Source organism: Ovis canadensis, chromosome 2 (assembly GCF_042477335.2).
Source record: "Ovis canadensis isolate MfBH-ARS-UI-01 breed Bighorn chromosome 2, ARS-UI_OviCan_v2, whole genome shotgun sequence".
Taxonomy (NCBI): domain Eukaryota; kingdom Metazoa; phylum Chordata; class Mammalia; order Artiodactyla; family Bovidae; genus Ovis; species Ovis canadensis.
The window spans coordinates 17,460,950-17,983,139 of NC_091246.1; the positions used below are offsets into that span (position 1 = coordinate 17,460,950).

The window sequence follows — 522,190 nt, forward strand, 5'->3', positions numbered from 1 at the left end:
CTGCCCTTAGTTACTAATGATAGTCAATGTCAACATTGTCTAGTTCTGTGTCCCCAATTCAATACTGCCAGGAAAGAAAGCCTGTTCTCTCCTGGGACAGATGCCCTCTCCTGGTTAATCACCTCAGAGGGATGCTGGGTCACTTCCCTAGGTATCGGAGGCAGTGTCCTGAAAATGGATGGAGTCACACAGCCTTCACAAGAGGTATCTATTACAATCATTTTTAGGCCATTTATTTCAGAGAAGGCAACTCAGAGGTAGAGAGAGAGATCACAAAGGCAGGCAGTGACAGACCAGGATTTGTTATTATCCTATTATAATCAATCTCCCTACTGGGCTTTCCCTGGTTCCATGCAACCCAAATGGTTCTCCTAAAGTTGCCTTTTACTGACAGATATAGCATCCCCACAGCAATGAAAAGGCTACCAGATGAGAGCGAGAAAGACCTACTAGGAGTCAGGGCTGTGGGTCAACAGCCAGGATTAAAGCAGTTTGTAGTTTCCAGCATAACCAGTGTGTTGAAGATGGTGAACTCAGTGAGGCCACCAGGAAGTGGATTTATTATCCTCCAGACAAAGCCCCCAACCTTTATCTTCATGTCAGCAGATTCCATTACTTCCTCATCATTTAAGATACTAAAAAGTTAAAAGTCCAATCCAGTTAAAATGTCAATGTTGCATCTAATTCAGAGCTTTTCCCCAGTCCCTCAGCTCAGGTCTACCTGGCCCAGAGCCCTGCAGTGGAGGAAAGGGGCATGGGGTGGTCTTTCAGCCTTTCCTGATCTCTCCCTTACGCCTTCTGTGTCCTCCAGGGGTAAGGTGTCAGATAAGGAAATTATAGAAAGGGAACAAAAGGCTTTCTAATGCACAAGTGTTTGTTATAGTTTTGTTTTTCTTTTTGCTACTGATACTCTCTACAGCAGGCTCCAGTGCTGACTCATGCATGGGGTACATTTGTGAGTTTCACAAAGATGCCATGGACCTCTGGATAGCAACACCTGAAATTATGGCAAATACCATCAGATGGCTAACCCAACAGGCATATCCAACTTTGTATGTTGAGTTAAAACATTAATGTGTTTTTTCCAGTCTCTCAGCAAGGGGTGGCAATGTGTTAGAATACTGGCAAATGAAAATGAAGCAAATCTGTTTGACATGCTTCCAAAGACAAAGTGAAGAAGAATGAAGTTGAAGGACTGACACTACACAGTCTTAAGGCTTACTATACATCTATAATAATCAAGACAGTGTGGCATTGGGAAGAGACAAACAAGTGGATGAAAGCAATGTGGCTTCTGTAATTAAAGTGACTATGCCCTTGAGACAGGCCCTTCTCTTCTTTTTCTGCCTTGAGCTGGGGCAAGCCCTGTGACCATGGAAGAAAGATCAAGAAAAGAGTACATAGCTGACAGTATCAGTTATCTCTCTCAGACTTGCTGCTATGCAAGAAAAAACTTATCCTTCATCTGTTTAAATAGAGTCTCAATTGGCTTGGGGAAGGGAAGCACCTCCTTCCTCATAGAGAGAGGAGTAGAACAGCACAGCACTCTTAACCTTTTGAATTCCCTTCTGTGAATTTTCTCTCAGATTTTTGATCTCTTGGGCTGTTGGGAGTGGAGTTCTCTGAGCCAGTTTTTATCTTTAATTAAGTCGCACTTGCACAGCCCAGCTCCTCTCTTTAGAATGTGAAGGTAACATCCTTTGTCTTTAGAGCTCTACCTGAAATTCCAATATAACAAATCCCAATTAAGGGCTACCCTGGTGGTCTAGTGGTTAAAAGTCTGCCTTGCAATGCAGATGACACTGGTTCAATCCCTGGTCGAGGAAGATCACGCTTCATTAACAACTAAGCCAGTGAGGCACAACTACTGAGTCTGCGTTCTGGAGCCTGCAAGCCCCACTACTGAGTCCACGTACAGGAACTACTGAAACCCACACGCCCTAGCTCCTGTGCTCCACAACAAGAGAAGCCACGGCAATGAGAAGCCCACCTACTGCAACTAGAGAGTAGCCCCAACTCTCCACAGCTAGAGATAGCCCAGGTGCAGCAATGACGACCCAGCACAACCAAAAATAAGTGAGTAAATAAATATTTTTAAAATCCCAACTAACATCTTGTTATACCAAAGACAGGCAAATAGAAGAAATTTTTAAAGAGACGTGAGTGAAGTTCAAAAGAAAATGCACGTAGCTAAAGCTAGGAGCTCACAAAATGTCAGTAATCTGTGTAGATGAGTTGATTAAACCAAAACATTAGTAAAGAGAACACAATGTGTACCTGATGTTTGGGCAAACAAAAGGAATCTCACCTACCTAAAGAGTCATAAATATGTCCAAATAACAGGGAGTTCCATAAGTACAAACAGCCAATGCAGTCACAGGTGGACCCATATGGTGGTCAGAACCAATTATGGTTCTGACCCATAATTATGGAAAGAAGTCATTTTAATGTAAAGCTGTCCATATATGACAATTGACAAATAAACACATTGCTTGAGCCCCAAGCTGTCCAGATTTTATATAAAAATAATAATAATAATAATACATTGGGGCTTCCCCAGTGGTTCAGCAGTAAAGAATTCAACTACAGCGCAAGAGAACTGCAAGAGATGCAGATTTGATCCCTGGATTGGGAAGATCACCTGGAATAGGAAATAGCAACCCAGTCCAGTATTCTTGCCCGGGAAATCCCATGGACAGAGGAGCCTGGCAGGTTGCAGTCTATTGGTTGCAAAGAGTTAGATACGACTGAACAATGAAACAACAACATCTACATTACGTATCTCCTGAGTTTATTTTTTAATTCAATGTTCAATTAGTGAAACTGTATGTATATCTATAGATATAACATATATTCCAGAGACTGCGTCAATCACTAAATGTTCCTTCAATGTCTGTAAACCTGTGTAAGTCATGGAAGATGTAAACTCTCTAAAATGTAAAAATCTCTTAGCATTTATTGTCTATGAAGCCAAGTATTCTTGCTTTTGCATACAAAAATATAAATATTTCCTTAGTTTAAAAAGCTAACGAGAATATTTCTAATATTAGCACAACTTCTTATAGGCATTAAACTTATCTTGCTGCTGCTGCTGCTAAGTACCACTTCAGTCATGTCCGATTCTCTGCGACCTCATAGACGGCAGCTCACCAGGCTCCTCCGTCCCTGGGATTCTCCAGGCAAGAACACTGGAGTGGGTTGCCATGTCCTTCCTCCAATGCATGAAAGTGAAAAGTGAAAGTGAAGTCGCTTGGTCGTGTCCAACTCGTAGCAACCCCATGGACTTCAGCCCACCAGGCTCCTCCGTCCATGGGATTTGCCAGGCAAGAGTACTGGAGTGGGGTGCCATTGATAATTTCTCAAAATGTTTAGCCATGGAAATCTATTTTTTCCCCTCCAAACAGTTCACAAAACTGGAAATCCAGCTTGAGAACCCTGTATAAACTTTTTCCTGTCTCCATTATAGTCAGTTGTAGAAGGCAATGGCACCCTACTCCAGTACTCTTGCCAGGAAAATCCCATGGATGGAGGAGCCTGGTAGGCTGCAGTCCATGGGGTCTCGAACAGTCGGACACGACTGAGCAACTTCACTTTCACTCTTCACTTTCATGCATGGGAGGAAGGAAATGGCAACCCACTCCAGTGTTCTTGCCTGGAGAATCCCAGGGACGGAGGAGCCTGGTGGGCTGCCGTCTATGAGATCGCACAGAGTCGGGCACGACTGAAGCGACTTAGCAACAACAACTATCGGGTTATACAATGTTCATTTACTCAATACCTATGTATCTTATCTTTCAGATTAGCCCCATCAGATCACAATGTCAAAGTCTTTCCCTCCATCTCTTCAGCTGCCTTTCTGTTAGGTTTAATCAGCCATAAGTAAGATACAAAATTATATTCTTGACTTTATACCAAGGAGTTCATTTGGGAAACTTTCTCATCTTGGGAGATGGTGTACAAGGGTAGTAACACAGAATCCACAGGCTCCAGAGTTAGACATTCTACTTACCGTGTAACCTTATAGAAAGCAGTTGCTAGATCTCTGTAAGCTTCTGTCTTCATCTTTAACCTAGGAATAACAATAGTTAGTTAACAGTGTTTTTTTCAAAACTGACAGCATATCACAGATACAGAAAATAAACTAGTGGTTACCAGTCGGGGGAGGAGCAACATTCGGGTGAGGAAGTGGAAGGTACAAACAATTGGGTGTAAGATAGACTGCAAAGATATATTGTACAACACAGGAAATATAGCCAATATTTTGAAGTCACTAAAGGGAGTGTAACCTTTAAAAATTATGTAAGAAATTTAAAGGGAAACAAATAGGAAAAACCAAACCGACCTGACAGATAAGCAGGACCTGTGTTGGAGAAGACTCTTGAGAGTCCCTTGGACTGCAAGGAGATCCAACCAGTCCATTCTAAAGATCAGTCCTGGGTGTTCATTGGAAGGAAAGATGCTAAAGCTGAAACTCCAATACTTTGGCCACCTCATGCGAAGAGTTGACTCATTGGAAAAGACTCTGATGCTGGGAGGGATTGGGGGCAGGAGGAGAAGGGGACGACCGAGGATGAGATGGCTGTATGGCATCACCAACTTGATGGACATGAGTTTGAGTGAACTCCAGGAGTTGGTGATGGACAGGGAGGCCTGGCGTGCTGCGATTCATGGGGTTGCAAAGAGTCAGACACGACTGAGCAACTGAACTGAACTGAACTGAACTGAACTAAAGGAAAAATTAAAAGCTCATGTGCATGAATTCCTTAGCCAAGTACCTGATACATAGTACCTGCTCAATTAATTTTAGTTATGACTCTTCTATGATATTTAGATCTCTTAAGAGGAACTTGGAAGTCCCTTTTCTACTGCTTTTGTAACTTCTAAAGTTTATACATTACACCAACTTTAGAGACATAGTGCTTAAGGGTGCAGTTGCTAAACCAGATGTCCTGAGTCAAATCCTGATTCTGGCTCTTGCTCACCAAATTACCTCACGCAAGTTTCTCTACACCTCAGTTTTCTCATTTCTAAAATGGTGAAAATAACTCATGCAGTTTTCTGAGGATTAAATATATTAAGACATGTAAAGAATAGTGCCTAGAAAATAGAAATTCCATAAATGTTAGTTATTATTATTCAAAATTTACTTACCCAACATCATAAATAGTTTAGTTTTCTCTTATCATGAATACTATTCAGTTTGGACCTAATTTCATAGAAAATGCCTACATATGAAAGCATTCAAATTTGTGTTCTGGCAATGGCACCCCACTCCAGTACTCTTGCCTGGAAAATCCCATAGGCGGAGGAGCCTGGTGGGCTGCAGTCCATGGGGTCGCTACGAGTTGGACACGACCGAGCAACTTCACTTTCACTTTTCACTTTCATGCACTGGAGGAAGGAAACGGCAACCCACTCCTGTGTTCTTGCCTGGAGAATCCCAGGGATGGGGAAGCCTGGTGGGCTGCCGTCTATGGGGTTGCACAGAGTCAGACACGACTGAAGCGACTTAGCAGCAGCATATTGACCTGAGCATGCACACACACTGCAACAAGATTACAATAGAACTGTCTCCTACTTTCATATTATCACTTTAATAGTAAAACACACCAGAAGAATCATGTTAATAAATGTAAAATGCATAGAAATACGGCTCCCCTGTATTAGTTCTTTGTTATACTTAAATGTTAAATGTATGATATTAGATTATGTTTCAGCAGTTGTTGTTTTTTTTTAACTTTCCTTTGAGATTAACACACTAATATTAAACATATGAGGGCTTCCCTGGTGGCTCAGATGGTAAAGAATTTGCCTGTAATGCAGGAGATGTGGGTTTGATCCCTGGGTCAGGAAGATCCCTTGTATGAGGGCATGGCAACCCACTCCAGGATTCTTGCCTGGAGAATCCCCATGGACAGAGAAGCATGGTGGGCTACAGTCCATGGGGTTGCGTTGAACATGACTGAGTGACTAAGCACACAGCACATATTGACCTAAAGAATGATCAGAATGATCAGTGTGCAATAAAAAAAGGATGCAGACTTCCTAAAGTTCAGTAAAGCGTCCTTAGCGTTCCAAGATGCCTGCCAATGCAGGCGATGCAGGTTCGATCCCTGGGTCAGGAGGATTCCCTGGAGAAGGAAATGGTAACCCACTCCAGTATTCTTGCCTGGAAAATTCCATGAGCAGACAAGCCTAGTGGGATACAGTCCGTGGGGTCGCAGAGACTCAGACACAACTGAGCAAACATACACACATTGCAAGGACAAGTACAGGCATTTCTCCTTTCCTTGTCTCCTTTTGGATTTTGTGTTGTGTTTTCTTATTTCCTTCTCTTTAGCACTATACCTCATAATAATAATGTGCACCCGAATAAAAATAACAATAATGCTTCCCTGAATACATGAAGAAGGCACTATTGCTTTAGCCAAAGGCATGTTTTTGAGGTTTTCTAGTTCTCTTATCACATTCTCTCATGCTTCCCTGGTGGCCCAGATGGTAAAAGCATCTGCCTACAATGTGGGAGACATGGGTTCAATCCTTGGGTCAGGAAGATCTCCTGGAGAAGGAAATGGCAACCCACTCCAGTATTCTTGCCTGGAAAATCCCATGGATGGAGGAGCCTGGTAGGCTACAGTCTATGGGGTTACAAAGAGTCAGACACGACTGAGAGATTTCACTTTATTCTCTCAGTCATAAGTCATATACATTGAAATCTACTAGTTCAGTTCAGAAAAAGCCATTAGCAGGACCTCCAATCCTCTAAATTCACCTAACTTTTATATGCCAATGTAAAAAAAAAAAGAAGAGTTATCCAGGGCATATTCTAAAGAAAAGCTGGGAACATTCACTCCCAGACAGAGGTTAATACTGGGCCAACAGTTGTTGCAAATTCATAACTGAGAGAGACTGAGGATAAAATTAGACTAGGGATATTGAGACTGGCTCATTAGAGTGAGCAATTGGCAAGTTTTCTCAGTGAGATTGTAAATGAGACTAAGAAATCCAACCTGAGGACCAGATGAGGTTTAGTCAGCAGGCATAGCAGGAACAAAGTCAAACATTACCAGAGCAAAAATGTCAGGTGAAAAAAGTTAAGCCAATAAAGCAAGAAACACATGGGTGACAAGGTATGAATGACTAGCCATAGCAAAACTCCTGATGTTCACACTTGGCAGGAGCCAAGCAAAAATTTCTCCCTGATGAGTGAAAAGTTATACCAAAAAAACCCTGCTATTCAAAATACGTCTTCACAGAAAAAGCTCTAACTCTAAAAGAAAAAATTGATAAATAGGATTACACTAAGATTAAGAACTTCCAATTACCAAAGGCACTATAAAGAGAATAAAAAGACAAGCACAAAGTAGAAGATTCTTGCTACATGTGTTTATCTCCAACACAGGAGTCTTACCCAGAAAACACAAAGAACCCATATAAATTAATAAGTAGATGAAAACAAGCATTCTTAAAGTTCAGTACAAAACTGAGCAAGAAACTGAGCAAGTAATTTACAAAAAGAAAGAAGAAAGTGTCAGTCACTCAGTCATGACTGACTCTTTGTGACTGCATGGACTGTAGCCTGCCAGGTTCCTCTGTTCATGGAATTCTCCAGGCAAGAATACTGGAGTGGGTCACCATTTCCTTCTTGAGGAGATCTTCCCAATGCAGGGACTGAACCTGGGTCTCCTGCGTTGCAGGTGGATTCTTTACCTTCTGAGCCAGGAGGGGGCTAATTTACAAAAGAGGATATACAAATAACAAATAAACATATGCAGACATGCTCAACTTTAATAATCATAGAAAGGCAAATTAAGCCGGTTATACAGAGTGAAGTAGGCCAGAAAGAAAAACACCAATACAGTATACTAACACATATATATGGAATTTAGAAAGACGGTAATGTAACCCTGTATGCGAGACAGCAAAAGAGACACAGGTGTATAGAATGGACTTTTGGACTCTGAGGGAGAGGGAGAGGGTGGGATGATTTGAGAGAATGGCACTGAAACATGTATACTATCATGTAAGAAACAAATCGCCAGTCTATGTTGGATACAGGATACAAGATGCTTGGGGCTGGTGCATGGGGATGATCCAGAGAGATGATAAGGGGTGGGCGGTGGGAGGGGGGTTCATGTTTGGGAACTCATGTACACCCGTGGTGGATTCATGTCAATGCATGGCAAAACCAATACAGTATTGTAAAGTAAAATAAGTAAAAATAAAAATTAAAAAAAATAAAAATCTAAAAAAATAAAAAAGACTATAAGATACTACTATATGCACATCAAAATGGCTAAAATGAAAGAGATAAAATAACAAGTGATGCTCTAGATGTTAAGCAAACTTGAACTCTCTTATACTGCTGATAAGAGTATAATTTGATACAACCACTTTGGAAAACTGGTGGTATATGCTAAAAGTGAACACGGATATCCTTAGACCCAGCAATTCCATTCCTATGAGATCATATATTTACCAAAAGATATGCATACATTTGTTCATAGAGCCCAAATGAAAATAACCCAGTTCAGTTCAGTTCACTTGCTCAGTCGTGTCCGACTCTTTGTGACCCCATGAACCACAGCACGCCAGGTCTCCCGGTCCATCACCAACTCCCAGAGTCCACCCAAACCCATGTCCATCAAGTCGGTGATGCCATCCAACCATCTCATCCTCTGTCGTTCCCTTCTCCTCCTGCCCTCAATCTTTCCCAGCATCAGGGTCTTTTCAAATGAATCAGCTCTTCGCATCAGGTGGCCAAAGTATTAGAGTTTCAGCTTCAACACTGGTCCTTCCAATAAACACTCAGGACTGATCTCCTTTAGGATGGACTTAGTTGGATCTCCTTGCAGTCCAAGGGACTCTCAAGAGTCTTCTCCAACACCACAGTTCAAAAGCATCAATTCTTCAGCGCTCAGGTTTCTTTATAGTCCAACTCTCACATCCATACATGACCACTGGAAAAACCATAGCCTTGACTAGACAGACCAATGTTCATCAAAAGTAATACAAATGAATAAAATGAATAAACTCTGTTATATGCTTGTAATATATGTGTGTGGGCTAAGACACTTCAGTTGTGTATGGCTGTTTGTGATCCCATGGACTGCAGCCCACCAGGCTCCTCTGTCTGTGGGATTTTCCAGGCAAGACTACTGGAGTAGGTTGCCATGCCCTCCGCCGGGGATCTTCCCAACCCAGGGATTGAACCCACATCTCTTATGGCTCCTGCATTGGCAGGTGTGTTCTTTACCATTAGCAGCACCTGGTAATGAAAATCATGAAATACTGCTACTGTACCAATATCAATGCATCTCAAACATAATGCTGAAAGAAAGAACCAGAGATTTAAAAAATAATACATTCTGCATGATTCCATTTATATGGAGTTTAAAAACAGGCAAAACTAATGTATGGAGATAGAAGACAGAGTAATGTAGTGGATATTCTTCAAGGCAGGAGTTTTGGTTTTGTTTTATGATATTGGTGCATTCACTGTGAAAATATATAGAGTTGCACTTTTATGATTTGTGCATGTTTTATACATATATTATACTTCAAAGTTTTTCATTTAAAAAAGAAGAAAGACATCTTCTAACAAACTTACCAGGGCTTGGTAGGTAGTCTGGACGTGACTAGGTTTTCTGTCTCCCCAGAAGAAACCCAGTGTCTGTGGGAGTAGTGTGGTGAGCCAAGGTACAAAAGCCTATCCCGATTCACGTTAAGTTTTTGCAGTCCATTTAAAGGCATTGTTATGTCATCAGCTTCATCAGAGGTTGCTGCTGCTGCTGCTAAGTGGCTTCAGTCTTGTCCGACTCTGTGCGACCCCATAGACGGCAGCCCACCAGGCTCCCCCGTCCCTGGGATTCTCCAGGCAAGAACACTGGAGTGGGTTGCCATTTCCTTCTCCATCATCAGAGGTTACACAATACCTAAGCTGTCTGCAGTTCCCTTAGTTCCATACTCTCTTGTTTCTAAAAACTTCCTTCCATGGGACTTCTCTGGTAGTCCAGAGTTTCAGAATCCCCCTTGCAATGCTGGGGACACAGGTTCAATCCCTGGTCAGGGAACTAAGATCCCACATGCCACAAATCAACAAAGCTCATGTGCCACAACTACTGAGACACAACTAGAAAGTCCGTGGTCCTCAATGAAATATCCTGCATGATGCAACAAAGATCTCATGTACTTTTATAACTAAGGCCCAATGCAGTGAAACAAATAAATATTGAACTAAAAGAATTCCTTCCAGAGCAGATGAAGTCAATAACAATCATCCTGGAGTTAGTCATTGCTGCTGCTGCTGCTAAGTCGCTTCAGTCGTGTCCGACTCTGTGCGACCCTACAGACTACAGCCCACCAGGCTCCTCCATCCATGGGATTTTCCAGGCAAGAGTACTGGAGTGGGATGCCATCGCTTTCTCCAGGAGTTAGTCATTAGGTGCCAGTAATTTCAGGTCTTAATGCTTGGCTCCTTGAATCATTTTCCTTTAAAAAAATTTTTACACTAAGGACAGAGCTGCTTAAAAAGTGGGAGTGGAGGTGAGAGGTGGGGATGGTCACCAGATACCAAGTCCACTCTCAGTTTAGGTCACTTTCAGTTTAGTCACTCAGTCGTGTCCAGCTCTTTGCGACCCCATGAACTGCAGCACACCAGGCCTCCTTGGCCATCACCAACTCCCAGAGTTCACTCAAACTCATGTCCGTCGAGTCGGTGATGCCATCCAGCCATCTCATCCTCTGTTGTCCCCTTCTCCTACTGCCCCCAATCCCTCCCAGCATCAGGGTCTTTTCCAATGAGTCAACTCTTCACATGAGGTGGCCAAAGTACTGGAGTTTCAGCTTTAGCATCATTCCTTCCAAAGAAATCCCAGGGCTGATCTCCTTTAGAATGGACTGGTTGGATCTCCTTGCAGTCCAAGGGACCCTCAACAGTCTTCTCCAACACCACAGTTCAAAAGCATCAATTCTTCAGCACTCAGCTTTCTTCACAGTCCAACTCTCACATCCATACATGACCACTGGAAAAACCATAGCCTTGACTAGACGGACCTTTGTTGGCAAAGTAATGTCTCTGCTTTTTTAATATGCTATCTAGGTTGGTCATAACTTTCCTTTCAAGGAGTAAGCGTCTTTTAATTTCATGGCTGCAATCACCATCTGCAGTGATTTTGGAGCCCCAAAAAATAAAGTCTGACACTGTATCCACTGTTTCCCATGAAGTGATGGGACCGGATGCCATGATCTTAGTTTTCTGAATGTTGAGCTTTCCATTCTGGGGGCCCTCAATTATGTGCCTCTGCATATTATAAGGGATCTCTTCTCCTTCCTGAAAGGGAAGTAAAATTAGCTAACTAGGGTTAAGAGTCTTGTGCTGTTGTGTGAGAAAACGTCATCTCGGCTCCAACTATGCAAATTTTGTTGTATACTTTGAATTCAGAGCTCCATGGCAAGGAAACCTAGAGTCAGGCTCAGAATTCACTAAACAGTTATTCTCCACCAGGCTGCTAGATCATGAGAGGTAGTGGAGGGGCGGTGGCGGGGGGGTGCGGCGGGCAGTGAGAACATAACAACTCACCCAAAGATTGCCATTCAGATGGGGATGGTGAATGGTTCAACCATTATATGAAAAATGACCACCATCACCACCATCTACATTGGGCTCTTGTGAAGAAACTCGAACAGGTTGATTCATGCATCTTTATGTATAGGTGAACTACTTTCTGTGTAGACAAAAAACACCTCCAGGCTCTCAGGAGCTTTTCTCTAATGGCATACAGACCAATGAACAAAGGTTATATGGCTTGGTAAGTACTATATCCTTACCATATACTTACTATATACTTACCAACAGCAGGAAGCACAAGGCACTATGAGAGCTCTTAGAGGATAAGCCCTTAGCCTAGACCCAGAAGGTTGAGAAAGTCTGGAAAATAGCTGTTTACTTAGCAAATACACTAGAGTCATAACCCCATATTGTACACCACAGTGTTTTGCCTGCCATCCCTGGCTATGAAATAGAGGATTTCTTTCAGGAGGCTCCTAACCAATCACATGGCAGCAAATCAGGTCTCTGAATAGTAGATATTTATCTCCAGATATTAATTCATAGAGTGTCTAGCTTCCAACTAAATAAACAAGACTTGGGACTTGATCAGGACTCTGGTCTACAAGTCTAAAATTTGTCACAGCTGTCTCCTAGAAGTCCAAGTCCATGAACTGATGCAACAATTTCTGTTTAAATTAGGTGGAGGAACAGTTGCCTTGTTCCTTGCTCCACTTTGCAGAGCACTCTGCTTCTCAGATCATGAACATAATTGTAGATCAGATCATGAGCTCCTTATTGAATATTCAGACTTAAATTGGAGAAAGTAGGGGAAACTATTAGGCCATTCAGATATGACCTAAATCAAATCCCTTATTATTATACAGTGGAAGTGACAAATAGATTTAAAGAATTAAATATGATAGACAAAGTGCCTGAAGAACTATGGATGGAGGTTTGTAACATACAGGAAGTGTTAGGGGAAGCACATTGATTGAAATTGCCCACCCTGGCCAGGCACCATAGTAACCATTTGGATGAGCTGTTTTATGAAAGGGGGTCCTGGTGACGAACACGGAACTAATAAGCCACCACCAACCAGAAGAGTTCAGGAAAGGTCAAAAGGAGACAGCACATGTTTGACCACTTCCCAGAATCCTTCTCACTGGCATCCATCTTGGCTGAACAAGGTGTGCACCACCAGAAAGGACTCTGAGTCAAGGTGATTGGCTAAAGACAACCAGGAAAATAATCCCATCACCATAAAACCCAAGACTGTGAGTCACATGGTAGAACAGTTCTCCTGGGTTCCCTTACCCAACTGCTGTCTGCCCAGGTGCCCTTTCCCAGTAAAATCTCTTGCTTTGTCAGCACATGTGTCTCCTTGGACAGTTCATTTCCGAGTGTTAGACAATATATGAACTAAGAACTTCCAGATGTATAAGCTGGATTTAGAAATGGCAGAGGAACCAGAGATCAAATTGCCAGCATCTGCTGGATCATAGAAAAAGGAAGGGAATTCCAGAAAAACATCTGACTATGCTAAAGTTTTTTGATTGTAAAGATCACAAAATCTGTGGAAAACTCTTAAAAAGATGGGAATATCAGACCACCTTACCTGCCTCCTGAGAAACCTGTATGCAGGTCAAGAAGCAACAGTTATAGCTGGACGTGGAACAATGGACTGGTTCAAAACTGGGAAAGGAGTACATCAAGGCTGTATGTTGTCACCTTGCTTATTTAACTTGCATGCAGGGTACACCATGCAAAATGCTTGGCTGGATGAAGCACAAGCTGAAATCATGATTGCTGGATGAAATATCAGTAACCTCAGATATGCAGATGACACTACCTTAATGGCAGAAAGTGAAGAAGAACTAAAGAGCCTCTTGATGAAGGTGAAAGAGGAGAGTGAAAAAGCTGGCTTAAAACTCAACATTCAAAAAACGAAGCTCATGGCATCTGGTCCCATCATTTTATGGCAAATAGATGGGGAAACAATAGAAACAGTGACAGACTTTATTTTCTTGGGCTCCAAAATCACTGCGGATGGTGACTGCAGCCATGAAATTAAAAGACACTTGCTCCTTGGAAGAAAAGGTATGACTAACCTAGACAGCATATTAAAAAGCAGAAATATCACTTTGCCAACAAAGATCTATACAGTGAAAGATCTGGCTTTTCCAGTAATCATTGACAAATGTGAGAGTTGGACCATGAAGAAACGTGAGCTCAGAAGAATTGATGTTTTTGAACTGTGGTGTTGGAGAAGACTCTTGAGAGTCCCTTGGACTGCAAGGAGATCAAACCAGTCAGTCCTAAAGGAAATCAATCCTGAATATTCATTTGAATGACTGATGCTGAAGCTGAAGCTCCAAAGACTCTGATGCTGGGCAAGATTGAGGGCAGGAGGAGAGAAGGGGGTGACAGGATAAGATGGTTGGATGGTATCACTGACTCAGCGGACATGAGTTTGAGCAAACTCTGGGAGGTAGCAAAGGACAGGGAAGCCTGGCCTGCTGCAGTCCATGGGGGTGGCAAAGAGTCGGACACAACTGAGTGACTGAACAACAAGTACTTCTCATGCTCCTTTTACACACCCATGAGCCAAGCACTCCATACATGCTCCCCCTGCTGGCCCCCAGCATCATACTAAGGGCTCTGTAAGGCCCACTACTGTCTGTAGGTACCACATGTGGCCCCTGTTCCATCACATATTCATCTACCAAAGACCAGGCTTAGAAAGCAGATAATCTTTAATAATCCTTCAGAATAGTGAAAAGTTCAAAGACTCCCACTAACATCAGAGCAATTGCAGCATTTAGTGGATGAGAATTGGGAACTGGGAAAATGGCCAAAGAGTGAAACGGAAAATTTGCTGCCAATTTCTATAATACCTCAAACATATGGGATTCTTCCATTATCACCTTCCTACAGTTCCAAAGCCTAGCCACTACTTAGGCAAAGAACTGGCATAGAGCTGCAGGAAAGAACACCATGTTGGGAAGCCAGTGTCACATACCAGTTCAGAGAGCTAGGTCTTATGAACAATGAAAGACAACCACAGGGCTGGGACGTCATATCTTTATAAGAAGCCCAAATACACCCAACTGCCACATAGATCTGATAACTATTCGGTCTTTCCTATTTCAGAAAAAAATATGAGGCGTGATTGACACACAAATTGCTATGCATATTTAATAAACAATTTGATGAGCTTGAAAGTAAGCATACACCCATGAAACCATCACTACAATCCATGTATAAATACTTCCATTATCTTCAAAAGTCTCCTCTCATCCTATTCATTATTTGTGTAAGATAAGAACCCTTAACATAATTACACTGTTAGCAATATAATAAGTATTATTAACTATAAGCTCTAAATTTTGCAGTAGATCTCTAGGAGTTATTCATTTTATATAAATGAAAATTTGAGAAGTCATGCTCAGTTGCAACACCAAAGGCGTGTAGCCTGCCAGGTTCCTCTGTTCATGGGATCTTTCTCACAAGAATACTAGAGTGGGGTTGCCATTTCCTCCTTCAGGGGATGTTCTTGACCCAGGGATTGAGCCTACATCTCCTGTGTCTCCTGAATTGATAGGTAGATTCTTTACCACTGAGTCACCTGGGAAGCTGAAATTTTGTACCCTAGGACTAGTAACATCCCTGTTCAGCCCCCTGCCCCATCAACCACCATTCTATTCTCTGCTTCTATGAGTGATTATTTTAGACTCCTTGTGTGTCTGTGTTAGTCACTCAGTCATCTCTGACTCTCTGTAACACCATGGATGTAGCCCTTCAGGCTTCTCTGTCCATGGAATTCTCCAGGCAAGAATATTAGAGTGGGTAGCTAGTCCCTTCTCCAGGAGATCTTCCTGACCCAGGGATCGAACATGGGTCTCCTGCATTGCAGGCAGATTCTTTATTGTTGGAACCTCCAGGGAAGCCCTTAGCCTCCTTCAGTTCAGTTCAGTCACTCAGTCATGTCCGACTCTTTGTGACCCCATGAATCGTAGCACGCCAGGCCTCCCTGTCCATCACCAACTCCCGGAGTTCACTCAGACTCACGTCCATTGAGTCAGTGATGCCATCCAGCCATCTCACCCTCTGTCATCCCCTTCTCCTCCTGCCCCCAATCCCTCCCAGGATCAGAGTCTTTTCCAATGAGTCAGCTCTTCATATGAGGTGGCCAAAGTACTGGAGTTTCAGCTTCAGCATCATTCCCTCCAAAGAAATCCCATATGTTACCAATATTGTTTAGTGCTTGTCCTCTATGTCTGGCTTATTTTACATAACATGATGCCCTCAAAGTTCATCCATGATGTTGCAGGAAACAGTAGGGTTTCTTTCTTTTAAAGCTGAATAATATTCCATCATACCCCCTTTTTTTATCCATTCATCAGTGGATTCTCTGACATTATTCTTTAAATGAGTTTTCTTTTCTTTCTCTCTTTTTTTTTCCCTTCTGAGACTTGTACCACAAATACATTTGTTTTCTTTGAAGATATGCCATAAGCCCTATAGGCTTTCTTCACTGTTTTCTATTCTCTTTTCTTTTTGTTCCTCAGACTGGATAATTTCAAATGATATGTCTTTGAGCTTTTTTATTCTTCCTGCTGCTTGATTTGGTCTACTGTTGAATATTTCTATTGAAAATTTCAGTTCAACCATTGTATTCTCTTTTTTTTTTTTTTCATTTTATTGCAGTATAATTGCTTTACAGTCACTGCATTCTTTAGCTCTAGAATTCTGTTTGGCTCTTTTTTATGATTTCCCTTACTATAACTTTTTGTTGTGTTCATGTATTGATTTTCATATTTTGTTTAGTTGTCTATCTGTGTTCTCTTGTGCTGACTGAGCTTCTTTAAGATGATTGTTTTGAATTCTTTGTCAGGCAGTTCATAGGTCTCCATTTCTTTAGGGTCAGTTATTGGAGCTTGATTTTGTTCCTTTGGTGGTATTTGTTCATGATCGTTGTAGCCTTCCACTACTGTTTGCACATTTGAAGAACCTGTCATCTTTTTCCAGTTTCTATAGACTTGTTAGGGAGGGCTTATCAGGTAAGCCCTGACAAGGTGGAGGGAAAGCCCTCCACCAGTTAGCCCAGCCAGAGATTCTTCATGGGCTGGCTGGGGGGGTCCACAGGCAGATGGACCTGGTCCCAGGGATCAAGAGTGGTCTGCTTGCTACTGGGTGTTGCAAGGCAGCAGCTGAGATCTGTGCATCCCTTTTCTTTGTTCTTAGCGACTTCCCAGAGATCTAGCCTTGTCAATTCTCTCAGGGTTTTGGGTGAAGCGTGACAGAAAAGGGCCTCCCAAATTGCAGTTTGAAAGGCAGAGGAAGTCAGGCTCTCACTTTGCCCTCTCCTTCCCCCATGGTGGACGATCAACTCAAAGGGATCTCTTTCAGTATTGTGCTGTGCCAGCCTAGGGAAGGGTGACATGCACAGAATGACTCTGTTCTTCTTACCCTTTCATTGTGTCTTTTCCATTGTCTCTGAATAGAAAATAGAATGGGATGCTGTGACCTCGCATTTGATTCCAGAGCTCTAATGAAGGTATTCATGGATGGTTGTTAAATTGTCGTTTCCATGTGGAGGGACAAGGACTAGAGCCTCCTGTCTACTTTCTTGGTGATGTCATTCCTCTGATCTTTCCTATCGGTTAACTTTCTCTGGCTTTAATCCCAGATGTGACAGTGGACTTTGATTCTTATGTTGCATTTACATTCTTATGTTGGGAATTTCCATTGTGACCTTACAAACTGATCCTAGGCAAAAACACTCAGAGATATCTGGATTTTGCTTTGGTATCCTATGTATTCTAACCTGATACATAACTCCTTTCCCGTTTTTGCACTAGCACCTCTTAGAGAGTACATCTCCTGCTGTTTAACTGAAACTCCAGTACTTTGGCCACCTCATGTGAAGAGTTGACTCATTGGAAAAGACTTTGATGCTGGGAGGGATTGAGGGCAGGAAGAGAAGGGGACGACAGAGGATGAGATGGCTGGATGGCATCACTGACTCGATGGATGCGAGTCTGAGTGAACTCTGGGAGTTGGTGATGGACAGGGAGGCCTGGCGTGCTGCGATTCATGGGGTCGCAAAGAGTTGGACACGACTGAGCGACTGAACTGAACTGAACTGATTCTAACCTGATACATAACTCCTTTCCCGTTTTTGCACTAGCACCTCTTAGAGAGTACATCCCCTGCTGTTTAACTGGAGAGGAGAGGCTCATTCACAGTTTTCCACATTCAGAGATTTGCTGGAGTCTGGCTTTAAGAAATCCTGAGATCTACACAAAACATAGGGGAAAAACTGCCAGCATGAATTCAGTAATGATTTTCTCTTAGTATATCTTATGAATATCTAACTTTAAGCATTTTCTATTCAACAAGTTTTCTTAATCTTAGCCAAATTTTTTAATCTTCTAGGTTAAAAAAATCTATTATTGCTACAATTTTCATAAAGAAGTTAACAAAGCTATGTCTATAGTACTTGATTTGAATGAAGTCAAGGCAGTCACCATGGCAAAGTCCTAAGACTTCAACCCACATCAAACCTAACCTCTAGTCCTTAGTACGTTATAAGAATTTGATGAAAGAATGGAGCAGTAAAAATCCAATAGGGCTTCATGTTGAGGTTTGACAGAAAACAACAAAATTCTATAAAGCAGTCATCCTTCAATTAAAAAATAAATAAAATTTTAAAAAGGAAAATATAAGAAAAGGTAAAAAGAAAAATAAGAGAAAAGCTGTAAAATAAAAAAATCAATATAGGGAGTCCAACATACATCTAGTAAGAGTTCAAAGTGAACAAAAAATAAAAAACGGTGAATGAGTGGATGTAGCGTGGTGGGAGGGGACCCAGATTTGAAAATTCCAACCAGAATTATACAATAAATGAAAACCTATGCTGACATACATAATTTACGAAATTAACAGAATACCAAAGATTAAAAGCTCAACTGGAATTCCATCACCCCACTAGCTTTGTTCATAGTGATGCTTCCTAAGGCTCACTTGACTTCCCATTCCAGGATGTCTGGCTCTTCTAGGTGAGTGATCACACCATCATGGTTATTTGAGTCATGAAGATCTTTTTTTGTATAGTACTTCTGTGCATTCTTGCCACCTGTTCTTAACATCTTCTGCTTCTGTTAGGTCCATACCATTTCTGTCCTTTATCAAGCCCATCTTTGCATGAAATGTTTCCTTGGTATCTCTAATTTTCTTGAAGAGATCTCTAGTCTTTCCCATTCTACTGTTTTCCTCTATTTCTTTGCATTGATCACTGAGGAAGGCTTTCTTATCTCTCCTTGCTATTCTTTGGAACTCTGCATTCAAATGGGAATATCTTTCCTTTTCTCTTTTGCCTTTAGCCTCTTCTTTTCTCAGCTATTTGTAAGGCCTCCTCAGAAAACCATTCTGCCTTTTTGCATTTCTTTTTCTGAGGTATGGTCTTGATCACTGCCTCCTGTACAATTTCACGAACCTCCGTCCATAGTTCTTCAGGTACTCTGCCTACCTAATCCCTTTAATCAATTTGTCACTTCCACTGTATAATCATAAGGGATTTGATTTAGGTCATACCTGAAAGGTCTAGTGGTTTTCCCTAAGTAAGTGAAGTCGCTCAGTCATGTCCGACTCTTTGCAACCCCATGTAGCCTACCAGGCTCCTCTGTCCATGGGATTTTCCAGGCAATAGTACTGGAGTGGATTGCCATTTCCTTCTCCAGCAGATCTTCCCGACCCAGGGATTGAACCCGGGTCTCCCTCATTGTAGACAGACGTTTTACCATCTGAACCACCAGGGAAGTCAGTGGTTTTCCCTACTTTCTTCAATTTAAGTCTGAATTTTGCAGTAAGGAGTTCTGAGCCACAGTTAGCTCTTGGTCTTGTATGTCCAACAGTATGTGAATGTATGTTCAACAGTATGTGAACCATGAACTTCCAGATGTTTAAGCTGGATTTAGAAAAGGCAGAGGAACCAGAGATCAAATTGCCAACATCTGTTGGATCACTAAAAAAGCAAGAGAGTTCCAGAAAAACCTCTACTTCTGCTTTATTGACTACACCGAAGCCTTTGACTGTGGGACCACAACATACTCGAAAATTCTTAAAGAGATGGGAATACCAGATCACCTGACCTGCTTTTTGAGAAATCTGTATGCAGGTCAGGAAGCAACAGTTAGAAATGGACATGGAACAACAGATTGGTTCCAAAGAGAGAAAGAAGTATGTCAAGGCTGTGTATTGTCACCCTCTTATTTAACTTATATGCAGAGTACATCATGAGACATGCTGGGCTGGATGAAGCACAGGCTGGAATGAAGATTGCCAGGAGAATATCAATAACCTCAGATATGCAGATGACACCACCCTTATGGCAGAAGGCAAGAAGAACTAAAGAGCCTCTTGATGAAAGTGAAAGAGGAGAGTGAAAAAGTTGGCTTGAAACTAAATATTCAGAAAATGAAGATCATGGCATCTGTTCCCATCACTTCATGGCAAATAGATGGGGAAACAATGGAAACAGTGACAGAGTTTATATTTTGAGGCCCCAAAATCACTGCAGATGGTGACTGCAGCCATGAAATTAAAAGATGCTTGCTCCTTGGAAGAAAAGTTATGACCAACCTAGACAGCATATTAAAAAGCAGAGACATTACTTTGCCGACAAACGTCTGTCTAGTCAAAGCTATGGTTTTTCCAGTGGTCATGTATGGATGTTAGAGTTGGACCATAAAGAAAGCTGAGTGCTGAAGAATTGATGCCTTTGAACTGTGGTGTTGGATAAGACTCTTGAGAGTCTCTTGGACTGCAAGGAGATCCAAGCAGTCAATCCTAAAGGAGATCGGCCCTGGGTATTCTTTGGAAGGACTGATGCTGAAGCTGAAACGCCAATACTTTGGCCACCTGAGACGAAGAACTGACTCATTAGAAAAGACCCTGATGCTGGGAAGGATTAAAGGCAGCAGGAGAAAGGGATGATAGAGGATGAGATGGTTGGATAGCATCACTGACTCAGCGGACATGAGGGAGCTCTGGGAGTTGGTGATGGACAGGGAAGCATGGTGTGCTGCAGTCCATAGGGTCACAAAGAGACACGAATGAGTGACTGAACTGACTGACTGAGGAAGATAAGGAATATAGGAATACCTGGTTTTGTCATGCTTTGCTTTATTGTGCTTTGTAAATGTTGTTTTTTAAAAATTGAACATTAGTGGTAACCTGTATCCAGCAAGTCTATCAGCAGCATTTTTCCAACAGCATCTGCTCACTTCATATCTTTGTGTCACCTTTTGGTAATTGCAATATTTCACATTTTTGCATTATTGTATATTTGTTATGCTGATCTGTGATCACTGATCTTTGATGTCACAACTCACTGAGCTCAGATGACAGTTAATTTTTTTCTTTAGCAATAAAGCATTTTAAAACTTAAAAAAAATCCAATAGTGGTGAAAAAAAGGCCATTTGCAGCTAAATTAACACCAAGGTTAATATGTTTACATATTCATTATTGTTTAGATTGCTGGCTATTAAACTACTAGCAAAAGGAATAATATTCAACTGTATAAGGAAATTTATTCAAAAATACTGGTGAAAAATTTGCAGGCAAAAAAAATCTATCTTAAATAAATTTTAAATTGAGTAAGAATAATATTTTTGTGGCAAGAAATTATTTATTTAAACACACCTGAAATATTCAACTCTGCCTCCCACATTCCATCCTAATGAGGATCTGAGGCTATAAGAGCATAAGAATAAATTTTTAGGTATTAAAAACAGCAAAGAGAGGGGACAGAAGGTGGGAGAAAAAGGACAGCAGAGATGAAACATGCTTTGCTTTTCTTCTCTTGATGGAAACATTACTGCTGCATATTTAGGCTACTTTAGGGGTGATGGAGAGAGAGGTGTGGTGAAATGAGCATGTGAACTGAGAAGGCCTCAATCATTCATTAATTTCAGGACACTCGATGTTTTCAACTCTGTAAATGGACGTGAATTATAAGCATCTCTCAGATCAGATACCGGAATTCAGTGTGAGATCCTTGAGGGAATGAGGGCTTTGAAATAAGAGAAAGTTGTGATAGAGACAGGTATGTGGCAATCTCCAGAGAATATAGCTACAACAGCTGGGACTTCATCACCCAAAAGTGTGTAACCAGTTTAGAAACTAACAAGCTCAAGGGCTGAGTACTAACCACCTAGGCAGCAAGAACTTGATGTGTGAAAGGGTCAGACTCCTGAATCTGTAGAAGAGACCAACTCAGGCAGCATTTGACTATGTCTTGACCAAGAAAGGAGGAAAGTGAATGGTATAAACATAGAAGAACAGTGGCAGGAAAGTTAAGGGCTAAAAATGAGTCAAAGTTACTTGAAAACACTTGTTTAGATTATTCTAGAACAATTTCACTTACCTATTTAAAAATTCAAATTGGCTTTTCCAATTTCACAATACGTGAAGCTTTTTTGAAGCCATTAGTATAAAAGTTAATGTTTTGTGTATAGTCTTACAGAATGTAAGTCAACTTGAGGTAGCATGTGAGGCAGTGTGAAGTCAATGTGAAGCAGCCTGCAGGGGTTGGGGGCAGGGAGCACACTGGATTTGGACTCAGAAGCTCAAGTTATTAACTGGAGGATTCTCCTTAGATTGACTCCTTTCAGTTCAGTTCAGTTCAGTTCAGTCACTCAGTCGTGTCCGACTCTTTGCGACCCCCTGAATCGCAGCACGCCAGGCCTCCCTGTCCATCACCATCTCCCGGAGTTCACTCAGACTCATGTTCATTGAGTCCGTGATGCCATCCAGCCATCCCATCCTCAGTCGTCCCCTTCTCCTACTGCCCTCAATCCCTCCCAGCATCAGAGTCTTTTCCAATGAGTCAACTCTTCACATGAGGTGGCCAAAGTACTGGAGTTTCAGCTTCAGCATCATTCCTTCCAAAGAAATCCCAGGGTTGATCTCCTTCAGAATGGACTGGTTGGATCTCCTTGCAGTCCAAGGGACTCTCAAGAGTCTTCTCCAACACCACACTTCAAAAGCATCAATTCTTTGGCGCTCAGCCTTCTTCACAGTCCAACTCTCACATCTATACATGACTACTGGAAAAACCATAGCCTTGACTAGACGGACCTTAGTCAGCAAAGTAATGTCTCTGCTTTTGAATATGCTGTCTAGGTTGGTCATAACGTTTCTTCCAAGGAGTAAGCGTCTTTTAATTTCATGGCTGCAGTCACCATCTGCGGTGATTTTGGAGCCCCTAAAAATAAAGTCTGACACTGTTTCCACTGTTTCCCCATCTATTTCCCATGAAGTAATGGGACCGGATGCCATGATCTTCGTTTTCTGAATGTTGAGCTTTAAGCCAACTTTTTCACTCTCCTCTTTTACTTTCATCAAGAGGCTTTTTAGCTCCTCTTCACTTTCTGCATAAGGGTGGTGTCATCTGCATATCTGAGGTTATTGATATTTCTCCCGGCAATCTTGATTCCAGCTTGTGTTTCTTCCAGTCCAGCATTTCTCATGATGTACTCTGCATAGAAGTTAAATAAGCAGGGTGACAATATACAGCCTTGACGTACACCTTTTCCTGTTTGGAACCCGTCTGTTGTTCCATGTCCAGTTCTAACTGTTGCTTCCTGACCTGCATACAGATTTCTCAAGAGACAGGTCAGGTGGTCTGGTATTCCCATCTCTTTCAGAATTTTCCACAGTTTATTGTGATCCACACAGTCAAAGGCTTTGGCATAGTCAATAAAGTAGAAATAGATGTTTTTCTGGAACTCTCTTGCTTTTTCCATGATCCAGCGGATGTTGGCAATTTGATCTCTGGTTCCTCTGCCTTTTGTAAAACCAGCTTGAACATCAGGAAGTTCACGGTTCACGTATTGCTGAAGCCTGGCTTGGAGAATTTTTGACACTTGAAAATGGGCTTGAAAATACCAGTTTAGTTGATCTTACTGTCCATTATGAAGATTAAATTATATACTTCTATATTTTGAATAAACATAATGCTTTAAATGAACATTAATTATTTTTAAAATCAGGTGTGGAAGATTCCGGAAGATGCCCCTAGCAGAGTCAGCAAACACAAGGCAGAGAACAAATACAGGAATAGCAATTGCCTCATTGAGGTGTTTTCTAATTTCCATACCTCGAGTATCTTTCTCTACCAGAGTGCACATTTTGAAGGCAGGAGTTAAGTGTTAGACACTTTTGCACCTCCCAATCCAAGGAAGACAGGACCACAACTGTCATCCTTAAGAGGTTGTAGGTGCCAATAAATGTTTGTTGAATTGTACCACCTGGCTTCAGCTTCTAACCTGATATATTGAGTTGCCAAGAGGGTAAATGTGAGTAAGTTGGGAAGGAAGAAGAGGAAACTTTCTTTACAACAGGGGCAAACAGCCTTGACATTGTAGTCCTCATTGTGCCTTCACTGTGCTGCCTTGCCTTTTCTGTTTCGAACACAGCCGGCTACTGGGCACTCTCAGTTGTCAAGAGTTCGGTGGGCTCTCCAGACTAGCAGATTTGTGTGACTGAATACATGATGTACTTTCTTTTGGCACTTTTGCGGGGTAGGTTTACCGACAAAGTCGCTGTCCCTCTCTTCCTGGCCCTAGCTCTCTACAGATCTAGTTATGCTGTTTAGGTTCATGAAGTACAAATTAGCATAATCCGATTAGATGAGCTGCTGAGGGGCATTTTTTTCCTGTCTGAAAAGCAGAGAAAAGAAAAGTGCCTCACAAAGAGGGGGGCCTGGAGCTGGAAGGGCAGAGGGGACAATTGCTCCTGGGCTGCTGGCCTGAAAGCTTGCACCTGCACAAGCCCTCTTGTAAATAAGGACTCTTAGATGGTATTAAACGGGGGACTGAGAAGTCCGAGGGAGCTGGGGGAGGTAAGTATGGGGAAGAGAAAGGCAGGACAGCGGCTCTGCATCCCATTAATTGATTTATCTGGATCGCAAAGCGGGGCTTGCTGACAGAAGAGAATGCCCGTTTGATTCCTACTCAGCATTGAGAGTGGGTCAGCCCCATAATCGGGTCTATCGAGATAAGCATTTTAGAATCTCTGCAAGAGACTGATAAGGGGTTTACTTGTTGGGAACAAAGTTCAGTGGATATTTGATTTCAGTACTTGCTGAATTGGACTTCTGTATTTTTCCTTTATTTCCGGAAAAGAAAACAAACAAAAAAGCTGGGTGATGGTAGTTGTTTTAGGACTGTGGTTGATGTGTGCTTAGAAACCACAAGAGGAAAACTCAGCTATCAAAACTGTTAAAATAGGGAAAGCCAGGGAATTTTTTTAACTGAGTGCACCTTTCTTGGCTATAGACAGTTAATAGGTATAAATGAAATTTTCATTATTTTGAAAACTAAGAAGGACCCTAATTTATGTGTGTGATAAATTTTGAATTTCCAGGAGGTGATTTCTTCTACCCTTCCTACTCGGAAGAAATATTTTTTTAACCTTAAAGATGAAAGAGTCCTGAGATGACATCCCTGTACTTGCTAGGGACTGACCCTCTGCACCAGTTTACATGATGCTCAGAGAACATCTGAATGTGTCCAACTCTATGAGATTAAAAGGAAACCTCATTTAAACCTGACTTACAATGTGAACATCAAAGGCCAGATAGAGGAGGCTCATTTCTGTTGATACATCATCTGCAGTGGTGTTCAAAATAATTTAAAGTGGTGTTCAACATAATAGGAACAGAAGCCCCATCATTTCCTTTAATTTATTCTCTATCAAAGAATTCTTGTGGATAGAAAATCCAAATTACCAATCAAATTACTCTGTATTTAAAAAAAAATTCATTTCAATCATTGCCTACCTGCAGTGAGCACTTACTTCCTGTGTGTGTGTTAGTTGCTCAGTCATATCTGACTCTGCAACCCCATGGACCACCAGATTCCTCTATCCATGGAATTCTCCAGGCAAGAATACTGAACTGGATAGCCATTCCCTTCTCTAGGGGATCTTCCTGACCCAAGGATCAAACCAGGGTCTCCAGCATTGCTGACAGATTCTATATTTCTGAGCCACCAGGGAAGTCCACTTATAAAACTAAGTCCACTTAGAAACCCTAAGAGGTTTCCACTCTTCAAGGTAGAACACAGAGAGATTTCACCTGTGCTGAAAGGCAGATACGGATTTAGAACCTTGTCTTGCTGCTTGCTCATTGCACGAATCTTGAGTTGGTCTCCTAGACTCTTCAAAGCCACAATCGCCCCGACTGTAAATTAAAGCAAATACCTCCACTAAATGGTAGTTAGAAGTATTGAAGATGACATTTATAAAATGTCTGGCACATAGCAAACACTCAATTAACATGAATAACCCTTCCTCAAGGCATTTATATTTCCCATCCCACCTGCAAGCTGCCATCTTCAGTTCTCTTCTGTCGTGTGTCCAGGTAGATGGATCCTGATAGCCAAACACAGTGAAGTTTTCTAGTCCAGGTAACTGTCTCTCCTCTGCTTTATCTCCTCCCTTTTCACCAGTATACCTATCCTCCATTTCTATGATGAAGCATCCTTTCTCCTGGAGCCTAGAGTCATACAGCCTCTCAGAGAGGAACAAGGAAGACAGTGTGAGGCTGTTTTCAGAGGCTCTGGAGCCTAGGGAAGAAATTTAGTATAGGGAGGCAGGTAAGGAAAGAATTTCTACTTGCTAGAACCCAAAGTGAACATTGAATGGTTTGCCTTGGAAACGAACAGAGATCATTCTGTCCACTTTGAAACTGCATCCAAGTACTGCATTTCGGACTCTTGTTGACCATGATGGCTACTCCATTTCTTTTAAGGAATTCCTGCCCACAGTAGTAGATATAATGGTCATTTGAGTTAAATTCACCCATTCCAGTCCATTTTAGTTCGCTGATTCCTAGAATGTTGATGTTCACTCTTGCCATCTCCTGTTTGACCACTTCCAATTTGCCTTGATTCATGGACCTAACATTCCAGGTTCCAATGCAATATTGCTCTTTAGAGCATCAGACCTTGCTTCTATCACCAGTCACATCCACAGCTGGGTATTGTTTTTGCTTTGGCCCCATCTTTTCATTCCTTCTGGAGTTACTTCTCCACTGATCTCCAGTAGCATATTGGGCACTTACTGACCTGGGGAGTTCCTCTTTCAGTATCCTATCATTTTGCCTTTACATACTGTTCCTGGGGTTCTCAAGGCAAGAATACTGAAGTGGTTTGCCATTCCCTTCTCCAGTGGACCACATTCTGTCAGACCTCTCCACCATGACCTGGCCATCCTGGGTGGCCCCACATGGCATGGCTTAGTTTCATTGAGTTAGAAAAGGCTGTGGTCCATGTGATCAGATCGGCTAGTTTTCTGTGATTATGGTTTCAGTGTGTCTGCTCTCTGATGCCCTCTCAGAACACCTACCGAAAAAGCAAGAGAGTTCCAGAAAAACACCTATTTCTGCTTTATTGACTATGCCAAAGCCTTTGATTGTGTGGATCACAAGAAACTGTGGAAAATTCTGAAAGAGATGGGCATACCAGACCACCTGAACTGCCTCTTGAGAAACCTGTATGCACGTCAGGAAGCAACAGTTAGAACTGGACATGGAACAACAGACTGGTCCCAAATAGGAAAACGAGTACGTCAAGGCTGTATATGGTCACCCTGCTTATTTAATTTATATGCAGAGCACATCATGAGAAATGCTGGGCTGGAAGAAGCACAAGCTGGAATCAAGATTGCCAGGAGAAATATCAAAAACCTCAGATATGTAGATGACACCACCCTTATGGCAGAAAGTGAAGAAGAACTAAAAAGCCTCTTGATGAAAGTGAAAGAGGAGAGTGAAAATGTTGGCTTAAAGCTCAACATTCAGAAAACAAAGATCATGGCATCTGGTCCCATCACTTCATGACAAATAGATGGAGAAACAGTTTCAGACTTTATTTTTCTGAGCTCCAAAATCACAGCAGATGGTGATTGCAGCCATGAAATTAAAAGACGCTTACTCCTTGGAAGGAAAGTTATGACCAACCTAGATAGCATATTCAAAAGCAGAGACTTTACTTTGCCAACAAAGGTCTGTCTAGTCAAGGCTATGGTTTTTCCAGTAGTCATGTATAGATGTGAGAGTTGGACTGTGAAGAAAGCTGAGTGCTGAAGAATTGATGCTTTTGAACTGTGGTGTTGGAGAAGACTCTTAAGAGTCCCTTGGACTGCAAAGAGATCCAACCAGTCCATTCTAAAGGATGTCCTGGGTGTTCTTTGGAAGGACTGATGCTAAAGCTGAAACTCCAATACTTTGGCCACCTCATGAAAAGAGCTGACTCATTGGAAAAGACCCTGATGCTGGGAGGGATTGGGGGCAGGAGGAGAAGATGACAGAGGATGAGATGGCTGGATGGCATCACTGACTTGATGGATGTGAGTTTGGGTAAACTCCGGGAGTTGGTGATGGACAGGGAGGCCTGGCGTGCTGTGATTCATGGGGTCGCAGAGAGTTCGACACGACTGAACGACTGAACTGGAACTGGAAATTGAACATGTGAAATACCTTAAGTGTGATCTGGGGATCTGGAGGCCTGATATTCAGAGAAGAGAGGCGAAAAGTAGATGGAGTAAGGCCTGAGAAGCTCATGAGCTCTGACAGGCACTGTCTCCCTTGGACGGTGGGCTGAAACAGTTGCATTTCACACATCCTTTTACATAGAATAATGGAGTGGCAGAAAAGGCAGCAGTGCGAGTTATCCTTAGAAAAGATGCTCTCTCTAGACACATAGGTTTGGCAATAGTCAAACCTACGGTCAATTTATCTACAACAAAGAGGGCAAATACAATGAAGAAAAGACAGTGTCTTCAATAAACGGTCCTGGGACCACTGGACAGCCACATGTAAAAAAAAAAAAAAAAGAAATTAGAACATCCTTTAACACCATACACAAAAATAACCTTAAAATGGATTAAAGACTTAAAGGTAAGACTGAATAATATAAAATTCCTAGAGGAAAACATAGACAGAACACCCTTTGACATAAATTGCAGCAATATCTTTTCTGAGCCATCTCCTAGAGTAATGGAAATTAAAAACAAAAATAAACAAATGGGACCCAACCAATTAAGCTCAAAAGCTTCTGCACAGCAAAGGAAACCATAAACAAACGAAAAGACAACCCACAGGATGGGAGAAAATATTTGCAAACAGTGTGACTGATAAGAGATTAATCTCCAAAATTTACAAAGAGCTCATGCAGCTCAATATTCAAAAAACAAACAACACAATCAAAAAATGGTCAGAGGATCTAAAAAGACATTTCTCCAAAGAAGACATACAGATGGCCAAGAGACACGTGAAAATAGTTCAGTTTAGTCGCTCAGTCGTGTCCAACTCTTTGCGACCCCATGAATCGCAGCACGCCAGGCCTCCCTGTCCATCACCAACTCCCGGAGTTCACTCAAACTCATCTCCATTGAGTCAGTAATGGCACCCAGCCATCTCATCCTCTGTCATCTTCTCCTCCTGCCCCCAATCCCTCCCAGCATCAAGGTCTTTTCCAGTGAGTCAGTTCTTCGCATGAGGTAGCCAAAGTATTGGAGTTTCAGCTTTAGCATCAGTCCTTCCAAAGAATACCCAGGACTAATCTCCTTTAGGATGGACAGGTTGGATCTCCTTGCAGTCCAACACCACAGTTCAAAAGCATCAATTCTTCAGCACTCAGCTTTCTTCACAGTCCAACTCTCACATCCATACATGACTACTGGAAAAACCATAGCCTTGACTAGACAGACCTTTGTTGGCACAGTAATGTCTCTGCTTTTGAATATGCTATCTAGGTTGGTCATAACTTTCCTTCCAAGGAATAAGTGTTTTTTAATTTCATGGCTGCAATCACCATCTGCAGTGATTTTGGAGCTCAGAAAAATAAAGTCTGACACTGTTTCCACTGTTTCCCATCTATTTGCCATGAAGTGATGGGACCAGACACCATGATCTTCGTTTTCTGAATGTTGAGCTTTAAGCCAACTTTTTCATTCTCCTCTTTCACTTTCATCAAGAGGCTTTTTAGCTCCTCTTCACTTTCTGCCATAAGTGTGGTGTCATCTACATATCTGAGGTTATTGATATTTCTCCTGGCAATCTTGATTCCAGCTTGTGTTTCTTCCAGCCCAGCATGTCTCATGATGTACTCTGCATATAATTTAAATAAGCAGGGTGGCCATATACAGACTTGACATACTCCTTTTCCTATTTGGAACCAGTCTGTTGTTCCATGTCCAGTTCTAACTGTTGCTTCCTGACGTGCATACAGGTTTCTCAAGAGGCAGGTTAGGTGGTCTGGTATTCCCATCTCTTTCAGAATTTTCCAGTTTCTTGTGATCCACACAATCAAAGGCTTTGGCATAGTCAATAAAGCAGAAATAGATGTTTTTCTGGAACTCTCTTGCTTTTTCAATGATCCAGCGGATGTTGGCAATTTGATCTCTGGCTCCTCTTCCTTTTCTAAAACCAGCTTGAACATCTGGAAGTTCACGGAAAATATGCTTAACATGGCTAATTATTAGAGAAATGCAAATCAAAACTATAATGAGATGTCACTCACACCAGTCAGAATGGCCATCATCAAAAAGTCTACAAAAACTAGAGATAGTGTGGAGAAAAGAAAATCCTCCTACATTATTGGTGGGAATGTAAATTTGTATAGCTACTATAGAGAACATCATGGATGTTATTTAAGAAACTAAAAATAGAACTAAGATATGATCTAGCAATCCCACTCCTCGGCACACACCCAGATATAAACATGGTTTAATAGAATACATGCACCCCAGTGTTCACTCCAGCACCATATACAATAGCCAAGACATGGAAGCAATCTGTATGTCCATTCACAGATGAATGAATAAAGATGTGGTAATATATATGATGGAATATTACTCAGCCATTAAAAAGAATGAAATAATGCCATTTGCAGCAACATAGATGGATCTGGAGGTTATCATACCTAGTGAAGTCAGATGAGAAAGACCAATATCATGTGAAACTGCTTATATGGGGAATCTAAAAAAAGAAAATCATACAAATGAACTTACTTACAAAATAGAATCAGGCTCACAGATTTATATAACTAATTTATGGTTACCAGGGGAGAAGGGTGGGGGAGAGGGATAGATTGGGAACTTGGGATTGACATGTGCAAACTGCTATGTTTTAAATAGATAACCAAGACTTCCCCGGTGGGCCAGTGGTTAAGACTTCACACTTTCAATGTAAAGAGCACAAGATTCTTGGTCAGGGAAGGTCCACATGTCATGTGCTGCAGCCAAAAAAAAAAAAAAAACCAACAAGGATCTACTGTATAAGCACAGGAACTCTGCTCAGTAGTGTGCAATAACCTAAGTGGGGAAAGAATTTGTAAAAGAATAGATACATGTATAACAATCACTTTGTTATACACCTGAAACTAACACATGATTTAATTTAACTTTTATTTTTGATCAGAGGATAATTACAATATTGTGATGGTTTCTGCCACATATCAACATGAATCAGCCACAGGCATACACATGCGTCCTCCTTCTGAAATCTCCCTCCCCATCCTACCCCTCTAGGCTGTCATAGCACTGGCTTTGGGTTTCCTGCATCATACAGCAAATTCCTACTGGCTATCTATTTTACATATGGTAATGTATATGTTTCAGTACTATTCTCTCAAGTCATCTCCTCTCCGTCCCCCACTATGACCAAAGGTCTGTTCTTTATGTCTGCATCTCCTTTGCTGCCCTGCAAATAGGCTCATCAATACCATCTTTATAGATTCATACATATGCACTAATATATGGTATTTGTCTTTCTCTTTCTGATTTACTCCACTCTGTATAGTAGGCTCTAGGTTCACCAACCTCATTAGAGTTGACTCAAATGCAATCCTTTTTATATGCAAGTAATATTCCATTGCTAATACAACATTATTAATCAACTATACTCCAATATAAAATAAAAACTTAAAAAAATTCATCCTTTAAAAAAATCATCTCCTAAATTTCAGTTTTGTCATCTGTGAAATAAGAACAAAACATATAATAGATATTACAGTAACAATATAAATTGTTATGGGATTAGGTGAGCTGACATGCTAGGAACTCTTGTCACAGTGCTTAGCATATTGTAGGCAAATGTGTTCAGCAAATCTTGGCTCTGACTCTTACTGTTATAAATTTATTCTATTTTTACTTACATTGTAAATAACTCTGAAATAGATATCCACACAGATAATCCTTTGACCATAATTCTGATTACTTCTTTATGACAGCTTCCGAGAAGGAGAGTTACTTAGATTCAAGCGTATGAACATATTGGATAATCCTGATATTTAAAATTATCCAGAAAAGGCAATTCTACAGCTTGCCTTGTTTAACTACCCCTTTGAGCTCTGAAAATTAAATTGTTAAATATTATTTGATAGATTACAAACCTAACTAAGGTTTATGTAAAAATCTAGTGCTTTTTAAAATCTAGAAAAATTTTTTAAACCGAGTGATTTTAATGCTAGTGATAGGTCATTAGCAACAAAAAGAATATAGAACAGAAACTTTCCCAGTTTATGGTAAGCTCTAACAGTCACAGAAGGGAAACTGTGTTTAGGAGGCCACACCCTGGCTTCCTGTAATCCTTTAGCCACACTCTCCCCTTGGCATTCCTTCCTAGCACCTGCCACTTTAAATCCCCCACTTTGCATTGCCATTGAGCTCTGAGATTCCTTCCTTATCTTTGACCTTTTTATTTAAGGATGTGACTTTCAGCTAACCTTTGGCCTATGGGTCAGGAGTTAAGCTGTCCATTCTCCTGGCTCCTTTCATCCTTTAGCTTCTTAAGGACAAAGCCAGTTGTGTATAACTTACATATGTTTGTGTCATCTCAAGCCATTCTTAGGTGGTGAAACCTCATCAGGCAGGTGCTGCAAAGGCCTTGTTGAATGGAAATTCTGAGAAACAAACTTTTAAAAAGAGCTTTAGACTTTGGATTTCTCAGGGAAATTCAGCTTGTTCAAGATGCAAAGTTGCTTTTATTTCCTTTTTTTTTCAGTTGCACAGTGAGGCTTGTGGGATCTTAGTTCTTCGACCAGGAATGGAACCCAGGCCATTACACAGCGAAAAGCTAAGTACTAACCACTGGACTGCTGGTGAATTCCTTCAAGTTCCATTTCAATGTTATCTTTTAAGAGAGGCTAGAGAAATATTCTTAATGGAGCCAGTCTTGATCTAGTTTTCTCATTCTGAAAGTAAAGTCACTGGCATGGTTGTTGTGAGGATTCAGTGTTATAAATTGTTACTGCCCTCAAGGAGATCTTGTTGCTGGGGACAGAACATACACAAGATGTCTGTAATACAGGGAAGAGGAAGCAAGGGTCTTGAAGCAATAAGAGTATTCTACAAAAGAAGAGATTATATTGAGTGGTGGAAATCTAGGAGGACTTCACGTAAGATGGTGTTTAAGATGAGTCAAGCTTCCTGAAAGAGTGGTATCTAAGATCAGTCATGAAAGATTTTAGAAAATGGAATTTAGTGCAAGAAGAGAGACTCACAAGAGTAAAGCTGGAGGTATCAAAGAGTGGAGAGTGTTTGGGGACCATCAAGTGAAGCAGTTTCCTTAGCATGTCTGATACATTCAGGCAGTTGTGAAAAGAAGGGTACACTGAGCCAGACTACAGAAGGCCTGGTTTGCTGGGATACAGTATCTGACTCAGTCTGGTGGACGAGACACTGAAGGTTTGATAGCTGGGGATGACTGTGATTTGAGAAGGACAATTAGGAAGCTGTGTGAAAGTGAAGAAAAAGGAGACACTAATAAGGAATGCTATATTTTTTTTAGACTAGAGACAACAGAAGGAGTGAGGTTCAAAGCCAGGACAGTTGCTGTGAGGGTGGAGAGATGGAGGGCATGCTTAGTAAATGTGTGAAATATTTTCTAAAAAGGAAAATAATAACAATTTCTTTTCTTAAATAATTTATTTTCAAAAAATTAATAGTTAAATAGCAAATTAGAATCGATGATTAAAAACTCACAAAACATCAACAAATAAAATCTTTGGTTGGTACCGCTAATCACATTCTACAAAGCACATTGATCCAATTTCAATTAAAAAGCATATGAAGAAGGTCACCAAACAGTATCACAAAGAGATGAGCCTAATAATAAGATACATGTCCATTTCCAATCCTAAAATCCTTCATGGCTGAATAGACTGGATGCTGGGTCAGGAGATCTTGCACTATGTCCTGGGTTTCCACTAATTGTCCATGTGACCACTAGAAAGTTACTTCAAAACCCTCTGGACTGTTTTCTCCTCTGTAAAGTGAGGAGTAGAACAAGCCAATCTAATGATTTATATAAATAAAAGGACTTGTTATACCTGGTTTCTGGAAGCTTTCAGTGGTGTCCATAGCAGAACAAGTAATAGAGAAGCATAGATGATATAATTGGTCTAAATTTTTCTGTTGGGTTCAAATGATCCATAAAGAGATGTACCATCAGTGAACTATAATTCATTTGAACCATAAATTCTTACTACTCCAGTCACCAAGCTGTAAATACAGGCCACCAAGGAAAGCTGTGGAGTGATTTTAGAATTAGCTTCCAGTCTCATGTGTACCTTGCCAAGCTTCTGATACACAGGTACCTACAATTCCTTTTGACAGTCACTTTAACCTAATACAACTTGACAGACCAAGACTCAACTTGCAAAAGAAATAATTTGAGATAAATTACATTAAGTAATATATTAAATGTTTATTCACTTATCATAGGAATTTCCTGCAGAGTTTCTTTTAAAAACTGTTCCCCTCATTTAATTTAATGATACTCAGTCTCCTCATGACTTTTCAATGGCACTCAGTTACATTTCAGTGGAAAGGCCCCCTGTGCACAGCAGACAAGGCCCCAAAAGCAGAGAAGTGCACTCACTCTGAGAAGAGCAGTAAAATCCTATGTTCACACAAAAAGGTCTACTGTGCCTTCCTCGGCTACAGTTCAAAAGAAGCTACTAATGGCTCAGTGCTAAAGAATCCACTGGCAATGCAGGAGACAGACCCAGTTTCAATCCCTGGGCTGGGAAGATCCCCTGGAGGAGGACATAGCCATCCACTCTAGTATTTTTGCTGGTAAAACCCCATGGACAGAGAAACCTGATGGGCTATGGTCCATGGGATCATAAAGAGTCGGATATGACTGACGCACAGCACAGTACAAAAATACTGTCAAAAGTGTTACTGTGATTTAATGCCAGATGAGAGAATAAGCAATATTACTCAAATGACAACTGTCACCAGAGTTTTGAGATGTGATATCATGTGGTAGTTTGGGGACAAATTTAAGTCCACATAAGCTCATGAGAACAATGAAAGCTCATGAGAAAGAAATGCAAATTTGGGGGAATCCCATGGTTTCTGTGTTTATGTGTTTGCCTGGACTACTTTGAGTCTGTGGGGATGTTTATTGAATGCTGTTTAAAGAAAGGACCTACACACAAGAATGCATTGTTTTTTTTAAAAAAATTATTTTATTATTCTCATTACTTATTTTTATTTTTTGTCCATGCTACACAGCATGCTCTTTTTTTTTTTTTTTCATTTTTTTGGGCTCCAAAATCACTGCAGATGGTGACTGCAGCCATGAAATTAAAAGATGCTTGCTCCTTGGAAGAAAAGTTATGACCAACCTAGACAGCATATTAAAAAGCAGAGACATTACTTTGCCAACAAAGGTCTGTCTAGTCAAAGTTATGGTTTTTCCAGTGGTCATGTATGGATTTGCAAGTTGGGCTATAAAGAAAGCTGAGTGCCAAAGAACTGATGCTTTTGAACTGTGGTGTTGGAGAAGACTCTTGAGAGTCCCTTGGACTTCAAGGAGATCCAAGCAGTCAATCCTAAAGGAAATCAGTCCTGAATATTCATTGGAAGGACTGATGCTTCAGTTGAGGCTCCAATATTTTGATGCTCCAATCCACCTGATGCGAAGAACTGACTCATTGGAAAAGACTCTGATGGTGGGAAAGATTGAGAGCAGGAGGAAAAGGGGATTACACAGGATGAGATGGTTGGACGGCATCACCTACTTGATGGACATGAGTTTGAGTAAGCTCTGGGAGTTACAGATGGATAGGGAAGCCTAGAGTGCTGCAATCCATGGGGTCACAAAGAGCCAGACATTACTGAGTGACTGAATTAACTAACACGGCATGTGGGATCTTAGTACCCTGACCAGGAATCCCACAACCCCAGCATTGGAAGTGCAGAGTCTTAACTTCTGGACCACCAGGGAAGTCCTAAATGCATTGTTTTAATAAATGCATTGTGCCGTTAAGTGTGAATGCTGTGTAGAGTTTAATGACATTATGAACTTGCTGTTTTGATAATGAGATTCTGAGGATGACTCATCCAGATTTCTTCTGATCACCAAACCAAAGAGGTTCATTTCAGCCTTCCATAAACTGAATATTCTTTCTAGAGTGGGCAGAAAATTTAAATTCCTCTATTGTGTATACATATAATCTCAAACCCATCAATTTCCTACCTAGAGTTCAGAAGGTTTTAAAACCAATGTTCTGTCAAGAATTTTGGGAAAATAATACATTCCAGAGATGAGACAATCAAATGACATTATTTATATTCTGGGCTTAACTATGGGATTCATTTTTGAATCCAAGTGTTATCATGGTGGCATACGGTTGTGAGTTCTGCCAGATCCACACCTTTCATTCTTTTGTGGGCACCACCCCTCCCAGTGCAAAACTGAGCTAATGCTCCTCAGCAGGGAAAACAAATCATATATCCATCAATTCATTAGAGTCTGGTATTACACTCCTATTGTCTACTCTAAATCTTTTGTTAAGCTCTCTGTTAAATGAGCTATTAAATGGTAATATTTAGATTTTCATCATTCTATTTGAATTTCACAGGTCTTAAATCATCAAGAACTCATGCTGAATTGAAAGTTTTCAATACCTGACATGTGAAACTAAAGGATTAGGAAAACTATTTTAGTACTTCTTTTCATAAGAAAACCATGAACTCTCACAAATTATCATGTCCTTTCCTCTCATAGGTATAATCTGCCATTTGGCTTTAGCGATAACACATATACTCGTGGTCCAATGCAAGTGACACCTCACATTTCCATAGAGATAGAGGATGCAGAGCTCTCCTGCACATATCTGCTGCCTTCTTGTGGTCCTCATGTGTCAGAAGGGTCTTTTATCCACAGATTCCCCACAAGTCTCCAGGCTGGTTTCTGCAAGAGCTATCTTTTCATTTGTCTTATGCTGTTCACCCTTGATCACATATGCCTAATTTTTCAGAACAAACTTTAAAATATGTTCGGAGGGTAGCATTTTCTACTCATCGATCTGCGATCCATTTTGAGGAAACTCTTCTTACAACTGAAAACATATTACATAAAGCAGTGATTTTCAAACCAGTTTTTTCAGTCTAAGGGTCATTTTTTCCCCCCAAATAACATCTTATGCAGGAACCTGGATTTATAAAATCAACAGATACAGGCTGCTCTGCCTGAAGCCCCCAGGGAAGATGTGTGGCCACCTCCCTTTGGCCTTCTTTTAGCATTCTGCAGCTGACCATGAGACACCTCCTATGAAGCTTGAGTTCACGCCTCACAAATTATTCACCATGCTGACTCTAGTACTTGCAAAAAGGCTGTTGACAGCTAGTGACTTCTGAACCAGTGCTGCCTGGGGTCACAAACAGCCAGAGCCCCACTATCACGGAATGTGGTGGCTTGAGCCAGGTGATGGAACCTGGTAGTCACCAAGCAGAGTCCTGTCTGGCAGGTGGGGTCCTTGAGGGAAAAGGCCCAGAATGTTTCCTGGAGCGGCCACTCCTGTTTGCTGTAGGCTCTGCTCTCCCAAGACCTTCACCAGGAAGTTGATGTACCTCATGGCCAGGCGAAGTGTTTCATTTTTGCTCAGCTTCTTGTCCGGAGGGTGAGTGGGGATGAGCTTCCTCAGCTTGGCAAAGGCACTGTTGACGTTCTGCTGCCTCCACCGCTCCCTGCTGTTCATGAAGATCTTTCTGGTCATGTTGGAGTTCCTGAGACAAGAAAGAGAAAGGGCCCTGAGGGCCAACACCTTGTCAGAGGCCTGCTGGGTAGCCCATGTCCTGCCAGGAGCTTGAGCCGTTCATCTTTTCCACCCAGATCTTAGGGGACGTGCTGCCTCATTTCCAGGTGTTGTGGATCTTCCTGTGACAAGAGAAGAAAATGCGGCAGAAGAAAGGGCAGTGAGAACACCTCCTGTCAGCTTTTCTCTCCCTGGTTGTCTCGAAGCCTCCAGGTAAAATGGTGTTTTTATCCTAATACTCCCGTTACTTCTGTTATAACCAACTCTTCCTAAGTGTTCAGAATCAGGCACGGCGTAGGACTGAGTACACATGAGAATAAAATACATATTTGTTAATAGGGAGTTGAATTTAGATTCTTTAAAAGGGGGGAGGGGGCTGTGATCCTAGGTTTCATTTACAACATAAATTAGGAATGAAGAAGGTGACAGCAAAACTCTTCTGGGTGGTGGACTTTATCTGTAGGATTGGGCGCACTGTGTAAGAGCTAAAATGTCTAGACCAGACCACAGTCAGAGGAGGATGAACAGGGTGAGGAAGAATCTTGAAGTCCAGTTGTATGAAGAATAGCAATGGGGTTATTTAGCACGCCAAACAAAGAAAAGGAGTAGGTGAAGGGCGACAATTTGATATGGATGCTGCGGAAGATAGCCAGGCTCCCCAAGGTTGAATTTGGATGATCTTTCCAACCGTAGGCGAGGTGATTGTTATCACGTATTGCCAATCCTAATCGTGCCATTTTTTCCTCTGAGAGGCACAGGCCCCTTTGTTCAGGTGGCTTGGATTAACATACATCAATGGCAATGTTTATGGCACATCAGGAAATAAGCCAAAACCCAGCACCAGACATTTGGTACCCTTGGCTCATGGCTATCAGTTTGCTACCTGCTCCGGTCTCAGCAGCCCGGTCAGAGGGTCCCTTCCTGTTCCCCACACCACCACCTCCCCCCACCAAAAGAGTAGTAAATATTCCCAATTCCATACCTTTGCATTTTCTGTCCCATGAGTTCCCTCCTCACTGTTTACTTGCCTATTTCTACACAATCTTTAAAGAGCAGATTAAATCCTTCTTTCCATTCCTACAAACCCTTCCAGGCCATCCCAGAGCCTCCCATATCCTTCCCTTGCTGAACCCCTGCAGCCACTGGTGGTAGACAAAGGCTATTAGGAGAATTAAATAAGCTTAATATTTGTAAATCACTTTCAACAGTGCCTGACACACAGTAATGGCTATAAAAGTGTTGAGGAATAAATACAACAAAAATATGTTTATAAATAAAAATGACTTGTGAAATACTGAATTGTGAATACTGGGGGGAAGGTAATATCTTGTTTTTCTATAACCAAGTGTGATTATACAACCTCTTGGCTCTTGCTACCTTTGTTCCTTTATTTTAACCCTTCCCGTAGACCTGCTCTGTGCTAGGCCCCCTGCTATGAGCTGGGCTTGTGGACTTGGCTGGGATGGGATACTTGTGCTCAAGGAGCTTATTGGATGGCCTTATGGAGAAGGCAGCACATACAGAAACATTGAAGAATCACAGGACAAGGTCCCACACACTAAGGGCCAAATCCAGAGAGACACTTGCTGACTAGAGAAAAGTGTCAAGGGATCATGTCAAGACCAAAATGATCAGGTCAACGCTGCTGAGCTTTTCCCTAAATTCTACCTTTCTTCTACTTTTATTTGGGCTTTTCTGAGGATATGAGGGGCTTCCCCAGTGGCTCGTCGGTAAAGAATCTGCCTGCAGTGCAAGAGATGTAGGAACTTAGATTTGATCTCTGGGTCGGAAAGATCCCCTGCAGGAGGGGATGGCAATCCACTCCAGTATTCTTGTCTGGAGAATCCCATGGACAGAAGAGCCTGGTGGGCTGTAGTCCATAGGGTCGCAAAGAATCGGAAATGACTGAGTGAGCACATACGCACACACAAGGATATGAGTCTGTAGGTAAACACTGAGCATCTGACATAGGTTACATAAAAGCAACATATAGAATACCAGGAAGTTGGTAGGTGCCTCTCAAAATGCCAGCTTCCTTCCACAACTGTTTGTGTTAACGGCCCACCATTGCAGGAAGGAGTTGGAGGGTTACAAATTGGCACCTGTGGCATGAAAGGGTGGGCCCATTTTATTTGAAAAGGACCTAAAGAAGTGATTTGTTGAAGCCCTAGTGACTTATGAGAAAGCAGATCCTTTTCTAACTTAATAAACACTTGGAACTTCTGCTCCAGAACTTTTCTTCTATTCCAGTGGCCCTTCACTTGGACTGCTTCTTGGATTCACCCAGACTGTACCCCAGGCCAATTAAATAAAAATTTCTGGGGGCATTCGTGTTTTTTAAAACTCCCCAGGTGGATCAGCTTGGTCCTCCAGGAAGCAGATGTCAAGCTGGAGCTGGATGTACAACTAGCAGTTTATTGGGAGTTAAGGCCTGTGAAAGATGAAAAAAGAAAAGAAAGACTTGGGCCAAGAATGACTTCAGACTGCAATGCACATCTGACACTTGCAAAATCAAAGCAGGGAGGCTGCAGGACTGGACAGAAGAGCCTCAGGCTGCAGTACAGAGCTGGAAAAGTGGCAGCCAACCCAACAGGGAGATCTGGGGCAAAAAGTGCCTGTAAAGGAGATGCTATGGGGCAAGAATCGCCAGGTCCTGGCAGCGCTGCCACGCTCACTCATAGGCTGGGAGCTACCTGAAGAATGGAGGCCCAGTCCTGAGTCCAGTCAGCACTGCTACGGATGGCTGTCAGCTAACTGCGCTCCCTGTAGCTGAACTGCAAGTGTCTTCCTGAAGCGAGGTCCCATCAGTGCACCCCTCACATGATCTCCCTGTGCAGCCTATGCTAAGAACATTGCCTTGCTCTCCAAACAGAAGCTCTGAAACCCAGCAAAACTATGTTTAAGAAGGAAGCAGTATTTAGGGGATTAAGAGTGACAAACTGTTAATATTACATAGAATATCAGCTAGAAGGATATATGCCACTAGGACATTTCCCCATGCAGGTTCTTGTTGACCTTCCTGCTTCTGCCTGGGTAGGAGAGGCCAGTGCTGTGCTGAGAAACCAGTGGTGAGCAGAATCATGGCAGCTCAAGTTCAGTGGCTGATCTCAGGCCCCCTCCGGCTTCCCCCATCAGCCACTTAGGTTTACTTCCTCTATCTCTGTAGAGACACCCTGGTTGGATCCATGATCCAATACAGTCACATGTACTCCAAACTTTACTATCAACAATTACTGACCCTATGCGCCAGACACTGTGCTGGCTGCTGGACACTGAGGAACCCTCTGCCCTATGACACAGATGGGAAGCCCAGGGTCTGTAGGATCAGAGAAATACCACCTAACTCAGGCAATCCAGGGGACTTCCAATCTGAAGGGGGTGATACCCAAGGCCTCTTTCTGTGCTGAAATGCCATAATGCCCTGCCTTTGCCTTTTATCTACCTAAAGTGAAAGTGAACATTGCTCAGTCATATCTGACTCTTTGTGACCCCATGGACTATACAGTCCATGGAATTCTCCGGGCCAGAATACTAGAGTGGGTAGCCTATCCTTTCTCCAGAGGGTCTTCTCAACCCAGGGATCAAACTCAGGTCTCTCACACTGCAGGTGGATCCTTTACCAGCTAAGTCACCAGGAAAGCCCAAGCATACTGGAGTGGGTAGCCTATCCCTTCTCCAGTGGATCTTTCCAACCCAGGAATCGAACCAGGGTCTAACCTGGCCTTTATATCTACAATGAGCATTGTCGGACCTGTATCTAACTATACCTACAATATGAAAGTATGAACCTAAATCAAGGGAATTTTTAAGACTATCCAGTTGTGCTCACGTTGAAACTGGCTGCTTTGCAGCCAGGACTATAGGAGTAAAGTTACTTTTAAGCTTCTCTTGTCAAAAGAGGCTTTAGCTTATTCACTAGTCCCATGGGAGGGTCATTTTCAAGCTGGGAAGAAAAGATTAGCCAGGATAAACTAACTGATGTTCTCTTCTGAGAAAGCTCCATCCTATTGTGAGAAGCAGAAACAGGGAGGAGAGAAGTCAGGCTTCTGAAATGCAGTCTTGCCATTCTAGGAGATGCTTAATAATTACTTGTTGATTTATCCTCAAGTGTGTTACTCTCCTTCTCCACACTGGGAAATAAAAATCAGTGATTCAACAAGCTGGAAAAACTCAAAGTAGAGGTCACTGGAAAATTATTAAAGTATTTATTAAATCAAAGGAAAATGGCATTTAGTGTTTTTCCTGTTGCAAGTACTGATTGCTGCAAATCTTGATTCAGAGTACTTTAAGAGCTTAAAAAATACTCCAGATGCCACAGAATCAGAGAGCATCAGACAGATGTTGAAACAGAGGTTCAGTTCTTTGTCCCAGGTCACACAGCCCAATGTGGCAGAGCCTGTGTCCCAAGCCTGAGTCACCACTGGCGCCAGCTGAGTCAGGGCTGGGGAAGCCCAGGGACAGATTTCATCTCAGAACAATTATTTCAAATATATAAAGGGAAAAGTCTTCTCAGAATATTAAGTTAAAAGGCATGAATTAAAATACATGGACACATAAAATAACCAGTTATACTTCATAGGTATGAGAATAATTCTAAAATGCAAAATAATAAAACCTATGCTTCACTTTTAACATTAAATAATTAGATTTGTCACCATCATTTCTAACTGGTGATTGGTAAGTGGTTTTTTCAGAAGATCAGCAACATCTGTAACAAGAGTTGAAGGTGTCTATGATTTTTATTGATGACAAAGGCGTCAGCACTGCTACCACCACTGTATTTATTCATAATAAACTACATAAACATTCATAAATAAAGGAAATGCTCAATTTAGTTGAAAGGTTAGTAGATAAAAGGATGTAATTTAGAATCTCCTGAGTTTTATCCACACACCCCTGGGTGGGTAGGTGTCATGGGCCAAAGGTTAAGAATGCCTGAATAGGAGGAATGTCACAGTAAATTGAATAGGAATATGGATGAACACAAACTTCGTTACCACAGAAGGTAACAGGTTACTGGAGAAAAGAACAACATGATGCCCCCTGAGAAGGTGACCACTACCTGTAACAGGTGCTGCTGCTTTTTCATGTGGATGTTTTCTGGACATGGAGCCCAGGTCAACCAGAAAGGCAGCACAGACGTACAGACAGCTAATGTTCCTACAGTGGACTGGGCCAGGCATTCAGGCTCTCACTGCTCTCTTCTCATAAGATGTTAATTTCTCTTTCTGGCATTTGGTCCTGTATATTTCTCTCTTCTTTCATCTCTCTTTGAAAAGTAAGTGAAAACATGATACAGAAGGAGGGTAATGAAGGGTGGTTTATACAATTGGGTTTGGGGAAGGTGCCTAACCTCAAACACCAGGCACAGGTTTGCCTTTAGAAGTTGCTTTAGAAGTAACACAGGCTAACTTAAGGGGGGTGGGGGTGGGTGGGGAATCAAGCAGTACCGCAAGTGATAAAGCAAAAAAAAGTCCCCCTCCCTTATCCATCTACCTATTCAAACTCGTTCTCCTGCAGCAGCCAGTTTGGTGTGTCTTTATATAATATATCCTCTATACATATTTTTAAAAATCACCATACGTGCTATTATGCAATTACTTTTCTCACCAGACAGCTCTGCATGTTGATGTTCTAAACAAGTACATTTACTGTGAATGTGGATGTTTGGGTGGGCTCCCGGTGCACTGGGAGGGCCACCTGTTTCAAAACAGCGCTCTACACCTGCCTTCCCAGCTCACGCCCACCCAACCCAACCTGCTGCCCTTGACCGCTTCACTTCCCAGCTTTTCCCTTTTTCTTTTTCTAATTCTTGCTCCCCCTTGCCTGCAGCGCCTGCCCTGCGACTAAGTTCAGGCATTCTGGAGAAACATCTAAAGTTTCGCACCTGCCAGGTTTCCAGGAGTCTCTCACCCCAGCTCAGAAGCTGCCAAGACGGCCCTCGGAGATGCTCCTGGGTGTCCGGGACATCACATATCAAGGCTCAGCGCCCCGCCGACACGCGCTAGGTACCCGCTAGGCTTACCCGGAGCTGCACCACGGCCCCTGCTCCGCGGAAAGTCCCCAAGTCTTCTCACCGAGTCGCCTTGGTGGCTGCCACCAAGTCACCTCCACACCCCTGCCCTCCGCGGCGAGTGCGGCTCGGACTGGGGAATTGCGCCAGAGACTCCCTGGCGCCCAAACCCAGCAGCGCCCCCAACCCTCTTTAGCTCACGCACCTCCTCTCCGAGCAGGGAGCCCGCGCCGCAGTTGTCGCCCTCGCCTGGGCGCTGCCCCTTCGCCACCGCCTTTATAGGCATCGCCTTTTGTCTAGGGACCCACGGGGCCCCTTCCCCGCCCTAGACTCCCGCAGGTCCCTCCCATACCCACCCTCCACCCCTACATCCCCGCTTCCCGGGACCAGTCTCCCTGTGCCCTAGAACAGAGCAGAGGCGGAAGAAGCCCCAGCTTTGTGTAACGTTTGGGGCGCGAGGGGGTCCTGACACTCACCCGGACTACAGCATACCCCGGAGGGCGGAATGCAACTTACCAACCCTTTTCTACAGTGTCTACAAACCTCCGGAAGTGCGTGCCCCGAGGTCAACTCATCAACTCATCGGATGTCAATCATTTAAGCCCCAGTGAGTCTCCCAACTGTAGTTCAAGAACCACTTACTTCAAAACCATGGGTGAGGGAATGTATAGACTTCAACACCCACAGCCAAGACCACCAGATCAGGTTTCCTGGGAATAGGGTTAGAAATCTTGCCTTTTTACTAAGTGTCCCAGGAGATTAACACACACAGAGAAGTTTAACAGTCACTGCACTGGACAGATTCCCAGATTTATTCATCCCATGTTCCAGAGTGCCTCCTCCTTGGTCTTACTGCTTCTGTACTTTCCTCTTTCCATCTATTCTCCAGCATCACCCAGAATGATCCTTTGAAAACCCAAGTCAGGTTCCTGTTGCTTCTCACTCAAAACCCTCCTCTGGCTCCCCATTTCACTCAGAATTAAGCTGAAGTCTTAACATTGGCTCCCAGATACCTTTTACCTGACTTGTCTGTTCCTTCTCTGCCTGAGATGAAGCTGAAGAAGTGTACTCAGCTCTAGCCACTCTGACATCTGTAGTTTCATGAACATTCCAGGCACCCTTCCTGCCTCAGGGCCTCTGCATGGTGTTTCCACTGTTTGCAACACTCTTCTCTCAAAACCCAAATAGTTCCCTCCCTCACCTCCTTTGATTCATTCAGAAATTATTAATACTGAGTGTCTACTATGAGCCAGTGCCTGTTACAGGCACTGGGATTCAAACAAAACAGACACAAATTTCTGCCCTCAAGGAGCTGACATTCTTCAGGTCTTTGCTCAAATGTCACCTTCCCAATGAAGATTCTCTGACCACAAGGTCTAAAACCGCACCTTCACACACACAAGGCTCTGCATCTTCCTACCCTGCTTTATTTTTCTCCTTAGTATTCACTGCTATGTAGTAATATTTTACTTATTTGTTTTGTCTGTCTCTCCAGTCCCACTGAATAGGCATTCTTCAAATGCTGGTTAATAAATCAAACTTCTAGGTATCATACTCTCTGAAGGTACCAGCATAGGATTTGGCACAATAAATTCACAGAGGCATTAATGCTTAGTGGGTAAGAGCAAAGGACTCTGGATTTGCATTACCCAGGTTGAAATCCCCTATCTATCCACTTATATGACCATAGGCAAATCATGTAACTTCTCCCTACCTCAATTTCCTCATCTGTAAAATGGGGACAATAATAGGGTCATGAGGACTAGATGAAGAAGACTCTTGGGAGTCCCTTGGACTGCAAAGAGATCCAGCCAGTCCATTCTGAAGGAGATCAACCCTGGGATTTCTTTGGAAGGAATGATGCTAAAGCTGAAACTCCAGTACTTTGGCCACCTCATGAGAAGAGTTGACTCATTGGAAAAGACTCTGATGCTGGAAGGGATTGGGGGCAGGAGCAGAAGGGGACGACCGAGGATGAGACGGCTGGATGGCATCACAGACTCGATGGACGTGAGTCTGAGTGAACTCTGGGAGATGGTGATGGACAGGGAGGCCTGGCGTGCTGCGATTCATGGGGTCACAAGAGTCGGACACAACTGAGCGACTGAACTGAACTGAACTGAGGACTAAATGAGAAAAACAAAACAGGTAAAGAATTTAGCACTGGGCCTAGCACACAGTCAGACTAATGCAAATTTTACTCTGATAAATCACATTATTGTTACAACTACTGGCTCCCTCCCTTCCTTGTGAGAGGATTGTCATGTGACTGGCAGTGCTTCCCTGTAGGTAATTTAGGTAAAGAGACAGCTTGCTCCCTTCCAGGCTTGACCATGTGACTTACATCAGACAATGGAATGTGAATGGACTTGACTTGGTTGTAATGGATTAGAAGCTTTAAGAGTTATTGCTGATTGAGCTCAGTCATAAGAAAGTCATGTTGGGGGTTGCTCTCTGAAGAAACAAACCCATAGCCAACTCCAGCCTTCATAATGTGAGACAGGAATAAATCTTTGCTGTTGTAAGCCATTGAGATTTGGGGGTTGTTTGCCCCCCTCTTCAAAAAAAAATGAATACAGTTCTTATTATAAATAAGAAAGCTATTGCCCAAATTGCTAGGTTCTCAGAGGGCAGGGAAGTTAAGAAAATTATATATCTGCCTTCAAGGAGTTAGTTCACAGTCTTTGGGAGGAAGAGGACATGACAAAAATGACCAAATACAAGGCACAGAGTCCTGAGTGCCAGAGAGTATGAAATTGGAGGTAGGGAGGCAAAGATTCTAGCTGGAGGATCAGCAATTGATCGTGGGAAGGATGACATTTAAACTAGGCCTTGAGGCAGGGCTGCCTCTGACATTGGTGGACCCAGGACAAGGGTACAAATGGAGACTACTGACCTATCCCCATCCCTTTTCTCTTCCCACCTCAAGCTGTCCTGCTCTGTGAGGGGCCTGGTATATAACATGGACTCCCAGTCCACATGGACCTAAGAAAAAGGCCCGTGTTCAGTTCAGTTCAGTTCAGTCGCTCAGTCGTGTCCAACTCTTTGCGACCCCATGAATCGCAGCACGCCAGGCCTCCCTGTTCATTACCATCTCCCGGAGTTCACTCAGACTCACGTCCATGTAGGTTCTGACAATGGACTCAAGGCCATTTGAGCAGAAATGCTGTGGTTCTGGATACAGAGTGTGATCTAAATTCAGGGGTTCCTGATACCCTAAGCATGGTCTAGAATGTGGGAAATGGGCAGGTACGTGGTGGGCACAGGAGTAGGGCCAGAGCAGGGCAGGGCCATCTAAAGCACAAAACCCAAGGCAGGGGCCTGGGCCGCCCGGGTACAAGAGTGGGAGATGCTGGGTAGGAATCACACATGTAGGAGTGGAGGAGAGGGCAGTCCATGTGAAGACAACTGTGTGCCTCCAACATAAGAGTGATATGTTTAGATTTACAGGTTCCGAGGCTCATTCTGGCGTCAGAGGATGGACTGGAGGGTGGGTTGGAAAAAATGAATTGGTCAGTGATGCACAGGCTCAAAGGGGCCTTTGGGAACATACTCTAGTGTTTGCAGTGAGCAGCCCTGATTTGTCCTTTCTGCTGCCTGTCTCTGTGTGCCATTAAGGAGAACTGCTTTCTCACCGGGCCTCTTGGTGCCCATGCTTTTCCATCCTACCTCAGTCCTGATAGAGCACACATTAGAATTTAAACCAAGAACCTACATTATCCTTCCTCTCAGCCAAAGCCTGCGAGGTAATATATTCTTAATGGCACATTCTACAGTTATAAAGAAGAAGTGTACAGAGAAGGCAATGGCACCCCACTCCGGTACTCTTGCCTGGAGAATCCCATAGACGGAGGAGCCTGGTGGGCTGCAGTCCATGGGGTATTAAGAGCCGAACACGACTAAGCGACTTCACTTTCACTTTTCACTTTTATGCATTGGAGAAGGAAATGGCAACCCACTCCAATGTTCTTGCCTGGAGAATCCCAGGGACAGGGGAGCCTGGTGGGCTGCTGTCTATGGGGTTGCATAGAGTCGGACACGACTGAAGCGATTTAGCAGCAGCAGCAGCAGGGCTTCCCTGGTAGCTCAGGTGGTAAAGAATCTGTCTGCAATGCAGAAGACCCCAGTTTGATCCTTGGGTTGGGAAGATCTCCTGGAGAAGGGATAGGCTACCCACTCCAGTATTCTTGGGCTTCCCTGGTGGCTCAGACAGTGAAGAATCTGCCTGCAATGTGGAAAACCTGCGTTTGATCCCTGGATTGGGAAGATCCCCTGGAGGAGGGCGTGGCAACCCAATCTAGTAGTCTTACCTGGAGAAACCCCATAGACAGAGGAGTCTGGCAGGCTACAGTCCAAGGGGTCACAAAGAGTTGGACACGACTGAGCGACTAAGCAAAGCACAGCACGGTAACTAGGAAGCAAGACTGGAAATATGTGAAGCTAAGGGAAACAACAATAATTGTAAAACAGGATCTGTGTACAAGTGGACCAGGATCGAGAGAAAGGACAAAGGGAAAGATAAGGACTGCAGAGAATGGAGCACAGAGGTGCTAGCACAGTGCAACCGAGGTCAACATTTGGTTTCTTCTCCGAAGTCTCTTCTATGTTATTGCTGGTTTTATAATTTTTAAAATGGGGAAAGCATTTTGGTGCAGCATTCCACTAGCAGTGATTCTTCAGCGTGCTGTGCTGTCTTTCCTGCTGGTCCCACAGTGTGGAGAGTTTAGGGGCGAGGTCTTGCAGGGGAAGGGGTTGAAGTAGGAATTTACATAATCCGATTATCGGGGGATTAGGTTTGGGCAGCTAAACGCCTCTGTGTGCTTGAGCTAAGACCCTTACTATTCATGGCTCTCACCGCCCCCTGGAGAGACTGCACCTGCGGGAGGGAGGTGGGGACAGGGTCCTGGGGAGGGACGAGGGGGCTGGGGAGGGAACTAGGTCGTTAGGAGGGCTCCAGCTTTGTTAGCCTTTCTGATTCTGCTGACTTAATTGATCTGTCTGGATTAGCCTGTGATGCTGGATCTCTAGTCCTGTGTGCTGGGGTTGTCAGCTTCAGGAAAGACCAAACTGAGGTTTTCAGAAGGGATTCCGGTTAGCCCAGGTGATTGTGGGCTAAGGTCATTTTGGCTCAAGGTCAAGCACCAGCTGTATCCAGTCTTAAAACTCTCTTCTTCCCTGCTCATCTTAACCTCCTTCCCAGTTCCTAATTCTGCATTATCCAGGCCCCAACACATCCATCTTTTTCTCCATTTATGCAGTTATACATCCAGCCCTCCTTCCATGCATTTATTGTTAAGCTTCCATCAGTTTATTCATCACATGAATTAGCTGGTTCTTGACAGTTAATAGAATTTACTAGTCAATCCTAGATAGGTTTTGTTCCTTCAAGTGTACTACCTTTCAAGTTAATTTTGGTACTTTGACATAGAAAACTTCGACATTTTCACATTCATTAATAAAGTGTTACATACAGTTATTCAAAGTTTTTAAAACTATCTCGATATTTACTTTATCATCTTTCTCATTCCTTGTATATTTATGACTTCTCTGTTATTAGCTTTGCAGAGCTTGTCCATTTTTCTTTTAAAAAACTACCTCTATGGTTCATCATTTTTCTCATTTTCTAATGTATTAATTTATACTATCTTTTAAATTTTTTTGGACCTTCTAGGTTCCATCTTCTTTCAAAAATTGGTGTAACTGGTTTATAACACTATATAAGCTTCATGTGTACAATAATATATGTCAACTTCTGTTCAGCTCAGTCCAGTTCAGTCGCTCAGTCGTGTCTGACTCTTTGTGACCTCATGGACTGCAGCACGCCAGGTTTCCCTGGATACTACCAAAAGTAGAGAGTGCTCACCATCAAAAGCTGTTTCCCTCTGTCACAATACAGTGGCCCCTCTTTAGCTATTGTGCCCCATCCCCACCCCTTTCCCTCCTAGTAAGAACTACTCCATTTTCTACATCTAAGTTTTACTTTTTTTAAGTATTCCACGAGTAAAATCATACTGTATTTGCCTTTCTCCCTTTGACTTCTTTCACTTTCTACTATATCTTTGTTACATCAGCTCTTTTTCATTTGCCTGTGTTTATTTTGTCCCTTCTCTACCTTCCATTCTTAGATTGTCCATTAATTTACATTCTTTTTAAAAAGAACAGCACTTCAGGCTATGAATTTTCTTCTGATACGTCTTTGATGTCATCCTGCATTTCCACTCGAGTATCTTTGCCGTTAACCTCTAACACGGGTTGTTTAAGTTTTCTTTTGGAGAGGTTTTTTGTTGTTGTTGTTTAATTTCCTTATTGTGGTATTTTTTTGGTAAACACCTGCTATTAATTTCTAATTTTCTTGCAGTGTAGTCAAAGATATATCTTGTATTATTTTTGCTTTAGGATATTTACTGAGAGTTTCTCTTTGGTAAAACATGATCAGCTTCCATAAATGACCCATAGGTAACAGAAAAGGAGGTATACCCTCTGTTTGAAAAATAAAATTTTTTATATATATCCACTAAATTGATCTTCTATATTCATGGGAGTTTGGGTCTATTTGATCTGTTAGAATTATGTGAATATCTTCCTCTACTGTTTTGTGTCTGTTTCCTTCCTTTTGGTTTTTCCAGGAGTGTTTGCTTTAGATTTTTATACCCTGAAATACAAGGCATTTCATACATAAAGACTCATGGAAGTTTTGACTTAAGAGAACTGTGCCCTGTGTCAACATAAAATGATCTTCTTTGCCTTGCTTCTTGTCATGAATTCCATTTTGTTTTATGATACTACAACTCCTGTTTTTAAATTTGCATTTTCCAAATAAACTGTTCTTTTACAATTAAATTTGTCAATATGAGGGTGTTACTTTTGGTCATAGGTTTTATCTTTCTGTGACATTTTATTTGGGAAATTTAGGTTCCCTTGAGTCCTTTGGTTTCTTAAAGGAGCCCCCCCATCTCCATTTTGGATTCTTTAAAACAAGTCTCATTCCAGTTTATTTGCTTTCAATGAATGAACATAAGACAGTGACAACTCATTCTCCAACGGTTGCCTCCAGCCTGCCCCACTCTCCATCAGAAGTCACATAACTTGTTTCTGTAAAGTGAATGCTTCTAAGGCCAAGGAAGGAGTTTCTTTAATGACTGTTTAAGGAAATGAGAAGAACATTCTGGTTGCTGTATGGAGGGGGCCAAGAAATGATGTGGGGAGACTAGGAGGCTGTGATAGGGATACAGCCAAGAGGATGATGGATTGACAAAGGGGGTGGCATCAAGCACCAACTCCAGGCCACACACTGAATTCTTTATCCCTTATGTAGCACTAAGTACTAGGTGTCATGCTAGGCATTTTACCCAATTTTCTCATTCTTTATGAAATAGATGGGGAAACAGTGGAAACAGTGGCTGACTTTATTTTTCTGGGCTCCAAAATCACTGCAGATGGTGACTGCAGCCATGAAATTAAAAGATGCTTACTCCTTGGAAGGAAAGTTATGACCAACCTAGACAGCACATTGAAACGCAGAGACATTACTTGGTCAACAAAGGTCCGTCTAGTTAAGGCTGTGGCTTTTCCAGTGGTCATGTATAGATGTGAGCGTTGGACTATAAAGAAAGCTGAGCGCCAAAGAATTGATGCTTTTGAACTGTGGTGTTGGAGAAGACTCTTGAGAGTCCCTTGGCCTGCAAGGAGATCCAACTAAGTCCATCCTAAAGGAGATTATTGGTAGGACTGGGTGTTCATTGGAAGGACTGATGTTGAAGCTGAAACTCCAATACTTTGGCCACCTGATGCGAAGAGCTGACTCATTGGAAAAGATTGTGATGCTGTGGAAGATTGAGGGCAGGAAGAAAAGGGGATGACAGAGGATGAGATGGTTGGATGGCATCACTGACTCAATGGACATGGGTTTGGGTGGACTCTGGGAGTTGGTGATGGACAGGGAGGCCTGGCGTGCTGCAGTTCATGGGGTCACAAAGAGTAAGACATGACTGAGCGATTGAACTGAACTGAATGAAAAATTAAATATTTTCATTATAAACTTACATTAACAACAAGTTGTTATCCTAGACAAAACAAAATATTGTGAAAATGAAAGTCACTTAGTCATGTCTCTTTGCGACCCCATGGACTGTAGCCCATCAGTCTCCTTTGTCCATGGATTTCTCCAGGCAAGAATACTGGAGTGGGTTGCCATTTCCTTTTTCAGGGGATCTTCCCAACCCAGGGATTGAACCTGGGTCTCTTGCATTTCAGGCAGACTCTTTACTGTCTGAGCCACCAACAAAATATTGCTCCCACAGAATTTAGCTCCCAAATAAATTTAGTATTTCCCTAAATACTAAAATGTATGCCCAAACAAGTCTTCACATGTAGCTGACTGTATTACTAGCAGTACTTATACAAACATCTTTCCAGAGCCAGCAGAGGCTATAAATTCTCATGGATTTAATGTCACTCCATTCACAGGACCCACAGGGCAACTGATTGATGAGTACCCCTCCTCTGAGACTCTTCCTGCCACCCCTCCTCTAACATCCCCCAAATAGAAAAATAACAGAGCAAGTAGCTAGCTCCTCTATGATGAAAGTGGGTGACGTGGGAAACCAGGGTATGTGGAAGGGAGAAATACACTGACATGGCCCATTGGGAAGGGTGGGAGCTTTGGTCTTCTCTCCCAAGAAAAGAGAGATTTGGCTTTTCATCATCATTTTGGGACTTCCCTGAGATTATTCCCTAGTCGTGACAGAAAAGTGAAGATGCTAGAATCTTTAGACCAGAGTCCCTAAGGTACACAGGTTTTGTAGCCCTGGACATACTTATAGATAGGAACAACAGAGGAAAAAAAATGATACTGATTAGGAGAAAACAAACCTGCTGAACTAGGTTTTCCCCTGTAGCACACAGTGACTTTCCTTGACAAAGGAGGAGAAATAACATTACACTGTAAACACAATTATCCTTACTTGGAAGCTTGCCACAGCCTGTTACCAAGCATCCTGCATCTAGGAGTCAGCAAATGACGGTCCTCAACTGGATCCACACGTGAGGAGCCCTGTTTGAATAAAGCGGGTAGGGGTGGGGAGAGTGATCTATCCACAATCCGGAATCAGATTTGCAAAGGCTCCCTGCACTGTTGTTTAACACTGTTCAACTGCCTCGTTGATGCCCTTTCTTCTTGTCTCCCCTCTTTTCTATCTGCTAACCCAGTGCCTTGCCTGGGATGAGCACAATGATGAGGTTACTGGTTTGGATTTAAGTAGAGGAATTTTTTAATTTGTTTAAAGGCTCACTGATGCACGGTAACATTCTCAATTAAATTGGCCAGTTGCTTAAGAAATCAAAAGTTGGTCAAATTGGAAAAAAATACTCTTCTGAGCCTGTTTTCTATAAAATGGGGGTGATAAATATTCACTGATACGCAGTAGACTAAGTGGGAAAAATTACTGAGGAATACCAAGTGGAAAGCAGTCTGGCAAAGAAGCTGAGAGGCCCTTCATTAGGCTTTGGAGGCAGACTGGAATTTGAATTTCTGCTCCAAAACCAGCTGCCATACTGGGCAGTTACTTAACTCCTCCCAGTCTCAATTTTCTCAGCTGTAAAGTGGAAATAATATCAACTTCATGGGTTGTTGCAAGATTCAGTGTTCTAATGTATGTAAAGTTAATGCTTGGGAATAAATGCTAAAGTATAGCTGATCAATAAACAATCATTTTATTACCAGAAAACTTTACCGAAAAACTAGACAGGGAATATGAACACGTGCCTCTAATTCCCCCTAATCAAAAGGCACTTTTTTTCTTTCATTTGCTCAACCCATTATCTTGGCTGTCACCTCTCTCCTTCCAGTTGCTTTGGATCTTGTGCTACTTACTAAAGAAGCATTTATTTCCTTCCACTAACTGAAGCCAACATTGCAGGGCTGGATGAATGAAGGAGATGTCAGAGGAAGAGAAGGAAAAACTTCTCTTGACCAGCAGGCTCTCTCTTACAGTTAATTTTCACTCTCCAGCTCCCTAGACCCAAGGCCCCTTGGTAACCTCCCCCTGGCCTGCCCTAACATTTCGCCACCAAGACACCTGGTGTTGAGGCTGGGTGGGTATTTCATTTTTGTCCAGAGCAAATGTTGACAGTTGCAGCAGAAACCAGGGCACACAACGGCTTCAAGTGAGTGGGCTTTTCTTCCCTTAGTTACCAGTTAGGGGGATGCACACACAGCCCTGAGTGTGCCCAGCTGCGGACACTCTCAAGACCAGGCTGGCTTGGCCTCAACTCTGTAGGCCTGGAGCTGTGAGTGCTTCTATTTCCAGCCAATAAACCCGAGGGCAGTGGGAAAGTAAGGGCAGTGAGGGTGGGCAAAGCCAGGTACTGGAGAAAAGAAAAGGGTGGGAATGCGACTCCCTTTTTTCTCTTTATACTCTCTGGTCTTTGTAAGAGACATGATTCATGAATGGGTCCCCTAGATGAGGATTTAGATGCTCTGTGGGTAGCAGATAAGAGTGCAGCCTTCTTGCAGAGAGTAAATTCATTGCATACTCCTCATAAAGTCAATAATGTCAGGCTTATCAGCTGTCCTCATTCCCCACTCAGCCCCTGGGGAACCAGGACTTGAAATAAAGGCTGCAGCTCCAAAGACTGGAGAGTGGAGGTGCAGCACTGGGCTGGGGAGGGGCCTTTGCTGAATTTTAGGCAGGTGGGGGAAATCTGCCAGGCCTGAATTGCCCAGAGCCCTGAGCTTCCCAGACTGGCAAATCCCACACCAAACCCATACACTGAGGGGATGAAGGAGGTACCCCTGGTCCCCTCAGATCCAGCAGATGTTTCTGGGAGGCTCTCAGGGACTTCTTAGGAAGAGCAATGTCAGTTGTTAGCATAAGCTGTACTCCCAGGACAAGGAGAACACCTCCTCTTTACCCATTGGAAACCAGAGTCTCCAGAAGTCAAGAGAAACTAGGGAGATGAGGGTCAGGCTAAGGTCCAGAACTGAACATCTTGACTGCGCCCTTTTCCTTTCCTGGCTTCAGTTCCCAGCTCCCACAGCCAGGCCTTACAGTGTTCCCACAGGAGGGCCCATCCTGTTCTGGTTCTACCTGAAGTAGCAGGTATAGAAATGGCTCCAGCCTCTTCCCTACGTCTGTCACATTACCTACACTGTGGTACCCAGGCCTAACTGGGTACCCTGACTTCCCCTGAGCCAAGGATCTCACTATCAAGTCTCCTGCCTCAATTCATCTAACTGAGCCTTGGCTTTCAAATGCCTGTTCTAACTCTTGGAACCCTCTGGATAAGACCCCACCCTGGTCCCAGCATGCTTCTCTGAGACCTGTACCACTGATCTTGAGCTCCACTTCCTAGAGCAACAGCAACTGCCCCTCAGCTTCGAGATCTCCCCGCTCCTGGACTCCCTGTGTCTTTGCCTGGCACTAGATGGAAATTCCTAGGAGTGACTTCACCTGAGCCCCCGGAGTAGCTTATCCCTACCTGGCAAGGTATCTGTGCTCTGACCCTACAACTGAGAGATCCCAGGGTTCTGGGAATGAGTTTCTGTGAACCTCAATTTTCCCACATCTCTACTCTGGCCTTAAAAGAACTTCATGAATGTTTAGTGAGTCAGTGAATGAACCACAGTCCTAGCACAGAGGCTATGAGTAGTAATCTAGCCAGAAAGTTTACTGAAGACATCATGCTCTGATTCAAATAAACTTTTCCCATTTTCTCTCATCTAAACTTTACAGCTTACTCGTTGGAAGGAAAGATAAGACTGCATATTAAAAAGCAGAGACATTACTTTGTCAACAAAGGTCCGTCTAGTCAAGGCTATGGTTTTTCCAGTGGTCATGTATGGATGTGAGAGTTGGACTGTGAAGAAAGCTGAGTGCCGAAGAATTGATGCTTCTGAACCATGGTGTTGGAGAAGACTCTTGAGAGTCCCTTGGACTGCAAGGAGATCCAACAAGTCCATCCTAAAGGAGATCAGTCCTGGGTGTTCATTGGAAGGACTGATGCTGAAGCTGAAATGCCAATACTTTGGCCACCTGATGCAAAGAGTTGATTCATTGGAAAAGACCCTGATGCTGGGAGGGATTGGGGACAGAAGAAGAAGGGGACAACAGAGGATGAGATGGTGGATGGCATCACCAACTCAATGGACATGAGTTTGGGTAAACTCCGGGAGTTGGTGATGGACAGGGTGGCCTGGCATGCACGATTCATGGGGTTGCAAAGAGTTGGATACGACTGAGCAACTGAACTGACTGACTGACTGACCAGGAACATGGAATATTTCTCCATCTGTTTATGTCTTTCTTTCATTAGTGTCTTATAATTTTCTGTGTATAGTTCTTTTGTCTCCTTAGGTAAGTTTATTCCTAGATATTTAATTCTTTTTGTTGCAGTGGTGAATGGGATTGATTACTTAATTTCGCTTTCTGATTTTTCATTGTTAGTATATAGAAATGCAAGTGATTTCTGTGTATTGATTTTGTATCCTGCAACTTTGCTAAATTCACTGATTAGCTCTAGTAATTTTCTGATACTATCTTTAGGACTTTCTATGTACAGTATCATGTCATCTGCAAACAGTGAGAGTTTTTTACTTCTCTTCCAGTGTGGATTCTTTTTCTTTTTTTTCTCTGATTGCTGTAGCGAGGACTTCCAGAACTGTGTTGAATAATAGTGGTGAAAGTGTACACACTTGTCTTGTTCCTGATCTTAAGGGAAACACTTTCAGTTTTTCACCAATGAGAATAATGTTTGCTGTAGGCTTATCATATATGGCCTTTACTACGTTGAGGTAGGTTCCTTCTATGCCCATTTTTTGAAGAGTTTTAATTATAAATGGGTGCTGAATTTTGTCAAAGGCTTTTTCTGCATCTATTGAGATGATCATATAGTTTTAATCTTTCAATCTGTTAATATGGTGTATTACATTTATTGATTTGCATATATTTAAGAACCCTTGCATTCCTGGAATAAACCCAACTTGATCATGGTGTATGAGCTTTTTGATGTGTTGCTGAATTCTGTTTGCTAAAATTTTGTTGACGATTTTGTCATCTATGCTTATCAGTGACAGTGGTCTGTGTTTTTTTTTTGTGTTGTCCTTTTCTGGTTTTGGTATCAGGGTGATGGTGGCCTTGTAGAATGAGTTTGGAAGTGTTCCTTCCTCTGAAATTTTTTGGAAGGAGTTTTAGAAGGATAGGCATTAGCTCTTCATTAAATGCTTGATAGAATTCTCCTGTGAAGCCATCTGGTTCTGAGCTTTTGTTTTTTGGGAGATTTTTTTATCACAGCTTCAATTTCAGTGCTTGTAATTGCATTGTTCATAATTTCTATTTCTCCCTGGTTCAGTCTTCCAAGACTGAATCTGTCCATTTCGTCCAGGTTATCCATTTTATTGCCATATAGTTGTTCATAATAGTCTCTTATAATCCTTTATATTTCTGCATTGTCTGTTGTAATCTCTCCTTTTTCATGTCTAGTTTTGTGGATTTGATTCCTCTTCTCTTGATGAGTCTGGCTAAACGTTTGTCAATTTTATCTTCTCAAAGAATCAGCTTTTAGTTTTATTAATCTTCGCTATTCTTTCATTTCTTTTTCATTTATTTCTGCTCAGATCTTTATGATTTCTTTCCTTCTACTAATTTTTTTTGTTGTTGTTCTTCTTTTTACAGTCATCTTAGCTGTAAAGTTAGGTTGTCTATTCAATGTTTTTCTCGTTTCTTGCGGTAGGATTGTATTGCTATCAACTTCCCTCTTGGGACTTCTTCCGCTGCATCCCATAGGTTTTGAGTTGTCTTGTTTCATTGTCATTTGTTTCTAGAAATTTTTTTATTTCCCTCTTGGTTTCTTCAGTAACCTGTTGGTTATTTAGAAATGTGTTGTTTAATCTCCATGTGTTTGTGATTCTTACAGCTTTTTTTCTTGTAGTTGATATCTAGTATCATAGCACTGTGGTCAGAGAAGATGCTTGATACGATTTCAATTTTCTTATATTTACTGAGGTTTGATTTGTTACCCAAAAAGTGGTCTATCCTGGAGAATGTTCCATGTGCACTTGAGAAGATGTATTATTCTGCATTTGGATGGAATGTCCTGACAATATCAATGAGATCCATCTCATCTAATGTATCATTTAAGACTTGTGTTTCTTATTAATTTTCTGTTTTGATGACTGTCCTTTGGTGTGAGTGGGGTGTTAAAGTCTCCTACTATTATTGTGTTACTGTCAATTTCCCCTTTTATGTCTGTTAGTGTTTGTCTTATGTATTGAGGTGCTCCTATGTTGGGTGCATAGATATTTACAATTGTTATGTCTTCCTCTTGGATTGATCCCTTGATTATTATGTAGTGTCCTTCCTTATCTCGTGTAATCTTTATTTTAAGGTCTATTTTGTCTGATATGAGGATTTCTATAGCATTCTTTTGCTTCCCATTTGCATGGAATATATTTTTCCATCCTCTCACTTTCAGTCTATATGTATCTTGAGTCTGAAGTGGGTTTCTTGTAGACAGCATATATATGGGTCTTGTTTTTGTATCCATTCGGCCACTCTGTGTCTTTTGGTTGGAGCATTTAGTCCATTTACATTTAAAGTAATCATTGATATATATGTTCCTATTGTCACTTTCTTAATTGTTTGGGGTTGATTTTGTAGATCCTTTTTCTTCTCTTGTATTTCTTGACTATTTAAGTCCCTTTAACATTTGTTGTAAAGCTGCTTTGTGGTACTGAATTCTCTTAACTTTTGCTTGTCTGAAAAGCTTTTTATTTCTCCATCAGTTTTGAATGAGATCCTTGCCGGGTACAGTAATCTTGGTTGAAGATTTTTCCCTTTCAGTCCTTTAAATATATCCTGCCATTCCCTTCTGGCCTGCAGAGTTTCTGCTGAAAGATCAGCTATTAAGCATATGGGGTTTCCTTTGTATGTTACTCCCTTGCTGCTTTTAATATTTTTTCTTTGTATTTAGTCTTTGTTAGTTTGACTAGTTTGTGTCTTGTCGCATTTCTCCTTGGGTTTATCCTGTATTGGACTCTTTGTGCCCTCTTGGACTTGATTGACTATTTCCTTTTCCATATTGCAGAAATTTTCAACTATAATCTCTTCAAAAATTTTCTCATACACTTTCTTTTTCACTTCTTCTTCTGGGACCCCTATAATTCTAATGTTGGTGTGTTTGATATTGTCCTAGAGGTCTCTAAGAGTATCCTCAGTTCTTTTCATTCTTTTTACTTTATACTGCTTTTCAGAAGTTATTTCTACCAATTTATCTTCCAGCTCACTGATTCATTCTTCTGCTTCAGATATTCTGCTATTAATTCCTTCTAGAGTATTTTTAATTTCAGTAATTGTGTTGTCTCTGTATGTTTATTCTTTAATTCTTCTAGGTCTTTGTTGATTAATTCTTGCATTTTCTCCATTTTGTTTTCAAGGTTTTTGATATTCCTTACTATCATTATTCTTAATTCTTTTTCAGGGAATTTGCCTATTTCCTCATTTATTTGGACTTTCGTATTTTTAGTTTGTTCCTTCATTTGTGTAGTATTTCTCTGACTTTTCATTATTTTTTTTAACTTATTGTGTTTGAGGTCTCCTTTCCTCAGCCTTCAAGATTGAATTCTTTCTTCCTTTTGGTTTCTGCCCTAAGGTTGGTCCAGTGGTTTGTGTAAGCTTCATACAGGGTGAGAGTTGTGCTGAGTTTCTGTTTGTTTTTCCTCTGATGGGCAAGGCTGAATGAGGTGGTAATTCTGTCTGCTGATTATTTGGTTTGTATTTTTGTTTTTGTTGTTTATATGAGGCATCCTGCACAGGTGCTACTGGTGGTTGGGTGATGCCAGGTCTTGTATTCAAGTGTTTCCTGTGTGTGAGTTCTCACTATTTGATACTCCCTAGGGCTAATTCTCTGGTAGTCTAGGGTCTTGGAGTCAGTGCTCTCACTCCAAAGGCTCAGGGCTTGATCTCTGGTCAGGAATGAAGATTCCAGAGGTGGTTTTTTTAATGGCATTAAGTGAGATTAAAACAAATATCCAAAAATGAGAAACCAAAGGTGAACCCCAGACAAATGACAGTTACAAAATCAGGCAAATAATAATAATGAAATATACACATATACATATCCACCCATGAGCAAAGTCAAAACAATCCAACAAAAATAAAGTACAATAGATTGACCCGGCAAACAAAGGAAATAAATAATCACATTTACCAGTTAAGAACAAAACTAAGTACAAAGTGGAAAACAAAACCAAAGAAGGGTACCAAGCAGGGAATAAAGCAATGAAAACAAAAATAACAAATATGTTGAGAGGAAAGAAAAGAAAGAAAGAATAGATAAGGAAAGTTAAGTCGAGGTAGATGAAGAAGATTTATATACAGTACAGTAACTGCAAGGGGAAAAGAACAGGAGGAAAGGCAAGCTAAGGAGTAAATGTAGAAAAAATATAATAGGTTTAAAATAATTAAAGGTTAAAAATATAAAAAAGAGAAAAGAAAAGAAGAAAAAACAGAAGAAAAAAGAAAAAAAGGAAAACACCACAGAACTGCAAAAGCCCAACATAGATGCAGAGGTTTAGAACAACAATAAAAAAATGTGACTGAATATACACATATACATATACACCCATAAGCAAAATCAAAACAGTCCAACAAAAATAAAGTACAATAGACTGATCTGACAAACAAAGGAAACCAAAAATTATATCTACCAGAACAAAAGTAACTAAAGCACAAACTGGAAAACAAAACTAAAGCAAGGTGCCAATTGGGGAAGAAAGCAAAGAAAATAAAACTAACAAATATGTTGAGAGGAATGGAAAGAAAGAAAAGAAAGAAAGAATATATATGCAAAGTTAAATAGAGGTAGATAAAGAAGATTTATATATATTAAGGATTAACTGCAAGGGGGAAAGAACAGTAGGAAATGCAAACAAAGGAATAAATGTAGCAAAGTAATAATAGGTTTAAAAAATTAAAATTTAAAAAAAAGAGAAAAGAAAAATAAAAAAGGAAAACTCCCCAGAATTGCAAAAGTCCAATGTAGAGGCAGATGTTTATAACAAAAGTAAAAACTGTGACCAAGGAAAAAAAGTAAAAAAAGAAAAGCTCAAAAGCTTAATTAGATTTCACAGTGCCAATAAAATCAACAACTACAACGGGGGGGTAGGGGGGTGGGGGGGTGGGGGGGTGGGGGGGTGGGAGGGAGAAAAGGAAAAAACTCCAAAAGAATCAATAGAACAAGCCAAAACATAAGAATAAATGTTTTTCTTGAGTCACTGCTGTCAGAGTTCTTTCACTCGCTGGGAGTCACAGTCCACCTCACCTCCCTAGGATGCCCTCCAACACTGTGCTGATCTCTGGACCTGCTATGGGGGCTCTCAGATTCTAATCTGGTCCTACTCCTCTGTGTTTTGTCTCCAATGTCCACAGCTATCAGAACTAGTGTGTTTTCTTTTTGTGGGAGCTCTAAATGACCTTTTATATATTCCATAGACACAGAGTCTGCCTAGTTATCATATGGATTTAATCTGCAGCTTGTACAGCTGGTGGGAAGGTTTTGGGTCTTCTTCTTTAGTCACAATGTCCCTGGGTTTCAATTGTGGTTTTATTTCCACCTCTGCGTGTGGGTTGTCCACTGGAGTTTGCTCCTGAGGCTGCCCTGAAGGACTTGGGTTTGCCCCTGTGAGGGCCAGGTGTGGAGGTGGTGCAGCTGCTTGGATTGCAGGGGTTCTGGTAGCACCAGGTACTTAGGGTAGTTGGCAGGTAGGGCAGCAGGAAATATAGTGCTTTAGAAAGGTATGGCAACCAGTATTGGCGAATACACTCCAGTATTCTTGCCCAGAGAATCCCTCTCCCTGACAGAGAAGCCTGGAAGGCCACACTCTATAGGGGTCTCAGTCAGACACTCCCAAAGCGACCCTAGGAACATAGATGCAAGACTTTTTTTGCCTGTGGCAGCTCTGCCCCAGTGAGAGTTGAGCATGAAGTTGGCACAACTGCTTGGCTTGCAGGGACCCTGGCTGTGCCAAGTGTGCAGGGACACAGACTGCCTCTACTGCAGGAGTTATGACCCTATCAGAGTCTTTTTTCGAGCCTCTTGTAGCTAGCGATCAGAAGGCCTCTTTGGCCAGTCTTTCTCTGTAGCTCTGCCCATTCAGGCACTTAGAGAGCTCTCTTGCCCAGGGTCCTCTATTATTTAGCGTGTCAGGCACATAGAGGGGGACCCCTGGCTGGGGTCCTACTCTGTAGTTTGGCATGTCAGGCACTTAAAGGGGCACCCTGGGTGAGGTCCTACTCTGTAGTTCAGTGCATCCGGAGTTTGATGGGCCAGCCTTTCTATTGTTCAGCTGCCAATGCTGGCGTGTTGGGGGAGAAAGGCTATGGTGATGGCTCCAGCCCCTATGCGTGACTGAGCACGGCCTTTAGCCTTGCTTCCACGGCCACCCGGCTTTCCTCCATAGGCATTTCCCACCACAATCTCTTCCCTCACATCCCCTCAATCCATCTCTCCAGTCAACAGCAGCCCTCACCCTGGGATTGCTCCACAATCCCTATACTCCAGCTCCCAGCCGCTGTGCCTTCCAGGGGATCTATGTCCCTTTCCAGGGTATATATGGCTGTGGCGAGGACTGTCTGATTCTCACTCCATTTAGGCTGCCACAGATCAGCTGTTTCACTCTCAGCCTTAAATGTTTCTCCTCTGACTCAGACAATTGCCCTGATGGGATTGGACCCCTGCTTCAGTTCCCCCATTCGCCAAGGTCAGGTCCAATCCTACTAACACTTCTGTTTTCCCCCCTACTTCCTTCGTCCTACCGAGTTTTGCACGGGTCTATATGTTCTTTACCGCTGGTCAGGTACTCCTGTCCACTCTCAGCTGGTGTTCTGCATGCACTTCTGTGTCTGAAGGTGTATTCCTGATGTTTCCATGGAGAGAGATGTACTCCATGTCCACCTACTCCTCTGCCATCTTGTTCTCCAGTTGAGCATATTTTTATGTCAGTCTCTAATTTCCTTTTTTCTGCTCCATTGATCTATGTGTCTATCCCTTTACCAATACCACTCTGCCTTAGTTTGCTAGGGCTGCCTAACAAAGTGTGACAGACCAGGTGGCTTAAAATAGAAATTGATTTTCTCACAGTTCTGGAGGCTTAGATCAAGGTGTTGGCAGGATTGGTTTCTTCTGAGGGCCTCTCTCCTTGGCTTGTAGATGGCCATCCTCTCCCTAAATCTTCACCTGATCTTCCCTCTGTGCTTGTCTGAATCCCAATCTTTTCTTATAAGGATACCATTCATATTGAATTAGGGTCCAACCATAAAACCTATCTCACCTTAATTTGAGAAGTACTGTACTGGTGGCAAGATTACTATTCTACTAGATTGCTTATGAATGTTAATGGCTATTATTTCTACTACAAGCTTTAAAAATAAACACAAAATATCTCAAGTGATTAGAAAAATTTTATTCATCATCCCAAACAGGATTATATATTACAAATTCTGATCAAAATAATATTAAAGGTGTTTTCAGTAGTACCACAAACTATCTGTACCTGAAGATAAAGTCAAATAGTAAACTAAATGGCAACCCATGCCAGTATTCTTGCCTGGAGAATCCCATGGACAGAAGAGCCTGGCAGGCTACAGTCCATGGGGTCACAAAGTGTTGGGCACGACTTAGCAACTAAACAAAGTATACACTGAAATTTACTCACATTTAAAATATCACTGTTTAGAAAAATTAACATTTTTCTGGTTATGATGTAAGACACACAAATAGCTACTTTGATTTTTATTTAACAAACACATGAACCATTCCCCATGCTCCGAATGAGTCATCATGAGTCTATAAAATCTTGTAATTTTTTTAATGGTACTTGAGACAGTTTACATTGTTTTATAGAACAAAATACAATACTTCTAATTCTCCTCATACTGCCTTTCAACTCTACGGTGAGAGCTGTGCATAAAAACATAGCAGCTTGGGTAGCTCATGGGTTGCAACATAATCTCCGCATTGGGTTGGGCTGGGGGATGGCAAGGAAGGCATTCTAAGATATAAGTTCTGAGAATAAAGAAACAGAGATTTCCCTCAAGAAAATTTATACTTGTCTCCTTTATAAGCACAGGTCCCATACAAAAAGTATTATCACTGAATTGCTCTGTCTGACTTATAAGCTATAATTAAGATTCCAGTCTGATGTGGAGCAGCTTAAAATAGCATCACACACCCTGTTGATTCTTGCCTAGTTGAAACAGAAACATAAATTTGAGGGAAGAAGGTGGAAATGATTATTATCAATTCCCCTTTAATAATACTAATATAGGTATCCATGGGCACAGAAAATTAAGTAAAGTAAGTATTCCAAATTCTCTCCCTCTCCAAATCGCTTATGCCTGATTTTGGCTGGGCAGAGATTTACTAATAAGGAGGTGAGGGTTTACTTCCAGGAAAAGCTATAATAGTGAGACAGAAGTTCAGGGCAGAGCAAGCACCAAATATAGGGCAGTACAGATAGTGACCTGCTTGGGACCTAGGAACTAGGTAGCATGTGGAGTAGCAGAAGGAGAGCCTAGAAGACAAGCGCTTGACCAGTAAAGTGAAAAGACCTGCTCAATTTAGAGAAGGGAGCACCACGGTACTATCTCTGAATTCATAAACCATACAATTCAATGCCTTGTTATAATGAAACATCCTTTTTTTCCTAAGCAAATTTAGTCATGCAATCTTCTGAGTAGGGACTGTGTCCTACCCCAGTGTCTCCCATCCCATTTGAAGAATAATTAGAAAAGGATTTGGAAGTAAGAAACAGAACATTTCTTGAGTATTTACCTAATTCTAGGTTGATACTAGGTACACTTCATTTAAACCTAACTTTAAAAAGTCAGAAATATCCATCATTTCACCAATTCACTCATATGGAAACTGAAGCTATGAGGTTCCCTACCATAAATCCCACATAATGAAGCTGGGACTCAAACGCCCGCATAATTTAAAACTTTGTGCCCTTTTATGCTAACATGCCACTTTCCGTTAAGTGACATGTCAGAGGTGACTACCCTCGGTTGCAGGTCAGGAAGCAACAGTTAGAAGTGAACATGGACCAACAGACTGGTCCCAAATAGGAAAAGGAGTACATCAAGGCTGTATATTGTCACCCTGCTTATTTAACTTATATGCAGAGTACATCATGAGAAACGCTAGGCTGGAGGAAGCACAAGCTGGAATCAAGATTGCCGGGAGAAATATCAATAACCTCAGATATGCAGATGACACCACCTTTATGGCAGAAAGTGAAGAAGAACTAAAGAGCCTCTTGATGAAAGTGAAAGAGGAGAGTGAAAAAGTTGGCTTAAAGCTCAACATTCAGAAAACGAAGATCATGGCATCTGGGTCCCATCACTTCATGGGAAATAGATGGGGAAACAGTGGAAACAGTGTCAGAATTTATTTTGGGGGGCTCCAGAATCACTGCAGATGGTGACTGCAGCCATGAAATTAAAAGACGCTTACTCCTTGGAAGGAAAGTTATAATCAACCTAGACAGCATATTAAAAAGCAGAGACATTACTTTGTCAACAAAGGTCCGTCTAGTCAAGGCTATGGTTTTCCCAGTGGTCATGTATGGATGTGAGAGTTGGACTGTGAAGAAAGCTGAGCACCGAAGAATTGATGCTTTTGAACTGTGGAGTTAGAGAAGACTCTCAAGAGTCCCTTGGACTGCAAGGAGATCCAACCAGTCCATTCTAAAGGAGATCAGTCCTGGGTGTTCATTGGAAGGACTGATGTTGAAGCTGAAACTCCAATACTTTGGCCACCTGATGCTGTCTCATTAGAAAAGACCCTGATGCTGGTAAAGACTGAGGGCAGGAGAAGGACATGACAGAGAATGAGGTAGTTGGATGGCATCACCGACTCAATGGACATGGGTTTGGGTGGACTCCGGGAGTTGGTGATGGACTCCGGGAGTTGGTGATGGACAGGGAGGCCTGGCATGCTACAGTTTATGGGGTCACAAAGAGTTGGACACGACTGAGCAACTGAATTGAACTGAGCCTGGGTCTTAGTGACAGAGGAAGAGGAGGAAGAAAGAGAAATAGCTGCTGGGACATTTCTTCAGAGAAATCCTCTTGACTGATCAAAAACTAGAATTTTTCCGAGGCTTTAAAGCTGTTACAAATTATGACTATGTGTTAGAAGATGGGAATGTGGCACTTTCTCTGACCAGGTTTTGAGGGAGAAATGTCCCCTGAGGATTTATAACATGGAGAACAAAAGAACTGTTCAGTTTCCAGAAGATGGAACTAGGGACTTACAGACATTGGCAGCCTTAGCCTTGTGACAGTGGGTGAGAGTTTACTGGAGTGTGCGAACTCACTTCAAGTGTGTTTCCTAGATACAGCTCTGGTCCCAATCTATAAACCCCTGCTTTCCTATGTAATTTCTTGCTGTCCTATGTGCCATTTGAAGTTTTATAGCCTAAAAGGCTAGAATCCATGGTTTAGGGTCACAAAGAAAAAAGAAATGAGCACAGTCTATTCTCAATTACTTGCATCCATAAGAGAGTATCAATAAAGAGTAAGAGAAAGGAGTCTGCAGAAATTGGCACTTCGTGGACTGTTGCTAATGGTTTCCTAGAGAAATGGAAGGTACAAGTAGAAATGGGATACATCTTGAGCCTAAGGGAATCAGATGCTCCTGGATATTAAGAATATCATGACCAAAGGCTAATGCCTCTAAACATGAACTATTTCACCGTTTGGAGATAAGGTATGTTTTAGATAAAGTTATGAAGACAGTGTAAGCATTCTGGACAAGAAAGAAACACTTCCCTTTATCACCTCAGGCTCTCAATCTGAGCAGAAAGATATTAAGTGGGGAATGGCAAAAACATCCTGTAAACTTCTCGGTCAAGCATGTTAAGCAGGCATAAAGATTCTGTGCTGTGGGACTTCCCTGGTGGTCCAGTGGTTAAGACTTGGTGCTTCCTGTGCAAGGGGTACAGATTTGATCCCTGGTTGGGGAACAAAGGTCCCACATGCTGAATGTAAGTGCTAGTCATTCATGTCTGACTCCTTGCGATCCCATGGACTGTAGCTTGCCAGGCTCCTCTGTCCATGGATTTCTCCAAGCAAAAATAGTGGAGTAGGGTAGCCATTCCCTTCTCCAGCGGATCTTCCTGACACAACCAAAAAAAATTTTTTAATTAAAAAAAAAAAAAAAGACGCTGTCCTGGGATCAGTGAAACAGGCATGTACTGGGAGTCACGGCACTCTTTGAGTTAAGAGACCCACCTGTTTCTTGCTCAGCTCATTCCTTTCTGTGCTTGTTTATTCAGCTATAAAATAAAAGGGTTAAAATGAATGTTGCAGTGAGGCTCCCTCTGGCTCTTAAAATTCAAGGGCAAGCTGATTTTCACATGAGTGCTAATGTGTTTGGGGGAATGGTGGCACACATTTTGCCATCTAGTGGTCATATTTCGGGGTTTGTCCCACTGCTCAGCTTCTCAGGATGGCTCCGTTTGGAGAATTGAGATTTTATTCCAGGATCCAGATGTCAGCAGTTGCAGCAGAGGCAAGAAGGACAAGAGCTCCCTGCTTAGAGAAGGAATGAATGGCCACCTGGTTGTCAAGTGAGAGACTGTCAATCTTGACTCTAAGCACCTCTCTGGGGACATCCATGGATGTATAACTTCTACCAAGTTAACATAAGAGGTTTTCTCCTGGGAAGGCAGGCAAACTGTACATGGAAATGGTCAGATTAGGAAAATTACTGCTGGAATATGCAGGTGAGGAAAGAAAAGTGATCTGATGAGGCGCTGATTAGCGGATCCAAGGTCTCTGGTCACTTAGCAGAGTGCAAGGTTAAGAAGCCAGAATGAAGTATAACTGAGTCTATCAGAGCAAGCCTGGCCTTCAGAGTGTAGGGAAGGGCTTTCATTCTGCAAACTTAGGGTAGGATCCAAGATCTGATGCCTGTGAAACCAGAAGACAGTCAAAAAAAAGGTATTTGAGCAGCCAGTTGTGTACAGGGGGATAGATATGGAACCTCTATCATAATGTGGACACAAGATAGTTTAGACTCTGAACCCTTCAGGGACAGATAAAAAGAAATAAGCTAAAAAGAGTGGGTAAGACCCTCCCACCCTGGTGAACAATGGGAAACCCAGTCTGAAATGGGTAGAAATGTTTAGTGTATGCACTTCTGGATGTTAAGTTTGTGCAAACGTTTCTCACTAAACAAGCTGGATTTTGCCCAGGAACACTAAAATTACCTGTTAAAATTTTTCGATCATGAAAAAGAAAAAGTTAAGGTTCAGCTATTTAGAATTTGGGTATAATTTCTATGGGCTGATTTTCTAGCAAAGAGAAAGTTGATTACAATGACCTGTCATTTGGGGACAAGTTTACTGGTAACCCTAAAAACTTAATTATGTTATTTATGAGTAGACCCAATGACAATGCACTGAAAGTTCATCCTAAGAGAGGAAGGTCATTGGTTATCATGTATCAAAAAAGTTGTTATTTTTTAATTTGGAGTGGTGTGGTCATAGGTTGTACATTTTCCCAACTTTGCTTTAGGAAAACTTTCAGCCCATTCTCTCTTCTGGTTTCCATCTATGATATTACTATTATTCTCTAGCTTTAGAGGAAAATCTGCCAGTTTGGTCCAGAAAGTAGTCCTAAGCAGCCTAGATAAAATGTAAGATGGCTTCCTATCCTGGACAAAGAAAAAATAGCATGCTTCCTGGGCCTGATATCCCTTTACCTGTCACTTAGAATACACAGTCAAAGTGACTCATGAAGAGATGCGGAGACACAGCCATCCCAGCCCACTCAGAGATGTATCTTCAAGGGAGAAAAGAAAGCAGGGGTTTCAGAGTGGGCAGTACTTGATAAAGTTGGGATGTTTCAGTTCTTGCTTCCCCCCAATATTCAATAGAGAGGACAACTGGGAATGGATGCAAACTTTATAAATACGATGGTCTCAGGTGGGGAACAGCTGCCAGGTTTGCCACTCATGTGCATTTCAGAGTCCTGATGAAGTATTGGAGAGGAGAGGGAACAGGCAGGTTTACATACCATGGAAACTGGTTCATAGGCCATAAGTGAAAGATATGGAACTGTAATTGATGAATAAATACAATGAGGAGTACATTTAGAAAAAGTAGAGGTATTTCTATTAATATTTTAGGGTTAACATTAAAATTGGGATAAGGATTATAAATTCATAAAATATTAAGTGACCATGAATCGCTCATATTTTACCTATTGATTGAGAATGAAATAAGGAAAATAAGTTTTATGAAATCACAGCCCTTTTGAAATCATGTCTGGTAGCATAGTCTCACTTGAATGATTTGTCAAATGAGTACTATCAGGTCAATGAAAATATTCTCACAATGGCTGGAAATTGAAGCATCACACACACATAAGTTTTCTTTTCACTTCAAATATGAAAATAGAAGGTGTATGGAAATTTACATATCTTTGACAAGACTAGAAATGAACTGTCATTTTCTTATATGATGCCCTGTGCTCTAAATCAATTCCACACCAGGTTGCTTGTAAAAGGAATCGCCTCACATCTTTTCTTGACATCACCTGAAATCTGACCACTTGATTATTAACTCAGCCTCCACAACCTTAAAAGTAGCCCTAACATACAGGCTTAAAGGAGTTAAAATTTTACTGGTATATACCCTTCCTTAATTGCACCTGGTAAGCCCACCTTCCGGTGCAAACATTATTTAACATTCTGAAAGCACTTATAGAACATATCATGTTCTATATAAGGAATATTCTTCAAAGGGTGAGGGGGTTTCCCTCAAAGGAACTGGGTTGCTTAACAAAGGGAGGGGGAAAAGAGGCAGGCATCTGTCTCACTCATGTCTGCCTCGCCACTGTAACCTAGTTCACCTGGCACATGGAGACTCTTATAAATGTCAGATGAGAGAATTGTATCAGATGGCTCAGGAGTTAGGACTCTCTGTATCTTCAAACGTCTCATATTTCTTTGGTTCCTACTTATGTTTGACATGTATCTTTTTAAACAGTCATCTCCCTTTTGCGCAGGAGGGGAACTCTACTAATACCATTTCGACCTACTGTCTCAGTACAATTGGATAACTTCATCCCACTCAGAAACAGGCCAGACTCCATTGGGCGACACATTTGGGGGAGAACGCTTCCAGTCCCATGTCTTTATAGGAATCTTCCAGGTCTTACCATAGTTGGCTTCGATGTATTCAATGGTTTCACAGGGCACACGAAACTTTGTGTCTACAAACTCAGTCCAGCACAGTGTAAACTTGGGAAACAGGTACCTGTGGCAAAACAGGCAATGTGGAAAGGAGTTAGGCTCCAACAGTGGAAGTTTAGCTAAGGAACCCACAGCTAGTGTACTCTGGGCCAAAGGACAGTCCTCTTCCACTAAACAGCTTTGGGGAACAGATACAGGGGACATTTTGTTGTTAATTGTCTAGCATCTCCTTCCTTTCTAATGTTAACTGTATCCCAATTTCACTCCCCTAGTCCCAGTCCCTACGGTCCAAAAGTGGCTGACTCCACTCCTAGGCTCCAGAGATGGGCAAAAAAGACTCAGACCTAACCAGTAAATTATAGTCATTAGGTCAGGGAAGAGAATTTACACAAATTAGGCAAATGGAAGTCATTCTTGGAATTTCTGTTGGAACTACCAGGGGAAGAAGTGTTCTTGTGCAGAGGTTTCTAAGCTGTGGGATGGAAGCTGAGAACTGCCGGTGGCCAGCTTTGTTGTTAGCAGGGAGAGCCTGTCTGAGACTGCAGTTAAAGCAAAAAGTTGCCAAAAGAAGGAGGCAAATGATAAGAGTCTGGAAAACCCTGGGGAAGTGTTTGGGTTTGGCCGTGACAATTCCTTGAGGTGAAGTTGCTCAGTCGTGTCCGACTCTTTGCGACCCCATAGATTGTAGCCTACCAGGCTCCTCCTTCCATGGGGTTTTTCCAGGCAAGAGTACTGGAGTGGGTTGCCATTTCCTTCTCCAGAGGATATTCTCAACCCAGGGATCGAACCTGGGTCTCCCACATTGTAGGCAGACGCTTTACCATCTGAGCCACCAGGGAAGCCCTAAATATATAAATATTCTTTTTAAATACATTTCTAGTATTTGAAATTCATATACATCGAGGGAGGTACATATAGCAAGTGAGAGAGGAAACAAAACCTTCCTAGTTAGCCAAAGAACCTAAATCAATCCTGGCAATATATGACATTTTCCAACAACAGCATCACAAATACTTGTGTCTTTGTGACAGGTCAAGTTAATTTCTCTGTCCTGGGTTTCACTGTGGTCCTAAATGGCTTTTGATAACACTAGAGAGCTAAAGAAGAAATTCCCAGGCTAAGTCAGAGTATTTCTTAAACTCTTTTTCTAACTTGCACAGTACTGAGAATTTCATACCACAATATGTGAACAAGGTAAGACCCAATATATATTGGCTTTTTAAGCAAAGCTTCACCCCACCCCCTCCTCAGATGCAGGAATAGAGATCCTATGCTTGGATGTTCTGTACTTCAACAATAATTCTCTGAAAAAAAAATAGTTATACAAACCACTTTCTTCCTGCTCTGCCTTTTATCACCTGCCCTTTTTAATTTCTATTCTCAGTCTCAAACTTTTTTCTTATTTTTAATAGGTTGCACATCATTAAATCTCTATCAAATTCAAACTGCTACTAAAAGAACCCAACTAAAGAACACTAAAATAAGCAGCATCCGTGTAAGGTGATGCTTCCTTCACAGCATGGACTTTTCAGGGAAAAAGACAGGCATGACTCTAAGATGCTCTCCCAGGCTTCTTCCTTGCTTCCATTCCTCACAAGAACCCACCCCCCACTCCCCTTTTTCCCCTTTCTTTCTTTCATCTCAAATGCAAAAGAATCTCTCTAAGCTAGCCCAAGGAATATGTTATAATGAATTTAACTCAACTCATAGCAGAATTATTTCAATTAGTAAGTTTTGTTACTAAAACACATTTCTTAAAGGTATTTTGGATCAGTAAAAAGCTCTATATTACAAAGGGAACTAGCAGGTTTGTTAGATTTAAGTTTATATAGTTTATATTATAGCCTGTGTTGTTGCTTTCTGAGAAATATTTCTGTGTTGTTGCTTTCTGGGAAATATTTCTTTCCTTCACAACATGGTAAGAACCTGTAGTAATAAGATTTGAAGTAGCAATACCAGAGATGAAAGAAATGTAAAATATCAGAGGATTAAATAAAAAAGAACAGAGAAAAAACAGATTCAAAGTGTAATCATATTATAGAAAAAGGGATCTAACGGGGATGTTCTTCAAGGAAAGGTCAATTCTCATATATTTTGCTTCTCAATATCATGTTTTACTACCAGATGAACTTAAAGCCACAGATGAAAATGACAGGCTGAGCAATTCTAAAGAAAGCAACAAGTCCTTTCTACCCAAACCAATAGGTGCTGGCAGTTAATAGACAATCCCAGCTGGCTTCTATGAAAAGAAGGCCACAGCAAATTTCAATGCTGAGGAAGAAATAGGATACAGCATAGTTCCACCATCTGCTGGTCCCAATTTTACTCTGCACACTCATATTCATGGAATTGCTTATTTTGCCATGAGATATAACCATCCATCATCAGCCTCTACCGTCCTCAATCAGATGCTGGTCAGCAAAATGTCCACCTGTCGCATCTTATCAAGTTGACACACTGAAGTTGAAATGAGACAGAAATCATGGTCTATCTAGTAAAATAGGCCAGGAAACTTCTCTCTCAAATTTTATCCTCTACAGTTTTAGAAAAGAGGTACAAGAATGAAAAGAATGAAAAAACATCCCATTTAGATCCCTGGCGTGCTCCAGTCCACGGGGTCACAAAGAGTCGGACATGACTGAGTGATTGAACCGAACTGAACTGAAAAGAATGAAAACCCAGGATGACAGGGTGGGTGAGAATACTAAAAATTTTATCAAAGCTTTCATAAAATAAAATGTTCAAACTTTCACTGAACAAAAACAAAACATTTAAAATATATAAAGAATCTTAAATTTACTCAAAGACAATTTAACTCAAATGTTTATTTTTGTTCCTAAATAGAAATATCCCTAAAACTGTGGTTTTCTTTTCACCAGATAATTTTTAAGCCTTTCAGCAAAAAGAAAACTCCAGCTTCCTAGGAAAAGAAGGAAGGTAAACAAACCATAAAATGTAAAAACTGACTGTAAAATGGGATTGTGGAGAGGAAGTTGTGGGGGTAAGGTGTTAAGTGACTCAGAACAGCACACTCTGTCCAGGTTACCAGTGAATAATAACTAAGACTATAATATAGTCAATGTTATTTTAGCTTTTAAAGCCCAGATTAAGTTCTCCTAAGCAGTTTTTACTTTAAAGCTCTGAGATAGGATCCAAAATGTGAACAGATTTAATTCAGACTAAGCAAGCCCCAATCAGAATCTAAGTGCAAGGGATCTTATCACACACACAAAAAATCCATTTTCTATTTCATACCACTGTTACTTCATTTTAGTTTTGCAAAAAACAGTAGTTAGTATTTAGTTGGAATAGATAATTTTTTCCCTCACAGACATCCTTAAAATCTGTAAAACTACTTATTGGTGGCTGGATAAACTAATTTCATCAATTGTACAAACTATAAACATAATGGCTAAGTGACAAACACTGTTTTTACTGTTGTTAGTTAGCTAGGCTAAGTGAGAATCTATTACAACCGAATCTGACCTTTGTAAACTTAAGTTTGCATTAAACTCGAGTTGGAATAGCAAAGCCATTTTTTAAAGAATTTCTTGCAAAACAACACTAGTGTATTCTCATTACCAATTCTGTCTCCACTTTTAACTCTTAATGTCTTTTTCTTGTGTAATTGCAGTGCCTAAGCCCTCTAGCATACTGCTTAATAAAAGCAGAGACAGCACACGTTCTTAGGTTTTATTTTTTTAAGAGAAGGGCTTCTATGTTCAGAAGCCCTTCTCTTAAAATCAGGAAAAAAAAAACCCTACAGCCTGTTATACAAAGTGAAGTAAGTCAGAAAGAAACAAATATTGTGTATTAACGCATATATGTAGAATCTAGAAAAATTGTACTGATGAACCTATTTGGAGGGAAGGAATGGAGACACAGATGTAGGGAACAGACCTGCAGACACAACGGGGGAAGGAGAGGGTGGGAGGAATGGAGGAAGTAGCCAAAGGCATATATACACTATCATGTAAAATAGATAGCTGGTGAGAAGTTGCTATGTAACTCAAGGAGCCCAGCCTGGCACTCACCGAGGGGGTGGGGTGATGGGAGCTGGAAGGCTCAAGAGGGAGGGGATATATGTATAATTACGGCTAATTCACATTGTTGTATGACAGAAACCAACACAGTACTGTAAAGCAATTTCCCTCCAATTAAAAACTAAATTTAATTAAAATTAATTAATGATTAAGAAAAGGACAAGCGCTTCTGAAGTTTTACCATTAAATATGATTGCTTACTTTAGGTCTTTGGTATATTCCCTTTACCAGGTTTAAAGAAATTTCAGATCCCTTTTACTCTAAGTTTACTAAAAGGTCTTTTGTTATTGTTAATTATGAAATATATCAAATGTCTTTAATGTCACCTATAGAAATAATCATGTACTTTTTAATTCCTTTAATCTTCAAGTGTTGAGAATGACACTAATATACACACACTACATAATTCTATTCTTTTGCATTTCATTTAGAATATTTTCCTCTGTGTTCACTAAGACAGTAATTTCCCTTGGAATTTTTTTCTGGTACTATTCAAGTTCAGTTTTGCTATTAGTCAAAATGAATGCATTAAAGTAAGTTTTTTTTTTCCCCCAAAATGAATTACTTAATATAGGGAATAATCTATACTATGAAGGCATTGTAAAAGTTTCCTATAGATTTTGTAAGTTTTTGGTAGGGAAAAAAGAAAAGGAGGATTTTTAATTAGCAATTCAATTTCATTAATGAGTATAAGTTATTTAGGTGTTGAGTTGATATTGCTATTATTTCCAGAAAGTTTTATCATTTTCCACATTATACCTAATTATCACACTTGAGACTTATCTTCAGTTCAGTTCAGTCCCTCAGTCGTGTCCAACTCCACAACCCCATGAAATGCAGCATGCCAGGCCTCCCTGTCCATCACTATCTCCCGGAGTTCACTCAAGCTCACATCCATCGAGTCCGTGATGCCATCCAGCCATCTCATCCTCTGTCGTCCCCTTCTCCTCCTGCCCCCAATCCCTCCCAGCATCAGGGTCTTTTCCAATGAGTCAACTCTTCACATGAGGTGGCCAAAGTACTGGAGTTTCAGCTTTAGCATCATTCCTTCCAAAGAACACCCAGGGCTGATCTTCTTTAGAATGGACTGGTTGGATCTCCTTGCAGTCCAAGGGACTCTCAAGAGTCTTCTGCAACACCACACTTCAAAAGCATCAATTCTTCAGCGCTCAGCTTTCTTCACAGTCCAACTCTCACATCCATACATGACCACTGGAAAAACCATAGCCTTGACTAGATGGACCTTTATTGGCAAAGTAATGCCTCTGCTTTTGAATATGCTATCTAGGTTGATCATAACTTTTCTTCCAAGGAGTAAGCGTCTTTTAATTTCATGGCTGCAGTCACCATCTGCAGTGATTTTGGAGCCCCCAAAAATAGTCTGACACTGTTTCTACTGTTTCTCCATCTATTTCCCATGAAGTGATGGGACCAGATGCCATGATCTTCGTTTTCTGAACGTTGAGCTTTAAGCCAACTTTTTCACTCTCCTCTTTCACTTTCATCAAGAGGCTTTTAGTTCCTCTTCACTTTCTGCCATAAGGGTGGTGTCATCTGCATATCTGAGGTTATTGATATTTCTCCCGGCAATCTTGATTCCAGCTTATGCTTCCTCCAGCCTAGCGTTTCTCATGATGTACTCTGCATAGAAGTTAAATAAGCAGGGTGACAATATACAGCCTTAATGTACTACTTTTTCTTATTTGGAACCAGTCTGTTGTTCCATGTCCAGTTCTAACTGTTGCTTCCTGACCTGCATATAGGTTTCTCAAGAGGCAGGTCAGCTGGTCTCGTAGTCCCATCTCTTTCAGAATTTTCCAGTTTATTGTGATCCACACAAAGGCTTTGGCATAGTCAATAAAGCAGAAATAGATGTTTTCCTGAAACTCTCTTGCTTTTTCCATGATCCAGAGTATGTTGGTAATTTGATCTCTGGTTCCTCTGCCTTTTCTAAAACCAGCTTGAACATCTGGAAGTGCATGGTCCACGTACTGCTGAAGCCTGGCTTGGAGAATTTTGAGCATTACTTTACTAGCATGTGAGATGAGTGCAATTGTGTGGTAGTTTGAGCATTCTTTGGCATTGCCTTTCTTTGGGATTGAAATGAAAAGTGACCTTTTCCAGTCCTGTGGTCACTGCTGAGTTTTCTGGCATATTGCTGGCATATTGAGTGCAGCACTTTCACAGCATCATCTTTCAGCATTTGAAATAGCTCAACTGGAATTCCATCACCTCCACTAGCTTTGTTCGTAGTGATGCTTTCTAAGGCCCACTTGACTTCCCATACCAGGATGTCTGGCTCTAGGTGAGTGATCATACCACCGTGATTATCTTGGTCATGAAGATCTTTTTTGTACAGTTCTTCTGTGTATTCTTGCCACCTCTTCTTAATATCTTCTGCTTCTGTTAGGTCCATACTACTTCTGTCCTTTATCAAGCCTATCTTTGCATGAAATGTTCCCTTGGTGTCTCTAATTTTCTTGAAGAGATCTCTAGTCTTTCCCATTCTGTTGTTTTCCTCTATTTCTTTGCATTGATCGCTGAAGAAGGCTTTCTTATCTCTCCTTGCTATTCTCTGGAACTCTGCATTCAGATGCTTATATCTTTCCTTTTCTCCTTTGCTTTTCACTTCTCTTCTTTTCACAGCTATTTGTAAGGCCTCCCCAGACAGGCATTTTGCATTTTTGCATATCTTTTCCATGGGGATGGTCTTGATCCCTGTCTTCTGTACAATGTCACCAACCTCCATCCATAGTTCATCAGGCTCTCCATCTATCAGATATAGTCCCTTAAAACTATTTCTCACTTCCACTGTATAATCATAAGGGAGTTGATTTAGGTCATACCTGAATGGTCTAGTGTTTTTCCCTAGTTTCTTCAATTTAAGTCTGAATTTGGCAACAAGGAGCTCATGATCTGAGCCACAGTCAGCTCCCGGTCTTGTTTTTGCCGACTGTATAGAGCTTCTCCATCTTTGGCTGCAAAGAATATAATCAATCTGATTTTGGTGTTGACCATCTGGTGATATCCATGTGTAGAGTCTTCTCTTGTGTTGTTGGAAGAGGGTGTTTGCTATGTCCAGTGTGTTTTCTTGGCAAAACTCTCTTAGCCTTTGCCCTGCTTCATTCCGTATTCCAAGGGCAAATTTACTCCAGGTGTTTCTTGACTTCCTACTTTTGCATTCCAGTCCCCTATAATGAAAAGGACATCTTTTTTGGGTGTTAGTTCTAAAAGGTCTTGTAGGTGTTCACAGAACCTACAGCTTCTTCCGTGTTACTGGTTGGGGCATAGACTTGTATTACTACCGCTCCTTGGTGAGACTTGTCTTAGTAGTCCACAGATTTTCTTTTCAGTCAGTGTAACAAAGCCGAGAGCATAAACTCTAAAGCCAGACATCCAGGGTTTGAGTATTGAATATTGTCATTAATTTTAACATTTATAATTTAAGAATTAGCATTTTGATTTGTTGGTCTTTGATACTGTTTTTTTATTTCATTAATTTCTTCTCTAGGTTTCCTTTCTTCACTTTCCTTGGGCTGACACTCCTGTTCTTTTAATTTCTTCAGTTGGTAACTTTATTTTTTAAAATCTATTCTTTCATACTTACTGTTTTCAATGCTACAAGGTTACCTCTATCCTTTTAACTGAATTCTACAAGTTTTGATATGTAGTACATTTATCAACTTGTGTAAATGCTCCATTTATAGTGGATAAGAAAGTGTATTCACCATTTGCTGGATGAAGACTTTTATATATCAATACATCAAATAGGTCAAGCTTGTTGATTCTGTCCATATCTTCAATATTTTGGGGATTCCCTGGTGGCTCAGATGGTAAAGAATCTGCCTGCAATATAGGAGACCTGGGTTCAATCCCTGGGTTGGAAAGATCCCCTGGAGAAAGGAACAGCTACCCACTCCATTATTCTGGCCTGGAGAATTCTATGGACAGAGCAGCTTGGCATGCTATACTCCATGTGTCACAAAGAGTCAGACACAACTTTCACTTCACTTCAATATCTTTACTGACATTTTCTTTGCTTGAATGAGCAGTTTTTAAAATAAAATTATTGCCAAAATCTCCCACCAGAATTGTGGACATGTCAAATATTCATCATAATTTCATCAGTTTTCAATTTATATATTTCAAAGGTATATTGCTACAGTCATTACAGTTACAGTCATAAATATTATTTCTTCTTGGTGGACTATTCCTTTGTAAAATTATATAGTGGGCCTTTTAATCCTTTAACATCCTTTAACATTCCCTTCAATAAAATTCTACTTTGTCTGATACTAAAATTACAGTACAATTTTCCTTAGTTAATAATACCTGGGTATATCTTTTCCATCCCCATAATTTTCAAGCTTCCTGTGTGGTTTTGCTTTAATTTTGCTTTTTCCAAGCATGTTATAGCTAAATGGTGTTTTATTTGATGATCTTTATCTTTTTATAGGTTAGCTTAATCTGTGAATATTTACTGTAATAAATTACGTAGTTGGACATATTTTGAACTCTATAGACTGTCTGATTTCCTGTCCTGGATTCACCAATTATTAGTTGTGTGACCTTGGCCAATCTCTTTGTGCTTTACTCTCATTTATAAAATGAGGGTACTAGCAGTACCTCAGAGAGATATTAGCATAGAATGAATATATAAATGTAAAGTGCACAGAATAGTATGCAACACACATGTAACAATGCTGACTATTTTATGCTTATTTTTACATGTTTTCAGTTTACTATACTTTTTCTTTGTCCCACCTTTCCTACTTTCATTTGGATTGGTAAAGGTTTATAAATTATCTTTTGTTCTGCTTGTCTGGAAGTTTCAAATAATACTTCTATCCAGTAGGAATTAATGTCTGTAATATTTACTGTTTATTTTTCAGCAAATGTAACACTATAAAATTTTCTAATAAAGACTAAATGTATGCAGAATCTTTATACTCTTCCTTTACATGGGACTTAGTATACTTATTCCTTGAAAACATAACAAATCTCCTTCTCAACTTATTTTTAACATACTGTCTTCTTTTTGTAAACTAGACAAGAGCTAACAGATTTACTGAGATGTTTGATCTATTTCTGTGGCCACCATTATTCCATATATATCAACTCTTCCTTCTGGGTTCTTAAATAGAGTTTTAATGTACATCGGTAAAAAATAAACTTTCTTAGTCTTTGTACATATCCAAATGCGTTTATCTTGACCTCCCTCTTGAGTACTAGTTTTAAGTGTACATAACATTCTTACTTGAGAGTTATTTCTCCTCAACTTTTGGAAGATGTTACTCCATTATCTTCTGTGCTCTATTGTTGCTGAGGTATATCTGCTTTTCTTCTATGAGCAATCTATTGTCTCTGGTAACCTGTAAATTTTTTTGATTTGGGTATTATTGTTTCTTTAAGAAGCATCCAGATGTAGATTATTTATCCTGCTTCAGTTCAGTTCAGTTCAGTCACTCAGTCGTGTCTGACTCTTTGCCACCCCATGAACTGCAGCACGCCAGGCCTCCCTGTCCATCACCAACTCCCAGAGTCCACCCAAACCCACGTCCATCAAATCGGTGATGCCATCCAACCATCTCATCCTCTGTCGTCCCCTTCTCCTCCTGCCCTCAATCTTTCCAGCATCATGGTCTTTTCCAATGAGTCAGCTCTTCGCATCAGGTGGTCAAAGTATTGGAGTTTCAGCTTTATCATCAGTCCTTCCAAAGAACACCCAGGACTGATCTCCTTTAGGATGGATTGGTTGGATCTCCATGCAGTCCAAGGTGGTCATGTATGGATGTGAGAGCTGGACTATAAAGAAAGCTGAGCACAGAATTGATGCTTTTCAACTGTCGTAATGGAGAAGACTCTTGAGAGTCCCTTGGACGGCAAGGAAATCCAACCAGGAGATCAGCCCTGGGTGTTCATTGGAAGGACTGATGTTGAAGCTGAAATTCCAATACTTTGGCCACCTGATGCGAAGAGCTGACTCATTTGAAAAGACCCTGATGCTGAGAAAGATTGAGGGCAGGAGGAGAAGGGCACGACAGAGGATGAGATGGTTGGATGGCGTCACCGACTCGATTGACATGGCTTTGGGTATACTCTGGGAGTTGGTGAGGGACAGGGAGGCCTGGCGTGCTGCGGTTCATGGAAACGCAAAGAGTCGGATACGACTGACCGACTGAACTGAACTGACTAGATGGACCTCTGTTGGCAAAGTAATGTCTCCGTTTTTTAATGTGCTGTCTAGGTTGGTCGTAACTTTCCTTCCAAGGACTAAGTGTCTTTTAATTTCACGGCTGCAGTCACCATCTGCAGTGATTTTAGAGCCCAGAAAAATAAAGTCAGCCACTGTTTCCACTGTTTCCCCATCTGTTTCCCATGCAGTGATGGGACCGGATGCCATGATCTTTGTTTTCTGAATGTTGAGCTTTAAGCCAACTTTCCCCACTCTCCTCTTTCACTTTCATTAAGTGGTTTTTAGTTCCTCTTCACTTTCTTCCATAAGGGTGGTGTCATCTGCATACCTGAGGTTATTGATATTTCTCTCGGCAATCTTGATTCCAGCTTGTGCTTCCTCCAGCCCAGCGTTTCTCATGACGTACTCTGCATATACGTTAAATAAGCAGGATGACAACAGACAGCCTTAACGTACTCCTTTTTCTATTTTGAACCAGTTTGTTGTTCCATGTCCAGTTATAACTATTTGATCCTGACCTGCATACAGATTTCTCAAGAGGCAGGCCAGGTGGTCTGGTAGTCCCTTCTCTTTCAGAATTTTCCAGTTTATTGTGATCCACACAGTCAAAGGATTTGGCATAGTCAATAAAACAGAAATAGGTATTTTTCTGAAACTCTATTGCTTTTCCATGATCCAGCAGATATGGCAATTTGATCTCTGGTTCCTCTGCCTTTTCTAAAACCAGCTTGAACATCTGGAAGTGCATGGTTCACGTACTGCTGAAGCCTGGCTTGGAGAATTTTGAGCATTACTTTACTAGCATGTGAGATGAGTGCAATTGTGTGGTAGTTTGAGCATTCTTTGGCATTGCCTTTCTTTGGGATTGAAATGAAAAGTGACCTTTTCCAGTTCCGTGGCCACTGCTGAGTTTTCCAAATTTGCTGGCATATTGAGTGCAGCACTTTCACAGCATCATCTTTCAGCATGTGAAATAGCTCCACTGGAATTCCATCACCTCCACTAGTTTTGTTCGCAGTGATGCTTCCTAAGGCCCTCTTAACTTCACATTCCAGGATGTCTGGTTCTAGGTGAGTGATCACACCATTGTGATTATCTGGGTTGTGAGGATCTTTTTTGCACAGTTCCTCCGTGTATTCTTGCCACCTTTTCTTAATATCTTCTGCTTCTGTTAGGTCCATTTCTGTCCTTTATTGAGCCCGTCTTATCTCTAATTTTCTGGAAGAGATCTCTAGTCTTTCCCGTTCTATTATTTTCCTCTATTTCTTTGCACTCAAAAATGAGGAAGGCTTTCTTTTCTCTCCTTCCTTTTCTATGGAACTCTGAATTCAAATGGGTATATCTTTCCTTTTCTCCTTTGCTTTTCTCTTCCCTTCTTTTCACAGCTATTTGTAAACCCTCCTCAGACAGCCATTTTGCTTCTTTGCATTTCTTTTTCTTGGGGATGGTCTTGCTCCCTGTCTCCTGCACAATGTCACAGACCTCCGTCCATAGTTCATCAGGTACTCTGTCGTTCAGATCTACTCCCTCAAATCTATTTGTCACTTCCACTCTATAATCATAAGGGATATGATTTAGGTCATACCTGAATGGTGTAGTGGTTTTCCCCACTTCCTTCAATTTATCCTCCTCATCTGTCTTTAATATAGAGATTCTTTTTAAATACTGCTTTTTCATTATTTACTCCATTCTATTTTAGCTCAGTATGTGTTTTAGATATATCCATCAGTAATATTTAGAGCAAAGGGAATATGACAAAGTGAGAATTACTCTGCCACATTAATCATGTCATTAGCATCGATTCTGCCCATAGTTTTCTAAACATTTCTAAGAATCAACTGTTGAAAACCAAAGTTACAGCATGCTGACTAGTATTTTTTGAACCATCTCTCTTCCACTAAACTCCTCACAATCCCGCCACAGTTAATACCGAAGCAAAAGATGTAATAGAGATATGGTTAACAAACTTTTCATAGACTGTTCTAGAATTTAGTCTTTCTGAGGTTTTTATTGATTCCATACACCAATCCTGTCCCAAACTTCTAACATATAATGAATATATATATAGCATATATATATTTATAAGATAAAATTCTACCCATTGAACCTTGTGTATTCCACTGACTTCCACTGTGAATTGAGTGATCCCATCTATTCTATTGGCAAACTCTCCTATGCAATCTCCACAGGACAGAACTAAACTAGAGAACTAGAAGAAATTTATATCACCAATGAGTAGACAAATTAAAGCTTGTATCATTTAACAGCTGAATGCACATGCCTAACAACCATATCAAAAACTATTCATTTAAAGCATGCACAAAACTTTTCTTTAAGGTCACAGGACAAAGCCTCTGGACATTTTTATTTCTACTGCATAACTTTCAAAAACTATATCTTTAGCTCATTAACAAGTAATTAGACTCCAGCTGTGCTTGCTTTGTCTCAGACAATTTGTATACTATTCCTTTTCGATATAACAGATAATGAAAAAAGGAGATTAAGTTATGATTTCAAATTTCATACTAAACATATAAACGGCTTCTTTTATTTTGATCTCAGCTTATCCAATTTGTCCAAGCTGATGCAAAAGGCTCCAAGTTTATCATTGCAATTAGGTCTGCCTTGATCAAATTCATGATTTCTGGTCCCAGATATCCTCTTGTTTCAACCTGTGATCTTGGGCGCTTTTCTCTTAGCATAAATTTTCTAAGTCATAGATTTTTTTGTTTTTCAATGTTTTAAATCAGTTTTTCAAGGTGCAATTTACACATAATGAAAAGCACCCATTTCAGATTTTGACAGATATATACACCTGGGTTACCACTAAAATAATCAAGATATAAAACATTTCTACCACCCTGGTTCCCTAAAGCGCTCTGCTTCTGTGGCAGGCATATGGTCAATCCACCCTGGCCCCTGGTGATCAATGACCTTTTTATATTCTTGACTGCTTTTGCCTGCTTTTTGCCTGCTTTACAATCTCAAATAAATGCCGGTACATAGTACATATTCTGCCTATCTGACTTCTTCCACTTAACACAAGGTTTTGGAGATTCATCCATGTTACTGCATGTATCAGTAGCTGGTTCCTCTCTGTTGCTAAGCAGAATTCCATTGTTTGAACATACCATAACTTGTCTATTTGGTCACCAAAAGATGGGCATTTGGGTTGTTTTCATTTTTTGGCTACCATGAATAAAACTGCTATGAACTCTTTAAAATTTTAATGAAAATTTGTTTTCATTTCTATCAGAATACTACCTTATAGAGTCTCTGATATATTCAAACAACAAAATATGTCTTAAAAACAAAATTTATTTCACACAAGTAAAAAGCTGACTATTCATTATGAGGTAGTCGTCTCTTAAAAAAAAAACAAATGAAGAACTGCCCCTTCTATATAGCGTATAAGAAATACGATTACCGTATAATATGCATTCAGTGTCCCCGCCCTTGATGGTTTGGAGATTAATTAAGGAGGCCTAAATATAGCTAAATGTTGTAAAATATGAAGGTATAAACAGAGTTGGAAATATGACATCATTTTTAGTAAAGCTAATGTTTTAAATGCATTCATTTAAAGAATTATTCAAATCTGTCTTTTTAGCTTCACAGCTGTAAGTACTCAAAACAGAATGTGTTTTTTGAGAGCTAAAACTATGGAAGCATAGTTATCAATCTATGGAGCTGAGAGAGCCTATGAGTGGGGAGTCAACAATCAATACCACTTTTACTTCTTTTGAAGCTGTGACTGAAAATAACAGGGAACAACTTCATGGCTTTGATTCTCCAAAGGTGCTAGGTTGGATTAAGTCATCAATCCAGGGTCACCCTTACATCTTAAGGCAACACTACAGACTGTGTTTAAGAGGACTTGATATTAGTTTCCAGTAATGCTCAGGTCTCACTCAGCTTGATAGATTTATCAGGATTGATTTTACCTATAACTCAGAAAGGACAGATAAATCAGCAAAAGTACCCAAATACACCATAAGAGAGGTAAACAGAAAATGGAAATTCAAAGGAAGAGGAGATTTATTTCCATTTAGAGGAACTGAGGAGCAACTTCTAAATGGAGGCAACTCAATACCCTTGCATAGCAGAATTGGGACATGGAATGATGTCAAATAACCTGGTACTACTAGTGATATACTTAAAATCTTGGACCAAAATCAAGTTTCAAAAGGTTGAGGTCTAAATGCAATGTGGGATCTTGGATTAGATCCCAGAGCAGAAAAAGGACATTAGCAGAAAAACTGGTGAAGAACAGATAACATTTAGTTAACTGTAATGCACCAAGACTGGTTTCATAGTTTTGACAAAAGTACCATGGTAACAATATGTTAGCGTTAAGGTAAACTGGGTAACTGTATCCAGAAACTCATTATATTATCTTTTCTGTGAATCTAAAATTATCACAAAATTAGCTGTCTATTTTTTAAAAAATAAGGGAAAAAAGGCAGGGAGAATAAAGAATGCTGACAAGGACTGAGGAGGCCTGTAGATCTGCAAAGTGCCTTAAAAGAGTCAAAGGATAAAACAAAATACTGAGGGTAAAATCTTGTATGTTTACTGTTACCAGAAGATTGCCCAATTACCCCTCTAGTTCTCAAACAGCACAATCAAACGATAATAATAATTCCACTTCTGGGAATCTACTCACAGAAACAATCCCTAGTAAAATTTTCACTTAATGTACAAAGATGCTCACGGAATTTTTTAGTAATAAAAAATGGAAACAATCTGAATATAAAAATAGTTCAATAAACCTATTATTAGACCCTTCTCCATATTCCTCCCAAGTCTATCTAACAAACTTCTCTATACTTTATGCCACATTTCCTTGTCATTAATTCTAGATAGAGTTGATCTGTATCTCAACTATACATGACACCTATTTAAATCATGTTCTGCCAATAGAGTACTTTAATATCTGTTTCACGGTCTAGACTATGAGATTCTTGAGAGCAGAAACTAAGTTATATTTACATCAGAATCCTTGGCACACAGCAGTTAGCAAATAAATTCTTCAGAAATAAAATGTTAAATTATATAGGAGTCACACTTGGATAAGCCTTGTCCCACAGAGGACAAATCCAATTTTTTTGAAGATCTATACAGTAAGCAGAAGCTGCATATAACAGAAGGTCTAAGGAACCCACAACTAGCCTGGGGCAGTAAATTTTCTATCAGTGGATACAGAGGTAGCTGTAATATTCTGACAATGTCAATAAACAGAAGGGCTCTTTTCACGGAGGGAGTATTAACAATATGACTGAGATTGTGGTGACAGTGTATTGTATGCGGGTTGGAATACAGGCTCTAAAGTGATATGGCCCAAGTCTGAGTCTTAGCTCTGCCTTAATTTCCTCATCCATAAAGTGAGGCTGACAGTAAACCTCCCTTATAAATTTGTGGTGAGGGTTAAATGAGATGATGCATATAAAAGCTTGGCATAGTGCCTAGAACACAGTAAATATTCAACAGAAGTTAAATTTTGTTATTACCATTATTATTACCTCTTAAACTTCTGGCCTTCACTTACATTAGTTGATTCAGATGTGAAGGAAAGAAATAATCCAGAGGAATCTGGGCATCTATAAGAACTGTAAAGCTGTGGAATGAAACTTTCACAGCTGGAGGCAAGGTTAATATATTTATTCATCACCTTTTATCACTGGTGATTGGAACTTGGAGAAGAAAAATAAATATTAAAAATCTAGACAATATTTAAGAAGAGAATTTAGATTTTAGGTGAAAGTACAGGCTTAGACTAAGAACTAAAGATGGAAGAATTATGAGACCTGGGAAAAAAATGCTTACCCAGAGTAACTAACACAAGTTAACACTGGTTAAAAGTCCTATGCTTTTACCAGTGCAACATGAGTAGTAATAGTAAAAGAGTAATAATATGGTAATTACAGTTGCAGCTGTGGCTAATACTTTTACAGTACTTATATGCCACGTACTGTTCTAAATGCATTACTACACGTATTAACTCATTTCACCTATTAACTCTTAGACTGAAGCATGTGGGCTTAAGAATCCAACAGGTCTTAAGTTAAATCTTGGCCCTATCACTAATGGCCAGAGAACCTTCAGCAAGTTACTTCACTTCTGAGCTTTAGATTTCCTCATATCTAACTGGGAGTGAGAATATCTAACCCACAGGGAGCATGTGAGGATGATCTGAGAGTAAATCATAAAACACCTATCATTGTGCCTGATATATAGGTAGATACCCTGGTAGCTATAACTTTATCATTTGCTATCAATATTCTAATCATAATTCAATCTTATGACCAAAACATCATTCTGAAGGCATGCAGAGCAAAGTTTTAAAAGAGGGAACCTTTTGCTTCCTTCCTGAGTTCCTCTTCAACTTCATACAAAACTGTGAAAGTGAAAGTGTTAATTGCTCAGTCACATCTGACTCTTTGCAACCCCATGGATTGTAGCCCGCCAGGCTCCCCTGTCCATGGTATTCTCTAGGCAAGAATATTGGAGTGGGTAGCCATTCTCTTCTTCAGGGGATCTTCCCAACCCAGGTCTCCTGTATTGCAGGCAGATTCTTAACCCTCTGAACCATTAAAAAACGGTAAGTATTCTATTATCATTAAGTTTTTTCTCAGAATAAACTACACATGAATAAAAAGTAGATTATAAAAAGACCCTTAGACTAGCTTTAAAGATTTTTCCCTCTAGGAATAGTAGTGGTGATAATTCTACAGTTTCTTACAGTAAATAGTGCTGAAAAGAATGAAAATGGCATATGGCTGGGGGAATCTTCCAAAGAAACTACTCTTCACAACCATCCCCTGTTCTTTTCTCTGCCTTTTAAGGTCACAGTAACATGATAGAAAATCTGGGACTCAAACCATCTGTCCAGGCAGTTCTATCACTGTTCATTTCTCTCATTAAATAATCAGAACACTTCACACTTCCCAAACACTGCTACCATAAAGAGCAGTTAAAGCAGAATGAAAGAAGCTTTTTCTAGCCAGAGATGTAGTGGTTAGAAATGCACAGTTCTTTTGAGGTTTGACATGGGATCATGCCAGTGGGAACAAAGAAATCCAAGCTTTAGAAGAAAAATTAAGAATAACAGGATTATAATACAAGCTCCAGAAACAAAAGGTGACATTCTCATGAGGTCTCTAAGAACAGATGTGGCAGTTTAATATTGAGATAATTATACAGGTTTCTGATTTATAAATTTCTTATAAGACTAAGAAGAGGAATAGTTTTCTTTACTACTACTGAGAGTATTAATAATAGCAACTAATAACTTCTTAGCACTCAAGATATGTTTAATTCTCTTCAAAACCCTTTTTGTGGATTAACTCAGCTCTTAAAACCATTCTATGTAGCAATTTCTATTATTATTCTCATTTGACATTTGAGGAAATTTAGGACCAGGGAGGTTAAATAACTAGCTGGTAAAATGGAGAGCTGGGATTTAAAAGCAGACTGGCTCCATGCCTTTAATTTCTATGCTATACTATCTCACAGTTGTTTGTTTTTTTTTTTAAGTCTGGAAATTATACATTAAGTTTGGCATCTGTATTATATTTTAATAAACAAACTAGCTAAATGTCAAAAAAACACCTCCAATATTTTAATAAACTAGCTAAATGTCAAAAAAACACCTCCATATTCACCTAGCCACAGTGAGAGTGTCAACTACATATTTATTAACTTACTAAGTATTTCTGTCTTATAATCAGAACTTACTTAGCATGAAGGCATTTGTTGTCATAAAGCAAAATAATATTTTATAATATATGAGCTCTAGGAACACACTCCAGGATCATGTCAATTTGGGGATACTTTATGACTTCGAGAAAAAAGGTTTGGATTATTCTCAAATCTCCAGAACAAGGTTAATATTACATGGAGACTCCTTGCCTTTAAATAAAGATTCAAATAAAGTATGTAATGTCTATGTATCCAGGAGAAACCAGTCTGAGTTTGGAATTATTCTTCTGTGCTACAGAACATTCTCCAATGTGCCCAATGGCTCAAGTTTATTCTGTGATAGAAGCCCTAATCTCAGCTAGTTGGTGAGGTAAATCTATGCTCCTGGTCATAAGAACCAGTAAGAATGACATAAGAACCATAAAAATGACAACAATGACAGCAGTCACACTAGCAATCATAATATTAATAACATTAAATAATTATAACAAAGGTAACCACCACTTACTGATAATAAGGGCTAAGTATCACACTAAGTGCTTCATACTGCCAGGTGTATTAGGGAGGCAGTAGGGGGTAGTGATCAAAAGTATGAACTCCAGAGACAGGCTGCTGCCTGACTTATTTGCTGTGATGTTGAACAAACGACTTAAATTCTCAGTGCCTCACAGACTATCTATGGTTGTTATGAGGATTAGATGTGTTAATACATGAAAAATGTTCCCATCAGTGCCTGACCCACAGTAGTATGAGGAGATTAATGTTCAAAAAAGCTAAAGGCTACAATTAGTTAGGGTGAAGCTGACATTTTCCAGGTCTGCCTGACTCCAGAGCCCACATTCTTTGGGTTCAGGTTCACATTCATTCTCTCTCTCTCAGAACTGTCAACAGGCCAACTGCATCATAAAGGGTATATACACAGTTACTCTACATTTTTGTCTTTTAATAATCAAGGAGTTTGACTATGGCAGCATTAAAAAAATGCTCAAAATGCTAGTCTAATATATTGTAGTCCATCAATTAATTCAGAATTGAGATACTTTCCCCCTACAATTTTCTATCTGAATTAGGTGTCTTAAAAAAGATTATAATTAGCAGCGTCTTTCCTTTCTTGTTAGCACATACAATAATGGTACATCTTACAATGCATATCACCTTACATTTGAGAAAACGTGGTAGCTGTTAACTACCATATTATTCTTTAAATGTATTCTTTAAAGTATCCTTTAAAGAATGGGCCTCAGTCTATGCTAAAGGCACATTCCAGAGCTTGCCCAGCATTCATGACCTCAGTTCCAGCCAATCCCAATCTCCTCACTTAAACTTCACTTCACCTTAACTATCTCCTTCTTACTGATCCTTACCCATTCTCATTAAATTATCAAGTTTCAACAGCTCTAACAGCCAATTGGTTTTTTGGCTCAGAATCTGGGCCTAATTTTCTGTTCCTTATTTTGGCTTTCCCTTTCTGATGACTCAAGGACTTCCAATCATAATGACTTTTTGGAGTGACAAACCCAGGGGCACTTCCTCAGTCCTGATAGGTATCCTCACTTCTCAAGTGTAACCGGGAAACTCTTTGGGAAGCTGAGAAGTATCAGCTAAACAGTGGAGCCTTGATGGTCATTCCCCATCCCACCTCATTTTCAGTTACTTCCTTACTTCTACCTTCTGCAGTTATTTCTAAAGCCCCCTTTGTAAGAACTTATCTGATTCATACTTAAACTTTTTTCCTGTTTTGGCCTGAGTGCCTCCATTCCACATATGGTCAGTCTCTTCATAGAAGAAAAAAATGTCAAGTTTTACATCATCTTTTCCTTGGAAAGACAATTCCAAGCTGTCTTCTACCTAGGGAGAAGATGAAAACCTTTACAGACTGAAACAAAGGAATGAACATTTTTTAAAATCAAAAGAAAAAAAGATTCTTATGTTTTATATAGAGAGAATACAGGTCTTAACTGTTTTTCAAGCTGGAGCATCTCTGAAAGTAGCACACAATCATTAGATTTCTTTCTTAAATGTACATAAAATAATGTTGCTTTTTACAACTGAAGACAACTCAGAATAAATGACTTATAGTAGTTAAAGGATCACTCTGCAAAACATCCTGTTCCAGAGCTCCTTTCTGACTAAAAAAAAAAAAGTAATCAAATAAAAATTATTCCCTTTTATAACCAAGTAAAACTATCAAGTCATTATAATCAATAAGTACTTATGTAAATGTAGTATAGAAACCCATATATCATTGCATTATATATATGAAAAAAGAAGAAATAAAAGTACAAAGGATTCTGAGAGCATTTCCCTAAGAAACTTATCCTACAAACTTATCCTCCAAGTTCCCATTGGACTTGGTATACTTGTCTGTTGTAGCACTAACCACTTAATTGTTTATGCATTTGTTTTCTCTCAGTTAGACAGTGGGCTCCTCAAGGATAAGGACTGTACTTTATTCATCTTTGCCATCCATGCAGAGCACAGTGCCAGGCAAAGACTGGGTGTTAAGGAAATGTTAAGTCATTTACTGAATGATTAGAGTTCTATTGCTTTGACTTTTACCTCAAGAAGATACTTTATTAAATTTTTAAATAAACTAGAATGATTATGATGAGGGAAGTAATTTTCCACAAACAGAACACACTCCTTGCTTTCCAGGAGAACACTTCCCTGGGAATAAGCACATTAAGAGTAAGGTGATTGCCAGGGATCATAGGCTTAGGCTATATGAATTAAATTATCTAAAAGGAGATTTCATCTAAGCCACAATGACCTGTGAGAAAATTGCTATGACCTAGGACATGTGAAATAAATAAGAAACCCAAGTAACGTTTGAAATGATTCTGTATTTTGAGTCCTTAGCAATCAATGGAACGTTTTGAGGTGATAGTTAATATGATGTCTATGTGAACAAAAAAATAAATGACACTTCAGGTAGGGTAGGTGGGATTCTCACTTATTATATTAATTAATTATTAAGTTATGTTGTTCCCTAATGTAATGGCAATAAATTCTTCTTCAAGAGTCCAAGATCCTTTTCACTTTCTCGTGGTCAATAAAAAGCCAGATTTTCTAGTTTTCCTTAAATAGTGCAGAAGTCACAAGTGGTAATAATTTTCTGCTGAACTCATTCTGGCCAATACTGAATGATAAAATGCTATATGAAACATCTCTGAGTTGCTTAATATAAACTTTACTTTTGAAACATGTTACTAATGAAGTGAAGCATTTTTATTACTGACCTTCCCAAACTTGTGTTTGAGTGGGAGTCCTGCATCTTGAAATGCTGAAATAATATCAGATTTGTAATCCTGTATAAAAATTCCTAGGTCAACATCTTTACTATATGGAATAATGCTGCATTGCCGATACCATCCTAAAAAAAAAGAAAAAAAAAACAGAAGAAGAAAACTTTTTTAAAAACTTAAGTTTGGAAATAATTAGTAATTATTAGAATGGACAGTCTTTGTACAATGTATTTTATTTTACAGGATTATATTTAGTGTGCTTTATCAGAATTTTAAAATTAGATCCCAACTTAATATTTATGATCATAGGAGCCAACTGTTGAAGAGTATTTCTTTTATTCCTTCCTTCCTTCACTTGCTCTGAACACTCAGCCACCTCAAGACTTTTCATGATGTACTTTAATTTCTGAATAAATTATTAGCTTTAATAATGTTAACTGAGCCATTCATTTAAAACACTGTTACTTCTTAAAATGTTTACTCATAAATCTATGATGAAGGTTGCGTTTAAGATATGCTAAAAACATAATTTAATCCTTTTGCTTAATTAATATTCCTTTCCTAAGCAGTAATTTGTAGAACTTAGTAACTCTGAATGTGTGATGGGCCATATAAAAAAGGAGAGCAGTATCAACCTCAATTTTCACATATCATATCTAAAGATTACCAAAGATATGTCTACATATTTACTATGTATCTACCTCTAAGTTAGGTGTTATTATACTTTCTAAAAGGAAAACACTTTATACCTTAATATTACTAAGGGCTCTGGGTTTTCCCTTAATATCCTGCTACTCCTTCCATTCAAAGTATTCAAAAAGTAAACAAATGTCTACAATTACCTATGGGAAATACTGTTTGGAATTCTAAACTTTAATTTCAGTTTTAACACAGATTTTTAGAAGCCAAGCACAGGAGGATCTCACATCCAGTTTAAGAAAAATCTATAATCCACATCTATCAAAAAGTCACAAATTATTAAAAATGAAAATTATTAAAATAGAAAAAAATGGAAGGCACTTTAAATATCACCTAATCCAACTTCTCTCATTTTATAAATGCTCTTATGGGGCTAAGAACTCAAAAGATATCATGAGAAATGATTAAGAAGAATTTTGGTAACAGTCCTCAAAACAATCTTGCTTCAAAAAGTTAAACCTTAGAGCATATACCACATAAACGAGATGTACTCTTTTTTGTGCAAGGCAAGGGGCGGAGGTAGCTTACTCTAACTGTAAACTCCTTGACAGGAAGAATCATGTAAATTTTCCACAAAGCTTAAATGACAAGATAACCATATATCCCTGTTTATACCTGTTGTACCATAATTACTAACAGCACTCCTTTCATTCTAAAAATGTCTCAAATTAAATAAATTATACAGTAACCCTCTAAAAGCAGAAGCAGAATTAACTTTTGTACAAATAGTTATAACTAACAGGGAACAAAAACAGCTATAATCAGCTATCATTATAAACAAGAAAGAATTCAAAAAATTTTACGATTCTAAATAATTTTACATTCCAAAGAAGTTTGATCTAATGAATAGTGGAAAGAGATTTAGAAATCTTTCTTGGATTCTATACTTTCCCATCTCAGAATAAGCAGAATGTGGTAAGACAATGATATCCAATCAGTGATACCATCATGATGTGGAAAAGATTTGTGAAAGACCTTATAACATTCCCTTCATTGTTTCTCTTAAAAAAACTTGCTCTTAAGAAACTTTTGGTGCAATGAAAGTTGTCTGTATTGTTTGTATGTAAAGAAACAGAATACAGTTTCTTTTTAAAGAGAATAACCACCTATGGGTAGAAATAATAAAATGCTAATCTAAAGATTACCTGAGGATCACATGTAGTCTACATGTTCTGATATAAATTTTACACACATTATTTTGGGAAACACAACATGGTCTTCCTAATTTTGTCTTATGATTTTGAAGTTATTTCTTAAATAAATCCTTGCTCCATGCACTATTGTTTATTCTGTCTATAAATATGACACTTCAAATACCACCGATGTTTTGTCATCTCAGGCAGTCATCCCTAAAGCCAAAAAGGATGAAATGTCAAAAAGACAAATTATAAGCAAGAAGAATTTTACCTAGACAAGTCCCACTGCTCAGCCAGAACCGTACTCCCAACTTCTTTAATGTTTTGGCTGCTAGTTGCAACAATTCCTTTGCCCGTTTCTGAAAGGTCATAGCTTCCACAGTGTTATCATCAAGGTAGTGCTACAGATATAACAAATAGTAAGCTACTATAGCCATTTCTAAGTTCCCAGAAATATTTCTGTGACATCCAAATTAAACTTGAAAACTAACTCCATATTATAATTTTTCTAGTATAAAAATCAGGTTTCAGAATTCCTTGTTAGTCACACATTAAAATAAGACTATAAAGAGCAGATTCTAGGAGAGCCAAGTTAAAGGAGGAAGGAATATAATCAGGATTCCCAAGGGGTGAGTTTTTTTTTTTTTCACTTTATTTTACTTTACAATACTGTATTAGTTTTGCCATACATCAACATGAATCCGCCACAGGTATACACGTGTTCCCAATCCTGAACCCCCCTCCCACTTCCCTCCCCACAGCATCTCTCTGGTGAGTTTTGTATGTTCTAGTTTTACGGGAAAAGAAGGCTAATTAAGAGGATTACAGGCATATCTGAAGTACAATGCGTTCAATGATATTTTCATCATTCTCTAGTATAAATGCTCTTCAGGACTGAATAGTATAGTAGAAAGAACATGGGATTTTTGAAGCAGACTGTGTTCAAGTCTAATCTCACTTCATTTTAGCTGTGACCCTGGGCATATCACTTCAGGAGAAAATAAGCTCTATGAGGAAAGGGACTTCATTTTGTTTATCACTGTATCTCCAATGTCTAAAACAGTGCCTGAATGAATGAGAGAATGAAAGAACAAACCTCTCTCAGATATAATTTTCTCATCAGTAATTAAAGGATAATAATTATAGTCTGCACGAGAGCTGTGAAAATTTAACGAGCTAATGGATGACAGACAAATGTCTCACAAATTTTTAAATTCTATACAAATACTAGTCATTTATCTATAGTCTCTTCACTTTTCTTCATTTTTAGGGAGTTCTGGAACTGAAGAAAAGAACTATAAGTTCTTCACTAATGCTTCACTACCTACAGGACAAAATCTAAATTTCTTAGCATGACAAACAAGGTCACTTGTCTGTCACTTATCTCCACCCTCCTCATATTTCACTCGCCAAATATGCCACAATTTTTCAAGCCTCTGTGTCTTCATAACATGTTTCCTTTGTCTGAAATGCCCTTGACTAATAAAATCTTGAATGTTTCAGTTCCACCCTCTGAAAAACAATCTCTGATTTTCCTAGGAATACATATATTTATTCTTCCAGGACTCCTCTTCAGTTCAACATTAGAGAGCAAAAAATTATGTTTGCTACTAGATATGCAGACACAGACCAATGAAATAATCTGTTCAATGAGCTCATAAATTACCATTTTTATATACTTTTACTATAATTATTATACTTAATTCATTTTTATTTTTTGATGTAAAAAGATCAAGGGCTTCTTTATTAAATGAATTATAATTTACATATAATATTATATTAGCTTCAGGTTCTGAACACAGTGATTTGAAATTTTCATAGAGGTGTAGAAGACAGTGATTCAATATTTTCATATATTACAAAATGATCATCATGATAACTCTAGTTTCCATCTGTCACCATACAGAGCTATTACAATATTACTGACTATATTCCCTATTTTTTATATTACATACCCCATGACTGGAAGTTTATATCTCTTAATCCCCTTCACCTATTCTGCCCATTCTCACTTATCATATTTCATTCTAACTGCTGATTCTATTTATATTTCCTCCAATAGGCTGTAAAGATGATTCCTTGAGGGTAGGTACTGAATCTCTCCTTCAGTGTATATGCAAGAGTCGGACAGGACTGAGCGACTTCACTTTAACCTTTCACTTTCATGCATTGGAGAAGGAAATGGCAACCCACTCCAGTGTTCTTGCCTGGAGAATCTCAGGGACTGGGGAGCCTGGTGGGCTGCCATCTATGGGGTCACACAGAGTCGGACAAGACTGAAGCGACTTAGCAGCAGCAGCAGCAGCAGCAGCATATAATATGTGACTAACACATACTGATAAATGGGTAAATAAATAAATGATTGATTAAGCCCCTCCCATGCCAACAATATCCTAAAATATCATGGCATTCTTTTACAACAGGAGGAAATATAGTTCCAAGGACCATATATTTCAACCAAAAAATATTCCTATGAAAAAAAAGGGATTGCGGAAGGTAAGTTACATTCTCCAGAATACGATATGGGATCTCTTCAATATGAAAGTATATGGGATCTCTTTAATATGAAAACATCCTCAGAGCCATAATGCTGTTAGGACATACGACTGGAATGAGAGATGTATGCTCTTACCCCTGCTGCAGAGAGAAAAGCCTAGAGCTAGGAGTTTAAAGACTCAGAATTTAGTCCATGCTCAGCCAATAATGACCGTGACTTACATCTCAAGACCTCATATCTTACATTTTGAGACCTTAGTTTTCTTAAAGGTTAATAGTGAATCTTGGCTTATTTCACAGAGTAACTGAAAGGATCAAATTAAATAATATGAATGAAAACTTTATGTTCTACAAAAATATTACTCTGATAGTTATGTCCCTTTAAGGCTGCCCCTGCATGGACATACTCCCATCTCTGTGACATACCTTTATTTTATTTTTTTTTTTGTGACATACCTTTAATACCATGACACTCCCAGAAATTCAATTCGTTAGAACTGACCCTCATATGTGTTAAAATATAAACATGAATATACCTATACACCCTTTACATGTGTTATGGACTTTAAAAATTATAGTTATACATAGGGCTTTCCTGGTGGCTCAGACGGTATGAAGTCTGCCTACAATGCAGGAGACCTGGGTTTGATCCCTGGGCTGGGAAGAGCTCCTGGAGAAGGGAGTGGCAACCCACTCCAGTATTCTTGCGTGGAGAATCTCATGGACAGAGGAGTCTGGCAGGCTATGGACCATGGGGTCACAAAGAGTTGGACACAACTGAGCAAACATATTCTTCCATTTAAAATGTCTCATGTAAATCTTGGGATTATCATATGTTTAGAAAAAGACTGAATCTTAATTTAAATACCATGTCATATTTGATCTTTCCTGTTCAGGCAACCTTTCCCCAAATCCTTCCCCAAAATATAGATTAAAAATAACAAGATAACAGAAGGTGCCCCCTCATTTCATAGATGAGGAAACTAAGGCTCAGAAATTTGCCCCAGGTCTCAGAGCAATGTAGTAGAAGAGGATATGAATATAGCTTTCTAGATATTCCTGAACTAGGGGTCTAGATATTTCCATATCCTCTATGGTTTTTTTTACTGGAACTCAACACACTGGAGCGCACCAATTATTTTTTGACGGCTGCTGCTGAGACAAAATCAAGTGCAGAAAAATATGTATTATCCTATGCTTCTTGGTAGATTGAGAAAATAGTTGAAGTAAATAAAGGAAGTCAGGAGACACTTTCCTCTGTTCTCTTTCCCTTCCTGGACTCTTCTAAACTAGAACCATCACATGAGGCAGAGCAAGAAAGTGAACAGTGGTGGCCTGGCATGGGTATCGGGGCCTGAGCAGGTGATGTGGGCATCCACATGGAGCAAATCAAAATCAAGAAGCATCTGACAGGATGAAGTGAAAGCACGGAATCACTGGTGTGTTATTCTTACTAAAGGTGTATAACATCAATGTAACATGAGGAAAAACCATACAAACCCCAAACAAGGGACAGTTTATAAAATATCTGGCCTGTAATCTTCAAAAGTATCAAAGTCATAAATGTTAAAAAGTGATTGTGAAACTGTTCCCGATTTAAGGAAACTTTATAAAGAGACAGAAATTAAAAGCAACATGTGATTCTGAACTAGATCCTTTTATTATAATGGTAATTATTAAGATAATTAGCAAAACTTGAATGAGGATTAAATGGTAATAATCTTTATGTTATTTTCTGATTTTTGTATTAAGATATTAGGAGACTGTTCTTGTTTTTAAGAAATATTAAATTATTTGAGGTTGTGAGGTAGATATCAACAAATAACTCCCAATGGTTAAGGAAAAGGAATTATTTGTATTGCATCTGTAACTTTTCTGAAAGTTTGAAAACGTTTCCAAAATTACTATTTTAAAAAAGGAAAGTTAGAAGGCTGCTCTATGAGATCTAGTAGATTAGCTCATTACTTTTTTTTTAAACACCAGGCATTGTATTTAAGACTGTTTGGCGCCATCAAGTGTTCAAAGTTATGTATGTTCACTTTAATTTGAAAACTGACCTTCCTGGTTCTAACATTAGAAATTAAGTCAATTCTAAAGGAAATCAACCCTGAATATTCATTGGAAGAACTGATGCTGAAGCTGAAACTCCAATACTTTGGCCACCTGATGCAAAGAACCAACTCATCTGAAAAGACCCTAATGCTGGGAAAGACTCAAGGCGGTAGGAGAAGGGACGACAGAGGAGGAGATGGTTGGGTGGCATCACCGATGTGACAGATGTGAGTGTGAGCAGGCTCCGGGAGCTGACAGGGAAGCCTGGCGTGCTGCAGTCCATGGGGCGGCAGAGAGTCGGACACGACTGAGTGACTGAATTGAACTGATACTCATGATTTCTCAATATTTTGAAACATTTTACATTTTACACTGCCTTCTCACAAAGATCAATAAAATGAGTATGGGCAAATGCTTGCCAAGTAAATGGAGCAGCCCCAATGTTCTAGAAAAAAAAAGAAAAAAACAACCATTTGATTCTGAGCACCTTATTCTTTATGCATTTTCCTACCACTATAGGATCTTTTCTTTATGTCAGGTATTGTGCTAGATGCTGGGGCTACAAAGGTGAGTAAAATAAGATGCCTGCTATCAAAAAGTTCACACCATCTTATAGGTGGACAGGACAGACATTCACAATTAATTGTGATAATTGCTAAGACAGAGGTGGCAATCAGAACAAACTCTTTGAGACAGAAGCAGTGAATGGATGGAAATTCAAGCATCAGTCTGCTTCTCTTCTGCTTCCTCATACTCTGTGGTAGGGATGTGAAGGGCAGCACTTGCCCACTGACACTGGCCCAGCTATACATGCAGTTTTCCAGCTTCTCATTCATGAGGCTTCAGCCACAAATCTACAGATTTAAAGGAACAGGGCTAGGAAGGCCCACTCTGGCTGTCAAGTCTAGGCCTTGGGTGCCAGCACAACCTATCAGAAAAAAAAACCCTTGCATTTTTGGGTTCTGGGAATTTGGTTGGTGATGATACAGCTGGTACTTCTTTTTCTCATTCCCTTCCAGTCCTTGGATACACAGCTTTCTTGGAAGGGAACCCAGAAAATAAAATAAAAGTTTGCCCAGAAAAATAAAGGGCATGAGGAAAAACTAGAGTACCAAAACCCCACCATAGATCTGATTGCTTTCACTGTACCTCTGTTTCATGTCATTTCCTAGAGCTGAACTTTCATGTCCTTTAAAATCATCTTTATATCCCCAGGGTCAGGAGAGTTCCTGGGAAGCCGGCTTTTAATAAATGTTTATTGAACTGAAAGTTAAAACAACAGAATAAAGTAAAGTTCAAAAGCACTTGGTCTTTGTGTAGCATTTATCTTAAAAAACCTTCATAAACACAAAAAATTCATATTCAGTGCCAACCCTCTGAGAAAAACTGTATTTTCTATGAAGTATGTATTCTACATGGTTTGATCCTACTTGGATTGCTTTAAGAACAGAATGTACCATCTTTATAAAATTTGTGGGCAATCCTAACTAAAAGCAGAGGCCAGTGCTAAACCTGTCAATGTCTATCCAAATAAAATAAGGTCTCCGTAAATATCAAACCATTCAACTGGGGAAGAAATTGTTCCTTAAGGTTAATGTTTAATCTACTTAAAAAATTTAAACAATCTAGAAGGAAACAGACAAATCAGAAAAGATGTTTTCTTATCTAAGTCTCTTTTTACCATAAGTCCCTTTACCCTCCCCCCACCTCAACTGATAAATACTAAAAATAAACATATTTCCTTTAAATTGTAAAGTACAATATTTGGTTATCTCTAACCTGAAAGAATGCTCGAGCTTCTTTATACCTACACTCAATAAATCTAGAGTGTGGTATTTCTTCTAGAAAGTGCATTGGATCTTTTGGAATGAGAACATCTAATCCATCAACAGTGATTTGTTGTAACTCTGGCCTGAAAACAAAAATTAAGACTTATTACAAGGACTTAAATTCAGAACACTGGCAGCCTCTTCAAAGCACATTCAATACAACATAAGCAAAATAGCTAAAGATCAAGCATATAAGGTATCATTTTTAAATATCTACTCTTAGCAACTGTCAAATATATAATACAGCAATGTTAATTAACTATAGTGATCATACTGTATATTATATCCCAAGAACTTATCTCATAACTGGAAGTTTTTACATTCTGAACACTTTTACTTGTAAGTATATATCCACAAACATACTTTATCCTGTGTCTGATCTCTTTATAAATATAATAAGATTTGTATTCTTTTATGCCTCACTTCTGTCACTCAGCATTGTAGGATTCATCTCTGTTGCTACATAGAGCATGAGTTAAGAGCTTCTTCATTTCCCTGCCCCACGGTTCTTCATTGTGTAAACACATCACATTTTGTTTGGGGCACTGAGAACAATGTTGTTATGAACATTCTGATATATATTTCCTGGAGTATATGTACATGAGTTGCTTCTTGTTGAATATTTACGTTTCAAAACTGATTTGCATGAAATACATTTTAGGTTTTTTACTAAATGTGAAAAAGAGAAAAAGAATTCATGACTGAACAAGGTAGGTTTCACGTATTCCCTTTAGACCCTGAATTTACCTGTCAAAAGCTCCAGGATAACGACCAAACTGTAACTTTCGAAAAGGAACAAACTTCCTGTCGATGTGTCCTTTCAGCCGTAGATGGCCATGCCAGAGGTAGTTGCCACTCCTCTCATGAAAGACCACCAAGTGGATGGCATGACTGGTCAATTTGCAGATGTAGTGCAGGGGGATTTCAGTCCCAGAAAGTGAGTCTATCCAATCCAGCCGGGGGTCCTTGCTCTCGACCTTTAGGCACTGAAATCCCATATTTTCAGCTAACCGAAACCAGCCTTCCTAAAACAAAAGAAAGATTTAAATATTTTCAATATTTGAATATTTAAAATAAATACTAGTAGCAAAATTAAAGTTACTCTTACACTGAATTAAGTCTTCTGTATTATTGTCCTAACCTGCTCTTTGCCTGAAGATTAAAAAAAGGTGGGGAAGGAAAGGTGGGAGAATTAAGGAAAGCATCAAAAAGAGAAACCAAAGAGCATGGAAGACATGTTCAAAGACTCTCTTTATGAAAATCAGTACAAATTTCTCCCTTGGAATGAGAATGTCCATTCACTATAGTGTTCTCTGGTTAGCATCTCCAAAGTAAATGTTAATGTAAGGACTTAAAATTAAACCTGTGATTCTCAACTTAACTTCTAATAATCTTCAAAAGTGCTTCATAAGAGCAGGGTTTCTCATCTCATAGTTATATCCCAATGCCTTAAACTGCTACTAAAATAGAAGTCTATCATAATATACATCATTAGAAAACAGACTAAGATACACTATAAAGCAAAGTACATTTCAGTTATTAGTTATAGTATAACTCTCACGTAAAAAGATTAACCCATACAGTAGATTTTTAATCCTAACAACCAGTGCTACAGATGGTTAAACAGTAGTAATTATTAAGAACACCTCACATTTGAACAGAAATGTACAGTTTTTAAAGAACTTTTATAAACATTACTGTATTTACATATAACATCTATGGCTTCCCTGATAGCTCAGTTGGTAAAGAATCTGCCTGCAATGCAGGAGACCCTGGTTCGATTCCTGGGTCAGGAAGTTCCCCTGACGGGATAGGCTACCCACTCCAGTATTCCTAGGCTTTCCTTATGGCTCAGGTGGTACAGAATCCACCTGCAATGCAGGTTCGATCTGGGTTTGATCGCTGGGTTGGGAAGATCCCCCGGAGAAGAGAAAGGCTACCCACTCCAGTATTCTGGCCTGGAGAATTCCATGGACTGTACAGTCCATGGGGTCTCAAAGAGTCAGACATGACTGAGTGACTTTCACTCACTGGTTGAATTCATGACATTGATCTTAAAGAGTAAGTAGCACAGATATTGTAGATAAAGAAAGAGACTCACAGAAGTCCAAAGAGACAAAATTAGCAAGAGGCAAAGCTACTGCCAGCATTTAGGTCTTACGTAACCAAATACAAAGTTCTTTCTACTCTACACCACCACCTCTTTAAGTCTATATTTATATAACGTGTATGAAGCGTATTCACATCAATTATTTCATCTCATGTCCATAGAAACTATGTGAGGTCAACAGGGAAGATATTACACCTAATCTACAGTTAAGGAAAATAAAGTTCTAAGTAGTAATATCAGGCATTAAAGTTATTAAAGGTTGGAACTAAGTCTAAAAAGTGATCATTCTGGCACAGAATGCTAACCAGTATCAATTACAATTGCCTTCCCCTTTCTGGATATAGACTGAAATTGTGTTTTGGTCAAAGGAATGCAGATGGAAACATCAGATACCACTTCTAAGCCTGGCCTTACAATGTCCCACAAGATCTTCTCTGCTTTTTCTCTTTTATCTGCATGTAGAGAAACAAAGAACTATGGGATAGGGAAGCCACACAAATGAAACATCCTGCATCCTATAAGCACTGCTTATAGGAAAAGTCATCCAGGAATACTCTTGACCAAGAATATTCACACTGGATTTTGTCCAGAGACAATTACTCCTTTTTTTGCACTAAGTCAATGAGATTTTAGGGTTGTTTTTATCAGCAATTAATGTAACTTATCCTGTCTAAACTGTGGAAAATTCTGAAAGAGATGGGAATACCAGACCACCTCACCTGTCTCTTGAGAAACCTGTATACAGGTCAGGAAGCAACAGTTAGAACTGGACATGGAACAACAGACTGGTTCCAAATAGGAAAAGGAGTACATCATGGCTGTATATTGTCACCCTGCTTATTTAAGTTATATGCAGAGTACCTCATGAGAAACGCTGGGCTGGAGGAAGCACAAGTGGAATCAAGATTGCCAGAAGAAATATCAATAACCTCGGATATGCAGATGACACCACCTTTATGGCAGAAAGTGAAGAAGAACTAAAGAGCCTCTTGATGAAAGTGAAAGAGAGTGAAAAAGTTGGCTTAAAGCTCAACATTCAGAAAACTAAGATCATGGCATCTGGTCCCATCATTTCATGGTAAATAGATGGGGAAACAGTGGAAACAGTGGCTGACTTTATGTTTGGGGGCTCCAAAATCACTGTAGATGGTGATTGCAGCCATGAAATAAAATGACGCTTACTCCTTGGAAGGAAAGTTATGATCAACCTAGACAGCATATTCAAAAGCAGAGACATTACTTTGCCAACAAAGGTCTGTCTAGTCAAGGCTATGGTTTTTCTAGTAGTCATGTATGGATGTGAGAGTTGGACTATAAAGAAAGCTGAGCACCGAAGAATTGATGCTTTTGAACTGTGGTGTTGGAGAAGACTCCTAAGAGTCCCTTGGACTGCAAGAAGATCCAACCGGTCCATCCTAAAGGAGATCAGTCCTGGGTGTTCATTGGAAGGATTGATGTTGAAGCTGAAACTCCAATACTTTGGCCACTTGATGCGAAGAGCTGACTTATTTGAAAAGACCCTGATGCTGGGAAAAATTGAGGGTAGGAGGAAATGGTGACAACAGAGGATGAGATGGTGGATGGCATCACTGACACAATGGACATGGGTTTGAGTGGACTCCGGGAGTTGGTGATGGACAGGGAGGCCTGGTGTGCTGTGGTTCATGGGGTCGCAAAGAGTCGGACATGACTGAGTGACTGAACTGAACTGACCCTGTCTAATACAATTTCCCCTTAGTTCTCCTTATATTAGAATTAACTACTGTAGGATTTCCTTTCTTCATAAGCCTAAGAGGTAGAAAGTACTGATTTAGTGTAAGAGTGGCTGATTCAGAGCAGGAATCTACTGTACAGGATGAAATAAAAACATTATAAATTGGTAAATTTACGAAAAATTTAAAAGCCCAGACAGAACTTGAAGAGGAATCAGACCTCGAGTGTGAGGAGATAGACAAAACAGGAAGAACTATGAAATGGCTTGCCTTTTCATAATCATGACAGAGGAGCGTCAAGAACAAAGAAGTTGCTCTGATCAAACACAGCAAAGGCCTAACCCAAGGCTATACTGCACAAATCTACTTCCAGTTATGGGCTTTCCAGGTGGCTGAGTGGTAAAGAATCCACCTGCCAATGCAGATGTGGGTTCAATAACTGGGATCAGTAAGATTCCCTGGAGAAGGAAATGGCAACCCACTCTAGTATTCTTGCTTGGGAAATCTCACAGACAGAGGAGCCTTGTGTTTTGTTATTTATAGCTGAAAATATTCTTGATATAATTTATGTCTTTATAAAAAATTTTAAATATTTTACAGTTTAAATTGGTTTAATCTTACATTGTTTTACAAAAAACACATTCCATTACCTGAAAGCAAATCATCTTACCTCATTCTTCCATAGTTGATACTGTAGTGCAAATGTAGTAAAGTCTCTTGGAACACAGAAAAACTTGCATTCTGAAGTGGAGGAGGCATGAGAAGTATTCTTGACTTGTTCAAAGTTTTTATTAATCAATTCCAGAATCAAAGGATCAATAAGGAACACGGGTACATTCTGACTGGATGTTAGCATAATAAATTTTTTAACTGCACGCTGTTTGAGAGGAAAAGAATTCCCTTAATTCTTCTAAACCAATACAATAATCTATCTCATTAGATTTTATTCATTAATTTTATAAGAACACATATAGAGTACTTATTCAATACATACCAGGATTACTACTTTGCTAACATTAAAAAACCCACAAATAAATAATACACTGTACCTGCTCTTAAGAAGTTCATGGTCTACTGAGGACAATGTACAAATATTTACAATATAAGGTAAGTACAGAACAGTAATCAACTAATTAACTGCACATCAAAAGGATATCGAAATCTTCACAGAGGAAGCAGTATCTGAGATGACAACTCTGGACTTACAAATTATTCCGTTGGTAGTAGCTAAATCTTTTCAAGCAAAAGTTGGAGAGGAAATACCAGGTCTTTCAATTTTAAAAAATTAGTTATGTCAACATTTTCAAAACCAAAAATCAATTGTATGTGGAACTTTTCTTCATATTTGAAATACTGCTTAATAATCTTGCCAAGCAAAATACAAACTAAAATACACTGTCTGCTTGACCATTCCTGTATACAGTCTGACTTTCTAATAATACTGTAATACTGATATTTTAAAATACAATTCTGCTGAGCAGTAAGCAGAACATTCTACTGCAAAAAAAAAATTTTGAAATCAGAATGGAAACCGAATAATCACACTTAGGAGTAAACAATATCTAAGAGTAGCCAAGATAAACAGAATAAATAGCATATATTGTTGCTTAAAAACCTACATTAATGAAAGCAATAATGACTTCAAAGGGATGTATGCCCATCAAAAAAGATGTTTCATGGAATTAAGGATAAATGATTACTCACAAAAATCTGAAGAAACTTATAAAAACATATACAAGATAATAAACAGATTAGAATATCAGGAATTATAAAGATAAAAAAGTGAGACAAATGTATGAATCAGTCTCTTATCCTTTGTTTTTACTGTAGGGTATTATGCAAATACCAAAAATATAATAATCTCTGCTCCAGAGGAGCTTATTATCTCTTAGTGGGAGAGACAACGAAGTAAAAAGTTAGAATAAACAATGCTATGCCCCAAAATTCAATAACTTAGAGGAAATGGATAAATTCCTTTAAAAACACAATTAACAAAATTACCAGAAGATGAAACAGGAAATCTGACTTGCCTTATAACTATTAACAAAATTGAATTTGTTGTATAAAAAAAAGTCTCGCCATCAAAACAAGAAAAAACTCTAGACTAAGATGGTTCACTGGCGAATTCTATCGAAGATTTAAGGAAGAAATAATGCCAATTACACAAAAACTGTTTCAGAACTGAGCAGGAGGAAACACTTCAAACTCATTTTGAGGTCAGTATAATCCTAATAGCAAAACCTGACAAAGACATTACAGAAAAAGAAAGAAAAGTATATACCACTGTCCCTCATGAACACAGATGCAGTGACATTTAATAGAATACTAGAAAATTAATTCTTATAGTTAGAAAAAGAGAAAATGTTATGACCAAGTATAGTTTATCCCAGGAATGAAAGGCAGCACTTGAAAATTAATCAATCATATTAATAGAATAAAGGGAGGAAACTGCTATGACAATTTCAACACAAAAAAAATTTGACAAAATTCAATTCCTATTTCATAATAAAAAACTATCAGCAAACCAGGAATAGGACACTTGTTCAATTTGATAGAATATGAACCAAAAAATCTATTACTGAGTTGCAGGAGTTCTTTATTTATCCTTGATATCAATCTTTTGTCAGACACATGTTTTGCAAATATTTTTTATATTTTCTTGGTTCAATTATGCTTTTCACATATTTATTCATTTGGGGAAGCACCACAACTCAATGAATGAGGATTTTGGAAGCAAGCAGTTAGAATCTAGAATCAGTCACTTATTAGCCAACCAACCTTAATCTTTTTAAGTGAACTGAGGACAAACGTGTATTAACATCATCAAGTCTGCAGAAGGACTAAACGTGATACTCCATATAGAGCACCTGGCACAGTGTCTTCCCCTTGCCCTCTATCACCTACTCCCACTTCCCACCAAGCCAGCTATTAAAACTGCCATAATTTAACAAATACTTATTAAGTATATAAGTGAATGAACTAAATGAACTTGGCAATTGAAGAATTTCTCAACTGTCATACATACCCACTGTGTGCCATCAAATCCAATTCGGCTTTCTTTGGATTTTGATAAACCAGATCCATTCTAGGAAGATAACAAAAAAAAAGTAAATGCAAAGCCCAGCACTTAACATTACATTTAGGGCAGGTATAAGGTTTAACCTATGTAACTGGCTAATAATCATTAAAAAGCATAATCTAAATACACATAGTCATGAGCTAAGAATTCTACAATTATACAACTACCCAAGAGGAAAACACTGAGACTGCTATAATTTATCAAACAGGCATATATGGTCAACATCTCAGAATCTATTAACTTCCATCAAATAATAGTAAACTCTTTGCTATCTCTTTAGAATTACTGTATTTATAAGATCTTTAGAAGCTACTGGATTCTAAATCATTGTCTCTTTATCTTTATGCCTAAAGGTTTATAATAAAGGTAAGTTATAACACTACACTTTCTGTTAGGCACTATATTAAAATCGACTTTGTACTAAACTAAGTCTAACATTTTATCAAAATTATTTATCACTGAACTCTTTCCAATGAGTGATGAAATGTTTGGAAAAATAACAATTTTCACATAATTCTATCAGAAAATTTCAACATCACTGAAACTGTGCACCTCTGACTTTTAGTGTGTTATTATAATAATTTAACTGCTATTCTGAATTGCTTCTTATCATACCCATGAAGAGGAGAATTTCAAAGAAATATTTCTGCAAGGATTTAAAAAACTGATTAATTTTAGGTACTGCAAAAGGAAAGTATGTTAGGAAGATATAAGCTAAAACGAAGTTTAATAATGAGAAAGAAGAAAAAAAAGTTACCTTTGCTGATAAATAGTGCTTGTAGTAGTACAGCTGAAATAGCAGAAATGCAGAACTTGTCAAAGTTAAAAGCACCAAAATCACGTTCTTACTGATTCTACTCATCAGTCTGCAGTGCTCACTTGGTTGTCTTTGGAAAGTAACCCAGTTGGTTTCATCTTTTGGGATAAAAAGATAATCTTGTTTTCTGTGAACAATATTTCTGAAGAGACAAAAAAAAGTCTATATTTAATTTTTTACCTTTATTAACCATGAAAAGTTACCTAAAGTTCAACAGAACATTCTTTGATTTGGTAATGTCCTATTTTACTTTATTTTATATTTTGATTCTTTTATATTTATGACCAATCAAAATTGTGTCTTTAAACAGCAACTTGATATTTTTCAAATTGTACTCAGAAACACTACTGTATACCATTTATTTTAATACTAATACTTTTAGGATTAGCTTTATTAACAGTATGACATTTTCATGCATTCTTAAACTTTATACTAGTTTCAATATTCACAATGTTTGATTAAGTTCAAATCAACAACTAGTAGAACCTACATGAGAAAAGAATGAAATGAGATTACCCTTTTTATATAATCAGCTAAATTATTTTTAAGAGTAAAAAGTTAATACTAGGATTTAAAAACCTAAATTTCCAATGTTACTGTTAATTCAACCACATGAATATTACTTTAGGCCACAGGACTGCCCATTAGCCTTTCTTGTCGGAGAGCGATTAATCTCTTGAACCATTTTTCCTCAGCATCAGCTTTCTCAATAAATAAATTTGGATGAGCCAGAGAATTGTCATCTTGGTACTTGATAGCAGTAGGGATGCTGCTTGGGTCTATTTCCTTCTCAGTACTGGGTGGATCAGACACCACTGATGCTGGTCCTGATGTGGCTGCTGCATGCTTCACTTCACTAGCTTCCACTGACTTTTTGATTTCTTTACTTGATCTGAATGTTTGCTGAACAAAAGAATCACTTTCAATGGCTTCAATTTCTTTGACTCTTTACTTGTTCTACCAGGGTGGTTTGGTCTTCCTCCTTTCTTCTCTTTGCTTCTTCTTCATTTCTTTCTTTGGCTTTCAATGCTTCATCAGCTTTTGCAGCAGCTTCTAAAACCAATTGCAGTCTTGCTTTGGCCTGTTCAGCTGGTGGCAGATGTTCTAATCCAGCTTTGATGTTTCCAGATTCCCCACGTTTGATGTTGTGTAATTCCTTGTCCTTACCTTTATCCTTTTCCTTTTCTCTTTTCTCCTTATCTCTGCCTTTACGTCGTTCTCTATCCCGAGACCGACTACGTGTTCTTCTGTGACTTGACCTTTCACTGCTTTGACTATGGGAACGTGGCCGAGGTCTTGATCGGGACCTTCTTGTTCTGCTTTTTGACCTAGACCTCTGAACTCTGTATGATTTTCCTCGACCCCGTGAACGACTTCGACTTCGTTTTCTTCTAGAGCCGTAAGAAGAGCTACTGCTTGATCGATGTCTGCGTCTTCTATCATAAGAATGTGAGCGAGGCTGAAGATCTCTGGACCAAGATCTTGACTTTGATCTTGATCTCCTTCCGCCTTTCTTTCGGCTGTACGTTCTACTATCTGAAGAACTGCTGGAAGAAGATCGTCTACGGTGTTTCTTTTTTCTCTTGCTTCTGCTTTCTTCTTCAGTATCTGATGACCGGCGGCCCATTTCTGGATTCTGGCCTTCGGGCTTACACCTCCAGTAGAAAAGGACTTGCAAGCGCCGCAGACCTAGAAATGTTTCTTCAAATCTGGGCGCCGCCGGTGTTCACCGACCTTGCTTCAGTTTAAGCTCACCTCCTTCCTGGTTCTGGTAATGTCCTATTTTAAAGAAATCATCAGATATAAGACCAAAGCTGGAAGAACAAAAATGTTTATCATGGCATTCTTTGCAACTGCAAACTCAAGTGGGATACCCATAAAAACTGACCAACAGAGATGAGAGGGATTCTCCCCCAGGGTTTCTGATTTAGTAGAACTGGGGTGAGGCCTCTGAGTTTGCAATTCTGATGCATTCTCAGGTGATGCTGATGCACATACTAAGAACCACTGCCAAAGAAAAAATAAATTTTTGGTCAAGGAACATCACCTGTGTAACAGCTCTGTTGTCTAATGTGATGTAGGTTGTGGTCAGTTTTTATAAATATCCCATATACATTTTCAGTTTTTGGCAAGTGTAAAAAAAGTCATGATAAAAAATTTTGTTCTTTCACATGTACACACTGCTTTGTTTACTTCTTTTTGGCTGCACTGGGTCTTCATTGCTGCACACGGGCTTTCTCTAGTTGTGGAGAGCAGGCGTTGCTCTCTGGCTGCGATGTGTGGGCTTCTCAGGTGCAGTGGCTCCTCTCGTGCAGTACAGGCTCTAGGTGCACGGGCTCGGTAGTTGCAACCTGCTGACTCTAGGGTGTGCAGGCTTCAGTAGTTGTGGCACAGGGGCTCATTAGTTATGGCTTGCAGGTTCCAGAACGTGACCTCAGTAGTCGTGGTGCACAGGCTTAGCTGCTCTGTGACATGTGGAATCTTCTTGGATCAGGGACTGAACCCATGTCCCCTACGTCACCAGGGAATTCCTCAAAGTTTCTGTTCATCTTTGGTCCCATCTGACTATTCCTTTAGAACAAGTAATTTAATACAGTTCTATTTCTTCTTACTTCCTCTTCACTGTTCGATTTTGTTCACACACACTGCATTTGGTTCTTCAAATGTTTATCTTTATTCCTTTAACTATATACTGCTGCTGCTGCTGCTAAGTCGCTTCAGTCATGTCTGACTCTGTGCGACCCCACAGACAGCAGCCCATCAGGCTTCCCCATCCCTGGGATTCTCCAGGCAAGAACACTGGAGTGGGTTGCCATTTCCTTCTCCAATGCAGGAAACTAAAAAGTGAACATGAAGTCGCTCAGTCGTGTCCGACTCTTAGCGACCCCATGGACTGCAGCCTACCAGGCTCCTCCGTCCGTGGATTTTCCAGGCAAGAGTACTGGAGTGGGGTGCCATTGCCTTCTCCGTTAACTATATACTAATACTTCTATTATTTCATGCGTAAACTGTGTCTTTAGTTCTCCAGCTAAAAAATAAGAGGGAATCTATTAACACTTTCTACATCTCTCCTTTTAATCCTGATTTTTATTAGTTCACTTTGCTATAGTTCTCTTTTATTTTGTAATACAAATCTGTTTTTAAAATCTTATTCCTATTATGTTTCCCTCCCTGCCCTTTCACTGTGTCATCTCTGTTCATCTATTAGATGGCTGATATTCATCTTCTCCTTAGAATATGGGCATTATTTACCTTGAGTTGTTGTTCAAAACAGGTTCTTGCATTGTTCAAAAACAGGTGTCAACTAATAGTTTAGCTCTGCGGTTACACCCTCTTTCCTCTGATGACTTACAGGACTTGGACCACTGTCCTGCAATACTAAATACTCCTTTCACAGTATGTGATCCTTTCCCTGGCACTACAGGCAAGATGATCTTTTTAATGGATGAGCAAAGAACACATTCCTTAGTTTTGAAATACAATTTTTTAAAAACTAGGTTATGTAATGATGTTAATGATTGTTAGTAGTTTTTCTTCATTATGTGCTCTTCCAATCTGTAGAATCAAGATTTCTTTCTCTGCAACAGGTTTTCTTATGTGTTTTAAATACTTTTCTGTTCTAATGTTGAATTTCTACTTCCAGAACTACAATTAAGCATTTGTTTCATCTCCTTTCATTCCCGTTTCACTTTGCTCAACTTTCAAAAGCCTGTCGTCATATCCCTTACTGAGTTTTCAACAATATTAATTCTCCTTTGTTTCCTGTGCGGCTTTTTATTCCTGATTTTATTTTTCTTTCTTGAGTTCTGCCAAATTATGACTCATTATTTACCACTGTCTTACTATTTCTTCCTAGCCAGTTAGCTTTCTCTATTGTTTTAAAGAAGTGGCTGTGTTGTGCTTTGTGACTCAGTCGTGTCCAACTCTTTGCAACCCCCTGGACTGTAGCCTGCCAGTCTCCTCTGCCCATGGGATTCTCCAGGTAAGAATACTGGAGTGGGTTGCCATGCCCTCCTCCAGGGGATCTTCCCAACCCAGGGATCAAACCCAGGTCTCCCACATTGCAAGCAGATTCTTTACCAGCTGAGCTACCACGGACCCTGTTAAAGAAGTAGTTGTCTCCTTAAATTTGTTATGCCACTACAGTTTTCTCATGGGTCTTCATCACACGTTTTTCCATTTCTTTTTGCTTTTCTTTCTGTAACACTTGTGTACATATTGTACTCATTTTCTTTTTATCACTGTTTATCTTGAATGAGACATGAGCTTCACCCAGGCCAATTATTTGCAAGAGGATTGTAGGAGGAACAATTAAGGCTGTGTTCTGGACTAGAAGGTAGTCACTCTAGCCTACAAGAGAGCTCTTTATGACACAGGGTGTCCTGTGCATGCGTGTGTAAGAGAGAGACAATGTATGTGAGAACAAGGAAGAGAAAGATGTTTAGCCATTATTTCTTGCCTCATCAAAAGAGCGCTTCCTGCAAAGATCGTGTATCTGTGTGCTTTCTCATTTGTTCTTCCTTTCCTGCTAGAATATGTTGCCAGACATTCCAAGGAAGCTTCTCCTATTGCTTTTCTATGCACCCTGACACCACTGTAAACAGATCTTTCATTGCTCTGTCAGTTCTACCTGAGATCTCTTTCTGTCAGAATGCTCTTTTAATCTCTTCCTGCTTACATTTCACAAACAGTTCTCAAATATTTCAATTTGGGACACAGGACTCTAGTCCTACTGAAGATGTAACTATAACTGACCCTTGAACAATGCAGGGGTTAGGGATGCCAACATTTTATGCAGCTAAAAATCTGCATATAACTTATAGTTGGTCCTCCATATACAAACGTTCCTTTGTATCTGCGTTTCCTTCATATATGTGGTTTGCATCGTGGATTCAACTATCCAGGGGTCATATAATACTGTAGTATTTACTACTGAAAAAAATCCACATGTAGTAATTCAAACTTGTGTTGTTCAACGGTCAACTGTACATCTCTGTCTCTCATTTTCCTTGCTGTGAAAGTGAAATCGCTCAGTCGTGTCTGACTCTGCAATCCCATGGACTATAGTCTACCAGGCTTCTCTGTCCATGGGATTTTCCAGGCAAGAGTACTGGAGTGGGTTGCCATTTCCTTCTCCAGGGGATCTTCCTGACCCAGGGATCAAACCCAGGTCTCCTGCATTGCAGGCAGACGCTTTACCCTCTGAGCCACCAGGGAAGAAGAGGGCACAAATGTTTTCACTCTGCCATCTTTAAAGCAGAATTCGTAGGATTTTGAAACAATCTAAATGGGCTTCCAGAGTGAAAGTCTATATATAGCAAACATCCAATGAGGTTACATAAAGCCAACAAACTACTTAAAAGAAATATCACCAGTGATGTGAGTAATCTACTTGATTTATAGATAATGCATCAAGCAAAGATAACTGAAGAAATCATGATCATATTCTATCTCCTAAAACTGTAAAAATTAGCAACATCAAACAACATTAATAATGGTATTAGTTCTGCTGTCAGCTAAAACCTCCTAAAGTAAAGATAGTCAAATATGTACTGTGATAAGGATATCTCAGAAGGTAATAAAAAGAACAGCCTTTATTTTCAGTATTTCAGCTCAGCTTTTTGTAATTATGTTAAAAAGTACATCAATGTATTGTACTCTGATTCCTAAAATCTAAAGTAACACTTGGAGTGTGCTATAGTCCAGTCTTTCCTGTGCTTGAATTAACAAATGGGAAGAAAACATAAAAGACCTATATAAACCACTATAGAAAAATATAGTCAAAATTAATATCTTGTTCTCTTTTTGGACATAACTCTAACCTACTATTAATTCTTACATGAACTAAATCTCCAAAATATATCATCAATCACAACTACATTTATATTATCAAGATGATATCCAATTAACTTTATTTCATTATTTATTTTCTGTAAATGCCAAACCAATTCAACTAACTGCAAAGATAAGAATATTAGCCCATCAAAACATTCCTTTTCGCTAGCACTATCTCTTCATTAGGAATGGAATTACCATTTTAAAATGACTAATGTTATACTTAAGAGGCCAAAGCTTATTGAGTTTACCTCTAAAATATCTCTTGTACCAACTTCCTCTTCTTTCTTCACTGTCATTCTAATTTAAACTCTAATTGTACAAATGTCTTAATTCTAATTGATGTCCCAGGCTCCACTTTCTGCCTACTCATAATCTTACACTGACAGACATACCAAGCTGCTGATAAATGAATCAAATTACATCATCAAAATTTTTCAATGGTTCCTTACCACCTACAAGTAAAGCTCAAGTTTCACATAAATTTGACCCATGAACAACATGGATTTGAACTACACAGGCCCACTTACACACAGATTTCTTTTTCAATAATAAACACTACAGTATTACACGATCTGCTGTTGACTTAATTTGTAGATATGGAACTGCAGACATGGAGGGCTGACTCTATTACATGTAGATTTCTGACAGTGTAAAGGATGGTGCCTACCATCCAATTCTACAAGAATCAAGTCTTTAGCCAATGCAGTTGCTAACCTATAATATATGTGAAAGGAATTCAGGGTGAAGGGCAGGATGAAGCACTCTGTCCTCTGGGAAAACAGGCCTTTAGATAGTTGGAAATATTTCAGGAGAACAGTTTATGAAGCTGGACTCTTACATATTCCCATATTTAGAAAAACACTAAAATCATTAACTGAGATACATGTTCCTTGTGACTAGAAGTAAACTTCTACAGAGATGTGTGCACGAGTGCACATACCTCTTTGCAAAATTATGTATCTACTGACCTCCCCTATCTACTTCCTCTTCTAAGAAATTACTCAGAACTATCTGAGACTGTCTCCCAAATAAAACTGAAACTCACAGCTCTCGCGATGTGTGTTTTTATTTCAGTTGACAGAGGTTTGGCACCGGTGACTGCACTGTTCAAGGGTCAAATACAGAAGCATTCAAGGGCATTCACAATCTAACTGAACACAAGGCAAATTTTCTAGACTTTCTCCCACTTCACATACTGCCCAAGTGTCTGTCTCTGCCCAAGTATTCCTGGAATACACACGACACTTTGCTATCTCTTTGCTTTTGTTCATTCCCTCTTGTCTGAAGTATTCTCACCTATTTCCAGAGAACCAGTTCTATACCTCTTTACACAGCTCTTCTCAATGACCTTCCTTTATGAAGTCTTTCATGCTCTTCCAAGTCAGAAGCAATCTCTTCCAGCTATAAATTACTAGTCTTACCTTCTTGCAAGGAATAAATATTTACTGTCTACCTTAAAAGGGAGAGATGCCAACAAAATGCTAAGCCCTGAAGAGAAAATAAGTAAAATACTGTTCCCTATCTTCAAAGATTTTAGAGATGAGTATATAAGGGTTTTTAAAAGAATGGTGATTGATGGTGGTTAAGGGTAAGAAGTCCTAAAGAACAGCATGGGAAGTATTTTCCAAAACGCACAACCACCATCCTTACCACCTTCACATCTATTAAGAAACACTATTCTGGTTTGTGTTAGACTGTATTAGAGATAAATATAGAGACACTATCAAGAGTGTAATGGCTATGAAGAAATAAGTACAGGCTACTATGGAGCACCAAGAGAGGAAACTAACCCTAAGGCTTTTACTATTTTCTGTTTTGAATTACTGTTATTAAAATACATGAATTACCTCCCCTATCACACTGGATATTGAATTAATATCCAGAAATAATAAGTATGCTGCTGCTGCTGCTGCTGCTAAGTCGCTTAAGTCGTGTCCAACTCTGTGCGACCCCACAGATGGCAGCCCATCAGGCTCCTCCGTCCTTTGGGATTCTCCAGGCAAGAACACTGGAGTGGGTTGTCATTTCCTTCTCCAATGCATGAAAGTGAAAAGTGAAAGTGAAATCGCTCAGTTGTGTCTGACCTTCAGCGACCCCATGGACTGCAGCCCTCCAGGCTCCTCGTCTGTGGGATTTTCCATATATTCAAATAACTGCACAATGTTCAAGAGAACACAAAACTATTTTTTTTAAGTTTTATTTTTAAAAGTTTTCTGTCCTACAGGAACTTTTATAATAAAACAATATAAAATATGAAAAAGTGAATTTTTAGAGTTTAATGCCCATACTTAGTTCTAACTCCTGAACAGTAAACATTTAAAAATAACATATGGAGAAATATAGCATCTAACCAAAAGAAAAATATTATTTGTGTATACATTTCTCTTTACATGTGACATTTTAGATATTAAAAATGCTGGGGAGGACAAGTAATGTATTTTCACTTATACTTAGGTAAAGCTTCATAAAGAAAGCAGTATATCATGTCTAATGGAAAAGAAGAACACTACACAGATAGTAAATTTAAATGATGGGATGGTGGAGGGAGATAGAAAATGTTTTAAAAAAATGTAATGGGGACTTTAAGGGGAGTTATGAATTTTAAGTACCTAAGTATCTTCAAGTTCTAATGGAAATATGCAAAGGCTAATATATAAGTAACCGCCTGTAATGCAGGATACCCCAGTTTGACTCCTGGGTCGGGAAGATCCACTGGAGAAGGGATAGGCTACACACTCCAGTATTCTTGGGCCTCCCCTGTGGCTCAGCTGGTAAAGAATCCACCTGCAATGAGGGAGACCTGGGTTTGATCCCTGGATTGGGAAGATTCCCTCAGAGAAGGGAAAAGGTGACCCACTCCAGTATTCTGGCCTGGAGACTATATAGTCCATGAGGTCACAAAGAGTCAAAGACGACTGAGCAACTTTCACACTACAGCGCAGAATTAGCCTTACATGACTTGGAAACAGGCTCTAACTAGTGCATGAACTAGGATTTGGCAATTAAGAAGAAAGGAATGGGCAGATCTGCTTCCCAATTGAACCTTTAATGGGTTATGGGTGTCAGTTATCAGTCCTATCAGTCTCTGAGCCTGGGGTAACTAGAGACCAAGACTGTCACCTCCAGCCAAGAACAAACACATTCTTTTACCCTTTCTTTTGTCTTTTATTATCAATTTGTATCAAGGCATGAGAAAGCCTGGAAAAAACTAGTGGTAAGATGACAGCCGCACACAAATTTGAAGGAAAGATGTATAGGATAGGAAGCTCAAGACAGTTCTCAGGCTCCTACTACAACCAAGAGCAGCATTTCATATTCTTTCAGCTTCCCATTGCCATTTCACGTTATCACTTGTTCTTTGATGGTAATAGCACAAAAAATTTTGGCATCTGCCTTAACGTAACACCCGTCCTCCACTACTCTTTTGAGGATTATTTTGATAGGGATCTGTTTGAAAGAATGTCAAGCTGTCCGACTTTTTTATTACACTTCTACCCACTAGTGGCTTCTGGATCACCTCTCTTGATTTCAGAGGCCCTTGAACAAGAAATGACCAGCCCTAGCAGTGCAGTTACATTCGCAGATGACGTGTGTTAGCCTGGTGCCCTCAATGCTGCTAGACCCAATTTACTCAGGAACACTGAGGAATGCGAGGAAGGCATAGTGGGTGACAGAACTGAGATTCAAATATGTCCTGCACTGCAAAATAAAACAGGAGGCTAAATTAGAGAAGAAAGAGGGTAGTGTAAACAATCAAAGCCATTGTTTTGAAATAAGGTAGCAAACTGGAAGACATAAAGAGAAAATGCTTCTGAAGATGTATTCAGAGAGAAGATGGGAAAAAAGTCAACATTTTCAGCTATTCTAAGCCAAAAACACCCCAGTAGCAACAGATGCTATCCATCTTACTCAAATACTGCTGGTCCTTTTTATATATACTGTTCTTTTTCTTTCATTGCTAACTTTGCAAGACGGTCAGTAACCTGGAAGCAAAGGTTAGACTGTAAGGGTTTAAGAAGTCTCTTCATCTGCTTACCACTCACTCCTTAACGCTTTGCAATATAATCGCTCTCAAAATGCTGACATTTGAAGATTAAAAAATTAGTCTCTCCATTTGATGCTCCAGAAAAATCCAAAATACACAGCAACTCCTTCTGAAATGACTATGGAGTAGTGAGCTTTTAGAGAACATCTGAAAGGAAAGACCTAGGTAAGAAAGAAAATGAAGACAGGAGGGGACCGATTTACGAGGACAAAGTAAAAGGGTGAAGGAAGTGGCACTGCCTACAAAGTGTAGTGTTCTGTGTTTGATATGAAATCTGGATGGATGTTCTCTTTACATTCGCTGTTCCTAATCATTTAATTAGATATACTTCCCGTGTCTACTGACTGATTACTACTTACAAATATTTCACCAGACTGCTGGTGATGTCCTCTTAAACTCCATTGTTCACCTTCAAGCCAGATTTTTTCATGACTTGCCCCTCTATTCTGTTAATGGTATCCCTATTTTCTCAATTATTTATCTTTAAAACAGTTTTTACAGTTCTAACTCCTTAGCTAATGAGTCAACAAACTATACATTCTTCTCTAAAAGCTGTCATTTCTTTCCCATTTCCAGTATAGTTAGCCAACTTTTAAGGCCTTATTAACTCTGCCTAAACAGAAAGCCTCCTACATGAATACAGATAGTCTCTGACTTATGGTTTGACTTATAGTTTTTGACTTTACAGTGGGGGAAAAGTGACAAGCATTCAGTAGAAACTGTGTTTGAATTTTAATTTTTTTTCCCGCAGCTAGCAATAAGTGCCACATAATCTCTCACGACGCTGGGCAGTGGCAGTGTGAGACACAATTCCCAACTAACCATGTGATCACAAGGTAAATAACTGACACTTAAGACCATTCTGCTTTTCATCTGTAGTACTCAATAAATTGTATGAAATATTTAATACTTTAAAAAACCACTCTGCTTTTCATTTCTGGTATTCAATAAATTATATGAAATATTTAATACTTTATTATAAAATAGGCTTCATATTAGATGATTATGCCCATCTGTGTAAGCTAACATATGTATCCTCAAGACATTTAAAGTAAGCTAGGCTAGAGAAGGCGATGGCACTCCACTCCAGTACTCTTGCCTGGAAAATCCCATGGACGGAGGAGCCTGGTGGGCCGCAGTCCATGGGGTCGCTAAGAGTAGGACACGACTGAGCAACTTCACTTTCACTTTTCATTTTCATGCATTGGAGAAGGAAATGGCAACCCACTCCAGTGTTCTTGCCTGGAGAATCCCAGGGACAGGGGAGCCTGGTGGGCTGCCATCTAGGGGTTGCACAGAGTTGACACAACTGAAGTGACTTAGCAGCAGGCTAGGCTGTGATGTTCAGCAGGCTAGGTACATTAAACGCATTTTCAATTTATGATGAGTTTATCAAATTGAGGAAGAACTGTACTCTACTACTAGGCTTTCCTTGAAATGCCATCTTAGGGACCAAAGTGGTCATTTCTACAGTGACACTTTGTGTCACTTTCCCCTGCTTTCAGGACTTCCTCGGCTGAGTACTAATCCCCTAAGTGAGCCCACTGATACAGCGCCTTCTTACCTTGGTGCATTTGTCTATGCTATTCCTTCTGTGTGTAATAGTTTCTCCCCAACACCCTGGCTCTCTCACTGTCTTTTGAGTAGTTAAGACCATAGGCTCTGAAGACAGACTACTATATCCAAATCCTGCTCTGCCACTTGCAGCTTATTATACATATGTTCTTAGGCAGGTTACTTAATCTCTCTGTGCCTCCATCTTAAAAAATATGGATCTATAAATTTACTTAATTCACAGGGCTGTTCTGTCAGATTAAGACATGTAAAGCACTGAAGAGTACCTAGAACATGATAAATTCTAACATGATAAATGCTAGCAATAAAACTAGTAGACAAAAAACTAGTAGACCTTTAGTCTACTAGTCATTCCCTTTGCTGTCCAATAACTAAAGGTCCCCTCATTTACATCCATACAGCACTTGTAGTTGTATTATTTCTGTAGTCAGTCTTAATCAGTTACAGTTCCTTGAGACAGGAGGCTGTCATGTTTCCATATTCCTCAGTATTTCATATTCTATATTCTTCCACTGTAGAATTCAAACACATAGACTGTAAAAGATTTATGATGGATTTCCATCACCCCAGAAAAGCTGTGTCCCCAGAACAGTACAAAAGTATTTGAGATAAGTGGTGAATGCAAGTACCAGCAGGTGAAGAGTGACAGCCAGAGTTTATGTCACACAGACCAGTCTGGTTTGTCCCCTCATTCATTTTTTCCATTAAGTTCACAAATATTACTGGGTTCTATGTACACCCTACAGACACCAGGCAACCTGTGAGTTGTTCCCTGCTATAAGACTCTGCTAAGTCGCTTCAGTCGTGTCCGACTCCGTGCAACCCCACAGACGTCAGCCCACCAGGCTCCCCCGTCCCTCCGTCCCTGGGATTCTCCAGGCAAGAACACTGGGAGTGGGTTGCCATTTCCTTCTCCAACTCGTGAAAGTGAAAAGTGAAAGTGAAGTCGCTCAGTCGTGTCCGACTCTTAGCGACTCCATGGACTGCAGCCTACCAGGCTCCTCCGTCCATGGGATTTTCCAGGCAAGGGTACTGGAGTGGGGTGCCATTGCCTTCTCCAACTCTATAGTATAAACAAAAGATTATGGTTATTGCAAAGGCAGCAGAAAGTTGAGGAACCAAGGATTTCTTTTGACCCAAACATAGTTTACATACGTCATTTTCACGGGTCATTTAAGAGCTATCTTAGTAGCATACATACCAGAGTAAGAACAGTGGTTGTCTTTGGGTTGGGAGGACTGTAGGTGTTTTTCTTTTTCCTTTTTATTTATCTTATGTGAATATCAATTGATTTTGTAATGAGAAGAAAAAAATGACCAAGTTTTCCAAAAAACTTAAAAAAATTCTCTCATTCTATGGCTCAATTAACAGATACTACAGCCCCTACAACATCACAAGCTTTCATTATTTTAATATCTCCCAATTTTTGGAGTAACAGAATAGCATTAAACCAAGTTATATGTAACTGGGTAAAGTCTTTCCCCCAAGAATGCAAGTACTTAACTGCTTGGTTGAGGATGTTTGGGTACTGATCTCAGTAAAACTATAAAGCTAACAGGATCAAACACATGACTCAGCATGCATCAAGTACTTAGTACAATATGTAAGTGTGAATATATGTACGTACATAAAATCTAGATGTATGTTCACCAATATATCAATAATGGTCATTTCTAAGTATGGAGATTGGTGTGATTTTTACATTGTTCTTTATGCTTTTCTACACTGTCCTGATATTTTTATAATGAACACATATTATTTTCATAAAGACAATAAAATTATTAATAAAGTAGATAATAAGTAGTAGTAATGGCTTAATCTTTGCTACTTAAAAGCATGGTCCTCAGACCAACAAATCAACATCATGTTGGAGCGTGTCAAAAATTCTTAGGCCCTACTGCAGGCCCCGTGATTCAGAATCTATATTTAATCTACACTTTAAGATCCTTGGGTGATTCATATGTGCATTAAAATTTGAAAAGCACTGATTTAGACACTACGGCCTTTACATGCAGGGACAACAGGAACAACATCTGCCTTCTTCATTATACATTCCAGGCATGAAACATAAGTATTTGTTGAATAAATAAGCATGTAAATGATATTACTTCTGAATAGACATCAGAATGACAGTGGAGACTGTATCTATCTGAATTATTTATTTTCTGCCAGAGTTCCCATAAATGGTTGCTTAATATTTACTGTAAATACTGTTAAATTATTTTAGTAAAATGTTGACCCCCAAAATGTAGTCCTATTTCTCTAGTCTCCTATCTACGCACACATCCTATAGTGACTCTTTAGTCTCTCCCTCAAAGCAAACTCATTTTCAAGATTTTAACTAACATCTCTAGAGAGAAACCTTACTACTTAACTTTCTTAAACTCCAGCTGTCTAAATATTTAACTCTATGTCCTACACCTCAAATTTAACCCTTTTATTCTCCATCAACTATCTCCCTGCCCTCTTCAGAAGAGAACAGTTCTCCACTGTCACAGGCTCACATTTTACAAGTTTTAGAGAAGAGAGACCACTAAGTCTAACAACATTATTTTACAGAAGAGAATAGGATCTAGAATTCAATGACAGCCCAAGAGGCTAGTTATTGGCAACACAAAACTACAATCTGCACCACCATACTCCCAATACATTATCACACCCTAGAATTTTGATAGAATTCTCATTTTTATCAACAGCACTTAAATTCACTTTTTAGAAACACAGGTTCAAAATATCAATCACTTAGATCCAAAAAATCAAGTTCTGTGTATTGTTGACATTTCTCTCATTCCTTTTTTCTTTTTAGAACACATCGCACTTTCTTTTCAGTTGAAGTTCCTTCAACATGTAGTGCCATCCTCCCCAAGTCCTCTATCCTCCCAGAGGCTTATTCCTGCTGCCTCTACCTTTATCTATGGTGCTTAATAGAGATGGTTCTGGATGACTCAAACTCTATCCATCCTCAAAGTACAGCCCAATCCCAGACTTCTTTTTCCCCAATTTCTAATGCACTGCTCCATCACTCACTTTTGTATTTGTTCACAGTTCAGTTCAGTCCAGTCGCTCAGTCATGTCTGACTCTTTGCGACTCCATGAATTGCAGCACACCAGGCCTCCCTGTCCAACTCCAGGAGTTCACCCAAACTCATGTGCATCGAACCGGTGATGCCATCCAGCCATCTCATCCTTTGTCGTCCCCTTTTCCTCCTGCCCCCAATCCCTCCCAGCATCAGAGTCTTTTCCAATGAGTCAACTCTTCGCATGAGGTGGCCAAAGTACTGGAGCTTCAGCTTTAGCATCAGTCCTTCCAAGGAACACCCAGGAGTGATCTCCTTTAGGATGGACTGGTTGAATCTCCTTGCAGTCCAAGGGACTCTCAAGAGTCTTCTCCAACACCACAGTTCAAAAGCATCAATTCTTCAGCGCTCAGTTTTCTTCATAGTCCAACTCTCACATCCATACATGACCACTGGAAAAACCATAGCCTTGACTAGACGGACCTTTGTTGGCAAAGCAATGTCTCTGCTTCTGAATATGCTATCCAAGTTGGTCATTACTTTCCTTCCAAGGAGTAAGCGTCTTTTAATTTCATGGCTGCAATCACCATCTGCAGTGATTTTGGCTGATGCTTATTCTTTGGAAACCTACTATCTTAAAAAGTAAAAAGAACTTGATATCATCGAGTTTCTCTGTTTAATCTGAGAAATCTGAGGCCCAGAGAAAAGTGACTTCTCTTGTGTTACTTAAGAACTGGTGATGGTGACAAAATCTGAACACAGTTCCCCGGATTCCTATCCAAAGCTTGCGTCAGCTCTCTATTTGTCAGTCTTTCCCGACACCCCGCGTTGATAATACAAACAAAAGGCATATGTCAGTGCCATATGAAACTTTATTTACACGGTGTCCATCCCATTATTAAGCAGTGTCCATCCCATTATTAAGCATACAAAATGGATGCGTCAGTAAACACTCCTCCAACTGAACTGAAAGCTGAATCCAGGGGAAAAGCAAGAGAGAAAGGGATGACTAATTCAAATACCCATCTTTAGAAAGGTATAGTAGCTCCCCCACTGCCCGCGAAAGCACGTCACACTCCCTCACGGGGCATCAAGGCCCTTCCCAGTCGAGCCCCCTCTTTAGCTCCCGCCACGTTCCTGGCTTCCCGTCTCCGCACCCATCCCTCCAGCCATTCCCCTAATACGCAGAGCTGCCCAAACCTGAGAGCTCCTTTCGTGCTTGTACACTTTTATACACACTGGCCCCACAACCTGCAACGTTCTCCTCCTCCCCCTAGATCCTTTTCCAAACCCCGAGACGGCTCTCACGACCCTACTCAAACGTCACGACCCCAACCGGGTCCTACAAGGGTCTAGATGGAGTCCAAATCTGGTCCTATCCCGGGAGGAGGATTTTAGCGGCTGACACGATCAGAAGCGCGGCAGCGAGGGGAGGAGCCCGAGCACACCCTCCCTGAGGTGCTCGTGGACCGCCACGTTGAGTATTCCCCGTCCGGAAGGCGCTCAACCTGTGCCCTGTCTGGGCCAGGGCAGGTGCCCAGAGAGCTGGGGGAATGCCCAGTGACGGCAGCCGAGCCACCGGCGACACCCTCCTGAGATGCCCGCCCGTCCCCGGAGACTAAGCAGCGCCTCTCACACCTTACCTCAGCCAACAGCGGCGGCAACTCCGCTTTACGGCACTCACAGCAACTGCTGCAAAAGGGGCCTTCAAGCGCGGAGTCGTGCGCACTGGTCTGGTTGGTGTCTGCGGCGTAAAGCACGTTCGGGAGACGGCCACCGGCAGGTCTACGATCCCTGGCGCTTCCTCACCACCCGAAGTTTACTGAACCCGGAAATTTTCTGGTTTGGGGGATTAAGCTACGTAGCCACGCCTTTTTTTTTTTTTTTTAAATAATATCTCTTGCTTCGGTAACTACTACAGCAGCGCACAGAGGCGATCTGAGATTTTAGGAAGTGGTCCAAGAATTGGAGAGGCACCCGCTGAGGTGTGTTCCCCAAAGTGTGTGGGTTTGCCAGATAAAATATAGGACGCCAGTTAAATATGAACTTCATATAAGCAACGAATAATTTTTTAGTGTGTATGCTCTGCAGAGGGATTCAGAGTAATTCCAGATTCTGGTTTCGGTGCCATCGGGTGAGACGGGGGATGGAGTGGGAAACGATCGTCGTGCTGAGTCGCTAAGCTGTGTAGTCGCTAATTCTGGTACGACTGTTTGCGACCCCATGCATTGTAGCCCTCCAGGCGCCTCTGTCCGTGGGATTGCCCACGAGAATATTAGAGTAGGTTGCCATTTCCTCCTCCAGGGTATCTTCCCCACCCAGGGGTCAAACCCGTCTCTTGAGTCTTCAGGCGGATTCTTTACCACTGATCCACATGGAAAACAACTGAGTTAATATTGCTCTTGAGGTTGAGGTGCCTGGGGAACATCCAAGCTCCAGCGAACTGTTACACTCCTGTTAAATTCTGTAAATACACATTCAGTTCCAGACTGGACTAACTTTTAACTGTAATCCAAAGAATTACTGTAAAGGAACACATATGAATCAGTTTCGACATAATTTTGAAAACTATAAAGCACTAAACAAATCACTGTAATTTTCTTTCTACAAAAATTTATATTATCAGCCCAGGGTGAAAACTGAAAATACTCTCCTCATATATCTGAGTAGTTTGCTAAACTTTTTTTTCATTTTGAAATCAGCATTTTATAATAGTAGTAGTGCTGGTATGTATAACAATTTTTGTACTAATACCTAATACTGTATATACATTTTCTTACACCCTGAGTTATTTTTAGTGGGTTAACTTGGTTTCCAACTTGATGCATGATATATACATTTTTGTGCCTTCTAGAAGAATGCTACTATTATGAAATGCTCAATAATGCACATGAATCTAAACTGGTTTTTTTTGAAATGCATAAAATTAAGTGTTTTTCTTACTTCCCAGGGTTATGTTCCTTATCAGTTTCTTACTTTTCCTTGCAGTTTTCTGTGTACATACTGATTTATTTTGTATGTAACCAGACACCACCAGTACTGAATCCAGTTCCATTGCTTGCTGCTCAGAAGGCCAGTACTCGAGCCGAATGTTAGTAGAAAAGGGAAATTTGCTTTATTCAAGAGGCCCGCAACCTGGGAAGACGGTGGTCTGCTGTCCTAAGGCTATCTCCAAGTTGCTAGTTAGGAGACAAATGTTGTAAAGGCAGTGTGAGGAAGGGAGCAGGGTGCGTGACCAGCTTGTGTGTTCTTGGATTGGTTGGCATCAAGGTGAAGTTTCCAGCATCACCAATCTTCTGTTTTCAACCAGTGTGTGGTCTATGTGCTTATGGTCAGCAGTTTTCATTAGGTGGGGGGCTGGCTTCCTGTTAAAATAACTTAAGGCTGTGTAAATCAGACTTTTGTATCTTTCAGGCAAACTGTGAGTTTGATAATTCTGTGTCTGGTTTATAGTCTAAATTGTTGCCAGTTTCCTGGCCCAATTGCTTTTCTTTCTCAGTTCAGTTGCTCACTCCTGTCCAACTCTTTGCCACCCTATGGACTGCAGCACACCAGGCTTCCCTGTCCACCAGCTCCTGTCCATCGAGTCAGTGATGCCATCCAACCGTCTCACCCTCTGTTGTCCCCTTCTCCTCCCACCTTCAATCTTCCCCAGCATCAAGGTCTTTTCCAATGAGTCAGTTCTTTGCATCTTTGTTTCTACATCTTCCTGTTTCCTAATCATTAACTCTTGAGCCAGCCTTTTGAGAATCACTGGGAGACTAAAGCTTTTCTGCAAACAAGAGGCAGGTGGAGGACATGGTGGGTGGGTTGGGGGTGGGGGAGTTGTCTGTCACAGGGAAGGTCCCCTAGGGTCCTGCTTCGTTAGTACCCCCTTTTGACACTCAGTTCTGAAATGGGGAATAAGAAATAAGGTTTGGGATAAAGAGGTTAATTATAAAGTCACCAGAGGAACTGTTTTAGAGGACTCAGTTTTACACAGAGCCCTCTTATTACTTGGACTAGTAGTAGGTTAGTTTAAAAAGTAGGTAACACTCAGAGGAAGGAAGTTACCGAAGATTCATGGGCTTACTGGATACAGGTGTTCACCTAAAGGACTGAAGATGGTAAATTTTGAGCATCAAAATGAGTAACTGCCATTAATTGAAATACAAAACATACATAGAAATTCTTGACTTCATGTTTCCTTACAAGTGAAACTCATTAGTCAAGACTGAAGACTGCCAGGGCATGAACTCACTACCCTGAAACTTGGTAAAATCATTGAGCATTTATCCTGCCTTTCTTATTAGAACAGGATTTCAGTGTTAATCAGAATGCTAATGAGAATTCCAACTAATAAGAAGGAATGATAGAACACTCATTGCTACTCCTAGTGAAATAAGAACCACCACCCTCATCAGCAGAGGCTAAAATTAAGTTGAAATGTTGATGGGGAATTTCTTAATAGATGCATTAGGCTGGAACCCCCTGAACCCACTGATCAACCTTATCATTAACTCTGGGACATCATCACACCATGCACTTTCAGATGTGATGTAACAGAAAGTACACAGCACTACCTGTGAAAGATTCTTGCCTAAAAATTGAACCCACATTTAACCATAACTCTCGATTTAACAGATGCTATAGAGAATCGCTCATAATGTGGGACATTCTACAAGACAAATGTCCCAGTTTCTTTATCAGTGGCATTTAAAAGGTGGTGGAGGGAACTAATGCAAAATCAGACATGCCCATATGCAATGTATGGACCTTGTCTGGACCCTGATTTTTAAAAAGTAACCATAAAAACACATTTTTGAGACAACTGAAATTTTAATACAGACTGAGCCTAAATGATACTAACGGATTGCTGTTAATTTTGCTAAGAATGTTAATAGAATGTGGCTGTGTCGTCATCATTGATGAATACTGCAGTACTTATGGGTGAAATTTTTTAGAACTTAAAAATGATGAACATGGCAAAATGTTAACAATTGATAAATCTAGATGATAAGCATAAACGTGTTCATTATAAATAGCCTCTCTACTCTTCTGCCAGGTGGCTCAGTGGTAAATAATCTGCCTGTCAATGCAGTAGATGCGGATTCAATCTTTGGGTCTGGAGGTTCCCTTGAAGAAGGAAATGGCAACCGGTTCCAGTATTTTTGCCTGGAAAATTCCATGGACAGAGGAGCCTGGCGGGTTAATCCACTGGGTTGTAAAGAGTCAGACACATGCATGTATGCATGCATGTTTGAAAACTGTCATAATAAACAAGAAAAGGGAAAAGTTATCAGGTTCATAAATGTAAAGTGCATAAAAAGTCTTGTTCTATGTAAAGTTTAAAAAAGACAGTTATAATAAAGGATTACATTAGTCAGTCTTTTTTTTTTCTTTAGCCATGCCTCAGGCATTCAGGAGACCTGATTCTCTGACCAGGGATCTAAACTCTGTCCACTGCAGTGGAAGCACAAAGTCCTAACCACTGGACTTGCAGGGAATTCCCAACACTGCTGATTTAAACTACGGTCTTTATAAATGTGGACCAACTGACTAGCTTTTCTTACATAAACCAGAGACATAATGGATCATCTATACCTTCTGGTATGTTTCTTTAAAGTGGACCAGGAACTTAAAGATAGAAGTGAAGGAATCTCAATTCAGAGTCCTAGATTTTTTTTTCTTTTTTGTAATCCTCTATAATTTACAATTATCTTGGATACAACTAACTCATCAGTAACTTCATCTTCATCACTGAAGTTCCCCCCCACCTTCCTTATAAGTAACTTTTCATACTTGAATTCCATTGGTTTATGTAATATTTAAATTATACAATAATGCCATTGGCACAAGTAAGTTGGGGAACAAACAGCTAACTAGAGGTATACATACTAATCAACTGGCAGGAGCAGTGCTTCTCCAGTATACCAGAGGGGAGCCCAGCCGTGAGCCTTCAACTCACTGTGAATCACAGTTACTGTAACTTGGTTAGCCAGTCCAGTAGGGGAGGGGTACAAGGATTGGTAAAAACAGTCCCTATTATTAGCAGATATCCATCTTTTAAAAATCATTCAGACACAGTAGCACATACACATCCTGGCCCACTCTTAACACGGTGGGGTCTGGGGCAAAGAGTAGATAGAAATGGAGGCCAATCTTGATTTAAGTGTCTAAATACCTAAGAGTCAATCATATAACATAAAGACTTCTATCTTGATAAATATTTCTTCTCAAGGAACAGAAATTTAGGTTCAAGATTGAATTGTCAGACATGTGCTAGAAAGCGACAACAGGAGAACCAGGTCAGCCTGTTCTCCCTGAAGTCCCCTGGGACTGTTTCCTTTCAGCCTCTAGCTGCAGCTTGCCCAAGGGTCCTGGTAGCATGAAAGTGGGACACCCCAGTCTGCACATCCAAACTCCTGAACTGCCTCCCCTGAGTCCAGCGGTATATGTCTGTAGCGCAGAATGTCTTCAGGATGGATTGGGGAAGAGGCCTGCATGTGTTATGGAAGCCAGCTTTGGGCTGGTGGGACAGGGGATTATGGGATCCTGGCTGTCACGTTCATAGTGGGTAGTGGAACATAGACCAGGAGTGGACACAATTCTTCACCAGCTTCACTTGTTCATTCCTTGGAAAGATACAGCCTGAGATTGAGGATCAGGGCAGGGACCCCTTTCTTGCCCAAGTCTCAGTGTACATGCCCATCCCTATGGTATCATGCTATATATACTGTTGGGCTTCTTTCCATTTCATGGTATCATGAAAACCCTCCCATTTACAACAGTATCAGCTGTGTAGGGTTACCTGGAGGTACTATCTAATCCCATGACCTTGTGCAAAATGGGCATAAACATATTACTAGTACCATGCAGTGTAAAACTAAAATGAGGTGTAATAAGGGACAGTTGGACAAAAAAGTGGAATGTACACAATTCCCGAGTTCTTGTCCCAGAGATCCAGTCAGGCACATTAGGACTGGAATATCAAGGAAAAGTTTCTCTAATTGAGGAAGCCAATTCCAAAAATGGTTTATATAACATTTTGGGAGGGGGTAAGCTTCCCTGGTGGCTCAGAGGTTAAAGTGTCTGCCCCCAATGTGGGGGACTGAGCAACTTCACATGCAGAATATATTTACACAAGTATACAACTTGTGCAGCAACACAGAAAAGGGAATCCATCAGAACCATAGTGAAAGTGAAGTTGCTCAGTCGTGTCCAACTCTTTGCGACCCTATGGACTGTAGCCTACCAGGCTTCTCCATTCATGGGATTTTCCAGGCAAGAGTACTGGAGTGGGGTGCCTTTTCCTTCTCCAACCATGGTAGTGCACTGTTAACAGGTTGTGTTTTGCTATAATAATGCTGCAACGTGCGTGTGTGCGTGCATGCCGACTTCCCTCATGTCCAACTCTTCGTCACTGCATGAACCTTCACCTGCCAGGCTCCTCTGTTCATGGGATTCTCCAAGCAAGAACACTGGAGTGGTTTGCCATGCCCTCCTCCAGGGGATCTTCCTGACCCAGGGGTTGAACCCGCATCTCTTAAGTCTCCTGCATTGGCAGGCAGGTTCTTTACCACTAGCAACATTATTTGTGACTGTATATATAACAGAAATACCTAGAAATGGAATTAAACGTTTCAAGTGAAAGCGAAGTAGCTCGCTCGTGTCCGACTCATTGCAACCCCATGGACTGTAGCCTGCCAGGCTCTTCAATCCATGGGATTTTTCCAGGCAAGTATCCTGGAGTGGGTTGCCATTTCTTTCTCCAAGGGATCTTCCCAACCCAGGGATCAAACCCAGGTCTCCTGCACTGAAGGCAGACTCCTTACCATTGCAGGAATACTCCTTATATATGTTTTTAATACCTTGATTTTGGGGGGGGGGGCAGGGGGTGCCGGGAGCCAGCGTGAGGAATTCCACCCGTGACAAGGTCATGTGGCAGAGCTCTGATGGCAAGGCTAATCAGACCTCAGGTTTTCCCCCCGGGAATTTCCTGAGCATCTACCCCCCCCAAAAATAAGAATCTGCCTGCTTTTCCACTCTTCTGATATTCTCTAGAAAAAGTCAATTCAGGGCTTTAGTCTTCTGCATTTGAAAGAGTGTTTCAATCCAAAAACCCCTGATGGCTTTCTAGCCTGTCTGCACGACTCCTACAGCTGCGCATGTGATTGTTTGAGGCCTCCTGACCGCAGGAGGCACAGGAAGCTTAAAACATCCTAGGAATGTAGGGGCTTCCGAGGAGTCAAAATCATTAGAATAGGACTGATTAAAAGTTTCATTTGTTGAGCCAATACTTGCTGCCAAATTTTCATATCCTTTATTTTTAGATATAGTTGGTATATAGAAAAACAAGTAGTAGACCTGGTATTAGCAACATTAGATCTTTGAGTTAAGTACCTTCTTTGTTATAACCCACTGCACCTTTGTTCTATAGAGATGTAACTTTACTGCTTTAAGGAGATGCAGATTAAAGAAAAACACTTCAGGGGAAACGAAATTAACATTCATTAAGGAAGAGAGCCAAAAAGTGTTAACAAGCCTCTTGGCCTGAAGATAATGTAAATCACCTGAGACCTTTTGTATACAAAAAGATATACAGAAAGAGTCTGGGCCGCTAACGCTACATAATTTTGTATTACCCATTGATCTCTATGTATAACCAAAAGTATAAAAGGCCTTGAAGGACAATAGAAGGGGAGCCAGTCGCTGGACTGGCCTCCGCCGTGTCGATTCTTTCTCTTGCTCCCTCCCTCTCCTTTTCAGGCTGATCTCTTGGAACGCGGAGGCTCACTGTGTCTACTTACTTGCCCCAGCTTCTAAGATCCGTAAGAGAGCAAGCCCAAGGCGGGGCACTCTCCGATATACAAACAGGCACCAGCGGCCTAACGTAGACGGTGCAAGCTCCTTGTCTGGAACTTTATTGGTTTTCCACGTAACCCAAGTTAATCAGCCTCTTCTCCCCACTTAATTTTCCTACTACACTATTTCTTCCTAACCTAATCTTACATTAATAAATAAGTAAGTCTTTCCTCGCCAATGCCGTCCCACTTCGAATTCCCTGGATCCACCGGGGCTGGACCCCGGCAGGGGGTAGTGTTCTAAAAGGTCTTGCTAGGTCTTCACAGAGCTGTCCAACTTCAGCTTCTTCAGTGTTATTGGTTGGGGTATAGGCTTGGATCACTGTGATATTGAATCGTTTGCCTTGGAAATGAACAGAGATCATTCTGTTGTTTTTGAGATTGCATCCAAGTACTGCATTTCGAACTCTTTTGTTGACCATGATGGCTACTCCATTTCTTCTAAGGGATTCCTGCCCACAGTAGTAGACAGAATGGTCATTTGAGTTAAATTCACCCACTCCAGTCCATTTTACTTCGCTGACTTCCTAGAATGTCGACGTTCACTCTTGTCATCTCCTGTTTGACCACTTCCAATTTGCCTTGATTCATGGACCTAACATTCCAGGTTCCTATGCTTCAGCAATACGTGAACCGTGAAATTTCAGATGTTCAAGCTTGTTTTAGAAAAGGCAGCAGAACCAGAGATCAAATTGCCAACATCTGCTGGATCATGGAAAAAGCAAGAGAGTTCCAGAAAAACATCTATTTCTGCTTTATTGACTATGCCAAAGCCTCTGACTGTGTGGCTCACAATAAACTGTGGAAAATTCTGAAAGAGATGGGAATACCAGATCACCTAACCTGCCTCTTGAGAAACCTGCCTGTATGCAGGTCAGGAAGCAAGTTAGAACTGGACATGGAACAACAGACTGGTTCCAGATAGGAAAAGGAGTACGTCAAGGCTGTATATTGTCTCCCTGCTTATTTAACTTATATGCAGAGTACATCATGAGAAATGCTGGGCTGGAAGAAGCACAAGCTGGAATCAAGATTGTCGGGAGAAATATCAATAACTGCAGATATGCAGATGACACCACCCTTATGGCAGAAAGTGAAGAGGAACTAAAAGAGCCTCTTGATTAAAGTTAAAGAGGAGAGTGAAAAAGTTGGCTTAAAGCTCAGCATTCAGAAAACGAAGATCATGGCATCTGGTCCTGTCACTTCATGGCAAATAGATGGGAACAGTGGAAACAGTGTCAGACTTTATTTTTTGGGGCTCCGAAATCACTGCAGATGGTAATTGCAGCCATGAAATTAAAAAGATACTTACTCCTTGGAAGGAAAGTTATGACCAAACTAGATAGCATATTCAAAAGCAGAGATATTACTTTGCCAACAAAGGTCTGTCTAGTCAAGGCTATGGTTTTCCCAGTGATCACGTATGGATGTGAGTTGGACTGTAAAGAAAGCTGAGTGGCGAAGAATTGATGCTTTTGAACTGTGGTGTTGGAGAAGACTCTTGTGGGTCCCGTGGACTGCAAGGAGATCAGTCCTGGGTGTTCACTGGAAAAGATCCTGATGCTGGGAGGGATTAGGGGCAGGAGGAAAAGGGGATGACAGAGGATGAGTTGGCTGGATGGCATTACCGGTTCAATGCACATGAGTTTGGGTGAACTCCGGGAGTTGGTGATGGACAGGGAGGCCTGGCATGCTGCGATTCATGGGGTCACAAAGAGTCGGACACGACTGAGCGACTGAACTGAACACCTTGATATTACTTGTTCTCCAGAAACGTTGCACCCACTCACGCTCCATCTTTAGTTATTTAAAAACTTTATGAAACCCATAAATTGTATATTTGTCCAAAGAAATCATCCTTGGAAAACATTTTCTGTATGAAGGTATTGGTTTCTCAGTATCTTTGTCATACTCTTCTCCCTGTGACTCAAAACTATCTAGTATCTCTTCATTCTTCTCTTGGTAAAAATGATCTTAGTTACAAGAGCTCCAGCCTTGTCTGGTCGTTGACTGGTTTTCTTTTATCTCCCAAACTGGTTTCAAGTTACAATATAAATTAAAAAAATCTGAGCTTCTGATTCTGTCTTAGCTACCAAAATGTAATCCAAGATGTGACAACTTCCAAAGACAGAAACTAAGTTCCTGGTTTATATAATAGTTACAGCATCAATAGCTGCACTGTACAAGCAGCAGGTATTAATACTAGCAAGATGTGGCTTTTACATTTAAGTTACAATGAAAATTTTAGTTCCCTAGTTGAACTAGCTATACACATTTAAAGTGCTCAACAGGTGGCTGTGGCTAGTGGCTTACTGTGTTGGACAGCCCAGGTTACAGAACGTTCTGTCATTGCAAACAATTGCATTGAATAGCACTGCTCTAAAATAAAAAAAACCTTTGGAGGCAAAATTCCTAATGGCTTTTTTATCTCTCATGCTCAACAGCACACTGTAGATATTTAATAAGAGTGGATAAAATGCAAGAACTGAAGCAAAAGAAAGCAAGAAAAAAAAAGTTTAATTTTTAGATGAGATATTCCAGGTGCTTTTTTAAGAATTTGGTTATTCTATACAGAACATAAAATCATTTCAACATACAAGTTACTCTATCTTGAATACTCTATTTTGAAATTTCAAAAACCACTTTAAAAGCTTTGTCTTGCTTCCAAAATATGAGGCAAAATGCTTATTATAAAACACTAGTTTTCAGCACTGCGTACATTGTAAGTAGTTCATTAATGTTCATCTTTAACTTAAACATTAAACCTGAGGAATTAGAATTTTTATTATCAGAACTGCATAGCAAAATCATGTCCAGATGGTAGAAAAACCAAATAATCTATGGATCAAGATAATTTGTAAGCCACTTAATTCAGTTTGAAGCAAAACAAGTTATGTTAGGAGAGATAAATGATATCCAGGATAACAGAGTTTTGAAATGTGTCATTGTGTTTTTAAAAATGATAATGCAACAAAAGTTATCAAATGTTTTAAATGGTCACATACACCTTATATCATCCATCCAATGACAACAAACTGTTGAACCATTCCAAAGCTGGTATTTTGCAAAGAATTATTTAGGCCAAATTCAGTCTTTGCAAGTGGCATTGGGCAGTCATGAAAGTGCAAATGCCTGGATGGAAACACAGCTTAAATCATTTATTTATGCTACTATTCTACTCTGACACACATTAATGCTATGGGAGAAATTTTACAGTTCTAGAAGTCTTGATATAGAATACACCTTGATGAGAAAATACAAAAAGGCCACAAGTCATGCATAAACTAAAAATGTTAAAGGATATTTTAATCAGGCTTTAAAAAAACAATCAGGTTTCATGTCCTGGTGATACCACTTTAAGCACATGCTTTATCAAAGTAAATGGCATCTAGAGGTATCCAAACACTTAAGTCCATTATTAACTAAAAGTAACACTTCACATTTACATAGCATTTTACTGTGGTTGAATCTATTTCATATACTCCATTTCATTTTATTCCTCACAACAGCCCTGTGAGGTAGGCTGAACAAGTTATATTGTTGTAAAGGCAAGTTACATTGCCTTTATGTAAGGCAATGGAAGCCCAAAGATGATAAGTGATTATGTAGAGATCATAGATATAGTATATGGTAGAGCTAAGGTGATTAATTTTAAATACTTTAAAAGAAATTAAGCCAAAATGTTTTTGTTATATCTAGAAAATTTAAAGACTAGTGGTTTTTAATACAAATCATTTCAAAACTTTAGCTATTATATATCTTATTGTATGAATTAGTTATAAATTTGATTTTAAAGAGTCTCCCCTAAAAGGTAAATTAGATGCAATGCTTTGGTATCTTAGAGATTCTGGAAATGTTAAAAAAAAAAAAAAAAGCATTCTCATAACCCTTAAGCTCTCCAAAATGTTCTAACACTAACAAAAATATCTTTTACCAATCACTTACAATAAACTTAATTAGCTCCAAGGCAAAGCAAACACATTAACTTACGGGCTGTCCTACATAATGTGAAATCCTCTGCATGTTCATCCCCAAGAACCAACATATATTGATTGGGTACCGTTAAGAAAATATACCAATTTAAACTAACACAGCTCAAATGATTACAAATCAAAAGTCAGTACCTTATACTGACTCAGAAATAACAAATACTGTTTTAACTTGAATGTGAGTAGTCTGAGGAGAAAAGTACTATAGTAATCTCTGATATTTATTTTATAAGTGAATACTAACCTTTATATGGCATACCCAACAATGTATCTTCAACAAAAACATATACCATGTGTGATCCAGTTAACCTCCAAATTACTCAAAAAGCTTATTTACATTAATCAAATATTCCAGGTAACAAAGCTATCATATGTGACATCGGGATCACAAGTATTTGCATAATATGAATACTGTAAGATATACATAAAACTAAAACTATACTAACTACGAGGTAATCTTTCTGCAATGATTAAGGAAAATTCATGATCACTTATAAATGCTCCAGCACTGGCATTATGAAATATAAATTTAAAATAACAAATAACTTTATGGTTATTTATGCTGACCATTCACTTCCCTAAAATAATATATTCAGTGTAAAAATAAAATCAAGGAAGAAACTTTTTAGAAACATCTTACATGACTACATATAGGTGAACCATTTTACATGCAGTTAATTATAATTTTTTATAAACTCTTAACATTTACTTTTTAAAATTTCTGACTGATTAGCAAAAACATTGTTTTTAAGATGCAAACTTTGTCATACCTCTCAAAAGCAGCAAAAGCACTGTACGCACAGAAAATCAAACTTCACAAAGTTAGGAAATCTGAACAGAAAGTATGACTGCCATCCCAGACTTAAATATTTGTTACACAAATTAACAAATGAATGAATACTGATCTTACAAATATGGAGTTTTCTCCAAAAGAATTATCATGATGATTTTTAAATACAGTCCTTAGTCTGTTTAGCTCAGATTCACATATTTTATGGAAGTCTACACTATCCCTTCTAATGAATACTTTGAAATGATCATTTTTCATATATATCCTTTTCCAATTTTCCCCATATGTTTCCAAAAGACACTAAGTAACTTAATAATTTTATGTGATTTAAAGTATATGTAGGAAAACTAATCATTCTGGGTAAGTCATGAAATAAGAGTATCTTAGCCCAACTAAATCATTTTTCTTCTTTATATCACTGAAGATCAGCACAAAAATTCAAATTATACATAATACTGCGCATACTTTAATTTCATAAGTGAGCAAATAAAACCAAGCCAGTATGTCTCTTCAGATGACAATATGGGGGAAAATGACTGCAGAACAAATTCGGTGAAGTCTAGCTGTACAGCAGCAGTTCATGGTTTGTCAAAATAGTACAGATTCCATCAGTTAAACCCCTGTACAGACAGGCACACCTTTAATACTTTCAAATTGTCTACCTACACCTGGAACATTCAAAGAATTACTGTATATTAAATTTCTATGTGCACTTAGTAAATATTTGGTATGTACATATTTACGAAAAGTTAAAGATGTATGTGACAGTCAGTCCAAAGAGTCAAAACGAAATGTAAAAAAATTCTTTTTTCTAAAGTGCTTAAGGCAACTCCTTCATTTTTTATCCAGTTTACTACAACTGGTTTGAGATTCAACTGCTAAAAGAGAAAGGCAATACTAAGTGTATATTTTTATAAAACATAATTTTTTACACCTGTGGTATATCCACTACCATCAACCTCTCATGCATTTCTTTTGTAGAAAGCAATCATGTTTGACCTGTCAAAACAGAGTAAAAAAAAAAAATTTTAAAGAGTATACCAATTTTTCATGTCTTCAATTGAGCAAAAAATCTCAATATTTTTTAATTCCAATGTTAATGAGAATGTATATATTGTGTCAAGTTAACAGTTACCTTAATTTGAGACTATGTAAACAGGCACTATAGTTATTATTTTCTAGTTTGAAAATGAGAACGACACACTTCCTCCAATTTAACTTAACACAAATAATCGTAAATGAATTAACCTAAAAGTCCACACATTTTGTTTTTGTTTTTTTGGGGAGGGGGGGACCTTTAAGAAGAAGCATAGTAAGAGGGAAACCCCAGATTCTTATTCTGAAGTATGAAAGTATTACTTCAAATGCATTTTTCCAAATGATACTAGAATATTTTATATGAAGGGTTTCAAATGATGGGATGAGCACACACAAGAATCATATGTACTCCTCCAGCCCCTGACTAGTATTTTCCTTTCCTCATGCCCCTGCAATAGAACTCCTCACCAGTATTACATAATGGTCTCTGGTTTAAGTATCAGTTGACAATGCATGGGGCATGGACTGAGAGCATGCTTAAGAGGAAGAAGGCACTTAAAATTAAAAACAGGATATAATTATACAGACATAATAGTAAAAGTTTTTATACAAGAACCTCTGGCTTTTTCAGTGTCATTTTTGTTAAAATATACATGACTGTTCACATAAAGCAGCTCCACCACTAACTTACTGCTTTCAGGTTTAACTTTATGAGAGAGAATTATAACTTCCTGTTTCCTTAGGTCCTGCAATAACCCTGCTGCAGAGAACAGGACATCCAGAAATTCTTTCAAAATCTCTAGGAAAAACAAAAATCAAAATTATATTTATTTGGAGAATCAAAACAATATCTACTGAGCCTTATGCTTTTTAAAATATGTTATCAGACAATGGTATAGATATGACTCTCCTCTGGAAAAATGAATACCCAGTTTGAATAAAATTCCTCATTAGATTTGTTTTACAAAGAACAAAATATCCCATCAGTAAACAATAAACTTTAAGAGAGACTGAGCTGTTCCTATCCCACAAGTCTTTCACATAGTAACTAAAGTAACTAAAATGTACACAGCAATGGTCACTTCTAGGGAGAAAGGTATCATAAGACAATATACTTAAAATATGAATGGAAGAACGTCAATATGAGAAAGTAATGAAAAAGTCAGCTTCAAAAATTAAGGAATATACAAACCCAGACCTCTTGAAAATGCTCAAGGAATTCTTAAATACTGTAATGACAACTTTCAATTTGGCTTAAAGAACTTGTTACAAATTTTAATCAACTTAAAAAATATAAATGCTTTGCTCAATAATCATGGGTGTTACTCATGGTTTAACACATCTTCCTTACATATGGTAAAGATCACTCTATGTTAATTTTTTTTTGAAGAATTATGATCCTTTAGAAAGCAAATTAAGTAGCAAAAAGACTGAGAAAAAAATAACCTCTGAATAGGTATGTCTGAAAAATTCATGTGCCAAATAAGTCAGAGATACATAGTTTTTTCAAAACTCTTTGTTTTTAACCATTCCATCTTATTAAAAAGCAGATATAGATGACTTCAGTAAAGGATAGTTTTAGGCACCTCCCTTTATAACCTATTCCTTATAGATAAAACTTGAATAGGTAGCTTTTTCTACTTTCTATATAGCTTTAATGATCTTTTACCTTACTAAAAATGTTAAAAATAAGCATAATTATTACCAGTTATTACACCAAATTCAAGTGGGAATTTTATCAAAACTATTAAAGTTTCTATTAAACTAGACAAAAAAAAATCAGAAAATATAAAGCTTTAAAAAATCTTACCCATCATTCAAAATAATGGAAAGAAGTCTAATTAAACAAGGTAATGTATAAAGAATATCCCTTTGCAGCAGGTAAAAAACTGAAATTTGGGCAATTTAAAGCTATTATATCTAGAAACACTTCCTGTCCACTCTCTGTTTTGAGTTATAAACTGAGAGAAATGTCACAATATTTGGAAAGAAGAAAATGATATACAATCTAGTTGAAAAATAAAAGACAATCATTTAGCAAACCTCAACTTATTTATAAAAGGGGAAAAATAAACTACTGAGAAAACCTTTCTAGCATGCCCAATCAATTTTTTCAGTTTTTAGAAAACCATGGAAGACTGTACAGTTTTAAAGCTTCAGTGTAAGAAATAATAGGTAATGATGACATTAAAAAAAAGGAACGTATAGAGGAAAGATATAAATGCTTTTCCCTCAGGTCCTAGGGCTACCATATATAACTAAACATTTTAGAATAGTCAGAGTAATCCAACACACACAAAAATGAGTTTCTATGTAACTACTTAAACACTGCCTTTTTTTTTCCCATTTACTCTTCAAAACATCAGTTTCTTGCTAGATGTCTACTTGCTTCTCTGATACCCCACAGCAGGCGCCTGTGAATGCTTCCTACGAGGTGCCGGATGCAAACAGATTCCAGACCTTAGAGCAGAAGGTAGCAAACCTGACTTCCACCACTTGTAAACTGCTGCAATTAGTAACTGCACGGAAAAGGCCACCCAATCAAAAAGGAGTGGGGGAAGGAAGATAAACATATTCTGAGTAGGCATTACTGAGTAATATTGTTTAAGCTGCTAGTGGAGCCAGTCATTCCATTTTCACTTTTCTGAAGAGTCCTCACAGCACTTGGAACCTGCATCCCAGTACTCAAAGAAAGTCCACCACACCAAACCTAAGAGAGGACAGAAACAAAGCTGCAATCAGACTTCAAACCAAGTGAAGACTTAAGGGATCCTGACATTTTTCCATCTAAAAGGCAAAAATAAGTGAACACAAGTGAACATCATCAAATTCCAAATGGAAAACCTTCATATGTGAACTGAGGGGAAGTAGAAAGGCTAACTCAGGGGTCTTTTAGAACCATATTGGCCAAAGGAAGTCTTATGACAGCAGAACTCACTGGAGCTACACACAGGAGGGAAATAGGGCCGTAGAAATTCAGAGACTAAACTGGATTAATTTAGTCAAAAGATACCATCATTACTGATACTAAAGTTCACAACCAAGAGAAGTACACAAAGACTCATCTTCTTCATCCCAATTACTGCCTTGGGTTTTGACAATGGGTTGTGGCCTGAAACTATAGGAATCTAACACCCCTCTGTTAACAGAGTAATCCCATTAGCTTCTTCCCTAACTTGTTAACAATAAGAACCCTTTTATAATTCTCAAAGATAATCTGAGAAAAACACAAATGGCAATATCCAAATATACTTGCCATATTCTATTATCATAAATGTGAATGAGTTTGTGAAAGATAAAACTGCTTCACTTGTGTTGAACAAAGCAGCTATCATTCAGTAAAGTAAATAACTGATATGGAATAGAGTCAAGAGAATTAAAATGTGAAAATATGAATCATTTAAACTATCATCAACTGCCATGTATGTAGCAGACAAGCTTAAATTAAAGCAAGGGAGATTCTAGAAATTTTTTATGTATTCCCACCTTCAAATATATCCTAAGTATTCAATATTTACTCAGTAACCATAGTATAGTTACAAAGAATCTGCAGACTGTGAAACACGTGGCTATATAATTAACATTCCAAAATTCTTAAACTTTAAGGTTCAGTAATGATAACTCTTAAAATACAAGAAAATGTGGTACAAATGAACCTATCTATGGAACAGAAACAGAGTCACAGATAGAATAGACTCATGGCTGCCAAGGGGGATGTGGTTAGGGAAGGGGTAGACTGGGAGTCTGGGGTTAACAAACTATTACACAGAGAACAGATACAAAACAAGATCCTAGAGTATAAACAGGGAACTATATCCAATATCCTCGGATAACCATAATGGAAAAGAATATAAAAAAGAGTGTATAGAGGAATTCCCTGGCGATCCAGTGGTTAGGACTCAGCGCTTTCACTGCCAGAGCTCAGATGCAACCCCTGGTCAGGGAACTAAGATCCTGCAGACAGCTTAGTCAAGGAAAAAAGAAGTATATGTGTGTACACCTGAGTCACTGTGTTGTACAGAAGAAATTAATACAACATTGTAAATCAACTGTATTTCAATGAAAAATAAATTTTAGAAATACAAATGCTACTCTGATTATGAAACTATCATATTATTTTATTGAAAATTAAGTGATTTACAGAAATATTTACTCAAAATATCTAGCACAAAAGTGGAAAAGCAGATCAATGGAGAAAGGTTAGTCTTTTTCGGAAAGTGGCACTGGAACGCATGGATATCCATATGCAAAAAACAGATCCAGATCTTAAACTATACTCTGTATCACATATAAAAATTAACTCAAAATGGATCAAGACCTAAATGTAAAACTTTTTAATTATAAAGTTACAAGAAAAAAAACAAAAGAAAATATCTCTGTGACCTTGAGCTGGGCAAAGCATGACATTAACAAGAATATTTATAGAAGTTCTATTTGTAAATGTCTCCAATGGGAAAGCACTCAAGTAGTCAACTAAATTAGAATGTGTAAATAAATCCTGATATAGTCATACAATGAAAAACTATACATATACATATAAAACTATGTGAACTACCACACCATGGAAAAACATGCATAAATCTCACAAATGAATGTTGAGCCCAAAAGATATTGTAAGATTCCATTTATACAAAGTTGAAAGGGAGGCAAATGAATTTATGGTATTCTAAAACTCAAGACAGTCATCTCTTTAGAGGAAGGCCATTAGAGGCTGGAAATGGGTACAATGTTCCACTTCCTGACCAAGACCCTGGTTACAAAAAAGAGTGCAGTCCTATGAAAACACTGATCAAACTACATGCTTATGATTTGCAGACTTTTATGTCTCAACACTTACTTAACCAAAAATATACCAAAAACATACAATCACAGACGTAGGAAAGGTAGACTGGGGAAAGAAAAAGGAATATAAGAAAAAAATAAGATATTGTGTTTCCCGAAATAGATAGCATAGATATTCTCCTTAAAGTTGCCAAACCAAATATAAATTAGATACTAACCATGAAACCAGGTAGTACTGGCTGAGAAAATTTTGCCTTAAAGGAATACAACAACTGTTTTGAGTTTGCATCATAGAAAGAAAGCTGACCTAGAGGGAAGAAAAAAAAGTCACATTTATTATTGGAAAAAAAAATTAACATCTAATTAAGTCTAACATATAATCATGCATAAAAGTAACAACCAAATGAATATTTGTCACTTTGAAGACTGGACTTAGGAATTCTCACTTGAAAATCGGTAGTAAACATGTTTAAGAAAAAGCCCCAATCCACTTTTCTTTCCCTGCTCTTTAAGATCTCCATAGTGCTTCCATAATCTGGTACTATCCAATTATTCAACTATAGACTTCTCTTTTTTACCATTATTTAACAAATGGTGCCTTAGTCCAGTAAAAACCACAGTTATTTCTCCCCCCCCCCCTTTTTTTTTTTACTATAACCGGCCTTTCCACTCAATCCTATCACCATTTAAGGTTTACTCTATTAGACTTTGTCCTCTAATTACTTAAAGCCATACTCATACCCTAATCTCTAAAATCACGGTATAATGATCACTGCTTCAGTTTTAGTTCTTTTTTAAGGTCTCCTGACAGTCTTTCAACAATGATCATGTAATAAATCACTATCCTTCTGACCACCTAACTGTCCAACCTGATGACACCCTTGCAACTATTGTCATTTCTTCAGACTTTTCTCTCATGACTATTCTCTTGGTTTGTTTCTTTATCCTGAGGATATCTTTTGTTTCTTTTCTTTTCCTCCTATTCTAAACGTAGATGCTTGTCTAGGATCTTTTCTCTCTATAAAGTTCCCATAATAAATCAGCTAAGAACTAACATTATGTCTACTAGAAAAGAATCTAACATTATGTCTCCTATTTATATAAACTACTTCAAAATGCCAAGCAACCTATATGCGGTCACAAAGTTAGCGTACAGAAGAGCAACAACACTTAACGGTTCTGCGCAATATTCAGTGGCCGTTCTGTGATGCCATAACTAATATTTAGCTTCAGCTAAGTAATGCCACATGGCTGTTCCACTGGTATCTCATCTTTCCGCAGGATCCTCTATACTCTCTACTGTGTTGATGGCATGATCATCCTTTTGATCACACTGGATAGAACCTCAGTCATCTTTAGTTCTTCTGCGTCCCTTCCTCCAATCCATATTTTTAGTAGCCAAGTCCTATGAATTCTACTTTCACACCATCAAATCCATTCTTTTTGATTCCCCACTGCTCAGGCATCTCTTACCACTAATCACTCAACCAATACTTATTAAGGGTTTACTATGTAAAGAAAGCAAGGCCAAAGAATGTTAAAACTACTGCACAACTGCACTCATCTGACACGCTAGTTAAGTAATGCTGAAAATTCTCCAACCAGGCTTCAACAGTATGTGAACTGTGAACTTCCAGATGTTCAAGCTGGATTCAGAAAAAGCAGAGAATACCCTCCTTGTGGCTCAGCTGGTAAAGAAAAGGCAGAAGAACCAGAGATCAAATTGCCAACATCTGCTGGATCATAGAAAAAGCAAGAGAGTTCCAGAAAAACATCTATTTCTGCTTTATTGACTATGCCAAAGCCTTTGACTGTGTGGATGGCAACAAACTGTGAAAAATTCTGAAAGAGATGGGAATACCAGACCACCTGACCTGCCTCTTCAGAAATCTGTATGCAGATCAGGAAGCAACAGTTAGAACTGGACATGGAACAGCAGACTGGTTCCAAATAGGAAAAGGAGTACATCAAGGCTGTATATTGTCACCCTGCTTATTTAACTTATATGCAGAGTACATCATGAGAAACGCTGGGCTGGATGAAGCACAAGCTGGAATCAAGATTGCTGGGAGAAATATCAATAACCTCAGATATGCAGATGACACCATCTTTATGGAAGAAAGCGAAGAAGAACTAAAGAGCCTCTTGATGAAAGTGAAAGAGGAGAGTGAAAAAGTTGGCTTAAAACTCAACATCCAGAAAACTAAGATCAGGGCATCTGGTCCCATCATTTCATGGCAAATAGATGGGGAAACAGTGGAAACAGTGGCAGACTTTATTTTGGGGGGCTCCAAAATCACTGCAAATGGTGACTGCAGCCATAAAATTAAAAGACACTTACTCCTTGGAAAAAAGTTATGACCAAACTAGAAAGCATATTAAAAAGCAGAGACATTACTTTGCCAACAAAGTTCCATCTAGTCAAAGCAATGGTTTCTCCAGTGGTCATGTATGGATGTAAGAGTTGGACTATAAAGAAAGCTGAGCACCAAAGAATTGATGCTTTTTAACTGTGGTGTTGGAAAAGACTCTTGAGAGTCCCTTGGACAGCAAGGAGATTCAACCAGTCCATCCTGAATATTCATTGGAAGGACTGATGCTGAAGCTGAAACTCCAATACTTTGGCCACCTGATGCAAAGAACTGACTCATTTGAAAAGACCCTGATGCTAGGGAAGATTGAAGGCAGGAGGAGAAGGGAATGATAGAGGATGAGATGGTTGGATGGCATCACCGACTCGACGGACATGGGTTTGAGTAAGCTTCAGGAGTTGGTGATAGACAGGGATGCCTGGTGTGCTGCAGTTCATCGGGTTGCAAAGAGTCAAGACACGACTGAGTGGCTGAACTGAACTGAACTGGTGTAAAGCACTTGCCAAGCAATAAGGACATAATACTTAACGAAACAGACATGGTCCTGTCTGTATTACTTAAAGACCACCTTGAAAAGCCTTCCTCTCTCAGTATTTTGCAACCTCTTCCACATTTAACCATTTATTCTCTAATATGTCTAAAACTATATTACCATCATATAACTACAGTTTTCTAAAATAAACAGAAATCCTTCTTCAACTACCAAAAAAAGACTAGCTTATTATTATTTTTCAAGGCCCTCAGAATCTGATCCCATCCTACATTACAATTTTTTTCTATATCCTATGCTTTAGGTTAACAATTACACTTCTCACTATCCTTCCTATCCTATCCTATGGGGCTTCCCTGGTTGTACAGAGGTTAAAGCATCTGCCTACAATGTGAGAGACCTGGGTTCGAGCCCTGGGTCAGGAAGATCCCCTGGAGAAGGAAATGGCAACCCACTCCAGTATTCTTGCCTGGAGAATCCCATGGACGGAGGAGCTTGGTGGGCTACAGTCCACAGGTCGCAAAGAGTTGGACACAACTGAGTGACTTCACTTTCACTTTTCACTTTCACTATCCTTAAGGAATCTTTAATTATACTTAATCTTTAAGTATCTTTAATTATACTTATATTTAAGGAATCACAAAGTATGGGAAAAGAGACAGAAGAAGATAAGCAAATGCTATCTTGTAGTTTAAAAATAAAAAATATATTGATATGCCAATAAATTTACTATTTATCCTGAGGAAAATTATTTATGAGTCTAAGTGAGTAAATTTTTAAAAATACAGCAAAACTGACATGTCATCACTAAAAAGAAATCAATCCAAAGTCAATTTTTTTCCTTTTTGAATAACTAGGTTGATACTTCATGGAACTCTTTGGACATAACATTACTTAAAATCATAAAACTTGGTTTTATTAGCTTTAAGTGTCAACTTGGAGTGAGGCATTTAGGGAATTACTTTTGTTCCCTACTTCATCTACAAAAGTTTTATATTTAGATGACAGTAGACAAGATACTTATCAAATACCTAACTGAAAAAGCTTAAAGATAAACACCAAGTTAATTTTTAGATGCTCTTAAGAGGAGGGAAGATTGGCAAAATCTATTAAGATGAAACTTAAGGACAAATCAGTGTTCTTCATTTGAGTTACAAACAGCAAAGAAACACCTCTACACTGCCTAACATCAGAGGGAAACGATAATCTGCCAGAACTCAATGGAAAAAAGATCTAGTGGATTAGGTGGCTACCAGCTCAATACTGATCTACAATGCTGTGAAGTCATATTACTAGAAATCATGCTGCCAAATCACTAATCTACGGTGGTGTGAAGTTGTGTGTTCTACTTTGAGAATCAATCTTTAAAATATATATAGACACAGTATACAACCACAGGTGATAATAAAGGTTTGGAAAAATTAAATTAAAAGGAACAGCTAATGTTACAGAGAATGTACAGTCTGGAAAAACAGGGAAAGAGAAGCAATGTTAGTTTTTAAACAAATAAGGATTATAATGTAAATATAAATTAGGGAACATAATTCTGTGTTTCTTCAAATGACAAGACTTAACAGCAAGAGTCTCAGAAGTTATTGAGAGACAAAACGAACTGACTTAAGAAAAACCTTCTAATCAAATGTTATCCTACAGTGAAACAGGCTGCCTTCTAAGACCATTAGCTTCACAAAGAAATGTGCAAGCATAGGAGTGGCAACTACTCACAGAGATAATGTAATAAGGAAATCATACTATGTGGCAAAAGGATTGGGTAATTTCTAAGGTCTATTTTGACTCAAAAAAATCTGACCCTACCACTCTTAACAGTTAACAAAACAAGGTAAGGAAGGAATTAAAATAGGCCTAAAACATTTTAATGCTCATGACTAAAATTAGCAACATCTTTTTTTCAGACTGACTTAGTATATTATAGATGAGAGCTTTTGTAGGCCTGCAAGCAGACATCACATACCCTTTCAGTCAACTACAGACCTGAAGTTATGTTTGTGATCAAATCCTAGTAGGTCAAAACATCCTTACCACAATACTAGTGGAAATTCCGTACAGATTATTACTATAGGAAAGCATGGGCTTCTCTGGTGGCTCAGACAGTAAAGAATCCACCTACAATGTGGGAGACCTGGGCTCAATCCCTGGGTTGCAAAGATCCCCTGGAGGAGGGCATGGCAACCCATTGCCTGGAGAATCCCATGGACAGAGGTGTCTGTCAAGCTACAGTCCATGGGGCCGTAAAGAGTCAGACATGACTGAGCAACTAAGCACAATGCAGAGTAATGAAATACAAACAATGATGATGAAATGACTTAGGAGAAAATCAGCAAACTTACCCCCATCAAAATCACAAAATACACCTATTCTTTCAGGAACAGCAACATCCAAGGCTTTGACTTTATTATTATGCTTTGCTGCAAATGTGTTCTGTAGCCAGTTGTTCACATGGATACACCAACTAGTGTTTGTCTTTCCCAACTGGTCAAATTTACCCAAAGTCTTGTACGCTACTCCCACACTGTAGGATTTACAATCCTTCTGGGCCTTGACCTCCCAATAATGTTGTCCACTTTCAATAGCTGTGTCTCCTACAAAAGATTAGAAGGTAAATTTAACTCTTACCTCTTTCTTATGACTTACAGAGTTTTACCTATATTTGACCCCACAAAATGACACCAAAAAGTCTGATTCAGGAGAATAATCCTGTTACACAGACACTAAATGCAGAGTATCTGCTATAATGACTTGTATGTTTACTAACTTCTCTGAATACAAAAGGCTTCAGAACTTTTCTTCCTTATTATCCCCTTAAGAGTTATAAATGTGGAGTACTACATAAACTGAAGTAGAATTTAAAACATATCAATAAAAAGATAATTTGAAAACCTACCAAAGCAACTAGGCTTCCAGGGGTAGAAATTTTGGCAAATATTCATTCAATACACAGGCAGCCACACCACCCCTGAGTAGAAAGTCCACCCATGTGACTGTGATGCTTTTAATCTGAGATAATGAAGAATTATTATGTTTATCCTACCCAACACTGTGTACGATTCCCCCGTAAAACGATCTCTGCTGCCTCTTACTGCTGGTGGCCTGGAGCCTACAGATGTCCGTTTAGGGGATGGGGTACCACTTCTATATAAACAGAAACAAAAAGAAAAACAAATATTCTATGTTGTACATGTTTCACAAACTAAAATTACAGATAAAAGGAAAGTTTGAAGAGCTTTCTAATCATGCTGCTCAAAAAGCAACATTTAATTTTATTTGAATTATTTACTATTAAACAGAGTTGTCAATTATAACACATGTAAGAAGTCATCAACATAAAGCAAGCTAAAAACACTAATACCATGCAGAGAGAGCAAGGCTTGTACAAATTAATACACAGTTGGAATATGAGACAACGCCAAAATGGGACAAGACAAAAGGGGAAAAAAAACTCAAGGGGAAAAAAAAGAACTGCAGAAAGATAATGGATTATTTAACTTACATTTCTTGCAGCTAAATTTAAATTAAAAGCAAGTCTTTTTTTAGGAAGAGAAATGATTTATAATACTTGATATTATTCTGTGCATGGATTTGGGTAATTGCTATTTTTCTTTTTAAGATTTATCATAATCAAATAACTTTTTTATTTTCATAAGCAGGAGGTATTTTTGTTTTGTATCTTTTCTTCTTAAAAAAAAAAATAGCAATTACCCAAATCCATGCACAGAGTAATATCAAGTATTATAAAGCATTTCTCCTACTAAAATGGACAAGATACAACTTGACTTCCCTTTTTCAAATTATATGATATAGTAAACTGGACAGCATTAAGGCCTTTCACTAACTCAAAACAGACCAAACCTCAAAAGATGTTTAAAAATTAACATTTCAATTATATCAAACTGCTGCATTCATAAAACAAAAAATTCGTAACTTACCAGCAGTAAAGAAATAAAGGGAAAGCATGGCAAAAAGAAAAACAGATGTAAATATTGAGAATGTCAATTTAAATTTCAAAGAAAAGTTAAATAAGGAAAAGTCTTCCATTGAAGCACCCTAGAATTCCAACCTTGAATACATTTTTGCAAGAAGTACGACAGTTATTATTGTCTCAAAGCAAACACGATTCCACCCTTTAAAGATACCTCAGTCACTCAACTGTCTCAACTAAGGTTCTTTGTTATCTTTAATCTGGACTGTTTTATCAGCTTCCCAATTGACTGTTAGAAGATAAACCTAACTCTGATTCTCCCACTCTAAAATCTTTACGTACTTCCTTACTACCTACAAAGAACTTAGCATGGCATTTCAGGTTCTTCTTGATTTGGTCCGCTTTTCCGGGTAGCTCAGCTGGTAAAGAATCCGCCTGCAATGCAGGAGACCCCTGGGTCGGGAAGATCCCCTGGAGAAGGGACAGGCTACCCACTCCAGTATTCATGGACTTCCCTTGTGGCTCAGACAGTAAAGAATCTGCCTGCAATGTGGAAGACCTGGGTTTGATCCCTGGGTTGGGAAAATCCCCTGGAAGAGGGCATGGCAACCCACTCCAGTATTCTTGCCTGCAGAATCCCCAAGGACAGAGGAGCCCGGCACTAAGCACACAGCACTGCCTTTCCAGGCTGCCCACCTCTGGACGGCACTATCCAGCTAAAAGTAGCAGCTCAAGCGTTCCTTAAACTCAGGCAATCTGCCTCAGTGTATTTCCCTTCCATCTCTCGTTCTCTCACTGCCAAGTCCAAATGCTACACATTCTTCCACTTACTTGAGAACCAACTTAAATACTAATCCACTAATGAAGGTCTCCCAGATCCTACCAGGCTAAGTAACCTTTCTGAGGAGTCCACCTCTAGGCCAAAATTCTGTGTATGACCCTTCAGGCCTAACAGGAAGTAATTATAAATGCTTGCCTTCTCCTCACCAGACTTGGTGCATTGCGAGTTCACTGCAGGTTTTGGAGGGAGTTGCAATCCCCCTTGCTCCTATGCAACTCCAGGCTCCCATGCATGTCTGCATTCCTAGATTAGATACCTGTATTCAGAGGTTCCATTATGGGAGGGGGCCCTCAGCTGAGACCCTTTCCAGCTGCCTCCTCAGAGACCTCCTTAAAGGGGGAAGGGTAGGGGAGCAGTCGGAAGACACTTTTCTCCACTCGTCTCAATACTTTCCCACTCCTAACCTTTCCCATTTCCTTGGCCTCAGGTCCACAAAACAGAAGAAGGCTTTTGTTTGTTCTCCCTGGGCAGTGAGATGGTCCTCAGATACTCACCATCTGCCATCTGCTCTGGTTTACCTAACCCGCACCCCGTGCCATTCTGCTGTGAAAACGGAACACTGGGTGACCTAGCACCCCTTCCTCTGCGCCTCCTACTTATGCTATCACAGTAAGTGAGCAAAGTCTGCACTGTTACTTTCAGTTTGGCTCACTGTCCTAATTGACCACTTCAACATCTGGCAGCTCAGGAAATCTTTCTTCCTCCAAACTCCCTGATTCACACATACTACTGAACACAATCTCTATCTCAGATTATTATTATTTATATATAGAGAGATAGCTCATCTACATAAGTTAGGGCAAATTCCTTGAAGGCAGGGACCATGTTTATCCCTATAAACCCCACAATATCCAGCTGACATCCTACAGTAAATAAATATTTATGGAAAGAATAAATGTATGTAACATTCCAGAAGTAGCCCACATACAAAATACGCTTAAAGAGATGAGAGAAAGAGAAATAACATGTTGAAATTATAAACATAAGCAGTCTAAAAATCTCCAAATGACCAAACTTCACTGATCCTATCAAATCCAGCAGCATTTTACAATTCTAATATACCAACTATGAATCACTTTCACCAATAATAAGCAAATAAACTAGAAAAAAGAGAAGACAATAATTTTGAAAAGAGAACACATTCTGGTTTCTGGGAAAGATATGGGGTATCTTCAAATCAGCACATTATTACTTGTGCAATTTGAAATGATTCATCTTTCTGGCACTGTTCTAATAATTTCAGTAATGACCTTTTTTTTAATCTTTGATACTTTTGAAATTGTATGATTATTATAAATCATAGAACACTTTAAACTTGCTTCATGTCAAATAATTGTAAAAGCAAAGCTGTAATGTTAGATATATTGAATACAGCACAACAAGAAAGATGCCAGGTATAAGTAAATGCAGAAAAAAATCATATAAATGAAATCAATTCAAGAAAGACTTAAAGCAGAGCTTATTGTTTTGTTATCATATACAGTATAATCTAAATAATATGAAGCATAATGCTATATAATGCTGTAAATCCAAAACATAAGCTACCAATACAGACAGTCTACACAAAGCAGTATTTTAGCTTATGAAGGCTGCTGCAATGGGTTCTGCTTATTGGTTAAAGAAAAATTTAAGTTATTCAGCCAAGCTAGATAGACTAGATCCTAGAACTAGACAGACATAGATCATCACCTTGAATGTTTCTTCAGTGAAGTAACATGGACACTGTCAGATAAAAATAGGCAACTGTTAAGAGATTGCTTTACAACTTAAATTTAACAGTTTATATAATAAAATCAGAAGAAACGTTGGCTGAGGAATTTCTTTTGATTCACTGTTTCACAGTGATTACACCTTATTTCAGTTTGAATACAATTCATCTCTGTTAAAAGAGGCCTCCATACTTTAAGACTACCTAAGTCAGTCTGACGGTAACACAAGGTGCCAAGCCTGTCTCTGGTTCACAAGGTTGCTGACCAGGGGCCCAACACTGGGGTTGTACATGGTAAAAGTTGTCATTCAACGCAGACCTTCAGCTAAAAGAGGTGATCTGTAAGTCTAACATTCAGGAACTACGCTAGGAACTTCTCTCTAAGCAGTTCAAATTGCTGTAGATATAACCTGAAAAGAAATGGAATACTGAAATAAAAGATGTAAGTAAGAAGAGGATTAGGAAAAAAACTAAGAAAAAATAATGAAAAATGTTAATGACAAATTCAAGTACTGGCAAACAATATTGTATTTTCACTTTGGTGTTAATAATAAGAATTTCATTTCTAGTTACTGTCAAATAAGAATCAGTATACAAGCATTTAATCCAGATAACAGACTTAATAAATGAGCTTACCTGCCCTTGTTCTCTTTTCCTTTAATTTTACTGTCTTGACCTTTTCCTCCAGTAGGATCCCACTCTACACAGGTATCTTCAACTCTCAGGTTCAAATGGGACGATGAGTTATCCAAATTGAAATTAAGTGCTAACCAAAACAATATTTCATTTTTAATGTAGCATATCTCTAGTTTCTGAAGCACAGCCATCATCATATTATTTTTGAGCTCAACAGATTTCAACACTGTATATAAAGTTTCAATTCTTAACCTTAAGATTTAAAGTCTACAATGATAAAGCCATAATCTACCAATTCCTCTTCTATTTCCCTTTATTCTCCTCTATATATTTATCCTATACTCCAACCAATCACAGTGTACTTGCATGGTCACAGTTCTTTCTGCTTTTCCTTCTGATGGAATCTCCAGTAGCAAAATAGCTTCAATTTCCTATTATCAGAGCATCAGCTGACTGTTACGACTAAACAGAAAGAGGAGCTGGTAGCATCAAGGATGAGAAGAAAGTGATGCAGTGTAAAATTATAGACCCTGGCACACACACTCTTTTGCTCTAACATTAAACAATTTCATATTTAAACTCCCAGTATTTTCAAAAATAAGGCAAGCAGGGAGAAACAGGCCATGATGGCAGAAGCAAGGGAAATAACTCAGCTGACAGAGCTAAGATGATTTACAAGGCAAAGAATAGATGGGGAAAAGGGCTACTGAAATGAAAACAAATCAAGAAAATACAACACAAAGCTACGCTTTTCAAATTATTTGGTATCGGGGAACTATGTGCTATTCATAAGACTTAGAACTGCTAATTTAGGAAATCAGTTTAACACAGGATCACTTGTTCCTTTTGGATACTGAGGGTTAATCATTGAAATGTATCAATTTAATATGCAATTTCTGGAATTTGCGTTTTAAGCAAGGTATCATCTACTACACAGTTACCAATAAATCTGCTTATTAGTTATATTTCCCTCCAAAAGTTTAAATTTCTTATAAGTATTCACCAAAGAAATATTGCTTTACAATACCCCATTTCACTTAAGGATAATATGTGATTTAGCTAAAGGTTCAGTGTGTCTGTGAAATATTCATCATCAAACAACAAAATATTTATATAGAAAACCTAATGCTTATCTAGTGCATGAAGAATCCTTTTATACTCTACTGTTTTGTAAACAGCACTTTAATTTCACCTATTCATCTGACCTATTGTTCACTGTATTTCAAAACATTCTAAATACAAACTGACTAACCATAACCACTTCCAGAAAATGTCATACTATATGCAAAAAAGTTAATAGCTTTCAAAACATGCATGTAAACAGAAATGAACTTACTGAAAGAAGAAATAATACAGTTCCAATAAAAATGGAAATAGAATTCCTCAAACGGGAGGTACTGAAAAGTTAGGATTATACAAAACTGAGATCCTATATTACCAAGAAGGAACTGTCTTAAGAAAACAGAGTTAACCTCTCTATTAGTTATTAGTTAATACATGTGAGAGCATCTGAATTTTTGAAAGAAAACAGTGGATATAACTCAAGGTGCCATCAACACTCAGCTGCTTGTTAAAATCCTAAGGAAAGAAAAAAAATCATAAAGCTATTCCCTATGTTTGATGATGAAGAGGAGAGTAGAGTCAAGGGTGGCAAAAAACAGGTATTGTCCCTCAAGCCACTTGAGGTCAGACTTATCAAATACCATAGCCCCCGAACTGAAAGGTATAGGTTTCAAACTCAGGGGTGCAATCTTTTCTCTCTTCCCTTTTTGGACACTGTCCCTTCATGAAGCCTCAACTAAATCACTGAGGCTCTCTAAGTAACAAGGATAATATTTTACTATGAAGTTTAAAAAAAAGATTGTCCTCAAAAGTGAGGCCTCAACTGTTAGTCTTATCTCTCATACAAGCCCTGTAATGAAACCAGATATTAGTTTCCGTATCTTTAAAAGTCTGTGTAAACAAAGTACCAAAAAAAATAAGGGATAGATATGTTTTAATGTTTACTTTGGGTTGGTGGCTACTTTCTGTACTATAGAATTATATCATAGATACTAACATTTGAGGCTAGAAAGCAACTGGTGATTAGTATCACATCATTTACCTTTACAAGGAAGAGATAATATACTTTAAAAATTCTGGTCATAAGAAATCATCACTTTTGGTAATTTCAATAAAAGAAGAAATTACACACATTGGAGAGACAGATACTAACAAGGTTCACTATGTTCTACACCAAGCACCACAAGTGGCAGGATATGAAGTTTTGGTAGGACTCAACTATTTAATCTCCATCTCTCTTTCCCTTTCCCTCCACTTCTGTGCTCATATATTTATTTCTAATGGTTGGTCAAGAAGGGCTACAACAAGTCAAAAAATTAGTAAACAACTGTTTACCATGGTACTTTAAAAAACCTGACTTTCTCTGGAGCTCCTGCTGTCATTAGTAGCCACTCCAGTGGTATGGAGTAACCTTAGAAAACCTGTGACCCATAGCTTCTTAGGAGATAATTTTACTGAGTCTCCCAGAAGGTCCTAGAAGGTTCAGTGGGCCTCAGGGTTGAGTATCAGTCTACCTCAAGCCCAGGGGGTTTATCCCATAGTGAGAACTGCTCAAAAGGACTACAATCAATTTAGTCTTTCCCTGCAAATCCTAAGACCAAGAATTTGACTAGTTAAGATCTAGACACTGCTAATGGGAGCAGAGAGTCCAACTCTAAAGAAACTGCAAGCCAGATATTCATTTTCCTGAATCTACAGAATTTGCAAGGAAATGTAAAATTCACCACATTTAGGCCCAAGTTTGGTCACTAAATATTAAAGGAAAAGGAACAAAAGAAATAAAAAAAGATAAAATATTCTTGGAGGAGGATAATAATAATGCAATTTTACCTCACAAGAGTTGAAAACAGTTCAAGTTATATAGAAAAGATTATCTACCTATAAATATGACTTTATTTTGAAATGGTAAAATTCTCTAAAGAAACCACAGTTTCAATTCAATTTGTTAACAAGTAATTCTAAGTAACTGCATTTCTTGGCTAAGTCATCTGTAGTTCTCAAATAAAAACATTTGCTAATCCAAATTACTTTGACTTAGTTTTGTTTTGCTTTTTGCTTTTTTAATCTTTCTAATGCAATCATAGTCTTATGAGTTTGAGCTGTCAATAACTTATGAACTTCTTGTTTTATTCTAAAGTATTTTTATACCAGCCTCCAAGTCATATCAAACTTCTAGCATTCAAACCTATTCAAATGCTACGTAAACTGTAGGTCAGTGGAACACTCAAAGGCCCAACTATCTAACAACAATGGTTAGACACTGTTTCTGGAAGTAAACTGAGTCAATTATCATCTCACGACTGGAAAGATCTATAACATTATTGCCTTCAAATTGGTAAACACCTGAAAAATCTCCTGTGTTTAAATATGTTACTCTTTGTTGTTGTTGTTGAGTCACTAAGTCATGACTAACTCTTTGCAACCCACAGACTGCAGCACACCAGGCTCCCCTATCGTTCACTATCACCTGGAGTTTGTTCAAATTCATGTACATTGAGTTCTAATAAATTCAAACTCAGAGACTAGAAGCACTTACTTACATTCCTGGCCCACAATAAAGGCAGGCAGAGAACTTGTAAATAAGATTCTTGTTCACACCCTTCCAAGCTAGTTTTAAGGATCATGGGTAAGTTAATGTACATATTTGAGCATCCTTTTCTTCACCTACAAAATGGGTATCAATACCATCTGTTCTACTGATCCCTCAAGATGGTTTCAATGATCAAATAAAAGACTTGTGAGAGGGCTTTGTAAACACTGACAAACTATATAAATAATAATTTCTACAATAAGATTTATAAAAACAAAAAATATCTGAACTAAACTGAATACATACTTTCCTATTATTGAGACATAATCCATTCTCTGGGCAAACCTCAACAATGGGAATGTAATTATACTAGACTGAAATTTGTAAACTAAGTACCTATGGGAGAACATAATACCATCGCTGGTCTATATCACATATCTGAAAGTGAAAGTCACTCAGTCGTGTCCAACTATTTGCAACCCCATGGACTGTAGCCTACTGGGCTCCCCTGTCCATGGGACTTCCCAGGCAAGAATACTGGAGTGGGTTGCCATTTCCTGCTCCAGGGGATCTTCCTGACCCAGGAATCAAACCTGCATCTCCTGCATTACAGGCAGAAGCTTTACTGTCTGAGATACCAGGGAAGCCCCTGACTTATCTGAATACTAGGGTAAAAGAGAAACCAATGAAATCCACTACTGTAGTCCTAATTTTCCCATCTTAAAATACCTCCTGATGAAAATTCTGTGTGTGGAGGGGGGTCGTGAGGGGCGGGTATGAAGGTGAGGAAGGGAAGGCAACTATAGATGAAATGTTTCCTATTACAAAGTGTTGATCAACTTTACATGTTAAGTTCTATTTTGTGGTGAACAACAGATAATGATCTTACCTTTGGTCTCTAGAGTCACTGGATCAGAATACTCTCCAGCCACAGCCTTGTTACAAGCTCGCACTCTGAAATTCATGTACTTTGAATCAAACTTTAAACCTGAAAAAAATGAAAGACAGCCTTGAGATAGGAAAAGTAAAGGACTCTACTCCAAAAGTATGAGTACAAACCTTCAAACAGACTTTTTTCCCTCCTTGGAACTATCTTTTTACTCAGAAAGAGTACAAATTTATGTTAACAGAGTGATCATGCCTGAAATAAAAGGAATCATGATTTATCTATTATTTTCTTCAAAACAAATGAATTATGCAGTTTATCACTGGGCTTTTTAAATTAAGCAATAAAAAAATATTCTCAAGCCTCATTATAAGTAAAGTTTCATTCATGGATAGATTCTATGGTTTAAAACAACATACTCAATTTCTGGAAAGTAGCTAAAGAATTTTTATATTTGTTTCACAAGTAAAAAATGAACTTAAAGAGAAAGTGAAGCATAAGGATTAATAGCAAAATTCTAAAGTTAGTCAGGACCAGATTAACATCTGAATCCAAAACTTACTAGCTATGGAGCATTCAACAACTTGATAGAGCCACAGTTGTAAAATGGAAAAGGAAAAATCAAACCTCACAACTGTAAGGACTAAGTGAAATGCACTGTACTTATGAAATCAGATGTCCTCTGAACTTCAGCCCAGATCCTGACAAATGTTAGGTTCTCAGTAATGATAACAATACTAATGTTACTGCTCACGTAAAACAAACATTAAAAATCTCAGGCAACATTCAGCTCACTCATATACCCTAGCTCCCCTATATATAGTGAAAGGAGAGTGAAGGCACTCAGTCGTGTCCGACTCTTTGCAACCCCATGGACTGTAGCCTACCAGGCTCCTCTGTCCATGGGATTTTCCAGGCAATAGTACTGGAGTGGATTGCCATTTCCCCTATATATAGAGGTTATGTTTTTAAAGACTATCAAAAGGCCAACACACAAATTTCTAATATCAAGTCACATCTCAACCTTTAGTATTACCATAAAGGTAATAATAAAAAGGTAAAGGGAAACACACAGTAAACCATACTCACAGAAAACTAGTCAATCTAATCACACTAGGACCACAGCCTTGTCTAACTCAATGAAACCAAGCCATGCCTGCGGGGCAACCCAAGACGGGCGGGTCATGGTGGAGAGGTCTGACAGAACGTGGTCCACTGGAGAAGGGAATGGCAAGCCATTTCCAGTATTCTTGCCTTGAGAACCCCATGAACAGTATGAAAAGGCAATATGATAGGATACTGAAAGAGGAACTCCCCAGGTCAGTAGGTGCCCAATATGCTACTGGAGATCAGAGGAGAAATAACTCCAAAAAGAATGAAGGGATGGACCCAAAGCAAAAACAATACCCAGTTGTGGATGTGACTGGTGATAGAAGCAAGACCCGATGCTGCAAAGAGCAATATTGCATTGGAACCTGGAATGTCAGGTCCATGAATCAAGGCAAATTGGAAGTGGTCAAACAAGAGATGGCAAGGGTGAACGTCGACATTCTAGGAATCAGCGAACTAAAATGGACTGGAATGGGTGAATTTAACTCAGATGACCATTATATCTACTACTGCGGGCAGGAATCCCTCAGAAGAAAAGGAGTAGCCATCATGGTCAACAAGAGAGTCCGAAATGCAGTACTTGGATGCAATCTCAAAAATGACAGAATGATCTCTGTTCGTCTCCAAGGCAAACCATTCAATATCACAGTTATCCAATCTATGCCCCAACCAGTAATGCTGAAGAAGCTGAAGTGGAACGGTTTTATGAAGACCTACAAGACCTTTTAGAACTAACACCCAGAAAAGATGTCCTTTTCATTATAGGGGACTGGAATGCAAAAGTAGGAAGTCAAGAAACACCTGGAGTAACAGGCAAATTTGGCCTTGGAATGAGGAATGAAGCAGGGCAAGACTAATAGAGTTTTGCCAAGAAAATGCACTGGTCATAGCAAACACCCTCTTCCAACAACACAAGAGAAGACTCTACACATGGACATCACGAGATGGTCAACACTGAAATCTGATTGATTCTATTCTTTGCAGCCAAAGATGGAGAAGCTTTATACAGTCAACAAAAACAAGACCAGGAGCTGACTGTGGCTCAGATCATGAACTCCTTATCACCAAATTCAGACTTAAATTGAAGAAAGTAGGGAAAACCACTAGACCATTCAGATATGACCTAAATCAAATCCCTTATAATTATACACTGGAAGTGAGAAATAGATTTAAGGGACTAGATCTGATAGAGTGCCTGATGAACTATGGAATGAAGTTCGTGACACTGTGCAGGAGACAGGGATAAAGACCATTCCCATGGAGAAGAAATGCAAAAAAGCAAAATGGCTGCCTGGGGAGGCCTTACAAACAGCTGTGAAGAGAAGAGAGGTGAAAAACAAAGGAGAAAAGGAAAGATATAGGCATCTAAATGCAGAGTTCCAAAGTATAGCAAGAAGAGATAAGAAAGCCTTCTTCAGCGATCAATGCAAAGAAATAGAGGAAAATAACAGAATGGGAAAGACTAGAGATCTCTTCAAGAAAATTAGAGATACCAAGGGAACATTTCATGCAAAGATGGGCTTGATAAAGGACAGAAATGGCATGGACCTAAAAGAAGCATAAGATATTAAGAAGAGGTGGCAAGAATACACGGAAGAACTATACAAAAAAGATCTTCACGACCCAGATAGTCATGATGATGTGATCACTAATCTAGAACCAGACATCTTGGATTGTGAAGTCAAGTGGGCCTTAGAAAGCATCACTACGAACAAAGCTAGTGGAGGTGATGGAATTCCAATTGAGCTGTTTCAAATCCTGAAAGATGATGCTGTGAAAGTGCTGCACTCCATAAGCCAGCAAATTTGGAAAACTCAGCAGTGGCCACAGGACTGGAAAAGGTCAGTTTTTATTCCAATTCCAAAGAAAGGCCATGCCAAAGAATGTTCAAACTACTGCACAATTGCACTCATCTCACATGCTAGTAAAGTAATGCTCAAAATTCTCCAAGCCAGGCTTCAGCAATACGTGAACCATGAACTCCCTGACGCTCAAGCTGGTTTTAGAAAAGGCAGAGGAACCAGAGATCAAATTGCCAACATCTGCTGGATCATGTAAAAAGCAAGAGAGTTCCAGAAAAACATCTATTTCTGCTTTATGGACTATGCCAAAGCCTTTGACTGTGTGGATCACAATAAACTGTGGAAAATTGTGAAAGAGATGGGAATACCAGACCACCTGACCTGCCTCTTGAGAAATCTGTATGCAGGTCAGGAAGCAACAGTTAGAACTGGACATGGAACAACAGACTGGTTCCAAATAGGAAAAGGAGTACGTCAAGGCTGTATATTGTCACCCTGCTTATTTAACTTCTATGCAGAGTACATCAGGAGAAACGCTGGACTGGAAGAAACACAAGCTGGAATCAAGATTGCCGGGATAAATATCAATAACCTCATATATGCAGATGACACCACCCTTATGGCAGAAAGTGAAGAGGAGCTAAAGAGCCTCTTGATGAAAGTGACAGAAGAGAGCGAAAAAGTTGGCCTAAAGCTCAACATTCAGAAAACGAAGATCATGGCATCCGGTCCCATCACTTCTTGGGAAATAGATGGGGAAACAGTGGAAACAGTGTCAGACTTTATTTTGGGGGGCTCCAGAATCACTGCAGATGGTGACTGCAGCCATGAAATTAAAAGACGCTTACTCCTTGGAAGAAAAGTTATGACCAGCCTAGATAGCATATTCAAAAGCAGAGATATTACTTTGCCGACTAAGGTCTGTCTAGTCAAGGCTATGGTTTCTCCTGTGGTCATGTATGGATGTGAGAGTTGAACTGTGAAGAAGGCTGAGCGCCGAAGAATTGATGCTTTTGAACTGTGGTGTTGGAGAAGACTCTTGAGAGTCCCTTGGACTGCAAGGAGATCCAACTAGTCCATTCTGAAGGAGATCAACCCAGGATTTCTTTGGAAGGAATGATGCTAAAGCTGAAGCTCCAATACTCTGGCCACCTCATACGAACAGTAGACTCATTGGAAAAAACTCTGATGCTGGGAGGGACTAGGGGCAGGAGGAGAAGGGGACGACCGAGGATGAGATGGCAGGATGGCATCACAGACTCGATGGACGTGAGTTTGAGTGAACTCCGGGAGATAGTGATGAACAGGGAGGCCTGGCGTGCTGCGATTCATGGGGTCTCAAAGAGTCGGACACGACTGGGTGACTGAACTGAACTGAACTGAAATGTGGAGTAGTGCATACATCTAGAAAATTGACAGCTTTTTTACTGTTAGAAAACTAAGGTAAAAAATTAAATTTTATTGAGACAGTGTTTACAATATCCCTTCACATATTGTTTTACCAGAGTGCAAATATCCAGAACTAATTGAAATGAAGGTTTTCTTGATATTCTAAGAGAAAGTCATTTCTATAACAAATATACAAAAACATCAGCTTGGCTAAAAAAACTGAATAACTTGATCTTTTAATGCAAGTCAAAAATTCATCAATGATATCTGTTTTCTGAGAATGAGGTTCACGAAATGCAGTCATCTTACCTGATAGTGTATATTCAGTACCCTTAATATTATCAACTATCTCCCAACATCGCTCATCCTTTACACGTGGAAGTCCATCAAAATTCGTTTTCCGATATTCTAGTATAAAATGATCAATCTTATTATCTTCTTCTGGCATTCTCCAAGCTACTGTCACAGAGTTGTCAGCCACCAAACATTCTACTGGATCTATCTCTGGAGCTTTGGGGACTGAAGCAAAAGAAAAAAAAGCACATTTTCCACTAATAGTACTAATCCAATATTTATGTCTGTCATTCAAATTATGCTTTTTCATGTTGCTTTTGAACTGTTAAATTGAATCAGGCTAAGAGAACAGATATCTTATAAATGCAAAATAACGATTTTTCAAAGCTGTTTTAAAATTCATATTTCAAAGTTTTTCATAGATGCATTCAAAGTACATTAAAAACACATTTGGCAAAAAGCAATTCAAACAGGCTAAGAGTAAAGAATCGAGAATTATTTGCTACTTTTCAACACTTCTATCTAATCTGCTATTTCAAACAGCTGGAGACCATAACTTAAATTACTGCTGACAAAATTAAATAACTTGCTTTGAATCGAACGATTAAAATACTTCAAAATATTTTCAATGTATTTTAAAAATCTTGTTTATAGAATAACTGTGATTTCTCAACACTGAACAAAAATGAAATCTGCAACCCCATAAAATATTTAAGAATTTTTAAAGGTTTCTCCAGAGTTCCATGATTCATTAAAACAAAATGCAGTAAATGAGTCACAGTTAACATGTATGAAAATTAATACATTTCTTTTCCATAAAAGAGGTTTTACATAGCTCCTCAACATTAACACATGTTCCATTTAATAGTAGGCTAACTGAGGAACATGGTCCTCCAGTGATACAAATGTGTCTTAAATGTGTAAAACTGTGCCAATATTATATTTAAACACTTGTTGCTAAAAAAAGCTTTGAAAGATTTACTCCAAGCATGTAAGTCTGGTTCAACATTCTAAATTAACTAATTCATTATATCAGTAGAAGAAAATTCAAATGATCAGAAGAAAAATTATATGATGTGAATCAATAGAGGAAAAAATACAAAATCCAACGTTTATTCATGACTAAAGCTCTCATTAAACTAGGAAACTTTACGTGATAAAGAGTATCTACCAAAAAAAAAACAAAAAAACCTACAGTTAACATCAAGGTTGAGAAATTAAACACCTTTCCCCTAAGGCAATGACGTCCCCTCTCTCCACTCCTATTTAACACTGTACTGGAAGTTCCAGCTAATGCTATAAGAGAAGGAAAAGAAGTAAAAGATACGCAAGTTAGGAAAGAAGAAATAAAACTGTTTACTGATGACAGTCTATGTAGAAAATCCCAAAGAATCAACAGAAAAATTCCTGGAAATAACAAGCTTATAGCAAGGCTGCAGGATAGAAGGGATGAACAGGGAGAGTGCAGGGAAATTTTAGGGCAGTGAAACTACTCTGTAAGATAATGTAGTGATGGAGACATGACTTTCAGTTCCGTTCAGTTCAGTTCAGTCGCGTCTGACTCTTTGCGACCCCATGAATCGCAGCACGCCAGGCCTTCCTGTCCATCACCAACTCCCGGCGTTCACTCAGATTCACGTCCATCAAGTCAGTGATGCCATCCAGCCATCTCATCCTCTGTCATCCCCTTCTCCTCCTGCCCCCAATCCCTCCCAGCATCAGGGTCTTTTCCAATGAGTCAACTCTCCGCATGAGGTGGCCAAAGTACTGGAGCTTCAGCTTTAGCATCATTCCTTCCAAAGAAATCCCAGGGCTGATCTCCTTCAGAATGGACTGGATGGATCTCCTTGCAGTCCAAGGGACTCTCAAGAGTCTTCTCCAACACCACAGTTCAAAAGCATCAATTCTTCGGTGCTCAGCCTTCTTCACAGTCCAACTCTCACATCCATACACGAATACTGGAAAAATCATAGCCTTGACTAGACGGACCTTAGTCGGCATAGTAATGTCTCTGCTTTTTACACATTTACCAAACCCACAGAACTGTGTAACAGAGTGAACTCTAATGTGAACTACGAACTTCATTTAATAATAATTTTTTAATACATTATAGACGTTAGTCTATTACTGGAACATAAGCAACACAGATTACTATTTATTTCTATGGGAAGACATCATGGGCATTCATAAATTTAATATGCTGTGCCCTGCCTACATATAAGGAAGTGTAAATGCCTGCAGCATGTAGTAATTTTGTAATTTTGCTGAATTAAAACCTGTACTGAAGTCCTAAGAGGCTTGTATAAATAAAATACCACTTAATCTGTAAGTGGGTCCAGCTAACTCCCCACAAATCTATGTCTCAAATTCAGCTATTAATATCACTGCAATAAGAATGTACTGGCAAGAAGATTCTTCCTTCTTATGAATAATGGTCCCCAAAGAAAGCAAACTTGGCAGGTAAAAAGAAAATCTAGATATTTTTCTTTAAATTTTATTTAATTATTTATTATTTTAATAAATATTTCATTTATATATTTTTATATAAACATGTTTGTATTTTATTTATATTAATCTAATTAAATAATATTTCATTAACATTATTATTAATAATTTACTTATTTATTTAAATTTAAGTGTGGTATTATTCAAAGCAGAGACATTACTCTGTCAACAAAGGTTCATCTAGTCAAACCTATGGTTTTTCCAGTAGTCATGTATGGATGTGAGAGTTGGACTATAAAGAAAGCTGAGTGCCAAAGAATTGATGCTTTTGAACTGTGGTGCTGGAGAAGACTCTTGAGAGTCCCTTGGACAGCAAGGATATCCAACTAGTCCATCCTAAAGGAAATCAGTCCTGAATATTCACTGGAAGGACTGATGCTGAAGCTGAAGCTCCAATACTTTGGCCACCTGATGTGAAGAACTGACTCATTTGAAAAGACACTAATGCTGGGAAAGATTGAAGGAGGGAGGAGAAGGGGATGACAAGGATGAGATGGTTGGATGGCATCACCGACTCAATGGACATGAGTTTGAGTAAACTCCAGGAGTTGGTGATGGACAGGGAGGCCTGGCGTGCTGCTGCTGTCTATGGAGTCGCAAGGGGTCGGACAGGACTGAGCAACTGAACTGAACTGAACTGAAGAGTGGTATGTCAAATATTCTGTAATAACCTACATGGGAAAAGAGCCTGAAAAAATGGATATATGTATAACTGAGTCACTGTGCTGTATGCCTGAAACCACACAACACTGTAAATAAACTATACTTCAATATAAAATAAAAATTAAATTGAAAAAAGAGTCGTATGTCAAATTAAGAGTGACTTGAATCTAATGCGTGGGAAGTTCACCCAATATCCTATACAGAAGTAAGACAAGAATTTCAACAAATGTAGGAATAAAGTACAGGGAAAGATGAAAGGTGGTAAACTTCTAATATAAAAATATGAGGGAACAAAGAACTCTTAAAAAAAAATGAGAATGGAAAGCAATTCACAGCAACTTCCATAAAGCAACAAATTGTGTGGACATTGTTCTAAGAATTTTACTAAGGTTTTTCACTGCATGTGAATGTAAAAGAACACTGCCACAAACGTGTCTATCTTCTTGACTGCCAAAGCTCAGAAAGGAGGACATAAACTCTAAGTTTCAATGTATGAATAATGGCTTAGCGTAGAAGAAAATGATCATGATTATTATCATCCATCATTATCACTTCCAATTTTCAAGACTCAGCTAAGTCCACAACTCATTACTATACATAATGCAGTGTAGAGTGGATTTGTGTGGTGTTTACAGAATGAACTATTAAGGGATAAAGGTATTCATTTTTAAGTTTATCTGACTGCATCTTATAGGAGATTTTTATGCTATAGCAGAATATAAAAAATTAATGATGTGAGTTCACCTTTCATAAATTTTAACAACCTATTATACCTTCCTTCAGGATGAAACTCCCCCACAAAAAGATTTCTTGCTTTTTATTACACCTCATTCCTTCAGACTGTCTTAAGAGTTTGCAAAAGAAGAAATCCTAACTGTGCATGCAATCTACTTGACTGTACAGCAGATATGGCCTGGGTTTGTTAAGCCATCACTGAAAATCCAAGAGAAGGAAAGTAATGTTGAGAAGATTGCTTTTTTAGTATTTTTTTTAATCAAAAAACTACTACTCATGTGTATATTCACAGTCCACCCCTCCTGACTCTCCTTCTGAATTTAGAAACAGTGTGAATGAAAATATAATGGTTAGCAATCCTGAGAGGCCAATTTACAGGTAGGCACTCACTGATAAGTATGTATACTTTCTTCTTCTACAACTATGATTTCTTCTCTCATCTTTTCCTTCTCTGAACTCCTTTAGAACTTCTGCTCTATACCATACAAGTTAATACTTCACTTATGTCACCACAATTAATTCTACTATAGTTTCTTGACTACTAACTTTGTCTTTCCAATCATATTCCAAAGTCCTGGACCAAATTCTCATAGGAGAAAAGAATGGTTTCATATGATTAACATTCTCTATCAAAAACAGCTAACCTCCAAAAACTGTCAGCCTGTAAGTAAAATGCGTCACTTTCCAGAGATTTCCTGATCACCATGTTCAAACTGTTTTAGCTATCCACTTAATTAACACTACTTGATGCTAGTAAAAAGAGAATAACCAAAAGGTCCGTAGTTGGCTCTTTCACACACGTGAGCAGTAACAATAAAGTGGGACTCAATTTTAAATGGTTTCAACTGCTGGAATATCATCATGCTAATACTCTAATAAACCAGTGTTGACACATTATTATTATAAAACTCCATCTGAACCAGAAGCCACCACAACAATGGTAATAATAACAATCAACATTCATTAGGTGTTAACTATGTGCCAGGTACTCTTTCAAGTGCTTTAGAGGTCTCAATTCACTTAATCTTTATAAAAATCCTAGAAGGATAACATCATACTTTAAAGATGAAGAAAATGAGGTGAAGTTAAATAATCGGTTGAGGCTATATAGCAAATAAGTGACAGCCAGAACTCAAACCTAGGAAGTCTGGCCCCAAGACTCAGCGTTAACCATAACAGTACATTGCTTCTCTCTGCTAAACTAGTGATAAGAGGTATCCTGTACTAGGATTCTGAAACTGGAATTTTACTGTCAGTAAAATAATTCTCTAAAAATAAAGACTAGCAAATTCAGTTATTCCTTAGCTGAAGAAAGAAAACACACACTATATTTCCTTAATATTTAAATTCTAATGTTCATTACAAAAAAATCTTGAAAAAAGAGGTTTTATACATAACTTTATACATAATATATGTACTAACTTACCTGGCAAAAACTTCAAAGTTTGCAATATCTGTCTTTCCTGAGAAAAATCCACCATTAAATGAGTCATGTTGTCACTGACCTTTGGTTTCAAAGAAAGGCGAAAGGCTGAAGCCATTGTTACTCTATAGCAAACACAGACATAAACATTCTTATAAAAATAAAGAATTGGAAGTATCACATCATATTTAATGTATAAAATGAACAGATAGAACTTATTTCTCCACTCTAGTGGTTTCTGAATCTATTAACAAAGATAACAAAATTAAACAGAAATTTGCTTTTAGATCTTTTGAAAATTAACTTTAAAAAATGTAAAGTTTTTTAAATTTAAAGACATTTAAATAACCTTTAAAGAACTTTCCTCCAGCCAGTTTTACAAAACTTCATAAAAACACAAAAGACTCAAGAGACAAATGGATATCCAAGACAAATCATCTTTAACAGACTCAACAGTCATCTGAATCTCTGTAAACTCAATCTGACTTCCTGATGCCAGCCTCACTCCTTTTCATATGCCAAATAATGAACTGTAAATACACCCTGAATCAAACACTCTGCCTAGTCATCACAGCCATCCCACGTGTCCTTAAATAAAAGTAAAGGACACTGACCAAATACTGTATTGTTTGATAGGTGCTAAAGAAAGACTATGGATGAGGAAGGAGAGAAGTGAAATCACAATTCTGAATACTATGCTAGAAGCTATCACTCTGATGTATTAACATAAGCTGAATGGAAGTAGACAAGAAGAAACAGCCCTGTGAAACCATATTCCATGGAAATAGTAGGAACTCAATCAATATATTTTAGATGAATGTAGTACACAAAAGAAAAAAGAAAGAAGCCATACAAGAGCTCATTTTACCTACAGTAGGGGGAAATTGTTCTGTCAATTAAAACTAGAGATTAAACGAAGTTCCCATACTCTATTGCTATTTTATCTCAAACTTCAATTTTTCATATTATAGTAATATCTACATATATCACAAAGTAATTACCCTTATTATCTTTGGTCAAAGAATGATACCAAAATACTATTCATGACCATTGTCCTCCTAGAAGAGAATCTGGGAGAGGAAGAAAATAGAGTTGCAAGAACAAAAGGAATACCAGGCCTAGTCATTCACATCTACCAAACTACCCTAAAGATCAATGGCATGAAAGGGATTAAACATGTGGCTGTATTGTTACTTTATTAGGTAATCACTTTAGTAGTAACAAAGAGTGAGCAATAGTTGATCTATTTATCAAGAAGTAAGTGCTATGAAAAGATCACTAATTATTAGAGAAATGTAAATCAAAATTACAGTGAGGCACCACACCTCACAATGGAAGAGCCATCATTAAAAAAGTTTACAAATAATAAATGTTGCAGAGGGTGTGGAGAAAAGAGAACCATCCTATATTGTTGGTGGGAATGTAAACTGTTGTAGCCACTGTGGAAAACAGTACAGAAATTCCTCAGAAAACTAAAAACAGAGTTGCCATATGATTCAGCAACCTCACTCCCAGCATATTTCTGGACAAACTGTAATTCAGAAAGATACACATACCCCATGTTCATAACAGCACTATTCACAATAGCCAAGTCATGGAAACACCTAAAAGTCCACTGACAGATGAATGGAAAGAGAAGATGTGGCTCATATACACCACAGAATAATCCGCAACCATAAAAAAGGATGAAATAATGCCATTTGCAGCAACATGAACGCAACCAGAGATGATGCTTAGTGAAGTCAGAAAAAGACAAATACCATGATATCACCTATATGTAGAACTTAAAAAAGACACAAATGAACTTATCTACAAAACAAAAAATGACACACAGACATAGAGAAACTTGTACATGAATTTGAGCAAACTTTGGGAGACAGTGGAAGACAGAGGAGTCTGGCATGCTGCCGTCCATGGATCGCAATGAGTTGGATACGACTTAGCAAGAACAAGATGCAAACTATATATATAGAATGGATAAACAACAAAGTCCCGTAAAGCACAGGAACTATACTCAACATCCTGTGTTAAGCCATAATGGAAAAGAATGTACATACGTGTAACTGAGTCACTTTGCTATTCAGCAGAAATTAACACATTATAAATCAACTATACTTCAATTTTTTTCTAAAAAAAAGAAGGTGGCTGTGCTATATTGAAAAACAACTTATGGAGAAAGGAACGCACATTTAACTGAATGCCAAGGATAATGCTGAGTATTTCACACACTATTACTTTAAGCTCTTGGTTCTCAATATACAATTTCAGATTATATCAATAAGAAGTTAGGAACAAAGGCTAAGTCTTACATATGTTCTCTCCAGCTCCAAGTATCTTCTGAATTAAAGACTTCTTTTTTTTTAAGTTTAGTTTTAGTTGAAGGATAATTGCTTTATTACAATATTGTGTTGGTTTTTGCCATAGATCAACATGAATCAGCCATAGATATATATATATGTCCCCCTTCCTCCTGAACCTCCCTTCCACCTCCCACCACAGATTTAAGGATTTCTTAAAGAGCTATATTCAGACAGGTACTTAGTAAATGCCCACTGAATCAATGAACAGGTGTGAATTTGGCTGCTTCTAAACATGGGGATTTAAAAGTTTGTTGAAAACTGTTCAGAAAAATATCTGAGAGTATTTTAAGGAATTTAAACCTGAAACTTTATCTATAAAACTTGATTTAATCATAATGGTCTTTCCTGTAATAAATCATAATGGAAAATAATATTTAAAAATGTATATATGTATAATTGAATTTCTGTGCTGTACAACAGAAATTAGCACAACACTGTTAATCAACTATACTTCAATTAAAAAAGTATCAAAAACAAAACAACAAATAAAAGCATAGCATGTACACCTTTCAAGATAAATGTGGGTCATAAAATCACTATGGCCTCAAAGGAAAAAAACATTCTCGAAAAACACATTAAAAAGGCTTATCAAAGCCCCAAAACAAGTTATTTCCTAGACAATGAAAATTTCAATCTCCAAAAATAAAGTTAGATGTACAAGTATGCAATAATTTTCCAAAAGACTGAACTTATTTTTAGACTGAATATATCAACTCAGCAGTGGCCACAGGACTGGAAAAGGTCAGTTTTCATTCCAATTCCAAAGAAAGGCAATGCCAAAGAATGCTCAAACTACCGCACAATTGCACTCATCTCACATGCTAGTAAAGTAACGCTCAAAATTCTCCAAGCCAGGCTTCAGCAATACATGAACCGTGAACTTCCTGATGTTCAAGCTGGTTTTAGAAAAGGCAGAGGAACCAGAGATCAAATTGCCAACATCCGCTGGATCATGGAAAAAGCAAGAGAGTTCCAGAAAAACATCTATTTCTGCTTTATTGACTATGCCAAAGCCTTTGACTGTGTGGATCACAATAAACTGTGGAAAATTCTGAAAGAGATGGGAATACCAGACCACCTGACCTGCCTCTTGAGAAATCTGTATTCAGGTCAGGAAGCAACAGTTAGAACTGGACATGGAACAACAGACTGGTTCCAAATAGGAAAAGGAGTATGTCAAGGCTGTGTATTGTCACCCTGCTTATTTAACTTCTATGCAGAGTACATCATGAGAAACGCTGGGCTGGAAAAAACACAAGCTGGAATCAAGATTGCCGGGAGAAATATCAATAACCTCAGATATGCAGATGACACCACTCTTATGGCAGAAAGTGAAGAGGAACTAAAAAGCCTCTTGATGAAAGTGAAAGAGGAGAGCGAAAAAGTTGGCCTAAAGCTCAACATTCAGAAAATGAAGATCATGGCATCCAGTCCCATCACTTCATGGGAAATAGATGAGGAAACAGTGGAAACAGTGTCAGACTTTATTTTTGGGGTCTCCAAAATCACTGCAGATGGTGACTGCAGCCATGAAATTAAAAGACGCTTACTCCTTGGGAGAAAAGTTATGACCAACCTAGATAGTATATTCAAAAGCAGAGACGTTACTTTGCCGACTAAGGTCTGTCTAGTCAAGGCTATGGTTTTTCCTGTGGTCATGTATGGATGTGAGAGTTGGACTATGAAGAAGGCTGAGCGCCGAAGAATTGATGCTTTTGAACTGCGGTGTTGGAAAAGACTCTCGAGGGTCCCTTGAACTGCAACGAGATCCAACCAGTCCATTCTGAAGGAGATCAGTCCTGGGATTTCTTTGGAAGGAATGATGCTAAAGCTGAAACTCCAGTACTTTGGCCACCTCATGTGAAGAGTTGACTCATTGGAAAAGACTCTGATGTTGGGAGGGATCAGGGGCAGGAGGAGAAGGGGACGACAGAGGATGAGATGGCTGGATGGCATCACGGACTCGATGGACTTGAGTCTGAGTGAACTCCGGGAGTTGGTGATGGACAGGGAGGCTTGGCATGCTGCGATTCATGGGGTTGCAAAGAGTCGGACACAACTGAGCGACTGAACTGAACTGATATCTAGACATTATGCTTCAAAGTCCAACCCAACTATCTAAAATCCATATATAAGTCTCTACATTACAAGATCCATGTGGTTAGGGATGTTTTAATTCACCTTGCCTTTCTTGGTTCATTTTTAATAGTACAAACTAAATACAAAGATCTCTTCTTTCTAGTTTTATTTTTGCAAAGAGAAAACTGCAAAATAGTAAGAGTGAACACAATTTCTTCAAACTACCTACTACATTAACTTGGCTCTCTCTTTCACGATCCCTTTCTTTCAAGAACGAGTAACTCTTCACAATATACCTCAATTAATCATCTTCCAACCAGACTAAGCATTTGGAAGCCTATACTAGTAATTTTTAAAGTTCTAAAAATCTATGTATTATCTTCTCATATTTCTTTAGGTTTTCCTGTCACTCCTGCCATTTCTTCTGTATAATATCTATCACAGAAAATAAGTACTGAGTTCTCATAGATACTTTATTTTTTGATTGCCTGCTCAGCTATGTTATCCATTCCTTAAATACCACTTCTGCTTTCTTCTAAGGAAGTAATCCTTTCTTCCCTTAATGAAGATAATTATTTTATTATGACTATATGTTTATTTTTGTACTAAAAATACCAATATTGAATTCTAGAAGCCTGCTTCCTGGAAGAGCACATAAAAACCATATCAGAGAACCCTGAACATTATGAAGCTAAAAAAAAGCCAAATTAAAAAAAATTAAACCAAGACTTAGAAATGTTCCTTACAAACTTTGAAGGTAGCCAAAAAAAAAAAAGAAAAAAATATATATATATACTTTGAAAAACAACAGCAACAACAACAACATAAAATGGAGCTTGCTCTGGCAGAAAAAAAGGAACTTTGACTCCTTTGAGATCACCTGGATATTCTGGGTATTGATGAAATATATCCAAGAGGTTGGTTTTGGGCAAAGAAATCTAGACTCACTGAAGAACATTCAGCCATGAACACTGATCATAAAATGAAATTCTGACAAATCAGGACAAAGAGAAAGAAGTCAGGGGTAAGGGCAGCAATCTGGGAGGCACAGAACCATACAGATTCCCAGGACAGGAAAGAGATTTTGCAAGGCTTTTCTCAAAAGTCTTTGGGCAGCCTAAAACCTGATTAGGAAGTGACTTCTAATCCAGAAAATCAGGGACCAGAGGAGGATTTAATGGAGGAGGTGGCAAAATAAAATAATCATCTAGCCCCAGTAGAAGATGCATTACTTATAGCGAAGTCGAGCAGACACAACCCAAACCTAACCCAAAAAACTGACCTGCCTAGCATCCATTCCTCATACAGCCAATACTCTTCACCTTAAACTCTCATAATCTCATAATCAGGATTTATAAGAATAACCCATGTCTTTATACTCTGATATAAAATATACAAAAAATACTGTATAGCACATGAAACTCTACTCAATATTCTGTAATGACCTATTTCGGAAAAGAATCTAAAAGAAGAGTAGACATATGTACATGTATAACATCCACTTTGCTGTAGAGCAGAATAAAACATTGGTAAGTCAACTATACTTTGATAAAAATTAACTTAAAAATGAAATAAAACATTAAAAAACAGAAAAATTATTTGTGCTAAGAATGCTATGAAAGTCAATGTGAATCTTGCCTCTAGTCAAATAAAAGCCCACGAGAAAAACACAAGTCTTCAGCCATGATTAACAACAGCAACACTGATTTTCCCACAATATATAAATAATAATTTTGCAAATTATCTGATGAATAATTTAATCTAGGGCTCAGAGTGGTGCTTTGAAGAGCTATGCCTTTCAGTGAATTTCATAATCCTCAAATGAAGAAACCTTAAAAGTGACAATCTCACTATAGTCAATGCTCAGTGATTAGCCAGGCAGATCAAAACCATCCCTTCTGTGATAACCCAATCCAAAACTGCCAACAGCTCCTTTAGCCCTCTGCTATATTCTTACAACAAGTACTAATGTACCTTTCCTAATCCTGGCCCTGCGAATGGTAAAGCCCTTTAAGCCAAAGTCTGCCACCATTGTTTTTTCCTCTTCCCACCAACTAGACAGCAGTGGCATTAGAAATAGCAAGAGATGGCACCAGGAACAGGATGAAATGAAAATACAAAGATATTAAATAGGAGAGCAGTGAAGTAGGAGTGCTTTGGCTCTTGAGGAACAATAGAATGCTGTAACTTTTCATAAAATAAGACATGCTTATAAAATTTAACAACAAAACATGCATTCCAGGAATATTTTTTACATTATTCAAAATGGTTTCCCATCTACTAGCACAGCTAATTAAGGACTATACTAAAACTACATTATATCAGAAATGAAATTCTTCTGGAAGCACATAATTGTCCAAAACTGTATTTTTAAAAAATCTTGCTGATATGTTCTTTATTCTAGAATATAGGCAGAAGATGCTATTTCTTTTTTTCTGTACTTGGCCATTAGATATTTTTATTTTAACTAATGAGATTCTAATAAGAAACTGTTTGAATTTCATTTCTGACTTCAATGTTGATACTTTAAAAAAATGTAGGTTTTATATCATACCTATCCTTGATCTGTCTGGCAGCCTTGGAGCAAATCAGGGAGAAGAGAAAGAAGGCAGTTAGTGCTTTTCATGCAAGTTTCAATGGCAGTGACATGCAAGAAAAGTTAGGATAAAATCCCTGGAATAGATTAGTTCATTTTCACCAAAACAAATTTCCTATAATTTGTACAGTTCATGTCAGCTTGCATAATGTGATGTTAGAACTATAGGAAATCCGGTCCCCATATATATATGTATCACTTTAAAATAAGGAGGGAAATATAACACTTCAAACTAATTTCAGATGACTGTAAATTTTCTTCTTACCTTAAGATTATCAACACACACCTCCACTTTCATTTAGTCTGACACTCTTCAACTAGAACACTCAATCTCCTTCATGGGGCACACATTTCTATGCATTCTGATGGTTTTCTTATATATTTCAAATCTGCTCTCCAAATTTTCTTCAGAGATCTCTTTCACCACTTCATAATGGTTGTTCCAAGTTTTCTCTATTTGCCTCCACATGGGCAAGGACTTTGTATTCTTAGAGCTTGCCTGCTAACATATAAAACTAGGCTGCGGTTCTACAACCCTTTACCCCAAAGAATGAAGCTGTAATGGCAAAAATTCAGGTAAGGAGAAACCAAAGAAACACTTGCAGCAATGGGTCTTTCCCTCAGATGACTTCATAAGAGCTGCCAACTTAAACCTACACTACTTAAGATATCTTTTTCTCTTTTTTTGAGAATTCTAGCACAAATTTAGGAAGAGGGCACAGCTATTATTTGGTACTGCACATCTAAGAAAAATGATGAAAAATACAGGCATTGCTATCCCCTTTAAATCTACACACCATATAGTAGATCCAACATAAGTTTTTTCCCCTACACTGAGCACCATAATTAACAACACACCTGATGTAGAAGATGGCTGTTATGCCTGACACTCTATCCCCAGTGTCTAGCATAAAGCTTGGCACATGGTAATAGTTAACAATTACTCAATTTAATTGAACATTAATTCGACGTATACAGCAATGCTTCTCTCTTTTCTTCAGTTCTAATACTGTTCTTACTTGGTACTGGTCATTTTTATACCTAATCTAAAATATTCTGGTCTGCATACCTGTCTACCACTTTACCACTGAGCCACCTGGGAATATTTTAGATAATTTTACAATGTCAGAAACAAAAAGAACAGAACTGAAATTTAGAAGATGAGTACATCACACAGTTCCAGCACTACCATAAGCAATTCCATGACACTGTATATTAATCAGGCTTCCCTGGTGGCTCAGAGGTAAAGAATCCACCTGCCAACGCGGGAGACATGCATTCAATCCCTGGGCCAAGAAGATCCCCTGAAGGAGTAAACGGCAACTCACTCCTGTATCCTTGCCTGGAGAAGCCCATAGACAGAGGAGACTGGCCAGCTATAGTCCATGGGGCCACAAAGAGTCAGACACAACTTAGCAACTAAGCACACAAACATTTTAACAATCTAATTCTCTGAAACAGAGGCTGAAATGGAAAGAGGCAGCAAGGGAAAAGTTAGTTAAAATCAGAGCACTGATAAACAGCAACAAAAAATAAAAATATACCTGTTTATGAATCATAAGTGCTGTGAGAAAAATATACTAACATTGAATGTAGCAAAGGCTAGATATTAATTTCACATTTTCCAGAGATTTATCTTTATTTTGATTTGCAGTAAAGCCCAATAGAATTCCCAGTAAAAATGTTAATGCCATACAACACTGAGGAAACTTTTCAAGTTTTGTCTATACATTCATACTGTTTCATAATTCAGATTTTCCTACAACATTTGGGACAGATAATGTTGTAAAGTTTTCTTGAGAGGATCTGAAAATGACTAGGGGGCAAATATTTAATATTTTTTACATTATATGATTGAGACTTCTACCTTCACCCCAAAAATACCATATTAAGAAATAATATGGGAAATGAAGGGAGCTCAGTCAGAGAGTAAATAAGAGCCAGTTTCAAGGTCCTATTTTCCCTTAGACAAAAACATCAGATTAAAAAAAAAAACACTGCATAATGGTTGATTCCAAACATCAGAAGTTTTATATTTTCTATACATATTTTTGGGTTTCCCTGGTGGCTCAGCTGGTAAATAATCCTCCTGCAATGTGGGAGACTTGGGTTCAATCCCTGCTTTGGGAAGATCCCCTGGATTCCAAACATCAGAAGTTTTATATTTTCTATGAAGTGAAGTGAAGTGAAGTGACTCAGTCGTGTCCAACTCTCTGCGACCCATAGACTGTAGCGTACCCGGCTCCTCTGTCCATGGGATTTTCCAGGCAACAGTACTGGAGTGGATTGCCATTTCCTTCTCCAGGGGATCTTCCCAACCCAGGGCTCGAACCCAGGCTTCCCACATTGTAGACAGATGCTTTACCGTTTATATATATTTTGGAGAAGGAAATGGCAACCCACTCCAGTATTCTTGCCTGGAGAATCCCAGGGACGGGGGAGCCTGGTGGGCTGTCGTCTCTGGGGTCGCACAGAGTCGGACATGACTGAAGTGACTTAGCAGCAGCAGCAGCGTACATGTATTTATCTATTTATAAAGAGCACTATTTAAAAAAAAACATAATTATTTAAAAGCCTTCACAAAACCCTAGTAAATAACTTGAAATGAATTTTGCATCTCGTACTGCATGCATCTATACTCTATGATTAGATACATTTTTATAACAGATTACATTTCTACAAACACACATAAAAAGTACAGGTGAAAAAGCACAGCTCTTAACAAGTACAGTTCTTAACAAATATTTTTGTGGATTTTAGGTTTTAGGGTGTTTTTTGGTTTGTTTGGCCATGCCATGTGGCATGCAAAAATCTTAGTTCCCCAACCAGGGGTTAAAACTGTGCCCCCTGCACCGAGAACATGGCATCTTAACATGGCATCCCTGGAATGCCAGGAAGTCCCTATTCTTAAACATTTAGAATTGTTCTTAAACTGCCTTCATAACTGAAACTTTCATGCCTTTTTTGGGGGGAGGAGGGCACACTGAGCAGCTTGCAGGGTCTTAACTCACTAACCAGGGATTGAACCCGTGTGCCCTTCATGCTTTCGTTGATGGTCCTCTTTCCTGGAATTCCTGACTGCAGCTCACAGAAGGAGCTTCTGCCAATACTACTTGTGCTCCGTTGAAAATATTGAGTGAGCTTCTACCATTCTCATTATTTGTTCCTCCCAGTGGTCAGAGACTGATGCTTGCTGAACAAAAGGTAATTCAAAAGGTGAGTTACTGTAAGTCAAAACTGGGAAATACACAAAATCCTTTCTCCCTTTCACCTGTGATCAAATCCAGAAGACTATTTCTCTTTCACCTTATTCTGTACTTTTTTCTCCACTGTAGGCATTTGTGGGCAGGTAACCATTCCCTTCCTCCTCGTCTGACAACTGAGTTATGTGCGGCAAGATTGTGATGAAGTGGTTGGTGAGTTATACTGACTTGGAAATTGTCCCACAAACTCAGCTCTTTTCTTAGGTAGGATTCAAGTTCTAAATTCACGGGAGAGCAGGAGTTGGTAGAAATACTAGTTTTGCTAAGGGATCCATGCAGTGTTCTGTAGGCCAGTTATTAGCAGAAAAACTAAGTCTGATGAGGCTTTGGCTACTTGTTCATCCAGAACTCAATTGCTGATGAGCTTTCTGCATATATTTACTATCAGCCAAACTTTCAACAACTAAAAAAATTAGTGAAAATTTACTCTAAAATCCTTTTTCATTTGTGCTAGTTTTACTTGTTCTCTTTCAGACTATCTAATGCTGGCAAATGCTGGCAAATAGCAGTTTTCTATTCAATTCTCATACTGCTGCTGCTGCTAAGTCACTTCAGTCGTGTCCGACTCTGCATGACCCCATAGACGGCAGCCCACCAGGCTCCCCCGTCCCTGGGATTCTCCAGGCAAGAGTACTGGAGTGGGTTACCATTTCCTTCTTCAATGCATGAAAGTGAAAAGTGAAAGTGAAGTCGCTCAGTCGTGTCCGACTCTTAGTGACCCCATGGACTGCAGCCTACCAGGCTCCTCCGTCCATGGGATTTTCCAGGCAAGAATACTGGAGTGGGGTGACATCGCCTTCTCCCACTGGTGTATTGCAAAATGATCATTTAAATATTAGTATTTAAAGTACTCTTTTTGAAGATAATGAAATCTAAAAAGATTCATGACCTGGATTTCAGCCTATAATAATTTTTGTCTCCAGAAGTTATTCATATTAATCTTATTTGGTAGCTCAGCTGATAAAGAATCCACCTGCAATTCAGGAGATCCTGGTTCAATTCCTGGGTTGGGAAGATCCCCTGGAGAAGGGATAGGCTATTCACTTCAGTTTCTTGGGCTTCCCTGGTGGCTCTGATAGTAAAGAATCTGCCTGCAATGAAGGAGATCTGGGTTTGATCTATGGGTTGGGAAGATCCCCTGGAGGAGGGCATGGCAACGTACTCCAGTACTCTTGCCTGGAGAATCCCCATGGACAGAGGAGTCTGGTGGGCTACAGTCCATGGGGTCACAAAAAGTTGGACATGACTGAGCAACTCAGCACAGCAATCACTTTAATATGAGATATTTACAAACAATATACCTTAAAAGAATTGTTTCCAAATATCTAACAACATACTGCTAGTCCATTAATTAATCTTCCAAGTCATCTTTCCCTATCCTGTCAGCAATTAGGAATCTGAGGCAAGCATGAGTCCATGCAGTTGGCAGGAAAGTGAATTTGGTTTTTAACTTGGAACAAACAATTATCTGGATACTATTTGGATATACTAAGAAAATAATTGCAAGCAACTCTCAGTTAAGCATTTTTCTTGAACAATAAACTCCGATTTCTGTCAAGGAAACACTGACAAATAATTCATTTCACCACATCTTCAAAACGGTTCAAGCTATTAGGCAGTACTGCAAAATGCTGGAAGACAAGACCAAAACAATAAGAAAAGTAGCACATGAAGAAAATACATTTAGACCATAAGGTGATGTATTTTATCAGAACGTTTCCAATTTACAGTAAACTGGAAACAAGTTTTAACAAAGCTGGAAAGAACAAAGGAGAGGGCAAGAGAGAACAGCATCTTTTGAGAGGAAGAGGAAAGGACTCTGAAAATGTCAATGGAAAGAGAAACTTGAGAGAAACAAACTGTTATTAGTGTTTCTAAGCATTAGGTCCTACTTAAATTCAACTGGATTCCAGCTGTTTTTGAGTACCATGTCCATACTTTCTAGTTCTCCTGTCTTTTTCCTCTCTCTCAGGCGCTAAGCTGTGAATTCTCGCCACTATGATTATGCCTATCATTAACAGCTGCCCTAGTCCACTAGAAGGGGATTCTGTTGACAACAAGGAAACAAAAAGGGGAAAAAAACCCTAAAAACTCAGTGGTACCATGTACATATTAATAACAGATTCCGAGAAACTATCACAATTAGAAGATGTTAAGTCTTGCTCATGAACTCTATGACACTGCTTCTGCTGACTCAAACATCTTTTGCTTTCTGCATGTTTTTGGCTATGTTCCAGATATTTGAAGTTATCATGTAAATGACCTCTGAATAGGTAATGTATATATACTTTTAAAATAATTTAAAGTATGATACAATTCCCTCATAAATCCTGTACATAAGTCTTACAAAGTACTATGATGAACTTTCTTATAACCGACAGCCAAATTTAAGAATGAATTAATTAGTTAACTGGTTTATGGCAAAAGAACTCTGATTCATTCTGTCAAAAGGAATTAATTTTTAAATTTAATTTTCAAGATGTAGAGATATAAGTCAGCAAATGTTATCTTCTCAAGGAAGTCTTTTCTACCCTTAAAGTTCATAGAAAAATCATAAAATTAAATCACTGGTGGGCACAAGTGGATTATAAAGCCACCTTTCTAACAATAAAATAGTTCACTATATAGTCCACAAAGACCAAGAAAATATTAAACTTAAATGTCTTATCTTGATAAGACTACTTCACAGTACATATTTTACTAATTATATCACTTAATTTTATACTCTATCACATCATTTTCTATGTAGTCTACATACTTATTCTACATAAAAGAGTAAATGTGATTTGATAAATTGATAATCATTTAAAAATGACTACACTTAAGACTTAGAATCTAGAATTAAGAATCTCTTATCAAACACCAGGTTACAACATTAGCAGTCTTCTTGCTCTACTATTTATATCTCCATATCAAATATACCCTATAAGGACATATATTTTCCTATTTCAATAAAGCATTCTTAAACAGTAGGACATTTAATAACAAACTTAGTAACAAATTTCACAGTACTCTCATATGCATTAAGTGATGATGTTTTCCCAATCAGCTCAGTGAAAGGAACATCAACCTAGTTATTAGCAATACCAATCTTCTTTCGTGAGCCAAAAAATGTTTATAACAAAGGTATGATTCAGCTAAAGCATACCTTTAAAATAAAGGGGGAATGTAACTGAAAAAAAGAATAACTTCATTCATCTGAATTGAACATTAACAACATTTAAATAAATAATTAATTTGTTCATGGCCCCAATGACACATACTTCTAAGCATATGCTTTGGAATACATGAACAGCTAGCATTTTACTTAACAAATTCCAAACCTTTTCTAGTATTAGAAATGACTGAATGAATTCAAAATTAAATGGGGAAATATCATTTTCTTTTAAACAGAACTATCCTTTTTAAGTGGATTAGTCTCATTTTTTTGGTCAGTTTTTTGGTACCTTTGAAAATTCTTCAGGTTCCTTTATATCTAATGATCTTGTTGCAAATTCTAGTAGTTCTTCTGAGTTCTCCAAGGCATTATTACATTGACTAAGTTGACTCTAAAAATAAAAATAATAATGATAAATCATTAAAACAGAATTTTCTATGATCAGAATCTTAAATGAATGTTACACTCTTAACAGCAATAATCAAACAAACATATTTCAGAGAGGTACTGAAGTTAATCACTAGTCACATATATAATAAATTTTAATTATCTTAAACCATCCAGAACAGCTTAATTGCATACAGATAAAGGTATACTCATCATTTAAAAATACAAAAGAAAACAAAGCAATTATAAATAGCTGGGGTCAAATTTATTTAAAGATTCTTCCAATCAGGGTAGCCAGAAGACTATCAATGATTTAAATTAAAATATCAAAATAATCCATCTGTAGACAACATCATCTATAATGGAGACTAAATTTCTAGATGGTATTTAACTAAGCTAAAATGTATGAATCAAGTTACAGGTACATTCAGTTGAACACAATCTCAGTACTCCATTTATCACATTACTCAGGTAACACATATTCCTATAAAGGCTAATTTACAGCTTTCAAAACTGGATAACACAAGAGTCACAAATTCAAGTGTCTAGATTTCAAAAAAAAGTCAAACATAAACAAAAAGTAGTAAGTAACTGTTACAGTGACGTGCTCTATTATATAGTGCTGTGCTAATTTCACCTAACACAATCTTTCTTATTCAGTTCTCTTCTCTCTTGGCCTCTCTCCCTCACTTTATCATTTGTAGTTTAAAACTAAGCTATGTGAAAATATTGCTAGTGATAACTTTAAACAAAGAAACAAACACATCTCTAAGCTTTTAAATGTATCGAAGATTCTTCTTCAAAATATTTATTTATATGTATTATTAAAATCTATATTCTTTGCAGCCAAAGATGGAGAAGCTCTATAGAGTCAGCAAAAACAAGACCAGGAGCTGATTGCAGCTCAGATATGAACTCCTTATTGCCAAATTCAGACATAACTTGAAGAAAGTAGGGAAAAACACTAGACCATTCAGGTATGACCTAAATCAAATCCCTTATAATTATACAGTGGAAGTGAGAAATAGATTTAAGGGACTAGATCTGATAGATAGAGTGCCAGATGAACTATGGAATGAAGTTCGTGACATTGTACAGGAGACCGAGATCAAGACCATCCCCATGGAAAAGAAATGCAAAAAAGCAAAATGGCTGTCTGGGGAAGCCTTACAAATAGCTGTTGAAAGAAAAGAAGCAAAAAGAAAAGGAGAAAAGGAAAGATATAAGCATCTGAATGCAGAGTTCCAAAGAATAGCAAGAAGAAATAAGAAAGCCTTCTTCAGTGATCAGTACAAAGAAATAGAGGAAAAGAACAGAATGGAAAAGACTAGAGATCTCTTCAAGAAAATTAGAGATACCAAGGGAACATTTCATGCAAAGATGGGCTCGATAAAGGACAGAAATGGTATGGACCTAAAAGAAGCAGAAGATATTAAGAAAAGGTGGCAAGAATACACAGAAGAACTGTACAAAAATGATCTTCACAACCCAGATAATCACAATGGTGTGATCACTCACCTAGAGCCAGACATCCTGGAATGTGAAGTCAAGTGGGCCTTAGAAAGCATCACTACGAACAAAGCCAGTAGAGGTGATGGAATTCCAGTTGAGTTATTTCAAATCCTGAAAGATGATGCTGTGAAAGTGCTGCACTCAAGTATGCCAGCAAGTTTGGAAAACTCAGCAGTGGCCACAGGACTGGAAAAGGTCAGTTTTCATTCCAATCCCAGAGAAAGGCAATGTTAAAGAATGCTCAAACTACTGCACAATTGCACTCATTTCACACACTAGTAGGGTAATGCTCAAAATTCTCCAAGCCAGGCTTCAGCAATATGTGAACCATGAACTTCCAGATGTTCAAGCTGGTTTTAGAAAAGGCAGAGGAACCCTCTGGTTCAAATTGCCAACATCCGCTCGATCATGGAAAAAGCAAGAGAGTTCCAGAAAAACATCTATTTCTGCTTTACTGACTATGCCAAAGCCTTTGACTGTATGGATCACAATAAACTGTGGAAAATTCTGAAAGAGATGGGAATACCAGACCACCTCACCTGTCTCTTGAGAAACCTATATGCAGGTTAGGAAGCAACAGTTAGAACTGGACATGGAACAACAGACTGGTTCCAAATAGGAAAAGGAGTACGTCAAGGCTGTATATTGTCACCCTGCTTATTTAACTTATAAGCAGAGTGCATCATGAGAAACGCTGGGCTGGAAGAAGCACAAGCTGGAATCAAGATTGCTGGGAGAAATATCAATAACCTCAGATATGCAGATAACACCACCCTGATGGCAGAAAGTGAAGAGGAACTAAAAAGCCTTTTGATAATAGTGAGATGAGAGTGAAAAAGTTGGCTTAAAGCTCAACATTCAGAAAACGAAGATCATGGCATCTGGTCCCATTTCATGAGAAATAGATGGGGAAACAGTGTCAGAATTTATTTTTGGGGTCTCCAGAATCACTGCAGATGGTGACTGCAGCCATGAAATTAAAAGACGCTTACTCCTTGGAAGGAAAGTTATGACCAACCTAGATAGCATATTCAAAGTCCGTCTAGTCAAGGCTATGGTTTTTCCAGCGGTCATGTATGGATGTTGAGAGTTGGACTGTGAAGAAAGCTGAGCGCCGAAGAATTCATGCTTTTGAACTGTGGTGTTGGAGAAGACTCTTGAGAGTCCCTTTTAATGTAAGAAGATCCAACCAGTCCATTTTAAAGGAGATCGGTTCTGGGTGTTCTTTGGAAGGAATGATGCTAAAGCTGAAACTCCAGTACTTTGGCCACCTCATGTGAAGGGTTGACTCACTGGAAAAGACTGATGCTGGGAGGGATTGGGGGCAGGAGCAGAAGGGGACAACAGAGGATGAGATGGTTGGATGGCATCAATGCCTCGATGGACGTGAGTTTGACTGACCTCCGGGAATTGGTGATCGACAGGGAGGCCTGGTGTGCCGCGATTCATGGGGTTGCAAAGAGTCGGACATGACTGAGCGTCTGAACTCAACTGAATGACATCTATTCCATATCCAAATCTACTTCATTTTCCCTTACAATACACACTAAAGATAAACTACATATGATTAAAATAGCAGTAAAAGCATGGGAGGGAGGAAGGCAGGCCAGAGATTAAGCAATTGAAAGCTTAAAAGGTATTCCAAACCAGTGCTGTGAAGGATCTGGGTTCAAGGCAGAACAGAAATCTGCACAAGATGAATCATGGGCGAAACTTCAGGAGATGCTGAGTTTTCCTTTTTTCTCCAATCTTGGTTTTTAAATGAATGAATTTCTTACTGATTGAAATTTATGAGTACTTTCTGACTAAACTAATTACCCTTAAATGATTTAAGTACAGCTGGCTCTTGAATAACAAGAAGGTTAATCCACAAATGGGCTTCCCTGGTGGCGAAAGAGTCAACCCTTACATCTGGAGTTCTTCTGCATCCGCAGAGTCAACCAACCACAGACTGTGTGATACTGCAGTATTTCCTACTGAAAAATATCAGCGTATAAGTGGATCCTCACAGTTCAAACCCATGTTGTTACCTGTAATATAACCCCTACCTCCTAAATATAAATAAGAAATTTCAACCAAGAAGACTGGGCAGACTTGAAAGGGAATTTAATTAACCCTTGGAAATTGTGCCTGTTTGTAAAAGAAAGAGAACATCTGTATTCCTCCACAGCTTTCAGATTCTCAAAGATATCATAACCAAAATCAATACACAAAAATCAGTTGCACTTCTACAGATGAACAATGCAAGAAGGCAATTTTTAAAAAATACCATTTATAGTAGTATCAAAAAGAATGAAATTCTTTGGAGTAAACTTAAGGGGTAAAAGACCTATTCACTGAATCCTACAAAACGTTTCTAAAAGAAATTAAATAACAAATAAATGAAGAACACAGCTTACGATTATGGATTGGAAGACTTAATATGATCAATTCTATTATCCAAAGCAATCTACAAATTCAATGCAAACACTATCAAAATTTCAACATATACCCATGTATACTGCAGCATTACTCACAACAGCCAAGAGATGGAGGCAGCCCAAATGTCCACAGACAGATACACAGATAAAGAAAATGTGGTAAATATATACAAGGGATATTATTCAGTCAAAAAAGAAGGAAATCCTGGCACATGCTACAAAATGGATCAATGTTGAGGACATTATGCTGAGTGAAATAAGCCAGACACCAAAGGGACAAATACTGTACAATTCCATTTATGTGAGACATCTAAAGTAGTCAAAATCATGAAAACAGACAATACAATGGTGGTTGCCAGGCAGTGGGTGAAGGGGCACGTGGAGAGTTGTTCAATGAGTACAGAGTTTCAATTCTGCAAGATGAAAAAGCCCCAGAGACACAATACACAACAGAGTGAATATATTTAATACTACTTATATTTAATAACGGTTAAGAGAGTAAATCTTAAGTTTTTTTTACCACAATTTTAACAAAATGGTATCTATGACCAATATGAAATTAAGAATCACTCTTCCATTAGATAAAAGTACATTTATACACAAAACCCCACTAATTTTTGCTTTTAATAAACCAAGCATTATACAGACTAAAATTATTCATATTTAAATCATTGTATGAACTCACCTGTAACTCTTGTGATTTACGTGCTTGCTCCTGCTTGATACTGTTAATCATACTTTCCTTTACCTCATCCAATATGGAGTATAAACTGTCAAATTCTTCATCTAATTCTGAAAGTATGTTAGAAGAATTTTCCTGTTTAATAAACGAATAAAACAAATTATTTTACTTAAGAGCTATTAAACACTAAAAAACTAAAAGATACAGTGCTTATTAAAGGAGAGAATAAACTCATACTATGAACTACCATAGCCTAACATCATAAAATAATTAAAATTCTAATATTTGACATAAGGTTTTTAAAAACAGATCAATCCAAGAAGCTGGCTGCACTGATAGTTCTACTTCAGCAATGCAGCCTTTTATGAACTAGCCCATACCTCTCCTCACTTTTATAAGACTGTTTCCACAGGACAAGGTGAAAGGTTGTTTTAAGATTGTTAACTTTGTCCTGACCTTTGGGCTCTAAGGCAGGCCCTAAGCCAGTGGTTTACAACCTTCGGTGTGCATGAGAATCATCAGTGAAGCAGATTTTAATAAAATATTCCAGAGACTTTGATTCTGTAACTCTGAGGAACAGTTTGGGCATACAGGGTTGGGGCTGATTTTGCACAAAGTTTTAAATCTCTCAGGTTGTCTAAAACACTGCATTTACACAAGATAAGCAGAATTAAAAGACTAAGTAATCCTTATTGGGTTCGAAGAAAGGGATCAAACACTGAGTTTTGGTGCCAGAAGGAATCTCAGAAATCATCTACTGACTAGAATTTATAGTCAAACTTCTAAATTTTACAAACTAAAATACAGACTTGCCCAAAGCCCCACACCTAGTTATTAGTGGCAGAACCAATATAGCATTTCAAACTGTCGCCCTCCCAGAGTTCCTCACTGCCTCATTAAGCAAGATGCTTCTGTTTCAAAAAGAAATAAGAAAATATCTGTGAAACCCCTAGATAAGCAATATTCATACTTGCAACAATTATGAGGCAGAAGAAATTATCTTAAAGTATTGTTCAACATCGAAGAATCATTCAACTAAGAGAAGTGAAACTGGCACTGGTTTACAGAACTAATACATAAAATCTACTGTAATAGGCTACAGTCCATGGGGTCGCAAAGAGTTGGACACGACTGAGCAATTTCACTTTCATTTTCACTATAATATTACAATCCAAATTTTTGCTTATAATGTTTATAGAACCAGTAGAGGCTTACAAAAGTGGTGTTAATCATTTTACTACCTTTTATACAGTAGTAAGAACATGATTTAGAGGAAGAAATGTGCAGTTTGGAAGGCAGAAGAACTAAGTCAAATTCCACACCGACTCAGTAAAAGTGTGACCCTGGACAAGCCACTTAAATTCCTGGACCTCAGTTCTTCCATCTATAAAAAGGGACTGGCCTACTCTTTTTCCTGTCAATGACCAACTGGCATAGCCTTAGAGTCTCCTGCCCACTACAGCTTATATTCCCATCTTCAATGACAAGGGTGTAGTTTAATTCCACCTCTATTTCTTTTTCTGGATGCTAAAGTAAAGTCCGAATAATCTGTCAATCAGAAAAAATAGTATGAGCTAGCTCTATCTTGGACTTCCCTGGTGGCTCAGGCGGTAAAGCGTCTGTCTACAATGTGAGACCTGGGTTCAATCCCTGGGTTGGGAAGATTCCCTGGAAAAGGAAATGGCAACTCACTCCAGTACTAAGGCATCTTTTTCCAGATTTCAAATATGATGCTTCTCTTGTCCATAGACCAAGAGTTTTAGAACCACCAGTTTTGCTTATTTAAAGAAACTAGATTAGTGGATTCCAATAAAATACTTTGAGAAAGATAGGTAAAGTGGTGAAGATTATTATCAACTAACTTCAATCACAGCAATTTCAGAAGAAAAGAAAACATAAGACCATAGGTTTAACAAGCCAAGAGCCTGGCAACTAACTAGGCTGAACCAAACAAAAACCAAAGGAAAGGATTCACTGTCTACAAGGGTCCTGGAAATCTTCTATTAATATGTTTATCTTACAAAGAAATGACCCTTAAATTAATTAAGGTGCATTCACAAAGAAGCACCACCAGCTTATCTTTAAGGTCCCTTCCACAATCAACATTTGATTATTTACAGTATGGATTACCCACCTACACCTGGGATCATTTCCTTAAGTATTCCCCTCTCTTCTCATTGGGCACTTTATCTTTTATGTTTTACTTTCATCTAGTTCTGCAAGTGGACCTCTTACTATTTACATTTTCCTTCTATTATTTACCATAAAAGAAATGTTTAGCTTCCCAGTACTTTTGGAAAGGCATGATTTGCTTTTACTTGGGATTAGAAAATACAAACATGAAATGGAAAGGAACAAAAGTGAGCATTATAATATTCCTACCAATTACAATTCCAGAGTTTTCTTCTTCCCTAACTATTTGATCTTTCTATGGAGAATCCAGGACTACCAAATGAAGCTTTTTTTTAATCTGCCATTAAAAAACCCTGCTCTCATCTTCATTAGTTTATAATCTAGAGTTAATGGTATATATTTATACTTATGATTCCAACCAACAATCATTCACTGTGATATAGTCACACAAATTTTTCTCAACAGATTCATACCTGAACTCCTTTTAGTGTCTGGTTTAGTGTATCAATAAAGTTCTGAATTTCATCATTTTTATTTGCCAGAGTTGAAATGATCCTTTGTAGAGCTTCCTAGGATAAAAAAAATTGTTAACATTATGATATTTTATTAAAAGAGAATTATAAACTTTACTACAACAATTGTCTTTAAAAAATATCTCTGAATACCAGAGCATATTATGTAACAAACACGAGCAATGTAAAACTGCTCATTGTTCAAAGGCTATAATTACAAAAGATGGCATATAAAGCAGTTGTTTTAAAACCTCTTATCCCTATAGTACAACCATACCTTTCACCACCATATCTTTCACACCACAGATGATCAGCATTATTTAATATAAAGACTGCTACATTAAGTCATAAGGCCATGGCAAATGAGTAAAATCAAATTCTTAAATGATGCAAAAATATACGAAAACTTCTAATTAACATCAGGATATAGGAGTAAAAGTTGAGACACTGAAATTTGACATTTTACTTATAAAAATTACATCTTAGAAATACGAAAGTAGATAATAAATCTGCATTTAAAATTACATTTATCAATAGAATATTGCAACTATCCTCCAATTAAGAACATTTTTTAAATTATAATATTCACGGCAATATTTACAGATGATATAGAACCATAATAAATAAGGCAGATAATTTTAGTAGCAAATACCTCAGACTTTGATAATGCTTCCTATTATAACAGAACACTTGATTATTTACTTTTCTCATATCTCTAGTTCAGTGTTGTCCAAAACAACTTCCTGCTATGATGGAAATACTCCATATGTGTCAATAAAAGTGAAAGGGAAAAAAACGCAGAAACCTAGGCCATCATTAGTTAGTCAGTTCAGTCGCTCAGTCGTGTCTGGCTCTTTGCGACCCCATGGATGCAGCACGCCAGGCCTCCCCGTCCATCACCAACTCCCAGAGTCCACCCAAACCCATGTCCATTGAGTCAGTGATGCCATCCAGCCATCTCATCCTCTGTCGCCCCCTTCTCTTCCTGCCTTCAATCTTTCCCAGCTTCAGGGTCTCTTCAAATGAGTCAGTTCTTTGCATCAGGTGGCCAAAGTAGTGGAGTTTCAGCTTCAGCATCAGTCCTTCCAGTGAATATTCAGGACTGATTTCCTTCAGGACCGACTGGTTGGATCTCCCTGCAGTCCAAGGGATTCTCAAGAGTCTTCTCCAACACCACAGTTCAAAAGCATCAATTCTTCGGCGCTCAGCTTTCTTCACAGTCCGACTCTCACATCCATACATGACTACTAGAAAAACCATAGCTTTGACTAGACAGACCTTTGTTGGCAAAGTAACGTCTCTGTTTATTAATATGCTGTCTGAAGGTTGGTCATAACTTTTCTTCCAAGGAGCAAGCATCTTTTAATTTCATGGCTGCAATCACCACCTGCAGTGATTCTGGAGCCCCCCAAAATAAAGTCTGTCACTGTTTCCACTGTTTCCCCATCTATTTCCCACGAAGTGATGGGACCAGATGCCATGATCTTAGTGTTCTGAATGTTGAGCTTTAAGCCAATTTTTCACCCTCCTCTTTCACTTTCACCAACAGGCTTGTTAGTTCTTCTTCATTTTCTGCCATAAGGGTGGTGTCATCTGCATAGCTGAGGTTATTGATATTTCTCCCGGCAATCTTGATTCCAGCTTGTGCTTCATCCAGCCCAGCGTTTCTCATGATGCACTCTGCTTATAAGTTAAATAAGCAGGGTGACAATATACAGCCTTGATGTACTCCTTTCCCTATTTGGAAACTACCAACACAACTGCACTCATCTCACATGCTAGTAAAGTAATGCTAAAAACTCTCCAAGCCAGGCTTCAGCAATACGTGAACCATGGACTTCCAGATGTTCAAGCTGGTTTTAGAAAGGGCAGAGGAACCAGAGATCAAATTGCCAACATCCACTGGATCATCGAAAAAGCAAGAGAGTTCCAGAGAAACATCTATTTTTGCTTTCCTGACTATGCCAAAGGCTTTGACTGTGTGGATCACAATAAACTGTGGTAAATTCTCAAAGAGATGGGAATATCAGACCACCTGACCTGCCTCTTAAGAAATCTGTATGCAGGTCAGGAAGCAACAGTTAGAACTGGACATGGAACAACAGACTGGTTCCAAATAGGGAAAGGAATATGTCAAGACCATCATTACAGTCTTTCATTTGTGCTCTACATGCAGTCATCAACTACAGTAGACTTTACCTCTAAACTAACTCTGGGTAGCCATTTCCTTCTCCATGGGAGCTTTCCAACCCAGGGCTCAAACCCAGGTCTCCTGCATTGCAGGCAGACTCTTTACTGTCTGAGCCACCAGGGAAGCCCTAAAACTCTGTAATAACTATTACAAGTCAGTATCATATCTCAATTTATACTCTTGCAAAATTTCTTAACTGGCTTCTGATCCATTTTTTCTCCCCCATAATCAGTTCCCTATATTGCAGCTAGAACAGTAAGTTAAGCATCACTCTTCCTGATCAATCATCTTGCCTAAGTCCTTCGATAAAATTAAAATCTTTTAACATGAGCTGTTAACATGACCTTAAAATGACCTTACATAATCCGTAAGACCCTGTATGATCTCCCCATTGCCTACCTCACCTATTTCAATTCACAGCAAACTTCTTCTCTCTTGCTGAATTCCAGCTTCAGGAGCCTGTCATGACTGTCTCTAATATACCTTGCTTCCCACCTGGGAACCCTCACATTTACCAGCTTCTTCACCTATAACCACTGTTCTAAAACATATACATGATTTATTGTTAATACAAGTTCCAAAAGTATAGAATGTGCCCATTCTATATATCTATACATATATGTTTGCTTCATTTGTTTATTTCCAAAGCCTAATGGTGAAGAAGGGCAAAGATAGCTTTTAGCTGGGACTCTCTCAATCTAACAGGATGCTGACAAGGATCTCTCAGACTTCATTTTAGGTTTTAAGCTTCCCATCACCCTCCAAACACTGATAGATAAAGTGATAAAGATGGGAAAAGGCAATATAAATTATCTGAAGTTTATCTAGATAATACTGAATATAATTGATCTTAGTGGTCATGACTAAAAGTTTTAGGTGAAATAGGTCTGAATATATGCTTTAACAAATTCTGCTGGATCACACACAGTAAAATATATAGAACATTATGTCTCCAGAGGCAGTATGCACAGGTAATCTCAGCCATTATCCTCTGATCACACACCACAGGCACCAGGATTTGGGGGAGGAAAAAAAACAAAAACCTACTCTCAGAATTAAGCCTCTCAACTACTTGACTATGGAACTAGGCTAAGGTAAACGAAGATCACTGCATCTGGTCCCATCACTTCATGGGAAATAGATGGAGAAACAGTGGAAACAGTGTCAGACTTTATTTTGGGGGGCTCCAAAATCACTGCAGATGGTGACTGCAGCCATGAAATTAAAAGACACTTATTCCTTGGAAGAAAAGTTATGATCAACCTAGACAGTATATTCAAAAGCAGAGACATTACTTTGCCGACTAAGGTCCGGCTAGTCAAGGCTATGGTTTTTCCAGTATTCATGTATGGATGTGAGAGTTGGACTGTGAAGAAGGCAGAGCGCCAAAGAATTGATGCTTTTGAACTGTGGTGTTGGAGAAGACTCTTGAGAGTTCCTTGGACTGCAAGGAGATCCATCCAGTCCATTCTGAAGGAGATCAACCCTGGGATTTCTTTGGAAGGAAAAATTAAGCTGAAACTCCAGTACTCTGGCCACCTCATGCAAACAGTTGACTCATTGGAAAAGCCTCTGATGCTGGGAGGGATTTGAGGCAGGAGGAGAAGGGGACAACAGAGGATGAGATGGCTGGATGGGATCACTGACTCGATGGATGTGAGTCTGAGTAAACTCCGGAAGTTGGTGATGGACAGGGAGGCCTGACGTGCTGCGATTCATGGGGTCACAAAGAGTCGGACACAACTGAGCGACTGAACTGAACTGCCATGCTAACAAAAAAAGGGTGGGGGGTTCACACCCCAGCCAAGCACTACTGCTATGGAATGGCTCAAACTAACCTGGATGTACAAGGCATGAGGCACCCATCGTCAAAGAATAGCTTAAAGTTATGTTTATAGTCCCTATAAATCATGTGAAGTAAAAGCACAACCAGCTGACTACAAGCAAAATAATAACCAACACTGGCTTCGCTGGTGGCTCAGATGGTAAAGTGTCTGCCTGCAATGTGGGAGACCTGGGTTTGATCCCTGGGTCAGGAAGATCCCCTGGAGAAGGAAATGGCAACCCACTCCAGTACTCTTGCCTGGAAAATTCCATGGATGTAGGAGCCTGGTAGGCTACAGTTCATGGGGTCACACAGTTGGACCTGACTGAGCAACTTCACCACTTTATACTCTTAAAGCCCAAGCACTATCTTAAGCTCTTAACATAAATTTGTTTAATCCTGTCAAGAAACCTATGAGGCAGGATACTTGGTTATCCCCATTTTCCAATTCAGAAGCTGAGGTATAAAGTGGGTAGGTAACTTGCCTGGGACCTCAAGAGTTAGTATGTGGCAGAACCAGAATTCAAATCACAGTAGTTTGCCTTGTGAGTCTGTGCTCTTTTTTCTTTTCCCGAGTCCATGCTCTTAACAATTAACACTATACTACCTAAAAACAAAGGTCAGAGGTTCAAGTAAAGGTCAGAACATCTAAGGACACTGAAAGGACTTAAGATCGTCTTTAAAATTGCAAAAAATTAAGAATGATCAAGAGGCTGCAACCTTTGTTGCAGGAAAGAGGACCCCTTCCAGGGCCCAAAACTGGGCTCTTGTCTAACACTCAGAAATGAATTGTCCGAGGAGACACATGCTGACAAAGCAAGAGATTTTATTGGGAAAGGGCACCTGAGTGGAGACCAGTAGGGTAAGGGAACCCAGGAGAACTGCTCTGGCTCAAATTCTTGGGTTTTATGGTGATGGGATTAGCTTCCAGGTTGTCTTTAGCCAATCATTCTGACTCAGAGTCCTTCCTGTGGTGCACACCTTGTTCAGCCAAGATGGATGCCAGACAGAAGGATTCTGGGAGGTGGTCGAACATGCGGTGTCTCCTTTTGACCTTTCCTGAACTCTTCTGGTTGATGGTGGCTTATTAGTTCTGTATTCCTTACCAGGACCTCCTGTCGTAAAACAACTCATGCAAATGATTACTCTGGTGCCTGGCCAGCGTGGGCAGTCTTAGTCAGTGTACTTCCCCTAACACCATCTCGCCAAATACAAGGGCAACAGTAACAGCTATTCTTACTACAGGCGTATCATCTTTTAAGTCTGAGAACATGATGACTGTCACTATTTGCAATGGCATGAGTCTACTGGCTTTAACTTAATATATGTGAATGCGACAAATTCAAATGTCTTAATTCTGCATTCAACAAAAAGCTCGGCCAACGTGGGCTACTTAACTGCAAACTATCCAGGGTAACAAGCCCTTGAAGTTTTGATGCAGAAACTTCTCATTCTTTAGTGGCAAAACACCAGTATATCCAGGCTTTCAGGCTATTTTGAATCCAAAAGCATCAATACCATGTGGTCATAATTGGACACTGTGATAACTGGACACTGTGATCTATGGGTTTCCCACCAGGATCTACGTGGACCAGGAGAAAATTTCTGATTCAAATTCTACATTAATATTCCAGACAGTTGAGATACACAAACCTAGAACCACTGCAAATATCACTAATCAATCTACAATTTAAGGGGGCCAAAGAACTACTATAGCATTTCAGTTAGTGTTCAGTAAGCACTATGTGCCAGGCGGGCTTCCCTGGTGGCTCAGCAGTAAGGAATCTGCCTGCCAATGTAGGAGATATGGGTTTGATCCCTGGGTCAGGAAGATCCCCTGGAGAACGAAATGGCTATCCACTTCAGTATTCTTGTCTGGAAAATCCCATGGCAGAGGAGTCTGGCAGGTCCATGGGGTCTCAAAAGAATCAGACACAAGTCAGCAACTAAACAGCAACAACATGTCAGGCACTGTGGAAAGCTTCTAACATGGACTACTTTTTAATCACCACAATAGAAAGTAGTCTCTGCATCTTCTGATTGAAGAGGTTAAAGGCTTCTTTGATCACACAGCTATCAAATGGCAGTCACAATTCAAATCCAGAAAGCTACCTCAAGAGTCTGCACTTTTACACCACTCTAAGCTGTATACACTGCAGATGATTGTACAAAACAATCAGAGAGTTTCCGGAACCAGAGCAAAGGGATCAATGAAAATATCCTACTGCCACCAGGGATTATGCCACTTGTTTCACTCCACACCATAGACCCCTCCTTTGACTTAGGTAATGAGCAGAAATCCAGAATGCTCTATCCGGTTGGTAAGTCAGACAACCAGAATCTCACCAGCTGGCCACAGCTACGGCAAGAGTACTGTGCTCAAATGTGAGCACAGTGCAAAGAGCTAAAAAAGGAGAATTGTATATTGTCAAGGAATTCAGGAATCTGATCATCGTGGATGCTTAGTCTCTCAGTCACGTCCAACTCTTTGTGACCCAATGGACTGCAGCCCTCCAGGCTCCTCTCTGTACATGGGATCCTCCAGGCAAGAATACTAGAGTGGGTTGCCATGCCCTCCTCCAGAGGATCTTCCCACCCCCGGGATCAAACCCAGGTCTCCTGCATTGCAGGCGGATTCTTTACCGTCCGAGCCACCAGGGAGGAATCTGATTGTCAGAAATAGCTAACTGGGAGGAAGCCATGCCCTCTATTGTTATAGTGAAGCAGCTGAGATTACCACTTCTGTACATGGATGTAACTGAGGTGATCCGCAGAAAAAAAATCTAATGAAAGGCCTGGTGAGGAATGCTGCCTTTTCACCCTGAGCCCAGTTGTAAGATATCAGGGCAGAAGAAGAGATTCTCTTCCAACAAGGATTTGAGGAAATACAATGTGTCAGAGGCTAAAGAAGCCTCCCATTTTCAGTGACCTCTGAACTGGCTGTTCCATCCTGTGAAATCCAGGAAGCTCACATTCAGCCAAAGAAACCAGGAGTCCCAACATCTAATTAAGGGAGGTGGGATGGAAATAGAAATGGGGTACTCTCAGGTACTGCTGGGAGCAGTATAAACTGACAAAATCCTTCTGAAGGGTGATTTGGCAATACACATCAAAGGATAGAAGTATTATATACACAATGACTCAAATTCCACTTCTATTAATTTATTCTAAGTTAAAGGGTAACTAATTAAAGATACAAGTAGAGACTTGACAACAAAGATGTTCGTCTTAGTGTTATTTATAATATTAAAAAGACCAACATAAATGAATGACAAAGGGCACTCATTAAAAATCAAGTAACATTAATACATCCATACTAAAGAAAATTGCTGAATCATTAAAAGTGCTGTAGAACAATATTAACATGGTAAAAGATATTTCACATATTAAGTGAGGCAAATTATAAATTACTATAAATAGCATAATACTATAGTTTTTTTAAGTTTCTATATTCGTAGTCAACAAGAGAGTCCGAAATGCAGTACTAGGGTGCAATCTCAAAAACAACAGAATGATCTCAGTTTGCTTTCAAGGCAAACCATTCAACATCACAGTAATCCAAATCTATGCCCCAACCACTAATGCCGAAGAGGCTGAAGTTGAATAGTTCTATGAAAACCCACAAAACCTTCTAGAACTAATGCCAAAACAAGATAACCTTTTCTCATAGGGGATTGGAATGCAAAAGTAGGAAGTCAAGAGATACCTGGAGTAATAGGCAAGTTTGGCCTTGGAGTACAAAATGAAGCAGGGCAAAGTCTAACAGAGTTTTGCCAAGAGAATGCATTGGTCACAGCAAACACCGTCTTCCAACAACATAAGAGACTACTCTACAATGGACATCACCAGATGGTCAATACCGAAATCAGACTGATTATATTCTTTGCAGCCAAAAATGGAGAAGCTCTATACAGTCAGCAAAAACAAGATCTGGAGCTCACTGTGACTCAGATCTTGAACTGCTTATTACAAAATTCAGGCTTAAATTGAAGAAAGTAGGGAAAACAACTAAGCCATTCAGGTATGACCTTCATCAGTTCCCTTTTGATTATACAGTGGAAGTGAGAAATAGATTCAAGCGATTAGATCTGGTAGATGGAGTGCCTGAAGAACTATGGACGGAGGTTCACAACACTGTACAGGAGGAGGTGATCAAAACAATCCCCAAAGGAAAAATGCAAAAAGGCAAAATGGATGTCTGAGGAGGTCTTACAAACAGCTGAGAAAAGAAGTGAAGCGAAAGGGAAAGATATATCCAACCGAATGCAGACTTCCCGAGAATAGCAAGGAGTGATAAGAAAGCCTTAAGTGAACAATGCAAAGAAATAGAGGGGAAAAAATTGAATGGGAAAGTCTAGAGATCTCTTCAAGAAAACTGGAGATAAACCAAAAGAACAAGGAACATTTCATGCAAAGATGGGCACAAAAAAGAACAGAAATGGCAAGAACCTAACGGAAGCAGAAGCTATTAAGAAGAGGTGGCAAGAGTACACAGAAGAACTATACAAAAAAGGTCTTAATGACCTGGATAACCATGATGGTATGGTCACTCACCTAGAGCCAGACATCCCGGAATGTGAAGTCAGATGGGCCTTAGGAAGCATCACTACAAACAAAGCTAGTGGAGGTGATGGAATTCCAGCTAAGCTATTTCAAGTCCTAAAAGATGATGCTGTTGAAGTGCTGCACTCAATATGCCAGTAAATTGGAAAACTCAGCAGTGGCCACAGGACTAGGATAGGTCAGTTTTCATTCCAATCCTAAAGAAAGGCAATGCCAAAGAATGTTCAAATTGTGCTCATCTCACATGCTAGCAAGGTAATGCTCAAAATCCTTCTAGCTATGGCAAACCTAGACAGTGCATTGAAAAGCAGACATCACTTTGCCAACAAAGGTCCATATAGTCAAAGCTATGGTTTTGCCAGTAGTCACGTAGGTAGGGGTGTGAGAGTTAGACCATAAAGAAGGCTTAGTGCCGAAGAATGATGCTTTGGAACTGTGGTGTTGGAGAAGACTCTTGAGAGTCCTTTGTACTACAAACAGATCAAGCCAATCAATCCTAAAGGAAAACAACCCTGAATATTCATTCACTGGAAGGACTGAAGCTAAAGCTCCAATACTTTGGCCACCTGATGTGAAGAGCCAACTCACTGGAAAAGACCCTGACGCTGGGAAAGACTGAGGGCAGGAGAAGAAATGGGCAACAGAGGATGAGATGGCTGGATGGCATTACCAAGTCAACGGACATGAGTTTAAGCAAACTCCGGGAGACAGTGAAGGACAGGGAAGCCTCGTGTGCTGCAGTCCATGGGGTCACAAAAAGTTGGACACGACTGAGTGACTGAACAACAACAATATGTATAAAAAAAACCTGGAATATAACACACACATAAATGTTAAAAGAAGTCATCTCTGGGTAGCAGGATTATGGGTAATTTTTATTTTCATTTATCTGTACTTCCTAATTCCCTAATAAACTTGTATTAGTTATATTTATAATATAATAGAAGTGCACAGGCTGGCTCTGTTAATATTATAAATTAGTTCAAAATATGATTATCTATCATCAGTGAATATCAATAACTGAGATCACATTCTATCAGAACCTTGTGACTGGGAAGAAGTGTCAACCGAGGATATAAAACACACAAAAAGAAAGCTGGAGGAAAAAGTCCACTAACATCAAAATACCGTCTATCCTAGGTTGGAGAGGAATATCTACTACTATGAAATTCAATATGTGTTTGTTGCATTAATAATTCTGCTTACTTTCAGCCAGGCACTGCAGTGAACCATTGTCTTTAAAAAGTTTTTAAGTTTAACTGTATTTCTAATTTTTTTAAACTGTCAAGTTCAATAAAAAAAATGAAGATGCCTGTGTTTAAACACTGATTCTGAGTATGTCAGCACAGTTCTTTGAAGAGGTTATCTCATATCTTCTACACCCCAGATTGCTTTGATTCAGTCCACGGGCATGACTGCCATTGTACTTGGCTGGGGTGTATAAAACCCCAGTTACACTTTCATATTCACACCTCTATATTCAAAAGCAAATAAAATAAAATAAAAAGGGCTGGAGAGAGGGAAGATACATATATTATGGGAAAATAAACATTTATAGCAGCAAGAGAGACCAACTTCCAGAGTTTCATCTAAATCATGTTCTGTGCTGCTGCTGCTACTACATCGCTTCAGTCGTGTCCGACTCTGTGTGACCCCATAGACGGCAGCCCACCAGGCTCCCCCATCCCTGGGATTCTCCAGGCAAGAATACTGGAGTGGGTTGCCATTTCCGTCCCCAATGCATGCATGCATGCTAAGCCGCTTCAGTCGTGTCCGACTCTGTGCGACCCCATGGACAACAGCCCACAAGGCTCCTCTGTCCATGGGAGTCTCTAGGCAAGAATGGGTTGCCATTTCCTTCTCCAAAATCATGTTTTACACTTTCCATCAACTATTTTTACTAGACTTAATTAGTTTCTTAACCAAAAAACCCTACTTTATAGGGGTTTATTTCTGTTAATATTTTAAGCTTTCATGACATTAATCATATGACCATATAAAGGCAAAAGGAGCCAGGCAAGAGTGTGCTAATGAAAAAAGCTTGAGCTGTGAGGAAAGAGCTGGTTTGAATCCAGACTACCACTTGCTAACTGTGTGACTCTCAACAAGTTATTTAATCTCTCTTGAGTTCCATCTTCTATATCTGGGCAATAGGAATATGAGCTCTTGTGAGAATTTAAAGCAGTCTAACATAATACTGTATGCAGAACAATACTCAAATTTCATTTCTCTTTCCTTTGCTCAATCCTGAAGGAAAGTCAGTCAATCCTAAAGTACAATCCAGTCCATCCTAACGGAAATCAGTCCTGAATATTTACTGGAAGGACTGATGCTGAAGCTGAAACTCCAATACTTTGGCCACCTGATGCGAAGAACTGACTCACTGGAAAAGACCCTGATGCTGGGAAAGACTGAAGGTGGGAGGAGAAGGGGACGACAGAGGATGAGATGGTTGGATGGCATCACCGACTGGATGGACATGAGTTCAAGCAAGCTTTGGGAGTTGGTGATGGACAGGGAAGCCTGGCGTGCTGCAGTCCATGGGTGTCGCAGAGTTGGACATGACTGAGTGACTGAACTGAACTTCCTTTGCTCAGGACTGAGAAAAAGGAGTCATTTTGGAACATGAGGCAGTGGGTTACCTGGATTTGGTGTGAGTCTCTGAACTGCCAGAGTACACTATGAATGCAAAGGATAACAAATACTGGGCAGAGGAAGAAACTGGGATGAGGAAGCCGAGGGCAGACATGCTGCTGATTGCAAGCTCTGCTCTGCTTTATTTAAAACTCTTCCTATTTCGTTTCCCAATCTAGGTTTGCTCAGTCTTGTACATCAAACCTTGCCTGTCACTACCCCCAGGTAGAAGGCAGAGTGTGTGGGGGAAAGTAAGGAAGAGCAAACAATTGGCAAGGTATGCTTTCGGTGGCATCTTTCCTCTGGGATCCCTAGTCTTTCCTCTCCACTTTTATTATTCCTACAGCAGGAACCTTTCCTGGACACAGCAACTCCTATGAATATGAATGATCTCCTCCTGCACAAGAATTTAACTTAACCTATCAAATTCTAAGTACCAAGATTCTAGAAAGGTGCAAATGTCTTGTTTCAATGGTTTCTTTGAACATACACATTTTTATCAGGTAAAGAAACCTTCGGGATTTTATCTTAAAACCACTTAAAAGGACATAATCAAAAGGTCTGAGTATCAAATAAAGCCACCTATCCATAACACAGAAGTGTCCCAGAAACTTGATATAAACAAAATCCCTCTATTTGTAGGAGATAACACTGTGGCTTTCTGTATCCAACAGTACTCTTTACATACCCAAGGCAATTATGTTTTCTTCCTCTACTCAAACAGAACATCTGTTGCTAACACAACACTGAAGTCCAAGTTATTTTCACAGACAAAAAAGCAGCTGGTCAAGCTAATCCAATTGCTGACTAGCCATCATCAAGCTTCTGTAAGACTGTCCGGTTAACTTAACCTCTATTGTCAGACTGCATGAGTCAGAACTTCCAATCCTCTTTCAGTTAGGATTTAACAATACTTCTTTGGCACCATCATTTGAAATATTTATTACAGACACAAATACAGACAACAAGCTGTAAACTTAAGGAAAAAGGTATGAAACGGCTAGATTGGATTAGAAAAAGTAAGAGAAATTATCAACAAAGGGATGAAGTCATTTTGAAGTTGGGATTATGAGATTAGTAAACACTTAGCAGACAGTACTAATGTGTGCTAGGCACCAAGTGATTTTTAAAAGCTAACACGATAGTCATAACCCTTTGAGGTAAGGAGACTGTAAAGATCAGAAAATGGAGACAGCAAATTGCCCAACTTTATTCAGTTCATAAACTGCAGGACTGGAGACCTGACTCCGAAGCCATACTCTTAATTTAAAGCTCAAATCCCCAAGTCTTACGAATGGCAATACATTCAAGCCACTCTCAGCCTTTGCCACTTGTGGTACTTGTGTTTCCTTATGCTGACTAAGGTATCATCTCTGCTGTTACTTTCACTGTAACATTCTAGGACAGAAAAGAAAAGCCATGCCAAGGGTGTAGTACTGACTTATTTCAAGAGAAATTTCCAGCTTAGTTCATTATTAGTTGAGGTATATAATTGATTCTGCAGTAATTCATGAGAAAAAAGATGCTCAAATTCAGAGCACTGAATCGGTTATAAGCATTAACACACAGTGCCTGTTTTAAGCTGTGAGACAAAATTAAGGCTTTTTATTAGAAATATTTGCTACCACCAATGAAACTGAACGTATTTTCTAATACTGAGAAGTTGATTCTTTAAGATAAATTAGTACCAGTAAGAAAGAACAGCCAATTCTTCACTACTTCTGCTAAAACTGTACACAATATGTGTAGATACTCAAACATCAAAACAAAATCTGCAGTGCAAGCAAGTTCAAATGTTGGCCTTATGGATGGCTACTAGTATGACCATGCAGGACTCACAACCTCCAACTCTTGAGTCCTCATTAAAGTGAGAGAATATGTATGCCCTGGCAAAATAAGATGATCCACATTAAAATATTTTTTAAAATTACATTTTACAGTGCATAGACTACTTTAGTACTTAATAAAATTTAAGGCACTGTACTCTAAAGTACCTAATTCATACTGTATTATATTAGCTGGTTTTTACAATAACTCTATATTCTCATTTCCACTGTATAGATGAAGAACTGGATTAGTCACAGTTAAGTGATTTGCTCTGTATCACAAAGTTGCATATAGAGCATAGAATCCAAGTCTCTGGACTCCAAGTCTTTGACCTTCCATTTTCTCTGAACTAATCTCAGATATCACACACCCTTTACTTTAAAAGTTAAATAAGCTTTGAAGTGTTTTATAAATTTAGGTAGAGGCATTTTAAATGTATATTCAAAACACAAAATGTTACTTTTTAAAAAATGTCTAACAGTCACGTGAATAAAACTATATCTGAGTTTCAGGATGAACACATACAATGAAATCATGTAATTTTTGTTAAATACTTTAACAGTTAACGTTTAACACATCACTACACTATTCTCATGCCCCACAGTGTTCCTCAAGGAGATGATTCCAGGCAAAACTACAAAAAACATCTTTCTAATAAGTCTTTCCAGTGCTTCCTATCTAATAATAGAAAAGAATGGGCTCTTGTTTTTGCCCGTTATTAATAACACTTGTGTTTCCTTCCTACACTGTACTATTTCAATTACTATAATCTAATAAAGAGAGCACGGTCGTTGATTTCTATATAGGGATTATGACTAAGTATTAACTCACTTCTAATTGTATTCAAAACATTGGCTACGTTCTCTAAATATATTTTTGGCTATTGGCTAACAGAAAATGTTGGTTCTGTTATGCCCAGTCCTTAACTTCCTCAGAAAGTATAAAATATGCCAAAAACAATCATTAAGGGAACTGACCAGCAACACTGAACTGGCCAGAGGGTGGGACCGCTGCTCTGGACAACTATCAGCCTTTTTTCTCAATTCAACCAACACTATAAACAGTAAGACGTGCCGGGGAACTAGTCCCAAGGAGGGCGCGGCGGCGGTGGGGAACCGTGCAAAAGGCGGGTGGGGAGGGGATGGACGGGGGAGGGGGAGGGGATGGACGGGGGAGGGGGAGGGGATGGACGGGGGAGGGGGAGGGGATGGACGGGGGAGGGGATGGACGGGGGAGAGGACGGGGGGTGGGGGGTACCAAGGAGACCTGGTTCCCGACCTAAACAGACACAGATTGCGCCAAAGTAGGCGAAGACTGGGTGGAGAAGAGTGGGTCAGCTTCGGCGTCAGCAGGTACACTCGTAGGTGCTTTGATTTCCTCTTCTGCTGAGGATGGATAAACCCTCACTAGCACGCGGGAAGGCTGCGAGAATCACAGGGGGCCTAGATCGTTGCAGAAAATGATGGGAAAAAATGGGGGCGGCTCCCGACACCCCCTCAGGAGCCAGGGCCCAGGACCAATTACAGAGCAGAGGCTATCCGGGGTCACCCGGCGCGGTCCCCGCACCCCGGAGGGCGCCGCTTTACTCCCGAGAAGAGTGCCTGGCGGCCTCGCCCTCCGCGGCCGTAGCCCAGCCCGGCCCGGCCGGCCCAGCGCGCCCACCGCCCACTGTCCACCCGGCCCAGGGCGCCCCGCCCACCCTCCGCCCGGCCTCGGCGACCCAGCGGCCCCCGCCCCCGCTTACTTTCTGGGAGTCCATGGCCAGGGACGGTGTCCACTGGACCCCAAACCGCGTCGAAGAACTTTGAGAGGAGGCCGAGGGAAGTCGGACACGCCGAGCCCGCTACCCACGGCCGTGGCTCTGCTGGGCCGCCGCCGCCGCCTGAGCCTCAGCTTCAGCTCGCACCGGCGCCGCCCGGCCCCGCCCCGTCCGCGCCCAGCCAGGCGCGCGCGGTAGTCGCGCCGCGGTTGCCAGGGTGAAAGGGCGGCACGCCGAAGGGAGGGGGCGAGGAACGCCTTGCGCACGCGCCCTGCTGCCAGGCAGGCTGCGGCGGGGTGGGGAGGGGCCTGGTTATCCTGCGCACCGAGCGAGCCGTAGAGAGAAAGGGGTGCTCGCCCCTCTGTCCCGCCGATCGTTTGAAGAAGCCCCTCCCTCTTTCCCCCCATCCTTTTTCCTCCAGCGCGCAGGCCTTGAACTGGACCACTGGGCGTCCAGCAGCCGGGTCTGTGGGGAGGGCGAGGGGAGGAAAGCTGTGGCCCTGGAGATAGATCAGCCCCTTCTCAACCCTGCAACCTTCTGAAGCACCTCCTTACACTAGTCTTGGAGAAGCAACCAGGGCAAGCCAGGCCCAGCTGTCCAGCAAGAAAGAAAGGGCGGGGAACGTAGTGGAAATATGGGGAAAGCCTTGTAGAAACGTGACAGAAACTTGGGTGACTGGGAAGCCTGGGAGACCTTTCCCAGAGAGGCCCCTGGAACCTTGCTGTCTCTGACTTTCAGCAAACGAATACGCTCCCTGAGCCTGTTTCATCTTTGGTGAAACACGAGAAATAATGCTGACTTTGCAGAGCATTGTGAAGATTAAATAACGTATTGGAAGTGCCCAGTATGTAGTTAATGTTCAGTATTTATGGTTATTGGTGGGAATCTAGAACCTGTTCCGTCTGGACTAAGGACAGTAGAAACTAGAAACGGTGGGAAGATAGGCTTGGAAATGTCCTTCCCCAAGCAGACAAGCCTTATCTTCCATTTTGATGACTGGAGAGGCTCAGGAAAGTTCAACTGGATAACCACGTATGGTGAATGAACAAAAGGAAAAAATATATTGCATACCTGTTAGGTCCCAACTCTACGCACTGAAAATCAGCAGTGACTAGGCACTTTATATACAAACATAAAAACATAAAATATATACATCTATACACACACACACACACATATGAGGAGGTTAAAGTTCCACAGAGAAAAATTACATAGGATAAATGGACTCAGAATTGTGTGGGCTCCATTTTCAGTAGGAGGGTCAGGGAAGGCCTCTCTCGGGAGTGACCCAAGTGAAGTGAGTGAAAGAGTAAGCATACAAAAAATCATCTGGAGAAGAGTATTCTAGATAGAAGAAACAGAAAATACAAAGGTCCTAAGAGGGCATGAGCTGTATGTTTCAGAAATAACATTTATCCTACAAGGCTGTAATTATCTCTGTAGAAGATCTCCCCAACTATACTTGTGAGTTGAGATTTCTTTTACCCATATCTGTATGTATCCCCAGCACAGGGCCTGCCATCTAGTATGCATTCGCTAAACTCTTTTTTTAACTAGACAGACACATACAAGAAATGGGATGACGAGAAACAGTTCAAGCTAAGTGGGTTGTTTTTGAAGGCCAGGGTCTAGAGAGGGCCCATGTGCACAGTTTTGCTCCTATATCTGAAAGCAGTCGCATGCAGTCTTGCAGAGATGTAACTGGACAGACACATACAAGAAATGGGATGAAAAGAACCAGTTCAGGCTAAGCGGGTTGTTTTTGAAGGCCAGGGTCCAGAAAGGGCCTATGTGCAGTTTTGCTACTGTATTTGAAAGCAGTCACATGCAGTCTTGCAGAGATGCTGCTCCTTCTCTTGGTACCAAGGGAAAGGAGTCTGCTCTCCAAGCTGCCCAGTTCCATGAGGAGAGATGAGAACAGCCAGCTACCCAGCAGCTAGCACACTGCTGCAGCAACGCAGGCCATTCTCCGCAGTGCGCATGTGCTGCAGCTGAGTCAGTTTCCCAGAGGGAGAAATGCAGCCTAGAGACTGAAGAACATCAGAGGTCAGATTAAGCTCCCTAGCCCTGACCCTGCCTGCACCGTGGGACCCACCGCTGAGGGAAGAAGAAACAGCATTGAGCACTGTCCTAGTTCTCTTGCTGCAAGAACTTCAGCTCACTACTATAAAAGAGCAACTTCTGGGTACTCTGGGTCTGATGGGCTTAACCACAGGGGGAGGCTTTAGAGACGGTTAGCCACAGCTGAAATGTGATCGCCAGATCCTGTCCCAGGCCATATCCCAGAGCTCACTCCTGGCCCCTTGCCTCCCCGCTCCTCTAGTTCTTTCCCTGCAGCCCTGCCAAGAGCCTGCAGCTTTTGACAAGACTGCTACCCCATTTGACTTCTGCCCTCGCCAGATCTCTATCTCTGGCCAGTCTGGCTCCCCTGCCCAGCTTCCTGGACCTTCTGCTTCTCCATCATTCTCATCTGTAAACAGCTAGTCTCTCCGAGCTGTGACTTCTGTCTTCCGCAGCCCATACAGCAGTCACTCACCTAGCTGAGCACTGTCTGCACCCCAACCCCCTCCCGCTGCTTCTGGCCCATGGGCAAGTCCTTTGCCTCTTTACCGCCAAGTCAGTTTAGATAATTTCAAAAGTAGCTTTTCTAATAAACCAAAGCCCTTGTTCTTAAGTATAATCCCCAGACCAGCTGAATCAGCACTACCTGGTAATTTGTTAGTAATACAGATTCTCAGGCTTCATCCCCAGACCTACTAAACCAGAATCTCCAGGGGCTGAGATCCAGTGTTCAGTGTTTTAACAAGTCCTCTGGATGAGTCCGATGCACACTAAAGTTTGGTCACCATTAAACTGAGTGAAAGCAAATTGTTTTTTTTAAAAAATGGAAAAAGGGAACTACAAAAGCACAAAAACAGATGACTTTTCAACACTTGGGTTTCTGATTCTGAGATAGCATATCTGGTCATGGATATTCATTTGAATGAGGTTCCTGGGCCTCCAGGACCACCTTTCCGACTAAATATCAGTTTAGGATAGCCTCAGTATCGGCACTACTGATTTAAAGCATCTGGCAAAATTGTCTCTTCCAGAACACCTATTCTGTTTTGTCAGGCATTCCCAGCAGCCCTGAGTTCCCTTGTAAGTTCTGGGATCCCCCATCTCTTAGGAGAAAAAATGCCTTCCCTTAAGTTTCTTGCCAACGGGCTTTCCCTTTGGGAGTCAGTACAGGGCATCACCCTGGAGTCAACTGTCTGAACTTTAATCCTCCAACTGCCACTTACCAGCTGTGTAGTCTTTGGTGAGTCATTTAACCTCAATAAGCCTCAATTTCCTCTTCTGTAACATAGCGATCATAATGGTGGTAACTCCTAGTTAGGGTTGTTGTGAGGATTAGAGGAGATTATGTATGCAAAACGTCTGACTTTGTACACATTTAGTAAATGATAGCTGTTGCTGCTATTACTCCCCTGTACATCATATCCTTCTGTGCCACCCTGGTGTGACATTCTCCCTCTCGATCTCTGGGCCCTTAGAAGTCCTGTGCTCACCCCTAACCACTTTTCACTGTCAAACCTTTTCTGAAGCATAATCACTGGCCAGATGCTGCCTTTTGTTGAAGCCAAACCTTTACCCCTTACTCCCTCTTAATATCTGGCCTGAGTCTTGGCATACACCACATAGCCTTGGAAAATCCTGAGCTTCTCTAAGCCTCAGTTTATTCAGCTGTGAAATGGTCATCATAACAGTGCCACCAATAAGAGTGGCTGAATGGATCGAATGAGAGAATTCCTGTTGTTTTAAGCAAAGTGTCTGATATTTAATAAGCATTCAAAAAAAATTAGCCATTAGCTTTTATCATCTCTTCCCAACCACAGACATCTAACTCATTCTTTTTTTTTTTTTTTTTTGCTGCCCCCTTCTAACCATAAATAAATTCATCCAAAAGCCCTGGAACCCCTTGGGACTCAAGAGTACTGGTTTCTGATTCTAGAGGCTTTCATAGCAGGAAAAGGATGGTTCTATTCTGACATGAGCTGGTGCTCTGTGGAGTGCCATACTCGGAGAGCTGTACGCAAAGTGGGAAGCAATCAGAGGACACAAATCTGATGATGGGCCTGGAAATCATGTGAGAAGAGACACAATTCAAGCACCGGTGAGTATTTAGCCTGGAGAGGAAAAGCTCAGGGAGGACAGGTTCATTTACATCACGTCTCTCTAGGGCTGTTGTGTTTAAGAGAAAGCTGGCTTGTTCTCTAGCCTCTGACAGATAGAATTAGACCCAGTTTTGCTGAAGCTACAAGAAGATAGATTTCCACTCAACAAAAAGTCCAGTTTTCTAACAGAGCCATACAGAGCTGGGATGGATTTTTGTTTGGTAGGGAGGTCCCCATCAATGGAGGTGTTCAAGCAAAAGCTGGGCATTTGCTTCTGAGAGCTGTCCTAGGGGGATCAGGCACTGGAAAGACAACTGGCAGAGATAGCCTTTAACATCTTTCTGAACCCTGAGGCTCTTTCACTCTTCAGACTAGAGGCCAATAACTATGCATCTCCTTCCTGACTCTGCTCTGCAGTTGTACTCACCTTCGGAATGCACTCTGAATCTCTTCTCCCCACCTCCACTCTTACAAGATCCATTGCAAGAGGTGCCACTCCTTCCTGGGAGAGGGCATGAGAGGAGGAGTTAACTAATCTGTAGCCATTATGATGTTACTATGTCACAATCCCTTATTGATGAACGGAATGCCTGTTTTATGCTAGGCCCCTGGAACACTGAGAAAAGTGAGGTCTGGAAGAAACAGGTGTTTCCATCACATCCTGCCTTGGCTCTGGAAATGCTCCTCGTTTATCATGTTCACGGTTCATTTATTGCTAAAGCCTGGCTTGGAGAATTTTGAGCATTACTTTACTAGCGTGTGAGATGAGTGCAATTGTGCGGTAGTTTGAGCATTCTTTGGCATTGCCTTTCTTTGGGATTGGAATGAAAACTGACCTCTTCCAGTCCTGTGGCCACTGCTGAGTTTTCCAAATTTGCTGGCATACTGAGTGCAGCACTTTCACAGCATCATCTTTTAGGATTTGAAATAGCTCAACTGGAATTCCATCACCTCCACTAGCTTTGTTCATAGTGATGCTTCCTAAGGCCCATCTGACTTCACATTCCAGGATGTCTGGCTCTAGCTGAGTGTGAGTGATCACACCTTCATGATTGTCTGGGTCCTGAAGATCTTTTCTGTACAGATCTTTGTATTCTTGCCACCGCTTCTCAATATCTTCTGCTTCTGTTAGGTCCATACCATTTCTGTCCTTTATTGAGCCCATCTTTGCATGAAATGTGCCCTTGGTATCTCTAATTTTCTTGAAGAGATCTCTAGCCTTTCCCATTCTATTGTTTTCCTCTGTTTCTTTGCACTGATCGCTGAGGAAGGCTTTCTTATCTCTCCTTGCTATTCTTTGGAACTCTGCATTCAAAGGGGTATATCTTTCCTTTTCTCCTTTGCCTTTCACCTCTCTTCTTTTCACAGCTATTTGTAAGGCCTCCTCAGACAGCCATTTTGCTTTTTTGCATTTCTTTTTCTTGGGGATGGTCTTGCTCCCTATCTCCTCTACAATGTCATGAACCTCCATCCATAGTTCATCAGGCACTCTATCAGATCTAGTCCCTTATATCTATTTTCACTTCCACTGGATAGTCATAAGGGATTTGATTTAGGTCATACTTGAATGGTGGTTTTCCCACTTTCTTCAATTTCAGTCTGAATTTGGCAATAAGGAGTTCAAGAACTGAGCCACAGTCAGCTCCCAGTCTTGTTTTTGCTGACTGTATAGAGCTTCTCCATCTTTGGCAGCAAAGAATATAATCAATCTGATTTCAGTGTTTTAGAAAAGGCAGAAGAACCAGAGATCAAATTGCCAACATCTGCTGGATCATTGAAAAAGCAAGAGAGTTCCAGAAAAACATCTATTTCTGCTTTATTGACTACGCCAAAGCCTTTGACTGTGTGGATCACAAGAAACTGTGGAAAATTCTGAAAGAGATGGGAATACCAGACCACCTGACCTGCCTCTTAAGAAACCTGTATGCAGGTCAGGAAGCAACAGTTAGAACTGGACATGGAACAACAGACTGGTTCCAAACAGGAAAAGGAGTACGTCAAGGCTGTATATTGTCATCCTGTTTATTGAACTTATATGCAGAGTACATCATGAGAAACGCTGGGCTGGAAGAAGCACAAGCTGGAATCAAGATTGCCAGGAGAAATATCAATAACCTCAGATATGCAGATAACACCGCCTTATGGCAGAAAGTGAAGAAGAACCTAAGAGCCTCTTGATGGAGGAAAGTTAAAAAGTTGGCTTAAAGCTCCACTCAGAAAACTAAGATCATGGCATCTTGTCCCATCACTTCATGGCAAATAGATGAGGAAACAGTGGCTGACTTTATTTTTCTGGACTCCAAAATCACTGCAGATGGTGACTGCAGCCATGAAATTAAAAGACGCTTACTCCTTGGGAGGAAAGTTATGACCAACCTAGACAGCATATTAAAAAGCAGAGACATTACTTTGCCGACAAAGATTCGTCTAGCCAAGGCTATGGTTTTTCCAATAGTCATGTATGGATGTGAGAGTTGGACTATAAAGAAAGCTGAACACTGAAGAATTGATGCTTTTGAACTGTGGTGTTGGAGAAGACTCTTGAGAGTCCCTTGGACTGCAAGGAGACCCAACCAGTCCATCCTAAAGGAAATCAGTCCTCAATATTCATTGGAAGGGCTGATGTTGAAGCTGAAACTCCAATACTTTGGCTACCTGATGCGAAGCGTTGACTCATTTGAAAAGACCCTAATGCTGGGGAAGATTGGGGGCAGGAGGAGAAGGGGACGACAGAGGACAAGATGGTTGGATGGCATCACCGACACAGTGGACATGAGTTTTGGTAGACTCCAGGAGTTGGTGATGGACAGGGAGGCCTGGCGTGCTGCAGTTCACAACTGAGTGACTGAACTGAACGGAACGGAACTGAACTGAACTATTATGTTCAGAGGATGACCAAGGACTCAGCAAGTTTACCTGCCTGTTGACCTCCTCTTTGTGAAAGGATGCTAGCCCCAAGCCCGGTCTCTCCAACACAGAAGAACAGGCTCACTGCTCCTAGTAAGAACAGCCCCCTCCCTCTGCATATACTCTGAAGATGGTTGTGGACCTGATTGAGCCTGGGTGATTGCGACTAGAGAGAGAAAGGGCCATCGTGTGTTGGTAGCACTTGTATTTCATTGGCTAAGCACCCAGACTCTGATACCAGACTGTCTGGTGCCAGTCAATCAATGCCAAGCTTCCCACTTACCAGTGCTATGGCCTTGGGTGATTTCTTAACCTGTCTGTACCCCAGTGTTCGTATTTGAACAATGAGAGTATTCAGTTCAGTTCAGTCGCTCAGTCGTGTCCGACTCTTTGCGACCCCATGAATCGCAGCACGCCAGGCCTCCCTGTCCATCACCAGCTCCTGGAGTTCACCCAGACTCATGTGCATCGAGTCGGTGATGCCATCCAGCCATCTCATCCTCGGTCGTCCCCTTCTCCTCCTGCCCCCAATCCCTCCCAGCATCAGGGTCTTTTCCAATGAGTCCTCTTTTTGCATGAGGTGGCCAAAATATTGGCGTTTCAGCCTCAGCATCGGTCCTTCCAATGAAAGTATTAACAGTACCCAAGTGAAAGGGTTGTCATGAAGATAAATTACAATGTATATAAAGGGCTTATGATCATGCCTGACATATAGAAAGCACATAATATATGTCCACTGTTATTCTTTTCTACAATAAACCATTCTCCTGCGTACAGCACCAGGGAATAAGGATTTCTGAGGCTTCTGAGCCCTTTGATACTGCCAGTGCCATTGCAGTCAAGTTCAGGTGGCACTATGTCAGCATTTTCTAGAGACATGAGTCTCTTGAAATCCATCCCTCATTCTGAAGGTCAAGTTGAACTCTCCCCTAGCCATAGGAGATCCAAGACAGAAGGTGACCAGACATAAGCTGTGAGGTTAGGATTTAAGCAGACAGGAAAAGACACGAGGATCCTTCCCAAGCTAAGGAAACAGCCTGAGCAAAGGTGAAAAATTTTGAGAAGAACAACTGGAGAGAATGGAGATAGGAGTTAGAACAAATGGAAATGGCACCCTTCAATGCCCAGACACCTGTGCAACAGTACGAAAACTTAGGAACATTAAGAGATGAAATATTCTGCAGCCATGAAAAATTATCTTTATGAAAAATACACAGCAATGTGGGAGAAAGTTTATGATAATACAATTTAAAAACAAAACCTTAGTTTGAATATTTTTTCTAAACAACTGGATAATGTCTTTTGTAGAAAAGTATTAATAACTGAAACATTTATATATTCTTGTTTATAACTTTTAGCTTAGGTGAAACATCGGGTGTGAAAGCTCAGCCTGGTTTCCCATTATCACCCACAAGTATTATATGTTTACTTTTCTGCTTATATAAAAGTAAATCAAAGACAAGTCCACTGGCTTTGAAATATAAACTCAAATTTGGCATGATTGGCTCATGATTTAAAAAAGAATAAAAGGGATGGAGAGAGGGATTCATAGGGGTCAGATTGTTATGATCTCTACATTCCAGGTTGGGATGTTGGAATTTGAGTATTTTATAAGTGGGAAGCCACTTAAAAGTTTATGAGCAGAGTTATTTCAGGAAACTTGATTTGGCAGGTGAAACAGGAAGGACATGAGTGGGATGAGTCTGGGCTGAGGACCCAGAGGCCCAGACCTGCCTTCTCCTCCCTGTCCTTTAACCTTCCCTGGTTCAGTCCCTATAGCCATCAACCCTCTCGCCAACTCCAACCACCACCAGTGATGACCTTAGTAGTACAAATCTTTGTTTTTCCGTCAAATGGAAAAAAAAAAAAAAAAAAAACCTTTGGTCCTAACAAGAAATATTGGCTCTCTTCCCCAGTCGTGTAAAACAGGTGTCAGCAAACTTTTTCTAGAAAGGCCCAGAGCATCAGTATTTTAGGCTTCAAGGGCCATATGGCCTCTGTCACAACTATGCAACTCGGCCACTGTAGAGAGTAAGCAGCCTTGGGCAGTACATAAAGGATTGGGCGTGGCTGTGTTCCCATAAAACTCGATTTGCTACAAGAGGTTGGGAGCCGATTTGACTTACCAGGCATAGTTTATCAACCTCTGATCTAAAAGAGCATTGTGTTATTTTTCCTAGAGAATAATTCTGCGATTCTTCAGTGCCTCTAAAGCCTCCTGACCCTCCCTCTCAGACACTTGCCATCACGCACACGGCCATCCCCACCTTATTTATGAGAAGAATGCCAGTGAGAACATGCAGGAGGGCAGCACTAATGATCTCTGCAGCAGTGAAGAAAAGCAGCGTGTTACAGTGAAGGGGCTTTAGATTTCTCTCAATTTGAGCCCTTACTCTGCCAACTGTGTGACTTTGTACACAGCGTCCAACCTCTCTGAGCCTCCATTTGCTCGAGGGCAGAATGGAGATAACAGGTACAACCTTATGCAACAGGGTTTGCATGAGGATTAAATGTTTGTAAAGCACTAACAATTGCCATGGAACTGGCACTCAATAAATAGTTACTAACCTACACTGGCTTTATAAATAGCAGTCAAACAGAGCCAGCCTGCAGGACGAGAATCCACTGTGGATCCAGCCTTCAGGTCAGTACTGGCACGGAAGTGAGAGGCAGTGGGGATCTCTGAACAAACACAAGCCTAGATAAGAAGGCAACACTAAATTTGAAGATGCTGCTGCAACACATTTGTATCAAATGCTTCTGATGAATCATTTATTAGGCAGCCGCACTGTACCAAGTCCTCTTGGCTACTGGTGGCTGGGATCATGGTCACAGGCTTCCATTGAAGTAATAAGATCCTGCTCTTCATCCATAGACTCTCAACAGCTGGTGAGTGGGAGAACCTCATGTAAACAGCCTCCTCTGAGTCCATTCTTCTGGGCTCCTGGGACCAGTCACCTTCGCCTCAGCTGAAAAATAAACACATCAAGATAATGAATGCATCTCTCCTAGGGGAACACGACACAGTGAAAAGCAATCAATAACAAGAAATAGTGTGGGATCCTCTTTAGAGAAGACACTGTGAAATGTAAGAAGGCTAAACACGCACACATACACACAGACACAGAGAGAGAGACATACATTTAGATTAACAGACGCACATTTATATTAACTATTAAGAAAGAGATATGAGAGCCTGGGTTCAAATCTTGATTTTGCCCCTCTACAAGCTGTTTGTTTCTGGGTAAATTCTTCAACTTCTGTGCCTGCATTTCCCCATGTATAAAGTGGAGACAATCATACCATGGTATGTCCCTTTAGGGTTGTTGTGAGGATTAAATGTGTTAGAACAGTGCCTGACAGTAATGAATGCTAGGTTAGTGTTTGTCATTATTGCTTTCAGTAGTACTCTCTCACAAAGATGTTTTCAGAATAGCTGAACAACTGAGTCAAACCCATAAAGAATGAAATTCAAAACTAATCTGAAAAATATGATTCTGTGATACTCTAAAAGACCCAAACCTGAAATTCAAATAAAACTTGGAATTTTTCACTCCCATGACTCAGCGATGGGAAAGGTCAGACTAGGATGATGGGTGTTCCCGTCATTCAGTTCAACTCAACAAACAGTGACTGAGTGAACATACCAGAGTTGACAGCTATACCACGGTTTGTAAAAAAATGTCCTAATTCTTAGGAAACATACGATGAAATAGGACTAAAGTCTGTATGCAAGTTATCCTCCAGTAGTTAAAAATGTTAAATGTGCATACATTTATGTATATTCATATATACCTAGAGAGAGAAATATTTAACAGTAGATGTAACAAGAGTCTATCAGTGTACTCTTTTTATTCTTGCAAGTTTTCTATAAAATTTGAATCCTTTCCTGATGAAACGTTTTTAAAAATCCGTTCAGTTCAGTCGCTTAATCATGTCCGACTCTTTGCGACCCCATGAATCCCAGCACGCCAGGCCTCCCTGTCCATCACCATCTCCCAGAGTTCACTCAAACTCACGTCCATTGAGTCGGCGATGCCGTCCAGCCATCTCATCCTCTGTCGTCCCCTTTTCCTCCTGCCCTCAATCCCTCCTAGCATCAGGGTCTTTTCCAATGAGTCAACTCTTCGCATGAGGTGGCCAAAGTATTGGAGTTTCAGCTTTAGCATCATTCCTTGCAAAGAAATCCCAGGGCTGATCTCCTTCAGAATGGACTGGTTGGATCTCTTTGCAGTCCAAGGGACCCTCAAGAGTCTTCTCCAACATCACACTTCAAAAGCATCAATTCTTTGGCGTTCAGCTTTCTGCAGAGTCCAACTCTCACATCCATACATGACCACTTGAAAAACCATAGCCTTGACTAGACGGACCTTTGTTGGCAAAGTAATGTCTCTGCTTTTGAATATGCTGTCTAGGTTGGTCATAGCTTTCCTTCCAAAGAGTAAGCGTCTTTTAATTTCATGGCTGCAGTCACCATCTGCAGTGATTTTGGAGCCCCCAAAAATAAAGTCTGACACTGTTTCCACTGTTTCCCCATCTATTTCCCATGAAGGGATGGGACTAGATTCCATGATCTTAGTTTTCTGAATATTGAGCTTTAAGCCAGCCTTTTCCCTCTCCTCTTTCACTTTCATCAAGAGGCTTTTTAATTCCTCTTCACTTTCTGCCATCAGGGTGGTGTCATCTGCATATCAGAGGTTATTGGTATTTCTCCTGGCAATCTTGATTCCAGCTTGTGTTTATTCCAGCCCAGAGTTTCTCATGATGTACTCTGCATAGAAGTTAAATAAGCAGGGTGACAATATACAGCCTTGACGTACTCCTTTTCCTATTTGGAACCAATCTGTTCCATGTCCAGTTCTAACTGTTGCTTCCTGACCTGCATATAGGTTTCTCAAAAATCCGTTAGGATGGGTTAAAAATAAAAAAGGAGCATTGACTCAGGTTTGACTATCAAACAAGTACTGAGCTGATGCAGGACAAGCAGAGGTGACAACACACAGACCTGACAAAGACTAAGAACCGTGGACCTGGGACAAGGAAAAGGGTTCTATGATTTCAGATATCTAATGGAGCAAGGCTAAGATCATCTGATATAGCCATCTGCACAATAGACTCTGCTTGTCCCCTGGTGCCTAGAAGAGGTTATATGCGGCACTAAGAATAACAATGCTTGAAACTTTTGCCCTAAGTTTCACTTTAGGGGTTTAGTCTTAATACTTTTGTTTCACCTGCCAATTATCGCCTCTTCACTGATAGCCCTACTTCAGTCTCTCTTCGGCTTCAATCCATTTTGCAGACTGCTCACAGAACAAATCTCTCAATTGTTGTTCTCACTGTATCACCTCTTTACTCGAGAACATTTAACGACTTCATATTTTCCACAACCAAAATCTAAACCTTGCTGTCTTATTAGTTCCATACTTTATATTTTTTAAGTATTTTGATTTGCAGTTTCAACGTTTTTCTCTGTCGCTGAAAATAACAGAACCTGGGACTCAACTGATATCCCTTAGTGGCTGATGCTTAGCTGCAGTCATGCGGCCTGAATACTAGACTTATGCCAAAGCTGTGATTTGTCTGAGGTTGAGATAATAGTTATTTCCCCCTATATATATTTTAAATTTAAATAAAATTAAAAATTTTAGAATAGATTTAGGTTTACAAAAACGTTGCAAAGATACTACGGAGACTTTCCATATTCTTCACATCCAGCTTCCCCTATTATTAACATCTTATATCACTATGGTACCTTTATCACAATTAACAAACACACACTGGTACGTAATTATTAACTAAACTCCATACTTTATTTGTATTTCTTTAATTTCCCATAATGTCCTTTACTATTCCACGATTCCATAATAACATTGCAGTTAGCTTTCCTCCTATTTTTAAAGTTTAGAATATTATTTAAAAAGCCAAACATAAACAAAATGTATAGTCTAATTGAATAAGATCTGATATGACACTCTGATGCAATATCTTTCCTACTATTTCTGCTTTATTGACTATGCCAAAGCCTTTGACTGTGTGGATCACAATAAACTGTGGAAAATTCTGAAAGAGATGGGAATACCAGACCACCTAACCTGCCTCTTGAGAAATCTGTATGCAGGTCAGGAAGCAACAGTTAGAACTGGACATGGAACAACAGACGGGTTCCAAATAGGAAAAGGAGTATGTCAAGGCTGTATATTGTCACCCTGCTTATTTAACTTCTATGCAGAGTACATCATGAGAAACTCTGGGCTGCAATAAACACAAGCTGGAATCAAGATTGCCAGGAGAAATATCAATAACCTCAGATATGCAGATGACACCACCCTGATGGCAGAAAGTGAAGAGGAACTAAAAAGCCTCTTGATGAAAGTGAAAGAGGAGAGTGAAAAAGTTGGCTTAAAGCTCAAGATTCAGAAAACGAAGATCATGGCATCCGGTCCCATCACTTCATGGGAAATAGATGGGGAAACAGTGGAAACAGTGTCAGAATTTATTTTGGGGGGCTCCAAAATCACTGCAAATGGTGACTGCAGCCATGAAATTAAAAGACGCTTACTCCTTAGAAGAAAAGTTAAGACCAACCTAGATAGTATATTCAAAAGCAGAGACATTACTTTGCTGACTAAGGTCCGTCTAGTCAAGGCTATGGTTTTTCACGTGGTCGTGTATGGATGTGAGAGTTGGACTCTGAAGAAAGCTGAGCACCAAAGAATTGATGCTTTTGAACTGTGGTGTTGGAGAAGACTCTTGAAAGTCCCTTGGACTGCAAGGAGATCCAACCAGTCCATCCTGAAGGAGATCAGCCCTGGGATTTCTTTGGAAGGAATGATGCTAAAGCTGAAACTCCAGTACTTTGGCCACCTCATGTGAAGAGTTGACTCATTGGAAAAGACTCTGATGCTGGGAGGGATTGGGGGCAGGAGGAGAAGGGGACGACCAAGGATGAGATGGCTGGATGGCGTCGCGGGAGATGGTGATGGCGTGCTGCAATTCATGGGGTTGCAAAGAGTCGGACACGACTGAGCGACTGAACTGAACTGAACTGAACCCTTGAACATGAAAAAACTCAGAACATCTAACTTATCCCAAGGTGTGGTTAGAACATTCATTTTGAGGCTTCCTGAGTTTTCTCTTTGTGTTAGATACCTTGGGAACCCAGAATGTTCTTCTCAGATTTAGTGTCCAACCACATCTAATCAGCTGGTCCAAAAAATCCTTGCTTCCTCTACAGTATAAAGGAATTCTTTACACAGTAACTCACATGGAGATTCCTGTAATCTCACTTGACACAAGCACGTAGTGGTAAATTGAGCTTTCATTACCACCTATGGAAAGTACTTCAGAAACATCACCACTGTGTTATTCTCTCATGGGCCAGGAACACTAGCGTCCTGTATGGAAAACTATGGTGCCAACTGTCCTTAAGCTGTGAGTGAGTTTTTTCTGGTTCAGTTAAAGGGAGTCTGCTCACTCCGCTCCTAGAGCTCATTAGCCCATGGAACTAATTAACAGGCAAGGTTTCATTGCTCTTTCGAGCCTCCCATTTGACATTGGATCTGCATTCTTTCCAACACCCTCATCTTTCTCTGCATAGCTGAAGTAGAAATAAAAAGTTTATGGTAACATCTAAGCAAGTGGCCATGTTTTTCCCATCAGGAATAGGTAATTTCCCCTCTCTTTCTTGAGGAAGAGGCATCACACAGCTTCTTGGGAGAATTTATTAGATGGCACCTGAATTTAAATACAGTATCCTTTAGCATCCTGGGTTTTGATGTTCCCCTGTCTGTTAGAAAACCCAATATAAAATTAAAGGGAATTTTGAAAAAGAAAAACATTCATAATTTTGCTATCCTACCATATACATTTTCAGGCTTATGACTTCCCTTTTTGTCTTTGTCCACAGCTTGTGGTCTTTTCACCCTTCCTGTGTTTCTGGTATTCATGTATTTTTCAATGGTTGCATAACATTTCATTAATTAGATGTGTAATTATTATTTAAACATGTCCCTAAAGTGCTCTATGAGGGCAAAGACTTCTGTTTTCTTCACCACTGTATCCTCATCATTTACAGAAATGCTGGGCTTTCCAGGTGACTCAGTGGTAAAGAATCCATCTCCCAAGCAGGAGATGCAGGTTTGATCCCTGGGTCAAGAAGATCCCCTGGAGGAGGAAACGGCATCACACAGTCCAGTATTCTTGCCAAGAAAATCCCATGACAGAGGAGCCTGGTGGGCTACGGTCCCTAGGATGGCAAAGAGTCATTCTCCACTGAGCACAGACGGACAGGCACTTTCATCATTTAAAACAATGCTGGCAAAAAGTAGTTCTCAGTACATATTTGTTGAATAAAAAGTAAATCCAAATGGTTCAAATTCTTTTTCTCATTTATTATCATGTTCAGATTTCATCATGCCTTCTTTTGATTGTTAATTTTTTCTCATTGTACCTCCATGAAATAAAAATAGTTTACCATGATTATTTTCTGTTTTTTACGTAGAAAACATTGAGTGACCAATTTTCTTTGATGATGATTGGTATGATCGCATGTAAATCCCTTGCATATCTGAAATATCTTTCTTCTAGCCTCATATTTATTTCATAGTTTGAATAGATCATAGAGTTCTATCATCATTTTCCGTCTGAATTTTGAAACTGCCTTTTCATTTTCTTTTAGCTTTCAGTGCTCTGTTGGAAAAGCCAGTGTTGTTCTGCTACTTGATCTTTTTCCTGAGTATGACATTTCTCCCCTTCCTTTTCTTTCACTTCCTCCCCTCCTCAACCTCTGTTCTCTGACTCTTCCTCTTTTTAATATTTATTTATGTATTTCTTTACTTGACTGCACTGGGTCTCAGTTGCAGCACACAGGATCTTCAATCTTCATTGCAGCATGTGGGATCTAGTTCCCTGATCAGGAACTGAACCTGGGTCCCCTGCATTGGGAGCACAGAGCCTTAGCCACTGGGCCGCCAGGGAAGTCCCTTCCTCTCTTAAATAACACACCTTTCTGATGAAAACAATCTTCTCTATTATCTATCTGAATCTAGTAATTTTTTTAAAAAGTGTTCTTACACTTTGCAGTCTGTTTCCTCCAAGTTATGTTGTTGTTGTTTTCTCTTTGTTTTGGTCTTTCATGGTAGAGTCTTGCCTTAGGAGTCTAGTAATCCTTAAGAATGGGGCACATGAGGTTCATCAGCATAGGGGTATATCTGCCTTGTTCACCCCTATATTCCCAGACCTGGCCATTCCTGGTACTCATCAGGAGCTCAGTAAGAACAAATAAGAGGGATGGATGGATCATGGACAGGTGGATGGTGGCTGCCTGGATGGATGGATAGGTGGGCGGACAGTGGGTCTAAATTCCATCATGTTCCCTTGTCATTAGGAATAAAGACAACCAAACATTTAAATTCCTTTAAAAGGAATGGAGCACTCAGCATGTTCAATACCTTATGAAGTGAAGTGAAGTGAAGTCGCTCAGTCATGTCCAACTCTTAGCGACCCCATAGACTGTAGCCTACCAGGCTCCTCTGTCCATGGGATTTTCCAGGCAATAGTACTGGAGTGGGTTGCCATTTCCTTCTCCAGGGGATCTTCCCAACCCAGGGCTCGAACCTGGGTCTCCTGCATTGTAGACAGATGCTTTACCGTCTGAGCCACCAGGGAAGTCCAAAGGACTGCCTTAAACATTTCAATACCTTATAATAACCTATAATGGAAAAGAATCTGAAAAAGAATGTATATATACACACACACACACACACATACTTCTGTACATGTAGTATATACGTACAACTGAATCACTTTGCTGTGCACCGGAAACACACAACATTGTAAATCAGCTATGCTGCTGCTTCTTAGTCGCTTCAGTTGTATCTGACTCTGTGGGACCCTAAGGACTGCAGCCTGCCAGGTTCCTCTGTCCATGGAATTTTCTAGGCAGGACTACTGGAGTGGGTTGCCATGCCCTCCTCCAGGGGATCTTCCCCATCCAGGGATCAAACCTGGGCCTCTTGCATTGCAGGTAGATTTTTTACTGCTGAGCCATCAGGGAAACCCATAAATCAGCTATACATCAATTAAAAAAAAAAAAGAATAGGGTGCTAAAAACTAACGGAAAGCTTTTTATTTGAGGGTAGGTGTTGGTTTTGAAGAACTTCACTACAGGATGATTCGGCTGGGCCATTTTGTTGGAGAACTCCTGGTCTTAATATCTTTAGGTGTTTCCCCTTGGCCTGCTCAGATTTCCCAGAGAATAATCTTCCAGTCTCCTGCTTAGGGTCTGAAGGCATGGCTGCTAGATTTCTGGGAGCTCAGAGGGAGAAGGAGGCTTCAGATCCTCTGCTCTCAGTGTGCAGACTTCCACTTAACCTCCTGTCTTTGCTATGATCCCTCTGCTCCTGATGCCCCACTGTGTCCTGTTTTACCCTCTTCAGAGACTCCCCCTTAATTGTCTGCTGGGGATGAGAAGGGACATCAGAATTCCTGACTTACCAGAATAGAGGATGGTATCTGAAAAACTCCATCTCTTTTAGTATACCTTAAAAAATGGGCTTCCCTGGTGGCTCAGAGGTTAAAGCATCTGCCCGCAATGTGGGAGACCTGGGTTCGATCCCTGGATTGGGAAGACCCCCTGGAGAAGGAAATGGCAACCCGCTCCAGTATTCTTGCCTGGAGAATCCCATGGACGGAGAATCCCATGGACGGAGGAGCCTGGTAGGCTAGAGTCCACGGGGTCTCAAAGAGTCGGACACGACTGAGTGACTTCACTTCACTTCATACCTTAAAAAAATTAAATAACAAATACAATACAATGTATATATCTTAAGAATACCTGGCTAATGAATTTTTACAAGTGATTGACATATAAACTATTTCCAGCACCCTGGAAGGCTCCCTCTTGATCCCTCCCAGTCAAAACACTCCCTAAAGTAACCACTACTCTGCTCCCTTTCACCATAGATTAGTTTTGCCTATTTTTAATCTTGATTTAACCATCAAATTACACTGCATGTATTGTTTTGTATCTAACTTTCTGCTCAACATTATATCTCTGAGATTTACGTGTGTTTTCTCAAGTTAGCTATCGTTCATTCATTTCGTTTCTGCATGGTTTGCCACTGAGTGAATATACCACAGTGTATGTAACCATTCAACTGCTGTGAACAGTTGAGGTGTTTCCAATTTGAGGCCCTTACAAATAATCCTTCCATGAACATTATTGAACTTCTCTTTTAATACATATGTGCATGCATTTTTGTTGGGTACCTAACCAGGAATGGACTTGCTGGATCTTAGGACATTTATTTATTTTTAACTTTAATAATACAGCCAAAGTTTCCAGTGTGCTTATTTTATTTCATTTCCTACAAGCAGTGTATGAGAGTTCAGTTGCTCCACAACCTAGTCAACATCTTAAATTGTAGCCATTCGGGTGGGTGGGTAGTATTGTCTCATTGTGGTTTTAATTTGCATGCAAATTAATGCCAAGTATCATTTTATATGCTCATTGGGCATTTGACTATCCTCTTTTGTGACAGGTCTACCCATGTCTTTTACCCGTTTGGCTTATCTTTCTTTATCTCATTGATATGCAGAAGCTCTTTATACATTTTAGGTGAGTCCTTTTTCAAATGTATTTTGCAAATACCATTTTTCCAGTCTGTGGTTTACCTTTCCTTTCTTTAAATGCTGTCTTTTGACAAACAGGATTTTTTTATTTTTATAATGTCCAATGGAAGGCTCAATTTTAAACAACTTAAAAAGGAATTCTTTCATTTAAAAGTCTGGTCCATCTTTGTGAGTTTGCTTTAATGCACTGTAGCAGAACTTATGCTGAGCAGAACACCGTCTTTGTTCCAGGGTTCAGAGTGATGATTCTTGTTCTGGCTGTCATCAGGATTATACATTACCAGACACAAACTGGACTATGCTACTATAGGATCTCTGGCATCAGTAAAGAGGGTGTGAGGGCTCAGTCTTTGGTTGTTCTAGCAGACCGTAGTGCAACAGAGCTTTTATCTAAAGACAGACGAAGTTTCCAGGCCCAGGGAATCATTGTCGTTGCCCCTTTCTTTCTACATCACTTGTTAATAATGTGATATAAGTTTTATGCAATCCTGCAGATCCTGCTCCCCGCCCCCAATCTTCAACAGAATGGAACAGAAGGACAAGCATTTTATTATATACAAATGATAAGATTTTATTACCTTTAACAAGGATTGGCCTAAACAGATACTGTAATTGGCCTCCTAGATAATTATTGACAAAGAAAAGAGCTATAATCAACTGTTCATGAACTAGAGCTACCATTTAGTGATTTTTGACCAAAAAAAGATAATTTCCTATAGTTAACTTTCTGTTTTTGGTAACTTTGCAAATAGTTTATATTGGAGAAATTAAAGTCCTCATATTAAAAGCTGCTTTATTGTGCATGGTACAGAGGAGGGTCTCAACAGATACTTACCAGATGCTGGGATGAGTGTATGGAGTCATATTTGTCTAAAATTGGCAAGGCTTCAAATTCTCTTAACCACACTATAACAGATAGAATTTGGACCTAATTTGTCAATTTGCCTCTAAGTAGACTCGTGGAATTAGAGTTCTACACCTTCTTGCCAGGTATGTGTTCCTTTTAAGATCCTCATGTCTCAGAGGAGATTCAGTCTCTTACCCAAGCCAGGTGACAGGTAAGAAGCCTGGGCCAGTTCAACTACACTCCAGGTACTTGTTAGAGACCAAAATGTACACACTTCACACAAGTATTTATCAAAATGTATGTCTGCCAAGACATAAACACCAGTGGAATAGAACTATGAGTCCAGCAGTAAATCCACGCATCCATAGTCAACTGATTTTGACCTTGACAAGAGTGCCAAGACCATTTCATAGAGACAGAATCATTTTTCAACAAAAGGTGACTGGACAACCAGACATCCACATGCAAAAGAAGAAAGTTGAACACATACTCTACACCATGTACAAAATTAACTAAAAATAGCTGAAAGATTTAAATAGCTAAAATTATGAACTTCTCAGACGAAAATGAAAGACTAAATCTTTACAACCTAGGAGAAGGCAATGGCAACCCACTCCAGTACTCTTGCCTTGGAAATCCCATGGACAGAGAAGCCCGATAGGCTGCAATCCATGGGGTCACGAAGAGTCGGAAACGACTGAGCGACTTCACTTTCACTTTTCACTTTCATGCATTGGAGAAGGAAGTGGCAACCCACTCCAGTATTCTTGCCTGGAGAATCCCAGGGATGGGGGAGCCTGGTGGGCTGCCATCTATGGGGTTGCATGGAGTTGGACATGACTGAAGTGACTTAGCAGCAGCAGCAATGGTTTCTTATATATGGCAAGAAAAAAACAAGCTACCAAAGAAAAAACCAGATAATTGGACTTCATCAAAATTAAAAACTTTTATGCTTTCAAGGAGACTATATGAAAGAGAAAAAAACCCACAGAGAGGGAGAAAATATTTACAAATCAGATATCTGTTAAGGATCTGATATCCATACTATGTAAAGAACTCTTATGCTCAACAACAAAAAGACAAATTACCCAATTAAAAGATGGGCAAATGACCTGAATAAACATTCATCTTAAGAAGACGTACAAATGGCTAAAAAAACATATGGAAAGGTGCTTAAAATCATTAGCTATTAGGAAAATGCAAAACAAAACTAAAATGAGATAACACTTCACACCCATGAAAATGTCTACAATAAAAAATATGGAAAGTAGCACATACTGTCAAAGATATGGAAAAACTGGAACCTTCATACATAAATGGAAACGTAAAATGGTACAGCTGCTGTGTAACATGGTTTGGCAGTTCATCCAAAAGTTAAACACAGTTAAACCACATGACCTAACAATTCCATTCCTAGGTATATACCTAAGATAAATGAAAACATATTTCCACACAAAAACTCGTACACAAATGTTCATAGTAGTATTATTCATAATAGTTAAAAAGTGTGAACAACCTAAATACTCATCAGCTTACAATGGATGAACAAGATGTAGCATCTCACACAAATGAATGTTATTCAGTCATAAAAAGGACTGAAGCACTGGTACACACTACAACTTGGTTAAACCTTGAAAATATTATGCTAAACTGAAAAAAGCCAGACAAAAGAGTCTACCTATTGTGTGATTCCATTTACATGAAATACCAAGAATAGGCAAATCCATAGAGAAAAAAAGTAGATTGGTGACTGTCAGGTGCTGAGTGAGGGGAAGAGGCACAGACTGCTGAAAGGTACGGGGTTTCTTTTGGGGAAGATTAAAGAGTTTTGGAGTTAGACCACAGTCATGGTTGCACAGTTTTGTGACAATGCTCAAAACAGTGAATCATACACTGAAATGGTAAACTTTATGATATGTAAATTATATCTCATGAAAATAAAGAAAACTATCAAAAACTTTGTTAAGGAATTTAGCCCCACACTATAAGAACCGTAATTAAGGCATACACACACTAAGAGACACAAAAGAAGATTCAAACAAAATTGAGATAATATCAAAGTTCTGCATGGAAATAATTATTTTTTCCAAATTAATTTAAATACATAATAGTCTTATAATTAAAACTGCAGAGACCTTTTCGACAGATGGCAAAGAAATAATTTTATGTCAAAGGATAATAAGTGCTATACAGAAAAATAAGGGATATTAACTGAGACAGGGAATATGGTGGTAGAGTTAGTTTGCCTGTTTCCGTAAGTGGTTCAAGGAAGGCTTCACAGATAGGGTAACTTCTGTAGTGAGACCTGGCACTACATGAAGCACATGAGCGCAGGAGGCCTGGCGGCCCAGTGCAAAGGCCCTGAGGTCCGCCTGCTCATACAAAGGACAGCAGGGGCCCAGGGGTCTGCTGACCGGAGCAGAGAGAATGCGGGGAGGGCAGCCAGAAGTGACTCGAGAGCAATGATAGGTGAGACTGTGGGTGTGAATCCTCTAATTTTGAGAGGCAATAGCTAAACTCAATTACAGAAGAAAGACTGAATAATATATAATATTTAGATTCAAGTGGAAGAGTATTGTTAATCTATTAGTACAGCTTTCAAATAATTTTAATACCATAGGGAAAAGTCTCAAATATAACAGTAAGCAGAAGTATTTTTCATGTTCAACATATATCATATTATAGAGAAATTATTTAATGTGTATTTTACTTACTGTAACATTTTATTTATTTATTATATTTTTATTGAACTACAGTTGATTTACAATGTTATATTAGATTCATATTGGAGAAGGAAATGGCAACCCATTCCAGTATTTCTGCTTGGGAGAGCTCATGGACAGAGCAGCCTGGCGGGCTACAGTCCATGGGGTTAAATGGACTATAAATCACAATCATTGCTGTTAGTTTCATATAACCTTTTTCTTTCTTTTATTTTTCTTTTTGCCACACCACACGGTGTGTGGGATCTCAGTTCCCTGAGCAGGGAGTGAACTTGGGCCATGGCAGTGAAAGTCTGAAATCCTAATTACTATACCACCAGGGAACTCCCCATATAACTTTATTTTTTATATGAGTTGAATTGGATAGATAGTAGACAGATAGGCAGACAGATATACAAACATACTAACTCATTTATTTCCTTATTTTTCAATTTACTTATTTAACAAATTCTTTCTAGAGATTGGGCTTGAATTCTGACTCTGGTAAAATACAGAATTAAAAATAATTGTGTGACTTTGGGCAAATTACCAATCTTCCTTTAGCTTCTATTTTCTCATCTGTGAAATGGGAAGAACATCTACTCTGCAAGAGTAAATGAGGACTCATTCATAAAAGGCTTTTAGGAAATAGCAGCTGATATTCTTTGATCATTAATTTTAAAAATGGAAAAAGATTTATGAGCAAAGTAGCAGTGAAGGGAGAGGAATTATTTTACCAACCAGGGGAATTATTTAACTTATAATTTAAAAATAAAAACCATAAAAGGTATTACAATCCTGGGACTTAAAAGGAATGTAAATGTCACTGTAAATCAAATATCAGGAAAAATAATGTTAGGAATAATGCAATGCACTAGGTGATCCCCATGAACCCCATGCACAGTATGAAAGGCAAAAAGATAAGACACTGAAAGATGAACTTTCCAGGTTGGTAGGTGCCCAATACACTACTGGAGAAGAGTGGAGAATTAACACCAGAAAGAATGAAGAGATGGAGCCAAAGCAAAAACAATGCCCAGTTGTGGATGTGACTGGTGATGGAAGTAAAGTCCGATGCTGTAAAGAACAATATTGCATAGGAACCTGGACTGTTAGGTCCATGAATCAAGGTAAATTAGCAGTGATCAAACAGGAGATGGCAAGAGCGAACATTAACATTTTAGGAATCAGTGAACTAAAATGGACTGGAATGGGTGAATTTAACTCAGATGACCATTATATCTACTAGTGTGGGCAAGAATCCCTTAGAAGAAATGGAGTAGCCATCATAGTCAACAAAAGAGTCCAAAATGCAGTACTTGTGTACAGTCTCAAAAATGTCAGAATGATCTCTGTTCATTTCCAAGGCAAACCATTCAATATCACAGTAATCCAAGTTTATGCCCCGACCAGTAATGCTGAAGAAGCTGAAGTTAAATAGTTCTATGAAGATCTACAAGACCTTCTAGAACTAACACCAAAAAAAGATGTTCTTTTCATTATAGGGGACTGGAATGCAAAGTAGGAAATCAAGAGATACTTGGAATAACAGACAAATTTGGCCTTGGAGTACAGAATGAAGCAGGGCAAAGGCTAACAGAGTTTTTCCAAGATAACGCACTGGTCATAGCAAACACCCTCTTCCAACAACACAAGAGAAGACTCTACACATGGGCATCACCAGATGGTCAACACAAAAATCAGAATGATTATATTCTTTGCAGCTGAAGATGGAGAAGCTCTATATAGTCAGCAAAAACAAGACCAGGAGCTGACTGTGGCTCAGATCATGAACTCCTTATTGCCAAATTCTGACTTAGAAGAAAGTAGGGAAAACCACTAGACCATTCAGGTATGACCTAAATCAAATCCCTTATGATTATACAGTGAAAGTGACAAATAGATTCAAAGGATTAGATCTCATAGACAGAATGCCTGAAGAACTATGGATGGAGGTTTGTGACATTTTACAGGAGACAGTGATCAAAACCATCCCCAAGAAAAAGATATGCAACAAGGCAAAATGATTGTCTGAGGAGGCCTTATAGATAGCTGAGAAAAGAAGAGAAACTAAAGGCAAAGGAGAAAAGGAAAGATATAAGCATCTGAATGCAAAGTTCCAAAGAATAGCAAGAAGAGATAAGAAAACCTTCCTCAGTGATCAATGCAAAGGAATAGAGGAAAACAATAGGATGGGAAAGACTAGAGATCTCTTCAAGAAAATTAGAGATATCCAGGGAACATTTCATGCAAACATGGGCTCAATAAAGGACAGAAATGGTATGGACTAAGAGAAGCAGAAGATATTAAAAAGAGGTGGCAAGAATACACAGAAGAACAGTACAAAAAAGATCTTGATGACCTAGATAACCACAATGGTGTGATCACTCATCTAGAGCCAGACATCCGGGAGTACGAAGTCAAGTGGGCTTTAGGAAGCATCACTACGAACAAAGCTAGTAGAGGTGATGAAATTCCAGTTGAGCTATTTCAAACCCTAAAAGATGATGCTGTTAAAGGGTTGCACTCAATATGCTAGCAAATTTGGAAAACTCAGCAATGGCCACAGGACTGGAAAAGGTCAGTTTTCATTCCAATCACAAAGAAAGGCAATGCCAAAGAACGTTCAAAGTACCACACAAATGTACTCACTCACACGCTAGCAAGGTAATGCTGAAAATTCTCCAGGCCAGACTTCAACAGTATATGAACTGAGCACTTCCAGATGTTCAAGCTGGATTTAGAAAAGGCAGAGGAACCAGAGATCAAATTGCCAACATCCACTGGATCATCAAAAAAGCAAAAGAGTTCCAGAAAATCATTTGCTTTATTGACTATGCCAAAGCCTTTGACTGTGTGGATCACAACAAACTGGAAAATTCTTAAAGAGATGGGAATACCAGACCACTTTACCTGCCTCCTGAAATCTGTATGCAGGTCAAGAAGCAACATTTATAACTGGACATGGAACAACAGACTGGTTCCAAATCGGGAAAGGAGTATGTCAAGACTGTATACTGTCACCATGCTTATTTAACTTATATGCAGAGTATATCATGTGAAATGCTTGGCTGGATGAAGCACAAGCTGGAAATCAAGATTGATGGGACAAGCATCAATAATCTCAGATATACAGATGACACTACTCTTATGGCAGAAAGCAAAAAAGTAAAGATCCTCTTGATGAAAGTGAAAGGATAGAGTGAAAAAGTTGGCTTGAAACTCACCGTTCAGAAAACCAAGATCATGGCATCTGGTCCCATCACTTCCTGGCAAATAGATGGGGAAACAGTAAAAACAGTGACAGACTTTATTTTTCGGGGCTCTAAAATCACTGCAGATGGTGACTGCAGCCATGAAATTAAAAGATGCTTGCTCCTTAGAAGAAAAGCTATGACCAACCTAGACAGCATATCAAAAAGCAGAGCCATTACTTTGCCGACAAAGGTCTGCCTAGTCAAGGCTATGGTTTTCCAGTAGTCCTGTATGGATGTCAGAGTTGGACTCTAAAGAAAGCTGAACTCCAAAGAATTGATGGTTTTGAACTGTGGTGTTGGAGAAGACTCTTGAGAGTCCCTTGGTCTACAGGGAGATCCAACCAGTCCATCCTAAAGGAAATCAGTCCTGAATATTCCTTGGAAGGACTGATGCTGAAGCTGAAACTCCATTACTTTGGCTACCTGATGCGAAGAACTGACTCAGTGGAAAAGACCCTGATGATGGGAAAGATTGAAAGCGGGAGAAGGGGATGACAGAGGACAAGACGGTTGGATGGTATCACCAACTCGATGGACGTGAGTTTGAGCAAGCTTCGGGAATTGGTGATGGACAGGGAAGCCTGGCTTGCTGCAGTCTATGGGGTCGCAAAAGTCAGATACCACAGAGCCACTGAACTCAACTAGGTAATCCTAGCAAGTTCTCCAAAGCTGCTTAATACAATGACACTGCCACCTTGTGGCATGCGTGATGCATTATATATCCCAGGATATTTGTGATTTTCTTTTTCTTGATGTAGCCTATATAGAAAGACTACATAACACAAATATTCTTACTGAAGAAAAATAACATGTAACAAGGTGAGATCATACATAAGTTGTTAAAACACATACTTCCTTTAAAAATAAAAAAGTTAATTGTAAAAAATGTTATTACAGGACGTTTGGGGAGCAAACAAAAAATCTATCACTCCAAAGCAATGACATCATTTAAAAATTATTTCTATTATTTCATCCTATTTTCTATTCATCTCTGAGTTAATGTTATATGATTAGGATTTACCATGCTGTGACATTGGTCACAATGATTTTTAATGGCCGCCTACCATTTTGTTGAATGGATGTTCCATCTTCTGGCTCAACATTCCCTTAATGCTGGACATCTAGACTGCTTCCAGGTAAAATGTCAGGTTACTGTAATAGTTTCTGTATAGGTAGTATGAGGTATATTTATTTAGTTAAAAAATTAAAATATGTTAAGAAGATAATACACAATCAGTATTTTAAAAAATAAGCAAAATTAAGAAAATAAACTGCACTCACAATTTTCCAACCAAGATAACCACTGTTACACCTTGCAGAATTTTTAAACACACACACATACACAAAGTTGTAAACATATGTAGCATACATTCACACTTATAAAAGACAAATGAGATTATATATTACTATATGACTTTGTTTTCATTTAAAATTATATCATGTCCACATTTCTACACCAGTAATATCCATAGAAAACATTATTTTTATTGACTAAATAATATTCAATTATATAGATCACTTAATTGCATAGATGTACTATGCTGTGTTAAATTCTGATATATACATTATGATCATGATGCTTACAATTTGATGAGGGGGGAAGCAGGCATTAAACAAATAAACAAAAAAAGGAATACTGAAGCCTATTTTGTGATAAAATGCCCCAAAGGAAAAAAAAAAAAAGGCTACTAGGAGGAAAAAAAATAGGCATACACAGTTGAGTGCAGAAGGTCTGCCTGGGGGGAAAATTTTGGACTTGAAGGATGAGGAACCTGTCATGTGAAAACTGAGAAGAAGGTTCTAAGCAGAGAGAGCCCTGCACAAGAAGGCCCTGAGGCGGAGAAATTCATAGGAAGTACTGGAAACTGAAAGGGGTTCGTCACTGTGGCTCACACCTAATGAGGCTGGGACAGACGAGCCAGAGGGCTTCTCTGCTGCTGCAGGGAGTGGGTGCTGTAGTTTCTGTCTGTGGCAGTAACGTGGTCTGATTTCTACTTTAGAAAAGCCCACTCTGCTTGTAATGTGTTGAAGAATGGACTGGGGAGGAAAAGTGTGAGAATAGTTAGGCAAGTACAGCAAAAACCCGAACAAGAGATCCTGGGGGACTTGGAGTAGTGCTGAGGTAATAGCGGGACAGGAGATACAATGGTGTGTGTGTGTGTGTGTGTGTGTGTGTGTGTGTGTTTAGTTGTTCAGTCACATCTGACTCTCTGTGGTTCCATGGACTGTAGTCCACCAGGGTCCTCTGTCCATGGCATTTTTCAGGCAAGCATGCTGGAGCAGGTTGCCATTTCCCACTCCAGGGGATTTTCCTGACCCAGGGATTGAACCCGAGTCTTTTGTGTCTTCTGCATATTCTTTACCATTAGCACCAACTGGGAAGCCCCATAATGGCATGGGGAGTTGGTTAGTCCCAACAGTCAGTAGTAAGCATTTCATCCAACGTGAAGTGAAAGTCACTCAGTTGTGTCGGACTCTTTGTGACCCCATGGACTATATTGTCCATGGAATTCTCAAGGTCAGAATACTGGAGTGAGTAGCCATTCCCTTATCCAGGGGATCTTCCCAACCCAGGGATCGAACCCAGGTCTCCTGCATTGCAGGTGGATTCTTTACCAGCTGAGCCACCAGGGAAGCCCTCATCCAAGGTGGCTGCTAACATTTTCAGGGCTTAGGCAAGAGGACAAACCCTGCTCCTGAACCCACTAATCCAAGCTCCATCCACACCATCTACCACAGACATGATCTACCCTTAGGAGGAAGTACCTGGAGAAGAGAGCCATGCAGACCTTGTTTGAAGTGGGAGTTCTGGGGTCCTATGTGGTCTCAGGGGGAAGAAGTGGGCTTCAAGTGGACTCCTTGTGCCGTGGAAGGAGTTCAGAGGGAAGAGGGCATGGGTGAGGACCCTGAGGCTCAATATCATAAGGTGATATTGATCCCATCGAGTCAAAATTAACTTCAAAAAATAGTGTAAATTATCAATATAGTACTGTATGTATGATTCACATGTATCAAAACAATCCTGGATCAGTGTTTCCTAATTCATCCTTGTCCATGGTTCTCAGATGAATTTCATCTTCCATGATATTTGTGGAGTCATCCACACCCAATTAGCTGGCTTCTTAAACAATGCCTTCTAGGGAATTCCCTGGTGGTCCAGTGGTTAAGAATTCACCTTGCCAAATAAATAAATAAATAAATAATCCACCTTGCAATGGAGGGGAAGTGGATTCAATCCCTGGTCCGGGAAGACTCCACATAGCAGAGAGCAACTAAGCCCATGTATTGCAACTACTGAGCCTGAGCACCACAGCTAGAGAGTCTGTGCACAGCAGTGAAAGATCCCACATGATGCAATGACGTGTGCCACAACTAAGACCCAACGCAGCCCAAATAGACATTTCAAAAACAAACTGACGCCTTACTTTTCTCTTTATTTTCCCTAGTCACTACCCAGGAGTCCTGGGGGCGCCTCCAGTGTCTGAGCACCCTCACTACTTGGGAATAAACAGCAGCAGCTCCAGCTGACTGGCACCCGAGGCTGTTGGAACTGTCCTGAAGCTAGAACTGGCTGCTATCCTTCAAGAAAATAGAAAAACTCTGCTTGCCTACATCCAGAATTCATCTGTGAAGCCATCTGCTCCTGGACTTATTCCAACGAGTATTCCCAAGAACTACCAATGCCAGTGTCCTTGTCCCTGCAATGAGCTACAGCCGCCCCCTGCTTCCACAGGAGACCCTCTGATATGAGCAGACAGAAGAGACAAAAACAAGGGCCAAATACTAGTCCCTTATGGATCTCTTTAAAAGATAATTTTAAAAAAAGGCCACACTGTGAGGAAGCTCCATAATAAAGAGAACTCCACAAATTACCAGAATATAAAAAGGCCACCCCAAACGCAGCAATATAACCAAGATGAAGAGACAGAGGAATACTCAGCAGGTAAAGGAACAGGAGAGTTGCCCACCAAACCAAACAAAAGAGGAAGAAGTAGGGAATCTACCGGAGAAGGAATTCCGAATATTGATAGTGAAAATGATCCAAAATCTTGAAATCAAAATGGAATCACAGATAAATAGCCTAGAGACAAGGATTGAGAAGATGCAAGAAAGGTTTAACAAGGACCTAGAAGAAATAAAAAAGAGTCAAAATATAATGAATAACGCAATAAATGAGATCAGAAACACTCTGGAGGCAACAAATAGTAGAATAACGGAGGCAGAAGATAGGATTAGTGAAATAGAAGATAGAATGGTAGAAATAAATGAATCAGAGAGGAAACACGAAAAACGAATTAAAATAAACGAGGACAATCTCAGAGACCTCCAGGACAATATGAAACGCTCCAACATTCAAATTATAGGAGTCCCAGAAGAAGAAGACAGAAAGAAAGATCATGAGAAAATCCTTGAGGAGATAATAGTTGAAAACTTCCCTAAAATGGGGAAGGAAATAATCACCCAAGTCCAAGAAACACAGAGAGTTCCAAATAGGATAAACCCAAGGCGAAACACCCCAAGACACATATTAATCAAATTAACAAAGAACAAATATTAAAAGCAGCAAGGGAAAAACAACAAATAACACACAAGGGGACTCCCATAAGGATAACAGCTGATCTTTCAATAGAAACTCTTCAAGCCAGGAGGGAATGGCAAGACATACTTAAAGTGATGAAAGACAATAACCTACAGCCCAGATTACTGTACCCAGCAAGGATCTCATTCAAATACGAAGGAGAAATCAAAAGCTTTACAGACAAGCAAAAGCTGAGAGAATTCAGCACCACCAAACCAGCTCTCCAACAAATTCTAAAGGATATTCTCTAGACAGGAAACACGAACAGGGTGTATAAACCCGAACCCAAAACAATAAAGTAAATGGTAATGGGATCATACTTATCAATAATTACCTTAAACGTAAATGGGTTGAACGCCCCAACCAAAAGGCAAAGACTGGCCGAATGGATACAAAGACAAGACCCCTCTATATGCTGCTTACAAGAGACCCACCTCAAAACAAGGGACACATACAGACTGAAAGTGAAGGGCTGGAAAAAGATATACCACGCAAATAGAGACCAAAAGAAAGCAGGAGTGGCAATACTCATATCCGATAAAATAGACTTTAAAACAAAGGCTGTGAAAAGAGACAAAGAAGGCCACTACATAATGATCAAAGGATCAATCCAAGAAGAAGATATAACAATTATAAATATATATGCACCCAATATAGGAGCACTGCAATATGTAAGACAAATGCTAACAAGTATGAAAGGGGAAATCAACAATAACACAATAATAGTGGGAGAATTTAATACCCCACTCACACCTATGGACAGATCAACTAAACAGAGAATTAACAAAGAAACGCAAACTTTAAATGATACATTAGATCAGTTAGACCTAATTGATATCTATAGGACATTTCACCCCAAAACAATGAATTTCACCTTTTTTTCAAGTGCTCATGGTACCTTCTCCAGGATAGATCACATCCTGGGCCATAAACCTAGTCACTACCCAGGAATGAGCAGAGGATATATCTTCCTCTATCGGTGGTGAGTAAACACTTGAAAGCATTCAATTTTCCTTATTAGCTTTTAGGCTTGATGGCGTCTGTTACCTGCTTAAGTTAATACATCTACAAGATGACACCCTGTGTATTTTGGAAAATGATAAGACTTGGAATGAAAAGTAGAAAGAGAAGGAGGAAATTTTTAAATGATTCTAGGTTTCTGGCTTGAGCAACTGGTTTAATGATGGTTCCATTTATTGAGAGAGGAGGGACCAGGGAAAAACTGCTGCAGATGTAATTTGCTTACCTCATTCTCCATGTTGGATATTTAGGTTGGTTGTCATATTTTATGATTATGAACAAGACTCTGGTTCACAACAAAATATTCTCACGCATCTTTAATTTCTAAATACACAATTGCTGGGTTAAAGAATGTGCACAATCTTTAGATTCATAGTCAGTCAGTCAGTTCAGTGGCTCGGTCATGTCCAACTCTTTGCAACCCCATGGACTGCAGCACGCCAGGCTTCCCTGGTCCATCACCAACTCCCAAAGCTTGCTCAAACTCACGTCCATCGAGTCGGTGATGCCATCCAACCATCTCATCCTCTGTGGTCCCCTTCTCCTCCTGCCTTCAATCTTTCCCAGCATCAGGGTCTTTTCCAATGAGTCAGTTCTTCTCATCAGATGGCCATGTATTGGAGTTTCAGCCTTAGCATCAGTCCTTCCAATGAATATTCAGAACTAATCTCCTTTAGGATGGACTGATTGGATCTTCTTGCAGGCCAAGGGACTCTCAAGAGTCTTTTCCAACACCACAGTTCAAAAGCATCAATTCTTCGCCACTCAGCTTTCTTTGTGGTCCAACTCTGACATCCATACATGACTACTGGAAAAACCATAGTTTCGACTAGATGGACCTTTGTCGGCAGACTCATGTCTCTGCTTTTGAATATGCTGTCTAGGTTGGTCATAACTTTCCTTCCAATGAGTAAGCATCTTTTAATTTCATGGCTGCAATCACCATCTGCAGTGATTTTGGAGCCCAAATAATATAAAGTCTGACACTGTTTCCACTGTTTCCCCATCTATTTCCCATGAAGTGATGGGACCAGATGCCATGATCTTCGTTTTCTGAATGTTGAGCTTAAAGACAACTTTTTCACTCTCCTCTTTTACTTTCATCAAGAGGCTTTTTAGTTCCTTTTCACTTTCTGCCATCACAGAGGAATGGACAAAAAAATATATGGTGTATATATATATATATATATATACACACACACACACAATGGGATACTACTCAGCCATAAGAATGAAATAATGCCATTTGCAGTAACAGACTTCCCTGGTGGCTCAGACAGTAAAGTGTCTGTCTACAATGTGGGAGACCCGGGTTTGGTCCTTGGGTCAGGAAGATCCCCTGGAGAAGGAAATGGCAATCCACTCCAGCACTATTGCCTGGAAAATCCCATGGACAGAGGAGCCTGGTAGGCTACAGTCCATGGGGTCGCAAAGAGTCGGACACGACTGAGCGACTTCACGACTTCACGACAGATCACCATAATGAAGTGAAGTAGTCAGAAAGACAAATACCATATGATAGCACCTATATGTGGAATCTAAAATAACACGAGCGAACATCCATGAAACAAATACAGACTCACAGACATAGAGCACATACTTGTGGTTGCCAGGGAGGGGAGAACGGTGGAGGAAAGGACTGGGAGTTTGGGATGAGAGGATGCAAACTATTATGTATAGGATGGATAAACAAGGTCCTAATGTATAGCACAGGGAACTATATTCAATCTCTTCTGATAAACCGTAATGGAAAAGAATATGAAAATTTATATATATACATATATATGTATATCTGGGTCACTTTGCTGTACAGCAGAAATTAACACAACATTGTGAGTCAACCACATCAACTTTTTCTTAAGAATCAGATTTTAAAAATCATTCAAGCAGGAATAAAGCAAGGTAATGTTTTATCATCACCATCAGCTCCCCACATCAGTCATCAGCTCTGTCTTGCAGCTACCCTTGGGCAGTCATTGGTACTAATGACACTCAAAGCACAAAAGCTGTGTGAACTATTAGCATGTTTCCCACCAAAGGTCTCTGTGTTAATATGATGGTTCTCCAACTTGTCTTTTTCTTTTGTGGCTTTTCAATCTTTTGTCATTTGGCTCTGTTTTTTAAAATCTTCTTCCTTGTGATGAGAATTCTTAGGGTTTACCCTTTCCTCAAAAAACGATTTTATGTATTTATTTTTTAGCTGTGTGGGGTCTTGTCTCCTGAGAGGGCCTTTCTCTAGTTGTGGCCATCGGGGGCTACACTCTAGCCCCAGTGCAAAGGCGTCTTTCCTGGTGGAGCACGGGCTGCAGGGCCCGTGAGCTTCAGCAGCTATGGCACATGGGCTCAGTAGTTCAGCTCCCGGGCTCCAGAGCACAGTCTCAACAGTTGTGGCACGTGGGCTGAGTTGATCCACAGCATATGGGATCCTCCCAGATCAGGGATCAAACTCGTGTCTCCTGCATTGGCAGGTGGATTCTTTACCACTGAGCCTCCAGGGAAGCCCCAGTTGGCTCTATTTTGACTGTCACGTTCGCTGCCATATTGTATTTAGTCATAATTTGCCAAGTTCTCTACATTTTTGGGATACTAAGAGTAGATTAATACAACAGAACAAAACATATGTGATGGGAACTGTCCCTAAAATAGTGTCCCTTTAAGTCAAAGATTAACTTTGGACCAAATCTTTCAGAGTAATGTTCTTTAGACTGTTGGCTTGGCAGAAGAGTAAGAGATCTCAGTCTCTTAGGTAACATCTACCAATAAGAAAGTCCTACTTCAGCAGGAGTGGCTATGAGACCCTCTCTGGATTTAGGGTCAACAGTCAGGCACCAGCTGCTTCTCTGTGCAGATGGGGCAGCCCTGCCCACAGGTCAGGGGCGCCGGGCTTCAGACATCACATCAGGGTTGTGGTCTGTGTCCAGTGACACACTAATATTGACAGAACTGGATTCTTCTCAAAACTGCAAGGAGGGTGGGGGGCTGGTTGATGGTCATCAGACTCCATGCTTCAGTTCAGTTCAGTTCAGTCGCTCAGTCGTGTCCGACTCTCTGACCTCACGAATCGCAGCACGCCAGGCCTTCCTGTCCATCACCAACTCCCGGGGTTCACTCAGACTCACGTCCATCGAGTCAGTGATGACATCCAGCCATCTCATCCTCGGTCGTCCCCTTCTCCTCCTGCCCCCAATCCCTCCCAGCATCAGAGTCTTTTCCAATGAGTCAACTCTTTGCATGAGGTGGCCAAAGTACTGGAGTTTCAGCTTCAGCATCATTGCCTCCAAAGAAACCCCAGGGCTGATCTCCTTTAGAACAGACTGGTTGGATCTCCTTGCAGTCCAAGGGACTCCATGCTTAAAAGAGCTCAAAAAAGACTTTTTAAAAATTTTGGCCATGCCACCTAGCTTGTGGGATCTCAGTTCCCTGATCAGGGATCAAACCTGGGTCACAACAGTAAAAGTGCTGAGTCCTATCCTCTAGACAGAGAGATTGGGACAGAAGATCTGAAGCTACGAAAAGGTCTCTTATTTTATTAGCCTGAAATTGAAAGTGTTAGTCACTCAGTTGCGTCCAGCTCTTAGCACCCCATGGACTGTAGCCTGCCAGGCTCCTCTGTCCATAGAGTTCTCCAGGCAAGAATACTGGAGTGGATAGATTCCCTTCTACAGGGGATCTTTCTGACTCAGCGGTTGAACCTGGGTCTCCTGCAATGCAGACAGATTCCTTACTGTCTGAGCCACCAATTAACCTATTTCAGAGGTAAACTCCATAGAACAGCACAGAGCAGCATGCACTCATGGCCACTCACCACTGCTGCAGCCTGAAGGCTGTGCGCCTCCTGGTCTTTAATGACTCACTGGTATCAAGGGAAGGATAGAAAAAGAAGGGGGAAAGCTCACATTTATTAAGCTCCTGCTGTGCACTGGGCACTGCTCTCAGCTATTCCATACACCTTTTTCTCACGCAGTCCACAAGAAAAGGTATTATTAGCTCCCTTTGCCAGGTAAAGAAAGAGGAAATGTTAACTGACTTGCCAACACAATGGAATGGGGGAGGGGGTGTCATAGGGAAGGATGAGATTCAAATTCTAGTACTTCAGATTTCAAATTCCATGCTTTTTTCCTCCATGTGTGCCTGTCTGCTCAGTCGCTTCAGTTGGGTCTCTTTGCGACCCTATGGACTGTAGCCCACCAGGCTCCTCTCTCTGCTTGACCATGCCAAGTGTGTAAGGCTGTACATAGTGACTGAAGCTGAAGGGAGGTGGAAGAAACAAAGATTGTGTTTATCCTTCTTGAGGGAAGGTCTTAATAATGCAGCAAGACTGAGCACCTCATCCTGTTGTGAAAAGCATCATGGAAATAAATCCATGATCACTTGTATTTTAAAGGTGAAAAACAATGGAAGTAGTGACAGACTTTATTTTCTTGGGCTCCAAAATCACTGCAGATGGTGACTGCAGCCATGAAGTTAAAAGAAGCTTGCTCTTTGGAAGAAAAGCTATGACCAGCTTAAACAGCATATTAAAAAGCAGAGATATGACTTTGCTGACAAAGGTCTATCTAGTCAAAGCTATGGTTTTCCCAGTAAGTAGTCATGTATGGATGTGAGAGTTGGACCATAAAGCAAGCTGAGTCCCAAAGAATTGATGCTTTTGAATTGTGGTGTTGTAGAAGACTCTTGAGAGTCCCTTGGACTGCAAGGAGATCCAACCAGTCAATCCTAAAGGAAATCAGCCCTGAATATTCACTGGAAGGACTGATGCTGAAGCTGAAACTCCAATACTTTGGCTACCTGATGCAAAGAACTGAATCATTAAAAAAAGACCCTGATGGTGGGAAAGATTGAAGGCAGGAGGAGAAGGGGATGACAGAGGCTGAGATGGTTGGATGGCATCACTGACTTGATGGACATGAGTTTGAGTAAGCTTTGGGATTTGGTGGTGGACAGGGAGGCCTGGTGTGCTGCAGTCCATGGGGTTGCAAAGGGTCAGACGCAACTGAGCGACTGAACTGAACTGAAAGATGAAAAATTGTGCACAAAATAATGAACTGGTTTATTTCAGGCCTCAGGCTCTGAATATAACCCAGTGCTCAGTTTTTGGCCTTCAGGACACCTGTGGGATTTCCCTGGGGGGTGTGTGACTGGCACTGCTGGGGGTGAGGCCCTGTTAACACAGGAAGAGGAGACAGTACAGAAGCTCTAAATAAAAAGCTCAGAAAGCCGGCTCTGTCAAATAGCTACATTAAATAAACAAACGAACCCCTGTTAACAACACACAGGCCAAATCTATTTACTAGAACGCTGAAAGTCTTTTCAGGTGGACTGGGAGTTTTTGTGTGTTGAAGCTGCATGACATTCTCAGCTATTAGATACAATTTTAATCAGGAATTTGGACTTGGATTTGTAGACCATCAGATAAAAGGGAGGTGCTCTGTTATGTGTATTGATCTTCCAGTGGGATAGTCTAATAAAAAGCACATCTTAAACCCTTCAGTGGTTAGTCACCACCTATAGGATGAAATCTAACCTTGGCAAGGGGGCAAGGTTTGGCCTAACTCCTTGGCCCCATCACCCATCACTGACTTCCAGCCTCATACCTTATTTGGAGGTTACCCCTTTCCAGAGATATTCACTCCAAATGCTGCCTCACACTTCTAATCTATGTTTCAGCTCATACGAGTCTCTTGTCTGGGAACTTGAGATGTGGTCATGTCCATGAATGATCTGGAAGAATGAATCTTCCCCAGGTCTCAGCTTATTTCTTGACTCCACCCCTCCCTCTCCACACCATGCACACTTCTGCTGTAGGGACCATGCTTGCGCCCTCTCAGTCCCTGAGCCGTGAGTTCTCTGGGAGGGCAGCTCCCAGTAGGTGCTCAATAAATAGAAGGAACCAAGATATTATGAAGCATTTTTTCTTTATCTTGCCTGGAGGCATCACTGAGAGATAAAAGCTGGTTTCTCATTCTTTTCCTAAAACAACCACAAAGAATAAGATCTCTAGCCAAATAGTTCAGTAAATCCTTTCCGAGGAAATCCAAGGGTTGGTAATGTTTCAAGTAGATGTGAAATAAGAACATCTGTTCTAAGAAACATATAAGATAATTGAAGGATGACATTCTTCAAATATATGCTGATTTTACGTGAGGTTAGTGAAAAGAGGATACAGATATAAAAGCATATCCCCTAGATACCTGGGGCTTTGGGTATATTAATCATCACTATCAGAATTCAGACTCTAAAATGCAGCGCCCTCAGAATCTGGACCCCGTAAGAAAAACGTGTAGTTCCAGAGGTTGAGCGTTTGATAATTGTTACTCTCGACCAGCAGGTGGCGCCAGAGACAAGCGCATTTGCTACGGTGGCCTTTTCCAGAGGGTGATCACCCAGATCCTGATCCAGCTGCCTCCCAAGAGACCATGCCTCTGGGGAAGCTTCAACGGAAACACCCAGTGTACATACCTGTAGTTCTCACAGTGTACTATACAGGATAATCCGTCTGGGGGTGTGTGTGAAAGAAAGTGAAAGCCAGTCGTGTCTGACTCTGTGACCCCACGGACTATACATTCATTGGAATTCTCCAGACCAGAATACTCTTCACCAGGGGATCTTCCTAAGCCAGGGATGAAACCCAGGTCTCCCCCATTGCAGGCAGATTCTTTACCAGTTGAGCCACAAGGGAAGCCCTGTGGTGGGTAGGAGTGCAAAAATGCAGATTCCTGAGCCCCAGCAGTGGAGATTTCTGAGTCAGTAAATCTGGAGGGGGGCCCTAATTTCCATTTGAAGCACCATCTATTTATTCTCTCTCCAACCTCACAGTGTGAAGCCCTTTTGAGAAACACTGATTTGCACCCCCATAGGCTATAATATCATCTCACAGCCTGTACTCAGAGACAGGCTGGAAGAGGACTCATTTATTCATTCCCTTATCAAACACCTACTGAATCCTTGCATCCTACCAGTCACCACTGGGCACCTTCACAATCACGCAGCTCATCTTCCTCTCTCAGGCTTGAGATCCCCATAAAGGGACCAATCATAGAATCCAGCAAAGAGTCAACCTATCCTTTCTTATATTCACCCCATCAAAGAACTCCCTCCACTATGAGAGGGAAAAAATCCCCCTTTTGCAGAAAGAACACTGCCAGAAATTCTGCCAATAAATTGATCCCTAATCGTTATTTTATAGGATACAAACATTCCAATGATACAGTGAGGAAGGAATCTTATTACCAAGATCCCCTCTTTCACAGACAAAAATAATAAATCCATTACTATCTGAAAATCAAATGATGCTGAGTATGTTTCATTGCCATGTTAACTTTGTAAGTCTAAGATAGACAAAAATCCTGGTGGTGTATAGTGGGATAAATTACATTCGTACAAATAAAACAAACTAAAATTCCATTAGAAATTTTAAATTGCCATGATACGGTCCCCTAGGGGAATTGAAGGAGAGTATTTTCTTAGAAACTATAATGAAAATTGCATATCCCACTATAGTTTTTCAGACTATAGCTGAAAAACACCATCTGTTCAGCGGCTAAAACTTAACTATGCCAGAGTACACTTATTTTTAACTTTCTGATCATTAGAAACGCTTTTGTTCTAGAAAGGACTTTAAAGGTCATTAAATCTGACCTTTCACTCTACACTCAATACTGCTTTATAACATCGCAGCTGCAGAAGTGCCCATAGCCTCTGCATGCATTCCTCTTGGGTCAAGAGGTCCACTGCCTGCCCGGAGTTCAGTCCATCTTGAGTGTGTTTTTTAGGACGTTCTATCTCACATCCTGTCTGAAAAGCAGGAAATGCCAGTGGTTCAAGAAAGCCTTTTCCCTCTGAGAACTGAGCAGGGAGCCTGGATTAGGACAGCATCTCGGCTGCATTGATAAGAAACCTGTTTCTGTGCCTTAAATGAGGCAGGGCTTAATTCTTCTTACCTAACAGGAAGCCCAGAAGACTGCCCAAGTGACAGAAACTCTTCAAGGATGTCCTCCAAGAACCAGGCTCCTCCTATCTTTCTGTTCTACCATCTTTCACACGTGGCTCTTGTTCTTGCTTGTGAGATGATCACTGCTCCTCTGGCCTCCTGTCTGCAGTCCAGACAGGCCAGGAAGGGGAGAAGCTGGAGGAGGGGAGGGGGCATGACACCTGTAAGAGAAGGCAAAACCTTGGAACTCCCACTTAGACTTCAGCTTACATCTCATTGGCCACCACTCTGTCACATAACCACTTCGAAATTCAAAGAAGTACAGGAGCATAGGTATTTTAGCGAGGTTTTATCCACAGGGAAGTGGGCTAGGACAGTTATTGCGTAGGATAATTAGAAGTCACTGCCACAGCCTGAGAGCAATAACAGGTAATGTACACTGACTGACTGATGAAATCTGTCTTTCCAACCATCAGGACTCTTTAGGGGCTTCCTACTAATGCTCAGTAGCCAGGTCTTGTCCGACTCTTTGTGAGCCCATGGACTGTAGCTCACCAGGCTCCTCTGTCCATGGGATTTTCCAGGCAGGAATCCTGAAGTGGGTTGCCATTTCCTCCTCCAGGGGATCTTCCTGACCCAGGGACCAAACCCATGTCTCCTGCATTGAGAGGCGGATTCTTTACCACTGAGCCACCTTTTAGGGGCTTAGGACAAGATTATAGAAACTCCTTTCTCTTTTTCTGTAACATCCCTTTAGATATTTGTACACAGTGATCATTTCTTTTCCTTTTCCCCCTCCCAAGTGATGTCTTTCCCAGGCTTGTCTCTGAAAACACTCATTTGTTTATATTCCAGGTGTGGTCTGACCTATAAAAAGTGATGCAGAGTCATCTTCCTCCTGCTGTTTACCATGCAATTATTAATAGAGTCTAAAATCCCCTGAACGAAAATAGCCTGCTGTCAGTTCATACAGAGTGTGCCTTGAACTCAGACGCTCGTGGGAAGGGATGATACCAAAGGGGGCACACATCACTGAGTACCTACCCTGTGACAGGCACTCCACCATCTCCTTTGTAAGGCATCCATTTAGAAGATATTCCCCACCTCCAGGCCATATCAACCTCATTTGGCTATTGCAAGGCTGCTTTTGTGGACCCAAGGAAGCACTTTACATTATCACTGCTAACCTCCATCCTTCATGCTGTCAGATTTAGTCCATTGCTCCTGAGCTCTGATTATTATCCCATGGAAGACAAAGCTAGCATTTTTAGCTCTAAGTCACCTTAAAATATGATATATCTTTGGCACTAGGATTGTGCTCATTTGTAATGAAAAAAAAAAAAACAATAACTGCTAACATAAGACAGAAGTTAATTCAAGCAGTCTGGAATTGTCAGTGGAATTGATGCACAAAACTGTCAGATATGCAGGTACTTTCTATCTTGTTGTTCCATCATGCATGTCTTCTAATCTCAAGGTCACCTTGTTGTTCAGAATGGCTGCTGAGCCTCTAACCATCACATCTGTATTCCAGCTGGGGGAGAAAAGGAAATTGAGGAAGGGGCACTGGCTCTTCCTTTTAAAGACAATTTCCTGGTAGTTACATGTTATTTTCACGTACGTGCTACTGGCCAGAACTGAGTCACATGGTCACAATTTAGCTGCAAGGAGGAGCTAGGAAGTGTAGACTTTGTTCAGGATGGCTATATATATCCATTTAAAAACCAGATGACTGTTATCATCAAAGATTAAGTAAAAAGTTATTGGGAGACAACCTATAGTGTTGGCCACTTCATTCTTCATCTACATCAGTGGTAAAAACATTAAACTGTTCAAGGCAAAAATATTCAACAATAATAAGAGATAATATTCATTGAGCATTTACTATGCGCCAGGCATTGCCCTGGGCTTCCCTGGTGGCTCAGATAGTAAAGAATCTGCCTGCAGTTCAGGAAACCTGGGTTTAGTCCCTGGGTTGGGAAGATCTCCTGGGAGAAGGCATAGCAACCTACTCCAGTATTCTTATTGAGAGAACTCCATGGACAGAGGAGCCTGGAGGGCTTATAGCCCAGGGGGATGCAGAGTCGGACATGACTGAGTGACTAACACGCACAGGGACTGCTCTATGTACTTTACATTTAATAAATGTAGTTAATCATCACAAAAATGTTCTTTGGTTGGGCACTATTATAACTCTATTACATAGGTGGGAAAACAGAGGCCTAGCGATCTGATGCCCAAAGTCATATAGTTCATAAGGGATACAAGTGTGCTTGAATTGGAGTTCATGTTCCTAATTATTCACTGTAATGCATTACCTTTGGGCAATGTGTGAGAGATGTAAACTTCTGTCTTATTTTGGCAACAGTTATTTGGGGAGTTTTTTGTTTATTCACATCTAGAGTTGGTCTTCTCTACTGGAATCTTCTCTTGGATTGAAATTACTTAGCAAGGCTTGGGCTTGGTCCTTCAATTAAAGACTATTCCACCCATTTATCTTCTCAGGTCTGCTTAGCTCTTAAGACTTGCCCTTTGTAATTTGGATAAACAGGATCAGTTCCCAGAATCAGGCTTATGCTGAAGAAAAATGGGAGATATGACCTAAAAGAGAGGAGAGCAAGTCTGGCAGTCCAGCAAATACATCATGGCCGTATGGTGCTATATATGGGAGAGTTCAAGGGCTTTGGGTTTTTTGTCTTTGCGTGTTAGAGTTCTTTATTCTTGGTATTAAACCCTTATCAGATACATGATTCACAAATATTTTCTCCCATACTGTGGGTTGTCTTCTCATACTTTAAAAAAGTGTCCTTTGAAACAAAACATTTTTAATTTCCATGAGGTCCAATTTACTTATTATTTTGTTGCTTGTGCTTTGTTGTATCTGAGAAACTATCGCCAAATCCAAGGTCATGAAAATTCACCTGTTTTTGTCTAACAGGTTTGTACTTTTAGCTCTTATATTTAGGTCTTTGATCATTTTTTAGTTAACTTTTGTATATGATGTGAGATAGGGGTCCAATGGAGTTGTACACACATTATTTATTGGAAAGATTATTCTTTCCACATTGAGTAGTTTGGCAATCTTGCTGTAAAATCAGTTGACAACAGACCACACTTTCATTTATGTACTTTTAATTCTTTCTATTTTATTGATTTTTATATCTATGTGTGTGTCAGTATCCCCATTGTTTTGATTGCTATAACTTCGTAGTTCAGTTCAGTTCACTTCAGTCACTCAGTCATGTCCAACTCTTTGTGACCCCATGGGCTGCAGCACACCAGGCCTCCCTGTCATCACCAACACCCGGAGCTTGTTCAAACTCATGTCCATTGAGTCGGTGATGCCATTCAACAATCTCGTCCTCTGTTGTCTCCTTCTCCTCCTGCCTTCAGTCTTTCCCAGCATCAGGGTCTTTTCCAATGAGTCAGTTTTTTGCATCAGGTGGCCAAAGCCAGCTTTAGCATCAGTCCTTCCAGTGAATATTCAGGACTGATTGATTTCCTTTAGGATTGACTGCTTTGATCTCCTTGTAGTCTAAGGACTCTCAAGAGTCTTCTCCAGCATCACAGTTCAAAAGCATCAGTTCTTTGGCACTCAGCTTTCTTTATGGTCCAGCTTTCCCATCCATACATGACTACTGGAAAAACCATAGCTTTGACTATATGGACCTTTGTGGGCAAAGTAATGTCTCTGCTTTTTAATATACTGTCTAGGTTGGCCATAGCTTTTCTTTCAAGGAGCAAGCATCTTTTAATTTCATGGCTGCAGTCATCATCTTCAGTGATTTTGGAGCCCAAGAAAATAAAGTCATTTTGTTACTAACTTTGTAGTAAGTTTTGAAATCAGGAAATGGTAGTTCTCCAATTTTATTATTCTTTATCACAATTGTTTTGGCTATATGGGCTTCCTTGTAATTCCATATGAATTTTTGAATCACCATTTCCATTTCTACAAAACAAAAAGACCTTTAGGATTTTGATAGGGATTACATGGATTTGGCTTTGGGTACTATTACCATCCTAACAATATTCATTCTTCCAATGTGTCTTCTCATTTACTTTTGTCCTTGTTCATTTGTTTCAGTGGTATTTTGTAGCTTTCAATGTGAACATCTTGTACCTCCTTGGTTAAATACAATCTCAATATTGTATTCTTTTTGATGCCCTTGCGAGTAGAATTGTTTTCTTCATTTCCTTTTTGGATTGTTCATTGCTAGTGCATGGAAATAAAACTGGTTTTTATGTGTGGAGCTTATATCCCATAACAATGCTTAAATTGTTTAAGTCTAATTGGTGTATCTGTAGGAATTGTTTATGATTTTCTATCTGTAAGATAATGTCATCTAAGAAGAAAGTTTACTTTTTTCTAATTTGAGTGCCTTTCATTTATTTTTCTTATTACCCTGGCTAGGACCTTCAGTACAAATACTGAATAGAAATGGCTAGAGGCATACTTGTCTTGTTATTGATCCCAGGTGGAAAGCTTTTGGATTTTCACCACTGAGTATGATGTTAGCTGTGGGCTTTTTGTGAACACCCTTTAACAGGTTGAGCAAGTTTCTCCCACTGCTGTCACAGTGATTCTTTCCTTCTAAAATTCAAGTATCAAGTATTCCCTTGCTAAAAATCCTGCAGTGAGTCCCTATTTTCTTCAGCATGAAATCAAGTCCCTTAGTATGGCCCAAAGACCCTCAAGATCTGATACCTGTTGGCTTCTCCCTTTTCATGTCCCCATACCTATTCTTCAGTACAGTCACAGACATCATTTCTTCACATATGTCATTCCCTCTGCTTGGGACACTTACCTCCCTTCCTCAAAAGGCTTCTCTACCTTATCACATCCCCACCTCCTGCTTCTCCCACCTTCAGGCAGTCTCTGTGCTGCTGCTGCTGCTGCTGCTGCGTCGCTTCAGTCGTGTCCGACTCTGTGCGACCCCATAGACGGCAGCCCAGCAGGCTCCCTCGTCCCTGAGATTCTCCAGGCAAGAGCAGGTGGTACATTATATTACAATCATCTGTTTAACCCTTTGCCTTCCTAAATAGTCCATGAAGTTTTGGAAGGCAAAGACTAGGTCTCTTTTTTCTGTATCTTTAGTGAATACAGGACTCTGTAAATGTCTTTGGAATAAACAAATACTTCCTTTCTATTTCATTTATACTTACGAACGTGTCTTATAAGTCTTAATGGAGGCTGATCTGGATAAAAATGAGGTAACAAATTCAGTTAAACCATCAGGTAGTTACATGCTTGGACTTTACCAGCTTAGGTCCCCAATCTGAGAGCCATATGCAGATTATTTTTGTTTTCACAAGAACTTGAAGAAGGTATATTACCTTTTTCCATAACAGGATACAATTTTATAAATCTTGCTGTTGTCCTTTCTTTTAAGGTTGCTAGGAAGCTCCAAGTACTTAATGCTTAATTGTCCTGTAAACATATTAGTCCTAGAATCTAGCATATTTGTTTCTTCCTGTTTATGTCTTTGTTTTTCTATTTTTATTTTAATAATCTTATTTTGCATAAGCCTTTTTTTGGAAAAAGTGGAACATAAATACATAAATATATATATATATACACTAAAAATACACTATATGTATTTCTTGTTAGCAGAGAAGCATACGGATGGTTAAGGAGACAACAAAGAAGAACAGAGTTAGAGCCACTGAGAAAAAGTTTGCCTGTAGTTACCTTAGCTGTAAAAGCCATTGTTAGGTTGGGGTCTCAAAAAAATACAACAACAAGAAATTAGGTAGATTTTCTTCATCAGGGAATAGAAAAAAAAATCTGTTGGCAAATAGAAATACTTTTAGTCCTTCAAACTCCTTTCCAAAAGGCTCCTTCATATCATTGCAGAGATTTTGCATCAGATGGCACTGAGAAGAGGGAAACATTGAATTCCAATATCAGTGAATTACAGACTCAGAGCCTGATGGACTTGACCATTCGGAGCAAGTCTCTATGTTGAAATGAAGAAGTTGCATACCCCATGCCGAGTGGACCCCACCGTACCCTTTACATCTGTCCAGATTTAGTCACGGGTCTATAGATTTCCCACTGGAATCTTCCTCTTCCTCCTTTCTCCCCTCTCCCAAGTCTCCCCACAAGCTCTTGACAACACTCAACTGATGTCTGAACGAAGGTGCACAACTCCCATATCCCCTCTGGGGTCACTTCTTGACTCTGGGTTTTCTAAACGACTGAGATTTCCTCTGGTCACTATATGATGGCCCGCGCTATTCCTCTGGGGAGAATCTTCTCCCTTCCTCCCTCTGGCTCTTTCATCATCTGGCTCATTCTCCCTCCTTCTTCAGGACTCAGCTCAGTTTTTCCTAATAACCCAACAACACCTCTCTATGTCTTCCAGAAGCACCCTCATTGCCATCTGTCTTCTTCATGGGGTTATGAGCTACTTCAGATCAGGGAGTTGGTATTTTCCACTGAATTCCCAGAATACAAATCCTACTGCCCAGAAATGTCTGCTGAAAAGAAGTGAACATGCGCAGCACACTGCTTGAGATACGCTGAGTAAATGCATCTGAAACAGGCCTCACTCATCATATTTTCCACAGACTACGAGATGTGGGCCTCACCAACTCTACTACTCTATCACTTCTTTTGTCCCCTCCTAATTCTTCTACGTTTATTAAGTCCTTCCCACTCCTTCCTCTCACTTTTCCATTCTCTACTTAAAAATTCCTTAATCCATTTGGATTTGACTTAGATTTGTTTTCAAAGTGAAAGCCAACTGTGCTAAACACAATTTATTAAATGATTTTTTCTTATTCATTTGAGGTATAGATTTAGCTCTTAAATTCCAATAAATAATAGAATTGGAGGGACTGTCTTTTCTACTCTATTGGCCTATTATCACACGAGTTTATAGTCATTTTATTACACTTACCTGGATATTTGCTTTTTATGTTAATTATATTTTCACTAATTATAGCGGTTATTAAAAATATACTTCAGTTCAGTTGCTCAGTCATGTCTGATTCTTTGCAACCCCATAGACCTCAGCATGCCAGGCTTCCCTGTCCATCACCAACTCCTAGAGCTTTCTCAAACTCATGTCCATGGAGTTGGTGATGCCATCCAACCATCTCACCCTCAGTCATCCCCTTCTACTTCTGCCTTCAGTCTTTCCCAACATCAGTCCTTCCATGAATTGGTCTTTTCCAATGAGACAGTTCTTTGCATTGGGTGGCCAAAGTATTGGAGTTTTAGCTTCAGCATCAGTCTTTCCAATGAATATTCAGGACTGATTTCCTTTAGGATTGACTTGCTGAATCTCCTTGCAGTCCAAGGGACTATCAACAGTATTCTCCAACACCACAGTTCAAACCCATCAATTCTTTGGTGCTCAGCTTTCTTTATGGTCCAACTCTCACATCCATACATGACTAATGGAAAAATCATAGCTTTGACTAGATGGACCTTTGTTGGCAAAGTAACATCTCTGCTTTTTAATATGCTCTCTAGGTTGGTCATAGCTTTTCTTCCAAGGAGCAAGCATCTTTTAACTTCATGGCTGAAGTCATCATCTGCAGTGATTTTGGAGCTCCCCAAAATAAAGTCTGTCACTGTTTTAATTGTTTCCCCATCTATTTCCCATGAAGTGATGGGACCAGATGCCATGACCTTCATTTTTTTGAATATTGAGTTTTAAGCCAGCTTTTTCACTTTTCTCTTTCACTTATCAAGAGGCTCTTCATTTTCTGCCATAAGGGTGGTGTCATCTGCATATCTGAGGTTATTGATATTTCTCCCAGCAATGATTTCAGCTTGTGCTTCATCCAGCCCAGTATTTTGCATGATGTACTCTGCATATAAGTTAAATAAGCAGGGTGACAATATATAGCTTTGATGTACTCTTTTCCCAATTTGGGACTAGTCCATTGTTCCATGTCTGGTTCTAACTTCTTGACCTGCATACAGATTTCTTAGGAGGCAGGTCAGGTGGTCTGAGATTTCCATCACTTGAAGAATTTTTCACTGTTTGTTGTGATCCACACAGTCAAAGACTTTGGCATAGTCAATAAAGCAGATGTTTTTCTGGAACTCTTGCTTTTTCGATGATCCAGCAGATGGCGGCAATTTGATCTCTGGTTCTTCTGCCTTTTCTAAATCCAGTTTGAACAACTGGAGTTCTCAGTTCACTTACTGTTGAAGCCTGACTTGGAGAACTTTGAGCATTACTTTGCTAACATAAGAGATGAATACAATTGTGCGGTACTTTGAACATTTTTTGACATTGCCTTTCTTTGGGATTGGAATGAAAACTGACCTTTTCCAGTCCTGTGGCCATTGCTGAGTTTTCCAAATTTGCTGGCATATTGAGTGTGGCACTTTCACAGTGTCATCTTTTAGGATTTGAAATAGCTCAACTGGAATTCCATCACCTCTACTTGCTTTGTTCGTAGTGATGCTTCCTAAGGCCCACTTTTGTACTTCAGGATGTCTGGCTCTAGGTGAGTGATCACACCATCGTGGTTATCTGGGTCATTAAGATCTTTTTTGTATAGTTCTTCTGTGTATTCTTGCCACCTGTTCTTAATATCTTCTGCTTCTGTTAGGTCCATACCATTTCTGCCCTTTATTGAGCACATCTTTACATGAAATATTCCCTTGGCATCTCTAATTTTCTTTAAGAGATCTCTAGTCTTTCCCATCCTATTGCTTTCCTCTATTTCTTTGCATTGATCAAGGAGGAAGTCTTTCTTCTCTCTTATCTCTGAACTCTGCATTCAGATGGGTATATCTTTCCTTTTCTCCTTTGCCTTTAGCTTCTCTTCTTTTCTCAGCTATCTGTAAGGCCTCCTCAGACAACCATTTTGTCATGCTGCATTTCTTTCTCTTGGGCATGGTCTTGAACATTGCCTCCTGTACAATGTCATGAACCTCCATCTATAGTTCTTCAGGCTATCTATCAGATCTAATCCCTTGAATCTATTTGTCACTTCCACTGTATAATCATAAGGGATTTGATTTAGGTCATACCTGAATGGTCTGTGGTTTTCCCTACTTTATTAAATTTAAGTCTGAATTTTGCAATAAGGAGTTCATGATCTGAGCCACAGTCGGTGCTTGGTCTTGTTTTTGCTGACTGTATAGAGCTTCTCCATCTTCATCTGCAAAGAATATAATCCATCTGATTTTGGTATTGACCAACTGGTGATGTCCATGTGTAGAGTGGTCTCTTGTGTTGTTGAAGGAGGGTATTTGCTGTGACCAGTGCATTCTCTTGGGGAAACTCTGTTAGCCTTTGTCCTGCTTCATTTTGTACTCTGGGGCCAAACTAGCTTGTTACTCCAGGTATCTCTTGATTTCCTACTTTTGCATTCCAGTCCCCTGTGATGAAAAGGACATCTTTTTGTGGTATTAGTTCCAGAAGATCTTGTAGGTCATCATAGAACCCTTCAACTTCAGCCTCTTTGGCATTAGTGGTTGGGGCATAGACTTGGATTACCATGATATCGAATGGTTTGCCTTGGAAACGAACATAGATCATTCTGTCATTTTTGAGATTGCACCAAAGTATTGGATTCTGGACTCTTTTGTTGACTATGATGGCTACTCCATTTCTTCTAAAGGATTCTTGCCTACAGTAGTACATATAATGGTTATATGAATTAAATTTGTTCATTCCAGTTCATTTTAGTTCACTGATAAAAAACTATAGAGGAATATTTTAAATATTTAAATACAGATAAACAAAGAAAAAATTAAATTACCCTAATGTCACATCCAAGAGATAAACATTGTTCTCATTTTGATGTAAAAAGAGTGGCAGCTGACTCTCACTTAACCATATTTCCAGATTAACTAACACCCTCTAGTCCTCTGGAGAATGTGCTGGCTGATGTCCATAGTAGACTGAATGGTCCAGGAGAACAGCCTAGGTGCTGTTCTCAGCATCAGTGGACTGTGCTTAGAAAGAGTAAGGTATGTTTATTTCAACACATTATGCCATGTTCTGTGGTTATTGAAATGGTATGATTATTAAAATATTACATATATGATAAAAAACAATAAGTATGAAGAGAGTAATTTCTATGAAAGCTAAGGTGAATGCTTTGGGAAGACTCTATGCAAGTGAAAGTCACTCAGTCATTTTTGACTCCCACCAGGCTCCTCTGTCCATGGTATTCTCCAGGCAAGAGTACTGGAGTGGGTTATCATCCCCTTCTCCAGAGGATCCTCCTGACCCAAGGATCAAACCTAGTCTCCCACATTGTGTGCAGATTCTTTACCATCTGAGCCACCAGGGAAGACCTACTGGAAAGACTATAAAGATACTAAAACTACCACTCTTGAGTTAAGTGTGCATAAGAATTATAAACACTGGCAAGAAATAAAAACCTAGCAGTCTATACTCAGCTTGCTGCATCATTCAGCATCTCTAAATTCTTGATCCATTTTAAAGAAACCAATATTTCACATTATTACATTTTTTGGTGGTTTACATTATTAATATGTTTAATGCTGCCAAAAGAAAAAGACAATAGACAAATTCAGAAGACTTAAAGTGTCATATATAGAACTAATACTTAGGTCAAAGCTTGGCCAATGATCATTCACTTGTTGTAGTTTTAAAAAACATTTCTTTTATAATGACTTTCCTCCTTAACCAGATTTTTCAATTAACCAATCAACAAGCAATGCCTATAGAATTGGTTAAGAGAGCATCTGTTATATCCTCAGTCATTTAAAGATGTAGAAACATATTGATTTTATATAAATGAGATCATGCTATAAATATTGCTTTATGCCCTTTTACATTGACTATATTGTAGACATCACTTCAAGTCATTAAAGATCAGAACATTTTTAGTACCTACCTGGTCCCTCCCATTGAAGTTCTATTTAATGTTTCCTTTTATTAGAGATTTAAAACCATGTACTTTTCTTGTTGTCCTCTTCACAAGACTGACAGAAAACTTGGAGTTAATCTTATGGGCAGTCTAGGGTTTCTTACAGCTAATCTCCTTTTCTCAATTTTCACATGCCTGTTTTTAAAAAAAATTTTTTTCTAAATTTTCATATTAAAATTGTTTTTTGTTGTCAGCTGGAAGAATCCCTTCTGGCAGACAGAACAAATCAAACATAAAGCCCTAATATCCTGTCTCCAAATGTGAGGTTACAGTATGAGTTTGATTGAGTGAAAGCCCTTTTGCTTTGCCTTGAAGACAATTCCTTACTGTCACCTCTCTGGTCTGACATACCTGGCCAGGGAGCTTATAACTACCTAGAGAGCTTTAAGATGCCTATTGAAATTGCTGATAAGCCCAGGAAGTGGCATAAGAGCTTAGCTTTGCATTTTCTGGAAGCCTAAATGTAACCTAGGTACATCTTCTAAAATTATTTTTCTCAGGATTTGGACAGTAAAAGCACAAAATCAAGTTAAAGGCACAAACTATTCCTCATCTTCACTGCTACTTGCAACAACTAAAAATAATAATGTGAAGAGGCCTGGACTCGTGGGTTAGTTCCACAGCACCTGGACAAAAATAGGAGGTCAAAGGGCCTCATGGGGCTTCCTGGTGGCTTAGATGGTAAAACATCTGCCTACAGTGTGGGAGATCTGGGTTGTAATCCTGGGTTGGGAAAATCTCCTGGAGAAGGGTATGGCTACCCACTCCAGTATTCTTGCCTGAAGAATTCCATGGACAGAGAAGCCTGGCCACACAGTCCATGGGGTCACGGGAGCTGGATACAACTGAGCTACTAACACTTTAAACTTTCAAAGGGCCTCACAGGACTCTGGGTTCTTTCTGAACTTTTCAGCACCTCCAGGAGCTTTGAGCACTATTTGAAGCTGAAATTTCAATCACAGCTTATATATTCCTCTAAAGTGCACAAGCAGTATGCCTCCTAAAAGAGACCCTCTAGATTATTATTTTCTAAAATTTGAGATTGAATAAAGATTATACTTCTCATAGCCAAACAGAGAAAAAAGATTTCTGGTACCTTTCACGAGATGTGAGGTTTTTCACAGGCTCTTTAATCACTAGCTAGTCTATATAACTAGGAATTGTGCAAATCTGCTTCAAGACTACTGCCCCCTAAAGGAGAATGAACAGTCCAGAATGGTTAACATTCTTCAGTATCTCAAACACCTGGAGTATTTGAGGACTCCTCACCAAGGTTCTATGACAACTCCTTTTGGCAAGGTGGTAGAGATCAACAACCAGGCCTATGATCTGGGCATCACTCAACATTTGCTAATGAAAAGCAGTCTGTACAGCAGCCTCTGGAGAAAAATCCAAAATTATTTATCGGTACTGTTTAAAAACCTTCCACTTAAAAACACACTTAGTCTCCAGTATCATTTAAAATACGATTAGTTTTAAACAAGCTTGATTTTTTTCCAAACATTAATGGGGGCACAGCTATTGCCTAAATTTTGGCACACCACAGTTTCAACAACTCACCAACTTAGCACCAGGCTTTGATTTATGTGCAGGGCACTGTACCAAGCACAACCAGTGTTTTCCATGGCAAACGTTATCTAACAGGCTTTTCCATTCTGCCTGGTGATTGAATTCAGTTCCAACCTTCATACTTAGACCTCGTACTCAGAGTGACTCAGACTCCAGCTAGGAAGGCTGGCCAGGCAATGGATGAACTTCATACTTTGGAAATTAGGTTTTACTTAGTATATTTACATTTATGTTTCATACTTCAGGGATCCTAGAACAGGCTGAGACACACTGGAAAGAAATAGCTGGGAAATTCCAGAGCACTCTTGCAGTATATTGACCTAATTTGAAAACAAGATGTTGCCCACAATCACTTTCTATTGCAGTTAGCAGAATATGCCACCCCAAAGTATGACTGCAGAAGTTCAAGACATGCCATTTTCTTGAAAATGCTGCTTTGTTATATTGATTATTTTGAGCTGTAGGCACTTGAAAAAACAGCAAATGCAGGCCAAGGCATTCTCTGAACTCTCCTTATCTCCCTAGACAGATTCTCTAAAAAGAACTCAAATGTCATAAATCCCTTTCTCAGGAGTTTCATCAGTCAGGGAAGATTGACTCTTATCACAGAAGAGACTAGAAGTTGACACCACACCCAGACACACTTTGTCACAAGCTATCATGCCTCTCATCTGTTCTTCTAAGGGCCCGTTCATCTTTCCTAAATATCATTTACTCTCCCCTAAAAGGCCTGCATCCTCTCTCCCCTTTCCCTATTAGGATGGTATTTAATTTGAATTCTAAGCCACTTAGAGGAGTTACTCATTTTTCCCTGGGTATCTCACATGTATACATGAGGCATACATGTTAATAAACTTCTGTGTGTTTTCCTCTTGTTAATCTGTCTTCTATTATAGAGTCTCAGCTAAGAACTCGGACAGGTATGGAGAACAATTATTTTTCCTCGTCTACACTATTCACAACTCTGGGCATGGGAAAGTGTTACGACACAGCAGACAATGACATTATTTCCTATAAAATTTTATTTATTACATAAAAAATTCTATACATTTGTTAGACTAAAATACAGTTTTCATTATAATTCTGGCAACTGAGTTAGTACACAGAAAACTTAGCATTAGATCAGCACTTTTGTTTCTAGATCATATTTCTGCACAAGGAAAACATTTCAAAGCTCCATTTCATATTGGCTCATTGTACTCTGAAGCCAGATGGAATTCCATCCAATTCAGAGCTCTTAGAATTTAATTTCCCAGCAAGATTTGATAACTCCAGAAAGTTAATTGCTTAATATACATATTTTTTAAGTCCTCTGAGAGCACAACCCTCTGCAAAGTCTGAACTGTGTCAAGAACAACAGCCACAAATACCACAGGGCTATGGTCCGTTTCCTTGGGGCATGTTCAAGCAGCTACATGTTTATCTCCCCACCTGAATACAGTGTAGTGGCACTGTAATAAGGAAACATAATAAGGGGGGGGGAACCCTCAAAATCATGCTAAGGTAAAAGATACCAAACCAGGGAATTCATGGAAGGCTTAACTGTGATCCTACAGTTTGTAGTGGACAAAGACCAAACGTGATACAAAAATTCATCGTGACACTATGAAATAGGAATGCAAATGGCAAAACAAAACCAAAGACAAAAAAGGCATCAGATTGAGAAATATGTGGCACCACAACACACTTCTCATGGTGGATTACAAAGCAGTGAAACACTGAATCACACTGATGGGCCTGTTTTTATCAAATCACCCCATACACTGGACAGGATCTGACAGTGGACATGAGGCTTAGCGTAGGTCCCTTGGCACTGACTGATCTTTCAAACTTTGCTGCTTTATTCTAGGAGACTGTTCTAACTTAGGAGTTCAGGAAGGCTGTGCTACAAAGTACTTTGCTGGACTTTTGGTCTTCAGAAGATATGCTTTTGTCTTTGGTTGTTTTCCCAGAGCCCCTGTCATTTTGTTAGGTGCCCTCCACACTTTTCTCCCCACTCTTTTGTTAGTTGTAACAAACCAAATCAGCCAACAGCCCACTGAATTAATTAATCGGGTATAAGATCCACCAGACATGCACTCAGTGATCAAGGATATTCTGAGACAGTATAACTGAAACTTCATTATGGGCTCCCAGCTTCTTTTATAGGATGGAAGAAATCAAGAAAACTTCAACAACGTCATAGTCTAGTAGTACTAATGCAACATAATGGAAGAAAGGTAACTTTCTCCCTCTGCTGTCTTTGAAAATAAAAATTAGCCAAAACAAGAGGGCCAGAAAGTTCTGAGAACTACTACTAGAACCCAAAGGATGGGGAAAATGTACTCAGCAATCTGTCTTCAATCATCCGTTCCAAAGCTGTCCTAGCATTGTTTCATTCCTCTAAATGACTTCATACAATTTTTGAAAAAAATTCTGGCCTAATGATCAACATGGTAAATGATGGAAGTGCTCACATTTTCTAGTGGCAGGTAGAATGGGCTGCAGGATGCTGGTAGGAAGTTCACTCCAGTCCTGGGCCCATTCATTTTCCTCAAGTCTTCTCAATGCTTAATCGCATAGGATGGTTTAACACATCTTCCTCAAAAAATAACTAACTCCAATTTCTGAGTTGATGAGATGGGTGGATCAGATTCCTAGGTGAACATCAGGACGTTCCCCCTTTAGGTCACACACTCGTATGACAAAAAGGTGTTATCAAATGTGGATACTTACACTGGACTTAGGAATTTTTCCACCCAATATGGGAACTTCCATCTGTGGTCTCTCTCTTCACTACTGTGGAAATTTCAGTAGAGCTCTTCTAGGGGTATGGGGTGAGGAAGGGAGCTGACTTCTTATTTAGTTTTTGGCTGCACCCCAGGCAAGTGGGACTTTAGTTCCCCAACCAGGGATCAAACCCATGGCCCTTGCGTTGGAAATGCAGAGTCTTAATCACTGGACAATTGGCAAAGTCCCTGATTTCTATTTTCTTCACCAGTCAGTTGTGACATTTCCATTGCTTTCTTCAGCTTGAAAATACAGGTAATATTTGATGTCTGACTGTAAATCATGACCACTGGAATCAAATCTTAGAATAACTTCAGACTCTTTTAAGGATGTATGCCTGCTTTTTCAAGGGCCCAGAGGACCCTCTAGCACTCTTAATAGTAAGGGGGTGAAGTGGAAGTCGCTCAGTCATGTCCAACTCTTTGCGACCCCATGGACTATTCAGTCCAAGGAATTTTCCCGGCTAGTATACTGGAGTGGGTAGCTTTTCCCTTCTCCAGGGGATCTTCCAAGCCCAGGTCTCCCTCATTGCAGGCGGATTCTTTACCAGCTGAACCACAAGGGAAGCCCAAGAATACTGGAGTGGGTAGCCTATATCCCTTCTCTAGGGGATCTTCCTGACCCAGGAATCAAATCGGGGTCTCCTGCATTGCAGGCAGATTCTTTGCCAACTGAGCTATCAGGGAAGCCCAAGAGGGTAACTGTAAGGGGGTAAATGTGAAGAAATTCTAAAGAAGGAAGGTGAAGCGAATGTGGGCAGTAGAAGCACAGTCCATCGGCAGTGGTCCAAGGCGGCTCTAGTGGTGACTGGAAACCACTCAAAATGGCAGGAAACACCCCTTCCCCCCGATTTAATGCTTGGAGAAAAACAACCTTTGAATTTCTCCCCTCAGCATCTGCCACTAAAAATTGTTGTCAACTATGAACTACAGTGAGGTTGCTAATTTATCGTCTTCAAATGTTCTCAGTCATGTTGACTGAGATCTATTTTTAGACAGAGACTTACTGTTAACAATATGCCATAAGTGTCACATCTGAGCGACAATGTGAAAGAATGTAGCGTTTTGGTAGATGGATAATTATAGAGATTCCCTATTTATTTCCTTTTGGGTTTTCTTGTCCATTGTAAATAATTTGGTACCTTGCCAAAAATTCATCCCAGGACAGAGACATCCTCACACCTTCAAGGAAGGAAATCTTGGAAATTCAGTGTTGATCATCCTGTTTTTCATTCACATTGGTGTGGTTTCTACTTTCAAAGCTGGAACTAAATTAAAGTTTTCAAGCTATTAAAAAAAAAAAAAGAATCCAGACAACAAGGTCCTACTGTATCAGAGAACTATATTCAGTATCCTATGATAAATCATAATGGAAAATAATTTTTAAAAATATTTCTATCCAAATCACTTTATTGTACAGCAGAAATACAACGTTGTAAATCAACTTTAATTAAAAAAAGGATGATTCCATGTCTGAAGTTGGTAAGCACCACCTTAAAAGTATCTTCATTGGAGGCCTAATCACTGCTTCATTCTAAAACACAAACCAACTTTAGAGTAGCTTCTGACTTGTGTTCATTAGGCTCTAAGGGGGTCAGATGGAGGCTGGCAGGCTGAGGGTCCTGAAATTCTACCAGTATTTTAAATATTCATAGGGAGGCTATGAGACTTTGAGAGAAAGATAGTTCATTGTTTCCATAAGCTTCTCAAAGGGACCCTTGGTCCCCGCAAAAGATTACAAACCTGTTTTTGAATGCGTGCGTGCCAAGTCACTTCAGTCATGTGTGACTCTTTGCGACCCTATGGACCATAGCCCACCAAGCTCCTCTGTCCATGGGATTCTCCAGGCAAGAATAACTGGAGTGGGTTGCCATGCCCTCCTCCAGGGGATCTTCCCAATGCAGGGATCAGACTCGTGTCTCTTATGTCTACCTGGATTGGCAGGCGGGTTCCTTACCCCTGGTGCCACCTGGGAAGCCCCTTGCTTTTGAATATCAAATATTAAATTCATGTCTTAGCAAATAAAAGTGAGAGATTTCTGAAACAGTTGGAAATTACAACCTTTTGATGTTCAGCTAGATCTTGACTACGAATTACTTGAATGCTTTACTATTCTGAATTCCCTGGTCTACAGTATTATTTCTCAGGAGATCATTCATGCTGTAAAACTGAGTATCAAAACTGAATAAAATGGCCTAATATTTGGGTCCCTAGCAACTGCATGTCTTTTTTACAAATTTACTAATGAATTCCTTTAGAAAATACGAAACTTAAATCCTTCCTATCTAATTTAGAAAAGTGATAACTGTTCCTGTGATACTGAAATGGAAGCACATTTATCTTTTTTTTACACATATAAAAAGGATATGGGGAGGAAGAGAGGGTACTGTAGTATTTCCATAGAAAAGGTTTTCCACAGAAATTCTCAAGTTTAAAAACTTTGTATTGAAGTTCTTTATAAGAAAGATATCTTCAAAGATTTAAATCTCAGATTAAAATTTCCCTCTTGATTAAAACTTGGGAGAATAAGAATTTGACTCAAATTTATGAAACATGAAGGGGGAAAACATGCTATTTAAAAATTTTAAGTGTATACAACATGCTTTTTATTTTGTTTTCTAAGTTTGCCAGCTTTATATTTTTTCTTGGCACATTCAAGGCTTCTGCTTTTTCACAATTTGGGCTGTGTGCCATGAAAAAGATGAGCTAATTCTAAAAGCAGCCACTGTCTATGAAGAAAGACTACTTTTCAAATGGGCCAACATGTATTCCTTGGTATACAAAGATACATGAATATGCATTTAAAGCAGAAGGCATTCTACATTGTGAATATATAATACACAAAGCTCTGCTTTATGCATTTACTTATGAACTCACAATTTTCTAATATATATCCACAGACCACATCTTAACAACTCTAGGCAAGCCATGATAGTGCACTTTTCATTTGTCAGATGGAATATATGAAGAGAATACAGAAATTAACTGTGGCAGGTACACTGATAAGCCTCCACACTCTGGGGATTTCATTTTTATTTTTTTAAGTAACAGTAAAAAAAGAAGAAAAAAAGCAGTAGAAAACTTTCTGAAAGGTGAAAACTTATAAAGACCTTTTTGAAGGAAACGTCTCAGAGGTTATGTTAAGGCTACTGGAAACTCCAAAAATTCAAGTGAGGTTACTGATCAAAAATAAAATAAAACATTCAGGTCACCATAACTATCAGCTCTAGTTTTGGGAATGACCGTAGAATTCTACATTGAAGGCCTTTCAGTGGTCTTTATTAGCTAGTAGCGGTGCTTGGTGGAAACGGTCTGGGTCTTAGGGGCATTAATACGGCCTCATGAATATTTGGTACCTTTAGTAAGGGAGAGGGTGGGAGGAGCCTTACTCTGGTTTCAAGTGGTTCAGGACCACAATACAGGAAGGAATCATTTCCTCACTACCCTCTAGCTGGGTGAAATCCTGAAACTGCCCTGGAAGATAACAGAGCCCGTGGCAGACCAAGATCAGTGGTATTGGGAACTGGCAGCTTACTGCCTTTCGCTGAAAAAAGAAAAAAATAAGAGGGAGCATCTGTACAAAGGGAAAACTTATTTGCCACATAACTTTTAAATAGACTCAGTGAGTGCCCCCTCCTCAACCATTATGGAAAAAGTTGAGGGACCAACATACAGTTAAGCTACTTAAACTGCAGTAACTTAGGACTTAATTATGCAATAGGCTAGGATAAAAGTTCTAATCCTTAAACATTAAACACTGCATTAAATGGTTTAAAGGAACAACCTGCTTTGAGCTGTGCTCATCCTTACAAGGATTATACAATCTCAGTGCTCTAGCTAAATTCCTAATGTTTACCTAATGTACTGGTAAGCCTCCCATAGAAGATGGGTCTCTCGGATTTATACTGAAATATAACCTTTTCCCTTCCCTATCATATACAGCAGAGCTTAATCTTCAGGCAGGAGCCCAGAAAGTCTGAATCAGGCACCAGAGCCTGAATTTTCCAATGGCGGCAACAATTATGATTCTCTTCTCACTGTGATTACCCTTGATGAGAGGATGCTCACTACAACTCTGGAAATAGGTGTCCTGAACATGCTTTTGAAGATACACCACAGAAAAAGACAAAAACCACAACACAGAGTCAGTGGTTTATAAACGTTTTCAGGTAACCACATTTCACAGATAATTTTTGTTCTTCATCGATTCTTCTCACTTGGGCAGAGATGGAGGCAGGGAGCAAATAGCAGTAAGGCAGCCCAGAGCTAGCTGAGGCATGACTCGTGATGAATGAAAGCGGCAGCAGGACTATTCAAACATAACCTCAAAACATTCAAATATTGCTAAAAAGCCTCTGTGAGTCTTTCTAAAATGCCTCAAGGAATGAAGCTCATGAGAGAGTGATATTCTATAAATCAAATATCTCTCTGTGTGTGCCTGTGTAATATTATGCCTGTGCATAATAATATATGCCCGTCTGCATATATCTACCTGTATGGCACACACATTCACTGAAGGGGAAACAGGCTGGCCATTAATTTGGAACACAAATGACATGGTTACACATAGATCATAATTTCTAAACACAATGTTAGTAAAACAGAATTTATTTGTAAAACAGGACCTGTTATATAAAATGGCACACAATCCAGTTATACAAAAATACAAAATTTCTTTCTGATTACAGTTCTAGTTGCAAATGATAATTAGAAAGCATTCCTGGTGGCTTCCAAATAGCTGAGATTGCGAGCATACAGAACAGGGAGCAGCAAGTGTCCATGGTGCTGGGATGTCCAAGTGAGCAGAACCTAATTTCCAAATGCAAGACTTCCAGCAGGTCACTTTGGAGGGACACCTCCTAAAATAACTAGCGCCTGGAATGTCTTCTGTTTTGATACCCATCTTCTAGACTTTTGCCAATCCTAAATTTAGTTCCCAATGTTTCTTAATGTCCATAATCTGTGTGGCTATGAAACAGAAGGTATGCTAAATTTTCTTACATGATTTGCTCTCTCACCTATTTGGATGATTAGTTACATGATTATATTTATTCCATTTCAAATGATATAAAAGAGCACAATGATATCATTTAGTGACATCAGATGTTAGATGTTAACTTCTGGAGAATTATTGTTTCAAATTAGCTACTCTCATAATATTCTTTTCCGTGATCTTGCCAAGACATGAGCTCTTGTTTCTTTTTTTTTTTTTAAATTCCAGACTCTTATTGCAAATATTCTGAAAAATCAGAAATATTACATGAGCTTTGAAAAGAAACCAAGGCATTTAGCAAATCTTACCCTAGCTAAAGAACACGGATACTTAAAAAAAAAATACAATTTACCTTTTGCAGCAATTTAAAGGTCCAACCCTTTGAAAGGAAGCACATTAGCAAACAGCTGCTTATTAAGCCCTAGTGACAGTAATTGTATGTATTTCCATAATACTGGTCTAATTCATTTTCTAATTCTGGTAGGAGGCAATGCTTTCTTTCAAAAGATTCTCCTTCCATGGAATGATAAAATGCTGAGGCTTTTCTTTTTTTTATTTTGTACAGAGCCTGTATTTAGTGCAATAAGTTTAAAAAATCTGCTCTGAAATATTTACTTTACATTAACAAAAATAGCTTTTTTTAAAAAAATTGTAACAAAAAGGAGTTATCGCATAAACAGATCATGAATTATTCTTAGCAAATTACACTTTTTTTCTTAAAGCATTCACCATTACAATAAGCAGAACAATGGAATATTAGCCATTCATATCTGGTAAGCTTCAGGAATTAAAAAACCCCCCAAAACCCAAAACCCATCCCCAAACACAAAGAACGTTCAACACTTGAGGATCAAAACGTTAACCAATTCTTCAGTTAAACATTGTAGAATTCTGGATACTTAATGAATTGCCAAGAAGAGGAGCACCTGCCAGTATGTTTTTAAGTTTTACAGCAAGCATTCGAATAAAATGGCTGTTTAGCTCTAAGCCACTAGGGTTCCTCTGAAGCAGAAGCCCAAGCACCGGAATTTTCAATGCTTTGTGTTCCATGCGTCTCTCCCTTTTTTATTCCTCCCAGCATTATTTACTCTGCAAACCGATACACAGAAACTTAAAGGCTAAACTTGCTGGGTGCCCCAGCTTCCTTTCAAATCAGGCACACGAACGTGTGGAGGATGCTACTAACATCAAAAGAAAGAAAGACAAAATGTAAGAAAAAAGTTTGCATAAGAAAGATTATCTACCCTTTTCTTTTTTACCTACTCTCTTTATAGAAGCATTAGGGTAAACTACAAATACCTGAGGAGTTGGTTACATTTTAATGTTGGCTGACAAATGCATGAGCTATTATGAAAATTCCCAAATTGGGTCCACTTGTATGTTTCTAAAAGGAAAATGACATGGCTTCTTTGATTGGGGAAAACTGATTGGAGTAAGTCCTTATTAACCTGAAAGCATATGCCTAGTCTCATCCCACTAGGACTTATGCATCAGTAAAATAAGGTCTTGATTTTATGCACACAACAGGGAAATCACCCCTGAATAAACTTTAGACAGAGGATTCAGTACAATAATTTTACCTAATTTAAATAACTAAAGTTAAAATCTCCTCTAAGTTATTAAAAATGTTAATCAGATATGAATCTTAACATTTCCATTAAGACAATTACAATTGAAAACATTAAATGATGGCAGTTGCCTTGTAAAAGCCACCCGTATGAAAGGAGTACATGTTTGACAAAAATAAGCATAAAAAAGGTATTAAATCCCTGTTCCTTTTCTCTGATTTTGGCTGATTATGTGTGTGTGTGTATATACGTATACATATATATACACACATACATATACATATATACACACACCCACACACGCAAATACATAGTTATGTGTATATATTGTTTTGGAATGTCAATGGGTTCCATAACGATCGGCTAGGTTCAAGCAGAACTTGCTCCCGAAGCCTAGAAAACAAAGTCATACAGAGTATAATCTTAGACAATTATCATTAAAAGGAGATCATGAATGATGTTACAAATGCACAGATGGTCACAAATGGCAATAAAGCAAAATGGATTGAGAATCCCTCTCTCCTGAACCTAAATTCCAGGGGCTGAAATTCCTATTGAAATTCACATTTCCCTGTGGGTCATCTTTAAGATAGGCAGAGAATTCATCTCTAGTTTACATTGCTCTAGTGTCCAGGTTTTTTCCTCCATTTTCTCTATAAGTTTCTCCTGTATGACAAAAAGCAGAAGGCCAGAATATCTTTTTCTTAAATCTCATCATATTTGGTAAATTTTTCTAAAATAAATTTCAAAGATTTATAGAAAGATCTTACAAACCTTCAAAGTTTCCTTAACTAGTGAGTTGCTCTCTCAAGTCTAAGAGAAAAATTGGAAGTAAAGGTCCTTCTAGTCAAGGGTATGGTTCTTCCAGTGATCATGTATGGATATAAGAGTTGGACTATAAAGAAAGCTGAGCACCGAAGAATTGATGCTTTTGAATTATGGTGTTGGAGGACTCTTGAGAGTCCCTTGAACTGCAAGGAGATCCAACCAGTCCATTCTGAAGGAGATCAGTCCTGAGTGTTCTTTGGAAGGATTGATGCTAAAGCTGAAACTCCAATACTTTGGCCACCTCATGCAAAGAGTTGACTCATTGGAAAAGACCCTGATGCTGGGAGGGATTGGGGGCAGGAGGAGAAGGGGACAACAGAGGATGAGATGGCTGGATGGCATCACCGACTCGATGGACATGAGTCTGAGTGAACTGCGGGAGTTGGTGATGGACAGGGAGGCCTGGTGTGCTGCGATTCATGGGGTCACAAAGAGTTTGACACGACTGAGCGACTGAACTGAACTGAACTGACATTTAGTTCAGTGATCCCATCAAAAGTAAATATTTAAATCTTAGATTTCTGCACATTATTTTATAGACTGAAAAAACTTCCTATATTAAACTATTGCATTAAAGAGAAAGACAGTGAACTTGAACAGCAGTGTTTCAATAGATGATGGTCTGTTAACAGAACTTTCATCTAAGGGAACAACATGTGAATTAAACCAAGCAAATACAAATAAGCAATCCTAAATTCAACCAAGCCCCAAACTATAGGAGGGGATTTCTAAAATAATTCTTTAGGGACATACACAAGATGCTGGTGGTAGCTGGGGTCAACTCTCTTCATGCATACTACAAAAGAAGAGAAGAAGTAAAGGTGCTGATGAAAGATTTAAAAGTTAAAAGATTTAACTATGCTGGGAACAACAATTCACACTTCTCTCACAGGAACTTTTTTAACCACTTAAAATATCATTCTTACAGATCAAATGCTACAGTGTGCAAAGCACCAGAAAAACAACACATAAAGGATGTATTTGGATACATAGCAGAGGGCTTTGTCATTAATCTGCAAGCAATGAACCAGTGAACAACATAAAATAAAAGCAGAATGAAGAATTCAATGCAGTTTCTGAATTAAGGGATATTAATTCAAAACTGAAACTAGTATTAGGGGGAGAAAACCCTTTCTACATTTTTGGCTTCTAGTAGAATGTCACATAATGTAGGCAATTCTCCTAGTACTAATACCTATGAATGAGGGGTCTAGGTAGGAGAAGATATATTTGCATTCTGGTATGCCACAAGTCAGCTATCTTTCCCCCAAGAATAAGAGAGAAATACCTGCTAGCTCATGGTCAGAGTAGCTAGTGCTAAAGTTCTAATTATTTCTCCCTTTCTTTAAACACTTTTCACTGAAGAATGATTTAATGTAAGCTTCAACCACTGAAAAGAGAGAAAAGAGGGGAGAGTTTACATTTTAAGACTGTATATATCTTTTAAAAGTTTTGGGTTTGAAACTTTATTTTCTGAACAATTAGGACAACCAAGCAGTGGCAAGAAGGAAGCCTTCCTCTTTTTTCCAGACCACCTTGGTGTTGGCAGAATTTTCACTTCAACCCCCTCAGGCTACGTGAAGTAAAGGGGATGCAGAAAGAAAGGGTAGGAAGGTGAGGATCCTCATAGGAGATACTGGTGATTAGCAACCCTTCTCTGTTCATCTAGTTCTGGCTGATGCACACTTAAAACTAAGAGTTTATATGGCAATTCTAAATCTTTTTAATTATGATTAGAGCAACCTGTGCCTTGGGACTATAAGTGTTGAAGTTTTGATTTTATCATCATCAATGCTATTAAGAGCCAACACTGAAACAGGCAACGGATGGGGTTATAGAGAAGAGTTTATGTCTAAACATTTTGTGAGGTTTTAATGCAGGTTAACTATGCAATTATTTTGTATAAACATGTACCTCTGCCATGAACCCATCTCCTCTATTCCTACATACTTAAATGGACTTGCTTTAAACTATCTATTTCTTAAATTAGAGACTTATAACTCAAACCATTTATTAAAGTATAAAGAAGAAAGACAAAAGAATCCTTCCCTTACCTTTCTTGGGACATTATATGCAATCAGAAGGCATGTTATTTTAAATTAACTGTTTTAAGGATGTAGGCAATTATATAATATTTTGAAATAAACATGCTATTTAAGAAGAATACATTTGTAATACAAGCAGTAATTAGACCAGTATAGCTAAAGACATCTGTCATTATGCAGCAGTACGAATGTGTGTTGGAAAAGCTACTCAGGATTCTCTTTCACTGGTTAACTTTAAGTTGCTTTTTTCAAATGAAAAGAGAGTGGTTATATATATCACTGACCAGAGATAATTTATCTTTCTCACAATTAAGCTGAGGCTGGAGATGACCAGATTGTCTTACTGAGTGGGAATGTGGGTGTGGATAGAAATAGCCTTGTTTGCTACTGAAAAATCACTTAAGAAACAAAGAAAGTACAGTCCAGGCAACAGAAGAAAAAGTCAGCAAAGGGCAGAAGACAGCAACATAAACAAACCAATATTAAAATGGGGGAGAAATATGAATTTCAGCAAGTTGAAAGGAATTGCTATCATAACTTCTAAAATGATAAGTATTAAACTGTCAGTTCAAGTGCACAACCAAATGTTCTGTCCCATGAAAACTAAACTCTGATAGCTAAAAACAACAAAAAAAAAGGAAACTGCCAAGTTCACCTCAGGGACAAAGAGATCCCCTACCCCCGGCATGAACACTGTTCCTTTCAGCTTACTTTTACAGAAGGCGGTCTCAGCTGGGACAAGAGTTCCGCCATCCAAGTGATGGGTAAACACACAAACAGAAAGAGCAGCATGTCCTGCGTGATACAGATCACAACAGCTTCTCCTGAACAAGTGCAGTCAGTGAAGAGAGAGAGAGAGAGGAAGAGAAAGTGAAACTCCTGGAGGGCAGCTGCCTCCTCACCACCACCTACCATCGGTTTTAGCTCTCTGGCATCAGCAGCGCCTCCCTTACCAGCTTCCTTCATTGCTTTCCTACTGTTTTCCACAAACTCCTGAAAAACAGGAACCAGATTACATAAATTCTTAGGTCCTTTCAGACTTTAGATGGTAGATGATTTCTAAAGAATATTGACATGTTTGACTCAGTAATGGTAAATGGATGGCCTAAAAAAAACCAGCAATAAATAATGTTTGGTACCATAAACAAGAATGGCTCAGTCTGAGGGTATGGACTGCAAGCTGTTGATATAAAATCTTTTTTCCCACCATTCCTTGTGACAATCTTACTTAGACTCAAAGAGATGTTTAGTTATCTGGAAGAGAAAATAACTCTTGTTTTTTAGAAAAGACTATTTTCTCCTTAGAATTTTGTTTTGTTATTTTACTTTTTTCCATATCAAGGCTAAATAAATGAAACAAGAACATTTTATTCCACTAAGCCCCCTCTTTAAAATAACTCTAGTAGGTAAAAGAAAGCACTCACACTACTTAGTATACTATTTTTACCAAGGCATAAATAAGCTACTTTAAAAAAATTATCTATATGGCCTTGAAATTATTCCATAAAGTAGGAAGACAGGGAGTAACAACCAGAAACAGCTGGTCAGAAGCAGTTAAAATGGGATTATGCCCCAAAGGAAACATTTCTATCCTGTCAAAGTTTATGGAGCACTTCCTCATTCAATATCCTCATCATTCTTACAGACAAAACTAAAATGAGAAAAACTGTATATTTTACTCTGTTTTTCATCAGTGGCTTAAAGAACAAAACAAATCCCTCCTTCTAAATGCCTTAATCACAAGAGAGATGCAGTGCTCTTAAGTCAAGTTCAATGATGAGAATAATCAGTTAGGATTATAATTGAGATTATAAAAATGCCCAAAATGTAGCTGGTGATGTTCTTAGTAATAGAGATAATGAATATCAAATAGGTCAGTTGAATCACTTGGAATTTTTGAAATTGAAAAAAAATCTAGCTTATTTATTAATACATTTATTTTAGATTTAACTGGATAAACCATATTACTGGAAGATGTTTTGTTATTTCAATGTCTAATGTTTAATCTTCAGTACTATTCATTCTTGAGATAGGAATATTTCACAGATTAATAGTAAAGTATTATTAAAAATGTCTTTAATTAGGTAGCATTTAACATAGATCCCAGTATTTAAATCATTTTAATATGATTTCCAAATTTTTTAAAACATTTAACTGAGGTTCTAATATAGGGAAGCTGTAGAGGCTATGTAACTATAAAGAATATGTTATCTTTGTAAAGGTTTGGATCTTGACTAGTGGAAAACAATACAATCTACCAGTCATGGGTCTGATAATCTGTATTCATTACAAAACATCTTCAGTTTGGCTTGGCATACCTAGGATAATGAGTTTTAACAGGTTGACACCAATAATATTTAGAAAAGTGGTAGATGGAGAAATACAGGTAGGCACTACAACCCGGGAAATCTTTTGTCTTTGAATCCTGATTCAGAAAAGGCACTTAGAATGTGAGTGGTCCAACATTGCAGTTTCAAGGGCTAAAAATGCCTACTAAAGTTCATCTAACTGCAGAGACAAGGAGAACAGTAGGGAGCAATGTGAACTCAGGACTCTCAGTGGGACACTGCTCTAGCTAGGTGGATTGAAATGGTCTCATTCTTGCCAAAAGGGTCTTCTTCCCTGACTTCCCCAAGACTAGCCTCATTCATGAGTGCTACAGATTAATTCTGAATTACTCAGTTGCATATAATGGGAATTAAACATAGAGAATGTTCTACAACATTTATATTAGTATTTTTAATCCTTAAAGCAATAGAGGGCATTTGAAGTACTTACCATCAGTACTTTATCCATATAAAATTCTCTGCCTGGGCTCCCATCATTGTATTTTGTATCAACAGCAAAACACAAGAATAAAACATCCACTACCATTTCATAAATGGACAGGAAGCAATGGGCGACTAGGAAAGCAAAGAGGCAGACGATGATCAGAGGCAGCACCCATACTGTGTAATCTTGTTGGTAGTTGAGCAGCATAACCCCAGCCAAACCCGTGCTGCAGACTATCAGCACCTGAAACGGAGAAAACAAAGACCACACTGAATAACCTCCTGCAGAAAACCTCTATTTCTTCATCATCTGCAGACTTACAATCCTCTTTACTATTTAGAAATGATGGCTGTATGAATTCATGCCCCCGCAACTTAGAAAGTATAATCCATAGATATGCATACACATGTGTATCATGTAACATAAAACATCATCCACGTTGACAATAAAAATAAACAAGTTTTCCAAGTGGTATGCTTATTCCCTAAGACTTCACTTATTTAGCATCTGTGGCGATCTCTAAGAGAAATGCATACCTATCTTAGAAAAAAAAAATTACACACTCTTAGCATGCAGAAGAAAATTACTGACATTGCAGAGTATTGCTGTGTATTTTTTTCTAAGCATTTTTATATATATGAAATGCTATTATATAAACAACTCATTAAAAGCTCTTCATTAATATTTATATATAATACATGCTTCTTAAGTACATATTCAGCTACACTCTTTTCATTCTGTGGGTGGTTTAAAATTTATTTAACCATCCTCCTACATTTGGAGACATTGTTTTCAGATATAAATAATGCTGCAACCAACATCTCTGAGAGCTTTCTCTTTGTATTTTATTTCCCATAGAACATGTGGTATGTTTAATACGATTTGCTATGAAGTGTTGATTTGGACTATTTGTGAAGAAAAAGATTGCGAAACACATTCATGCTGTAAAAATAAAAGAAATAGCCATTTGCTCACTGTCAAGAACCACCTACTCTGATGCTTCATCACCACACATGCAGCACTTTAAATTTTCTGCGGTCCATTTAATATATTTTATTTCAGTTTTTCAATAACCCTATGAATAGCTTATAGCAAACATTATCACCCTTGTATTATAGATTGGGAAACATTCGTAGAAAGCCTAGCTGATCCGCCCAAGGCCACAGAGTAGAATAAAGAGCATATACCACTCAAAAAATAGTCTTGTGATGCCAACACCATTGCTCTTTCTAGGTAAACATTCAGCAAATACTTGGATACTGATACATCACAGTAATAGGTACACTGAACCCTAGCCTCACTCTGGCCTAGCATCAAGCTGTAAATAACAAAGAAAAAGAAAGAGTCCTCAAGAACCACAGCAGCCTTTCCTTGCCCAGGGTTGAAGACAAGAGACTGGGAATTTTTTTGTCTTTCCTCTACTATTTGTCGACACAAAAGCATCTCTCATTCATCATTGTCTTAACCAGGAATTATAATGCATCAGAGGATATACTGGTTAAGCTACAAATTGATCCCTCTCTCAGATGATTTTAGGGAGCAAAGCTGGATCTGCTCCCCTCCCATCATTTTTGTGGCAACACATTTAAGAATCTTCTTTCATGACGAGTTATTTCTGGGGTAATGTCCACAAACAGCTAATTAGGCCCATATTTTTTCACTCTTCTGGTTTCAGTTTTTTTTTTTTTTGTTTCAATTTTAGAGTGAGTTATTTCTTATCCTTTTCTTTAATGTTTTTACATCTATCCTATGGGAGAACTGAGCTGCTTTATGCTTTCTCTACATCACAAAAAGTTAAAACCACATTTGAATGTTAAAGTCAATAATAGGCAGAAGATGTGGCTCAGGAAAAGCAGGTGTTGAGACAAAAGCTGTTGAGGCAGAATATTGCACATGAGAAACAACTATGAAAATCAGTGATATTTAGCTTAAAAAGTCAAAGAAATGTAATAATTACTCCCTAGTATAATGAAAGGGTATCATGCATCCACTCAAGCAGAGGATACATTAGTGGTTATCAAATTATCAGATGGGCTAGGAATCACTTGGGGAGTTTGTGAATAAAATGCAGATTCTTGAGCCTTGCCCCCAGAGAGTCTGATAGGTTGGATTTAAGATGAAGTCAGCAATATTCATTTTAAAAGTACCCCCAGTGAGTCTTAGAAAGTCCACAGCCTAAAAGAAGTACGGCTCTATATACCTGGTGGGTGTCCTTCATAGTGGAGTACACATAGCCAAGGGAGTGTTCAAGAGAATCACTTGGGACTTCTATTTATATTTATCATAAACTAAAAATTTATTTTTTATTAAAAGCTTTGCATATGTCATAAATAAATAAATATACTGGGGAAATGTGCTCAAAATTTTTAATAGGATATATAATTTTAAAAGTTTAGACAATCTTATAATAAAGGATAAATTATTGGCAAATCAGGGTAGAATGTGAGAAAAAGAGGAAGAAAGGATACTAGTTTTGGAGTCAGAAAGATATAAGATTGAATCTGAGTTAGTACTTTTTAGTTTTGTGACTAAGCAAGTTCATTTAACCTTTCTGAGCCTATTCATCCATCTTTAAAAGAGATTCAATATGACATACACCCTGTAATTGTTAAAATAAGCATTCTGAAAGCATTTTACATAGTGACTGGCAATCTTAGTTTCTTCCTTGTTTTGGTCATCAATCTTGGATTTTTGATGCCTTTTCTCCCATGAAACCCATGTTTTTGAAAGATTTTGTTTACCAATAAAATAGCATCTATAAGTAATAGTTTTTATTTTCATTTTTAATTGAATGAACTCAGATTAAACTGTCAACTAGGACATATAAGGAGTGTCACAAAAAGTATTATTAAATAGACATAATATAAATATGCAATATCTATTAGACTTTAAAATGTTGAAATATAGCTTCTACATCTTTATTCTTAACCTTTGAGGACCCTATAGGCCAGCAATCATAGGTCATAGGCCACTAAACTAGAGGAGGTAGGGTCTCTTCTAAATCTAATTTACCATTCGATAAAATCATTGGGGCTTCATAGAAACAAAATCCATGACACTATTTTTTGTTTTCTTTCTAAAATCAAGGTTTTGAAAATTAAATTTTAAATTCTGAAATAATTATGGATTAATGTGAAATAGTAGAAAAGTAACACAGAACATGTACCCTTGTACCCTTTATCCAGTTCCCTTCAGTAATAACACTTTGCAAAATTATATTGACAGCAGTGAATACAAAGTGACAATCTAGATATTGACACCGGTACAGTAAAGATAGCAACATTCCCATCATCACAAGCCTCCTTCATTTTAATTTTTTGTAGCTATCCCTACTTCCTCCCACCCTATCACTAACTTGGCAACCACATATATGGTCTCCATTTCTATAATGTCATTTTAAGAAAGTTGTATAAATGGAATCATACAACACTTAATCTTCTGGGATTGGCATTTTTCACTCAGCATAATTCCCTCAAGATTCATCCAAGCTGTTGAATACACTAATAATTTGTTCCTAACACTTTTATGTTTATTATGATCTATCTAGTTGAACTATCTGACCAAAAACTATTTCTGCATACTAGCAGCTATTAATTTCATTAATTTTAGTTAATTTCATTAACTGTAACAAAAGAAACTCTTTAAAAGATTTATTGTATTTTGTGATCAGAAGTATATTTTTGAAAACAGAAAACAACCAAAAAAAGAAAAAGGAAAACAAGAAATTCATTTTAGTATGTTAGAAACCCAGAAGTTTTTTTTTTTTCTCTTATCCTTTTTCCTTTTTTGATTTGAGAGTTTAAAAACTGTTTATCTTTCATGGTCTTAGGTCTTTTTGTAAATAACATTAGATATATTATTCAAAATTATACTTTGCTGGAAAGCAACTTGGAAATACATATCAAAAATCCTATTATGTACTTGAACTCATTAATTCCACTTCCACAATTCTGGCCTTAGGACATAAGTATTACTGTGGGCAAGAATTGGTATACAAAAGTTTCACTATAGTACACTTTATAATAGTAAAAAAATTGAGGAAAGCTCAATAGTAAAAAACAAAGGCTTTGTTAAATAAATTATACAATTGTATAATCACATTTAAGACATTTTAAATAAAATGCGAAATGCTCATAATATGAAGCGAAAAAAGGGATACAAAACTGTCTTTTCCACCAGATTTTAAATTCACTTTATTGACTAGTATTACAACCAGCATCCAGAAAAGCCCCTGGTACATTACTAGTAGGTACTCTATACTTGTTTAATGACTAAAAGGTTATGAAACGTAAGAAAAAAACCTAAGAAAAAAAGCCTGTCTTCTTGGAAGACAGGCTGCTAAAAAACTCAAAGCCAATTTTAAAACACTACATTTTATTATGTATATATTTTTCCATTATACAAAATGCATAGAAACTTTATCATGGTAAAGTGGGAGAAGGGGTTTGGAATCACTCATATTTTCAATATCTGAAAGCAATCATTATTAACATTTTGAGATATTAATTTTAATTTTTTTCTTATGCACATTTTTAAACAGTTCTGTGATAGTCTAGTAGTTTTACTCAGCGTTTCCACTTACCATATTATACACAATCATATTATAAACTCTTAATAAGAAAACATCACCCATGGTGGATTCATGTCAATGTATGGCAAAACCAATATAGTATTGTAAAGTAAAATAAAGTAAAAATAAAAATTAAAAAATAAGAAAACATAATTAGGGAATTCCCTGATGGTCTGGTGGTTAAAGTGCTTTCACTGTGGAGGGCGCAGGTTCATTCCCTGGCCAGGGAACTAGATCTTAAAGATTGCATGGCATGGCCAAAAAAATTGAAAAAAAAAAAAAAAAAGTTTTAATAGGCAAATAGTCTGCAGATTATTACTTCCAACTTTTATTTGTTAGGCAGTAGATTGCTTACATTTGGTCACTATTATAAATAATGCTGTATTTAGAATTATCTCTAGTAGTTTACCATCATCAGAATCACTGAATCAAAAGGCTTCTGGGAGAAAAGGCCCAGGGACAAAATTTTTGTCAGTTAAGGCAATTATAGCTCACAGTGATTAAAAACTTTGAAGTCAGACAGATCTGAATCTGAACTCCAGCTCTGCCACATTTGAGTTTTCTAAATTTGGACAACCTACTTAGCTCTCTAAACTTTGGTTTCCTTTGCTATAAAATGAAGATAATAGCAGGAGCTCTCCTTATGGGGTGGAGGGTGGGGGACCAAATGAAACACTTCACATAAAGCACTGCCCTCAGTGCCTGGTACCCAGTAAGTGTCAAAAACTTTTTAATTGCTCTGTATATTTATATATGTTTTTAAGTTGCTTTTTAGTACTAGGGGTCAATTATAAATATGTAAAAAATAAACCAAAAATCTGGAGTCTCCCTGAGTTATTCATATAGCACATAAATAACAGTAATGGTTAGTAATAAGGTCAGACCTGTATTTAGTCCTTAATATGAATTAACTCATTTCATTCTTACTATAAAAAATTTCTTATTGTAAAAACATGACAAAAATCCAGGAGTCATAATATATGTTTAATTAAAAATTTTTAAAATAACTATCTGTACAGTTGTATAATTCTTCTTAGAAGACTGTGCCTGAGAACTTAAAACTACACAGTGCTATGGGATGAGGGTTAGGGGTGGGAGGGAGGCTCTAGAGGGAGGGGATATATGTATACTTATAGCTGATTCACATTGTTTTATAGCAGAAACCAATACAACATTGTAAAGCAATTATATTCCAATGAAAAAATAAATTAAAAAACCTACATAGTGCTAATCAATGCCTTTCAACATCAAATACTTTTTCCCGTTTCCTTTGCAAGGGAAAAATGTGCTTTTCCTTTCAAAAGCACAGTGGCTGGAGTAAAAAGTGCTCAAGAGTAAGAAAATAGCATTTGATGGAACAGTGGCCATCATGATAATGAGTAATTATTAAGGTTATCAAAGCAATATGAAAAAATACATAATAGGATATGAAGTGAAAAGAGCGGAACAAATAGGTATGTATAGTAGGGCTGTTATACTATAGAAATATAAGCCTATGGAAAACATGGGAGGTAATATAAAAATAAGTTATTAGGTTATAGTGGTAGTATCTTAAATTTTCTGAGTATTTTATGGTTTGAAATATAGATACAATGAACCCCAATTATAATGTTATCTCGTATTTTTCAGATTTTAATAGCATAGAATAAAAAGATACTTGAGGACAGTTAGCTCTCATTCCCTAACAGTTTCTAGTTTAAGGGATTTATATATAGTTAACAATGACCATTAATATTCATCAAGAACCTACAATGTCTCAGGCACTATCTTAGGTACTCTACACATTTTAATTAGCCTAATCCTCATAACTCTAGGGGTTTGGCACTACTGTGACACCAATTTCACAGATGGACAAACAGAGGCATGGAGTGGTTAAGTACCCTGCCTTAGGTCACACAGCTAGTGAGTCCAGGATTTTCATCCAGGCAGCCAGGCTTCAGATGCAGTGGGCCTAACCACCACATGGACTGTTTCTTATTTCAAAATATGTCAGGAGAATCACGGGCAAATTACTTAACTGTGCTTGCCTCTGATTCCTCATCTGTATCATGAAGTTAATAGATAATAATAGAATTTCCACTACAAATTTGTTATGAGGATTAAATGAGCACAATACATGTAAAGTACTTAGAAAAATGCCTGATACATATTGAGGGCTCTGTAAGTGCTTGCTTTATATTATGTGACTTTTAGGTTTTTGGTCAGCTACATATATTTTTTAAATTAAGAGCAACTATTGCATATGTGAAAATTTACTGTATGTCTCAGATAATATACTTGGTTTTATTACCTTGCCTAGGAATAACATGAAATCCCCCACTGTGTTGATGGCAGCTACTCGCAAAGCATTCTCCACGAGAATGACAAAGGCATCCTTCGCTGAAGTGCAGAAATTGGTGCTGTTGATAGCTGTGGCTGTGTATGCATTCTGGACAAAAGCGAAAACAATTTTTTAATCAGTAAATGTTTTCTTTACAGTTTAAACCAAGGATAGTTAAAGCATAGCTTGCAAAAATATTTCACAGTTAAACCCATGGCTTTGGTGAGGTACAGATTTAGATTAAGCACAAGGAAATATAAGACATTAAAAAAAAAACAAAACCTGATATGGTGAAGAGAACTCGGATGGCCTAGTTTTGGTCCTTTAAAAACACTGACATTTATTAAAACACACATAAACCTTTCCAACATTCATTACCTTCTTCCCCATCTTATTAAAATCAAACCATAATTTAACCTTTCCTAGATACTTTGGGTTCATCACTAGGCATTTCAGTGATGCTTTAAAAGCTACACGCACATATAAAGGCACCAGATTGCTGTGCTGTTATATCGGGAACATCTATTTCCTCCTCCTTGGCACTTTCTTCTGTGCTGTCACTTACTCACAGTTCTAGCAGTAGACAACTCTTTGTTGCTGATTTTATACCCCTCCCTCCTGGGGCAGAACATCAAATCCCCTTTGAGAAAACAATGCTTTCTCATTCTCTTGGAGTCTGAGTGAGGTTGACACTACCTCCAGCTCTGGGGATAAGCTTTGATCGATGTAAGTCAATCAACATGTTTCACCCACAATGACTGCTTCAGGAATTGGTACATAAACGAATCAGAGCCAATGAAAGTAAAAGATGTTCCCCTGGGCTTCTGGGAAAAAAAGAAGTTTTCTTTCTCTTCTGTAGGTGCTCTGACAGAGGAGCTCTCTTATGTACCTGGACGCAAGGTGTGAGGATACAGACGACCATGCCTGTCTTGCCAACATAACGGAAGTCAGAGCAGAGAAAGAAACCAGGTACTTGCACTTGGTGAGTCTTTACATGGTTAGGAACCAGCCAGATTCTGTACTTCTCGGTTATAGAAGCTCATAAATATCTAAGAATCCCTCTCCTCCTTCCCACCCCCAGCCCTTTCTCAGTCTTGCTCTTGCTGGGGCTAGACTGGGCTGGTTTTCTTTCTCCTGTAGTACTCAGTCCCCAGCTGACATATTTTATCCAATCATACCTGCTTCTGTCTCCCCATGTTTTCTTTGACTAATAGTCACTCTGATTTCTTTTTTTCTTCTGTTTTGCATTACATTCTAGAATAGCACTGACATTTTCTGGAAAATGTGAATAAGTAACATAACATGAAATATGTCTGACTCTTAAGAAGGGAACGTATATGGACTTTGTAATGAAAACATAGAGTCCTGAGCAATTTTTGGTTTGGTGCTGACTTAAGAAGTTGTTGGTGAGTCCAAAATATGAAGTTGCAGGAAAATCACAGAACACAAAGGCATACTTTATACTGTGTTGTCTGTAATGTTTTAAACACTGAGATCAGAAGAGAGAGTCTTTAATTTATGAGTGTTCCAATTGTCTGCTCATTAGTTATTACGAACTGGGTATGAAGATGAGGTTGGAGTCATCAAAAATTTAATTTGCCATTATATGATTAATTTCATTGGTTAAAAATGCAGAACTTTTCAGGGCCAAAAGAGACTACTGTACTGAGTAGGTCACTATTTGTGGTTCATAAACTTTATTCAATATTGGAACAGCAGGAAATAACAGTGCTCTTTGAGAAACACAGTATGATCTTAATACAGGAAATGTCTTCATACAAACTGGCATAGCTTGTATGCAGTAGCCCTCATAGTCAACAAGAGTCCAAAATGCAGTACATGGGTGCAATCTCTAAAACGACAGAACGAACTTGGTTTGCTTCCAAGGCAAACCATGCAATATCACGGTAATCCAAGTCTATGCCCCAATCACTAATGCCAAAGAAGATAAAGTTGAATGGTTCTATGAAGACCTACAAGGTTCTCTAGAACTAACACCAAAAAAAGATGTCCTTTTTATCACAGGAGGACTGGAATACAAAAGTAGGAAGTCAAGATATAGCTGAAGTAATAGGCAAGTTTGGCCTTGGAGTACAAAAAGAAGCAGAACAAAGCCTAATAGAGTTTTGCCAAGAGAACGCACTGGTCATAGCAAACACCCCGTTTCAACAACACATGAGACAACATGGACATCACCAGTTGGTCAATACTGAAATCAGATGGATTCTACTCTTTGCAAATTAAGATAAAGCTCTATACAGTCAGCAAAAACAAGACCAGGAGCTGACTGTGGCTCAGATCATGAACTGCTTATTGCAAAACTCAGACTTAAATTGAAGAAAGTAGGGAAAACCACCAGGCCATTTAGGTATGACCTAAATCAAATCTGTTATGATTACACAGTGGAAGTGACAAATAGATTCAAAGGATTAGATCTGATACACGGACTGCCTAAAGAACTATGGACAGAGGTTCATAATACTGTTCAGGAGGTTGCGATCAAAACGATCCCCAAAGAAAAAATGCAAGAAGGCAAAGCGGTTGTCTGAGGAGGCCTTACAAATAGCTGAGAAAAGAAGAGAAGCAAAGGGCACAGGAGAAAAGGAAAGATATATCCATCTGCATGCAGAGTTCCAAAGAGTAGCAAGGAGAGATAAAAAAGCCTTCCTCAGTGATCAATGCAAAGAAATAGAGGAAAACAATACGATGGGAAAGACTAGAGATCTCTTCAAGAAAATTAGAGCTATCAAGGGAACTTCTCATGCAAAGATGGGCACAATAAAGGACAGAAATGGTATGGACCTAACAGAAGCAGAGGATATTAAGAAGAGGTGGCAAGAATACACAGAAGAACTATATAAAAAAAGATCTTAGTGGCCCAGATAACCACAATGTTGTGATCATTCACTTAGAAACAGACATTTTGGAGTGCAAAGTCAAGTGGGTCTTAGGAAGCATCACTACAAACAAAGTCAGTGGAGTTGATGGAATTCCAGCTGAGCTATTTCAAATCCTCAACGATGATGCTGTTAAGTGCTGCACTCAGTTTGTCACCAAATTTGGAAATCTCCACAGCAACCACAAGACTGGAAAAGGTCAGTTTTCATTCCAATCCCAAAGAAAGGCAATACCAAAGAATGTTCAAAGTACCACACAACTGCACTCATTTCACAGGTTAGCAAAGTAACGCTAAAAATTCTCCCAGCTAGGCTTCAACAGTATGTGAACCAAGAACTTCCAAATGTTCAAGCTGGATTTAGAAAAGGCAGAGGAACCAGAGATCAAATTGCCAACAATCGTTGACAGAAACAATCACAGAAAAAGGAAGAGAATTCCAGAAAAACATCTACTTCTGGTTCATTGACTATGCTAAAGCCTTTGACTGTGTGCATCACAACAAACTGTGGAAAATTCTTAAAGACATGGGAATACTAGCATCTTACCTACTTCCTGAGAAACCTGTATGCAGGTCAAGAAGCAACAGTTAGAACCAGGCATGGAATAATGGACCAGTTACAAATTGGGAAAAGAGTACATCAAAGCTGTATATTGTCACCCTGCTTATTTAATTTATAGGCAGATTACATCATGAAAAATGCTGGGTTGGATGAAGCATAAGCTGGAATCAAGACAGCTGGGAGAAACCTCAATAACCTCAGGCATGTAGATGACACCACCCTTATGGCAGAAAGTGAAGAGGAACTAAAGAGCTTCTGGATGAACGTAAAAGAGGAGAGTGAAAAGCTGGCTTAAAACTCAACATTCAAAAAACTAAGATCACGGCATCCGGTTCCATCACTTCATGGCAAATAGATGGGGAAACAATGGCAACAGTGACAGACTTTATTTTTTTGGTCTCCAAAATCACTGCAGATGGTGACTGTAGCCATGAAATTGAGATGCTTACTCTTTGGAAGAAAAGCTGTGACCAACCTAGACAGCATATTAAAAAGCAGAGACATTACTTCACCAACAAAGGTTTATCTAGTCAAAGCTATGGTTTCTCCAGTAGTCGTTATGGATGTGAGAGTCGGACTATAAAGCAAGCTGAGCACCAAAGAATTGATGCTTTTGAACTGTGGTGCTGGAAAAGACTCTTGTGAGTCCCTTGCACTGCCAGGAGATCCAACCAGCCCATCCTAAAGGAAATCAACCCTGAATATTCATTGGAGGGACTGATGCTGAAGCCGAAACTCCAATACTTTGGCCACCAGATGTGAAGAGCCTACTTATTGGAGAAGACCCTGATGCTGGGAAAGACTGAAGGTAGGAGAAGAAGGGGACAAGAGGGTGAGATGGTTGGATGGCATCACCGACTTGATGGACATAAGTTTGAGTAAGCTCTGGGAGTTGGTGATGGACAGGGAAGCCTGGTGTACTTCAGTCTATGGGGTTGCAAAGAGTTGGACACGACTGAGCAACTGAACTGAACTGAAACTGGAAATGAGCATATGTGGTTATGTTTCAAAAAGGCTGAGAAGATGGGTTCTCTAGACTGTAAGTGAGGTTGGTGTTGATTCTGAAGGGTACTCTAGAGGAGGGGCAACAAAGTTTTTTGGTAAAAGACCAGATAGTGAATATTTTTGGCTTTGTGGATCATATAGTCTCTGCCACAATAGCTCAGTTCTGCCATCATAACATAAAACAGCCAAAACAGTTTTTAAATTAATGAACATAGCTGTGTTCCAATAAAACTTAGGTACTGAAGTACATATTTAGCCCACAGGTAGCAGTTTGAAAACACTGCCCTAAAACAAATTATTAATGGGGCTTGTTTGGTTGTTTTTATTTGTTTTGTTTTGGGTTTGTTTGTTATTGTTCATTTTTTAGGTGAGTAAGGAACTGGTGAGAACTGGGAACTACTCTGGGTTCCTTGGGAATAGATCAGGCTTGGAAAGTTCTGTATCATTTTTTAGCCGAGTTACTGTTACATAAGATCAAAAGTACAGTTTATTTTGATGTCGTGAGGCTATTCGCAAAATGTTTCAAAAGAAGCTTTATAGAAGATTAGGAAATGTGAACCACTGCAGTTAGGTAGTTAACTCTTTGGTGCCTGCTGTCTTTTAACTGATAGGAAGCACTGGCAAATGACAGCATAAAGTGGACAAGCAGTAGATGAGTGCTACCAGGACAACTTACTAGTAAGATCTCCTTAAAATATTGTATATATTAGCTTTTGAGATAAGAGCTGTGAGCACGAGATAGCAATATATTGTGCTGTTGTTCATTCGCTCAGTCCTGTCCGACTCTTTGGTGACCCCATGGACTGCAGCACGCCAGGCTTCCCTGTCCTTTGCTATTTTCTGGAGCTTGTTCAAACTCATGTCCATTGAGTCGGTGATGCCATCCAACCATCTCGTCCTCTGTCATCCTCTTCTCCTCCTACCATCAATCTTTCCCAGTATCAGAGGCTTTTCCAATAAGTTGGTAGGGTAAAAAAGCCTACCACATTAACTACACACAAACTATCTAGGCATGTACACACACACACACATACATATAATTAATGTTGATGTAAAAAAGCCTCATTATAATGCCTAGAATCAAGGGTACTGGATAACCTATTTAAAACAACTGGGTGTTGTCTTAAATCTCACCCCTTAAATGAAGACCAACAATGCTTAACTATGCTGTACTCCCCTTTTCAGTTTGAACATAACTTTCCTTGAAAGAAGAGGCAGGACCGAGAGGACCACATACCTCCAATCTCTCTCTTCTGTTATCATCAGGCCAGCTAAGTCTAAGAGCAGGCCCAATGTTTAGAAACTAAACAACAAAAGTTTTTTTAGCTGCTCTCATTAATTTTGAGAGCTTCACTTTACTTGAGAATTATTCTTCTTCCTTTGCTGCTTCTTTCTCCCTCCTCCAACCATCTCCACCCATTTGATCTACTTTTAAAGCAAAAGGCTATTTGTAGACATGAAAGGAGGCAGCAGTGATTTCTTTTCTCCATTCCTTGGTTCCAGGGTTGGATGTGCTCAGAGAAATTCAGACTTCTTGGCAATATTCCTACAGATCTATGCAACTCTTTTATAGTCAACCTAACTGGAAAAAAGTGGGTATGTTATAAACTTTCCTGCTCCCAAGGCAAGAAGATGAGCTGCATGTGATACACAAAGGTCAAGATGATCTCTTTAGGAAGAAAAATGTGCTAAAGATCACAGCAGGCCAGTGAAATTTCCCTCTCCTTCTATACCTCTTTGTCTAAAGGATTCACACCAGGGTTCTCAAGAAATTCTGAGTCTTTTGTGGCTAATAAGCATTCTCTGAGCTTTCTGCTGATGACTTAGTTAAGATTTTTAGAGCCCACTCACCTTCTTCCCAGACTGCCTTCCTGATATTGAGCTAAACTGCCCACAGAGAGTCATCAATGATTAACATTTAGTCTGTGCCCAACATCTGCTCACGCAGGACATAGGCTTAAAGACTCAATTCTTTAAGTCTCACCGGCAGGACTCAATTCTCAGAAGCAACATGAAAGATGATCACCATCCAGTAATCTTTATAAAAGGATGCCTATTAGCCCAAGTGGTCCCTGGTGTGTGTACTTTTGTGTGAAAGGTTATAGTGAAAAAGTACTGGTTCCCAGGCCTGCCCGGCCATAGGTCCCAGAGCACAGATTCTATACTTTCACACCTTCTTTTTTTTTCTTCATTTAAGGACCTAGAAATTCTCTTAAAGTTTAAAATCTTAACATAATAATCCACTTAATAGGGCAAGCTAGATAGCAATGGTAGGAAAAGGGGAACAGATAAGTACAACTCTACATGTGGACCATCATACATTAAATAGGGGCAACGGTAATCAAAATGATCCCTTTTGCATTCTGAGGGAGAGATGGAGGAAGCACAAAGTCCAATCTATACCATATATTTCACTCAGTTTGGTTCTAAATACTCTAACTTTTTAAGGGACAGAATTAAAAATATGTTGTAAATCTTAATTTAAATAGACTGCATAAAAACTACCACTTGTCTTAGTTTAAAACAGGAAACAGTTTCAGCAGAAAGCTGCTTTCAGCAATTTATAGAAGAAAGCTTGAACGTTCTCTATAACAATTACTTTTCTTTAAGTTGTACAAAAGCATGTACACATTTGACCCTTGAACAACACAGGGGTCAGGATGCCAACTCTTTCACACAGTTGTCAATTCCCTCTCCTTCTACACCTCTTAGTCTAAAGGATTCACGCCAGGGTTCTTAAGAAATTCTGAGTCCTTTGTGGCTAATTAGTGTTCTCTGAACTTTCTGCCAACCAGTTAGACTAACTTTATAAAAAAAAATAAGTGAAGTCTCTCAGTCGTGTCCGACTCTATGCAACCCCATGGACTGTAGCCTACGAGGCTCCTCTGTCCATGGGATTTTCCAGGCAAGAATACTGGAGTGGGTTGCCATTTCCTTCTCCAAGACTAACTCTATAGTCTCTGTTATCTATGGTTCCTGCAGCCATGGATTCAATCAACAGTGGACTGCGTTGTACTAGAGTGTATAGTATTTATTTTTAAAAATTTCTATATAAGTGGACCCCCATAATTTTTTTCATCATAAGTTGATTTTACTACATTCACATATTAAACAATACACCCACTGGTGGCCAATACCATATATTAATGACCAAAACAAGATAAAAAGGGGGTAGCACCTCACTCCCTTAAAGAAGCCCTGCCCCTTCCCTGGATTAATGCACATGCCTCCCACTCCCCATCATTTGTCTCACTCCTCCTCCCTTTAGATTAAATCCCTCTTGCCAGGGTGAGAAGTTCATCTCTGATGGACCCACACAATCTAAAGCTGTTGTTCAAGGGTCAACTGTAGGAAGCAGTGTGTAGTCATGGCATGATCCAGGCAAACTTAGATTTGAAACTTCCTTCACCTCTAGATCATGTGATCTGCTACAAGGTACCAGACTCAATGTTTTCATGGATAAAATAGAGGAAATGCACCTTCCTTACAGAGTTGGAGAAAGTGTTAATATATATAAAGTGCTTAGTGTACTATCAGGGATTTAAGTATGTGCTCAAAAAATAACTCCCACTCATACTATGTAGAGAAAAGCTTTATAATCTTAAGGGTTTATCAGCTGGAGAACAGATGTCCTCCAGTGTTAAATGTACTATCTTCAAACAATGTCCAAGTAAACCAAGACCTGAGTAATTCAATGCCCAAAAGAAACAGATTCTAGTTGGAACAATCTTTCTACTTAAAGCGAATTTTATACTGTTCCATTAGATGTACAATTACTTCCTGTCACATCAAGATAAGCACAGGCAGAAACAAAAAGTGGTTCACGGTTTACTCTGTTTATCTGCAAAACCCTAGCACCTATGCTATATATATTTAACGGCCTATTTTAAAAAATCTAAAGCTGTTTTTATTTAAATTGAAGTACTTCCCTGGTGGCTCAGAGGTTAAAGCGTCTGCCTGGAATGCGGGAGACCTGGGTTCGATACCTGGGTCGGGAAGATCCCCTGGAGAAGGAAATGGCAACCCACTCCAGTACTCTTGCCTGGAAAATCCCATGGAGGGAGGAGCCTGGTAGGCTACAGTCCATGGGGTCGCAAAGGTCACACACGACTGAGCGACTTCACTTTCACTATAGCTGATTTATAATACTGTGTTAGTTTCAGGTGTACAGCAAAGTGATTCATATATATATATATATTCTTATTCAGAGTCTTTTCCCTTTTAGGTTATTACAAAATATCAAGTATAGTTCTCTGTGCTATACAGTAGGCCCTGTTGCTTACATATTTTATATATAGTAGTGAGAGTTGGACTGTGAAGAAAGCTGAGTGCCGAAGAATTGATGCTTTTGAACTGTGGTGTTGGAGAAGACTCGAGAGTCCCCTGGACTGCAAGGAGATCCAACCAGTCCATCTTAAAGGAAATTAGTCCTGAATATTCATTGGAAGGACTGATGCTGAAGCTGAAACTCCCAATACTTTGGCCACCTGATGTGAAGAACTGACTGACTGGAAAAGACCCTGATGCTAGGAAAGATTGAAAGCAGGAGGAGAAAGGGAAGACAGAGGATGAGATGGTTGGATGGCATCACTGACTTGATGGACATGAGTTCGAGCAAGCTTTGGGAGTTGGTGATGGACAGGGAAGCCTGGCCTGCTGTATAGTCATAAGGGATTTGATTTAGGTCATATCTGAATGGTCTAGTGGTTTTCCCTACTTTCTTCAATTCAAGTCTGAATTTGGCAATAAGGAGCTCATGATCTGAGCCACAGTCAGCTCCCAGACTTGTTTTTGCTGACTGTATAGAGCTTCTCCATCTTTGGCTGCAAAGAACAGAATCAATCTGATTCCGGTGTTGACCATCTGGTGATGTCCATGTGTAGAGTCTTCTCTTGTGTTGTTGGAAGAGGGTGTTTGCTATGACCAGTGCATCAAATGGCATTATTTTATCATTTTTTATAGTTGAGAAATGTTCCATTGTGTGTGTGTGTGTATACATATACACACACAGCACATCTTCTTTATCCATTCATAAAGCTCTGTTTTGAAGCCAGCTGTATTTTCCACACTGCTTGGCACATAGCTGGGGACTATGGGATTTCATATCATGCTGCACAATGACTGGTCTACCCCACTTCCACGTCAACACTCCTCTCTACTATCCTCTGTATTCTCTACAGCAGTGGCGACCAACTGATGGCCTATAGACAACTGATGATATGTGGCCCAAAGACTATACAATGTTTGCTCTGGCTCACTCAGAATTATTCTTTTTTTATTAGTTGTAAACATTTTAATAGCAAGAGATAAAATTCAAACATCCAGAATTCTGGCTTCTCTTAGAAAACTGAAGAGTTAGAAACTGTCTATAAATTCTCACATGGCAAAGGTATATTAGAGCTAAGTGGTGACAGCCTTCTTTGGATGGAACATGAGCTCTGCAGTTGACCACTCGCTACTGTTCCCTATAGCTCTGGACCCTGGCTGCTGCACTCAATCACATGAAGGATGTAATGAACCTCAAGTGGTCCTTCAGGGGTTTATGCTGTCCGGTGCCACTCAAAGCTTTTAACCTCAAGTTGCAAGTTTTCTTTAAAAAAAAAAAATTTATTTATTTATCTTGGCTGTATCGGGTCTTAGTTGCAGCACAAAGGATCTTTGCTGTGTCACACAGACATTTCACTGTAGTGCACTGAGTCTCTAGTTGTGGTGTCCAGGTTCAATAGTTGTGGTGCATAGGATTAGTTGCTCTGCAGAATGTGGGATCTTAGTCCCCCAGGATCCAACCCACCTCCTCTGCACTGCAAAGTAGGTTCTTAATCACTGGACTACCAGGGAGATATCTCAGGTTGGATGTTGGCATACAGGAGGAAAATGACGTAAAGTGACATTAACTGACTCATTGTTAACCATTTCCAAGGAGTATTACAAAAAACCAAACTCCAAATGAAAGACTCTACATGTGAAATGTGAGCCACAAGTGCCTGGCACATGATAAGTGCTCAGTAAATGATAGCTGACATTGTAATTGGTATTATTTCACTGTACTCCATTGAATAAACATAACCTCAGAGAATAGACAGGTGATTATACAAGAAGTTTTTGAAAAATAAGAATGCAAGAGATTTGCCTCACAGGACATGAGATATATAATGAAGCTATAATAAATATTCCAGTACTATATTCATGTAACTTATATAATACTGCACATCAACTATATTTCAAAAAAAATTAAAAACAAACAGAAAAACCCAAACCAAACCAAACAAAAACTCAGTACTGGTAGAAGAATAGACAAATCAACGGTATAGAAAAAAAAAACCCAAAGACAGACTTAAGTACAACATATAAGAATTTAATACATGATTGAATTGACATTTCACTGCAGAAGAACGAATAGATTAATCATTAATTGGTCCTGGAACAACTGACTGAATCCCAAATAAACTTTTTTCAAAGAAGGGAAACCTCTAAAGGACTACAAGAAAAAAAGGTAGAATAATTATTTGATATTCAAGTGGGGAAAACTTTTCTAAGTAGAAAAGCCAAGAGAGAAACCACGAAGGAAAAGTTAAACAGACTTGACAAGAGAAAATAAAAATTTAGTTCAGTTCAGTTGCTCAGTCGTGTCTGACTCTGTGACCCCATGAACTGCAGCACTCCAGGCCTCCCTCTCTATCACCAACTCCCGGAGTCCACCCAAACCCATGTCCATTGTGTCAGTGATAAAAATTGATGTACATTATAAAAAATATAAAAGAATTAACTGTGGGCATTACTACAGAATAAGAGTCTCCACTCACTGAAGACTTGCTGTGTCTAAGCCCATGCTCAGAGCACCATAGACTCTCTTCATACTCATGGCAACAGGCACTGTAAACACTATTTTAGCCCTACTTTACATATGAGGTTCAGAGCTTATCAGACATTAATTGAAGTAAAATACTGCAAACTTATTCTCAAAGCTATTATTAAGTATATTAATGAAAGTGTTAAGTAGTTACTCAGACACAAGTGGATCCCTGCTCCATCCTGGATGGGGCCATCTTTTCCTCCCTGACCTGGACACTGGTGATCAGAACATGCCCAGAGATCCTCCCTTAATTGTGGTCAAGACAGTTAAATTTCCAGACTTATCAGGCCCAAATAAGATAAAACCTTCCATCACATGTTGGCGCAGGCACACCAAGCCCTAAAACCCTAAAAGGTGACACAGTATAACCTGGGGTTCATTATTCTGTATTTGTAATAAACTAGTATTGCAGTATTTGTCCTGGTCCGCACTGCCCCCTGTGCGCTGCCCCAACCCCGCAAGGGTTTTTCTTGGGTGCTTGTGGGTAAGTGCCTGCACACAAGGAGAAAAGTTATATAACCTAAAACTGACAATCAACGTGTCAAATGATGCAGGACACAGGGAGGAACTTGCCACTACTTTGAAAAACCAATCCTATCCCCAGCTGGAAAGTGAAAGTGAAGTCGCTCAGTCATGTCTGACTCTTTGCAACCCCGTGGACTATAGCCCATTAGGCTCCTCTATCCATGGGATTCTCCAGGCAAGAGTACTGGAGTGGGTTGCCATTTCCTTCTCCAGAGGGCTGCTTCTAGTGTCCACACAGCCCACTGTCCTTTTCTCTCTTGGGAGTATACTTTCACTTTGTTTAATAAAACTTCTGTTGCTTACAAGTGTTCTATGTCTTTTGATTGAATTCTTTCCTTCGGGAGGTCAAGGACTGAGTTGCCATTTTGCTGGTAACAAAAGTGTTATGTTAGATGGTGAGATCATGGGTGATGTTTTTTTCTTGGTTTGGTTTTCCAAACTCTTCAGTATTTTATATTACATTTACTGTCAGAGAAAAGACACATTATAGAACTACTTTTTGAATTCTTTGTCACAGCTCTGTTATCTTAGAGTAAAACACGGGGAGTTCTTTATAAATAAATAAAATGGGGTAGAGAAAGAGTGATAATAACACTTACTAGGTGTCTACCAAAAGCTAGACACTGTAAGAGTTGATTTATCTGCATTATATTTCAACCTAACCTAAAGCCTATGAGGACAGGTATATTTTTTCCACTTACTGAAGCAGGAAACTGAGACTCTCAGGTTTCACCGAGCTTGCTAGGGTAGGAAACACATCTTCAACATTTGGGCTCTTTCTACTGTGGCTTCACACCTGTAGCAGAGGACTAAGCTTATACCTGCTGACTGCGTGTGATAGTATTAAAGTGTCTCTTCTTATACTAGCAGATCATACACTTACACACCGCTTTCTCAAATTTTAGAAAAATCTCTGGAGCTCATTGATTCAGTACCACCAAACAGATGGGTGCCCATCCTGCTCTGAAACATTTCACAGGAACAAGGGTTAAAAAATTCCACTGGCAACTGGTACTTATGCTTAAAATTAATCTGTCACGACAAGAAGTATTCTACCATTTTTAATATGTTGACATCATCTCAACATTTCTATGAAAACAAGAGACATGACACTCCAATGGTAACCAGTCTTCACATTGGAATACTTCATATTCCAAGGATGAGGTTAGAATCACTCTCCCTAAACCTTCACTCCCATGATTGATTTGCTACTATGTCAATGCTTTTCTTGAATCTTCAAGCATCATGCCTACCTCTTGAAGATGCAAAATGGACAAAACTTGTACAAGAAACACCAACTTGTAGTTTGGATATATATCACAGGACTATTAGGACTAAATTGCTGACTACTGTTTAGCTTGGAATGAGCTGAAAATTTTCTGTATGTTTTCACCTGGTTACCATCTTGATATCATGTGATTTGTTTCCTTCCTTCAGCACTTCTTTTTGAGATCCTTACAGTTTTATATCATTCTCTTAATCGTTTTTAGTCCAAATATTTGGTGATTAATCACTCATTTAAAAACATTTAAAGACTACCTATTGTATACTAGGCACTATGGAAGTTTCTGCAGAGACAAAAATAAGATCCTGTCCTTAAGGAGCTAAAAGCCTAAAGGAGGAGATGAAGTAAACAGACAACTCCTATACAGTGTTCCTAGTGTTTTCACAGAGGTATGAATTGATATTGTGCAATGTCAGAGGAGGAGCTGGGGTAATGAGGGAAAGTTTCTTGGAGGTGGTGCTCAGGAAGAATCATTAAAGACCAATAGGAGCTAGTAAGACATTGGAAGGAAGTTATTTTCTGCACATTTTGGAAACTGTGAGAGCAAAAAGTACCTATGGGAGGCGAAAACAGACAGCCATCTCTCTGAATATAAGCTATTTAGTGACGGATACAAAATGTAATGATGATTATTGTTACTGCATCCATCAACTTTTTTGATGAAGATGAGTTGTTCCAAAACCAAATTTTAAAAAACGTAATTTTGCAGAATGTTGTGGCTGTTACTAATTATTTTAATAATGACCTTCCAAATACTTTACATCCAAAGAGTATTATGAACCACAGGAATGTATTTTGCTAATGAAATGTGAAATCTACTTCTTCGCATTTATCATAGAACTCCAATAAAGCAGACTCCAGGCATGCTCAACACCATCACCACAGGACCCTCTCCCTTTGGCTACATGTGAGTGAATGGACAGTGCAATGCTCCTCTTCAATCACTTAAAGGTTAATGGTGAGAAAGTCAATTTTTATCTTTGGTCTATTAGATAAGGGCATCAGTACATTAGAATTGATTTTTAGGGGCTGGAGAAAAGTGGTTAAGAAAAACAACTCAAGATGAAAAGAGTGCTTCACAGTGAGAGTCCTACATGCTCAGATACAGAAAGAGAGAGGACCAAGCCACTCCTCTGTGAACTGTTACTCTCTAAGTATCAATCCCTCCATTTGACCCTAGAAATAGCAGTTTCTTTGCTAGTATTTTCCAGGCCAGTACCACAGTCTTCAGCAGCTGGATAAAGCAAAAACAAAAAACCCCCATGGCATGTTAATTTTGAACAATAGTAGACAGTTGCAAAAAAGGAGTAAGTGTCACAACAACTTTTCACTAAAGCTTTCAAACAACATTAAGTGAATTAAAGAACAATGGCTAGGGTAGACAAGATTCTCAGGGAAAATAAAAAATAAAAGGTTGTAAATTAAGGAATAAAAGATAAATGATTTTCCTGAAAGACGGACTCTAAGAAAATTAATCCATGTATTACAATTAATTTCGCTCAGTCGTATTAGACTCTTTGTGACCCCATGGACTATATAGTCCATGGAATTCTCCAGGCCAGAATACTGGAGTGGGTAGCCTATCCCTTCTCCAGGGGATCTTCCTGACCCAGGAATTAAACTGGGGTCTCCTGCAATAATAAGCTTTGGGAAGAATATATATTATGTTTCAAAATAAGAATATGATTGAAATAGTTATACTTGATCAAGGCACAATGTACAACACCATGAGAAAAAAAACATTTTTCAATTAAACTCAAAAACTTTATCTTGAAAGAAGAAACAATGAACCTATCTTTGAAAGTGAGTGTTAGAAAAAAAAAAGAAAGTGAGTGTTAGATGTATTTTTAAAATCTTTTACCTGATTTAAATAATTTAGGCACTTTTCAAGACACCAAAGGCAACAAATGCAAGATTTCAGCACACATCGAGCACAAGCATTTTCCTGGAAAGAATGAATAATGAAAATAATTAAAGACCAAAGAATCAAACCATACCAGGTAGAATATTATAAATTTTAGAAAAGTAAAAATTAAGAAAAATCACAACCTATGCTTTAAAGCCTCCACACTCACCCTTTTTTCCCTCAAAATGTAATGGTTGAATTGTTTTTAATCAGTTCAATCCAACATTTACTTAGTACCTATTGTATATAAGATAGAGTATATAAGACCAACAAAGAACTTAAAAGCATTAAACGTAACAAAGGTTAGAGTCAGAATGATACAGATTCTAGTGCAATGAGAGTGGAGAAGAGAGAGAGAAGATGCCACTTGGGAGGTTAGAGGACTCAGGGGAGGTTTCTAGGAAGAGGGGCCATTTGAGCTTAGCTATACAGAAATGCATGTTGTTTCCGCAGTTAAGGACAGGAAGGAGGGTTCCAAGGAGGAAAGTGTGAATTCACACAGAGGAATAGAAGCACAGGATATTTGGGGAAACCTGTGATTAGATAAATTTTGCCAGAGCATACAGAGTACAAGAGTGGGAGATAAGGGGACTGAATTAGATTCCACTTGGCAAGGACATGGAAGAAAACATTCACACTTGGACTTAATATCATTGGGAATTTTGCTATGTGCAGAACTGAGATCTGGAATGTGTCCACAGAAAGTCCAGAAAAGATTTTTCCTTACCTTTCCTTTGAGCTGACTGTGAATGTACATAAGGATCATTCGTGGAATTTTGACTAACGTGATAATGAAAGAACCTTTTGCCACAGTACCAAGGTGATAACGAATAAGGCGATTCACTGATGCCAGAATTGGTGTAAATGGCAAATTCCTTTTATCCCTGTTTAAAACATGACCAAAAAGACAATTAAAGGCTTGACCAGGATAGAAACAGAAAAGATTTAGTTCAAAAAAGAGTGAAAAACTAGTTCATTTCCCTTATTCTAGTTCTATGGCAAAATAGCAAAGAAACCACAAGTGCTTCAGATGTATCATGTAAAATTAATGTTTCATTTCTTTACGGTAGTTTCATGGCATTCTTATGCTCTAATATTTTAAGTTAAATAAAACTGCTTTGAAAGCTCTTACTAATAAACAGTTACGGTGGTAATTACATAATCAGATAATGGAATGTAGAAAGATGTTAGACTTGGCACCTCATTTTAATGGAAAACTGTCAGGCCTATTGTAGTGCATAGTTAGCTTTGAAATTAGGAAAGGAAGTCACAACACCTTTTCTGATTCATACAAATTAAAGACTTGTTAACCTTTGCTAGATCCTTATATAAGCAAAAGTACTAGGTTGACCAAAAAGTTCACTCAGCTTTTTCCATACCACCTTATGTGGAAAAACCCAAAAGAACTTCTTGGCCAACCCAATACATAACACACTAACTAGATTTATTTTCCTGATAAATGTAATTTAAGTGTAGCATGACTTGCTATTCTAATTAATTTTTTAAGAAAGTTACAGGAGAGAATAAAGAATAAAATAATAACCTCCCATTTTCCTACCTCACAAAATTATCAACTACATATTTTGTCATATTGAGTTCCACTTACTTCTTAAAGAAATTAAGCTCTTATCAGCCTCAGTTCCATTTCCTTCAGGCATAATCACTTAGATTATCTTAAGTTTTCTTTCTTTTCCCCTTGCTTTTTTTTTTTTAATTGACGTATAATCGACCTACAATACTGTTAGTTCTGCATATATAACAGTGATTCACTATTTCCACACGTTACAAATGATCACCACAATAAGTCTCGTTGTCATCTGTCACCATACAAAATGATCACAATATTATCACCCATATTCCCCATGTGAGACTTTTCATCCCCATCATCATTCTTTTTTGTTTGTACATTTTAATCTCCTTCACCTATTTCACTCACAACCTCGACCCCTCCTCTGGCAGTCTCTTGATTTTTCTCTGTATCTATGAGGCTTCCCTGATAGCTCAGTTGGTAAAGAATCCGCCTGCAATGCAAAAGACCCTGGTTTGATTCCTGGGTCAGGAAGATCTGCTGGAGAAGGGATAGGCTACCCACTCCAGTATTCTTGCATTTCCCTTGTGGCTCAGCTGTAAAGAATCCACCTGCAATGCCGGAGACCTGGGTTCAGTCCCTGGGTTGGGATGATCCCCTGGAGAAGGAAAAGGCTACCTATTCCAGTATTCTGGCCTGGAGAATTCCATGGACTGTATAGTCCATGAGGTTGCAAAGAGTCAGACACAACTGAGCGACTTTCATTTGAGTCTATTTCACATGAGTCTATTTGTTATGTTTATTTGTTTTGTTTTTTAGATTCCACATATAAGTGAAATCATACAGGTATCTGACATTCTCTGCCTGACTTATTTCACTTATCATAATACCCTCTAGGTCCATCCATGTTGTTACAACTTAAGTTTTCTGACAAGTATAAATTCTCACCTAGTAAAATAGTAGGTCACCACAGCTCCTGCCACAGTCATCTGCTGACAGGCTAAAATAAATTCACTGATCCAAATCAGGCCCACCACATGGTACCACCACATGTACTGCAGAGGCCCTGACATTTTGAACTCCACAAAGCCTTGTTCATTCTGAACAGCACTACCTAGGAAAACATCAAAGAAGGAAAGAAGAAGCACATAAAGTATAAACCAAAAAAACATGGCTATTAAATCTAGGAGATTAAGCTAATTTCCAACAATATATCCCTACCCCCAAACCACTGGCATTATGATCACAGTGTTATTTCATTAAGGGACAAAAATAATTATCACTTCAAAAGTTGTATAGCAGAACACTGTAAAATCAAGCATTTTGTTTTCCTCAAAGGCAACATATATAGCTTTTAAAAGTTGCTCTGTTTGAATATAATTCTTACCACATTATCAGCTATTTAGTTTAGTTATGAATTTTCCAACACTTTAGTTTTCTTAAAGAGCTATTACTTGCCCAATAATTACACATATAAAATTAGCAAAGTACAGAAATTAATATTATTTTGAATTGGTGGTGTGTTGAATGACCAGAGAAGTTATATATATGCTTATTATCCTTATACCACTCTTCCCAATTAATTCCATTTAGACATACATAACTTTTGATATTGGAGAAGGCAATGGCACCCCACTCCAGTACTCTTGCCTGGAAAATCCCTTGGATGGAGGAGCCTGGTAGGCTGCAGTCCATGGGGTCGCTAAGAGTCGGGCACGACTGAGCAACTTCACTTTGACTTTTCACTTTCATGCGTTGGAGAAAGAAATCGCAACCCACTCCAGTGTTCTCGCCTAGAGAATCCCAGGGATGGGGGAGCCTGGTGGGCTGCCATCTATGGGGTCTCACAGAGTTGGACACGACTGAAGCGACTTAGCAGCAGCAGCAACCTTTTGATATCAAGTATGGCTACAAGTAAGTCTGAGCATCTAACTATGAACTGTATCACCGCTAGCTCTATATAGATTCAGGTCATTTCCAAACTAGAAAATCCCAAGGAGGCAGGCTGATCTTTGGCTGTCACTGGAGTTTGAGGCAACTCCAGAGGAGCACTGCATTCATTGGTTCAACTCAGAATGAATCTAATGTCTGAGTCAGTACAGGAGCCTACTTCAAATCCATAACCATCTCAAAACTGGATATGATTTCAGGCCCTGCCTGGTTTAGACTCACTTTGCTGGGAAGATCTAAATATCATGAATGGGGAATGCGTTATTTTTTTTTTTTTAACTTTCCTTTTTATATTGGGGTATAGCAGATTAACAATGTTGTGATAGTTTCAGGTAAACAGTGAAAGGACTCATCCATCCGAACTCACGTATCCGTTCCCCCCCAAACTCTCCTCCCCTCCAGGCTGTCATATACTATATCCCTGTGCTATGGAGTAGGTCCTTCTTGGTTATCCATTTTAAATATAGCAGTGTGCATGTGTCCATCCCAAACTCCCAAACTATCCCTTCCCCACATTCTCACCCCTGGCAACCATTAGTTAGTTCTCTAAGTCTATTTCTGCTAAGTAAGTTCATCTGTAAAAAGGTAATGTGTTATTGAAGAGCCATAACCTCTGTTATTTCTGATGGCTTATCAGACCTTACTCCTAAATGTCTTAAGAATTATATTTCTCTGATGTTTTAAAATATTTTAATGCAAATCAGTTTCATTGCTAAAAGAAAGCAGCAACATGTCTTCTTACCGGCTGTGCCAAGAAAGAGAAGTGTCATGATCCAGTACACCCAAAACAGGACAAGAGCAAAGAAAGTCCAAAAGGGCTGGAAGACTAGCAGCGGCAAGTGAATGAAGACCTTGCCAGCCACGTGGAACAAGGCAATGGTGAGAGCAACCCGCTTGCGCATCACCAGCATGACCAGGAACAAGATAACCTGTATGCAGAAAATGGACAGGAAGGTTCAAGCTGCTGTTTTAAGTGGTAAAAACGGAAACAATGGTGAAAAAATTTTAACATAACTCTTAATTCCACTTATCATTTTTCATTATTTACTGAAAATGTCCTCTAAACATAGAAGAATTTCTAAATTATTATTCATCCTAGAATGCTACTTTTCCATTTCCTACTCATTACAAATCAAAACATGTCGCTTGTCATCAGGATGAGACTCATAAAATTTTGTAAACTGGGGAGAAGACCATATGCTATGACCACAAAAGCACAGGTATTTGTACGTCCTCTCCCTTATTGGATCATGAACTCCTTAAGAGCAGGGTTCATGTCAAACTTATTCACTCCCCACTCTGCCCTGGCACTTGGCACAGAGAAATGTACTTAAAAGATGATTAATAAGTATTTGCACAATGATAGCACAATGGTTTTATAGCGGCTTTATTTTTAGTTTCTAATGCTCAATGAAAAGCTTGGGATTGCTCCAAGAAATAAATTGAGATTTTTTTTCCCCTTTTATCAGATATAAGAGGGAGATAAACCAAAAATATAAATATAGATTATTGAACCATGTTAATTAATAATTTTACTGTAATTAGTATAGTAATTATACTAGTGAAGCTCATCTCTATTTTTGGAATAATGCTGTTAAAAGTTTAAAAGGAAAAAAAATGGGAAAATAATTAGTGAAAAATAGAATGACATGAGATGGCTTATTTCTTAATATACTATTCTATAATAAAGAGAACTGTTTTTTAAAAATAGTTATATTATTTAATGACAGTAAGATATATGTTCTTCCTAGAAAATGATAATTAATATTCTAGGTGAACATTCCCTCTCAAAAAGCAGACAGTGCAGAACAAAATGTCGTATCAAACAGCACCCATCAATTAGAGAAGCCTCTGAAGACTTCTGAGGAGGTCATACCCCACGGGACAGAGATTTAACCTGACAGTGATCAAGGGTAGGCTTGCAATAGCTAGGGGTAAGTTTCTGCTTCATTAATGGTCTATAAATAAAACATAAACCTGAAAGACACACCGAGGCCTGTACTTACCGTGAACACTGTTGCTGAAATGGCATAGATGAGGAGGGCGCGAAGATTGGCCTCAGCTACCTGAGGCTGATCAGGAATAACTGTTTCTTTGGGAGACTTTCTTTGCTTTGCATACAGCCACCAGAGCACACCTGTGCCACCTGGAGACAGGAAACAATTTTGCAATAATTAGCACAAGACAATGTGTACCGTAAATCCTCAATTTTCTAGACCCTTCCTACACCTCACCATGGACTAACAGCAACAATCCATTTGGCTGGGAGGTGTGTGGTTGTCACTTCTTGCCAGCAAAGGGGAACTCCAATGACTCCGCTATCATCTTCCACATTACGCACTTACAAATCTTTAACTGTATCAAATGAACTTCCTTTAACTATATTATCAATTCTGAAGCTGAGAGAGAGCCCAGCAAGGACAGATACCCCTGAGAGGCACTGGTCACTGACGAGAGCCTCAGCATCTGTTTAAGCTAGGGAGTGTGTGGAAAGCAAGTAAAGGGCATAGAAATCAGCAATGAAGGGACTTCCCCAGTGATCCAGTGGTTAAGACTCCACACTTCTAAGGCAGGGAGCATGGGTTAGATCCCTGGTTGGGCAACTAAGATCCCACATGTCACACAGTTTTGTGACCAATTAAAAAAAAAAAAAAAGAACAAAAGTTAAAAAAAAAAACAGCAATGAAGTTGAGGAAGGCAAAGATCTTCTTTGCTGTACAATAACCCCAGTGCCTAGTGATGACACACTCACATAGTTGATAAAATATTCGTACTATGAATAAATGAAGATCAAACGAGTAGTTCCTACCATAGGTAGGAACAAAGGAAATCTTTGACAGTTTGATAGCAGTGGGCACTAGAAATGGGACTTTTTATCTCTATCACTTGCTCAGAGAGTCTAGATTGAAGAAGGAGGCATAACTGCATCCAAATAAGAGAGCTGTATCAGACACCTTCATTCAATTCATTCGGTATATTTTGAGTGCCCACAGCATCTACTGTTCTAGGGGTTAAGGCCTGCATGCGTGCATACTCAGTCATGTCTGACTCTTTTGTGACCCCATAGGCTGTAGCCTTCCAGGCTCCTCTGTCCATGGGATTTCCCAGGCAAGAATACCAGAAAGGGTTGTCATTTCCTACTCCAGGGGATCTTCCTGATCTAGGGATCGAACCCACGTCTCTGGTGTCTCCTGCATTGGCAGGTAGACTCTTTACCAACTTTGCCACCCGGGAAAACCCCCAGGAATTGAGGACAGAGGACAGAGCAGTAAAAAACCAAGCCCCCAACATCACCTCTCCTGGAGCTTATATAGTTTTGGGGGAACAAAAAAAATAAGGAAACAACCAAAACCACAGTATATTAAACCTAAAAAAACCCCCTGCTTAGTAAGAGGGATAGAAGTGTTAGTGTTGGGAAAGCAGTACAATTTTATATATGATGGGTAACTAAGTCCTCTCTGGGGTGAGATGATATCTGAGCAAAAGAGTCAAAGACAGGGAGAAAACAAATCTATGAAACTAAGGAAAGAGTGTTCCAGGCAAGAAGGAATAGCAAGTTCTAAGATGCTGAGGTGGGGCTACGCCTAGGAGAGAAAGTAAGAGGCCATTATAGCCACAGCAATGAGCAATGGAAAAAGTGATAACAGATGTGGGTAGAGCAGGAGCTGGCTTCCAGATCATACTGTAAGGCCTTGTAGGCTGTGGTAAGGAAATGGGAGATTCAGAGTAGATGTATATATCTAGGTGGACAAGAGAAATGCCTGAGAGAGAAGCACTGGGCTAAGGAGATCAGCCGTGGGATTTCTTTGGAAGGAATGATGCTAAAGCTGCAACTCCAGTACTTTGGCCACCTCATGTGAAGAGTTGACTCATTGGAAAAGACTTTGATGCTGGGAGGGATTGGGGGCAAGAGAAGAAGGGGACGACAGAGGATGAGATGGCTGGATGGCATCACTGACTCGATGGACACAAGTCTGAGTGAACTCTGGGATTTGGTGATGGACAGGGAGGCCTGGAGTGCCGCAATTCATGGGGTCGCAAAGAGTCGGACACGACTGAGCAACTGAACTGAACTAAACTGAACTGAAGATCTATGCAAATCAACTCAACTCATCTGCACTCAAGTCAAGAGTGAATAGTGTCAAAGGGAAATTCCTTAGTATTTGTAAGCAAATACTAAGCATGAGTTTTTCTTCTACTGAAGATGAGTAAGCAAAACAACTGAGTCTATGGAAAATGTTTCTGAGAAAGGGAAATACTACTTCCATTTTAGAATCTTGAAAGAAAATTGCCTGGAAAACTATTTAATATCCTCAAAAACAGGAATAAAATACATTCTCTCTAAACAGAAAAAGTTGAGAGAAAGGCTGAAGTTACAGGAAAATATATAGAATAAGATAATTGTTAGGACATTAAGGACATTGTTCATAACATCCACAGTAGATATCATTTATTAACCATTTAAACTTGTGCCAGGAATTAGCACAAACAGATGTAACCACATTTAATTACAATGCTATTAAGTGGGTATTATTAGTGCCACTTTACAAATGATGAAACTGAAAATTTAGGGAAGTTCAATAGCATGCCAAATGCCAGATATCTGGTAAGTGGGAGAGCTAGGATTCAAGCTAGAGCTAGTCTATCACTGACTCAATGGACATGAGTTTGAGCAAACTCCAGGAGATGGTGAAGGACAGGGAAGCCTGGCATGCTGCAGTCCATGGGGTTGCAAAGAGTCTGACACAACTGAGCAACTGAACAACAGACAGGACTTAAATCTACTTTTATTCTAAAAGCTATTCATCTGTTATGAACTGAATGCTTATGTGTCTCCAAAATCCATTTACTGAATCCTAATCCTCACTGTGGTGGTATTTGGAGGTGAGGCCTTTAGAAGATGAAGGGGTCATAAGGGTGGAGCCCTCATGAATAGGATTAGTGCCCTTTTTATAAAAGAGACCTCAGGGAGCTCCTATCCCTCTTCTGCCATGTGAGGACAGCAATCAGATGGCTGGAAACAGGAAGTCAGCCTTCAGATGCCAAATCTGCTGGTGCCCTGATCTTGTACGCTCCAACCTCCACAACTTTGAGAAATAAATGTTTATGGTTTATAGGGCTATGGTACTTTGCTACAACAGTCCAATATGACTAAGGCATCATCCGGCACACAATTAGATTTGAAGGCTACAAACTGAAATGAAAAGTATGATGGTTGAGAGAAGGAAGAACTACAAATTAGATGAAACTGGAATAACAAAATTAAGTAATCAAGTACAGAAGTGCTACTGAGGAAAGCTCAATCAGTGATAGAGCAGATAAACTTGAAGAGTTCTTCCTGAATGTAAAGAAAACAACAAAAGGACTAAAAATGCTAATTTGGTAGATGACTGGAGAATAACAAGAATCTTAAGTCAAAAACCACTAGAATAGAAACAATAATCAAACACAGAAATAAAGAAAACTTTTCAAAGTTAAAAAAGATCCTCCCAAAAGAGATCATAGGCAAACTTAGTTAAGATTCTGAACTAGACAAAAATTTTAAGTTGTAAGTTAGAAATTACATAAACATCTGGTAAGTCAGGCAGGTTATGGGCAAAGGAACAAACTTAGACTGATGTCAAAGTTCTCTGAAATAAAGTATAGATATAAAGCAACATATTGTACCTCAAGAATTTTATGTGCAACAATTTTACATTCACATATGATGACAAAGGCAATCTTAGATAACCAAGAATTCAGAATATATACGACCCACAAGTCCTTCATGAATAAATTACTGAACTCAGATTCTAGTCAGAACAAATATGAATTGAGATTAAGAACTCAAAAACGGACTTTTATAAAAATAGCAGAATAACTGAATCCCTCTGCTGTACACCTGAAACCAACACATTGTAAATTGACTATACTCTAATAAAAAATAAAAACAGGACCAGCAGCTATCGCTAAAACCAAGTAAGGAGACTCTTAAGGCAAAGGTAAGCAAAAGTCTTTAAAAAAATACAACAAATAATATTTTAACTTTAATAATAACCTGAACATGAACACTCAAATTATTTAATAAGAGACAAAAAGTACAAATGGGCAGAAAGAAATAGAATTAGAAAGGTAGAAAAGTTTATGCTAAATTTAAGGGGAGAAGGACTCAACAAATACTGCTTCCTTTCGGCCTTTAAAAATCATAGAATTCTAGACTGAAGAATATTTTCTGAAAATGTATAGGTTACTAACTGCAGAAGTAAAAATAAAATGTATACTATCCAAAGCAAGGGTGAAAATAACCAGAGAAAACATAATTCATACAGCAAAGAGAGATAGGGAAAACAAAATAAGGAAGCATAAATTTAAGGAAAACATAAAACAGATGACATCAGGGGTGGCAAAGGAAAAAGTAGCTTACCAAGTGAACCCAGGATGAGCAGAAATGTTAAGATCCACACAAGTATTCTCGATATATACCTGATTACCACCATCAAAATCATGGACAGAACTGTAGGGAAGATAAAGGACACACAGAATATCATTTGAAAACATTAGAAAATACAAAGAGAAACTCTTTCAATTGTTTTCTCCTAGGGAAAATAATTTGTTGCTATTGACAAGTTCATGACCCCAATTTTGGTAAGAATGGAAATTGGCTGCTTTTGTATTTGGACTTGAGTACTTGTGTCACTTGAACAGCATCACTTAAAACCAAAAGCACTTAACTGTGGGTTGATAAACGACAGAACAGAATACATGCAAATGCATATGGTGATTCAAAGACAGCACAGAACTGTTATGGATTCACCACGGGAAGACATCAGAACTCGCATGCAAACAGAGATGGCAACACATAAAGTGCAGAGAATGACATGCCATGTTCGTGACCAGAAAATTACCAAACACAGACAGAGATCAGTTAAATTAAATGCTACACTTCCTTGTGCCATCTATGCGTTTCAGGACCAACTTCTCGGATGTTTGTTTTGGCCAACAAGTCAGATGGTATATTATCTTTTTCTGTTTTTTTCTCCTCTAAAACTCCAAGATGTGGTCTGACTCTATAGAATAATACCCTGAAAACTACTGAAGTCAAAATTCCTGACCTTACTTCTCAACTGGGGTCAGGAGTCTTGATTGAGAAGCTCTTCAAAAAGGAGCAAAGCTTAGTTGAGTTATTTAGCCAACTCCTATACCCACCCCAATGTGGCAAAATCTTGAGTGAAAAAATCTCAAAACAAAAAACTGAGAGGATTTAACCCTTGCATAGCGAAATTAATTTCTGAAATCATAATTTATCTCTAATTATTTAAAGTCTTGTTTCACAAACAAATGAATAAGGATCTTAAACCTCAAAAAGAAAACTATTCTAATAAAAAATGGAATTCCAATGACTTAACAACATTATCAGCACTACATTTCTAGGTTTGGATTTTTTTTTTTCTTGGTTCAAGTATTCAACTATTTCAGAAATCAAATAATTTTTACATAAGGCTGGACTAATAGTCAAGTTTTCTTGGGCCATTTGCAAAGCCAACTAAATGTTTGGGATCTGTGACTAGGTAATGTTATTGAGGTACTCACATTTGCAATAAATGTACAGGAACCAAAAACAGATGGGAGCGTTTCAAATATCACAGAAATAGCTTTTCATATGGACAGCATTATTTCAACTGAGTCAAGTACTACCTAAGCAAAAAGAAAATACTCTCTAATGACAAGACAGAAATACAGCTAGTCTTCTCAATGACTATAATTGGTGTTAACAGGCATAAACACTCATTTTACATATATAACGAAATAGTTCTTTGGTTCCTACTACAGTTCACTTCTTCCATATAAAAAAGTCTATATAAATTCTGATATGGCTACATACAGTTCTAGGATAATATAGGGAATTTATAACTTGAAAATCACATTTATTTATTTATTTTATTACCTATTTATTGACCAAAAACCTCACTGGCTAACAAGTGGAGAGTTCCTAATTTTTCCAGCAATACAGTAACATTAATTGTATCAATGAAAAAACTGTATAATCCAAATGTAACCTATCAGAAATTTATGGGTTTTGATGGAAATATATGAGAATATATAACCTCTTTTTATAAGCAAGTAAGCCTTTTGGAATCATAAGTAAAAACAAAGGGGTGCTGACTCATTAAAAGAAGCCTCCTATTATCATACTAAACGTTATTATAGACTTAGTAACCAAAGTTTGGGAATATACCAGCTTTCTCCAATGAGAGAAAAAGAAGGGAAATGAGTTTCAGATATATATATATATATATTCCTTTAAAAATATGTGTATACTTATAACTATATATAATCTGAAACAATTATTTTGGCTACGGGAAGTTAAACAATTTACAAGTATCCCCAGCAGTATTCATATTTTGGTTAAAAGAACAGTCTTCTACTGTAATACTATGTAATAGCTAATAATGAGAAAAACAATTACCTAGTGATAACAAGCAAAGTCCCAATATAATTTCTTTGCTGGTCATTACTCCACTAATCAGCCTGTGTAAGACACTATTGTCACTGACAAAGGTGATCAGGGCCTCTGCAAACTTGGCATAGCAGGAAATGTTCACAGGAGCACAGCGATGGAAGAATGGAATAGGTGCACTGGTGACACAAGAAAAAAAAAATCAGAAAAAAAATTACTCCTACTTAATATAAATGCCACATCAAACACACAAATGAAAGGTGAATATGACTGCAATACACTCCACCCTCCACACATCATATGGGAGCTAAGAGCTGTGAGCTTAATGCTATGAAGATGACTGTCATGGGGCGTGATGCAAATCTTACCACAAGCTTATCAAAGAGGGTGGAGTGCATATTCCAACAGAAGACATTACCCTCCCCTTCTGAAAAGAAACACACACACATATACACACATACACAACTACCAAAAACAAAACCAAACACTTAACCTCCTCGGCCTACACATCTATCAATCAAGGGGCAGATGACAAAACTTACAAACATATACTTTATTGAACTCAAAATTAATTTTTGCCATAAGCTATTTAAAAATAAAAAAGCATATACTTTTGCTTGAAATGTGCCACCGTTAATAGAATATTTGCTCTATCAGAACAACATACAAAACCTTAGATTAAAAAAGGTATTTGAGGCACCAGTTTAATAACTCATACAAAGTAGTCATACCAAGACATCAACATACAGCAGAATATGCAGCTGTTTGAAACAATAACTATGAATGCTAGCATATGGAAGAACTTATAACAATACAAGGGAAAAAAATGAAAAACATATCTAATGTGATGATTACATTTCTCTATTAAAGATCTAAGAATGAGAACAGGGGAAAAACTCTAAAGAAAAATCTCTGCTTTGTTATATTCATGGGATTATGGACTATTTTCTTTTCTTTTTATATGTTATTATTATTAGGAGATTATTTGTGTCCAAAAATGAATCAACTATATCAGGTTTATACTGACTGCAGCTCTTACTTGTGAAGGAACATAGCTATGTATTAAGCACGGTAGAAGTATAGTTTGTTATAACATGGTTCTATTTTAGCTTCTGAAAGCATGTGTGCATTTAATTAATGAGAGATTTTAAGCAAAGCTCTATGAACATGCCCTCAGTTATGATTTGTTCGAATTCTAAAAGAGCCCACATGTGTCCCTATGTACAACACATATTTACACGTGCATTAAGTTAAAATTTAGTCATTACTAACATGAATCCCGCATTTTCAGAATTATGTATAGGACTTTCAGTCATGGTTCTAATATAACTTTTTTGACTGGACTGATGTAAGTGTGTTCTCATTCTTGACTGGTACTGTATTTTGGTTAAATTGGTGAACAGATTACATGGTTGAGCACCAAATTCCAAAAGTCTCTAATCTCAGCAAAGCAACTTTGTATGACCTGAAGCAAAACACTGTTTTTGTTTCCTTCCTCAAAAAACAGTAAGAATGTATCTTTTGAAGTAAGAATATAAGTGAACTATATATTGATTTTCCTTCAATATTGGTACATGAGCACCATTGGGAGTAAGAATAAACATCTTCCATGCTGTTAAGCTTTACGGAGCAATAAAATAATGTAATTTTAAAGATCTAGCCTTATCTTACTTATGCTTTAGAGTAAAATATATCCAAAAATGACAATGATAGGCATGCTTATTTTTTAAAACTGCTTCCAAATACAAATGTGGGTGTATTTGTATATACCTCCAAATGGTGTTGGTGAAAGATAATGCCAAAGACTTGATATTTTGACACAAACTGCAGAAAGCCAGAGTATTCTGATAATGCTTGAATTACAGGTAAGTCACCATTTTTTGATCAAAAGTTGTTTCATTAATGATTTGAAAATATATTAAGTTATAGATTGCTTTTAGATAAAATAGATTTAGTTAGAAATACTATAAGAATCAAAAAACATTAACAAGTTCTTGCTCAGTGGAGACTAACCTGGGACAGAAACCTTTAAACTAACAACTGTGTTGTGACCTACAACTGCTTTTTTCCTGATACTGTCCTTGCCAGGTTAATGTCCCTGTCTAAGGACTTCTAACCATATTTTAAGCCTGGTTCTCTATCCTTCAAAACTAAAGTCCTCTCTGGTCTATGAATGTCTACATCTTCATCTGCTTTATTTATTATCCTAAAATCTCTGATGTCAACTCTGTTTAACTCACCTGCCTCCAACCTTGAACATAAAATACATCCACCTAAGAACACTGATGTTCTGTTTGTAATTTCCACCAATTTTCTTGGTCTTACTCCCATTTTCCTTTATCCTGTCATGTGCCCATAAACCTCACACTCCACCAAGAAGTGGCTCCTCCTAAATCTTCCATATCCTAACAGGATGTTGATATATTTTTTATACTCAGATAGAAATACACATCGTCTCCAAAAGGGAGTGGAACCTGTGACAAAGGAAACTGGACTTGGGTTTAGAAGCCCTGGGTGATTCTCCTAATATTATATAGCTGCAGGTCACTATGTCTTTCTGCTTTTCTGTTCCTCCATCTGTCAGCTGAAAGGGTAGGAGTAAGATCTCTGTAAGTCTTTTCACATCACCTTCATCATCATGTTACTCACAAGTCAATGATTCTAAATTAATATAAGCAGGATGCCCAGTAGCTTTAGCTTTTTTCTGCTTTTCAAACTTAAAACGAGGATAGCTGATTTGAAAAGGGAAGAATTATAGTCTTAAAATTCTAAGCCTTCATTTTTATTTAAGGGGAAAAGCTGAGTGATATCAGCTCTGAACTTACCCTTTCAAGTCATTTGTATACTGTATATAAACACTTGGTCAATTAGAAAGAATACTTTTATAAGTATCCTTCAAAGAAGTGGAGTAAAGTAACAACAGTTTGTTGCCTTATAATTCAATCTATGTCAGTTAAAAAAAAAATCTGACAGCTCTAAAATTAAAGGTATAAAAATAGCACAAGCTGATTAACTACATTGTCTATCTGATGGTCAAAATGGTCAAAGTCTGTTCTTGTGGTAAGGAATAACAGGTAAATCTAGTGTTACAGAATAAAAGAAATAGAAGGCAAACAAAAGAGAAGATAACATTTGGACGCAACAGCAAAAATGAAATTAAATACTTAGCTTCAAAATAATAAGTATTAGATTCCTTTGTCATTCTTTATTCTCAATTCAACTCTTTCCCAAACAAAAACAACTTGACCAGTCACAAGTTTTTAATACTTGAATTGCTTTACTATTGAAAAATTATAAGTAATCATGGCATTGAAATGGTTTGTCTTATATTTTACCACTTAAATCCCATGTGATATAATGAATTTAAGACGAGCTATCTGATTTTGTATATCTCTCAGAAAAATTACACTTCGGAGAGCCTAGTACATGAGATCATTTCTACTTTAGTGTCTAACCCAAATGACACACTCTGTGCTTCTTAATTAAGAGGAAAAGCATAAAGAATTCTGTTTATAGAAAGTCTTCTACCTTTTAAAGCCCACAGAATATTGAATCTTTAAGAAGTCAATGTCATCCCATTAGGAACTAACTGATGCTGTTTCACATTACTGAAACATTAGTCAACAAGAACAAATGAATTTATAATGAGTCTTTTAAAGATTTTTTAAATTAGCCACTTATAAGAAAACTGTATCTTACCTTGGCAAACATATTGCCATTTATCTGCCTTTAAGTCCAGATTATCACAGTTAATGAGCTCCATCAAAGTATGATGACAAACATATGCCTTCCTTCATAAGATGGAAGTCTGCACCTCACACAACTATTTCAAACCTCCAGGTTATAAGCCATTACACTTGATTTCTAATTAAATTCTTTTTAAGAAATAAAACAATTTAAAAAGGTTCTGGCAATATCTCTATAGCATAGCAAAGGCAGGAAATAAGTAATCAAGAATCTAATGGCACTATGCAGTGATGTTCACGTTTCATTTTTTTTCTTTTCTCTCCTCTTTCATTTCTATACTCCCTTTCCCCCACTTCAAACTAACTGTGATATAGACTTTACAAGATCTTAAATTCAAATTCTGATTCTCGACAGTTAGCTGTGTGACTTCGAGCAATCTATCTAACCTTTCTCTTATAAGGGACAATATCCTTACAGGGTTTTGAGAGAGTTCAATGAGATAACACAAGAAACTTAAAACAGTGCTTGACACCCAATAGATGATTTGTAAGTGTTAATTCACCTTGATCCTTCACTTAAAAACATAGATATATAGTATTTTTTTTCATGACTATTAGTTTCTTAGTTCTGTATCATGTTAATTCTCCAACACTTAGTGTCCTTTCTGGCATCTGAAAGTATCAAAATAAATGTTTGTTTGATGAATAAGCTGAAGTTATGAACTCTGTTTCTAGTACTGCAGTTTTCTCTAGCTATACTCAGAACTTTAAGCATTATAAATATATAGGCTGGCTAGAACGCCATATGGCTACCATGTTCAGCATATCACCAACAGAGTTCTGAATCTGGATACAATATGGCCCTTTCTAGGCACTGGTTTGTAAAATTCAAAAGCTCTTAGGAACAGTAACCATTTGGCAATTGTGTGCAGTGTTTTACTGCAAATTAGTTTACCACTGTTTTTCTTTAAAATAGACACTACCTTCATCTGCAGAAAGTTCCTGAGTACCCAGGACAGATGAGGAGATGGGAAGGTTTTTTTTTTTTTATTCCTCTTTTAAGAATTCTCTTTAGCAGCTATACATTTGATTGCATTGATTATTACTATTTTATAGAATCTTCCTTGTTCTCAATTTAAACTTTTTTTTTTAGTTTTTTATTTTTTAAATTTTAAAATCTTTAATTCTTACATGCGTTCCCAAACATGAACCACCCTCCCACCTCCCTCCCCATAACATCTCTCTGGGTCATCCCCATGCACCAGCCCCAAACACCAAGCACAATAATGTATGTTTAACACATAGTATCTTATTTAATTCTTACAGCAATTCCATGTAACAGGTATTGATATTTCCACTTTATATATGAGGAAACTTGGTTTACTAAGAGCTTAACAGACTTGTTTATGCTGAGAGCCATTTGCCTGCATCACAGGTTTGCCTAGTGTTAGTCAGAAGTGTTAGTACGTATAAAAAAGTCAATCATAGTCCCTACTCTTTTTAAGGACAGAGACTAGATCTTACTCATCTTTGGAGATTTGGTATCTATGTGTGAAACAGGGTAGTGACCTAAATTTTTTATTAAAACAAATTTATTGTTTTCTGATCCTTTGACTTTGCTTTCCAGATACTAGATTTACTATGTACAAGGTCTTGATTTGCCTTCCTTCTGTCAATTATCTCTTCTCATTTACTTTCCAAAAAGGTGAGTTCAGACAAAAGTGATAGATTGTAAACTACTAACATAAGTTAAGCATGCTGCTGCTGCTGCTGCTAAGTCACTTCAGTCATGTCCGACCCTGTGCGACCCCATAGACGGCAGCCCACCAGGCTCCCCCGTCCCTGAGATTCTCCAGGCAAGAACATTGGAGTGGGTTGCCATTTCCTTCCCCAATGCATGAAACTGAAGGTGAAAGTGAAGTCGCTCAGTCGTGTCCGACTCTTAGCGACCCCATGGACTGCAGCCTACCAGGTTCCTCCGCCCATGGGATTTTCCAAGCAAGAGTACTGGAGTGGGGTGCCATTGCCTTCTCCTAAGTAAAACATGAGGATCTTTAAATAAAGTATAAACATTTATATAAGCAGTTTTCAGACAGTATAGATTTATCATTGCATCTTGGATTACTAAGACATTAGTGGATAACCATGCTACCAAGCCTGTCCATCTCTAACATTCAAGCCCCTAATTCTATGTTTTCTGTCCTAGTGAATGCTTTTAGGATGCTGTACATGAGACATCCATGAGTATGCAGCCAAGACTGGATCACCCAGCATAACCAGGAACAGGGAGTCCTCAACATGGTAGAGTCAGAGGTCAGAGGTGCAGAAGGATATGCAGTATGAACTGCCCTCTACCCTAAACCCACGTATATTATACTAGAGCAGGCAACTTCATTCTCATACCACGGCTTTTTCATACCTATTATATTTATGCCTTAAAATAGTGACTCTATACTCAAATATGCATTTAAAATAGGCATTAGCAGCTGAGTAGATAAGAGAACAGAGCTTCTCTTATTTTTACATTGATAATTTTCTCTTTTCTTTATTGTCACAGCCTCCCTAATATTCTCCATTTTCATGAATGGAGTCTCCCTACTTATTGGTCTAAGCAGATAATTTGTAGGTCCTTCCTATTTAGTATCTTTTTAAACAGTCCCATTGTTTTTATGTCTGTAGGCTTTAAATTTTAATTTCAACAGCAACTTGACAAAACTAAAAGAGCAGGAAATCAATTAATATGTCCTTGTCAACTTTTCAACAGAAAATTTCAAATTCAAGTTAATGAAGCATAAGTAATACCCCTAAGTCAGTTGAAGGAAAGGAGACATAGATAAGAATTTTAACCAATAGCTTTCTATGATATACTAAGATACAATTAAAAGTGGTTTTGACTCAGTATCCCTGGGAAATATTCATGTCATACATGGTTAGTGATATATGCTAAGGTTCTTAAGATCAGATATACTCCAAATAGTATATACCTAATTCTGAAGACATTCTACAGTGCTTGAGAAGCTATTTCCTTTTTTAAAAAATCAATTTATAATTTTAAAATTTGCCTCACTTAAAACTACTCTGAGATCTGTCCAAAAAAAGAGAAAAGATAAAAGAAATATCTAAGGAATTCCCCGGCATCCCAGTGGTTAGGACTTCATGCTCTCATTGCTGAAGGCCTTGGTTGATCCCTGGTCAGGGAACTAAAACCCCAGAAGCCCAAATCTGTGTGACATGGCCCCAAATTTTAAAATTCTTTCAAATAAACAATATTTCTTTGTTTGTATTCATTACATATAGTAGGTACTTAACAATAAATGTTTGTTGATTAGGACAAACAGCTTATTACAGAGAAAGTACCTACAGGATATAGCCAGAAATAAAGTATGGAGACTAATCACTGGCATATTTTTAAATTTATAAGGGTAATTTAAAAATAATACCAGTTAGGATGATCAACTTCAAAGAAACTTCAAAGAATCTTTTGAAACTGTGAGACCTGACTTCCAAATTTTGTTATAAGTTTTATAGTATCAACAGCTTTAATACTATGACATTAAAAAAGTGAGGGACTTCATGTTTGGGAACGCCTGTAAGAATTAAAGATTTTAAAATTAAAAAAAATAATAAAATAAAAGAAAAGAAAAAAAAAAAAGTGAGGGACTTCCCTGGTGGTCCCATGGTTAAGCCTCTGCCCTTCCACTGCAGGGTGCATGGGTTCAATCCTTGGTAGGGGAACTAAGATCCCACATGCCACTAGGCGTGGCCAGGAAATAAATAAATTAATTAATTAAAAAAATTTCTTAAAGTGAGCCCCCCAAAGAAATTTAAAGTATTTGAGAACGAGAAATGTTGTTTGCCTGTGTGTATGTGTGTGTGTGTGTACTTTAAAATAATGTGAAATTCATGTTGTCATTTCTATTCTTTAAAAATTGTAAAAGTACTGAAACTGGGCAACAGGTATCATCAAGTCACTCTTTTCTCATAACATATACAGTTTAAAACCTACCTACAAAAACAAAAGTCACAAGTTAATGAAATACAATAAAATTTACCTCGCTGGAACAGGTAGTTTGGGGCAAAGACCTTTTGCTTTTGATGATGCATATTCAGAAGGCTTTAGGTCATAGCTGCATAGTGCTGAGCCTGTTGAAAGAAAAGCTATATGTCAGCTAGCAGAACAGAGTCTGAATAAATTCTTTTCTAAATTCATTTTAATTTTATTTTATAGGTTAATATTAATTCAACATATACAACTTTCAAACATTATAGAACTAATAAAAGTTTGATTTGGTCTAATAGTATCAATCCTCAATCATTTGAAACAGACTCTTCTCTGGAAACTTATATACAAAGTTCAATTAACAGTATTAGGGTAATAACAGTAAATACTAGAGCATCTTCATTGAGTGTCATATGTAAGGCCCTGTATAATACACACACACACACATATAATTTTATAAAGAGTCAACTTTCATTGTAACTGACCCAACTCTGTCCAGAAATGTCTTCAAACAATGGAAAAAACTAACATGATAAAAATTCTCCAGAAGAAACCAAGAGTTTTTGCCAGCCCTAGTGCTTCTGAGGGTTAGGCTGAAACCAGCCCATTTGTGAGGCTCGTTCGGTTCCCCATGCAGGTTTCTCATCCCAAGAGAACGGTCGGGATGAGCAAAGGACCCGTTTCCTCCTCCCATCATGCTGTGAACTCACTGGTGGGGTGAACTTCTTCTCTCTCATATATATAAATTATATAATTTACTTTAACTTTACTAGGCAGGCATTATTAAGCCCACTTAACAGAGGATAAAATAGAGGCTAAGCGATAAGGTAAATAACTGACATAGCTAATAATCAGTAAAGCTGGGATTAAACCCTAGATCTCTTTGGCTACAAAACTCTTCTTCAACTACATATGTCATCTCTCCTTCCTATGCTTTCCACTACTAAATATTTAAGATTACTTCATATAGCACATAGTATTCAGATAACACATTACTTTTTTCTTATGTAAGAGGCATGAGACAGTAACTGTAAATAAACTGAACTAACCGATCAAATCAATCAATTGATCAAAGAGTCTCAGTTTTCAGATAGTTTAAAACAGCTTAAATTCAGTCTTAGATTGGTTATTTTCTGACTACATGGCCAATACATACATACATATATACATGGGCTTCCCTGGTAGCTCAGCTAAAGAATCTGTCTGCATTATAGGAGACCCCAGTTCAATCCCTGAGTTGGGAAGATCTGTCGGAGAAGGGATAGGCTACCCACTCCAGTATTCTTGGGCTTTCCTGGTGGCTCAGTTGGTATCTGCTTAGAATCTGCCTGCAATGCGGGAGATCTGGGTTCAATCCCTGGACTAGGAAGATCTCCTGGAGAAGGGAATGGCTACCCACTCCATTATTTTCGCCTGTAGAATAGTCCACAGGGTCATAAAGAGTTGAACACAACTGAGTGACTTTCACTTTCATTTATATATATATATATAATTTGGATGGATACAGTACACCAAATCCTTGATTAAGTCTTATCCAAACAACATGCTAATTTTTCAATATGGCAACTATGATAAAGTTCATTGTACAAAGACATTGTTAGCTAGGGACATTTAGGCTTTAGTTCTAATTTTGCTCAGACCAATTATATTATATCATGTAAACTGTTTGTATTTCATTATTGAAGTTCTTACTAGGTTACTAATTTGGGCAAATACTTTTTTATTAAATACAAATAGAATGGCTTTGCATTTATATTATAGCAATAATGAGATTTTACACTGTATCACATGGACTATGTTTAAAATATAATGTGAAGGCAGATTTTAACACTGAATTAATTGTAAAAACATCATGTGAGGACATGAGAAGGAACTAGAATGGAATACAGAAAAAAAGATTTGTTGGGACAACAAAATGGAGAGGTTTATTTCATTTACATCTTATACTTTCAATTTACATCTTATACTTTCAATCTAAAGAGTTTGAGAAAGCCACAAACCTGCACTACATCAGTAATGCTGCCCCCAAACCAACCTGTTAAGTGTTTGAATATGTGAGCTTAGTAGCATATTTACATAAATACATGTAGCATCTACTTTATATCAAAATATCTCAGGTAACTGGGCAGTGTAAAATAATTTTAAAGAGATACTTGAAAGTTGTATGGCATTGTTCTTCAAGATTCTGCAGCTCTTAAGATAGACTCAATAGGAAACTAAGTTTCTAAAATTGTTTTCTATCATTCTCTTCCATTTTAATGACTTAGTTAAAAATGAATATTAAGCATCCAACTTCTAAAATTAGGCTTTCATGTTTAAAGGTAATACCACTAGATACTATTTATAGCAATTTTAGAGAAAATATGACAGCCATGGCAAGCAAACACTTTAGATTAATTGTAAAATAGTTGGAGTCCTATTACAGAATTGCTCGAGAAAAAATAGCCTCTGTGCCAGTAACTGCAGGGCAAGCACCCAATGTGACCATCAACTTCCTGATCTGAATTGTCAACTTACTTCTTTCAGAGTCCAAGATGGAATTGATTTGCACAACACGAAAGGCCCTAACTAAAGCATATTGTGTCAGTGCTGTCAAACACACTGCTCCATTTGAATTCAGTGAACATAATCTTCATCCCCACCCTTTTTTCATTTTAAAAAAGGAGGTCAGCAGGTGCAACAGAGTTCAATTTTATAAAGACTTTCCCAGGATAGTGCTCAATGAAAGGATAATAGCCTTATCTCTGATGGTATTCTGGGACAGAGGCCAGTACTAAATAGATCCTGTACTAAATAGATTAAAGGAAAAAGATCTTTACAATGTGCTGGTAGTAACAATCAGAAGAAACCTTATATTGCTTCCTATTCAAAGGACTGATGGACAGAGAAGCCTCAATGAAGAACATTAAAACAACCCAGAAATGGCCAATGTTTTACAATTGTTTCTCTTTTCATGTGTATTGCTAATGTATTTTTAGTGAACTCTTAAGGTAGTATCTATTTTATTTTATTTTTTTGTAATAGAAGTATAGACATAAGACGTTTGGTTATAAACAGCAAGACAATATTTTTCTTCTACTGCAAAAAACAGGGAAATACCATGCTAGAGTAATGAAAAGTCTAAAGCAAAGAAGAGAAGCTTATCAAAACCATATCAGAGGCAATCTATGCAACTCAGCCAATGTTATTCAAAAGCCATCAGAATGAATAATATAAGGAACCTAACTTGGGTATATAAGCATTTATCTTGGTAAACAGTTGCTATAGTCCCCAGAATGTTAACTACTACAATATTTCAAATGTCTTATAATAGTTAATTATTTATTTTTTAGCTCAATATCACTTATAACAACTTCACTAAGAGATATATTTCCATCACCATGCTCCAAACATTACAGATGAAAAAAGGCAAGTCATATTTCCAAGGGCTTTTAGGAGATCACTGACAAACTAAGCAATAGAATTCTTTATCTGCAGCCTACAATGCTTCTTCTGTGTCTTTCCTAATAATCATAATCAGACAAGTATTCAACATGCTCCTGAGAAAAAAATGTATATTTCACAGACACTGCAAAGATAATACGTTTGAAAAACATTTTTTTCCATCAGTTCAGTTCAGTTCAGTTGCTCAGTCATGTCCGACTCTTTGCGACCCCATGAATCGCAGCACGCCAGGACTCCCTGTCCATCACCACTCCCAAAGTTCACTCAAACTCACGTCCATTGAGTCGGTGATGCCATCCAGCAATCTCATCTTCTGTCATCCCCTTTTCCCCCTGCCACCAAACCCTCCCAGCATCAGGGTCTTTTCCAATGAGTCAACTCTTTGCATGAGGTGGCCAAAGTACTGGAGTTTTAGCTTTAGCATCATTCCTTCCAAAGAACACCCAGGGCTGATCTCCTTTAGAATGGACTGGTTGGATCTTCTTGCAGTCCCAGGAACTCAAGAGTCTTCTCCAACACCACAGTTCAAAAGCATCAATTCTTTGGCGCTCAGCTTTCTTCACAGTCCAACTCTCGCATCCATATATGACCACTGGATTCCATCACCCACTCTCTAAACCTGCTCTGCCTCTTCCCGTTTTAAATCTACCCTAGGTAATGGCTCTACCATTCATAAAATTCCCAAGATGAAGTATGGAAGTCATTCTGTATCTTCTTTATCTACATCTTCCATTTATGTCTTCTCATACTATTCAAGAGATTCAAGATACCAAGTCCTGACAATCAGACCTTTCTATGTTATTTTTTAAAAATAATTTTATTTAGTTATTTGTTTTTGACTGCATTAGGTCTTCATTGCTGCACACAGGCTTTCTTTTCGCTGCGACGTACGGGCTTCTCATTGCTGTGGCTTCTCTTGTTGCAGAGCACGGGCTCCAGGGCGCTCAGGCGTCAGTGGCTGCTGTGCACAGGCTCAGCAGTTGTGCACACAGGCTCAGCTGCCCTGCAGCACACAGGATCTTCTCAGATCAAACCTGTGTCCCCTGCATTAGCAGGTGGATTCTTCACCACTGAGCCACCACGGAAGTCCTACATCTATGTTATTTCAGACCATCGTGATCTCTTATTGGGTCAGTTAAACTACTCTCTCAGAGGGTTTCTTACCTCCATCCTGCACACAACCTTCAGAATGATTTCTGTAAACTTAGGATTCGTTTATTATACCTCTGCTCTCAGGACAAATTCCAAACTCCTTGGCTTCAAGGCCCTCCTAAGGCAGGCTTCTACCTAAAACCCCAGGCTCATTAATAAACTACTTATAATTCTTGCGGTTTCTCAAGCTTCCAGGCTTTTTCACATGCTATTCCCTCTGCTTGAGCTGTCCTTTCCTAACTAGCATCTGAAAGAATGTTCAAGTTTGAGGAGAATTTCTACAAACTACAAGCTTTACCCCCTCCGTCAAGTCTTATCTGATGCACCCAAACAAAGCTATTTACTTCTTAGCTGTATTATAAAACACATATTACTTTATAATTTTTTAGTTTACATATCATTTCTATCTTTAGAATGTGAGCTCTTTGAGAACTGGGATCTTATGCCTACAAAATACCTGGAATTTCTATTTCCTGGCACATAGACAGCACTCAAAAGTCATCTGTTGAATAAAACAGATATCCTGATTAACAACAACAAAAAAGAATTATTTTAACCTCTTATATTTTGGTGTTATATGTTATATATAACGATATATGCTTTTCACCATCCACTACAAAGTATACTATCTAAAATAGGATTTCTAAACCTTGGTATTAACGCAATTCTCAGGCAGTTCTTGGTTGCAGGGAGCTGACTTGTGTATTTGTAGGATGTTTATCAGCAACCCTGGTCTCTGTCCACTAGATGCCAGCAGCCTCCCTGTAACCTCTCACCCAACTGTGACAACCAAAAAAAAAAAAAAAAAAAAGTCTCCTGACACTACTAAACATCCTGGGTGGGGGAGAGGGAGGAGGTAGCTGTGGCAGGTGCAAAAGTCACCCTTAGTTAAGAAATACTAATCTAAAACATGAAATTATTTGAAATAAAGAGTTGGCATTGGCGGCTAATTCTTATTTTAAAATTTTGTTTGATTTAATATCTCAATAACATTTTTAGGATACACCAAGAGGAAAAAAATAGTCCTTAAAACACATGGTTTAGAAAATTGTAGTTAATAAAAAAGAAAATCTTTCAATGCAGAAGTTTTTGTTATTAAGAACAAATGACGTGAATATGAATTCAATGAATTCCTTTCTAAGTAGGAAAGCATTCTGTATTTATATGCCAGAAAAGAGAAAGACAATTTTCCAATTTCCATTTCTAGCCAATAAAAAGGATGGACATATTTGCAATTCCCAAGAAGCACTATTCACTAGCTGGAGATATGGCATCTGTGATCACTATGGGCACATACTAGGTACACAATAAATATCTGCTGAGGGAATTAACTTTGGCCATCTTTGTACAAGACTCCTACGCTATTGCAGAGGATAAAGAGAAGTTTGTCTGTCTACTCTAACGCAAGCTCCTTACACATGGCGACTATACCTTGTTTTTGTCTTTCTGGTACATATTTAATGGGTACTAATTAATTATTTGTTGAATAAAGTAATTACTTAGAATTATATTACTAAACTTAAGAATTTCCCCCTCTTTTTAACAGTCAAGTCTCCCTTGATGATCTCTGATTTGGAGACAATTAAATCAATTGCTACAGTTGTTCATTTCATTCATTTATAAATGATAACCAATCTTTTGATATACTGTGGCCAAAGAGAATCCATACTAAGCAACTATACTCCAGTGAAAGTTAAAAAAAAAAAAAGAATCCATACTAATTCTGTGGTTTAAGTTATAGTGTAACTGACTGGTAAGAAAAAAAAGGCAAACAATAATCTGATTGCCTATTCATACTAACTCTACACTAACCAATTAGATAACAATAATCAAAAGGCTTGTTAGTTATTCACATATTTTATCTGAATGGATCACATACTCTCTCATGATTTTCACCAATGATCACTGAAAGCACCAATCCGTATGGCTCACCTCAAAATGTGAACATGGCCCAAAGGGCAGGTCATAAAGCACTCTGAATTTATACAAGATACAGTACATTGAAGAAGAACTCAAGTAGGAGAGCTATAAACGGGACACAAAAGAAAAATAAGAAACCAGCCATTTTACTACAGTGTTAGGGAAAACAAAATAATATTGATATAACAGTTTGATAAGAGTAATACAAGAAATAATACGGAATTCCATGTAAAATACCAGCACCAACTGAGAACAAGCAGTCAGCCCTCAACTTACAGATTATTCTCATTTCTAAACTTTTGTTTAGAATTTAGACTGTATGTGGAAAGAATAAAATGACATGCAAAGCATGGGCATGGCACATGCTGCTGTGCACAGCACAAATAGGTATTATAAATATGTTGAAACAAAACACAGAGCTTCAGTCTGATTCGCCTATTCAGACTCAAATGCCCAAGCTGAACATCAGGGACAGTGGAGTAAAGTGAAGGGTGGACTATGGACCAGAGGTGGTGGTAGGACCACAATCAGAAGAGGGAGAGGAAGAGGAAGAACATCTGAGCAGGTATCATCTTCCCTTCCCTTCACCATCTGTCATGGTTTGAGCCCAGCGGATGATCTGGCTGGGCTGAGATGAAAGTTTCATGCAAAGCTGAAGTTAGTGTCAGAGGGAGGAAGATTCCTACCCATCCCATACAATGTATACAATTTTGAGTTTTCCAAAATAATGATAGTAAAGGAGGAAATAAACTTGTTCATCAGAAATGGCAGGAAAGGAAAGTTGATGGATTCATGCTCTGCTGGAAAATAAGACCTCAGATGGGAGCTCTCACCAGATGGTTTTTGTTTCCTCCGTAGAGCATAAGGTTAGGAAAGAGGAAGCAAAAGAGACTTAAGAAAAGAAAAGCATGAATAATCACTTGGAGAGTATGAATAAGAGAGACAAATAAATGAATAAGATGAATTATTTAGAGATGAATAAAAAGAACTTATTTCACAGCAATTCTAGTGCAGTTCAGTTCAGTCGCTCAGTCGTGTCCGACTCTTTGCGACCCCATGAATCGCAGCACGCCAGGCCTCCCTGTCCATCACCATCTCCCAGAGTTAACTCAGACTCATGTCCATCAAGTCAGTGATGCCATCCAGCCATCTCATCCTCTGTCGTCCCCTTCTCCTCCTGCCCCCAATCCCTCCCAGCATCAGAGTCTTTTCCAATGAGTCAACTCTTCGCATGAGGTCACCAGAGTACTGGAGTTTCAGCTTTAGCATCATTCCTTCCAAAGAACACCCAGGGCTGATCTCCTTTAGGATGGACTGGTTGGATCTCCTTGCAGTCCAACGGACTCTCAAGAGTCTTCTCCAACACCACACTTCAAAAGCATCAATTCTTCGGCGCTCAGCCTTCTTCACAGTCCAACTCTCACAGCCATACATGACCACAGGAAAAAGCATAACCTTGACTAGACAGACCTTTGTTGGCAAAGTAATGTCTCTGCTTTTCAATATGCTATCTAGATTGGTCATAACTTTTCTTCCAAGGAGTAAGCGTCTTTTAATTTCATGGCTGCAGTCACCATCTGCGATGATTTTGGAGCCCAGAAAAATAAAGTCTGACACTGTTTTCACTGTTTCCTCATCTATTTCCCATGAAGTGATGGGAGCAGATGCCATGATCTTCATTTTCTGAATGTTGAGCTTTAAGCCAACTTTTTCACTCTCCTCTTTCACTTTCATCAGGAGGCTTTTTAGTTCCTCTTCACTTTCTGCCATGAAGGTGGTGTCATCTGCATATCTGAGGTTATTGATATTTCTCCAAGCTAAACAGTTTACCTGCTGGTGGCAATTCACATGGATACAGAGTTGAGCAAAGGATAATGTGTTAAGAGAATGAGAAATTATTCAGTGGCAGTAGAGATGAAGAGGGACATTCAGTCTATTATTCTTTCAAAAAACATGAATCATTGCTATGTGAGATCCTATATTAGGGCTTGGATATTCAGAGATAAATAGAGCATGATTCTGTCCGCAGGAAAGTCCTGCACCACTGCAGCAAGATGATAAACAAAGCACCAAAGAAGTTTAACACTGAATCCTAATGGTATCTGGCACCTCTGATTTTTAAAGGCAATTGTTAAATTGTTTTATTCTCTAGCATCACATATTTATGATATTTATGTCTGTATATGCTATGGCTCAAAATAATGAAATGCACATTTATACATCTATCAATCAATTGATGTACAAAAACATACTTTTATATTCATCTGAAATCTGTCTTTTAAAGCTCCCTGTAATATGGCAGTATCTCTACATAATCAATCTAATTTTCAGCTATTTCTTCCAAGCTTTCTATTCTAGTCAGACATACTTGACAGAAGTATTCCACAAACTTAAGTGTCCAAGAAAACAACTCCTCTTTCTTGTCCAAAAGAAACAAAGAATGGAGGAACTATCATTTGTCTGATAAATGCATTTCTTACGTTACTACAGGAACTAAGAGCTTTTCCTTATACTGATTTCAACTATTTGTAAAGGTAATAAAAGTTCACATGAATGGATGTTTAAGTGCTAAAAAGTACCTTCAAACGTTGTCATGGAAACTTAAAATTCTGAAAAGGATTTATATTATCTTTTCCTTCTGGTAAGAAAAAATGTTATTTGACCTTGCATTTTAAAATAAGGGGGAGGGAGGTGGGAGGGGGGTTCATGTTTGGGAACGCATGTAAGAATTAAAGATTTTAAAATTTTAAAAAAATTTAAAAAATAAAAATTAAAATAAAAAAAAAATAAAATAAAATAAGTTTTAAAATTATCATTAAAAAAGTTACTACCTCAAATAGGATTCTCTCTTTCATAAACTTTTAAATTATGGTAAAATACATATAACAAAAATTTTATCATCTTAACCATTTCTAAGTGCAGATTTCAGTAGCACTAATGTATAGGTACATTAATGTACATTCATTATGTACATACACTAAGTTTTCATTAAGTACATTATTGTGCAATCATTAGCATCATCCATCTCCAGATCGCTTCATCTTGCAAAACTGAAACTCTTCATGTAGAAATCAATAACTTCCCATTTCTCTCTCCCCACAGCTCCCAGCAACTACCAGTCCACCTTCTGCCTTTGATCACTCTAAGTATCTCATTTAATAAGGGGACTCATACAGTATTTGCCCTTTTGTAACTGGCTTATTTCATTTAACCTAATATCTTCAAGGTCCATACATACTGTAGCATATGTCAGAATTCCCTTTCTTTTTAAAAAATTCTGATGAAAACATTAACATAAAATGTACCATAGTAAGCATTTTTTTTAAAGTGTATGTTAGTGTTAACTATATGTACACTGTTGTACAACAGAGCTCTAGAATTTTTTCATCTTGAAAAACTGAAACTCTACACCCATCCAACATCATCTCCCTATTTTCCATCCCCCTCAGCTCTTGCAACCACCATTTTACCTTTAAAGAGTCTGACTTTCATTTATTTATTTATAACTTTATTTATTTATGGCTGTGCTGGGCTTCCCTGGTGGCTCAGGGGTAAAGAATCCGCCTGCCAACACAGGAGACATGGGTTTGATCCCTGGGTTGGGAAGATCCCCTGGAGAAGGAAGTGGCAACCCACTCCAGTATTCTTCTCTGGAGAATCCCATGGACAGAGGACCCTGGCGGGCTCCAGTCCATGGGGTCACAGAGAGTCAGACATGACTTAGCAACGAAACAACAACGTACCCATCCAACATCATCTTCCCATTTCCCATCCCCCTCAGCTCTCGCAACCACCATTTACCTTTAAAGAGTCTGACTATTTTATTTATTGATCTATAGCTTTATTTATTCATTTGTGGCTGTGCTGGGCATTCGCTGCTGTGCAGGCCTTTCTCTAGTTGCAGTGGGTGGGTTTCTTTTTGTGGAGCATGGGCTCTAGGGCACACATGCTTCAGTAGCGGCTGCACGTGCGCTCAGTAGTTGTAGTTCCCGGGCTCTAGAGCACACATTCAGTAGTTGTGGCGCATGGGCTAAGTTGCTCTCCAGAATGTGGGATACCCTGAGATCAGGGATTGAACCAGTCTCCTGCACTGGCAAGTGAACTCTTCACCACTGAGCCACCAGGGAAGCCCCTGACTATTTTAGGTACTTCATATAAGTGTAATCATACAGCATTTGTCTTTCTGTGACTGCCTTACTTCACCTGGCATAATATCCTCAAGCTTCCTACATATTATAGTATATGGCAGAATTTCCTTATTTTTTAAGGCTGACTAGCATTCCCCTGTATGTATATATCACATTTTCTTTATCCATTCATCTGTCAATGGAGATTTAGGTTGCTTCTACCTCTTGGCAGCATAAGGCTGCAATGAACAAGACGGTGCAAATATCTCTTCAATATCCTGCTATCAATTCTTCTAAAAGTGGAACTTTTGGGTCAGATCTATTTTTCTCCAAGACAATTTTTTAAGAGTAGTTTTAGGTTCTCAGCAAAACTGAGAAGAAGGTACAGAGATTTCCCATAAACCTCATACCCCCACATAATGCCTAGCCTCCACCATTATCAACATTCTCCCACCAGAATGCTATGTTTGATACAACTGATAAACCTACACTGACAAATCATAACCACCCCAAAGTCCATAGTTTACATTAGCATTCATCTTTGTGCTTTACATTCTGTTGTTGTTCAGTTGCCCATTCATATCCAACTCTTTGCATCCTCATGGACTGCAGCATGCCAGGGCTTTCTATTCCTCACCATCTTCCAAAGTTTGTCCAAGTTCATGTTCATTGCGTTGGTGATGCCATCCAGACATCTCATCCTCTGACGCCCTCTTCTCCTTCTGCCCTCAATCCTTCCCAGTATCAGGGACTTTTCCAATGAGTCAGTTCACATCATATGACCAAAATACGGGAGTTTCAATTTCAGCTCATCAGTCCTTCCAACAAGTATTCAGGGTTGATTTCCCTTAAGATTGACTGGCTTGATCTCCTTGCTGTTCAAGGGACCCTCAGGAGTCTTCTCTAGCACCATAGTTCGAAGGCATGAATTCTTCAGCATTCTGCCTTCTTTATGGTTCAGTTCTCACAAGCGTACGTGACCACTGGGAAGACCATAGCCTTGACTATAAGAACCTTTGTCAGCAGAGTAATGTCTCTGCTTTGCAACACACTGTCTAGGTTTGTCATAACTTTCCTGTCAAGAAGGAAACATCTTCTGATTTCATGGCTGCAGTCACCACCCACAGTGATTTTAGAGCTCAAGTAGAGGAAATCTGTCACTGCTTCCACCTTTCCCCCCCTCTATTTGCCATGAAGTAACAGGTCCAGATGCCATGATCTTAGTTTTTTTAATATTTAATTCTAAGCTAGCTTTCACTCTCCTCCTTCACCCTCATCAAGAAGCTCTTTAGTTCCTCTTCACTTCCTGCCATTAGAGTGGTATCATCAGCATATCTGAAGTTGTTGCTATTTCTCCTGTCTATCTTGATTCCAGCTTGTAACTCATTCAGCCCAGCATTTCTCATGATGTGCTCAGCATATTAAACAAACCGGGTGACGGCAGAGAGCCCTGTTGTACTCCTTTCTCAATCCTGAATGAATCAGTTGTTCCAAACAAGGCTCTATCTGTTGCTTCTTGACCCCCATACAGGCTTTTTCAGGAGACAGGTAAGATGGTCTCGTATTCCATCTCTTTAAGAGCTTTCCAGTTTATTATAATCCACACAGTCAAAGGCTTTGGCATAGTAGATGAAACAGAGGTAAATGGTTTTTTTTTAATTCCCTTGCTTTCTCTATGATCCAGTGAATGTTGGCAATTTGATCTCTGGTTCCTCTTCTTTTTCTAAATCAAGATTGGACATCTGGAAGTTCTTGGTTAGCATAATGCTGAAGCCTAGCATGAGCGATTTTAAGCATTCCCTTACTAGCATGGGAGATGAGTGCAACTGTCGGATGGTTAGCGCATTCTTTAGTACTACCCTTCTTGGGAATTGGGATGAGGATTGACCTTTTCCAGTCCTGTGGCCATTTCTGGGTCTTCCAGATTTGCTGACATATTGAATGCAACATCATGATGGCATTATCCTTTAGGGTTCCGAATAATTATACTGGAATTCTGTAGTATCCACTAGCTTTATTAACAGCAGTGCTTCCTAAGCCCCATTTGACTTCGTGCTACAGAATGTCTGGCTGGCTCTGGGTGGCAGACCACACCACTGTAATCATCCCATCCATCTGGATCTTTTTTACACAGTTCTTCTGTGTATTCTTTCCATCTCTTCTTGATCTTTTCTGTGTCTACTAGGTCTCTATCATTTATGTACTTTATTGTTCCCATTTGTGGGCAAAATGTTCCCTTGATATTTCCAATTTTCCTGAAGAAATCTCTAGTCTTTCCCCTTTTGTTGTTTTCTTCAAGTTTTATACACTGTTCATTGAAGAAGGCCTTCATATCTCTCTGTGCTGTTCTTTGGAAATCTGCATTTAGTTGGCTATGCCTTTCCCTTTCTCCCTTGCTTTTCACTTCTCATCTTTCTTTAGCTATTTGTAAAACCTCCTCAGATAATCATTTTGCCTTCCTGCTTTTCTTTTTCTTTGGGAGGGGTTTGCTCACTGCCTCCTGTGCAATATTACAGACCTCTGTCCATAGTTCTTCAAGCACACTGTTTACAAGTTATAATCTCCTGAATCTATTTGTTACCTCCATTGCATATTCATAGGGGATCTGATTTAAGTTGTACCTGGCTGGCCTAGTGGTTTCCCTCACTTTCTTTAGTTTAAGCCTGAATTTTGCTATGAGAAGCTGATGATCTGAGCCATAGACAGCTCCAGGTCTTGTTCAGCTTTTCCATCTTCAATTACAAAAAATGTAATCAATTTGATTTCAGTATCGGCCATTTGGTGATGTCCATGCGTAAAGTCGTTTCTTGTGTTTTTGAAAAAGGGTATTTGCTATGACCAATGCATTCCCTTGGCAGAATTCAGTTAGCCTTTGCCCTACTTCATTTTGTTCTCCAAGGCCAAACTTGCCTGTAACTCAAGGTATCTCTTGACTTTCTACTTTAGCATTCTAATCCTCAGTGATGAATAGAACATCTTTTTGTTGGTGTTTTGTTGGTGTTAGTTCTAGGAGGTCCTATAGGTCTCCGTAGAACTGATCAATTTCAGCTACTTTAGCATTGGTGGTAGGGGCATAGACTTGGATTAATGTGATGTTGAATGGCTTGCTTTGGAAATGAACTGAGATCATTCTGTCATTTTTGAGGCTGCACCAAAGTACTGCATTTCAGACTCTTGTTGATTATGAGGGCTACTATATTTCTTTTCACCAATCCAAAAAACAATAAAGATTCTTTTAAGAAATTCAGAAATTTCAACTTAGGGATACTTTTAACATTAAAGTGCTCAGGCCCCTACAAAAAAGGCTCCCCCTTGATTATAATTTTATAGTTTCCTATTTATGTTTTTAAATTATCTTCTTCATCCTCTACTGCTGTGCTTTTTGATGTTGACATTGTTACCTTTTTAAATGCCTAATCTGCTAACTTATTTTGCAAACAGCTGCCTCAAAAGCCTAAGGGTGCCTTTATCACTAGGCACCAATCAAAGAGGTCTGTTTTCTCAAATAATGTTTATTCATTAACACTCCTGAACAACAACTTTGTGCAAGATACTATGGGTAATACAAAGCTGCAAAACTCACTGGAAGGGGCTTGTTAATGAGACCTATTAAGGTCATACTCAGTATCACATTCACTTACAAGGACAGGGGTCTGGAAACAAAGCATGAAAACCGGGCATCATGGAGCATTTTCCCCCAGTGGATCATCACAGCAGGCAACGCAGCCAACAAGGAACTAGCTCTCTTCTGGCCTTCCTGATGATATGTCAGGTTCAAGGACCAACACTCAAATCCAGTAAGTAGGTCCAAGAGAACATGTTAGAAAATAGTTCAATACTAGATCATAGTTTTGAATACCAGGGTAAGACCCATAGACTTTGATTTTATCTTTTTACCACTGATTTCTGAATAAGAGATTAATAAGGAAGATTAACACAGCAGCAGTATGTAAATTCAGTACAAGTTAGAGTTTGGAGACAGGAAAAGTATTACATTCATTGGTAGAATAACAGTGATGATGATGTAACAGCAGTAGCCAATCCTTTTTTTTTTTTTTAAACAAGTTATATTTGCCCAATACTGTTCTAATCATTTTTCATGCATTAACTCCTCATAACAATTCTACGAGGTACTTCAGGTACAAATACACCTGTTTCATAGACGGGGAAATTGAGGCATGGAGAGATTGAGTAATTTGCCCAGGGTCTCACAGATATTAAGTAGCAGGACCAACATCTGAACCCAGGCAATCTGGTTCCAGAGTCTATACAATTAACCACTCAATCATACTACCTTTCAGAGTACACTATACATGCCTACATTGTCTGATATTTTAGGAAAGCCCTTAAGGAATAACTCATCCTTCCCTGAAACCTGATAATGATAGAGCTGACAGTCCTGGTATTAGACTCAGCAAATCAACACATGTATGAGAGAATGAGATCTTAAAAGAGTAGTTGGTAACTGTTTATTCAGTGCTCACCAAGTATCCAGTACTCTTCATGCATCATCTCATTTAATCCTCATACCAACCTAAGAGAGGGGCATTATTTGAAACCTACAGTGTCTCAGATGAGTAAGTCTAGGCTCAGACAGGCTATACCTTCTGTCCCTCATTACAGAGCCAGTCAGTGACAGAAGCAGAATTAGAATCCAGATCCAAATCAGTCCCATGCTCTTCGTACTATCTGATGCTGACAGACAGGAATACCACTGGTGTGGGAGCCTCCATCCTGCTCCCTCAGAAGGCTAGCACCTCCATCTGAAACACTCTAAACTCTAGAACCAGGCTGATGTATAGTTATGTTCCTGGGCTATTTCTCCCACCAGCCAGAAGTGATAGCAGGTGGATGCCTGAGTCAGCTCTTGTTCAAGGCAAGAACTACCCTGTGATTTGGGCAGGACAAAGGCAACTCTCCAGATTCATGCACACAAAATACAAACATGAAACCTCATGGAAAAATACAAGCTTGAGGGACTATCACTATGCAGCCTTCCTTGAAGAGAAGTTTTAAAAAAAACATTCTCTGAAAAGAAGTGCTGTGAGTCATATGGAGCTGAGGGTAGCACCTGAAGATTAGCAACCTAGGAGAAGAAAGCTGGAGTTCAGGAAATTGAATATGCTTATTTTCTCAGGGAATTCCCAAATATTTAAGCTCAAGGTTTCTCATAACTTATTTCTTTGAAAAATGATTAAGACATAATGCCTAATTAAAAAAACAAAACACAAAATTATATATACAATTAACACACTGAAAAATGGTGGAAGTTTTTTGACTTCATTATTTTTTTCTGAACTTTTCAAATTTCCTATGATAGATACATATTATATCCAGGGATAAAAATAAACTAACTTTGAACCTATACTTGAGGGGCAGAAAAAAACACCAAATTTCCCATACAGTAGTCTAATATTTCCCAAATACTCAAACAGGCTACATCAAAATCACCTGAAACATTTGTAAAAAATACAAATTTTCAGGACCCAAAGACCTACTCAGTCAGAATTTCCCTGGGCGGAGCCCAGGAATCTGGTGTTTCAACAAGCTCCCTAAGTGACTATAATAATTTACATCAAGGAAGTCCAAAAGTATCTTCACTTTTCTTTTTCTTTCTAAGGTTCTATGATGATTTATTTAATGCTCGGACAAATTTATATTGAAAGGCAAACACATAATATTTAACAGTGACTGTACTATAGACTTGGAAAGCCTAATGTCTCACCATTTATCTCTGCAAACTTCTGAACATCACTTATGGTTTTCAGTTCTTGTCTTGGACATGCTGCTACACACAGTGCTACAGACTTGATCTTCCGGTTTATCAAGTCCAGATTGCATGGATCCAAAAAGAATACATACCTAAAGCATGAAGAAAAATGTTGAGATATTATTTCACAAAACATAGTCTGGCTCACTGCATATCTGAATAAACCTAAGAGCAAGGAACATCTCATTGCATTCTACTTAACAAATTTAATCATACATGAACAAACATTTCGCAAATCTAGTCATACACTGATTTTTAAAAAAGTAACTGCTTATAAATATACTCAACAGTAGGGATGGAGAACTACAGAACTCATTTTTAATGATTTTTTTTAATATTTAAAATTTTGTAATGTGTATTTTGTAATCAGAAATTATCTATTTTAGGTTTTTTTTTTAAAAAATAACTAGCTTTAGTTTTCTTTTTTTGACAAATTGTACCCCCCCCCAATTACTGCTATATAACATGAATTATACTTTATACATAAACTTTAGTGAATATACAATCATATATAAAGCATATCATTATAAAAATGAACAAATATATATTAGGGTAGCCAAAATGACTGAGTAAGAAGACCCTGAGCTTATCTTCTCATGTGGGCACACCAAAATGACAAGTATTTACAGAGCAACTATTGATGAGAATGACCTGAAGATTAGCAGAAAAGATTTTCCACAACTCAAGATATAAAGAAGGAATCACAGTGAGATGAACAGAGGGGTGGAGACACGGTGCAGGCAAGATCCACATCCCTGGGTAGGCAACCCACAAATGGCAGGATAATCACAACGGCAGAAGTTCTGCTCAAGGAGAGAAGGATCCAAGACCCATAATGGGCCCTCAGTCCAGGGACTCTGCACAAGGAAAACAAGCCTTCGGAATATCTAGCACTGAAGATGAGCAGGGTTTGCACACAGGGAAGTCAGAGGACTGTAGCAAACAGAGACTCCACTCTTAAAGGACACACACAAAACCTCTCAAAACCCAATATAAATGCTGCCTACAAAGGAGCACTTCAGATCTAAAGACAGATACAGACTGAAAGTGAGGGAAAGGAAAGAGGGATTCCATGCAAATGGAAACAAAAAGAAAACTGGAGTAGCAATACTTAGAACAGACAAAATAGACTTTAAAACAAAGACTGTATGAAGAAACAAAGACGCATGTCACAGAACGATCAGGGATTGATCCAAGAAGCAGATATAACAACTGTAAATATACATGTACCCAACATGTATTTTGGGGGGAAAAATGGAAACAGTGACAGACGATTTTCTTGGGCTTCAAAATCATTGTGCACAGTGACTGCAGCCATGAAATTAAAAGACACGTGCTCCTTGGAAGAAAAGCTATGACAAACCTAGACAGTATATTAAAAAGCAGAGACATTACTTTGCTGACAAAGGTCTGTAGCATCAAAGCGATGATTTTTCCAGTAGTCATGTATGGATGTGAGAGTTGGACCATAAAGAAGGTTGAGCACTGAAGAATTTATGCTTTTGAACTGTGGTGCTAGAGAAGACTCTCGAGAGTCCCTTGGATTGCAAGGAGATCCAACCAGTCCATCCTAAAGGAAATCAACTTTAAATATTCCTTGGAAGGATTGATGCTGAGGCTGAAGTTCCAATACTTTGGCCACCTGATGCGAAGAGCCAACTCACTGGAAAAGACCCTGATACTGGGAAAGACTGAAGGCAGGAGGAGAGGGCATGAAAGAGGATGAGATGGTTGGATGGCATCACTGATTCAACAGATATGAGTCTGAGCAAACTCAGGGAGATAGTGAAGGACAGGGAAGCCTGGCATGCTGCAGTCCATATGGGGTCACCAAGAAGCAGACATGACTGAGCAACTTTACAAGGTACCCAACACTTAAAACACATGAAGCAAACATTGGTAGACAAAGAGAGAAATTGACAGTAACACAATAATAGTAGGGGACTTTAACACCCTACTTATATCAATAGACCAAAGTCAATAAGGAAACACCTTAAATGACACATTCAATCAGAACTTAACTAATATATAGAAACCATTCTATCCAAAAGCAGCAGAATACACATTATTTTTGAGTGCACATAATGAAACAAAGTCTCAGATGGGCCACATGCTAGGCCACAAGGCAAATTTCAGTAAATTTAGGAAGACTGAAATCATATCAAGCACCTTTTCTGACCATAAAAGTATGAAACCAGTAATCAACTACAAAAAAAAACCCTGCAAAACTCATAAACATGTGGCGGGTAGACAATATGCTACTAAACAGGCAGTGAAGACATGGTACAGGCCAGATCCACACCTCTTGGTAGGCAGCCCACAAATGGGTTGAAATCAAAGAGGAAATTTAAATACGCCTGGAGACAAATGAGAACAGAGATACAACAATTCAAAATCCACGGCATGCAGCAAGAGTAGCTCTAGGAGGAAAGTTTATAGTGATTCCAGTTTGCTTCAGGAAATTTAAAAAATTTCAAATAAGAAGCCCAGCCACACACCTGCAGGAACTGGGAAAAGAAGAACAAACAAAACCCAAAGTTAATAAAAGGAAAGAAAGAATAAAGGCCAGAGCAGAAATAAAATGAAAGTGATAAAAAAATGATAGAAATGATCAGTGAAAAAAAGCATGGGTTCTTTGAAAACACAAACAAAACTGATAAGCTTTTAAGCCAGACTCATCAGGAAAAAAGAGAAGGCCCAAATAAATAATGTCAGAAATGAGAGAAAGTTACAGCCAATACCACAGAAATACCAAGGGTCACAACAGATTACTATGAACAATCATATGCCAATAAATGCAATTTAGAAAATAAATAAATTTCTAGAAACATAAATCTCACAAGACTGAATCAGGAAGAAACAGAAAATAAGAATACACTGATTACCAATAATGAAATTGAATAAGTAATCAAAAAACTCCCAACAAACCAAAGTCCAGGACCAGACAGCTTCACAGGTGAATCCTACCAAACACTTACAGAATTAACACCTAGTCTTCTCAAGTTAAACCAAAAAATTTAAAAGGAAGGAATGCTTCCAAAGTCATTCTATGAGGCCAGCAACATTCTGATAACAAAGCTAGACAAAGACATCACAAAAAAAGAAAATTACAAGCCAGTAACACTGATGAACATAGATGCAAAAATTCTCAACAGAATATCAGCAAACTGAATTCAATACATTTAAAAGATAATTTTAAATTTAAAATGATCAAATGGCACTTATCCCGGGGATGCAAGGATGATTTAACATCTCTAAATCAATCAATGTGATAGACCACAGTAACAAATTGAAAAATAAAAATCACATGGTCATCTCAATAGATGTGGAAAAAAACTTTGAGCAAAATTTACCACCAATTTGTGATAAAAACTGTCAATAAAGTGGGTATAGAGGGAACATACCTCAAATATAATAAAGGCCATACAGGACAAGCTCACAGCTAACATCATACTCAACGGTGAAAAGCTGAAAGCATTACCTCTAAAATCAGGAACAAGACAAGGGTGCCCACTCTTGTAACTTTATTCAACATAGTACTGGAAGTCCTACTACAGAAATCAGACAAGAAAAAGGAATCCAAACTGGAAAGGAAGAAGTAAAACTATCATTGTTAGCATATGACTTAAAACTATGTATAGTAAATCCTACAGATGTCACCAAAAACTATTGGAACTCATCAGTGAGTTCAGTAACATTACAGGATAACAAAATTAATAAACAAAAATCTGCTGTGTTTCTATATACTAACAACAAGCTATCAGAATGAGAAATTAAGAAAACAAGCCATTTACAATTGCATTAAAAAAAAAAAGCACTAGAAATAAATCTAACCCAAGGAAGCAAGAGAGCTACATTAGAAAACTCTAAGACAGTGAGGAAAGAAACTGAACATGATGTAAACAAATGGATACATACATCATACCCAGGTAATGCAGTTGGTTTAAAAAAAAAAAAATCCACCTGCCAATGCAGGAGACACAAGAGATGCTGGTTCAATCCCTGGGTCAGGTATATCTCCTGAGGAGGAGGAAATGACAACCCACGCTGGTATTCTTGCCTGGAAAATTCTATGGACAGAGAAGCCTGGTGGGCTACAGTCCATGGGGTCACAAAGAGTCAGACACAACACAGTGTGCACACACATGCACTCATGGACTGGAAGAACAACTACTGTTAAAATTACCATATTCTCCAACACAATCTATAGATTCAATGCACTTTTCATAGAATTACAACAAATAATTCTAAAATTTGTATGGAAACAACAAAGCCACAAATAGCCAAAACAATCTGACAAAGAAGAACAAAGCTGGAGGTATCACACTCTCTCATTTCAAAGTGTACTACAAAGCTAAGGTAATCAAAATTGTGTGGTGCAAAGACAGAAAAACAGAACAATGCAACAGAATAGAGCTAGAAATAAACCCATGCACTCATGATCAATTAATCTATGACAAAGACAACAAGAATATACAATGGGGAAAAGACAGTCTTTTCCATAAGTCATGTTAGGAAAACTGGACAGCCACAGGCAAAAAAAATTCAAACAACTACTTCCTCACACCATATAAAAAATAATCTCATAATGGATTAAAGACTTAAATGTAAAATCTGAAACCATAAAATTACTAAAAGAAAAGATAGGCAATATGCTCTTAGACATTCATCTTAGCAATTTCTTGGATCTGTCTCCTCAAGCAAGGGAAATAAAAGCAAAAATAAACTAATGGTACTACATGAAACTTAAAAGCTTTTGCAAAGCAAAGAACCTATCAATGAAATGAAAAGTCCAGTTATTGAATGGGAGAAGATATTTGCAAATGATATGTCCAATAAGGGGTTAATATCCAAAATATACAACGAACTCATATAACTCGACATCAGAAAAACAAACAACTCAATTAAAAAATGGGCAGAGGAGCAGAACAGACATTTTCTCAAGAAGAAATACAGGTGGGCAGTATGAACATCAAAAGATGCTCAACATCACTAATCATCAGTGAAACAAAAATCAAAACCATAATAAGATATCACCTCACACCTGTCAGAATGGATATTATTAGAAATACAACAAGTAACAAGTATTGGCAGGGATGTGAAGAAAAGGTAACTCTCAAGTTCTATTACTGGGAATATAAATTGGCACAGCCACAATGGGAAACAGTACTGAGGTTCTTCAGAAAAACTAAAAATAGAACTACTGTGTGTGTGCACAGTAGTTTCTGACTCTTCTTGATCCCATGGACTGTAGCCCATTGGGCTCCTCTGTCCATGGAATTTTCCAGGCAAGAATACTGGAACAGATTGCCACTTCCCACTCTAAGCGATCTTTCTGATCCAGGGATCGAGTCCGTGTCTTGTGTGTTGGCAGGTGGATTCTGTGCCACCTGTACAATCCAGCAATTTCACTTCTGGATATTTTTCCCAAAGAACACTAAAACACTAATTCAAAAAGATATTGCTGTTCAGTTGCTAGTCAGTCAGTTCTGTCACTCAGTCATGTCCAACTCTTTGCGACCCCATGAATCACAGCACGCCAGGCCTCCCTGTTCATCACCATCTCCCGGAGTTTATTCAAGCTCATGTCCATCGAGTCGGTGATGCCATCCAGCCATCTCATCCTCTGTCATCCCCTTCTCCTCCTGCCCCCAATTCCTCCCAACATCAGGGTCTTTTCCAATGAGTCAACTCTTCGCATGAGGTGGCCAAAGTATTGGACTTTCAGCTTCAACGTCAGTCCTTCCAAGGAACACCCAGGACTGATCTCCTCTAGAATGGACTGGTTGGATCTCCTTGTAGTCCAAGGGACTCTCAAGAGTCTTCTCCAACACCACAGTTCAAAAGCGTCAATTCTTTGGCACTCAGCTTTCTTCACAGTCCAACTCTCACATCCATACATGACCGCAGGAAAAACCATAGCCTTGACTAGACGGACCTTTGTTGGCAAAGTAATATCTCTGCTTTTGAATATGCTATCTAGGTTGGTCATAACTTTCCTTCCAAGGAGTAAGTGTCTTGTAATTTCATGGCTGCAACTGTGTCCAATTCTTTATAATAGCACCATTCATGTAGTACCATTTGTTTATTTTACACACCCCATGGACTGTAGCAAGTCAGGCTTTCCTGTCCTTTACTATCTCTTGAAGTTTGCTCAAACTCATGTCCATTTGGTCAGTGATGCTATCTAACCATCTTATCCTCTACTTCCCTCTTCTCTTTTTGCCTTCAATCTTTCCGAGCAACAGGCTCATTTCCAGTGAGTCAGCTCTTTGGATTAAGTGGCCAGAGAATTAGAGAACTGAAAAATATATATACCCCTATGTTTATTACAGCATTATTCACAATAACCAAGATATAGAAGCAACCTAAGTGTTCATCAAGAGAAAAATGGACAAAGAAGATGTGCGTGTATGTATTATGGAATATTACTCAGCCATAAGAAGAATGAAATCTTGCCAGTTGTGACAACATGGAGAGACCTAGAGGCTATTACACTAAGTGAAATAAGTCAGACAGAGAAAAATATCATATGATTTCACTTACAGGTAGAACAGAAAAAATGAAACAACTGAACAAACATAACAAAACAGAAACAGACTTACAGATACAGGGAACAAACAGGTGCTTTCCAGAGGGGCTTGGGGAGGCAGGGGATGAGTGAAATAGGTGAGGGAGATTAAAAGGTATGCTCAACTTCCAGTTATTAAAAAAAAAAAAATGAATCATAGGAATGAAATGTACAGCATGGAGAACAGAATTAATATTGTAGTATCTTGTATGGTGATAGATGGTAACTAGTTATCATGGTGTACATCTTGTAATGTATGAAATAACAAATCACTATGCTGTACACCTGGAACTGACATCGTGTAGTAGGTGAATTATCCTTCAATTTAAAAGAGAAAAAGAAAAAAAGAGAGAAAGAATTGCCTGTAGGTCTAGTAGTTAGGACTCCACATTTTCATTGCCAAGGGCCCATGTTCAATCCCTGGTCTGGGAACTAAGATCCCACAAGCCAAGCGGCAATGTCAAAAAATAAAAGAGGGGAGGGGGAATAACACCTTAGTGTTTTAGCCACATTTTTGATGAGTCTAAACATTATTTCATACATTGTTCACTTGTGGTTTCAAAATATTTTATACCTTTTGTGTTTTTAAAATGGAGGTTTTTAAAATCTATTAGCCACTAAATGATACAAAAAAACTCTGTATATTAAGAGTATTAAATTTTTGTTAAGGCTGATACAAGTATGTCCAATGATTTGCCAATTATCATTTTGAAAGTTTTCTATCTTTGTCATCAAATCTTTTTTACCTGTGTGATTAGTTTACCACTTTATGCTCCCTATTACTTCCCATTACTTATGCTTCCCAAAAGGAGCTCCTCTTCCCATTGTATCAAATGTTTCACAGATACATTTTGGTGTATGGAAAAGAGGGAAAACATGTTACTTCAATTTTCTAAGTAATTAACTAACTGCCCTAGGGCTGTTTTTAAAATATTATTTCCTGTTCATAGGATATTATCACCCTTCCACCCTTGAGGATACAGGTTTATGGCCTCTGTTTTGTTTCTTTGTTTCATCTGAATGTTAGTAAAAAAGTTGAAAAAAAGATAGATAAACTTGAGCTAAAGAATATATAATTGTAAAAATGCATTATTAAATTTAATAAACTTGAATGCAGAGTAGAGGAAAATATACCAATAGTTCAACTACAGTCATCTCTGGGTGTTAGGATAAAGTGAGTTTAATTTTTTTCTTTTACTTTTTAGAATTCTCATTTTCTAGAATGAATGCACATTACTTTTGAGTTGAGATAACTATAATAAATGTTGTTTACTAAAAAGGTCCATTTCTTATAAACAAAGTAACTCCCAAATCCTAAATTATCTTTTGTGTTTCCTGTACATTTATATTTTAGGAAAGAGAAAATTAATTAGAAATTACACTAAAACATTTTTTTTACCCAAAAAGAAAGTAACAGCCAAACCCTCTTAATTGAGATAAGCAAAGAATAATATTATTGATCCAGGAAGAGACTACAAGTAGGGATATTTTCTCCCAAGATAAGAGTTAAAGAACCTCCAGCCTTGGGTTCTACTCTACTGGGTCCATGGAAAGTTTTAGAAGATAATGTACCTTCCAACAACCTTTCCCATACTGTTAACCTCTGTTGTTTATAAAATATGATTCAAATCAGGAAATACAACCAAATACAAGAATTAGAGAAAAACTGAAAAGTAATAGTCAACATATGTGTTCAAATGGATAATGTAAAGGGATATAAAAAAAAATTGAAACAGAAAAAAAAAGTTGGGCATAGACTAGGAAGGCCATTGTGGGTAGAGTAACCACTGAATACTTCAGTGGAGCTGGGGACCAAGAACCCCATGAAGGTTAAATATAAGCTACAAATCAACAAACTAAAAAAAAATTTTTTTCGTAAATCTGTTAGTGACTCCAATACCATTAATGTTCTACATAGATTAAAGGAAAAAAGTCAGGCAGAAAGATGTGGCCTGGAAGTGGATTCACTGTCTGATCTAGTGCACAGAAGAAACTTCCTGGCAATCTCTGTGTGGAGACAATTATTCCCTTATGAACTCTCCCTCCATCTGTCTTGTATATCTTATTTTACAGGTGCCAATGCCTGAGACCTGGTACAATGAACTGCTCAAAGCCAGTCCCTGGGCAGAGAACATGCTGGGCCTTGAGAAAGGCATTCTAGAACCATTGATTCACTTACTACCAACCACAACCACCACCACCACCACTGCTAATGATAATACTATTAACATGGAAACAATAGCTAACATTTATTGAGTACTTACCATGTACCAGACACATTACATCCTTTAAATACCTATTGTTTATCATTTATCCTCATACAGTCCTGTTGTGTGTTTCTATGTGTGTGCTTGGGATACTGGGTGGGATGGACAGTAGAACTAGGGTCGGGTAGAGAAGTTAATTGTATGGTTATAAGCGATGAAAAACACCTTAAATATCTGGAGAATCTCAAGACAGTAAAAAAAAAAAAAACAACAACTTGGGGGAAAGGGGAGAAAGCCAGAGGTTTCTAGGGTCTTGCAGATAGCTGGGCCTAGGCTGGGTCAATGACAGTGCCTTTTACAGCTTCTTCAGAACAGATGACTTATCTGATCATCCTGCAAACTTTTGTCCCCCTCCAAGGCCAGAAGCGTGCTCACTTTATTCCCAACCTTTTTATATCTTAAAGCACACTCCCTTGATTCATACTGGGCAGCAGCTTTACACCACACCTGGGTCAGATCAATCTGAGCTTACTTTCTGGGTTTCTTTCTTAACAGTTCTCTGACCTTTGGGAATATATTTATCCCTCTGAGCCTCAGTTTCCTTACCTGTAAAACTGCATACCACGTATTTTTTACTTTGTCATAATGTTATTGACAGTGTATATAAAGCATCTAACATGCAGGATATGCTTGTGATTCATATCATTAAGAACTGGCTTGCCTTTCACAAATTTTACATTTTATAGTAAGGCAATAAATTCAACACTTCTCTGATATAGACATAAAACAGGGCTACAATACTAGTATTTAGCTTTCACTGGAAGAAAGATCTGTGTAGGTGTATTCATGACTGCTAGGGCTTTAGCCTTGATAAGAACTAAGCAGGTGTCCGGAACTGATCTAGCATAAGGGAAAAATATTAAGAGGGAAAGAAGAATTCTACTATGACTACTATACTGTAACATTAACACCACACATTTTTACCCTGTGTATACGCTTCAGAAGAATCTGCTTCAATAGAACTTTATATAACTTCAATAGAATGTTATATTTAGTATAACCAAAATAACTTTAAATGGTATCCTCAGGAAATATATTCACACACATACACATCATTAAACTCAAAAGCCACCAAGGTCCATAGTCTAAGAACACAATAAAGTTAATTCCCTATGCATCTCCCATATTCACACAACATGTAAACACAACGTGTTTAAAATAATTTTTAGGCCTTAGATTTAGATTCTATCAATGTCTGGGTGCTGGGAACTCCACGTTAATGACTTTAATTTGATCCTCTTGCCAACTTGATGAGACAAAGACATTAACATAAGGGACTAATGACATTGTCCTGGAGAGCTAGCAGGTAGATGACAGAGTTATGAAATCCAACACAGTCCTTCTGATTCTGAGTTCAACTCTACTTCCAATCTGCTCTACTCTTAAAATATTTCTCACAAATACAACTGATAATTGTAACTGTTCTATATTAACTCTGAACATTGTTGCCATCATTCTGAAGCTCATCCAATCCATGGCAACATGTCTATAAGTAATTATATTTTAATTAATTGGTATTTAATTGAATATTCACAGAGGAGGAAAAGTGCACGTATTAAACACACAAATTTAGGATTGATTAAAACTACACTTTTGTGCCTTTCAATTTGAAAATGCCCTTAGCCTGGTAAATAAATCCTTACATTCGTTTCAGTTTTCACTTCAAACAAAATGAACTATATATGTGGCAGTTTTATCTTTCTGAAATGAAAAAAATAACCAACTCTCAAATAAGCATAGCACTGGCAGATTTTTATAACAAATTAGCAGATGACTGTTTTTCAACCGAGAAGAGGCAAGAGATACCAGGTAAAAAGCTATAAAATATTCTAGAAAATTTTCTTTAAACTGCCCACTTCCATCTGCCACCAGGCAAATGGGTGGGATGGGGATGAGGCAGATGAATTTTGAGAAAGCTTCTTTGGTAACTCTAATTATGTGCCTTGGCTCCTATGCCCTATCCTTTCAGGATGGAGAACCACTGTCAAAGACAATTTATAAAATTACGTTAAAAGCAAATTTCATTGCTATCCTCAGTGAATCTTTTACTAGACCTAGTAATACCTTAAAAACAGCTGGATATGAGCTTTCCATTCTTTAGAGGAGCTGGAATGACTAAAATAGCAAAAGTGGGGATGAGAGAAGAGAAGCACCAAGAGAAAAATACTGCACAAATGAAACAGCCCAGACACCTGCAGGCACTGGCCTGTACAACACGCGCACAGCATGATCACATGACCCAGAGAAGAACACATTTGCAAAGAGAATTGTAAAGCGGCCAAAGCAAGCTTTGAACTTAAAAGTTAGGGGAAGGGAAAAAAAAATGTTCAAAATGAACTATAATGCAAACATTAGAGAAGACAGTGGGTTAAGAAAGATAAATATATATTATGATTAAGGTTGTTCCTGGGAATTATCAAAGGAGAGAAAAATTCATTTAAAAGGGAAATTCTTGGAATACAATAGTAAGGGATCTCTAAAGGGCAGGAAAGGAGAGATACCTAAATAAAATATCTACCTACCTACACAGTGAACTTGAGGGAACAGATGCACCAAAGATGAAAATGTGGCTCTGAGGCCAAGGAAGGGGCATTAACACGGGAAAGTGCAAGAAAAGGGACAAAAGACACAGAAAGGGGTGACCTTCAAAGCCTTACTCAGAAAAAGAAGGTGAACAGTGCTGATGCAGATAAAGATGCCACAGAAGATTTAAACCTAGTTTAAACCTCCATTTTGCTGTACTTTCCTAAAGGAAGATAAGGCAAGGTAAAAACAGTAAGCTTGACCATGTAGGGCTGTCCTCACACGTCCTAATTCAACAAGAAGTAACTGAGACTTACAAGCTGGGCAACTAACTAAAGGCCACATGGACATGAGCCCTGGGGAGACTGACTCCCAGGGTGTTGCTCTCTTCACTGCTGCTATTCCAATTCGAACCGGAAAGTGAGAGCAGATGCAATGGCAAGTGAGTTACGGAGCCATCAAATCAGAGAATCAAGTTGAGTCAACCCTCTGGAACCCAAAATAAGTGAAGCCCCACTTGGATGTGATGGCGTTGTTGGCTGAATGGTATGCAACACCCCCGTGACAAAGATTCAGTAGGTTGATATGGGACTTCCCTGGTGGCCCACTGGTTAAGAATCCACCTGCCAATGCAAGAGACACAGGTTCAATCCCTGGCCCACGGTGATCCCACATGCTGCAAAGCAACTAAACCCATGCACCACAACTACAAAGGCCATGCTCTGTAACAAGAAAAGCCACCACAATAAGAAGCCCATGTACCACAACTAGAGACAGCCCACATGCAGCAACAAAGACCCAGCACAGACAAAAAGAAAGAAGTCAAATAAACCTTTAAAAAAGTTGATATGAACACTGCATTTACTCAACATACATTATAAGTGTTTACTATGTGCCCACTCCTGGGCTAGGTCCTGGGGATATGAAATTCACACACACACACACACACACACACACACACTGTTCTTAAATGCAAGTAACTAGAGAAGAAAAGACAAAAATACAGAGTCATCTCAGAACCATGTGAGCTGTGGCAAAATGGGGATAGCAGAGGAAATAGCGTAATTCCGCAGAGGTTATGGGGTTAGAGGAAGCATCACAAAGCAGGAGGCAGTGGCTAAGCCACATTTTGAAAAGTGACTAGGAATTTTCCAGACAGATGGGGAAGGGAACATTCGAAGCAGAGTAAACATTTGAAGCAGGGTAAAAGCACAGAAGCAAGAAAGAGCATATTTAAGGAACCGCAAATACTCTGAGAAGGTGGACTATAGGATAGGACATCAAAGGGCTATACACCAGGGAGAGGCAGGCGATGGAAGAGGCAGCCATCCTCAGACTCGGGCACATCTTACAGTTCTACTCCATTAGACAACATCCTTTTAAATGGCCACGACACAGTGATGCCCTGGTATAACCAGCCTCTTGGGTTGAAGGCCAGAGAGGAGAAGGCTGGAGTACCAGCAGCGTGCTGCTCCAGAGATGAGCCTTTGCCATTAAATTGCCTCCCGCTGCCATGGCAACTCTCTGCGGCAGGGCTTTTTGGAGCAAAAGGTGGCAAGCAGATACTAGGTCTGTTGGCCGCCTCCTGCTGAATTTGGCTTCTCTCCTCTCTAATCAGGATGGAAGCACTGCAGCACTAAAACTGGAAAGCCAGCAGAAAAAATCCCTCGGTTGCCTTCTGCTTTAGTGATTCCTGACACGTGTTTTCCCCAGAGGGGCGTAAAAATGGAGTCTGATCATTTTTCCAATTATTACTTCATATCAATGTACAATTTATAGCCCCCTTCCACAGAGTATGCTACCATTAGTGAGTCACACCAAAAGGAAAACACAACAAGCCTAGCAGAGGCTTCTGCAACTGCTAAATATAGACTGCAGGGAGCCCAAGAGCTATGCTCCACTCACTCTGGAAGTCTGCCCAGAGGAGGCCTCTTACTTCCTGTAGGGGGGTGCCAGCAAGGCAAGTACAGTCATCCAGCTAGGATGGAACCCAATTACCCCACGAAGAGCTGTGTTATAAAGGACAGAGCTGTGAGGCCAGCACACTAAGATCACTGAAACCCAACACAACTAAGTGTAACACATAATTAACTACAGCTTTCCTGGCCCTCAAAGTTCTGGGACAAAGCTAAGAGCAGAGAGAAAAACAAACTGTGAGCAGATATTTATCTCCCAATTTATAACTCCCAGTAGTGGTTGACAGAACTGTACAATGTTATAAAGTCCCTAAGACTGTGTGGACACAGACTGAACAAAAAAGGGCTGGGGTGAACTTTGGATAGTCCAACCTATGCAGCTGGCAGCCGTGGTGTCCCGCGTACCCACTGCCTTCCCAATCCTAAAGAGGCCATGGTGAAACCATCCTGAGAAAGAGGCAGTGCATGTTAAAGAAATGTCTAAGCGTGCACCTCCCCAACCTTCAAGAAGCAACCGAGCTGTTACCACACGGCAGCCTTCTACACCAGTACCACGGCAGCTCTTGACGCACAGGGACCTGCTAAGAGAAATTTTCCGAGTCTTTCCTGGGAAATTCACAGCACTGAGAGCTTGAAAAAACAACAAAAAAAAAAAAACTAAAGAGGAGGCCCAGGGATTGGATGAAAGCAGCAGTTGATACTCAGAATGTTTACTTCCCTGACCTCACTCCCCCTTGGTCTATGGCCTGTTCCTCAAACACTCTGGCATACTCTCACATGGGGCCCTTGCACATCTGTTTGCCTGAAAGGTTCTTTCCCCAGATAGCAGCACACCAATAGCTAGCTCCTCCACTTGCTTCAAGCCTTCGCTTAAGTCACCTTCTCAGTGAAGCTTTCCCTGGACACCCTATCTAAAATACCACCTCTCTACTCTGATGTGCCTTACCCATCTTTCTTGCTTTATTTGTTTCTCTTCAGGACTTACACGTAATAACACAACATCAATTTTACTTATTTATGTGTTTATTATCTGTCTCCACTGTTAAAGTATCAGCTCCCAGAAGGCAGAGATATTTAACTGTATAATTCATCACTATATGCTCAGTACCTAAAATAGTACCTGGAATAATAAAAGAGCTTCATTCTTATTTGTAAACTAATAAATGGATAGTACGCATGTAAGACTTTACCAAGTGCTGCAAGAGTAGAGGGAAGGTAAGGAAGAAGATATTTTAGGTAAAAGGAAATAACTCTCATTCATTTAACAGGAATGTATTGAACATTCTGCCAGGTGCAGGGCTAAATAAGCACTAGCAATACAGTGACAAATAAGACCAACACAAACAAGTGTCTCCCTACCTAGTATTTATAGCCCAGAAAGGAGGGAGGCAATGACAAAACTGTGTGTAAATGCTTTAACAGGAAAAAAAAAAAAAAGAGGATGGCAAAGGATGCATCAAAGGGGTGCTATGAATGGAGAGTCAGGACAGGAGTCCAAAAGAAAGAAAATCTATAGCCAGGACCTAAAGAATGAGTAAGAGTTAGCAAGGTGTGGAAGAGCAGCGGTGGGAGCAGGGAGGAAACAGAGCATGCAAAGGCTTAAGAAGTGAGAGACAGCACGGCATTACTGAGAAAAGAGGCAAGGCTGGGATGGTTGAGATGCACAGCGACACAAGAGACAGGTAAGCTGGAACTAGATCACATAGAGCCCTGCAAGTGGTATTAAAGATGTTAGAAAGTTTGGAGTTCGTTCTAAAGACACTGGGAAGCCATTGAGAGTTTGCCAGCTGTCACTGAGAGACTGAATTAAAGGTAAGAGCGAAAGCAAGGAGACTGGTCAAGGGGCTACTGCATCTCTACCAGGAAAGGAGGACTTGGACTGGCGTGGGAAAGGGAATGAAAAAGAGATTTCCAGAGCATGTATGCATAATCAAGAAAACCTGCTGACTAGAGAGAGAGGGGGAAAGGAAGAAATGAAGAAGGATACTTAGCATCTGATTTAGGCCAGAGTGGCCAAAGCATTCTTGGCTTGGGCTCCTGTTCTATTCAATAAGACACATTCAGTATGGAGGGATAAAGACCATGTTCCAACTTCAGACAATTTGAGTCGGGGTGTCTGTGGAGTATCTAACTGGACCTGGACAAATGGCTGCAGTGTTCTAGCAGAGAAATCTGGACACGAAACAGATTTTGGAATTATCAGCATATAAATGATAACCTCACTGCAGGAGAGCATAAGATCACCCAAGTCAGTGTATGGGGTTGAGATTCTTATCCTGGGTGAAATTTGTGATCCTCCTGAAATTGTAAGCAACATCTGGTATGCAAACTCACATGTAGTTTTTCTGAAGAGAGACTTCATAGTTCATAGCTTTGAGCAGATTATCAAAAGCCCCCAAAGAATTAAAACTAAGAGTAAAGTAAGATGAGCAAAGAGCCAAAAGAGGCAGCAACATTGCAAAACAAAGGCATGGAACTGGAAACACAAGGGGAAAACTGATCCTCCCATTGAGCTACAGTGTCTTTCTCCTCCTTATACTTGTCCTATAAAGAAAGAAATAATTGCCCGGAGTCAGACATCATATTGTGTTCCTTATACTAATCTGAGACAGAAAGCAAATTAAAACAGTCTTTAAAAAGTATTTCATAAGAGCTACGAGGAAAAGTTTTCTATTTATCTAGTTAACTAGAAGAATACCCCTAATCCCAAGTTCATGGTCAGTACTACAGAAAGGGATGGTTCTCACAATCAACTTGTTCCAGCGCTCATAATGAGGAAATCCTATCTGCTAAGAGTCAAAAGCCAGACATTTATTTTTCTTTTTAGTTTTAAACTTTATTGAGCTTAAACTGTAAACTGTATAGACCCATTCACTATTTTTAAGTGTAATTTACCAAGTTGTTCATCCATCATCACAATCTAATTTTAGAACATTGTCACTCCCAGGAGAAACCTCATACCCATTAAGCAGCCACTTTCAAACCCCCTATACTCCCTAACCCCCAGCCTTAGGACACCACTAATCTACCCTCATTTCATAGATTTGCCTATTCTGAACATTTCATATCAATGTAACCATATAAAATGTGGTCTTCTGTGTTGGCTTCTTTGATTTAGCATATTTTTGAAGTTTGTCCATGTTGTAGCATATATATGTACTTTGCACCTTTTGATGGCTAAATACTACTCCATCATGTGGATATACTACATTTTATGTATCCATTCATCAGTTGGGGCACATTTGTGCTGTTTTCCCCCCTTGGCTATTATGAATAATGGTATGATGAACATCTGTACACAAGTCTTTGTGTGGACATATGTTTCTGTTTCTTTTGGGTAAGATACCAAGGAGCGGAATTGCTAGGTCATATGGTAATTCTGTGCTTAATATTTTGAGAAATTGCCAGACTGTCTCCCAGAGCGGTGGCACTTTTTTTTGTTCCCGCCAGCAATGTATATAAGAGGGATCTAATTTCTCCACAATCTTGCCAACATTTGTCAACTATGTGTCTTTTTTATGATAACTATTCTAGTGGATGTGAAGTGGTAACTCATTGTGGGTTTGATTTACATTTCCTTGGTGACAAATGATGTTACGCCCCTTTTCATTTGCTTATTGGTCATTGATCTCTCTTCTTTGGAGACATATCCAATCAAACTCTTTGCCCATCACAGATCTCTTTTTAATCTTTGAGAAAGAGAAACACAGAGACAGGGGACAGATATTGTCACAATATTATGAAAAAATTATCAGAAAAAATAGGGATAAAAGAGAGAAGGAAGAGCACGTAGAAACTACAGGAGTCAAAAAACTAGAAGTCAAATAATGACTCTAGCGGACAAAGAAAAACACACAAGCTAGGAGAGAAAGCTGTGGTCAGAATGGGGAATTCTTGAATCGGGTTGAACTGATTTAAAGGTAATGACAAAGATGAAGCTGTGGCTACAGAACAGAGAATCCTGAAAACCCCCACTGAGAAGAAATTAGGTGGGAGGGGGGTTCATGTTTGGGAACGCATGTAAGAATTAAAGATTTTAAAATTTAAAAAATAAAAAACTAAAGAAAAAAAAAAAAGAGAGAAGAAATTAAAACATCTCCCAGGGACAGGGTGAAAATCAATGAAACAGAATATGTGCAAGTGCTTTATAAACTACCCAAATGTAAAGCTGGTTCAAATAGCAGTGTTTTTCCCAGTTGGGTTAAAAACTTTGATAAGTAACTTTGAAACTTGTTTTGGAAGATGGTAACAATGAAGATGATTATAATAAATAGCAGTTACCATTTATGGTTCCAGGCAATGTGCTAAGGAGTATACATCATTTATCATACTTATTCCTTCAAAACACTCTAGGAAGTAGGTACTACTGTTATCTTCACTACAAATGAAGATCTTTAAGCCACACATATTCATGTTTTTCTCTCCAGTGTAAACCAACCATGGTGACAGGGTAAACCAATACTACTTACAGTAAGGTAGACAATTTCATAGGAAATCTTACCTATCAGAGAAAATCTATAAATATTATTCTCATTGCATTGCTTTTTTCTCTATATTAGAGAACCAAAGTTTTTGATAATTATACATGATTACTTTGGTACTAATTTATTTCTTTATTGCTTCAACAATGGATAAATGATCTCTTCTCCATAAGGGCTTCCCTGGTGGCTCAGAGGTTAAAGCGTCTGCCTCCAGTGCAGGAGACCCGGGTTCGGTCCCTGGGTCGGGAAGATCCCCTGGAGAAGGAAATGGCAACCCACTCCAGTATTCTTGCCTGGAGAATTTCATGGATGGAGGAGCCTGGTAGGCTACAGTCCACGGGGTCGCAAAGAGTCGGACAGGACTGAGCAACTTCACTTTCACTTTCTCCATAATAAAGGTAGGTATACAATGTTTGTTTAAAAAATATTTAACTCATCTTATGGCTGATCCATGTTGATGTATGGCAGAAACTAACACAATACTGTAATTATCCTTTAATTAAAAATAAATAAAGAAAAACTATTTAATGCATGGTATGAGATTAAAATAGATTTAAATGTAGCTTTCTTCATATTATCATTCAACAATGCTTTTTTTTATTAGACACTAATTTCACATATCAAACACATATTAAACCACTATGAGTTTATTCCTGATATTTCTATTTTGTTTCTATCACTATTATTAACCTACATTCAGGTAATCTTATTAATATACTTTGGAATAGGTTTTGGTCTTGAATGGCAAAAACTCCTTTGTTCCTCTTTAAACATCACAATCCTTAATTAGATGATAACAACTGCACACACATAAACCTTACTCAGATACTGAGTACACATTTTGTTTGGCCAGTACACCAATTGCCAGTATTTAAAAAACAGTAGATGATGATAGGTGCTACAGTCTGAATGTGTCCCCCCAAAATTCATACACTGAATTCTAACCTCCAAAAGTGATGGTCTTAGGAGGTAAAGTGGTCTTTGGGAGGTGACTGGATCAAAAGGGTACTTTATAAATTTCTGGCTTCTCTTGAAAAATTAGTATCACTAAGCCCATGTACCCAAGTGCCAAGAATCACTGAAAACCAATTAGCCACCTCTTCCTCTCCTTTATACAGGTACACATATATAAAGTTCAAAGTGTCCAACATTCCCTGTTGTCTTATTCCCAGGCCACCTAAGTGACTAATAGTGTCTGCCTGAAGGCCTATGAACCACAACTTCTGGTAAAACCTCTGAGTTTCCCTTTCTGTCTTCAAAAGCCAGAAAGTTCATAGTTAAATTGGTGATCAACTTTAGTAACTACACTTAACCTAGATTTCCAGTCTAATCTCTTCTTTACTTCCACAGTGTGGGGGCCTGATCTTTTATCTTCATTTAATTACCTTACAACGTATGTACTAATTCCAATCCTCTCAAATATTAATTTTATGAATGAGAATAATTTTTTAAACGTTTGCCTCCCCTGAAGTTCTTGCCTGCTCCTTTACTGTCTGATTTATACTATCAATCAAATTCAATTCAACATCCTATTGGGATCTTCAACTGGTATTATATTAAATCTATAAATTAACTTTGTTGGTATTATCATCTATATCATATTGACTACTCAACTAGAAGTAGATTATATTTCTCTTATTATTTTTTATATATCTTGTAAGATTTTTAAATAAAATAATTTAATGTTATCTTTTTCATTACATTTTGTCTACAGATAAAATAAATGGCTGAATTCAGTTAGGTATATGTTTTATAACCCGTGATTTAAGCATCTCAAGATGTGATTTTCTTGAATCTCCTAAACCTTCAGGTTACAGTCCCTTGCCACTGACAAACAGTGTCAGTCGCTCTACTGACCTACACATACTTCACTTATCTCTTTTATATGATTTGTTGCAATTATTTATAAAACAATACAATAAAAAAGTGACATCCCTATTTTGTTTAATTAAATAGACTGCCACTACTAGAAACTCCATCAACTGGAGTTTGGTAACTGCTGCTACTAGAAACTCCATCAACCTCCTTTATGCCCTCAGACTTAAAATGAAATCTATTTTTGACAAACATGACAAGGTAATTCAATGGGGAAAATAGTCTTTTCAATAAGTGCTGCTGGAATAACTGGATTTTTATATGGGGAAAACAAACAAACATACCTTGACCTCTTCACACTGTACACAAACATTAAACATAAGCTCTAAATAAAAAAACTTCTAGAAGAAAACAGAAAAAAAAAAATCTTTGTTACTTTGAGGTACAGTGATGATTCCTTATAACACAAAAAGCATGAACCACTAAATGACACATTCTCATGTGACGTTTCTAAAATTTATGTCATGGATAAATTCAACTTCAGCAAAATTAAAAACTTCTATTTGTCAAAAGATGCCCTTAAGAAAATGAAAAGGCAAACCTCATATTAGAGAAATATTTACAGAATACTCCCAAGAAAGGTCTTTTATCTAGAATACATAAAGAACTCTCAATTTCTTAAAACAAACCAATTTATTTTAAAATGTGTAAATGATTTAAATAAATGTTTTGCAAAAGAAGATATATGGTGATCAACTAGCACTTAAAAAAATTGCTCAACGTCGTCAGTCACTAGACATATAAGAATTAAAACCACAGTAAGATACCACTACACATATCTTAGAATGAAAGCGAAAGTGAAAGTGAAGTCGCTTAGTCGTGTCTGACTCTTTGCGACCCCATGGACTGTAGCCTACCAGGCTCCTCCGTCCATGAGATTTTCCAAGCAATAGTACTGGAGTGGATTGCCATAGTTAAGATTAAAGACTGATTACAAAGTGAGGAGATGGAGCAGCTGTAAATCTCCTCCTTTCCTAGTAAAATAGCTTGTTAATTTCTTATAAAGTTAAACATAGGATCATATGACTGTGAGTCATATGACTCAGCAATACCAATCCTAGGTATCTACCCAAGATCTTCATACAACATCTATTCACAATAGAAAAAATAATAATTTTAAGCATGGAAAAACCCACATATCCAAAAACTGGTGAACAGATAAACAAAACATGATACATCCACACAATGAAATACTAATCAGGAATTAAAAAAAAAACTATTAATATATTTGACAAATGGATGACTCACATTATGCTACATGGAAAAAAAGTGAGACACAAAATACTACACACTGTACAACTCCATGTATATATAAGAAATTCTAGAAAAGGCAAAACTATACTGACAAGGGGGACTTCCCTGGTGGTCCAGCGGCTAAGACTCTGCACTCCCAAGGCAGGCAGCCTGAGTTCAATCCCTGATTAGGGAACTAGATCCCAAATGCTGCAACTGAAGGCTCTGCCTTGCCACAACTAAGACTCCTGTGCAGACAAATAAACAAATATTAAAATAAGAAAAAAAAAACCAAACTATAGTGACAGAAAACAGATCAGTGGTTGTTGGAGGGCAAGGACTGTGGGGGTAAAAGAAGTATGGATTATGACAGAGGGCACATGACTGCATACATTTATCAAAACTATACAATTAAAATGGGTAAATTATTATACGTAAATTATAACGTAATAAGACCATAATATACTTTAAATTTCATCGTGAAAAATATATTTTACAAAATCCAACCTAAAGAGTCTGAGTGGGTAGTAACAAATTTAACTTCTACTCAGGAAGAGGTCTGGACTTTGCCCTGGGCTTTTGAAAGATTTAATCTCTAAGCCTCGTAGGAGTGTCTTTATTCACCTGAAATTTCAATCATGACAGGTAGTCTAACAGTGTGAAGGCTGGAGGCAGGCCACACCAGATAGGATTTAAGGTAGAAGTTGACCACCCAGAGAAAGATTAGCAATGTTATGTTATGTAGACCAGGAGTGCTGGATCATATGGTATCAACCTGACCAGAGGGGCTGAAGCTACGTCACCTACCTGGGCAATGAATCATGCTTGCATAATGGAGCCCTAATAAAATTCTGAAGACTGAAGCTTTGGTGAGCTTCCCAGCTGGCAATAGTTTCATGTATATTATCACAATCAGTGCCAGGCAAGAAACATGCCCTGACTCCAAGGGGGGAGAACAATAGCAGAGCTTCTCTTGTTAGCTTCTGTTAAAATCTGTTTGCTTTTCCTAATAGTTTTGTAATAAACTATAACTGTAATAGATTCCAGCAAGTTCTGTGAGGTTTTCTGGAAAGTTATTGAACCTAAGGTTGGTCTTGTGGATCCCTGAACTTGTACGTAGTGTCAGAATTGAGGGTGGTCATGTGTGGACCGCATATCTTCTAACTTCGCAGTTGCCCTCAACACGCACAACCAGATAAACATAAATAGGTGGGAAATCGATGACTATAAAATTCATAGTTGAAATGTTTAATAATTACTTAAGCAAATTACAAAGGTCACACATATAAACCTATGTGAAAGCGTCAGACACTCAGTCATGTCTGACTCTTTGCGACGCCATGGACTGTGGCCTGCCAGCCAGCCATGGACTGCCAGGCTCTTCTGTCCATGGAATTCTCCAGATAAGAATACTGGAGTGGGTAGCCATTCCCCTATAAGGCTATATACAATGACAAAATGATGACCTTTACAGCTGCCCGGTTAACCTGGAACCAGCCCAAGTAGTAAGACTCTGTGTTAGCATGTGCAATCAGTTGTTTAAATTAGACATGTCAAGTGTACAACTTAGGCAGGGAACACACAGAGAAACCAACCATCCCTCCCGTTCCCAGGTGCATGCCTGTCATCTAATTCTGTTAAGTGGCTTTTTACTTCCTTATTTAGAATCTGCTCAACATTTCAAGTCCTAAATTTCCTATAGCATGCAACTGGATCTCGTCTTTCAAATTCCTAGCAGTATTATCCAGAGCAACTATTATCCTAGAGACAGAAGTTCACTAGCAATACAGACATAACTTTGTAAAAAGTGTTTTAGAAATTCAGGATAAAGAATCTGCAGTCATGAAATGACAAAAAATATTTTCCAAAGATGCCCCATAAATTTGTCTTCTGAAAACTTAGTTATTGTTTTTATAACTAACATTTTCCATGAGAGAAAAAAATGAAAAAATTAGGGGGGGAAATGGCATAAATAATACAATAAATTCCCATAGAATACCATAAATGTTACTGTTTCCAAATGCTTGTAAACTTGTGGGCAAAGGAGTCCACAAATGCAAGTTTAAGTGAAGGATCTATGCTGCACAGTTTCTCAGTTGTGCCCAACACTTTGTGACCCTATGGACTGAAGGGCTTCTTTAACATCGCAGGCCCCTCTGCCCATGGGATTTTCCAGGCAGAATACTGGAGTGGGTTGTCATTTCCTCCACCAGGGGATCTTCATGACCCAGGGATCGAACCCGCATCTCTTGCATTGGCAGGTAGGTTCTTTATCACTGAGTCACCCAGGAAGCCCAGGTATCTAACTAGGCTGTTCTTTTTCGTGTTGAGCCAAACTAGGACAGGTGGTAGGCTAATGCTGGACTCAGAGAGCACTTGACAGAAGGGCAGAGAGGAGAGTGCTTTCCCTCCAAACAAAGGCAAACTTATTAAATGCTCAAAGTATGTCCATTTGTCCAAAGTGATCCCTAAGTGTGGGAATGAGCAGATATCTACTGGGCTGCTCTTAATACCCTGGACACTCTGTAAACAAAACCCAGCACGGCAGACAAACGCACTAACTCTGTCCTGAGCCACAACTCAGCAAGACAGAGCAGTAAGCTCTTGACTGTGTGAACCAGTTTTCACCAGGCTTCAGGCTGGCCTGCAGAGCTCCAACCTGTAGATGATGTTCTTCAGCCAACAAGAACAGGTTGGGCACTCTAACTGGAATACCATCCTCACCACAGATGGGCTCCTGAAACTACCTCTTGGCTCAGAATGCATGTGACCATCTAGCACTGGCTCTCACCTGCCCCACTCTCACTATGTGTGCCCTCCTTCCACAGATCTACTTTATCTGACTTTACCCTTGCTAGAATGCAACTCCTGCTTTGAATCCCCAACTCACCTAACTGGGGGTCTAAAACTCTTACTTTAAATGACTCTGTTCCTGAACCCCGAGTCATTGGCTGAGAGATTTGCCAACCCACATGGACAATCCAGAATTAAGATGCAACCCTAGCAAACGGGAAGTCAGAGAGACTGAAGCATAAGAGCTCTGACCCACAGCTGTTAAAGGAAAAGGACCATGAGCCACAGGATACAGGCTACAGAATACACAGGTTACCTCTAGAAGCTGAGAATGACCCCAGGCTGATAGGCAGCAAGGAAATGCAACCTCATCCTACAGCCACATGAAACTGGCTAAACTCGGCCAACAGCCTGAATGAGCTTGAAAGAAGATTGATTCCCAAGAGCCTCTAGTGAGGAACACAGCCCTGCCAAACCTCTGATTTCAGTCTTGTGAAACCTGGGGCAGAGAACCAGCTGAACCATGCTGTGAACAGAATTCACATTTAGAGAACTTTGCTGTTTTAAGGCACTTAGTTTATAGCAATTTGTTACAGAAGCAATAGACTGAACACAGTGGTGGTCCCAGGGCTACCATCAAATTGCCTTCCTGTCCCCACCAGCCTGCAGTTAGGAACCAAGGAAACTGAAGTTACCCAGCTGTCAGTATACAAAACTTTCATGGGAGGTCCCACATTGCACCGTCAGTGTGTCTGTGTATTTTGTCTTCCTCACTAGGATGCAAGCTCTTAAGACAGGGACTTTTTTTTTAACTCTAATTTTTTTTAACTGTCCAAAGAATACATATTGATTGTAGAAAACTTAGGGAAAAAAAGAAATAAATATAAAAGAAATTTTAAAAGATCCATAATTCAACAGCTAACCATACTATTAATATTTTCATGTCATTCTATACTTTGCATATGTATTAAATTCTGAGAGAGATGGGACTACCAGACCACCTGACCTGCCTCTTGAGAAACCTGAATGCAGGTCAGGAAGCAACAGTTAGAACTGGACATGGAATAACAGACTGGTTCCAAGTAGGAAAATGAGTACGTCAAGGCTGTATATTGTCACCCTGCTTATTTAACTTCTATGCAGAGTACATTATGAGAAACACTGGACTGGAAGAAACACAAGCTGGAATCAAGATTGCCGGGAGAAATATCAATGACCTCAGATATGCAGATGAGACCACCCTTATGGCAGAAAGTGAAGAGGAACTAAAAAGCCTCTTGATGAAAGTGAAAGAGGAGAGCGAAAAACTTGGCTTAAAGCTCAACATTCAGAAAACGAAGATCATGGCATCCGGTCCCATCGCTTCATGGGAAATAGAGGGGGAGACAGTGGAAACAGTGTCAGACTTTATTTTGGGGGGCTCCAAAATCACTGCAGATGGTGACTGCAGCCATGAAATTAAAAGACGCTTACTCCTTGGAAGAAAAGTTATGACCAACCTAAATAGCATATTCAAAAGCAGAGACATTACTTTGTCGACTAAGATCCGTCTAGTGAAGGCTATGGTTTTTCCAGTAGTCATGTACGGATGTTGAGAGTTGGACTGTGAAGAAGGCTGAGCGCCAAAGAATTGATGCTTTTGAACTGTGATGTTGGAAAAGACTCTTGAGAGTCCCTTGGACTGCCAGGAGACCCAACCAGTCCATTCTGAAGGAGATCAACCCCTGGGATTTCTTTGGAAGGAATGATGCTAAAGCTGAAACTCCAGTACTTTGGCCACCTCATGCGAAGAGTTGACTCACTGGAAAAGACTCTGATGCTGGGAGGGATTGGGGGCAGGAGGAGAAGGTGACGACCGAGGATGAGATGGCTGGATGGCATCACTGACTCGATGGACGTGAGTTTGAGTGAACTCCGGGAGTTGGTGATGGACAGGGAGGCCTGGCGTGCTTTGATTCATGGGGTTGCAAAGAGTAGGACATGACTGAATGACTGAACTGAACTGAATATATATATATAAATCACAAGATATATACTGATTTATAATTTTATCTTTCCCTTAATAGCATTATGTGGCTATTCCATGTCAATGGATGGAATTCTGTACCATCATTTTTACTGTTCCATAGTATTCAGGCTGGGCCAGGTCCTCCTGTTATAACCTCTTTGGTACCTTTATATCTCACCTTTCATAATACTTTTGACAGCTGTAATAACATTTGTGATTATCTGATGATTTTAAGTTCTGTTTTCTCCACTAGACTATAATTTCCATGAGATAAAAGTGTGCCTGTTTTCATCAAGAGTATAATCTCCAAAGCTTAGCCCCAAGTAGATGCCCAAGAAATACAATACATGCATGAGTGAATGAATTTAACCAAATCTTTTTTTTTCAGCCATTTAGGTTGTTTCCTATTTTGTTATTCTTAATAAAGGTTTCTAGAACACAGTAGATTTTCAATAAACATTTGCTGATGACTAATAAAATAACAATTTTAGAGACTGGTGAAGGATAATCATTTAGTAGGCAGTAATTTGATTTAAGTCATTGAGAAGAAGAGAAGTCAGTCTCAGTCATATAAACATGAAGAACTGTACAGAGCTGATAAAAGGATCCTCAAAGTGAGTATTCTGGCAAATTTTATCTTTACTTTTCTATTTTTTTCCAAACAGAGACAGGTATGCACGATCAACGAGGTTTGATAACTCTTTAAAAAATCTTCAAAGAGGTGTGTTTTATATTATAATTTTTTAATAAAGTTCTTCCTAAAATATATGGTTATATAGCATAGTCTAGATCCAGAAAGCTTGGCAATCTGCTTATGCATAGTTTAAAGAGTAAACACATTCTTCATATGGGTATAATATCACTACCAATCCCCTAAATAATAAATAAGCCTTTATGAAAGTTTATAAGCTTTATCCAGTATTGTACATCAGCTATACTGCTGATGCTGCTGTTCAGTCACTAAGTCATATCCAACTCTTTGCAACCCTGTGGACTACACAGCCTGACAGGCTCCTCTGTCTATGGAAATTCCCAGGCAAGAATACTAGAATGGGTTGCCATTTCCTTCTTCAGGGGATCTTTCTGACCCAAGGACCGAACACACATCTCCTGCTTGGCAGGTGAATTCTTTACCACTGAGCCACCTGGGAAGACTACATCAATAATACTTCAATTAAAAAAAAAAAAAAGCAAGAAACAAGGGGGGAAAAAAGTTAATAAGCTAGTTAGCAATCGTGGGGTGGGCTAAACTAGACACTAAAGCTACAGGCTCCTGAGCTTTAGAGAAGGTAATCAGCGGCCGTTAAAGTCCTGTTCTGTATTCATGTAAGTAAGTAAGTAAAGTCACTCAGTCGAGTCCGACTCTTTGTGACCTCGTGGACTGCAGCCCACCAGGCTCCTCAGTCCATGGGATTCTCCAGGCAAGAATACTGGAGTGGGTTGCCACTGGATTCATGTAGAGATTATAAAATTAGAGTTTCTTTAAAATAAGACTATTGCCTATTAAACAATCAATTATCTTACTAAGAGAGTAACATCAGTTTTAAACTACCTGCTTTTCAATGAATATTTGAAACACACAAATGGTAAAAAATGTCCAAATGTGAAATAAGTATAATGCATTTCATCATTAAAATTCATATTCTTTACCTGACAGAAAAAGAAACACATAAAGATTGCCTGCAAATTATTCAAAGCCTCCAGAGATTGTATAGGTATTTTGGTTCCTTTCAATGTTTCTTTAGTTATAACTTTATTGATTTATATAACCTGTCCTTCTTTACATGTTCTACTAAAAGTTTCTTTCATCTTTAAATGCTGGAAGTAAGAGGCCCCAAAAGCAAAAAAGGTGAGAAAGGCAATCACTGTGTAGCTTACCATAGTGTAGCATATAATGCAAAGAGCACTAGCCTAAGGATTAGTCCTGATGAGTAATATCAGGACTAGCACTAGACTAGTCCTGACATCACTGTCTTCGTCAGTTCACTGACGTTTCCTAGACTCCAGTTTCTTCGCCTACAAAATGAAGGCGCTCAGTGATCTCAAGAGCCCTTACTGCACAAACATTTTAGGCTGTGAATTTCTGGGAGATGAGACAGTTAAAGAAAAGAAGAAAAACTCACGCTAGATACCCTACTAAAGGTTACGCAGGTAATTGAAAAAGGTCTCAAACAAAATGCCCCTGATAGATTTTACTCACACATGCATGCCATCAACCTCCTCAGAAGCCTACTTCCTGTACATCTTGTTAACACTGACTTATCTGAAATCTGAGAGGCATTTTAGGACCACAGAGCCTTTATCAGCGATAGGGACTAATGGATTCCTTAGAGAAAAGCCAAAAAGATAAAGAAGGAAGTTAGATTTGTGCAAAAAATACACCTTCAGAACCTCTGCAGAAAAATCAATATTGATAAGTGAGATATACTGGGAAAATTTCTTAGAGTAACAAAGAAAGTGGACACTAACCTGTGTGTTAGGATTGTCTGCAGAATGGAGAACAGAATTCTATTAATAATAAAACGCCTATATCAAAATGACTAAAAGCAACTCCCTACATACCCTCACCTGGCTTTGTAATAGCCTATGTAGACTAAGAGCACTGCCACCTTGCCACAGCCTACCCATCCCAGGCACCCAGAAAAAGGGAGTATCCGTGGTGAAAACACAATGCCTCCCCAATCATCTTACCAGGGCTCAAAAGAGCAAGACACTTTGCACCATATAGTCTCATATATACTAATCCAGGTATCTTAGAACTAGAAGCATCTCTGCTTTATCCAATTTGGTATGGAAGATGGGGGCTTCTCTTCTGGGAACATTTTCTATAATAATAATGATTCTCTCTGTCTAAAAATTGACACATACACTCTATGACTAGCTTTCTGGTTTTGAAAATGATAGGCAATGTAGAATGTGGCAGAAGAGATACGTTTTCTAGAATCATCAATCAGTTCAAAATATATTATTATCATCTTAATCTTTTCTACCAAAAAAAAAAAGTTTGGCTATAAGCAATGCCCATGCTTTATAGGACCATTACCACCAGAGCTCGGCTATAAATACAAACCACTTAATCTTCTTTGGGCCTATGCTGGTGCTCACATGTATTTGATGTGATGCTTTAAGGAGGTTACCCACTAGATAATCTTAAAGATCCCTTTCATCTCTGGCACTTTATGGTTCTAAGATAAATGAGCTTTTCCAGGTTGACCTAGTCTCAGAGTCTTATTTATAGCATTGTTTCTATGCAGAAAATTTTTACACATCTCATCCAACTGACTTAAAAATTAACTTTGGGACATAATCCATTTGAAGTTGAGGCATTCCAGTATCTCAGAAAATATTGTCTGCCATGTTCCTATACATCTTTATTACTACAGTAAATACTATTTGGGGAGAAAAGGACACTTTAATTAAAATGATTTAAAAAAATACAAACTTTTTACTACAAATAGAATTCTTATAGTCATCTTGCATCTTAAATTTTCTGGTTAGAATAGGTCAAAGACATTCTCCTTCTCATGTCCCTCTTGACTTACCTCCTTCCTATTTTATTGTAATTCAACAAGCCCCTTGAAATAACTCTTGAGTACTGAAATTTGGGAGTCATACAAAACATGGTGCTCCAGGGAGAGAGAGTTGGGCAGTGTGGCTTTCAGACTATAAAAGGCCCTAATTACCCCTACCTCCTATAATTCAGAATCTTCCCGTTAAATTTGGGTGGGGCCTGTGACTTGCTTCTAACCAGTAGAATGTGGCAAAGGTGAGGGTTATCACTTGTACAGTTACATTATATAATACTGTAACTTTCATTTTGCTAACAGACTCTCTTGTCTGTATCTCTCTGTATTGACACCCTCTCCTGTTGGCTTTGAAGTAAGCTGCCATATGGAGAGGCCCATGTAGCAAGCTCTGAAGGTAGCCTTTGGCTGATAGCCAGTAAAGAGTTAAGGCTCTTGGTTTAACAATCATTGAGGAGTGCGTGCTGCCAACAACCACCTGAGCCTGGTAGGGGAACTTCCCCAGGAGAACCCCAGCTCTAATCAACACCTTGTGGCAACCTGGTAAAAGACTGAAGCAAGAGTCCGGCTAAGCTGCATCCAGATTCCTGACCCAGAGGAACTGTGACATAATAAGTGTCTCCCGCTGTAAGCCATTATGTTTATGGAAATATTGTTATCTAGCAACTGATCATTAATATAGGCAGATGAATAGCACAATATAATTAGACAACAACTTAAAGGCAACAGAAATCCAATATAAAGTTCTGGGATAAAGGTAGCTTTGAAATATTCCATAGAGAGGGTATATAAGTCCCACGTTCTTTCAAGAATTCAGACTGGCAGAGAGGTACACAGCACAGAGGCTGAATCAACTGAATATCACGGAGAGTGGCCCCACTGCACTGAGAAACAGTGAGGGGAGACTGCAGAGGTACATGGGGTCCAGGTCATGCCAGGGCTGAGTGGGCTCATTTTCAATAGGTAACAACAAAAAAGGAAAGGCTCTGGAGCAGGGAAATGACAGTAAAAAGGGCTTTAAAGAACTTAATCCTATCACAGTATAAAGGATGGAGAGGATTAGAGCTAAGAAGACCAAGAATAGATGTGCTGGCACAAAGGTCTTCAGGAGAGGCCAACAAACATGTAGTGGGGGCGGGGGGGTGGGCAGTGGGCGGTGGTTTCACACTCATGAATAATTAAAGGCATGCAAATAAAACTATAAAATACCATTCTGCGGTTGAATCAAATTTGTGCAAAAACTAATAATACTAGCAAAGATAAAGCAATCTCAGACACTATCAGAGGGAATGTAAATAGAATAGACTTTATGGAAAGACAATCAGCAAAATGTATGAATAACCTTAAAATACTCAGATCCTCAGACTCTAATTCACTAAGAACATATTCAAAAATAAATAAGTTTATTTACCCATCCAACAAACATTTGAGTGTCTACTACATTCCAGGTACAGAGGATATAGCCGTGAACAAAACAGACCTTACCTCTGCTTTCATGAAACTTAGAAGAGACAAACATTTAACAAATAATGATGAAATGTAAAATTACACATATTACAGGACACACTAGAACTTAAATCATGAGCTTAAAAAATACCTTTCTGGGAAGTAACATTTATACTGAGATCTGAAAGATGAATAGAATTTAGCCACATGAAGAATAGGAGGATTTTTTTTTTTCTGATAGGGAAAAAAAAACAACATTCATGAAGGCAAGAAAGTTAGCTATATTCAATATTTTAGAGGATTCATTCATTAACCTATTTAACAACTATGTGTAGAGGCCCTAGTAAGTATCAGGTACTAGGTGCTAAGGATAAGGGATGGGAGAAAATGATCAAGGTCAAGACAAAACATGTATTAAAAATCCTGTAGGAATGGAAGGGTGTGGTATTTATAATAAAGCCAAAGATGTATGTGTGAAAAGGAGAAAATCAATATACTTGGCAGAAAAAAAAAAAGAGAGAGAGAATAGAGTATAGGTTCAGTTCAGTTCAGTCACTCAGTCGTGTCTGACTCTTTGTAGCCCCATGGACTGCAGCACACCCAGGCCTTCCTGTCCATCACCAACTCCTGGAGTTTACTCAAACTCATGTCCATTGAATCGGTGATGCCATCCAACCATATCATCCTGTCGTCCCCTTCTCTCACCTTTAATCTTTCCCAGGGTCTTTTCAAATGGGTCAGTTCTTTGCATTAGGTGGACAAAGTATTGGGAGTTTCAGCTTCAGCATCAGTCCTTCCAATGAATATTCAGGACTGATTTCCTTTAGGATGGACTGGTTGGACCTCCTTGCAACCAAGGGACTCTCATAAACACAAAGACTGTCTATCTCTTTTCAAATCCAAACAATATAGACTTACCTTAGAACGGTATATTCAAAACTGTACCATTCATTTATAAAAAATTACCATTTATAGATAGAAATAGGCTTCCCTGGTTGCTCAGATGGTAAAGAATCTGCCTGCAGGGCAGGAGATCCAGGTTCAGTCCCTGGGTTGGGAAGATCTCCTAGAGAAGGGAATGGCTACCCACTCCAGTATTCTTGCCTGGAGAATTCCATGGATATAGGAGCCTGGCAGGCTACAATCCATGGGGTTGCAAAGAGTGGACATGATGAGTGACTGTCACTCTCACTTTCATAGACAGAAATACTTAAATGACTCAGGGCTAAAATGCTCATGTGCAAAGAAGAAGTAGAGATCAAAAATAAATTTTAACATGGATACATAAGTTCAGTTCAGTTCAGTTCAGTCACTCAGTCGTGTCCGACTCTTTGCAACCCCATGAATCGCAGCACACCAGGCCTCCCTGTCCATGACCAACTCCCAGAGTTCACTCAGACTCACATAAGTTAAGGCATTGCTATACTTGAGGGATTACCCTACAGCTATCCATGAGTGTGTCCCAACTATGCTAAGCACTCAGGGAAAAGGAACCATTTTTTCAAAATAATAAGCAGGTTCTCTTTGCAAGAGGCCAAAACGTACACAGAATAATCTTAGGATTTGAAATTGAAAACTGAGTTTGGGATTGACATGTACACACTGCTATATTTAGAATGGATAACTAACAAGGATCTACTGTATAGCACAGGGAACTCTGTTCAGTATTATATAACAATCTAAACAGGAGAAGAATCTGAAAAAGAATAGATACAGGTCAATGTATAACGATCACTTTGTTATACACCTGAAAACACAACAGTGTTAATCACCTGTGTGAATGTGTGTGTGTGCGTCCAATTGTGTCTGACTCTTTGCAACCCCATGGACTGTAGCCCATCAGGCTCCTCTCTCCATGGAATTTTCTAGGCAAGAATACTGGGGTAGATTGCCATTTCCTCCTCCAGGGCTCTTCCCACATCTCTTGTGCCTCCTACTCACTTATACACCAATATAAAATAAAATATTTCTTAAAAATTAACCAAATGAATCTCCAAAAGGTTAAGGATGAACTGACAATTACACAAACTTTATGATAAGAACATGCTTGGAGTTACTAGCAAGTTAAAAGGGAGCCATAAAAATGATCACAACCTCATGTGACCAGTAAACCCAAGGAACTAGAGTCCTTTTTCTCCTGTCTCCTCAGTTATCTAAATGGTAATATCTTATGTTTGGTACATGTCAACAGCATTAAAGGGTATATAATATTTGACACTAAGATATGCAAAACTCTACTATTTTTGCACTTCTCTGTGAGTCTAAAACTGTTCCAAAATGAGAAGTAAAAACAAAATACATGGGTAGATTTGCCACAGCAAATAACACAAAGCCTAAAATTTGTGTTAATTCCATAAAGCAATCAAAAAGAAGGACAAATGAAATAATCCTCCAAATTACGCTCTCAAGTCCAATTTTTACTTCTCCTGTTAAAGGATGCAGGTATCTATCAAGAGAAAAGCTCATGGTCTGTCTTGGACAGTCCACTGCCCATCAGACTTCTGGGGAGGTGATTTCAATCTCTCGAAGCCTTTGCTACCCCCATCCCACAGTTTGGTATCATATACTTCTTGACTATTGCATTCTATACAAATATTCATTATTACTATTTAAAATTTTTTATTTGAACTGCATTATTCCTTCATTAAATGGAGAAATATCTTTTAAGATTAACTATTTGGATTTTTTTCAAGTTTTTTAATTTATTTAATTTTAATTTAGTAGGGGCCCAGATTTAATCAACATATTTATCTAACAATAAATTGTTATTATATCTCTCAAAATATTATAGAACTACAGTCTAAAAAATGTTTTTATTTGCATTAGCATTCTCCTATAAAGTTCACTAATAGAACTGGCTAACCTTAAAATTAGTGTGATTCATTCTAAAGACCTGTCTTTATTTATTAGACCTGTCTAATAAAGTTTGATGGGCATAAATACACAGTTTGGAACAAATATATTGACATCATACATAGAATTCATTTGATAAGATATCTTTTTCCCCATAGACAGTAAAAATGAAATAATAGCTCTTTTGAAGAAAAGAGGTGATTAAGTCAGGAATTTCAAGAAATCCAAAACCTAAACCTTGAAAACCCGAATGAAATTTCAAAGTCTGAGAAAGAAAATATATCTTTTATAAAATTGGAAATCAGTGTGTACTTATAAATGATGCACCACAAAATGTTTCATTATAACTTTACTGTGTCAAAATCCATTATCCATCTGCCTTCCATCAAGCAGTCTTAGGAAGAAAATATTATATTGTTTTCTGGGTTAAAACTTCATGTACAGCCTAAAGGCTAATGGGAAAACAGAGTACGAGTAAAGGAGTAACTCTCGCAAATCATGCATTTACTCATTAAAACCTCAAGGTAGGCCATTTTAACATGGCACCTAATTTTGTTTCCTGGTAAATGTATTTATAGACCAAAACCAGAAATGATTCAAGTGGACAGTTAAAAAAAAAAAACAAACAGGAAGCATATAAAAATAATATTCAGTAAGATATTATCTTTATAACAGTAAAGAAAAAAGCAGGATGCCCCCTCCCCGTTCAAGTTCCCACAATGTTCACCATTCAGCCAGTCTACTCACTTCCGATGGGTGTGGTCCATGCCACTGTTTGGTATTGCTTCCAACTCTGCATTTTTCTGCCCACAGATATTTCCATAGCTGTCGTATCCTGATACTAGTCTTGCTGCTGCACCTGTTGCTACTGAAAAGCCACAAATAAATCCCTAGGAGAAAAACACAGAAAAAAAACATACAAATAAACCATTTCAATAGCAACAGCCACTACTTGATACGATAATGAGCTTCTTTTGTCCGCTGAAGGGAACAAAGAGCTCTGTTTCCTTATTGCAAACACTATTCCACTGTTTTCCTTGGGTTTCACATAAGCTGTACAAAGGAGTCCACAGGGAAACACTATTTACTACAATAACAAAACAAATCTCAAGCTTTTACATCGTAAGTATGTCTTTGCATTTTATAATAATAATAATAGCAGCATCTTTGTACTGAACATCTGCTCAATGCCAGGATCTGTACCAGCTGCTCATCATACATTATCTCTAATCCTCATGATGGGGAAACTGAGGCCCAGAGAGGGTAAATAAGTCATACAAGGCCATAGAAGCTAGTAAAGATCAGGGCATAAGACTCAAACTTAGCTTTCTTCATTCTTTAAAATTTTTTTTAATATTTATTTATTTGACTACACTGGATCTTAGCTGTAGCATGTAGGATCTAGTTCCCTGACCAGGGATTGAAGCCAGGGCCCCCTGCATTGGGATTTCGGAGTCTTAGCCACTGGACCACCTGGGAAATCCCTATTCTTTAGTTTTATTTGATTGTCAAAGAGTTCTGTTAAATGAAGAATAGCAACAGATGAAAGACAAAAATTCAAAGAACAATAGGTATGTGGGTTTTGAATTATCAGTTCAGAACACACAACACTTCTGTTCTCTTCCTGCAATAAAGTTGTGTAGAAGCCAAAGAATTATACGGTGAAGTACATTCAGGCTCTGAATATTGGAGACTCAAGGACAGTGAGGCCCTGGGTCCATGTGCCACAGAGGTCACTTCATTTCATGGGGATATGCTTCACCACAGTACCAACGGCACTGCATCATGTTTGCCAAGTCAAGGGTGCACTGATCAAAGCAAAGCAATAAGCCCTACACTCAACTGCAGGCTACTGGGCATAAGAACAGGAAATAAGGTGAGTCACTATTAATAAACTGAATTGGGAGAAAAGACAGAGGTTAAGATATATTCTTGCAATGAGGTCACTAAAAGATTGAGTTTCTGTTATCTTTAACAGAAGATACTAAGGTTAATGGTGAACCTTTCCAATACAGGTCTTTTAACGAAAGGCATCATAGAGTAATAGAAAGAGGAGCCAGAAAGATCTGGATTCAAACCCTCACTCTACCATTTACCACCATATAACCTTGATCCATTTACCTTCTTAGACTGTTTCTTCCTCATCTATGACAAAAAATAATATCAACTGTTTCACAGCCAAATGATGGGGCCTCCATGAGATAACACATTTCTAACTTTTAGCCGGGCCTGGACACAGCAGGTAGTCAATATATTGTAGCTGCTAAAGAAAAAGTCAGACTAAAGAAGCTGATAACAGTAATTGGGGATTAACCAAAAATCCCTTCAGTTCTAAATTTTGGGAAAAAAATTTCTAGGGGGTGTGGGGGGAGTGAGAAATACTGTCAGTCATTTTGTCATTACAGAGAAACATTCAGACCACAATTACCATCTTCTTTCACTACTCGTCTAAAATAGCAAAGCCCTTGCATAATTAAAAGGTTATGTTCTTCTTTCACTTTTTATAGAAATGTTCTTCTTATGTTTGATAAGTACTTTGTGTTAGAGATGGCCTTCAGTGGTTTCTGAAGTCCCTTTATGACTCTGTTTAACAGCACTGTTGGAGATGTACATGTGTGTGTTTTTGTGCATGTGTGTGTTTGTGTTTTTCAGTTATAGGCCACCTCATATCCCTCTGGGATATAGGCAGAGTATAAATTATAAATGTCTCATATATATAGTAAAATGGAACACTGACATATTTTCACATAGGCCATTTAAACTTCTTAGTAGCTTCCCAAAGCATTAGAGTAGAGAGGGTGAGAAGCTGTAGGAGGGAAAGGAAGGGGAATAGGAAGCTAGTGAGAGAGAGAGAAACCACGACTGTTATCCTGGAGATGTCCCATATGGTACAAGTAGTGACAATGGAGAACTAGGCCAAATATAATTAAAAAGACAATCTCCTTTTTTAAAAAAAAATTGTGAAATCCAAATGCAGGAAGCAATATTTCTCATTCTTTTCAGATGAGAAAAAATGTGGTACATGAAATTAAAATAGGGTAAGAGAAACTTTACAGAATGTACTCTATAATTCAATGGCTCCAAGAGGCAGATGGAATGTTATTTAGCAGAAGGAAATCACATTAATGAAGCAAGTTGTAAGGGGGATAGGAAAGCTTTTATACACCTATAGTAGGGAGCAATCATTAGAGAGAAAGGAGTCTATTCGTAAGGAACAGAATCATGGTTAAGAACTTAAAATGACTGAGCTACTGAAGTGCTTTCAGAACTGCTATTTCAAGAGAGAGTGAGAAGGAGCAGACAAATCTAATCACAAATAGGAGGTGACTCAAATCAGATAAAGAGACCAGAGATGGTAGATCACAGGCAAGATCTGGCAGCTAATGAGTACCTATTGTCTATGTGGGAGAAAAACAATTGGCTAATTAATGGACTGTGTCCATTTCCCCTTTACATTACAAGTTTAGTTCAATTTAAGTAAGAGTTTTGGCTTAGTTTCACTCACTCTTAGTCAAAAAAAAAAAAAAAGGACACGTTTCATTTCACAAGCAATGTTTGAATTTCACACATGGAGCCTTTACCACACAACTGAGCAAGGCAGAGGTCTTTGCTTTGCTCTGAAGAAAACAAAAGTCAACAAAACATGCATGAGGGGTGGGGAGGGAGTATGAATATGGCATTGTGTTTCAAGACTTTAGGCTTACAGCCTTCTCCCAAGGATTAATGAAAATATATCCAGAATTTTTTCTCAAAGACTATCTCTCTTACCTCAAACAACACTTGGAGTCAGTCTGCTAGTAACTAACTTGTCAAACCTTAGAGTAACACACTTGGCTTCTGTTCCTCCTTTTCCAAGAACTCTGAGACCAGGAGGCTATTCAGTCAGTCAGTCAGTTCAGTCGCTCAGTGGCGTCCGACTCTTTGAGACCCCATGAATCGCAGCTCGCCAGGCCTTCCTGTCCATCACCATCTCCCGGAGTTCACCCAGACTCGTGTCCATCAAGTCAGTGATGCCATCCAGCCATCTCATCCTCTATCGTCCCCTTTTCCTCCTGCCCCCAATCCCTCCCAGCATCAAAGTCTTTTCCAAGGAGTCAACTCTTCGCATGAGGTGGCCAAAGTACTGGAGTTTCAGCTTTAGCATCATTCCTTCCAAAGAAATCCCAGGGTTGATCTCCTTCAGCAAACAGCATTGGATTAGAAAGTCTGATGCAGAACTAATACTTATGCAAACAAATTTCAAAAATAAATTTAAAAGCTTTGGCAATCTGCCAGATTTGGGGATTTCTTTAAAGTTTAATGGGATATATTACTCTAAGAAAGAGGAAAGAAGGAAAAAACAAGAATGGTTGGAAGTCTAGGAAATATCAAGTTCACCCTGAAAGAACTGAAATGTTCTCAAAAGAAAAAATAACGGGGCATGAGGAAGGTAAAATCAGAGAGGCTATTTCATGGGCAGCCTGAGCAATTGAAAAAACATAGACAAAGAATATGTACTGAGAACTGAAACCAGCTGCAAATACTCATGACCCTGTAAGTCACTTTATCACTTTAAATTCTCTGAGGCTCAGTCTCCTTACCTGTCACTAGGAATGAATTAGATTAATCTCAAAAGTCCTTCCAATTCCAAAATTTATAGAAACAGAGTAAACTTTTTTAGGCTATACTTTCAGGGAGAAGTACAGACCCATTTGATCCACTTTAATGACTGAGCATGTAGTATGTGCAGGGGGTGAGGAAGAGTAGATTAAAAGTAAATGGATTTAACTGTACATTTAAAAATAGTCAAAATAATAAATTTTAAGTTATGTATGTGTGTGTGCATGTGTGTGCTCAGTTGCTCGGTGGTGTCTGACACTTTTGCTACCCCACAGACTGTAGCCTGCCAGGCTCCTCTGTCCATGGGATTTTCCAGGCAAGAATACTGGAGTGGGTAGTCACTCCCTTCTCCAGGGGATCTTTCCAACCCAGGGATAGATCTGGCACCTCCTGTGTCTCCTGCATTAGAAGTGGATTCTTTACCGCTGAGCTACCAGGGAAAACGAAGTTATGTATATTTTACCACAGTAATAAAAAAAGAAAAACCAAAGGATTTAACAGAGAGCAGGCAGTCATTTGGATCAGGTGACCTTAAGGTAATTTCTGGCATGCTGTTCTTCCTATTCTATGATCCTAGCAAAGCACAGCCCATCACACAGGTGACTAAACACTTCAGTAAGTCTTTGAATCTTTCCCTTTGTGCTGCCTGCTCCACAAGAGTTAATGAGGTAGAAACACTACACTCAGAGAACTAGACTAAGACTATAAAATAAAAAAGGTCCTTGAAAGCAGTCTGAAGGGACGACCTATGCAATAATGGCTCTAAAATTCAGCTCTAGTCCAGATCATTCTCCAAAATTCCAACTCTGTATTTCCAACTGCTTATCCCTATGCACACACCCTACATGTCCACAACTCAGTTCCTTCTACGTTTTCCCAAACCGCTTTCCCTTCCGGCATACGCCCCGTCTCCATCAGAAGCACCATGTCTGACTAGTTTGCACAGCTAAGATACAGAGGGAGAGGACGCTAGCTTTCTAACTCCGCACTAGAGGAAGCAGTAATGCTGAACTCTTTGCTCAAAGAGTCTGAAATATTGAGTAGACAACATTTAACTGGCAGGTAAGGTTACTGTGTTCTACAGGTCCATGTTCTCAACAACAACTTCCATTGTTCCCAATTCCAGGCAACAAAGAAGGGACTGTCTCTTGAGGCCTTGCCTCCTTCCTCTTCTCTCCTGGGTTCAATGCTGCCACCATGTAATCTTAGACAAGTTATTTAACATATCCCTGTGCCCCCTTATCTATAAAATGGGAATGATGATAACCAGAGTAGCATTGAGCAATTGTGAAAATTAAATCTGTATTGAGTGCAGAGAATAGTACCCAGTCCATAGTAAGCAGCAATAATGATTAGGAATAAGTTGTATGAGTTGTCTGTATCTTCTATCTTTCAAAGCATGTACTCCTTTTAGGATATATAAAATTTTATTTATTTATTTATTTATTTATGGCTGTGCTGGGTCTTCATTGCTGTGTGGGCTTTTCTCTTGTTTCAGAAAACAGGGGCTAATTTCCAGTTGGGGTGCACGGGCTTCTCATTGAGGTAGCTTTTCTTGTTGTGGAACACAGGCCCTAGGGCATGTGGGCTTCGGTTGCTGAAGCACATGGGCTCAGTAGTTGCAGCACACGGGCTTAGCTGATCTGTAGCACATGGGATCTTCCCAGATCAGGGATCGAACCTGCATCTCTAGTACTGGCAGGCAGATTCTTCACCACTGAGCCACCAGGGGAGCCCCAGCTTGCTCTTTATCCTGACTTTTGTGATACGATGATCTGGGCAGATTTGGTACAAGTGAATCTCTTTTCTCTCTTCTTTTCACATATACCTCTCCTTGGAACAGAATGAAGTCAGCCTAACTAAGGTGGGAAGAACCTTGAGCTCATGTGGCCCAAGCTTCATTCCACAAGCCATGCTTATTGAGGAATTCTTTATTGGTAATCAAGTGACTGCTTGGGTACTAAGAGTTGCACTTTGTTTATCCATCCTACTCTTGTTCCTTTGTGTGCGCAGAAACTGTGGTTTGGAACCTACAAGGAGCTGGAGTAGGATCTGAGCTGAAAAAAGCTTACACTGAACCATATACATATCCCATAATATAACCCATAACAGAACCCCTTAGTATCCCACTTGCCTGTAACACTGATGACATCAAACATTATTAATTCCACTTCTTCAATCTGTCTCCTGCTCTCTTTTACTACTTATTTCAGATTTTTTACCTCTTATTTAGACTCATCTGAACCACTGCATCAGCCTCCAGAGTGGTGGCCTGAAATCTCTTCCCCCTTTACAATGACTTTACACTTACACTGGCTACCAGGGCCATCTTTCTAAACCCAGTCATATCATTTCTTGCTTAAAACAGCAACAGTATATCAGTGCCTACAACAGTGGGTCTCAACCCTGGCTGAATATTAGAATCAAAGAGATTAAATCAGATTCAGTGGGGTGGGGCCCCAAAATGAGTATTTTTATTTTAATCCCAGCAAATTCTAATATGCAGTTAGTGTTGAGAACCACTTGTTTACTACCTTAATGGAAAACAGAAATTAAGAGGTACAATTCATGTAATTTTTTAGAACAGGGTAAGCATATTCAAAAGCAGAGACATTATTTTGCCGACTAAGGTCCGTCTAGTCAAGGCTATGGTTTTTCCAGTGGTCATGTATGGATGTGAGAGTTGGACTGTGAAGAAGGCTGAGTGCGGAAGAATTGATGCTTTTGAACTGTGATGCTGGAGAAGACTCTTGAGAGTCCCTTGGACTGCAAGGAGATCCAACCTGTCCATCCTAAAGGAGATCAGTCCTGGGTGTTCTCTGGAAGGAATGATGCTAAAGCTGAAACTCCAGTACTTTGGCTACCTCATGTGAAGAGTTGACTCATTGGAAAAGACTCTGGTGCTGGGAGGGATTGCGGGCAGGAGGAGAAGCGGACAACAGAGGATGAGATGCCTGGATGGCATCACTGACTCGATGGACGCGAATCTGAATGAACTCTGGAAGTTGGTGATGGACAGGGAGGCCTGGCATGCTGCAATTCATGGGGTCGAAAAGAGTCGGACACGACTGAGCGACTGAACTGAACTGAACTGAAGCATATATCCAATGATTTCAAAATACCAAATAAGCTCCAATCTTGGAGATGATAACTCTCACAAAGACTGACAGAAATTTACTTTAAAAAATATCCTAAGTTCTAGACAATTCAAGCATGGAGAATATTTTAAAAGTAAGAGAAGAAACAAAAGAGAAGTACACATATTTATGATGAGATGAACATGCATAAATAAAAAGATTTAATGGTAAGGATGAGTGAAAGATGACAAGATCTTAAAATATTTCAGAACTAGAGAGTAGACACCAAGGAGTGAGCAAAGAACTGCAAGTAAGAGCAGTGAGTAAAGATATGGTTTGAATGACAGGCTGTAAGAGGATTGAGAAAGAAAATGCCTATAAAAGCAGAAGCAACTGGCCATTAAATGAAAAGAATATAGGCAGAAAATTCCAGTTCCTTTTCTATTTTTGCCTCTCATGGGCAGCAGTATATTCGTAGATAAGCTAATATTCAGTATACTTTGCCTGTAAACTGGGATAAAACTCATTTTATAGGGTAATTGGGAGAATTTAGTGAGATAAATATATATATGATAGCATCAAGCCCATGATAATGCTCAAAAAATATTTGTTGAATGTTTCTCTTAAAGGTATTACAGAATGAAATCTGAAGACAAAAATGAAATGCAACTCTTAAAAAACATACAAGGCTTCCCTAGTGGCTCAGTCGGTAAAGAACTCATCTGCAATGCAGGAGACCAGCTGCAATGCGGGAAACCTGGGTTCCATCCCTGGGTCGAGACGATCCCCTGGAAAAGGAAATGGCAACCTACTCCAGTATTCTTGCCTGGGAAATCCCATGGCCAGAGGAGCCTGTTAGGTTACAGTCAACAGGGTCACAAGAGTCAGACAAGAATTAGTGACTAAACTGCCATCACCAAAAACATACAAAACAAATATTCAGAAGACAAAAAAAACTTTTAGTCTACTGTTACGCCAGTAAGGTAGGCAACAGAACTGTGAGATTTCTCCAGTTTCCACATGGTAAAATTTGATGTTAGCTCTACTCCAAGGAATGGTAATCCATAAAAAGAAACATTCTAAACCAAATAACACTATGCCTGCATTTAAAAGTACACACAATGGGTCTTAATTACCACCACACTGAAATCAACATTATATTAATTACCATTGCATTAAAACATTTCAGTAAACAAATAGCTCCTGACTCTCCAGTCACTCCCAAATCAGCCTATTAACATTAGTGATTGCACTTTCCTGAGCTATTTTAGCACAGAAAATCAAAAGCACCTTGGGAGGTAGGTACATATTTTTATAAACATAATTTTGAAAGGTCAGCTGCTATCTGTCCCAGAGGGAAACTCAGGAGGTGGGGAGAGGTTGTGGACTACTTCTGTTAGCAAAGATATCTCCTCTACCCTTGGATGCTGGATTTCAGTTTCTACTCCATTAAACTAAGTAGACTCTTGAACAATATCTTACAAGTTCTAAGTTAGGAAATGAGTAATTCTGATGTTTTCAAAATATCCTAGATTTGGTGAAACAGAGCCATCTATTATTTTTAAAACTAACACTCTTTTATTTTACTGAACGTGTTATATCTCATCAAAGTTCCCTGTTTTCTTTCGCTTGGTTCAGGAGCTGGACTGGTGTCCACACTTCTGCCCATTACCCATGAAAAGGGTTGTTCTCAAATGATGTTTGCGAGGTAGGCAGTTGCAGAGAGACACAGAATAAGATTACCTAAAAAGTAGCAATAATGAAAAACAATAAGATTCCTTTAAAAAAAAAAAAAGGTATGGGGAAAAGATTAAATACACGCACACTTGAGAGGGGGGGGAAAAAAAGCGTGCCTAAGGTAGCAGATCATGGCATCTGGCCCATCACTTCAGGCAAATAGATGGGAAAACAATGGAAACAGTGACAGACTTCATTTTGGGGGGCTCCAAACTCACTGCAGACAGTGACTGCAGCCATGAAATTAAAAGATGCTTGCTCCTTGGAAGAAAAGCTATGACCAACCTAGACAGTATATTAAAAAGCAGAGACATTACTTTGCCAACAAAGGTCCGTCTAGTCAAAGCTATGGTTTTTCCAGTAGTCATGTATGGATTCAGTTAGACTATAAAGAAAGCTGAGCACAGAAGAATTGATGCTTTTGAACTGTGGTGTTGGAAAAGACTCTTGAGAGTCCCTTGGACTGCAAGGAGATCCAACCAGTCCATCCTAAAGGAAATCAGTCCTCAATATTCATTGGAAGGACTGATGTTGAAGCTGAAACTGCAATACTTTGGCCATCTGATGTGAAGAACTGACTCATTTGAAAAGACCCTCATGCTGAGAAAGACTGAAGGCGGGAGAAGGGGACAACAGAGGATGAGATGGTTAGATGGCATCACCGACTTGATGGACATGAGTTTGTGCAAGCTTTGGGAGTTGGTGATGGACAGGGAAGCTTGGCACGCTGCAGTCCATAGGGTTGCAAAGAGTCAGACATGACTGAATGAACTGAACTGAAGGTAGCATAATCGTGTTTCGAGTTGCAAAGACTGAGAGAGAGAGGACAATACTGTCTGCACAATTCCCTCGAGGGAGAAACAAGGTGACAGAAAAGAGCACTGGCCTGGAAGGTAAGAGACTGGGCTCTGTTCCCAGCTCTGCTGTTAACTAGCGGTGTGGCCTCGGGATGGTCACTTTCATCTCTGTGGTCTGATGTTCTTGATGTGTATAATGAGGGTGATGGACCAGATGAGGATTTCTAAATGCTTTCCAGCTTGAAATATCAGCTAGCTCTAAAAGGACTGCTTTCTACCTCTTGTCCAGCCCAGTACAACGGCAGTGACACTAAAGTCCCTGAAGCCTGTGTGGAAACTCCTGCAGGGCAGACCGGGGATGCAATCTGAATAAACACAGCCCCAACGCTTTGCACCAGGTACTCTGCTCATCCATCCTCCATACCCATTGGAAAAACACCAGCTCCCATGATCCCTGACTGAGAAATGCCACTTATTTCCATAGGCAGAGCAGGCTGCAGGAGCCTAGTATGGGTAGAAAGAGGAAGAAGCAGGGAGCAACCAGACTCCCCTCTAAGAAGAACTCAAAAAAAATGTCACAACTGGGAACATTGTAGACATCATCAAGAAAAACCTCTAATTTTATAGAAAGGCACATCAAGTCCCTAAAAAACTGACTGGCAAAAAAAAAATAACTGTCAGGACTGTGTGACTGGGTTGGATAAACACTCAGGACTCAACTCCATGACCACTACTCTGCTCAACACATGCATCAAGCTTAGAGTTCATGGATATTTATTTCAAAGGCTTTCTGGCTTTCTGAAATGATCTAGTCAAAGACAGAGTTTCAATTATTCCTTAATTTTGATCTCAGTTCTCATGCAAACCAAAAAAAAAAAAAAAAAAAGTCAAGGGGTACCAAATACCACTTAAGTGTATGGGAAAAAAAAAATAACCTAATTCTATGGTATCCTAGAACTTCCAGTTATAAGCAATTCAAGAGGGATTATCCATTTACAAATATAAATAAATATCTAAATAACAAGTTCCCTCTTCAAACCAACTCCCCATCATCCCCTTGAATCATGGGTTCATGTTCTGAGGATCTGTGAGCTTCTTACCATCCCAATGCAGAAGAGGATAAAAAGCAGCAGCCACGGAATGTCTGTGCAGCTACGGTCCTCCAGTGGCTTCCATTCTCGCTTGGAGCTCTAATTGAAAACACAAAATAAGAGAGTGGTAAATGTGAATTTTAGCTGAAGTGAGGAAGGCACAAACATAACACTGATATCTAAAACCCTGAACCTTTAAGATGCAACTCAAATATCTGTCACTTTTCTGTGAATTTTACCCTAATATCCATCTCTCTTCCTGGCCAGGATTGATGTCAGTGCTTTAGTGGTACCTCTCTTAGAGCAGTTAGCATGCTGAATTACTACCACTAAAGTGTGTCCCTAGCAGAATGTGAGCTTTGCATAAGAGACCACTTCTCATTTCCCAGCATCTTACACGATGCCTGAGGGTTCGTGGTATGTGGTCAGTACACACTTTGTAAAATGAATAAACAAATTCTTCCAACGTCAGTCTTAGTGGTAGCTTTTTCTTTGTGTGACTTTTGCCAGACTTAAAAATGTAGAACATGCTTTTCTACATGTTCTCATCTAGGAAGGAAGCTGAGTAAAATGAATTTCTATTGAAGGCTTAGGAAACTTATGGGAAAAGTTCTGCAAAAAGAAGGCTAGGGCCTCCAGTGGCTTCCATGACAAGATACAGGAAACTATCCAGAAGGCTTGTCAGGAGGAAGGACACTAGCAGAAGGAGGCTGGAGAGAAGGGAACCCTCTAGTATAATCAGTATTCAGAATTCAAGAATGAGGACCCAGGGACTTCCCTGTTGTCCAGTGGATAAGACTTCACACCTTCAATGCAGGGGACCTGGGTTCCATCCCTGGTTGGGGAACTAAGATTTTACATACACAATTAGGCCCACATGCCACAATTAGAGAAGTTTGCGCTGTTCCAACAAAGAACCAGCGCAGCCAAAATAAATACTAAAATTTTTTAATTAAAAAAAAAACCTATAAAAAAGAGTGGGGACACAGTTCTCAATCAAGTTTGCTTAGCTTTTCCTCCTTCTAAAAAAAATAATTTTTAACTTTGACAAACTGATGAAAGCTACAGATCCTTTTCTTAGGAGATAAGCATGTAGCTGCATAATTTTCTCAAAAAGTTTAGGGAATTCAGACCCCAGGTTACAAAACCCAACTTTAAAACATCTGCCTATTGATGTTAAGAGCAAAAATTTGGAGCTACAACCACTCCTTCCTGACCCCTAAATGCTAACCAGACAAATGCCTTTTCTTTTCAGTGCCTTAGACTCTGAGTTGTTCAACAAGGATAACAAAAACCCCACCACCCTTGATAGCTTGTTCTCAAACACCCACACAAGAAAACAAAAGAGCACTAGTTAGTCATGGGAAAAAACCTTACCCTAAGACTCTAACTAGCATTAAAAATCAAGTGCAAGTAGGCAGTTTTTTCCAGAGGAATGTAGCACTATGGAGAATGGATAAAGGACTCTGTCCTCTCCTTAGCTCTGTTATTAGGTAGCTAAACAATTTTAGATAAATCACTTCATCTCTCTGGGTGGCAGGAAGAAGTGAGATGAAATCTCTTAGGTTCCTTTCAGTTCTAAAAATCTATGATCAGGAATGTAGTTTTGTGAAAACTTGTGCAATGACCAAAAAAAAAAAACAAAACCAACCTGCAAAAATAGTTTGACATTATTCCCAGTGTTATTCAAATAAGAATGCCTGTATTGTGGGCTGTGTTTGGGAAGACAGTTGCTTCCAGTATGAAAAAGAATGTTTCTCTGTATTAAATAATTTCAATCTTGAATAATATCCATTACAGTAAAATTACTTACAAACACAGAATTTGGACACCTCTTTGAAATTCATTAAATTTACTCTAAGGTGATTTCCAGAACAAGGGCTACTTTGAAATACTATGTTTGCTTTTCTTAACAGTATGTATCAGGGGAAGGAGGGGGAACAAGTCTGATTGAGCATTCTCTTTATCCACAACATTTTTTTTTTAGTATCTTTACTTTAGACCAACATTCACATTTAATGCTTAAAATTTCACCTTTAACATAAAGACGGTAGAATTTCATTTTGACCAGAAAAACACAATGATTCAGTATCTCAAGAATTCAATTTACTGTGGGCAATTTCTGGGCCAAATACATAGAAAACCTCTCACGGGGGATGAGAAGTGGAGAGAGGATAGGGGTTAAATAAAAAACAGTCACAGAGTACAAAGTGGATCAGAAGAATACAAAAAAAGGGTGTGGTCACCCTCACTCAGATAAAGAAAAGCTTCTCCAGGAAGGGCAGTTTATCTCACTGGCTACGTTGAGGATTAAATGTGACCATCTATCACATAGTAAACACTAACTCTTGGTTATAATTCTTATTCTCCAATACTCACTTTTCAGTTAACCTTCTCCCTATTGCTAAAATATCCCCTTACCAGGTGGACCCTTTCACTGAAAGAATAGAAAGAATACTAAACTCACCTTTCCCCTTCTATTTAATAAAACTTCAACTTAATGGTGGCATCTTTCATTGTAGCTACTGTTTTTAAAGCTCTCAGTTATTGATTCCTATTAAATAGGCACTATACCCAAAGCTTTACACATATTACCTTTAAAACAGCTCTCTGATGCAGGTATCATCCTTATTGCACAGCTAAGAAACTCAGGCCCAAAAGTTAAATTATCAGACCAAGGTTTCACAACTGTGCAGTTGGGATCTGAACCCAAGCCTGTGGCCACAAAGCCAAATCCAGTGAGAATATCATTCATTTTACACTTAGTCAGTAAAGAACAAAAATACCTCCATTACTTTTTCCTCACACTGCAAGCTTTCCTCACACTGCAAACTGCAACCCAATAATTTAAAATTCTATAGGCACAGAGAAAAAGAGTGATATGTTTTATAGGCCATGAAATTTCTCAAGCGAGTCAGGAAACCCAACAGTTGAAAAAATTTAAATGATTCTTTAACAGACTTAACCAAGTGGTAACTGGATTTAATGCTGTCTGTTTCTTCCAATTAAAATCCACATAGACCTAGAAAAAGTAAAATGTTTTCAAAAGCACTTTTTAAATGTGATTTTTATCCCTTTCTCAAATTCTGCATAAGGTTAATACAGGCTGTCAATCAGTGTTAGGTCTCTTCCCATTCACAGAATCTTACGTTACAGGAACTAAGTAAGACCAAAGGAATCATACAGTCCAAGTCTTTAAGTGACCAAGGGAAAAGAAAGAGACTTGCCTTGACTTGCTCAAGATCAACTGCTTGATCTTCAAAACAATTCTGTTAGTTATCATTATATAGTCCCAGTTTTTCAGCTTTGTAAAAGAGAAAACCAAGATTCAGAGAAAATAAGTGGAAAATTCACTACTGAAACCTGAGTCCTCAAACTCTAGCAGAGAGGTGGAAACTATAAGAAAGAATTAAGAAAATGCTTAAAAAAAAAGAAAAAAAAAACCATGATAACAGAGATGAAGAATGCCTTTGTCAGGCTCATCAGTAAACTAAACACTTCCAAGTAAAGCTCAATAAATTCAAGAATAGGTCAACAGAAATTACCCAAAGTGAAACACAAAGAAAAAGAAAATTAAAATTAAGAACCCAGAACAGAATGTCCAAGAGCTATAGGATAATATCAAATGGTCTAACGTGTGTAACTGTAATCCCAGAAGAATAAATGGAGTGGAGGACATGTTAGAAATGCTGACAGAATTTTCCAAAAATAACAGAAGAAATCAAAGCATAGATCCAAGAAGCTGAGAGAATTCCAAGCAGGATAAATACAACACACACATGCACACATACACGCCCTACACAAACTATATTCAAAATGTTGAAAACCAAACACAGAGACATCATTTTGATGGCAGCAAGAGGGAGGAAAGGGCACACTGTACACAAAGAAGCAAACATTAAGCAAACTTCTTATCAGAAATTGTGCAAAGCAAAAAAAACCATGGGATGACCTCTTTTAATTACTGAAAGAATTAAAAAGAAAAAAGAAAAGCATTAGTAACTCAGAATTTTATACCCAGAGAAAATGCCTCTCAGAAATGAAGACTTTTTCAACAAAACCTAAGAGAATTTATCAGCAGCAAACTGAAGTACAAAAAATGTGAAAGTTATTCAGGCAGAAGAGTACGAGACAAACTTGGATACCACACAAAGAAATAAAGACTTTCAAAAACAGGTAAAATGAAGTTTTAAACTTTTCCATAATAAAGTATTTTTAAAATAAGGATGTAAATATATGTGCATAACAGCATTCACATTACAGTCTTCCTGTGCACTCTATAAGATTAATAACCTGGAAAGCAGAATTATAATTTTTACTACTAGTACTAGACCATAAAAAATAAATCTAAATCAGATCACAGCTGATGTCTGCCTGATGTTTGTATTATATTCATATCTTTAAAGTTAGGGAGAACAATGTTTAACATTTTCACATTCCTTCCTACATTTTACACAGCATAGATTTTAAAACAAAACAAAACCAACTTCCATAATATCTCTTTCAGAAGTCATAGTACAGGTAACTACATCCTAGACTTCACACGCACCATTAGCCCTAACAGTTAAAACCGAGGCATTCTGATGAATTTGATTTCATAGGAAGTAAATCCTGCGAAAAGTTCTGTCTTAGATTTCCACGTTATTTCAAGCGAAGATACCAGTTGTTGAGTAAATGTTTTTGTAGATAACAGTCACTCACAAAGGTTTTGGCAAGTGATATGTTACAACCAGTGAGTCAAATCAGGCATCACTGGAGGGCATCAGCAGTAACAGGGCAGGCAAGGTGGGCCAAGCCAGGGAACCAACCAGGCAGGAAAAGGTCTGACAGGTGTGAATCTAGTTCACAGAAACAGGGGGGGCTGGAAGACATAAAAGGATCAGAGAGGCAATAGCAACAATCCAGACGTAAGACAAAAAGTCAGCGAGGTCTCAAATTTGGAAACAAGCAGGGTCTAAACTCCAGGATGTCAAAGATCCAGGTGATACCTAACGGCAAAGACCGAATGCCCCCTGTCCTCTTTTTATACTCTGCATACTGTCTGTTTGACTCTCTTCTAATTAAGATTGATATACAAAGATTCCCAAAAGACTCCTATCATAACTCAGTATTATTACCTAGTGCTATGAGTCTTTCCTTGATCCATGAGATTTTTGTAAACATGATGTGACAATAATGAAAAATGTGCCTTAAACAACAGTATTGCAAATTATATAAGAAGTTACTTAACTTTCCAGGTAACACTCTTAAGCATTCTGTCGGTTCTTCAAATAAATACTGCTGCTGCTGCTGCTGCTGCTAAGTCGCGTCAGTCGTGTCCGACTCTGTGCGACCCCATAGACGGAACACCATACAAAGAATCTGAGATCCAAAGCCAGGTAAGATAGCCCCCTACCCTCACAAAGCTTTAGTTTAGCAAGAGAGGCAAACTGAGGACTTGGTAACATAAGCGATGTCAAAATAAAGATGTGTAAAAAGTACTACAGGAATAGAGATGGGGAACCATTAAGCAAACATTTGTAAGATTTGTTGAAATTACCTCATAAACTTCTGAAGCAAACACTAAAAAATGATTCTCTGTTGTCTAAAATAGAATGTGTTTTGTGCCCAAAACACACTAAAAATTCTTTTTAGCTCTGATGGGAAATATTGACTGCCAAATAAGAATTATTCCACTCAGAAATGTGTAGTAGTAAACAAACAGAACATTAAGTTGATTTTTAAAAAAAAAAAAACAAACCACACAAATCAGCCATTTTTCTCTCTTCGTAGCCATTAAGATTTCTCTATACTACATTTTATGGCTGCTTCACTTAGATAGAGGCCTTTCGGTTTTGGGAAAGAGAAAACATATTGTCCTTTGTTTTCTGGTATAATTAGTGCAGGGCTATATTTATTAAGCTAACTAGAATAATATTTTCATGTTGATGTCATTGAGATTCCCACTAATACTGAGTTAAGTAGTATCTGGTTACATACATCCAGAGTCACTGTAAGCTGGAATTTCTGATAGGCTAAAGGACTAGAGGCTCCCCCTTGTTATTTTCCCAGAGCAAGCTAAAGAACTGCATTCTCCTTCATTCAAAGCAATAATATAAGTGGCAATCTGGGAGGGTGGTCCAAAGAAAGAAAAGTAGGGTATAGGTAGTATTAGCCCTGAAAATAAAGGACAAACCAGAGTCAATTCCAACACCATTTGGGCCAGCAGTTCATAACTACACCACTGCCCATGCCTCTGTGTTTTTATTAGTCAGGAGGTATACCACAATTATTCATTACTCATGGTTAAGTACTTAGAAATTTAAACAGAATCCAGATTATCATTATAAGGTTATCAACACTTGCTTATGATCCTATGGAACAGCAAAACGTAGAGTTAGACTGATTGGCCAGGGATTGCAATAAACTGAAGCCTACACCTAATGACAGGCGTACTAATGTCATCCTTCCTGTGTGCCTACCTCTCTACAACACAGATCCATCCACCCTGCCTTTCCTAGATTCCAATGAAAAGCCAACTCTGTATGTGAACACTAAAGCAAGCTAAGATGTGGCCTTTCACCCAGATTTCCAGGATGTATCCTTGGAAAGTGTCCATTACTTCTTTGAATAATCAAATTCCCTCTCTCCAATTTTCTTTGACCACCACAGTCTCTATTTTCTGGGTAAACAGACCACCTCTGAAATAGGATCATAGTTCCAGCAGCTCTACTCCTTGGCACAACCAGAAAGCCACTAGTCACTGAATTCATCTCCAAGGTCACTACTATAGACATTTGTGATTTAAGCACATATGTCGTAAGTACTGGGCTATACGTGAAGACTTTATTTTGTTCATGCCAATCTGCTTTACAGAAAAACCTCCAGTGTTAAAGACAGATAGTCATATACTTCAAATCTTCAAATCTCCCTCCAAGGACTTAGTGGTTCATTAAATTCCCCAATATGCTTTTATTTGCACAGAGTAGTAACAAAAGAATAAAAGAGCTGATGTGTATCACTTTTGCCACAATTTTCAGTAGAGTGAGCAGACCTGATGAAGTTGGATAGCAATAAAACATGGAGGCTTTCAGCTTTCTGTTCACAGCACCTGAAAATAAAATCTTGTAATAGGATTTTGAAAGACATTGCCTGTCCTTTGGGAAAGCTCTCTCAAGGATTTGGAGTGCATAACTACGTACAGTTACCATAAGTAATCCGTTTCATTTGCTAAGCCTGGTGATAGCAATTCATATTTGAAAAGGAAAAATAAAAGCATGATTTTAACAGGCAGTTAAAGGTAATAAGCTACATTGAGTGGAAAGATACAGGCATCTGTGTCCAACTGCTTTTCTTAGTTCATGAACTTTATGCTAAACCACAAACATTCCTCTGTTTAAGGAAAAAGAGTGAAATGGCAATGATAGGCGCTCTAAGTTATGCATTTACGCAGTGACAGAAAGATCATGGGGAGATATGTTGCCAATGACTTCATTCTTTCCCTGAATGCCCTAAAAAAAAACACCAAAACTGTGGGTTTGTTACAAAGATGTCCTTCTTCCATCAGACATCCCAGGGTCTGTCTTTCTTGTACATGAGCACATGACAATTACTGGACAGGGGCCATTATTCCTCCTGCCCTACAACGTAGCTCACAGCATATTTTACCTCCATGAGCAAAGAAACACCATCAAAATTATACAGATAAACCTTGTCTGTAACCCTTGAATAGTATTTCTAACTTGCCTTTCTTCTGAATCAGTGGAAAGTAACATTTTTAATTTAAAATTAGTATTTTGTTTTAATTATACAGTTTTTATGGGCTTCATTTCTCCCCCATCACAGCCTACAAGTGTTAGAATATCTTCAGTACTTGGTGACACCAAGGGTAGACAGATAGGACCAAAGCTGTACTTTGCACCTCCAACCTACTATAGTACAGCCAGTTTCCTGTAGCTAATGGATTTACTGACTTTTAAAGCAGGAACTCACAGGTACTCAAGATGGGATTCTCATTCCAACCTTGCTTCCTTTCCCTGATGCAATGGCTAAGAACTGACTTATGAAGAATATGATGACTTATGGAGAAGAAACATGAAGACTACTCTGATCCTATATGATAGCTAATGGGTAAGTGGGAAGTGAGTAAATTTACATCTTAAATCAAAATTAGATCTTGTCTTTGGCAGTGAAGATGTCTTTAGTCTTACAGTAATTGTGCACAGAAATAAATATATGTTCAGTTCTGTGGCAGTGCCTAAAAACTCTGAAGGGAAAAATTCCTATTATAGGTAAATAATTTATGAAAATATAGATTACATTCCTTTCTTTGGAGTTACTATTATACACTATGATCATACTACCATCACAATAATTATTATTTCACATTATAATTACTTACTTCTCTAGTAGATGGTGAGTTTTTTGAGAGTAAGGATAATGTTTCTATTTTTTTGTTTAAATCAGGGATCAGTAAGCACTTAAAATTCTTCAAGAGGAAACCTACTCCACATGAAACAATGTGTAGGGAACCTTGCCCTAAGTGGTTGAATTATATAATGGCTATTCTTCCAAACTTACTGCCTACTTCAGGGCAAGGACTTGTTGGTTTTATTCATTGCTATGTCACCAGTAGAAGAACAGTGTCTAGCACATAATAGGCTCTCAGTAAATTTATTTAATGGATGAATGAACAAGGCAAGGTCTTTCACCATTCAAGTAGCATAATGTTTGAGCAAACGTCCTCACTGTCTCCTGCATAAGATCATTTCCCTAAAAAGCATTCTACTGCATCACAGGCTGGCTCCTTTTCCTACAGATATTACACATTTATAGCATTTCCCAGAGAGGTTTGTCAATAGGGTCTATGAGAAAAACAAATTCTAGATTTAAGTAAGTTTTAGAAATTCTAGTTAATGAAGTCTAGTCTTTTCAGTAGGACTTCTCTGAGACCTTATTTTGAGACTCTCCAAAACATATTTGACCACCCACAGACTGGGAGACATGAATACAGACAGTGCCAATCTTCCTCCAAATGCATGTCTGCAAACCAGAGCATAAGGGTTCATGGTTAGGATGGATGCTCCCACTGAAAAGTACTCAGAAGAAAAGGCTGATGGCACTGGTTAAAACTATGCTGAAACTCATAAAAAGAGAATGAAACCTTGCCATCTGCAACAACATGGATGGACGTGGAGGGTATTAATGCTAAGTGAAATAAATCAGACAGAGGAAGACAAATACTAGTATCACTTATATGCTGAATAAAAAATATAACAAACTATTGAATGTAACAAGAAAACAAGTAGAGAGAACAAAGTAGCAGTTACTAGTGGGGAGATGGAAGGGAGAGGGGCAATATAGGGGTAGGGGATTAAGAGCAATAAATTGTTAGGTATAAAATAAGCTACATGGATATATCATACAATACAGAGAATACAGCCAACATTTTACAAAAGCTGTAAATGGAGTACAACCTTTAAAAATTGTGAATCATTATGTTGTACACTTGTAACTTAATATGGCATATCAACTATACTTCAATTTTTAAAAAAAAGACTCTTCTGAAACTGAAAGCAATGTATATCAGTTAGACATTTCTGGAAAGTAATTTGGTGATACATTTCAAATAACTCAAAGTAATCCAAAACATTAAAAAAAACTGCATGTGGGATGTACAATACAGTGCTATTATGAGAAAAAAATTAGAAATTAACTACTAATAGAAAATAGTTAAAAATGAGAATGAAATATTAAGCAACCATAAGGATAAAGAGTTGCACAGTAACATATAAAATGATAATGATAAAAAGCTGTGTTCAGAAACAGGGTATAAAAGTATGCCATGCTCTGAGTATACAATTTATAAAATAGTCTATCCCAATGTACAAGCATTAGAAAAGGATAGTGTAGTTTTTAAACAGTTAGACTTATAATGCATTTTTTACTTCCATTTATGCTATTTAACTATGGAAAAAATAACAAAAATAAATATTAACTCCCATTTCTCCAGATCATGCTTTTTCTACTTCCTCAATATAGGCTCAGCTATAAATAGATGCACAATGAAAACAACCAGAATGTATTTAAGTCATTCTATCTGCCACTTAGTGACAAGAGATAAGAACATTTCAAACTTCACTAGAAACCAGTAATATCTGAGAGGTGAAGTTGCTCAGTCGTGTCCGATTCTTCGTGACCCCATGGACTGTAGCCTACCTGGCTCCTCCGTCCATGGGATTTTCCAGGCAAGAGTACTGGAGTGGGTAGTACACCCTAATAAATATTACAGAGGAAATACACCAGTGTAGTGAGAGATGTATACAGCGTATACAGCCAATAAGCACTAAAAACAGCAGGGATGTGAAGCAGGTAGTTGAGCCCTAAGGCCCATGATCACTCGACTCTGCCCTGTTTATTGTGGTAACTACATCCTGTATATAGGGCTTCCCTGGTGGCTCAGAGGTTCAAGTGTCTGCCTGGAATGAGGGAGACCGTATCGTGTATGGACATAAGGAACAGACTTGTGGTTACCAAAGGATAGATGCGGTGGACTGGGAGTTTGGGATTAGCAGATGCAAAGTACTATATACAGACTGGATAAACAACAAGGTCCTACCGTACGTATAGCACAGGGAACTATATTCAATATTCTGTAATAAACCTTAATAGGAAAGAATATAAAAAAGAACACATATATTTATAACTGAGTCACTTTGCTGAACAGCAGAAATTAACAAAACATTGTAAATTATCTTCAATAAAAAATTTAATTAAAAAAAAAGAATCTTGTATGGACACTGTGGATGGTTGGATGTGGAAAGGAAGGGAGGAGGAAATAAGAGGCATAAAATTACAGTCTACCGTTGAACAATGCAAAGGTTAGGGGCATCTAACACCATTCAGTCAAAAATCTGCATATGACTTTTATAGTCAACCCTCTGTATCCATGCTTCTTCCATATCCCGATTCTGTTCTGGAGGATTCAACCACCCACAGATCATGTGGAACTGTGGTATTTACTGCTGGAAAAATCTGAGAACAAGTAGACCCACGCAGTTTAAACCCATGCTGTTCAAGGGTCAAATGAACAGCAAAAATACCATAGTACATTCTGTGGCTTATTTTATCTAAATTGATTGTTTGCATGGCTAATATTTCTTCTTACAGGAAAATTATAGGATATAACCAAGAATAACATATTTTTAAACATATTTTGATTTCAAAGATAATTTCCAAATGTCCAAATATTACTGCTGATATTTGAAGAAAACACCTGTAGTGGTGTTTAACAGGTGGAAACAAACAGTTGTTTCCTCCTAGCCTTCCATAACTTCCATCTATATTTTGCATAGCATTTGTTTGGATTTCAAGAGTAATAATTATTTAAAACGCTACTTTGCTATTAGGAAATCACATACAAATGCCTATCAACTGATGAATCAGTTCAGTTCAGTCGCTCAGTCGTGTCCGACTCTTTGCGACCCCATGAATCGCAGCACGCCAGGTCTCCCTGTCCATCACCAACTACCAGAGTTCACTCAAACTCACGTCCATCGAGGCGTTGATGTCATCCAGCCATCTCATCCTCTGTCGTCCCCTTTTCCTCCTGCTCCCAATCCCTCCCAGCATCAGAGTCTTTTCCAATGAGTCAAATCTTCGCATGAGGTGGCCAAAGTAATGGAGTTTCAGCCTTAGCTTCATTCCTTTCAAAGAACACCCAGGGCTGATCTCCTTTAGAATGGACAGGTTGGATCTCCTTGCAGTCCAAGGGACTCTCAAGAGTCTTCTCCAACACCACAGTTCAAAAGCATCAATTCTTCGGCACTCAGCCTTCTTCACAGTCCAACTCTCACATCCATACATGACCACTGGAAAAACCATAGCCTTGACTAGATGGACCTTAGTTGGCAAAGTAATGTCTCTGCTTTGGAATATGCTATCTAGGTTGGTCATAACTTTTCTTCCAAGGAGTAAGCGTCTTTTAATTTCATGGCTGCAGTCACCATCTGCAGTGATTTTGGAGCCCAGAAAAATAAAGTTTGACACTGTTTCCACTGTTTCCCCAACTGATGAATAGATACATACAAATGTGATTTATCCCATAGCATGGTAGATACATTTTGGAATAAAAAGGAATGAATCATGAAACACACTATAACATGGATGAACTTTGAAAACAATGTACCTGAAAAAAGCCAAACACAGAGTCCACATTTTATTGTACATAATTCTGTTTATATGAAATATCCAGAATAGGCAAATTTATAGAAAGAGAAAATAGTGTTTGCCGAGGGTTGGACTGGAGTTGAGGGGAATGGGGAATGACTGCTAATAGTATAAGGTTTCTTCAGAGGATGATGAAAATGTTCTAAAATTGATTGCAGTGATCAAAACTCAGTGGACATACTCAAAATCATTGAGCAGTACACTTAAGATGGGTAAATCATATAGTATATGGTTACATCTCAATAGAGTCGTTGTATGTATAAGAAAACCTGCACTAAAGGGGGGTCATTCTGGCCACTTCACATATGGAGTTTTACTGACAGACTCCATATGAACACTTTTAATATAGCTCCACTAGGTATACAAGATAAAAGCAAAATAGTTTAAGGTAAAGAGCTGGGTAATAGTAAAATTTGATGAAAGAAAACATTTTTCTTCTGAGAAATTAGAAATTACAAGAATTAAAGTATAGATTTTCATTCCCTTTGTACGTAGCACAAGGGGAAAAGAGAAGTAAGGTTGCAGAGAACTGAAATATAAGGTTGTCGTTGTTGTTTAGTCACTAAGTCGTGTCCAACTCTTTTGCGGCCCCATGGGCTGTAGCTGCCAGGCTCCTCTGTCCATGGGGATTTCCCAGGCAACAATACTGGAGTGGGTTGCCATGTCCTTCTCCAGGGGATCTTTGCGACCCAGGAATCAAACCCAAGTCTCCTGCATTAGCAGGCAGATTCTTTACTACTGAGCCACCTGGGAAGCCCGAAATATAAGATAAAACAGATGAAAGTAGAGAGAGAAAAGTCATCTTTTAAAGAGACCAAAGGACACACAGACCAAGGCAAAACTAGACCATGGTATTAAACACAGCTACAGAAAGTACTTGTCAGAAAAAGGGGGCCAGGTGGAGAAGTGCGCACACATGTACTATTTATTTAGCACCTCTTGGGTGCCAGGATCTGTAATTGGCCAATTATAGTGACAAATAGGGAGAAGGCAATGGCACCCCACTCCAGTACTCTTGCCTGGAGAATCTCATGGACGGAGGAGCCTGGTGGGCTGCAGTCCGGGGGGTCACTAGGAGTCGGACACGACTGAGCGACTTCACTTTCACTTTTCACTTTCATGCATTGGAGAAGCAAATGGCAACCCACTCCAGTGTTCTTGCCTGGAGAATCCTAGGGACGGGGGAGCCTGGTGGGCTGCTGTCTGTGAGGTCACACAGAGTCAGACATGACTGAAGTGACTTAGCAGCAGCAGCAGTGACAAATAACCATCTGAAAGATACACTGACACTGGTCTTCCAAACTGTTTTGGGGAAGGGGTGCCAGGGCAGCAGACTCTAGAACACTGAATAGACAATTCAGGATACTGAGCTGCTGTGCCATGAGTCATCCAGTCTACTCCCCTTCCTCTGATTCCATGTCGTTAGGCGACCTCACTGTCCTCTGGCTTCCCACAAATTGACAAGCAGTGTGCATAACATAACTACAGAACTTCAGAAAATAAAGTAATGGAGCAATAGAAGTTATTGCATACGCAGAGAGTCTGGAAGAATATTTATAGACTAAGCTGTGAACAACTGTTATCTCATGAGGTGGGATCGGAAAGGACTCTTGTTTTTTTTTTTTTTTTTACTTTTGGAAAGGACTCTTTATATGTATCCATATTTGGGTTGGATTTTTAAATAATCACTGCTTTTCTATTAGGCATAACTATGATAGTTCTTAAATAATAATTTGGCTTTACCTTAATACTAGCTAAGCTGACAAAAATCTTCTGGTCTTTTATAGGTCAGTTTAATAAATTAGCCTCCCGAGATGATGCATGAGTCTTAAGCCTATGGTTTACATGAATCTACTATTAACAAAAGTATGGACTCATAAAGTAAAATCAAGATTCTGAGCCTTGAAGCCCCAGGGCTTGGTGAATTCTAGAAACAACAGTTGGTCAAGCTTCCTGGCAGCCATCAACTGGGCTTCTTTGGTAAAGCCTGAACCACACCAAGGACTCTGCATTCAAATTATATAAGCAGAAAATATTAAGGAGTTATAATTTAGAATCCCTCTAGAGAATGTTTCCCAGCATTTTAGCCTAATTTAACAAACAGGCATCTCCAAGAACAGCAGACCGGCTTTAGCCAACAAACTTTGAAAGAAAAGAGGCTGATTCTGTACCACCAACCAAAACCCTTTCCCTGCCCATGAATAGATCAGAACCATGGAGGAAGTGCTAGAAGCATAAGATTCCTAGGTTTAGCCTGGCCCTAGAGACTGAATCCTAAGTCTAACTACCCAACTCCAGCCCAGGTTTAAAAAGAAAGGTCAGAGTAGCCTGTAGTAGATGCCACTGGATGGTATCAATACTTCAGCATCAAAATCAGCTGGCCCTCAGCTACTCCAAAGTATGGCCAACTGGTTACCTCCAAACGACTCTGGGTCTGAGAATGCTATGTTGTCACAAAGCCCCCAGTTCCTACTTCTTGATACATCCAACTACTAAAATCAAGATATCAGTTATTTAAGTCTAAAATGGAAAAGAACAATACAAAAGAATCAAGCATTAAATTATCCATGGATTAGACTATTTCTGACCCTTCCAATCCTGAGAAACAGTGGTCTCACAAATCAGCAAAGGTTTCCAGGAGAAGCAGAATTAAAGAAAACCAGTTAAAGACCTAAAGTGATTAAAGAAAACTCACACATAAGACTAGGAACATCCAAGTAAGTGAGGAGGAACATTGAGGCATCAAATTAATAGCCCTATACATGACAGATACTAAACCTGCTCTTAAAAAAAAAAAATCAACCAAGAATAACAAATGTTAATGGAGCAACCTTGACTAAATGCTTTGAAAATATGAGCATCTGTAAATCTCCATGCCCAATGAGTCATTAAAGCATCCCACTCATAAGAAACCATTTCTGTCCACCTCCAATGCAAAGTCTCAAGCTCAGGCAGATCTCATTTATACCTTAACTGGTTTGTATCCAATTCTGGCAAACCATCTTTCCCATCAGTCAGTCTTCTATGTGTCTGTTAAAGCTACTTTTCTCACAAGATTAATTATTTATTAGCCCCTTAAAAGTAACAACTTTTTCTTTCTCTCTCTATACCTTTATCTCACCTCTATGTCAACTGTTCTTTCCCTGCTGCCCAAAGTAATGATTCTCAATTATAGACTTCAAACAACTATACCACTTCTAAAGATACTATTCCCGTCTTTAGTATATCTCCACTTCTCTGAAATCCAATTAAATTCTGCTTCTTTGCATGAAGTTGACCTTATAATAAACTAATCTTCTGTTAACTACAGATTTGTTGTTCAGTCATATCTGACTCTTTGCAACTCCATGGACCGCAGCATGCCAGGCTTCCTTGTCCTTCACCATCTCCCGAAGTGTGCTTAAACTGTTGCCCATTGAGTTGGTGATGGCATTCAACCATCTTATCCTCTGTCGTCCCTTCTTCTGCCTTCAATCTTTCCCAGCACTGGGGTCTTTTCCAATGAGTTGACTCTTTGCTTCAGGTGGCCAAAGTACTGATGTTTCACTTTCAGCATCAGTCCTTCCAATGTATATTCAGGACTGACTTCCTTTAGGGTTAGGGTTAGGGTTACTGACTGGTTTGATCTTCTTACAGTCCAAGGGGCTCTCAAGAATCTTCTCCAACACAGATATGATCACAAAAAACAACCTATTCCAAGATGGTACATTTAAGACTGGGGTACAAAATGACCAGCTAGCAGTCCACTGTGGAATAATAGTGCAAGCCCCTGATAGAATCCCTACAGCCAACAAACAGGAGGTAGGACTCCAAGGCTCCATACTTTGCTGCTTTTAACCCTGACAATACCTTGGCTCCCTGGCCACAATGAGACACATCTTTGGCCTCCCAGTGTGCTATAAATATCACTTGGGTCACATCATCATTGTCTAGACACAAGTTTTTGTGCTCTCACCAATGAAAATGATCATAGTGATTGAACAATATCAAAGGGAGAATTAAAAAACAGAGACGAGAATACAAGTATCCAGAGATAGCAAAACACATGCCCCAATGCCAAGAGTATCATGGACTTTGGAGGAACAAATCAAGGGGAAAAGACCCTCTGCTCTGGTCCAACTGTTCTTTTTCTGCTAAGTGAATTGCCTAGCAATACCTCTCCCCTTAGTCCTCAGTCTAAGGGGAAGTACGATTTGGCCCCAAAGGGGTTATTCCTAGTGTAGGTCCCAACCACCCCACAGGGATCTTTCCATTCCAGAGATCCTTTGTAGGTCCAAAACCCCGTGTGGTACAAGTCCAGCTCAAGGAACCCTCCGTGATACAACACAGTGGATGATTACTCCCAACTGTCTCTGCTTTCTGGGGGAGGCAGCTTCAAGCAGAAATGTGTGCTGGCCTGAGGTTAATCTCTAGGTGGTTTTTCAGCATCCTCTGTCACATCTGTAGAAGGGGTGTGCTGCAGCTGGCATGTACCAGCTCCTGAGCACCCAACTTCATGTTGGTAGCCTGGTGGGAGTACTTATACCATGGAAATCTGCAAACGTGACAAATCTGGGCATTTTATTTCTTTAATGTTGTTACCATTAACCAATACACCACTACTTATGCCTGTCTGTCATGCAATTTGTGACTTTTTGTTTTATATAGAAAAAGTTTGGAGGGGGGGACTTTCCTGGTGGTCTAGCGGTTAAGACTCTGTACTTCCACTGCAGGGGGCCCAGATTCAATCCCTGGTTGGGAAACTAAGGTTCCCCCATGCTGCAATGCAGGCAAAAAAAAATTTTTTTTTTTTTGCATAGCCAAATCAGTTTGACTTTGTATCTTTTCAAACTGCTTTTAAACTTTTCAATGATTTGATTTTTTTCTTCTACTTATTTACAGTCTCATAAAATTAATTTTAATGTATGAATTATCTGAAAATGTTTAACTACTAAATATAATGACATCAATTGCCTGTTGATTCAAAATGGCCCCTTTAGAGAGACGTTATGGGGAGGGAGGTGGGAGAGGGGTTCATGTTTGGGAACGCATGTACACCCGTGGTGGATTCATGTCAATGTATGGCAAAACCAATACAGTATTGTAAAGTAAAATAAAGTAAAAATAAAATTTTTTTTTAAAATGGCCCCTTTAACAAATAACAAATTCTTATTTACAGTATGGTCTTATGTTTACACTCTTCTCTCCCATTCACCTATTTCACTATTGCGTCATCAACAATAGCATCTAACATTTTTTGAGTACTTCCATGTACCAACAATTTTCTCAGTCTCATTGAATCTCACACTTGACAGGTGAAGAAACTCGTGGTTGGAGAGATTAGGTAACTGAACTGTGGTTGTATGTCTGGTAAGTTGTTTTTCAGTTGCTAAGTTGTGTCCAACTCTTTGTGACCCCATGGACAGGTTTCTGCCCTTCACTATCTCCTGGACTTTGCTCAAACACGTCTATTGAGTAGGTAATGATATCCATCTCATCCTCTGCCTCTTCCTTCTCCTTTTGATAGACCTAAAACCCAAGCACTCTACCCCCAATACCTAAACTCACAACCACTCTGCTAAACTGTAACAAATTACTGATTGCTACAGCTTGATTATCTCCTTTATGTTTATTGTGTTGTCAAGCCCTCTAAAAATAAATGTATTTTTTACTCAGATCATGTTAAATTTATAAATTAATTGGGGAAAAATTGTATCATCTCAATATTTTAGTTTTTGCATCCAGCAACAAAGTATATTCTTCCAGTTCATTCAAGTTTTATAGATCTCAAGAAAAGCTTTATAATTTTCTTTATTTTGATCACATATATTACTTGTTAGGGTTATTTCTAGGTATTTTGTATTTGTTGTTACTATGGTCAATGGGATATTTTTCCCATTATTTTTTTCCAACTGGTTATTGTTGACACTTGGGAAAGGTACTGATTTTTGAATGTTGCTGTTGTTCAGTTGCCCATTTGTGTCCGACTCTCTGCAACCTCCTGGACTGCAGCATGCCAGGCTTCCCTGTCCTTCACTATCTCCCGGAGTTTGCTCAAACTCATATCCATTGAGTTGGTGATGCCATCCAGCCATGTCATCCTCCTGCTCTCAATCATTCCCAGCCTCAGGGACTTTTCCAATGAGTTGGCCGTTTGCATCAAGTGACCAAAATACCGAAGCTTCAGTTTCAGTATCAGTCCTTCCAGTGAGTATTCAGAGTTGATTTCTTTCAAGATTGACTGGTTTGATCTCCGTGCTATCCAAGGGATGCTCAGGAGTCCTCTCCAGTACCACAGTTCAAAGGCATTAATTCTTTGCCACTTGATCCTTTTTACGGTCCAGCTCTCACAACTGCACATGACCACAGGGAAGACCATAGCCTTGACTATACAGACCTTTGTCTGCAGAGTGATGTGTCTGCTTTTCAACACATGGTCATAGTTTTCCTGCCAAGTAGCAATCGTCTTCTGATTTCATGGATGCATGATTTTTATATATGTATCAAATATAGCCTTTATTAATAATTTTTAGTTGACTTTCTTAGTTTATGTTTTTTCATTTCTGATCATTATTTTTTTTTTGTTTTGTGGTTTAGTGCATCAATCAGAACTTCTAGAACAATGCTAATAGTGACAGAAGGCTTGCCTATGTGTTCCCAAAGAGAAAATCCTCTAGCATGTCACTGTCAAGTATAATATTGATTGTTGGTTCAAGACAGTGGATCTTATTAAAGATGTAGTTTTTATTTTCTAGCTTTAAAATAGCTTTGAAAAGGAGGAGAAGGCTTCCCTGAGGGTTCAGTAGGGGAGAATCCACCTGCCAATGAAGGAGACATAGGTATGATCCCTGGTCTGGGAAGATTTCACATGCCATGGAGCAACTAAACCCGTGGACCACAACTACTGAGCCTGTGCTCTAGAGCGTGGGAATCATAACTACTGAGCCCATGCACTGCAACTGCTGAAGCCTGAGAACCCTAGAATCTACTCTACAACAAGAGAAGCCACTGCAATGTGAAGCCTGTGCTCTGCAACTAGAGAGTAGCCCCCCTTGCCACAACTAGAGAAAACCCATGCAGAAACAAAGACCAAGCATAGCCAAAATAACATAAATTTACAAAAATTGTAATGAGGAGACACTGATTTTTTGTATGTTTTTGGGGCATACATACCATTGAGGTAATTTTAGGATTTTTCTTACTGACTTCCTATTTGAAATAGAAAAATTCGAGACTATTCAATAAAAAGGTAGGTCTGAGTTTTGGTATATGTCAGCTCTAAGTAATCCTAGGTCAACAGTACAGTCTGTTCTGAAAAATAAAAATAAAAAAATTTATTTCTTTGATACGTATTATCTCACACACATCTGGGAAATAGACAAATGATGTCAGTATAATGGAGAAGTCATTTTGGCTCACATGCAATTTTCCCCAGCATGTTAATATTTTCAAGTAGGCAGACTCAAGTTTTCTCATGATTATTAAGGAGAAAGCCTTAGCAATAAGACCTTCAGCAGGAGGTAAAAAAGCTGAAAAATTTAAAGAAGCAACTTACTTTTAAGTGATGGGTGAGTCAGTGGCTTCAAAAAAACGCATTACACTTTCCCTCTTTTAAGTTACTTGGCAAAGGTGCAAATGCAGCTGAAGAAGCTATAGAGACAATGCTCTTTGTATTAAAACAATTGATTAATTAAGAAGGTTACGTCCTGGATCAGATTCTTAATTCTGATGAAAAGGTCTCTATTAGAAGTAAATATCCTCTAAGACCTACTTCTCAAAGAAGAGAGCGTTAAGTTCTAGTGTTGAAAGCAACAAGATTTTTCTGTGATATTGGGTACAAACACCAGTAAACTGTTTCTGTTTTTTTCTTTTTCCTTAGTACTTCTATTTGGACTGCACATCGTTACAAAGTTCCTTAGTTTTAAGTGTTCTTTCCCAATTCGATTTCTCCATCAGGCCTATTGTTTTTAGCACCTGAATTTGCACAACATGAGGTGATTTTATTTTTAAATTGTTGTTGAGGTTCTAATCTTGCCTTGTTTTTGTTTTCTTGTATTTTCCAGCTTTACCTGTATGGGGTGGCAGAGAAATGTCTGCATTCCTCATAGACCCACTGGGTCTCATGCAACCTGCTTATCACAATCCAGCCCACTTGAGATTTTTTAAAATCCAGCCAGCTAATAAGACACGAAGTATCTGCCATCAAGGAATTTAAGATAATTTATTTAAATATCAAAAGTTTAAACACTTTTTATAGATGGAGTACCTGCAGTGAAGACAGGAGGTATGCAAATTTCTGAAGCATACTCACATGAAGAGTCTGGCCACTCTCAGGATCCAACTGTCCTGTTTACAATGCACATATGTCACCAAACTCCTGATGTTCTCCCACACAACCTGCTCCACCAACAGCCTTACCCTCCCCTATACACAGTAATTCCACCCTCTCAGGTGTTCAGACAAAAAGCCATACTACAGCTTCTGTTCCTCAAGTCATATGCCCCATTCATTCACAAAATGCTACTGTCTCAACCTTCCAGCTACATCCAGAATCTGAATGTGTCCTCACTTCTCCACAGATACCACCATTATCTCTCACCTGAGTCACTGCAATAGATTTCTATCTGCTTCTATCCTTGTCGCCTCAACACTAGTTTCAAGAAGATGAGACTCTTTTCCTCGGAAAGCCAGAGCACGTTATTCCTCTGCTAAAAAGCCCACAATGTCTTCCACCCTGAGCAAAAGTCCAAGTTTTTCTAATAGCCTATAAGACCCTATGTGCTCTGGCACCAACTACCCCTGACCTGTTCCCTTCCCTCCACACACTTCTCCAACCACTCTGGCCTTGTAGCCCCTCCAGCCTCTCAGGCCTGCTTCTATCTCCAGACTCTGGACTTGCTGTTCCCTCTACCTAGAATGGTCCTTCCCAAGTAATCAAGCTGGCTTGCCTCCTCATTTCCTTTAGGTTTTTGTTCAAATGTCATCACTGGAATGAGTCTTTTCTTGATTTATCTGCATAAATTGCAAATAAACACATTTACAGATATTCCCTATTTCCTTTCCCTAGCTTATTTTTCTCCATTGCAGAATGGAGAAACTGCTAAACTATTTATTTTACTTATTTTTTTTTACCTGTCCGGTCCATTAGAAAAGACGCCTGGTGTTCTCTGAGGCATCCCCGGCACCTAGAATGGTTCTTGCTCAATAACTACTTGCTGAGTGACCAAATAAGGCTCACTGTATGATGTGATGAAGGAAGAGACAAAGATGATGCAAAGTTATGGCATTACTCATCACAAATTCAAGGAATACTTGGAAGAAGGTGAGCCGTGCACAGAAGTTTATTTTAATGCAGTCATATGGCTAGGTTGTGAAAACTTGTTCAAGAGATTTACTGAGCTGCTTCCTCAGATCAAGGACACTTGAAATAAAAGGGTTTTGAGTGGTTCGACTTGTCAGACCCCCCAGCGACTCACAAGATCGTTCTTCTATGATGTGACAAGACATCCAGACACACCAAAACTGAGACCGCAGGGGGAAAAAAAGCAGAAGCACTGCTGATACGACCAAGGGTATACAAGTGTTCTGACTCACAGCGGATACAGAAATCAAGCAACAGGAGATTGCATTCACTTTCCACAGTGGACCAGTCCCCTCACTCAACAGAACGATTGCATTTAAAAAGTAAAGAATCTTATAAATCAATTTCAAAAGAAATAAACACATTTTAAAAAGAAGAAATTGCATTTTTAGTATCTGTGGTTACCTCTGAAAGCCATCCTTCAGGGACAGGCCTGAATCACCAAGCATTTGTCCCCCTGGTATGGCTCACATGTTCATGAGCAAAATGCATGAGCAAAATCCAACCAACAAAAAGTCAATATTTATGACATTCTGAAGATGAATTTGCAAAGCTTAGAATAATCCTAAAACTTCTCACGTGTGCTCGACTTAGATGTGTTTTCTATCCCTGATGCTGTGAAAATGTACTCTTTTTTTCTGAAAGTGTGGAAATCAATCCTGGAGCTGCCTTCTATGACGTAAACCTAGAGTCATAATAAATTGAACAATGCCTGACTATTCACCTAGAGTTGAGGATATGGTTGCTTCTTAAATGCCACATTCCATTGTTAGATCAAGAATGCTGTGAGTAGCTGCAGGCCTGTAACTACACTTTGGAGATTAACAAGTTTATCAAATTATTATTCAAGTTGACTGAAATCTTAATATTAGAGATCTGTTTTATATCATTAATGTTAAGAATTTAAACTTCACATGAGCCCACACGTGTGGATTTCAAATTATGTAATCCATTACTTTAAAAGCACAGGTGCTTACATTCCAGCAGGGACAAGGGAATGAAATACAAGAAACTTTACAGTTGCCTGAGAAACTTTACAGACTGAAGGAGTTAATAAAGGAAACGTGATGGCTAAATGCAATGTGGAATCTTGGATTGAATCCTAGGATAGAAAAAGGGCAATTGTGGAAAACTTAGGAAAATCTGAATAAAGGCTATAGTTTAGTTAATGATATTGCACCAATATTAGTTTTTAAGTTTTGACAAAAGTACCATATCAAGCTGTAAACATTAGCTGAAGCTGGATGAAGGGAATCCAGGAACATTTTCTACTCTTTACAACTCTTATATAAATCTAAAATTATTTCAAAAAAATTTTTAAAGGCTCTTATTCTAGAAATACAACAAAAATTTTAGCCATTTAAGGGTGCTCTGTTAAAATAAAAATTCAATGTCACAAAGTTGGTTTCATCTATTGATAATTATTGATACAGAATAAAGCAAGGCTATAGAAATCTGGAATTTCAGCTACTCTCAATATGCAAATAATCAAAAATAGACACACTGACTAACAACAACAACAAAAAACCTGACATTGCTCTTTCACAACAAAACATAAATATCCCAAAACAAATAAAGGAAAACCACGTCAAGATAATTACGATCATATTTATACAGACTTACAATGACAGTGAAGATCTGAATAAACCATTATTTCAGCTAACACTGGGTATGAAAGATGCTGTAAATTTGGAAGGTACTTAAAGCTTGTTTCTACATGCTGGAATTATAAAAGATTACCTTATTCTTTATGCTTTTCTCTGCAATGGGCATATCAAGATTTAAAATCTGAACAATAAGCATAATACATTTTTGTATTAGCCCATGTGGTAGCAAAATAAAACAACAGGAAGCTATTTCTGCCCTGCAAGCTCTCATACCCTTTCTCCCCTTTTGTCCTCTCCCACTCCACAGGTTTGGCCTCTGACCAGGTCTCCTCTTTATAGAGCATCATCAGTCTTGCTGGACCCCTCCACTGAACTCCAGTCTATCTTCCCATTCTTATAAGCTATTTTCCTAAAATTCAGGTTACAACACATCACTTCTCTGTCAAAACAAAAGAAACTCTAAGGCTCTACCTATAGTCTAAAAAAGAAAAACTTAATATTATAAGGGTGAAATAATTCACTGAAGCCATAATTTCAAACCTACCTTTCAAGGCTTAGCCCACTATGTCCCATCATAAATATGGGAATAAATATCTTTAGGTATAAAGAGACTAGGAAAAAGAAAGTGAAAGTCGCTCAGTTGTGTCCAACTCTTTGCGATCCCAGGACTATACAGTTCATGAAATTCTCCAGGCCAGAATACTGGAGTGGGCTCAATACCCACCATCAAGCTTCTCCCAAGCCTCTGTTCATGCCCTTCTCATTAATAAAATTACTTACTTTAGCTACTCTTTGCTGAGTGCTTATTATGTGCTAAACACAATGCTAAGAGATTTACAATTAATTTTTTCTATCATCTTACCAACTCCTAGGGGCATGTGCTACTAAGTGAGGAAAAGTCAAAGCTATTAGCTAATTTTCCCAAGGTTACCTGGCTAGTAAGTGATGGTATAAGAACTTGAGTTCCAATCTCCAAGTTCCAAACTCTGAACACAATCTTCTTGTCAACTTCTATCAATCCATTAAGTCCCAGAATAAATGCTAACTTCTATTACCATTCCCAATTCCTCCAGTTGGAAATGATAATCTTTTCCATAGACCCACATGCCTATTTGACTTCCCTTGTAGCTCACTCGATAAAAGAATCTGCCTGCAATATAGAAGACCCAGGTTTGATCCCTTGGTTGGGAAGATCCCCTGGAGAAGGAAATGGCAACCCACTCCAGTATTCTTGCCTGGAGAATCCCATGGACAAAGGAGCCTGGCAGGCTATAGTCCATAGGGTCACAACTTATTGACTAAACCACCACCACTACCACATGCCTATTTAATTTCCTTTTATAAATCTTAATTCATCCTGCCTTGTATATAGGAAACAATATATATATATGTCTGTATTACCCACTGGATTCAAGAGCTTTGAGAACAGGAATAGCTCAATTATTATCCTTTACAACTTGGACTCATGATAATGTCATGGGATAGCAGAACTCAGTAAATGTCTGTCAAAGTAGGAAATCATGTTCAGAGAAACTTTAACTTCTATTTAATTCTCTTAGTTGTTCACATACACACACACACACACACACACAAATGTTTGAACTACAGCTACCAAGAATTTCCCAGAGTACAAAGAATACAGGTTTTGAAGCTTGACAAACCTGTTCACAAATCTTGGCTCTACTACAAAGTAACAATCTGACCTTAGGGGCAACTCACTTAACCAATGTGTGCTAAGTCTTCATCTGTAACATTAAGACTAATCATAATAGGTGTAAAATATACTGTACTACATAGCAAAGTAAACTTCTGATAAATAGTTAAGTGTTTCTTATGAGAACTTGTTTCATGCCCAGAATGACAGGCCCTCATCTCTTTAAAAAATGGTCGATATTTCCATACGTAGATGACATGAAACACTTTGACCAAAAAGAAAGTCTTCCTGAAAGGAAGGAATATGAGTTGGCTCATCAGGACAGAATTTGGACAGAAGGGAGAAAAATTCCAAATAAGTTGAACATCATAAGTAAAAGGGGTGAGGCTGGAGTAAAGGAGCTTATTCAAAAAGTATGCCTCCAGTACAATTTTTGCTTGGTGGACAAATGTCAGATGAATAAAATAAGGGCAGATTCCAGAGCAAATTTTGAATATAATACTGGATATACTGCTAAACAGAGGTGGGAAAAGAGATGCTTCATATGGCTTTTGTTTGCTATAATGAGCATAAACAAAATCTTACTTGTGGATATATCCTTTGTCTTTATTAGCTTTATTCACTATTTTTAATCTCTAACATCAATGTCAGTATTCCCACCCAATCCTGTCTTTTAGCACTATGAAACATATTAGTATGCATAGAGAAATAATGACTGGGTGTAGATAAAAGACAGAAGACATAGGCCTAAGGGTTCCTTACAAGTTAAGAATGCTGTTTTTTTCTGAAGACCATCAGAACCAGGAAAAGTAGTTTATTCTTAATGTTAAGAACAAAAAACAATTTTTTTAGGTACATTCTATTGAGAAAAACAAAGCAATGCCAAATTGGTTAATGAGCTATGATATTGATATGAACTATCAATGTTCTGTGACAGCTGATAAAGAATCAGCCAATATACACAAAACATAACACTTTTCAAAATGGACTCACACCTTCAAGATTCCTATTGCTTGAATGAAATTCACTCAGTTGTAGTTTTATACAAATCATCCACCATGAAATGGTCTAAGAGCCCAGCATCCTGAGTTTACATATAGATTTTTCAAATCAGTGGGCACCTATTCAATCAGAACTGAAAAAACTAAAAAGGAAAAATCTAGCTGACAAGTATTAATAACAGGAAAAACGTAATCCACTCATCTCCAGTAGTCCATATTAACCACATTGACAATAAGGTGTAACATAACACCCCTACTTCTAATTCATCAACATTTTATGTCCTAGAAATGAATTAGGGGTAACTCTTACTCTAATCAAAATTATCAGCCAACAGGAATGGTTTATACTAAATGGAGAAGGTACTTTGAGAATTACAATGTCAATGTCAAAAAATATAGGAAAGAAAATTAAAAGCCAAATATGTTAAACAGAATTACTGTATCTTAACATAATACATAACGTGTTAAAAATGTTTTGTTTTTTTTTTAACTATCTCAGTCAGTCAGTTCAGTCGCTCAGTCATGTCCGACTCTTTGCGACCCCGTGAACTACAGCACACCAGGCCTCCCGGTCCATCATCAACTCTCAGAGTCCACCCAAACCCATGAGTCAGTGATGCCATCCAACCATCTCATCCTCTGTCATCCCCTTCTCCTCCTGCCTTCAGTCTTTACCATCATCAGGGCCTTTTCCAGTGAGTTAGCTCTTCGCATGAGGTGGCCAAAGTATTGGAGTTTCAGCTTCAACATCAGTCCTTCCAATGAACACCCAGGACTGATCTCCTTTAGAATGGACTGGTTGGATCTCCTTGCAGTCCAAGGGACTCTCAAGAGTCTTCTCCAACACCACAGTTCAAAAGCATCAATTCTTCAGCACTCCGCTTTCTTTATAGTCCAACTCTCACATCCATACATGACCACTGGAAAAACCAGAGCCTTGACTAGACGGACCTTTGTTGGCAAAGTAATGTCTCTGCTTTTTAATATGCTGTCTAGGTTGGTCATAACTTTCCTTCCAAGGAGTAAGCGTCTTTTAATTTCATGGTTGCTATCAACATTTGCAGTGATTTTGGAGCCCAGAAAAATGAAGTCTGCCACTGTTTCCACTGTTTCCCCATTTATTTGCCATGAAGTGATGGGACCGGATGCCATGATCTTGGTTTTCTGAAAGTACTATCTTGTTCCATTCACAAGAAAGGCCAAACGCTGTGAATTTGCCTGTATCCCCTAGCAGATGGGGGAAGACATACTTTCAGCATATGAACTAGCCAATGCTGCAAAAATTCCATTTTTTTTTCAACTGGTCCATAGGCCATTAATGGAATTTGGGATACCTAAAAATAAGAGTAAAGAAAACAACCTAAGGCCTGAGTTCTAATTCTCAACAATTTGCTTACAAGCTAAATTATTTTAACTTCTATCAACTTGTTTTCTCATCTGTAAATAGGACAGTTATATCTAACACAGGACAGTTAATGGTGGCTCATCTTCTTCTTTGAAGGACACAAAGTGTCCCCACAAAAATCAAAGGCAGTTTTCTAACTGGAAGGGGGTGCATGAAGATGGCTCTGCACAGTATTACACTGAAAATAGTGAAAATACTAACTGTCATATCAAGAATGGGGACTTGAGGAAACTATTCCCCAATCTTCTCTTTGATGCCAGCACTGCCTGGTATAGTGACCACGGATTATATACAGGAACAGTGATATGGAAGAGGCAAAGAAGACCAAAAAAATGAATATCCACAGTGCAAATTCAGATAAGATATGCAATAAAAAATTATACTAAAAGTTCCTTGCTTAGATTAATTGAATAGAAAAAGTCTCCCTTCTAGATTCTTGGAAAAATTAAATCCTTTTATCAAGAATTCAACTTAACACTGAACACCTATTATGTGCAAGCTACTATGTAGGTACTATCAAAGACAGGGGAAAACATTAAAAGTCCCATGGGGCTTCCCAGATGGCTCAGTGGTAAAAAAAATCCGCCTGCCAGCGCAGGAGATGCGGGTTTCACACCTGGGTCGTGAAGATCCCCTAGAGAAGGAAATGGTAACCCACTCTGGTATTCTTGCCTGGAAAATCCCACTGATAGAGGAGCCTGGTGGGCTACAGTCCATGGAACCACCAAGAGTTGGACACAACTTAGCAATTGAGCGCGCACACGCACACACACATGTACAACAAGCCCAATACATAAAATGATAATAATTACTATACCAGAAATACAAAAGTATCGTGAAACTTAAGTACAGACAGCCCATAATCCTGAGCCTAGCATTTAAGGTTACAATCTACCCCGCAGCCAGGCCTCACACTTCAGATAAACACATTCTCCAGCCATTCCACATCACTTTTGCCAAATATATTAAGCATTGTATGCTTCTGTGCTTTTGCTCATGTGATTCCTTCAGGCAAAAATTTCTTTACCTATGTCTTACTGAAGTTATTTTTCATCCTCAAGACCAAAGTCCATTCCTTTTGCTTCACAAAGCCTTCTCACACCCAGCTGTAATGAAGGAAGGTGACTAAAACAGCAACAAAATGATTCCAGGAAACATACAGACAAAAGGAAAGAAACACAAAATCTGTACCAGAGAAGCTAGATGGTAACTATAAGATTAAAAATTTGTCAGCATTTTCTAGAAAACCATCATACCATGCTACAGAGAAAGTTAACAAGTCTAACAAGGTCTGGCAGGAGGAACCCAAGCGGTAAGAGAAAGCCATCAAGATTATGGGATAATAGAAACAATAAAAACTCAGCAGTTAGCATTTTCATCTATTATTCCAGAAGGACTAAGAAGTATATGGAACGTTAGCCACTGGTTAATGTTAATGGACGGCATTAAAGAACAGAATTGAGTATTTTATAATCTTAAGACACTGGTGCCTGTGGTAAAGAGCCCGCCTGCCAATGCAGGAGACACAAGAGACACAGGTTTGATCCCCGGGTCGGGAAGATCCCCTGGAGGAGGCATGGCAACCCACCCCAGTATTCTTGCCTGGAGAATCCCATGGAGAGAGGAGCTTGGCGGGCTACAGTCCATAGGCTCACAAAGAGTCAGACACGACTAAAGCGACTTAGCACTTAGCACAAGACAATGCAAAGATTAAGCACTAACTGTAACAGAGGGCACCTGGTTAAGTGTGAAAGAATGCCTTTGCCCAGAAATTGGCTTATTTCATCAGACGTTCTCAACAGAAAGGCCTTGAACTACAAATGGAAGGGTGGAAGAAAGGATGTAAACTCCAGTGATACTATAATGTATCATTTATCCACCAAACACTCACTGGCCATCTATCTCCTAGGTGCCAGGCCCCAGGATAATGCTGAGGATACAGCAATCAACAAAACAGACAAATCCCTGCTCGTGGAGCTTATAGAAGGAGAAAGTCAATAAAAATATGTTAGTGATTTCAGGTGATGATCAGCTTATAGAAAAATAGAGCCAAGTAAAGAAAGAGAAAATGAGAGGGCTGGGCTGGAAGGGCTGCTTCAGAACTGTGGGTACAAGTCTGGCAGATCTGAGGGTAGAACCAAAGAGGAAGGCTCTGACAAGGACACATCTGCAGACAAGGCTCAGGGCCAGAACATAATGAATTAAAACAATGGTAAGAAAGAAGAGGTAGGCAGAGCCAGATGAGAAAGTCTGGATGTCACATTTAAGTGTGATGAAGTTGCTGGAGGGCTCCAAGCTCACAGAGATGGGATCTGAGCTGCTCTTTGATCACTCAGGCTGCTGTGAAAAGAAAGGACTACAGGCACCAAGCACAGGATGCTAATTTGGACTAGGCCAGTGGCAGTAAAGTTGGTACATGTCAGACACTATATGTAAATAAAGATGAGAGCCAGTCCTAGGAAAACATTTTTGGAAAAATGGAAGCATCACAAAGACAACCTTCCGATATGACACGTGCAGGATGAGTCATACACAAGCCTTGACTGTCAGTGCTCCTTTAATCCTCTCCCCCCCATTGGGTGGTGGGCTCCCTGAGAATTTTCATTCATTGCTGTATCTCCAAAGCTCAGCACAATGCTTGGAATACCAGCAGGTACTACAAAAAGACTTTTTTACCAGTAAATCTTGACACTTTAAACACAGGAAAGTACAACCTTATAGGTATCATCAAAATTTAGTAGGATGAGACTCAACAGTAGTCTGTAAACACTGAAGCCCTAATACGTGAATAGGCGACGAAATTCAGAAAGAACTCTACACTGTTTCAAATAAACAAGTTTACCCAGACATTGACTGAATCCCTGCTACATGTCAGACCAGTGCAATACCCTGAGAACACAGAGACACTGCCTCTCCTGTCTCCAGGGAGGTATTCACACCCTAGTGATCCAGACAGGTTATATGCCGTCTGCAATGGCAGAGAATGAGAGGAAAGCACACAGTAAGAAACATGTTAGCATCCCCATTTTTAGAAAAGGGAACACCATAAACTTTGCAACTGAGCCTAACTTCAACTCAAGATAAAATTCCAGAACAGATGATCAAAAGAGGGTTTGTGGGCACTGAGAAAAGGATGAGGCGAATGGTTAGAACCAGCTCATGTACATGAGTAAGCCACACCTGGCTAATGTCATGTCCTTGGTTTGATAGTTAAGAGAACAGATTGGAAAAGAGTCGATATATCTGAATTTTACTAAAGTTTGTTGATCTCATCTCTAATAATATCTCTCACAATAAGATGGAGAAAAATGGACTAAAAGAAGTGTCAAGTATATTTGGAACTGCTACAATGGTCTTGAGAAAAGAACTGATCAAGTAAACAGAGGTCCTCAAAAGAAATGAAAAACATTTTTAATAAATAAAGTAAAATGATAAATGATACCAAGGCAAAAAGATAATGGCACAGGGGGTTCCAAAGAAAACAGGCTGGCAGGACCACACTACAGTGAACCCCACAGTCAATAAGCCCTTTGCCAAATGAACATGAAGACATAAATGATTTGCTGACCAAATTATCAGATAATAACTTGAGGAAGCAATAGCAAATACAACAGATAATAAAGTCAGAATTCCAAAAGCTCATACAATCTGCCAAACTGGGCAAAAATCAACAGCTTTACATTTTCTCAGAAAATTCAAGTTTTCTACTTATCTTTTTAAAATCCAACACTACTAGAACATGGTTGGAAGTGTGGGGGGCAGGGAATGACTTAGGGCTTTTCGTGGACAGCAAGCTAATGTAAGTAAAGTTGTTGAAAAGCCTAACGCAACCTTTGCGTGTGTGCATGCTCAGTCATGTCTGCCTCTTTGCAACCCCATGGACTGTATCCTGCCAGGCTCCCCTGTCCATGGAATTTTCCAGGCAATACTAGAGTGGGTTGCCATATCCTATTTCAGTGGATCTTCCTGACCCAGGGATTGAACCCGCATCTCCTGCACTGGCAGGCAGGTTCTTTACCACTGAGCCACCTGGGAAGCCCAATGCAACTTTAGGTAACACTAAGAATTCAGAAGAAAGAACTGACTACATCTAGTCTACTGAGTTCCTTTCTATGCAACACACTTCAGTGGAACTGTTAAACTAGAATTCACTCATACAGATGAGAGACTTGGGGAGTACTTCTGATAGTTGCTAACTGAACATATGCATTTAATGCTACTCCCTCCCAAAATGCCACTTAAATAACAGTAGAGGAATTCAAAATATCTGGAACTAGGATTTAGGTAGGAGAGAGACAATTAACCTAGCAGAATCCAAGAAACTAAATTCTGAGTCAACAGTGGGAAAGGCCAGGAAGCAAACCAATTAATACCATAAAACTCTCCCAAACTTCATGAACTTGTGGTATATGATATCTCTGGAACCAGAGGAGAAAAATGGGAGGATTCATTAAAGGGAGCTGTGAGACCCTTGGAGCAGAAAGGGAACTAACTGCCCATCCTCTATCCAGAAAAGTTATGGGCAAGGGGAGAGAAAACAAAAGGAATAAGTGCAAGTTTACATATTAAATACCGAGACCAAATAAATAAATAAATAAATACTGAGACCAAGTCCCTCTCCAGTTGTCTTTCCCTGCTTGGGTCCCAGAATTCTAGCAGTCAAACAAACACTCGCCAGGAGATGAGAAGAGATTTCCTGGGGAAAATCTGATCCGTTAAAAAAAAAAAGACCAAAACATACTGACACTGAGTGTTTCCAAAAAATAGGGCCTGGCCAAACCACCCTACAGGGCTTCGCTGGTGCCTCAGACTGTAAAGAATCTGCCTGTAATGCAGGAGACTCAGGCTTGATCCCTGAGTCCGGAAGATCCCCTAGAGAAGGGAATGGCAACCCACTCCAGTACTCTTGCCTTGAGGATTCCATGGATAGAGGAGCCTGGCAGGCTATAATTCATGGGTCACAAAGAGTTGGACATGACTGAGTGACAAACACACAGACCACACTACAGTGAACCCCACAGTCAACAACCCCATCCTCAAATGAATACAGTGCTTTCAACAAGCTTTGGGAGCCTGGCACTTAAACAATGAGCAGATAATTAAGTACTACCAGCAGCAGCTGCACTTTGCTGGAGCAGCCGTGAAGAGATATCCCACATCCAACATAAGAGAAAACAAGTAAGATGGTAAGCACTGAGAGAGGGCATCAGAGGGCAGACAGACTGAAACCACTATCACAGACACCTAGCCAATCTGACCACATGGACCACAGCCTTGTCTAACTCAATGAAACTAAGCCATGCCATGTGGGGTCACCCAAGACAGGCGGGTCATAGAGGAGAGGTCTGACAGAATGTGGTCCACTTGAGAAGGGAATGGCAAACCACTTCAGTATTCTTGCCTTGAGAACCCCATGAACAGTAGGAAAAGGCAAAAAGATAGAACACTGAAAGATGAACTCCCCAAGTCAGTAGGTGCCCAATATGCTACTGGAGATGAGTGGAGAAATAACTCCAGAAAGAATGAAGGGATGGAGCCAAAGCAAAAACAACACCCGGTTGTGGATGGGAATGGTGATAGAAGCAAGGTCCAATGCTGTAAAGAGCAATATTGCATAGGAACCTGGAATGTCAGGTCCATGAATCAAGGCAAATTGGAAGTGGTCAAACAGGAGATGGCAAGAGTGAACATCGACATTCTAGGAATCAGCAAACTACGATGGACCAGAATGGGTGAATTTAACTCAGATGACCATTGTATCTACTACTGCAGGCAGGAATCCCTTAGAAGAAATGGAGCAGCCATCATGGTCAACAAAAGAGTCCAAAATGCAGTACTCGGATGCAGTCTCAAAAAAGACAGAATGACCTCTGTTTGTTTCCAAGGCAAACCATTCAATTTCATGGTAATCCAAGTCTATGCCCCAACCAGTAATGCTGAAGAAGCTGAAGTTGAACAGTTTTATGAAGACATACAAGACCTTCTAGAATTAACACCCAAAAGGATGTCCTTTTCATTACAGGAGACTGGAATGCAAAAGTAGGAAGTCAAGAAACACCTGGAGTAACAGGCAAATTTGGCCTTGGAATACGGAATGAAGCAGGGCAAAGGCTAATAGAGTTCTTCCAAGAACACACTGGTCATAGCAAACACCCTCTTGCAACAATACAAGAGAAGACTCTACACATGGACATCACCAGATGGTCAACACCGAAATCAGATTGATTATATTCTTTGTAGCCAAAGATGGAGAAGCTCTATACAGTCAACAAAAACAAGACTGGGAGCTGACTGTGGCTCAGATCATGAACACCTTATTGACAAATTCAGACTGAAATTGAAGAAAGTAGAGAAAACCACTAGACCATTCAGGTATGACCTAAATCAAATCCCTTATGACTATACAGTGGAAGTGAGAAATAGATTTAAGGGACTAGATCTGATAGAGTGCCTGAAGAACTATGGACGGAGGTTAGTGACATTGTACAGGAGACAGGAATCAAGACCATCCCCAGGAAAAAGAAATGCAAAAAAAGCAAAATGGCTGTCTGAGGAGGCCGTACAAACAGCTGTGAAAAGAAGGGAAGCGAAAAGCAAAGAAGAAAAGGAAAGATATATCCATTTGAATGCAGAGTTCCAAAGAATAGCAAGGAGAGATAAGAAAGCCTTCTTCAGCGATCAATGCAAAGAAATAGAGGAAAAGAATAGAATGGGAAAGACTAGAGATCTCTTCAAGAAAATTAGATATCAAGGGAACATTTCATGCAAAGACGGGCTCGATAAAGGACAGAAATGGTAGGGACCTAAAAGAAGAAGTGGCAACCCACTCCAGTATTCTTGCCTGGAGAAACCCATGGACGGAGGAGCTTAGTGGGCTACAGTCCACAGGTCACAAAGAGTTGGACACGACTGAGCGACTTCACTTCACTTTCACTTTCAAGAGAAGCAGAAGATATTAAGAAGAGGTGGCAAGAATACACAGAAGAACTGTACAAAAAAGATCTTCATGACCCAGATAATCATAATGGTGTGATCACTCACCTACAGCCAGACATCCTGGAATGTGAAGTAAAGTGGGCCTTAGGAAGCATCACTACGAACAAAGCTAGTGGAGGTGATGGAATTCCAGTTGAGCTATTTAAAATCCTGAAAGATGATGCTGTGAAAGTGGTGCACTCAATATGCCAGCAAATTTGGAAAACTCAGCAGTGGCCACAGGACTGGAAAAGGTCAGTTTTCTTTCCAATCCCACAGAAAGGCCATGTCAAAGAATGCTCAAACTACCACACAATTGCACTCATCTCACACGCTAGTACAGTGATGCTTAAAATTCTCCAGGCCAGGCTTCAGCAATACGTGAACCGTAAGCTGCCTGATGTTCAAGCTGGTTTTAGAAAAAGCAGAGGAACCAGAGATCAAATTGCTAACATCCGCTGGATCATCGAAAAGCAAGAGAGTTCTAGAAAAACATCTATTTCTGCTTTATTGACTATGCCAAAGCCTTTGACTGTGTGGATCACAATAAACTGTGGAAAATTCTTAAAAAAGAGATGGGAATACCAGACCACCGGACCTACCTCTTGAAAAATCTGTATGCAGGTCAGGAAGCAACAGTCATAATTGGACATGGAATAACAGACTGGTTCCAAATAGGAAAAGAAGTACATCAAGGCTGTATCTTGTCACCCTACTTATTTAACTTATATGCAGAATACATGATGAGAAACACTGGGCTGGATGAAGCACAAGCCGGAATCAATATTGCTGGGAGAAATATCAATAACCTCAGATATGCAGATGACACCACCCTTATGGCAGAAGGGGAAAAGGAACTAAATAGCCTCTTGATGAAAGTGAAAGAGGAGAGTGAAAAAGTTGGCTTAAAGCTCAACATTCAGAAAACTAAGATCATGGCATCTGGTCCCATCACTTCATGGGAAATAGTTGGGGAAACAGTGGAAACAGTGGCCAACTTTATTTTTCTGGGCTCCAAAATCACTGCAGATGGTGATTGCAGTCATGAAATTAAAAGATGCTTAGTCCCTGGAAGGAAACTTATGACCAAACTAGACAGCATATTAAAAAGCAGAGACATTACTTTGCCAGCAAAGGTCCGTCTAGTCATGGCTCTGGTTTTTCCAATGGTCATGTATGGATGTGAGAGTTGGACTATAAACAAAGCTGAGTGCCAAAGAATTGATGCTTTTGAACTGCGGTCTTGGAGAAGACTCTTGAGAGTCCCTTGGACTGCAAGGAGATCCAACCAGTCCATCCTAAAGGAGATCAGTTCTGAGTGTTCATTAGAAGGACTGATGTTGAAGCTGAAATTCCAGTACTTTGGCCACCTCATGCGAAGAGCTGACTCACTGGAAAAGACCCTGATGCTGGTAAAGATTGAAGGCAAGAGGAGAAGGGGACGACAGAAAATGTGATGGTTGGATGGCATCACCGACTCAGTGGACATGGGTTTGGGTGGACTCCGGGAGTTGGTGATGGACAGGGAGGCCTGACGTGCTGTGGTTCACCGGGTCACAAAGAGTCGGATACGACTGAGCGACTGAACTGAACTGAACTGAACTGAGACAGTCAAGGAGGGAAACCTTTAACATGAATGCAGAGATAAACTGAAGAAACTAAGTTGGAAGAAACAGATGATGCAGATACAGAGAGAAGTGAACTTAAACAAATGCACACACATACGCAGAGAGAACAGATGGCACAAAAATAAACAATAATGATGTGAACAAAGCAAAATACCACATGAAATTAAGAACTCATAGCAGAAATAAAAATGTAATAGAAAGACAAACTGAAGAAATCTAATAGAATATGGATTAGAAGACAACGAGTTCAGAAATGAAAGAAAAGCTAAGGAAAGGACGGACCAAGGAAAACAGGTGGGAAGAAATAGAAGAATTCAGGAAAAAACTTCCCAACTGCAAAATATAAATTTCCAGATTGAAAGACCCCCACAGTGTCCAGCATAATGGATGAAAACCGATCCACAAAAAAGGCACATCACTGAAAAATGTCAGAAGATGGATCACAGGGAAGACCCTAAAAGGTTCCAGAGAGAATAAAAAAATTTAATACATGATAAAAAAAATCAAGAACCAGAATCAGACTTCAATAGCTATCCTAGCAGGAAGAAGACAAAGGAAAAATACGTTTTAAATTCTGAGAGAAAATAATTTGCAATCTAGAATTCTAAATCCAGCCAAATATAAATATTCATGAAGAATAAAAATATGCAAGTTATCTAAAAATTACATGTATCCTTTTCTCAGGAACCTACTAAAGGAGGTATTTTTTTCCAATTAAGGGAATAACCCAAGAAAGAAATCACCAGGACAAGAACACTGATGAGAGAAATCAAAGGCTCAATAAATGGAGAACTACACATCATTCACAAACTGGAAGACTCAATATTACTTAACAAATTCTTTCCTAATTGATCTCTAGTTGCGGGGCTTCCCTGGTGGCTCAGACGGTTAAGAATCTGTTTGCAATGCAAGAGACTTGGGTTCGATCCCTAGCTCAGGAAGATTCCCTGGAGAAGGGCATGGCAACCCACTCCAGTATTCTTGCCTGGAGAATTCCATGGACAGAGGCACCTGGAGGGCTACAGTCTATGCGGTCTCAAAGAGACAGACATGACTGAGTGACTAACACTTTCACTTCACTATAGTTGCAACGCAAGCCAAATCAAAATTCCAGCAGGATTTTGGGGGTAAATATTGATAAACTGATTTTAAAATGTATAAGGAAAGGCAGAAGACTAGAATAGACAAAATAGTTTTCTACATTACTCACACCACTTGATTTCAATATATACTATAAAGCTACCATAATCAAGACCACTTGGTATTAGTGTCAAGACAAACAGATGAATGAAATAGAAAATTCAGACCCATATATACATGGTTAATATTTGGGAAAGGTACATAAACAATTCAATGGAAAAAAGTATAACCTTTTCACCAAAGTGTACTAGACTAATTAGACACCCATATGCAAACAAAAAAACAAAATCCCCAACGTATACCTCAAACTTTAACTAAAAATGAACTCAAAAGGTATCCTAGAAATATGTGTCAGATGTGAAAAGAGAATATTGTAGGGTAGTGCTGCTTAGCTGGGGAAATGATATGAGAATCTAGAGTCTGCTTACTTCTGATATAGGATATCAGGCAGTTCTGTGGTTTTCAGACTCTTCTCATCCACACCCGCAGAGATCCCTAAGCCCTAGACTCCTGCTACTAGAGGCAGAGATAAATACCAGTGTTCAATCCGCCAAGTTGACTAGATTTATTGGTCTCATTCCAAACACAGATATTCTAAATTTTCCCCAGGCCTTCTAGCTTAAAGGCAAAACGGACGTTTTCTTCCTCCAACTCTATTTTACCATCTTTTCTTCCCTCCTTTCCCCAGTTTATTTTTCTTACTCACAGTTGCAAAATAAAGCTACATGGCCATTTTTAAAACACGTTTTAATAAAATTGTTTAAGTACATGGATTCCACATAATTGGGACACCAACACAAGAAAGATGAAGTGAATCCTTGGCATGATGTGAAGGGAGATGTCAAATTAATAACTTCGAACAGGCCTGAGAAGTAGGTAGCCCAGACTGGAGCTACAGGAAATAGATGTCTTGTCAGGAAATTGAAATTAATTAATATCTAAGGGACTTCCCTGGTGGTCCTTTGGCTAAGACTCCATGATCCCAAGGGTTTAACCCCTGGTCAAGGAACTAGATTCCACACACTGCAACTAAAGATTCCACATGCTACACCTAAGACCCAGCACAGCCAAAAAAAATAAAAAATAAAAAAAATAAATAAAATAATAATTTTTTTAAAAAAGACTATCAAAGGTATCTGTGCTGACTCAAAGAAATTCACACAACCAGGTAAGAATGTAGAGGTCAATTAGTCCTCAACAAGTACACAGAAAACCAGGTGAACAGCAAAACATGACAATTATCTCCAAGAGCAACACAAGATTATGTAGGAATGATGAAATACTACATGAGTCAGCTATAAAGAACATCAGTCCAAACAGAACCGTGATACCTCTACAGTAGGATAGGGGGACTGGAAGCATGTAGATGGAACATAAGTGTAATCTTCATCTTATACAGTGGCGGCCAAAATTAATGCCCAAAACTGAAGAGTCAGGTGGCAGCAATCTAAGCATGTTAGCGACACAGAGAGAAACAGCAGAAGATTTAGTTCAAAGATTTAAAAGTGATGGCCTCAGGGAAGCATAAAATGGGGGAAAGGCTTTTTAAAAAATAACAGTTCTGCTTCTAATGTTTGACTCTTTAAAAATATAGGCATGTATAGCTTTGATAAAAATAAAAATTAAATAAACTTAAAAAAAAATAATCAAAGCCTAAAAGGGAAAAAAAGAGAAGCCCAGACTAATACAGAATCTAGAAACATGATACTTAGAAACGGCAGTATGAACTAAGGGTTTTTAAGTTTAAATACATACAACTCAGTACACATTAAGAATGACTTCAGTTTTTTTTTACCTTCAATTATTCTATATAGCTAGTGGGTGCAGAACTAGAATCAGCAGTAAAGTTACATGGACAGAGAGGTCAGCTGTGCAAAGAAACAATTTCTAATAACTGCCTGAAAGTAGAGTTAACTGACTCAGGAAGCAGTGAGTTCTCTGTTGATGAGAGCCTGAACAAAACCACTTAGTGGATGTGATATCTTGGTGGGTTGGAATACAGAACTCTAAGTCCCCGCCAGTTGTGGGATTCTGGAAAAAGATTTCCTGGTTATCATCTCCTTTGAATTAGCACCTTCCAAAGTGGGACTAGTAACACTGGTAGGCAAAGCAGTTTAGGTACTTAGGACACACAAGCTTCTTCCTTCTACCTCATCTCTGCTGCTTTTCAGCTTTCAATTTTTCGTTTCAGAAGTCTTAAGTATATTTACATTTCATTACAAATCATCTATGATATTTTGGGAGCAGATGAGATATAAATAGACTTAAAGAGTAGAAGAGAAAATGCACGTCTGGATAGCAGAAAACTGGAAGAGAAATGAGAAGATGATCTGACTGGTGGTAAGAAATGAAGAATGGGTACCCACCAGTATTCTTGCCTGGAGAATTCCATAGACAGCGGAGCCTGGTGGGTTAGAGTCCATGGGGTCACAAAGAATGAGCAACTAACATAAGAAATGAAGAATCAATTCTGAGTCCTGTGATTCGGCAGCTAACGGACATTAAACAGGTCACGGTGCCCAGTTAGGGAAGAGCACCTGGGCTTGCTGGCAGGGTGAAACGGCAGAGATCTGTGGCTCAGTCACGAAAACAGATGAGCCGCAAGAGAGCCATTTGAGATTAGAGAACAACAGCAAAGGGACGTTTCCGACTTGTTCTACTTTAAATATAAAGTTCCTAGAACCTAGTGCTACCAAAGAACAAAAGTCACTCTGCTTAAATGCTGGTCATTTCAATGGGGAAATAAAGACATTAAACACATTACAGGTCCTACCTTTTTAAGGGATCACCTCAAGAGTGACTCATCCACAGTATTCAGGGAAGTTTTACATTATTTTCTACTCAAGGACAGTAATTTTTCTTTCACCCCATGTCATAAAATACTGTCATGACTACAGAGACAATAAATTTAGCCCAAAGCTTACCAGACTCCATCCTTAACCAGTTAAGAGCTGACACAGAACACACTTCAAAAATAATGTTTAGGGAACTTCCCTGGCAGTCCAGGGGTTAGGACTCTGCGCTTCCACTGCAGGGGACACAGGTTCGATCCCTGGTTAGGGAACTAGATCCCACATGCTGCAACAAAAACCTGGCGCAGCCAAGTAAGTAAATAAATAAAAATTAGAATCTATCATGAAATTATCAGCACCATGCGCTCAGTAAATGGTGTAACTTTTCCAGGGCTACTTAAGAGACTCAGGTGAGCTCCGACACTCTGTGGATGCCCCTCAGCCCTCCCTTTAACAGACTGACACTTCTCAAGGGAAAGGCTCCTTCTTGGTTGAATCCAGTCCTTAGCATCCCGAGTAGCATGGTGCTCAGTAAATGCTGAACCAAAACAAAGCATGTGACAGGCCTGGAATTTTCTCTGTATTCTACCAACATTCTTGATTTTCTTCCCTTTTGTTCAGGGCCTTCCCCTCACTCCTGAGCTCGCCACAAGAAGGTGCCATTTCTGCATGCTGCTCTCTACCCTTCTGGCCACACTTTGAACAAAATTAAGTAGGATTTGTGGCTGTATCCACTCTGCTCCAGGCAGGCACTGGGAAGATGGGCCAGAAGACCTGTCACTGTACACCTGCAGTGGCGAAGCAAAAAGTAAATCTCTGTTCTTATACATCTATTGAGCAGTGCTGACCACCTAGCACACTTTTAGGTACTGACAAGGCTGTGGTCTCTAGCTTATGATATGCTCTTTTTACCCTGACTGGCTAGTATGAATGTCTTCACCAAGACTTCATTATATAATGTGGGGAAACATGCTAACAAGGGCAGGTTTAAAATCACCAGAATTAACTTGAAACATTTCATTGAGTGGCTTCTTTTAATTTTCAGGTTCATTCCCATTTCCTTCCATTGAAAGGTCACCTTTGTTTTCATACTAAATTTGACAGGAAACATGAGCATCACAGGCCTTCCCTTGTGGCTGAGTGGTAAAGAATCTGCCTGCAATGAGGGACACCTGGGTTCAATTCCTGGGTTGGGAAGATCCCCTGGAGAAGGGAAGGCTACCTACTCCAGTATTCTGGCCTGGAGAATCCCATGGACTCAAGAGTCGGACACAACTGATCGACTTTCACTTTTCATGAGCATTACAAACTAAATTTCTAGTCTCTGAATACCCCATGCGCTTAGTCACTCAGTCACGTCCAACTATTTGCAACCCCATGGACTATAGCCCACCAGGCTCCTCTGTCCACAGGATTCTCCAGGCAAGAATGCTGGAGTGGGTTGCCACTTCCTTCTCCACTGAATATCCCATGCCCCCACCACATAGATTCAATAGACATTTATTGAGGATCTATTCTTTGCTTGTTCTTCCCTGGTGGCTCCGTCAGTAAAGAGTCTGCCTGTAACGCAGGAGACCTGGTTCAGTCCCTGGGTTGGGAAGATCTTCTGGAGAAGGAAATGGCAACCCACTGCAGTATTCTTGCCTGGAGAATTCCACAGACAGAGGAGTCTGGTGGGCTCCAGTCCATGGGGTCACAAAGAGTCGGACACCACTGAGTGACCAACACTTTCACTTTCATTATTTGCTTGGCCCCTGTAATATCACCTCTGTCCTGGATTCCTTCTCCAACAACAGATAATCAGCATTCAATCAGCAGGTCCCATCTACTGAAGTCCATGCGGAGTACTGAGTTCAGTTCAGTTCAGTCACTCAGTCGTGTCCGACTCTTTGCAACCCCATGAATCGCAGCACGCCAGGCCTCCCTGTCCATCACCAACTGCTGGAGTTCACTCAAACTCACATCCATCAGGTCAGTGATGCCACCCAGCCATCTCATCCTTTGTCGTCCCCTTCTCCTCCTGCCCCCAATCCCTCCCAGCGTCAGGGTCTTTTCCAATGAGTCAACTCTTCATACTGAGTAATACCTCCAACTACTCTTGTGGTCTCTGCCACAGACCAGGGCTAAAGGAGAAAACCTCCAAAGCAGATGGCTGCTCCCCTCTCTTGCTTCCCCTCTCCCCTCTCCCAGCTGGCCTCACAGCAGTTCTGTTCTGAAGTTCTAAAGTTGAAGGATCCTTTTGTAAACTCTTAACCTTCCTACCTTCTTGGAAATCTCAAACTACAAATCTGAGAAATTATTCACGTGAAAGGCTTTTTCATTAGCCTAACATACTTGAGTAACTTGACATTTGTTTACACTATCTTGCCAATATTGTAAAAAACATGTTGAAGTTTGTGATGTGCTCAAACTCAGTTTCAAACCTTCTAAGCACTTCCAGACTAAGGGTTACTTGCTCAACAACATTCCCGCTACCACGCTCAGTTCAGGAAACTGAGAATGAATATTTCAAGCACTGTTTCTTAAAGTATGTCCTGTAGGAGAACAGTTCCTCAAGATGCAATGAAAAAAAAAAAAAAAAGAAAAGAAATTTTAAGGACAAATGAATTGAAGGCCAGTTAAGCCAAGTTAGACTGGTTTCTAGTGTGGGATGTGGATTGTGGGACAGTGAACCTGTCCTAGACTGATATGCTGATGTGGTGGAGAACGAAATGGCAACCCACTCCAGTATTTTTGCCTGGAGAATCCCATGGACAGAGGAACCTGGAAGGCTACAGTCCATGGGGTCGCAAGAGTTGGACATGAGCACCATGCTAATGTGGCTCCACAAATGGGTGAGTGGTATGGAATGAGCAAGAACTTTACAAACTTTTCTGACCTCAGAAACCTTTCTTAGAAGACCACTTTGTAGCCCTGGCGCTATCAGAGCACATACTTGGGGAAACCCTGCTCACAGTATTCTTACATAAGTAACATTTGTATCCTTGCATGGACAGCATATGGAGCATGCCTACAGAGCAGGGAGCCAGGTGAGCAGCAGGTCATGGGGAAGTACTCCTTTCCCTCTGGAGGCTTCCTACTCTGTGTGCATATCACTACCTCAACAGAATCATGTGTTTCCACTTGGTCCAGGATTACTTTCTCAGATTAAACTAGAAACCTTTAAAATCAGAATTGCACTCAATTTTAAAATGAAGTATCTTATTAAAATGTTATTCCCATATCTTCATAACTGAAATCTGGTTCAACCACCAATGTCTATTCCAAATGTTTTTCTTGATGTAAAAGCAGGGCTAGTTTCAAAATATATTTAATACACTAGGCTTTAACACTTGATGTTTTCAGACTGTTTTCCATCACTTGATGTTTTCAGAGTTTATGAACAGACAAAATCACGTGCAACATTTCAAAATCCATTTGAAAAAAACTGAGGTTTTAAACTGAAGTTTAGTTTAAAAAACAAACTCCAGTTTTAGCTTTAGTGGTAAAAAAAGATCTCTGCCCTTGTAATTTGATCTTTATGTGCATGCAAATCATTTGTGCTATAGTTTTCAACTTCACCATGGCCATTTTCTTCACCTTCTCCTTTCTTACGGCTCTCCTGAGCCTTTTTGATACTTGATATTAAATGGTATCAATTAAATTAATTAATTAAATACATTAACCCTTCCAAAGGCAATGGATCTACCAAGTCTATATATAGATGTTTTCGAAATGTGGTGTTGGAGAAGACTCTTGAGAATCCCTTGGACAGCAAGGAGATCAAACCAGTCAATCTTAAAGGATATCATCTCTGAATATTCATTGGAAGGACTGAAGCTGAAGCTCCAATACTCTGGCCATGTGATGCAAAGAGCAAACTCATTGGAAAAGACCCTAATGCTGGGAAAGACTGAAGGCAGAAGAAGAGGGTGACAGAGGATGAGATGGTTGGATATCATTACCGATTCAATGGACATGAACTTGAGCAAACTTCAGGAAATGGTGAGGGACAGGGAAGCCTGGCATGCTGTAGTCCATGGGGTTGCAAAGAGTTGAACACAACTTGGGGACTGAACAACAACAACAACAATATACATATAGATATATCTATTCCTTATTATAACTGTGTTTTTGAGAATCTGAGTTATGAGAAAAGGACACAATTGTAGTCACATTTAGTAAATTTACTGCCATGATAGACTTGTTCTTAGAGAATGTAGAAGGGCCCAGGAGGAAATGCACAGCAGTCAAGGTCCCCAGAGTCTGAAGTTTATAGCTACCCCTTACATAGATTTGGAGGCAAACTGTCACATTCTGACCTCTAGTTTAGGGTGCACTGATTGAAAACCAACACCCCTCTCCCCCTCCCCCTCCACGCCCCCCGCCCCCGCTCCCGCCTTGCCACATACACACTTTAAAGCCAGAGTAAACAGTACAAACAATCTGAATTTTAGGGAAGAAAAACTGATATCTAAGCTACATTTAATATACTATTTAAATATAGTACTCAGTACAACAGATGGAAGAGAATGCAGTGCAGTAGGAAATGCACAGGCTTTCAACTACCCCAGCCTTTACACTCCTTCAGGGACCTCAGACAAGCTGCCTAAATTTTCTGAGCCTCAGTTTCTCTCTCCCTCTTTTTTTTTTTTTTTTTTTAGATTATAGTTGATTTATAACATTGTGTTAGTTTCAGGTATACAGAGAAGTGATTCAGAATATACATATATTCTTTTTCTGATTCTCTTCCGTTATAAATTATTGCGAGATACTGAATATAGTTCCCTCTGCTATACAGGAGGTCAATAATCTATTTTATATATAGCAGTGTGTACACAATAATCCCAAACTCTTATCTCCCCTCCCTTTCTCCTTTGGGCTTCCCTGATGGCTCCCACGGTAAAGCATCTGCCTGCAATGCGGGAGACCCGGGTTCAATTCCTGGGTCAGGAAGACCCCCTAGAGAAGGAATTCCCCTTTCTCCTTTGGTAACCATTAGTTTGTTTTCTATTTCTGTGCCTATTTCTGGTTTGTAAATAAGTTCATTTGTATTACTTTTTAGATTCCACATATAAGTAGTATCATATTTGTCATTCTCTGTTCTGATTTACTTCACCTAACATCTGTGTCCATCCATGTTGCTACAAATGGAGCCTGTTTCCTAATCTGTAAAATGGGGCTAAAACTGACACTCATCTCCAAGTTGCAAAAATACAGTGAGATTTATTATATGAGAGCAGATAACTAGGGACTAAAAGCAGGGAAAAACCAGATGTCTACTCCATATTCCATGCCGTTGCTTTCCCCTGGGAGACCACCCATCCTTAGAGCATCTCCTTTATGCACATGACTTAGAACATTTTCTGAAACCCAATCCAAGATATTCAGTTGCCTATGGGAAATTGCTACATGGAGGTATTAGTATCATCTCAATCTCAGTTCACACAAAATTACATTCATCTTCCCCTCCCCTTCTAGTCTCCATCTCAACTCCCTTGTCTATCAATTATAATACCCTTCTTCCACTACACAGTGTTCTAAACTGGTTTTATCCCTCTCCTTTATCCCACATATCCAGGTTAAGTCAGGAAAATCTGTCCTATTTCAGTTGTGTAACGTCTCTGTTCCCCATTTATACTGTTGTTTCAAGTTACTGAACGGCTTCCAGGGTGGCCTGTTTCCCCCTCTCTCACTTCAAGTACAGGCAAGGCTCAGATTATTCTTCCTTAAGTCACTCCAAAAAACCCTTCATGACTGCCATTTCTCTCTCTTTCGAATAGTAGAGTCTTCCCTACATGTAACACTCTTTCTACCCGGGCCAGGTCCCCTTTCTAAACTGACAGTTGAAGGCTGCTATACCTTTGTTCAAGCCGTTCCTTTCACTGGAATGTCCTTTCTTGTCCCTGCTTTATACTAATATCTGTCTATCCTTCCACTCTTTCTAAACCCATCCTTAAAGGACAAATCAAGGGTGATTTTCAGGAACCCCACTCTCCATCTAGTCTATTCTTTTCTGACTTCTCCAACCCCTGAACCCCTAACCACCTCCAATTTAAACTCTCCTTATCAATGTTCATTGTGGCCTTAACACTCATCTTCTAGCCACGATTTTAATATTTTGAAAGTTTGGGTCCCTTTTCGAAAAGTCAAGTACAGGATTGTTTTAGGGTAGTATTAATGGATAGAACACCTGGGAGACTTAGTTTACATTTATATCTTAAGATATTTCCATACATTGTTCAGTTTGCTATAAGCCTGTAAGATAGGTTTTATTATTATTCCCATTTTATACCTGGGGGAAATGAGGCACAAAAATGCTAAAGAATTTGGCCCAAATAACTCATCTGGTGACAGAGCTGAGCTTTAAACCCATACAGTCTGGCTATACAGCCCATACTCCTGCCAGTACACAACAGTGTTTAATTCTCAGGTTCCAACAGCCCTTTAGAGCAGCAGTAGGGAAAGTATGACAAAAGGCTACTTGTCCACTAAGAGACGATCATTTAGTTGGGGATGGTGAAGTGAGACACATATAACAGACTAAATTCAGCTGAATTTTATATTAAGAAAATTTTACATCAACAGTATTATGTTGGGCTTTCCTGATGGCTCAGTGGCAAAGAATCTGCCTGCCAGCGCAGGAGGCATAGGTTCGATCCCTGATCTGGGAAGATCCCACATGCCTTGGAGCAACTGAGCCCTGTGGGCCACAGCTACTGAGCCTGTGCTCTAGAGGAATCCAGCCACAACTACTGAAGCATGCACAACCCAGAGCCTGTGCTTTGCAATAAAAGAAGCCACTGCAATGAGGAGCCTGCACACTGCAGCTAGAGAGTAGCCCCCATATGCCACAGCTGGAGAAAAGCAACAAAGACCCAGCACAGCCAAAATAATAATAATAAAATAAATTTTTAAAATACGTATTATGTTAAAAGTAAACTATTTTTGCTATTATAAATAATGCCACATGTAAAGATTCCGGCATCTAGCATTTACTATACGCTTGGATTACTAAATTAAAGGGTGTCAAATTTTTTATGGCCTTCAATATATGCCATAGTGTCCCAAGAGGGTCAAACCAGTTATTCAGCAAATCAATAAAGTATACTTGAGTCAAAACCACATGAGCAATTAATATTATCCTGTTAACTTTTACCAAAGGTACAGATAAAAAGGCTGTCTATGTGCACTTAATTTGACTTATGAGCAAAACTGAACATATTAACATATTAGTTTACTAATTCTCCTTCTGTAAACTAGCTATTTGTTGCAAAGATTCAATTTTTATACCATAAGAGCTCTTTGTATTATAGAGATACTCTAAATTATGATATGAATCTTCAGTCTTAATATTACTTTACCAAAAAACCAAAAATACCCAAAATTAAACAGGAGGGGGGGAAAAAAAGGACACTCTCTTTCTACTTTTCTATTCTAGTATATTCCACTCAGTATTGTGGCTCCTTAAGTCCATCAGATAGGGGTAGAAAGAAAGGGAAGGAAAAAGAAAACTTTAGGGGAAAGAAAGGGAAAAGAAAGAAAAAATGAGTGCTAATCAGATACACACATACAGAAGTGAGAAGGGGCAGAAAAGGAAACAGAGAGCTTGAACAGGAAAAGGTTATAGAAACACCAAGGTTCTCTTAGTGCCCACTGGTTGTGGGAATACTGATTAGCTATTTAACCATTATTCCAACCTTAAATGCTCTTCTTTATCCAGAAGCTATGCTTACCTCATAACAGGAAAGAAGCAGTTGGGGTGGGAAAAAGAGAAAGATGGGGCTTAGGCAGTGGCTAGGTGGCACTAGTGGTAAAAAACACGCCTGGCCACGCAGGAGACATAAAAAACACGGGTTCAACCCCTGGGTGGGGAAGACCCCCTGGAGGAGGGCACAGCAACCCACTCCAGTGTTCTCGCCTGGAGAATCCCATGGACAGAGGAGCCTGGCGGGCTCGAGTCCATAGGATCACAAAGTCGGACAAGACTGAAGCAATTTAACACACACAGAGCAGTATTACTGAGGAAACAGGAAGATGACTGTGTGACTTTCGACTAGCAACTGTGAAGTTTTATAATGGAGCTATAAGCAAAATATTAGGAAACACTATTTTACAGGCAGAAGAAATCAGCAAAACTATATAGCAGATATCAGTGGCTGCCTACCCAGTCACCATTCTCCCCAATCCTCCTAGCCTGGCTGGCGGTGTCCTAATTTTATTCTGGTGTTGCTTCACCCTCTATTTGACTCAGAAGGAAATCCTGGTTAGTCTAAATCAGTTACCACACCCGTGCCTCCCCCTTGCTACAAATTGTTTAAAGACGAGTATGCAGCCCTCCCTAACTACTGTTGAAAGAAAAACCACTGGAAGTTGTCAGCTCAACACACACGAGTCTTCCAAAAGAGTCACATCCATCTTGGGATCACAAGGGGAGCTAAATGAGAGAAATGTACCTTCCATAAATGATAAAAAGAGAGAGAACTCAGGTCCTTGTGGACGTTATGTCATCAAGCCAAAGAACTAACCCAGCTGGAAGCCAGCCTACCTCTCAACTTGTAAGAGATAAGTTTCCCTTAATGTTTAGCTATCTAGATTTATGGTTTTTCATTTCTTAAAGCTGAATCATACTTAAGTGATTCATAATGAAAAATCTTACAAGATTGTGATTGTTATCATTACCATTATCATAATGCTACCAAAAAAAGGAAGGCACTTCAATACCTGCTACTTCCCTGCTACTTGAATATCTCAAAGCAAACATGTATTTTCAATTTTTCTATCTTTTTGCTGTTTTCCTTATTTTACATTATAATGTATCCAGAAATCAAACACTTCTGTTCAACAATTTACAGCATATCTCACAACCTCAAAAATTAGGATAAAAATAGCTTTTAACAGTTTCCTTACTAAATAGATGTCCAAATATTTGGTTGTGGGATATTATAGTAATATCATTTTCACACACACACCAGAAAATTCCTGCAATTTATCAGCCAAAAGTTTTAACGTAAATCTTACTGAACAGCTGATATGAAATCAGAAAGGAGTCCACAAAGGGGAAAAGACTAACACCCCCTAACTTCAGTTCAGTTCAGTCACTCTGTCGTGTTCAACTCTTTGAGACCCCCTGGACTGCAGCATCAGGCTTCCCTGTCCATCAACAACTCACTTCCTAACTTACACCTTTACAAATACACTTGCTTCACACATGAGATGTATACCTGCAACAGACAAGCTGCTTAAGACAGTTGCTAAGACTTCTGTTGAGAATCTTCTTTGAAAGTAGTTGTCCTTTTATGGAATTCCCTGATGTTCCAGTACTTAGGGCTGACTCGGTGCTTTCACTGCCGGGGTCTGGGTTCAATTCTTGGTTGGGGAACTAGGATCCCACAAGCCATGTGGCAAGGTCAGAAAGAAAGAATTTGTCCTTTAAAAAATTTTTTATATTAAATTTTAAAACATCAGAGTTACTAAGGTTGGAGTTCATTCACATCCAACCATGAAAGGAAAATTAGTTCAAATCTCTTCAAATTTCAAAGTTCAAATTTCATAAGCACCTATCATGTACCAGGTACCAGCTAAGCACAGAGAATGTCAGCAATGAACAAAGCATACATGGTCCCTCTCCTCATCAGCTCAGTCTAGACCAGAGGTCAGCAAACATTTTCCCCACAGAGCCACAGAACAAATATTTACACTTGCAGGCCACAAGGTCTCTGTCACACTCAACTCTGCCACTGTAACTTAAGAGCAGCTATAGACATTGTATAAACGAATGAGTGTGGCTGCATCAATAAAACCTTATTTGTGGACGATGAAATTCAGTTATATAATTTTGATGAAATAATTTCTCATGCAAAGATGGTTAGCTTTTTTCACCCATCTGAATATATACAGATACCATTTTTAGCATTATTAGCTTGCAAGCCATACAAAGATTTGGCACATGGGTTGTAGTTTTGCCAACTTCTGGACTAGATATTAACCATATAATTATATATAGCTTTAAGTGTTCATAGGGAAAATATACAAGGCTGTAAGAACTTAATGAGGAGACATGGCCTAGTTTGAAGGATCAAGAAGTCTTTTCCCAACAAGTGACTCTGAGGCTGAAACTTGAAGGATGAGTATCAGTCAGCAAGACTAGGGAGAAAAGCAAAGAGCCTCCCAGACAAGTGAAAAGCATGTACAAAGCCCTAAGAGAAAAACAAAGTCTACTGAAGAATCTGTGAGGCTGGATTACAAAGATTAAGGAGAAGCGTGGCATGAGTCGACAGTGACGCTGGAGAGAGCTAGAGACCAACCCACACAGCACTGTTGGCTGGTTTCAGTTGATTCTGGTCTCTGTCTTAAGAGTAATCAGAAACCATTAAAGGGTTACAGGTAGGTGGGGGACACAATCCCCACACAGCTTTGGATTTTTTAAAGCGATCATTAGGACTGCAGCATGGAGAAAAACTGGAAGGAAGCATGAATGAATATGGGGTGACCCAGAAGCAAAGTTCTGGCCAGAGATGACAGAAGCTTAGACTGGGGGACTTATAGTGAAATTTAGAAGGTAAAAGAGACAAGATATGGTGACTAGATATGGAATAATGAGAAGCAGGTTTCCTACATGTTTCACGTTCCCAGTTTCTATACCATGATATTGGTGTCATTCAGTGAACCAAAGATACTGAAAAAGATGTGTGTATCTGTGTCTACATACTTTGAGTTTAGTTTTGACACAGTGAGTTTGAGTTGCCTACAAGACATTCTAGTGGAAGTGGTAAGTAATCAGTGGATATAGAGTTTTGAAGCCAGGATAAAGTTGGTTTCAGTTCAGTAATTTAGTTTGAGAATTGTCAGCAAGTAGGTTGTAACTAAAACCATAGAAGGAGATGGAATTATCACAGAAAGGGTATGGAAGAGTGGTTTTCAACCTTGGCAAAACATGAAAATCATCAGGGCAACTTTAAAACTTTTTGATGTCCAAGTAGTACCCCTGGACCAAGGAAATTAGAATCTCTGAAAGGAGAATCCAGGAATCGTGGGGTTTTTTTTTTAAGCTTTCTAAGTGTTTCCAATGTGGTATCAAGATTGCAAAGATAATGGTAACTACAGAAAGATTAAGGGACTAACTGGGTTTCAGGAGTTCCCTCATGGTCCACTGGGTTAAGACTCTGCACTTCCATTGCAAGGGGTGTAGGTTTGATTCCTGGTCTAAGATCAGGGATCTGGGAAACTAAGATTCCACATGCCTCCTGGAGAGGCCAACATTTAAAAAAACAAAAAAGAGAGAGAGAGAGAGCATGACTAAGTAGGTTTCTAGTTTGAGTTACCTCATAATGTGTCTTTCTGACCTCAGACTTCATATCTCTACATTCCAGTTTAGTTCAACAGAAAAGACAGTAGTTCTAGTTTATCTCTAATAGTCCTGAGAGTCCCAAAAATCTGAGTCAAAGTTATGAAACTGAAATAATTCTCCTTTCTACAGGAACGGGTTGGGGAGGAAGGAGATAGCAAAATATTGAGTTGGCCAGAAAGTTTGTTTGGGGTTTTCCATAACATTTACTAAGGGCTTCTCTGGTGGCTCAGACGGTAAAGTGTCTGCCTGCAATGTGGGAGGCCCAAGTTCGATCCCTGGGTAGGGAAGAACCCCTGGAGAAGGAAATGGCAACCCACTCCTGTATTCTTGCCTGGAGAATTCCGTGGATTGAGGAGCCTGGTAGGCTACAGTCCATGGGGTCGCAAAGAGTCGGACGTGAAACCAATTACCAGTAGTAGCATATAACACAGAATATATTTCTATAAATAAATACCCTCCAAGCCAACAACATTTCTAAATGATAGGATTAACACATCAAATAGTTATTTGGTAGTATTTGTTAAGCCTGGGAACTTTCTAACTGGACTAGTTTTGCTTATTATATCATGTTGCTCCCTATCTAGTAACTGCAGCAAGTTCAAAATGGCATGACTTGAACTTGGACACTCCTTATTTCACAATGTTATTGAGTGGACCCTTTCTAAAGATAAAATGAACTACAATTTAAGATACGGGAAGCATATAAGAAGCACAGGACTCAGATTCAAGACAAGGGTAAAGTTTGGATTGATCCATTAGTAGCTCTGAGACTTCAGCCAAGTCTCAACTAACATCCCAGTCTCAACTTCCTCAGCCATAAATGGAAGTAAAGTCGACTTCAGAATTACTGGAGAAGTTGAAATGCGAAAAGGGCTGTGAAAAATAGCTATACAAAAAGTCTCATCATTTTTACATTACTTTTCAGACAATTTTAATATTAACATTGATTTATATATTTTAAGGAATGGGTTTCCTATGCGTGGGCATCCCTGGTGGCTCAGATGGTAAAGAATCCGCCTGCAATGCCGGAGACCTGGGTTTGATCCCTGGGTTGGGAAGATCCCCTGGAGGAAGGCATGGCAACCTACTCCAGTATTCTTGCCTGGAGAATCCTCATGGACAGAGGAGTCTGGCAGGCTACAGCCCACAGGGTCGTGAAGAGTCGGACAGGACCGAGCAACTAAGCACAGCACATGCTAACAGCACAGTATTCAGAAGACAAAAATAGTCTTCACGCTAGGATTCTTTGCTTCAGTTAGAACAGGTATATTTTGTTGGGCGCATTTTAACAGACTAACTTAGTCTCCGTTGGTAATTCCCACTACTCTTCAAATTTCATTTTTAACCTCTGACTTCAAATTCCACAAAGCAGGAGACTACAGTTACTATTAAAATTCTTCTAAAGAACAGTTAACATTCTTAAAAGTTAACCAGTGTTTGTGAACCACTTGATTGTTTCTCATTTTTCATTTCATCCCAAGACAAGATATGAGAGCTGGAAAAACACAGTTAAATACGGAGCTCTCAATTTGACGACATGGGACAAGACCAGAGATAAGAACAACCTCTCCAACAGACAGATATAAGGGGCAGTTTGTTCAACGAGAAAGATTATCCTCCATCCCTCACAATTTCTAAGGTTAGAACCAAAGGACACAGAACTTCAGAGCACTTGCAAAATCTCCTGACTTCCAAAGCACTACTGTGAGAAATAATGATCTAGCCATTAACGACAAAGACTTTTGACAATTCGCTAAGTAATCTTTCAAAAGCCTCCTTCATTCAAACTGGTTTGTCAATGGGAAAGAACATTTCATAAATCTGAAGATTTACAAGTGAACTTTGAAGTTTAACATTACAAGAATAGAAATTATGTCAGGTTATAACAGAACAAACGAATTATGGAGAGTTGGGAATAAATTTTAAGAGTCTTAGGGAGGATTAGTGCTGTAAAAAGAAACTCAAGACTATCTCACTTTTATGTTCACTTCAAAGAGATTTCTAGGCAAAGGCTATCATGTACTGGTTTGTCTTGAGCAACCACTAGTATTAGCAAGTAACTTGCAGTGGTCACTAATAAGAAACCAAAACATAAATAAGAGTTCTATAAACATTTCTAAGAGTTCTTAAGATTCTTAGACACACGTATCTGATACAGTACAAATAATTTTGCCAATAATTTCATCCTTAAACAATGAAATACAAGTAGGTATAGAATGTGACACTTTATCTAAATCCAAAAACAGGATAATTATTTTGAAGACAAATTATGATATTCAGACACTGCCAAGAAAATGAAAATAATACCCAAACAGACTACAAGAGATGAAACAGTTTGGAAGACAATAACTCTTTTATGAGAGTCTAAAATATAGCAATAGACTATGAGGGAAAATAACATATTTATTTCAAAAGTGAATCCCTACTACAAAGAGGAAACACACTATATTTACAATGATAAAACCTGCCAGGGCTTTAAAGTTGCTGACGATATCACTGAGAAAAGCTAAGCTGAACTGCAGATTACCACAAAGCACGTTTGTTTTGATGTGCTGTGCAGGTTATCATTAGAGTCTGCAGACAAGCTCCTTTAAGATGTTTTAGCCACTGCTCCCACTAAAATATAAGCAATGAGTGGAGCACCAGTAGCAAAGAAAAAACCTGCTCAATTCTGCAAACTGACAGTCCCATTGAAAGAATAGGATGGAATGTGGGAAAGGCAAGTGAATTTTAACTTAAACAGTTCAAATTTGAACTTAGAAGAGGATGGCTTGGAGACATTAGTCAATCAGCTCATGGAAGTGAAACAGCACATGGTTCAGGGCTGGATTCATATTAAATGTTACTTGCCAGCCAAATGTTCCAATCTGTGTATCTATATTCTGTTCATTGACTATTGCTGAGCCACTATCATGTACAAGGTATAGTAAGGCACTGCAATGAATTCATACATGTGGAAAACAAAAAGAGTTCCTATATTCAAGAAGTTTACAATCCAACAGAAGGGATGAAAGAAACATTGTGCCTGAGAACACAATCCAGGCCTCTTAGAGAAGTTCATAGTGACATGGAGGCTCACGTTTAGAGACGATGTGCAGCTGCATCCCCATTTGGTGTCAACACAACACATATAGATACTGTATTATCCCAACTGATGATGTGCCTGGAAGGAGCATCAAAATACAGCAGATTGATAACATTTTACAAATAAAGAATGATGCCAAAACCTCAAATAAGGACGAAAAAAAAATGATGACCTGCTCTTTGGCACAAAACCTGCTCCTCAATGCTCCATTAAACACTACAAGTCCCTAAAGCTGAACTTAAGGGCATGTGACAGCTGTTGATTGGTTATAGGAAACCACAGGGGCAAAAAAAAAAATGGACCCCTCAGGGTGCATGACATGCGTCTTGTCTGTAGAACACGGCATGAAGCAAACAGTGGCTGCAAGAAGAGGAAAAAAACAAGGAAAATATGTGTGACAGCATTCTGAAAAGTAAGATGTGGAGCTAGTCAAATGCAAGACCTGTTAAGTAGAGTTTGGGTCCAGCATCCATCCCTTCCAAATTTAATTGATTATAAACACGGTACAAGCCATCCATGAACTATCCAATACTTTCCTGTCTCTAAGGCATTTTATGTCCAAAAGAGGATGCACAGTAAACCAATTCTTCAGAGAAAGGCAACAGCAAAGATACCATTTTTGTCAAAATAATATTTAAGTAAATAAATATTAGACCAACAGCACCCAACTAGATTCCTCCCTCTCTCCTGAAACCTCTAACCAGTTGAAAGGCATTGTGTGATTCCACACCTTTATCTGTTAATATGAAAACTACAGACCTCTCCCTCCTAACACCACTATTTATAGTTTTTCTTTGTTATTCTAACTGAACAGTAAGGTTTAACTAACTAAGCCAATCAGCCTATGATCCTAATAGGAAAAGAAAAAAAAAAAAAACACGAGTAAGCAAACACCGAAAAAAGAAACTGACAAATAGGATGGATACTTAATAAAACATAGATGTCCTCCATTCATCTGCAATTCCAGTCATTTTCTGACAGATCTCAGATTTTCAGAACAAGTATGCAGGTTATTTAAAACTGAGTTATATATAGTCATTTAGCAGTAGCAAAACACTTCTGGCATTATCACAGATGCTAGATCTCTGAAGGAATTTTTTCCCCCAAACTAGCGTTTTTCTTCACCAAGAACCGACGAGCCTTTATTTCTAAAAACAAGAGCCCTTGTCTCCCCCGCAAAAGAAACAAGTCAAAGACCTTAGTTAAATTCTATGCTAATGAAACTGTGAGATTACATCCCAGGCATTGTCAGAGCCTATTTTTCATACACCACCACCAGACAGTTTGCTGCAGTATTCCTGATTGCTTTTTATCGTATTTGTAAATACACTCACTAATCCACTAAATTAGGTAATGTACAAACAGGTCCTCTCAGTTATTAGCGGACAGCAGTCAAGTCCTATTACATCTGATCCTTATACAGTTGTCTAAAACATTTCTATCCAGGTTAAGGGCTCCGATCGGCAAGAGAGAGAGGCAGGTTAGCGAAATTTGGATGGGGGCAGGGTAGACGCTGGGAGAAATCTCTGCATCTCAGCCCTCAGCGACAACACTCAGCCAGTGTGCCCACAGAAAAACTAAATTCGGCACCTCTTCCTCCTGTTACACTGGCAACAAAGAGGGAGTTTCCGTAACGCTCCCGTCACCCTCCAGGTGCCCAATCTCCTTCCCAGCGCAATCCCCGCGCTCCCGCAGGGGCCTCGGTGTGCGAAGAGGCCTGGGTGTCTGAGGTCAAGGCACAAAGGGGGGATGGGTTGGGTGGCGAGCCGCTGGAATCTGGGAAACCGGGTCGTAGGAGGGCTCCGGGATCCGCTTAAACGCTTGAACCCGGACCGGGGCCAGCCGGCAGGAGAAAACGGAGAATCTCCAATAGAGCAGAAACTGTAATAAGGTGGGAGATGGGGCGAACAGCCCAAGCTGGAGCTACTCCTCCAGCGGGCACAGATGATAGTCTGTGGATGTGGAGCGGGCGGACTCCAAGGAGGTGGGAAGCGAGGAGGCAGGCCCGGAAGACGAAGGAGGGGGGGTGCCACCTGGGGCAGAGAGCAGGCGTCCTTCTTGCCTCTACCTGCAGGCTGGCGGGACGCGCCGCTCAGGTGTGACTAGTAGGCGGCGGCCAAGTCTGCAAGGGGCGCCCGGGGGGCCGTGCTGAGGCGCCTGCCTGTCGGCTGCCCTGGGAGCCAGCGCGGGGGCAACGGCGGGACAGGGGGAGGTGCGGGTAGGGGACGTCTCTGGAGTGCACGGTGGGCTGAAGGGAAGCTCGCGGGTCGTGGAAGGCGGCGGGAGACCGCCGCGCGGCGCGGGGGAGGCATCCGGGTGGGCGGCCGGGAGGCGGGAGCCCCTCACCTGCGCGGCTGAGGAGGCGGAGCTGCAGCAGCCCATGGCGGGGCCGGAGGAGCCCGGAGGCGGCGCCGGGCGCGCAGCTACGCCCCGGAGCCCCTCGGCATGCGAGCCGGCGGGCGCCCTGGGAGGGCGCGGCCTGGCCCCGCACGACTCGGCGGCGGCGGCGGCGGCGGCGGCTCGGGCGGCGGCGGGTACTCAGGAGGCGGCGCGGCTCGGGGAGGGCGCCGACCACATCCCCCGGCGGCGGCGGCAGCGGCGGCGGCTGTGGCTGCGCGGTTCCTGCTCCGCTCCTGCTACTGCAGCTGCTCCCCAGCGGAAAGGGGCGGGCGGCGGCGGCGGCGGCGCCTCCCCCTGTCCCCCGCCTCCCGCCTCCCGCGCCCAGTCCCTCTCCCGCTCCCTCTCCCGGGCCGCCGCCTCCTCAGCGCCGCGCGCGTCTCCCATCAGACTCCCCGCCCCCAGTGCAGCGCCGCGCGGGCGGTCGGGCGGCTGCGGCCAAAACTAGGCCGGGCCCTTCGGCGCGCGTCGGGGCCTGCGCGGTACCGAGCCCATTTAGCTGTGGCACCGAGGCAGAGCGCTACCTCTGCGCGAGAGGGCGCCTGAGGCTGGGGCACACGAAGGCTGGGTAGGCTCGCAGCCGAAATGGGGTCGGGTTGTTTCCGGACCGGGGAAGCACCGGCGAGGCTTGCGGAGCTGTTGGTCTGTATCCCTATGGGGCTTGCAACCCGAGGACCTTAATGGTTTCTTACCTCTCAGGTGACTGATTTTTATCCAGAAGAAAGCGTACGCAGTAACCCCGTGGAGAACTACTATGTGACAGAGGACAAGGAGAAACAAGCATCTGTTGCTACTAGCCCCATTTTGCTGATGTGGAAACTAAGCCTTGAAGGCACCAAGAGTTTGATGGAAAGCACCCAAGGTCGAAATTGTTATAAAGGGACGAAAATAAGGAAAAGGCAAAAAATTCTCCAGGTCTCTCAATTCAGAGACATATTGGATCTGAACGAAACTTTACACAGAATAGTCCACACATACACACACACACACACACACACACACAAATGAGTATTAATTCATCATATTAAAACATATGTATACCGCATGCATACTAAGTTCCAATAATTTACAAGCACTGGGAAAAAGAGGTGAACAAAAGTGCCAAAGTTCCTGCTCTCTTAAAATTCCTTGTTGTTCCGTGAATATGCTAGGCAGTATCAGCAAGTTAAGAATACCTGCTGTCACCATCTTCAAGAACTACAACCCCAAGAGGCTGAGAAAGTGTGATATGAGAACAGTTAAAATGTGGCAGGAATAAAACTATAGATCATGCTTAACATTAAGAGAACCACTTAGGAGGCACTGTTTTAAACCTTTTCATGTTTCCTTTCATCCTGTCAAAGACTGTCTTAAAGACAGAATCAGTTAGGGAAAAAAAAAAAAAATTATTTGCAAAGGTCCAAAGGAGACTAGAAGGCCTGACTGCCAAATGAAAGACAGCAAGTTTTAAAGATTACTCAAAAGCTAAGGGGGACAGAAATAGTACAGAAGTAAGCCTTGGACTGCAAGGAGATCCAACCAGTCCATTCTGAAGTCCACTCTGACCGAACTGAAACTGACTTCAGGTGCATTGAAAGGGAATCTAAGCAAAGGAAAGTCAAGATGGGAACCTAGGGACCACCAAAGGAAAGGCCAAAGAGGAATTCCCAGTTGGTGTGTTTCAATTCCCTAGGTCTGTTCAGTTCAGTTCAGTTCAGTCGCTCAGTCCTGTCCGACTCTTTGCGACCCCATGAATCGCAGCACGCCTGGCCTTCCTGTCCATCACCATCTCCCGGAGTTCACTCAGACTCACGTCCATCGAGTCTGTGATGCCATCCAGCCATCTCATCCTCGGTCGTCCCCTTCTCCTCCTGCCCCCAATCCCTCCCAGCATCAGAGTCTTTTACAATGAGTCAGCTCTTCGCATGAGGTGGCCAAAGTAATGGAGCTTCAGCTTTAGCATCATTCCTTCCAAAGAAATCCCAGGGCTGATCTCCTTCAGAATGGACTGGTTGGGTCTCCTTGCAGTCCAAGGGACTCTCAAGAGTCTTCTCCAACACCACACTTCAAAAGCATCAATTCTTCAGCACTCAGCCTTCTTCACAGTCCAACTCTCACATCCATACATGACCACAGGAAAGACTATAGCCTTGTCTAGACGTACCTTAGTCGGCAAAGTAATGTCTCTGCTTTTGAATATACTATCTAGGTTGGTCATAACTTTTCTTCCAAGGAGTAAGCGTCTTTTAATTTCATGGCTGCAGTCACCATCTACGGTGATTTGGGAGCCCCAAAAAATAAAGTCTGACACTTTCTACCGTTTCCCAATCTATTTCCCATGAAGTGATGGGGCCAGATGCCATGGTCTTAGTTTTCTGAATGTTGAGCTTTAAGCCAGCTTTGTCACTCTCCTCTTTCACTTTCATCAAGAGGCTTTTTAGCTTCTCTTCACTTTCTGCCATAAGGGTGGTGTCATCTGCATATCTGAGGTTATTGATGTTTCTCCCGGCAAGCTTGATTCCAGCTTGTGTTTCTTCCAGTCCAGCGTTTCTCATGATGTACTCTGCATAGAAGTTAAATAAGCAGGGTGACAATATACAGCCTTGACGTACTCCTTTTCCTGTTTGGAACCAGTCTGTTGTTCCATGTCCAGTTCTAACTGTTGCTTCCTGACCTGCATACAGATTTCTCAAGAGGCAGGTTAGGTGGTCTGGTATTCCCACCTCTTTCAGAATTTTCCACAGTTTAATGTGATCCACACAGTCAAAGGCTTTGGCATAGTCAATAAAGCAGAAATAGATGTTTTTCTGGCACTCTCTTGCTTTTTCCATGATCCAGCAGATGTTGGCAATTTGATCTCTGGTTCCTCTGCCTTTTCTAAAACCAGCTTGAACATCAGGGAGTTCACGGTTCACGTATTGCTGAAGTCTGGCTTGGAGAATTTTGAGCATTACTTTACTAGCATGTGAGATGAGTGCAATTGTGCAGTAGTTTGAGCATTCTTTGGCATTGCCTTTCTTTGGAATTGGGATGAAAACTGACCTTTTCCAGTCCTGTGGCCACTACTGAGTTTTCCAAACTTGCTGGCATATTGAGTGCAGCACTTTCACAGCATCATCTTTCAGGATTTGAAACAGCTCAACTGGAATTCCATCACCTCCACTAGCTTTGTTTGTAGTGATGCTTCCTAAGGCCCACTTGACTTCACATTCCAAGATGTCTGGCTCGAGATTAGTGATCACATCATCATGATTATCTGGGTCATGAAGATCTGTTTTGTACAGTTCGTGTATTCTTGCCACCTCTTCTTAATATCTTCTGCTTCTGTTAGGTCCAGACCATTTCTGTCCTTTATCGAGCCCATTTTTGCATGAAATGTTCTCTTGGTATCTCTTAATTTTCTTGAAGAGATCGCTAGTCTTTCCCATTCTGTTGTTTTCCTCTATTTCTTTGCATTGATTGCTGAAGAAGGCTTTCTTATCTCTTCTTGCTATTCTTTGGAACTCTGCATTCAGATGCTTATATCTTTCCTTCTCTCCTTTGCTTTTTGCCTCTCTTCTTTTCACAGCTATTTGTAAGGCCTCCCCAGACAGCTATTTTGCTTTTTTGCATTTCTTTTCCATGGGGATGGTCTTGATCCCTGTCTCCTGTACAATGTCACAAACTTCTGTCCATAGTTCATCAGGCACTCTATCAGATCTAGGCCCTTAAATCTATTTCTCACTTCCACTGTATAATCATAAGGGATTTGATTTAGGTCATACCTGAATGGTCTAGTGGTTTTCCCTACTTTCTTCAATTTAAGTCTGAATTTGGTAATAAGGAGTTCATGATCTGAGCCACAGTCAGCTCCCAGTCTTGTTTTTGTTGACTGTATAGAGCTTCTCCATCTTTGGCTGCAAAGAATATAATCAATCTGATTTCGGTGTTGACCATCTGGTGATGTCCATGTGTAGAGTCTTCTCTTGTGTTGTTGGAAGAGGGTGTTTGCTATGACCAGTGCATTTTCTTGGCAAAACTCTCTTAGCCTTTGCCCTGCTTCATTCCGTATTCCAAGGCCAAATTTGCCTGTTACTCCAGGTGTTTCTTGACTTCCTACTTTTGCATTCCAGTCCCCTATGATGAAAAGGACATCTTTTTTGGGTGTTAGTTCTAAAAGATCTTGTAGATCATCGTAAAACCGTTCAACTTCAGCTTCTTCAGCATTACTGGTTGGGGCATAGACTTGGATAACTGTGATATTGAATGGTTTGCCTTGGAGACGAACAGAGATCATTCTGTCGTTTTTGAGACTGCATCTAAGTACTGCAGTTCAGACTCTTTTGTTGACCATGATGGCTACTCTATTTCTTAGATCTGTTATCAGGGATGAATCATTTCTCTAAGCCTCTTTCTCCTGCTGTGTGAAAAACAGGTGATAAGGATGATAAGGATGACCAGGAAGAGCTGTTGTCAAGACTAAACACTATATGAAAGCACCCAGTAGGACAGTAGGGGCTTCTGGGTGGTGCTAGTGGTAAAAAACCCACCTGCAATGCGGGAGACCTGGGTTCCATCCCCTGGTCAGGAAGATCCCCTGGGGAAGGGAACAGCAACCCAGTCCAGTATTCTTCCCTGGAGAATTCCATGGACAGGGGAGCCTGGTGAGCTACAGTCCATGGGGTTGCAAAGAGTTGGACACGACTGAGCGACTAATATGTCATTTTCAGTAGGACAGTAAGGACTCAGTAAGTACTGCTTGAGATTATTAATTCTTCCTCTGCATTCTCCCTATATTCCCTTCCAATTTGATCAGAGGGTCAACCATACCACTGTGAATCCTAAGGGTGTTACCAGTAACCATTAGGCCATTAAACAGAAGTGAAAAAAAAATAATACTTCAGTGGCTCTGGTCCCAATTCTGATTGTGAACTCCACAATTAGATTGTAAACTCCCTGAAAACACGCTATAGCATTTTCTCCTTTGTATCTTTCTCAGCTCTCAATTGTTTGTCAATTATTCAGTGCAACCAGGAATTTTAAAAAACCTTCCCTTGAGATTTTCCCTCAAAGCATCAAAGTACATCTTGTTTTTTAACTGAGGAAGGAGGCTGAAAGTAAAATTACAGTCTTAAACAAGAAGCCATCTGTCTTACTTCTTTATAATCAAGGAAAGGGGAGTTTGTTTCTCTTAGCAGTATCAATATGGGAGCATTTCTCTCAGATTATAAAAATCTTTTTGGCTAGTGTAGTTATTCTATGTAGTAGCTAGTGCTTATTTTGTAATTAGAACTGCAGAAGCTGATAAATACATAACAGACTCTGGCAGTGCTTCAGGGAAAAAAATGTTCATTTCATATTTTTTGGAGGTGTCTTTCCTGGACAAGGATAATGGGTGAATATAATTGAAAGGGAGCACATTCCTCTGTACTTGGGCTGATCTGAATTTCAGTTTTCCTTTTAAGGGTTAATGGAACTAAGAGTTCTAAGGTTCTGCTATGTGCTTTGTAAATATACCAATTATGTATATATGTACCATATATGCATATGAATGTGATGTTTTTAAGTTATACCTTGTCATTAGCATGAGAGAAACAGCTCCCCAATTGATATTCTGTACCTTCGAAGAATGAGTCTCTTTCCCTCATGCCCAAAGAAGCCTCACAAAAGGAATGATTTAGAAGGGGGCAAATTACTGTTCCTTTTCATCCGCTCTCATAAGCAAGCTCACACAGCATTCAATGAAATTAAGCTACATCAAATTCAGAAATTGTGAAAGGATCACTCTAGCTGGTGATTGGGGTACTGATCTTATCACCATGAGATGTCATTGAGGCAAACCACTTGGGAAGGACTCAGGTTTTCTCTTTTGAGATGAAGAGGAGTTAAAAAAAAAAAAAAAACTTATGTAAGAACAGCATCTACACTAACCAGAATAAAATTATAAGGTCTATCAATCTTGCTGCTGCAGGGTAAAATCAGATCACCAGCTGAGCCAGCCAGAAATGCTTCCCAGTGGTCTAGTATTGCATAATTGGCCGTGTGAATTTCAGTGTTTCCAGCTTCAAATGGAGGGCTTGGTGCTGGTCACTCACCTAGGGAAAACATGGAACTAATGCTCTTTCTGGATATTAATAAAGCCCAACTCATTGTTCACATGATTTCAGATTTGGGGGGATAAAAGAAATTCAGATACATCTATATGTGTGTATGACTATAACTGCTCAGAGGAGTCCTTTATTAAAATTTTTTTAATTTGTGGTATTTGGTGCTTTGGCTGTGTTATTTACATTTTAGCACACACTGTGTTCACAGTCACATCCCACCAAAAGCACGTTTCCCTCAGCAGAGCCCTCACTTCCAGATCTGTCCCACAACCTCCTCCTCGAATCTATTCCCATGTCACCCCTGGGAAATGCTCCAAAAGTGAAAACTAATTGTAACCAAAAGTGAAAACTAATTGTAACTGTAACTGTTCACTCATTACCAGAGAGGCAAGATCAGGTCTCTATTTGAAAAGATTGAAATGTATCCCAGCCTCCTAGTTAAACCCTGAAGTTAGAAACAAGGGGGAAAGAGCTTCCCTAAACTCAGGTATGTGACAGAAAAAGAAAACATTGTTCCCAGTCAGCTCTTGGCGAGAATCATTATTCCTTAGCTTTGCAACTTTGCTCCTGCCCACACTTGTAAGCTGATGTTTCACCAGCCTTAATTAAAAAGTCTGGTTTTTATTTATTTTCACTGAGATTTCCATTACAAGATCAAACAACATTTAAGTTCTCTAAAAGTACTTGCTGTGAACTTGTGTTCATAGGGGTGTGGCACTTCCCTATTATTTTTCTGAAAGTCATTTTTAAAAAATCTGTAGATATTCATTTATCCAATTTGTTTTATTGAGTCTCTCTTATGAACTAAGTACATTTGATTAAGTATCTTGTATGCCTGGCGTGCTGCAGTCCATGGGGTCACAAAGAGTCGAACACAACTTAGCGACTGAACAAAAACGACAGAAATGCTAACTTGACTTCCAGGGATTTGATCTGTTTCTAACATAAAACTAGTGTTGGTTTTTTCAATATGTCAGTTCAGTTCAGTTCAGTCTCTCAGTCGTGTCCAACTCTGCGATCCCATGAATTGCTGCACGCCAGGCCTCCCTGTCCATCACCAACTCCCGGAGTTCACTCAAACTCACGTCCATCGAGTTGGTGATGCCATCCAGCCATCTCATCCTCTGTTCTGTCATCCCCTTCTCCTCCTGCCCCGAATCCCTCCCAGCATCAGAGTCTTTTCCAATGAGTCAACTCTTTACATGAGGTGGCCAAAGTACTGGAGTTTCAGCTTTAGCATCATTCCTTCCAAAGAACACCCAGGACTGATCTCCTTTAGAATGGACTGGTTGGATCTCCTTGCAGTCCAAGGGACTCTCAAGAGTCTTCTCCAACACCACAGTTCAAAAGCATCAATTTTTCGGCACTCAGCTTTCTTCACAGTCCAACTCTCACATCCATACATGACCAGTGGAAAAACCATAGCCTTGAGTAGATGGATCTTTGTTGGCAAAGTAATGTCTTTGCTTTTAATGTGCTTTCTAGGTTGGTCATAACTTTCCTTCCAAGGAGTAAGCGTCTTTTCATCTTAATATATAATCTTATTTATTTATTTTTGGCTGTGTTGGGTCTTCATTGCTGCGTGGGCTTTTTCTCTAGTTGTGGAGAGTGGGGGGTATTCCCTAGTTGTGGTGCACGGGCTTTTCATTGAGATGGCTTCTCTTGTTGTGGAGCACAGGCTCTAGACCACAGGCTCAATAGTTGTGGTTGCTCTGAGACTTGTGTACCCTGCACTGGTCGGTGGACTCTTCATCACTGAACTGCCCCTGGAGCCCAGTGTTGGCTTTTATTTTGGGGTGGTGGGTGAGGAAGAAGGGGAAGGAAGGCAGGATTATGAATATTCATTTGAGAAGGAAAGAGGCAATTTGTAAAATAGGGAAATCCATTTATTTCATAATGTAGTTCTTGGGCCATTATAATGATCAGATACTAGCTAGATGCCAAAGATTCAAAGATGAATGAAGGACATTGCTTGCCCCTAAGTCATTAATATTTTAGTGAAGTGGAAAGACATTAAAGCCAAGATTTTGAGTATGTTATGTTTAAATGTAATGAGAACAATGAGTCCATGTGCTGTATAAACTCAGAAGCACAGAGATAAATTTATTTTGCTTCCTAAAAAAATTATTACATTACAATTCTTCCCCTGTACCCCCTTTTATTATTAACTCCACTAGACATGTTCCCACTGTGTACTGAAAGCCTAGAAAACAGCTTGGTACCCAAGAGTGTGTCATAAACATCTCTTCAATGAATGAACGAATTTTTTCAGTATGAGTTCCTGGAAATTTAGATTTGTAAATTAAATGCTTAGAATATCTCAAAGAAAAGGTTATCTGAAATATTAAACAATCATTTTTTTTATTTTTTGGCTTTTTCTCCTATGAAACAACAGAATAAAAACTACTTATATAAAACTGTAAGTATGAAAGTGTTTTTCTTTGGAAGACACCATGGCTAGCTAGCTAGCTAAATTGTTTCAGTCATGTCTGACTCTTTGTGATCCCATGGGCTGGAGCCCTCCAGGCTCCTCTATCCATGGGAATCTCCAGGCAAGAATACTGGAGTGGGTTGCCATGCCCTCTGGGATCTTCCTGACCCAGGAATCAAACCCGAGTCTCCTAAGTCTCCTGTATTTACAGGAGGGTTCTTTACCACTAGCTCCATCTAGGAAGTCCAGAAGGCATCATAGCCTTAGTAAAAGAGATCAACCACATAACCCTTTTAAAACTCCTTTATACAAAATGTTTTATTAATAAACGCAACCAACAAATAGATTAGTAGTACTTGCAAAGTGATTTGTGAAAGTTCTCCTGCTATGATCTGAATGTCTCCCAAAGTTCATGTGTTGAAATCCTAATGCCAAAGATGACAGTTTTAGGAGATATAGGCCTTTGGGATGTGCTTAAGTCAGGAGGATGGAGCCCTCATGAATGGAATTAATGTTTTGTAAAAGATATTCCAGAAAGCTCCCTAACCCTTCCACTATGTAAGGACACAAGAAATTGTGATCTGCAACCCAGAAGAGTACCTTCACCAAAACCTTGATGTGCTGACATCTAGATTTTGTACTTGCAAACTCCACAGCTTTGAGAAACAAATTTCTGTTTCTCACAGAAATCGCTTATAAGTGATCCCAGTGTATGGTATTTTGTTATAGCAGCCTGTATCCATAACACTAAAAAAACTCCTACTTAAAAAAAAAAAACAAAACAAAAAACAGAAAAATGGGCAAAGGGCATAGTAGACAAAATCCACAGTGAAAGAAATACGGGGACTAATAAAATGTGAAATGCTGCTCAACTTCACTAATAATAAAACTGTAAGTTAAAAAAATTAGGAGCTATTATTCCTCACCTAAAATGCCAGCAAAGATTTAAAAGCTTGATAATATCCAGTGTCAGGGAAAGTCACAATCCTCTCATATACTATTGATAGGAATATAGTTAACTCTTTCTGAAGAGGAATTTAAGAATTTATACCAAAGCTAAAAAAGGGTGTATTTTTTTTTTTAACCTCAGCAATTCTTCTCCCAGGAATGTATGTAACAGCAGTAGAGTCTTGTTTTTAATAAGGAAAATTTTGGGAAAACCTACATTTCTGTAAGTCTTCCCTGGTGGCTCAGCTGGTAAAGAGTCTGCCTGCAATGCGGGGGACTTGTGTTCAATCCCTGGGTCAGGAAGAATCCCCTGGAGAGGAAATAGCAACGCACTCCAGTATTCTTGCCTGGAGAATTCCATGGAGAGAGGAGCCTTGTGGGCTACAGTCCATGGGGTCTATAAAGAGAATATTGATTAAGCAATTGGGTAAATAATAGGAAATACTATATAGCTATTAAAAAGTATGCGATAGATTAGTATTTACTGACAGAAAGATAACTAAAATAAACCATCAACTGAAAAAGCAATTTATAAAACAGTATTGTGATGGAATTCTATTTATGTGAAGTGTGTGTGTGTGTGTGTGTGTGTGTGGGTTTGCAGAAGAGGTTGTGAGGAATATGTATGACTCTGTTAAGCAGTTACCTTTGGAGAGGGGATGGAGGTAAACTGGAATGAAACAGAGCAAGACAGAAGGGAGAGAGTTTCTTGATTATTGATCCCTGTATTGTTTGTAGTTTTGACAAAAGCAAGTATTGCTTTTTTAAAGTACATTAGAATATTTCAATAACATAATTGCAAGAGGACAGGGTCCTCCCAAATGACCTATCAATGTTGGAGAAACAGATCACTATTAAGCAATGTTTATAAAATGTATTAAGCTGGTCCTTGAACAGCAGTTAGGTTCAAGGTCACAAAAGGACTTAAGCAAAAGTGCAGGTTTAGAATTGAGTAAGATCTGGGAATTCCCTGGCAGTCCAGTGGTTAGGACTCTGAGCTCTCCCTGCCAAGGCCCCAGGTTGGATCTCTGGTCAGGGAACTAAAATCCCACAAGCCTCATGGCATGGCCACACACACACACAAAAAGAAATGAGTAAGAATTGTTGGCTGTTCTTATTATCCACTAATGTATCACAAACCAGACTAAAACTTGGTGATTTAAAACAGCAACAACTATTCATGATCATCTCTCATAGTTCTGGCGACTCAGTAAGCTTGGCTAGGCAATTCTCACAGAAGGACAAACAGACAGTGGATGGGTCAGGAGTAATTTCAAAGTCTTCTCCCTTGCATGTCTGGTGTATTTGAGGCTGGCTATTGGCTGTTGGCCAGAACTTACTGCATGACCCAGGTTTCCTTGCAGCATGTGGCTGGGTTCCAAGAGTGAGCATCCCAAGAGGACCAGGCTGACACTGCATTATCTTTTATAACCTAGCCTCAGACAGCAGATAGCATGCCTTTTGCTGTAGTCATAGGCCCATCCAGATTCAAGGGAAGAAACCATAGATATGACCACCATCCCACCTTCAACTGAAATATCAAAGTCACATTGTGAGAGGAGTGTGCAGGATGGGAGGTATTGTCGTGAGCTCTCCAATTTGCTACATACAGTTCCCAACACTCTCTCAAGCTTTTCTGACAGGAGCCAGCTTCTCCCATCTGCATTATCCAATGGCATCCATAAGCCCTGGAGTTTGTACCTCCTACAGGCAAAAGGAGCAGGAAATTTGGAACAAATAGGTAGTAAAAGGAGCTTTTCACTTTAAAAAGATCACTGTGATGATATCCTACAAGGAGGTCTAGAGGAAGGAGAGATTAAATAATAAAAACAGTAAGTGCTGAAGCTCTTGCCCCTACTCATCAACTCCCCTGCTCAATTCAGCAAAATGATGCCTAAGTATGATTGACAGGAATTTTCCATATTCTTAGCAAAGCATTCAGTCTTCAGGATGCTCTCAATGGGTCTCAGTTCTTACAGAACCAGATACTCCTATGCCTGGCAGGAAATTACTGGACCATGGGAAGTAATTGAACTTTGTGAGAATACCAAGGTACCACTTTGGGGATACTGATATTTCTCCCACTGAGCAAAGGACATAGACTACCTGGGAGTGAAGCCTGACATGACCACCAACTTGCTCACTTCCCAAGCATTCCAATAGTTTGTCTTCTAGTGTGGTGCTGCAGAGCAAAATGAAGGGGGAGGGGAGGAGGGAGGCGGTGAGGTCTGGCTGGACTAGCAACTGGAAGCTTAGCTACTGTCATTCCCAGCTTCCCTCAAGTCCTGTTAAGAGATTTGTTTCGGGCTATGAAAATTGTAGCATCAGACTGGTTTTTAACGTTTTCTTTTGCTCCAACTATTATTATTTTATTGGAAAAACTGTCAAAATCCACCTGTTGTTTTTCTCAGAGCTCCTTTCTTCCTTTCTCATTGGCATTAGACAGAGTCATTTCCCCTAATACTATGTAATTTAGAAGAGGCTGTGTCAATTGCATAAAATATTTCTAATCTCCATAATTAAGATGCTGCTGGTCTGACAGCTTTGCTCTCTTACTCCCCCTCAGCTAGTTGCAAGGATGTAGAAAGACATTTAAAGGGAGTACTAAAGCAAAAATGACATGCTGTTCTCCTTAAGAAGGGCCGTCTCACAACTATCCCACTCTCCCCAGGCTCCCTCCTGAAGAGTTTCATTTAATACTTCTTCATAAGTAGAAAAGAGACTCTGCCAAGGTCCTCCAGACTGTCCATCCCACTCTCCCCAGGCTCCCTCCTGAAGAGTTTCATTTAATACTTCTTCATAAGTAGAAAAGAGAGACTCTGCCAAGGTCCTCCAGACTGTCTCTCCATTCCGAGAAAATGTATGCCGTGTGCTCAGTTTGACTCCAGAGAAAATCCACATTGCACCTCCTTAAGACCTGCTCCTGAAGCCAATGTTTTAGCACAGCATTTGACAACAGAATGCATGTGTGCATGTTAAGTTGCTTCAGTTGTGTCTGACTCTTTGTGACCCTATGGACCGTAGCCCCCCAGGTTCCTCTGTCCATGGAATTCTCCAGGCGAGAATACTAGAGTGGGTTGCCATGTCCTCCTCCAGGGAATCTTCCTGACCCAGGGATCAAACCCATGTCTCTTATATCACCTGCACTGGCAGGAAGGTTCTCTACAACTAGTGCCACCTGGGAAGCCCTTGACAACAGAATAGTCACTAATTAATTTGGGTCAGACAATTGAAGACCAAATTCCGAAATCAGAGAGAAATTTAGATGTGAGAAATAGCAGGAAACTTTGAAGATCACGCAGTCTATTTTCCTCTACTTGTGGAAAAAACAGAAGACCATGATTCACCCAGATTGCCACACATTCCATGTGTCCTTCTGACCCTTGCTAGTTGACAATGTTTTCAGGTGTAGCCTATAAAAGTCTCATATCATCCTCACAATATTTCTATTAAGTCAAAATCACTATCACTATTTTAGAGTTTAGGAACATGAGGTGTGAAAAAGTAGTTTTACTAGCCTGGGTTATGCTGCTACAATAAATTTACTCTCAAATCTAAGCGATTTCATAGAATAGAGGTTTATTTCTCCTTCACGGTCTGGATGGCACAACAGTTGGTCTGGATAGAGAGAGATGAGTAGTAATGTCTATTCCATACAGTCATTCAGGTCCCTGTGTTTATGAAGGCTCCATGATATTATAACTGCAACCTGCGCAACTTGAAGTCTTCCAGTCTCTCAGAGATAAGAAAGAATTGGATAATTACCTGTGGATGTTTCACTGCTTCTGCCAGAAATGGCATACAGTACTTTGGGTACATTTCATTCAGTTCAGTTCAGTTCAGTCGCTCAGTTTCGTCCAACTCTTTGTGACCCCATGAATCGCAGCACGCCAGGCCTCCCTGTCCATCATCAACTCCCGGAGTTCACCCAGACTTGCGTCCGTCGAGTCCGTGATGCCATCCAGCCATCTCATCCTCTGTCGTCCCCTTCTCCTCCTGCCCCCAATCCCTCCCAGCATCAGAGTCTTTTCCAATGAGTCAACTTTTCACATGAGGTGGCCAAAGTACTGGAGTTTCAGCTTTAGCATCATTCCTTCCGAAGAAATCCCAGGGTTGATCTCCTTCAGAATGGACTGTTTGGATCTCCTTGCAGTCCAAGGGACTCTCAAGAGTCTTCTCCAACACCACAGTTCAAAAGCATCAATTCTTCGGCGCTCAGCCTTCTTCACAGTCCAACTCTCACATCCATGCACGACTACTGGAAAAACCATAGCCTTGACTAGACGGACCTTAGTCGGCAAAGTAATGTCTCTGCATTTCATTAACTAGCACTAATTATACATCTCACACGAGGGTAAGAGGGAGGAACTGCAAGAGAAGAGGAATATTTGGTAAGCATGACTGTCACTGCTTTATAAGGTAATAATTTGTCCACCATTCCACAGCTATTAGGTGGCAGGATTGTCATCAAGATCTAAGCTGACTCCAGAAGCTATGTTCTTACCCATTGTATTTTCTTTCACATCACTTTATAATGCCATTTTGAGGACAGAAGTGGCTATTTTGTAGGAAACCTCTGTAGCATAGTGGAAAGATGCTTGGACTTAGATAGGTGGGCTTGCATAAGCATTTTGCCACTTCCTAGTTGTGAGGTCTTGGGCAAGTTCCTTAGTATCTCTGCTAGGAGCAGTTTTACCATCTCTAAAGTAGGAGTGAATAAAACCCATTAATCACTGTTACAGGCATGAGAACCTCCATGACCTGTAACATGCTCTCAATGAGTGGTTTTCCTGTCCCTCTTTCTGTTATGCAAGTGCTTTCCTAGGATGTAAGTCCTTCTATAGTAAGAGCTTTGGCTAATAGTTGTAGTTGAAATTTTTCCAAGGAAAGACTCCAGTAACCTCACCTAAAACACTTCCAGCATTAAAGTTCTGATTCTATTACCAGTCTTTTTCCTGACATCAGCAATTTCCTTCATGTGTTGCCAAGCACAACTCATTCATGACTTCAGGTAAAAGGAAAGGATAATGTCACAGTAAAATTAAAAGTTGTGGCTTGAGAGCAGTTTCACATTTAAAAACAGTGGAAATGTTGGAGCCTCTCTAGGAAGTAAATGTCAAAGTGTATTAATGTAGAGTGAGCACCAATGCCTTCAGGTATTAACCTATTGAGAAAGCCCATTTGGTCATCATTGTAGTTTCTCTTAAACTCTGAAAATTGGTCTTTTATATTCTTTTAATGTTATTTAGAAAAAAGAATTAAACGTCTATTAAAGCAGCCAGGTATTAGAAAAAATGTCTTTTTAGAAATCTACTGGGCCATTTTCTCTTGGGAAAGGAAAGTATAATGTTTCTTACGGAAAGGTGCATTGACTCTTTCAGGCCCCTGGGTGATTGTTTCAGGCCCCTGGTGATTGTTTAGGTGAGTATTGGTAGATAATTGATAACTTTTGGTTCCAAGGCTCATGGCAAAAGTAATGAACTTCCCAAAGCAAGTTTCTTTCTCAAAAGGAGCCTGAAGCATAACAACTCTTATTTCTTACTTTCCCTTTCTTGTTAGCAACTCAAACATCCTGACATGCTGGTGGCAATCTTGGGCTCGGGAGTCAAGACAAATGTGGATTTGATAACCAGCTCAGCAAATTACCAGCTATGGGGCCTTGTGCAAGTCACACACGCTTTCTGAGAGCCCCCGTCCTTATCTGTGACATTGCATTGTGATTATTAAATGAAGGAAATCTAACTTTGCAAGGTGACAGTGGTGTACTGGCATGATTGACACCTGCGACAGATCATTTTTAATTCACTCCTGTAGATGCAAAAATTATCAGTGATAATCATTTTTCTTAATTTACTCTAGTTTCGAAACTATTAACAGTTAAAAAAAATAAATTTAGTTAAAATGTATGTTTTGTATGAACTAATATACACACTTACTAAACAAGGTATTACACTTTGTGGTTCACCATTTTTAAGTTTTTAATTAAAAAATCAAATTGTCATGTAGAATCATTGTTTTGTTTCCAGTTTTGTTTCTTTGTCTTTAGAGACAGTGTGCTATCATTGTTTATTCATATTTACAGTTTAAATGTAGGGATATGTTGTACTATAGGGCTTGGAGATATGAACAGTGCCCTAAATGAGCCTGAACAACTCCCATCTATTATGAACTTACTGTCAAAGCAAATTCATGAAGCTGTGTCCACATGTGTCAGGGTGGCCTATGTAATTGGGTGTTCTCCGGGTTAACTTCTGGATTAACTTCCATGTAGAATACAATGTGTATTAAGAGGTAATTTGAAGTTTACATACACACACACAGACACATACACATATTATATAATAAATATCATGTACACATATTATGGGGCTTCTCAGGTGTCACTAGTGGTAAAGAACCCACCTGCCAATGCAGGAGACGTAAGAGACATATGTTTGATCTCTGAGTTGGGAAGATCCCCTGGAAGAGGGCCTGGCAACGCACTTCAGTGTTCTTACCTGAAGAATCCCATGGACAGAGGAGCCTGGAGGGCTATGGTCCATAGCGTTGCCAAGAGTTGGACACAACTGAAGCAACTTAGCATGCACGCACATGTATTATATTACATACACATATGTACATATTAATGTTATATGGTATATATATGTATTATTACAACTCAGCAGTTTGAAAGATAGACCAAAGATGCTGTAGTGAAAAGCATTTTATCATTAACATTGTTCAAAATTGTGAACACATGGTGATAATAAAAAGCAGACAAACTAGACTTGAGTGGTTTTTAAAATTCTCTCCAGATAATGCATGCTCTATTGTCGCACCCGGGTCAGCCACACCCCTTGTCCCTCCTTTGGCACACCACTGCGAGTTCCTGGCATATACTTAGCATGCAAGTCTTCTGAAACCAGAGAGATTTCTAAGGTCTTACTTTTGTGCTGCAGAGAAAGAAAAACAAAGACATGAAAATACAACTTAAAGATGTAGTATTGTGTTTTTGTAAGGAGTAATGTTTTTCTGTAAAAACAGCAATAGATGCTTTTTAATTTAGAAATATACGAAAGTATTTTTTTAAGAACTCAAAAAGCAATAAGAGCCCCTGTAGTCACGTTATCCAACAACAATAATAACAATCATTAACTGATCCCAGGAGCTGTACATTCACTCCATTATTTTAATCCTCACTGTGAATTTAGGCAGTAGCTTCATTTTTAATTTTTTTGTTGTCTTTTCAAGTGTTTCTATTTCTTCTTTTCTTTTACAGAAGCAATAACTGAGACCTAAAGAAGTTATATAAGGAGACCAAGGTTATAAGCTCGAGCTCATTATTAGCAAAACTGGGATTCAATACAGATGTTTGACTAAAAGCCCAATCTCTTAACAACTCTGCTATTTTATACCTTTTTAACCTTTCTTCTAGAGATTCATTCTAGGAAATAAAACTGTTTCAAAGGCTTATGAGTGAGAGCATTTATCAGAGTGATAGCTGTAAAAACACTTATTTATGTAGATGGGAGAAAGATGAGAAGGAAGCAATAATGAATCACCAGTGGTTACTCCCTCATTACTGAACTATTGGTGTTCATTCCATTGTACATATATTTCCGTATTTTCTGAAATTTCTATAATAAAAAAGTGTAACCTACAAAAAGTTGGAAAAAATGTGCTGGTAAATTTTTGGTGAATCTTCAACTCATCAATCACTGAATCCTGATCTTTCACACCAAAGTTTGATTAAAATGTTCTGTACAGCTCACACTTTCCAGCAACGTCTGGACTATGTTGGAATTAAATGCCACTTTGTTGTCTTCTCTCACATCTCCTTTAACCCTCAGCTGTTAGTGGCTTTTCTTCTACCAATTCTTTATTGCTCCTAACCTTCCCAGAGAGATAGCATTCATTTACTACTTTGACTGCTTTTTTAAAAGACACCCAATTCCTTTCTCTCATTAGGAAATTAAAGAAAGAAATATTTACACAACTTAACTTTCTCCAAACAGATGGAATTTTTTTTTTTTTACCATCTTTTAAAAATTTCTTCCTCATGGCTAAGCTTTCTCTAGAAATTTTGGACATGGTTAGCAGTTTTCATTACAAGCATAAGCTTCCTGGATATCCGGGCATAATTTGTTAGCTGTGGGACCTTAGCATGTTTTTTTCACTTTGGACTCATTTTTCTCATATATAAATTGAAGACACATATATATCAATAACCTCACATATGCAGATGACACCACCCTTATGGCAGAAAGTGAAGAGGAACTAAAAAGCCTCTTGATGAAAGTGAAAGAGGAGAGTGAAAAAGTTGGCCTAAAGCTCAACATTCAGAAAACAGAGATCATGACATCCGGTCCCATCACTCCATGGGAAATAGATGGGGAAACAGCAGAAACAGTGTCAGACTTTATTTTTCTGGGCTCCAAAATCACTGCAGATGGTAACTGCAGCCATGAAATTAAAAGACGCTTACTCCTTGGAAGGAAAGTTATGACCAACCTAGATAGCATATTGAAAAGCAGAGACATTACTTTGCCAACAAAGGTCCACCTAGTCAAGGCTATGGTTTTTCCTGTGGTCATGTATGGATGTGAGAATTGGATTGAGAAGAAGGCTGAGCGCCGAAGAATTGATGCTTTTGAACTGTGGTGTTGGAGAAGACTCTTGAGAGTCCCTTGGACTGCAAGGAGATCCAAACAGTCCATTCTGAAGGAGATCAACCCTGGGATTTCTTTGGAAGGAATGATGCTAAAGCTGAAACTCCAGTACTTTGGCCACCTCATGTGAAGAGTTGATTCATTGGAAAAGACTCTGATGCTGGGAGGGATTGGGGGCAGGAGGAGAAGGGAATGACAGAGGATGAGATGGCTGGATGGCATCACGGACTCGATGGACGTGAGTCTGAGTGAACTCTGGGAGTTGGTGATGGACAGGGAGGCCTGGCGTGCTGCGATTCATGGGGTCGCAAAGAGTTGGATACGACTGAGCGACTGAACTGAACTGAACTTAACTGATATGTTTAAGTAAATCACTTTGCTGTATGGCAGAAACTAACACAACATTGTAAATCAACTATATTCCAATATAAATTAATTTGAAAAAAATTGAAGACATAGAAGTCACTGAGCTCCAAAATCCCTGCCTAGTCTGAACCCTTAAGTAAAAACAGACCAAGTAATACATAATAAATATTCAGCTCTCTGAATGGTGCCTGAACAAGGGGCTTAGAGTATAGAAACCGAAGATAGTATTGAGGAGAGGGTGCTTGCAGATTTTGTCTTGGAATTCTGTGGCTTCTGTATAGAAGTGCCCAGATATGGATTTCTTTTTTGTTTATCCTGCTTAAGAATGGCTGAAATTTTTGAACCGTTGTGCATTCTGGTTTTACTGGTTTTGGAAAAATCTCTGCCATTTTATATTCAATTTATTACCTCTAGGGGCAAAATTATATGAACTCTGGGAACTGCTTTAAAATGCACCAACAAGGAATTCCCTGGCGGTCCAGTGGTTAGGATTCCATGCTTTCACTTGTCCAGCAGCAGAGTGCCTGGGGTCAATCACTGGTCAAGTTACTAAGATCCTGCAACCCAAGAAAAGTTTCCAAAAAAAAAAAAAATCACCAAGAAAGAACGTTAAGAAAAAGAAAAATGGGAAAATAAAGGAATGTGGTAAAATCTTGATTATCTGGATGATGGACATACTGGATTTATAGTGCTATTCCCTTTATTATTTCAAATATGTTTAAATAATTTTATAATAATAGCAAAGAGATATAAGAGGCACATCAGCCTCTTGATATGAAGAAGGAAGCATAGTGTCTCCTCCTTCTGGAGCTTAAATGGAGGTGTACATCAGAGCTTTCATTTCTATCCTCCCTGTGTCTTAGTACTCATATTTTTATTTTCCATGTAACATTGTAAATAATTTCTTCTGGCTTATTTTTAGTTCATTTCTCCTGTATTCAATTATATTTCATCTGTTTGTTGCTGTTCAGTCACTAAGTTGTGTCCAAGTCTTTGGCACCCCATGGACTCTAGTCTGCCAGGCTCCTCTCTCCTTTGGGTTCTCCAGGCAAGAATACTGGAGTGGGTTGCCATTTCCTTCTCCAGGGAATCTTTCTGGACCAGGAGCCGAACCTGCATCTCTGGCATTGGCAGGCATATTTTTTACCACTGAGCCACCAGTGAAGCCCCTTTAATCTGTTACTGAGTACTTAATTTTTGTTATTGCAGTTTTCATTTATAGATACTATTTTTGTTTCTTTTTCAAATGTATTAGATGACTTTTTATAGTTTCCTGTTCCTTATTTTTTTCTCTCCAATCAGAAGTGAGCTTTCTCCAGGATTTTTTTTTTAAATACTTATACTCCAGCTAGTAAAACAATAGCAACAACAATATAGTATGCATAATTGTTTTATAACCTAGGTCTCATAATTCATATAAAAGAAATCTGCGAAGTCTTTTTATGTTGTCTGTTGGTTCTGTGGTTTTAAAAGGTTCTGGCTCATGATGCCTTATTTTTTTTTTGTTTGATCATTTTGAGGGGCGGGGAGCTTGCTGTGTGGCTTGTGGGATCTTAGTTTACCTATCAGGTATCAAACCTGGGCCCTCGGCAGTGAAAGCATGGAGTTCTAACCACTGGACCATCAGGGAATTCCCTGCTTGATTATTTTTGACCATTGCTGCTCATATATTCCAAAAATTATAAGTAGGATCCTTTGTGATCTAGAATGCAGGTATTTTCCTTTAGGGGAGAATATACACTTGATTCTGCCAGGTTCTCTAGGCACTGACAATTTGGGACTACTTCAAATCTTTTTCAGATTCTTTCCCTATATAGGTCATTGCAAAATATTGAGTAGAGTTCCCTATGCTATACAGTCGGTCCTTGTTGTTTATTTTATATATAGTAGTATACATGTGATACCCTTAAATTCCTAATTTATCCCTCCCCTTCTTCCTTAATTTAATTTAAAATGGTCCCGAATGGTTGTCAGTAACTTTGAGCACCCAGCAGAATCAAATGTATATTCTTCCTAGAGGAAAACACCTCCATATATATCTATCTATACACACACACACACACACACACACACATATATATATATACATGTACATATATGTGTGTGTGTGTATGTGTGCTTAGCTTCTGTCATGTCTGACTCCTCGTGACCCCATGTACTCTGGCCATGGGGATTCTCCAGGCAAGAATATTGGAGTAGCTTACCATGCCATCCTCCAGAGGATCTTCCCAGCCGGGATCTCATGTGTTGCAAGAGGATTCTTTACCGTCTGAGCCACCAGGGAAGCCCATGAATAATCAGATGGGTAGCCTATCCCTTCTCTAGGGGATCTTCCTGACTCAGGAATTGGAGCAGGGGCTCCTGCATTGCAGGAGGATTCTTTACCAGCTGAGCTACCAAGGAAGCCATACACACACACACACACGCACACACACACACACACACATACACATATAAAACTAACACAACATTGTAAATCAACTGTGTTTCAATCAAAAATAATTAGGGCTTCCATGGTGGCTCAGCGGTAAAAATGCGCCTGCCGATATAAGAGGCACAGATTAGATTCCTGTTTCAGGAAGATCCCACTTGCCTCAGAGCTTCTAAAGCCGGGCACCACAGCTATTGAGCCTGTGCCCTACAGCCCAGGCTCCACAACAAAAAAAGCCACCACAGTAAGATGCCCCCAGACACAACTAGAGAAAGCCTTCACAGCAACGAAGACCTAGTGCAATCAAAAATACATAAATAAAAATTTTTTAAAATTAATGAAAAATGAAATGAATTTTAAAATTTGCAGCTTTTTGGACTCACCAAATTCAATGATGTGAATGTGAGCTGCAAATCTGAGTGTAGCTTGTCATGATTCTTCTGTCTTTCCCTCTCTGACCTGGGCCACAGTGGCAACATAATTTTCTTGCAGCTCCCGAAGTAGGGGAGAGGTGTAACCCATTTTCTTTGAGATGAAGAGGTTTCTCAATAGAGTTTATCTTGGACAGGAGCTGGGCTTTGATTTCCCTCCACCTACCATTAGCACTTTGGGGGGAAAAACAGCCTCAGTGCTTTCTCTTACTTTCCAGGAAAAAGATGAATAGTTAAAACTCCTCTGAGGTCCAGTTTCTTTATGTGTAAGATGGGGTTAAAATTGCTTCACGCACAGAGTTGTAAGTGATAAACAGAATTTTAAAATGCCTTTTGTAAATTGTATCAGGAAGAGGAGATTTTCCTGGACCCATCTAAGTTCTAGCTAGTACAAGAATTAAATTGATGTGAGACAGATTAACAGAAGAAAATCAAGCAAGTTTATCAAATTTGCCGAGTTGGTTAAGTCCAAGAAACTTGCTGCACAAATATTTTCTCCTACTATTCTAATTTTAAAAAAGAGGAAAAGGATTCTTGCCATTCTCGCTTCCAACAGATCCCTCAGGCAGAGATCTAGGAGACTAATACAGCTAAGATTTTTCATCTTCTGCTGGCTTTTGTCAGTTTTCTCAGGATTTCTTAGCAGTAGCAGTCTTAAGGTGAATAGGATCCAGTGAAATTGAATCCTGCTGGGTACACAAACTCTAGGAAAGCATATATTCCCTCTTTACTCTCTAAATTCTTTTGATTGGCAATTAAAATGACATAAGGCAGATTGTTGCTGTTGTTCAGTCACTAAGTTGAGTCCAGCTCTTTGTGATCCTGGACTGCAGCACTCCAGGCTTCCCTGTCCTTCATCATTTCCCAAAGTTTGCTCAAACTCATGTCCATTGAGTCAGTGATGTAAGGCAAATTAACAAGAGAAAATCAGACTTATTATATGCATATGGGGAATTCACATCACATGAATTCCAAAGACTGTAAGGCAATATTCGATATGTATGTCATTCTGGACTGTGGAGAATGCGGTAGGGGTCTTCCCTTTCCTTACTTCAAAGAGAAGCAAGGTAATTCACAGGAAGATGAAAATAACATTTGATAAACAAATGTTTGCTTGGCTATCTAGAGGCAACAGGACACAGAGAAATCTTTGATCAAAAAGGTCTTGCTAGGTCCCTCCCTGTCTACCACACCTAGTTCATACTTTATTATATTTACCTGTTGTGGTAGTTCCTTCTAGGAATAGGTCTTGTGTCTTAAACTCTTTTAAGCAGTTAGGGAGAAGTTCAAAGGTTCTTCTTGAGTCTTTGGGGCCTTGCTTGATTTTAGCTCTGCATGCCAATGGCGTATCTTGGGGCAGCCTGCCCTGTATACCATCAACTGCAAGTCACAATATAAACTTACTCTGGAACCCTAGGCCCTCAAGTTTTGGGGAACCTTCTCAAGTTCCATTCATTACTTTGTAGATAAGTGCATTTTGCTATATGAGTCCCCATATTTCATAAGATTTTCAAAGGATTCATTGACTTCCAAAACATATTTTAAAAAGCAATTGAAAGTGGAAATTATTATGAGAAATTTAACAAGTACAGAAAGAGGACAGCAGATCTGGCTAGTGTTGCTAGATGTTGCTGAATTTTTCAAAGCCCTGCCAATGATCAAAATAATGATTATTTGCTCAATAAAACCATATTTTCCTGTTCTCTTCTAAATGATAGTTCCACTGTGTGTGAAGTTCAAGGGTATGAGGGAAACAACATGGCTATATTCAAAATTGGTCCTAGTTCAAGTTTAGCATCTGGTAGGAAGAGCATTTTGTTCCTTTCATAATTTATCCCTTGCAGTTTTCCATTCGTGGCTGCCTAGACTCTTAGAACATTAGAGCTGGCTGGATTTGTCCAGATCAGATCACTTACCTCTTTAATTCATATTTAAGGACACCAAGGAAATGACAAAGATAAATTTACTAAGATTATAAATTCTAGAGGATTTGTGCTCCAATATTCCATAGACTTTATGCTAACTAAAATGTTTCTTTCCTCAAAAAAGAAACCAAAACAAACAAACAAAAAAACCTCAGAGTCTGAGATTTTCTCCTCTTCCTCTAGAGCACTGCCAGTGCTCTCCTTCAAGGCCCTGGTCAAATGTCCTCTCTTTGGTGATGTTTTGCTACTTCAGGTGAGATGAGCTGTCTGAGTGCTGCAGGAAAGAAAGTGGAGTGGCAGAGGATGGTCATGTTTGAGGTCTCAGGCAAGTCCCTGTGACAGCCACAGAGTGGGTTCTTGGCATTGCACAGGCAAGAATTCAAAAGTGAGCCACAGTAAAGGGAAACAGCTTTATTCAGGGAGGAGCATATTCCACAGACAGAATGTGAGCCATCTAGGAAGACAATAGTAGAAATCCCTTCCCCTTCATCAAAATAGTTGGAATAATCCTCCCACTCATTCAGTTCAGTTGCTCAGTCCTGTCTGACTCTTTGTGACCCCGTGGACTGCAGCACGCCAAGCTTCCCTGTCCATCACCAACTCCAGGAGTTTACTTAAACTCATGTCCATTGCATCGGTGATGTATCCAACTATCTCATCCTCTGTTGTCCCCTTCTCCTCACACCTTCAATCTTTTCCACCATCAGGGTCTTTTCCAAAGAGTCAGTTCTTTGCATCAGGTGGCCAAAATATTGGAGTTTCAACTTTAGTATCAGTCCTTCCAATGAATATTCAGGACTGTTTTCCTTTACGATTGACTGGTTGGATTTCCTTGCAGACCAAAGGACTCTCAAGAGTCTTCTCCAACACCACAGTTCAAAAGCATCAATTCTTTGGGCTCAGCTTTCTTTATAGTGCAACTCTCACATCCATACATGACTACTGGAAAAACTAGAGGTCTTGACTAGATGGACCTTTGTCGGTAGTATCTCTGCTTTTTAATATGCTGTCTAGGTTGGTCACAGCTTTTCTTCCAAGGAGCAAGTGTCTTTTAATTTCATGGCTGCAGTCACCATCTGCAGTGATTTTGGGGCCCAAAAATATAAAATCTCTCACTGTTTGCATCGTTTCTCCATCTATTTGTTATGAAGTGATGGGACCAGATGCCATGATCTTAGTTTTCTGAATTGAGTTTTAAGCCAGCTTTTTCACTCTCCTCTTTCACTTTCAACAAGAGTCTCTTTAGTTCTTCTTCACTTTCGGCCATAAGGGTGGTGTCCTCTGCATATCTGGAGTTATTTATATTTCTCTCAGCAATCTTGATTTCAGCTTGTGCTTCATCCATCCCGGCATTTCACATGATGTACTCTGTATATAAGTTAAATAAGCAGGGTGACAATATACAGCCTTTACATACTCCTTTCCTGATTTGGAACAGTCTGTTGTTCCATGTCCAGTTCTTGCTTCTTGACCTGCATACAGTTTGCTCAGGAGGCAGTTCAGGTGGTCTGGTATTCCCATCTCTTTCAGAATTTTCCACAGTTTGTCATGATCCACACAGTCAAAGGCTTTGGTGTGGTCAATAAAGCAGACGTTTTTCTGGAACTCTCTTGCTTTTTCCATGATCCAGCAGGTGCTGGCAATTTGTTTTCTGGTTCCTCTGCCTTCTCTAAATCCAGCTTGAACATCTGGAAGTTCATGGTTCATGTACTGTTGAAGTCTGGCTTGGAGAATTTTGAGCGTTACTTTACTAGTGTGTGAGATGACTGCAATCGTGTGGTAGTTTGATCATCCTTTGGCATTGCCTTTCTTAGGGATTGGAATGAAAACTGACCTTTTCCAGTCCTATGGCCACTACTGAGTTTTCCAAATTTTCTGGCATATTGAGTGCAGCACTTTCACAGCACCATCTTTTAGAATTTGAAACAGCTCCACTGGAATTCCATCACCTCCACTAGCTTTGTTCTTAGTGATGCTTCCTAAGGCCCACTTGACTTCCCTTTTCAGGATGTCTGGTTCTAGGTGACTGATCACACCATCGTGCTTATCGGGTCATGAAGATCTTTTTTGTATAGTTTTCCTGTGTATTCTTGCCACCTCTTCTTAACATCTTCTGCTTCTGTTAGGTCCATACCATTTCTGTCCTTTATTGTGCTCATCTTGTCAAAGGCTAACAGAATTTTGCTAAGAGAACGCACTGGTCATAGCAAACACCTTCTTCCAGCAACACAAGAGAAGACTCTACACATGGACATCACCAAATGGTCAATACTGAAATCAGATTGATTATATTCTTTGCAGCCAAAGATGGATAAGCTCTATAGAGTCAGCAAAAACAAGACCAGGAACTGCCTGTGGCTCAGATCATGAACTCCTTATTGCCAAATTCAGACTGAAACTGAAGAACGTAGGGAAAACCACTAGACCATTCAGGTATGACCTAAATCAAATCCCTTATGATTATAAGTGGAAATGACAATAAATTTAAGGGATTAGATCTGATAGACAGACTGCTTGAAGAACTATGGATGGAAGTTCATGACATTGTACAGGAGGTAGGGATCAAGACCATCCCCAAGAAAAAGAAATGCAAAAAGGCAAAATGGTTGTCTGATGAGGGCTTACAAATAGCTGAGAAAAGAAGAGAAGCAAAAGGCAAAGGAGAAAAGGAAAGATAAACCCATTTGAATGTAGAGTTCCAAAGAATAGCAAGGAGAGATAAGAAAGCCTTCGTCAGTGATCCCACTCATTAGCCTATGAAACTATCCGTCCCTATAAAAACTGACAGGGCTTCCTGGTAAAGAATCCTCCTGCAATGCAGGAGACCCTGGTTTGATTCCTGGGTCAGGAAGTTCCCTGGGGAAGGGTTAGGCTACGCATTGCAGTATTCTTTGGCTTCCCTGGTGGCTCAGACAGTAAAGAAGACCTGGGTTTGATCCCTGGGTTGGGAAGATCCCCTGGAAGATGGCATGGCAACCCACTCCAGTATTCTTGCCTGGAGAATCCCCATGGACAGAGGCGCCTGGTGGTCTACAGTCCATGGGGTTGCAAAGAGTTGGACACAACCAAGCGACTAAGCACTTGGCATAAAAACTAAGCACACAGCATAAAAACTGACAACCCCATACCGTGGAACCTCCTGCCACCACCCACTTTTGGGCCTTTTATGGACTGACCTCAGTACTGTCATGGCACCTGGCATCGTTTAGCTTGATGGTATATTATAGGGAGCATATACTGCAGCTCAAGGTCTAGTGAAAATCAATCATCTGCCATCTTGGACCTAGTCTATGCTGGGTCCTCAATGGCTGTGATTCTTTTAAAGGTTGTACCCTGCCCCTTCCTATCTCATGAATATAAGCAAAGGCTTCCTGATAGACCAGAATTGCTACTATTACTTTTTAACCCTTTTTACAAAACAAGTCTTGCCATATTCTGGAATTGGAGTAAAAGAGAAGTCAGGGGTGGCACACTGGATATGTGCTAGTGTGCTGGGTGCTGGGGTTACAATGATGAACAAAAGAGATATGATCTGTGTCCACTCCACCATTTCCACAGCACCAGGTTTCTTTTGGGCAACTCCATTTATCTCCTCACTGATATGCCTGCTCACACTTTGATCCCCCTTTGATTCATTCTCTATTCGACATGAAGAAGAATCTTTTGGTCACTAAATTGGCTGCCTGGATCCATGCTGGGGTTCTTTTTCTGCTCAGATTTGCGCAGCCAATAACAAAACTGAGACTGGAATAGCACAAGCTTTATAATGTCCACAGAATGGAGAAGCAGGAACTTAAATTTCCAAATCAGCTTTTTAACTTGATTCCAGTGGAGAACATATATAGGAGGGAGGAGGTATAGAGGAGGGAATTGGAAAGAGTGGGAGGAATATTCATGACTTATCCAAGAACAGGGGTGTGCTTCAGGCTTGGAACTGAGGCAACACTCATTTTCAGTCCTTGTGTAGGTTTTCCAGGTTGTTGTCATGGCAACTGTCAACTGTTGTGGAGCTGCTGGGTGTGTCATTTAGCTAATGTATTACAATAAGCATATAATGAAGCTCAAGGTCCAGTAGAAATAGGATCTTCTGCCATCTTGGGTGTAGTTGGTTCTAACCAGTTCTTGTTTTTCTCTTTCCAGCTTCACCCTGACACTCAGATAAGAGCAGTTGTTTTCCGTTCAAGGGAGGGGAAGGGGTGTGATTCTGGGGCAAAAACCTTGGTAACATTTTGATTATGCTTGAAATCCCTCTTTAATGCCCATGGTTGGGGGGGGGGCCCACTTGAGTTCTTCTCATGGAAGAGTGATATATGGACCCACTCCTCAGAAACAACTTTGTGACTTTTTATTATATTTGTATGTATATATGCAAAAAGATCAAAACAGTCAATCCTAAAGGGAAATCAACCCTGATACTCGTTGGAGGGACTGATACTGAGGCAGAAGCTCCAATACTTTGGCCACCTGATGCAAAGAGCCAACTTATTGGAAAAGATCCTGATGCTGGGAAAGATTGAGGGCAGGAGGAACAGGGGTCAACAAAGGATAAGATGGTTAGATGGCATCACTGACTCACTGAACAAGGATTTGAGCAAACTCTGTAAGATAGTGAAAGACAGGGAAATCGGGTATGCTGCTGTCTATGGGGTTGCAAAGAGTCATACACAACTGAGTGACTGAACAACAATATATGCATAAAGCAACCATTAAAATCTCTGGAAATTGTTCCAAGGTTGTGTAGCAAATTGTTGTAGGACAGGGAGATATCATGTCCTTAGACCTGCAGGAATCTTTACGATAGATCACCAAATGAGGGTTCTTGGCTTTGAGTTGGAAAACATTCAAGAGAGAGCCACAGTAAAGGGAAAGTGAGTTTATTTAGAGACAAACTCATTCCATAGGCGGAAGGTGGTTTGTTTCAGAAGGCTCAGAATGAGACAGTGGGCAAGGGATCATGTTAGAAAGTTAGAGCTGCCCTGGGGTATGGGGACCTAAGTTTTTTTTTTTTTTTTAATGTTTATTTATTTATTTGGTGCACTGGATTTTAGCTGCAGCATTTGGGATCTAGTTCCCTGACCAAGGGTCAAACTCAGGCCCCCTACATTGGGAGCTCCGAGTCTTAGTCACTGGACCACCAGAGAAGTCTGGGGCCTAGGTTTTTATGGGTTAAGTAACTTTATAGGCTACTGAGTAGGAGGAATATTCTTGCTATTTTGAGGAAGGATGGAGATTTCCCAGGAACTGGGCTACTGCCCACTTTCTGGCCTGTTATGGTCCACCTTGGGTCTATCACAGAGTAAGAGGGAGTGATTTTTACTGTTAAAATGAAGGTGTGGGGACTTCCCTAGTGGTCTAGTGGTTAAGACTCGATGCTTCCAGTGCAGGAGGCCTGGGTTTGATTCCTGGTCTGGGAACTAGATCCCACGAGCCACAGCTAAGAGTTCACAAGACACAACTAAGACCTGGAGCAGCCAAATAAATAAAATAAAATAAATATTTTAAATTGAAGGTGGCAATTAGTGAGAGAGCATTAGTTGCTCAGTCATAGCCAACCTTTTGTGACCCCATGAACTGTAGCCCACCAGGCTCCTCTTTCCCTGAAATTCTCCAGGCAAGAATACTGGAGTAGGTTGCCATTTTCTTCTCCAAAAGATCTTCCCAACAGGAAATCAAAGGTAGAATGAGCTAAAAGTCAATGACTGGACTATTCCGAAAGCCATCTTGGTTTCAGTCAGTTCCAGCAGGTATTTATGGCATCCCAACAGCTGAGCCCCTTCTCCATTTTCTAGCTTTTGAGTCCTGCCCCTTTCTGTCCTGTCTTAAAATGAAGAAACCTTTATTAAAGAAATTGTATTAGTAGATCTTGATTAGAAGGGCAAGAGTCTGTAGCACAAGCTGCTCCCTCCCCGCTTCTCATCACAGCTTGAAGACAGAAGCTCAGTTCTGGAAAGGTATCATCAAGGAAAATGAAACTCCTCCCCCTTTCAGCTCCCAGTCAAAGGAGGCGGAGGAGCAGGCCACCATCATCTCTCATGCCACGGCTCTGGTGATGAAGAACCTAAGCTACTCCGTTTTGTTAACAGAAAAACTCCATTTTGTAAGGTTCCAGGAAAAGAGCCTTTGGAAATCCCCTGACTTCACCTCACCACCCATGAGCCAATTGGACCCCAGACCAGAATCTCCTGACTTAACGTTCAGGAACTTGTGGTCTATCTAGGTAATAGGGACCAATCAGAAACCAACACACAACACTTCGAAAGAAAGTGACCAATCAGACGTCCCCCTACCTAGAAATTCTTTTTTTTTTTCATGAACACTCCCTATATAAGCAATGTAATCCAAAACCTGGGACTCCTGCCTATAGCCGCTTTGTCAGTAACGGTGGGAGCCCCAGCTCAAGCTTGGTAATAAAAACTCTCCTGCTTTTGCATCGGATATCGGCTCCCTGGTGGTCATTGAGGGATTTCACGACTTGGGCATAACAGTGAGTGTGGCTGAGGATGAGGGGCTCTGTTCTTTCACCCAGTGATGTTGAAAGCTTGGCTTCTGTGCATTGGTACTGAATTAAATCTTGGAGACAAGAGTTTTGGGTGAAGCAGAAAAGGATAGCTTTATTGCTCTGCCAGGTGAAGGAGGACACAGCAGGCTCCCATCGACAAGAAAACTATGTATCCCAACCTGGGAGGATCTGATGAAGAGTTTTATGGGCTTCCCTGGTGGCTCAAATGATAAAAAAATTTGTCTCCAATCCAGAAGACCTGGGTTCAGTCCCTGGGTTGGGAAGATCCCCTGGAGGAGGGCAGAGCAATTCTCCAGTATTGTTGCCTGGAGAATCCCCGCGGACCGAGGAGCCTGGTGGTCTACAGTCCACGGGGGTCGCAAAGAGTCGGACACAACTGAGTGGCTAACGCTTTCACTTTTTTCACTTTGTAGCAAGAGTTCAAGGGTGGGGTTGCTGACAAGACCAGGGCGTGACCAGGGCTGCTGCTGCTGCTGCTGCTGCTGCTAAGTCGCTTCAGTCGTGGCTGACTCTGTGCGACCCCATAGACAGCAGCCCACCAGCTTCTGCCGTCCCTGGGATTCTCCAGGCAACAATAGTGGAGTGGGTTGCCATTTCCTTCAATGCATGAAAGTGAAAAGTGAAAATGAAGTCGCTTGCACTCCTTATTCTCAGGGGTTGGTCTCTTACTCTTGAGGAGCTTCTGCGGCCCCTTTAGTCTTGCCTCAGGTGGTTTCTTGGCTGCCCCTCCCTTAATTAGCAATTGTTCCAATCTGCCCTTTGGAACGCAGGGAAGGTCGTAGAGGCTGGAGTCTTGCTTATAAGCAGGCGAAGTGAAGTCAAGTCGCTCAGTCGTGTCAGACTCTTTGCGACCCGGTGGACTGTAGCCTATTAGGCTCCACAATCCACGGAATTTTCCAGGCAAGAATACTGGAGTGGGTTGCCATTTCCTTCTCCAGGGGATCCTCCTGACCCAGGGATCAAACCTGGGTCTCCCGCATGACAGGCAGACGCTTTACCGACAAAAAGGCCTCCATGCCCAGGAGCCCCACAGGGCCCCACTCAGTTTCACCAGAACCAATGTATAGGTGGAATGCCTCTAACCAAGGCATGGCAGGCCAAGGACACGGGAGACCTGGCAGTTGGATATAGAATTCTGGAAATTAGCGAACAAGAGACTGTAGATACACTAATCAGTCTGGGCAAGCGTGGTCACCTCTGGGGAACCAGTCCTCCACTCCTAGGCCTGAGGCTCTGGAGGGGCCAGTGATCACCACTGCTGTGGTCAGCCTCTGGCTCCAGGTCTGCCTTGCCCCACTGGCCCATCAAAGGCCTGGAGTGTCCTTCGCCATGCCTCTCCAGCTGTCAAATCCCTGCTCATTTCAGCAAGACCCTTCTTTCACTGAACCCTAGTCTGCAGGAGGGGTGTACCCTGGCTCTTGGGGATTCTTTTATAATGAGCTGGTCCCTAGGAGAGAAACAATTTCTAAGAGTTAATGAAAAGCTCCTTTTGTGTCTCCTACTTTAATTTGATCCTCTCAGCTTGAATCCCAGCGGAGGTGTGTGTGCTGAATTCTGAGGGTGAAGGGAGTGTTTTTCTGTTAGCTCTCAAAGGTCAGGAAGCAAGCCTTAGTCATGCTAATGGAGAGCTAACGTTTCACGGTCTGAGAGAGAGGTTTCCAGCTCGAGGGGTTTTCCAAAATCTTTCAAATGAGGCCTTTGTTTCCAAATCACAGTGATAATTACTGGCAAAGTCAGAACTTAAACTGAGGTCTTCTGACTTGAAAGCCAATGCTTTCTTCACCCACAACACTCTCTTGTATTACTTGAGGTTTTAATGGCTCTTTCAGCACCGACCACCATTCCTGGCACATAGTAGTATTATAATAAATAATAATGAATAAGGAAATAACAGCTACTCTACTCCTTGATTCTTCCTTTTCTCCCTAGGATAGCAGGGGAATAAAGAAAGCAAAGAGGCAGAATGTGTTCGAGGTTTCCAAGAAGTACTATCTACAAGAATGAATGACCTTTGGGATCCCTGCCACTCAAATAATTCAATCAAGTGAAAATTGAATCTCTGAAGAACTGCTGTCCATTCTCAGCACAGTCCCTAAAGGATACAAAATCCCAGAACACAAGCAGTAGAAAATGCTAACTCTATCTGTTGTCTAAGTGATATCATGTATAGAGATGGAAGGCCAGACACATTTTCAAAATGGCTGAAATGCATATTCAAGGCTACCACATGCATGGGCTTAGAATCAGAGGGCTGCCATATAGCCTTAGGTTGTGTTTGTTGAAATAAGTTGAATTTAATGGAATTGGATTGATTTCTGCTGTGATTACTCAAGGGGTCAGAGTTTTTGTCTTTCAAAGCCCTGGGAACAAGACTCTAGAGTACATCTATTATTTTCTGCCACAGTGCATCAATTCACCCTCCCCACTCGAAGTGCTCTGCCCTATCCCTGGGAAACTCTCTCTCCTCTGTTCTCAACCCCCATAGCTTGGGCAAGACTAAACCAACTTCAGGTTCCAGAAGGGACAATGGACTTCAGACATGGCTAATGAGTTGTTCCACAGTCAGTGAATCATAATGAAGGACTTTTTATATGAACAGAAGACAGAGACCCTTACTGTTTATCCTGAGGGTGGACTTGAGAGTTTACAGGGGCTTGGCCTGCTGCTGCCATATTGCTCCCATATGAAGCCCAAAGCTGTAACCACACAGCAGAAAGCAGGGCCAAGAGATTGGAGAGAAACAAAATCTAGATGACTTAAGTTGAAGCCTGGATCCACTTACCCAAAGTCAGCCCTAGGTCTGGATTTTTCAGTAAAAATATGGACCCATAGTATTGTTTTGTTTTGCTTAAGGCAGGTTTAAGTTGGGGTTTTCTGCCACTTATAGCCAAGAGGCTTCTAATTTGTGAAAGAACATTTCTGTCTCACTTCTTCAGTGTTCTCTGCTTAACAATCTTCTCTAACAGAAACCATACACAATAGGGTGACAAGTTGGCTCCCTGTAATCTCTTTCTCTTCAATCTCCACCTTCCCATCAGCATGCCGCCTTTAAAATGTAGCTTATGCTAAGAAACAAGTGTTTTATCAAAGATCATATATCTAAGAGGTGGTGAAGCCAAAACCATAGCCTGGGATTTTGAATTAAAATACTTTGCTTTCTATTTATCATATTTAAAAAATCATATTTGGAGCCACTATTGATTCCTTTTTCTGGCTGTAGCCGTATAATTTAGAGCCGTGTGTACAATGTGGTAGTCACTAGCCCCATGGAGCTACTTAAATTCAAATTAATTAAAAATAAATAAAATTTAAATTCAATTCCTCAGTCATCCTGGTCACATTCCAGGCACACACTAGCCCACATATGGGTAGTGACTGCCAGATTGGACAACACAGGTAAAGAATTTTTATATCATCCCAGAAAGTTCCAAAGGACAGCACTGCTCTAGAGACAGATTTCTTTCTTTATCCAAAGTTGCTAGGGTCAGAATGCCTGATAGAATCTTTCTACTCTTCAAATGGCAAATGAGACTAACAGATGATAAGCTATGAGCTATTTAGTCATCCATTCCATACTTTCTAAACACTTGGGTGGGATGTACAAGTCCTAGCTCCTCATCTCTGGGATGGTAAATCTGAAACATACTACTAGTGTTGTTGTTGTTCAGTTGCTAAGTTGTGTTCAACTCCTTGCCACCCCATGGACTGCAGCATGCCAGGCTTCCCTGTCCTTTACCATCTCCCGGAATTTGCTCAAACTCACGTCCATAGAATCGGTGATGCCATCCAACCATCTCATCCTCTGTCGTCCCCTTCTCCTCCTGCCTTCAACCTTTCCCAGCATCAGGGTCTTTTCCAATGAGTCAGCTCTTCACATCAGGTGGCCAAAGACTTGGAGTTTCAGCTTCAGCATCAGTCCTTCCAGTGAATATTCAGGGTTGATTTTCTTTAGGATGGACTGATTTGATCTCTTTGCTGTCCAAGGGACTCTCAAGAGTCTTCTCCAGGACCACAGTTCAAAAGCATAAATTCTTCAGTTTCTTTATGGTCTAGTTCTCACATGCTACTTAGTAAGGGATGATTAATCTGTTATTGTATCAAACATCTTGAAATTATATAAATAAGTATATTAAAACACACATGTCTCTACTCTACTCTGATCTAGTATACGATTATACATTTCTTGGGAGTTTGAAGAACACAATGTTTCCTTCCCAGGCTGGAGATTCATTAGGAATACATTTCTCAATGACATCCCCACAGCTCATCATTCTCCAAGCAGGAACAATCTTCCTAGCCCTGGGCCCATTTCCCTTTCAGATTAAAACCCTCTGGGAAAAAATATCTAATCATTTTCATTCAAACAAAAAGTAAAGCTCTCCAACTGAAAACTTGTAGCAGATATTCAGGTTGGGAAATGATAACTATGGCATAAAAAAAAAACCTTTTTTATTGGACAGAATATACAAATTGCAGATTATATTGTCACCTAGATAGCACGAGGGAATTATTCTTCCAGAGAAAAGAGGCTAGCTTGGCTTTGTTTTCTGTCAAATGGGGGGGAAAATGGTGAGCACATAACACACAGGACTCGGGGTGACAATTTCTTTTTGGTTTGACATGAATAGTGTGTATTTGCAAACATTGTCCATTCGCTTGTGTGAAGTAATTAGACAGAAAAGCACACAATTTTCACAAAATGGGAGAAGGGAGTATCAGACTTCAGCCCAACTGTTCCCTGGCTGGGTGGATAATTTGGTATCAGAAGGTAGCCACGGTGACCATAAAAGTTACTCATGTGAGTAAAGATGCAACTAATGATGCCCACAGTTACTTAATCGCAGGCATGCTTAAACTGCTTCTGCCATTTTTGGAGAGTGCTTATGGCTAATTGTGGCTGCAAGTGAGTAACTACAGGTGCAATCAGATGTGTTTCTAATTTTTACATTTGTGCTGACAGCAGGAGAATAAACCACCCCTTCTGAAAAGGGGGATTGTAAAAGGAGGGCTGAAATCAGGGGAGGGTGAAACAGCCTCCAACATGAAAACAAACACAAGTTATTTAATGTTTAAGCAGAAGAAAATTCTGGATCATCAGCTGACCAGATTCCAGGCTCATCTGTGCATCTTCCCCTTTCCCTGAGGTTCTCTCACTTCCTGCTACTGCCCCCAACAGAAGGGGCCTTTTACTTTCTCCATATAACCCTGCCACTCCTGTCCCATCATGGAAGAGACACTATTTTTTTTTAACGTTATTGTTGACAAATACTTAAAATTATCTACTTGTTTACCTGTGACTGTGCTGGGTCTTTGTTGCTGCACACAGTCTTTCTCCAGTTGCAGCACTCAAGCTTCTCGTTGCGGTGGCTTCTCTTGTGGGGTGTGGGCTTTCGGCACATGGGCTTCAGCATTTGCAGCATGCAGGCTCAATAACTGTGGCCCCTGGGTTCTAGAGCGCAGGCTCAGCAGTTGTGGCACAAGGGGGTTGTTGCTCCGTGGCTTCTGTGATCTTCCCAGACCAGGAATGGAACCCATGTCCCCTGCATTGGCAGGGAAATTCTTAACCACCAGGGAAGTCCACAAATACTTTTTACACATGCTGTAATACATATGTACACAAATGAATTCTAATATATATAGTGGGACAGGCAGTTAGCTTTTGAAGCTCTCTTATTGGAATTAACACCCCAAAGATGGCTACATGACACTTCAAATATCCTTATCAAAAATCTCACTTGGTTTTTAATTCCTATAAGGAATGTTGGAAATATTTCTGAACAGGTAAATTGAGTGATGGAACAGGACTTTTGGTTGACTAGGAAATAGAAGCCCCATTAGTCTTGCATGACTGAGTGTACTACTCTAGCTGTGGGGTCAGACTCCAATGTAGTGCCTGTTACTTGTGGAAAATGGATCCCCAAAGCCTCAAGAACCAATTGCAGGACTGTTCTTGTACCTGCTAGCTAGTAAACATTTGTAGCTTTGGCAGAATTAGGTTTGAGTCCTCACCTGGTGTGGAAGTTGTAAAAGATGTATGCCACTACCCTCTTGTGTGCACTAGACCTACTGATATTCACCCCAAGAGCCTGGCAGTTGCTGAGTGGCCAGATTAGTGGGTCAGTTCAAAACATCTTGATTTCTCCTAAAATAGCTCCCGCAGCCCCATGTTTCCAAAACAAATGAAATAAAAGACAGTGAAATAAACAGCAAGGACATAAAAGAAATATGTAGTTACAGAAGGTACCAAATGCAGAGAAATGGACACATTGTTTTAGGTTCCAGGAAAGTGCCTTCTATTCAAGGGGGGACACTCCTCCCTTTGTGTACACCTTGCCTGGCCTCTGTTCCTCCCAGGCCCTCCTTGGCTGCCTTTTCCTAAATCCTGTGAGTCATCTTTTTCCCTGCCTCATAAGAGATGCTGCTTAATCACTCAGACCGCTCTCCATTCCACAGAAAGTATCAGAGATCCATTCTGTGCCAGAAATGTGTTCTGGGCTCTGCGGTGATTCAGTGGGATGAACTGGACAGGCTCCTTGCTCAGGGGATGTTTTGCTGTAACTAAGCCCTCTGCGCTACTCTCATTCACTCTCCTGGTTTGGGACCTGAGGTACAACAAGCTTTACCCACAGTAAAGTGGCAGAACTGTGAGACTGGCGAGTAATGAGGTGGAGAAAATGTCGGTCACCAGAATTCTCTTGGGGAGAGCTCTCCATCTGATTAGCAGAAATACTTTGTAATGACATTTGGGGTGGAAGGTGGAGTCCCAAGGGCCTTGTCCATCAAGGAAAGATGTCTGCTAAACTGCTTTGCATGAGACAGGGAGAGGGATTGTTTTGCTCCTAAGAGAGGCAGAGAACAGGGAGGGCAGAGCAGGGGGAGGGCAGGGAGGTGGAGGGTAGGGAGTGCAACCACGGTGCAATAGCAGAGAGATGTCTGCCGCACGATGGAACCCCTTATGGTATGAGCAGATCTTTGGTAAATACACTAAATGAATGGGATGTTTAGCACGTGTGGTTATCTTGTGGAGTTTGGTGCCAAGGTTGAGTTTGGTATCCGTACTGATGCTGAACACTGCCTCTGGGGTTTTTAGTTTCAGAAACCCAGACATTCCTTTTTTGCTTCAGGCAGTCTGGTTCTCTCTGTCTCTGTCTGTTTCTTTCTCACAGACAGACAGACACACACACACACAGTTCTACCTTTCCCCAAAGTGATACCCTTCTCTACAGGTGGGTAAAAGGAGGATTATTCTATCACATTGTAACACGACAGTCTGAGTGTACCAGCGGGCTTGGAGAAATGGGCATGGTAGCTAGGGCTTGGGCACCCACAAGTCAGAGGATGATTAGACAGCAGAAATCAATGACTTATGAAGGCTGGAGGATAAGGCCACAGGGATTTTTCAAAATCCAAGCAATCACCACTCAGGCGTCTGTGGGATTTGAGTGTGTCTGAGGAGCAAATGGTCAAACATTTCCTCAGACTGCGATGTGCCAGGCCCAATGTTAGAGATCCATTGAGGTTGAGACACTTCCCCCCTCTCTCTTTCTCCTTTAGGTCCAGTAGCAAAACTACAGCATTAGGAAGCTCAGAAGAACCTGGCAGGGTAGGGAAGGCTTCCACAGGAGGTGGTTCTTGCTGTCAGCTTTGGGGGACAGACAAGAGTTATGCAGATGTGGGAGGAAAGGCCTTCCAGGTGAAGGGACTGGCTAGTGTGAAGGGCAGAGACCTGAGAGTCAGAGGTACTGAGGCAGGAGATGAGGTTCTCTGAGATTAAAAAGATTTTCCCTGGAAAGGACAGAAGCCTGAAACAGACCTTCACCTCACAGCCCTTGGAAAAAAATCAACGCTGCTGACATCTTGCTTTCAGACTTCTAGCTTCCACAACTGTGAGAAAATTAATTTCTGTTTTTTTAAGTCACTCTGGCTGTGACAGTTCGCTATGGCAGCCTTAGCAAACTAATATAGCGGGTTTGAATTCCGGCTCAGCTACATCTCAGCTATGCAACCTTGAGTGAGTTATATAATCTCTCTCAATCTCACTTTCTTATCTGTGAAACAAAGATAGTAATCAAAGCTTGCTGTGACAAATGATCCATACAACTTGTTCAGTTTAATACCTAGCCTGAAGTCAGTTCTCAATAAATGCTAGCTGCCATTATTATTTTGGTTATTATTATATGTTTCTTGGTAATATTTTAGCTTCATGATATAGTATTAGTGTAATGAAACTTCTTATTGTTGTTTAGTTGCTAAATTGTATCCAATTCTTTTGTGATCCCATGGACTGTAGCCTGCCAGGTTTCTCTGTCCTTGGGATTTCCTAGGCAAGAGTACTGGAGCGCATTGCCATTCCCTTCTCCAGGGGAACTTCCTGACCCAGGGATCAGACCTGAGTCTCCTTCGTTGGCAGGCAGATTCTTTACCACTGAGCCAGCAGGGAAGCCTGTGATGAAAATTCAGTTCAGTTCAGTTTAGTCGCTCAGTCGTGTTTGACTCTTTGTGACCCCATGAACGCCAGGCCTCCCTGTCCATCACCAACTCCCAGAGTTCACTCAGACTCACGTTCATCGAGTCCGTGATGCCATCCAGCCATCTCATCCTCTGTCATCCCCTTCTCCTCTTGCCCCCAATCCCTCCCAGCATCAGAGTCTTTTCCAATGAGTCAACTCTTTGCATGAGGTGGCCAAAGTATTGGAGTTTCAGCTTTAGCATCATTCCTTCTAAAGAACAACTTAAATGGCTCTAATTTTTTTAAACAAATGATTGCCTCTTCACCTCAGTCATAACCAAGAATGTAGTCAGGTACAACATAGTCCAATAAAAAAAATTTTTTTTCCAATAAAAATTTTTAAAAAAGAACATAGGGGACTTCCCTAGTGGCCTAGTAGTGGTTAGGATCCTGGGCTTTCAATACTGTGGCCAGGTTCAGTCCTTGGCCAGGGAACTGGGATTCCTGCAAGCCGCAGCTGGATTCTCTAAGATCACATGTCAGGTTGCATCCTCCCTTCACTTTGGACCTCACCCTGATCCTTTTTCAAGCTGAAAAATGAAAACTTCCTCACAAGCAGAACACATGCCCAGATCCAAAATGTATTTCCTGCTCAAACAGATTTCATGCGCCTCCTGGTCACGCCCTGAAGGAGCCGTACTTCTCTGTTGGGTTTTGTTGCTGTTTTGTTTCATATTTTTACCATTTTATTGTGGAGAATCTCAAATATACTCAAAAAGGAGACAAAATAGCTTGAAACCCTCAGGTGTCCATCATGAACTCATGACCAAGCCCGCCCATCCTCTCTTAACCCCTGTGTTCTTTTCAGAGAATATTCCAGACATTATATATTTTCACCATTAATGTTTTGATTATGTATCTTTAAAGGATATGAACTTAAAAATTTTTTTAATTTTATTTATTTGGTTCTGCCAGGTCTTCCTTGGGGCATGTAGGATCTAGTTCCCTGACCAGGGATCAAACCCAGTTCCCCTGTGTTGGAAGTGTGGTGCCTTACCCACTGGACCACCAGGGAAGCCCCCCAAAATATGAACTTTTGGAGGGACTTTCCTGGAGGTCCAGTGGTTAAGACTTTGTGCTTCCATTGCAGGGGACTTGGGTTCATTCACTGATCAGGGAATTAAGATTCCACATGCTTTGTGGCATGGTCAAAAAAAAAAAAGACATGAACTTTAAAAAATTTCAAGTAATGCCATTATTATGTAACTTAAGTAATTAACAATGTAATATCATTCAAACATCATAATTTTCAGTTAACATTCAAATTTCCTTTCTTATAAGCTCATCATTTAAAAAATTATTTGAATGAAGATAAATAAAATTGACACATTGCAATTAATTAATACAGCTGACCAATGAAAAGATGTGTTTGAACTAAGCAGGCCCATGGTTAAGCAGATATTTCAATAGTAAGTACTGCAATACAGCATAATCTGAGGCTGGTTGAATTTGTGGATGCAGAGCAGCAGATACAGAGGAATCACATACAGATACGGCAGATACAGAGGAACCACACTGTTCTTTAGATAAGGAGGGCTGACTGTGGATTTTTGACTCTGCAAGCGTTGGCGCCCCTAACCCCTAATGCTCACTTTGGTCAAGGGTCAACAGTATACCTTTTCAATTTCTCTTAGTCTATGTTGCTACTGCCAAGTCGCTTCAGTCGTGTCCAACTCTGTGCGACCCCATAGACAGCAGCCCACCAGGCTCCACTGTCCCTAGGATTCTCCAGGCAAGAACACTGGAGTGGGTTGCCGTTTTCTTCTCCAAGGCATGAAAGTGAAAAGTGAAAGTGAAGTCGCTCAGTCGTGTCCGACTCTTGGCGACCCCATGGACTATAGCCCACCAGCCTCCTCCGTCCATGGGATTTTCCAGGCAAGAGTACTGGAGTGGGGTGCCATTGCCTTCTCCTCTCTTAGTCTATAGGGTTCTCTTTATTTGTTGAAACCTGGTTGTTTGTTCTGCAGACTTTCCTGTAGTCTGGATTTTGCAGCCCCTACTGTGGTGGCATTTACCATATTGCTCCATCCTCTGCATTTCTTATAAACTGGTAGTTAAAACTAGAGTCTTGATCAAACCCAGGTTCAATTGTTTTAGCCAGACTATTTCATAAATTTGCTTCCCTGATAGCTCAGTTGGTAAAGAATCCACCTGCAATGTGAGAGACCCTGGTTTGATATCTGGGTCAGGAAGATTCCCTAGAGAAGGGATAGGCAAACCACGCCAGTATTCCTGGGCTTCCCTGGTGGCTCAGCTGGTAAAGAATCTGCCTGCAACGTGGCAGATCTGGGTTCGATCCCTGGTTTGGAAAGATCCCCTGAAGAAGGGAAAGGCTACCCACTTCTGGCCTGGAAAATATACAGACCATGGGGTCACAAAGAGTCAGGCACAACTGAGCGACTTTCACTTTCTTTCATAAATTGGGTTGTGTTCTTACACCAGGAGGCATATAATGTCTGATTGTTTCTCTCCTGCTATTTTCCATTCCTTCTTGACTTCTTTTCTTCTTTCTTTTCCATATCTCATCTTTCTGCTTTCTGACAGAGAACCTGGAGGTTGGGAATCTGGGGGAGGGGTTTGCCAGCTTTTTTGCCCCCATCTGGAGGCATTGCCCTGTCTTATACCCTTGCTTTCTGTCAATTCTCTCAGTATGGCTTTCCATTCTGTGGGACGTCATGGTGCTGCTAAAGATATTCTCAGGGCTGTGTGGGGAAAAAAAACCATTCTAAGGAAACTTCTTTTGTTCTTCCACATGAGGAAATGCCAAGTTTGAGCCCTGCTTAACTTGCTAGTGATCCAGATGGCAAACCGCTGTCAGGCAGGGGATGGACTATTAGAGGTAAGGAAGTAGTTGAAGTACTTTCTCCCTGACCCATGCAGAATAGGAATCTAATTTCCAAATACACTTGATGCCCACAGTTCAGATTTAATGTTTGAAGCCTGAAGTCCAACCATAGCTGAACCTTATAGGAATGTTCCAGATTCCCAGATCTTGGTCAACAAAGGACTGCCATATAAAAGGATTTGCTCAACCATTTGTTGCCCGCATGAATATGGAATGCTTGCCCAAGTTCCAGGCTATTTTGTGTCTAGAAAAAACTGTTACAAGTTATCACAGCCAACCTTTCTACAAAATAATCTTTCACTAGATTCAATGACATTTACAGAATACCTGTTTTTATTTGACCTCAATTTCTTCATCAGTTAATCTTACCTTCTGTTGATAACCTATCCCATTGGTCCACCTCTGAGTTCATATGTGGTTGGAAGGGGATAGTTCAAGGAACTGGCTAGTTCCTATCTCACATGCCTGTAGCTCCCTGCTTCTCTTCTGAAAGTTTTCTCCTATTTCTTCAGAAACTGCCAGACTGTGCAAGGCACTGTGGAAATGCTAGTTATTTAAGGCTTCCAGAAGCAGCCCTTAACACTGAGAGATGAGAGTCAATGGATAAATACCTCAGCGTCCCCCTCACCTTCAGAGGGAGAATTCTGAGTTGTATTCTGTGTAATTCTTCAGAGGGTTCCCAGCAATATTGGTCCACAGTGGGCTCTCTTGCTCATCGGTGCACCTTTTATTAACTTTTTCTCCCTCTCCAGTCTACTTTCTTCACTGTTTCACGTGAACTTTCTGGGATTACTTCCCTAATAAGCCATCCCTTCCTAATTTCTAGTGTCAAGGGCTGCTTTGAGGGGAACAGAAACTAAGACAGGGAATAAATGTGCAAGCTACCTTGAAATCCTTTGGTACACGCAAGTACGAATAACTAAATACATAAAACATGGAGAATTCTGTACTTAGTAGTTTTCAGTTATTGATAGCCTCATTTTTCAGATAATAAAACTGAGAACAAATCATTAAAAGAATTGCCCAAGAGAATTCTCTGGCAGTCCATTGGTTAGGCATCAGTGCTTTCACTGTGGGGGCTCCATGTTTGATCCCTGGTCAGGGAACTAATATCCCACAAACTGCGTTATGGGCAAAAAGAGAAAAAAAAACAAAAAAGAAAGAAAGAAAGAAAAGAATTGCCCAAGATCATATAACTAGTATGAAAGAAAGAAAGAAAGTGAAGTCGCTCAGTTGTGTCCGACTCTTTGTGACCCCATGAACTGTAGCCTACCAGGGTCCTCTGTCCATGGGATTTTCCAAGCAAGAATACTGGAGTGGGTTGCCATTTCCTTCTCCAGGGTATCTTCCAAACCCAGGGATCGAACTCCGGGTCTCCTGCATTGCGGTGAGACGCTTTACCATCTGAGCCACCAGGGAAGCCCTAAGATGCAAATATATCACTGCCATCAATAATGTCTAGCCTCTTGTTCTCCATTTTGTTTGGGGTGAAATCTTTTTTCTGACAACTAGTAGATTTCTGTTTTTTCTAATTGTTCTGTTTGCTTATCTATATTTTGAATGGGAGCATTTCCTGCCAGTTGAACTTTAAGTTGTAAGTGAAAAGGCCCATCTTGATGCGGTCTCCTAGCAACAATTTATGAAACACTTCAAAGCAATTATTCTTCTCAAACACGTTTCCAAACGTTGAAGCATGTTCATTCACTTTGATCATTAAACTCCCCAAGAACATTCATTGTGTAGCACACAGTTCTGGTAATTATAAGCTCGTCAACAGGTTGCTTAGTGATCTGAGAGCGAATGGACCATGCTTCCCCCAGGAGCCGAACACTTTGCTTCCAGCTGGGCAGGGCAGGGTAGATCCACTTTTCTCCAAAGAAATATTATTTGACATGTAGGGTGGGGGTAGGAGGAAGAATATTTAAACCCTAAATAGCCATCTGTAAAACGGTGGGCCCCTGACAATACACACAGGTTTAGGGAGGATTTGAATACCTAAGGCCCAAGTCTACTAAACTAGCAGCTTTCTGCTCCTCCTCCTCTGACCCTCCCCTTCGCCCAGCTTAGATCTGAACAATCAAAGTCAGGCAGAAGACCCATTTCCTCCCCTAGTGCCTCAAAAATGCAGTCTTGCCCTAAATTAGCTGCTGGCCCTTCAGTTTGTGCTCCTTCCCTCTTTTTCGAAAAATTCTTTTTTGTTGTTTTTATCTTTTAAATGTTTTAGTATACAAGTCTGGAAGGGAATCTTGATTGTTAGTGACCACTCTGAGGAATAGCAAATAGGAGTGCCAACTTGGCAAGTTATAAAGTTGTGCATCTGGCTGTGGTTGTGCAGGCATTAGTCCCAACTCCACTCTCCTGGTGAGGATGTCACAACCAGATCAGTGCCTTGGGCAAAATAAGTGCCCCTGGAAAGTTTTAGACCTGAGGAAGAGGGGAGGATTACATTTCCTGCTTATCTGTGGAATGGCTTCTAAACATTTTAGATTTACAGAAGCACTCCTGTATACCCTGCTTACCTTTTATCTAGCTTCACCTCATCCTAAAATCTTACACAACTGTGGTACACTTGTCAAAAGTAAACATCTGTTGTATTTTAGGTGTCCTTGTGGAGGGAAATTGTGTGAACCCCAAGCTGGTGTGAACTCCATACTGAATGTGAGCACAAGCACACACACATGCACATATATACACCTGTCATACATACATGCACACAACAGAGATATACTCACAAAATACACATGTACACTTGTTATGTGTACAAACACAACTTATGCATACAAAGTACACACACAGATACACATAACACGTGTATAGACATACAAAACACACACATACTCATATATACAACATACACACAGAGATATATACATACAGATACACACACATGCTGTGTGGAATTTGGGGCTCATACTGTAATGTGGGGCTTCTGAGATTGTTTCCTGATGGAACTTGAGTTTGTTGGTAGAGCAGAAAGGTGCTGAGAGAGAATTAAGGAACACTGGTGATGAATCAGGGCAAGGGGGCAAGACTGAGCCTCTTGATATGGACATAGTTATTTCTCTGTGGAGATGAGGCTGGCATCTCTCCTAGCAGTATTTGGGGTTGAAAAATCTGACCCACCCAGCAGTTTGAGGGAGCCTCATTGAGATAAGCTTCCAACACAAACTGTTCAAGCCCCTTCTCTAGGCAGGGCTGGTTACGTGTGGCCAGCCTTTTTGTTGTGTTGCGTTAGTTGCTCAGTTGTGTCCGACTCTTTGTGACCCCATGGACTGTGGCCCTCTAGGCTCCCCTGTCCATGGAATTCTCCAGGCAAGAATACTGCCTAGAGAGTCTAAATCCCGAGGTGAGGATGGGAGTGAAAAATGAGAAATGTCTCCATCCCCAGACTTTAGGGTGAGGGTCTGGATGGAGAATAACTGAATTACGGGAGAAGGTAGAGGCTGAAATCTGCCCCAAACTTCCTGGGGCAGATTAAGAGGACAACAGTCCTGAGGTGAGTATCATTCACTGAGATGTAGAGACAGGTGGGCTTTAGAGATGTAGAGAAGTAGGAAAAGCAAGGAAGAGTGGACCACAAGTGTATAATGGTACATTGGACAAATTCCAGGGACAGCAGTCTAACTTTGCCTGGATTCATGTTGGTTTATGTGGGTAGAAGGGTAACTTAAAGGAAGTAGAGCCATAAGGACTAAAAGATCCTAAAGTTAGGTTAGTGAGTATATTAATTATCTATTACTGTGTAACAATCTAGCCCTAATATATAGCAGACTAAATAACAATAAGGATTTTTTGTTTGTTTTATCCTTCAAATTATCCATGGGTCAGGAATTTAGGAGAGGCTTGCTTAGCTGGGTAGTTCTGGCACAAGGTGATTCATGAAATCACAGTCAAGATGTCGGCCAGGGAAATTCCCTGGTGGTCCAGTGGTTTAGACTTCATGCTTTCACTGTAGTGGGTTTGGGTTCAGTCCCTGGCCAGGGAACTAAGATCCCACAAGCTTTGTGTGGTATGGCCAGGATTGCAGTCTTATGAGAGCTTGACTAGGGCTGGACAGTTTGCTTCCCAGGTAGCTTATACACACAAAAGGCATGTTGATGCTGGCTGTTGGCAGAGGTTGTCAGATCCTCACCATGTGGGTCTCTGTGTCTCGTTCCTTGAGTGTCCTCATGGCATGGTGGCTAGCTTCCCCCAGAGCACGTGATCCAAGAAAGCAACGCAGAAGTCTCAGGGTCTGTTATGCCTAGGCTTGGAAGCCATCCTCTCATGTCTGCAGTGTCCTAAGGGTCACACGTCAGCCCTGTTCTGTGTGGGAGGGGACTTACCAAAGGTGTGACTATCAGGAGGCCATTTTGGGATAAGCGACTTTCACAGTGGTTGTTTTATCTCTATGATAAATTTATTTAAGTTTCGTAAAGCATATTTTGATTAGACCTTGAAACCAAGTGACTGGAGTTGGTGGGGCTAAAGTTAGGTGTTCCTGGTAAGATGGAGTTTGAGAGGAAACCTGAAGGCAAGGTAAGAATGACAGAGAGAGTGGGGGGTGAGATCAGAGGAGTGTGTCTTTAGGGAGAAGAGCTGTTATGGGGAGGCGGGTCACAGTAGGGCTTGGGTATTTTATCCTTTCCACAGTGTCAGGAGCCTTGTCTGAGTCCTCCTCCTTTCTCTCTCACCTGTGGAGTTCAGGTGACATACAAGATTTGGAGGAGTTGTGTGGGAAGGATGTCAGGAAGTGTGAAACAGAAGTAGAGGACCTTGGACTTCCCTGGTGATCCAGTGGTTAAGACCCTGTGCTTCCACTGCTGGGGGCATGGGTTCACTCCCTGGCCAGGGAAGTTGTATGTGCAATATGGTGGAGCCAAAAAATAAATTAATTAATTAAATAGAAATAAGTAAATAAGTAAAAGGACTCGCTCTTTAAAAAAAAAAGAATGGTTTATTATAAAAAAATAAATAAAATATGGAGGACCAGATAGAGTTTAATAATAGAAGTCATTACTACTGTAGGAAATCCTGTGTGCACCATTTGTGGTGTTTGTGCATGTGTGTGTGTGTGAGAGACAGACAGAGACACAAAAAAGTTTCAAAAGTCTAATGATATGAATTGGTAACAGCTGTAATGTTATTCTTTTCCTTTAAAAAGTTATTTTAACAAATTCTCCCTTTGCAACTTTTTCCAGATTATCCAAGTAATGTATGTTCATTGCAGAAAGATCAGGGAAAGAGAGATAAGCATAAAAAGATAAGGCAAGAATCAACCACAATACCATCACCCAGAAGCAACACTTACTATTTGACATTTTCTTGGTACATTTTAGTTTTGTGTACATTTTATTCCTGAACTTGAGATCATATTTTCTCTGTAATTTTGTATTCAGCATTCATATAACCTCAGATATGCAGATGACACCACCTTTATGGCAGAAAGTGAGGAGGAACTAGAAAGCCTCTTGATGAAAGTGAAAGAGGAGAGTAAAAGAGTTGGCTTAAAGCTCAACATTCAGAAAATGAAGATCATGATATCTGGTCCCATCACTTCATGGGAAATAGATGGGGAAACTGGAAACAGTGGCTGACAGTATTTTTCTGGGTTCCAAAAGCACTGCAGATGGTGACTGCAGCCATGAAATTAAAAGACGCTTACTCCTTGGAAGGAAAGTTATGACCAACCTAGAAAGCATATTAAAAAGCAGAGACATTACTTTGCCAACCTAGGTCCATCTAGTCAGGGCTATGGTTTTTCCAGTGGTCATGTATGGATGTGAGAGTTGGACTGTGAAGAAAACTGAGTGCTGAAGAATTGATGCTTTTGAACTGTGGTGTTGGAGAAGATTCTTGAGAGTCCCTTGGACTGCAAGGAGATCCAACCAGTCCATTCTGAAGGAGATCAGTCCTGGGTGTTCATTGGAAGGACTGATGCTAAAGCTGAAACTCCAATACTTTGGCCACCTCATGCGAAGAGTTGACTCATTGGAAAAGACTCTGATGCTGGGAGGGACTGGGGGCAGGAGGAGAAGGGGACGACAGAGGATGAGATGGCTGGATGGCATCACCGACTCGATGCACATGAATTTGAGTAAACTCTGGGGGTTGGTGATGGACAGGGAGGCCTGGAGTGCTGCAGTTCATGGGGTCTCAAAGTGTCAGGCATAATTGAGCGACTGAACTGAACTGAACTGAACTGAAACATATTTTTATGAGTGTGTAATGTTTGATCATATTGCACCATTATTTATTTAAAAGGTACCTTATTATTTCCACTATTTTGTTATTATGAACAATCTTGTGAGACTTATCTTGGTAATTTCCTCTGTATTTCTGATTATTTTCTTTGGCTCAACTCCAGGGGTTAGAATTTTCACGTCAGACTTTAATATGTGATATGTATTTTTATTCACTTCCCAATTATAGTTTAATGAATTATAAAACCAATAATGTCTCATTCAATTATTTTTTCTTAAAAATATTTATTTAATGAACAAACTGCATTGTAACAAAAATTTTAAATTATTAAATACGACTAAAAATCACAAGAATACCTCTACCACAAAAAGTCAACTTTATTTTTCTATATTCACATTTTTCACATAATAGCATTTATACTTTTAGACTAGGACTTGGCAAATTTCTTTGAGAAGCATAAGATAGCGGTATTTTAGGCTTCGTATGCCATGCAGTTTCTGTTAAAATGACTCAACTCTGCCATTGCCTCATGAAAGCAGCTGCAGACAATACATAAATGAATAAGCACTGCTTTTTTCAATAAAACTTTATTTACAAGACCAGATGGCCAGCTTGTGTTTGTTGACCCCTGTTTTATGTACGGCTGTTTTTATAATTTAGATGAAACAATTTGTTCAGTCATTCATGAACCAGCCTTCTAACTTTCTGAAGCTGTTTTGCATATTTAATTATTTATTTTTCACTTATGGTTAGTTTCCTCCGATCTTTTTAACTATGCTAGAATTATTGGAGCTAAAGCTCTCACAATGATTTGTTTTTAATAATGCAGTCAACTCAATGGATTTCCAATTTTAAAAAAAGAGTACACTTTTACAAAGAGCTTCAAGTATGATTCTTAAAACTATTCCACTATAACCCCACACCATAGCAAATAGCTGTGATATTTTTCTATCTTGGTCTATGGGCTTACTTTTGGATGATTATGTTGATAGAAAAGGTGACATAGCAAGAGTAATTTTGAAGAAAAAAATGATCACCTCTAGTTCCATTAATCCAACAGATATATTTCCAATTATGCAGTACATATGTACTGCAATTATGTACTTATCTTTTAAAAATATTCTTTACATTTACTATAATGAACACATATGCTTTTATTTTTTTGGCCACACAGGTGGGATCTTAGTTCCTTGACCAGAGATCGAACCTGTGCCCCTTGCAGTGGAAGCACAGAGTTTTAACCACTGAACAGCTAGGAGGTCCCATGAACACACATCCTGAGCTATGTAAGTTTGTCCACAGTTTTGATTTTCTAAAGGAATTTCAAGCTGCTATTACTCTTTCCAGAGCAGCTCAATCTCCATTATTCTGAGGCAGCTTAATCCAACCTAGTTTTAAGAATTTATATATTGTCCCTTTATACTTTAAAAAAGCTTAAATGTACAGCAAAGTTGAAAGAATAGTATAATAAATAAGTACATACTCACTAGCTAGATTCAAAAATTGACAATATCTTACACATACACAAACACATTTTTTTTCTCAATCATTTGAAATTAAAGGACAGACATCATGATACCTGACTCCTAAATACTTCAGCATATATGTGAACAAGATTGTTTTCCTCCATAACCACAATACCATATCACACTTAAGGCAACTAATAATAATCTCTAGTATCATCTAATATCTAGTCCATCCTCACATTTCTTTGATTGTTCCAAAAATATCTTATATAGTTCTATTTGGAACCAGGATCCAATTAAGTTTTACATAGTGCATTTGTTAACATGCCTTTCGGTCTTCCTTAGTCTAGAAAAGAGTACCCTTACCTTTTGCACCATAGTATTGATTTTTTAAAATTTAATTTTTAAAATAATGTTATTTGGCTTTGGTTGTGCTGGATCTTAGTTGCAGTATTTGAGATCTTCATTGCAGCATGCAGGCTTTTAGCTGCGGCATGTGGCCTCTAGATCCCTGACCAGGGATTGAGCCCAAACCCCTGCACTGGGAGTGTGGAGTCCTAACCATTAGACTGCCAAGAAAGTCCTGACATTGACTGTTTGAAGTGATCAGCATGATTGTCTTTATTCCACAGTCTGATTGTTGGTCAGATTGTCTTTTTATAATGTCATCTAGATTGTTTATCTCCTGGACTTCCCATACACTGTACACTATGTCTAAAAGTGAAATAGATGGAGGTTAAACCTAAAATGATACAAAATATTTCATCATTTACACCTATCAACTTTGATTCATTAGATATCCTCTTATATATGAATATATGTTCTGTATGTCATGGTGGACAAGATCTGCTTTGGAATCAGAGAGGTTTTACAGCTAGAGGCCTTCGGAAAGTTATTTCATTTCTTTGAGCCTCAGTCTCCCCATTTGTGAAAAGGGGAGTGATAGAAACTTCACAAATGTTTGCTTCCTCCCCCCAGCCTACAGGTTCTTCAGGATCTCACAAAGCACCACCAAAATAGATTATCTAAAGGCACATTTGAAGAGCTCACGTTTCCTAAGTAAGACAGCAGCAGCAAGACAGCAATCATTTCTGTGGAGACAGTATCATCATAATGCAATATTAGCTACTGTGATCTTCTATCATTTCCCTCCTGGAGAGTTATGACTATGGCATTGAGGATTTAAGACTTACAGCCTGAACACTACTTACTACAAATCTCTCACAAAGCTGCTGCAATAAATCTCATAGAGGAAAGTCATTGCATAAAAAATCCCCAACTCCAGGGAGCTGGCCATTTATTTTCCTAGAAAAGAAGGGCTGTGATGAAAGACACTCCATGCTCCTTTAACTCCATGGAACAGAACCCAACAAAGCATTCATCATGAAAAGTTGAGTGATGGGCCCAGTGAGACCAGCTGCGGAAGGAGGATGGAAACAGAAGTGCCCCCACCCAAGGCCTGCTCAGGGATTTCCTCTTAACCTGGCACCTGGCTCTGGATAGAATCATCACAACTCAAAGTGTAGTTCCTTAAGACAAATTGCCTTCAGAGGCGTTGCTACTAAGTAATTGGTCTTAACCTGTGATCTACTCCACGGATTCATTTAGTCTTCATAGTGTTTAAACATGTTTTCATTTAGTTTACTAATATTTAGAAATGGACAATTTCACAGAAAAAGATAAAATCTAGATTTCTGGCTCCTCCAAAGAAACAGAAATATCTGACAACTGTGGGTCACAGTCTTGTCTCCTTTGGACAGTGTGTGCATTCTCCTGTTTTCCACACTGCTTTTGGTTTAAACTTTACCTGCCCTGTAGCCAATGGAATTTGCAATACTCATAATAATCCATCGCCTGGGAGTAGATTTGCTCACCCTCCACCTCTGTCTTTGTATTAGAAGTGTAAAATGGGCTTCCTTAGTGGCTCAGTGGTAAAGACTCTTGCCTACCAATGCAAGGAGATATGGGTTTGATCCCTGATCCAGGAAGATCCCACATGCCATGAAGCAATGAAGTCTGTGCTACCACTATTGAGCCTACGCTCTAGAGCCTGTGCTCCCCAATGAGAGAAGCCACTGCAATGAAAAGTCCATGAAATACTTCTAGAGAGTAGCCCCCACTTGGCACAACCAGGATAAAGCCCTTGCAGCAATGAAGATCCAGCATGGCTTAGGAGAAAAAAAAAAGAAAGGTATAAACCTAATGCACACAGTGCGATTATAGAGTGGAAGTGACAAATAGATTCAAAGGATTAGATCTCATAGACACAGTGCCTGAAGAACTATGGATGGAGGTTTATGATGTTATACAGGAGGCAGTGATCAAGACCATCCCCAAGGAAAAAAAAATGCAAAAAGGCAAATGCTTGTCTGAGGAGGCCTTACAAATAGCTGAGAAAAGAAGTGAAAGGCAAAGGAGAAAAGGAAAGATATACCCATTTAAATGCGGAGTTCCAAAGAATAGCAAGGGGAGAAAAGAAAGCCTTCCTCAGTGATCAACACAAAGAAATAGAGGAAAACAATAAAATGGGAAAGACGAGATCTCTTCAAGAAAATTAGAGACACCAAAGGAACATTCCATCAAAGATGGGCTCAATAAAGGACAGAAATAGTATGGACCTAACAGAAGCAGAAGATACTACAAAGAGGTGGCAAGAATACACAGAAGAGCTATACAAAAAAGATCTTCACGACCCAGATAACCACAATGGTGTGATCACTCACCCAGGGCCAGACATCCTGGAATGCTAAGTCAAGTGGATCTTAGGAAGGATCACTATGAACAAAGCTAGTGGAGGTGAGGGAAATCCAGCTGAGCTATTTCAAATCCTGAAAGATGATGCTGTGAAAGTGCTGCACTCAATATGCCAGAAAATCTGGAAAACTCAGCAATGGCCATAGGACTGGAAAAGGTCAGTTTTCATTCCAACCCCAAAGAAAGGCAATGCCAAAGAATGTTCAAACTACTGCACAATAGCACTCATCTCACAAGATAGCAAAGGAATGCTCAAAATCCTCCAAGCCAGGCTTCAGCAATATGTGAACTGTGAAGCTCCAGATGTTCAAGCTGGTTTTAGGAAAGGCAGAGGAACCAGATATCAAATTGCCAGCATCCATTGGATCAACGAAAAAAGCAAGAGAGTTCCAGAAAAACATCTGCTTTTGCTTTATTGACTACGCCAAAGCCTTTGAATGTGTAGATCACAACAAACTGTGAAAAATTCCTCAAGAGATGTGAATACCAGACCACCTTACCTGCATCCTGAGAAATCTGTATGCAGGTCAAGAAGCAACAGTTAGAACTGGACATGGAACAATAGACTGGTTCCAAATTGGGAAAGGAGTATGTCAAGGCTGTATATTGTCACCCTGCTTATTTAACTTCTATGCAGAGTACATCATGTGAAATGCCAGACTGGAAGAAGCACAAACTGGAATCAAGATTGCCAGGAAAAAATATCAATAACCTCAGATATGCAGATGACACCACCCTTATGGCAGAAAGTGAAGAGGAGCTAAAAAGCCTCTTGATGAAAGTAAAAGAGGAGAGTGACAAAGCTGGCTTAAAGCTCAACATTCAGAAAATGAAGATCATGATGTCTGGTCCCATCACTTCAAGACAAATAGATAGGAAATAATGGAAACAGTGACAGACTTCATTTTTTTGGACTCCAAAATCACTGCAGATGGTGACTGCAGCCATGAAATTAAAAGATGCTTTCTCCTTGGAACAAAGGCTATGACCAACCTACACAGCATATTGAAGAGCAGAGAAATTATTTTGCTGACAAATGTCCATCTAGTCAAGGCTATGGTTTTTCCAGTAGTCGTGTATGGATGTGAGAGTTGGACTGTGAAGAAAGCTGAGGGCTGAAGAATTGATACTTTTGAACTGTGGTGTTGGAGAAGACTCTTGAGAGTCCCATGGACTGCAAAAAATTAAACCACTCAATCCTAAAGAAAATCAGTCCTGACTATTCATTGGAAAGACTGATTCTAAAGCTGAAACTCCAATACTTTGGCCACCTGATGCGAAGAACTGACTCCTTGGAAAAGACCCTGATGCTGGGAAAGATTGAAGGCAACAGGGGAAGGGGATGACAGAGAATGAGATGGTTGGATGGCATCACCGACTCGATGGACATGAGTTTGAGCAAGCTCTGGGAGTTGATGTGGACAGGGAAGCCTGGTGTGCTGCCGTCCATGGGGTCGCAAAGAGTTGGACACGACTGAGTGACTGAACTGAAATGAACTGAAAGCTCACAGATTAAAAAATACAACTGACTGATCCCTCTTAAACCATGACTTCCTATACATTCAGGAGATATTTCTAACAGGACAGGGAGGCGGCTTGGTGTAAAGCAGAGAGTACTTAGCTTTGCTTAAGGAGAGACCTCAGCTCAAATCCCACCTCTCCCTTACACTGGGTTATTTCTCAACTTGCTAAGTTCCTCTTGAAACTTTGCTCAAAATATGCTCATAGCAAAAGGGCTGTAATAGGATCTTTCACTTTGGGTGAGGACTAAGTATAGTAATGGATATAAAATGCTTGACACCATGGACATGCCACCTTCTCCCAGCTTCTGTGACTCAGGCTGTCTTGTTTCACTCTTTTTTAGGCTTCTTTGATTCATTTTTTTCTGTCTCCTTTGGAGGCATCCCTTCCTTGAACACTCCGTACATGGCAGGGTTCTTCAGGGTTCTATCATTGACTATTGGGGAGTTTGGGGGTTTTAAGTGGATGTCACCCATTCCTTTTACTTGACCATACAATAAAACTTTCTCTACTCCAGACTCCCATGTTTTGGTTTGTTTGGCCTCACTGTGCATTAGGTACATAAACCTTGCCCTTCCCTCAGTTTAGGTTCTCTTGGCTCAGATGGTAAAGAATCCGCCAGCGATGCGGGAGGCCTGGTTCGGTCCCTGGGTTGGGAAGATCCACTGGAGGAGGGCATGGCAATCCACTCTAGTATTCTTGCCTGGAGAAGCCCCATGGACAGAGGAGCCTGGCAGGCTACAGTCCATGGGGTTGCAAAGAGTCAGACATGACTGAGCGACTAAGCACATAGACACACAAACTGTTAAATAGATTATAGCACAATATGACTTTCTGTTTTGCTTTATTTCACTTACCATTATGGGACTTCCCTGATGTCTCAGAGGGTAAAGAATCTACCCACAAGCAATGTAGGAGTCCCACCCTGGTACGATCCCTGGGTTGGGAAAATCCCCTGGAGAAGGGAATGGGTTGGAGGACATCATTGACTCAATGAACGTGAGTTTGAGCAAATTCTGGGAAATAGTGCTTCTCGGCCTTTTGGCTGAGATCGCAGACGGTAAAGCATCTGTCCACAATGTGGGAGACTCGGGTTCGATCCCTGGGTTGGGAAGATTCCTTGGAGAAGGAAATGGCAATCCACTCCAGTACTATTGCCTGGAAAATCCCATGGACAGAGGAGCCTGGTAGGCTGCAGTTCATGGAGTCGCAAAGAGTCAGACACGATTGAGCGACTTCACGTTCACGTTCTGGGAAATAGTGAAGGACAGGGGAGTCTGGCATGCTGCAGTCCACACAGTCGCAGTCGCAAAGAGTCAGACACGACTTAGTGACTGAACAACAACATCATTATATTAACTTTTCTTTGTTGCAATACAGTCTTCAAGATAAATATTTAAGTGGAAGCACAGTATTCCATTGGATGAATCATTCCTTTAGTACTGAACATTTATGTTGTTCTAATTAGCGTATTAAAAAACAGAGACATTACTTTGCCAACAAAGGTCCACCTAGTCAAGGCTATGGTTTTTCCAGTGGTCATGTATGGACGTGAGAGTTGGACTGTGAAGAAAGCTGAGTGCTGAAGAATTGATACTTTTGAACTGTGGTGTTGGAGAAGACTCTTGAGAGTCCCTTGTACTACAAGGAGATCCAACCAGTCCATCCTAAAGGAAATCAGTCCTGGGTGTTCATTGGAAGGACTGATGCTAAAGCTGAAACTTCAATACTTTGGCCACCTCATGCGAAGAGTTGACTCACTGGAAAAGACTCTGATGCTGGGAGGGATTAGGGGCAGGAGAAGAAGGGGACGACAGAGGATGAGATGGCTGGATGGCATCACTGACTCGATGGACATGAGTCTGAGTGAACTCTGGGAGTTGGTGATGGACAGGGAGGCCTGGCATGCTGTGATTCATGGGGTCTCAAAGAGTAGGACATTACTGAGCGACTGAACTGAACTGAAGTTTGAAAGACTAGAATACCAAGGATGCTTTCTTTTACCTGGCATTTTCCTGTTTTGGGATTATTTCTCAGCTTGGAAAAAAGAATCATTAAGGAGCAGCCTCAAGTGGGGTTAGACCATAGAAGAAAAGTCCTACAATCAGGAGGGTTTTTTTCTTCTTCTTTTTGAGACTTACAAACAACTTAGTGTACAATTTAAAATCTCAACTATCTGGCCATAGGAAATGAAACTTTGGTCTAAAGTCAGATTCCAGGAACACACAGGAGAGTTTGTAAACCTAGTAAAATCCTAGTTGAGCTATTCTCTTAGTCTCTTCACAAGCACCACAAATCCTGTTCTTTTCTTTTCCTTGATTGAAGTGGCTGCAACATGAGAGAGTTCACTAGCCAAGTTTATGACTCCAGTGGAAATGGCCTGGCTTCCTGGATCAAGCCTTCTAGCCAGTCATTCCCACTGCTATCTCTGATCCATAATTGTAAAAGCAATAAACTTCTGACCTACAGAACTGTGAGCTAACAAATGGGTGTTGCTTTAAGCTATTGAGTTTGAGTTAATTTGTTACACAGCAATAGAAAATGTATACACCTACTTTCCTCTTTCTTTACTCAGGAAAATACTTCGTTGTTGTTCAGTCAGTATCCCATGGACTGCAGCACACCAGGCTCCTCTGTCCTCCACTGTCTCCCAGAGTTTGTTCAAACTCATGTCCATTGAGTAGATAATGCTATCTAACCATCTCATCTTCTGCTGCCCCCTTCTCCTTTTGCCTTCAATCTTTCCCAGCATCAGGGTCTGTTCCAAGAGTTGGGTCTTTGCATCAGGTGACCAAAGTATTGGAGCTTCAGCTTCAGTAGCAGTCCTTCCAGTGAATATTCAGGGTTGATTTTCTTTAGGATTGACTGGTTTGATCTCCTTGCTATCCAAGGACTCTCAAGAGTCTTCTCCAGAACCACAATTTAAAAGCATCAATTCTTCAGTACTCAGTCTTCTTTATGGTCCAACTCTCACATCTGTACATGACTCCTGGAACAGCTTTGACTATTTGGACCTTTGTTGGCAAAGTGATGTCTCTACTTTTTAATACACTGTCTAGGTTTGTCATAGCTTTCTTTCCAAGAAGCAAGCGTCTTTTAATTTCATGGCTGCTGTTACCATCTGCATTGATTTTGGAGCCCAAGAAAATAAAATCTGTAACTGCTTCCATTTTTTCCCCCTTCTATTTACCGTGAAGTGATGGGACCAGATGCCATGATCTTCATTATTTGAATGCTGAGTTTTAACCCAGCTTTTTCATTCTTCTCTTCCACTCTCATCAAGAGGTTCTTTAGTTCCTCTTCACTTTCTGTCATTAGACAGAAGAGCCATACAAAAAAGGGACCCCAATAACCACGATGATGTGGTCAAGCCACCTGGAGCTGGACATTCTGGAGTGTGCAATCAAGTGGGCCTTAGGAAGCATTCTACGAACAAAGCTAGTGGAGGTGACAGAATTCTAGCTGAGCTATTTAAAATCCTGAAAGATGGATGCTGTTAAAGTGTTGCACTCAATATATCAGAAAATTTGGAAGACTCAGCAGTGGCCACAGGGCTGGAAAAGGTCAGTTTTCTTTCCAATCCCAAAGAAGGGCAAATGCCAAAGAATGTTCAGACTACTGCACAATTGCGCTCATTTCACAGGCTAGCAAAGTCATGCTTAGAATCCTTCAAGTTAGGCTTCAGGAGTACCTGAATCGAGAACTTCAGATGTACAAGCTGGATTTCAAAGGGGCAGAGGAACCAGAGATCAAATTGCCAAAACAATTGTAGGATCATGGAGAAGGCAAGGGAATTCCAGAAAAACATCTCTTTCAGCTTCATTGACTATGCTAAAGCCTTTGATTGTGTGGATCACGAAAAACAGTGGAAAATTCTTGAAGAGTTGGGAGTACCAGACCACCTTACCTATCTCCCAAGAAACCTGTACATGCATCAAGAAGCAACAGTTAGAATTAGATGTGGAATAACTGACTGATTCAAAATTGGGAAAGGAATATGACAAGGCTGTATATTGTCACCCTGCTTATTTAACTTCTGTGCAGAATACATCATGTGAAATGCTGGGCTGGATGAATCACAAGCTGGAATAAATATTGCCAGGAGAAATATCAACAATCTCAGATATGAAGATGCTAGGAGACTACTATAAGACCCACTACTTAGCAGTGCACTTTCCTGGAAGCCAGGCTTCAGCAGTAATGCTCAAAATTCTCCAAGCCAGGCTTCAGCAATATGTGAACCACGAACTTTCAGGTGTTCAAGCTGGTTTTAGAAAAGGCAGAGGAACCAGAGATCAAATTGCCAACATCTGCTGGATCATGGAAAAAGCAAGAGAGTTCCAGAAAAACATCTATTACTGCTTTATTGACTATGCCAAAGCCTTTGACTGTGTGGATCACAATAAAATGTGGAAAATTCTGAAAGAGATGGGAATACCAGACCACCTCATCTGCCTCTTGAGAAATCTGTATGCAGATCAGGAAGCAACAGTTAGAACTGGACATGGAACAACAGACTGGTTCCAAATAGGAAAAGGAGTACATCAAGGCTGTATATTGTCACCCTGCTTATTTAACTTATATGCAGCGTACATCATGAGAAATGTTGGGCTGGATGAAGCACAAGCTGGAATCAAGATTGCCAGGAGAAATATCAATAACCTCAGATATGCAGATGACACCACCCTTATGGCAGAAAGTGAAGAACTAAAGAGCCTCTTGATGAAAGTGAAAGAGGAGAGTGAAAAAGTTGGCTTAAAGCTCAGCATTCAGAAAACTAAGATCATGGCATCTGGTCCCATCACTTCATGGAAAATAGATGAGGAAACAATGGAAACAGTGGTTGACTTTATTTTTCTGGGCTCCAAAAGCACTGCAGATGGTGACTGCAGCCATGAAATTAAAAGATGCTTACTCCTTGGAAGGAAAGTTATGACCAACCTAGATAGCACATTAAAAAGCAGAGACGTTACTTTGCCAACAAAGGTCTGTCTAGTAAAGGAGAAGAGGACAACAGAGGATGAGATAGTTGGATGGTATCAGGGACTCAATGGACATGGGTTTGGGTGGACTCCGGGAGTTGGTGATGGTCAGGGAGGCCTGGCGTGCTGCGGTTCATGGGGTCACAAAGAGTCGGACACAACTGAGCCCCTGAACTGAACTGAACTTCCTGGAAAAAAAAAAAAAAAAAAAAGGCTTCTCCAGAACAGAGCAGCCATACTGCCCTCTGGTGTAAATCTCGGGTAAAACAGGCATATATAAGTAGAACTTTTTCTCTTAGAAAGAATCTGTTTGTCCTGGTCATGATTAATAAAGCCATGGAAATATTGATGCCAACCTAGCATAGGAGTGTTTACTTTACAGTAAAGCAGATCCAACTGAATAGCCCCACCACATCCAAAGTTCCATAATGAAAAACCTAATTCACACAATAACATATTAACAGGATAAGGAAAAGGGGCAGCTTATCAAAGGCTTACATCTTCCCCCTGTGGGGTCTGTGGTCCAGACAGGCATGCCTGGAAGCACTCCAACTCTACCCAGCAGTCTGCCCCCTGGAACTCCAGACCCATGTATGCTGTTTGATACCTTCCTCCCTCCCCCATCCAAATAAAAGCTCCTGAAGAAAAAGGCTGGCTTTCTCCCTAGTTAGTTCAGTTCAGTTCAGTCGCTCAGTTGTGTCTGACTCTTTGCGACCCCATGAATCATAGCACGCCAGGCCTCCCTGTCCATCACCAACTCTCAGAGTTCACTCAAACTCATGTCCATCGAGTCAGTGGTGCCATCCAGCCATTTCATCCTCTGTCGTCCCCTTCTCCTCCTGCCCCCAATCCCTCCCAGCATCAGGGTCTTTAACAATGAGTCACCTCTTCGCGTGAAGTGGCCAAAGTATTGGAGTTTCAGCTTTAGCATCAGTCCTTCCAGTGAACACCCAGGACTGATCACCCTTAGGATGGGCTGGTTGGATCTCCTTGCAGTCCAAGGGACTCTCAAGAGTCTTCTCCAACACCACACTTCAAAAGCATCAATTCTTTGGCGCTCAGCTTTCTTCACAGTCCAACTCTCACATCCATACATGACCACTGGAAAAACCATAGCCTTGACTAGATGGACCTTTGTTGGCAAAGTAATGTCTCTGCTTTTCAATATACTGTCTAGGTTGGTCATAACTTTCCTTCCAAGGGGTAAGTGTCTTTTAATTTCATGGCTGCAATCACCATCTGCAGTGATTTTGGAGCCCAAAAATAAAGTCTGACACTGTTTCCCCATCTATTTGCTACGAAGTGATGGGACCAGATGCCATGATCTTCGTTTTCTGAATGTTGAGCTTTAAGCCAACTTTTTCACTCTCCTCTTTCACTTTCAACAAGAGGCTTTTTAGTTCCTCTTCACTTTCTGCCATAAGGGTGGTGTCATCTGCATATCTGAGGTTATTGATATTTCTCCTGGCAATCTTGATTCCAGCTTGTACTTTATCCAGCCCAGCGTTTTTCATGATGTACTCTGCATATAAGTTAAATAAGCAGGGTGACAATATATAGCCTTGACATACTCCTTTTCCTATTTGGAACCAGTCTGTTGTTCCATGTCCAGTTCTAACTGTTGCTTCCTGACCTATATATAGGTTTCTCAAGAGGCAGGTGAAGTGGTCTGGTATTCCCATCTCTTTCAGAATTTTCCACATTTTATTGAGATCCACACAGTCAAAGGCTTTGGCATAGTCCATAAAGCAGAAATAGATGTTTTTCTGGAACTCTCTTGCTTTTTCCATGATTCAGCAGGTGTTGGCAATTTGATCTCTGGTTCCTCTGCCTTTTCTAAAACCAGCTTGAACATCAGGGAGTTCACGGTTCACGTATTGCTGAAGTCTGGCTTGGAGAATTTTGAGCATTACTTTACTAGTGTGTGAGAGGAGTGCAATTGTGCAGTAGTTTGAGCATTCTTTGGCATGGCCTTTCTTTGGAATTGGAATGAAAACTGACCTTTTCCAGTCCTGCAGCCACTGCTGAGTTTTCCAAATTTGCTGGCATATTGAGTGCAGTACTTTCACAGCATCATCTCTCAAGATTTGAAATAGCTCAATGGGAATTCCATCACCTCCACTAGCTTTGTTCATTGTGATGCTTTCTAAGGCCCAACTGACTTCAGATTCCAGGATGTCTGGCTCTAGGTGAGTGATCACACCATTGTGATTACGTGGGTCGTGAAGCTCTTTTTTGTACAGTTCTTCTGTGTGTTCTTGCCACCTGTTCTTAATATGTTCTGCTTCTGTTAGGTCCATACAATTTCTGTCCTTTATCGAGCCCATCCTTGCATGAAATGTTCCCTTGGTATCTCTAATTTTCTTGAAGAGATCTCTAGTCTTTCCCATTCTGTCGTTTTCCTCTCTTTCTTTGCATTGATCATTGAGGAAGGCTTTCTTATGTCTTCTTGCTATTCTTTGGAACTCTGCATTCAGATGCTTATATCTTTCCTTCTCTCCTTTGCTTTTTGCTTCTCTTCTTTTCTCAGCTATTTGTAAGGCCTCCTCAGACAGCCATTTTGCTTTTTTGCATTTCTTTTCCATGGGGATGGTCTTGATCCCTGTCTCCTGTACAATGTCACGAACCTCAGTTCATAGTTCATCAGGCACTCTGTCTATCAGATCTGGTCCTTTAAATCTATTTCTCACTTCCACTATATAATCATAAGGGATTTGATTTAGGTCATATCTGAATGGTCTGTTGGTTTTCCCCACTTTCTTCAATTTAAGTCTGAATTTGGCAATAAGGAGTTCATGATCTGAGCCACAATCAGCTCCTGGTCTTGTTTTTGCTGACTGTATAGAGCTTCTCCATCTTTGGCTGCAAAGAATAAAATCAATCTGAATTCAGTGTTGACCATCTGGTGACATCCATGTGTAGAGTCTTCTTTTGTGTTGTTGGAAGAAAGTGTTTGTTATGACCAGTGTGTTCTCTTGGCAAAACTCTATTAGCCTTTGCCCTGCTTCATTCTGTACTCCAAGGCCACATTTGCCTGTTACTCCAGGTATTTCTTGACTTCCTACTTTTGCATTCCAGTCTCCTATAATAAAAAGGACATCTCCCTAGTTAATCACCTTTCAAATCCTCTCAGGCTTATTCTAAGTGAGGAGAATGCCCTTCCCCCACACTCCACTCAGACTGTGCTCTTCTCTGTAATCCAGGCATGTTCAAGCACATTTGACCTTAGTAGACCAAGAACCTCAGAGACCAGGAGGGCACTACAGCTGTATCTTCAAAACTGCTGAGGTTTCCTTTATTCACCTTTGTGCTGGGTGGTGGCATGAAAATCTCCGTCTCTGTGCACCAGTGCAGAATCGAATGTCAGAGACAGAGTTTTGGGTGAAGTAGAAAAGAATAGTTTTATTGCTTTGCCAGGCAAAGGGGGATACCGTTGGCTCCTGCCCTTTAGACTGTGTGGTAGGTTTGGCTGAGGAGTTTTATACTAATAGCTCAAGGGCAGAGCTGCTAATAGGGGTCAGGGTATGTGCAGGGCCTGCACTGCTTTAATCCAGCCTCAGGTGGTCTCCTAATGAGCTTCTTAAGGTTATCAAGCTGTGACCTTCTCTGGAATGAAGTTCCAGAGTTTCCATTTGTTGTGGGTTTAGTTCTGTAAAGAGCTCAAAGATACTATGTGTATCCCTTGAGGTGGAACCAGAACAGGCCCCAAGTCTGCATTGTGGTTTGTTGGCTGCTCCTCCCAAATCTCTGCATCTCCTCCCTTCTCTGATTAGCAACTGGTGGAAAGGTTTCCATGCCCAGGAACCCCACAGAGTCCTGCTTGGTTTCAGTGGGCCCTGCACCTAATATTGTTAACAAGGATTTCAAGAAGGTGCAAAGGCGATATGCTTCTGGGCCAATGAAAGTGCACTTCTGCTCCAGATTCATTGAAGTGCATTTTAATAGAATCTAAAGTCAGGGTAGAGGAAACCAGGTTCTTTTGTATTTCAACCTCATAACCATTTTGTGCGGTAGATACTGTTATCTTTTTATAGATAAGACTTGAATGTTGAGTGACTTATCCAAGGTCACAGTCGATAAGCTGTGGAATTGAGATTCAATCTGATTAAGAAAAAAATCTGTATGTGGTGTTATGATTGATTTTAATATAAACTTTTAATTTTAGCATAATTTTAGATTTACAGAAAGACTGTGAAGATAATACAGAGCTCCCATATACCCCACATCCAGTTTCTCCTATAATTAATATTATCCATTAGTATGATACATTTGTCACTGTTAATAAACCAGTAATGGCACATTGTTAAGAACTAAAGTCTATGGTTCATCCAGATTTCCTCAGTTTTCCCCTGATGACTTTTCACCTGTTTCAGGGTCCCATCCAGGATACCGCAGTATTTTTAATTTTGTTGTTCAGTTGCTCAGTCATGTCAACTCTTTGCGACCCCATGGACTGCAGCACGCCAAGCTTCTCTGTCCTTCACCACCTCCCAGAGCTTGCTCAAACTCATGTCCATTGAGTTGGTGATGCCATCCAACCATCTCATCCTCTGTCGTCCCCTTCTCCTCCTGCCTTCAATCTTAATAGGTCTACTTAAGATTGTCTTGATTGTGGCAGTTTGTCAGACTTTATCACTTATGTGTCAAATCCAAAAAATTTGGATTTTTTGGATTAAACAATGAATAGATATAACAAAACAGAAGCAGACTCACAGATATAGAGAACAAGCTAGTAGTTGCCGATGGGGAAAGGTGGGGAGAGACAAGGGTAGGGAGACAAGACAAGGGGTACAAACTATTATGTATAAAATAAATAAACTACGAGGATATGTTGTACAGCACAGGGAATATAACCAATATTTTGCAACATTAAATGGAGTATAATCTCCAAAAATTTTGACTCTTTATGTTGTATACCTGAAACTAATATTGTAACTCAATAGTATATTAATTAAAAAATTGAAAACATGAATGACTTTTAAAAATATGGAATAAATATATGTCAAAGATTTTATTTAACTTACTGATTAGTGAGGGAGCCAGTAAGATCATAAAACTGGTTTTGAAGAGTAATTTCGCTGGTGGTACAGTGGCTAAGACTCTGTGTTCTCAATGCAGGGGGTCCAGGTAAGGGAACTCGATTTCATGTGGTGCAACTAAGAGTTCACGTGCTGAAACGAAAAGATCTCGAATGCTGCAACTAAGCACTGATGAAGACAAATAAATGAATATTGAAAAAAAAAACAGTATTTGAGGAACAAGATATTTGTAGACAATTTTAAAAAGGAACGTCAAAATAAGATCACTGGATTAGATACTAACCTAATTTAATGCCCTATAGAGCAGCAAAAACTATAACCTTTGAGGTTATCATATCTACCAGTCAGAAATCATTTGCATCTCTGCTAGCCACAAATCTACAAGTCAACTGCAATGTTGCCAAGTCTGAGCCTTAATTATAGTAAAATTAGCAAAGTCATAGAATGATGCCTTCTCATGAGAAATTAAATAATTGTTGGATGGGTCTGTTAAACAGTATTCAGTAAGGCATTGAAAGGACAGGTGCACTTAAACTTATTTATTAACTTATGCTCGGTTAATTTTTCTTAACAATTATCCAGCATCTTCTCCTGTGGAACTGTAGGAAACGGCAGGAAAGTATCTTTGCCAGCCTAGGTAGGCCTAGTGGCCTCCCCACAGAATCCACTCTGGTTTCGCTCCAGGAAACAGAAGGTCCTTCCTGGTGGAGAATTAGTCTCCAGTCTAGGGAGACAGACTTCCCTGGTGGCTCAGACGGTAGAGCGTCTGTCTGCAATGCAGGAGACCAGGGATTGAGACTTGGGTTGGAAAGATCCCCTGGAGAAGGAAATGGCAATCCACTCCAGTACTATTGCCTGGAAAATCCCATGGACAGAGGAGTCTGGTAGGCTACAGTCTATGTTGTGGCAAAGAGTCGGACACGACTGAGCGACTTCACTCACTCACTAGGGAGGCAGAAGGTTGCAAACGGAGGCCAGAAACAGCCCTGGGGGCTTAACACTTGTTTTCTCACAGCACCATTTCCTGGCACTGTTGGCCACAAAATATTAAACCTGATCAATTCATAGCAACACCCCTTTCTTGATTATGGGGAGACAATGAGGCTTGGCAAAGTGGACAGAAGGGGATTTCACTCCAGAAAGTAAAACACTCTACACAGCTTCCAAATTTTAACACCACATATTAGTACTAATTTTTCTTTAATGCCTCTTAGATTGAGTGCTGAGGGCAGGACTTTACATTCTTCACAGCCTCTGGCTTTGGGCCTGGATTAGTGCAGGTGCTCTGTAAAAGGCAGCTGTGTGAAGAAGAATGTACAATTTGGGGATTTTGTAAAATATGGGATCACACAGGAGAAAGTGTTTTGAGACGCCTACACCAAAGACTTGCTATTTATGAGGCCTTGCTGTGAGAGGGTGTCTTGAGGACACAGTATTCCCAAAGAAGTACTTTCCAAAAACACAAGAATGCCATTTTTTTTCAAATGCAACCCAGATGGCGATACCTAATAATAATAATAATGCGATTTAAAAAAAAAGATCCTAGGCCTGACTTTAGATTATGAATTGGCTTGTTATCAGGAAAAAATACTTATTGAAACACAGCCATGATCAATGGCTCCACATAAGCCTGCTGCAAAAATCAGGCAGTTATTTGCACATGTGGGATTTGGTACATAGCTTCTCAACAGAGATAATTTTGTTCCAGGATGAGCACCAGGGACAGGAAATTGGACAGGGGTCCTGGTCTGATCATCTGGAAAATAGGGCTAATTGGGATGCTTCCCTCGGAGGTTTGCTTTACTAAGATTTGATTGGGAGTTCAGAAAGCATTGAATCAAAGACTCTTCAGCACTGTGCCCAGCCTTATTATTTAAATATAAAACCTCTGTTTTTCAAGGTTCTTTGTTTTTCTGTTACATTAAGGCTTTCCTAGGAACTTGTCTGCATTCAACTCACTGCGCCTCTACTTCCTTCTTCAGAAGCATCTTAAATATTATTTAACATATACTTATTATAGCATATACTTAAATATTATTTAGCATATTATTTAGAATATACTGCCTTTGCCCAACACTCCTTTCCCTGAGACTCAATTCACTCTAGTAGGTTTGTGTTGTCCGTCATTAAAATACTGACTTCCTCCAGTTGCTAGTACCTCTTTTTTGGTCCTTTAATTGTTCTCCTCAACCATGAGTCAGCAGCTGGACTTGATGGTCAGAGCTCTCATGGAGAAAAGAAATTTTCTCTGGGTTCCAGCCTTATGTATGTGTGCGTTCTTGGCTCAGAGGGGCTCAGTGTTGGGCTGCACTCAAGGTGAGAGCGAGGTTTTCTTTAGAAGGAAAAAAGCACTACCTCAGGCTCCCACCTGTGAAGCACGGCGGAGGGGCAGAAGGTAGGGATGTTGTTGCAGTCTGGGGCAGGGGACAATCCTAGAGTCTGCCAATATTAATAAGAGCTAACTGTCAACAGCTATTCTATTTAGAAAATGGATATCAATTGTTATTACTAGTACATTCGCTCCATTCTGCATTAATTTGTCTCCAGGAACATAACCAGCACAAACATACACGGCTTCCTATGGTCCACCAGTGGATTTCGGGTCAGTCTCAGCAAAAGGTGCCTTTTGGGGAGATGCCTCCTGAAGCACTTGGACAACGAGTCTTTTCTCTGGTCCTCTCCAGGGTCAGTCTCCATACTGATTGCCTGCTCTATCCTTGACTATCAATATCTGATAGCCTAATTTTATTGCTGAGTCAGACAATCCATTTTAATTGCCCATTTCCACCTCCAACTGTGCCTCTGTCTCACAGGAGGGAAAAATCTCTCTCTTAGGGATTGGTGCCTGCTCATCCCCCTGGATCAGATGCCCAGGGTGGCAATGCAGGCCACCCAGAGCAGCTGTCCTCAGCCTTTTTTGGCACCAGCGACCAATTGCGTGGAAGACAATTTTTCCGCGGACCTGGGGTTGGGCCGGTGGTTTCGGAATGATTTACATGCATTACATTTATTGTGTGCACTTTATTTCTCATCTAATGCTGCTGATGATCTGACAGGAGTTTCGGGACTCCTGACCTAGAGGATCTCTTACAACTCCTGAGCCTCCAGGTTCTCCATTTTCCTGGGCTGTACTGGGGAAGATGAAGGTTTTGTTCATATGCTGAGCCTCTACCACTAGCTTCCTGCCCACCTTCAGTGTGTTCTCTTCTAGAAGCTGGCCAGTGCTGTGTCCAGGTCCCTTTTTTTGGTCCCTCCAAACTCATTCTTCCTTATGTTCCTTCTTGTCTTGGGAGGTGGGTCTGTTTGGACCCCATCAAATGGTTCCTTTGCTTCCTGGCTTCCAGCTGGTCTAGCGGTGAGATGACTGCAGGAGACCTGGGCAGGTCAGAACGTTTATTCCCCTGGTGCTCTCTTTGTGGGATTCCTCAGGTTCTCTCTGATGGAAGGTCAGAGCACCTCCCAAGGGGCCCTCTCCTCACGGTTCTGAGTTCTGCTAAGCACTCCCTCCCTCAACCCTAGATATGTGATAGATTAAATTATTGGCCCACATTCTTTGTCCTTCCTGGTAGCCACACTTTTTGCCTGGATATGACTTTGCAGCTACTCTCATAAAGGGAGGGGGCGGTGGCGGGGTGTATACTTCTCCTTGCCCTTGGGCTTGGGTCTGTGACTCACTCTGGTCAGTGGAATGTGAATGAAACCAATTGTTTACACCAGTTTCAAGCCCAGGCCTTTAGAAGCATCATGTGTTTCTGTGTGCCTTTTTGTGCCTCTGCCAGCTCCGTGAGAAGAGCTTCCCCTGGGCACTGCTGCCTTCCTCAGTCTGGGCCGTAGAATGAACCTATGTGGAGCAGCCCAGACCTTTATCTGCAGAGGAGGCAAGCCCAGCTGGACACCAGCTTGAGGCAGAGCTCCCAGCTGAGCCAGCTGACCTCCAGTAAGCCCGCAGCCTGGGAGAAGCACATGCTTATTGCTGCATTTCACTGAGATTGTGTGATAAAGGGTAGCAACACCCTACTGCTACTAGCACCAGGGTTCTGCTCTTACACCACAAATACTCCCTTTATTAAGCCCTTGGGGAGCCACCCTAATTTGAGTGTCATCTGTTTCCTGCAGTGACACCAAGTGAATGACATAGGCACCAGCATAGTTCTTCCCCAATATTATATTACGTTGCCAGCAAGCTCAAAATATGACTTTTGATACCAGCGGCCCTTCTTCTCTTTTCCATTTGCTACTCAACATTCTCCTGAAAGCCTGTTCTTAGAAGCTAATAATGACATTTAATTCTTTTTATGTATTATTAAAATTTTCAGTTTTTTATTTGGAAAAATTTTGGAACATATAGACAAGTAGAGATATCATCGAAAACCTCCAGGCACTCATGACCCACTTTTAACAATGATTGACATTTTGTCAATCTTATTTAATCTCTTCCTCTCCTGTTTATTTTCTAAACTTAATGACCTTTCAATTTCAAGAGGGAATCATAGCTCTACTCTTCTTTTCTTTTAAACATTAATCTTTATTGGAGTATATTTGCTCTACAATGTTGTCTCAGTTTTGACTGTACAGCAAAGTGAATCAGTTATACACAGACATATATTCACTCTTTTTCAGATTTTCTTCCCATTTAGGTCACCACAGAGCACTGAGTAGAGTTCTCTGAGCTCTACCGTAGGTCCTCATTGAATGAAGTGAGTGAAGTAGCTCAGTTGTGTCCGCCTCTTTGTGACCCCATGGACTGCAGCCTACCAGGCTCCTCCATCCATGGGATTTTCCAGGCAAGAGTACTGGAGCGGGGTGCCATTGCCTTCTCCAAGGTTCTCATTAGTTATCTATTTATGCATAGCATCCTACCCACACTGCCCTCCCCGCAACCTCCTTAGCTCTAATCTTCTATGATTTCTGTGCAGCAGTCGCTACTATGGCTCACCCTTCTTTTCTCTGCCCTTGCTATCTGTCTCCTGAGTTTCCTTTAATCTTCTGTTCTCAGTTTCCTGTTTTTGATTTCTGACTTGGCTCTCAAATGTTGGGATTCCCAGGGGACTTGTCCTATCCGTCACCTATTTTTCCTTCTCTCTGTGCTCTCTCCCTGGGGGAGGGTCTCCTGCACACTCATGGCTTAATCCGTGAGCCTGTTCTGTGTTTCTGGGCTTTACTTTCTGTCTGTCCACTAAGTGTCTTCACTTGGATGTTGTATGTACGTCACAAACTGAACTGAGCAACTTCTCAAAACTTCTCTACATCTTCTTCTGGGTTCCCCATCCCTTTTTGGGCCTTTTATAGTGCCCTGTCACATAACCAGATGTATTATTCCTTTCTTTGACGCAGACCTGACCAATGTGTTCCTCTAAGTGCTAGCATCATTATTCTAAAGCACATCATGCTAACACCATCCCAGCTTGGAAATCTTTGATGGCTCTGTTCAGAATATATTGTAAACATTTTGGTGTGATATTGAAGCCTCTCCACCCATCTCCTTCTAATCTCAGCTTCCATACCCTGTCCTCCAAACATATGGCCCTGCTTGTTTCCTCATAATGCACCACATACTTTCACATGGCCTGGCCTCATGCTCATCACTCTTTTATTTTTTTAGATTAAAAACAATGTGGCTCTGTTTCTCAAACGCTAATTTCAAAGTGACCCTCTTCCGTCATTCTTGAATCATCCTTGCTCTTCTGAGATTCTTGCTGACATTTGAATTTGCTGTTCCTGCCAAAGAAAACAGTCAACATGGTATTTTTTTTGAGCAGCCTCCTTAGAGCTTCTCTTTTCAAATGGGACCGATTTACCATGGCAATGAGATATTGTCTCCATAGAAATACTGGCCGTGTAAAGTTTCTGACTCTCTGTAGGACTTTGATTCCTGCCCGCCAAGGCAGGAATGGTATGCTACTCATCTCTTTAAGTATCCACAGTGCCTGGCATACAGGAAATGGTAAGTGCTTGTTTGAATTGCCGCTAAGTTAGCATTGGGATGAGGAAGTAAGATCTGGAGAGGGCACACATGTTGACAGCCAATTGCAGAGAGAGCTGCCAAACACATAATCTATGAGCTGAGAGGCTGGGGTCACGCCATTCCCTGCAGTGAGGGCCTCTAAGCCTGTCAGATGTCAATTGCGTTTGCAAAGCTAGGAGTTCAGGTGGAAGGTTGGATTTTTCTTCATTAAACTTGTCATTCCCCAAGGTGGGGCTCTGACAGGCACCCAGTGAGACGTCAAGCTGAGGCAGCTGTTGCCAAACCTGGCGGAGGCATTTCAGACAGCTGCCTCAGACTTCACGGGCAACATCCTTTTCTTCTTAAAGGACATCAAAGCGCTTAACAATTATATAGGGTCGCAAAGAGTCAGACACAACTGAAGTGACTTAGCAGACACACATGCATGACGGAGACAGAATTGTATCTGAGTCAGATCACGAGGATTTGAGTCTTGACTCTGATTGTTAGCTCTGTAACTAAAGAAATTATATCACCCCTCTGAGCCTCACTTTCCTTATTCATAACACTGGTTACTGTGAAGACTGAATGACATAATGTATATGTACATGTTTTATAAGTTGTTGGTCACTGTTCAAATATGAGGTAAAATTAGAATTAAAATTATGTTTTGTCTTCATGTCATGCACACACAATAAATATAGAATGGTTAAATTGATACATATTTGCTCACTGTGTATTATATGTCCAGCTCACTGCTTGGAACTGTGATAAACACAGAAGTTTATGTAAGTCAGTTTTCTGACTTTAAGAAATTTATAATCTAGTTGGGAGAAGAGACCAGTTTATTTCTCTCCTTGTTTCTACATAGGGGAAGGCATTTCTACTCTACTACCGAGGGAGACCATTTCTCTCTATTTCTTTTCTCATTCTTCCTAAGAGAGGGAGAGTAACCTACAATGTTGGTAAACTTGGGCAAAGGTACTAAGTGTGGTGGCTCAGCACTTTTTTCCCCTTCTCCCTTCTGAACTAGTAGATTACTGGGAATTCATACTGTCTTTACTCTTTGCCACAGTGTAATGTTTCAGGAGGTAGAGTCTGGGTGAGAGCAGAGCATGTCCAGATTTCTTTGTGATTGGATGAGCTCTGGGGGAGAGTGTTAGAAAGTACATTGTACCTTGGCATGTAATACCAGTTCTTAGCCTTGATTCCATCCTAAAGTATGTTTCTTTATTTAAAACTTTGACATTTAAATCTCCTCCCAATTGTGGGGAAGCACCAGCCACTCACAGTTAGGGTTTGAACCTATCCCAAGATCGAACTACCTCTCCAGGCTTAGGTGATTTATTTATTTGTTTTTTTTTTTTGTTTTGGGTTGTGATGAGTCTTTGTTGCTGTGCGTGAGCTTTCTCTGGTTGCAGACAGCCGGGGCTACCCTCTAGTTGTGGTGTGCGTGCTTCTCATCGCAGTGGCTTTTCTTATTGTGAGCACTAGCTCTAGGACACATGGGCTCAGTAGTTGTGGCACATGGCCTTAGTTGCTCCATGGCATGGGAAATCTTCTCGGACCAAGGATTGAACCTGTGTGCCTTGCACTGGCAGGCTGATTCCTACCCACTGTACCACAAGGGAAGTTCCTAGATTTTTAAAATTAGCCCAATGCCTTAGGAATTCTGGACATCTTTCCAGTTGGGCTTGCCACTCCAAGTCCTACAGAACAGTTCAGAATGTCCTCCAAATCTGATTCTCTTCTGCATGACTCATCAATGTGAGTTGATAGGGTGCTTCTCTATCTTGGGCTTCAAACACTGTTAGATGTGGTTTTCTTTCTGTCTACCCTACTTGGGGTTTATTGAGAGTCTTGGATCTGTCACTTAATGTTTTTCACCAAATTTGGGAAGTTTATGGTCATCATCTTTCAGTATTTTTTCCTGTCCTATATCAGTATCAGTCATGGTTCCAGCAGAGAAACAGGATATATCGTTAAGATATGTGTCCAATAGGATATGAGTGTGTAAAACCTTCTTATTGCAAGGAATATTGCCTTCCATTACTGTGGGGGCTAATGAGGCAAGTCTGAGACTTAGAGGACAGGCTGTCAGGAAGGGCAGACTGGGGCTTCTGGGGCAGGAATTGATGCTGAAATCCACAGATGAAATAAATATCTTCCCCCCCCCCCCCCTCAGGGAATCCTCAGCTCTGTTCTTAAAACTTTTTAACTGATTGGCTAAGATTCACCAAGATTACTCAGGAAAATATCCTTTATGTAAGTGAGTGAAGTCGCTCAGTCATGTCCGACTCTTTGCGACCCCATGGACTATAGCCTACCAGGCTCCTCCCTCCATGGGATTCTCCGGGCAAAGTGTACTGGAGTGGGTTGCCATTTCCTTCTCCAGGTGGTCTTCCCAACCCAGGGATCGAACCCGGGTCTCCCACATTCCAGGCAGACGCTTTAACCTCTGAGCCACCAGGGATGTCTGATTATAGATGGTAATCACATCTAAAAAAAAAAAAAAAAAAACCTTCACAGCAATGCTAGATTAGTGTTTCATTGAATATAATGTTTTCATTGAATATAGTGTTTCGTTTCATGGGTATAGTTTTTAATAGTCCAATATTATTAATATTAATACCAATTTTCTTTAAAGTATTTAAAAGCATCATAAGGAGATCTGACCAGTCGATGCTAAAGGAAATCAGTCCTGAATATTCATTGGAAGGACTGATGCTGAAGCTGAAACTCTAATACGTTAGCCACCTGATCTGAAGAACTGACTCATTGGAAAAGACCCTGATGCTGGGAAAGATTGAAGGCTGGAGGAGAAAGGGATGACAGAGGATGAGATGGTTGGCTGGTATCACCGACTTGATGGACAGGAGTTTGAGTAAGCTCCGGGAGTTGGTGATAGACAGGGAAGCCTGGTATGCTGCAGTCCATGGAGTTGCAAAGGGTCAGACACTACTGAGCAACTGAACTGAACTGAACTGAATATATACAATTCCAAATATAAATACAGTTTAAAGAATGACAAGGAAATAAACACAGTCACTACCTGGTTTGAAATAGTTTAGTCATTTGAAGCACTATGAGCCTCTTTTTTTTTTTCCAGGTGCATCCCTTCCCTACCATATGGAAAGCTTAAAATATGCAGAACAATACTATATGTTTTTATGTAAAAGTATAAAAACATACATATAATGATAAATACCAACTGAAGATAGCAGTTAGCTCTGGAAGGAAAGAGAATGGGATTGGATAGGGATATGAGGGTTTCTAACCTATCTGTAATGTTTCATTAAAAAAAAATGGTGTCAAGCAAATGGGGGAAAATGTAAAGATCTGGCTGTGTTTGCTACATTATTCTCAGAAAGCACAAAGGCAAAATAGCACAAAGGGTTGAGTACACAAGTTCTGGAACCAAATAGGTTTAGATTAATTTGTGCCTGCTTAAGTTACTGACTGTAGATGTTGTACAAATGACTTAGCCTCCTTGCAACTCAGTTTTTATTATCAATAAAATGGAGATTATAATAATATTTATATTTACTTTATAGTATTGTTGTGAGCATGACATTAACTAGTTTGCGGAAAACACTGAAACACTGTTTGGCACATAATGAGCAGGCAGTAAATGTTAATTAGCAGTAGTAGGAAGTTTTACAAGTTTCATAAACTTCTCTTAAGAAATTGCAAACACACACACACACACACACACACACACACACACAAGACCCAAATTCCTAAGCTACAGAGTCACTGTCATTTATTTGAAACTCTTGGGGCAGACATTTCATATTTCAGAACTTGTTGTTATTTATTATGTCACATCACTATGTCTGGGACAACATGTCCTAATCAAACGCATTATTATTTCTGCAATAAAAATTATGAATATTCATTAAGTAAGATACGTAAAGACTGAAAAGCTTCATGTTGGTTCAGGTCAGGTTTTACCACCAAAGGATTTTGCTGCCAGCTTTCCAAAAACTTTCAGTTTTCAGAGTAGTTTTGGAATCTAGACCTGCATTTAAAAGGATCATGGACCTTTACTGTACTTCATCCACCTTACGAGTACAAGTTTGTTCTTAAAAAGAATGAGGCAGCAAGACATATTTAAATGATGAGGTAAGGCCTATGTTAAGTAATAATACCATACGTGTTAGAGTGTTTGGCAATTGGCCAAATAATATAGGCAATTGGCCAAATAATATATAATTCCTGTTACATTTATAGAAAGAGGCTTCCACATATTTTTTTACATATATAGGATAAGGGAGACAAAGTCAGGTCAGCTGCTTGCCTCTGAAAACCCAATATTTGAGAGGCAAGATTGTTTGAAAGAAAAGTTTGCTTTATTTTGGAGGCCAGCAACCAGGGGAGAGGGTGAACTCATGTCCAAAAGCTGACTCCCCACTGACAATCAGCGGGCCAGAGCTTTTAAAGGGGAGTTTCAGGGGCGCAGAGGTGGAGGGAGCAGGCTGCGTGCAGAATAGCACAGTCAGTTCTGACAATCACCTTGAAATCAGTCACGCAGTGGTCTGATCAGCATCATCTTGATTATTTTAAGTACAGCTAATCCTTAGTTCCAAGGTCAGTTTGTTCTCATTTCTTTGAGATCAGTCCTCAGAGCTGTGCAAGATGGAGCAACTTATATCATGGCTACAGTCTGGTCATCACGCATTAGGTTGGCCAAAATGTTCACTTGGATTTTCCCATAACACCTTGTGAGGAAACCCAAACAAACTTTTTGGCCTACTTAATTTCCACCTGGTGGCAATTTTGGTATCTACAAAGCAGCTTAAAGGATATGGGTTAGAATATCATCTATGGCCGTTGAGAAAGAATAAAAGGTCCTTGACTTTGCTTAGTGACTAAACTGTTAATATTTTGTCCCATTTGATTTCTTTCCCTTTGTTTCTGCATTTTATCATTTCTCGGATTAAATTTATTCTTTGACCAAAGTTTTTCTACAGACAAAAGGCAAGTGGAGGACATGGGGATTGTGGGGAGGGGAAGGACCATAGTGTCCTGGTCAGTTTCGCTGCTGAACTTGTCACCTCTGGAGAGGGAAGTGGAGGAGGTGAGGGGGGCTACCGCATTTCCCTCTGCACACATCTGAATTTTTTGGAGTCTTTTGTGAAAAGGTACTAACTTACATTTGAGTAGTAAAAATGGGGGGAAAAACTGGAAAAGTAAACTGAAGCAGTATTTTGGACAACTTGAGAAGTTTTTATTTAAATAAATGACTGTAAAAAGCAGTGGCTGTTTTTGAGCAGATTAGTAACAGCAGGCTCAGCAGAGAAGTAAGTTGTAACTATAAGGCTAGGATTTAAGTATGGAAAAGAGAAATACCCAGGATCAGTCTGTGAAACTTTCCCACTTGGGTTCCAACACCAGGCTCAGAATAATAATACTCTGGATTACTGCCCCCAATGTTTGTAGTTCATGAAGAACCCAAGAGATGATCTGTGATAACAACAGGAATGAGTCTAAAAAGCTTCTTAGCCTCTACCAGAGACCTATAATGCTTCCGTGTCACAGAAAGCGAGGGAAGAGAGAATTTCATTAAATAGTTGGCCAGCAAGGCCATGTGGTGCTTCCACTTTTGCTTCTATTCAACAAATTCTCCAAACAGCAGCCAGAGCAATCTTTGCAAATTCACAAACTTTGCCCTGGTGCAGCTTCAGTGGTTTTCCTAGGATCTTTCAAAGTAGAGCTGGTGAGGAAGAGTCCTAGGTTCCTTTCTGGTTGTAAGCCTACAGCTCCCTAGGGTCATATTTCCCTTCCATCCCCTCGCTTGGAGAAGTCAGCTTGAGATATTCTGATAAAGAAGAGTACCAGGAATGAAAGACAGAGAGAAGGAAGACTAACAGTATTTAAGCCCTGAAATCCAGTCTTACTTCAAAGCCTGGTATGCCATAGCTCTTTCTGAATTTGGTTATGTTTTTGCCCATGCTAGTTTGAATTGGATTTCTATCTCCTGAATCCCAAAAGATTCTGAGTAATACCCTCCCCATCAGTGTTGGGTTTCCTAGAGCACCTAATTGGGGCTCAATGTTTTTTTACTTTTTTTTTGCTTGTTCAGTAAGTTTGTTTTGTCTTTATCTGAAAAATCTTGATAGAAGATTGTGGTCTGGTTTATTAACTCTTGGTAGCCCATTTGAGCACTAAGGAAGCTTGCCTTCTTCTGAGCTACTTGATCTTCTGGGGAAGTGACATTTTGGGCTGATTTCACCTCTTCTTTTTAACTTCTTTCTTAGGCTTCTTCTCATACACTGGATTCCCTCATATTGCAGCATGAGCTTTTTTATACATCTCCTCCATCATGTATGGAGTTATGTTGTTCTTTATGAATGGAGAGAATTGTTTCTTGTAGGCATCCTCATCTTCTTCAATCAGATAACACATGTAATCTGCAGCATTCTGCCCCATGATGTGCTTTCGGTGTACCTCAGCACTGAATTCTTTGTTTTCTGAATCATAACTAGGGAACCATTTGGTACTGTGAGGGATAGACAAACCTTCATTGCCAGCTCCCTTCGGGGCCCCAGAAACTTTATTCCCAATAGAAGTCCTGGCAAGTCCTGCATTGAAGTAACAGGTGAAGGCACCAGGTTGACTATCAATGCTTTCCACATTGTATTCCTCTCCAGTCACCTCGACTTGGCCTCCATAAATTTTGTTCATACCAAACCTGTTCAGAAGCCTGCAGGCCAGCAGCAGGCCAGTACAGTGTGCCACAGCATAATTTGTCAGGCCAACTTTCACATCATACTTTGGGAGTTCGTGAGCATAAGCTGTACAAACAACCACGTCTCCTTCTATACGAGCATAAGCAGTCTGACAATTGATATCTCTGTTCATTACATGAATGATCGTTCTGTATTTTGGTGTGCTGTACTTATTTTTATCTTGGATTACCAATCGTTTCTGAGCACAGTAGTCAGTTTTGCCCTCTTGCTGTCTTCTGAACTTCACTTGGTATCTCTTGAAGTAAGCCTTGTTCCTGACAACTTTAACAAACCCCATCCTGCAGAACAGAGCTCGGACACTGCGGCTTACCACAGAGTTGCAGGACCAGTACGGCTCTGGCTGGGGGTGGGGTGGGGTGGGGTGGGGTGGGAAGCTCAATTTGAATTGTTCTTCTGGTGAGGTTTATGAGGATTTATGGGGTAAAAAGTCTTTATGTCTGCCTTATACAAACACAGAATTCTACATAGTTGAAGGGGGAAGTAGTTAGAGGTGACTCAAGGAGTCATGACATTTATATCCTAAAATATATCTCATCACTGTGGTAGTCATTAGGGCTGCTTACCATCATTCCAGTTCCTCTTTGAGTCATCACCCCCCTTGACATTGGATGTAGCAATAAGATTTGCTTTGACAAATGCAAGCAAATGGGAGTGACATGGGACAGTTCTAGATGGAATCTTCAAGAGGTTGCATGAAGTTTACATCTTCCTTTCTCACTACTCTGGAGATGATGGAAGCACATGTTGAGATGAAACTTCTATCATCTGAGTGAGTGATTATGGTGGGCTGAGACCTCCTGCCAGCCCACTTGTGATCACGTGGATGAGAAATAAATGTTTGTTAAGTCACTGAAATTTGGGGGTTGTTATTGCCGTAAAACCTATCCTATCCTGACTGATACAATCATTCAAAAAGTTGAGTAATATAATTCTGGAAGACTTTGACTTTGGACTTGAGAATATATAATGAACATAATTATGGGGAGAGTGGAAGTAAAGATCTCAACTGATATCTAGAAGACATCACAGCTACCTGAGATTTTGTAGACCTTGTGTTACATTTTTGATAGAGTCTGCTAATGATTCCTCTCAAATCTATTTTAAAGCTCTTGATAAAGGTTTTATTTTGCTGTTTTTCCAAAATCTGTTATTGTTGGTGACCTCTGATCCTTATTAAACATATTTCCTTAACTCTTCAAGTACAATTCAATCTAGGTACACTCAAAACAGGAGCCATTTGATTTTTATAAACAGAAACCTTCTAGCCCTCAAAATTCCATTTTTATTCATGTGGTTTGCTGTATTTTTGTTCAGTTTTTGTGCTAGTCTCATTTTTAGGAAAATTCTTATTTGGGTCTCCAGGACAGAATTTTTCAGAGCAAATGGGCTTTAGGAATATCTACATTATTTGTTGGAGGTAATGTATACAAAGGATATTTCCAATGGATTTGAGGTGACTTATCCTTACCGAGATTAAGGGGAAGATTTGCAATCATAACCTACAGTGCATTTATAGCTCTTACATCTTATGTATGTAAAATCACTGTATAAGGTCACATATGATAATTAGATTTCTCTATTTTTTGTAGTTGTACTAATTCAAATTGAGATTCTTCTTTTTCCCCAAATTTCATATATAGATTTTGGTATTTATCTCATTTGTCATTGCTTGCTATAGGAGAAGATATGAATACTTAAGTAATATCTTGATGCCAAGATATTGGGAGCACCTAGATCCACCTGGATACTTTTCAATACTTGGGAGCATATGTTAACAATTGTCACAAGATACCAAGATCCCACAAGAAGGTGAAATAATCAGATGAGATCCTTGAAAAGTAGTGTCTCCAGCGTGAAGTTGAAGTTCAAATTTGTAGATGATTCAATGTGTGCAGTGTGCATGTATATGTACATCTTTAATTTAGAGATGTGTTTAATCAGTTACATTGTCAACCACATGATACTAAGGGCTATCACAAAGTTGACAAAATTCTTATGACTCTCTGAGTCAAATTGCTTTTGGTCTCTTTAATCATCCAGGGAACCCAGGGAGGCCACAGCTAGGGAGAGGAAAGGAAATTGCAGAGCCATAGCCCACTGATCATTATGCAGAATGATTTTGTGCAGAAATCTGGCAAGAATAATATTATTGACCTTCCATTGGTCTGTCACTCTAAGTTTCATGAGTTTAATACAGACACTACATTATTGCTGATTCTACAAAATCTGCATGCTAATATCCCTAAAGAATTCAGAATTGATAGAAATAGCCTTACATCCTAATGAGTCTCAAACTGTAGATAAATATGGATGCCTGCCCTCCCAGAAGAGGAGGGTAAGTGTTCTCCTGGGTGCTGATGATATGGCTTTAATGTCACGGCCATAAAAATGCCTCAGTAATTGGTTCTGAATAATTAACCATTGTCAGTACTTTTCATGTAAAGTATTCAAAGTTAATGCTACTCTCATTAGTAGATATTTCCTCACATTTATTTAAATAAATAACAAAACTAAAACAATAATTACAATAAAACTGGACCCATGTTCATATAAAAAGTTCAGTCATTTAATTTTCTTGGGGCTAGTTCATTCAGTCAAATCTACTGGGAAGTCACATGATTCAGGGATATATTCAGAGAGTTTTTAATAAGCCTTGGGGTGACTGTTAACATCTGCTTTGGATATTTTCTATTTCAAAACAATCTCAACCATGCTTTGCGGGACATAATTTTGTGTGGCAGGATCCAGGCCACTTCCTGAAAAAAAAAATTTGCTAGTAGATTCATTTCTGTGGGAAAGGGGTAACTTTTGAATCAGGTGGAAATCCTGCCTAGATACCTCATTGTTCAAATAAGGCAAGGACGTTACTACCTGTGCAAGCATGTTCTCACACGGTGGTATGCTGGAGACGGCTCTCTCTGGTTTGGGAGACTGTACACATCTTTTCCCACATCCACGGTCAGTGGTGTCAAGTCGGCAGCTTGAAATTGGTCAGAGCAAGAGTATTAACACCAGAGCAAGAGTATTAAGTGATTTTGCCCCTTGGGGACACTTGGCAATCTCTAGAGACATTGTTGTCACAACTTGGGGATTGCTACTGACATCTAGTGGGTAGAAGCCAGGGATGCTGTTCAATATCCTAAAATGCTGAAGACAGCCACCCTCCCCACACCCTCTCTCGCAGCCAACAAAGTATTTGTGTGTTCAGTCGGTCAGTCATGTCCGACTTTTTGTGCTCCCATGGACTGTAGCCCACCAGGCTCCTCTGTTTACGGAGTTTTCCAGGCAAGAATACTGGTGCCTGTGCTAAGTCACTTCAGTGGTGTTTGATTCTTTGTGACCCTATGGTCTGTAGCCTGCCAGGCTCCGCTGTCCATGGGATTTTCCAGGCAAGAATACTGGAGTGGGTTCCTATTCCCTCCTCCAGGGGATCTTCCCAACCCAGGGATCGAACCGAGTCGCCTGTGTTTCCTGCAGTGGCAGACAGATTCTTTACCGTCTGTCACCTGGTAATTATTGTGTCACCTGGGAATTATCTAGCACAAAATGTCAACAGTGGTGAAGCTGAGGAACTGTGATTTATACCATGGAAACTGGAAAACTTTACAAATGTGGGTTTTTTTTTTTTGGGTGTCAGTTTATCAGGCACCAACCCCTCAAATTAATTCTTATGTCCTCATTACTGTATAGTTTCTAATTCCTATCAGAAGTTGGCTAGGAGAAATGATATTCTTGGGAAGACTGAAAGTTGTGTTCTCCCCAGGGTAATCATATAGAGCACAGGTTGGCAATTTTTTTTTTTTTTCTGTAAATGGCAGATATTTTAGGCTTTGCAGACCACATGGTCTCTGTTGCAAATACTTACCTATGTCATTACAGTGTAAAAGCATTTATAGACATATGGAAATTGAATGAGGATGGCTGTGCTCTAATAAAACTATTTACAAGGCTGGTCACAAAGTTTTCTGACCTCTGACTTAGATTATTAGCTTAGCCCCACTTTAGAACTGCCTTCACTGAGGCTTTGGTACTATACCTTCAGCTTTTACTACTAATAATTTATAAGACATAACCAAATTCTGTTTGCTGCAACATTTGGCACCAAAGGAAAAAAAAGACATTGATAACACTTTCCATTGGGTCATTATGTACTTGATTCTTAAGGTCCCATAGGATAAATTTCTTAAAATGCTTGGCTTCCCATTGAGGAACTTATTATGCTTACCTTTTTACCTGATTTACTTTGTATACTAGAATGCTCAAAAGCATCTCAGTCTTGATGGGGGAAATCTAGATCAGTGCTCCAAAAATTTCATGTACATGCAAGTCATCTGGCAATCCTGCTGGAAGATTCTGATATAGCAGGTCTGGGATAGGGCTTGAGATTCTGCATTTCTGAAAAGTTTCTAGGAGATATTGACACTGTTGGTCTTGGGACCACAATGTGAGCAGTAAGGTCCTGGAATATCATAGTATTTTGGTAACAAATTCTTCCCAGAAGATTCTTACCATGGAATTTATCTCAACTACATTTCTCCTTTTGCGTTTGGCCTGCCTTAATTTATAATTTGAAATTTTATTTTTGGAAGTGGTGAGATGGGGCATAGAAATAAATCTGATACGAATAACTTTGGATGCACATTTTTGTTTTTACAAGTTTAGTCTGATACTACTCAGTTGTACAATGAATCCATACATCACAAAAAACAAGGTTAATTTTATGTTATTTGTTCAGGAGAGGGATTTTTTTTTTAAAGTTTTCAAATTTGGGTCTTCACTTTTGCAGCTGGGCAACATACTCCTGGCTACTTCACCGTAAACATGTGAAAGCTTAGAAAAGTCCCTCTCCAGCTTTTGCTGATTCTCTGGGCCAAGAAGGTTCTTAAATGCTGATTGCTTTGCCCACGAAAAGCTTCTGTACAGGATCAAGTTTCTTATTAAATTCTACTGCTATAACATTGATGGTCTTCCGCAAAAGGACCTAGGTGGCCAACCAAATGGCAGGAGAACCTGAAGACCTCTGAAGAATCGTTGAGATTCTGTTCCCCGTTCAGAAACTCTATGGTCCCGAGCGCCAGCCAGAGCGGCTACACTTCTACTGGCTCCGCCCCCAGCTCCCCGGCTACCAGCCTCGCAGTGCAATACGGGGCGCCTCTTCACTGCACGAAGCTCAGCTGAAGAAAAGCTTCTCAGAGAAAGCGAGCACAGTCGTGTACTGAATGCCCCTTTAAAGCATGCGTTCCTTCAGTTCATATTCGGGTGTGAATAGGAGTTTTCGTGTCAGCGTCTTGTATGAGCAGGAAGGTTTGTGAGTATAAGTTACGCCCTTTCATGAGGAGATGCTGCTAAGTCGCTTCAGTCGTGTCTGACTCTGTGCGACCCCAGAGACGGCAGCCCACCAGGCTCTGCCGTCCCTGGGATCTCCAGGCAAGAACACTGGAGTGGGTTGCCATTTCCTTCTCCAGTTCATGAAAATGAAAAGTGAAAGTGAAGTCTCTCAGTCGTGTGCGACTCTTAGCAACCGCATGGACTGCAGCCTACCAGGCTCCCCCGTCCATGGGATTCTCCAGGCAAGAGTGCTGGAGTGGGCTGCCATTGCCTTCTCCCATGAGGAGATAATCGACTAATATTTCCACTTCTTCTTGATGGTGGAACCTCAGGATGAAAATGGCCAATTTCAGCGTGTCTTTTTCAGTTTTCTGCTGTTTCCCCTCGAAGCCCTTGGCAACTGGCAGGAGGTAGCAGAGGGACCAGTGGACCCTGTTGGGTGACGGAGGTTGGGCTCCGCATGATGTCTGTCAGCCCCAGACTGAACAGCTTCTTTGGCTGTTGAGGTATTTGCAATGTCGCCTGAAGTTCTGGGCAAAGCAGAGAGGACAACGGTGCACCAAAAGCTTGTGGACACCATGCTCTGGCCTCCAGGTGGTGGAGGGCTGCTCTCTGTTCTCAGAGACTGGCTAAGCAAGTATGTTAAATTTCCTTTGTCACTAGGTGGCAGAATATAATTAAGATGTCTTTTTTTTTTTCTTTCTCAGAGCGTTAAAAGGTGTTTCTAGTTCCTTCTTAATGACATCTTTCATTACTTTGCAGTATTTGCTAATGCCAGTTAGGGCTGAAGGAATGGAATAAAATTTCTTCTGCAAACATGGCCTGTACTCAATGGCACCCCATTCCAGTACTCTTGCCTGGAAAATCCCATGGATGGAGGAGCCTGGTAGGCTGCAATCCATGGACACGGCTGAGCGACTTCACTTTCACTTTTCACTCTCATGCATTGGAGAAGGAAATGGCAACCCACTCCAGTGTTCTTGCCTGGAGAATCCCAGGGATGGGGGAGCCTGGCGGGCTGCCGTTTATGGGGTCGCACAGAGTCGGACACGACTGAAGCGACTTAGCAGCAGCAGCAGCAGCAGGAGGAGGAAGGAATTTAGTTTTTCATTTAATTGGTTTGTGTCTTAAAGGGAAGCATCCTTATAAAGTGCATTCCCTTCCTAAAGTCTATCATATGGATAATCCAGGCTTCTTGTTTTACAAATAACTGTTATTTTAAAAAAACCTTAATATTATTTAAAGAATGATTTTATTTATTTGTTTGTTTTTGTGCTAGGGTCTTCATTGCTGCACGGGCTTTTCTTTCGTCTTTCTTTCTTCTTTTCAGAGCGCCAGCTCTAGGCACATGGGCTTTAATAGTTGTGGCAGGTGGACTCAGTAGTGGCGGCTCCCAGGCTCTAGAACACAGGCTCAGTAGTTGTGGTTCAGAGGCTTAGTTGCTCAGTGGCATGTGGAATCTTCCTGGACCAGGAATGGAACCTGCCTCTCTTGCATTGCCAGGTGGATTCTTCACCACTGAGTCACCAGGGAAGCCCTTGGTATTTTTTTGAAACAAACTGCAGACATTGTTTCACATCACTTCCACCTGTTCCAAATGACTGTATCTAAAATAAGGACTAGTGGGAATTCTTTTTGTGGTCCAGTGGTCAGGACTTTGTACTTTCCTTGCCAGGACCCAGATTCAGTCTCTGGTCGGGGTACTAAGATCATGCAAGCCAAGTGGCTTGGGGAAGAAAAAAAGTGCAGTTTCGATGATTAACACAATCAAGTAATTAAATATTCCTGTGGATCATAGTTTCAGTATATACACAGTTATCCACAGAAGCCTGGTTTTGCAGCGGTGGGAGTGGTCTGACTGCTGTCTGTGAAATCTGGGATTTATTCTGCTGGGGAGAATACATCCTTGACTCAATTCCTGAATCTTCATTCAACCCTCAGATAAATGTATACAAAGAGGTTTTCTTTGTTTTTGTTTGTTTTGTCTTATCAGAGTATATAATTGCTTTACACTCTTGGTCAGTTTCTGCTGCTGCTTCTGCTAAGTCGCTTCAGTCGTGTCCGACTCTGTGCGACCCCATAGACGGCAGCCCACCAGGCTCCCCTGTCCCTGGGATTCTCCAGGCAAGAACACTGGAGTGGGTTGCCATTTCCTTCTCTAATGCATAAAAGTGACAAGTGAAAGTGAAGTCGCTCAGTCGTGTCCGACTCTTCGCGACCCCATGGACCGCAGCCTACCAGGCTCCTCCATCCATGGGATTTTCCAGGCAAGAGTTCTGCTGTACAGCAAAGTGCATCAGCCACACGTATTCAGATGTCCTCTCTTTTTTGGATTTCCTTTCCATTTAAGGTCACCACAGAGCACCGGGTTCCCTGTACTGTATGCTAAGAGTTTAAATGAACAGAAAGCAACAGACCAAATGTGTGGTCAGCATATACAAATTGAGAATCTTTCACATGTCCTCTGCCCTCTTTTCAGTCACCAGAGAGTCTTCAGCTGAATCTCTTGTGGCTGGAAGTACTCGCTTCTAGGCCTCAGCCTTGTGCTCCGTTCTCTGCTCTTCCAGGATTGGTTTCATCCTTCATCTCTTTCTCTGTTGGAGGTTCACCTTCTTCATTTACCCTTGATTAGCACTGGCCCAAAGTACCCCTTTTACCTCTTTGCCTTAGTTGGGTTAGCTATACCTTTTCTGCAAGGGTTGCTGTATTTTCCTCTCTCCTCACTTCCTCTTCAGATTCCCATTTTTACATGAAGGCCCCTGTTAATTCTCTTTTCCAGAGTGCTAACACCACAAAGTTGACTGGTCGGCCTGTCCTCTTTCTTCTCTTTTTCTGACTTTCAGTTCCCCATGAGCTGAATGTGTGCCACACATCAGGGACTGTACTATGTACTGGGGCTACAAGAATGAAAGAATAGAATCTTGCCTTAGAAGATCTCAGAGCTTGGCGGGGTTTAGGTGACCAGGGTAATGGAGCATAGATGAGGGCAGTGCAACATGATATGTGTCAGAAAAAATGTAGGCGCAGGTGATACAGGAGCATGGAAGAGGGGTGGGCTTACTGCATTTGGAAGAGGGTCTGAAAAGTTTTGCTCAGGCGAGCATTTTCTTTCTGTTTTTGTATTTTAATTTTGGATCAGGTTATACATTCATATAATTCAAATATATATGCATATATTTTAAAATAAATTGGTATGTAGATGTGGATATATATATATCTCCTCAAGACCCTGTTACTCTTCTGCCCAGCCCCATGCTATCCAAAAGTAACTATGGCTATTAATTTCTTGCGTGTCCTTTCAGAATTTTGAATGCATATACAAGCAAACAGTTTTTTTCTTTCTCCCTTTTTTTTTTTTTACACCAAAGGTAGAATATTATATTTACTTGTCTGAACTTTGGCTTTTAAAATTAATATTCTTGTTTAGTGATTAATAAAGTGAACTCTGGAATCAGAATGCCAACATTCAAATCCCCATTGTATAATTTACTAGCTGTGTGAACTTGGCAAATTTCTTAATGTTTCATTGCTTTAGTTTATACATCTATATCTGAGGTTTTCAAAATCTGGCAAATTTATCATATATTAAACTTTATCAGAAACTTTAAGCACATACATATGCAACTTTATCATACACTACATCTCATATGGCCATTTTGTTTTGTTCTATTGGTCTATTCATGTACCAGTGACACAGTGTTTTAACTATTGAAGTTTTACAATATGTTTACAATTTAGTAGAGCTAGTCTCTGCTTGACAATTTAAGGAAGACTGGAATCCCCCAGGCAGAGATAATGACAGCAGCAATGATGACTAACAGTACAAACTCTTACCACTACCACCAATGTTTTTACTTTATGCCTACTGTGTGCAAGTAGGCACATTCCTAATTTTACTCTGGTTTTTTTTTTTTACTATACTTGTTTTCCCTTTGCTCTGAATTTTTTAACTTATTTTAAACTAACTTAGTTGATTGTAGGTTACTTTTTTAAAACCACTTTCAATCCTTTCGGAAACAAGGAGAGGCATAAGTAGAAAAAGATCCAGGAACTGTATTAGGTGCTTCATATAAGTCCCTAATTCTTAAAACAACTCTACAAGGTAGAATTATTATCCTCTTTTTACAGTTGAAGACACTGACACTTGGAGAGGTCAAGTAATTTTCTCAAGTTTATATAGCAAATAAATGTAGGTTCAGAATTCATACCAGGATTTGTTGGTGTTATAGTCTGTGGTTCTTGGTGCTTCTTAAACCATACTGGATGGGGTTCTTTATCAGGTCCTTAGAAGGATAGCAGAAAGAATAACTGAGAAAGAAACTGGACCCATAATAGGGAACAATGTTATACATTTTCCTAATGGCTAATGTACATATATAACTACAGACTGTGTAATACTACAGACTATGTAAAATGATCACTGCCATGTGATTTTGGTGTTAACCCATTAATTCACCAAACATAAATAGAGTCTACCATGTCAGGCCCTGTACTAGGTGCTGGGGGTATGGTAGCAAGTGGGATCTGGTTTCTGGCCCTTACCTCTTCCTGTGGGAGTTAGCTAACAGGTCTTCGTGGTCTGGACCCTTGACAGCTGTTGCACTCTGAGGAGTATCTAATCTGTTTCTTCATCCCATGCTGGTTTATGCCTGACTTTTTTGCTTCAAAGCTGATAATTCATTTGTGATTAACTAGTAGCAGCTTCTTGGAGTGTTGTCTTAAAGATAATGGGGCTGTATCTATAATCAGTGGCAGAGTGCAGTGACTAGTTCTGCTTGTGATGGGGGCAGGAGGGAGAATGAAGGCAAACAAGCCATGTATTTTTCTTACCTGAACTAGTTGTCCGGAACAATTCATTTTTCTCTGCAGTTGTTATAAATGACACCAACTGTATTTTATTGCTTGAATTCACCATTTCTCAAACTGCTGTATAATCTCTTTTCCTCCTGGGAAGTCCTGGAGTAAAGAAATCCATTTAACTTGATTGAGACATAAGTTTCTCAAACATATTTTTTTGTAAAGGAATATTGTATCTTCTTCATTGCTAATTGCACAATCCATACCAGTGCTGGATGTATCACTTTGTCCTTGTCCACTATCACTGCCCATGAGTGCTTTTGATTTCCTGATGTTATTGTAGTGACTTCTGTTGGGAAGGAAAAGTCCTGGATTGAATGTTACTGCATTCTATGCAAACCGTTTATTCAATATTTTCTTCTTCTGTCTTGCTATCTAAAATTCCTCTTGCTGCCATACTGGAAATGGTCACTGGTTGTGTGTCTGCAGTTTTACTGTTTAATTTTTTCAGCAACACACACAAATGAGTCCTCACATTTCAGAGGTAGCTCTGTTCACTCTGTTTGTTGGTTGAATGTGTTAGTCACTCAGTCATGTCCGACTCTTTGCCACCCTGTGGACTGTAGTTGGCCAGGCTTCTCTGTCCATGGAATTCCCCACGCAAAAATACTAGTGTGGGTTGCAATTTCTTTCTCCAGGAGATCTTCCTGACCCAGAGATTGAACCTAGTCTCCCACATTGCAGGCAGATTCTTTACCATCTGAACCACTTGGGACACCCATGTTTGTTGGTTGAAAGCCATGCTAATTAATGGAAAACTTCCTCTAAGAAGTTAATCCTCAGATGGATGTTGCCTTATGAGAAATTCATTTGAATTGCTGAACAGGTTTCTCTCTGTCTACTTGTGGTTACCTCTCTGGCCAGGGAGGGTAAGGAGATGGTGGTAGTTGTGCTATAGAGTGGTACAGTCATGCAAAGAGTATTGCTTTTGGAGTCACTCACTCTATGTAAAGTTCTGGTAACATTGCTTCATTGCTATGTAAACTTAAGCCAATCACTTAAACTCTGAATGTTAGTTGACTTAATTATAAATGATGATTATAATAATAATTCTGATCTTCCTTCTTTAGGGAGTTGTTGAGAGGACTAAATGGGATGATATATAGAAAGTAATTTTGCAAAAATAAGTTGTTATTATTAGATGTCTGGGTTTACATTTTCCCTGCTGGTTTTCCCACTGCTCTTGTGTTAACCAGATACATTATGTGAAATACAGTCTTTCTTGTGGTGTTTCCAGGTGTGCTTTATATGAAAAACTCGTGGATGAAACTCCTGATGTAAGTCCAACTTAGTTTTGGTGGTAGAGTTTGTCTTGTTTTTTCTTTCATCACTTCCTTTGTTAATCATTATTTATAAATTTTAAGTGTAGTGTTGACCCTAATTCATAAATTATGCCACAGTGTTAATGACTTTTAGCAAGTTTGTGGAAAGAAGGAATAAAGAGATGTGCTTCTGTCCTACAAAACTTAAAAAAAAATTTTAGTTGAATAATTACTTCAAATAGCTGAGTCTCTGGAAGAAATGAGAATATAAGAACAGAAAGGTAGAGTGTTAGAATTATTTATTTGGCAAAAGGTTAAGGGTCTATACTCTGTACCTTAACGTAGGTGAAGATGTGAAGAGTTATGAGGAGAAATACTGTTGCACACTTGGAGAAGGAAATGGCAACCCACTCCAGTATTCTTGTCTGGAGAATTCCATGGACAGAGGAGCCTGGCGGGCTACAGTCCATGGGGTGGCAAGAATCAGACATGTCTGAGTGATTAACACAACACACACACACACACACCCCCCATTGCACACTATAGGGCTTTTTGCCATCTCACTGGCTGTGTGTCACTCACTTATTTTTTTCCCCCTATCATTTTCTCTTTCCTTTCTGGAACAAGTATCGCATTCTTTCACTAGTGACCTGCAGGATGTTTACACTCAGACCCCCTCCTAAGAAAGTCATATTGCTCAACTCCAGCAAGTGGGTCAGCAGACAGCTGCCCACCGTCGGCAGGGTCTGCTTCAGCAGCAGGACGACACCTTACCTGAGGCTACATCCTCCCTAGAGTGACCCACATCCAGTGACTGAGTGAGGTGGAAGTATAATGGCTGTGCTATTTCAGCCTCATGTGAGACACTAATGGGCACCACTCACTCCAGAGCTCCCAGTCTGGTTAGCTGGGGCTTTGCTGGGCCTGCATCACAGTTCAGGTTCTTCCTCTGCCAAGTTCTGCTTCTTCCTCCTTCCTTTCACAGATATTGATCCCTAACAGTTACCTTAAAAATTGTTTAGTTTTGTTACTGTATAATTTATGTATTGTAATAGTCACTCTTTAAAAGTGTTCTACTCAGTGGTTTTTAGTATATTCACAAAGTTGTGCAACTATTGTTACTATCTAATTACAGAACATTTTCATGATCCTCAAAAGAAACTCCATACATGTTAGCAGTCACTCCATATTACCTCCTTCCCCAGCCTCTGGCAACTCTTTGTACTTTCTGCCTATGTAGATTTATCTGCTATAGATTTTTTTCATATAAAAGTGAAGTCCCTTAGTCATGTCCGACTCTTTGTGACCCCATGGACTGTAGCCTCACAGGCTCCTCTGTCCATGGGATTTTCCAGGCGAGAGTACTGGAGTGGGTTGCCATTTCCTTCTCCAGGGGATCTTCCTGACCCAGGGATTGAACCTGGGTATCCTGCATTGTAGGCAGATGCTTTACTGTCTGAGCCACCAGGGAAGACATGGAATCATATAATATATGGCCTTTTGTGACTGGCTTCTTTTCACTTGGCATAATGGTTTCAAGGTTATCTGTGTTATACCATGTATCAGTACTTTATTCCTTTTTATGGGTGAATAATATTCCACAATGTAGTTTATAGATCTACTATGATTTATTCATCAATTGATGTATATTGGATTAATAAATATCTTGGGCCTCAAACTCTGTATCAGCATCTACTTCTGAAGAGCATAACCCTCAAACTATCCTCATTTGGGGCCCCTAGGACCTCAACTTCTGCACCAGTGGGGGTTATCAAGAAATTCTTCCAGGAAAGGTGCATGCATGCCAAGTCATTTCAGTCATGTCTGACTCTTTGTGATCCTATCTACTATAGCCTGCCAGGCTCCTCTGTCCATGGGATCTCCAGGCAAGAATACTGGAGTGGGTTCCCATGCCCTCCTCCATGGGATCTTCTCAACCCAGGAATCAAACCTGCATCTCTTATGTCTCCTGCATTGGCAAGTGGGTTCTTTACCGCTAACGCCACCTGGGAAGCCATCCCAATAAAGGTGGTTCTTCCCAAAGAAAAATTTTAGCACCAGATACCAAGATAATTAAAAGTTCTCCATCTTATTATAATAAGTACTGTAGGCCAAGTTGTTGGCTACTTAATCTTAGAGTAGGTGTGTTTGGGGGAAGAGGTTAAGTGTGGTTGAAATCTGGTGAAAAAAGGAAAAGATAGAAGGGCCAGGTGAGAAGTGGGGCCAGCTGGACCAGTAGGGGCCACATTGTGAATGGCATTTATGCCATGATCAGATGTTTAGACCCTGCCTGTAGTGGTGGAGACTCGTGGAAGGCAAGAGAGGTGAGATCAAGTATGCTTTCCCTTCATTTGTGGATTATGAACAGTAGGCAGCTCATCTATCTTAAAAGGCATTGTGAGTTGGCTAAAATTTGAGTAGCGGAAGTTGCTAGAGTTTAAGAGATGAATTGTAGGTTGAAGAAGGAGTTAGAATGACTATCGCATTCTGGGGAAGATGCATATGAGACTCCAGGAAAAGTGGAAAAGAAGCATGGAAAGAGACACAGTGTAGCATGTTGGAAAGAATATGGACTTGAAGTCTGATACACCTGGATTTCTATTCCTCTTTCATCCTTTATTAGCTCTGTGACTTCTGACAGGTTACCTAACTTCATCTGTTAGAAGAGGCAAATAATCCCTACCTCTGAGCATTTGGTTGTGAATTTGAAGTGATGTAGCCTATATATTCTGGCTTGCTGCGATTCATGGGGTCGCAAAGAGTCAGACACGACTGAGCGACTGAACTGAACTGAGCTGAACTGAGCCTATATATCACTTCTTGGCCTTTTGGCTAAGATCAAGTGTAGTATCTGTTCTTATCAGTTTAATATCTGATACGTCCTCTATCTGAGCACAATAAGTATTAACGGGCTTCCTTGGTGGCTCAGACGGTAAAGCGTCTGCCTGCAATGTGGGAGACCTGGGTTCGATTCCTGGGTCGGGAAGATCCCCTGGAGAAGGAAATGGCAATCCACTCCAGCACTCTTGCTTGGAAAATCTCATGGACGGAGGAGTCTGATAGGCTATAGTCCATGGGGTCACAAAGAGTCGGACACGACTGAGCGACTTCACTTTCACTTTTCAGCCTATATATAATGGAGAAGGCGATGGCACCCCACTCCAGTACTTTTGCCTGGAAAATCCCATGGACGGAGGAGCCTGGTAGGCTGCAGTCCATGGAGTCTTGAAGAGTCGGACACGACTGAGTGACTTCACTTTCACTTTTCACTTTCACGCATTGGAGAAGGAAATGGCAACCCACTCCAGTGTTCTTGCCTGGAGAATCCCAGGGACGGGGCAGCCTGGTGGGCTGCTGTCTAGGGGGTCGCACAGAGTTGGACACGACTGAAGTGACTTAGCAGCAGCAGCAGCCTATATAAGATAACCAGCTCTTCTAAACTCACTTGCCCTGTCCTCCTAACCCGGCAAGGTGTGAGAGGCAGGACCCAGGACCTAGGATGGAGGTGAAGAGTCCAGTCACCATGTAACCAGGGGCAGAGGATAGTGATGGTTAGGGGACCTGGGGACCAAGGAGTAGGAAATGGAAATGAGAGGAGGCCCAGACCCCAGGGAACTGTAGGGCTGGATCCAGGCAGAAGCACATCTGCAAGGATAACATTTCTCTGGAGCTTTGTCCTTTTTAAAGGCTCAGAACAACCTCTCCGTGACCCACCAGCTCAGGCCTCTCTGCAACTTCAAATGGTGGCCGCTGGGGTCCATTTGGATGGGGGATCTTGCCACACCTCACAATTTTAGACCTCTTATAGCTGGATGAAGTGAGGACAAAGGCTGCATTTGGCAGGTGCAACTGCCTGGTGCTAAAGAGTTTCTATTAGCTATCTTCTTCCTTCCTTTCTTGCTTACCTTTTCTCAAACTCTTTCACTGACACATGTCTTGATTTTTAAAATAGTTATTTTGCATCTGCTAATTTTCACTTCCAAGTGATATATAGTTGGGATCCGTGACCTCTGAAGCTCCTTGCTATCCTTGATGCTGGGACTGAAAATCAGTCAGAGTTCAGCAGCTGCTTACTGAGCTGTCTTGGACACTTGCCATCTCAGAAGTTAATCTCATCCATCTCAGAGTCTGTCACTTAGCTGTGTGGAGATACTACCAGCCTCTGAGAACACTGCAATGGTACAGAAAACTGTGTATTTGACCCCTTGGGGAATCACTCATCTTCTGTGTGGAGACACTGCCAAGCTCTAGAAACCTGAAAGTGCTACAGAACTTGTGTATTTGATGTGTTGGGGTTCACTCACTGGCACTTCCAAATTCAAGGGTATAGAGATAATTGAGTATGTAATAAGGAGCTGGCATCTCCTTACATCAAGTACTTTCTTTCACTGATGCTTAACCAGAAATTGTGAGTATGTGATTGCCTTGTGTTCACTTACTTGGTTAACATTTGCCAGGGACCTCTGAATACCCTGAAATTTATGAAATTCTGATTTTTTTTTTTGTGGACCAAAGATGGTATAATTTTGCATGATTTGACCTAACATGTGACAGGAACTATGCCAGAAGCTGGAGATAAAAAGAGATGAAGCACAAATTTTGGCCAGAAGGAGCTTACAGAGTCCAGGGAGGAGGTGGACACAATAGTTGGAGCATAAGTGACACAGGCTCTTATAGAGGTGTACAAAGGGCAGTGTGTGTTATACCCCAAAGGGAAAGAGGAAAGGAAACCCTCTGAACGGGTCTCCTGGGCTTTGGTATAGGGACTAAGGTTTTTTGGTGAAATTTCAAAATTGAACAGCCTTGCTAGGAATGCACAGTGTGGTGGCTTTGTATGGTTTAACTTAAGGTCTAACCACTGTAATAAATTCTATTCTGTATCACTCATCCTCACGCTGCTTCTCTGATCATCCCCTGACTAATGTACCCCGTAAGTCTCAGTTCACCTTGTATTTGATTGATTACTGTTCTTTATTTGGTGTTCACTTAAGTAGCAAAGAATAATGTGTTTGCAAACGTCTGCATCTATGAAGATGGCCCCTTGGGTTGAATCAGAGGCTAACTGCCACATCCTAGCTCCTCACTCAGCAAGTCATGTCTTCAACTCCTGCATTATGTTCAATTCAAAGCAGTACCATCTACAGATCTCCTATTAGGATCTAGGTACTGTTTTAAGAGCTTTGCTTACATTAACTCACGAGCTCAATCTGAGGTAGGTACAAGGGTTATCCCACTGTATGGCTTGAGAAACTGAGGCACAAAGTAATTAAGTAACCAGTACTCCATATGGTTTCTGAATGAAAGAGAAACTGCTTACATCTCATTTTTCCAGCTTTTCATTTGGAAATGGAGATCTTGATCTGCATTCCTTTAACTGCTGGCTCTCTCCTCTGCTTTCCCCCATCAGAGGCTGAGTTCCCTAAACCAGACACAGGACTCTTGAGTGTTCAAAGGTTCCCAGATAGAAAAGCTTAAACCTGAATGCATCCCTTGGGGAGGGTCTTCGTGGACCTGCTGCCTTCCTCAGTTAGCACTGTAGGAGTCCAGCTGCTGCCAGAAGTGGTCAGGGGGAGGGAGTGGTTCTAGCTTTTAGAAAATAAAACAGAATTTAGTAGCTGAGCCTTGAGAGGAGAGAGAACAGGGAAGATACAGGGCTAAGCAGTCTCATGTTCAAGGGCTTCCACGGTCTGTCTCCAGTTTGCCTTCCAGATTATGTCCACCCCTGACCCCCAGAAACAACAAATGACTCCTGGTGAATGAATGAACATGTTGCTGTCTTCTGTGCCTCTGTTTGCTGTGCCCTCTGCTGACTCACTCCTACTGACTTCAAGACTGAGCTAAAAGTCACCCTCTGAGATATCTTCCTTTAGCTAGTGCATGGTCTCACTTGGAGACCTTGTGGAATTGCAGATCTTAATTCAGTAGGTTTGAGGTGGGACCGAGACTGTGTTTCTAATAAGTTCTGGGGAATAGAGATCTGTGGACCACATACTGGTCTGTGGAACACATTTTGAGTAGCAAGGCTCTAGATCTCATTTTTTTTTTTTTTTTTTGATGGAGGGACTTAAGTCTGTAAAAGTTATTATAAGGGAAACAAGATATTTTGCAATGACTCAAGCTAATTTGGCATTGGTAATTGTTCTGGTAGATATTTAGGGTGGCCAAGTGTCCTGGTTTGCCTAGTATTCTGGTGTTTCCTGAGACATGGGGCTTTCAATGTCCTGGACAAAACAGATTTTCAGAGCTCTAATAGTTTCAGGTGGGTGGGACTATAAATCATCTTCCTTACAACCTCTACACCAGCTGAGGTCTTTGATAAAATTCTGCTAAAGTTACAAATGTTTATTAGCCAGACAGTAAAAGAACAGTCCTGTAACTCACTCTTGAGGCTTTGGGGGCCCATTCTCTGCCTTTGGCACTGTAAACAGCACTAGCATGATCGGTTCTCTTTAAGGTGAACATAAGGATTTTATAAGATGGAGCCAGCCAACTTTGGAGTAGGTTCAAGTGACTATCCTCTATGGAAAGAGACACAGGACAAAAGGAACACTAGACCTCAGGCACAAAACCCAAAATGTTAGACTGCTTGAATTTGTATATTTTATTCAAGCATGAGCAATGGGCTTAATTCTGCACCCAGTAAGGAGCCCTGAGGGTTTTAGAGCTTCTTCAGGGGTATTAGGTTCAGCCAGAGAAATAACTCTGTGCCTCTCTCAGACTTAATTAGATTAAGGTTTTGTTGGTCTTTTTTGATATTTTGCCTGGAAGGTGAGTGAAAGTTCATTTCAAGAAAGGACTACCATTCAAAGCTATTTTATTCCACATTGCAGTATATCCCAGATAAAACCCCCTTGAGATTCCTGTATTCTTGTTCAACATCAGGAAGAAAGAGGGGCACAAAATTGGTTTCTCTGGGCTCTGAGGAGCACACAAAATAGCAAGACCCCTCCCAGGGTTCAGAGAAGCCAAATCATGTGGGGTCCAAGGGCTGCTTTGAAGTTGCTTCAAGCTTTTTTTCCTGAAGATCTCTTTCTGATTGAGCCTTAGTCTCTTAAAAACATTTAGAAGAATCACTTCTACTTGTATTCCTGGAAAAAAGGAGAGAGAAGGAGAAAAACTATATCTTTGCCTCTAGGCCTTTCAGAAGAAACCAGCTGGGGGACTGGAGGCTGGGCTGCTGAGATGGAAGTTCTGTGAACAGATTTTTCAGAGCAAGTGCTAGCGGTTAGTGAACCTTTCATCCTCCCTGTGGATTTGTACACCAACCTCTAATACCCATTCAGCAAAGCAACTTCACCTTTCACCTACTTTCTTTGTTTTCCAGCTGTTTGGTGTGTGCTCTGTGTGCACATGTGAGCAATTCTTGATGATATTGTTTACTTATACCATTTTTTCCTGAACAGAGAAAGAAAAGACATCCTCACTGAGGATGTAAAAGTTAGGATACTAAGGGGGTATGAGTATGTTAGTGTAGGAAGTGACCCCAAGGGGATCCAGATTATGGCCCACAGTTGGATGACAGCCCTGACTTCACACAAAGATCCTTCATTTTGTAGATGATGAAACTGAAACTTGCAGAGGGGAAATAGCTTATGTTGAGGCTGGGAAATAAGTGGATCTGAAAGATTTTTTTAATGCTCAAAATTGATGGAGTCTCAGGGTTGAAAGGGATCTTAATTTCATCTGCAACTTCAAGTAGATGCCTGAATTCTGGTGTCTGAGTCCTTGTAAAGTAGCCCTATGGCCAGTGCTGGCCTCACTGAGTAATGGGGTGATCATTACTGTTACAAAAGTGGGCCGCCTTTTGATAATTTTGTTGGGTATAGGATATTTTGACAAGACCATGTTTTGAACTCTCTTTCTGAATACATTAATTTCAGTTAGAATTATATCAATATTGATGAATTTTCATTGAGAAGGTATTTCTTGGAGCAAACTTCATTTGACTTTGATCAGTTCATTGTAGGACACCTAAAAATCTTTCATTTCCACAAC

The 522,190-nt window shown here is 39.7% G+C and overlaps 5 protein-coding genes, 1 long non-coding RNA gene, 3 other non-coding genes and 1 pseudogene across 17 annotated transcripts; 3 read left to right on the top strand and 7 right to left on the bottom strand.

Annotated features, from left to right (window-relative positions):
• Positions 1–35,117: 35,117 nt before the first annotated feature.
• Positions 35,118–123,207, bottom strand: FKTN (fukutin). Of its 3 annotated transcripts, none has more exons than XR_011254217.1 (12): positions 123,175–123,207; positions 106,997–107,198; positions 106,186–106,245; positions 103,831–104,037; positions 100,086–100,363; positions 99,289–99,421; positions 93,233–93,362; positions 91,121–91,254; positions 89,602–89,729; positions 69,908–70,005; positions 52,649–52,737; positions 35,118–37,667 (listed from the first exon to the last, which is right to left on the bottom strand). XR_011254217.1 is itself a non-coding variant. In XM_069575528.1 (11 exons), the coding sequence occupies exons 2-11, from the start codon at positions 107,099–107,101 to the stop codon at positions 68,615–68,617; spliced, it is 1,461 nt and encodes a 486-aa protein (XP_069431629.1). In that variant the 5' UTR covers positions 107,102–107,198; positions 123,175–123,207; the 3' UTR covers positions 63,530–68,614. The 3 variants fall into 3 exon arrangements, 1 of the variants encoding a protein (XP_069431629.1); XR_011254216.1 differs by having other exon boundaries at positions 35,152–37,794; XM_069575528.1 differs by lacking the exons at positions 35,118–37,667; positions 52,649–52,737 and adding an exon at positions 63,530–68,802.
• On the bottom strand, positions 37,316–37,633 carry TAL2 (TAL bHLH transcription factor 2). The gene has a single exon (XM_069575531.1). The coding sequence runs from the start codon at positions 37,631–37,633 to the stop codon at positions 37,316–37,318; it is 318 nt and encodes a 105-aa protein (XP_069431632.1).
• Positions 107,594–123,222, bottom strand: LOC138433249 (serine/Arginine-related protein 53-like). Its single transcript, XM_069575530.1, is given in 3 exon segments — positions 107,594–108,005; positions 108,007–108,835; positions 123,175–123,222. Coding segments are annotated over 2 exon segments (1,002 nt in total). The 5' UTR covers positions 108,684–108,835; positions 123,175–123,222; the 3' UTR covers positions 107,594–107,680.
• A 9,652-nt stretch (positions 123,223–132,874) lies between these two features.
• FSD1L (fibronectin type III and SPRY domain containing 1 like) lies at positions 132,875–201,461 on the bottom strand. 5 transcript variants are annotated; one of them, XM_069575523.1, is made up of 16 exons: positions 201,242–201,461; positions 186,419–186,514; positions 183,816–183,947; positions 179,101–179,202; positions 172,350–172,372; positions 165,360–165,481; positions 160,046–160,255; positions 155,439–155,537; positions 150,958–151,087; positions 150,303–150,335; positions 146,885–146,985; positions 146,184–146,435; positions 141,192–141,280; positions 138,783–138,901; positions 136,883–136,990; positions 132,875–136,152 (listed from the first exon to the last, which is right to left on the bottom strand). In XM_069575523.1, the coding sequence occupies exons 1-15, from the start codon at positions 201,254–201,256 to the stop codon at positions 136,900–136,902; spliced, it is 1,614 nt and encodes a 537-aa protein (XP_069431624.1). In that variant the 5' UTR covers positions 201,257–201,461; the 3' UTR covers positions 132,875–136,152; positions 136,883–136,899. The 5 variants fall into 5 exon arrangements, with proteins under 5 accessions (XP_069431624.1, XP_069431625.1, XP_069431628.1 ...); XM_069575524.1 differs by lacking the exon at positions 150,303–150,335; XM_069575527.1 differs by lacking the exons at positions 132,875–136,152; positions 172,350–172,372 and having other exon boundaries at positions 136,417–136,990; positions 201,242–201,456.
• LOC138433251 (uncharacterized) lies at positions 200,465–216,798 on the top strand. The gene is made up of 4 exons (XR_011254218.1): positions 200,465–200,560; positions 205,206–205,412; positions 210,501–210,793; positions 216,395–216,798. It is a non-coding gene; the product is annotated as an uncharacterized lncRNA (long non-coding RNA).
• Positions 211,065–427,399, bottom strand: SLC44A1 (solute carrier family 44 member 1). Of its 3 annotated transcripts, none has more exons than XM_069575521.1 (16): positions 426,938–427,391; positions 370,438–370,527; positions 359,875–360,017; positions 325,593–325,729; positions 309,277–309,367; positions 301,548–301,717; positions 299,505–299,594; positions 295,108–295,247; positions 293,844–294,030; positions 292,100–292,265; positions 290,351–290,507; positions 289,579–289,662; positions 274,562–274,699; positions 267,708–267,944; positions 265,842–265,922; positions 211,065–211,289 (listed from the first exon to the last, which is right to left on the bottom strand). In XM_069575521.1, exons 1-16 carry the CDS (start codon positions 426,971–426,973, stop codon positions 211,275–211,277), a joined length of 1,962 nt encoding a protein of 653 aa, XP_069431622.1. In that variant the 5' UTR covers positions 426,974–427,391; the 3' UTR covers positions 211,065–211,274. The 3 variants fall into 3 exon arrangements, with proteins under 3 accessions (XP_069431622.1, XP_069431621.1, XP_069431623.1); XM_069575520.1 differs by lacking the exon at positions 211,065–211,289 and adding an exon at positions 260,086–262,449 and having other exon boundaries at positions 426,938–427,399; XM_069575522.1 differs by lacking the exon at positions 211,065–211,289 and having other exon boundaries at positions 265,581–265,922; positions 426,938–427,128.
• On the bottom strand, positions 217,915–217,986 carry TRNAC-ACA (transfer RNA cysteine (anticodon ACA)). Its single transcript has one exon. It is a non-coding gene; the product is annotated as a tRNA-Cys (tRNA).
• TRNAG-UCC (transfer RNA glycine (anticodon UCC)) lies at positions 387,305–387,377 on the top strand. Its single transcript has one exon. It is a non-coding gene; the product is annotated as a tRNA-Gly (tRNA).
• A 74,835-nt stretch (positions 427,400–502,234) lies between the features above and the next one.
• Positions 502,235–503,025, bottom strand: LOC138434504 (large ribosomal subunit protein uL18 pseudogene; annotated as a pseudogene).
• A 13,982-nt stretch (positions 503,026–517,007) lies between these two features.
• On the top strand, positions 517,008–517,206 carry LOC138434941 (U2 spliceosomal RNA). Its single transcript, XR_011254996.1, has one exon. It is a non-coding gene; the product is annotated as a U2 spliceosomal RNA (small nuclear RNA).
• The last annotated feature ends 4,984 nt before the right edge of the window (positions 517,207–522,190 follow it).

What these genes read in the sequence shown, in the direction of transcription:
- TAL2 (XM_069575531.1), bottom strand. Translation starts at nt 37,633, where the DNA reads ATGACCAGAAAGATCTTCATGAACAGCAGGGAGCGGTGGAGGCAGCAG.
- FSD1L (XM_069575523.1), bottom strand. An exon ending in GGAAAAGAGAACAAGGGCAG is followed by an intron (nt 150,336 to 150,957) that starts GTAAGCTCATTT and finishes TTTATCTGACAG; the next exon opens with TGTCCATGTTACTTCACTGA. An exon ending in TCACTGAAGAAACATTCAAG is followed by an intron (nt 146,986 to 150,302) that starts GTGATGATCTAT and finishes CTGTTTATATAG; the next exon opens with AAGTGGTACCCCATCCCCTA.
- FKTN (XM_069575528.1), bottom strand. Translation starts at nt 107,101, where the DNA reads ATGAGTAGAATCAGTAAGAACGTGATTTTGGTGCTTTTAACTTTGACA. An exon ending in TATCCTGGAGCTTTTGACAG is followed by an intron (nt 99,422 to 100,085) that starts GTAAATTCAGGG and finishes TTTTGTTTTCAG; the next exon opens with GCCAGAGTTACAACAAATCA. An exon ending in TCAAACACAAGTTTGGGAAG is followed by an intron (nt 89,730 to 91,120) that starts GTCAGTAATAAA and finishes TCTTCTCCCTAG; the next exon opens with GTAGAAGACAGCTTGGAATT.
- SLC44A1 (XM_069575522.1), bottom strand. Translation starts at nt 426,973, where the DNA reads ATGGGCTGCTGCAGCTCCGCCTCCTCAGCCGCGCAG. An exon ending in CCGCCTCCTCAGCCGCGCAG is followed by an intron (nt 370,528 to 426,937) that starts GTGAGGGGCTCC and finishes GTTTTCAATTAG; the next exon opens with AGCTCCAAGCGAGAATGGAA. An exon ending in TCATGTTATTCCTAGGCAAG is followed by an intron (nt 267,945 to 274,561) that starts GTAATAAAACCA and finishes TCTCCGTTTCAG; the next exon opens with GTGCTGATAGTCTGCAGCAC.